Raw genomic sequence first — 576,716 nt, 5'->3', positions numbered from 1 at the left:
TCCTACTGCACAGCAAAGGGAACTCTATCCAGTACCCTATGATAAAGCATAGCGGGAAAGAACATAGTAGGCAAAAGAATATACGTGCATAACTGAATCACTTTGCTGAACAGCAGCAACTACCACACTGTTATGAATCAACTATAGTTCAATAAAAACTAATTAAAAATATAATATGTAAAAGAATATGACAATTGAGTAAAATATAATAAATTGGTAGCAAAAGGGTTGCTATCTATATATATAAGAAAATCTATGAAATTATTAGGAAGCAATGCCCAGGTAAGATATCTGTGGGGCACTTTTCTCACACACACAGACACACAGACGCACAGACACACAGACACACAGACACACACACCACACACACACACACTATCTTCCTACTCCAAACAATAATTCATAAAATATTTTAAAATATAATAGAAAAAGGCAGAGCCTTAATAATTTTTTTAAGAAAGGTAAACAGATGTATAGAACAGATTTTGGTGTCTGTGGGAGAGGGAGAGGGTGGGATGATTTGGGAGAATGGCATTGAAACATGTATAATATCATGTAAGAAACGAATCGCCAGTCTAGGTACGATGCAGAATACAGGATGCTTGGGGCTGGTGCACTGGGATGACCCAGAGAGATGGTATGGGGAGGGAGGTGGGAGGGGGGTTCATGTACACCCGTGGCAGATTCATGTTGATGTATGGCAAAACCAATACAGTATTGTAAAGTAAAAAAAAGTAAAAAAAAAGAAACGGATTCTATAAAAAGGTGCTATCACTCAGGCAAGCCCAGGCACTGCACACTTTTAAACTGAAATGTTGTAAAACTGTAGCTGGTACAAAGTTTTTAAAGGCTCTCTGTCGATCACTCTGTTCTCTGTTACCATGCAGAAACCACTGACAGACATGGATACCCAGGTTGCTTGATAAATGATCAGCCCTGAAGCAAAAGATAAAGTCAGGGATCTAAGTGTTTATTCTTTGTTTTTTTAATAAACAAATTTATTGATTAAAAAAAAAAAGAAGAAAGGTAAAATGTCACTGTAGTCGAGAAAAAGAAGAGAATGCAAAGCAGTGCGTATAATGGAAGTCTTCCGGCCTCTGGGCCTGGAAGCAGGAGGCAACAATAGAAATGAATTTCCAGTGGGAAATGAAAACTCAAAGTGACCCATGTAAGTTCAGAAGCCATTCTTAGGTTCAACACTTGGTAACTGGAAACAGGTTAGGGTTCTCCTGTGTGCAAAGAGAGACATTTAAGAAAACACACTAAACATAAGAAAAGCTATTAGCACAAATAGCCATGCTCTACTAACCACAACATAATGGGCTATCGCATGTTTTATACATGCCGCCGCTGCTGCTGAGTCACCTCAGTCGTGTCCGACTCTGTGCGACCCATAGACGGCAGCCCACCAGGCTCCCCCGTCCCTGGGACTCTGCAGGCAAGAACACTGGAGTGGGTTGCCATTTCCTTCTCCAATGCGTGAAAGTGAAAAGTGAAAGTGAAGTTACTCAGTCGTGTCCGACTCAGCGACCCCATGGACTGCAGCCCACCAGGCTCCTCCATCCATGGGATTTTCCAGGCAAGAGTGCTGGAGTGGGGTGCCATTGCCCTCTCCGATATTATATATAGCTTTTTAATGAGGGAAGTAGGAGAAAGCAGACACCTTCTTCCAGGCACAAAGTGAACAAAACAAGCCTTGAATATGACCTCATTTGGAAATGAAGGTTTCAATATTCAATATGAAGGAAAAAGAAAAGAAACAAGTAACCAAGGTGAGCCTGCACATTACTTTGCCACTGTACATGAAGATGATTCATAAAGACAGACAAGGAGACAAATTAGTAGATTATTGTAACCCAATAAAAGAAAACAGCATAATCTGAAAATTACTTTAAAATAAGTGTTTTTTTTGTCCTTGGGGGGAAAAAATAAATGGAAATGAAGGAGAATATAAGAAATGAAAATGAAAGTGAAATTTGCCCAGTTGTGTCAACTCTTTGCAACCCATGGACTGTATAGTCCATGGAATTCTCTAGGTCAGAATACTGGAGTGGGGAGCCTTTCCCTTCTCCAGAGGATCTTCCCAACCCAGAGATCCAACTCAGGTCTCCCGCTTTGAAGGTGGATTCTGATCTACTATGAAATCTGCAAATTGATATAAATATAGCTATCAATTGAAAATAGAACATGAGCCAGATTCTAAATAGAAATCAAAGAAGGAAACAAAATACAGTAATAACAAATTCACCAAGGAAATATCACGAGAGAGGTTAAAAGTTATGGAAAGCACTTAAAATAGTTGAGTGGAAAATACTTTGAGCATATTGTAATGAGCTCTTCTAAAGAATAGACTAGAAGGAAAAAAACAAAGAAACAATTTTCAAAAATACAGTTCTGAGAATGTTCCACAAGAATATGAATATTCACAATGACTGTGCATATTAGAAAACCACAAAGGCTATCAAGTAAGAAAATAACTTACTCACAAAGAAATGACTCTAGTTCACAGCAAACACGTCACCACCAACAAAAGAATTTAGAAGTAAACTTTGTTATTGTTGTTTACTCACTAAGTCGTGTCTGATTCTTCTGTAGCCCCACGGACTGTAGCCTACTAGGTTGCTCTGTCCATGGGATTTCCTAGGTAAGGGTATTGGAGTGGGTTGCCATGCCCTTCTCTCCAGGGGATCTTCCCAACCCAGGAGTCAAACCTGCATCTCCTGCATTAGCAGGAGGATTGTTTACCACTTAGCCACCAGGGAAACCCAGAAGGAAATTGCTGTTCAGTCTCTCAGTCATGTCCAGTTCTTTGGATACAGTATGCCATCCTTCCCTGTCCATCACCAACTCCTGGAACTTGCTCAAACTCATATCCATTGAGTCAGTGATGCCATCCAACCATCTCATCCTGTGTCGTCCCCTTCTCCTCCACCTTCAATCTTTTCCAGCATCAGGGTCTTTTCAAATGAGTCAGCTCTTCACATCAGATGGCAAAAGTATTGAAGTTTCAGCTTCAGCATCAGTCCTTCCAATGAACATTTAGGACTGATCTCCCTTAAGATGGACTGGTTGGATCTCCTTGAAGTTCAAGGGACTCTCAAGAGTCTTTTCCAACACCACAGTTCATAAGCATCAGTTCTTTGGTGCTCAGCTTTCTAGTCCAACTCTCACATCCATACATGACCACTGGAAAAGCCACAGCTTTGACTAGACAGACCTTTGCTCACAAAGCAAGAGAGGCCCCCGCAATAGTGAGCCAAGCACAGACAGGGAGAGTGGCCCCTGCTCGTTGCAATGAGAGGAGCACCCAGGAAGCAAAGAAGATCCAGCACAGCCAGAAATCATAACGAACTAAAGGAATAATGACACCAGCAATTTTCCAAAAAGAAAGAAAGAAAGAAAGTGAAGTCAGTCGCTCAGTCACGTCTGACTCTTTGCGACCCCATGAACTGTAACCTACCAGGTTCCTCCGTCCATGGGATTTTCCAGGCAAGAGTACTGGACTGGGTTGCCATTTCCTTCTCCAGGAGATCTTCCCAACCCAGGGATTGAACCCTGGTCTCCCACATTGTAGGCAGACACTTTACCGTCTGAGCCACCAGGGAAGTCCAAAAAGTCACTTATTTTTTAAAAATTGGAATCACTGCTGACTACTCACCATGTAGTTTTATATTAAAATCATCTGACCTGGAAATTAAAAATCTTACAGAACTGTGGGGTTAATCAAAGATAGCCAGGAGCAGCCTCAGCGGACTGACCTGAAATGCACTGAATCTGCTTACGTCCTTTGCACCCTTGTCAGTGAGCTGCTGAATTCTTAGCAGGTATTGCTAGATTCTCAACTGGATCATTGCAGCTGCAGCTCAACCTTGACAGAGCATATTAAAGTCATCTGGGGCACGTTTCAAGAATACGAACATCTACAGCCCACTGTTAGAGTCCAACTTCACTGACCAGGGATGGGGTCTGAGCACTGGTATGTTTTGTGTCTGTGAGTGATTCGAGCATATTGCTGAGTCAAGAACCAGAAATGAGAGCTCTCCTTTACAGGACACAAGATAAGAACATGAACATTCTCGCCACCTCCATCACAAGAACAGACACAAAAAGCCTTGTTGAGACTAATAAACACACTACTTCTACCTAGTTCCAAGTGTCAGTTCTGAGCGCTGAGAACAGCCCAGCCTCGTGTTCCCTGGAGAGACGAGCCTTCGTGTGAGGGCGCTGAGTGATGCTTGAGGCACAGTCAGCGACATTTCTGCCACAAGACACCTCTCTCCCTGTTTTCTGACCATGTCCCCATTCCTTCCTTTCTCCTCCCTGCTTTTCACACTCTCCCAGCCTACTCTTTAGATCTACTATTTTTAAGCAATGCTCTAGACATTCGAGAAAAAAGCAAATCAGAAAATGGAGTTTGTTATACTTATTCCAGGACTGGCAAATTCAGGCCAATGTTATCGGTTTAGACTTGCCTATTCAGATTTGCGCTAACTAGGTCTGAACTGATGACCACTCTGATGACCACTTTGGCTATCTCAGGATTTTGTAAACATATGAAGAGTTTAAAAAAACCATGATTATTGGTGGTGTGCATCCTGCAGAAGAGGATTATTTTCAAGTTTCAAAAGCACCCATTACAACATTTTTATTTGCTGAATTATTTATAATCCAGCCCTTATTTACCATAGTCAAAATGCCAAAATAGTCTAAAAATTTAGCCTTGCATAAATTCAGATTGGCATTTCTTTTCCACCGTGTCAACATTTGTCTGTTCCGGTTGTTACTGTAGGTCTTGACCAGACTGGAGAGCTAGGTGGGTAAGAATGATTCTGTGGTCAGATAAGTTTAGAGATTCTAGTTTAAACAAAAACTAAAGAGGTTTTCCTAATTGCAAAATTTCTTAGACATTTAAATGTTAATGTGCATCATCATTCTTCAAAGGGGGACACTACTGGTTTTGCAAACTTCATTGACCACAAAGGGGAAAACCGAGTACCTGACCGATTGATGTTCTACAGAATATGCTTATGAAATGCTGTTTAGAGTTTGTCACTGGTGATGATACAGATAGTGATCATATGAGTCTCAAAAGCTCTCCCTGGATCTCCTGCCAGAGAGCTCGTCCCAGGAGGGTTTCTTCCGCCGAGCGTCCTGCCCGTGGCTTCCACTGCTCTCCGCTCTGACTCCCCGGGCAAGCTCCACGTTTTCTTCATGTCAAGAGTCAGAAGAGGCCTTAGGCAGCCCTGCAGTTTTCCTTGCAGGGGACTGAATATCTCTTCAGGCCCCAGGGACTAGAAGAGGCCGAGGATTCTGGTCAATGGTGGGGATTAAAGGGTAAGAGGACACTCTGGGGAGCAGGCAGGAGCGACAAGGGGACACGCGAGGTGGTGTCTGACGGCTGTGCATCATTTAAATGCAATGGTTTCTGAACAGGTTTGTACTGGCAAACAGTACAAGACTCAAAATGCACATAGGGATATACAGTGGGAAGTCGGTCTCTTCTCCGTTTCCTCCAGTTACCCTATTTCCTGTTCCCCTTGCAGGAGTCGCTACAGTTGCTAGTTTGTCGTGTACTCTTTCACAGACACTCTGGATTTTAGCCAATGAGTACTGCATAGGCAAAGAGTCCAGAAAATTTTATAATTTAAATTGTGTTAATGTTACAGCTAAGAAAATCTAGAAAATAATGATTATTGAGTATATCACAGAGGTGGCATTTCAAATTTGTAGGAGTAAACAAACTCTTAAATAAAGAGTATAAAGGTCAGCTGGATAGCAAACTGGAAAAATAAACTGATGCCAACCCCCCAAAATTTAAACTGAAACTACAAAATTGTTAGAAAATAATGAATGTAGATTGTGTGTTTATGTATATATGTGTGTGTGTATGCATATATACAATCTTAGCTAAGCAAGGCTTCTAGCTTTTTTAAGTCATGGATTAAAAGATTATTAAATTTGAGTATAAAAAATTTTTTAATAGAATAAATTCAATTAACAAATATCAAAGACATATAGCAAATGAAAACTATTTAACTTATAAGCAGAAGAAAAGGTCAGTTCAATTCAACAAGAAAACACAAATTATTAACAGAAAAATAAGCAAAGGACATATTTAGTCAGTTCACAGAAAAATAAATATAAACAACCAATATACACACCAAAACCTCACTTAACAGTTAGAGAAGATGGAATTTTTAAAGTGAAATAGCAGTATATTAAGGATAACAATTAACAGAGTGAAAAGTCAGACCAAAGTATGGGCAAAAATATTTGCAAATCATTTATCTGATAAAGGGCTAATATCCAGAATATGCAATTAACTTCTACCACTCAACAACCAGGAGTGAGGGGGTGAGGAAGACAGGTGAGAGTGTGGTTGCTGTTGCTCACTCCCTCACGTCCTACTCTTCTTGACCCCATGGGCTGCAGCAATTCAGGCTTCCCTGTCCTTCACTCAGAGCTTGCTCAAACTCACATGCATTGAGTTGGTGATGCCATCCAACCGTCTCATCCTCTGTCGTCCCCTTCTCCTCCTGCCCTCAATCTTTCTCAGCATCAGGGTCTTTTCAAATGAGTCAGCTCTTCGCGTCAGGTGACCAAAGTATTGGAGCTTCAGCTTCAGCATCAGTCCTTCCAATGAATATTCAGGACTGATTTACTTTAGGATGGACTGGACTGATCTCCTTGCAGTCCAAGGGACTCTCAAGAGTCTTCTCCACCACAGTTCAAAAGCATCAATTCTTCAGTGCTCAGCCTTCTTTATGGTCCAACTCTCACATCTGTACATGACTCCTGTAAAAAAAAAAAAAACATAGCTCTGACTATACATTTGTCAGCAAAGTAACGTCTCTGTTTTTTATATGCTGTCTAGGTTTGGCATAGCTTTTCTTCCAAGGAGCAAGTGTCTTTCAATTTCATGGCTGCAGTCACCATCCACAGTGATTTTGGAGCCCAAGAAAATAAAGTCTGTCACTGTTTCCACCGTTTCCCATCTATTTACCATGAAGTGATGGGACCAGATGCCACGATCTTAGCTTTTTGAATGTTGAGTTTTAAGCCAGCTTTTTCACTCTTCCCTCTCACTTTCATCAAGAGACTCTTTAGTTCTTCACTTTCTGCCATAAGGGTGATATCATTTACATATCTGAGGTAATTGATATTTCTTCCAGCAATCTTGATTCTAGCTTTTGCTTCATCTAGCCCAGCATTTCACATGACGTATTTGGCATGTAAGTTAAATAAGCAGGGTGACAATATATAGCCTTGACAGACTCCTTTCCTGATTTGGAACCAGTCTGTTTTTCCATGTCAGTATCTAACTGCTGCTTCTTGACCTGCATGCAGGTTTCTCTGGAGGTAGGTCAGGTGGTCTGGTATTCCCATCTCTTTAAGAATTTTCCAGTTTGTTGTGCTCCGCAGAGTCAAAGGCTTTGGCATAGTCAATAAAGCAGAAGTAGATGTTTTCCTGGAACTCTCTTGCTTTTACTGTGATCCAACAGATGTTGGCAATTTGATCTCTGGATCCTCTGCCTTTTCTAAATCCAGCTTGAACATCTGAAAGTTCTCAGTTCATGTACTGTTGAAGCTTAGCTTGGTGGATTTTGAACATGACCTTGCTAGCACGTGAAATGAGTGCGATCATGTGGGAGTTTGAGCATTCTTTGGCACCGCCCTTCTTTGGTATTGGAATGAAAACTGGCTTTTTCCAGTCTCTTTCTTCAGTCCCTTTGCCAGATCCCCAGGTTGGGAAATCTGTTGTGGCCCTAGAACTTTCGCACTAGTGCAAGAACTTCTTTGGTAAAATTGTTCTCCAGTTTGTGAGTCACCTGCCCAGCGGCGCTATGTTGGGGCGAAGGGTGGCCTCCTCCAAGAGGACGTAGGCCCCATGCCAGGCCCCCAGGACGGCTGCTGCCAGAGCCCCTGTGCCCGCGGACGGCCACACCCGCAGGCAGGTGGGCGCCGTCTCTGCGGGTGGTCACGGCTGGTTTCCCGGGTCCTGGCGCCGCAGGTTTTGTTCGCACCCTGCAGCATCGCTGGCGGGTATGGGGTTTGATTTTAAACGCAATTGCACTCCGCCTTCGGTCTCGTCGCAGCTTCTCCTTAGCCCCTGGACACGGGGCATCTTTTGTTTGGTGGGGTCCCACATTCTCCTGTCAGTGGCTGTTCAGCAGCTGATTGTGGTTTTGGTGTTCTCGCAGAAGATGAGCACACGTCCCTCTAGGCCACTATCTTATTCTCTTTCAAGAGACTGTTAAAAGGTATAAACTTTCAGCTATAAGATAAATAAGGTCGGAGAATCTAATGTAAAACGTGGTGATATAATTGATAACACTGTATTATATAGCTGAAATTTGCTAAGAGAGTAGAATATAAGTTTTCTTGCCAAAAAAGTGGGGGATATGTGAGGCGATGAATGCATTAATTAATTAGATGGGAGGAACCATTTCACAATGTATATATGGATCACCATGATGTATACTTAAATATCGCATAATTTCCTATGTCAATTATATCTCAATAAAGCTGGGAAAAAAAAAAAAAACACACAAAGCAACTAGACCTTGGGATAGAAAAGAAAAAAAAACATGCCAAGGGCTTGAGTAAACATTTCACCAAAGAAGACATACAAATGGCCAACAGCATATGAAAAGATGCTCAGTATCATTAATCATTAAGGAAACAGAAATCAGAGTCACAATGAGACAGCACCTGTGACTCCTAGGAGGGCTACTATCAAAAAAATAAAATAGGAAGGGAAGGAGGGAGGGAGAGAGGGAGAGAGTCTTATTTAAGAAGAAAGGAGGAAAGTAACAAGTGTCGACAAGGATGTATGTCCCTGCTTATCCCGTAAAGTACAAGGTCCACAGAAAAGGTGCTCCTGTGTTTCTCTGTTCCTTCCTACTCCCTTTAAGAAGTTTCTCAGATGCTTATTTACTGAGAAAGTAAAGACGACAATGTCTTTTCAACTACAGAATCTTATGAATGAGTTATCCAAGCAGCTTCACCTTCATCCCTCAGTGGTCCTGGCCCTCCTTACCACGCCTCAGCTCGCTCTCACAGGCACTGGGGCGTGACAGTAATTGACGTGATGGTAACTATGCTAACATGCCCCATTAAAAATGACTACACTGCGTAACATTCTAGGCCAGTCTCCGCACTGTCTCTTCACCGCCTGCCTCCCTCATCCACACACAGAAGGATCAGTGCCCCGGAAGGAGTGGATGTAAGAGCACACGCCCTGTCAGGATTCCCGACAGCGGGTATCATGCAAAATCAGGGCATTTATGAAGCTTATAGATGCCAAATAGAAACTCAGGACAAGAAGAACTTCTGGAAGCTCAGCTATCTTTTCCTTCTTGACTTCCCAATAAGACTGCATTGAACTATCCCAAGAAAAATTTAAAGGTGTTCTTCAAAGTGCTTCCAAGTGTATTAGTCTGGATAGACCGTGAACTACCACTAGGACCAATAGCACCCAAAGTGGGGCAAAAATTGGTCCTTGGTGAGTAGATGAGGAGCAAAACAAACCTACTTTTTTTACTAAAAATGCACAGATGTGCCTACAGTACATAAACAGAAATACACCATCCGTTCAGTTCAGTTCAGTTCATTTCAGTCGCTCAGTCATGTCCAACTCTTTGTGGCCCCATGGACTGCAGCACACCAGGCCTCCCTGTCCATCACCAACTCCTGGAGTTCACTCAAACAGATGTCCATTGACATGGCGATACCATCAAACCATCTCATCCTCTATCATCCCCTTCTCTGCCCACCTTCATTCTTACCCAGCATCAAGGTCCTTTCCAATGAGTCAGTTCTTTGCATCAGGTGGCCAAAGTATTGGAGTTTCAGCTTCAGCATCAGTCCTTCCAATGAAAATTCAGAACTGATCTCCTTAAGAATGGACTGGTTGGAACTTCTTGCAGTCCAAGGGAGTCTCAAGAGTCTTCTCCAACACCACAGTTCAAAAGCATCAATTCTTCAGCCTTCAGCTTTCTTTATAGTCCAACTCTCACATCCATACATGACCACTGGAAAAAAACATAGCTTTGACTAGACAGACCTTTGTTAGCAAAGTAGTGTCTCTGAGTTTTAATAAGCTGTCTAGGTTGGTTTTAACTTTTCTTCCAAGGAGCAAACATCTTTTAATTTCATGGCTGCAGCCACTATCTGCAGTGATTTTGGAGCCCAGAAATATAATGTCTGTCACTGTTTCCCTTGTTTCCCCATCTATTTGCCATGAAGTGATGGGACCAGATGCCATGATCTTAGTTTTTTGAATGTTGAGTTTTAAGCCAACTTTTTCACTCTTCTCTTTCATTTTCATCAAGAGGCTCTTTAGTTCTTCACTTTCTGCCATAAGGATGGTGTCATCTGCATATCTGAGGTTATTGATATTTTTCCCGTGAAGCTTGATTCCAGTTTCTGTTTTATCCAGCCCAGCGTTTCTCATGATGTACTCTGCATATAAGTTAAATAAGCAGGGTGACAATAGACAGCCTTGACACACACCTTTCCCTATTTGGAACCAGTCTGTTGTTCCATCTCCAGTTCTAACTGTTGCTTCTTGACCTGCATAGAGATTTCACAGGAGGCAGGTCAGGTGGTCTGGTATTCCCATCTGTTGAAACATTTTCCACAGTTTGTTCTAATCCACAGAGTCAAAGGCTTTGGCATAGTCAGTAAAGCAGAAACAGATGTTTCTCTGGAACTCTCTTGCTTTTTCCATGATCCAGCAGATGTTGGCAATTTGACCTCTGGTTCCTCTACCTTTTCTAAATCCAGCTGAACATCTGGAAGTTCACGGTTCATGTACTGCTGAAGGTTGGCTTGGAGAATTTTGAGCATTACTTTGCTAACATGTGAGATGAGTGCAATTGTGAAGTAATTTAAACATTCTTTGGCATTGCTTTTCTTTGGGATTGGAATGAAAATCGACCTTTTCCAGTCCTGTGGCCACTGCTGAGTTTTCCAAATTTGCTGGCATATTGAGTGCAGCATTTTCACAGCATCTTTCAGGATTTGAAAAAGCTCAACTGGAATTCCATCACCTCCACTAGTTTTGTTTGTAGTGATGCTTTCTAAGGCCCACTTGACTTCACATTCCAGGGTGTCTGGCTCTAGGTGAGTGATCACAGCATCGTGGTTGTCTGGGTCATGAAGATCTTTTTTGTACAGTTCTTCCGTGTATTCTTGCCACCTCTTCTTAATATCTTCTGCTTCTGTTAGCTCCATACCATTTCTATCCTTTATTGAGCCCATCTTTGCATGAAATGTTCCCTTGTTATCTCTAATTTTCTTGAAGAGATCTCTAGTCTTTCCCATTCTGTTGTTTTCCTCTATTTTTTTGTAGTGATCACTGAGGAAGGCTTTCTTATCTCTCCTTGCTATTCTTTGGAACTCTGTATTTAAATGGGAATATCTTTCCTTTCGGAGAAGGCGATGGCACCCCACTCCAGGACTCTTGCCTCTCAAATCCCATGGATGGAGGAGCCTGGTGGGCTGCAGTCCATGGGGGTCTCTAGGAGTTGGACATGACTGAGTGACTTCACTTTTACTTTTCACTTTCATGCATTGGAGAAGGACATGGCAACCCACTCCAGTGTTCTTGCCTGGAGAATCCCAGGGACAGGGGAGCCTGGTGGGCTGCCATTTATGGGGTCGCACAGAGTCAGACACGACTGAAGCGACTTAGCAGCAGCATCTTTCCTTGTCCCCTTTGCTTTTTCACTTCTCTTCTTTTCACAGCTATTTGTTAGGCCTCCTCAGACAACCATTTTGCCATTTTGCATTTCTTTTCTTGGGGATGGTCTTAATCCTTGCCTTCTGTACAATGTCCCAAACCTCCATCCATAGTTCTTCAGGCACTCTATCAGATCTAATCCCTTGAATCTATTTTTCATTTCCACTGTATAATCGTGAGAGATTTTATTTAGGTCATACCTGAATGGTCTAGTGGTTTTCCCTACTTTCTTCAGTTTAAGTCTGAATCTGGCAAGAAGGAGTTCATGATCTGAGCCACAGTCAGCTCCCCGTCTTGTTTCTGCTGACTGTATAGAGCTTCTCCATCTTTGGCTACAAAGAATATAATCAATCTGACAATGGTATTGACCATCTGGTAGTGTCCATGTGTAGAGTCTTCTCTTGTGTAGTTGGAAGAGGGTGTTTCTATGACCAGTGCATTCTCTTGGCAAAACTCTATTAGCCTTTGCCTTGCTTCATTCTGTACTCCAAGGCCATATTTGCCTGTACAAATATACCATACCTGTAGTATTAAATTTTCATGAAGGGGGAAATTATGAAAAAAAGTCCAATAATTTTACTTTGAGAGGCCATAATAAATATAATGTCATGAAACACTGCCACAGGCTAAACAGCTAAAGCAAATACCCCCCAAATAGTGGCTCTACAGAACCCATTTTTTTTTTCTCACTAGTATCACAGTCTCACGGTAGTCAGTGGGGGTTGTGGAGTGTGCTCTCCTCCACACAGTCACTGAGGAACCCAGGCCCCTTCCAAATGGTGGTGCCACCATTCCCTGGGGCCTTTGAGAACTGCCAGGATTCTCAGCCTCTCGCTGACCAATGAGCAGAGAAAGGGCAAATAGAAGAATAATGCAAGGTACTTTACAGGCTAGGCTTGCAGTAGGTGCAGCCTTTTCCCACTTTATATTGCCAGACTAGTAACATGGACTCTCCTACATGCAAGACAACTGGGAAACACAGTCAAGTGTGCAAGTAAGGAGAGAAGAGAGCCAGAGCAGAAGAACAAGCTGGTTTGCCTCCTACAACTCGGATTTTGAAGCTTTCCTGGAGTTTTATAGTGTTAGACTGATGAAAACTAAATTATATTTAACTCTTTTCTGCAATGATAGAATATACCTTAGAGAAAAATAGAAAATAGTTTATTTTAATCCTATTCATCAACTTTGGGTTCTCTTTCCATTTTCTTCAAGTTTTATTAGTGGTTAGCATTTTAACTGGTTAATAAGCAGAAGGAAAAAATTAAAGGTTTGGTTCCCAACATACTCAATACACTCAGTGTTGGAGAGAATATGGAAGAAAAGGTACAATTAGTCTTTACATTGTAAACAGCTACGAAGGGCACCTTGACAAGGTCTATCACAATTCTGAGTGCACACACCCAAAGACATAGTGATTTCACTTCTGGAAACTAATCCTACACACACATTAACTCAAAAAACACTAGCTCCCTCTTGCATACTGCTCACTTTATGTCAGAAGACAGTGTGTGTAGTCACTTCTCCAGTAACTAAATTGACAGAGCTGGGACATGAGCCCAAGAAGCTCATCTCCAGAGTCTCGACCCTTAACTGCTCTCTCTCTCATTTACTCAGACACATTAAAGCAAACTTTGAAAACAGCTTAAATGTCCACCAATACAGAGTTTGTTAAGGAAATTATAATAAGATCCAAACATCCAATAGATCGCTACAAAGCCACTAAAAATCATGAGGCAGTTTGGTAGGCACTGATGTGGAACAATCCTCAGGATATACTGTTTAGCAAAAAGATTAGAGTGCAGAACAACACAGTAGGCTATCATTGTATAAAATATTTTGAAATGAATCTGTTTGGGGAAAAGATCATAAGGAAAGGGTAATATTGATAGTCCCTTAAGAGAAGAATCAAAAATTTGGTGGGGAACTTTCTCTTAATACCATTTGGTACCATTGGAATTTTGAAATAGGTGCTGATAATCCATTTGAAACAGTTATTATTTTCACTAACATGAACATATACAAAGCTAACCAAAACTAGGACAATTAAATATGCACTGCTTTAATATTTTCTCACTTATAGACTTCCTTTGCCTAATACAGCCAGAAGCAGAGTTGCTTAGCTGCTATTCATGACCCTCTCTTTCCTCCTATTACCTGCGAAGCAGCAATTCAGTTTTATTAAACTAGGGGGTGTGGGGGGGTTGATTATATCAGCACATTACGTGGGTATGACCTATTGCCTCAGCATATTTCTCATCACCTCAGCCATTTTCATTATCCATGGTACCTACTCAGATTAAAATCCTAGCTGGCTCCTCTCAGAGCTCTTGATTCTAGCTCCTGGGATTTCCCAAGGCCTGATTCATGTTCTACCTAACTAAAAAACTTCTTCCTGTGAGTTCTCTATCAGCTTAGATGAAGGCTTTCCCTAGAGTTTATAGGATATGAATCAGAGCTGGGTAAATCCCCTTGGATTAGAGTAATCTCTTTATTTACACACTTTTCAGCATGTTATTTTTTAAACCCCCAAAAGATAAAACTTTTGCCAGCATTTTCAGGAATGAAGCTGTTTTCATAAGGTGGGGACAGAGCAAACAGAAGGTCAACATGAGCGACAGAGGAATTAAGAAACCCAAAAGGGTTGGCCAATTGGACAAGACCTTATGATCTCATTTTCCTCTGTCCACAAGGATCCCAAAGTCTGAAAGTTCTGACATGTTGCAAAATTTCTCCTGTTAGTCTCACCTATCTGAATGCATAAGAATCATCTATATTAAATACCTGGAGATCCCATCCCCATTTTTTCCATTTAAGGAATGTTATACAGTCCTTCATCACCAGGTAGGAGCTGCCAGACAGCTTTTCAGCATGTCCTAACCACATTTATCTAACTTTTATGTACATTTATGGAGATTTTGTTCAAGTGGGGTTTCTGAATCAGAAGTCCTGGTTTGGGCCTGAGATTCTTCATTTCTATCCAGTACTGCCAATGCTATTGATCCACAGGATGTACTTTGAGCAGAAAGGCCCTAGAGTGATCTTAACATTAAGAGACCACAGCAAGCAGGACCCTTCTGAGTTTGCACAAACATGTGTTGAATGTAAGGCCTATTGAGTGCAGCACTTTCACAGCATCATCTTTTAGGACTTGAAGTAGCTCAACTGGAATTCCATCCCCGTCACCAGCTTTGTTCATAGTGGTGGTTCCTAAGGCCCACTTGACTTCACATTCGACGATGTCTGGCTCCAGGTGAGTGATCACAGCATCGCAGTTATCTGGGGCATGAAGACCTTTCGTGGAAAGTTGTTCTGTATGTTCTTGTCACTTCTTCTTAGTATTTTCTGCTTCTGTTTCGTTCACAGCACTTCTCTCCTTTATTGTGCCCATCTTTTCATGAAATGTTCCCTGGCTATCTCTAATTTACTTGAAGAAATCTCTGGTCTTTCCCATTATATTGTTTTCCTCTTTTTTTTTTTTTTTGCACTGATCACTAAGTAAGGCTTTCTTATCTCTCCTTGGTATTCTTTGGAACCTTGCATTCAGTTTGGTATACCTTTCCTCCTTTGTCCTTAGCTTCTCTTCTTTTCTCAACTATTTGTAAGGCCTCCTCAGACAACCCTTTTGCCTTTTTGCTTTCTTTTTCTTGGGGATGATCTTGATTCCTGCTTCCTGTACAATGTTACAAACCTCCATCCATAGTTCTTCAGGCACTCTGTCTATCAGATCTAATCCCTTGAATTTATTTCTCACTTCTACTGTATAATCATAAGGGATTTGATTTAGGTCATATCTGAATGGGCTAGTGATTTCCCCTCCTGTCTTCAGCTTTAGTCTGACTGACAAGATGGCAGAGAAGGACGTGCGCTCATCTTCTCCTGTGCTGAGGTCAAAAGTAAAGCTCGCTTCTGAACAACCATCAACAGGAGAATGTTGGGTCCCGCCAAAAAAGGTACCCCATGTCCAAGGGCAAGGGAGAAGCCCCAGCAGGATGGTCAGTCAGTCAGTTCAGTCTCTCAGTCGTGTCCGACCTTTTGCGACCCCATGAATCGCAGCTCGCCAGGCCTCCCTGTCCATCACCATCCCCCGGAGTTCACTCAGACTCACGTCCATTGAGTCAGTGATGCCATCCAGCCATCTCATCCTCTGTCGTCTCCTTTTCCTCCTGCCCCCAATCCCTCCCAGCATCAGAGTCTTTTCCAATGAGTCAACTCTTCACATGAGGTGGCCAAAGTACTGGAGTTTCAGCTTTAGCATCATTCCTTCCAAAGAAATCCCAGGGCTGATCTCCTTTAGAATGGACTGGTTGGATCTCAGTTCAAAAGCATCAATTCTTCGGCACTCAGCCTTCTTCACAGTCCAACTCTCACATCCATACATGACCACTGGGAAAAACCATAGCCTTGACTAGACGGACCTTAGTCAGCAAAATAATGTTTCTGCTTTTGAATATGCTATCTAGGTTGATCATAACTTTTCTTCCAAGGAGTAAGCAAGATGGTAGGAGGGGTGAAATTGCCTTTAGAATCTAACCCCATTCCCACCAGAGATGCTTGGAGGGCTCAAACAAAACCTTGTGTGCCCCAGAACCCAGAGACCCCACAGAGACTGAGCCAGGCCTGGCTTTGAGTGGCTGAGTGTCTCCTGTGGAAGTTTGGGTCAGCAGTGGCCTGCTGCAGGGGCAGGGGCTCTGGGTGCAGCAGACCTGGTCACACAGGGTGTGACGTAAACCCCTTTGAAGGAGGTTGCCATTAACCCCACCATAGAGCTGCTAAGCAGACAACCAGCTGCAGAACAATTATACCAGACAAATTTTCGCACTGTTAAGAAAATTCTAAGACCCATAATAGGTTTCCCAACCTGGGGATCTGGCAAAGGGACTGAGAACCCCCAGGGAATTTGGCGGCCAGTGGGATTTGATTACAAAACTTACACAGGACTGGGGAATCAGACTCTCAGAGGGCACAAACAGAACCTTGTGCCCATCAGGACCCAGGAGAAAGGAGCAGTGACCCCACAAGAGACTGACTCAGGCTTTTTCCTTTACACCAATATAATATTGTATTAAAATCTGTGACTCTGGGGCCTGACTGCTTGAATTTCAATGTACCCAGCACTAGCTGTGTGATTTCTGGCAAATGACTTTATCTCACTATGGCCCAGTTTTCTCATCTATAACGTGGGGAAATAATAGCATCTACTTGATAGGATCGTATAAAGCAATTACAGCACTATCTAGTACACAGGTGGTGATGGACAGGGAGGCCTGGCACGCTGCAATTCACAGGGTCTGTGCTGCGATTCATGGGGTCGCAAAGAGTCGGACACGACTGAGCGACTGCACTGAACTGAACTGAACTGAAATATGTTGATGAACACTCTACCTCTATCTGACTACTCTTCCCAAAGTTATCAGTTGATAATCGGTTGATTCTAATAAAATTATTGTTCAGTTCAGTTCAGTTCCGATCAGTTCAGTTCATTTCAGTCGCTCAATCATGTCTAGCTCTTTGTGACCCCATGAATCGCAGCACGCCAGCCTCCCTGTCCATCACCAACTCCCGGAGTTCACTCAGACTCACGCCCATCGAGTCAGTGATGCCATCCAGCCATCTCATCCTCGGTCGTCCCCTTCTCCTCCCTCCCTCAATCCCGCCCAGCATCAGAGTCTTTTCCAATGAGTCAACTCTTCGCATGAGGTGGCCAAAGGACTGGAGTTTCAGCTTTAGCATCATTCCTTCCACAGAAATCCCAGGGTTGATCTCCTTCAGAATGGACTGGTTGGATCTCCTTGCAGTCCAAGGGACTCTCAAGAGTCTTCTCCAACACCACAGTTCAAATGCATCAATTCTTCTGCACTCAGCCTTCTTCACAGTCCAAATCTCACATCCATACATGACCACTGGAAAAACCATAGCCTTGACTAGACGGACCTTAGTCGGTAAAGTAATGTCTCTGCTTTTGAATATGCTATCTAGGTTGCTCACAACTTTTCTTCCGAGGAGTAATAATCAATAAAACAACTGGCTAGTAGCCATATAAATAAACTAGTAAAAGTTTAGTGATTTTTCCCTTTTCTCTGGTCCATTTGAACACTTGTGTAGAAAAAAGGACTATAGGTGCATAGAATCCGCAAGATATCTTAGACACAACCTATTATATTTAAGTACAGTTAAGAAACTTGAAGCATAGGAAAATGAGCTCTTCAAAAATGCACCTTAGTATCTCAGGGATGGGAAATGTCCACAAAAACACCCTAAAGATTCTCATCTCTCCTTAGTTATCACTGTCAACCTCCTTTCCCAGTAAATCTTTGCCTTGTTGTTGTTGCTTCGCTGCTGAGTTGTACCTGACTCTTTTGCGACGCCATGGACTATAGCCACCAGGCTCCTCTGTCCGTGAGATTTTCCAGGCAAGCATACTGGAATGGGTTGCATTTCCTATTCCAGGAGATCTTCTTGGCCTATCAAACCCATGTCTCCTGCACTGGCGGGAGGGTTCTTCACCACCAAGGAAGTGCAGGAGCTGTCAGGTGACAAAATTCGTGAGTCTTTCAATTTTACTTTTCTCTCTACTTTTACCAATCATCCTCTGTGAAAACAGCAGAATACCCAGTTAGATCCTTTGAAATAAATCTCCTAGCGGGATATTTCAGCTGACCATACAGTTCATACTGAAGGACTCAAAGGTGCTCCTGGGGTCCTGCAGAACAGCTCCAGGGCCTCAGGACTGAAGCAGCGCTGATGCTGCTGTCTGTGCCTTCCCCGAAGAAAGGCTGGACTGGAGCCAGCTTTGAGATTATAAGAGAGAAACTCAGTCATTCAGTGCAAGCACTGTTTAGGCTATTGGTCAGAACTACTACCGCTTCTTAGATATTTTATTATGGGCAATGTGACTTAGAGAAAAGTAATATAAAGCAAAATTGATAGGAAGCAAGAGTTGAAGCTGAGGAGGAAACTTACACTGACTTCCTTGAACGTCCTGAGTCAACTGTGCTGTAGATGGTAGCCATAAGACTTGAAAGAAACAAGAAAAATTGAAGTTGACAATTCTTCAAATAGAATACATCTCACCAAATTATATCAACACATATGTCAGTCTTACTTGCTAGAGGATTTAGTCTATGCTTTTACTCTGTTTTGGTCGAATACTACTTCAATTAGGATAGACCAAATGCTGGACCAGAGATCAGTCACTTAAAGAGCAAGGAATTTATTTCCTTCTCATGCACCAGAGCATATGCTCAGTTACCAGGAAAGCTGGGGATGCAGCCTCTAGCCAGATAGTCACTTTCTAGCCCCAAATTAAATGATACCTAAGTGAATCATAGTGAGAACTTCAAAATCATGTGGAAGATAGCTACCAACTTTTTGGTTGAAGTATGGTTGGTTTACAACGTTGTGCCAATTTCTGCTATACAGCAAAGCGATTTAGTTTTACACATATATACATTCTTTTAAAATATTCTTTTCCAATAGGTAAATATCTTTTAAGCTCAATATCTTCTAAATTTTTGTGAACTAGACATATTCCAGTACAATGATCTTGCATCCGGTAAAACTAATTCCTCCAATCCCACTATTTCATGGTTTTCTCATTAATAACTCCAACCCACACTGTTCATTTTTTCTATCTTATAATATTAACTCATACTAGTCTCTCTAGTGCTTCATTATATTGCTATTTCATGCACACTTATGAAAGACTGCAAACTTCTTAATGATACCTTAATATTGTAGTACTTAGTAAAATTAAAAACTTGTAGATACTTAATAAAAATCACTGATCTGAAGCAAAAGCATCTGAGCCAGAAAAATGTCCATTCATGAAATAAATGGCATAACTGCTAATATTACAATAGTTATTCATTGCTAATACTGTACAATTCCACACTACTAAACAGGAGCGAAAATAAAATGAAGGCTAACCCCAAGCTGGACCAGAGAGCAAAAGCTGGTCTAGGAAAATCATAAAAGCAGAAAGAGAAACGGTAGCAAAAGCAAAGGACAGAAGAAAGTAGCTGTGGAAATTAAACGGTAAAAAGCACATGGCCGAGGAATACGGTTCAACCCAATGTGAGTTTTGTAAAATACAACATTAGTGTTGGCCAAGTCAGTCTTCAGGTTAAAAACTCTGCAGGGAGACAAAGCACATTTCAAGAAAGGAATAGCAGACTCTGGAAAGAGAGTCAACTTCACAGCACGTGGGCATAGCCACTCCCTTCCCATCTACCTCTGACTGCTTGGCGGCAGAGAGCTGCTGGAATTCTACAAGAAGAGAAGGTGGAGATGGGACAGGGTGACTGTAGCGAGGTGACCGGAGAGGCAGGAAGGTAAGGCAGATGAGGCAGAAGAAGGGAGGTAGGGGTTAGAGCAGTCGGGGTCAGAGCGGCAACCAAACCAACAGAGCCTCTTCAAACAGGGCTGCTCTTCTCTTATTCTCTGCACGACGCTGAAGCAGTCCTTGTCCACAGTGAAAACAAGTGACACCAACCAGCATTTGAACTGAAGGGAAGCGAGATAAAGCAAAGCAAGAGAAGAACAGAGACATGAGAGCAAAGCAAACAACAACGGCTTACAGTCAATGTTGGAATGAAAGACAAGCTGAGTTGAGAGATGAAACTTCTATGATCAAATACAGCAAGAGAAGAAAGCAGCAATAGATCAAATTTCTGGTTCCAAATATGCCAAGGTAACCAAGAAAAGTTGCAGGGCCCAAGGCAACATAAAAACAAGCTAATCCTTTTGGAAATATAAGATATTAAGATGTTTGTGATTTAAGAAAAAAATATTATTGTTATCTTTAAACAAAAAATATTCCTACTTCCCCCAGTAAACCTGCCGGGAGATACAGAAAAATACCTGAATTCTAGTTTTAGTCTGCCATTGACAACTTGTGGCCAACAGAAAGTCATTTATATATATGGGTTGGCCAAAATGTTCGTTCTTCTCTGTAAGAAGGCTCTAGTAGGGCTTAACTGTCTTTAACTTCATTTGAAACAATTCTGTTAGACTGAATTGTGACAGCTGTCATATCAGCATGCATATTTTTTAGAAACATCAAAATTGGTGAAATTTTGTGTAGCCATTTTATTATTGAAGATGGGAGAAAGGAGAAACGTTTTCAGCATATTATGCTTTATTATTTCAAAAAAGGTGAAAACTTAACAGAAGCACCTAAAGAGATTTTTGCAGTGTATGGAGAAGATGCTGTGACTGATCAAAGGCGTCAAAAGTGATTTGTGAATTTTGCACTAGAGATTTCTCTCTGGAAGATGCTCCGCTATCAGGTAGACCAGCTGAAGTGGATAGAGATCAAATCAAGACATTAGCCGAGTTCATGTGAATGTAGGGCACCAACTGCCACAATATTGCAAAGTGATTAACCTCCAATTACAATTTTAAAAAAGAACATTTCAAAAAAAAGAAAAAAGAAAGCTGAGCATTGAAGAAATGATGCTTTTGAACTGTGGTGTTGGAGAAGACTCTTGAGAGTCCCTTGGACTGCAAGAAGATCCAACCAGTCCATCCTAGAGGAAATCCGTCCTGAATATTCACTGGAAGGACTGATGCTGAAGCTGAAGCTCCAATACATTGGCCACCTGATGGGAAAAACTGACTCATAGGAGAAAACCCTGATGCTGGGAAAGACTGAAGGCAGGAGAAGGGGATGACAGGATGAGATGGTTGGATGGAATCTCCTACTCGATGGACATGAGTTTGAGCAAACTCTGGAAGTTGGTGATGGATAGGGAAGGCTGGCATGCTGCAGTCCATGGAGTTGCAAAGAGTTGGGCACAAATGAGCAACTGAACTGAACTGACTGAACTGAATGAGTGATTAAAATATTTTCCAGGTTGAACATTAATTCCTTCAGCAGTTTTTTTTAAACACCTTTATTTGTGCACAGATTTAAATTTGTATGTAGCCAAGCTGATCTTTTTCTTTATGATTTTCTCTTTTGCCTTTAAACATAGAAAGTGATTTTCCTTAAAGAGTTTAAATAAATATTCATATATGTTTTCTTCTAAAATAAAAACAAACAAAAAAATTTATCTATTTTTAATTTAAAAAAAAGACATTAACTGAGAATAACCAATATCATATCACATATAGCCAGCATACTCATAATGTCCAAATCAAGTGTTGACAATCATTTTTACCAGGTTGGTTATGTTAATCAGTTTGATATTTGGGTTCTACATAAGCAAAAAACCCCTTCTTGACCATATTTCTGCAAGTGATCTTCTATTTAAACATGAGAAAAACATTCTGGTTTTAAAGCAAATTGTATCAGGTAATGAAAAGTAGATACTGTATGATAATGTTGAACAGCAGAGATCATGAGGCAAGTGAAATAAACCACCACTAGTCTTCAAAGTGATGTCATGCATACGCTGAGGTTGGAAGGGAGCTCTCTATAATAAGCATCTTCTGGAAAATAAAACAATTAATTCCAACAAGTACCGCTCCCAACTAGACCAACTGACTTGACGAAAAGTATCTGGAATTAGTCAACAGAAAAAGCACAATTTTCCATCAGGATAGCAGAAGACCACGTGTTTTTTTGATAACCAGGCAAAAACTGTTACAACTTGGCTAGGAAGTTCTGATATTCGCTGTATCCACCAGCTATTGCACCATCAAAGTTTCATTTATTTCAGTCTTTACAAAATTCTCTTAATGGAAAAAAGTTCATTTCCCTAGAAGACTGTAAAGGGCACTTAGAACAGTTTTTTGCTGAGAAAAATAAGTTTTGGGAAGATGGAGTTATGACGTTGCCTGGAAAATGGCAGAAAGTAGTAGAGCAAAGAACCAGGCTCTTGTGAGCAACTGAGCACAAGTGAAACAGTGACTGTGTTGCTCAATAAAGCTCTGAGTGGAAATGAAACATGTGTCTCTTAGAACACAGAAGAAACTTTCTGGCAACCAAATATATAGATATATATAATATTAAAATCGTTGAAAAAATACAAAAGAAAAAAATTATATCTACTCAAGGTTAAATGAGAATTTGCACCCAGATTCACTAAATCTTCAACGTGAAAAAGTTATCTTCTTTCGCTTTTATCTCCTCGGCACATCTTTAGCAAGAAGTTGAATCGGAAAGCTATAGCCACCCTGCTTATCTAATTACTGACTGTTTCAGACAGATCTTGTTTCCAAGTCTTGGACTGTGCTATACTCTGACTACATTCTGTTAACACCGTCCACTACCTCCATTTACTTTTTAAAGTTTGCTTGTTTGGCTTTGGTTGCGCTGGGCCTTCTTTGCTGCATGCAGGCTTTCTCTAGTTGCGGGAAGCAGGAGCTACTCTGGGAGTTGCGGGAAGCAGGAGCTACTCTGGGTGGCAGTGTGTGGGCTCTTCTTGTTCCGGGCCACAGGCTTTGCGTGCGCAGGCTTCAGCAGTTGCAGCTTGTGGGCTTAGATGCTCTGTGGCACATGGAATCTTCCCGGGCCAGGGATCTAACCCATGTCCCCTGCAATGGCAGGCAGATTCTTAACCACTGCACCAGCAGGGAAGTCCCCTTCATTCACTTTCACAGCGGCACGTGAAGCTCCATGCGCCAGGAGCTGTGCTAAACCCAAGCGACACTTGTTCTCGAAGCTAATCTGCGGCCATCATTACTGCGGCCGCTCCCATTGTCCACATTGCTATTGTCCTCGTCTTACAAATGAGAACATGAGAAAAGAAATTCTGAGTAAGTTTACCAAAATTACACAGACAGCACCTGGCAGAGCTGGAATCAGAATGCAAGGCTGTATATCTCCAAGCATGTTTTCTTTGTATGACACTACATGAGTCTCTCTGGAGTCTCGCAACTGCATGGAAGGATAATACTGGACATCTGGGAAAGAATCAATGAAAGGAGCAGAGGGAATGGTCACCCAGGACCAGGAATAATATGTGATCAAACTGGAAAAGCTCATAATCCATAGGTCATTAAGGAGAGTACTCAGAAAGTTGCAGTCATTGTCCTGGGGGAAAAAAGGTAGCCCTAGACAGCTCTGATTCTAACAAAGCTGAAATTCGGGACTCAAAATAAAACTTTTCTATTAACTATGTCACAGAGAAAATCACAAAATATTAATTTTTTAAAATCTGACTTTTAACAAAGTCCACAATATCACTGATACAATCAAAATTACTAGGAGTGCAAGAAAGAAGAAAATGCCACTAGTAATGAGTAGGAAAAAACAATCAATCAGCAGAAACAGATTCAGAAATAACAAAGATAAAAGAGTTATCAGAAAGGACATTAAATAGTTAATGTAACTGTATTCTAGCATACAGAAAACTTGAACTTGCTAAAAAGAAGCATGAAAAATATCTCTTAAAAAGCTTTAATTTAGAGGCATTTTATATCTTTCTCTTGCCTAATCAACCTGGATAGAACTTTCAGTATTGTGCTGAATAAAGTAGTGATAATGAACATCTTTTCTATGTTCCTGATCATAGAGGAAAAGCTTTAGGCCTTTCATTGTTGAGTATGTTAGCTGTATATGACCAACCTAGACAGCATATTACAAAGTAGAGACATTACTTTGCCAACAAAGCTCCGTCTAGTCAAGGCTATAGTTTTTCCAGTAGTCATGTATGGATCTGAGAGTTGAATCATAAAGAAACCTGAGTGCCAAAGAATTGATGTTTTTGAACTGTGGTGTTGGAGAAGACTCTTGAGAGTCCCTTGGACTGCAAGGAGATCCAACCAGTCCATCCTAAAGGAAATCAGTCCTGAATATTCACTGCAAGGACTGATGCTAAAGCTGAAACTCCGATATTTTGGCCACCTCATGAGAAGAGTTGACTCATTGGAAAAGACCTTTATGCTGGGAGGGGTTGGGGGCAGGAGAAGGGGATGACAGAGGATGAGATGGTTGGATGGCATCACTGAATCAATGGACATGAGTCTGGGTGAACTCCAGGTGTTTGTGATGGACAAGGAGGCCTGGCACGCTGCAGTCCACAGGGTCGCAAAGAGTCGGACAAGACTGAGCGACTGAACAGAACTGTCATATATGGCCTTTACTATGTTCCCATTATACCACTTTGTTGAGAGTTTTTATCATGAAAAGATGTTGAGTTTTGTCAAATGACTTTTCTGCACTTATTGAGATGATATGTACCTTATTCATAAATATCTAAAACTCTGCAACACTTTATTATTATTTTGTTGAAACACCCAGTTATCTTTTAAAGAGATTTTTAGAGTAAGGAAATTTTACCGTATACATTGACCCATAAAGATCTTTCCTTTCTCTAAATGCGGCCATCACATTGACTGATTTGAGATGCTGAAGCACCCTTGGAATAAGCTCCATTTGTTCATCCGGTGTGAACATTTCAGCGCACTGATGAACTCAGTTTGCTCTACTTTCTGATGATTCGCACACCCATATTCACCAAAGATATCATCCTGTAGTTTTCTGTATTTGTAGTGCCCTTATAAGATGAACTTGAAAGGATCCCCTCTTCTTCTATTTGGAAGAGTTTGAGAAGAATTGGTCTTAATTCTTCTTAGAAGTTTGATAGAACTCATCAGTGAAACCAGCTGGTCCTTTCTTGAGAGATTATTAATATCTGATTAAATTTCATTAGTAACTGGTCTGATTATATTTTCTATTTCTTTATGATTCAGTCCTGGATGCTCGTATGTTTCTAAGAATTTATCCACTTATTCTAGATTGTCAAATTCATCGGCATAGAATTATTCACAGTCATTCTTATGATCTGTTGTGTATTTGTGTAGCTATCAGCCAAAATGTCTCCCCTTCTTTTATAACTATATTTATTTGAGTTGTCTCTCTTTTTTCTTGGGGAGTCTAGCTAACGGTTGTCTAACTTTGTTTATCTTTTCAACAAACCAAGTCTTCGTTTCACTGATCTTTTTTTTACTGTCCTTTTCGTTCCTATTTCTACTCTAATCTTTATTATATCCAACCTTCTACTAGCTTTGTATGCGTGCCAAGTTGCGTCAGTCATGTCCAACTCTTTGCAACCCTCTGGATCATAGACCTCCAGGCTCCTCTGTCCCTTGGATTCTCCAGGCAAGAACAGTGGAGAGGGTTGCTGTGCCCTCCTTCAGGGGATCTTTCCAACCTGCGGTTCCTGCATTGCAGGTGGATTTTTTACTGCTGAGCCACAGGGAAGCCCTCTGCTAACTGTGGGCTTAGTTTTCTTTTTTCTCACTTTGAGATGTAAAAGTTAGGCTGTTTGAGTCTTTCTTTTTTGTTAATGTAGGCATTTATCACTATACACTCCCCTCTTTGACTACTTTCAATACTTTGCACATCTTAAATGCATGCAATGTGTTAATTTTACCTCAGCAAATAGTAGATAAAAAGAACCAGTGAAGAGAACATGATAGAAGCAGGTAGAGGAAAAGACATTTTATGATTACCTTGCATCTAATGCACTGGCAGGTGGGTTCTTTACCACTGTGCCGCCAGGGAAGCCCGTAAGGATAACGGCAGATTTATTTTTAGAAATAATAGAAGCCATTAGAGCAAATATCTAAAATAATGAGAGAAAAAATATTCAGCATGGTATCTTGGAAAATTGAAGTCAAAGAAGGCTGGGGAGATGGGGGAGGTAGGAGGGAAAGAATTCCTTACCAGCATATCTGAACTACAAAAGTGCTAAAGAGAGTCAGGAAGATCCCCTGGAGGAAGACACGGCACCCCACTCCAGTATTTTTGCCTGGAAAATCCCATGGACAGAGGAGCCTGGCAGACGACAGTCCATGGGGTCACAAAGAGTCAGACAGCACTGAGGGGCCGAGCATGCCATGGCCCTCAAGCAGAAGGAAAGTGGCTGCTGGAAGGAAGTGCGGGTCGGCACAGCGTAAGGCGGTCACAAGTACCAACAACGACATGGACAAATATGCATGGTAAAAGCTCAAGAATTCTCATTTTAAGAATCTCTTTAAAAATAATTGGCTATGTCAACAAAATAGTAATGTATGGTGGGGTTTTAAATATATATAATTAAAGTATATGACAATTGAACAGAAGCCAAGAAGGGAGAAAAACAAACACATTTTTATAACATATTTATACTGCACATGAAATGATATATTACTTGAAGGTAATATATCTGATACTCTAAATATGTACTACAAATTTTAAAGCAGCAACATACATACCCACGCAAAAAGAACCATAACAAATGAGCAAATATAGTGATAAAATGGAATCTTAAAAAAATACTGAATTAATTCAAAAGAAGACAGAAAAAGGAAAAGAAAATGTCTAGAATAGAAAAATAACAGAATAATAGATTCAAACCTAAAATTATCAATAAGTACAACCTGAAATCAAGATTGCCGGGAGAAATATCAATAACCTCAGATATGCAGATGACACCACCCTTATGGCAGAAAGTGAAGAGGAACTAAAAAGCCTCTTGATGAAAGTGAAAGAGGAGAGTGAAAAAGTTGGCTTAAAGCTCAACATTCAGAAAACGAAGATCATGGCATCCGGTCCCATCACTTCATGGGAAATAGATGGGGAAACAGTGGAAACAGTGTCAGGCTTTATTTTGGGGGGCTCCAGAATCACTGCAGATGGTGACTGCAGCCATGAAATTAAAAGATGCTTACTCCTTGGAAGGAAAGTTATGACCAACCTAAATAGCATATTCAAAAGCAGAGACATTACTTTGTCGACTAAGGTCCATCTAGTCAAGGCTATGGTTTTTCCTGTGTCATGTATGGATGTGAGAGTTGGACTGTGAAGAAGGCTGAGCACTGAAGAATTGATGCTTTTGAACTGTGGTGTTGGAGAAGACTCTTGAGAGTCCCTTGGACTGCAAGGAGATCCAACCAGTCCATTCTGAAGGAGATCAACCCTGGGATTTCTTTGGAAGGAAGGATGCTAAAGCTGAAACTCCAGTGCTTTGGCCACCTCCTGCAAAGAGTTGACTCATTGGAAAAGATTCTGATGCTGGGAGGGATTGGGGGCAGGAGAAGGGGACGACAGAGGATGAGATGGCTGGATGGCATCAGGGACTCGATGGATGCGAGTCTGAGTGAACTCCGGGAGTTGGTGATGGCCAGGGAGGCCTGGCATGCTGCGATTCATGGGGTCGCAAAGAGTCAGACACGACTGAGTGACTGAACTAAACTGAACTGAACTGATGTTAAATATAAATGATCTGAACAGGTATTCAGGTTAAAAGGCAAACGTTGTCATATTATATGAAAAGAACAAGAGCTGCTATAAGAAGCCAACTTTAAAGGTAAGACATAAATAGGTTAAATATAAAATGTGGATAAAAATATACCATGCTTTAATTAATCAAAATCTGAGATGGCCCTATGAATATTAGACAAAGTGGATTTCAGAGCAAGAAATTTTATCAGGAGTAAATTTTAACATAAAACTATGGCTTAATACTGACACAGATGTAATAGATACATGGCCAGTATATTTAACAATCAATAGAAGAAGATGAATTAGTCAAAAGTTAATGTTCAGATGTTGTTCAGTTGCTCAGTTGTGTCTGACTCTTTGTGACCCAATGGACTGCACCATGCCAGGCTTCCCTGTCTTTAACCATCTCCCAGAGTTTGCTCAAACTCATGACCATTGAGTTAGTGATGCCACCGATGTAATATTGAAATAACTACTTGGTTTTTTAGTTTGTTTGTTTTTGCTTTTTTTAAAAAAAAGAAAAAAAGGTAGACACCCGTCTCACACCCATGTGTGTGTTTGTGCTCAGTCATGTCTGACTCTTTGTGACTTCCTGGACTGTAGACTGCCAGACTCCCCTGTCCACCATCCATCAGATTTTCCAGGAAAAAAATGCTGGAATGAATTGCCATTTCCTACCCCAGGGATCTTCCTGACCCAGGAATCAAACCTGTGTCTCTTGTGTCTTACTCCTTATCCCTGGTAAGTCCAGAGATATCAAGGATTTCAATGTAAAAAGTGAAACAATGATAGCATTAATGTGAATAAAAATTATTTCCTTGTTTTAAATCTAGAATGGGTAAGGATTTTCCAGCTATGACACAAAAGAAGACATGAGGGGAAAAAAAAATACTGATTAATTCAGCTAGATTTTAAAAAATAAATCTCCCCAGCAGAAACCACTATCAGTTCAGTTTAGTCACTCAGTCATGCCCAACTCTTTGTGATCCCATGAATCGCAGCACGCCAGGCCTCCGTGTCCATCACCAACTTCCGCAGTTCGTTCAGACTCACGTCCATAGAGTCATCATGAGATGCCATCCAGCCATCTCATCCTCTGTCGTCCCCTTCTCCTCCTGCCCCCAATCCCTCCCAGCATCAGAGTCTTTTCCAATGAGTCAACTCTTTGCATGAGGTGGCCAAAGTACTAGAGTTTCAGCTTTAGCATCATTCCTTCCACAGAAATCCCAGGGCTGATCTTCAGAACGGACTGGTTGGACCTCCTTGCAGTCCAAGGGACTCTCAAGAGTCTTCTCCAACACCACAGTTCAAAAGCATCAATTCTTCAGTGCTCAGCCTTCTTCACAGTCCAACTCTCACATCCATACATGACCACAGCAAAAACCATAGCCTTGACTAAACGGACCTTAGTCAGCAAAGTAATGTCTCTGCTTTTGAATATACTATCTAGGTTGGTCATAACTTTTCTTCCAAGGAGTAAGTGTCTTTTAATTTCATGGCTGCAGTCACCATCTGCAGTGATTTTGCAGCCCCCCCAAAATAAAGTGTGACACTGTGTCCACTGTTTCCCCATCTATTTCCCATGAAGTGATGGGACTGAATGCCATGATCTTCGTTTTCTGAATGTTGAGCTTTAGGCCAACTTTTTCATTCTCCTCTTTCACTTTCATCAAGAGGCTTTTTCGCTCCTCTTCACTTTCTGCCATAAGGGTGGTGTCATCTGCATATCTGAGGTTATTGATATTTCTCCCGGCAGTCTTCATTTCAGCTTGTATTTCTTCCAATCCAGCGTTTCTCATGATGTACTCTGCATATAAGTTAAATAAGCAGGGCGACAATATACAGCCTTGATGTACTCCTTTTCCTATTTGGAACCAGTTTGTTGTTCCATGTCCAGTTCTAACTGTTGCTTCCTGACCTGCATACAGGTTTCTCAAGAGGCAGGTCAGGTGGTCTGGTATTCCCATCTCTTTCAGAATTTTCCACAGTTTACTGTGATCCACACAGTCAAAGGCATTGGCATAGTCAATAAAGCAGAAATAGATGTTTATCTGGAACTCTCTTGCTTTTTCCATGATCCAGCGGATGCTGGCAATTTGATCTCTGGTTCCTCTGCCTTTTCTAAAACCAGCTTGAACATCTGGAATTTTATTGTTCACGTATTGCTGAAGCCTGGCTTGGAGAATTTTGAGCACCACTTTACTAGCATGTGAGATGAGTGCAATTGTGCGGTAGTTTGAGCATTCTTTGGCATTGCCTTCCTTTGGAATTGGAATGAAAACTGACCTTTTCCAGTCCTGTGGCCACTGCTGAGTTTTCCAAATTTGCTGGCATATTGAGTGCAGCACTTTCACAGCATCATCTTTCAGGATTTGAAACAGCTCAACTGGAACTCCATCACCTCCACTAGCTTTGTTCATAGGTAGCGATGCTTTCCAAGGCCCACTTGACTTCACATTCCAGGTGGTCTGGCTCTAGACTGGTGATCACACCATCATGATTATCTGGGTCGTGAAGATCTTTTTTGTACAGTTCTTCCATGTATTCTTGCGAGCTCTTCTTAATATCTTCTGCTTCTGTTAAGTCCAGACCATTTCTGTCCTTTATCGAGCCCATCTTTGCATGAAATGTTCCCTTGGTATCTCTAATTTTCTTGAAAAGATCTCTAGTCTTTCCCATTCTCTTCTTTTCCTCTATTTCTTTGGGTTGATTGCTGAAGAAGGCTTTCTTATCTCTTCTTGCTATTCTTTGGAACTCTGCATTCAGATGCTTTTATCTTTCCTTTTCTCCTTTGCTTTTTGCCTCTCTTCTTTTCACAGCTATTTGTAAGGCCTCCCCAGACAGCCATTTTGCGTTTTTGCATTTCTTTTCCATGGGGATGGTCTTGATCTCTGTCTCCTGTACAATGTCATGAACCTCATTCCATAGTTCATCAGGCACTATATCTATCAGATTTAGGCCCTTAAATCTATTTCTCACTTCCACTGTATAATCATAAGGGATTTGATTTAGGTCATACCTGAATGGTCTAGCGGTTTTCCCTACTTTCTGCAATTTCAGTCTGAATTTGGTAATAAGGAGTTCATGATCTGAGCCACAGTCAGCTCCTAGTATTTTTCTTGTTGACTGTATAGAGCTTCTCCATCTTTGGCTGCAAAGAATATAATCAATCTGATTTCAGTGTTGACCATCTGGTGATGTCCATGTGTAGAGTCTTCTCTTGTGTTGTTGGAAGAGGCTCTTTGCTATGACCAGTGCATTTTCTTGGCAAAACTCTATTAGTCTTTGCCCTGCTTCATTCCGCATTCTAAGGCCAAATTAGCCTGTTACTCCAGGTGCTTCTTGACTTCCTACTTTTGCATTCCAGTCCCCTCTAATGAAAAGGACATCTTTTTAGGGTGTTAGTTCTGAAAGGTCTTGTAGGTCTTCATAGAACCATTCAACTTCAACTTCTTCACCATTACTGGTTGGGGCATAGACTTGGATAACTGTGATATTACGAACAGAGATCATTCTGTCGTTTTTGGGATTGCATCCAAGTACTGCATTTTGAACTCTTTTGTTGACCATGATGGCTACTCCATTTCTTCTGAGGGATTCCTGCCCACAGTAGTAGATATAATGGTCATCTGAGTTAAATTCATCCATTCCAGTCCATTTTAGTTCGCTGATTCCTAGAATGTCAACATTCACTCTTGCCATCTCTTGTTTGACCACTTCTAATTTGCCTTGATTCATGGACCTGACATTCCAGGTTCCTATGCAATATTGCTCTTTACACAATCAGACCTTACTTCTATCGCCAGTCAAATCCACAGCTGGGTATTTTTTTTTTTTTTTTTTTTTTTTTTGCTTTGGCTTCATCCCTTCATTCTTTCTGGAGTTATTTCTCCACTGATCTCCAGTGGCATATTGGGCGCCTACTGACCTGGGGAGTTCCTGTTTCAGTATCCTATCATTTTTGCCTTTTCATACTGCTCATGGGATTCTCAAGGCAAGAATACTGAAGTGGTTTGCCATTCCCTTCTCCAGTGGACCACATTCTGTCAGTCCTCTCCACCATGACCCATCCGTCTTCGGTTGCCCCACGGGCATGGCTTGGTTTCAATGAGTTAGACAAGCTTGTGGTCCTAGTGTGATTAGATTGACTAGTTTTCTGTGAGTATGGTTTCATTGTGTCTGCCCCCTGATGCCCTCTTGCAACACCTACCATCTTACTTGGGTTTCTCTTACCTTGGGCGTGGGGTATCTCTTCACAGCTGCTCCAGCAAAGCACACCCTCTGCTCCTTACCTTGGACTATGGGTAACAAATCACAAACCTAAAGATAATTGTTGCAGTTTGTATGACAAACAAAGGGATAATCTCTCAATTTATAAAGCACTCTCTCAAATTAATGAGGAAACCAACAACATTTAGAAAATCAGATAAAGCATTTAAGCACACAGCTTCCATAAAAGGAAATACAAATGACCCTTAAGTCTACATAAACTAAAGAGGCTTACAATAAACTTTAAAACAACCACAGCAATAAAAATAATTTTTCACCCATTAACTTGGCAACAGAAGCAATTTTGACAGCATCCTACGTTGACAGGGAATCCATGTTCTCATACGATACTGAGGCGACACTAGAGTGTTGGTAGCTCTGTAAACAGACACTCGATGATGCAGCCAATAGATACCATCTACCGAAATTACGAAAGGATGTACCTTTTGGTACAGTAATTCACTTGTAGAAATTTATCTTATAGGTAATCCACACATGGGCAAAATATGCTAAGTTGCCGGGAGCCAGCACGAGGAGTCCCGCCCGCGGCAAAGGTCATGAGGTTAAGGGGTCCGACAGGCAAAGGCGAGTCCGGCCTTAAGGGAGCCTCGCTGGATTTTCTCGAGCATCTACCCCCAAAACCAGAGGCTGCCTGCTTCATTGCGCTCTGCTTTCCACCTACTCTTCTGACATAACAGGGGGCTATCCCCGACCACCTTTCTCTAGAGAGTTAACTTAGAGCTCCAGTTAACAGTCTCCTGCATATAAAAGGAGTGTCTCAGCTCAAACCCCTCTGACGGCTCTCTAACTTGCCTGACAGTTAGAGACTTTTACAACTTGTGATTGTTTACAGCCCCCCAACCGCGAGAGGCACGGAGCTTAAAACATCTTAAAGATACAGAGCCTTTTTTAAAGAGCTAAGAATTATGTCGGTGTAGGTTTTCATTGTTGAGTCAATGACTGCTGCCAGGCCTCCATATTCTTTATCTTTTAGGTACCTGGAGGATATTAATCAATGTAATTGGGATATAGAAAAAGGAATATAGTAGTTTTGATGTTAGCAACACTAGACTTTTGAGTTAATGAACTTTCTCTTTGTTATAAATCACTGTACTCTTCTTTCCTTGTTATAAATTGTTGTGTCCTTGCTATGTAAGAATGTGACCTTAATCAGTGCTTTCTGAGAGTGGCACCAGACTTTAGTAAGAACAACACTTTTAAGGCAAATAAGTTTTCTGGTTGACGGACCCTTGTCAGAAAAGGGCCATAAATGCTAATAGGCCTCTTGGCCAGAAGATGATGTAAATCACCTAAGACCTGTGTATACAGATGGGTATGCAGAAAGAAAGCCTGGGTCAGAGCTGCTGACCCTGCATGACTTTGCTTTTTACATTTATCTCTATGTACAACTAAAAGTATAAAAGTTTTTCTGGACAATAAAGGATGAGCCAGTTCCTGGAAAGACTGATTCCCCCGTGTCTTCTTTTCTTTCTTACTCTATTTTCTGCCTGATTCCCATCTGGGACATAGAGGCTAGCCATGTCTACTTATTTGCCCGGGCTTCTAAGACCCACGTGAGAGGGAGCCCAAGGCAAGGCATCCTCTGCTATTTAAGCCGGTGCCTGTGGCCCTACGTAGACGGTGCAAGTCCCTTGTCTTGTGGCTTTATTCACTTTCTATGTGAACCAAGGAATACAGCCTCTTTCCTCCTCTAAATTTCCCACTACACTTTCTTTCCTAATCTCTCTTTATATCTCTAAATCTATATCTTTCTCTCGCCACACCGTCCCCACTTCAAATTACCCTGGATCCACCAGGGCTGGACCCCGGCACTAAGTAATGAACACACCAAATTATTCACTGAAGCATTATTTCAAATAGCAGATTGGAAATAATTTCATAACACAGGAGACTTTAAATAAATTTTGATGTTTTCATACAAATAGAATACTGTGAAACAACAAAAATTCTAGAAAAACTATGAAATAACAGGGAACAGTATCAGGCTTATTATTATTTGAAGAAAAAAGGGCTCATGATAGTGTACAGCAATGTTGCCATTTGTGTGAAAATAGATATAAACAGATATGTGTAATATTTTGCCGGTACACGTAAATATATATACATATATTATAGATGCACATAATATCTAAGAAGAACACATAGAGAATAGTAGTATTTATATAAGCTTTTTAGAAACTGAAAATATATATATTGTTATTAAGCATATATAGTTGTTAAAAAATTACAAAGCCATCGGGAAATGGACCATAATTACAGAACTGTGGAATGACACACTGGGGCTTGACTGTATCTGTGATTATTCTACAGGTTTCATTTTGATATGATTTGAAATTTAGGAAATAGTACAAGACTAGAAGAGAGAACTCTCATATATCCTTTCCCTCACTTTACGTATTTTTCATCTCTATCCTCTCTGCTGCTGCTAAGTCACTTCAGTCGTGTCCGACTCTGTGCGACCCCATAGATGGCAGCCCACCAGGCTCCCCCATCCCTGGGATTCTCCAGGCAAGAACACTGGAGTGGGTTGCCATTTCCTTCTCCAATGCAAGAAAGTGAAAAGGGAAAGTGAAGTCGCTCAGTCGTGTCCGACCCTCAGCGACCCCATGGACTGCAGCCCACCAGGCTCCTCCATCCATAGGGTTTTCCAGGCAAGAGCACTGGAGTGGGGTGCCACTGCCTTCTCCACTATGCTCTCTAATTCTTATTCTTTTTTCTCTTTCCCTGTACACATGAAATAGAGTTGGTTAGCGGGAATACGGATGCTTTGTTATTCTCTACAATTTCTGTGTCGTTAAAACAGTTCCCATTTACTAAAATACAGAACATGAAAATGATTCAAGTACGTATGATGATTTCACCTAGTACTTTTTTTCATCAGTCATTAATTAATATGTACTTTTTACCTACCATGGAGACTGAAAAGTAGAAGTTCCTGGCCTCCAGAGTCTAGTTTCCAATTGAAGAATGCTTATTTTCTATAACATTTCAGATAGATATGTGTGTTATAGATTGAATGTTTGGTTCTAGCCCCCTCCCCCCACCCAGGCCAAAAACATTAAGATATGCAGCTCTGATCTCCACTGTGACAGCCTTTGGAGATGGGGCCTAAAGCAGGCATCATAATATGGTCAAATGTGTGCATCCCTCGCGATGTGCCAGTGTCCACACAAGAAAAGACGCCAGACAGCCCTCTCTCTCCTCCTGTGAGGACGCAACGGACTGCAGGCCAGGAAGAGCATTCTTAGCAGAAACCAATCGGCCAGCACCCCGATCATGAACTCCCAGGCTTTCAGAAATGGGAGAAATAACTGCCTCTTGTTTAAGCTACCCACTTCACGCTATTCTGTTATTGCAGCCTGAGCAGAGGAAGACAAATACTTAGCCTTGCTCTGTACTTAAAACTGTGGCTCACGAAGACTGTCATCCAAATCCGTTTGCAGTGGGTGATGAATTCGTTTTGAGATGGATGGCCACTGCTGCTCATGTGTTAAGTCTCGGGATCTCTGCTCCTCAGGTGAGGTAAGGTTGGACCCCCACACTGAGGCACCTATCTGAACCTACTGTGCAGTCTATCTGAAGAAGAGATTGCGTGCTCATTGCTTTTGCACTTTAACCCCTCAAATGCACAGCTGGGCCTCCCCTCAAATGTTCAGGGGCTTCTGTATGTGTTAACTCCTCTTTAAATCATCCCAGTGAGGCATAAAGAGAAAGGAGAAAGTGTAAGAAAACTGCCCCTGGAGCAGGCCCGCATCTCCTGATTCCTGAGCTAACTGACTACTCACTGGCCCACTATATTGCTTAATTATAATCTCATATGTCTTTTTAAAATAATTTATTTATAAAATAAAATACCATGGAGAATCATCTAAATATTTGGATTTACTTCAGTGCAACTAAAAATAGTTACTTACTAAATATTTAAATAGAATTGAGCTACATGAAGATAAAATGAGGCATTTTACTAGGCTCTAAGTTAAATGCAAATATAAGCATGATACATGAATTCAAATGTACAGGTCTGAAGTCTCCAACATTATTCAAAACCTACTGTCCTCTAGAAGAAATTTTTTAAAGAAAAGTCACCCTCTCCCCCACCCCCCCAAAAAAACATTAATTTTACAAAAATATTGGGCTGGCCAAAAAGTTCTTTCAATTGTTCCCTACGATGGCTCTAGCAGTGCTTATCTGTCTTCAACTTCACTCGAAACAGTTTTGTGAGACTGCATTGTGATAGCTGTCATGGCAGCACGCATTTAAAAAAGCACATCAAAACTGGTGAATTTTGATGCAGCCATTTTAGTATTAAAGATGGAAGAAATGATCAACATTTTTGGCATGCTTTGCTTTTTTATTTTAAGAAAGGTAAAAACACAACAGAAACACACACAAAAAAGATTTGTACACTTTATGGAGAAGGTGCTGTGACTGGTCAAAATTGTTAAATATGGCGTGTGAAGTCTCATTCTGGAGATTTCTCCTTGGATGATGCTCCCCCATCCTGTGGATCAGTTGAGGTTGACAGTGATCAAATCGAGACACTGAGAAAAATCACCATTCCACAGAGAAGACGGCTGACACACTTAAAATATCCAGATCAAGCACTGAAAGCCATTTGTACCAGCTTGTTTATGTGAATTGCTTTGATGTTTGGGTTGCACATGTATTAGGCAGGAAAAAATCCTTCTTGACCATACTTCCTCCTTCAATTCTCATTAGCAAAGAAAGCATTCCATTTTTAAAACAAACTGTGAGGAGCAATGAAAAGTACTGAACAATAATGTGGAACAGAAGAGATTGTGGGGCAAGTGAAATGAACCACCACCAACCACACCGAAGACCAGGCTTCACCCAGAGAAAGTGATGTTGTATAGATAGTGCGATTGGAAGGGAGCTCTCGATTTTGAGCTCTTTCCAGAAAACCAAACAATTAATTCCAGCAAGTACTGCTCCCAGTTAGACCAACTGAAAGCAGCACATGATGGAAACGTGTGGAATTTTGTCGCGAAGCATGTAACAGGAGGCTTGCTGTGCGCTGTCTTGGATGCGTCAGGAATTCTCTGTTCTTTATTAATTCCTGAATACTCAGAGGTTAAGAGGAGAGGCAAGCCTCTCCCAGGGGCTGAGGGATCCAGGCATTTCCTTTGTTAGTTTTTTTATACAGTGATAAGTACCCTCTTCCTTTTTATGAACCATATGGTAAAAGTGATTATTTACAACCCTCTCTCTTTCGTATGGATGACCTCATATTTCCTTGTAAGTTTTGATTTTATCTCTGCTGAAAATAGCTATCTTGTTCAGTTCAGTTCGGTCGCTTAGTCGTGTCTGACTCTTTGCGACCCCATGAACTGCAGCACGCCAGGCCTCCCTGTCCATCACCAACTCCCGGAGTTCACTCAGACTTGCGTCCATCGAGTCGGTGAGGCCATCCAGCCATCTCATCCTCTGTCCTCCCCTTTTCCTCCTGCCCTCAAGCATCCCTCCCAGCATCAGAGTGTTTTCCAATGAGTCAACTCTTCGCATGAGGTGGCCAAAGTATTGGAGCTTCAGCTTTAGCATCATTCCCTCCAAAGAACACCCAGGGTTGATCTCCTTCAGAATGGACTGGTTGGATCTCCTTGCAGTCCAAGGGATTCTCATGAGTCTTCTCCAACAAGACAGTATAAATACCTACACAATGTTGAATAAAACACCTTTGCTCCATCAGAGCTTTGGTCCCTGTGTCTTGCTCTCTTTCTCTTTTTCAGGCTGATCCCCTGGAGCACAGAGGCTCTCTAAGTTCACTTTCCTGCCCGGGCTTCTAAAACCCTCTTGAGAAGGCGCTCTGCTCCTTCACCCCATTGAGAGGGTATCTGAGGCCTCCGTGAACAGAGCAAGCCCCATGTCAGGGACTTTATTGGCTTTCTGCACAAACCAAGGAATATCAGCCTCTTTCTCTCTCCTTTACTTTCTTATCAGTCGACTCCGGACCACCAGGTTCTAGTCCATTAAAGGACCTCAACAGAATTTGTGAACAGAAAACGTATAATCTTCTATCAGGTTATGTAAGACCACATGTTTCTTTGATGACCAGGCAAAAACTGTTGCAGCTTGGCTGCTAAGATCTGATTCTGCTGTAGTCACCAGATCTTGCACCTTCAAATTTTCATTTATTTCAGTCTTTACAAAATTCTCTTAATGGAAAAATTTTCAATCACCTGGAAGAAAGACTGTAAAATGTACCTGGAACAGTTCTTTGTTCAAAAATATAAAAATTTTTGGAAAGATGGAATAACGAAGTTGTCTAGAAAATGGCAGAAGGTAGTAGAACGAAATGATGAATATGTTGTTCAATAAAGTTCTCAGTGAAAACGAAAAATGCACCTTTTTACTTACAAAAAAAAAAAAACCAGAAGGAACTTTTTGGCCAACCAAATGTAAGTGGAAAGTATTCAGTTTCAGAAAAGTTTGGGGAAGGGTTTAAGGAAAATCAAGTATCCTTCATTGAATTAAATTACAATGAAGTTGCACAGTGGCACATTCTTCTAATAGGAATAATAGTGACAAAATAACTCTATAAATCTCTTATTTCAAACAGGTGAGAGTAGTCTGTATTCTCTGAGATATGAAGTTATCCAGGCTCTTTCCTGGTTTTGTAAAATAACAAAGTATGAGGTACTTACTGAGTATCTTTATTTATAGACTCAGTATCTTTCTTAATGCACTTTTGAAACAAATGTTTTCTAAAAGAGATATGAATGTTTAAAACAATTAGGAATACATGAGAAAGGACCTGGGAACTTGGGAGTATAATCAATATTCCCGGGTACTTATTGTGAATTAAAAGTTCACAGTACAAATTTTGAGGAACGAGCGTAAGAAGAACAAAAGGAGGGAAATTCCCTTGATTAAAATGTTATCTGTTGTTGTTCAGTTCAGTTCAGTCACTCATTCGTGTCCGGCTCTTTGCGACCCCAGGGACTGCAGCACACCAGGCCTCCCTGTCCATCACCAACTCCCAGAGTTTACCCAAACTCATGTCCGTTGAGTCGGTGATGCCATCCAACCATCTAATCTTCTGTCATCCCCTTCTCCTCCTGCCCTCAATCTTTCCCAACCTCAGGGTCTTTTCAAATGAGTCAGCTTTTCCCATCAGGTGGCCAATATATTGGAGCTTCAACTTCAGCATCAGTCCTTCCAGTGAATATTCAGGACTGATCTCCTTTAGGACAGACTGGTTGGATCTCCTTGCAGTCCAAAGGACTCCCAAGAGTCTTCTCCAACACCGCAGTTCAAAGGCATCAATTCTTCGGCGCTCAGCTTTCTTTATGGTCCAGCTCTCACATCCATACATGACTACTGGAAAAACCATAGCCTTGACCAGATGGACCTTTGTTAACAAAGTAATGTCTTTGCTTTTTAATATGCTGTCTAGGTTGGTCATAACTTTCCTTCCAAGGAGCAAGCGTCTTTTAATTTCATGGCTGCATTCACCATCTGCAGTGATTCAGTTGCAAATAAAATGTTATTTGTTGTTGTTTAGTTGAGAAGTTGTGTCCGACTCTTTGTGACCACATGGGCTACAGCACTCCAGGCCTTCCTGTCCCTCACCATCTCCAGAGTTTGCTCAAGTTCATGTCCATTGAGTCGGTGATGCCATCCAACCACCTCACCCTCTGCCACCCTCGTGTAGAAATTACTGGTTTGGAGCCACAGGACACTTACACACTGTTGATGGTCATCATATTTTATAAAAGGATGGTAAGCACCAGAGAAAGTCAACAACCAAACCTATTATAAGGCTAAGTGGACTAATTCTCAGAACCAGAGGTCTGTAAACTTTTTCTGTAAAAGGCCAGACACCAAATATTAAGCTTTGCAGGCCAGATGGTTTCCATCTCAACTACTCAACTATTTTGCTACGCAGAAACAGCCAGAAACAACGCTGTACACAAATGGGCATGGCTCTGTTCCAACAAACTTTCTTTACACAACTGCTGGACAGGATTCAGCCTGCAGGCTGTAATTTGCTGACCACCTGCTCTAAACTCTCAGCATCTTCTCTAGGTGACAGTCCCACCTGAGGACTGGCTCCAGGTCAGACTCTTAGACTCCACGTCTCTTTGCTGTCCATTCATCACCCTCAACTTTCCAGGCTCCTCTTTCTTTTTTCTTCCTCCCTCCATCCTCACCATGAGTCTGAAATTCTAGAATTTTGAGGCAGTCCTTTCTCAGAAGCTCTGACTGGCTCTCTGAAAAGAAAGTAGACTATAATGAAGCACAATCATAAATAGTTGTTTAAGAGAGAAAATATGTAGGGTAATTGCTTACCCCAGAGCTCATTACTGAGAGTAGTGGGACTCACCGTAGGTGAGATCTTTGGAGAGACTCCAACATACCAGATAAGCATTAAGCTATTGGCTACCACCTGACTCATATACCACCTGACTCACAAACCACTTGACTCATATAATTGTCATTTTCCTTAAAACCCTTTTATATGTAAACAATAAGGGCTCAACTTATGAAGCAAATTACACAATAAAATCAAGTAGGTGGCTTACTTTCTTACAAATCTTGGCTGGTTATCTTACTATGAATACATGTTTTTTGAAAGAAAGAAAAATAAAATTGAAGAATTTCTTATAAATCCTCTTTTGCACTTAAGAGTAGGTAAACCTTTTTCCAAAAATTAGAATTTAATTATATATCAAGAGCCACCATTTCCTGGGTAAAAGTTATAAAGCCAGTATGATGCCACAAGGTAGACACAGAATGTTAGGAAATGAATTTTAGATGAAGGCTCCCTGAAGATGACTGTAGATCACTGTACCAGTCAGAGGACCCACATTAAACAAACGGCACATTTAAACTGGGTAACTGCAGGAGAGGTTCACAGAAGAACTATAGGGAAATCGATTATCATATAATTTATTATTCAAATTATGCCACTCAAGGGTAGGAGGAAGCTTTATTTAGTGATTATGCCAAGACAATGGGTATAAACTGGGTCTGGTCCAGGCACACTGTAATACAAGAATAAGGGCCAATAACACCCCTAGACCTGAAAGAACAGAGAGAAAGAACAGCTACCAGAGCCAGGAAGGCAGCAAGATGAAAAGGTCCACAATGAGGTCTAGAGAAGAAAGCATCCAATCTAAGAATGTCAACAGGGAGAAAGCGAGTGAGTTAAAATCCTATCTTCACTGTCCTCTGATCCTCTGATCTCTTGTCAACATTTCCTATGGCTGAACCCAACCATAAGCCAGAGGTCCAGGGAGCCTGTTGAAACAATCCTATGGATCAATTTCCCTGATGTGAAAAGTAAGATAGGGAAGGGTAGAGAATGTATCTGGGGCAGGGGGCATAGAAAATATCCAGCCTAGTAAATATCCCCACAAAGATGCCTAGCATGGAACTATCCTTCAGCTCTGACCCCTTTGACAGTATTTTAGTAAAGCTCAACTTCTACTTTCTTCTTAAACAGCCTTCTCCTTGTTCATTTCCTATTTGATTGTGGAAAACAGTAAAGTAAGCAAGAGCTTTTTGCTTTACTCCAAAGGGATGAGGGTTACACTGTTTCTTTCCAGAGGAATGAGCACAAGTACTAGGTTTTCGTGCATATATTTAGCCTCTTTCACTCCCTAATTTAAAAATACCTGGCAACATTATGTAGGTAAAACCAACCGGGGAGTAAAATGCGATAAAAGGATGTTTTTTGCGTTTGTCACAGGAAACTCCCTCATGCCACTCTCTGGTCTATATGTGTCCCCAAAGGATCTTATTATGCGAAGAGTTGACTCATTGGAAAACACGCTGATGCTGGGAGGGACTGGGGGCAGGAGGAGAAGGGGACGACAGAGGATGAGATGGCTGGATGGCGTCACTGCCTCGATGGACATGAGTCTGAGTGAACTCCGGGAGTTCATGACGGACAGGGAGGCCTGGCATGCTGCGATTCATGGGGTCGCAAAGAGTCGGACACGACTGAGTGACTGAACTGAACTGAACTGAAAGGCTCTTAGAGAAAGTTTGGTGAAGTCAGTCAGTGGATCAGTCCCACAGGAAGGCTGCCTGAGGACAAGTATACAATGCAAAATTAATGGTCAAAATGGGTACATGCTGCAGTCATCACAAAGCATACACTGACTACTTCAGATCACGTACTATCAATCATGCCTATCAATGGTGAAGGCAGAATATCAAGAAAGAATGTTCACTATTGCAAAGTGTGACCCTTCCTTTCTGCATGAATATATAAACACAGAAAGAAGGAGTAATTATATGACTAGCATTCTAAAGGATCTAGAATGATTCACTTCTAGACCCAGAAGAATACCCATCTCCGCAGGAAGTTCATTATCACACATCCTAATACATTACCAAGTTTGGTGTCATCCACTTTTCTTACTCTCTAGAGGGAAATCTCTCCCATTTCATCAGTAAGCTATCTCTTCCATGTTTTAAAGTCCAATGACACTATGATTTAATAGGGTAAAAAAATACCCTTTTTTTTGCTGACAACTTGGGTCTACTTCTCCAATCACAAACTGAATTTCCCATGAGAACTAGCTACTCCAAGTATTCTTTATAGTTAAAAGAAGAGGATAAAAGAAGTAAATTTAAAAGACGAGAGGGAAAGAATAAGGCAATGAAAAAGAAAGATAACAGTGAATCAAATAAGGAATTAAAATATTAAGGGAATAAATAAATGACACCTTTTTAGTGAGGGTAGGGGAAGACAGAGCTGAGTTCTGGGTCATCTTCTGGCCCACTCATGGCTGAGAGTATTACCTAAGTTGTCTGAATAATCACAGAGCACTAAAAAAATGATCTCACTTTCCTGCCACATGGAAGATACCATTGTTGCCCTAACCTAGGATTTTCCAAACTATACATGTAGTCACCGCTCACAGCTTTAGCATTTGAACAAATGGAAGAGAGAAAAACAAGAAACTCTTGAGCTCACCAGGAACCTTCAGAGATGTCCTTACCTGAAATGGTTGCCACTTGAAATATATATAATATTTCAGTAATGGTTTTCAACCTTATATCTTTAATAGATTGTGAGTTCCTTGGAAGCAGGGAATGTTTTATAGTAATTGATTTGTCCCATATTAGTTTTCTTTTCCAAAACCTTTGAAATGGCTTGCTATAAATGCATTGGTACTAACTAAAAGTTAGGAAAGAGAAGAAAAAAAAAAAAAAAACAAGAGTCAAGACCAAAGAAAGGTACCAAGGAATAAGAAAAGGTGGGAGTCAGGTACAGGGAGGGGCATCTGCTGTGCTGTGCCTAGTGGCTCAGCAGTGTCCGACTCTCTGTGACCCCATGGACTGTAGAGCATTATTAAGAAATGAAGAATTAGGCCGAGCTCAAAAATGGCTTCCGATCTTCCAAACCATCACTGCAAAGGAGAGAACATGGTGGGCTCCACACGTTTATTAGGGGAAGCCAGCATTTCTTCTGCCTAGGATCATTATCATTAGCACTATGGGGCTCATAGAAAGAAAAAGAAGAAACATAGTATATATTCAAATCCTCAGTAAGCTGAAGTATAGATTAACTCCAGTATTCTGGTCTGGACTGTACAGTCCATGGGGTCAAAAAGAGTCAGAATTGACCGAGCCACTGTCCCTTCATAGATCTTTTAAGATCATTGTCAGAAAGCAAATCATTTCCTGTTGAAAGAACTTCTCTTTAAAGCTTTTTCTGACTTTTTGACGCTGTCCTCCTGGAATCCACTTGAACCATTTATACATATATATGATGTGAAATAAATGGCGGTCGTAAAAGGGAAACACAAAATAAATACGGCTTAAAGGAAAGGGAGACCACGTCCAGGCAAGGGAGCACTTCTGAAGAAGCCGTCCCAGGAGTGAGTACTGCGCGCCAGGAGGACGCCTGCCCCGCGGCCGCCAGGCTGGGAAGAACGCCACAGCCGCCCTTGGCGTGCTCAGGTGCTCAGCTGTGGCTCTTTGTGACCCCATGGACTGTGGGCTCCCCGGCCCGTGGAATTTTCCAAACAAGAATACTGGAGTGGGTTTCCATTTCCTACTCCCGCGGATCGAACCGGGGCTGTTGAGGGCTGAACACCCACTCCGGGCTCTCACATCTCCCGCACTGGCAGCGGGTTCCTTGCCACTGGCCACCTGGGAAGCCCCAAGGACACCTTAAGAGCGTGTTAACTGCAGCTGCCATTTGGCGGAAGTCGAGGAGAATCAAGGAGATAAGGCTGGAAAGACAGCTTGGATTCAGGTGGGGACGGATGACTGTCCATGGCAAGGCAACTGGGATCGGTTGAGCAAGAGGTGCTGCGCATCCGAGTGACATGGCCGAAGGGGCCTACGAGGCCACGCAGTCACAGAGAAGGAGATCGAGCCCTCCGGGCCCGTGTTCCGCGCCGTGCGGACGGCAGAGAGGCCCTCCAGGACGCTCAGGAGGAGGGAGCTCCCTCTCTGCCCTGCGCCCACGAAACCCGACGGAGACGCAGCTGGGAGCCGGCTCGCTTACACCCTAGAGGGACCTAGGCAGCAGCAAGTGGAACCAAGGCCGAAACTGCTTCTCCCGGCTCTGCCCCGTCAGCATGTCCCAGCTCAGAAGAGAGTCCTGTGTCTCAAACTCGTGTCTGTCTGCCCGGTGTCCGGAGACCTCTGACGGCACAGCGGCTGAATCAGGCTTTGGCGCCATCCCACGAGACCCTGAGGAGCTGCTGATGGAGGGAGAGCGGGCGGAGGACTTCTCTTCCACAGGATCCTGGCATGACACTAAACCCCAGACGTGGAAGGTTCCAGAAAAGCCCATCTTTTCAGTCAGCGGTGACTCATCCGCTGGCCCGCACCCCTCTTAGCACCACAAGCCGGGCTTCAGCCAGCGCACCGAGCGCTGCTGCGGGGGTAGAGCCACGGCGCGCCTTCCCCGAAAGGCTCCCCTCGGCGCGCGTCGCCGCGCCAGCGCGGCCCGCACCTCTCCCGCCGCGCTCGCCAGCGCGGCCTCGTTCCCAGGCTCGGCGGGGCCTGCGAGCGTTGCTGGGGCTCGCTCGCGGCGCTCCGGGGATGGCCCCCAGGGGCTCCCCAAGGACCGGGGCTCTGCAGACCCCGAAACGCAAGGCGGGGCGCTGGCGACGGGCAGGCCGGAGCCGGGTGTCAGGAGAGCCCGGAGTGGGCGTTCAGCCCGCAACCGCCCGCCGGCGCGGGTCTTCCTCCGCTTCAAGTCCCCTTTGGCGCTGTCGGAGCCCAGAAGGCGGAGGCGCAACCTCTAGGGCGCTCTTCCCCTCACATCGCTGCTTCTGAACTCCCTTTTCTGGATTAACAAGAGCCCGCCAGGGCAAATCCGAGCCCGCCGCCCCCCTGCTCCTCCCGTCCCCGGAGCCCGCGGCGCGCGCGCTCAGGCCCGGCTGACCCAGACCTTGGAGGCCGCGCGGCCGGCGTGCGCCCGGGGCTGCGCGCGGGGACGCCGGGGGCACGAGGCGCGCGGGACGGCACCCTGCGCCGCCGGGCTGCGGCGGGACCGTGAGCTTCCAAAGTGCTCGACACCCAGAGAACGTGCTAAGCACCCCGGGGGCGCCCCCAGTCACCCTGAGCGCCACGTATAAGGTTTTTAAGGGTGAGGACCATCACGTCTTCTCCCGTTCGTTTCCATTTCTCATCCTCCCTGCCCCCATGGTTCCGGTCACTACCGTAGATCCCATGCCTTTCCCTGGAAGCGCAGTCCCAGCGTGAGGCTGCACCCACCCTCCAGAATGCCCTGAAGTAAGTCCCTGCATTTTCTCCGCAGCCACAGAGCAAGCACTAGTTGAAAGTGGTCAAAGGAAATTCTCAGGGTGTACATCACGAAGGGGCAGTGGTGCCTGTCTTTACAGTGGCTGCTGTTTGGGGTGTTTTTCCCAAGATAGGGGTTTGGTCATGGCAACAGTCCTGTAAGGGAAAGATGTGATGGTCTCTTTCTAAAGGCACAGTTGAGTTCAGTTCAGTTGCTCAGTCGTGTCCGACTCTGCGACCCCATGAATCGCAGGAGGCCAGGCCTCCCTGTCCATCACTCAGGCACATATCCAAGGGCGAAGACAAAAGAAGGAAGGTGAGGAAAATTCCTGATGATTTTACTAATGTTAAAATTCCATAGATTTGGATAGTGCTATTTTTTTCTTTTGGAGAAGGCAATGGCACCCCACTCCAGTACTTTTGCCTGGAAAATCCCATGGATGGAGGAGCCTGGTAGGCTGCAGTCCGTGGGGTCGCAGAGAGGGACACGACTCAATTTAGAGTTCTATAAAGGAAGAGAATGACATCAAGGAAAATCATTGGCCTAGGAGAAAAGAGCCCGTAGGCGTTTAGGTGCTATATATCTGGAGCCAGAAAGCTCTGGAGCATCAGGGAGACTCCAACTTAAGGCAACAATGGGTGAATATGGGCCTCACGGGCGCTGGGAATGGGAGGCAGACTGCTGCCTGCCACCTGCCCCCAGGACAGCCCCTGCCACTACTCTAGCAGCAAGCCACTGTTGGTGGAAACAGTTCAGTGTGAAACTGGGGTGGGAGTGGGTTTCCAAGTGCAATGCCTAACGCTTCATTATTCGTTCAGTTCTTTTCAGGAAGATCTTCGTCTTGCAACTGGTAGGGCTCGTGCTGACCTACAATTTTACTGACTGTGATTTTAAGAAGATTAAAGAGAGCTACCGGAACATCATTTATCAAGAACTGAATAACTATACAAAAGGGGTAAGTGAAGAAACATTTTAAAAATGCGTTTTTATAGTAAGAGTAGGCACACACTACAATTTAACTTTTAAAGAAAGAAAAATGATTTGGAAAAATCAAGGCCCAGCATTTTGTCAAAAAAAATTTACAAGTGATATTGAAATATATGACATTCTAAAATGACCACCCAGAAATTGGCACACTAATTAAATCAGATGTGCAGATACTGGTGAGGAGCAGATATTGATGAGGGACTCATGGTATCCATTAAGCTCGTCTCTTCTCTGCCAGATCTTGTTCACTGGTGCAAGTGAAAAAAGACAAAAAGACAGTGACTAAGGTCTTGAAAATGAAAAAACGGGATTCTGGGGAGCGAAGCCCTATCCTCACTGGATAGAATGTGCGCCTCGAGCCTCTCTAGTATTCTAGATGCTTTAGGATGCCCTTGCGGGATAAAGGCACTTTCGATTTTTTTAATATACAGTGGACCATTTTCCTGATCATTCTAATTTCTGGACAGAGCATGTATGTGTGCCGCGGATGAACGGCTACAGGGCAGATGTGGGCATTGGAAAAACAGCATTATTGTCACACGAGTGGCCCCGCGTACAGTGTCCACTTTGGCGGGGAAGGAGGATGTCGCTGTAGGGCAGGATCATTTGATACCCAGGCTCCGGCGCTAGCAGGCAGTGTCTGAGAACTCAAGTGATTCACTGCGCGGTCAAGGGCAGAAGCGGGCACAGGAAACAGTGCCTCGGGGGAAGCTGCTCTCCGAGCATCCCAGAGCCTGGAGCCGCGGAGCGAGGGAGGGCGGCGCTGGCTTCGCTCCTGGGCATTGGATCCCCATCTTTGTCGTCTGCTTCCTTTCTCTCTTCCAGACGAGGGCCATCGACTTTGACCATTTCGTCTACTGTGAAGACCAGGTGAGAGGCCGCGGCTGAAGCTGGGGGCGCGGGGACGCCGGGCGCCCGAGAAGGCGGGGACCCTGCGGGGCGCGGGCGGCGGCGCGGGCACAGGCGCCCGGCCTGGGCAGCCGCCCCTGTCCCGTCAGGGCGGCAGCGCGTCCTATTTGAGCGGGACTCCGGGGGCGGCTCCGCCCGCGGCCCGCGGGAGGCGGGTCCGAGGCGGGCCGGGGCGCCGTCTGGGCGGCCGGGGCGGGCGCCGCTCCCTCAGCGCCGCCCCTCGGGCCGCGGGCCGCGGGGACCCCCGGAGCGCGCCCTCACCCGGGGCGCCGCCTCCCGCCTCTCCCGGCCCCCTCCGCCCGGCCCTCAGGAGGCGGGCCCGAGACCCGCCGCCAGCCCGCCTCAGGGCCTCGCGGCGGCCGCGTCAGGGCCGGCCCTCGGGCCGCGCGCACCTCCCCCGAGCGCCCCCCGCGGCCCCGGCCCGCGCCTCAGGCGGAGCGGCCCTCGCGCCCGCCGCGCCAGCCCCCTCGCTCTCCCCTCCCCTCTCTCTCCCTCTCTCTCACTGACTCTCTCTCCTCCCCTCACCTCTCTCTCCCCTCCCCTCTCTCCTCCCCCCCTCCTCCCCCTTCTCTCTCTCCCTCTCCCTTCCCCTCTCTCTCCTCTCCTCTCCCTCACTCACTCTCTCCCTCACTCACTCTCTCCCTCACTCACTCACTCTCACTCCCCTCTCTCCCTTCCCCCCTCCCCCCCCTCTCTCCCTCCCTCTCCCCCCTCCCCTCTCCTCTCCCTCCCCTCCTCCTCTCCTCCCCTCCTCCCCCTCTCCCTCTCCCTCTCCTCTCCCCTCACTCCCTCTCTCCTCTCTCCCTCTCCCTCCCTCCTCTCTCCTCCTCTCCCTCTCTCTCCCTCCCCTCTCCCTCTCCCCTCTCTCCTCCCCTCCTCTCTCCCCTCCTCCTCCCCTCCCCTCTCTCCCTCCCCTCTCTCTCTCCCTCCCTCTCCTCTCTCCCCCTCTCTCTCTCCCCCTCTCTCTCCCCCGTCTCCCTCTCACTCACTCCCTCTCTCCCTTACCCTCTCTCCCTCTCTCCCCCTCCCTCTCTCTCCCCTCTCTCCCTCCCCTCTCTCTCTCCCCCTCTCTCTCTTCCCCGTCTCCCTCTCACTCACTCACTCTCTCCCTTACCCTCTCTCCCTCTCTCCCCCTCTCTCTCCCCCTCTCTCTCCCCTCTCTCTCCTCTCTCCTCTCTCCCTCCCCCTCCCTCTCTCCCCTCTTCCCCTCTCCCCCTCCCTCTCTCTCCCCTCTCTCTCTCCCCGTCTCCCTCTCACTCACTCCCCTCTCCCCCCCCTCCCCCTCTCTCCCCTCTCTCCTCTCTCCCCTCTCCTCTCCCTCCTCCTCTCTCCCCTCTCCCTCTCCTCCCTCTCTCCCTCTCTCTCTCTCCCCTCTCTCTCTCCCCGTCTCCCTCTCACTCACTCCCTCTCTCCCTTACCCTCTCTCCCTCTCTCCCCCTCTCCTCTCTCCCCCCTCTCTCTCTCCCCCCTCTCTCTCCCCTCTCCCCCCTCCTCCCTCTCTCCCCCTCTCCCTCTCTCCCCCCCCCCCCCCCCCCCCCCCCCCCTCTCCCCCCCCTCTCTCTCTCCCCCTCTCTCTCCCCGTCTCCCTCTCACTCACTCTCTCTCTCCCTTACCCTCTCTCCCTCTCTCTCCCTTACCCTCTCTCCCTCTCTCCCCCTCTCTCTCCCCCTCTCTCTCCCCCTCTCTCTCCCCTCTCTCTCCCTCTCCTCCCCTCTCTCTCCCCCCCCCCCTCTCCCCTCTCTCCCCTCCTCCTCCCTCCCCTCTCTCTCTCCCTCCCTCTCTCCCTCTCTCCCCTCTCCCTCTCCTTCCCTCTCTCTCTCTCTCCTCCTCTCTCCCTCTCTCCCCTCCCCTCTCTCTCCCCCCTCTCTCCCCCCCCCTCTCCCCTCCTCTCCCCCCCTCCCTCCTCCCCTCTCCCCTCTCTCCTCTCTCCCCCTCTCTCTCACTCACTCTCTCTCTCCCTTCCTCCCTCTCCCGGCGTCTTCTCCTCCCGTGACGGGGCCGCCCGCGCGCAGGCCGACTGCCTCCGCAAAATCCAGAGCCTGACCTTCGAGCGGCGTCCCGGCTGCGCCGCGCCCGCCCGCGAGGCCTTCGCCGCGAGAACCCGCGCCACGCTCGCCGCCGCCTGCCCGGGCTACCGCGGGGCGCAGGTGAGCCGGCGCCGCCGTCACCCCGCGGGCCCCGACCCCCGGCGGCCCGGCGCGGAGCCTGGACCCGGGCCTGACCTCGGAGCCAGCAGCGGCGGAAACCTGCCGGCCGCCGAGCCCCGCCGCGGCCCCGACCCCTGCTGGGCTCCGACGCCTTGGGCAGGAGCGCGTGCTGGACCTCAGGCCCGCCTGCACGCTGGGGGCGGTGAGGGTCCCGGCCCCTGAGCCTGGGGAGGGTGCTTAAATGCCAACCTCCAGGGACCCTGAAGCCGGCTCCTTCAAAATGACAGTCCCTGTCTGTGGGCTTCTTAGGAGATTCGTATCCGTTCCGAAGGGTTAGCAGCGAGGCTTGGGTTTATCGTTTAATAGCTGTGTACTTCTTTCCTTAAATGTTACCTTATCTGTTAAATCCCCACCCCATATTTGGTTGATTGCTTGCATAGTTGCTGTCTCTTTTGAATCTTTTGCATATGCAGTTACATTTGAATGATTGGATAACTTTAAATATGGAAACAGTAGTGCAGAGCTAGGGGCAGGAAGTCTGGGGACAGTCTTGCCTGACTTTGAATCCTAGCCCCATAACTTCTGTGAAAACTCAAGAGAAATTACCTGGTCTCTGTGTGCTTAGTTTCATCTGAAAAATGAGGACCATAGAATCAAGTTCCACACAGAATGCTTGCAAGGATAAAATGAGTCAATATATGTAAAAGCACTTGGAACACTGTGTAGTATGTAACAAGTTCTCAGTGTTTATTTCAGCGGTCAAGTAAAGCAGGGAATTTATCTTCCTAATGACAAACTCTAAAAAGACAAAAAGAAACAGTGCAGATTTGTGATTTTGGCCTGTTCACCAATGCACTTTATCAGTCTGTACACTGAATGGGTGACTAAGGCTGTCAGTTTTTAGGGATTGAAGCCATAGGGTTCTGGAATGAGCTTTAGTTAGATATTCAGTACCAGGCAGCCATATGAAAAACCTGTTTGGCTGTGTATCTCCTCTTAAGGAGACTCTGGCAAATCTACAGATGACCACAATGATATTCATCACTGTAAGAGCATAGAGGACATTCTAGATAAGTTTAGACAGCATGTGAAAAAGGGAAAGTCCTCTCAAGCCCAAAGGCAGCCTAAAATCAGTGGTTTAGCAGACAATAGAGTGTAAGCTTTTTGCTTAATAACCTGGTGAGCTATATTGATCTGAATACTGTTCGTTTAGGAAGCTCAGTCAGTCTCTACTCAAGAGTAATTCAGGTGAAGGAATACACCAGAAGATGATTGCAACCTTTTTTTTTTTTTTTTTTTGACAGACTCCTCTTCAGAATAAGCCTTCAGGTGTCTGTGGTACATCTTAGAGGTTGGGAGGGACAGAGGCTGGGAGCACTCTGGGTACAAATAATAGGTCTATTGAATTATATCTATAAAGAAGCATAAGATAACTCTTTCTTGAAGAACTTAGGATCTTGCCAGGGAGATTATGAAATTGTCAGCTCTTCATCTATTTAATAAATATTCAGTTTCTCATGTATAAAACTTTGTGCTCAGTGCTATGGGGAATACCCATGATGTAATAATAACAACAGCTATAATTGAGAACCAGTTAAGTGATAAACACCCTGAAGTGCTAGAAGAATTTCCAGAAGAGATGTCTGAGCAATTAGCAGAGGCCTTGTGAAGGAGGCGGGGCTTGGCCTTGAAGTCTGTGGGTGGAGAGTTGGGAGGGCATTCCTCTGGAGAAAGCAGGTAGGAGCTGTGTGGGTGTCTTGAGGGACGCATTGAGAGGTAGGTTTGCATAAAGAAGACAGAATTATCAGCCAAAGATAGTGATGATTAATTTTGACTGTTTCTTCTCCTATTCCACAGATAAATAATACCCAGACAATGAAGAAAATAAGGAAAAGACAAATCAAAACAAACGAGTGCCTGGAACAAGTCACATACTTGAAAGAACTGTGGCAGCGTCTCAGTCGCATTTCATAAAAACGAAATAAGCCTTCAATAAAGTCACATTTCACAGCAAGAAAGCAAATCATTTTTATTAGGTAGATGGAATGTTAACTCTAACTGTGACATTTAAGAGACCACCAATGTTTTCTTTATTTGTTTGTTTTAATTTCAGAGGGTTTCTTAGCTTATTTTTGTAAGTATCTGTTGTTTAATGTAAGTGTATAATGGTATAATGTGGGGAATGTATTAGCCCTCAAATGTCACGGGAGGCTTTTTTTTTTTTTTTTTTTTAAGCATTAATGCCTGAGCCACTGGCTTTGTGGCAGTAATTCTCAGCTAGAACTATATAAACCTTACTCAAGGAAAGAATCTAAAAGTATAGTAGAAGGAGAATTTTTCCCTTGGGAGAGAAAAATGTTGAACTTGATAGCATGTAAACCTCTGTTTAAAAGGCAGACATTTAGAAAGGAAAATGAAAATGAAAGGAGTGCTCAAAGTTGTACATATAATGAAGCAACATGAAATAATTTCCAAGCAAAGTGTTGTGAAAATATTCTAAGCCAAATTTTAAAAATTATAGACGAGTGGTATATGCAAGCCTATCCTGAAGAAGTGCCTTTGTTAGAGCTAAAGTATATTTTAAAATTTATGGAATGTATCTTTAATTTATTTTGTAAGCAGTTTTTAAAATGTACATTTGCTTTGTTATTAACACTATTTTTTCTTAATAAAAAATTCTCAAGGTCATTTCTTAGGAGTGATCTTTTTAATGTAGCAGACAGTTTGCGCATACATACCTTTCGCAGGGGCATCACTTTTCTTCAGTTCTTTCTCCTCCCTTTCTGCATTGTGCCTGTTGTCTGCCTATAGAGAGAATATTTGAGACTAGGTGACTTCAGGATGCTTTCCCATCATCCTTTCTCTTAAATTATGTCTCTAGTCCTTCTTTCTCTCCCTTGCTGAACTTCCCCACACCTGAGAGAAACAAAGGAGGCAAAGGTAAACGGGATATCCGACCCATTCTCCTACTCTGGCATGCCTCCTGCACACTAGAGCTGCAGGCACCCTTTGACCCACCATCCACTCAGAATGCTCTGGACGTCAGTGGAAGGGGCCGCCTGGGCCATGCAGTCCAGGTGACAGAACAGGACAGGAATACATCAGTTTTTCCTGTGAGTAGAAATTATCCCCTGGCCACTGCCCAGTAGGCTGGTGCTGAGGAATGATAGAAGAGGGGAAGGTCAGGGTTCCTAAATCTACCTTACCTGCCAAGAGGTAAAAAGAAGCTTATATTATGCATCCAGTTAGCATTTACAAAGCAACTACTCTGTGCCAGGCCTTCAGTCAAGCACTGGGGATGCAACAGAGAAGCTCAGGTATAGCTGGAGAGGCAGCTTCCTCTGCCCTGAGGGAAATCAGGGCACAACTTCTTTCCCAAAACTCCTCTAAAGACCTGGCCCAGGACCTTAAGTGCCGTTATAAGAGGAACTATGTACCCTTCTGTGTATCCCATTGGAGTTTTAATGTAAAAATAATCATTTATATTACTATCAAGTAAAAGCAATGAGCAAGATTTCCTCATATAAATCTATAGCTTTTAGATTAATATAAATCTATTAACCATATAATGCTAGTAATTTTCCAAATTAAAAAAATAGGATTATACATTTCTACTTTTTGACATGTATTGCAGTTTCTTGGTGGACTAATAATGTGGTCAGTTTTATAAATGTCCTGTTGTGCTCATGCTTAGTCGCTCAGTTCAGTTCAGTTGCTCAGTCAGGCACAACTCTTGGCAACCCCAAGGGCTGCAGCACGCCAGGTCTCCCTGTCATCACCAACTCCTGAGGTTTATTCAGCTCCTCCATGGAGTCGGTGATGCCATCCAACCACCTTGTCCTCTGTCATCCCTTTCTCCTCTTGCCTTCAATCTTTCCGAGCATCAGGGTCTTTTCCAGTGAGTCAATTCTTCACATCAGGTGGCCAAAGTATTGGAGTTTCAGGTTCAGCATCAGTCCTTCCAATGACTATTCAGGACTGATTTCCTTTAGGATGGACTGGCTGGATCTCCTCGCAGTCCAAGGGACTCTCAAGAGTCTTCTCCAGCACCAAAGTTCAAAAGCATCAGTTCTTTGGCACTCAGCTTTCTTTATGGGTCCAACTCTCACATCCATACATGACTACTGGGAAAACCACAGGTTTGACTAGATGGACTACTGTTGGCAAAGTAATGCCTCTGCTTTTTAACAAGCTGTCTAGGTTGGTCATAGCTTTTCTTCCAAGGAGCAAATGTCTTTTAATTTCATGGCTGCAGTCACCGTCTGCAGTGATTCTGGAGTTCCAAAAAATAAAGTCTGCCACTGTTTCCGCTGTTTCCCCATCTATTTGCCATGAAATGATGGGACCAGATGCCATGTTCTTAGTTTTCAGAATGGTTCTTAGTTTTTTTTCACTCTACTCTTTCACTTTCATCAAGAGGCTCTTTAGTTCTTCTTCGCTTTTTGCCATAAAGGTGGTGTCATCTGCATATCTGAGGTTATTGACATTTCTCTCAGCAATCTTGATTCCAGCTTCTGCTTGATCCAGTTCTGCATTTCTCATGATGTACTCTGCATAGAAGTTAAATAAGCAGGGTGACGATATACAGCTTTGACATACTCCTTTCCCGATTTAGAACCTGTCTGTTGTTCCATGTCCAGTTCTAAATGTTGCTTCTTGACCTGTATACAGATTTCTCAGGAGGCAGGTCAGGTGGTCTGGTATTCTCATCTCTTGAAGAATTTTCCACAGTTTGTTGTGATCCACACAGTTAAAGGCTTTGGAATAGTCAATAAAGCAGAAGTAGATGTTTTTCGGGAACTCTCTTGCTTTTTCGATGATCCAGCAGATGTTGGCAATTTCTTCTCTGGTTCCTCTGCCTTTTCTAAATCCAGCTTGAACATCTGCTAGTTCACAGTTCACGTACTGTCCAACTCTTTGAGAACCCATGAACTGTTGCCCTCCAGGCTCCTCTGTCCGTGGAATTCTCCAGACAAGAATACTGGAGTGGACTGCCATTCCCTTCTCCAGGGGATCTTCCTGACCCAGGGATGAAACTCGGGTCTCCTGCACTGCAGGGGGAGTCAGACAGGACTGAAGTGACTTAGCAGCAGCAGCAGTTCAGTTTGCCATCTGAACCATGAGAGAAGCCCTACACATTCTATAATCAATGGGGAGAAAGTGGCAAATTCTGATTTAAGCATATAGTTGGATATATACCCTTTGAGGCTACCTATGTTAATTACCAATATCTTACTTTTCTCTTCTTCTGTCAGTGGCTGAAAAAGCTAAATTAAAGTCTCCTGTTAAAGTCCTGTTATAGTTCTTTATTATCCGGTATCCTTAAAGTTTTGCTTTCCAATTGTTAATACTCTATGTAATACCTAAAAATTCATATGAGATATTTGTTGATTACCGTACCCTTTATCACTATGATCTGTTTTGCTTGCCAAGCTGCATATGCCCACTGTGCACGCTCCGCCTTCGTTTCGGCTGTCGCTCTTGTACACCGCTGTGTGTGTCAGAGGGAGAGATGTGCGGGAGAGAGCGTGCTCAGTTCTGGCACTGTCATTGTGCTGGTATGTTTTCTGTTTTCATATTTCTACATTATTTGTATAACTTTAACCTGAAAAAGTATTTATATTTATTTCTTTCAAGCATTTGTTGATTTTTTGGTCACATCAAGTATATTGAGATCTTAAGACTCTGAATCTTCATTCTATTATTTGTTATAACTCTCCCTTATAGGATTTCTGTGGCTTAATTCAAGTCATTGAAGAAAATGATCAAGACAGAAAGAAGATTTGTTGATCTTCAAAACAGGCATCTCAATAGGCAGAAAAGTCATTTGTCCATGTTCTTTGTTTTAAAGAAATTCCTTTAATCTCGCAGAACTGAACTCCATTTTTCTCATTATGTCTGTATCAAAGTAAAGAGCAGGGGAAATTTCTAAAATGCTCTACTGAGGTGAAAGCATATTAAAGCTACATCTTCCTCTAATCTGAAAATCAAATACCCTTATAAAAAAATTTTTTTTAAGTTTTTTAATGTCTCAATTGTATTCCTTTCTAAATCTTACAAACCAACTATTTTTAAAAATAATTATATTGAGCTGATCTGAGTTTTTTTACTGTTCCTTTCCATTATTCAAAAGCTATGGCTTGGCCAAGAAGTTCATTTGGGTTTTTCCATAAGGTCTTACAGAAAAACTTGAACAAACTTTTGAGCCAACCCAATATTTGTTGTTGTTGTTTAACTCTTTGCAAACCCATGGACAATAGCCACCAGGCTCCCCTGTTCATGGGATTTCCCAGCCAAGAATATTGGAGTGGGTTGCCATTTCCTTCTCCAACTCAATATTAACTTATTTCACATGTTTTTGTTATAGCTTTAGCTCTGAGACCATCTCCTGGCTGGCACTGTACTTTTTGAATACATCTATGCTCTTGACACCCAGTGTTTACAGAATATCAACTAATTAAGTTTCACTGATTGCTATTACGTAAAATTACTTATGACTAAGAAAGGCAATGCCAAAGAATGCTCCAACTACTGCACAACTTCACTCATCTCACAAGCTCAAAATTCTCCAAGCCAGACTTCAGCAATACGTGAATCGTGAACTTCCAGATGTTCAAGCTGTTTTAGAAAAGGCAGAGGAACCAGAGATCAAATTGCCAACATCCGCTGGATCATGGAATGAGCAAGAGAGTTCCAGAAAAACATCTATTTCTGCTTCATTGACGATGCCAAAGCCTTTGACTGTGTGGATCACAATAAACTGTGGACAATTCTGAAAGAGATGGAAATACCAGACCACCTGACCTGCCTCTTGAGAAGTCTGTACGCAGGTCAGGAAGCAACAGTTAGAACTGGACATGGAACAACAGACTGGTTCCAAATAGGAAAAGGAGTATGTCAAGGCTGTATATTGTCACCCTGATTATTTAACTTCTATGCAGAGTACATCATGAGAAACGCTGGGCTGGAAGAAGCACAAACTGGGATCAAGATTGCCAGGAGAAATATCAGTAACCTCAGATATGCAGATGACACCACCCTTATGGCAGAAAGTGAAGAGGAACTCAAAAGCCTCTTGATGAAAGTGAAAAAAGAGAGTGAAAAAGTTGGCTTAAAGCTCAACATTCAGAAAACGAAGATCATGGCATCCGGTCCCACCGCTTCATGGGAACTAGATGGGGAAACAGTGGAAACAGTGTCAGACTTCATTTTTGGGGGCTCCAAAATCACTGCAGATGGTGATTTCAGCCATGAAATTAAAAGATGCTTACTCCTTGAAAGGAAAGTTATGACCAATCTAGACAGCATATTGAAAAGTAGAGACATTACATTGCCAACACAGGTCCATCTAGTCAAGGCTATGGTTTTTCCAGTGGTCATGTATGGATGTGAGAGTTGGACTGTGAAGAAAGCTGAGCACCAAAGAATTGATGCTTTTGAGCTGTGGTGTTGGAGAAGACTCTTGAGAGTCCCTTGGACTGCAAGGAGATCCAACCTGTCCATTCTGAAGGAGATCAGCCCTGGGTGTTCTTTGGAAGGAATGATGCTAAAGCTGAAACTCCAGTACTTTGGCCAACTGATGTGAAGAGTTGACTCATTGGAAAAGACTCTGATGCTGGGAGGGATTGGGGGCAGGAGGAGAAGGGAATGACAGAGGATGAGATGGCTGGATGGCATCACCGACTCGATGGACAAGAGTTTGGATGAACTCCGGGAGTTGGTGATGGACAGGGAGGCCTGGCGTGCTGTGATATATGGGATCGCAAAGAGTCCGACACGAATGAGCAACTGAAGTGAAGGATAAGGATAATGGCTTATACATTAGGATAATAGCTCATTAGCTTTCTTGAATCCAGATTCTATACTTCTAAAATAATGAAGATGTTGCCTACATTAAAGAATTATTATATGAATTATAAAGTACATAATAAATAGAAGACCATGCAAATTATAAGAAAAATATTGTAAATCTAGCTATTCAAATGCCTGTTTCTAGTGTTTTTTATTTTATCTTTTGTCTAGGACTGTTTTGCAGCAGTGGGAATAAGGTTGAAAACTTTAATCACACAATTGCTGACAGCTTAGCAATTTTGTCCTTAAAATTTTTGATTGAAGATTTTAGTTCCAGCTAAGATGAAGTAACAGTGTCTGGATTTAGCCTCCTCCCTGGAACAATCTCCCCCAACCCCAAACACACACACACACACACACACACACACACACACACTCCAAGGAAAAAAAATACATGCAAAATATATGAAATAGTGGTTCCCAAAATACTGGCCTTCTAGTGACAAAGGACAGTAATGCTGAGAAAGGGAAACAAATGAAGTTTGTTACCAGTTACCCAGCTTACTGCCTTGAGTCTCCTGACAGTGGCTCAAGCAGGGCCCTGAGGCAGGGCAAGCAGGCCTCCTGAGTTGAAGCAACAGGCTGAGAGTCCAGGGAGACCACAGGGTGGAGCTCGCAGGACAGAGAGGCACACGGAGAAATAAAGCGGAGCGCGACAGAGGGCCTCCCCAGAGGGTTCCGCAGACCCCTGACTAGTTACACGTGCTCTCAGGGGCACTGCAAGGAGCCTGTCCAGGACCAGGGAAGGAGACTGCTGAGAAATTGGAGGACAGTGGCCAGTTCTCAGGGTCAGGAAGATTCCTCTTCCCACCAGCTATACAGAAAAAGCTCAATTCACTAGGCATTGGGTTGGGTGCTCAGAAGAGTCTCATCTCAGGAATGGAAAATCATTAGCCCAAGTCTAAGTACTGCAGTGATCCCACCCAACAAATCCTAAAAGCAAGACTTGAAAGGGTCAAACGGTGTCCCGGTAATTTAGGTGCACTCTGTGACAAACCTGAAGAATATTTATAGGAAGAAAAAATATCCAACAAGACAAAATTCACAATGTTTGGCATGCAATTTAAGATGATCAGACATGAGGAAGTAGGGAAATACAACCCATGATGAGAAGAAAAAATGAAAGTTAAACAAAACCAACATAGAAGTTAAAATTAGCAGGCAAGGACACTAAAGCAATTTTTTTTGGTAACTGTTTTCAATAGGTCCAAAAAATTAAATAGAGATGATGAAGACATAAACAAGACCCAAGTTCAACTTCTAGAGAAGAAAGCTGCAATATACGAAATGAAAAATATTGTGACAGCATTAATAGTAGATTAGATATTGCAGAAGAAAAGATCAGTCAACTTGAAAACACGCCGATAAAGAGTATCCCAAGTTAAACACATGGAGAAAAAATGATTAGAAATGAAAAGACCATCAGTGAGCCATAAAACAACTGCAAGTGCCTAATCTATGTCTGTAACGGGGGTTCCTAATGATGTACTGCCGCAGCCTTGAGAAATCCCACAGGAACAGCACCAGGAAACACAGAATATATTAAGAAGTCAAGTTAGTGATTATCTTTCATGTGTTTCTTAAGAATAATCTCCTTGTTACAGACCCCAAGGCCAGACCCAGAAGGGAGTATGCGTGGAGACAGGGACGCGTGGACCTTGGAGCGCCGGTTCAGCGTGTGCCCACTGATTGTTCCCGAGACCAGCCCAGAAGGGGTGGCCTGGGCAACACAAGGAGATTGGGACCATGTCAGTGAAGCCCATGGCACTTAGGAGTAGGTGATTCACACAGCACGTGTCTTGAGAAAGATAAGGTCTGAGAAAGTCTTACGGTCTGCAGTCAGGGATAAAAGCTGGACTCGGAGTGGACGCTGCACCTCAGCCCAGTAGTGGCTGCAGGCCCCCTAGCCCTTCGCACCAGGTTTCATGCTCTGCCTTCATTCCCGTCACTCCTGGACCATCAGGGCAACAACTGGCGCCCAACGTGGGGCTGCAGTGAAAGACCACAAGGGCAAAAGCGAACTACAGTGAGGCAGAACCTGGGACGGCTGAGAGGCCTCTGAAAATTCCCATGGTAAGTCCTTCAGGCATTTAATCAGGGTCAAAATGGAAGATGTTGAGAGTGCAGAACACTATCACCAATATATTTGTCTTGAAAGTGGGGGGAGCGTCTATTAGTGAAGGGTGATTATTAGAATTGTTGCAAACCATGGATAAATATTGCTGCTGGTTCCCGTCAATAGGGACCTTAGATTTAAAAGTCTGGGAAAAGGTTGGAGCTGAGTTAAAGAAAGAACGTGCAAAAGGAACTGTGCTCCCTATTTCTACTCGGAGTACATGGCCATTAGCTAAGTCGATACTGGAGCCTTGGCACACTGCTGGTTCTTCTGATGAAAGTGATGACGACTCTTTTGAAAAACCTCAAAGTCCAGAGTATGTGGATTCTGAGGGAAAGGGCAAGTCCCCCGCGGCTCCCAAGGGAGATGAGGGAGCTTCCCCTCCACCTCCGCTACCCCGTCCCCCACGGCCACCACCTGCTTTTGCAGGGAGCATCTTCCATTGAGAGTCTATGCCCACTCCTCCTCTTTCATCCACACCAAAAGGAATTTTACAAGCACCACAGGACGGAGGACCCATTACTATCCATGAGAGGGTAGCTCCTGGTGTCCATCCTAACAATCCTGATGGAGTCTATGAGGCTATTCCTGAAACTTTTCCTTTTAAAATCCTAAAGGAATTGAAACAAGCCAGCACGAAATTACTTACAATGTAAATTCCCCGTTCACAGTGGGAATAGTTCAGGGTGCGGCAGAGGGCGATCACCTCATTCCAGTAGATGGATTAGCAAAAACAATCCAGCCCCAGGGGAATTTCTTCAGTTTAGAACTTGGTGACAGGACCGTGCTGAGACCCAGGCTACATGATCAGACTCATAATTTCCCTGTTTCATTAGAACAGCGTGTGGGGATAGGTCCTTGGGGCAGAGGCCAAGATCGAACACGTATGCATGACCAAGCCATAGGGCAACTGCAAAGGTCTGCTTGCGGCCTGAGAGAAGATAGAGTCAGAAGCGAGACTCCTGTTTCCTTTCAAAACACCGTCCAGGGGCCTAAAGAGCCCTGTACTGAACTTACTGCCCAATTGCAAGACTGCAGTCTGTACGCAAGTCACAAATGTCGAGGCGGCAGCTGTCATATTATAACTGTTGGCTTATGACAGTGCTAACATGGATCGCAAGAGGTAATGAACCCTTCGAAAGGAAAAGCTAGTTTGAAGGATTATGTTAAACTATTCCAGGGAGTGGGAACCTAATCCTTTAAAGCTGATTTATTAGCTCAGGCTATGGCAGGATTACCACTTCCAAAATTCCCCAGGACTTGCGTTAATTGTGGGAAACGTGGACATACTAGAGTCGAATGTAAGAAAGGGAACTTTCAAAAAGGTAATTCACAAAAGGGGAATGTCCCCGGCCTCTGTGCAAAATGTAAAAAAGGAAATAATTGGGCAAATCAGTGCCGTTCTAAATTCCATAAGGATGATTCCCTGCTTTCAGGAAACGGCCTCCAGGGTATGCTCCCAGCCCCGGCAAACAAGACTCCACAAACGTCTCCCCAACTACTCCCGCCAGCAGCAACGGTCAGAATTACATGCCGCGTCATGGAATCATCCCCAGCAACCCAAGGAAACACAGCCCTTGATGTAAGTAGTGGTCAGGATATTATTGTTACCCCTGGAGAGACACCAGCTATTATCTCAGCAGGAATATTTGGACTGCTTCCACAGGGAACTGTTGGGTTATTGTTAGGAAGATTGGGACTAACGTCCCAGGAAGTTCAAATTCATACCAGAGTTACAGACAGTGATTATAGAGGAGAACTGAAGGTCGCGGTCTCTGCCACTCTTCCTTGGAAGCTTTCTAAAGGGGATAGAAGTGCTCAGCTTTTAATTCTGCCTTATGTGGATATAGGACATTCAAACAAAAAGCGCAGCTCCGGGGGATTTGGAAGCACAGGCCAGGCTCGTATTTTTCTCACTGAAAAGATTTTGGAATCCAGACCCAGTTGTCAAGTCAATGTAAGCGGCAACATTTTCAAGATTTAATAGATACTGGAGCCAATGTTTCTATTATCATCGTCTCTCAACATTGGCCTAAACCATGGCCAGCGAGCCTGCTCCAGTGTCTATCGCAGGTCTGGGACAGGCACAGGGGCTCAAAAGAAGTGCTGTGGTATGGTCTCGTTCAGGGCCTGATAAACAATCAGCCTCTATCCAGTTGTCAGGGGAGAGTAATCTCATTGCAACAAAAATTTGAAGTGATGGACATTAAGGCCCTCAGCACACCAGAGCTCTCCAACAGCGTTACAGCTCTGTGTTACAGTTCAGTTTTACTTAAAAAAAAAGGAAACTACATCCTCGAGGCATGAGAGCGTGCCAACCCAAAAGACATGAAGAGAAGAGAGAGGGAGAAAGAGAGACACAGAGAGAGAGTGCCCAAAAACGAGAGACCCCGGCCCTTCGGCTCCTCTTCTAACATGCTCTCCTCCCCTGGGCCTGCCCTGCGTAAACTGGGCCAGCCAGGAGTGCTGTTTCTTCTGCCTGAGGTCTTCACTCTAGTCCTTGGACTTCCTTTGTTCTATTTTACGGGCCTTTCCCTCCCTTGTCTTTTAGCCGCTGCCATTCTGGACTCCTGTTTCCTACTCTAACTACCTAACATTCCCCCCCTTCAAGAGATGGGAGGCCCAATTCTTTGGGAATACAGATGTTGAGGTCTTACTGGCTACTTCCTGCTGAACCGGGATGGTGAGGGGCATGGGGCCTCCCTCTCTTGCTGGTGGCAGGCCTCAGAGTCCTTACAGCAGTGTCCATGGAAGGGTGAGTGATGTTGTCCACGGTTGGCTGCAGTTTTATATCCTTGTTGAACTGGCTCTGCATGTTGTAGCTTGTTGACCTGGGCAGACACAAAATGGGTTAGACAAGTGATAACACATGGAGGAATCGTAAGCAGCATCAATACGGCATAACAAGGATTAGCAGGGGCATTAGCCAACTCCAAATTCCCATTGCCAGGACGGCTCAAGTCCCTCCTTGTTCAGGGATCAGAAGAGCTATCTCCTGTCTGTTTTGGAGTACAACCGCTGCCAAGCTGTGTTGGCTCTTTAGAGCTGTCCTGAGAAATCTTATCCTCAGAAATTTGATTTTGGGGGTGTTCATTAGAATGGCACTCATTAGTAGTCCTGAATAGGCATCTGAGAGCTCCGAGGGGCTCACAGGTGTATTGAGTGTCCTCTTTTGCTTTCTTCCACGGCTTGACTCGTGAGTAGTGAATCCAGGAGTCATATCCTGGCACCCTGACTTCTGTGGGGGTAGAAAGTATTACACGGTAGGGGCCCTTCCTTGTGGGCTGGAGTTGAGCCTTTGGGGACCCATCTTTCCTGACTTTTATTAGGACTTCAGTCCCTGGAGCATATAGTGGTGACTCCTTAGAATCTTTTGGGTCCTGGTTCACATCACACAAGCATATATCCTATTGGAATTGACAAATGGCCATGGTACAAGACTGGAGGGTCTGAGCCTCTGGATCTAGGAAGAAGTCATTGACATAAATAAAGGGTCTCCCCTATAGCATCTCGTAAGGGCTAAGGTGAACCTGTTCCTTAGGGGCAATACAGGTGCAAAGGAGAGCTATTGGTAAAGCCTCCTTCCATCCCAGGGAGGTCTCCTGGGTTATCTTTTTTTTTTTTTTTTTTTTTGCTGATTTTAAGAGTTGATTGGCTCTCTCTACATTTCCTGAAGATTGAGGCCTCCAGGCACAATCAATATAATAAGAAATGCCCAATGCTTTAGAGACCCCTTCGGTGACTTCAGAAGTAAATGATGTTCCATTGTCACTTTGTAATGACCTGGAAGACCAGGTCACTACAAAATGGACTGGAATGGGTGAATTTAACTCTGCTGCTGCTGCTGCTAAGTCTCTTCAGTCGTGGCCGACTCTGTGCGACCCCATAGACGGCAGCCCACCAGGCTCCACCATCCCTGGGATTCTCCAGGCAAGAACACTGGAGTGGGTTGCCATTTTCTTCTCCAATGCATGAAAGGGAAAAGTGAAAGTGAAGTCACTGAGTCGTGTCCAACTCTCAGCGACCCCATGGACTGCAGCCTACCAGGCTCCTCTGTCCATGGGATTTTCCAGGCAAGAGTACTGGAGTGGGGTGCCATTGCCTTCTCCCAGATGACCATTACATCTATTACTGAGGGCAGGAAACCCTTAGAATAAATGGAGTAGCCATCATGGTCAAAAAAAGAGTACAAAATGCAGAATTTGGATGCAATCTCAAAAAGGACAGAATGATCTCTGTTCGTTTTCAAGGCAAACCATTCAATATCACGGTAATCCAAGTCTATGCCCTGACGAGTAACATTGAAGAAGCTGAAGTTGGAGATTCTATGAAGACCTACAAGACCTTTTAGAACTAACACCCCAAAAAAGATGTCCTTTTCATTATAAGGGACTGGAATGCAAAAGCAGGAACTCAAGAAACACCTAGAATAACAGGCAAAATTGGCCTTTTAGTACAGAATGACGCAGGGCAAACACTAACAGAATATTGCCAGATAAAACACTGGTCGCAGCAAACAGCCTCTTCCAACAGCACAAGAGAAGACTCTACACGTGCACATCACCAGATGGCCAACACCGAAATCAGACTGATTATATTCTCTGCAGCCAAAGACGGAGAAGCTCTGTACAGTCAGCAAAAACAAGACCAGGAGCTGACTGTGGCTCACATCATGAACTCCTTACTGCCAAATCAGACTTAAATTGAAGAAAGTAGGGAAAACCGCTAGACCATTCAGGTATGACCTAAATGAAATCCCTTAGGATTATACAGTGGAAGTGAGAAATAGATTTAAGGGACTACATCTGATAGACAGATGCCTGAAGAATTATGGACGGAGGTTCATGACATTGTACAGGAGACAAGGATCAAGACCATCTTCAAGAAAAAGAAATGCAAAAAAGCAAAGTGGCTGTCTGGAGAGGTCTTATAAATAGCTGTGAAAAGAAGAGAAGTGAAAAGCAAAGGAGAAAAGGAGAGACATATCCATTTGAATGCAGAGTTCCAAAGAATAGCAAGGGGAGATAAGAAAGCCTTCCTCAGTGATCAGTGCAAAGAAATAGAGGAAAACAATAGGAAGGGAAAGACTAGAGATCTCTTCAAGAAAATCAGAGATATGAAGGGAACATTTCATGCAAGGATGGGCTCAATAAAGGACAGAAATGTTATGGACCTAACAGAAGCAGAAGATATTAAGAAGAGGTGGCAAGAATACACAGAAGAACTGTGCAAAAATGATCTTCACGACCCGGATAATCATGATGGTGTGATCACTTTTGTGTACCTTTGTTGGGAAGAGACTTGCTGTCTAAATTGGGGGCACAAATGACCTTTCCCCCCATGAAAGACCCACTCTCTGAGTGAGCTCAACCGCCCATTTACTCTTCCTCTCGATAACCCCTCAAGATGAACGGAGGTTGCATGATCTCCTGGAAGGAAAACCGGACGGGCTAAGGTCTGGGCAGAAGACAACCCCCCACCCACACCCTCCGCCAGGCTTGCAAAACAAGGCCCGCTGGAAATAGAACTCAAACCCGGTACAATTACGTCAGGCGCAGCTTGGGCCTGCCAGACCTTGCCAAGCCATATACCCTCCAGTTCAGTTCCGTTCAGTCGCTCAGTCGTGTCTGACTCTTGGCGACCCCATGAATCGCAGCACGCCAGGCCTCCCTGTCCATCACCAACTCCTGGAGTTCACTCAGACTCATGCCCATCGAGTCAGTGATGCCATCCAGCCATCTCATCCTCTGCTGTCCCCTTCTCTTCCTGCCTCCAATCCCTCCCAGCATCCGAGTCTTTTCCAATGAGCCAACTCTTCACATGAGGTGGCCAAACTACTGGAGTTTCAGCTTTAGCGTCATTCCTTCCAAAGAAATCCAGGGCTGATCTCCTTCAGAATGGACTGGTTGGATCTCCTTGCAGTCCAAGGGACTCTCAAGAGTCTTCTCCAACACCACAGTTCAAAAGCATCAATTCTTCGGTGCTCAGCTTTCTTCACAGTCCAACTCTCGTATCCATACATGACCACTGGAAAAACCACAGCCTTGACTAGATGGACCTTAGTCAGCAAAGTAATGTCTCTGCTTTTGAATATGTTACCTAGGTTGGTCATAACTTTTCTTCCAAGAAGTAAGCGTCTTTTAATTTCATGGCTGCAGTCACCATCTGCAGTGATTTTGCAGCCCCCAAAAATAAAGTCTGACACTGTTTCCACTGTTTCCCCATCTAGTTCCCATGAAGTGATGGGACCAGATGCCATGATCTTCGTTTTCTGAATGTTGAGCTTTAAGCCAACTTTTTCATGCTCCTCTTTCACTTTCATCAAGAGGCTTTTTAGTTCCTCTTCACTTTCTACCATAAGGGTGGTGTCATCTGCATATCTGAGGTTATTGATATTTCTCCCGGCAGTCTTGATTCCCGCTTCTGCTTCTTCCAGCCCAGCGTTTCTCATGATGTACTCTGCATAGAAGTTAAATAATCAGGGTGACAATATACAGCCTTGACATACTTCCTTTCCTATTTGGAAGCAGTCTGTTGTTCCATGTCCAGTTCTAACTGTTGCTTCCTGGCCTGCATACAGATTTCTCAAGAGGCAGGTCAGGTGGTCTGGTATTCCCATCTCTTTCAGAATTTTCCACAGTTTATTGTGATCCACACAATCAAAGGCTTTGGCATAGTCAATGAAGCAGAAATAGATGTTTTTCTGGAACTCTCTTGCTTTTTCCATGATCCAGCAGATGTTGGCAATTTGATCTCTGGTTCCTCTGCCTTTTCTAAAATCAGCTTGAACATCAGGGAGTTCACGGTTCACGTACTGCTGAAACCTGGCTTGGAGAATTTTGAGCATTACTTTACTAGCATGTGAGATGAGTGCAATTGTGCAGTAGTTTGAGCATTCTTTGGCATTGCCTTTCTTTGAGATTGGAATGAAAACTGATCTTTTCCAGTGTGTGGCCACTGCTGAGTTTTCCAAATTTGTTGCCATATTGAGTGCAGCACTTTCACAGCATCATCTTTCAGGATTTGAAACAGCTCTACTGGAATTCCATCAGATGCTTTCTAAGGCCCACTTGACTTCACATTCCAGGATGTCTGGCTCTAGGTGAGTGATCACACCATCGTGATTTTCTGGGTCGTGAAGATCTTTTTTGTACAGTTCTTCTGTGTATTCTTGCCACCTCTTCTTAATATCTTCTGCTTCTGTTAGGTCCAGACCATTTCCGTCCTTTATTAAGCCCATCTTTGCATGAAATGTTCCCTTGGTATCTGTAATTTTCTTGAAAAGATCTCTAGTCTTTCCCATTCTGTTGTTTGCCTCTATTTCTTTGGACTGATCGCTGAGGAAGGCTTTCTTATCTCTTCTTGCTATTCTTTGGAACTCTGCATTCAGATGCTTGTATCTTTTCTTTTCTCCTTGGCTTTTTGCCTTTCTTCTTCTCACAGCTATTTGTAAGCCCTCCCCAGACAGCCATTTTGCTTTTTTGCATTTCTTTTCCATGGGGTTGGTCTTGATCCCTGTCTCCTGTACAAAGTCACGAACTTCCATCCATAGTTCATCAGGCACTCTAGGTACCAGATCTAGTCTCTTAAATCTATTTCTCACTTCTGCTCTATGATCATATAGAAACAACGATTATTAAGGATAGTTTCCCATCCACATTATGTACTCTTTTTACAAATTTACAACAGGTGACTAGACACTGACAGTTTCCATTCTACTTTCCTCATATTTGGGCTCTTACTGATTTACCAGGGGCTTTAACAGAAGGAAGTGCTCGAGCCGATGCCCTTTTATTTCCAGCCTTTACAGAGGCATCAATCTTTCATAACCTGACAAAATGTAACTCAAAATGTTTAAAAACCAAGTTTCACATCATTTGGGCTCAAGCTAAACCGATTGTGAGGACTTGTCCTACATGTCAGATGCTTGCCATAACCATGTCTCCACCAGAAACTGGGGGAAATTAATCCCCCGGCCTGAAGCCAAATCAGATCTGGCAGATGGACGTAACTCATGTTCCACCCTTTGGAAAGTTTGCTTATGCACAAGTCAAGGTCGACACTAACCCTAAATGCACCTGGGCAACTGCTTGCTCTGGAGAATCTGAAGACATGTTGCTTCGCATTTGCTTGGTTGCTTTGGTCCTATGGGCCTCCCACAAAATATAGACACGGACCGTGGCCTGGCTTACACTAGTCCTGCCTTTGGGATTGTTTAAAAGCTTGGTCTATAAAACATCATCTAGGAATCCCCTAAGATCCCCAAGGACAAGGACGAGCTCTTGTAGAATGAGCTAACAGATGTCTAAAAGAACGTTACAAAAACAACAAGGGGGAGATGGAACGTCACTTCCCCCACAGCAAAAATTACATGAAGCATCATTTCCTTTCAATGTTTTGCATCAACATAATGGTTTTACTACAGCAGGACGACATTTTATACAGAAACAAGAAGTTCACCCCAAACCCGCTGTTGGTGGGGCGACCCCATGGCACACTCCTGGCCTGGGGCGTCTGATGGCCTGGGGCAGGGGCTTCGCTTGTGTTTCGCCAGGTGATTCAGAAACAGCTGTTTGGATTCCCGTGTGCCATGTGAAACCGTATCACGAATGAACTCCCACTGAAGAGGCAATTCACATGCGACGCAGGGCCCCCAGTAATGAGCTTCAAAGGCCTGCGTCTGAAACAAAGATGATGACTCCCCCTCCCCCGTTGGAACAAGAGGAACAAGATCCCCGCTTGGGGACAAATTGAAAGATTAACACAGAAGCCAGCGGAGACCTTAGGAAATGAAGGGAAGCTTCACTCCCAGCAGTCTGCCTGCTGCCGCGTCTGCTGTCATCACCACCGCGGTGAGCATGCCCCCAGCAAGAGCCAGACCCAAAAGTTATACTAACGGGGCACATTCATCGAACTCCCCGTTACTAAAACCCGCTGACTGGGGGCATTCTGTGATCCCAGTCTATGTTGATGATTCTTCCTGGACACCAGGACCTGAAGATACACAGCCTCCTCTTTTTAAACAAGAGGAAGGGACTCCCTTCAGTGTTGCTTATGGGTATGGATCCTGGCCAGTTTGTGTAGGACCAACTACAAGATCTCTTCAATTATCTACGCCAGCCTGGCTGTCCATTAATTCTTTAAATAGTAACTTTCCTAAGGTTCATTTACATCTCTCTGGTATGAGTTTTGCTTATAATGACTCAGAACCCAATAATGACAGCAAATCAGACAGACCTTTCCGCGAGCATCGCAAGCAGTGGACTGGAAAACAAGATCGGATTCAGTGGGAAGATTGCCACAGGACCAAAGAAGTAATTTTGACTAATGGTTCCTATGGAACGGAGGGGACTGGTCCCCTAAGGGGCATGCAGTCTCTAACTGCTCTCATCAGAATCAGCCCTGCAATCCTCACAGAAAGGCGCATCGGCAGGCGCGTGAGGTCTTTGCCCATCCTAACATTACCGCTCATTCAGACCGTCTAATTATACGGCGTGGGAGTGGCACGCCACCCCCTTCCCACTACTGGATCAAGGAAGAGGGCAAGGAGAGATTTGGAAATTGACTCTAAGTCTTAAAAAATTCCAAATTTGGGATAGACATTATCCCGATAAAACTGATTATTCATTGACATTTAATACCAGTACAAACTGGACATTCTATATTCAGGCTTACATGAGAGATCTTTATGTGCTCTTGAAAGAATCAATTTCTATCAATGGAAGTATACAAGAACTTTCTTGGTAGGATTGCAAATTATATACTTGCTTAAATTCTTTACTTTATAATTCTAATCACTCATTTGTTATGTTAAGAAAGATATTGGAGATATGGCTTCCAGTAAATCAAACCAGACCTTGGGAAGGCTGTTCTGAAACACATGCTCTTTTAAAAGTTATCAAGAAACAACTACAACATTCCGAGAGGTTTATTGGACCCCTTAGAGCAGCTGTTGTGGGAATTATTGCTACAGCCTTGACCTCAGCAGTAGCCGGGGCAGCGCTGCGTCCAACCACACGAACAAGCACACTTGAACAGCAAGGCGCCAAGACGCAAGTTCTGCCTGGGGAGCCAGACCCGCATAGACCGAGCAATCAACGAAAGATGGGTTGGCTTAGAAAATGCAGCTCTCCTACTAGAGGACAAAGTACAAAATTTACAATTACAAATTCACCTTAAGTGTGACTGGGGTTTCTCTTCACTTCGTGTCACACCTCATAAGTATAATCAAAGTGCATATACTTGGGATCAATTATCCAAACATTTGAGAGGATGCGTTCATAATAACCGACCCTTAGATAGTTCCCAATTACAGGCTACTGTTTCTAATATGCAGAAGTCTCACTTACAATAACTCCAAGAAACTGATTTATTTGAAGAAATTGAGGAAAGCTTACATACAGTTAACCCCATGTTGTGGATTAAAACTTTAGGAAGAGGATTGCTTGGTACCATAATATCAGGATGTATAATTCTAACTGTCTAGTCCTCAGATACATAAAAAAAAAACTATCTGAGAATTGATGAAGAAGTTGCTCGACAGCGTATCTACTGTGAAAACAAAAAGGGGGAGATGTAGTGGGGACTCCTGACAATGCACCGTCGCAGCCTTGAGAAACCCCACAGAAATGGCACCTGGGAAGCAGCACACAGCAAGAAATCGTGCTAATGATCATCTTTCATGCTTTTCTTAAGAATAATCTCCCTGTTACAGACCCCAAGGCCAGGCACAGAAGGGAGTGTGGCTGGGGTCAGGAAGCATGGACCTTGCAGCACCGTTGGCCGCCAGGCGTGAGCGCTGCCTGCACGCCCGCTGATTGCTCCCCAGGTCAGCCCAGAAGGGACCGCCTGGACGAACACAAGAGATCGGGACCCATCGCCCCAGACTTCCTGTTCTGTCTTCATTCTCATCGCTCACTCCTGGACCACTAGGGAAACATGTGTATAGTCAGATTCTTTTAAGGAGTGACGTGTACAGGTGCAAAAAAAAATACAGAAAGAAATAATGGAAATTTCCAAATTTAACAAAAAGCAGAAACCTACAGTTTCAAAAAGTTCAATAAGGTACAAAACCCACAAAACTACTCTAATACTCACCATAATCAAACTGCTTAAAAACAGAAAATTTTAAAAACTGCCAAAGGAGTTGTGAAGGTCTTCAGAACGTCCTTTTGGAACTCCCTCTTTCTTAGCACTTCGGTTTTCTCTCTTCAGCTACTTCCCCTGTGCTACTTACACATTCTTTCATTTTAAAACCGTGATACCGTCTATCAAGCAGAAATACATTTAGCACTGGAGAGCCTTAATTGCTGACTTCTGCCTATTGACTTCTGTTTAAACAGTTTAAGAGTTGGAAGAACATTTGTGCGCATTTTATGCCATTATTCAAGACAAGGATTCCATAAATGAAGTCAACTGTTATTGATAGCTTTATGACTTTTCCCTCTTGTGATTTTATTAAATCTTTCCTAAATTCTGTTAGCTAGCCGCTATTCCCATCTTACAGATGCAAGAAAAGTCTTAGTAAGTAAAACACCAAATGGAGCAAAACCAGTAAGTGCAGTTTCTAGCAGGTTCCAAAATGTGTGTCTTCCATTACTTGAGACTGCAGCTCGAGATAAATATCTTCTACCAAATGGAAATTATGCCCCTAACCTAATAGATGTTGCAATTGTCTTCTCAACATGTATTACACCACTTCTCAGTTCAGTTCAGTTCAGTTCAGTTGCTCAGTCGTGTCCGGACTCCTCGAAACCCCATGAATCGCAGCACGCCAGGCCTCCCTGTTCATCACCACCTCCCGGAGTTCACTCAGACTCACATCCATCGAGTTGGTGATGCCATCCAGCCATCTCATCCTCGGTCGTCCCCTTCTCCTCCTGCCCCCAATCCCGCCCAGCATCAGGATCTTTTCCAATGAGTCAACTCTTCGCATGAGGTGGCCAAAGTACTGGAGTTTCAGCTTTAGCATCATTCCTTCCAAAGAAATCCAGGGCTGATCTCCTTCAGAATGGACTGGTTGGATCCCCTTGCAGTCCAAGGGACTCTCAAGAGTCTTCTCCAACACCACAGTTCAAAAGCATCAATTCTTCAGCGCTCAGCCTTCTTCACAGTCCAACTCTCACATTCATACATGACTATTGGAAAAACCATAGCCTTGACTAGGCGGACCTTAGTCGGCAAAGTGATGTCTCTGCTTTTGAATATACTATCTAGGTTGCTCATAACTTTTCTTCCAAGGAGTAAGTGTCTTTTAATTTCATGGCTGCACTCACCATCTGCAGTCATTTTGGAGCCCCCAAAAATAAAGTCTGACACTGTTTCCACTGTTTCCCCATCTATTTCCCATGAAGTGATGGGACCAGTTGCCGTGATCTTCATTTTCTGAATGTTGAGCTTTAAGCCAACTTTTTCACTCTCCTCCTTCACTTTCATCAAGAGGCTCTTTAGTTCCTCTTCACTTTCTGCCATAAGGGTGGTGTCATCTGCATATCTGAGGTGATTGATATTTCTCCCGGCAGTCTTGATTCCAGCTTGTGCTTCTTCCAGTCCAGCGTTTCTCATGATGTACTCTGTGTATAAGTTAAATAAGCAGGGTGACAATATACAGCCTTGACGTACTCCTTTTCCTATTTGGAAACAGTCTGTTGTTCCATGCCCAGTTCCCATCCAACAGGAAGTTTAGGGATTGATCCCAGCTTTGGAGGTGAATCTCAATTAATCCAGGCCAGTAGGCGGCCCCCAATATCCTTGTTGAGTTTTAAGCCAACTTTTTCAGTCTTCTCTTTCACTTTCATCAAGAGGCTCTTTAATTTTTCTTCACTTTCTACCATAAGGGTGGTGTCACCTGCATATCTAAGGTTATTGAAATTTCTCCCAGCAATCTTGATTCTAGTTTGTGCTTCATCCAGCCCAGCATTTTCATGATATACTCTGCATATAAGTTAAATAAGCACAGTGACAATATACAGCCTTGACGTACTCCTTTCCTGATTTAGAACCAGTCTGTTGTTCCATGTCCAGTTCTAACTGTTGCTTCTTGACCTGCATATAGATTTTTCAGGAAGCAGGTCAGGTGGTCTGTTATTCCCATCTCTTTAAGAATTGTCCACAGTTTGTTGTGATCCACACAGTCAAAGGCTTTGGCACAGTCAGTAAAGCAGAAGTAGATGTTTTTCTAGAACTCTCTTGCTTTTTTGAGAGTCCAGATGTTGGCAATTTGATCTCTGTGTTCAACTTTCCTGTCAGCATCTTAGTATCTCGGCAATTACAGCTAAGATGCTCCTTTCTAAGCATGTGCTCATGGACGCACAGTTTCTATGACCTTGCTCCCTCCCCTTCCTCTCTCACTCCCTCTAATATGCTTCTGTGCTGGAGCCGGTGGGGTGGGAGGAACTGCAAAGTGTATTTGCATCAAGGGTGAGTTTAGACTGTGTTTGAAGCAGATGTCTTCAGTATGAAAATTGACAGGATAGCTTGAGGTAAATAGATCACATGGATGTGGAGTTTGAGGAAGACCTGGTGCAATCTTACAAATACAGCTCACGTTTTATCCTGGTACAATGTCTAACACATAGTGCATTCTCAGTAAGTGTGCTGAGTAAATGAATTAAAAGGAAATATTAAAAGTTAAATCCATGTTTCTTTTAAGACCATCATGAGTCAGAAATTGGCAGCAGCAACTATCAGATAAGCTGTCTGATGTCTGCCGCCTGCTCTCTCTCCTGCATTCCATCCGTATGTGTGTAGCAAGAAAACAATTATCACTCCCCAGATTAATCAGTGTTGTTGCAGTCTGCTATTATTCACCACGGGCTTCTCTCTTAACAACACTCCTCTATCCACTCTGCCCCTCAAATGCAAAATAAAAATTAAACTTGCATCAATTCAAGCATCAAACACCCATTGAGCCTTTATTCTATGTCATCTCTGGGTACACAGCTGAAAACACGAATAATTTGAAAATCTTAAAATCATACCAGAGGATATTTATCATTTGTGAACCTTGTCTTGTTCACTTTCTGCAATGCAGCTTCGATACTTCCATAAAGAAAAGATAATATACTTTAAAAAACTTTAATTTTATATGCTAACATTCATACATTTCTCCAGAGTTCATATAGCTCTCACAGTAAAATTTAAAATGAAATAAACCTAGTAAATAAGCTGATAGTATAAGAAGAAGCTGTTCTCTTTTTGAGTTTGAATAAATATTTAAAGATAATTAGCATCTTGGTCACCATCAAGGCAAACCTCAAACATGAGTAGAACTGGGCACTGCTGTTGAGAAATCCTGGGTAAAAATGAAAGTTCAAGTAAGTACAACATGTTTGAGAACCAAATAACAGCTATCAATCTGTTAGCATCTGCTGTTTAATTACCCAAATATCCCAAGTGTTTTGTGCCAAGTACTATAAATCAAGACTTTCTTGTTCAAGGATGTTTGAGTCAGATGTTCAAATTAGCTGACAAATTATTCATCTTCATAATAAAACAGTAATATTCTAGAACTGAAAGAAACCTAAGAGCTTACCTACTCAGAGTCATGTTAATTGGTAAAAATTGGTAAGACCTCTTTGCCACTGTTAAGCACAAATACGGTCATGTGCGTTCTTACTTGTTGTATTAGTCTCTTGATCCAAATCTTATTACAGCGTCAACACCTTTTTTTCATAAATGAAATGCATATGGAAATAAAACCATAAGAACAGGAGGTTCTGTGTGTGCTGCACTCTGATCTTGGGACCCTGCTTTGGTTCATCTCCACATGCTCAGCGCTTGTTCCCCAAACCTGTGTCTTGTGAAGGCAGCTGACTCCTGCCAGGAGGAGCCTCTGCGGCTCTCCCTGCCATAACCGCCACCTCCAGCCTTCCCAGGCTCTTCTCGCCTCTCATCGTTTGCCCAACTCCCTTTCCCATCGTGATGAGATCCTCTTTAGAGCTCTTAGTGTCTGCTTTTGACAGTGACCTCAGAGAGGACCTCAGAGAGGACCTCAGGGCTTCCCTCATAGCTCAGCAAGAATCTGCCTGCAATGCGGGAGACCCCACTTTGATTCCCGGGTCGGGAAGATGCGTAGAGAAGAAATAGGCCACCCACTCCAGTATTCTTGGGCTTCCCTGGTGGCTCAGATGGTAAAGAATCCAGCCGCAATGCGGGAGACCTGGGTTTGATCCCTGGGTTGGGAAGACCCCCTGGAGAAGGGAAAGGCTACCCACTCCAATCTTCTGGCCTGGAGAATCCCATTAATTGTAGAGTCCATGGCATCTCAAAGAGTAGGACACGACTGTCACTTCCACTTTCGTAGAGTACCGTTTCAGTCTAAGGGGCCTAATAGCATTTAACTTGGATTTTTTTTCTAAAGAAACTATTTCACCCACTGCCGCTACCCAAGTGTAATGACAAGTTTGCTCCCCCAGGTCATCAGTTCCGCTCATCAGGAATCCGAAAGGCCTCCCCTTCCGGAGTCTGAAATACCCCTTTGCAGTTTCCCTCCAAGGCAATCAAACAGAGTGGCCTCCCCACTATGCTGCTCAACCAGTCCATTCAAGGTTATTTTTTATTATAATGATGAAAACCTGTTTCAAGGATATGCACTGTCCCCTTCAATAGAAAGCAAAGCCACGAGCACCAGTTAAAGAGGAAACCCAGGCGTACAGAATTTAAGGGCTGTGGGTTAAAGGGCAGATAGCCGGCAACGCTCAGTTCAGTCTCCCTCCAGCGGTGCCCTGCCCTGCCCGTCTCCTGTGACTCAGAGTCCATCTTCTTTTCTTTTCCGTTATGGTTTATCACAGCTTATTGAATACAGTTCTGGTATCTACACAGGAGGACTTTAGTGCTTATCCGTCCTGTCCAACTGTGTGTGCCCATGTCTGTGTGTCTGAGGCTCTCCCGTGCAGTCTGGGACAAGACAAAGCAGGGCTCCGCTTGGCCGCGCGTGAAGAGTCACCACCGCAGCAAGACCGCCGGCCCAGCAGGCCGCGCTGACGCTGGTGCGCCGCCGGCTGAACCGCCCGCTGCCCAGTGTTTCCCTTCGATCTGTGGCCGCCAGGGTGTCTGCAGCGAAGATTACGCCTCTACCTGGCTGTCTGCCCTCCAGAAGTCCAGGTTCTAATATGAGGATACTGACTCAGCACAGGATATTCCCTGCATATGCCGTACACGCATTAGACGGTTTGTGAGAATCACATGATATGTCGGCCTGCGTTACGGTTAATGGGAGCATCCCCCACGCAAACAGATTATTTGCACCTCTCGCATGCTCTCTTTCCTGGTGACTAGGACTGAAGCATCTGGGACTCCTTCAGATTTTCTTCTATTTCCTATGTCCACACACTAACCCACCTTAGAGAACTAGAGTCGTCAGTTATACAATGTAGACCAAAGGTGAAATATATTTAAATTACCATGATCCTGCAACATCTATTTTCCTAATGCAGAAGCAGATTTTAACAAAAAGCAAGAATGTCTATGTGGTAAAGTAAAAGAGGAAAGCTATGATAATTTTGCACCTTCAGCGCATGCATCTCATAGAACAAAGCAACTCGCTTTTACACAGAAACGCATTTCTGGAAACGGAAAGGGAAAGGTGAGAAGCAGAAACTGACAGGAAACTATTGATTATCTTTAAAGGAGGGCGGATAGGATGGAGTTGATGCTGGACGTTTAAACATAGTTAGCATGTCCCTAAGGAGTGTCTGGAAAATATGTTGTTGACATTTCTTCCAGACATGTATTTCGAACTAGCCAAGCATTCCGTAATACAGAGGTATGTTGCTGGGACATTGTTTTTGGTGATATTCTCTTCTACTATTCCTGAGACACCCTATTTAGGACCAGGAAATTGATTTCCACACAGGATCAAACATGTAAACTCCATACTCAAGTTTACATCTTGTAAATGATAGCCAACTTAGATAACATAAGCCAGCTTAGATAAATAAGTCATAAGAACCAAAGCCATCTCTCAAAATTTAGGATTCAGTTGTTCCCACCCCCTCCTTGTTTTGGTGAAAATCACCAGTGAAATTTCCTTACCAGCCCCACTGCCCTCTACTAGTCAAGGAGTACTGCAGGGCGCCACCCATGATTCCTGTGATTAAGTGATCTGTTTGCAAGACTAGCAACACAGATGGTGGAATGATCAAGTTCTTTTCAATGTTCAAGAGATCCAGGCAACTGTCTAATTAGATGTGGAAAGAAGAAAAATAATAGCAATGAATACACCTCAATACTCATTACAGGACAAGATTGAAATTAAAATAATCCTTCCTCCAAAGGATTTTACTCTCAATTATGAAATCTATGTAAGTTTTTTTATTTGTTTGTTGTTTTTGCTACAATTTCCTGAAAACTTTGGAAATGTATTATGATTTTTCTTATCACTTCCGTTTAATTAATTTTTGTAAATGTTCAAAGGCATTTAGCAAATATGTATTCTGTGTATAATATATGATAACTATCTTAAACTCAATATTTTTGTTAAAATTCTCCAAGTTTTTGCTTCTCTTCTTTAGAATTCAAAATCAACGCTAAAAATTTTCGTGATAATTGTGTTTATCAGTTTCCTCATTAACGTGTATCCCCTTTTTATCTATTTTAATGCTATTTTTATGTTTTATACTGAACACAGAAAAGCTTATGGAGATTAAATCTTCACTCTAAACTGTAGCTTTGGTGAATATTAAATCCCTCTTTTTATTTGGTTTGATAGTTTCTACCTTGAATTGTAATACTTGTGATAGTTAAATATAAATAGTTAGGGTTTCGCTTTTGACCCAAATTACGTTTATCATTACTGCCTTTTAACTACACAGTCAAGCATATTCATGACAACTGTCATAAAAGTATGTCTGGTCTGCTAATATCTTCCTATATGCTTATCTGCTCATGCTTCATCCTTTCCTACTCCTAGAGAAGAAATAATATATCTCATTTTCTTAATCTTTGGCTGAGAAATTCTCCTAAAATATCTCTGGACTGAGAACCAAGGTATTTTGTAGAAACTACTTATAAAGTCAAAGGATAGGGCAGGTGTGTCATCTTACTCAAAATAATAAGCGCCAAACTTGACTGGACAGTCATCATTTGACATATGTCTTTCCTCAGTTCCTTGCAAGGCAAAACATGTGTTTACAGTTTTTCAAGTAAATTAAAAAAGAAAAGAGAAGAAAATGCTGTCATCATAAATGCAGCAGTGTAAATCTGCACTAACCTAATCAATTGTACAATGTATTGCAAGCTCCAAAAAATTTAAATGCAGAAAAATTAGCAACTTAGAATTGAGAAATTATGGTACTACAAACTTAAATGTAGTTACTTTAAGTGATTATTGTAATTATTAAGACTAAAGCCTATCCCCAATTTTTCTATTATGTTGTTATTCAACTTTTTTTCTAGACTGGCAGAAAGGAAAACACCCAGAAAGTTGTTTAAGTTGCCTTGGTATGAAGAGTTTTTAAAAATGCAAAATTCTTGTTCCTATAAAGAAACTTTTATTTAAGATACAGAGCTGATCATGCTTATCATTTTTCTTATAGTTACCTCAAGCCTGCAGTTTAAACTGATTATTAGTGCTAGTGAATGAAGACTAACATTGTCAATGAAATTTAGGGTTACAAATAATTTTGTTTTAATAGGTAATGATGCTTTCTTGGGACTATGAGTCAGAACTGAATCCCAAATCTGCAAAATAAAATAATGTCTTGTTCTTTATTGAATTTTTGGTGTGAAAAAGAAGGCCAACTGGAAAGTATTTTTCACTTTTCCACAGGTAGAATTAATATAACAATTTTGTTTTTACTAGAAAGAGGAAAAGGGGAAAGATAAATCATATCAAATTCTCCATTTCTGCAAGTGAAATTAAGTTGGATAAAATATCTTTCTGCTGCTAATGCTGACCAATGAGATTTCAGTTGTCAGCTGTTTAGTAACTAAATCATGTCTGACTCTTTACCAGTCCATGGACTTCAGCTCACCCACCCGCTGCAGCTCACCAGGCCCCTCTGTCCAGGGGATTTCCCAGGCAAGAACACTGGAGTGGGTTGCCATTCCCATCTCCAGGGGGATTCCAACCCAAGGATCAAACCAGCGTCTTTTGCGTCTGCTTCATAGCAGGCAGATTCTTTACCAATGAGCCCTTGGAAAACCTGTGAAATCTCAGAGTCTAGCCTTAAAATGTTGGAGAAGGAAATGGCAACCCACTCCAGTGTTCTTGCCTGGAGAATCCTGTGGACAGAGGAGCCTGGTGGGCTGCTGTCTATGGAGTCGCAGAGTCAGACAAAACTGAAGTGACTTAGCAGCAGCAGCAGCCTTAAAATGCAATTTTTATATTATCAAAAGGAGTTTTGGAAAAACAGCAAGGAGCTTTTTCACTCCTGCACCCATAGAGGAAGAGCGATCACTCTTGGTCATAAGCTATTCCAAAGAATGTGATTTGATAAAACATCACATTGCAAATTTTCACAAATACAATCTGGTTTCCCTAGGAAATTTTTGAACTTAAATAATCACAGATTTTATCAATTCCTTTTTTTTGTTTCTTATTATAAATTCTGATTTTGGAACTGTTTTTTGGTCTGAGGGTTCTTGTAAGGTTTTAGATACTGTTGCTAATTCTATGATTATAATTTCTGCAAGTAACCTGTAATTCTGACTGGTGCCATTCTGATGAAAGAGGAGTGGCAGATACCAGGAAGGAAAATCAATTAACATTCATTAAGGTTTTGATAGAACAAGACATGGAAAAATTTAGGGGGATTTTAAATTAATTATTGTTGAAGTATTGTAATTTGGCATTTTAGTTTTAATTTCCTGAGAGGAGAAAGTAGGAAAAAACACAACAGAAAACTTCTTCCCCTAAGATCTCATCCTGTAAAAGACACACAGCTCAACTTCCATGTTTACCTATTATGAATGGCAGCTCTAAGGTGGAAATATTTAGGCTCTTTAGACTCGAATTTGCCAGAATACAGGAAAACAATCTTATTTATGCCCCAAGGCTGCTGCTGTAGCTGGTGGCAGAGACTGCCTCCCTTGACAGATGTTGAAAAATGCCAAGTAGTTGTTTTCTCAGCCTCCCCTGACACTAAAACTTGAGTGTAAAATGTAGTTATAGTCAATAGCACCCGAGGCAAGTCTGCTGTGGGGCTTCTGGAAAAGCTTTCCTTCTTTATTCTCTATTCTTAGGGCTTCCCTGGTGCCTCAGACGGTGAAGAATTCCCCCACAATGAGGGAGACCTGGCTTCGACCCCTGGGCTGGGAAGATCCCCTGAAGGGAAAGGCTCCCCACTCCAGTGTTCCGGCCTGGAGAGTTCCACGGACAGAGGAGCCTGGCGGGCCACAGTCCCGGGGTCACAGAGGGGGACACGACTCAGTGACTGACGCTTACTGTGTTTGCCATGACTGCGTCCGCTTGTAACCGTGAAGGGACAATATCACCGACTTACTGACCGTGGCGAAGGAGGAAGCTGAAAAGCATCTTGGTCAGTGATGAAATCGCTGTTAGTGAACCAGCTTTGGAGTCATAGGACCCGTACATTTCTTGAAACATGAGATTATAAATAGCTTTATTGTTTAAGCCACATTTAACTGAGTGTTCTGACACTTTCAGGAGAAAGCAGAGTCCGCCTCGGTAAGAGAGTTTCTGCTCGGCTGGCTTAAATAACGAGAAACACGCTCTACCTCACATAATGGTGTGAGGGGAAAGGTGGTTTCGGGGTTCGGTGGCTTGGTAGTCTGAACAGATCTTCAAAGATTCAGATTCTCTTTGTCTTCTGCTCTGCTTTTTCATCATGTCTTTCCCTCAGGATTTTCTCTCCACGGTTGTAAGGTGATTGCGGAAGTTTTAGGTGTTATAGCAGTTGCAATAACGTTAAGCAGGAGAAAGCCATTTTCAACTATGTCTCCTCCCTGCTTTTTTTTTTTTCAAACAGACAGACCTTTCCCTAAAACCTCCCAAAAGACTTCTCTTCGAATTTCATTGGCTAGAATTAGGACTGAAGCCATTGCCTGCCCTAATCTCTGGTAAGAAAAATATTAATTACCATAATTATTTTAGACAAATTAATATTCACCTACAGGAGGGGATTAACCCCTCCTAAACCATAAGACCCTCTGCTGTATGAACATACGGGAATTCTGTTAATTAAGACTGAAAAGAGAGAGTATGCACCACAGAAACGTCAGCAAGTGAAGTAGGACTCAGGAATTCAGAGAAGGGAGAGCACCTTGTGGACTGGAAAAGTCATGGAAGGGTTTGCCGAGGAGATAGAACTTGAACCGGCTTCCCTGGTGGCTCAAAGGTAAAGAGTCTGCCTGCCCGTGAAGGAGCAGGGGTCGATCCCTGGGTCAGGAAGACCCCCTGGCGGAGGAAACCGCAACCCACTCCAGTGTTCTTGCCTGGAGGGTCCATGGACAGACGAGCCTGGAGGGGGCGGTCCATGGGGCGGCGAGTCGCATATGACTTGGCGACTGAACAGCGGCAGCAGCAGGACTTGAACTGGGCCGGGGTGAAAGCAAGAAAGCTTGTTAGCCAGAAGGGAGCTTTGAGGACACGGTGCAGAGAAAAGAGTTTTAGTAATGGCATAACAATTATAGGAAGGTATTTGATTGTTGAAGTTGCTGTGCAATAAACCGCTGAAAACGTAAGTCACCTAAAATAAACACTGCACTGTGCTATGAGTTCTCTTGGTCTAGAATACAGGAAGGGCCCGGCTGGGATAGAGTGTCAGTGGTCAGAACTGAAATCTGGAGTGCCTCAGTCGCTGTGGGCCGAATATTCTAGAGGCATTTTCACTCTCATGCCTGGTGGTTCATGCTGGCTCTCAATTGAGGCCACAGCTGAGCGACAGGTTGGAATACTCCATGTGGTCTCCCCACATGAACTATTCTGACTTTCTCTCTGAAGGGAGGCTGACTCCAAAGTTAGCTTTCCCAGGAAGCAAGGTGGCAATGCCAGTAATTTTTATGATCCTGTCTTGAGAATCACATAGCACCGTGCTCACCCTACTTCCCTTTCTGAAGCAGTCAAAGGTCCTGCCAGGTTCAAGAGGAGGAGAGAGTGATCTCAAGACTCAGCGGTAGCAAGGTCAAGGTCACCTGATGCCCAGAACATGTGGGATGGGCAATATTGTCATGACTAGTTTTTGAAAACAGTCTACTACAGAAGGAAAATTTGTCTAAAGTTGCAAAGCTGAGAACAGTAAATGATAAACAACTCTCCTCTCCTCATGCACCTTCTTAAGACAACTTGCAAGACATTCTTTTAGGACTTGCTTAAGATATTGCCAGCCAGACTGAATGACTATAACTGGATCACAACCAAAGTAAGAGAAAGCCAGATAGTAATTAGCAGATTCTTTAAAGAGAATTTGTAGATGTAGAGAGAGTATGATTTTCCCACCAAACTCACCAAGAAGGCAGGAAGTGAGTTCCCCAACACTTCCAATTCCCAAGCTAAGTTTGTGGCTCCCCCCAAAAAAACCAATTATGGAGACTAAAGTACAAGCATGGCTGACCATTCACTGTCAGTTTGCTGAACTGTGTGGTCTTGTAGACTCAACTCCATGCTCGCCTACATGAAATGCAAGCCAATTCTTGGAAGATCCTCCTAAGAGTCTTAGCAGATGAGGCAGAGTATATTGAAAATAATGCCCACGTCTCCCCAGGAGAAATCTAAGGTAGGGAGATCAGAATAACCTGTAATTACCAGGATCTTGGGAGGGATCGAGGGTTGTCCAAGCTGCATGAGACAGAGGACACTGGACAGTTTAAGAAGTACGACCAAGAATACAGTCTGAATAGCACGCTTTCTTCACGTCTGCTTCCTTCGCTGACCCGAAAGGAGCAGACGCGAAATGGCAGGGGCAAGGAGAACAAAAATACACAAATAAAAATTAAAAATAGGAGCTGGTCTGGCTACTGTCCTAGTTGAAGCATGATTCTCTAACTTTCCCTTTAGCTCTAGAAGCTCCCATTCTTTCCCTCCCAAAACTAGGCAGATCATTTTGTCTTCCAGTTTGTTTCTTTCTTTGTGCATCCAACACAGATGTGTCTAATAAACACAGAAATAAAGTGTATCAGGGGGATGAAGGAGGAGGGGGAGGGGCAAAACAAGAGCTTTTTTTAAGAAAGTCAGTTTCTTATTTTTGAAATTTCTGATAAAAGCTTTATCTTGAAAGATAATCTCTCCTAGAGTGTTCTGCCTTTTTTTTTTTCAACCTTAGCTTCTCCATCCAAGCTTTTTGGAATAGAGCTGACCTCTCTTTTATTATCATTATAATCTCCCTTCAAAAAGGAATTTTTAAGAATCTCTCATTTTCAGTCCCTTTGAGCATAGGGAGTGGAATGGTTATCACGTTTTCCTCTCATCTGAATCAGATTTTTCAGGTAGTTTGAGGACTTACCACAGGATAACTTTTGCTCTCTTTCTTAAGGACCAGATATCATGTAACTTCACAACCAACATTTTCTTGAGGTTAAGAAGATGACTTACTTGAGAATATAACCTGCTTACTTGGCTTCCCTGGTGGCTCAGACAGTAAAGACTCTATCTTAAATGCAGGAGACCCTGGGTCAGGAAGGTCCCCTGGAGAAGAGAATGCAACCCACTCCAGTATTCTTGCCTGGAGGATTCCATGGACAGAGGAGCCTGGCGGGCTACAGTCCGTGGGGTCGCAAAGAGTTGAACTCCCTTGAATGATTAACACACACTAATATATTTACTCACAGTCATACACTCATTCACTTATCACTCTCTTCGGGTGATTTCTTGATATGTAATGCGCAAGTTCCTAGGAGAACTGGAGAGTGATAGTCACCCAGAGAGACAGTAGCTTAACTAGAATCACAGCCCAGGGATCCAGTTCGTAACGGTGAAACTTTAGTTGTTGTATAATTGTTGTTGTTTAGCCGCTAAGTCACGTCTGAATCCTTTGCGACCTCATGGACTGTGGCCCACTAGGCAGCTCTGTCCGTGGAATTTCCCAGGCAGGAGTACTGGAGTGAGTTGTCATTTCCTTCTCCAGGGGATCTCCCTGACCCAAAGCTCAAACTCGCATCTCCTGCTTGGCAGGTGGATTCCTTACCACTGAGCCACCTGGAAAGCCTGTTGTATAATAAGACCTGATTAAATAAATTATGGTATATGAATAAATTAAAAAACAGAAGATGCTTATCACAAAAATTAGGAACAATTACTTATGAATAAGAAGCACTGGGTATGTAATATTGGAAAGTTACTTGGGAAACCTCTAAGTTAGTATCACCATTTGATTTCTTTTTGGATTAATTAATTTGGCTTTTTGGATGAATTAATTAATTAGGTCTTAGTTGTGGCACTCGAGACCTTTGCTGAGTCATGCAGGACCTTTCATTGCAGCACAAAGACAAGTGAGTCATTGCAGCGCAGGCTCTCCAGTCGAGGTGCCCAGGCTTAGCAGTTGCAGCGCTTGGGCCCACTTGCTCCACAGAATGTGGGCTCTTAGTTCCCCCGCTGGGGATCAAATAGACGTCCCTGGCATTGCAGTGTGGATTCTTAACCATTAGACCACCAGGGAAGTCCAATGTTTAATTTCTTTATGTGAATGGTGATTACATGGAGGTTTTATTAACATTATTTGAAATCCATATATGTTATATGAAGTATTAAATAATATTGTCACATTTAGTTATGAGTTTAATATATTGTTGTGTCCTATATATTTATAATGTATGTAGGACACAGAAAATATATTTTGTGATTCTGATGACCATTGGTTCAGAGATTACCATTTCTACGAGAATTCACCTGGCAAACTCTATTTAAAATTATAACTAACACTATTTATTCCTCTCTGTACTTCCCCCCCACAACATTTATCAACATACTTAAAAGTTATTATTTATTTCTTTTCTTATTGTCTCTCTTTTATAGAAGATAGACTTCATGAAAACAAGCTTCTGCATGTTTTGATTACATGTATGTCTGAAACAAGTTTTGCATATCTGTTTGATTACAGTGATATCAGAAGCATCTAGAAGTGCCTGGCATTTATTGCCTGTTAAATAAATACTTCCTGAATAGAATGTGGCAGGCATTTTTGGCACAGATCACCAAACAGAAGCATCTGTCAAGTCTTTCCTTTGGAACTGTTCAGTTTCCCTGAGTTTTCCTGCAGTCTTCTGTGCGGGGACATGCATGGGTCTGAAAGTTGACTTTCGGGGAGCTGGGTATGGAAGACGTTGGGAGGCCCCTTGGCCAGCCTGTGATGGTCAGCTTCACCTGCCAGTCTCAGCTGCAGTGTGCCTCTGTGCCTGCTGTCCAAATCAGGGTTACTAAGGGTTCATTTCTCTAGAAGATAAACGCTAGTCTCTAGAAGAGCAGAATAACAGCCTCATTATTCTTGAAGGGCTGCAGGTAACTCTTAAGTGAGACTCAGCTATTCCTCTCCCTGGGACTTCCTTGGAGACTTCAGGGTGAAGGTAACCAGTTTCAAGATCACATATGACTAAAGTTTCCATCATGCAAGATCATGCAATTTCAGTAAAGCCCTTTCTTAACTGGTGCCAGAGAGTTTGAAGGCTTGATAACAAGAATTAGAAGCACACACTCCATGATCTCATCCATTTGTAATATCCAACAGCATCACTTTTTTCTTAGTACTTTCTCACCGATCATTTCCTCAATGATCAATAGATTTCCAAGGGGACGGTGGACTGGTATCAGAATCACCTGGGAAGCCTATTAAATACAGATTCCTGTAGTCTAGCCCACTCCTTCTAATCTGAATATTGGGTGGTAGGGCCTCAGTGATACTTTAATATACTGCCCACCACCAGCAACAATGATTTAGTCAGACATTCAGCCGCATACTGTTATTTAGAAATCTAAACTGACCTATAAATACAGTTTTATATGGGCCTACTGAGATTTATAGCAGGATACAATTTTAAAATTAAGGAAGAGAGCCATAAGAATGCAAAATTCCTAGCTTTGGAGAGGTCTTTGATTGGCAGGGTATTGCTTCTGGTGAGATCATTTTTGTACCCAAGGATGCTGATTCTGTAACAATAAGGTAAGCGTAGGGAATTATGCCCTGACAATTCTCCTGAACAATTCTCTTGGTTGGTGAACATCTCATTTTGTGTTTATTCAGCTCAGTTCAGTTCAGTTCAGTTACTCAGTCATGTCCAACTCTTTGTGACCCCATGGACTACAGCATGCCAGGCCTCCCTGTCCATCACCAACTCCTGGAGTTCACTCAAACTCATGTCCATTGAGTCAGTGATGCCATCCAACCATCTCATCCTCTGTCGTCCCCCTCTCCTCCCGCCTTCAATCTTTCCCAGCATCAGGGTCTTTTTAAATGAGCCAGCTCTTCGCATCAGGTGGCCAAAGTATTGGAGTTTCAGCTTCAACATCAGTCCTTCCAATGAACACCCAGGACTTATCTCCTTTAGGATGGACTGGTTGGATCTCCTTGCAGTTCAAGGGACTCTCAAGAGTCTTCTCCAACACCACAGTTCAAAAGCATCAATTCTTCTGCGCTCAGCTTTCTTTATAGTCCAACTCTCACATCCATACATGACCACTGGGAAAACCATAGCCTTGACTAGATGGACCTTTGTTGGCAAAGTAATGTCTCTGCTTTTTAACTGGTCAGAAATTTTTAGGTTGGTCATAACTTTTCAGGTTGGTCATAACTTTTCTTCCAAGGAGTAACGTCTTTTAATTTCATGGCTGCAGTCACCATCTGCAGTGATTTTGGAGCCCAAAAAAATAAAGTCTGCCACTGTTTCCCCATCTATTTGCCATGAAGTGATGGGACCAGATGCCATGATCTTAGTTTTCTGAATGTTGAGCTTTAAGCCAACTTTTTCAGTCTCCACTTTCACTTTCATCAAGAGGCTTTTCAGTTTTTCTTCACTTTCTGCCATAAGGGTGGTGTCATCTGAATATCTGAGGTTATTGATATGTGTTTACTATGTACCTAAAATTACCTCAAATTATAGCAGATAGCAAAGCATGCTCACAGTGCCCTCTGGATAAGATAATTACATTATGAAGAGCTAGTGCAAGCTAAGAACCTCCACGGGGATTGATGGTTAATTCCTCCCATTCATTCTTTCAGGTTTTTTTTTTTCCTGGTTCTCTTAGTACCTCAGGGTCAGGAAGGTCTGGTAATAGATGGAGAAGAAAAGTCTCTGTTACTATCAGTATAGCACAGGATGTTTTTAAAAATGAAGCTAAAAGAAAGACAGTGACCTTACTGTGAGTGAGCCTGCACGGGTCTAGCCTCATACCAGATATTCTATTCAGGGGAAAGACTGCTTTTTTTTTTTTAAGTATCAGGAATACTTGGGGAAAGCTGTTATGTGACAGGTGATGTCACTTGGGAAGGTGATCCTCTACTAGTCATTGTGGAGCCTGAATTCCTCGCACTCAGGTTAGAAATCCCTCGAGAGAATAGCAGAACACTGAATGGTGTTTCTACAGAATTGTCATCTGCTTCTGACATCCAGTGTATCCTATTATCCTCACTTATCACTGTGGGGAACTTCAGCTCCAAGTTTCCGCTATGACTGAAAAACGAAATGGAAGAATATTTAAAATAAAGAGAACTGCTCCAGCCTAACTATGGAAGAGGAGAATGTTATGTGAGTGTATATAGTGATGCCAAATCCTAAACATACTCCTTTCAGAGAGCTGACGCTTCTTGCAGGCTCAGTGCCAGCACAGTACAACAAAGAACTGTTTCATTTGTTGTTGTCTAATTAAGCAAAAGCTTGTTCCAAGTTTGGGAAGGGGAGCCACCATCCATTTCCATGGTATGCTTTCATAAATGCAGCAACATTGAGGACTCTCAGGACTGGTTCTGCGGCTGAAAAGTGAAAGTGTTAGTTGCTCAGTCACGTCCGACCCTTGGCAATCCCACGGACTGTAGCCCCCCAGGCTCCCCATCCATGGGATTTTCCAGGCAAGAATCCTGGATTGGGGTGCCATTTCCTTCTCCAGGGGGTCTTTCTGACCCAGGGACTGAACTTGGTTCTCCTGCATTGCAGTTCTGTGGCTAGCGAAGTATTAGCAAAGATGATTAGATCTGGCCACAGGCGCACCTAAAATTCTTTATTACCTTGAAAGCAGAGCAGTATTTGATACAAAAAAAAAAAAAAGGTTTACATGAAAAGAGTAGACATAAACGGTTTGTTGCTAAAGAGGTTTCTCTATGCTTCAACTTTGACATTTCTCAAGGAGGCTGACTGAACATTTCCTATCATCTCCAAACTCCAGATCAGGATTGCCATTACAAGATTTGAGTGGAAGGTACATGCTAACCTGAGGAAAAGATTGACCTGACATATTCAGCCAATCTCTTATTGACTATGCCAAAGCCTTTGACTGTGTGGATCACAATAAACTGTGGAAAATTCTGAGAGAGATGGGAATACCAGACCACATAACCTGCCTCTTGAGAAATCTGTATGCAGGTCAGGAAGCAATAGTCAGAACTGGACATGGAACAACAGACTGCTTCCAAATGGGAAAAAGAGTACATCAAGGCTGTATATTGTCACCCTGCTTATTTAACTTATATACAGAGTACATCATGAGAAACGCTGGACTTGAAGAAACACAAGCTGGAATCAAGATTGCCCGGAAAAGTATCAATAACCTCAGATATGCAGATGACACCACCCTTATGGCAGAAAGTGAAGAGGAGCTAAAAAGCCTCTCGATGAAAGTGAAAGAGGAGAGTGAAAAAGTTGGCTTAAAGCTCAACATTCAGAAAAGGAAGATCATGGCATCCGGTCCCATCACTTCATGGGAAATAGATGGGGAAACAGTAGAAACAGTGGCAGACTTTATTTTTGGGGGGCTCCAAAATGACTGCAGATGGTGAGTGCAGCCATGAAATTAAAAGACACTTACTCCTTGGAAGAAAAGTTATGGGCAACCTAGATAGCATATTCAAAAGCAGAGACATTACTTTGTCGACTAAGGTCCATCTAGTCAAGGCTATGGTTTTTCCTGTGGTCATGTATGGATGTGAGAGTTGGACTGTGAAGAAGGCTGAGCGCCAAAGAATTGATGTTTTTGAACTGCGGTGTTGGAGAAGACTCTTGAGAGTCCCTTGGACTGCAAGGAGATCCAACCAGTCCATTCTGAAGAAGATCAACTCTGGGATTTCTTTGGAAGGAATGATGCTAAAGCTGAAACTCCAGTACTTTGGCCACCTCATGTGAAGAGTTGACTCATTGGAAAAGACTCTGATGCTGGGAGGGATTGGGGGCAGGAGGAGAAGGGGAGACAGAGGATGAGATGGCTGGATGGCATCAGGGACTCGATGGACGTGAGTCTGAGTGAAATCCTGGAGATGATGATGGACAGGGAGGCCTGGAATGCTGTGATTCATGGGGTCGCAAAGAGTCGGACACGACTGAGCGACTGAACTGAGCTGAACAGTATCTCAGTGCAACACGTGTTTTAGTGGTTCTATTCAACCAGCAACAGACATGTTCTTGCACATTTTCCAGCAGGAGAGGAAAAACTGGGGCAGCCAGAATGAACAGCTCCCCAAGGTAGAAAGTCTCAGCTTGAGAATAAAGAGTGTTGATATATGGTGCTTGCCCTTTTCACCACCTAATTCCACAGTTGTAGTGCTTAGTAGTTCACTCATCTGTGAAGTAAGGGAGTGGACAAGCACTGTCTTGAAACCTCCTTGGGTTTCTGACATGGTTCTGCCAATACAGTGAAACGAACCATACCCATTTCTAAATGTGATTAGTGAAGTGAGTATAAGTGTGCTGGTTATGCATTAGTGTGTAACAGATTACCCCCAAACTAAGTGGCCTAAAACAGCAGTTAACATTTATTAGGTTAAACAGCTGAGACTTAGGAATCCAGGGGTGGCTTGAGAGTGATTCTGGCTGAAGGTCTTGGATGAGGTTGTAGTCAAGATGTCTGCATGGCCGCAGTCATCTGAAGGCTTTACTAGGTCTGGAGAATGTGCTTTCAGGATGCTTTACTCACATGTCTGGGCTTCCCTGATAGCTCAGTTGGTAAAGAATCCACCTGCAATGCAGGAGACCCCGGTCAATTCCTGGGTTGGGGAGATCTGCTTGAGAAGGGTTAGGCTGCCCACTCCAATATTCTTGGGCTTCCCTTGTGCCTGCGCTGGTAAAGAATCCACCTGCAATGCGGGAGACCTGAGTTCAACCTGGGTTGGGAAGATCCCCTGGAGGAGGGCATGGCAACCCACTCCAGTATTCTAGCCTGGAGAATTCCATGGACTCTACAGTCCACTGGGCCACAAAGAGTCAGACACAACTAAGCAACTTTCACTTTCCTTTCCTTGTCACGTGAAACACCCCATAGGACTGCTTGAGTATCTTTCCAATGTGGCTGTTGACTTTCTGCAGGGCAAACAACCCAAGAAGGAGCAAGTCAAAATCTTCAGTTTTTTAAATTATCTAGCCTTGTTACAGGTCAACCCTAATCAGTGTGAGAGGGGACTACACTAGGGCACAAACACCATTGAGGGCATCTTGGAGGCTGGTAATCACAATACATGAAGCTGGTAACAAAAAAGAAATGGTCTTTATTATATAAACTACTCAGAAAAAGTCATATTTAACACTTTTAAAAAAAGTTAGAGATGACAATTTGACACAGCTACATTTATTTTTAATTTACCAAAATTCTCTGAAGCACCAATGTATTGAATCAAATTGAATATTATCATTTGTCAATGATCAACTACATCCACTTTTTCTCCCCATTGTGGACACACCTCATGGTTTGCAGGATTATAGTTCCTCTACCAGGGATCAAACTCAGGTTCCCTGAAGTGGAAGCCCACAATACTAAACACTGGACTGTCAGGGAATTGCCCATCTTCTCCTTTATCCTAACTTGGGACTAGTATCCTTAGGGGTATCTCAAAGTAAAAAGAGCAATAACTAGCTCCTTTTTCTCCAACACATATTTGAACACCTTGCTGACAGCTGAATAGAAAGAAACTCAGGGAGGCAGCTGATGGGAAGAAATGTATTCTGAGAATGTTAAAACTAGGCAACTCATAATAAGCCCATAACACAGTGCCTTTACAAGATCACAAGAAAACAGCTAAAATGCATGCCTCATTGATACCATAAGACTAAACCTTCCATGAGAGTTCTAAGCTTTATATTTTTGTCTCATTGCCAAGATGTAGGTTAAAACATAAATCTAATTGTCAGATGCACTTAAATTCAAATTGCTACACTACCATTAATGGTCCCTAGATAAGTTAGGTAAAAAAAGATCTTCACAACCCAGATAATCACGATGGTGTGATCACTCACCTAGAGCCAGACATCCTGGAATGTGAAGTCAAGTGGGCCTGAGGAAGCATCACTACAAAAGCTAGTGGAGGTGAGGGAATTCCAGTTGAACTGTTTCAAATTCTGAAAGATGATGCTGTGAAAGTGCTGCACTCAATATGCCAGCAAATTGGGAAAACTCAGCAGTGGCCACAGGACTGGAAAAGGTCAGTTTTCATTCCAATCCCAAAGAAAGGCAATGTCAAAGAATGCTCAAACTATTGCACAATTGCACTCATCTCACACGCTAGCAAAGTAATGCTCAAAATTCTCCAAGCCAGGCTTCAGCAATACGTGAACCGTGAACTTCCAGATATTCAAGCTGGTTTTAGAAAAGGCAAAATAACCAAAGATCAAATTTCCAACATTTGCTGGATCATTGAAAAAGCAAGAGTTCCAGAAAAACATCTATTTCTGCTTTATTGACTATGCCAAAGCCTTTAACTGTGTGGATCACAATAAACTGTGGAAAATTCTGAAAGAGATGGGGATACCAGACCCCCTGACCTGCCTCTTGAGAAATCTGTATGCAGGTCAGGAAGCAACAGCTAGAACTGGACAGGGAACAAGACTGGTTCTAAATAGGAAAAGGAGTATATCAAGGCTGTATGTTGCCACCCTGCTTATTTAACTTATATGCAGAGTACATTATGAAAAACACTGGGCTGGATGAAGCACAAGATGGAATCAAGATTGCCGGGAGAAATAGCAATAACCTCAGATATGCAGATGACACCACCCTTATGGCAGAAAGTGAAAAACTAAAGAGCCTCTTGAAGAAAGTGAAAGAGGTAACTGAAAAAGTTAACTTAAACCTCAAATTTCAGAAAACTAAGGTCATGGCAACCGGTCCCATCACTTCATGGCAAATAGATGGGGAAACAGTGGAAACAGTGGGTGACTTTATTTTGGGGGGCTCCAAAATAACTGCAGGTGGTGACTGCAGCCATGAAATTAAAAGATGTTTATTCCTTTGAAGAAAAGTTATGACCAACCTAGACAGCATATTGAAAAGCAGAGACATTACTTTACCAAAAAAGGTCCGTCTAGTCAAGGCTATGGTTATTCCAGTGGTCATGTATGGATGTTAGAGTTGGACTGTGAAGAAAGCTGAGCGCCGAAGAATTGATGCGTTTGAACTGTGGTGTTGGAAAAGACTCTTGAGAATCCCTTGGACTGCAAGGAGATCCAACCAGTCCATTCTGAAGGAGATCAGCCCTGGGATTTCTTTGGAAGGAATGATGCTAAAGCTGAACCTCCAGTACTTTGGCCACCTCACATGAAGAGTTGACTCATTGGAAAAGACTCTGATGCTGGGAGGGATTGGGGGCAGGAGGAGAAGGGGACGACAGAGGATGAGATGGCTGGATGGCATCATGGACTCAATGGACGTGAGTCTGCGTGAACTCTGGGAGATGGTGATGGACAGGGCGGCCTGGCGTGCTGCAATTCATGGGGTCATAAAGAGTCGGACACGACTGAGCGACTGAACGGAACTGATAATACTTTTATAGTATTAAAAAACAGGCAGGTCATAAAAACCCTGGACCTCATGTCCAGTTATTTTGAAAGCAAATTCCCGGATACATAATTTCATCCATAAACACATATCTCCACAAGATAAGGGCGTTTAAAAAAGTGAGCGTCGCTCAGTCGTGTCCGCCTCTTTGAGACCCCATGGACGACACAGTCCCTGGAATTCTCCAGAACACTGGAGGGGGGCAGCCGGTCCCTCCGCCAGCGTATCCTCCAGACTCAGGGATCGATCCCGGGTCTCCTACGCTGCAGGCGGACTCTTCACCAGCCGAGCCACCGAGAGGCACTGGGCCTTTAGAAACGCCCCCCAGCCCCAGTCGGATTAGACGCGTCCGTCCGGAAAGCCTGGGCTAAGACTTCCGCGTCCCCTCACTCCCCCGGCCGCCGGGCTTCCCCACTCGGCCCCGCCCCTCCAGGCCCGCGGGAAAGCGACCTCAGTGTCTGCCAGTCGGGGACGGCGGGAACGCGGAACCCAAGTGTTGGTTCCCCTTCGCGTCCCGCGGGGAGCTACTTTTCAGCTGCACCGAAGACAGCCTCCGCTCGCTCGATTGGCAGCGAGCACCGGAAGCGGCAGGGCGCCGGAAGCGGCGGCCGAGGGTTGTGCTGAGGCAGACGCGCCGACGGGCACGGGCGCGCGGTCTCCCAGGGACTGTAGGCGCGAGGCAGCCGTCGACGGTCGTGATGGAGCGGGGCGCGGGCGAACGCACCGCCAGCGCCCTTTTCGCCGGGTTCCGGGCCTTGGGGCTCTTCAGCAGCGACATTCCCCACGCGGTGCGGTTCAGTGCGCTGAAGCGCAGGTTCTACGTGACCACGTGCGTGGGCAAGAGCTTCCACACCTACGATGTGAGTGCCCCGGGGTCGCGCCGCCCTCCGCCCGGGCCGTCCGTGTGTGGACCGCACATGCCGTCCGCCTGCGACGAGCTCCGGCGGCGGTCGGGCTGGCGGAGGTCCCGGAGAACGTCGCAGTTCTGCGGCAGAGGTTGGAAATAAATGCGGTGAAGGAAACTGCTCGCCCGCCCCCTTTTAATTAGAGTTGTAAGCCATCTCATTGTGCAGTTCCTGCGGAGAACCGCGTTAGAGATGCGGGCTAAAATCCACTGGGATAACGGGAGGGTGAGATTAGTTACGGTTTACGCGGCTCTCCACATTTGATAGCAGACTAATTTCCCTAAGCTTCCCCTGAGCATCTGTTTTCTGCCACCATGACAGAGTTCAGCGGTACCACCTCCTCGAAACCTTGCAGCGTTTCTTTCCAAGAAGAATGTTCGTTATTTTGTAGCACCCTTACATGGACTAGGAAACTACATCTCAGAAAAAACTGGTACTTGCCCAAGGCCTTCCTGATGGTTTTTCCTCTAAAATATATCATCAGTCTTTGAAATAGCCTTTTGTTGCTGTTTCTTCTTTCGTCTTCTCTAGATGAAGGTATGCTTTGTGAAAGGTGGGGCCTTACTTGAGGAGGTTAAAACTAGTCAGTGTTAAGCACTTTTCCTGGAAACTGATGTAAAGTTGTACTCCTAGAAAATATAAGCTTTCCTTGAGGCATTGTGAAAATCAGGTGGATTGTTAGCAAGAGGAACTGGTTGTTGATAGCAGGTAGAATTAGTGGAAGAGCAAGTGAGGAACGGAAAGGGAAGGCCATCACAGCGATGGAGGCGAGTCACATAGCTGGATCAGTAACTATAGGTTGGGGCCCACAAACCACAGCCTGCAAGCCAATTCTGCCAACATTTTGTTTTTGTATGACCTATCACATTTTTATTTTTGTGTGTGTGTGTCTACTCTCAATTAAGAAACATAGATTATTTAATTCATCTTCAAGGGCACTTTTAGTCTTACACCCTTCTGTGCTCTATGCTTCTGAGCTAGATGGTTTTGACGTTTTTAAATGGCCGGGAAATAGCAAAAGAAAAATAATATTTCACAGCATATGACAGTTTAAAAAATTATTATTATATATCCATAAATCAAACTTATTGAAATACAGTCATGCATATATATAATTTTTTATCATATGTGGCTGCTTCTGTGATGTATTATCAGTTGAGTGATTGCAACAAAGACCGCACAGATTGCAAAGCCTTAAAATATTTATTACATGACCCATATACAAAACTATACATGATGCCTACCCTCCATCACTGATGAAATAGTAGAAAATATAAACTTCCCTAATAATGAGAATGGGTTTCCCTGGTGGTTCAGATTGTAAAAGAATCTGCCTGCAACGCAGGAGACCTGAGTTCGAGCCCTGGGTCAGGAAGATCCCCTGGAGAAAGGCATGGCTACCCACTCCAGTATTCTTGCCTGGAGAACTCCATGGACAGAGGAGCCTGGTGGGCTACAGTCTGTGGAGCCTCAAAGAGTTGGACAGGACTGAGTGACTGAACTGAACTGAGCGACTAATCTGCTAATAATGAAAATTAGTATCATCAGTAGGTGTCTTTTTAAGGAAGGACCGCATGGCAAATTTATGTATGAGGTTAGAGCTTAATCTTTAAGTGCTAAATTACTATAATATTTTTGTTAGTAAAAATTTAATCATTTGTTCTCTTTTTTAAAAACAGGTTCAGAAACTTAGTCTGGTTGCAGTAAGTAAGTATAGACTTTATCCTGAATTTGTGCATGTTTAGTATCTTTTAACATTCTTTTAAAATTCTGAGTTAAATCTAAGACTTGTGAAACGTAAAGACTTAGGCGTGTATTTATGGTAAACGTACATAGCTAACAAAAACATCCAGGACAGGATTGATTGTTACTTTCAGTTGTCATTTCTCTTTGGTCTTCTTTAAACTAATTCATCTCTTTCTTTGTGGTTTACAACATTGATATTTTTAGAGTAGTGTAGGCTAGTCTTTTCTAAAGAATATTTTTCAATTTGACTTTTTCTGATACTTCATCATGATTAGATTCAGGTTCTGCAGTGTTGCAAGAGTAGCAAAGAAATGATGCTGAATTCTCAGCGAACCATATCAGGAGGCACATGCTATTGCTTTTTCCTGGCAGTGAAAACTTTGATCATTTGGTAAAGGTGACATTTATCAAGCAGCTCCTTTTGAAGACTTGCCCTTGTACCTAATAAATGTAGTAAGTGCATGTGGTAAGATACATTGAAAGTGAAAGTGAAGTTGCTCAGTCCTGTCCAACTCTTTGCGACCCCATGGACTGTAGCCTACCACGTTCCTCCATCCATGGGATTTCCAAGCAAGAGTACTGGAGTGGATTGCCATTTCCTTCTCCAGGGGATCTTTGTGACCCAGGGATTGAACCCGAGTCTTCCTCATTGTAGTTAGATGCTTTACGTCTCAGATGGTAAAGCATCTGCCTACCATGCTTACACATTGGAAGGAAAGTTATGACCAACCTAGACAGCATTTTTAAAAGCAGAGACATTACTTTGCCAGCAAAGGTCCATCTAGTCAAGGCTGTGGTTTTTCCAGTGGTCATGTATGGATGTGAGAGTTGGACTGTAAAGAAAGCTAAGCGCCAAAGAATTGATGCTTTTGAACTGTGGTGTTGGAGAAGACTCTTGAGAGTTCCTTGGACTGCAACGAGATCCAACCAGTCCATCCTAAAGGAGATCAATTCTAGGTGTTCATTGGAGGGTCTGATGTTGAAGCTGAAACTCCAATACTTTGGCCATCTGATGCAAAGAGCTGACTCACTGGAAAAGACCCTGATGCTGGGAAAGAGTGAGGGCAGGAGGAGAAGGGGATGACAGAGGATGAGATGGTTGGATGGCATCACCGACTCGATGGACATGGGTTTGGGTGAACTCCGGGAGTTGGTGATGGACAGGGAGGCCTGGCGTGCTGCGATTCATGGGGTCACAAAGAGTCAGACACGACTGAGCAACTGAACTGAACTGAACAATGAGGAAGACCTGGGTTCGATCCCTGGGTCATAAAGATCCCCTGGAGAAGGAAATGGCAATCCACTCCAGTACTCTTGCTTGGGAAATCCCATGGACAGAGGAGCGTGGTACGTTGCAGTCAGTGGGGTTGCAAAGAGTCAGACAGGACTGAGCAACTTCACTTTCACTATAAATAGTCTTTACTATTCAAAGTTTCATGTACTGCTGACTATCATTTAGTCGTGATTCTCACCTGAGTTATTAGTAGGATGATTATCAAATAGTGGTTTTCTGATTCTATCATTCCATTGTAAGAAAGAGTTTTCCTTTTTCCCACATTTTGATATTTTCTTGCAATGGAAGAATTTTTTTTTTAACTCTTTTATAGAATGAAGAGCTTGCCAGGACTGAGAGATTCTAGTTTCACCATCAATTGTGATCTTTGTAAGAAAAACAGAGCTATATGAATTTAGAGTGTATGTCTGATAAATTTTATTTTTTAAAAAGATTATAGAAGGCTGTAGAAGGGCAATACTAAAATGGTAAACCTATAAAAATAGTATTTGGAAATGTAATAACAGTGTGAATGATACTTCATTCTCTTCTGTTTTAACGGTCCTGCCCCCAAAATGGGAAATAAAAAGTACAAGCCCATGTGACCATGGTAGTGAGAGAGGAGTCAAGAAATCCTGATGAGAAACGGCTGGAGGTGACAGGCGTTTACCTTGGAGAAGACTAGGTGGAAACCGTGCTATTCACTTGAGAGGGTCAGAGTGTAGAATATCATGGAATTTTTTTTAAGTTACTCCAAATGGTGGGGTTAAGAGTTCTCAGTTTTGACCTACTTTTAAAATATTCTGAAGTTGTTAGGAGTTTGATGTTGCTGAAGGCATTCACGTGGAGATTAGATGACCACCTGCCAGAGTTTTGTGTATTTGAATGAGGATTTTTTTCCCCAAATAACCTCAATTCTTCTCAATTCTTTAGGATTATGTTCTTGTGTCCACAGATACTGGACATTTATTCTCTTAGGGAAAGTCAAGGTGATGTCATATTTTCAATGTGATGGTTGTTATTAGATGTCTAAAATAACACTGAAGTCTAAATTTTATGCTGATTGTCATACATACGTATTTTTAAGTTATAGGAAATTAAAGATGTTATATGTATAATTGAAGTTTGTATTTGTTCCACAATCTTAAATATCTTTATTTCTTAAAAAATTGGTTTACTTCTTTCATTTTATATTTCTTTTTTTCCAGGTAACTCTCTCCCACAGGACATCTGCTGTATGGCAGCTGATGGGAGGTTAGTCTTTGCTGCTTATGGGAATGTTTTCTCTGCATTCGCCCGTAATAAAGAGGTTTGTATCACTGAACTGTTTGTATTTTGCAGTCAGTGATTGATTGTCATGGTGTGGGAGGGAACTTTAATGTTGCTCTTCATCTGAGACACTCGACGTTTTTTTTGTTTTGTTTTTTAATGTATATTCACTTTGCTGGAGGAAGAGGAAGTTGATTTCATCAAATTTTCATTATCAGTTAAAAGTGATGCTTTGGTTCGGTTTTCTTTGCCTGGGACCAACCTTAGAATCATCTGGGCAGCTAGCTGCTACAGCTTGTTTGTTTCCAACCAGGTCCCATCTCTGGAGTTTTCTACTTTGTTTATTTGGTTCGGGTAGGATTCAGTCAGTAGTATTTTGAAAATATTTTCCTAAGAGATTCACATCTGTACCACTACTTTATGTGAATTGATTTTTTTGTTATGAGCGTCATAGCCCATGACTCATTTTCTAAGACCCAGGTGCTTGTTGCCTACATAGAAGAAGCTAGGTCCTCTGCTCTCTCTCCTAAGGGAGGATCTTTTCTTGTCTTAATCTGCTCGTTGGTTTCTCAGTTTGCCCTGGGATGACTAATTTGAGAGATGACCTGGCGCTAGTGGTCCAGAATGAAAGGGAATGTGGTCATGGGGATGGCTAGATAGCCAGGTGATGGAGTTACTGTACTTCTCAAAGTCTGACTCAAGCTAATGATGTTTGTTCCCAGCGTTTTCCATCATCTCTACCCGTGGCAGAGGAAGGCAACTTAAAGTTCTTTAATGGGAGTTTTTGTTTTGAGAGTCAGTAAAAGTTTTTTTTTCTTCATAGAAAGAGTCCTTTTTTTGTTCAAAATATTGCAATTTGTAGTTTTTCCTGAGAAGATTAGGAGTAGAAAGGTATCAGAGACTATAAACTGTAGGAAACTGTTAACCATCCGTAGGGCTAGAAGGAGAAGAAACAGCGTTCCTGGAGCCTGCTGAGAACTGAAACCATGGGGGAAGGGAGTGTAATTAGTGCGGGTGCAGGGACTGCTGTCAGGGAAAGAATGTCTGTGTCCAGACAGAGCTGTAGGGAAGACGTGTCCTATATCGCCCTCCCTTGTTTCTGTGGAAGCCAGCTGGTGGGGGCTGTAGAGGTTAGCCTTCTAGAACATCCCACTTTTCCAAAATGCATGGAATTGTGTTGGCTGGCTTGGCTAAGGGACCCAGCTCTTTGCGTGCCTTCTCCCTAAGCTTGGTTGAAAAGCTGAGCCTCAAAGATCTCATTTCTGTGTTCTTAGCCCATGTTTCCTAATTGGACTCTCTAGGGGAGCAGGTGAAAATGTGTGATTCCTTGCTGTTTGTTGATCTAACCTTGGGTAGTCAAAAGTTGGGCATTTCTTAATGTGAGCATCTGTCTTCAGGATTTGTGTGGGGTTTTTGTTGTTGTTGTTGTTAATATAAATAATATTACATGATGAATGAATAGTATGAAATTCTTCTGAATTTTGACATTGCAGGTAGTGCATACCTTTAAGGGTCATAAGGCAGAAATCCATCTTTTGCAACCCTTTGGGGACCACGTTATCTCTGTTGATACCGACAGTGTTCTTATTATTTGGCACATATATTCAGAAGGTAAGAAAACCCATTTATTACTTTATCTTGGAATAGTATGTGTGTAACTAAAATATCTCTTTAAGGATGACTTCTGTACCAGAGGTTTCACATGTAGGCAGTAAAAAATTTTTAAGAATCATTAATGTGTTTAAGGGAAAGGGGTTCTAAGTAAAAAATTGTAAGCAGTTTTAATTAGCTATTTTAGCTGTTCATAATGCTTTGCATTATAGCTCTCCAAGTTTAATGACATGTGATATTTTCTCTGTGGGGAGAATATTGGTGTATACTTACACCTGAGTAATACTTGGTTTGTATTTTCAACTTGTAATAATAAACTTGAAGACCCAGTCATCTGAAGGAAAATAAACATCTTTTTTCTAAGAATATGAGTCAGTGTCCTTTAATTGTGATTTTCTTTAACACTGTCACTGTGCTATGTTTGTAGGCCCGTGTTATCACCAAAGGTTAGGAATTTATCACCAGAATAACCCCAGCTCTCGTAGGTAAAAGATTGTGGGGCCTGACATGAGTTAAAGCTTTTACGCTTTTGGTCTGTGTGCATTTTTAGCGTTTGCTACCTCTTGATTGACTCATCTTTTGAGGGAGTATGTTTATTTTTAGTAGAAGTCTTAGGGATTGCCCTCCTGGCAGTCATTCCATGTTCTTGTTCAGATTAGCCACTCTTGTTTTTCCTTTGCTTGAGTGGAGGGAACAGAATTTCAAACATAGTCCCTATGCAGATGGATATTAAAAGGCCTTTTATGAAGTTAGAGAATCTGACTTAGAGTTCAGCCAGCTTTCTGTTGATACTGGTACTCAGCTTTATGTTCCTCTTGGAGCAGCATGGTGTCTTCAGGGAGCAGTTTGTAGTGATCTTAAGTAAGACTGCTAGTTACATATAGAGGCAAGAATCTTTTAAAATAATATTTAAGTAAAAGATTCTGTAATTCTTGTCTGTTATCTATGCTCCTTAAACTGGGGTGCACATACTCCTGGAGTATGCAGCAGCCAGATTAGAATGAAACTAAAGTTTAAGAGAAGTGTTTGTTCTCTGATACTCAAGTTCATTAGGAAATTAAGTGAGAAAGTGTTTTCATTATGGATGAACTGAAGTGGAAAACAAAATTCACATGTAGGAATTTAAAGCATGTGATGTTTCAAAAAATGTTTTGATCTTGCAGCAGAAGATAGCAGGTTGTGCCATTTCCCACTCAACACAGCTGCAGGTTCTTTCCTCCCCTCCGCTTGAGGGTCTCCTGTGTAACTATGAGAAGCCCTGTGTTTAGTTTCATTTAAGTTTGCCTCTGACTTACATGTTTGAGGAGCAGAGGAAACTCTAGATATTTGCTCCTTCCCTCCCATCACTTGATTTGGAACATTAGCTGTCTCTTGATCAAATTATAAAACTACTAAGTCTGATCCCTTAGTGTCATTTTTTTTTTTTGACCTCTTATTTTCATCCCATAAACCAGTTTGACAATGAGTAAAATTTCAGGTAGGATTGATATTAGAACTTTTAGAAAATTCTTGATAATCTAACTAAATTTGGAAGTTGCCCCTTATCACATTTGTGTAATTTCTCAGGGAATGTTTATAAGTTAGTATTGTCTTTGGTTTATATTAGTACATAAATCTTTGATATGGTAGATTTTAAGTGCTAAATATATGGGTGTATGAAAAATATTTTAAACTGTTTTATGTATTATTTATAACCTTTACTTTTGTAGAAGAATACCTGCAATTGTCTTTCGATAAGTCCGTATTTAAAATTTCTGCAATTTTGCACCCAAGTACCTACTTGAATAAAATACTTCTTGGCAGTGAACAAGGAAGCCTCCAGTTATGGAATGTAAAATCCAAGTAAGCTCTGTATTTACAACATAGGTGATTCCTGCCTTATCCTCGTGTATTACTCCCTAAAGCATTCTTGAAGTCTCTCAGTTCTCCTTTATATCTTTTTTGGAGAGTTTTCAGTAAATACACCTGTTCCTGGGGTGGTTACTCATGGAATCACATATGTGAAAACTGGGATATGGTCCTGGAACATGGTAGGCAGCTTCATAAATGCTCATTAAATACTATATACTAGTATCCTGAGTCACTATAAAGAATTCATAAAACTGTAATGAAGGCTTTAGTACACAAGATCAGAAAAATAATTGAGATTGTCACTGAAGAGCTTTTAGTTCTCAATAAACTGAAACGTTAGATGGCGACACAAATCAATGTTTATTTAGTGCTAGCATTTAGGTATGGTTTTCACGGTAGAAGCACATTTATCTTCAAGCATAAACATGATGGATGTCTATAATATTGTTAGTATAGCTAGGGGGCTGGATAAATGATGGTGAACACCTGTGCCTGTTACTTGTACATTTATCCAGAGAAAAGAGTGGCAGCTAAGTTTTCTTTATAATCATTAAAAGAGCAATCAGAAATATTTGATCATCCAGAGTTTCCTTTCCAATGCCCTTACAAATTCGAAAGGGAAAATAAGAGTTTCAGAGGTTTAATGTTTATCCTATTAATTATTAATTTTAAGTCAGTGTTTTGTTCAACTTAACAAATATCATTGACTGCCTATTCTGTAATAGGCTAGGAAATAATGATGGAAATATTCTGTGCCCCAAAGTTATCTCTTTAGGCTTTTTGTGAGAGTGACCTAATCTGTGCCTGAAGAATTTAATGTGTGAATAAATACTCTGTTGTCATTATAACAATCTCAGGTGTCTCTGCTCTGTGAACTGTCATTCATGGCTTGATTCTGGAGTTCAGAGCAGCATCACTGTTGCCATGTGATGGTCCTGTGACATACAGGTGGTCTTGTCAGTTCAGTTCACTCAGTCGTGTCTGGCTCTTGCGACCCCGTGACTGCAGCACACCAGGCCTCCCCGTCCATCACCAAGTCGTAGGCCTTTTTTGTGTTAGGTTTCCGATATCACATTGCGGTAAAAAGTGAGATCTGCCTGTATTCTAAGGTTTTATTTTAAATTGTATGTGTCATATAAAATCGTTTTTACTGATGTATTTTTTTTTTTCTTTCTCTCTTTAATTTCTCCAAGAGGCTGCATAGTATCGTAGTTCTTAGCAGCTTAGGATCTGAGTCTCTCTGGGCTCTGTCAGTATTAGCCTTGTAATCTTAGCTTAATTTTTTCATGTAATTAAGTTTCTTAGTTTCTTAATCTGAAAAATGGTGCTGTTTCTGTCATAGCATTATTTTGAGTATTAAATAGATTAATATGCCTACTTAGAACAATGTGGGGCAGAGTAAGAACTTAATAAATAGTTACTATATCATTTTTTAATATGCAGTTAATTTTCTCCCCCGCTCCCCCCAAAATAGCTTTCAACTGTTTTTTCTTTTGTAGTAAACTTCTATATACATTTGCGGGATGGAAAGTTGGAGTGACAGCGCTTCAGCAGGTTAGTATTTTTCTGTTAAGTTAGATAAGAAATGAAGGCAAAAAAAAAAAAAAAAGAAATGAAGGCAATGGTAGGATCTTTCAGTTTCAGGGGCCAACCATATGTGTGGACCTAAAGACAAAATAATGTATAGTCTAGTTTTTTTTAATAACTATTACCCTAAAAAACAGTGTTTTGGAAATAGAATTGAAAACAGTGCCTTTGTCTGTAAATATCTGTGGAAACCTTTTTGCCTAGAATTAGTCTCTTAGTTCTGAGACTGGTGTGAATCCACGTTTACCAGTCATTTTGTAAGCATAGAGCGTCCAGTGCCTTGGTCAGAGTGGAGATGAGGTTTTTTTTCAGTGAAGCAAGTGAGTTTGTAGGTCATACAGAGAACTTTGTCAGTGTGTTGAGATTTGTAGCTTGAGCTAATGGGTCTGTTCAGTTCAGTTGCTCAGTCATGTCTGACCTCATGGACCACAGCATGCCAGGCCTCCCTGTCCATCATCAACTCCTGGAGTTTACTCATACTTATCTCCATTGAGTCAGTGCTGTCATCCAGCCATCTCATCCTCTGTCATCCCTTTCTCCTCCTACCTTCAATTGGTGCCCAGTATTAACTGTTTATTAGATGCTGGACTCTTCCAGATATAACTGCTTTTTGTCTTTATGAGTTTGTAGAACTGTATGTCTGAATGGCTGTATTGCTGCAGAGAACCTTACACGTTGGACGCATATACAGGCCGTGCACCTGTCTTTTCAAATATCCATTGCTTATACCTGCTCGATTTATACGCATTCCTCATTGTCTCACTTCTATCACCTTGCTTTGCTTTTACCTACCCAGAAGATCCCAAAGGTGATGATTAGGGTCTTTGAGGGCCAGCTGTCATATTTGTTTTAGTATCCTCAGCTTCTACACAGGATCTCATGCATAGTAGTTACTTGATGGCAAATTAATTACATGTTTTAGCCTGATTTCATTTTGTGATGGTATTGGACATTGATCTTGTGTTCTTAAATAGAGAAACATAGTATAGAGTCTGTATGTAATACTATTGTATAAAATGAAGATTAAAATCATAGACTCTTAGAGCTGGAACAGACTAATTGTATAACCTGTTTGCCTTTTAGCATGGGTTATAGGTTTTTCTTGTATTCTTTGGATAGACCATTCTTCACTTCCTTTGTAGTTGGCCTTTTCTGTTGCCATGCATGTGGCAGGCCTTGATATGTTTTCTAAGAGTTGTCTTCTTTTTATTTCCATTCAGGCAATAATGACCTGTATTGATTTCACGTATCAGCTCCTTTTGTATTATGGCTGCTTTCTTAGCAAGTTAACTATGTTTGTGGATGGGGGAGTGATGATGACTACCAGACTGAAGCTGGAAAGTAATTTGGAAAAATCATTCCTAAATACTTCCATGCCAGATATCAATTAAAGTATGCCAGAGACAGTATTCACTGTTTTTGTCATCTCCAGAAATATATTCCATTATTAATACTTACTTTGGTAACACATAAATAATGATGTCATCATCAGTATTATTAAAAGTATTTGATTAAGAAAATAAGAAGTTGAGTCATTTAATTTTCAGGCACCAGCTGTGGATGTTGTGGCTGTTGGTCTCATGTCGGGTCAGATTATCATTCACAACATTAAATTTGATGAAACGTTAATGAAGTTTCGTCAAGACTGGGGACCTATTACTTCGATTTCATTTCGCACAGGTAACTCTCAGCTTGTTTATGGATGAAAATTAAGAACACTTCAGATGTATTACTTTGAAGTTCATAGAAATTTTCTTAATATTTGTTTATAATTTAATAGAAATAAATACTAGAATATAAAGAGCCAAAGGAATATTGGTAGATTCTTGGTATATAGTCTTTTATTTTAAATTTATATTTATGGATGGAAAGAGTGGAGAGAAGTATTGTTAAGTTTAGTTGTTTGGTGGTGCATGTTTTTCTTAGTGTGTTCTATCTTAACAACAGATGGTCACCCAGTAATGGCAGCTGGAAGCCCATGTGGCCATATTGGACTCTGGGATCTAGAAGACAGAAAGTTAATCAATCAAATGAGAAACGCACATTCTACAGCGATTGCCGGACTGACATTTCTCCACAGAGAGCCGCTTCTGGTCACAAACGGTGCTGACAACGCTCTCAGGGTACTGTGGTTATTACCACCTCCCTTTGGGTTATTACAAGCCTGCTTTAATGTACCAGCCTGAAACCTAGCAGGTGAAGGGAATATGGGATAAGACATTGATATAGATGAAATAAAAGGCGTAGCAGATTGCCTGATTTTCATGGAGTGAGAGAGTTGTGCTGTGCTCAGTTGTGTCTGACTCTTTGTGACCCCGTGAACTGCCACTCGCCAGGCTCTGTCCGTGGGATTTTCCAGGCAAGATCATTGGAGTTGGGGAAAGTGAGGCCGCGTGTCTTTTCCCCAGCCTGTGCTCCAGGGTCCGCGGTCTGCAGGCATTACCCAGTGCCAGTAGATTTATGCGGAAGGTGGTTTGACTGCTTGCCGGTCACTTGTGGGAAAGCTTTTCTTTTCTTCATTTCTTGGCAGATATGGATATTTGATGGTCCCGCAGGTGAAGGCCGGCTTCTGAGATTCAGAATGGGACATAGTGCTCCTCTTACCAAAATAAGATATTATGGACAAAATGGACAACAAATTCTTAGTGCAAGTGAGTTTCTGCTTTGTGCCATTAGTTTAATTCAGCAAGTAATGAGAACAAAGTGTTTGATATTTATTAGGTTTGGTATTTATACATTTTTAGATTCAGATGTCCCTTTGAGTGACTTGAAAATCTGGGTAAAATGAGGTGATTGTTTTTGAATACTTCAGGAAACACTGGCTGATATTACTTTTATTTGGAACATCATTCTATTTAGTCATCGTTGGAGTCAGAATGGACAAATTCCAGAAATGTGGCCCTTGCCTATTCAGATAATCTGCTGATATTTATTAGCACCTCATTTTATCCTTTGTTTTTACTAAATGGCTTTTCATGGGCAGTTGAATATTATAAATGAGGTAGTTACAATCAGCTTCCTTTTAAAGTGCTGCCAACTAACTTCAAGCTTTTTATAGAATCTAGTTTTATAAGTGTCATGATTCAAATGGCCCATTGTTTCGATGAAGCTTGATTAGACATTTTCTGTGTATATCACCAGGTCAAGACGGAACACTTCAGTCATTTTCCACGGTACACGAAAAATTTAACAAGAGCTTGGGGCATGGTAGGTTGTTGCAAAATGGAAAAAACTACTGGTCATAAAAAAAATTCATCTCAAAGAGTCTGGGAGATAACCAGAGGAGGCGTCATGACTAAATTTCCTCTTTCTTAGGGTACAGTAAAATCCCCTCATATGAGAGAGCAGGAGTAAGATTTGTAACTCAGCATTGCTGTGGAAGTGGTTCAGGTGCTACTGCAAGATTGAAGAGTTAGGGATCTCAGGTGGTAAAGACGTAGTGCTGCCACCCGAAAGACGTTGGTGATGCAGCTGGAGCCATCTGCTCAGTTCAGGTCAGTCGCTCAGTCACGTCAGACTCTGCGACCCCATGGATGGCAGCGCACCAGGCCTCCCTGTCCATCACCAACTCCCAGAGTTCACCCAAACCCATGTCCATTGAGTTGGTGATGCCATCCAACCATCTCATCCTCTGTCGTCCCCTTCTTCTCCCACCTTCAGTCTTTCCCAGCATTAGGGTGTTTTCCAATGAGTCAGCTCTTCACATCAGAAGGACAAAGTATTGGAGTTTCAGCTTCAGCATCAGTCCTTCCAATGAACACTCAGGACTGATTTCCTTTAGGATGGACTGGTTGGATCTCCTTGCATTCCAAGGGACTCTCAGGAGTCTTCTCCAACACCATAGTTCAAAAGCATCAGTTCTTCAGCTCTCAGCTTTCTTTATAGTCCAGCTCTCACATCCATACATGACCACAGGAAAAACCATAGCCTTGACTAGACCGACCTTTGTTGGCAAAATAATGTCTCTTGCTTTTTAATATGCTATCTAGGTTGGTCATAACTTTCCTTCCAAGGAGTGACTGTCTTTTAATTTCATGGCTGCAGTCACCATCTGCAGTGATTTTGGAGCCCCCCCCCGCAAAATAAAGTCAGCCACTTTCCCCATCTATTTGCCATGAAGTGATGGGACCAGATGCCATGATCTTAGTTTTCTGAATGTTGAGCTTTAAGCCAACTTTTCACTGTCCTCTTTGACTTTCATCAAGAGGTTCTTTAGTTCTTCACTCTCTGCCATAAGGGTGGTGTCATCTGTGGAATGCAGAATTTAAAGATGGAAAGGAGCTTACAGGAAGCATCAAAGTAAGAAGAGTCCTATCTTTCTGCCTGAAGGGATTTTTTAATTCTCTATTCATGCCCTTGGTTTTATCATATGAAAGATTTTGTTTGTTAAACAAAAACATTCAGGCTTATTTATAATTAAACTTTTTTGGAAGTTAATATCTTGGCTATTCATATATTTATATACTTCCAGATGAATTTCAGAACCAATTTTAAATCAACATCCACAATTATAATTCTTAGAATCAAATTGGAGAGATTTGATATCTTTAAGAATTGTCTGATCTAGAAATATGGTATATCCTCATTCAAGGGGATGTCTTTAATGTTCCTCAGTGAAGGTTTTTAGTTTTTCTCTTATTGGTCCTGCACTTTTTAGATTACTCAGTGGTATTTTATATATTTTAATATAATTTGCTAATTTTTTTTGCTGATATTGTAAATGCAGTCTCTTCATTTTTATTCTAATGCAATTTTCAATGCCACTAAGATAGTGGTAATAACATACTCTTTATTTTAAAGATTTTTAAATGGGCATATTTTGAACTTTACATATAGAGTTCAACAAATTTACATATAAAGTGCAACGAATTAGCTTTTCTCTTATATACATTTTTCATTAAGAAGAATTCATAGCTATATTCCCCTCTCTCCTAACCCCAGGGTTAATAAACAAAAAGAGAGTCAAACGTAAAGGACTTCAGAATACCATGTCAGTGAGACTTCCACCCGTCACAGAGTTTGCAGCTGGTAAGAAGCTACGTGTTGTGTTTCGAATTCTGCCCTGTCATTTATTTCCTTCTGTGTGTTTCTTTCTTTTCTCCATTTTAGTAAATGTTTTTACAAATACTAAATAGCATCTAGAGGGTCACTCGAATATATTTCTTTATTTCTTCCATTTTAATACCTGTTTTAGCAAACAGCAGTAAGAATCCAGGATGCATCCCAAATGAATGCAAGTCTTGTGTGAAGACCTAAAATGACTTAGTTATAATTGAAACTTGTTATGTATGAATTCTAGGCTTTGTTCTCTCTAAACTATAATAAACAATATTTACTAATCTACTTTGTAACTCTTCTAATTTATTCTCTCATAAGCCTGGTATAAGAAAGTCACTAATGTAGAAGGTGAGAGCTGATAGTATGGCGCTTTGGCTAACTTAATTAAGATCTGAACACACTGCGGTCTTAGTGAACTGTGTCCTTGGAGCAGTGCATCATTCCAAGAAACAGTTTTAAGACAAATGTAGGTAGATGATAAGACTGTTGAGTGAAAACTTTCATAGAAATAATTGTTTATCACCATTTCCATTTATAGCAACCTGAACAATAATTTTTTTTTTTTTTTTTTACTCAAAGTACCCTTCTGTCATATGCTCAAAAATCTTTCAGTGACCCCTTAATTACCTTTTTCGATGGAGTCTCCTCTCAACATGGCTTTTAAGACTGTTGGTAACGTGGACCAGTGGCTTTGCCCTTCTCCCACCCCTCAGGAAAATACTGCATTTTCTTGTGCTTAATTTTGTTCAAGTTACGCTTGGGCCCGTCTGTGTGTGTCTCAGTCCCTCTCTTCTCCACACCCCCGATCCATTAATTGCTGCCTGTTTTACTTCTTTCAAGGAGCCATTTACTCCTCTCCCCAGATCTCTCAGTAAACTCCTGAATAAGACAGTTGATCTACTGTACTGTCTTCTAATCAGAATTTCTTGTTCGATTGGAAACTCATTGTTAGCAGGAATTACCTGTTTACCATACTGTATCTTAGTGCTGAATTATAACATAGAGTATTAAATGCTGATTAAATAGGTGAATGAGTGAGCGATTTTAATTATGTTTTAGAGGAAGCTCGTGAAAGTGACTGGGATGGTATCGTTGCTTGCCATCAGGGTAAGCTCTCCTGCTCCACCTGGAACTACCAGAGGTCTACCATAGGCGCTTACTTTCTCAGGCCAGAAGGGCTGAAGACAGACAGCACAACTGCAACAGTGAGTGGCGTGTTTGCGGGGGCGCTTCCTCCTGTGAAACTGTCCTGTGGTTGTCTTATTAAACTCAGTTTTATTACTGGCAATATTCGTTGAAAGAACAAAGAACATAGTTTAACGTTTTGAAATTATTCCCTGATAGTGTTAAAGTTTTCCAGCTTGGAGAGAAGCTGGAAATTATATATGTAGATTATATATATATTTACTATAGATTTTAAGATTTAAAATTATTAGAATTTCAATAAAATCTTATAATTTTATTAAAATCTTAAAGGTTTTAACATTTTATTTATTTTAAAATAAATATATTTTATTTAAAACATTTTAAAATTTTAAAATCTTTAAGATTTTAACTTATTATAGATTTAAGTTAAGCTTTGCTAGGCTAGATATACTATATTGGTTATTTAAATTTTCTGTTTAATATAGGATCACTGAGGATACCCTTTGAGGGGGATTTTAGCATTTATCAGTATACTTTCTTACCTGATTTATGTTGCGTATATAGTATTATATTCAATGAATGTGAATCTTAAGGTTTCTTCCTTCCGTTTCTCTTTCAATGTAGGAGTAAGATTCAGGTAAATCTTCAATGAGTTAAAGATGTAGAAGTTATTTATTTGTCTGACCGAGTACTGTCTAAGCCTTTTTTAAATATAGTTTTCTAAATGCCACTGTTAACTTATAACTTCTTACTCTATTCATATTTTATTTTGTTTTCTATTGATAATAATGTAAGTCTGTTGAATTCAGATTTTAAGCTATACAGAAATGATGTCAAATTTGGTTTGCAGAATTGTTGCCTCTGCTTTTTCAAAATAAGTTTTACTGATACAAAATTTACTTACCATGAAATTCACTCATTTAAAATGTATACTTTAGTGGGTTTTAGTGTATTCATAGAATTTTGCTGTTATCACCAAAATCTAATCAGTCTAATTTTAAAACATTCTCATCACTAAAAAAGAAACCCTCTACCCACTAACAGTAATCCTCATTTTCTCACTTCTCCACCCATCTCCCCATCCCAGGCAACCTCAATGCCTGTTCTGGGTAGTTTACACGGATAGAATCATAATCCATGGCCTCCGTGACTGTCTTCTTTCACTTAGCATGTTTTAGGGTTCATCCATGTGGTAGGATGTATCAGTACTTCATTCCTTTTTGAATACTGTTCTATTTTGTAGATAAAACCACGTTTTGTTTAGCCATTGACAGCTGATAGATAGATAGTTGTTTCTAGTTTTGGGGTGTTATAGATAATGCTCCTGCACAAGCTTTTGTGCGGACATGTGTTTTGTTGTCTCTGTGTTAGTACCTTGTTAGATCACCTAACATAATGTAACGCTGTTTAATGTTTTTGAGGAACTGACAACCTGTTTTCCAAAGTGGCTGCACGATTTTATATTCCCACCAGCAGTGTATGAGTTCCAGTTTCTGTGTGTCCTAGGCAACACTTGTGCTTGTCTGTTCCTTTTGATTATTGCTGTCCTTGTTGTTCAGTCACTTAAGTTGTGTCCCCCTTTGCAACCCCATGGACTGCAGCACACCAGGCTTCCCCTGTTCATCCCCATTTCCTGGAGTTTACTCAAACTCAAGTCCATCAAGTCAGTGATGCCATCCAACCATCTCATGCTCTGTCGTCCCCCTCTCCTCCTGCCTTCCATCTTTCCCAGCATCAGGGTCTTTTCCAATGAGTCAGTTCTTCACATCCGGTGGGAAAAGTTATTGGAGCTTCAGTTTTGGCATCAGTCCTTCCAATGAATATTCAGGACTGATTTCCTTTAGGATGGACTGGTTGGATCTCTGCAGTTCAAGGAACTCTCAAGAGTCTTCAACAACGCAGTTCAAAAGCATCAATTCTTCAGTGCTGTTTTCTTTATGGTCCAATTCTCACATCCATACATGACTACTGGAAAACCATAGTCTTGACTAGAGGGACCTTTGTTGGCAAAGTGATGTCTCTGCTTTTTAATGTGCTGTCTAGGTTGTTCATAGCTTTTCTTCCAAGGAGCAAGCGTTTTAATTTCATGGCTGCAGTCACCATCTGCAGTGCTTTTGGTGTTGTCTTAGTAGGTATAAAGTAGTTTATCACTGTGGCTTCTGTTTCATATTTTCCCAGTGATTTAGCAGTGTTGAGCATCTCTTCATATGCATTGAGTCGGTGATGCCATCCATCTATCTCATCCTCTATCACCCCTTTCTCCTCCTGTCCTCAGTCTTTCCCAGCATCAGGGTCTTTTCTCTCACAGTGGCTTACTAGCCACTTCTGTGTCTTCAGAGAAATGTCTTTTCATATTACTTGCCCATTGTCTAATGGAGTTATTTATTTTTTTGCTCTTGAATTCTAATAGCTCCTTATATATTTGGGATACAGGTCCCTTGTTGGATATATGATTTGCAAATAGTTTTTCCTGTTCTGTGGGCTGATGCTCAGTGGGTAGAGAATCCACCTGCAGTGCAGCGGATGGAGGAGATGTGGGTTCAAACCCTGGGTTGGAAAGATCCCCTGGAGAAGGAAATGGCAACCCGCTCCAGTATTCTCACCTGGAAAATCCCATGGACAGAGAAGCCTGGCAGACTACAGTCCAAAGGGTCACAAGAAGAGTCGGACACGACCGAGCGACTAAGCACACACGTCTGTGGGCTCTCGTTTTCTTTTCTTGTTGGTATCGTTTCAGCATAAAGGGGTTTTAATTTTGAACTCTAGCCATTTTTGTGGTTTTTTGAAAAACATTGCCTTACCCAAGGTCATGAAGATTTACTCTTGTAATTTCTTCTGAGAGTTTCATAATTTAGATCTGTAACCCTTCTAAGGTTAATTTTTGTGTATGATATCATATAGGGGTCCAAGTTCATTCTTTTGCCTTTGAATGTCTAGTTAGGTCAGTGTTATTTGCCCAAAACACACTTCTTTTCCCATTGAATGGTCTTGGTACCTTTGCCAAAAATTGTCTGACATGAATGAGGGCTTTTTTCTGACTCACAGTTCTCTTTGGTTGTTCCATTGAGTGAGTCTTGTCTTTCTCATGCTGGTATGACACTGTCTTGAGTATGGTCACTCTGTAGTAAAGTTTTTTAAAATCAGGATAATTGAGTCTTCCAAGTTTTTTGTTGCCTCAAGGTTGTTTTGGCTATTCTGGTCTATTGCATTTCAGTATGATCAGCTTGTCAGTTTTTGCAAAGAAGGCAGCTGGGATTTTGATAGAGATCTTATTGATTACACACCTCAATTTGAGGAGTATTACCATCTTAATATTACTTCTGATCCATAAACATGAGATGACTTTGCATTTAATTAGATTTTTAATTTCTATTGCCAGTGTTTTATAGTTGTCAGTATACAAGTCTTATACTTTTTTGGTTAAGTTTTTCCTAGTATTTTATTCTTTTCAATGCTATTGTAAATAGATTTCTTAATTTCATTTTGGATTGTTTTTTGCTAGCGTATGGAAATATAATTGATTTGATCCTATTTTGTACAGGTTTTTTTTTGTCAGTGTGTATGCTCTGTTCTCCATAGTACAAACTCCACTCTTAAACTTTTATTTCTGAGCCATAGAGATTCTATCGTAAACTTCTCAAGCTTACCTGAACAGTTGAGTAGCTATTATAATAATAGTAGTGTAAATAAAGATTACAGCTAACATTTTTTGTGTGCTTACTTTGTTCCAGACTCTCTGCCTGGCACACGCTATTTTATATTATTCTCACAACAGTCCTATGATATGGAATATTGTTAGCCTCTTTTTATAGACAGTAAAATGGAGGCTGAGGCTTAATAATATTGAGTAATATGCCCAAGGTTAGTAAAACTAGTACTGAGTGGAAAACTGGGATTTGAACCTCAGACCACTCCTTCTAGAACCTGTATTTTTAACTCTTAGCCTATAGTGATCACCCACAGAACGTTGTGTGTGTTTGTGTGTGTGTGTACACACAATATATATACACAGAGACAAGCACAATGATACTTAGCTGGTGCTGCGTCACTTGTCTGGCAGAGTTAGCTCTCTGGAGCAAAGGCGGTAGCCAGTATGCCATAAACCAGTGTTCATTAGAAATCCAGTGCACAGAGTCAATTTTTCACTCACAGGTAACCCTCTCACCTTATTCATTTTTCCTTCGTTGCGCTGTCTTAAAAAAATAGGTTAGAAGCCATCCTGTTAACAACAATAAAGCCTATTAAAATAAACTCAGGTTCCAAAAAGTATAGCAGTCCCCCCATCCGTGGTTTCAGTTATTCAGCTTCAGTCTGAAAATACTGAATAGAAAATTCCAGAAGGACACAATTTATAAATTTTAAATTGTATGCCATCTGAGTAGCACTGTCCCACTCTGTCTAATATCATCTTTTAATCTAACATATCCGTGCTGTATACACTGCTTGCCCAATAGTATAGGGAAAAGCACATACATATAGAACTTGGTACTGTCCGCCATTGAAGGCATCCACTGAGGGTCTTGTAACGTATTCTCTGGGGATGTGGGGGACTAATGCGTAGCAGTGCCTTCAGGACCGTCATTACTTACAGGCTGTGACTGAATGGTAAAGAATCTGCCTGCCTAATGCAAGAGACGTGAATTCAGTCCCTGGGTCAAAAAGATCCCCTGGAGGAGGAAACGGCAACCCATCCCAGTGTTCTTGCCTGGAGAATCCCATGGACCGAGGAGCCTGGTGGGCTACTGTCTGTGGGGTTGCAAAGAGACACGACGTAGCGACCAAACAACCACAGTATAGCCTAGTATCTTCATTAGTTCTTAAGAGCATGACTGTACAACGTAGTGTACATTTCTGAGTTATTCAAAATAGGTAAAATTATGTTAGTTTTCTGTTTAGGAAGACAGAATACTTTTTTAAGCTTAGTCCATAATTTCTTATATAAAAACGTTTTCTAAGAAATATGCTATAATTATCTAGACAAATTCTAGGAATCAGTGAACTAAAATGGACTGGAATGGGTGAATTTAACTCAGATGACCATTATATCTACTATTGCGGGCAAGAATCCCTCAGAAGAAATGGAGTAACCATCATGGTCAACAAGAGTCCAAAATGTAGTACTTGGATGCAGTCTCAAAAACGACAGAAGGATCTCTGTTTGTCTCCAAGGCAAACCATTCAATATCACAGTTATCCAAGTCTTATGCCCCAACCAGTAATGCTGAAGAAGCTGAAGTTGAACAGTTTTATGAAGACCTACAAGACCTGTTAGAACTAACATCCAAAAAAGATGTCCTTTTCATTATAGGGGACGGGAATGCAAAAGTAGGAACTCAAGAAACACCTGGAGTAACAGGCAAATTTGGCCTGGGAATGTGGAATGAAGCAGGGCAAAGGCTAATAGTTTTGCCAAGAAAATGCACTGGTCATAGCAAACACCCTCTTCCAACAACTCAAGACTCTACACATGGACATCACCAGATGGTCAACACTGAAATCAGATTGATTATATTCTTTGAAGCCAAAGATGAGAAGGTCGATACAGTCAACAAAAACAAGACCAGGAGCTGACTGTGGCTCAGATCATGAACTCCTTATTGCCAAATTCAGACTTAAATTGAAGAAAGTAGGGAAAACCGCTAGACCATTCAGGTATGACCTCAATCAAATCCCTTATGATTATACAGTGGAAGTGAGAAATGGATTTAAGGACCTAGATCTGATAGATAGAGTGCCTGATGAACTATGAACGGAGGTTCGTGACATTGTACAGGAGACAGGGATCAAGACCATCCCCATGGAAAAGAAATGCAAAAAAGCAAAATGGCTGTCTGGGGAGGGCTTACAAATAGCTGGGAAAAGAAGAGAGGCGAAAAGCAAAGGAGAAAAGAAAAGATACAAGCATCTGAATGCAGAGTTCCAAAGAATAGCAAGAAGAGATGAGAAAGCCTTCTTCAGCGATCAATGCAAAGAAATAGAGGAAAACAACAGAATGGGAAAGACTAGAGATCTCTTCAAGAAAATTACAGATACCAAGGGAACATTTCATGCAAAGATGGGCTCGATAAAGGACAGAAATGGTATGGACCTAACAGAAGCAGAAGATATTAAGAAGAGGTGGCAAGAATACACGGAAGAACTGTACATAAAAGATCTTCACGACCCAGATAATTATGATGATGTGATCACTAATCTAGAGCCAGACATCTTGGAAAGTGAAGTCAAGTGGGCCTTAGAAAGCATCACTACAAACAAAGCTAGTGGAGGTGAAGGAATTCCAGTTGAGCTGTTTCGAATCCTGAAAGATGATGCTGTGAAAGTGCTGCACTGAGTATGCCAGCAAATTTGGAAAACTCAGCAGCGGCCACAGGACTGGAAAAGGTCCATTTTCATTCCAGTCCCAAAGAAAGGCAATGCCAAAGAATGCTCAAACTACCACACAATTGCACTCATCTCACATGCTAGTAAAGTAATGCTCAAAATTCTCCAAGCCAGGCTCCAGCAGTACATGAACCGTGAACTCCCTGATGTTCAAGCTGGTTTTAGAAAAGGCAGAGGAACCAGAGATCAAATTGCCAACATCTGCTGGATCATGGAAAAAGCAAGCGAGTTCCAGAAAAGCATCTATTTCTACTTTACTGACTATGCCAAATCCTGTGACTGTGTGGATCACAATAAACTGTGGACAATTCTGAAAGAGATGGGAATAATCAGACCACCCAACTTGCCTCTTGAGAAATCTGTATGCAGGCCAGGAAGCAACAGTTAGAACTGGACATGGAACAACAGACTGGTTCCAAATAGGAAAAGGAGTACGTCAAGGCTGTATATTGTCACCCTGCTTGTTTAACCTCTGTGCAGAGTACATCATGAGAAACGCTGGACTGGAAGAAACACAAGCTGGAATCAAGATTGCCCGGAAAAGTATCAATAACCTCAGATATGCAGATGACACCACCCTTATGGCAGAAAGTGAAGAGGAGCTAAAAAGCCTCTTGATGAAAGTGAAAGTGGAGAGTGAAAAAGTTGGCTTAAAGCTCAACATTCAGAAAACCAAGATCATGGCATCCGGTCCCATCACTTCATGGGAAATAGTTGGGGAAACAGTGGAAACAGTGTCAGACTTTATTTTTGGGGGCTCCAAAATCACTGCAGATGGTGACTGCAGCCGTGAAATTAAAAGACGCTTACTCCTTGCAAGAAAAGTTATGGGCAACCTAGATAGCATATTCAAAAGCAGAGACATTACTTTGCCGACTAAGGTCCGTCTAGGCAAGGCTATGGTTTTTCCTGTGGTCATGTATGGGTGTGAGAGTTGGACTGTGAAGAAGGCTGAGTGCCGAAGAATTGATGCTTTTGAACTGTGGTGTTGGAGAAGACTCTTGAGAGTCCTTTGGACTGCAAGGAGATCCAACCAGTCCATTCTAAAGGAGATCAGCCCTGGGATTTCTTTGGAAGGACTGATGCTAAAGCTGAAACTCCAGTACTTTGGCCACCTCATGTGAAGAATTGACTCATTGGAAAAGACTCTGATGCTGGGAGGGATTGGGGGCAGGAGGAGAAGGGGACAACCGAGGATGAGATGGCTGGATGGCATCACGGACTCGATGGACGTGAGTCTGAGTGAACTCCAGGAATTGGTGATGAACAGGGAGGCCTGGCATGCTGCAATTCATGGGGTTGCAAAGAGTCGGACACGACTGAGCAACTGAACTGAACTGATCTAGAAAAATATATATAAGTTGAAGACAGTTAAATGTGGATGCTATGTAAAGATATCTTGACTCAGTGGTATATCAGTCTTACTGTTTTGAACAGATATCCTATAGTCGGTATTTTCTTTTAGGTCTTAGAAGTCATCTCTTTCCCGTGCCCGGTGGCAGGGCAGGGTCTCTCCTGCCATGCCTAGTGGCGGGGCAGCATCTCTCCGGCCGTGACCAGTGGCGGGGCAGGGTCTCTCTGGCCGTGCCCGCCATGTAGCTAATCTCATGTTTCTAACAGAAAGAGAAGACGTCTGTGAAGTATCATATCGCTTCTCTACGTGGGGAAGTAGGAGTCTGTTTTACGGAAACTTTGTGAACTGGATGTTTTCCACGCTGCCTTGTGTGTGCTATGTGCTTAGCTGTGTCCGACTCCTTGCGACCCCGTGGCCTGAAGCCCCCCAGGCTCCCCATCCATGGCACGTTCAGGCAAGAAGACTGGAGTGGATTGCCATTTCCCTCTCCAGTTACCTTGTATATTCCCTTCCTTAAAAAATAAAAAGTTGTAATTAAAATGGCTTGGGACTTTTCCCTTGAACTGAAACTAATATGGTTTCACTTTTGTATCTGCTGTGAAGCAATTACAAAAGTAAAGTAAGGTAATAAGAAATCAGGCAATGGAATGCTTTGACTTCAGCACTGTTGTGAATAAAAATCAAATACCAGTTGATATGCCATTTAAATTTCAATCAAGTTAATTTTGGTTGTATTTTTGCCGTCTTGGAAGTATGGATTTCTCCATACTTAAAGAAGGGAGGCAGAATCAAGGAGATATTTTTAATATACCCCAAAATAATTATGTTTAAGAAAATGTTTAAGTAATGCATTTATTATCTTTTTTTTAAAATGAGACAATTGACAAATACTTTGGAAACTATAAAGTATAATAAAAATATTAGTTACTTTCTGTGTCTTTAGTGTTAATTTTTTTTTTCCTAAGGCAGTAGATATAACTTCCTGTGGAAACTTTGCTGTGATTGGTCTCTCATCGGGAGCTGTTGATGTATATAACATGCAGTCTGGTATACACCGGGGAAGTTTCGGCAGGGATCAAGGTATCAGCCTTTTTTTTCCTTTTTCTTATTTTTTTAAAGAAGTATTATAGATAGATGAAAGGCTAGTAACTGTCACTGGTATTTATTAAATTCTTGAGTTCCAGGCATTTTGCTAAAGTTGCATATGGGGCATCGCCAACCCTCTGCGGCAGAACACCGTACTGAAGGACTCGAAGAGAATGGAGCCACAGTTGTATGAAGGGAAAGTGGCTGTTGTAGAGATTAAGTGTTCGGTTCCTTCTCCTTGCATTAAACAGAATATCTTAACTATTTTTTGAAACCTTCCATGGCATCAGCCTGATGGTGGATTTTGTTATTACTCACGTAGTAGAATAATTTTCCCTCTGTTCCCTAAGATCCACATTAAAGATCCACATTTTAGGGAAGTTGAATAGTGGGAACTTAGATATTCAAATAAAGTAATCACTCTTTGTGTAGTGTTTGAAGAGGCCATTGCAATTCTTATTTCTTTCTTTTTTTAACATGCTTTAAAGCCCATAAAGGATCTGTCAGAGGTGTTGCAGTGGATGGATTAAACCAGTTGACGATTACAGCTGGTAGTGAAGGAGTACTCAAGTTCTGGAACTTTAAAAACAAAGTTTTAATTCATTCTATGAGCCTTGATTCATCTCCAAATTTGATGCTGCTACATAGAGACAGGTAAAGTTTTTCTTTTAATGATGGTGGATTTTCTTCTTGATGTTTTTAGAAAAAGTTCTTAATTTAAGTAAAGTACAGTAGTCTCTTGAACATCACAAGTTTGGACTGTGCGGGTCCACTTATGCACAACTTTTTTTCACTGAATAATTCAGGATAGCACTACATAATCCATTGTTGGTTGAATCCACAGATACAGAACTCTGGACGGGGAGGGCCAACTGTAAAAATTATATGCAGACTTTTGACTGTAAAGGGTTAGTGCCCTAAGCCTCTTGTAAAGTGGTCAGCTGTATGTAATTTAACAAAAACCAAATTTTTCATATGAAAGAACATTTTTTTTAACCTCCCCCACAGGTATACTTGATTAACGAAACTTAAATAACTGTGAGATTTTAGTTTCAAGAGGTTGTATTTGTTCATTTATTAAAACTAATGTATTTGTCTTGCTAGTGGCATTCTGGGACTTGCCTTGGACGACTTCTCCATTAGTGTTTTGGACATAGAAACTAGGAAGATTGTCAGAGAGTTTTCTGGACACCAAAGCCAAATAAATGACATGGTAAAACAGACTTTAGATGTTAAAATAAAACTTGATTCATTTCTATTTCTGTTTAGGTTAAAAATGTACTAATAATAGAAACTGCTCTATTTTAATAGCATTAAACTCATCATATGAGATGTTCAAAGTGAATAATTTTCAAAGCAGGTTTTTTTAGGGAAAATTTGGAATGAAAAGAAATTTTAATATTTCTCAAGAGTATAATGCCATTAGATTAAAATATACATCCAAGAGTTCATTTTTTCTTTAACTCTAAACAAAGCCAGAATGATTTGTTGAAACATAAGTATCATTTTTGACTTAGTATTAAACTAAGCTGAGAGAACTCATTTCTGTTTCCTGCATGCATAATGAATTAATAGTAGGAGACCTGGCATATCTGATACTTGGTTTATTCTAGTTTAGTGTTATTTATATTGTTTATCTTAATTTCAAAAGAGTTTAGTGAATATGTATTTTATCTTACTGTTATGTTCTTACGGTGGGAAATATGGTAAGAAGTACTCAGTTTAAACAGTGTATGTTGAAGACTTTACATCAGTTGCAGATATCTTGATTTACTTGAAACAAATAAATTCTTAGCTATTTAGTGGCACCCCCACAAGCTGCATTTCCTTACCAATTCTCACACCAAAAATCTGAATTTACAGTGTGTACCCATTTCCTTAAAAATAGGGGTGAGATGGCCAGGAAATTATGTTGTTCTGCAGATAAGAAATTGGCATAACTACTCATCAACAGAATTTGTTGTGACAGCATCTATAGCGATGAGGGCGGGAGTGAAGTAATTTTGATGAAGTTTCATTTTTGAAAACATCTGTCAGGGCCAACTTGTTCTTCCTATTTCTTTCTTTTCGAGTTGTGTGTGTGGAGTTTCTCCTAGTCAAGAATAAATTACTCCTGTTCAGTTAAATCTATGAGCCTTTGTGACATGACGTCAGCTGTCAGAGTTCCATTCCTCATTATCTGCACTATCCTTCTGTAAATTGAGTTCTCTGTACTATAAGGGTTAAGTTTCCATAGTATCATTGCAGCCCAATGACCAAGTTGGAGCTCACTTATTCCAGTCATCATTTGCTAATGTGAGCGGTCATAGTCCCTGTGGTGTGTTTAGTCTCTTGGATGAACAATCTGCTTCAATATAAACTTCCAAAGTTTTCCTTTTAGGTCTTCCTTCACATTTGACCTGGTTTAAACCTCATGTTATTTTTCCATTTTTATCTATAGAGAAGATACAACTTCTTTATGGTGTCATAAGTAGTTTGTTGTTTAAATTTATTTTGAAAATATGATTATTGTGGTTTTAAATTATGTTTAAAACATCATTAAGGAAGAAAAGATTTTTAGCTGAATCTGCAAGTGAGAACGACTTCCTCAGTAACTTCTCTACGTTAAGAGAATCTGCATTCTTTAAAATCATTTTGGAGTAGACTCTTCTTGGAAATGTAGCTTTGTTCAAAACTTTATAGATACTTTATGAATGAAATTAGGCTAATAAAATATTTCTAATTGAATGTTGTCAGCACAGATTTATGTTAAAAACAGTAGTCAAACAGTTGTTAATTGTCTATAAATAGATTATGGAGTAAAAATTAAAAACTATGTACTATTCATTTTTAAAAGCTTTATAATTCATGTAAAAACCTAGTGCTTAGCAGTATCGTCAGGGGCACGTAAGAGATGGCGTTTTCTTATGAGGTGGCCTACATTTCATGCATCATGCCTTTTTAATGAAGTGTGCATTATCTTTTCATTTCTTACATTCTCTGACTGTAAAATATACAGATACAAATATACATAGATACATACATACATGTATACACACCTATATTATTTATGTTTTTCTTTAATTTAAAGACTTTCAGCCCTGATGGTCGTTGGTTAATAAGTGCTTCAATGGATTGCTCTATTAGAACTTGGGACCTTCCGTCTGGGTGGTGAGTTTTTAAATCCCTAACCTTATCAGAAGTTTTCTCAGTCATTGTCTTCACATGTGACTCTTACCTGTTGTCAATAGATTATGTACTTTCTGACTGTGACTGCGTTTGGAGATTTTTCTAACCTGACGTATATTTTATCCTTGAAGTGTGTTCGATCTCAAACACAGAGATTAGTGCTGAAAGAGATAACAGTGAGGAAGTTCCAATCTCTTAGGTTCTCTATTCCTGCAAAATTGAGAAGTAGAAGTGAGTTGCATGAACTCACTTAACAAAGCTCATTCGGCCTCTGTGATACTCTGTGATACTCGTTGATACTCCAGACTAGGGATCATACTTTAGGGCTGCAGACTTATTTGAGCATTGTTTTGTATTTTGTTGTTGTTGATATTGAATTAAGAGGTCAGAACCCTTAACTTTGTGTATATTATATATTTTCTGTCTCTAACATAATTCTTGAAAGAAGACATTTAGATACCTTAACATAATGGAAATGTGTGTCTTAAGATTTGGATAAAACCCAACAGTGTTAAGAAACCTGTCATAGGTTGAAACATGCTACTAAATCAGCACTTGAAGAGAAAACATTAATTCTGTTAAATAATTTGATCAGTGGAAACCTACAGAGAGTAATTTGTTGCTGAAAATTATGTAGGAATACGCAGAATTTGTAGTCATATCACTCACCAAAGAACTGCTTAGGTGGAGTGTGAAAGGAGCGATGGGAATGGAACGTACCTGTGAGGAAAGAGAGGTGAAGGAGAAAGATGACTGGGAATGCAGTTCAGTCTTCAGGAATATTGCTAAGTTAAGATCTGTCCAGTTCTGCTCCTCTTGCTTCCCAGGAATTAGATAAGCTCATACCTGAAAGCAGTTTGACCTTTAGAAAGGAAAAACCCTTGTGTCTGTACTTCCCTTCAAGTTTGATTCAGGAATGAGACACAGCTGGCTATACAGCTTATGTACAGGATTTGGAATATAAACAGCAAAAGTGCCGCTGATGGTCCAGCTCTAATAACCAGGCAGCTTTGTCTACAGGTGTATCTCTTTTTTACTTAGAGTCGAGTCAAGTAAAATAATTAGTAGACTATCCTCCAGCTTCAAAAAGTTCAGTCAAGTTAGTACTTCCTTAATTAAAACAACAACAAAAAAAAAAAAAACAGAAAAAAAATTTTTAAGGTACCATTAGAAATGTTAACTAGTCTTTTACTTCTTGGACTTCTGTTTTCTAAAAGTAAACATAATTTGAATTGCTTTGTGGTAGGAAAGTTGTGTAGGAAATAGAGTTGACACTTTGCCCTTTTCATTTTCCTTTTTAGTAGTTTTAGTTCACATGAAATGAGAGAGGGAGGTTAATGTTCAATAGTACTAAATAGAATGTTTTTTAAAAGTGGTCAGTTTTTTTGGGATTGGAAAAATTAGGATCCGAAAGTAGCATTCAGAGCCACCAATCTTTGACTCAGCATAAGGCTTTTTGCTGAATTTCTTATTTTAGTAAAAAGATGAACACATTTAAATCTGACATTCAACTCTGGCATCTTATTTTTCAGTGAACACAGACAGTTTTAAGTGAATACAGAGAAACTAAGCTGGGGGAACGCAAGAGCGAGAGATGAGTCCCATAGGGATTGTTAAAAGATGATAATATCTACACTGGTTGTACCAAAGTATGCTTTTAATAAAGACACAAATAACGACCTCTTTGGGTAAGATTTGAAGTGGAGCAAATGAGAAGGCTGAAGAGCAGTCTCCCACCGCTGCTGCCGCCCTGCTGCAGCCGACTTTTTCCATGGACTTCTGGCACTTCGAGTGCTTTAGTTTTCATCTTGTCTCATATTCTGTTAGGGAGGTACTGGTTTTAGTCCCGTTTCACAGATGAGGAAATGGAGGCTCAGAAGTAAGTGATCTGCCCAAGGCAGCATCGTTGGTCGGTGGTATTTTGCTGTGGTTAGCGTAAGAGAAAGAAAGATTTCCCAGCAGTTGTGGTACCAGCCTTGCTTGCGTATGTTCTAAGGAGAGTTTGGTTTTCTTGATGTAGAAGATACAGTAAGGACCATACAGCTGTAGGTAATCATTGGCCTTTTTTATTTCACTGTTTTCTTAAACATAATTAGTACGACAAGCTTTGGGGGTTCCTAGTGTTTTCTTCAGTAAGCAGTTTTATCATTTACATAACCTGTTAAATATGTGAGGAATGACTACACTCATTACAGCGGCTACACGTGAAGCTGTGTGTGAGTAGCCCTCTGGTGTGGTAGCATGCAGATGCAGCCCTCGGGGACTGATTGTGTCTGTCTGAAACAGAGGCATAGGTGCCGAACTGTTTCCTGTAAAGGGGTTTCTTTAAGTGTGGAAAATTTTCTTCTGTTTGTGGCGTTCTCAGAGAAGTGAGGTTGAAATGTTTGTCCCTGAAATTATCTGTCATCTGCTACCACCTTTTATTTATGGTTACTTTTAATCTCTTAAGAGTTTAGATTGAACACTTTTCAGGGTGAGAAAAATATGAAATTGAACGGCTTTCATGGAATTTTGCGTTTTGCTGGGTCTTGCCCGCCCAGCCGCTGCTCTCTGAGGGGCATTGCGCGCGCATGGCTGGAATAGAGTGTGCTCCGCATTTCCCGCTGAGGCAAAGCCTTCCGTTTGTTCCATTCATTGAGGGCTCCGTCGCTGTGGAGACGGAGCATCTAGACATTGTCTGCACTGGTTTAGAATAGAATCAGAAGTGAGTGAATGTTACCTGTATGCATGGGACTTCGTGCTTAAAAATTTGACCCCTTACAATGAGGATTTCTTTTAACATTTTCTCAAAATGTTAAAATGGTGACAATATGGTAGTTAGGTCTGGGATTAAACCTGTACGCTTAGGCTTCATGAGCAACTGTGGCCATGTAAAACATGCTGTGTATGTGGAAACCACTTCCTCGACTTGATGCTTTTACATAATGGAAGGCCAGTCTACCCACACTTAACAGCTGTGGAGACCACGTTGCACAGTGAATTTGCCAAAATAATTACAGTATCAAGTAAAATAAATTTGCTCAAGCAGTAGATTCCTCTTTAACAGATAGATTCTGAACACGTCAGGGAGTTTCATCCGTCACACACACTTCAGTGAGGAAGTATTAAGACAAAGAAGAGATGATGAGATCTAAAATTCCTGAGTTTAGGCTTAGTCATCAGTGTACATTGAGATAGTGGTTGTTCTCTGAGTTGTTTGTATTAAATGAATTAAATAATTTGACAGTCTCTGGTATATAAAAAGTGTTTAGCAAATGTCCTTTTCCCCCATTTGTTTGATCCCTCAAGCAGCTGTTCCTGTGAGTTTCCAGGAATGGTTGAACAGAAATCAGACAGATTATTAATCACATTTTTTCCCCATAGTGAGAATTTAAACATCAGTCGTCGTCCTGAGCCCACTTTCGTTTGTTTGTAGTGCTGCTAATTTTGGTCCTGTCCTACTATTTTGTATTCATTAGTTAAGGTTTATGGTTGTTAATCACTCTGAACAAATGGAGAAAGATTTTGTTATGGACAGGTCCTTTAGTCACTGCCTCCGTGTCGCGTTTGAGCTGCTCAGAGTGTTTCCGTGAGTCGCGCTGTAGTCACCTGGGTGTGTGTGCTGTCTGCTGGACCTTTAGTGTCAGCAGCGGTGTTACTGAGCTCTTCTGATTACGTGTGCAGACTGCTTGGTGACAGGTATGTCTCTGTCACCTTCTACCTTGAGCAAGTATGACTGGGCCTCATTTTTTTAACGGGTATAGTAAGGATGGATCTGCCTCATGGGGCTGTGAGGATTGAATTAATAGTCACAAGTGCTCAGAATACTCCTAGCATGGAACACTGAAAACAGTGTTAACTCCTGTTGTTGTCTTTATTGAAATAATGTAATTACTGAAGATTCTGAACTTCAGTCATTTTGCCATGGCTTCTCATGGATAATGTAATGGCTTCAGTGAATAAAGTAGTTTTTGAAACAGCTCTTACTAAAACTAGCACACCGATCTTAAGGTGCATAGAGTACTCACACTCTCAGCCCGCCTAGGAAGCCTCGTCTGCAGTGTGCCTGTGAGTTAGGCCTTTCTGTTTGCTCCTTACATTCGCCTCGTTTCGCTTCCCGCTGCCACTATCCTAGTTCAGATCTTCCCTGCTTGTTAGATGACTGCTGCCATAATCTCAGTGTTCTTCCTGTTCAGATATATTCCACATTCTACTGCCAGATTTTCTTATGAAAGTAGAAATACTGCTATCTGCTCAAAAGCCTGTAGTGGCTTTCCATTGATTCAAAGATAAAACAAACTCAGATATTTGGTATTCAAGACCAAACTGCATTCCTCACTGGACACGGCTCCCCTCGCCTCGCCTTCCACATTCCTCCTCCCTTAGAAGGCGCTTTCTTGACCATCCGCATCTGCAGACGTCCTGCCCGTCTGTGAGGTGCACGATCATTGCACACGCTTCTCCCTGAGGAGCCTGCTGTGCGTCGTCTTCTGGGGAGCCGTTGCTCCCTTTTCCTCCCCAGCTTCCACAGCCCCTGCTCACGGCTGTCTGGAGTGTCCGTGGGGCTAGAACCGTGAACCGCTTTATGCTGGTGCTACATGGACTCAATTTCCTGTTTGCTGTGTAGCGCGCGGTTACCTGTTTGAAAAACAGAATTGTTCGAACTTTTTTCCCCCACTACCATTCTCCCGTGGCCATTTTATTTCTTTCTTCTGTTGCCTACCCCTTTTGTTATTTTCACTGGCATAACCAATGCAGGAGAGTGCTGATAATTTATTTTAAATGTGTGACATCTTCAGAATTGTTTCCGAACCTACCAAAATGGCATTCCAGAAAAACAGCATTGCCTCCTGTATTCTCCCTGTTATTGAAACTCTCTCTAAAAGTTAATTGATCTCTTTAGTGTTCTGGGTCTTTCTCATTGAGGAGATTATTTTCCCATCATAGCTTAGTTGACAAAGCTCTTTGTTAGTGATGACTTTTTGGTGTTGGTGATTGAAAAATAAAAAGCAAACATTTTCTGCATCTCTTACCCTTTGTTCTTTTAGCAAAATGATATTTTGTGAATTGTGTGCTTTTTAGTAGAGTTGAAGGACTAACGTCTTGGTTCTTCCTATAGTCTTATAGACAGCTTCTTGTTGGACTCGGCTCCTCTTAATGTCACTATGTCCCCGACTGGAGACTTTCTGGCCACCTCCCATGTCGACCACCTTGGAGTTTATCTGTGGTAAGTTCTCTCATAAATAGTTCTTTCTGGGGTAAGAAGAAAAGGAAGGTGATGTCAGACAGTCATAGTTGCTAACGTTGCCCTTCAGTTTTTTGGGATTTTTTGACTTATAAAATGGAAGTGTCACAAAGTTCACCTAAGTCTACAGTCGAGTCAGCTTCTGCTTGATAATTTAGGTAGCGCACCCCACTCTAGCACTCTTGCCTGGAAAATCCCATGGACGGAGGAGCCTGGTGGGCTGCAGTCCATGGGGTCGCTAAGAGTCGGACACAACTGAGCGACTTCACTTTCCCTTTTCACTTTCATGCATTGGAGAAGGAAATGGCAGCCCACTCCAGTATTCTTGCCTGGAGAATCCCAGGGACAGGGGAGCCTGGTGGGCTGCCATCTATGGGGTCGCACAGAGTTGGACGTGACTGAAGCGACTTAGCAGCAGCAGCAGCTCAAGTGTATATTCTAAGCTACATGTGTTTGATTTTTATCTGTTAGCCACAGATTTTAATCTGTGACTTTTATTTGCAGAGAGGATAGTAATAGGGCTTCCCTGGTGGCTGAGCTGGTAAAGAATCTGCCTGCAGTGCAGGAGACCTGGGTTTGATCCCTGTGTTGGGAAGATCCCCTGGAAAAGGGAAAGGCTACCCACTCCAGTATTCTGGCCTGGAGAATTCCATGGACTGTATAGTTCATGGGGTTGCAAAGAGTTGAACATGTTTGATTTTTGTTACCCTATTTGACTTCTATTTGCAGAAAGGATAAGTGAGTTTATAATTAAACTCTTATTATTGAGGAAGAGAAAAAAATGAATTCCTTTTCTACTTACACGATTTTCAATTGACTTTTTAGGATGTGAAAATAAATTTAATATATAATAGAAATAGACTCTGGTCACCTTAATAAGCCGAATGGAGTATCTCCTGGAATCTTTGAGGCTTGAACAGTCAGGATAAGAGAAGAGTGGTGGTGTGGTGCCTCAGCAACAGAGCAGATAGTGCAGCTGTTAACATAACTCAGAGCTTGGTCTTTCCAGGTTTTATTTCCCATTCCTGATTCATTATGTACAGGAAACAATATGATCAGCCCACTTTGGGACAGATACTCACATCTTGCTTAGTCAGATGTGGACCAGATTAGTCAGGTCCAGAGCCATGGCACAGGGTCATGCAGCACTTAAAGGACCGTTCTAGAGACGGGGACCCGTGACTGCTCAGCACCCCAAAGATCTGGCCTAAAGGACCGTTCTAGAGACGGGGACCCGTGACTGCTCAGCACCCCAAAGATCTGGCCTAAAGGACCGTTCTAGAGACGGGGACCCGTGGCTGCTCAGCACCCCCAAGATCTGGCCTAAAGGACCGTTCTAGAGACGGGGAACCCATGGCTGCTCAGCACCCCCAAGATCTGGCCTAAAGGACCGTTCTAGAGATGGGGACCCGTGGCTGCTCAGCACCCCGGAGATTTGGCCGCGCAATCGCCCTCTGGCTCAGAGCTCTGAGTCCCTTTCTCCTTCTGCTGCAGTTCCCTCAGGGGAAGGGTGCCATTTGTCAAAGCCGCATAAATGAGTGGATGTTATGTTACATTATAAAAATAGTATCCACTACCGATCTCCCAAGTACTTTTTTGTGCTACATTAAAAATAAAGTCTCTGTTCATAATGCTTATAGACAGCTTTCTTGTGATGACATCTGGGATACGAGTCAAAGCATTTTGAAATTAATACTATCTATTTTTGAGGTTTTTTTTTTAACAAGTGATTGTAATTTGTAGCCAAGTTCAAGATCATGGAGCTTGTTACCAGTAATCGAAGCTTCTCTGAAAACATTTTTAATTAATTTTGTAATATTGCTTATGTTCTTTATGTCTCAGGTCCAATATTTCCCTGTATTCAGTTGTTTCATTACGGCCACTTCCCACAGATTACGTTCCTTCAGTAGTGATGCTTCCTGGTACTTGTCAAACCCAAGGTAATAAAAATCTAGTAGTTTTTGAAGCATAATATAATAAACCTAACCTGTAGGATATCGCCACTGAAGGCAAAGTTTAATGCATTCAATCACAATATTTTTTTATCTTAATGAAGTATTTTGAATGACTTCATGAATCTTTATATAAACAAAGACATAATTGATGGAGTATTCATGTGAAACAGTGGAGAAATATTTTGAGTCTGGCGATGGAATTTGTACTTAATATGAGAAAATAAGAAAATGAATAGAGTTTACAAGTTATATTGAGTGAACAGGTTATGAAATACTAATGGATTTGACGGTAATTGAGTTGCTTTTATATGATAAAAATTTCAGCATTAATTTGAAAATGTTTTGTTTTAAGATGTAGAATTATCAGAAGAAACTGTAGAACCAAGTGATGAAATGATAGAGTATGACTCCCCAGAACAGCTGGGTGAGCAGTTGGTGACTCTGTCACTCCTTCCTGAATCCCGGTGGAGAAACCTTCTTAATCTTGATGTTATTAAGGTAATACTATAGTGCACTTAATATTGGCCCCTGAAGACATATTCCAAAAGTATATTCTTTAATAAAGATAACTTCCCTTTCTTGGAGGTCTTTAGGTGGAGTAGTTAATGCCTAAGATAGTAAAGCAAATACCATTTAGCTGAATGCTGTTTAATTTAGTATTACAAGACTTTCTCCATGTATATATGTCTACTTTGAGAGCACTTAAGAACCTTCAAATATAGCAGTAGTATAGCCTGCAACCACAGAGCTGTTAGAAATCGGGTGTTTTAAGCCTTGCCTGACCTCACTTAACTTACGAGATGAGGGGGAAAGTCATCATAATGTGTGATGTTTCTGTTTCTGGACATTTGGGGACTGGAATACTTTGACTGGTCTTTTTAAAATTAAACTTCAGTCGCTCTTTATCATACCACACCCTGCTCTGTCTGCTACAGGAAGGTTTGCTTTTGGGTTCAGGCACATAAATTAATATGAACTAGGTAGTAGATAGCATCCTGAGATAAAAGCAGTGGAAAATAATTTAGCCCTTTGTCCTTGAGGAGTACAGTTTTACATGAGAAATGGACAGTTATGGTATGAATTAATGTGTTTCAAAGCATGTTTCATGACCACTATTTGTGAGTATCAAAAGCAACTGAAACATACAGACTAGAAAATTTCAGAGATTATCTTCTGAGAATTAGGGTGTTTTGTATTATGAAACTCAACTTGGTTAGATATATACATACAGTCAGGCATCCTTGGTAGCTCAGCTGGTAAAGCAGCTCCCTGCAATCTGGTTTGATTCCTGGGTTGGGAAGGTCCCCTGGATGAGAGATAGGAAGTGAAGTCACTCAGTCATATCCGACTCTTTGCATACCCCCTGGACTGTAGCCCACCAGGCTTCTCCATCTTTGGGATTCTCCAGGCAAGAATACTGGAGTGGGTTGCCATTTCCTTCTCTAGAGGATCTTCCCAACCCAGGAATCGAACCCAGGTCTCCCGCATTGCAGGCAGACGCTTTAACCTGGTCTTCCCAGATGGTTCAGATGGTAAAGAATCCACCTGCAATGCGGGAGACCTGGGTTCAGCCCCTAGATTGGGAAGATCCCCTGAGGGAGGGCATGGCAACCCACTTGGGTATTCTTGGTTGGAGAATCTCATGGACAGAGGAGCCTGGCAGGCTGCAGTCCACAGGGTCGCAGAGTTGGACATGACTGAGTGACTAAGCACAGCACTGAGCAGACATACAGTCACTAGAGTTTATTTGTGTACTAAGTCACATTATGGGCTGGCATAAAAAAGTGTAAGGAACACTGGCAGATAACTATGACATGCTGTCACTATTTTTGTAGCTAGTAAATTGGCACCAGAAAAGGCATACATGTCTCGGGTAAGAAAAGAGAGAAGTTTTCACATGGTCATTTGACTCAAAATTTGAAAGTGCTCCTTTTTATTGCTCACCTTTTGAAAGATTGGGCTTCAGTATAAAGGTATATTGTTTAGGACTTCCCTGATAGCTCAGTTGGTAAAGAATCTGCCTGCAATGCAGGGGACACCGGTTCGATTCCTGGGTAGGGAAAATCCGCTGGAGAAGGAGTAGGCTACCCACTCCAGTATTCTGGCCTGAAGAATCCCATGAACTGTACAGTCTGTGGGGTTGCAAAGAGTCGGACACGACTGAGCAACTTTCACTTTCGCTTTATGTTGTTTAGGTACATAGTTACATTGTCTAGTCTGTCAACTGGAAAGGAAGTAGTTTATGGAATGGCTTTAAGAGCAATACATAAAGTACAAGTAGGTGAGTGTGAGCGGACCAGTTAGAATAATGCCCAATTAATTGAGCTAAATTTGGTGGGTACTCTTCTTGCTAAGATACAGTTTGTTCTGCATAAAAATACAGAGAAATGTGAATGAATGCTCTTTATAACACCTCCGGTATTTTAATTTCCTTCGAATGAAAGAAATTAGAATTTTTATTTTTGTCCTGTGGTTAACTTTTATACTTACGGTTTCCTTTATGAAATTAGGTAATTCCAGAGCCCTATGGAACTGCTCCAAAGCCTTTTGTTTTTATTTACAACTCAGTGACTGCCTTCTAACTCAAGAACAGTGGGTTAGGAAGGGTAACTGACTCTTAACTACGTTACTACAGTTTCCCCATCACAAAGAAGGCTGTGCTTGCATTGCTGTGGGCTCCAAGAGGCCACAGATAGCCTTGACTCTTTCAAAAAGCAAATCTCCCCCCAGTTCCTAAAGAATGGAAGATGAGTAGTGTAAGGTGAAATTGTGAGACTGCTTGAGAGTCCATCACATTCTCTTGAGATAGTGATATGTTACAGTGTAGTCACCAAAACTGAATTCTGTCCGTGGGGATTCCAGTGGAATTTTTGTGATAGAATTTTACTGACACTTGAAATACTTTATGAAGGAACGGTAGTATTCTCTTGCTTTTTAAAAACAGAAAGTACTAAGGAGAAATAAAAATTCCAATAAAATAGAAGAATTACGGGAATGCTTCACACCTACACACAAAATTTACTAAATTACTTTTAATGGAAGAGACTACCTCTGGCTCCAGATTTCTTTCGGAGAAGAGAAATTTGAAAAACTGTTGAGCATTTATGTAAATTTTGCTTTCTAGCCCATCTTGTATTTCAGTGTAAAAGAAGTTCAAAATTGCTTGTTACTTCTTCACCTATATATTCATGTTTCAGGAAAATGAGCTGTTTTTGCCTCAGAGCTTCTCCTGAACTCTGTCATTTTCCCTTTGCCTTATCAGCAAGAGTACTAGAGGTTTGCATTGGGAAGCCCAATTAAAGGATATCTGTGGTATATTGGTTGTTTGGGATTTCATTTCAGTATCCTAATCTGAATTTAATTCTTTTTATTTTTTTTTTTACTTTTGGGGCTTTTTAAAAATTAAGTGGGAATTAAATGTTAGAAACTATTGACAAGATAATTACTAGTATTTTTTTCCTTTTCTCACTTTTCTTAATTAGAAAAAGAATAAACCAAAGGAACCACCCAAAGTACCCAAATCAGCACCATTTTTCATTCCGACTGTTCCTGGTCTTGTACCCAGATTTGCTGCACCTGAACAAAACAGTGGTCCTCAGCAGGTGAGAGCCAGGTTAGAGGGAGCGTTCGGGGAACACAGGGTGCATTGTCAGTTGCACATTTGCAGTTTTAACCAAGACCCAGTGTTACAGATACAGAGTAAATTAGTGCTAGCTTTTAATTATAAACTGTAAATTTTTGGTACATTTGTGGCTTTTGAATAATGTGTATTTGTTTTTGTTTAAGTCTAAAGTGGTAAATCTTGGAATTTTGGCTCAAAAATCAGATTTCTGCTTGAAACTTGAGGAAGGACTGGTAAATAATAAATGTAAGTTAAATTATAAAATATTTTACCAAGTATTTCAGCTTATTATGTTACTTCATATGAAGAGAATTGAGTGAAATATTAGCAGATTTCTCAGTAGTTGAAAGTAAAAGCCAAAAGGATTGAAATCTTGGTTTTAATCTGAAGTGATTTTGCTTTGTTTACAGTAGGTGAGCGACACTACACTCAGATGCTAAGATGATGATAGTCTTTTGAGACCCTCTCGTTCCGTCTGTATGGAAAATTGGAATCTTTCTTTTTTGCTCTTCTTTCTATTTACAAGTGCGATTTGCAGTGCAGTTTGCAGTAGACGGTTGTTTCAGGAAATTTCAGATAATACCAAATTATCACACCAAAAGGCTTTTTTAAAAAATTGAGTGTTGTAAATTTTGAAAGCTACAATCTGTAGCTAGTAATGATCACGAGAGCTGTGAGCAGCTAACAGGATCACAGTCATTCTCCCGTTTGACTGCCCTCTTGTCTTCTGACCCAGTTGCTTTGTGTTTTCATGGCAGTATCACTTGAGTGCACATTGGCAGAGGTCAAAGACTGGCACCTGTACTGATAGCTAAGGAGTAGCAGGGTTATGAAAGGAGTGACTTGGTATATTTATGGGGGAACAAAGAAGAGAGGCACTGTTATTTAATGTCTACTGAAAAACAATAAGTAAAATGTATTAGACTCTTGTCGATGGTATTGTCCTTTTGCAGAAACGTAAAAGCATAGACATTGCCATTGTAATATCAAACGCCTTATAGAAGTGTATAGACTATGTTTTCATGGGATGTATATGAAATAAGAGTGCTTACTTCTAGGGAAAAGTAGATTTGTGGTGAGTAAGGTGGAGTCTTCCCCCACGTATATTTCTGTAGTATTCATGTTGATGATCAAGTGATACTTTTATAATTTTTATAAGTAATACAAAAATAAATTCCCTCATCTTATTCTCACTAGCAAATACTATTAATAACTTGGTGTATACTTCTATAGCCTTCTTATATTGGGTTTGTTCTGACTGACTTATAAGCATGTTAAAATGTCTGGTGCTAAGTGTTAATCAGATTTTAACAGCCTTAATAGAAAGAACTTGCTAAAAATGCAAATTTAAGTATATGTTGGATTTGAAATGAAAACTAGTTTCTTAAATGAAATGATTGTCAATACTAACTGGATTCTTATTAAAACAATGTAGATGAAGCTGCTGTTAACCTTCTGAAAGAATTAGGCCCGTCAGGAATTGAAACAGAGCTTCGAAGTTTATCTCCTGATTGTGGTGGTTCAATAGACATTATGAAGAGCTTCTTGAAGATGATTGGGATGATGTTGGACAGAAAGCGTGATTTTGAGTTGGCCCAGGCATACCTCGCCCTGTTTCTGAAGGTAAGTCTAAGATGTGAGACAGCACTTCACAGCTTGCCCTCCTCCAGAGAAGTGTTGTCTGATAGAGATGTCTGCAGAGATGGAAGCATTCTGTATCCACACTTCACTGCGTGTGGCTACTGAGCACTTGAATCGTGGCTGATGTGACTGAAAACCTGAGTTTTTCATTTTATAGAAATTTAATTAATTTCAACAGCTTTCTGGGCCTTGTGACTACCATACTGGATAGCTGGATGGGGCAGCAGCTTGTCAACGTTCTTTGTTGACTTCTGTTTTTTAGCTCAGCACAATTTTGACTCAACCCCCTGACTTCTATGTCATTCATTCAATCAGTATATTAACCTATTAGCTTTTTTATTTAATAACATTTTGGCAGGGTTTTTTTTTAATGATCATGAAAAAAGTAAGGTTTACTTCTGTCCTGGTTGAAGGAGTTTCAAATGATTTGACAGTAGCAGAGTTGTTTTTATGACAAATACAGTGGAGAACTTTAACATATTGAAGGAGGTAGATGATGCTGATTTTCAGTGATAGCAGATAGATTGTTTATCTCATAAATATCTAAAAAAGTTTTCACTTGACTTAATTATTTGAAATTATTTAAAAAGTAAATTTGTAGATGGTAGTATGTAGATTAAAAAAATTAGAAATACTGCAAACTGTTCCTGTATTTTTCCCCAAATTTACCACAGTTGTAAATTTAGGACTAGGACTTTGTTTCTTGATGTGTATCAGGACTCTCCTTAAATAGAGGAGAGTCATCACTTCAGTTTTACTGAGAGAGCGACAGAACCATGAGGGCTCACAACAGGAGAGGGAGATGCGAGAGTGTAATACACCAGCCCTAAGAAAAAAATCAAGAAGAGTGTCTTCTGAGGTTCCTTGTAAAACAGTTAAATCCAGAGTGAACAAAATTTTACTTTTCTTACATTGAATGTTCAGCTATCATTTTTCTTTTCAGTTGCACCTGAAAATGCTTCCTTCAGAGCCAGTACTTCTGGAAGAAATGACAAAGTTGGCGTCACAGTTGGAAGAAAACTGGATCCATTTACAGTCACTTTTTAATCAAAGCATGTGTGTTTTAAATTATATTAAAAGTGCTTTGTTATAAAGTTAGGTAGCTAAGTCAAAGACTTTTACATTAAAGAGGTTGAATCTAACTCATACCCTTGCTTTCCAAGTTTCAGTGTGAAAGGAAAGTAAATGCTACCACTACTGACTAGTCAGCCACTGTGACTCCACTTCAAATGCTGAATACTTTCTTGAAATAAAGTTACACCTGTCTTTTGTTTTAAAGATGTAAAGAGTCTTCTCCAATGAAGACTGAGTTTCATTTTCTGAGTTTCTTCATCAGTTACTTGGATATGACTTCTTTTGAATTGTCGTCACCAAGCTTGTGTTTTTTGAATGTTTGTAACATACTGAGACATGCTGGTATATCTCATGTAAAGTATTACCAAGTTAAACTGAAGTTAAAAGTGATATATAGTTTAAAAAGTGCCTTCATGTTATGAGGTAAAAAGACATGTGTCTTTCCTTAGTGGCCTTTGATGAAAACATAGTTAGAACACTGGCCCAGTCCTCTCTCCATTGTGCCCTTTCTAAAGGAACTTAAATTTTTTAATATGAGAGGTGCTTTCACAAGGCAACTTGCTATAGCAGGCAGTTGAACAGATACCTGGAATTGGTAAGGGAAATTCCAAATTCCATTGAAGATAGTCTTCAAAGATCTTTCTTCCCCACTCATGACCTTTTTATTTCGAAAGAAACTGCTGACTGCATTTTTCTATTGTAACTATTGTGAAACCAGACAGCTCTGGCACTTTTCCCTTTTTTCATCATTGTTGTTTGTGTGGTTTAAGACTTCAGCAATATGTGAATTAATAATAAGCAATTCTTAAAAGCTTATTTTAAGAACAAAATAAGAATATAAAAAGTTCAAACTTTTGATAGTTAAAAGTAGTGTCATTCATAAAATTCAGCTGGTTGTACCTGAATGCCAGTACCATCCTAATTAGGATATAGTTTTACAGAATAACCTCCGAAGGAATAGTCTTCACAAGAAGCTGATCAATAATAACTTTAATTATCAAAGTTTTTTGTTTAATGGTGAAGTGTTTTTGTTAAAGGTAGAATTATTAATAGTAAACTGCTAAAGAAATAAGCCAGTATTGTTTTGTACTTTGTTCTTTTAGAAATGTATATAAACTTAGTAAAGCCATTGACTTAAATGTTAATAATGACTTAAGTTCTAACTCTAATAACTGTATTTCCCCTTGCCCCAAATACTATATTCTAAAGATATGGCAAAATTTCAGTGTACAGTTATGTAGAATGTGAGGATTGTATAGGTCTCCTGCATTGCAGGTGGATTCTTTATTGTCTGAGCTACCAGGGAAGCCCAAGAAAACTGGAGTGGGTAGCTTATCCCTCCTCCCGGGGATCTTCCTAACCCAGGGATTGAACTGGGGTCTCCTGCATTGCAGGCAGATTCTTTACCAGCTGATCTACCAGGGAAGCCCTAATTATCACTTAAGTTCTAATTTTAAAAACTGTTTCCCCTTGCCCAAAATACTATATTCTAAAGATATGGCAAAATTTCAGTATACAGTTATGTACAATGTGAAGATTGTAAATATCTAAAACAATAATAAGAGTTCTAAAATGAAATTGTATTACTGTGACAAATCTTGAACTTTCTTTTTCAAATGAAAATGCAGGAGTTCAGTATATTGTTTCTATTGGAGATAGCTTTAGATAGTATTAAAGCATCATTTTGGCAGGTAACCTTTCAGAATTTTTCCTGTATGTTTGCCATCAAAGGAAAATTTTGGGGAGGATATGTTTTTTGTAAAATGTATCAGTTTGTACATGCTGCTTTTTCTTTACCTTTTCAATTGCAAATGTAGTATATGACTGCATTTTACTTGTAAAAACATCAGTCTATTTTTGATTAACACTCAATCCCAATACCTTCCCTAGAAGTAAAATTGCTAATTTTCCATTTAGTCACTGCCATGTTTTCTGTGAATGTATATATATGTAATTGCTACAGGAAATGTATAGCTTCAGTTTTTACATAGATATATGCAAATCATTCTGCAGCTTTTCTACGTGGTCTCTTTGAATATAATTTCACCTAATCTTACCTGTTGATTTTTGTATAGTGTTCCACAACCTACTTAGCCTATAATGGACACTAGGGTAGTTTACTGCCTTTTTTTTTTTTTTCTATTTTCAAACAATACTAAAAGAGTATCATCCTGTATGATTATATGGACATGTAAGGATTTATTGTATGCTTAAGCTTTGACTTGGTGAGCCAGAGTTAGGCAGTTTTAAAGAGATACTTCAGTGGTTAAATTTTTTTTTAATTTATAGGTGAAAATTTGTCATTTTTATTGTTTATGTTTAGGAAAAACCTTTACTAGTAGGTAAAGGTAAAGATGGACATCTTTTCATATATTTGCTTTAGACATGTGAATTGCCTTTTGCCAACACTGCTCATTTTTCTGTGAATGATTTGTCTTTTTATCTCATGGCTTAGTTAGGAGTTTTTCATGTAGTTTGGATATAGATACTAGTATTTTTACATCTGTTTCAGTGTTTTCTCCCAGTCGGTCACTTGTCTTTAGTTTTACTTTTGGTATCTTTTTTAAACAGATGTTTTATATTTATATATAGTTAAATTGATAAATATTTTTACGACTTTTATTACAAAGTATAGATAGAGCATGTTCTGTGTTTTCTTCTAAGTTAATTATGTATACATCTAGATCTCCATTTGGAATTAATTTCTGTGAAGAGTGCAAAATACAAAGCTTCTATTCAAAAGTCCAAAAACTATTTGTTTAAATCCATTCTTCCTGATTTGGGGTGCTGTTTTATTATGTGTTAAATTCTCTAATTAAGGCATTTAATTTTCCTAATAAATAATGCATTGTTTAAATTACAGTTTTCTGGTGTGTTTTCAGAAATGGTGGGAGTGATGCATTCCTAATGTTTTTCAGAAATTTCTTGGCTGTTGGTGAGCATCTTTTTGAGGTTTTGATTTTAGTCGCAGTACATTCATAGTACTGATTTGAAGAGAATTACAGTTGACTCTTAAGCAAGAGGTTACGGGTGCCACCTTTCATGCAGTCAAAGCTGAGTATAATTTATAGTCGGCTCTCCTTACTTGTGGCTCCTCCATGTCTGTGGTTCTGCGTCTGTGCTGTGTGATCTGGATTCAGCTATCTGCAGACTGTACATACTTGAAAAAACTATATATAAGTGGACCACACAGTTCAGACTTGGGCTGTGTTGTTTAAGGGTCAGCCCTGCAATAGTATTTCTCTACTATTTCTCTACTGTTGCAGGGTTGGCCCTTAAAAAACACAGGTTTGAACTGTGTGGTCCACTTATTCTTGGGCTTCTGTTGTGGCTCAACTGGTAAAGAATCTGCCTGCAATGTGGGAGATCTGGGTTTGGAAGATCCCGTGGAGAAATGAAAGGCTACCTACTCTAGTATTCTGAGCTGGAGAATTAAATGGACTGTATAGTCCATGGGGTCACAAAGAGTCAGAAATGACTGAGCAACTTTCACCTTTCACTAGAAAACAATCTGTATTTTCATTAAACCAGGAGTGGCATTCTCTTAATTTAATAAGATTTCTTTATATAATTATACATTTTTTGACATTTAATTCTGGGGATTTTATTTTCATTGCTATAGTGAAATTTGTCTTTTTTCTAATGTGTTTCATAATTGATTATTGCTGTCCTAGTAAAAGCAATTTGCTTTTTATGCAGTGATCTTTTATGACACTGCAGAACTCTTAAAAGTTTGTCAGTATAGATTTAGGAAATCCAAGAGAATCCCATCTTCTGCAATTGATGAGCCTTTGTGTTTTTATCCAGTATTCATATTTCAGGGCTTGCCAGGTGGTAAAGTGATGAAGAATTTGGTTGCCAATGCAGGAGATGCAAAAAACATGGATTCCGTCCCTGGGTCAGGAAGATCCCCTGGTGTAGCAAATGGTAACCTGCTCCAGTATTCTTGCCTGGAAAATTCCACAGGTAGAGGAGCCTGGTGGGCTACAGTCCATGGGATCACAAAGAGTGCGACATGACTGAGCACACACACACATTCATGTTTCACTGTTGAGGTCCTTTAATGGACGGGAACCTGGGGGTCCGGAGTCGACCGATAAGAAAGCAGAGGAGAGAGAGAGAGGCTGATATTCCTTGGTTTATGCAGAAAGCCAATGAAGCCCCTGCATCGGGCTTGCTCTGTTCACAAAGGCCTCAGGCACCCTCTTGATGGGGTGAAGGTGCAGAGTGCCTTCTCAAGAGGGTCTTAGAAGCCCAGGCAGGAAAGTGAAATCAGAGAGCCTGTGCACTCCAGGGAATCAGCCTGAAAGAGAAAAACACAGGAACCAGAGCTCTGATGGAGCAAGTGTGTTTAATCAACCTGGTGTGGGCATGTATACTGTCTTACAAGGTAGTTCTCAGCAAAGATAAAGATTAAAATTCCAGACTTACAAAACAGGTGATGCATATTAAAGGGAGAAAGAGAGTTGTAAACAATCACTTTTACCATTTGGTTCACAAGAAGGAAGAGGGTACTTGTCACCGTATAAAAAAACTAATGATTCCTGAGTGAGTATTCAGGAATTAATAAGGAACAGAGTTCCTGATAGACCCGGAAGAGCACACAGGAAGCCTTCTGTTAAACGCTCCCTGACATTCCACGTAGTTGTTTTTAGTTAGAACTGTAGCAATCCAGCACAGAATGTTGGATACCAGCAGTGCTTAGAGATGTTTGTGTTTCTGTAGTTATTGACAAGTGGAAATGCTTTTACTGTTCCACCATTAAGGATAATGTATCCTCTGAATTTCTGGTAGATAGCCTTGGTTAAGTTCTGCTACTTAAAAATATTTAGACTAGAGGTAAATATATGATTATACAGTAGAAGTGACAGATAGATTCAAGGGATTATATACAATAGAGTGCCTGAAGAACTATGGATGTAGGTTCGTGACATTCTACCCAAGGCAGTGATCAAGACCATCCCCAAGCAAAAGAAATGCAAAAAGGCAAAATGGCTGTCTGAGGAAGACATACAAATAGCTGAGCAAAGAAGAGAAGCTAAAGGCAAAGGAAAAAAGGAAAGATAACACCCACAAGGAGAGAGAAGACAGCCTTCTTCAGTGATCACTACAAAGATATAGAGGAAAATAATAGAATGAAAAGACTAGATATCTCTTTTAAGAAAATTAGAGAGATAAAAGGAACATTTCATGCAAAGATGGGCTCAACAAAGGACAGAAATGGTAGTGACCTAACAGAAGCAGAAGATACTAAGAAGAGGTGACAAGAATACACAGAAGAACTGTACAAAAAAGATCTTCACACCAAGATAATCCTGATGGTGTGTTCGCTCACCCAGAGCCAGACATCCTGGAATGTGAAGTCGAATGGGCCTGAGGAAGCATCACTACAAAAGCTAGTGGAGGTGAGGGAATTCCAGTTGAGCTATTTCAAATCCTAAAAGATGAAGCTGTGAAAGTGCTGCCCTCAATATGCCAGCAAATTTGGAAAACTCAGCAGTGGCCACAGGACTGGAAAAGGTCAGTTTTCATTCTAATCCCAAAGAAAGGCAATGCCAGAGAATGCTTACACTACCACACAATTGCACTCATCTCACATGCTAGTAAAGTAATGCTCAAAATTCTCCAGCCAGGCTTCAACAATACATGAACCGTGAACTTGCAGATGTTCAAGCTGGTTTTAGAAAAGGCAGAGGAACCAGAGATCAAATTGCTGACATCTGCTGGATCATTGAAAAACCAAGAGAGTTCCAGAAAAATATCTCTGCTTTATTGAGTATGCCAAAGCCTTTTACTGTGTGGATCAAAACAAACTGTGGAAAATTCTTCAAGAGATGGGAATGACCAGACCACCTGACCTGCCTCTTGAGAAATCTGTATGCAGGTCAGGAAGCAACAGTTAATACTGGACATGGAACAACAGACTGGTTCCAAATAGGAAAAGGAGTACATCATAGCTTTATATTGTCACCTTGCTTATTTAACTTATATGCAGAGTACATCATAAGAAACGCTGGGCTGGAAGAAGCACAAGCTGGGATCAAGATTACTGGGAGAAATATCAATAACCTCAGATATGCAGATGACACCACCCTTATGGCAGAAAGTGAAGAACTAAAGAGCCTCTTGAGGAAAGTGAAAGAGGAAAATGAAAATGTTGACTTAAAGCTCAACATTCAGAAAACTAAGATCATGGCATCCAGCCCCATCACTTCATGGCAAATAGGTGGGGAAACAGTGGCTGACTTTATTTTGGGGGGCTCAAAAATGACTGCAGATGGTGACAGCAGACATGAAATTAAGACTCTTACTCCTTGGAAAGAAAGTTATGACCAACCTGGACAGCATATTAAAAAGCAGAGACATTACTTTGTCAACAAAGGTCCATCTATTCAAAGCTATGGTTTTTCCAGTAGTCATGTGTGGATGTGAGAGTTGGACTATAAAGCAAGCTGAGCGCCGAAGAATTGATGCTTTTGAGCTGTGGTGTTGGAGAAGACTCTTGAGAATCCCTTGGACTGCGAGGAGATCCAACCAATCCATCCCAAAGGAGATCAGTCCTGAGTGTTCATTGGAAGGACTGATGCTGAGGCTGAAGCTCCAATACTTTGGTCACCTGATGAGAAGGGCTGGCTCATTTAAAAAGGCCCTGATGCTGGGGAAGATTGAAGGCAGGAGGAGAAGGGGACGACAGAAGATGAGACGGTTGGATGGCATCCCCGACTCAGTGGACATGAGTTTGAGTAAACTCTGGGAGTTGGTGATGGACAGGGAGGCCTGGTGTGCTGCAGTCCATGAGGTCGCAGGGATTCAGACACAACTGATGGACTGAACTGAACTGATACAAAAAAAAATTTTGCGACCCAGATAACCACAGTGTTTTGGTCACTCACCTAGAACCAGACATCCTGGAGTGTGAAGTCAAGTGGTCCTTCAGAAGGATCACTATGAACAAAGCTAGTGGAGGTGATAGAATTCCAGTTGAGCAATTCAAATTGTAAAAGACGATGCGTTAAAGTGCTGCACTCAATATGCTAGCAAGTTTGGAAAGCTCAGCAGTGGCCACAGGACTGGAAAAGGTCAGTTTTCATTCCAATCCCAAAGAAAAGCAATGCCAAAGAATGCTCAAACTACCACACAATTGCTCTCATGTCACATGCTAGCAAAGTAATGCACAAACTTGTCCAAACCAAGCTTCAACAGTACATGAACTGAGAACATCCAGATGTTCAAGCTGGATTTAGAAATGGCAGAGGAACCAGAGATCAAAAAGCCAATATCAGTTGGATAATAGAAAAAGGAAGAGAGTTCTAGAAAAACATCTATTTCTGCTTTTTTGACTTATATTCCAAAGCCTTTGTGTGGACCACAACAAAGTGTGGAAAATTCTTCAAGAGATGGAAATACCAGACCATCTTACCTGCTTCATGAGAAATCTATAGTCAGGTCAAGAAGCAACTGTTATTTGGACATGGAACAGCAGACTGGTTCCAAATTGGGAAAGGAGTACATCAAGGCGGTATGTTGTCATCCTGCTTATTTAACTTATATGCAGAGTACATCATGAGAAATGCTGGGCTGGAGAAAGCACAGCTGGAATCAAGGTTGCAAGGAGAAATACCAATAACCTCAGATAAGCAGATAACACCACCCTTATGGCAGAAAGCGAAGAGGAACTAAAGAGCTTCTTGATGAGGTTTTGAAAGAAAAGAGTGAAAAGTCTTGCTTAAAACTCAACATTCATAAAACTAAGATCATGGCATCTGGTCCCATCACTTCATGACAAATAGATGGGGAAACAGTGGAAACAGCTACAGACTATTTTCTTGGGCTCCAAAATCACTGCAGATGGTGACTGCAGCTATGAAATTAAAAGATGCTTGCTCATTGGAAGAAAAGTTACGCCAACCTAGACAGCATATTAAAAAGCACAAACCTTACTTTGCTGACAAAGGTCTGTGTAGCCAAAGCTATTCAGTATTCGTGTGTGGATGTGAGAGTAGGACCATAAAGAAAGCTTAGTGCCAAAGAATTGATGCTTTTGAACTGTGGTGTTGGAGAAGACTCTTGAGAGTCCCTTGGACTGCAAGGACATCAAACCAGTCAATTGTAACGGAAATCAGTCCTGAATTTTCATTGGGAGGACTGAGGCTGAAGCTGAAACTTCAATATTTTGGCCACCTAATCGAAGAACTGACTCACTGGAAAAGACCCTGATGCTGGGAAAGATTGAAGGCAGGAGGAGAAGGGGACGACAGAGGATGAGATTGTTGGATGGCATCTCTGACCAACGGTTATGAGTTTGAACAAATTTTGGAAGTTGTTGATGGACAGGGAAGCCTGGTGCTGCAGTCCATGGGGTCGAAAAGAGTTGGAGATGACTGAGAGACTAAACCAAACTGATAGAATTTTATCAAGTGATGGTTTTCAGGTCAATTTTATTCAAAGATTTCAAACAGAGTCACTTTGACTTCTGTAGTAGCACTTTTTGTGAGGTGAAACTGACATACTTTTGTCTCATGAAATTCATTTATCATTGATACATTTTTTGAACTTGTCTATTTAAGGGGAGAAAAGCTTGCATAAAGTCTCTGTTACATGTTGATTTTTAACTACTTGATTTTTTCTATTGTTACTGAAGTAATAGGAATTTCTATCTATTTTCAGTCCAATGTTGGTAAACTCTGTTATCCTTACAAATTATGACTTTGTAAATCTAGATTTTTACATTTGTTAAATTATATTAGGATTGTGCCTTTTTTTAATTGCTAGGTTGTAAGTGACCAAAACCTAACCCAAATATATAGTATCTACAATGTCCAGGCTTTACCTACTGCTGAATCCATGGATTCCACAAGAATTGGTCCTTTTCTTCATCTCCGTTCTGTTCTTCTCATTTTTAGTTATCTGTTCAGTCACAATCTCTCCTCATTCTCTGAGTCGTCAGATATTTATTGAGAACTTACTGGATCATGGAAAAAGCAAGAGAGTTCCAGAAAAACATCTCTTTCTGCTTTATTGACTGTGCCAAAGCCTTTGATTGTGTGGATCACAATAAACTGTGGAAAATTCTGAAAGAGATGGGAATACCAGACCACCTAACCTGCCTCTTGAGAAATCTGTATGCCGGTCAGGAAGCAACAGTTAGAACTGGACATGGAACAACAGACTGGTTCCAAATAGGAAAAGGAGTATGTCAAGGCTGTATACTGTCACCCTGCTTATTTAACTTATATGCAGAGTACATCATGAGAAATGCTGTTCTGGAAGAAACACAAGCTGGAATCAAGACTGCTGGGAGAAATATCAATAACCTCAGATATGAAGTTGACGTCACTCTTATGGCAGAAAGTGAAGAGGAACTAAAAAGCCTCTTGATGAAAGTGAAAGAGGAGCATGAAAAAGTTGGCTTAAAGCTCAACATTCAGAAAACAAAGATCATGGCATCTGGTCCCATCACTTCATGGGAAATAGATGGGGAAACAGTGGAAACAGTGTCAGATTTTATTTTTGGCGGGCTCGAAAATCACTGCAGATGGTGACTGCAGCCATGAAATTAAAAGATGCATACTCCTTGGAAGAAAAGTTATGGGCAACCTAGATAGCATATTCAGAAGCAGAGACATTACTTTGCCGACGGAGGTCCGTCTAGGCAAGGCTATGGTTTTTCCTGTGGTCATGTATGGATGTGAGAGTTGGACTGTGAAGAAGGCAGAGCGCTGAAGAATTGAGGCTTTCAAACTGTGGTGTTAGAGAAGCCTCTTGAGAGTCCCTTGGACTGCAAGGAGATCCAACCAGTCCATTCTGAAGGAGATCAGCCCTGGGATTTCTTTGGAAGGAATGACACTAAAGATGAAACTCCAGTACTTTGGCCACCTCATGCAAAGAGTCCACTCACTGGAAAAGACTGATGCTGGGAGGGATTGAGGGCAGGAGGAGAAGGGGACGACAGAGGATGAGATGGCTGGATGGCATCACGGACTCGATGGACGTGAGTCTGAGTGAACTGCGGGAGATGGTGATGGACAGGGAGGCCTGGCATGCTGCGATTCATGGGGTCGCAAAGAGTCGGACACGACTGAGCAACTGAACTGAACTGAACTGTGATATTGAATTTTTTGCCTTGGAAACGAACAGAGATCATTCTTTTGCTTTTGAGATTGCATCCAAGTACTGCATTTTGGACTCTTTTGTTGACCATGATGGCTACTCCATTTCTTCTAAGGGATTCCTGCCTGTAGTCATAGATATAATGGTCATCTGAGTTAAATTCACCCATTCCAGTCCATTTTAGTTCACTGATTCCTGGAATGTCAACTCTTGCCATCTCCTGTTTGACCACTTCCAATTTGCCTTGATTCACGGACCTGACATTCCAGGTTCCTATGCAATATTGCTCTTTAAAGAATCGGACCTTGCTTCTATCACCAGTCATATCCACAACTGGGTATTGTTTTTGCTTTGGCTCCATCCCTTCATTCTTTCTGGAGTTAATTTCTCCACTGATCTCCAGTAGCATATTGGGCACCTGCTGACCTGGGGAGTTCCTGTTTCAGTATCCTATCATTTTGCCTTTTCATACTGTTCATGGGGTTCTCAAGGCAAGAGTACTGAAGTGGTTTGCCATTCCCTTCTCCAGTGGACCACATTCTGTCAGACCTCTCCACCATGACCTACACATCTTGGGTCGCCCCACGGGCATGGCTTAGTTTCATTGAGTTAGACAAGGCTGTGGTCCTAGTGTGATTAGATTGACTAATTTTCTGTGATTATGGTTTCAGTGTGTCTGCCCTCTGATGCCCTCTTGCAACACCTACTGTCTTACTTGGGTTTCTCTTACCTTGGACTTGGAGTATCTCTTCACGGCTGCTCCAGCAAAACACAGGCTAACTGAGGCACATGCTAAATGGAATGGTGGTGGGGGGTGGAGGGAGGAGGAGAGAAGGATCTGGCAACACAGAAGGCTTTCTGTTATCCATATGCATTCTTGGAAAGAAGGGAGTAGATTGAACCACTAAGAAAGAAATAGATTTGGTAGAAAATCTGAACATGTAATTCCACTAAATATGTATTCAAAAGAGCCTAATGCAAAAGCGACCGAGATACTTTTTATTTGGTAAATTTGTTTCTCCCATCCCCCAAATCAGTGGCATGAGGGTTTAGGATGATTTTAGGCCATTATATAAAAAATTCTGTAGGGATTTTTTTCAGTGTCTGTACTGCAGGCTGAATTTCCAATTCCAGTTATGCTAATTTCCAATTCCAGCTGAATTCTACTAGACATCTCTAAAGAAGTACACATAATATTCAGTATTCAGTTTTCATCTACACCAAAAACATGCAGATAGCTGATTTAAAGTTCAAGGGAAAAAATAATAGTATAAATCCTAGACAATTGTTAGCAATATCATCTATTTGCAATTGCACCCAGGAATGTATATTTCAAATCAAAAGGTTTTGTTACCGTTTTAATTTTTTCCACTGTCTCTGACTAACCAGTCTTTAAAACTTACTTATTTTGGCTCTTTTTCCCTAGCTGAACTTTACAAGTCTGGCCTCCATCCTGTAACTCTGGCTTTGTTTCCTCATTTGTGAACACACCCTGCTCTCTCAAGAGGAAATATGCAAGCGCAGTGGCTGAATTAGTGGCAAGTGTGAGCATTTTCCAGCCTGAATTCAGTTCACCGTCTGAATTGAGTCTCTAAGCCGTATAATACACGGAAAGGTGACCGCCTCCCACCCAGCAGTGTTTCACTCCTTTCTCCAGTCACTGACTTACTCATTCTGCTTCATCGAATGCGAGTCACTTAGTGCCTACGCTCTGAGGTGCTGTTTTATGCTCTTGAAATACTATAGAAAACAAAACATTCATGGACTCTTGTGGAGCTGTTTTAAAACTCATCCTTTCGTACTGTTAGTGGCCATTTTCTTTTGCTCTTGTTTAGGGCAAACACACATTAGACCATTTCCACACCCTCAGACTTCTCAAAACCAGTAGCTACGGACTTGTTTTGAATGCGCATGTGCGTGCCTGCTTACGCTGCGTACGCTGCGTACGTGCCTGCCGACAGCAGATCTCTAGTAGCTTCTAAACGTGTGCAGTACCCGCGTGAGAGGAAGTACGACCTGAGGAAGCGCGTGATTGCTGTTTAGCTGCCATTCCTTTCTGAGAGAATTTGGTTATAACTTAGAAAAGCAAGACACGCGAAAGAAAAATAACTTAAACAACAACAACACTTTTTCCTCAGAAGGCACCACCTGTAGGTTCTCTGAAGGGAGGCAACGGGTTGGTGCCAGATGACGACCTTTGGGGGAGTGGGAGCAAGGCGTCAGCCCGGCCGTGCCTGTGTGACGGGGATCCGGATCCGGGGGCCAGGCTCCAGGGGTTGTGGTGCCCGCTCCCGCTCCTGGCGCAGTGGACACGTGCCGGCGGGAGGGAAGGCGGAGGCGGGGACGGAGGTGAGGTGAGGGCCGCTGCGACGGCCGCGGTTGTAACCAGCGAGGAGACAGACACACGTTGGCACGTGCTTCCCTCAGTCCGCCCCTGTACCCTCTCCTCAGTGGTTCTTACAGAATCCTGGGTGGGGTTCGACAGAGTGTTGCGGATACCAGCGCAAACGAGACAAGGTGCCCAAACCCAAAACTCCGCCGAGATGAGCCGCACAGGTGGAGCGCTTCTGCCTCTGTGGAGCCAGGAGAGACTGCGTTGAGAGGACTGCTGTCAGGAGAGCGCTAAAGACAGGTGGGTGGCCAGGGGCTTGGTGGGTAGAGAGAGGCAAGAATTCAGGAACCTGGGGCAGAGAAAAAGGCAGGGGAAAGTCAGGGGTGACTGCATGCATGCTGTGTTACTCCGGGGATTGTGGAGGCCACTGGTCCTTGGGTGTAAACGAAGTGAAGTTTTTTGTGATGTTTTACGTATTTAACTTAAAATTAGACAAAATCAGATAAAAAATTAACTTGATTCTGCATGTTGGTTTGTTTGCATTTCAGTATTCTTTATATTTAGGGGTTTTGTTTTGTTTTTTTTTACTTTTTTACTTTTCATTTAGTTTTTCAAATAAAATTTATATATATACACACACATATTTGCACACATACATATGGATAGACAGCTTGTCACCCATCCGTCCAACGTGCATACATACTATTATGTGCATATATCCTATGTGACTGGCCAGAATTGCATTTCATTCTGGAAGCGACCCCTGTAGCTGCAATTGTACTTTCTGCCCAAGCATTGGACCTTCCTCCAAACCTCCAAACTTGACTGATGACACTCACTTGAGGAATGAAAGTCTCTAGCATTGGCTCTTTGAGAGGAAGTGATACTCTCCAGGTCCCGTCTTCTCCTACACTTGGCTAACAAGAGCTGAGATGTAGCAGACCCGTGGAAATGGCCGTGACTCACCTGGCACTGGGCCGAGCCTGGAGCTCTTTCAGGAAGTGGTGGGAAGGGCAACTAACACAAAGATCCTCACCTAAATAAGTGGTGTAGTGTGTGCCTCAAATTTCCCAGGAAGCTTGAGGAATATTGGCCTGGAGAGTTTCACTCTCTTTCAGTGATAAGGAGAAACAACTCGCTTGATTCCTCATGAACTAAATGGCAGAAAAGACATGGTATCATATTAGCTTATCTCTTTGCCCTTTACTAGAGCCCATAAGGAAATTACCATTACCTTTCCTGCTGAGAAATGACAGTCTCTCAACAAATATACCATAACTAGTCATTGGAAAAGACCCTGATGCTGGGAAAATTTGATGCCAAAGGGAGAAGGGGGCAACAGAGGATGAGATGGTTGGATGACATCACTGACTGAATGGACTTCAGTTTGAGCAAACTCAGGGAGCTAGTAAAGGACAGGGAAGCCCAGCGTGCTGCACTTCATGAGAATGCAAAGAGTTGGACACGACTTAGCCACTGAACAACAAACTAATTTTAAAGTAATTGAAACTAATTAGTTTCAATAACTAACTTGAAACTAATTTTATCTTTAAAAAGATACTGAGCCTTAAAAGATTATTCTTTTTTGAAACAAAAGGTGTTTTTTTTTTTCCTTACAGTTTTTATGTAGCAAGACCACTGAACAAGTAACATTGCCCAGAGACACTTAGGGTAAATTTAGATCTTATGGGAAAGTGTCTCTCATTGTTTTCCCTTGTCTTCAGTGTTCCACCTGGTTGGTTTCCTCCTCCTCTTCTCACATGCCAGTCCTGTTCTCATGGCTCTGCCTCTGTTTGTGTTATTGCCTTCAGCTGAACTTCCAAATTTGGTATAAAGTCTATTTCAGTGTTGTGCACACAACAAGTGTACAGTAAATACCTAATTCCATGCTTTTCATAGAGTGATAGAGTTGCCTGGGGATTCCTGAAATCTTTTCAGAGGATCAGCAAAATATTATGAAAAACTATTTTCATAATAAGACTCAGAAGTTAATTGACTCTTTTTGATCTCAGCATTTCAAATACAGGAAATATTAATAGATATGATGTACATAACCAAATCTTGGGGTGGGGCTTAATAATTTTTCAGAGTGAAGAAGTCCTGAGACCAAAAATGCTGAAAATTACTGCCCTAATTAATTGGCTAAAGAAATACATAATCTCACCAAGAGGTGCTAGCATATCCTATGCAGTAAGCTATGCTTATATCTGAAAATGCCTTAAAACCTGATTTTCCAAGATACAGAATATAAGTCAATACTACTCATAGATTTTTGGAGAGGGCCAGTGGGGCCAGGGTGGCACTAACATTTTGAGGGCCTGTTCAGTGTCAGATTTAGTTGGAATCAGTTGTCTGTTGAGTTCAGTGAGGACTAGATGGCAGACTTTAGGCTAAGATGAAGAAGTGATAAATCAAGAATGCTTAAACTGTTAAGATAATGAAATGTATCAGTCCAGGTGTTTATAATCAGTTTCAGCTATTTTCAATAGAAAAAAAAAATCTTTACAAATCTTATGTGGCCTGTGTGGTTAAGAAGATGTCCAGATCACCCCAAGTCACTTGCATGGCCATCCCTGGGTGTTGGGTATGTCTCTGGCACCACTGAAGACTGTGGATCTTGGCCACCACTCTTACTGAAATGGCTTCTGTACAGTACCTCCTCCACAACAGTGACTTACAATTCATATTGTAGGCACATACTGTGCAGGCACATCCAGTTGGAACAGTCTAAAGCTCATGCCTGTACCCAAGTCACAAGAGAAGCCGAGAGAGTGAGGTTTTGGATTCTGTATTGGGAATGCAGAGACTTTTAAGTGGGAAATCTTCCAAACAGAGTTTTCAGTCAATGATTGGAGTGAAAAGTAGGACTGATATTCCCATAGTTCTTCCCTTGGCTGTCCAACACACACCCTTATTCCTAGCAACAATAATAAAATGCTGTCTGTCATGCAGATAAAAACACACTCATCCTTTCCCCTAAATAGAGAAATAGTTATCTATCAGTTAAAAATGACTTTAGGATTAAGCAACAGAAAATCCCAATTAACCATGATTTGGACCAAATGGGGACTTTTCTCATACATCAAAATGTGTAGAGAAGGCAAGTTTTCCCACATTGGTTCAATTACTCAGTGATGCTGTAAAGGATATAATTTTTTTCCCCAATATCAAGCTCTCAACATTTACTAGAATGAATATACAGAAAAGTAGGATATAGTAGAACTGAGGGCTTCCCTGGTGGCTCAGGCTGTAAAGAATTCACCTGCAATGCGGGAGACCTGGGTTTGATCCCTGGGTTGGGAAGATACCCTGGAGGAGGGCATGGCAACCCCCTCCAGTATTCTTGCCTGGAGAATCCTGTAGACAGAGAAGCCTGGCAACTACAGTCCATGAGGTTGCACAGTCAGATACAACTGAGCGACTAAGCACAGCACACAGTAGAAGTGAAAGGCACTTTGAACCAATTCAACATAAAATTAAGATTTATACAATTTTTACAGAACAGTAGGATACAAATTCTATTCTAAGTTCCCATAGACTATAAACCAGGAGACACTGGAGTATAGGCAGGGACATAAAACAAGGTGCAAAAATTCATGATCTGAAAGTATTGAAATCATATGGTGTCTATTTTCTTATCACTATGGAATTGAAAGGTGGTTGTTGAATCACGACTCTGGGATTCTTGGCCCTGAAGGAGAAGAATTCAATCCGGGGCCAGAGACGAGGCTTGATCGCTCAGAGCTTTTGTGTAATAAAGTTTTATTAAAGTATTAAGGAGATAGAGAAAGTTTCTGACATAGGCATCAGAAGGGAGCAGAAAGAGTACCCCCCTGCTAGTTTTCAGCTGGATGTTATATGGTCACCAGCAGTCTGTTAATGAAAGAAAGGAATGTCTTAAAACTCAGAATGGCACCAGGCCCCTCACCCATCAGATGCATTGTGGGATAATCTTGGCACCAAATGGTTCATCCTGGGCCATAAAATAATTAATTTGAATCTTGAAGAAGGGCAGATCACCATACAAATAGTTTCATTTACATAAATTAGAGGAACAATATCTGAGTATAACATACTGGTTTGTCAAGTAGGTTCTGAGCCAAAAGGCGGACAGACTTGAAGACAGAGTTTGGGGTAAATGCATAGTACATTAGCATAGCTTAAGATAAACATTTCCAGAAGAAAAAGGCATCGGTTAACTTCAGGTGAAACCAGGTGTCATTTTGGCAACACAGAATTCTAAGAGAAACCTCCTTTTAAATTTGTATAGAGAAGGAAAAAAATATTGCTAGTTTGTTTCCTCCTGCCGCTTAAGAGAGAGAAAAATGTCTGACACTTGCAGGCTGTTTGGAGACTTCTGGCCTTCCTACCTGTTACCTACCCTCTCAGAACTATGTTAGAAATCAATATCAAAAGACATATTTTCAAGTGCAGAGTGACATTTACCAAGAGAAATATTTGACTAAGCCATTGAAAGCCTCAATAAAGCTAGAAGACAGGAAAAAAAAAAAAAAACCCACTGAGGGTAATTGCAGAGAAGAAAGTATTTAAATCAGAAATTAATATTAAACGTACTTTAAAAACCCCAAGGAAATAGGGATTTCCGCCCCCCTCCCCCACCCCAACCCTGGGCTTTCCCTGTTTCATTTTAAAGTTCCTCATGTCTTCATTTTGTGGTTTAAAGGTGGCTGCCAACAACTGTAGACATTGAAGAACCTAAGCTTCTCCATTTTGTTAAAAGAAAAACTCCATTTTGTAAGGTTCCGGGAAAAGAGCCTTTGGAAATCCCCTGACCTCACCCCACCACCCACGAGCCAATCAGACCCCAGACCAAAATCTCCTGACTTAAAGCTCAGGAACTTGTGGTCTACCTAGACAATAGGGACCAATCAAGAACCAACACACAACCCTTCAAAAGAAAGTGACCAATCAGACGTCCCCCTACCTAGAAATCCTTTTTTTCCATGTATACTCCCTATATAAGCTATGTAATCCAAAGGCCGGGGCTCTTCCCTATAGCTGCTGCGTTGGTAACGGTGGGAGCCCGAGCTCGAACTTGGTAATAAAAAACTCTCTTGCTTTTGCATCGGATATCGGCTCCCTGGTGGTCGCTGGGAGATTTCGAGACTTGGGCATAACAGACATCAGACATTACCAAGCGTGAAAGAAGGAAGATAAGCAAAATTGTTTATCCTTTTGAGGTTTTGTTTTTTTAGCAGGAAAGACCCCAATCACACCACTCAAAACAGATTCTCCCTAAGTATCATTAGATAGAACTGGCTCACACGACTACCACTTGGCCCATCACTGATAAAGAGAAATGATTAACTTAGACTAAACATGATTTGGGCTTCCCCAGTGGCTCAGTGGTAAAAAATCTGCCTGCAGTGCAGGAGCCATGGGTTAGATCCCTGAATCAGGAAGATACTCTGGAGGAGGGCACGACAACCCACTCTGGTATTCTTGCCTGAAGAATCTCAGGAACAGAGGAGCCTAGGAGGTAAAATCTCAAAGGATTGGACATGACTGAAGTGGCTTAGCATGCATGCAGCACCCACACATGATTCATCCCCAAGGACTGGGAAAGAGAGCAGTGAGCACTATGTAAATGTGAAATTGGGATCCTATCAGAATGGGAAGAAATGTCAGGCATTGCTGTTATATTGGCAATAGATACCGTCTTTGGTTCATAATACCAAAAACAAACAAAAACTACATCGTTTTCTACTGGAGATTGTTTTTATTGAGTTGTAGGATATTCAGAGACGCAGAATACACCACACTTATGGCAGAAAGCGAAGAGGAACCAAAGAGCCTCCTGATGAAGGTGAAAGGAGGATGAAAAAAATTGGCTTAAAGCTGAACTTTCAGAAAATGAAGGTCATGGCATCCAGTCATCACTTCATGGCAAATGGATGGGGAAACAGTGGAAACAGTGGCAGACTTTATTTTCTTGGGCTCCCAAATCACTGTAGACAGTGACTAAAGCCATGAAATTAAAAGACACTTGCTCCTTGGAAGAAAAGCTATGACCAATCTAGACAGCATATTAAAAAGCAGAGACATTGCTTTGCCGACAAAAGTCTGTCTAGTCAAAGCTATGGGTTTTCCAGCTGTCATGTATGGATGTGAGAGCTGGACAGTAAAAAAGGCTGAGCGCTGAAGAGTTGATGCCTTCAAACTGTGGTGTTGGAGAAGACTCTTGAGAGTCCCTTGGACAGCAAGGAGATCAAATCAGTCAATCCTAAAGGAAATCAATCCTGAGTATTCAAGGCAAGAACTAATGTGGAAGCTGAAGCCCCAATACTTTTGCCACTGGATGTGAAGAGCTGACTTGTTGGAAAAGACCCTGATGCTGGGAAAGATTGAAGACAGGAAGAGAAGGGGACGACAGAGGGTGAGATGGTTGCGTGGTGTCATCGTGTCTGTGGGCATGAGACTCCAGGAAATGGTGAAGGACAGGGAAGCCTTGTTTTCTGCAGCCCTTGGGGTCACAAAGAGTTGGACGTGACTGCGTGAACATCAACAGTGGGTTAAATACGATTTAAATGAAAGACATTTGGTGTATAATTTAACAGTGGTCAAATATTTCAATATGAAATAAAAGTGAATGATGTTAAGAGATGAAAATGGTCCAAATAAGTCCCACTTATTCTCCCTTGTGAGCCTGACTCACCATTTCTGAGTAGCTATGAGTGATGAACACAATATTTCTAGAATTGGCAGCAGTATGGCTCTTAGAAAACAGTCTAGAAGGGAAGATTCAAAGCCAAAGGTGACACTTGTGCCAAGACCTGACCATGTTCTCATATATAAATTTGCATTTTAGTAGCAATTCCAGACTTCCTTCAGATTAAGGTCTGGTGTGAGGTGATGTCATTATTCTGTTTCCCCATCCCCCTCATGTCCTCACTCTGCTAGGTCATTATGAGTAGAGTAGCTGCTCACATGATTATTTTTTACAGAGGTTTAATTGATATGGGCTTCCCAGGTGGCTCAGTGGTAAAGAATCCACCTGGAAAACAGGAGATGCGGGTTCGATCCCTGGGTCAGAAAGATCCTCTGGAGAAGGAAATGGCAACCCACTCCAGCATTCTTGCCTGGGAAATCCCATGGACAGAGGAGCATAGAGGGTTACAGTCCATGGGGTTACTAAAGAGTCAGACATGACTAAGTTACTCAACAACAGTAACAATAATTGATATAAAAAATTGTATGTAATGTATATGCTTTGATGAGTTTGGTGCACACTCAGAGAGCCGTGATGGCATCACCACACCTTGGCTGGATCAGAGTGCCCTCTGCTGATGCCTGGAGTCCCTTGATCGATCAGCACTAACTAAGGCAGGTCTAGTCCAGTGTGTGGGGGCGAAGCGCTGATGAGTCAGTCTTCTCAGCAACTCATCGGTAAGCAGCAACACCGTGTGAAAATTAAGGACTGAAACGACATTTCAGTCAAGGTATGGGAAATAGAGCTGGTCCTATCTCATCTAAAAATGTTAGGGAACAATATTAGAAAGAAGGTGCTAGGGAAGATTTTAGAACATTTTCCAGGGATTTATATTGAATTCCAAACCATCTCAATAGCAACTGCTTGGCAATATTCTGTATTCAGAAAAAAAGAATGTTTACTTTTAAAAATAAAGACATTTCTATTAGTATGAATTTTACTTTCCATTAAGAAGCGACAAAAAGGGAAATGACATGTTTTAAGGGGAGAAAATATGCCATGTTACTTTCCAAGAACAACTGATGCTACATTTTTAAGTCAATTCTGAAGAAAACAAATGTAAATAACATAGAGTATAGAGTATTCCATGTTTCATTAAACTTATCATAGCAACTTAAAAATTTATCTCTTCCTTCTCCTCCCTTCAAAAACCAGAAAACTACCTGCTTAAAAATTACATCATTTGGCATTTTTCAGTGGCCAGAAAATAGTTGTCTGTGGAAAGCTGGATTGCCAACTGTAGTTAGTACTCCACTCATAGGGTTTCTGGCTGGCCTGAGAATTAAATTGACATAAAACCAGTTAACAGAAGAAAAGCATACAGATTTATTCCATGGAACTTTTATGTGTCATGGGAATCCTCATAAGAAAATGAAAACCCAAAGAAGTGGCAAAACCTAAATGCTTTTATATTAGGTAGAACAAAGAGAGGCAATTGTGGGAGAGTAGCTAAATATATGGGGAGGTCATGAAATTAAAAGACGCTTACTCCTTGGAAGAAAAGTTATGACCAACCTAGACAGCATATTCAAAAGCAGAGACATTGCTTTGCTGACTAAGGTCCATCTAGTCAAGGCTATGGTTTTTCCTGTGGTCATGTATGGATGTGAGAGTTGGACTGTGAAGAAGGCTGAGCGCTGAAGAATTGATGCTTTTGAACTGTGGTGTTGGAGAAGACTCTTGAGAGTCCCTTGGACTGCAAGGAGGTCCAACCAGTCCATTCTGAAGGAGATCAGCCCTGGGATTTCCTTGGAAGGAATGACGCTAAAGATGAAACTCCAGTACTTTGGCCACCTCATGCAAAGAGTTGACTCATTGGAAAAGACTCTGATGCTGGGAGGGATTGGGGGCAGGAGCAGAAGGGGACGACAGAGGATGAGATGGCTGGATGGCATCATGGACTCCATGGACGTGAGTCTGAGTGAACTCCAGAAGATGGTGATGGACAGGGAGGCCTGGTGTGCTGCGATTCATGGGGTCACAAAGAGTCGGACACGACTGAGCAACTGAACTGAACTGAAAGGAAGTTGAGAAGTATTTTAACAAGGTTTGCTTGTGCAGAATTCTCTCAGCCTTGACTCCCAGATTGTGATAGCGTTTCTTTCCTTCAGAATAAGAAGGACATAGTTCACGTGGGAGTTTTATTGCCTGCTTTCAAGGTGAAAAGCTTTCTTATACCTGCTGTCGAGTCTTTAGCTCAAAATAATCCTAATGCCCAAATAGCATAACTGGGCCATGCTTCAGTGACTAAACTCTCTCCACTTTGAGCTTACAGCTGGGCACAAAGCATGGCATTAGGAGACTTTGGAGACAGACACACCTTGCTTCCAGCTCTGCCACTTGCCAGCTGGGAAAGCTTAGTTTCTTTGAGTCTCAACTTCCTCATCTGTAGAGTGAGAGTAAAAATAATCCTGCCTCATAAGGTTATTTTGAGAGTTTATTCCATGTGAAATTCTGGGCTCTGAGAGGCCTGATCCTCCTGGATTGGGGAGCAATCTGAGAAATAGGTGATCTCAATTGCTGACTGAGTCCCACTGGCATCGCTGAGTGAGGCTTCCCCTTTTTCCAGAGAGAGAGAAACAGCAAGTCTGCAATGCCCCAAAAGTTACCCAGCATACAAGACTGGATTTACAGAGTTTCTCACAGTTGTAAACCCCCTCTTCCTTTGGTTCTTATTTCACCCAGGCACCTACCTAATGCCTCCCTCAAGGTGGTCTTTCCGCCAGAGGCCCCAGTGAGCTGTGTGCATCCGTCCCTTTCATGCACACTCTGTGCCTCTGCCTCTGTGAGCCTCTGTCTGTATAATGTATAGGGGAGTCTGGTATCTTAGTCTCCGTTGAATCTGCACTGTCTTTCCTTGGAGTTATTTTTACTTATTCTTGATACTGTATTCATTATAGACCAACCACATTACTTTTTTGTCACATACAAAGAACCAGAGATTTTCCCTTCATTATGCCCTATAGAGACCAGTCGCCAACACCAGTTTATCTGCCTGTGTTTTGTCAGTCCTTGACCTCTTTTTCTTGTTTATTTGTTTTGTGCAGAACTTTATCCTCAGGTTGTCTACTTATTTCTAAAAATACTGCTTAATTTGAACACATGAACATGTATTTTCAGCTAATCTAATTCATTTTTCCCCCCAGCAATGAAAATTTTGTGTGAAAAGTCTGAAATAGCATATAGCATGGGGATCTGATGCAAAGGTCGGCCCTTAATATCTGAGAGGTTTTGATGGAAACAGATTTTAGAAAATACTATTCATTATTAGAGGCTTCCTTCGGCGTGTTTATACTGAAAAAGCAACTACAGACAAGCAATTCAGTCTGAGTCTGTTCAGCAGCTCTCCACTTGTAGGAGCAGAGAAACAGGGAAGAAAGATTGAAATTATTAAAACAGAAGCCTGAAGCAGAGGCATCAAGGAGCAGGGATTCGTAGAGCTCTGAGGACAGCGGTGCAGCCCCTCTGATGTTGGTGCCTCAGGAACAAGGGACTGGAGGATTGCTAAACAGATAAAATGGATCTCTAAGGAAGCTGCATTGGCCAACTGTTGCTGGCACCTCTGAGTGAGTGCTGCTGCTGCTGCTGCTGCTGCTGCTAAGTCGCTTCAGTCGTGTCCGACTCTGTGCGACCCCAGAGACGGCAGCCCACCAGGCTCCCCGTCCCTGCGATTCTCCAGGCAAGAGCACTGGAGTGGGTTGCCATTGCCTTCTCCAATCATGAGGTCCTAGTGGTCTGGAAAAACTGCCAGCTGGAATCACTCTTGCCTCTGGAGTAACTTGACAGATCAGAGCAGGGTTGCTGGAGGGCTGCTGACTAGAGCAGGAGGCAGCAAGAGTGTGTCTCTTCTTGCACTGCAGCTCGTCGTCCTGAAGTCTTCCTTCAGCAGCCTCTCGCTAGGAGACCCTGACAGAACTCCGGAGAGAATTTCAGTTCTTCCTACTCCCTAGAAATTGGCAGCAATGTCATTTCCCTGTGCGGAGAAGTCAATGGCACCCCACTCCAGTGTTCTTGCCTGGAGAATGCCAGGGACGGTGGAGCTTGGTGGGCTGCAGTCCATGGGGTTGCGAAGAGTCAGACACGACTGAGCGACTTCACTTTCACTTTGCACTTTCATGCACTGAAGAAGGAAATGGCACCCTACTCCTGTGCTCTTGCCTGGAGAATGCCAGGGACGGTGGAGCTTGGTGGGCTGCCGTCTATGGGTCGCACAGAGTCAGACACGACTGGAGTGACAGCAGCAACAGCAGCAGCAATTTCCCGGTGATAATCGAGAGAAGTCACCCAGAGCGTAGAGCATCGCCTTTCTCTCCTTTTGCCTGTTTGTTTCTCAGTTTCCAATTCAGTTTGCCTTGTTCCCTGGCGGAAGCATTCCTCCCTTAAGAACCAAGATTTCCAAACCAGAAATGCCCAGAGTTGAGGGGAAGGGAACCAAGCACCCTGAGAGAGGCTTATTCAGTATAATAGGTTACTCCCACTGCCACCACTTAATCATCACATTCAGACATTCTGAGTGTGAGCGCATCAGCACCGTGTATTGGTTGTTGGATCAAAGCATGCACTGCCTTTTGCACAGTACCCCCTGTCCTTTGAGGGCGCTGTCTCTCAGCTGTCGTCATAATGCAGTCTTCAGCAAGCTGCCTTACTAGTCTGTCAGGTCATGGCCTTCTGGAGTTCCAGGGCCATGGTAAGACCAATGAATTGCATAAGCGCGCGCTCTTTGCTGAACTTCTTTTGCCGTGGCATGCGTTTCTTGATCCAAGATAATGTTGTGGGAATGCCGTGGTGGTGCGTGAGGCACTTCTTACGTTCATACATGCTGGTGCTGGCATAGTGTTAAAAGCAAGGAACGCAAATGCACGAGGACAGATTGCTGTCCCCTCCATGATGGAAGAAGTCCAGTATAATTAACCTGCCGCTGGGTGGCTGGCTGGATCTCAGGAAGCACGCGTATGGGGGCTCAGCGCTCGTCTCTGCTGGGCGCAGCGCCAGCACGCAGCAGCAGCAGTCCCCTCAGCCTGTGCCTGCTTGGAAGCCGGGCACTGCCTTCACCCTTGCCACCGTGGCCATTGCCCATGGGCACTTTAAACAGGCACTAGGTTAGCTTGGGAAGGAGGCACATGGACATCCCCAGAACGTGTCTTCTTTTGAAAGCTCCCCAGTGGGAGAGGCCCTTTGGTGACATCACGTAGGACACAAAGTCTTTACTTCTACCCCTCTGAGGGTCGTGGCTCTCAAGTTGTGCAGGTGGCTAAAAGTCACGTATGTTGTCTGGATAGAAGGGCCCAACATACTAATCAGCCAAATGGATTAGACCCAGGCGAGTTCTTGTTTGGGCATAGAGGCAGTAGCCCTTGAACGTTGCTTTAGCTATTTGATTCGTCCAGAGTGATGCTTCATAATTTTTTTATGGGTTTTATTGACTGATATCAGCACAGAGGAAGCTCGGATCATCATGTTCTATCAGCGACCTCAGCTTTCACATGTATGAAATCCTCGACAGGAGCCAGCAGATAATGCAGTCTAGGAACCTGTCATCCTAAAGGGATCTCAGATCTGCTAACACGTCCCACTTTCTCCTCCACCCGTCACCTAATGTCACGATCTTGTCTCTATCCTTGTAGCCCAAGGACCCCTTAGGTATGCAACCACTCTCCACCCACCTCCCCTTACCCCCCTCAGTACTTCAGAAGGACTATCTGTCAGTACTGCCATTACTCAAGAGTCATAAACTTCTAAAAAGGATGGAGGGGAAACTCAGTAGTAATTAAGAATCATCCACCTGATTGACTTCCTTATTCTTCCCTAATGCTTACAAATATTTTGATATTTGCTATAGCAATTACAGTACTTCAGAAGCAAGTGGCCTAGTAAAACAATGGACTAGCTTATTAAAGGCTCTGTTTCTGAGGAAGCGTTTTTCTCAAAAGGAAATCAAGTTACGTATGTGTCATGCAGATTTCTGAGAGGAGGCTGAGAAGGACTCTCATCTCAGTTTATGATTATTGACCTCACTTGATCATCCAAATAATCATCCTGTTCACCCTCCTGGTACCTGCTCGTTTGAAGTCATTTGGCCAAGATCACAGTATAGTTAGAAAGCCCGTCTGTCTCCACAGCCTAGTCCATTTAAGGAAACTGGTGCAGTGTCATTAAGATTGAGTAGAGTATTTCTGCACATCCTATAAATCCTGGGTGTCCTGGCTGGGATTAATTAGTGCTGGGAACCTCCTCCTCTTTACCTTGGGGAAAGAACTCTGCTTGTGCCGATATTTAAAAAATGATCTATTGATTTTATTATCACCCGCAGAACCATTTTGCTGATCTGGTACCTGAATAGATGTGAAAACTTCATACCCAACAGCCCTCTAGATCTGTTTGTTTGGGAAGCAGATCAGAAAGGCACCCTGGCTAATAAAGAGCAGACCTCATTAATTACTGGCTTTGGTCCCCTTCCGAGCCTAGCACACCCTGGAGTATGGAGTTATCTGGAAACTGACTTCCTGTCTTTACCTGTACGGGTGAAGCTCACTATTTACAGAGGGGAAAAAGTACATAGCCAGCCATGGTTTTTTGTTCAGCTATAATCTTCTCCGCTTTCGAGAGGGCAGTTCAAACTTCAGGGTCCTTGGTTTATGGAAAGTGCTGGCAAGGCTGTTGGCAGTGTCTGCGGCAACCCTGTATTTCCTTTTCTGAGCTTTTATTTGCATAAATTCAAATGCACAGATACTAAGTACCCAGTATAGTTCAATTTGACAATTATACAAATTCACAAAACTACTAAAACAAAATAAACTATTGAGCGTTTCCATCGCCCCAGCAACGGCATCTTTTGTCCCTCTGCACTCAGTTCCCTTCTCCTCTACACACGCAGCTCATAGACAATTACTGTTTTGATTTCTGTAACTATAGATTACTGTTACTTGTTCTTAGATTTCATGGACATAAAATCAGGTATTGTGTACTTTTTTATGTCTGGCTTTCACTAAACTAATGTGTTGAGATTTATCTGTTTCTGTGTGTATCAGTAGCTTTTTCTTTCTATTGCTATCTGATATTCCTTCATATGAATCTACTAACAATTTATTTTTCCATTTATAGACTTTCTGGTTGTTTCTAGTTTGGGCTTGTTTAGATTTTCTTTTTAAAAAAGATTCAGATTATCTGGGGTAGATTTCATGGAAAATTGTTAAAATATGTTTTGCAAAGAGGAGATTTCTCTAACAAAGCTTCATTCCTTTTCTGAAGAGAAAACAGAATTGCATTTGTTTTGGAGCAGAGAGAATTTCACATGGACTTCTAAATATTCTCAGCTGTAAGATTTGGGGGACATGAAAGTCTCTTCCAGGAGATCATGTGGCATCTCCTTCACTGAAGGACCTTAATGATACTCATTCTGGTTGATGTGGGATAATTTGGATGAAATTCAGAGGCACAGGGAAGGATCAAGTCAGTATATTTCAGATGTTATTTTTAGCCCCAAGCTGATTTAGCCACCATTCTTTCAAAAAACTACTTCATTAGCTGCCGTGTTGCAGACATGTGCTCTGCTGTTTGACTAAATTCTCTATTTTACTTGTAAGAAAACTTCAGCTTCCCTTGATATGTTGAAATAGCACCCTGTGCCTCATTATCCAGTCATCTGTTCATTCAACACATCCCTGTGTACCAACTTTGCGTGAAGGTAAAGTTGCATAAAACTTACTTCTTTTGATATTATGTGAATTGGTTGATGTCTCTTATAAGAGCCCAATATAAAAGTATTCTGTGTTATAGCTTGGTTTATAGTTAAGATGCTAAACATGCAGGGAGCAGTCACGTGATTCGTTACGGCAAAGACCGGGCTTGTGCTTTTCTCCGCACTGGAGGGTCACTCCGTTTCCCGGAGGAGCAGGGTGATCAGACGTCCCGAGTTGCTAACTTTCTGTCCTCATTCCTGGCCTCTTCTCTCCTGCTCTTTACCTCCTCCCCAGGGAAGGGTGAATGCCTTCCTTGGTTGATGGATGTGGGAGGAGAGACTGTGCACATTGAGCTCAGCTTTTCTTTCCGCTCCTCAGCCGATAGAGGGTGCTATTATCTACAGTCTGCCGCATGGTGAAAGTGACCTGCCTTGAGAGAGCTGAGACAGAGGGCTGAAACTCCGGCTCTGCCAGGAAGCGCATGAACAAGTGAGTTAAGTTCAAGAGTGAGACACTGACAAGACTGTTTGGCCTCCGCTCTGAAGCTGTGTTATGCAGTCAAATTTTCCAGTAAAGAAAGTAGATACTTAGAGTGTATTGTCTTTAAGTACATCCGTTTCGCTAAACTTTTATGTTTCCTAATTTGCAGTAAGGTGGGGAAGAGGATATGATAAAATATAATTTTAAAATATATGTAATTCATACAAATATGTGATGAGTGCACGTGAAAGGTGCAGTTTACTTTACAGGAAAGTCAGGCTAGTTCAAAGAGGATATAAGAGACTGAAAGAAGGTAAAAGACGGCCAAGACCAGTTCCTCAGCTGGATGCAGAACTAGTTAACGTTCTGTAGAGCAGTAAGTTTCAAACTTTGGAATACCAGTTCTGCTGAAAAGAAATTACTTGCATCTCTACTGGACAAAAAAATTGTAACTTATCTTTTCTAAGTAAATAAATAGCTTTATAGAATCAGGGCCTTAATCAAAAGTAGATAACAGGTCCAAGTCATCTTCCCATACATCAAATGGCCCTTGTTAGATATCATAGCTTCTTAGACAGAAAGCTCTCGTGTGGCTTTCAAAAGGCATGAAGTGATTTTTTTTTTTTGCTTTATTTATTTTGTGGGTACTCTTCTTAACAGTTGTTATTTATCAGGACACCAAAAATCCTAAAAAAACCAAGCACCCATTCAATAGAAAAGAAAACACTCTCGCCTGGAATATGGCCAGCTGAAGTCAGTTGTCACTAACTGGGAACCTTCATGTGACACCACGAATAACATTCCTAAAGCCAATCCATGCCCTAGAGCATCTGCTATGGACTGAATAGTTGTCTTTCCCCCAAATTCATGTGATGAAATCCTAAACCACCCCCACACACACTTCCCCCAGTGTGATGGTGTCAGGGGATGGAGCCTTGAATGATTCAGTTCAGTTCAGTTGCTCAGTCGTGTCCAAGTCTTTGCGACCCCGTGAACTGCACCACACCATGCCTCACTGTCCATCACCAGCTCCCGGAGTTCACCCAAACTCATGTCCATTGAGTCAGTGATGCCATCTAACCATCTCATCCTCTGTCATCCTCTTCTCCTCCTGCCCTCAATCTTTCCCAGCATCAGGGTCTTTTCAAATCAGTTAATTATTCACATCAGGTGACCAAAGTATTGGAGCTTCAGCCTCAGCATCAGTCCTTCCAATGAACACCCAGGACTGATCTCCTTTAGGGTGGACTGGATTGATCTCCTTGCAGTCCAAGGGACTCTCAAGAGTCTTCTCCAACACCACAGTTCAAAAGCATCAATTCTTCTGTGCTCAGCTTGCTTTATATACCAACTCTCACATCCATACATGACTACTGGAAAAACCATAGCCTTGAATAGATGGACCTTTGTTGACAAAGGAATATCTCTTGCTTTTTAATATGCTATCTAGTTTGGTCATAACTTTCCTTTCAAGGAGTAAGTGTCTTTTAATTTCATGGCTGCAGTCACCATCTACAGTGATTTTGGAGCTCAAAAAATAAAGTCAGCCACTGTTTCCCCATCTATTTGCCATGAAGTGATGGGACCAGATGCCATGATCTTCATTTTCTGAATGTTGAGCTTTAAGCCAACTTTTGCTCTCTGCTCTTTCACTTTCATCAGGAGGCTCTTCAGTTCTTCTTCACTTTCTGCCATAAGGATGGTGTCATCTGCATATCTGAGGTTATTGATATTTCTCCCAGCAATCTTGATTCCAGCTTGTGCTTCTTCCAGCCCAGCATTTCTCATGATGTACTCTGCATAGAAGTTAAATAAGCAGGGTGACAATATACAGCCTTGATGTACTCCTTTTCCTATTTGGAACCAGTCTGTTGTTCCATGTCCAGTTCTAACTGTTGCTTCCTGACCTGCATACAGATTCTCAAGAGGCAGGTTAGGTGGTCTGGTATTCCCATCTCTTTCAGAATTTTCCACAGTTTATTGTGATCCACACCGTCAAAGGCTTTGGCATAGTCAATAAAGGAGAAATAGATGTTTCCTGGAACTCTCTTGCTTTTTCAATGACCCAGTGGATGTTGGCAATTTGATCTCAGGTTCCTCTGCCTTTCCTAAAGCCAGATTGAACATCTGGAAGTTCACGGTTCATGTATTGTTGAAGCCTGGCTTGGAGAATTTTGAGTATTACTTTACTAACGTGTGAGATGAATGCAATTGTGTGGTAGTTTGAGCATTCTTTGGCATTGCCTTTCTTTGGGACTGGAATAAACTGACCTTTTCCAGTCCTGTGGCCACTGCTGAGTTTTCCAGATTTGCTGGCATATTGAGTACAGCACTTTCACAGCATCATCTTTCAGGATTTGAAACAGCTCAACTGGAATTCCATCACCTCCACTAGCTTTGTTCATAGTGGTGCTTCATAATGCCCACTTGGCTTCACATTCCGGGATGTCTGGCTCTAGGTGAGTGATCACACCATCGTGAATATCTGGGTTGTGAAGATCTTTTTTTTTGTACAGTTCTTCTGTGTATTCTTGCCACCTCTTCTTAATATCTTCTGCTTCTGTTAGGTCCATACCATTTCTGTCCTTTATTGAGCCCATCTTTGCATGAAATGTTCCCTTGGTATCTCTAATTTTATTGGAGAGATCGCTAGTCTTTCCCATTCTATTGTTTTCCTCGATTTCTTTGCACTGATCACTGAGCCCTCTTAATGGGATTAGTCTCTAAGAAGAGGCATGAGAGAGCTAGTTTCCTCTCTCTTTACTCTCTGCCAGGGCGGATACAAGGGAAGATGGCCGCCTGTGAAAAAGGGAGAGAATCTTCACCAGATACCAGAGCTGCTGGTTCTACCTTGGACTTCCAGCCTATGGCACTGTGAGGAAGAAAGGACTATTATTAAGCCACCCCATCTATGATATTCTATTAATAGCAATCCAGATTAAGACCTCATCTATACAGTGGTTGATTTTGGACAGAAGTCTTTACCTTTAGATGAGTAAATTATCAAATGTGCCTTCAGATTGCTGAGTTAATTGACCTGTTTAATAGAGTTCTTTACTGCCTTTATTGTGAATTATTAATAGTTAGCTCTTCCAACAACAATTGACTGGAAAGTTTGCTTCTTCTTGAGACCACACTTGGTTTCTATGACATAAACATAGAACAGAGCATTTTTCTATTTCTTAGCCATGGCTGGAAGCTAAGAAGCTGGTTCATCTAAAAAATGTATCATCATTTTGACTAAAGAAAAATGGAACTAGGACATAAAACTGTTCCATGCTGTTTTGTAGTGGAATGTGCTCTGTCAACTGCTTAGCCCTAGTAACTAAGAGTTACAATCATCTGTAGGAAAACAGAAATTCTGAGGGAGCAGAAATAACCTGGTATCTATTTATAGATGAAATAGCTTGGCTATCCCATTGTTTCTTTTTATAGGATCAGGAATTGAAAGCAGGGATATGATTAGAAACTGTATTAGGATTGAAAACAGTGAAGAAAGACTTAACTAATGCTTAACAATTTACTGAATTGTAAAAGTTCAGTTTTTCCATCCAAGATCATCTTGTGCCTTTCACAGAAGAGTCAGTTGAGAAAGTTGGACTGTAGCCATTTGTGTATAAAATTGGTATAGATTTACAAGGAGCTAGCTAGAGAAATTCAGTGCTTCCTCTTTGAAAAAGAGAATTTTTGCGTAGTGAAATATGTCGAGAAGCCAAGTAAGGATATTGCTGTTGCTGTTTAGGTGCCAGGTGGTGTCCAGCTCTTTTGCGGCCCCGTGGACTCTAGCCCGCCAGGCGCCTCTGTCCATGGGGTTTCCCAGGCAAGAACACTGGAGTGAGTTGCCATTTCTTTCTCCAGGGGATCTTCCCAACCCAGTGATAGAACCCACATCTCCTGAATTGCGGGTGGATTCTTTACCGCTGAGCCACCAGGAAAGCCCCAAATAAAAGTTTAGATGGACATAATGTGTATTCTGTGTGTGAGGCATCTGTTAAAATTGTTTTCTGTATTTATTTTAGTGGGCTGCATTAAGCTAAATTCAAAGCTAGACATTTCCCTCTTTTGATATCAGAATGTAGAAAGGAACATTGTCAAGATAAAAAAATATGCCAAATATAGTATGAATTTTAACCTTTATTTGAGGATATTACATTTTGCCATAGAGAGTGAGATTAAAAAACTGATGGAAGAAGCTTGTCTTTGTTAAGAAATAAGTAGGTTGGTGACCCCTGAGATATGTTAGACAAATAAAGGAAGTAGAAAGTTTGCGTGAACACAGAAAGTGAGGGAAGGAACAGGTAGTCACTAGATATTTATCATATGCTAGCTGTACACGGCCGTCCCAGGTAGCTTAGCTGGTAAAGAATCCACCTACAATGCAGGCGACCCCGGTTCAATTTCTGGGTCGGGAGGATGCCCTGGGGAAGGGAAAGGCCGCCCACTCCAGTATTCTTGGACTTCCCTGGTGGCTCAGCTGGTAAAGCGTCTGCCTACAATGCGGGAGACCTGGGTTCGATCCCTGGGTTGGGAAGATCCCCTGGGGGAGGGCATGGCAACCCTCTCCAGTATTCCTGCTTGGAGAATTCCATGGACAGAGGAGTCTGGTGGGCTGCAGTCCATGGGATTGCAAAGAGTCGGACACGACTGAGCGCCTAAGCACAGCACAGCACATGGCAGAGTTCTGCGTGGGACACTCGGTGTTTCTGAGAGCTGAAATCAGCTATTCATGAGTGCCGTTCATTCTGGCCCTACCTATTCGCTGCCAGATAAAAACCATCGCTGCTCATCACGCTATCATGCTGATTGTTGAGCGACACTGTGGCCACAGGCGCTTGCCTCTGGATAGTGAACCCACAGGAACCACTGTCTCAAGGTGATTGCTCACCTGACAACAGGAATTGAGAGAAAAACGTTTCAAAAGCTTGGAACTGGACTCGCACCCCGCCAGCAGTGGGCCTCCTGTTGGTATCCCTTTATCATCCGCCTCTCTGACTCTCACTGTGAGTCGCCGATGGTAGTGGTGGCCACTGTTCCTTCATCCTTCTGGACCCGCACGGCTCCCCTTCACCCAGTCGTGTCTGTCCGCTCTCTCCGCTCTGCCCTCCTCTCTGGCTCCTCTCCCCTGGCTGTCCCTCCCCCTTTCTCGCTGTCTGCATGACCTGCCCTCTCTCCTCCCCACCTTCCCTCCCTTCCCCTTCTCCTCCCCGCCTTCCCTCCCTTCCCCTTCTCCTCTCCCCTGGCTGTCCCTCCCCCTTTCTCGCTGTCCGCATGCTCTGCCCTCTCTCCTCCCGCCTTCCCTCCCTTCCTCCCCCCTTTCCCTCTTCCCCGCTCCCCTTCCTTCCTTGTCTGCCTCCTGCCCTTTCCCGCCTCCTCTTTCTCTCTCTTTCTTTCCCTCTCCTCTTTCTCTGTTTCTCTTGGCTCTCCTCGCTGAGGCTTCTACATGGTTTACTTTAGAAAGATTTGAGGGTGGTTTAATGGGAGAAGGGCAGCAAGATAGTATTTGTGAAAGTAGGTGAAAAAGATAAATGGAAATCTTGGGTGGAGATGGAAAGTCAAAGTAGAAACACTGCACTCTGCAGAGCCGTCCTTACTGGAGAAGAGCCACACATTTGGCTCAGGCTTCTAGAAGTTAATGTGAAAGGGGAGACTGATCAGGATTCCCGACTCTTGGGCATATTGCTAGTGTGAACAGAACTGGGCTCTGTTAGTAAGGAGTGAGGTTATTGAGTAGAAAACTAGTCAGTGTTCCTTACACCCGTTGGTGGGAATCGTGTCCTGTGGAGACCCCTGACTGAGGGGATGGACTGCCAGACAGGGCGTTTGGTAGCTCGGAGCAAAGCGGCAGGTCTGATAGTGAGTGAGGAAAGGTGAACAGAAATGGTGAAGGCAGCACTCAGTGCTGCTTACAGTGTCCTTCCAGGCTGACAACACTCAAAGCATAATTCAGTGATAATTTAAAAAATCAGGAGGACCTTCTAATATATTCTGGATAACTTTTGTAGTTCAATCTACAGGACGATTTTAAAGTTTTCTCAATAAATACTTTATAGGTACGGAAGCCTGAGGCCCAGCTTTGGATTTTCGTTGCTAGCGCTAGCCTCTCCTTGAAAGAACCAGCATGACTTGGAGGTAGCTGAATCTGGGCTTGGGGCCAGAAGAAACAGGTCTAACCCTAACCCTAACCCTTCTGGGAGGGGCCCTCTTCCTCTGCATTGCTTCTTTGTGGAGGGCAGCTGCTGCTGAGTCGCTTCAGTCGTGTCCGACTCTGTGCGACCCCATAGAGGGCAGCCCACCAGGCTCCCCCTTCCCTGGGACTCTCCAGGCAAGAACACTGGAGTGGGTTGCCATTTCCTTCTCCAATGCATGAGAGTGAAAAGTGAAAGTGAATTCGCTCAGTCGTGTCCGACTCTTCGCGACCCCATAGACGGCAGCCCACCAGGCTCCTCCGTCCATGGAATTTTCCAGGCAAGAATACCGGAGTGGGGTGCCATTGCCTTCTCCGGTGGAGGGTAACAGCACCTGTTAAAGACGGAGTCTCCTCTGGATACAGGGAATCAGGCGCGATATCACACTTTGCCAGTAGATGGCGACACCTGTCTAGCCGGTGGGGATTTCTGACCAGAAATCCCTGAAGTTTGCGCTTTGAATAGGAATCAGTGTTTTCTGTCATCAATTGTTGTCATCAATCTTGACCCTTTACTGGGCTTCCCTGGTGGCTCAGAGGTTAAAGCGCCTGCCTGCAAGGCGGGAGACCGGGGTTCAATCCCTGGGTCGGGAAGATCCCCTGGAGAAGGAAATGGCAACCCACTCCAGTATTCTTGCCTGGAGAATCCCATGGCCGGAGAATCCCATGGCAGGAGGAGCCGGATAGGTTATAGTCCAGGGGGTCGCAAAGAGTCGGACACGACTGAGCGACTTCACTTTCTTTCACTGAAGGATCAATTGTTGTCTTGACCCTTTACTAGTTGATTTTACTTAGAGTGAGATATATATGTTTGAATAGTAATATAAGCATCAGTATTTAGTTGCATATACGCAATTTTTAATTAGTGGTCATTAATGCTGCAAGTGAAAGAGGAGAGTGAAAACGTTGACTTAAAGCTCAACATTCAGAAAACGAAGATCATCGCATCTGGTCCCATCACTTCATGGCAAATAGATGGGGAAACAGTGGAAACAGTGGCTGACTTTATTTTGGGGGGTTTCAAAAATCACTGCAGATGGTGACTGCAGCCATGAAATTTAAAGACGCTTACTCCTTGGAAAGAAAGTTATGACCAACCTAGATAGCATATTCAAAAGCAGAGACATTACTTTGCCAACAAAGGTCCGTCTAGTCAAGGCTATGGTTTTTCTAGTGGTCATGTATGGATGTGAGAGTTGGGCTGGGAAGAAAGCTGAATGCCAAAGAATTGATGCATTTGAACTGTGGTGTTGGAGAAGACTCTTGAGAGTCCCTTGGAGTGCAAGGAGATCCAACCAGTCCATTCTAAAGGAGATCAGTCCTGGGTGTTCATTGGAAGGACTGATGCTAAATACTTTGGCCACCTCCTGCAAAGAGTTGACTCATTGGAAAAGACCCTGATGCTGGGAGGGATTGGGGCAAGAGGAGAAGGGGACGACAGAGGATGAGATGGCTGGATGGCATCACTGACTCGATGGACATGAGTTTGAATAAACTCCAGGAGTTGGTTGGTGATGGACAGGGAGGCCTGGAGTGCTGTGATTCGTGGGGTTGCGAAGAGTCGGGCATGACTGAGTGACTGAACTGAACTGAACTGAATGCTGCAAGAAAATATTCAAGACAATGCCAATGATTTATATATGAATTAAGAATATACACATAAATTACAGATGAGAAAAACTTTCCAGATAAACAAGGTATCTTGTAGAGGAACCAGTGGAAAACTGATTAGGTGGGTTTAGCTGTTGTGGCCACAAAACTTTCAGCCAAGTTTTCAGTCTTGGCTGTACATAGTAATCATTAAGGTAGTTAAAAAAAATTACTGATGCCTGAGCCTTGTCCAAGAGATTCTGATTTAATTAGTCCGAGGTAGAACCTGAGCATCGACTATTTTAAGTTTCACAGGTGACTCTGTCGTGCAGCCAGCATGAGAGTGCCCCATCGGCCTGTGGCTGACACTAGTCCGTGTTGCGGTCAGTTGCCTAAAAGGACCTGTCTCCCCTGATACCGAGCAGACGGCCACCTGCTGGACGTCATCTGTGGAACCAGGAAGGCTTCTGCTCTTTGGTGTAGAAAAGCTTCTGTGTGTGCATGTCCTCCGTGATGGGCACATTTCATCACTGCAGAGAGAAATATTCAAAAAAATAAGCTCACAAAAGTCATACTTTGCGCTTTATTCAACTTTGCTGTTTGTTAGTCATTTTCCAGTAAGTATTCTTTGTGTGAAAGGGACACGAGAAAGCTTTGGACTTTGCCCATATCAGGGAGGGAGTCACCCGGGGCTGAGGCCTTGGGCATCACTGCCGTGAGTTCGGGCCCATGTGGCGCTGCCGGGGGGCCAGCGGCCTGCGGTGTGAAGGTGAGTTAGACTGCGTTCAGACGGGGAGCCTGAATGGCCTTTTGCTCAGGTAGCTTTCACAGCAGCCTCTGAGGGGACGCTCTCACTGTCATTCCTGCCTGTGAGGCAGCTGACAGGAGTGCGTCAGTGCCCCCCCCCAAGGTCACCCAGCTGATAGGAGGAGGGACCAAGCTGTTTGGGGTTCTGACTACTGCACCCTACCCTTCTCTTTTATATCTGTTCCCCTTAGGAGTGCAACGCCTTCAAGCAAACTCGCTGGTTCCATGGCTGTTTTCCTGTTCGTTATCTGGAAATGTTGTCTCTTAGGGGTGTGTTGAGGGGTACAAGATACGCTGTGTGAGAAAGCTCTCAGAAGCCTGACAGCACGGCGCAGAAGCCTCTAGAATTCCCATTCCACTGCTCAATACACTCTGATGATCTTTCTGACACTTAGTCTCCCTCTTTAGTCCCACGGAACCTCCGAACATTTTAAACCACTTAGATAACATGACTTTTAAACAGAGACATTTAGAAGCACAAAGTCCAAGAAATCCATTCATTCCTGAGCAGTTATTTGCTAACCACTTACCAAGTGCCAGCTATTCCACTGAGGATGTAAAGTCAAATGAGCCACGAATCACACTTCGAAGGAGCGTCTCATCTGGGAGCCCAAAGACCTGCCTCGTGACTGCAGAGTAGTGGTGTAAGATAGTAACTTCGCTGCTATGCTAGAGACATTCACCCACAGTCCCTTCTGTTTGTTGACTGCTATGTGCTCGGTATTGTGCTCAGTGGTTTTTCACTTTGAGTTAATCCTCAAAACTTCTTTAAGAGGTAGATATGAGATAGGTGTTAGTAGTATATCCACGTGTAGACGAGGAAACTAAGGCCCAGAAAGGTGACATAGCTTGCTCAAGGTCTCACATCCCATAACGTGAGCACTTGATCTTATTATCCCACTTGCACTGATCTCTGCATCCACATGCGATAAATGGCGGAAAGGAACGCTGCAGCATGGGCAGCCCCTTCGTGCTGCAAAAGACACAGCTTAGACGGGGGGTCATTTATACACCAGATCATAAAAGGTCAAGGTCATGAATGGAATTCAGTTCCGTTCAGGTGCTCAGTCGTGTTAGACTCTTTGTGACTCCACAGACTGCAGCACACCAGGCTTCCCTGTCCATCACCAAGTCCCCAAACGCTCAGATTCTTGTCCATCGAGTTGGTGACGCCATCCAACCATCTTATCCCCTTCTCCTCCCACCGTCAATCTTTCCCAGCTTCAGGGTCTTTTCCAGTGAGTCAGTTCTTCACATTAAGTGTCCAAAGTATTGGAGCTTCAACTTCAGCATCAGTCCTTCCAACGAATATTCAGGACTGAATTTCCTTTAGGATGGACTGGTTGGATCGTCTTGCTGTCCAAGGGACTCTCAAGAGTCTTCTCCAACACCACGGTTCAAAAGCATCAATTCTTCAGTGCTCAGCTTTCTTTATAGACCAACTCTCATATCCATACGTGACTACTGGAAAAACCATAGCCTTGAATATGGACCTTTGCTGGTAAAGTAATGTCTCTGCTTTTTAACAAGCTGTCTAGGTTGGTCATAGCTTTTCTCCCAAGGAGCAAGCATCTTTTAATTTCATGGCTGCAGTCACCATCTGCAGTGATTTTGGAGCCCAAGAAAACAAAGTCTGTCACTGTTTCCTCTGTTTCCCCATCTATTTGCCATGAAGTGATGGGACCAGATGCCATGATCTTGGTTTTCTGAATGTTGAGTTTTGAGCCAACTTTTCCACTCTCCTCTTTCACTTTCATCAAGAGGCTCTTAGTTCTTCTTCACTTTCTGCCATTAGCGTGGTGTCATCTGCATATGTGAGGTTATTGATGTTTCTCCCGGCAATCTTGATTCCAGCTTGTGCTTTATCCTGTCCAGCATTTCTCAAGTACTCTGCATAGAAGTTAAATAAGCAGGGTGACAATATACATCCCTGATGTATTCCTTTCCCAATCTGGAACCAGTCCGTTGTTCCATGTCTGGTTCTAATCATTGCTTCTTGAATCTGCATACAGATTTCTCAGGAGGCAGCTAAGGTGGTCTGGTATTCCCATCTCTTTCAGAATTTTCCACTGTTGTAATCGACACAGTCAAAGGTTTTATCATAGTCAATGAAGCAGAACTAGAATTTTTTCTGGAATTCCCTTGCTTTTTCTATGACCCAGTGGATGTTGGCAATTTGATCTCAGGTTCCTCTGCCTTTCCTAAAACCAGCTTGAACATCTGGAAGGTCACGGTTCATGTATTGCTGAAGCCTGGCTTGGAGAATTTTGAGCATTATTTTACTAATAATGTATGTGAGATGAGTACAGTTGTGCGGTAGTTTGAGCATTCTTTGGCATTGCCTTTCTTTGGGATTGGAATGAAAACTGACCTTTTCCAGTCCTGTGGCTACTGCTGAGTTTTCCAAATTTGCTGGCATATTGAGTGCAGCACTTTCACAGCATCATCTTTCAGGATTTGAACTAGTTCAACTGGAATTCCATCACCTCCTCTAGCTTTGTTCATAATGATACTTCCTAAGGCCCACTTGACTTCACATTCCACGATGTCTGGCTCTGGGTGAGTGATCACACCATTGTGATTATCTGGGTCCTGAAGATAGTTTTTGCACAGTTCTTCTGTGTATTCTTGCCACCTCTTCTTAATATCTTCTGCTTCTGTAAAGGCCATACCATTTCTCTCCTTTATTGAGCTCATCTTTGCATGAAATGTTCCCTTGGTATCTCTAATTTTCTTGAAGAGATCTCTAGTCTTGCCCACTCTGTTCCCATTCTCTATTTCTTTGCATTGATCACTGAGGAAGGCTTTCTTATCTCTCCTTGGTATTCTTTGGAACTCTGCATTCAAATGGGTATGTCTTTCATTTTCTCATTTGCCTTTCACTTCACTTCATGAAAAGATGCTTTTCAACATCAAAAATAACCTTTCAGTGGAGGCCAGATACCGTCATAGAACTTTCATACTTTGTGATGGATTTGAATGCTAAGAGAAATTCCCAATCCAGATATTTTAATAAGCCCATTCATTTATTGACGCCTCAGCATTAATGCTCTTGTTGGTTCAATGGACAGCGCTGATTAAAATGTGAACATCAGTCCCAGAAGTGAAGCACCACCTTAAAATGTTGGCAGTCCTTGGTGTAGCAGTGCCTTCCTAGTCCGGTGGTTAAGTGGGGAGCGGAAATAAAGAAGGTGGTAGCCCCTGATTTGTAGATATAAATGGGGACTGAAGAGGGAAGAAGGACATTAACAAAAAGAGAGCAGGGTATTTGGGCCAGAAAGCCCATTGCACAGTTTCGCCCTGAACACAGCAAAGCGACAGAGCTCCATTCAGGAAGCCTTTCTCTTTCACTCGGGACGTGACTCAGTGGGAGTGGCTAGATGTTCTGCTGTCGGTTTTCCCGCTTAGTCTATTTGCCACCCAACAACCAGGGTAATTTTGATGAAGTGGAATCATGTCTCTCTCCTGTTTGAAGTCCTTCAGCAGTCTCCATCTCCTTCCCATGTTCTCCCAGGCCCATTTGATTTCCTGCCCTTTTCTCAAACCTCAATTTACACCAGTCTCTTTATGACTGTAGTTTTTGCGCATGTACTCTGCAAGCATTTTTCAGTGGTAAATTATTAGAAGACTAAGTGTCTGCCTATCCACAAGAATTATCGACCCCGCAGACACTGGGCTAAGTCAGATCCTCAGCTGTGTTCACGCTCTGTGACCCCTTTCCACCTTTACATTTGCCTTTTGTCCTCCTTTTATCCTGCCAAACTGGAGGTCAGGTATATTTTTCTGTGTTTATTATTTATTTTTAAAAGCAAATCAAAGGCTGATCACTGGCCCGCATAGCAGTATGTTTCTGTAGCTCCTACCCTTCCTCTGAGACTGCCCGGAAGGGGCCTCCCTGCAGGAGCCAGTTCCGTCTTGGCACCTGTTTGCTCTCCTGCTCTCGTTCTGGAGGACCCAGCATCCCCCCGGGCCCCTGCAGTGTCGTCTAAACAGCCCGCTCTCCCCGGAGGCTAGCAGCACGCACATCTCACCTTGCCTCCCAGCTCAAAACAGGGCAGCTGCAGAGCTCGCAGACATGAGTTCAGGTCCTGGCCCGCATGCTTATTGGTTTTTGGTCTGGAGCCGTTTCCTTAACCTGGCTATGGTTTTCTCAGATAGAAAGTGGGGAAAATAATATCTGATTTACAAGATTGGTATAAGAATTAAATGACACAATGTGCGAAACTGCACAGTATCTGATACAAAGAAAGTCTTCCCTAAATTGGTCTCTTTCGCTTCCCACCAGCCCAGCTTGTCCTGTGTTCTAAAGCAGACATACACTGGTTCACACGGCTGTTCAGCACCCGTTCTTCCTGGGAACCGCCTCACTTCCTGTGGAGGAATCACTTAGCCTCTGTAGCTTTAGTGGGGCTGTAAATTAGGAATTTTATTCATGTGCACTTGCTCCAAACTAGGCCAGCTGATTAGTTTCTCCCCGTACTCACACAGGGGGGTGCACAGACAGAAAGGACAGATGCTGTCTACACGCAGCGCGCTCTCAGCCCTGCCTCATTCCTCTCTCACATCCAGACTTGGTTCTCCAGTGTCTTGTCTGTTCCCCAACCACTTGTTATTCCTTTAATACACTCTCTTCCTGGTTAAGGAAGCAGAGTTGTTCTCTGTTATTTGCAAATTGTAACTGATAAACATATTCTCATAAATCTCTGAAGTCATACTACATTTCACTATTTGTATATTTATGTGAGTTGATGATATCTTTTAAGACTTTGGTCACTTATTTAATTTCTTTATTTGAACTCTATGACATACAGTACTGTCAATAACTGTACTAACCGATAGTCATTATTAGCTCTCCTGTTTTTCCTTTAAGACTCTAGTACAGCTGGACGAACTTTCTGACCGAGTTGATCGCCGAGTGACCCAATAGATTGAATTATTCATTCAGTTCAGTTCAGTTCAGAAGCTCAGATGTGTCCGACTCTTTGCGACCCCATGAATCGCAGCACACCAGGCCTCCCTGTCCATCACCAACTCCCAGAGTTCACTCAGACTCACGTCCATCGAGTCCGTGATGCCATCCAGCCATCTCATCCTCTGTCATCCCCTTCTCCTCCTGCCCTCAATTCCTCCCAGCATCAGAGTCTTTTCCAATGAGTCAACTCTTTGCATGAGGTGGCTTCAGCATCATTCCCTCCAAAGAAATCTCAGGGCTGATCTCCTTCAGAATGGACTGGTTGGATCTCCTTGCAGCCCAAGGGACTCTCAAGAGTCTTCTCCAACATGGTCGGTCCAAAAGTAACTGTGGTTTTGCATTGCTGACCTTTGTCGTAACCTTAGGAATACATTTTTAAGTAAATGTGGTTATGTTGTACATCGTTTTAATGCACATTTCTCGCTTTATTTTTTTGCTAATGACATTGCTTGCTGTTTGTTTTATATTTTAGACTATAGAAATGATGTTGGACAAAATGCAAATTCGAGTGATTTTTTTATCTGAGTTCAGATGGGTCATGAGACAGTGGGGACAACTCGAGACATCAACACATTTGGCCTAGGAGCTGCTAACAAAGGTACAGTGCAGTGTTGGTTCAAGTTTTGCAAAGGAGACGAGAGCCTTGAGGGTGAGGAGCACGGTGGCCGGCTATCGGAAGGTGACAGTGGCCGATGGAGAGCAGTCGTCCCAGCTGACCCGCTGCAGGGATGCGAGAAGTTGCCAGAGAACTCAGGTGCTGACCATTTTACAGTCACTTGGCATTTGACGGAAATTGGAAGGTGAAAAGCTCTATAAATGAGTGCCTCCTGTGCGGACTGAAAAAAAAATCGTCATTTTGAAGTGTTGTCTTCTCTCATTGTATGCAGCAACAACCAGCCATTCCTCCATCGGAGTGTGATGTGTGACAGAAAGCAGATTTTTGTATGACAGCTGGCGATGACCAGCTCAGTGGTTGAACGGAGAAGTTCCAAACACTTCCCGAAGCCAAACTTGCACCAAAAAAGGTCATAATCACTGTTTGGTGGTCTGCTGCTGGTGTGATGCATGACAGCTTTCTCGATCCCGGTGAAACCGCTGCATCTCAGAAGTGTGCTCAGCAGATTGACGTGGGCCAGCACTGAAAGGTAGAGAGGGCCCAGGTCTGCACGAACCCCTGGCTGACGTCACGCAGCCAGCGTTTCAAAAGTGGAACACGCTGTGCCTCATTTGCCGCATTCACCTGACCTCTAGGGAACCAGCTACCACTTGTGCAAGCATTTTTGTAGGCAAACACTTTCACAACCAGCAGGAAGCAGAAAATGCTTTCCAAGAGTTCTTCGAATGCTGAAACACATATTTTTACTTGATGGGAATAAGCAAACTTATTTCTCATTGGCAAAATTGTGTTGATTGTAACGGTTCTTATTTTGGTTAACAAAGATGTGTTGGAGCCTAGTTATATGATTTAAAATTCATGGTCTGAAACTGCAGTTACTTTTGTACCAACCTAAAAGGGCAAATGCAAAACCCCTCCCAAGTAAGGCTATTTTAACAAGCAAGAAATCACAATATATAATGTCTTATATCCCAGAAGTAAGCAAGCAGGCTGGGCAGGCAACGGATGTGAGGTGGTGAGTACTTAATGGTGTATCTGAGAGGTTTCCTCCTGAGATGCCAAAGAACACTCTGTGTTTGCAGCCACCACTCTGCCTACACATAGCCTCTGCGTGAGCGATCATGCTCGTGCTGGAAGAGGGACTGTGGAGCTGCTTCACAGATGTTTTTCAGAGGAAGGGATGTGTGTGTGTGTGCAAGTACTCGTGTGTGTTTATCTGTGTGTGTGTGTGCAGATTGGAAGGAAACGAGTAGAAAGGAAGTCAGATTTTTAAAATTTTCTTGTCTGTTACTCCAAAATATTTTATTAACAATTGGCCAGTAAATTGTTGGCTAAATAGAAACCATAGCTGTTTGATTGGTGTAAAGATGATTTACATTTATTTAGTACCTGCTGTAATCTAGTTACTTACACACGTCCTCATGAATCCAGATTAATTATTCCATTCTACAGCTAAAAAACTGAGCTTAAATGACTTGAAATACCATGTTCAAAACCTACCCTGAACTTCAAACTTTCTGCTCTTTTCAGCTAACTCCTGTAAAATGTTGGTTAACGGTAAGATGAAGCAGAATTGAAAGGGAGTCTTAGGGATCAGTAAGTGAAATCTAGGTTCTAGTAAATCTTGCCACTGTCCAACTAAATAGGGTGATTATGGAGAAATTGCTCAAGTTTTGATAGACTTTAGTTTCCTTATTTATATTAGGTTGAAGCCTAAACACATTTAAAAAAGACCAGAAGTTAAAATTTAAGTGAAATGAGACAGTTGGGTCAGTGTGGCCACAGGAGACATGACTGCCTATTATCTTCTATAATTGGATAACCACCGTGACTTCCATGAAAAAGTTTAGCCATGATCAATGGCTTTTCCAGGCGATAACCTGGAAAGATCACAAAGATCAGTCACTCCCCTGGGAGCTGAGTTACTTGGTATTTACACAGGCTGATTCCTCCCAATCAGAAGCATCGTATGGGAATTTTCTATTGTTTCTGTGTGCAAGGTCAGGGCTTTAAACTTGTATACCAAAAACAGGGAAGCAGCATACTGAAGTCTTACTTTACCTGGATATGTGACAAATTTTAAATGAGGGCAGACATGGAAAACTCCAGAAAATTGATCTAGATTTTGTTTTCCTCTTACTTTCTATCCCAACTGTAAGGCCATTTCTAGGAGTGATTGTCTCGGGTGAAGCCCACAGATGTCTTTGCTGTAATCAGGCTCTTTTCCATTAGCATTTTCCCCTGAGGACTAGCTTCAGGACTCAGGAAGCTCTCCTTGAGGAAACTTAGTTGTTCTGTTTTAAACGTCATAGTTTCTGCTGAAACTTACGGGGCATTAGCCGCAGAGTTTAGGGCAAGAAGAGACGAGGAGGAAGTGGGACTCGCAGCCCCACACTGTGAGAACATGAGTTTCTGCTGTTTAAGCCTCCCAGTCGGTGGCGTTTTGCTTTGGTGACCTGAGCGCATATAGCAGTGAGCTCACGTCAAGAGAGAGACCGAGAACCCAGACTGAGGTGGTCACTTTGGGGTTACAGAAAGACAAATAAATGAAATGTAAATAATTTAGTGATATCCTGAATTGGGAGAATAAGAGAGAAGGAGAAATCTAAGCCAGCCCCAAAATTTCTAATGGAAGTTGGGAAACTTGTAAATGTGTGTGTGTGTGTGTGTGTGTGTGTGTGTGTGTGTGTGTGTATAAGTTAGCAAAAGACTCAGAAGCTATTAACTACGCACCCCCAAAATATTTTTGTGGCTTACAAAATACAGACCTTTATTTCTGTCTCACTTATCAGTTCAAACTCAGCACTTCAGATTGGTGGGAAGGCCTGCTTCGCAGCAGTCCAGGTTCCTAGGCTGCGTTTGTTGTCATCTGTATGGCTGAGGTGGGCTCACCACAGACTCCAGAGTTCGCAAAAGGGAAGGGAGATGAAACATGGAGTAAACAGATGTGGCCATCTGGAGTCCTAGAGCTGGAAGTGGCACTCATCGCATTTGTTCGCAGCCCTTTAAAGAGGAATTAGCAGTGTAGTCAGAACTACCTTCAAGAAAGACTAGGAAATCTTGTATGTTCGGGAAGCTTCATGCCAAGCTAAATGCTTTCTCCAGAAGAAAAGGGTAATAGATTTTGGCAAACCTTAAGCAGACTTACCACAGTGATGATGTGAATCAGGCTGAAGAGGTACATTTAGGAGCCATAAAACTATGAAACAGATGAACTCTCAGGAGAATGTGTACAGATGAAACAGGATGCCTCTGAGGGAGGTCAAGAATAACTGGGCATAAATACAGGAGCAATCTGTAACTACTGGGATAGGCATTTATCATTTTTCAGCCTACCAAGTATCTCAGCCCTCTTTCTATGTTTGAGGAATTTCTTACCTCATGAGTTTTGGGATGAGGAGAACCTACCTTCAAATACAGAGGTTGAAGGTACCGTGTATTTCCTTCCCAGCCTCTGTGCAGCAAGACTGTGAACCTGTGAGCCCACTCTGCCATCAGATGCACCCGACCTGCCTGCCCGCTGCTGGCTGGTAAGGCTGGCAGCACTGGGTGCAGCGAGGGGCGTCCTGGCCCCCGTGCCCGTGATGCTGGCCATGCAAGCTGCAGGCCCCTCATGAAGCAGACCCCAAACATGGCTTAGAGTCTGTTTCCCTGTCAGCTGAGGGCTCTATAAGTTACTTATGCCTTATGGGAATAAGTCATATATTTTACAATTTCAGATTCGGTATTTTTTTTAATCCATCTCTGGGTTATCTGTTAAGACAAACTCTTTTTTTCTGATTAGAAACACAGATTTAAATGGAGATAGAAGGTAGCTGATTACTCCATCAGACCCAGAAGTCTTACAGCACTATTGAGGCATTATGATTATTTTAAATCTGCTCTTTTTCATGATTTTTGACGATATCTCTCTGTCTAGTGGTCTGCTGGGGCTTTGCTGCTGCAGGGCTTTCCTCCAGCTGCGGTCCGCGGGCTTCTCACGGCAGTGGCTTCCCCGTTGTGAGCGCGGGCTCCAGGGCACACAGGGTTAGGAGCTGTGGCGAGAGGCTCGCGGCAGCGGTCCCAGGCTCCCGAGCACAGGCCCGCAATTGTGGCTTATGGGCCCTGTGGCCCGAGGGATCCTCCTGGACCAGGGGTCGACCCCTGTCTCCTGCATGGGCAGGCAGACGCTTTACCTCTGAGCCACCGGGGAAGCCCCTAAAGTCTTTTCTTTATATTCCCCCATTCCTTTCTTTGTTTCAATTCTCTTTTCTATCTTCTTTCACTGAGAACTTCTTGAATGGACACTGACTTCGCTGTTTCTCATTCCCATTACTGGTCCTTTCTAAGTTACCCAGCCATCCTCTTCAGTTTTCACCTAAAAAACCAGAATCGTGTGTGTGTGGGGGGTATGTACATATTTATTCTACAGGGTAGTCTTTGTTGTGAGTTTAGCAGCTCTTTAATAAGCTTTGGTTTTGACTGATTGGCTAGGTGAACTAGAAAACCGTAAGACGTGGATGAGGGCCACGTGTATGATCCTGCTGAAGGAGGACACAGAGCAGGCTCCACCTTGAAAGCAGGGCTCCATCTTGGGCCCGACTGTGGACTTTGAGCTCTATGCCCAGTATCTATAGAAACAACAACTAATGGAAAACCAGGCAGCCGGAAGGAAGAGCCCCAGGTCTCTCTGTTGCTAAAAGAATACTCTAATTATCTGTGTGACCAAATAGAATCATACATTCTATTATGCTTATTGGGGTATGACCACAGGCCTATTGATAATTGTCCGCTGTTAACTACCTAGGCTTAAGGCATATGAATCACGGGTTCACTTTGATTGTCAGGGAATCTGGGGAGGTGGGTCTGTGCACATGCACTTAGGGTATATAAGGTTTTCACAAAAACTGGTCGGGGTCCTTGGCTAAGAGGAGACTCTGCCTTGGGCCCGCCGGGGTAATAAACTGCACTCCGCCATCTGCATTGTCCTTCTGAGTGAGTCTGTTTCCTGGAACACATGGCTACAACGCTGCAACTAGAGATAATTTTTTTTTTTAATCTTCAGTTTCAGCCATTGCTACCCTGTGTCTATGAATTTCTGGGCTGAATTTACCTAATTATTGTTTCTCTTGTGTGAAAATGAGAATATTATTTTCAGGATGTAATGCTTACTGAAACAGTTCCTGCTGCACACCAGTCACACAGCCTTTCCTTTTTAGTTTATTTTTAGTTGGATGATAATTGCTTTACACCATTGCGTTGGTTTCTGCCACACGACAGCACGAATCAGCTGTAGGTGTACATGTGGCCTTTCCCTCTTGAGCCCCACTCCCACCCCTTTGACTTGTTGCGGAGCATGTGGTTGAGCTCCCTGTGCTATCTGGCAACTTCCTGCCAGCTGTCTGTTCTCCTTGTGGTAATGGGCATGTTTCAGTGCTGCTCTCTCCGTTTGTCCCACCCTCTCCTTTGTCCAGTGTGTCCACAAGTCTCTTCTCTATGTCCGCATCTCTATTCATGCCCTGCAAATAGGTTCATCAGTACCATTTTTCTAGATTCCATGTATTTGCTTTAAATTACAATATTTATTTTTCTCTTTTTGACATACTTCACTCTGTGTACAAGGTTCTAGGTTCATCCGTCTCACTAGAACTGAATCACATTTGCTCCATTTATGGTTGGGTTGTATTCCATAAAGTGCTGCACTCAATACGTCGGCATTTTTGGAAACCTCTGCAGTGGCCACAGAACTGGAAAAGGTCAGTTTTCAATCCAATCCCAAAGAAAGGCAATGCCAAAGAGTGTTCAAGCTGCCAGACAGTTGTGCTCACTTTGCACTAGTAAGGTTGTGCTCAAAATCCTTCCAGGTAGGCTTCAGCAGTACATGGACCAAGAACTTCCAGATGCACAAACTGGCAAGCTGGGTTTAGAAAAGGCAGAGGAATCAGAGATCAAATTACCAACATTTGTTGGATCATAGAGAAAGCAAGGGAATTCCAGAAAGGCATCTACTTCTGCTTCATTGACTATGTGAAACCCTTTGATTGTATGGATCACAACAAACTGGAAAATTCTTAAGGAGATGGGAATACTAGACCATCTTACCTGTCTCCTGAGAAAACTGTATGCAAGTCAAGAAGCAATAGTTAGAACTTTACATGGAGCAACTGACTGTTTCAAAATTAGGAAAGGAGTACAACAAGGCTGTATGTCGTCACCCAGATTATTTAATTTCTATGCAGAGTACATGATGCGAAATGCTGGGCTGGATGAATCTCAAGCTAGAATCAGGATTGCTGGGAGAACTATCAACAGCATCAGATATGCAGATGATACCACTCCAGTGGCAGAAGTGAAAGGAACTAAAAAGCCTTTTGATGAGGGTGAAAGAGGAGAGTGAAAAAGATGGCTTAAAACCCAGCATTCAAAAAGCAAAGATCATGGCATCTTGTCCCATCACTTCATGGCAAATAGATGTGGAAAAAGTAGAAGCAGTGACAGACTTTATTTTCTTGGGCTCCAAAATCACTGTAGACAGTGACTGCAGCCACAAAAGTAGAAGATGCTTGCTCTCTGAAAGAAAACCTATGACAAATGTTGACAGCATATTAAAAAGCAAAGATATTGCTTTTCTGACAAGGGTTCATCTGGGCAAAGCTATGGTTTTTCTGGTAGTCATGTATGGATGTGAGAGTTGGACTATAAAGAAGGCTGAGTGTCGAAGAATGGATGCTTTTGAATTGCAGTGCTGGAGAAAGAAGACTCTTGAGAGTCTCTTGGACTGCAAGGAGCTCAAATCTAATGGATCCTAAGGGAAATTCATCCTGAATGTTCATTGGAAGGACTGATGCTGAAGCTGAAACTCCAATACTTTGGCCACCTGATGTGAAGAGCTGACTCATTTGAAAAGACCCTGATGCTTGGAAAGATTGAGGGCAGGAGGAGAAGGGGGTGACAGAGGATGAGTTGGTTGGATGGTATCACTGACTCAATGGACATGAGTGTGAGCAAACTCTGGGAGGTTCCCAGGTGGCGCTAGTGGTAAAGAACCCACCTGCAGTGCAGGAGACATAAGGGACGTGGTTTCAATCCCTAGGTGCCCCAGGAACCACTCCAGTATTGGCAGCCCACTCCAGTGTTCTTGCCTGGAGAATCCCATGGACAGAGGGGCCTGGCAGGGGTTGCTGTCAGTAATGCCTAACGCGGCTCCCAACAACAAGGGCACATGAGAAGAAGTAGATAAGAGAATCGCTGAGGCAAGAACTCCTTTTGAGGGGCAACAGTGACTTATGGAGACAACAAATCTGGGTCAGGGAGAACTGAATATGTCAAACCTCTGACCTAATGCTTTTGTAAAAGTATAAAAAAGAATCATAAGCTTGAAATAAATAGTCAGTCCAAGAAAACCGAGAGGCTGTCTCGTTTCTCACCGACACCGCTCACTCCTTCAAGTTGATTCCCTGGCTGCTGGAGCTGGACTCTGACAGGTTGCAAAGAGTGAGACATGACTTAGCAACTGAACACCAGCAGTATTCCATGATATATATGTGTGTATGTATTTGTGTGTGTATATACGTGTGTGTATGTGTGTGTACCACAACTTCTTTATCCGTTCATCTGTTAATGGACACCTAGGTTGCTTCTGTGTTCTGGCTATTGTAAATAGTGCTGCTGTGAACACTAGGGTACAGATAACCTTTTGAAGTATGGGTTTCTCAGGGTATGTGCCCAGTAGTGGGATTGCTGAGTCATATGGTAGTTTTATTCCTAGTTTTTTAAGGAACCTCCATACTGTTCTCCACAATGGCTGTATCAATTTACATGCCCTTTTCTCCACATCCTCTCCAGCATGCATTTATTGTTTGTAGATTTTTTAATGGTGGCCATTCTGACTGGTGTAAGGGGTCACCCCATTGTGGTTTTGAGTCTTGTTTGTCTAAGAATGAGTGATGTTGAGAGCTTTCCCTGTGTTTAGTGGCCATCTGTGTGTCTTCTTTTGGGGCTTCCCTCATAGCTCAGTCAGTACAGAACCTGCCTGCAATGTAGGAGACCCGGGTTCAATCCCTGGGTCAGGAAGATCTCTTGGAGAAAGAAATGGCAACTCCCTCCAGTATTCTTGCCTGGAGAATCCCATGGACAGAGAAGCCCTGCAGGCTGTGGTCCATGGGGTTGCAAAGAGTCAGGCACGACTTAGTGACTAAACTACCACTATGTCTTCCTTGGAGAATTGTCTGTTTAAGTCTTCTGCTCATTTTTTGATTGGGTTGCTTGTTTTTCTGATGTTGAGTTGCATGGGCTGCTTGTATATTTTGGAGATTAATCCTTTGCTTCATTTGCAGTTATTTTCTCCCATTCTGAGGGTTGTCTTTTCACCTTGTTTATAGTTTCCTTTGCTGTGCAAAGACTTTTAAGTTTAATTAGGTCCCATATGTTTGTTTTTGTTTTTATTTCCCTTACTGTAGGAGGTGGGTTGAAGAGAATCTTGCTGCCATTTATGTCAGAGTTCTGCCTGTGTCCCCCACAAAGAGTTTTGTAGTTTCTGGCCTTACATGTAGGTCTTTTATCCATTTTGAGTTTATTTTTGAGTCACACAGCTTTTAGTGCCCCCCACCTTTCCACCCCCACACATTGGTTCTGTTCTGAGCCTTTGAGTGGAGTTAGAACATGTGCCAGCCTCCATGGATGTACTTAGAACTATATTGCTGTTTTGAGTCTTTAGTTCACACTTCAGTTCTTTTTTTTTTTTTTGGTTAAACATTTCTGTGTCTTGAAGCTTTACTGGAAAAAAAATGTGTTTTATCCTTGGCTATCCGTAAAACGTTATGGTCTGTGCAGTTCTTTCTAGTGTTTATTTTCATTATCTAAAGACAACTGAAGAGAGCTTTTGAAAGTAGAACCAGGCGCCTGGTAATTTGTCTCCACCTTATTAAAGGCCTTATTAAGTGTATCTGGTGAATTTGCAGGCAGAATCAAAGCATAGACTCTGTAAAATTCATCGACATAATAGGCAAAAAAAAAAAAACCAAAAAACAAAAAACAAACTTACAATAATGTGAACTTATTTAAAAGCCAGTATACAGGTGGACCACCTAGGGAAATAAGTTGATACCAACAGGGAGTTTAAGCTTCCTATCTCAGAGGTGGAATCTCCAGATAAGACTGATGGTCTGGGTATTTTTGTTTTTGTTTTTTCTAGATTGTGTCATTGCTGATGACATTCAGGATCATAATTCAGTGTTGTTAAAACACCATGCAGTATACTTATTTTTGATAAGAATTAAGAAGATAATGAGAAATAGAAGGAAGGAAAAGATGAATAAAAGGAAGGGAGGGTGAGCAGAGGAAAAGACTGGAAACAGAATGAGACTCAAAGGAGGAGAGAAAGAGGGAGGAGCAGGAGGGGAGCTCAGAGGAGGAGCAGGGGGGGAGGAGCAGGGGGGAGGAGCAGGGGGGGAGGAGCAGGGGGGAGGAGCATGGGGGAGAGAGAGGGAGGAGCAGGGGGGGAGAGAGGGGGAGGAGCAGGGGGGAGAGAGGGGAGGAGCAGGGGGGAGAGAGAGGAGGGAGCAGGGGGGAGAGAGACGGGGGAGCAGGGGGGGAGAGAGAAGGGGAGCAGGGGGGGAGCAGGGGGGAGGAGCAGGGGGGAGGAGAGGGAGGAGCAGGGGGGGAGGAGCAGGGGGAAGACAGAGGGAGTAGCAGGGGGGGGAGAGAGGGGGAGGAGCAGGGGGGAGGGAGAGGGAGGAGCAGGGGGGGAGGAGCAGGGGGGGAGGAGGGGGAGCAGGAGAGAGGGGGAGAGCAGGGGGGAGGAGAGGAGGGAGGAGCAGGGGGGAGGAGAGGGAGGAGCAGGGGGGGAGGAGCAGGGGGGAGGAGAGGGGAGAGACAGAGGAGCAGGAGGGGGAGGAGCAGGGGGGAGAGCAGAGGGAGGAGCAGGGGGGGGGAGGGGAGAGGAGAGGGAGAGGAGCAGGGGGGGAGGAGCAGGGGGAGAGAGGGGAGGAGCATGGGGGGGAGAGGGGGAGGAGGAGGGAGAGGGAGAGCATGGGGGGAGGGAGAGGGAGGAGCATGGGGGGGAGGGAGAGGGAGGAGCAGGGGGGAGGGAGAGGGAGGAGCAGGGGGGGAGGAGCAGGGGGGAGAGAGGGGGAGGAGCAGGACTCAGAGGAGGGGACAGAGCAAGAGGAGCAGGTGGGCAGGTGGGGGAGATGGGGGGAGAAGGGAGAGCGTCCAGAGGTGAGAGCTGTGTTCTCACCCAGTTCCACATGCAGGTCTGTCTGCTTGCTAGCCTAGGCTGCCTTACGCAGTCTCTAGAACTGAAAGAATTGGACTATTTTGTAATACAATCCCAGCTCTATCCTTGGATAGCCTTTTCAGCTTTAAACAAGGAAAGTTGGCATAGTATATTAGGATCTTTGTCATTCTTCCTAGGAGAATCTGATTTGGAGATGAAGGCAATGGCAACCCACTCCAGTACTCTCACCTGGAAAATCCCATGGACGGAGGAGCCTGGTAGGCTGCAGTCCATGGGGTCGCTAAGAGTCAGACGTGACTGAGAGACTTCACTTTCACTTTTTCTTTCATGCATTGGAGAAGGAAATGGCAACCGACTTCTTGCCTGGAGAATCCCAGGGATGGGGGAGCCTGGTGGGCTGCCGTCTATGGGGTCGCAGAGTCGGACACGACTGAAGAGACGCAGCAGCAGCAGCAGCAGCAGCAGCAGGGTCCAAGAAGTTATTTCAGATCAAAGTAACTTTATTTTTGAACTTTGGGATGTATGTTGTAATGAAACAGAGTTGGATAATCTATCTGATTAGTTGGAATGCTCTGGCTCTTTCAGACAAGAAAAGCTGTATGTTCTGTGCATTGGACTGTTTTGATATTGTTATTTAAGAAATATGTTGAACTGACTGAGAGGCATGGAGTAGGACTTGCACTGTCAAGCCTCAAGTTTAGTAGTTCTGTGGTTTTGGGCAATTCACCTAACCTCCCTGGTTCAACTGAGCATGCATACATAACTGAATTAGTTCCCTTCAGCTTGAACATTACACAACTGAATGATTTAAGTCTTTCCTCGAGATTCCTTCATGCCTTGTTTCAGGAGGTATAGGTCATGTGAAATGGACTCAGGAACTGTGCATTGTCCTAAAAAATTGGCAGTTATGAGCACAGGGTCTAGAAAGCGTAATTTAAGTAATTGCAGCTCTGTCATTTGACTTCAGGCAACCTCAATCCTTATTCTAACCTTCAGTTCAGTTCAGTTGCTCAGTCATGTTCGACACTTTGCCATGCCATGGACTGAGGCACGCCAGGACTCCCAGTCCATCACCAAATCCCGGAGCCATCCAAACACATGTCCATTGAGTCAGTGATGTCATCCAACCAGCTCATCCTCTGTCATCCCCTTCTCCTCCCTACTTCAATCTTTCCCAGCATCAGGGTCTTTTTAAATGAGTCAGCTCTTCACATCAGGTGGCCAAAGTATTGGAGTTTCAGCTTCAGCATCATTCCTTCCAATGAACACTCAGGACTGATTTCTGTTAGGATGGACTGGTTGGATCTCCTTGCAGTCCAAGGGACTCTCAAGAGTCTTCTCCAACACCACAGTTCAAAAGCATCAACTCTTCAGCACTCAGCCTTCTTCACAGTCCAACTCTCACATCCATACATGACCACAGGAAAAACCATAGCCTTGACTAGACAGACTTTTGTCGGCAAAGTAATGTCTCTGCTTTTGAATATGCTGTCTAGGTTGGTCTTAACTTTCCTTCCAAGGAGTGAGTGTCTTTTAATTTCATGGCTGCAATCACGATCTGCAGTGATTTTGGAGCCCCAAAAAATAAAGTCTGACACTGTTTCCACTGTTTCCTCATCTATTTGTCATGAAGTGATGGGACCGGATGCCATAATCTTAGTTTTCTGAATGTTGAGTTTTAAGCCAGCTTTGTCACTCTCCCCTTTCACTTTCATCAAGAGACTCTTTAGTTCTTTGATTTCTGCCATAGGGTGGTATCATCTGCATATCTGAGGTTATTGATATTTCTCCCAGCAATCTTAATTCCAGCTTGTGCTTCATTCAGCCCAGCGTTTCTCATGATGTACTCTGCATAGAAGTTTAAATAAGCAGGGTGACAATATACAGCCTTGACATACTACTTTTCCTATTTGGAACCAGTCTGTTGTTCCATGTCCAGTTCTAACTGTTGCTTCCCGACCTGCATACATATTTCTCAAGAGGCAAGTGAGGTGGTCTGGTATTCCTATCTCTTTCAGAATTTTCCTGTTTGTTGTGGTCCACACTGTCAAAGGCTTTGGCGTAGTCAATAAAGCAGAAATAGATGTTTTCCTGGAACTTTCTTGCTTTTTCCATGATCCAGCAGATGCTGACACTTTGATCTCTGGTTCCTCTGCCTTTTCTAAAACCAGCTTGAACATCTGGAAGTTCATGGTTCATGTACTGTTGAAGCCTGACTTGGAGAATTTTGAGCATTACTTTACTAGTGTGTGAGATGAGTGCAATTGTGCAGTAGTTTGAGCATTCTTTAGCATTGCCTTTCTTTGGGATTGGAATGAAAACTGACCTTTTCCAGTCCTGTGGCCACTGCTGAGTTTTCTAAATTTGCTGACATATTGAGTGCAGCACTTTCACAGCATCATCTGGAGGATTTGAAGTAGCTCAACTGGAATTCCATCACCTCCACTAGCTTTGTTCATAGTGATGCTTCGTAAGGCCCACTTGACTTCAAATTCCCGGATGTCTGGCTCTAGGTGAGTGATCACACCTTCGTGATTATCTGGGTCCTAAAGATATTTTTTGCACAGTTGTTCTGTGTATTCTTGCCATCTCTTCTTAAAATCTTCTGGTTCTGTTAGGTCCATACCATTTCTGTCTTTTATTGAGTCCATCTTTGCATGAAATGTTCCCTTGGTATCTCTAATTTTCTTGAAGAGATCTCTAGTCTTTCCCATTCGATTGTTTTCCTTTATTTCTTTGCATTGATCACTGAGGGAGGCTTTCTTATCTCTCCTTGCTGTTCCTTGGAACTCTGCATTCAGATGCTTATATCTTTCCTTTTCTCATTTGCCTTTTGCTTCTCTTCCTTTCACAGCTATTTGTAAGGCCTCCTCAGACAGCCATTTTGCTTTTTTGCATTTCTTTTTCTTGGAGATGGTCTTGATCACTGCCTCCTGTACAATGTCATGAACATCTGTCCATAGTATTAATCTTTCTATTAATCTTTGAGTATTAAGAAAATATATATTATGTAACGAATGCTAGTTCACAATGAGCTGTCAGATGGGTCAGAATAACTTGGGTCTCTGTGGACTGTGTCCAGTCGGAAGAAGAGCACCCTTACTCCATCCACTTCCTCCCTCCAGTTCACTCTAACAGAGACTGCACTGTCGTTGCTGAGAGGCAGTGCTGTCCTCACCAAAGTCAGCCTTTATTTTATTACTGTGAAATCCACGGAACAGATTTTTTGTCCTTGTCCCATTTTTGTGGCATTTGTCACAGTCTATGGCTTCCTGTGTCTTGAAAATATTCCTCGGATTTCTGAAAGGCGCTCTCCCAGCTTTTCCTCCAGCCTCGCAGGCCACCCCTCCGCTCCTCCCTCTGCCCTGAGCTAGCTCACCAGCCTCAGAAATGACCTGTTTGTCCACAGTGTTTTCAGAGTCCAGCACATATCCCCTCTGAAAGATCATTCTTGCCTCAGGAATGCAAACCTGCCCTGTCAGTGCCCTTCTGAGCATGCAGGAGCACCATCTGAGCCGGGCGGGCGCATGCCTCCAGCCCCTCCTGCCGCACTTACGGTGCTGCCGCTGACTGCCCTGGGAGCACCTCTGCAGATCCTGCTCAGCTGCTGCCCAGGAGTTTTCCTCTCCCAACAGGACTTTCTGTGCCTCAACTGGTCATTAACTGCAGTTTATAATGAGGTAAAGAATGTGAAGAATTACTTTCTCTGAGATTTCCCTGAACTCTGCCCCAACTCCTTGCTGAACTATAGTGTTGCTCTTTCTTATAGAACTTCTCAAATAGAGTCTATTTATTTTGTAAAATTTTAAAAATTTCATCAAGGTTATACATGCATATGATTTAAACAAAGAGTTTCACAAGTATTATTATGAGAAATAACGTCCCACTGTCTAAATCAACTACTTTCAACCGTTACGGCTTTGTCTTTTGGTTCTAACTCCATATATCCACATGACAAGATTTTATTGCTTATACTGCCATTTCTTAATTTGTCAGTCTTCTCTCTGTGGAAAATAAGGATTTAATTTTCTTTCCTGCTCTCTCCAAGCCCACCAAATGAAGACACACACGCACACACATCTCCCACAGCCCTTCTGGCATAAATACGGCAGTGGCTCGCGACGGAGCGGCGCGGCATGCTGTGATCGCGTCTCTTTCTTGCATGAGCTTGCGTGTTTCTTGGAGAAGATAATATATGTTTTATTTTATTGTCTTAGTTTTCTGTGTAGTTATTACTAAGCCATCTGTACACTCTTTACCTACTCTAAAACCTTTCTGTTAGTTATTTAAACTTAATAGACATTTCAGTGAATTTCATCTCCGTTTATCCCTCTCTCCTAGAGCCCACTGTGCTCTTACACGATTTCTCTCTGTCAGGGGCTCAGCTGCTGTTCTAGGTTCTATGGATTCCCATCCCTCTCATTGTATTGGATTCTCTATTTTATGTGGCCTATGTTTTCTCCTTTATTAGTTTATTTTCTTCTAATGAACATCTCCTTTCAAAGCTTCCTAAGAAAGGGTGAGTATGGAGAGATTCATTTGAGACTTTGAAAGTCTGGAAATGGTTTTTTTTTTTCCACCTCTTTTTTTAAGATGTAAAAGTGAATATTTAGAATGAGAAGGAAAATCTCCACAAATATTGGAATATTTGGAATTGCGAGGCTCTTTTCTCCTCAGAATTTCTTTTTTTCCACGTCTTTTTTATAAAAAACAAATTTTTGTGTAATTGATTTACAATATTATATTCTTTTCAAAGATACAACATAATAATTTGATATTTTTTATAAATTATACTCCATACAAAGCTGGCTTCCCAGGTGGTGCTAGGAGGAGACATAAGAACCACAGTTTCAATCCCTGAGTCGGGAAGATCCCCTGGAGAAGGAAATGGTAACACACTCAAATGTCCTTGCCTGGAGAGTCCCATGGACTAGGAGCCTGAAGGGCTGCAGTCCAGAAGGCCGTGAAGAGTCAGACACAGCTGAAGCGACTGAACGCGCTCTACAGCACCAGTGCGGCGCGGCCCGCGTGCCCTGCGCGTCTGCTGCGGCGCTCAGTGCGTTTTCTGCCTGGGGCTCTGCTCTTCGCTCCGCCCCTCTCTCCTCTGGCGGCCACTTGTTCGTTCTTTGTGTCTGTGAGTCTGCTGCTGTTTTGCTGTGTTTGCTCATTTGTCTTAGTTTTTAGCTTCTGAATAGGAGTAAACCATGCAGTATTTATCTGGCGTTTCAGTGAGCATGACATCCTCTAGGTTCACTCATGTCGTTGCAAGTGGAAAAATTTCATTCTTTCTTACGGTGAATATTTCATTATGTATGTATATGTATGTATGTATGTGTGTATATATATTACCACACAATTTCACATATCTCACACGCTAGTAAAGTAATGCTCAAAATTTCTCCAAGCCAGGCTTCAGCAATACGTAAACCATGAACTTCTAGATGTTCATGTTGGTTTTAGAAAAGGCAGAAGAACCAGAGATCAAATTGCCAACATCCTCTGGGTCATCAAAAAAGCAAGACAGTTCCAGGAAAACATGTATTTCTGCTTTATTGACTATGCCAAAGCCTTTGAATGTGTGGATCACAATAAACTGTGGAAAATTCTGAAAGAGATGGGAATACCAGACCACCTGACCTGCCTCTTGAGAAACCTATATGCAGGTCAAGAAGCAACAGTTAGAACTGGACATGGAGCAACAGACTGATTCCAAATAGGAAAAGGAGTACACCAAGGCTGTATATTGTCACCCTGCTTATTTAACTTATATGCAGAGTACATCATGAGAAACACTGGACTAGAAGCTCAAGCTGGAATCAAGATTGCCAGGAGAAATATCAATCACCTCAGATGTGCAGATGACACCGCCCTAATGGCAGAAAGTGAAGAAGAACTAAAGAGCCTCTTGATGAAAGTGAAAGAGGAGCGTGAAAAAGTTGGCTTAAAGCTCAACATTCAGAAAATGAAGATCATGGCATCCGGTCCCATCACTTCATGGCAAATAGATTGCGAAACAGTGGAAACAGTGTGAGACTTTATTTTGGGGGGCTCCAAAATCACTGCAGATGGTGATTGCAGCCATGAAATTAAAAGATGCTTAATTCTTGGAAAGAAAGTTATGATCAACCTAGAGAGCATATTGAAAAGCAGAGACATTACTTTGTCAACACAGGTCCATCTAGTCAGGACTATGGTTTTTCCAGTGGTCATGTATGGATGTGAGAGTTGGAGTATAAAGAAAGCTGAGCACCAAAGAACTGATGCTTTTGAACTGTGGTGTTGGAGAAGACTCTTGAGAGTCCCTTGGACTGCAAGGAGATCCAACCAGTTGAATATACATTGGAAGGACTGATGTTGAAGCTCAGACTCCAATATTTTGGCCACCTCATGCAAAGAGCTGACCCTGTTGAAAAGACCCTGGTGCTGGGAAAGATTAGGGGCAGGAGGAGAAGGGGATGACAGAGGATGAGATGGTTGGATGGCATCACTGACTCAATGGACAAGGGCTTGGGTGGACTGCGGGAGTTGGTGATGGACAGGGAGGCCTGGCGTGCTATTGTCCATGGAGTTGCAAAGAGTCGGACACGACTGAGCAACTGAACTGAACTGAACATCATGAGAAATGCTCAACTGGATGAAGCACAAGCTGGAATCAAGATTACCAGGAGAAATAATAACCTCAGATAAGCAGATGACACCACCCTTATGGCAGAAAGGAAAGAGGAACTAAAGAGCCTCTTGATGAAAGTGAAAGAGGAGAGCGAAAAAGTTGGCTAAAGCTCAACATTCAGAAAACGAAGATCATGGCATCTGGTCCCATCACTTCATGACAAATAGATGGAGAAACAGTGTAAAAAATGACAGGGTTTATTTGTTTGGGCTCCAAAATGACTGCAGATGGTGACTGCAGCCACAAAATTAAAAGACGCTTACTCCTTGGAAGGAAAGTTATGACCAACCTAGATAGCATATTAAAAGCAGAGACATTGCTTTACTGACAAAGGTCGTCTAGTCAAGGCTATGCAGTGGTCATGTATGGGTGTGAGAGTTGGACTATAAAGCAAGCTGAGCGCTGAAGAATTGATGCTTTCGAACTGCAGTGTTGGAGAAGACTCTTGAGAGTCCCTTGGACTGCAAGGAGAGCCAACCAGTCCATTCTAAAAGAGACCAGTCCTGGGTGTTCATTGGAAGGACTGATGTTGAAGCTGAAACTCCAATACTTTGGCCACCTGATGCGAAGAGCTGACTCATTTTAAAAGACCCTGATGCTGGGAAATATTGAGGGCAGGAGGAGAAGAGGACGACAGAGGATGAGATGGTTGGATGGCATCACCAACTCAATGGACATGAGTTTGGGTATACTCTGGGAGTTGGTGATGGACAGAGAGGCCTGGTGAGCTGCAGTCCATGGGGTCACAAGGAGTCAGACAGAACTGAGCTCCTGACTGAACTGAAATGAATGGTAGTTTTTTTAAATTTTTTGAGGAATCTCCACACTGTTTTCCACAGTGGCTGTATTAATTTGCATTTCTACCAGCAGTGAGCTAAGTTTCCCTTTTCTCCATTCTCGCAGCTATGAGGTGATAACATAGTTGTTTTGATTGGCATTTCCCTGATAATTACTGATTAGAACATGCTTTCATGAGTCTGTTGGCCATCTGTTTGTCTTCTCTGGAAAAAGGCCTTCAGGTCCTCTGCCCATTTTTAATGGAGTTGTTTTTTTGATATTGATTTGCTGAGTTCTTTATATATTTTGGATTTAGCCCCATATTGGACAGTGCAAATGTTTTCTCCCATTCAGGTTACCGTTTTGGTTTGTTGGTGAGCTCCTTTGCTGTGTGAAAGCTTTTAAATTTGATTATCATTTGTTTTGCTCTACTTCTAAAGTATTTTTTAAGTAACCAATTTTAAAATTGTTTGTTTATTTTGGTGCTCGCTGGGTCTTTGCTCCTGTGCAGGCTTTTCTTCAGCTGTTGCAAGTGGAGGCTCCTCCCTACTTGCAGTTCATGTGTTTCTCGTTGCAGCGGCTTCTCTTGACACTCAGGCTCAGTTGCTCTGCAGCACATGGGATCTTCCCGGAGCAGAGATTGAGCCCATGTCTGCCCCACTGAGCTATCAGGGAAGCCCCTCCCACGTTGGCAGGTGAGTTCTTTACTACTGAGTCACCAGGAAAACCCTGTTCCACTCTTGATTTTAGGTGTTTTATTGTTTCAATGAGCTGATGTTGCTTGATAATGTGTTTCAAATATATGTGTACTGATGTTTTCTTCTTGTTCATAAATTATTGAAAGAAGAGTGTTAAAGTCTCTAACCATTGTGGGTTTGTCCATGTCTTTTTCCAGCTTCATCTGTGTTCGCTACTTGTATTGGGCGCATAGACTCAGGATTAGGACCTTTGGGGAATCGATGCATTTTAGCAGTGTGCTCATTCTTCTGTGTCTGCTCTGTTATTAATCCTATTCAGTGAAAGTTTATTTCAAGTATTTTGTTTTTCAATAAAAATTTTTATTTTTTATTTTACTTTTATATTATTTGTTTTATTTTATTTCTTTAAAAAATATCTTTCACTTCTCTCCCTGTCATGTTTATGTTTTCTTATATCTTTCAAGCATGTATTATATATAGTAGCTGTTTTAATGTAATTTTCTCCTAATTTTATCATCTTTTTCATCTATGTGCCTGTTTTTATTACTAAGTTCACTCCTTTTTCTGGGACACTATTTTCTTCCCTCTTTTCATGCCTGATAATTTTAGATTGGATACCAGATATTTTAATTTTACATTATTGGTTGATAGAGTTTTTAAAAATTATATCTTTAACTATGTTTGAACTTTAATCTGGGCCAGTTAGTTTATTTGGAAAGGGTTGGCTTGTTTTGAGGCTTGCTTTAAAGCTTGGTTAAGCTGAGTCCAGAGCAAGATTAGTCTAGGGCTAATTTAGCTTCACTATTAAAGTGATAAACTTCTGATGCCTCTATCCACTGATCCATGTATTAGGAAATCTTTTCATCCAGATTGGTAGAAATTCCAGCCCTTTTCTTCAGACTTAGGTAGTTTCTTCACATGCACGCATTGATCAGCACACATCCAGAGACTCAGGGGAACCCCTTGGGAGGTCTTGAGGGCTCTCTCTATGAAGCTCCTTTCTGTCTCTCCCCCAGTCCTAATTCCAGCTGCCTTGGCCTTTGAATTTCCAACCCCATCCCCTCAACAAGACTTCTGAAATCACTGGGTTTCCCTCTGCGTGGCACACTGGAAATGCTTTCCAGCATAAGACTCCTTACTTCTTACCCTTCAGACTTCATTTCTTAGACCTCCTAAATACCATACACAGTGCAAGCCGCAGGCCTCAGGTGGAAAGGCTCGGTGGGCTTCCTTAGTGGCTTAGACAGTGAAGCGTCTGTCTGCAATGCAGGAGACCTGGGTTCAGTCCCTGGGTTGGGAAGATCCCCTGGAGAAAGAAATGGCAGCCCACTCCAGTGTTCTTGCCTGGAAAATCCCACGGACCGCAGAGCCTGGTAGGTTACCTTCCATGGGGTCGCAAAGAGTCGGACACAACTGAGCGACTTCACTTTCACTTTCATACTTATTTAAGGTTAAAACTTTATACTTTTTATGTATTTTCATCCTAACTAAATAAATCACTCTTCTCCAAATCAGTAAATATATAACTTTTATTCTTTAATTTCTTGAAAGGCTATCAGTCCATGTAAATAGGTCCAATATTTTTATTTTCTTTTGTGTATAACTCAGTAAATCAGGCATAGATTCTGACTTTTCAGGTATGTAGGCACAGAAATCTGTGCTGTTAAGAGTGTAAACTCTTCCTGGGAATTCTTGTGCAACTTTTTAGCAACCTGATGGCCACAATCGCAGCTATGGGGAGGTTTGGGAAAACAGTCGTGTTCTTAAGATTCTTTATTTATCTTGAAGGGCTTTCAACCACACATGTAGGGATCATTACATCCTCCATGTTAATGTGCTTTGATTCCAAATGCAGCAGTGCTTTCATTTAGGGAATATGACACCGTGGGGGCAGATAATTTATGTAGCAGAAGGCCAGTCCATCTCAAGGCAATCATGGGTATGCATGGTTTCTGCACATAAAAGGGGTTCCTTTGAGTGTCATATTTTCTTTTTCTAAAACTGTAAGTTTTCCCAGAATCAAAGTGGCTTTGGGATCTACAAAGTTTACAATTTTAGCATGGGTGAAGGAATATGTGCTTACTGTAGGAACACAGTGCCTCTGTTGACACAGAGCATTAATCCAAGTATGTCAGCTGCTAAAAGAAGACAGATATCTCTGTACTGTCTCACTGATGTGAAAAGGAAAAGAATCAATCATATGAGGTTTCTACAGCAAGAGCCTTCAACTCTCCCAAGTATTTTCTCAGCTGTGAAGCCTTAACATCATAGGGGCTTTTCAGTCAGTATTCTGAGATGTATGTCATCTAACTTTTGAAATGTAAGCATTTTACACTGTTTTTGGACAGCTCAGAGAATGATTTGTTTAGTTTTGTTGTAGTGTAAAGAACCAATAAAAAGAGGCATAGTAAAACTAGGCACAGGCCCATAATTTTCTGAAGTTTTTAAACACTGAATAATTTTTGAATATTATCATAGTTCAACATCAAAATGATACAAAAAGTATATGTTGAAAATGATTGCTCTCTTCTCAGCCAACACTCATGTTCCTTCTTCCCCTCTCCTAGTTTCCTGTGTAATCTTTCAAGAGCTTTTTAGAAAGTAAACAAAAGCAAATCTGTAAATGTGACTTTACTCCCTCCATTTTAATGTAAACATCAGCACAACATGTAGAATGCCCTTAGTTTTGCTTAAAAAAAAAAAAAAAAAAACACCTAATAATACAGCCTTGAGATCTTTTCACTTGAACACTGGTATAACATTAAGCAGTATTTCTTTATATGAATGTGTCATAGTTTATCTAACCAGTCACCTCTTGATGAATACTTGGGTTGGTTTGCATCTTCTGTTATTATAACAGTGTTCCAATGAAGAGCCTTATAGACACTTTATTTGGTATACGTATTGGTTTAGTTGCAGAATAAGTTCCCAGAAGTGTAACTAGTAGGTCAAAGGGTAAATGCATTTGTAATTTTGACAGATATCATCAGATTTCTTTCAAGATAGATTGTACAATTTCTTCCTCCTAAGAAATAGAATGCTTTTGCCTCTAGCTTTGCCACAAGTGTTTTTTACAACACAATTTTACATGTGTTTGAAAATTTGGATTTTTGACAGTATAATAAAGTGATAGTTTAGCATAGTTTCATGTATATTTTTTCATTTATGAGTCAGTTTAACAATTTCTTATGTATATGGTTGTTTATTTTTGTGAACTCTGTTGTTGCCTTTTACCTATTTTTCTATAAACTTATTTAATTTTTAAATTGATATTTATAAATGTTTATAATCAGAGGGATTGGCTCTTGTGCTATGAGTTGCAAATATTTATTATTCTCAGTGTGTCATTTGCTTAAGTTTTAGTTATGGTATATATTTGCCAGTGAGGAGATTGTTTCTTTTTAACTTAGTTGCTCTTTTATGGCTTCTAAATGTTGTCTTAGAAAGACCTTTCCAAGTCCAAGGTTATAAAGAAATTCTTTCTTGTGCTTTTCGTGTTTTATATTCATATATTTGACTCATTTAGAATTTACTCATGTTTAGTTGATGGGATAGAGCTAGTTTTATTTTTTCCTATAGGATTCTAATTATTTAAACATCACATATTAAAGAGTTCAATTTGGGGCTTTTGGTATACAACTTTCATGACATTTTAAGTCTCAGTGTGAATTTTGCTCTATTTTTGAACTTTCTACTCTGTTCTTTCAACAGAAAAAATCACTAATATATCTGAAACTAGGTTAAATTTATTACTTGCTGAAGAAGATAGAGATATGTTTTTAGGCCATTGTCTTTCTGAACAAAACAAAAAGGGAACTTTAAAGAATTTGGGACAACATGAAGGGTAGGGATTGGCTGATTTTCAGAAGCGGTATTTTTTTAAGAATTGGATGATGTTTAGTGTGGAGTTTAGTGATTGGCTGATTTTCAGAGTGGGGTACCAAACCAGATGTGTGATTGATTGATTGGCAGCAGCTTGTTTAAACCGGATTTATGATTACTTATTTACAGGTGCAAACTACAGACAAGGACCAGTCAGCCTTAAAATGTAGGAACTTTTTCTTCTCTGTTCCATTTCCTGTCCATCTGTTCATGGCATGGTCTAACTCCAACCAGGCTCATCATTTTATATAAACAGAGCTTCATGGGCCTCTTCATGACCATTTTTTTTTTTTTTTTTGGAGAGATAATTTCATGCACACACGAGCCATGGGCAGTAAGTCTGGTTTCTATACAGTCGTGATGAGTTCACTTTTCACAGTCTTATTTTGACCTGTTTCCACCATCAGTTCTGAGAGATGTGGGCAGATGAGATATTGTTGAGTCTTTAGAATTTTTCAAGGAGCATATAAAATACAGTTTGTGAAACACATGCCCTGACTCTGGTAGGAGGCAAAGATATTACAAACCTAGGAATGAAGACCCTAAAAGTCTCTTGCTGTCAATTATTATGCTAGTCTTCACTCCTAAATATGTACCTACTCAACCAGAAAAGGTATATGCAGACATTAATATATTTTAATGAAAAATACTTCTCAATTGAGAAAATTAAGTTAAATGCCAAAAGAAGTATCTCTAATAGGCAATATGAGCTGCCTGTGTCTTGTCAGCTTCCAACATTGCAGCCTTGACAGATTGAACAGGGAGTTCTGAAACCGTTCAACAACATGGTAACCTTTGGAATAATCTTTAACTTATGGTTTGCAGAGTTATTCATTACTCATCTATCTGTGTTTCATCTTTATCCATTTTATGGCCATAATTTCTTCTTCTGTTACACTTTCCTGTGTAGGTTTATACCATTAATTTTTTAAATTAAATTTTCCTCTGTCCTTTACTGTCATTTTATTAGGGCTTCAATTGAGAGTGAAGATCAATGCATACATTTTGAAACTTTTTCAGCTAGAAACTTCCCAGAGTATTATCATTTTACTCATCTATTGCATGACTACTTTGAACATCCCCTGAGAGAATACCTATGACTTGCTCATTTTTATATAATCAGAGCTCCAGCCCATGGTAAACCATCACAAGTTTTCAATAGATCTTTATTATTTTAATTAATTTGTACATTTCAAAATATAGGCACAATGAGAGAAGGAACTTTTTAAAAAAGGACTCTGTCGACAGAGAATCTTCCATCTGACTATGTTCTGTGCTAATAGAATTGTTTGGATCTGATGGGAGGTGCAAGTTTTTCTGTTCAGTTCTCGTTATCTGTTTTAACCCAGTTATTCTCATTTTAAGCAACTTGCTTAGATTTGAAATAAGATTAAGTGTCATTCAGAAAAAGCCAGAATATGGCAACAGAGAAACTTGCTGCTGTCTTATGTCGAGGAGAGCGAATGTCCTCCCATGGTGGTATGCGGGGCACTGTCCTAAATCCCCAACAATCTCACCACCTGTTTTTCCTGAAAATTAGTGTAGACATTCCATCCCAGGAACTACTTTCTACTCATAAAATGTTGTTCATGAAATCATTAGCTTTTCCTTTACTCGAAATCAATGGATTGTTGCACTTTGCATATAGAAGTCCTATGTCTGTTCATTGCAACGGACTGTACATTGGTCTTCGTTCAACACAGGAAGCAAGAGAACCAGATGATCATAAATGGACCATTCACGTTTATGATTGTACGCATTTGTGGTTACATGTATTGACTCACAGAGAAGAGTCCCGTTTGACTTTAAAAATAAAAGAGCTGACCATATTCTCATTTTTTACTACTCAGTACAACAATGATGCTGTGAGCAGCTCTGGAGGAGTGACTGCTCCAGCTGTCATAGAATTTTAAAAGAATCTTAGTGTTCACTCCTGTTAAAAATCCAAAGCCAACACCGTTCCATTCATCTTTTCTTCCCTTCTTTCTTTTTTCCCCTCCTTTCAAAGAGTATTTCTTAATATAGTAAAAAGAAACATTTAAGGACAGAAGTACACAATAAAAGTAAGTCTGTGCCTATTACTGACCTCTTGTTCCTCTCTCCAAAGGCAAGCACTAGGGCAAAGCCAGTATATTGTGAATCATTCCAAATATGTTATATCCTTTGCCAGTATATGCATGCAGAAATTAAATTTTAAGTTTTTCTCCAATGTTTGAATATTGTACATTTTTTGAGTCTTCCATTTTACTTAATAATGTGCAGAGAAGAGTGAATATTTAGAAATACTTACATTATTTTACAGCTCTAACTGGTGTAGCAGCATTTAGCATATGCCCTATTGATGAAAGTTTCAGTGTTTTTCACTTTTAAATTAAAACAGTATAGTAGAGGACCTTAATAGACATTTTTTTCTAAAGACATACAGATGGGCCTTCAAAAGACACATGAAAACATGCTCAACATCACTAATTATCAGGGAGACACAAAGCAAAAGCACAATGAGATATCTCCTCACACTTGTCAGAATGGCTATTATCAGAAACACAACAAATAACGTGGATTGGGGAGGGGGTGGGGAAAAGGGAACTGTTGGTGGGAGTGTAAGCAGTATGGAGGTTCCTTAAAATTTAAAATTAGTTCTACCGTATGATGCAGCAATTCCATTTCTGTGTATTTTTCCAAAGAAAAGACAAAAGTTATATGAAAAGATACATGCACCCACTGCTATGTTCACTGTGGCATTCTTTATAGTAGCTGAGCTGCGGAAGCAATCTGTGTCCATCAACAGATGAATGGGTAAGAAAGATGTGGTTGGTATATGTATATAGATGTCTGTGTGTGTATATGTGGTTCAGTTCAGTTCAGTTCAGTTCAGTTGCTCAGTCATGTCGGACTCTTTGCGACCCCATGAATTGCAGCACACCAGGCCTCCCTGTCCATCACCAACTTCCGGAGTTCACTCAGACTCACGTCCATCCAGTCCGTGATGCCATCCAGCCGTCTCATCCTGGGTCGTCCCCTTCTCCTCCTGCCCCCAATCCCTCCCAGCATCAGAGTCTTCTCCAATGAGTCAACTCTTCGCATGAGGTGGCCAAATTACTGGAGTTTCAGCTTTAGCATCATTCCTTCCAAAGAAATCCCAGGGTTGGGCTTCTTCAGAATGGACTGGTTGGATCTCCTTGCAGTCCAAGGGACTCTCAAGAGTCTTCTCCAACACCACAGTTCAAAAGCATCAATTCTTCGGCGTTCAGCCTTCTTCACAATCCAACTCTCACATCCATACATGACCACAGGAAAAACCATAGCCTTGACTGGATGGACCTTAGTCGGCAAAGTAATGTCTCGGCTTTTGAATATGCTATCTAGGTTGGTCATAACTTTTCTTCCAAGGAGTAAGCGTCTTTTAATTTTATGGCTGCAGTCACCATCTGCAGTGATTTTTGGAGCCCCCAAAATAAAGTCTGACACTGTTTCCACTGTTTCCCCATCTATCTCCCATGAAGTGATGGGACTGGATGCCATGATCTTCATTTTCTGAATGTTGAGCTTTAAGCCAACATTTTCACTCTCCTCTTTCACTTTCATCGAGAGGCTTTTTAGCTCCTCTTCACTTTCTACCATAAGGGTGGTGTCATCTGCATATCTGAGGTTATTGATATTTCTCCTGGCTGTCTTGATTCCAGCTTGTGTTTCTTCCAGTCCAGCGTTTCTCATGATGTACTCTGCATATAAGTTAAATAAGCAGGGTGACAGTATACAGCCTTGACATACTCCTTTTCCTATTTGGAACCAGTCTGTTGTTCCATGTCCAGTTCTAACTGTTGCTTCCTGACCTACATACAGATTTCTCAAGAGGCAGGTCAGGTGGTCTGGTATTCCCATCTCTTTCAGAATTGTCCACAGTTTATTGTGATCCACACACTCAAAGGCTTTGGCATAGTCAATAAATGAGAAATAGATGTTTTTCTGGAACTCTCTTGCTTTTTCCATGATCCAGCAGATGTTGGCAATTTGATCTCTGGTTCCTCTGCCTTTTCTAAAACCAGCTTGGACATCTGGAAGTTCACGGTTCATGTATTGCTGAAGCCTGGCTTGGAGAATTTTGAGCATTACTTTACTAGCATGTGAGATGAGTGCAATTGTGTGGTAGTTTGAGCATTCTTTTGCATTGCTTTTCTTTGGAACTGGAATGAAAACTGACCATTTCCAGTCCTGTGGCCACTGCTGAGTTTTCCCAATTTGCTGGCATATTGAGTGCAGCACTTTCACAGCATCATCTTTCAGGATTTGAAACAGCTCAACTGGAATGCCATCACCTCCACTAGCTTTGTTCGTAGTGATGCTTTCTAAGGCCCACTTGACTTCACATTCCAGGATGTCTGGCTCTAGATTAGTGATCACATCATCATGATTATCTGTGTCATGAAGATCTTTTTTGTACAGTTCTTCCGTGTTTTCTTGCCACCTCTTCTTAATATCTTCTGCTTCTGTTAGGTCCATACCATTTCTCTCCTTTATTGAGCCCATCTTTGCATGAAATGTTCCCTTGGTATCTCTAATTTTCTTGAAGAGATCTCTAGTCTTTCCCATTCTGTTGTTTTCCTCTATTTCTTTGCACTGATCGCTGAGGAAGGCTTTCTTATCTCTTCTTGCTATTCTTTGGAACTCTGCATTCAGATGCTTATATCTTTCCTTTTCTCCTTGGCTTTTTGCCTTTCTTCTTCTCACAGCTATTTGTAAGGCCTCCCCATACAGCCATTTTGCTTTTTTGCATTTCTTTTCCATGGGGATGTTCTTGATCCCTGTCTCCTGTACAATGTCACGAACCTCATTCCATAGTTCATCAGGCACTCTATCTATCAGATCTAGGCCCTTAAATCTATTTCTCACTTCCACTGTATAATCATAAGGGATTTGATTTAGGTCATACCTGAATGGTCTAGAGGTTTTCCTTACTTTCTTCAATTTGAGTCTGAATTTGGCAATAAGGAGTTCATGATCTGAGCCACAGTCAGCTCCTGGTCTTGTTTTTGTTGACTGTATTTGTGGTATGTGTATATATATATATGTGGTGTGTGTGTATATATATATATATGTGGTGTGCGTATATGTGTGTGTGAATACATATCTATGTGTAGTGTGTGTATATATATGTATATTTGTGTGTATATATAGGTGATGTGTGTATATATATATCTATGTGGTGTGTGTGTATATATGTGTGTGTGTATATGTGGTGTGTGTATATATGTATATATATGGTGTGTGTGTATGTGGTGTGTGTATATATGTATATATGTGGTGTGTGTGTATGTGTGTGTGTGTAAATACATATATATATGTGGTGTGTGTATATGTATATGTGTGTGTATATATATGTGATATGTGTATATATGTATCTATGTGCTGTGTGTATATATGTGGAGTGTCTATATATGTATATATGTGGTGTATGTATATATGTGTATATGTGTGTATATATGTGGTATGCATATATGTATATATGTGGTGTGTGTATATGTATATATGTCATGTATGTATATATATGTATGTAGTGTGTGTATATGTGTGTATGTGTATATAAATGCATTGTGTGTATATATGTATATATGTGGTGTGTGTATATATGTGTGTGTGTATATATATATGTGGTGTGTGTATACATATACATGTGAGTGTGTGTGTATGTGGTGTGTGTATATATGTGTATATGTGGTGTGTGTATATATATGTATATGTGTATGTCTATATAATGTGGTGTGTGTGTATATGTGTGTGTGTATATATATATGTGGTGTGTGTATATATATATGTGGTGTTTGTATATATGTATATATGTGGTGTATGTATATATGTGGTGTATGTATATATATATGTATGTGTGTGTATATATGTGGTGTGCATATATATGTATATATGTGGTGTGTGTATATATGTCATGCATGTATATATATGTATGTAGTGTGTGTGTATATGTATATAAATGTAGTGTGTGTATATATATGTATATGTGTATGTATATATAATGTGGTGTGTGTGTGTATATATGTGGTATGTGTATATATATGTGTATGTATATATAATGTGTTGTGTGTATATATATGTATGTGTGTGTATATATATATGTGGTGTGTGTATATATTATATACATATATATATGTGGTGTGTGTATACATATACATGTGAGTGTCTGTCTATGTGGTGTGTGTACATATGTGTGTCTATGTATATAGACACCACACACACACACACACAATGCAATATTAGTTTAAAAAGAGAGAGAGTGAAATCTTGTCATTTGTGACAACATGGACTTAGAGGGCATTGTGTTAATTGAAGTAAGTCAGACAGAGAAAGACAAATGCTGTATGTTTTCACTCATATGTGGAATCTAAGAAACAAAACAAATAAACATAACAGACTCATGGATACAGAGAACAGGTGGTCACCAGAGGGGAAGGGGGGCTGAGGGATGAGCGAGACAGATGAGGGAGATTAAGAGGTACAGACTTCTGCTTTAAAAACAGCAAGTCAGAGGGTGAGATACAGAGCATGGGAAATGAGGTCAGTTATTGTAAGGTATAGTTCAGACTGAGGCAGAAAGAGGAAAGACGACCTCAACAGAAGTAGGTTATCTTTATTCAGGCAAGAAGGGGCGACAGTCGGCCTAACGACCTGGCTGAGCACAGAGAGGGATCAGGGAGGCTCCATATTTGTAGGGAGGCTTGTGGAAGCGATAAGGGAAATGTTAATCAGGCGGGATGTTTTGGGTATACTTTAGTTGAGATGGCGTTTGTAGTTGGCAGAGGGTGATAAGTCTTCTGGGCAGGTGTAGGGGGTGGAAGGTTTCTGGACAGAGGGTGATAAGTCCCAGATAGATGCAACCAGCCTGGAGCATCAGGGCAGGACCTAAAGTTCTCTTTTGTTTTCTCCGAAGTTAGATAATTCAGCAAGGGCCTTTGAAACTGTTGTTTTCTTTTCTAGGCCCAAAAGACTCCTTCAGTTATATTGTAATATCTTTGTATGTTGGCAGATGGTAGCTAGATATCATAGTGATCATTTGTAATGTATAGAAATCCCTATGTTGTGCGTAACAATGTTGAAGTGGTTTTCATTTTGTTATTACAATGTAGTAATATATATACTAGTACATAATTATTTGTATATAAGTAGTAAATATCTGTAGAAAAAAATCCCAAATGTGTACTGGCTGAAACAATAAGCAGTGTATATCTAACATATTGATAGACATTCCAATTTTCCAGCTGTAATCCCACTGGCTATGTATGGATACTTTGATTTTCTTGTAACCCCCATTGGAATTTTTAAACTAATTGAAAACTGAAATATCACTTAGTACTAGTTTATGTTTCTTCAGCATCTTTTCATGTGTTGTTGAAACTTTACTTTCTGTGATTTTTCTTTTCATTTTTCCATTAAATGGTTGACTTACACAAGTTTATTATATTAAGTGTTAATTCTTATAATCTTTTTTTGCATATATTCTTTTCTTATTTTTATTTATCACTGGAACTTGTTTATGCAGAATGTTTTATTTTTAGGGATTTGGAAATCTATCTTAATTGCTTCTGGGTTTTGTTTGATTCCTGAAAGAGAAAGAGAGGGAGAATTCCAAATGTCTCAGATTTTCGCTTTGTATGCTCATTTGCCTTATCCTACATTTTTAAATTCTCTATCTGGGATATAGTTTGGTATAAATAGTGATATATGAATCCAAGTGTTACAGTGTCTATGTTATAGCCACGCATTCCAGGAAACAAACTCACTCAGAAGGACAACGCAGATAGTGGAGTGCAGTTTATTACACCAGCAGGCCCAAGGCAGAGTCTCCTCTTAGCCAAGGACCCCAACCAGTTTTGTGAAAACCTTATATACCTTAAGTGTATAAGGTTCCATGAAACTAGTCTGAACAAGGGAAAAAGAAAGATACAATCAAAGTTAACCATGATCATATGCCTTAAGCTTAGGTAGTTCAGTTCAGTTCAGTTCAGTTCAGTTGCTCAGTCGTGTCTGACTCTTTGCGACCCCATGAACTGCAGCACACCAGGCCTCCCTGTCCATCACCAACTCCCACAGTTCACACAAACTCACGCCCATCGAGTCAGTGATGCCATCCAGCCATCTCATCCTCTGTCGTCCCCTTCTCCTCCTGCCCCCAATCCCTCCCAGCATCAGAGTCTTTTCCAATGAGTCAACTCTTCACATGAGGTGGCCAAAGTACTGGAGTTTCAGCTTCAGCATCATTCCTTCCAAAGAAATCCCAGGGCTGATCTCCTTCAGAAGGGCTGGTTGGATCTCCTTGCAGTCCAAGGGACTCTCAAGAGTCTTCTCCAACACCACAGTTCAAAAGCATCAATTCTTTGGCACTCAGCCTTCTTCACAGTCCAACTCTCACATCCATACATGATCACAGCAAAAACCATAGCCTTGACGAGACGGACCTTTGTTGTAACAGTGGACAATTATCAATAGGCCTGTGGTCATACCCCAGTAAGCATAATAGAATGTATGATTCTATTCGGTTACACAGATAATTTGAGTATTCTTTTAGCAACAGAGCCCCCTGGGGCTTTTCCTTCCAGGGGCCTGGTTTTGCAGTTGGTATGTCGTTTCCACAGATACTGGGCATAGAGCTCAAAGTCCACAGTCCAGCCCAAGATGGAGTCCTGCTTTCAAGATAGAGCCTGTTCTGTTTCCTCCTTCATCTACAGTTTACTTTGAAAATTCTTTAGTGTTTATATGGTGGTGTTTATGTTTGGAGAAGGAAATGGCAACCCACTCTAGTATTCTTGCCTAGGAAATCACATGGACGGAGTCTGAGCCTATTGGGTTACAGTCCTGTGAGGTCACAAAGAGTCGGAGATGACTTAGCAGCAGAGCATATAGCGTATTTCTGTGTATTACTGAGGTTGAGCTGAAATGCAGGTTAGCCAGTGTTGTATCAGAAAAGCCTGTACTTCCAAGAAGCAACTACAAGCTCTTCTGTTACACCCATCACCACCAAGTCATGCTTTTCTAATTAGCATATTGAATGTCAGAAATTGGTTTTCTTTTCTTTTAAGCTTTCTATTGAAAATTGTTGCATGTTCACTAACTTGATGAAGATTAGGTATGTAAGCCCACTGGTGAAATTTAAGATATTTAAGATTTATAGATGGATCAAAAAAAAAATCTGGAGACATTGTAAGCATGCATGAACGGAGTTTGAAAATCCACTGAGCTCTGTTGAGGCTCAGGGCAGACTGGCCCAAAAGATGTCAAGTAGGCATACTGATTATTTTGAATCAAAGTGGCCTAGGAAATAGCCAGTGCAAGAACACCTGGACCCTACTCTGTCTCCTTGGAAACAGGAGGTGGAAAAACACCCAGAGGTGAGGAATTCAGGACAGAGGAGGCTTTGTAAACAGACTAAACAAACTGCTTCGATTCTTCGCAAATTAGTGCCCAAACCCAACTTTTCTTTTTTTTTTTTTTTTGGTCAATTCTTCACAAATTTATTGTTTATTTGCTTAAAAACTATTAAAGCTGCCTGCTTTGGTCATTTCTTTAGGCCCTATTTCTATTAGACCCCTCCATATACAAATTCAGTTTTTTTCCTGTTAATCTTTCTTGTGTCAATTCAATTATTAGACCCACCAAAAGAACTCCAAAAGGGTAGAGGGAACTTTCCCCTTCCACCACAGTTTCTGCTTCAGACTCTTAGGGATAGAGCTTGAGTCTTAAATCTCTTAAATAGTTTTGAGTCTGGTCATTGTTATAAAAGGTTGGTCAGTTACATGATGCTGAATGTCATTTCTCAGGAATACTGTCCGGTTTGCCTTATGTGAAGGAAAACTTTCCTTTTATCAAAAGTGGTGGGCCTCAGAAAAGATTACAGCACCTCAAGTATTTATTTAAAATGTGTGTGGGGGAGTGGGGGGGTGTGGTGTGCACGCATGCTGGAACTTGGCAAGCCACATTTGTGTTTGCCGTCTGGTTTCCTGTCAAATTGGGGCCCAAGAGGCAGAAGGCAAGACTGGAGGTAGAAAAGGGGACTTGCTGCTTCTGATTCTGCTTCCTATTCCTGCCAGTGTCCTGACAGAAGTGGTGTTTCATCCTGACGACAGCAGTTTGTCCCTCGTGGTCCCAGAACAGCTCATGGCCTACTCAGAGGTACTGGTACCAGCTTGCAGCTGCCCTGCGGCGGCCTTCTCTTAGACTTCTGAGTCCCAGCTGTGTTGATCTCTCTTCTGAAGCTCCTGGGATACCGGCGCCCGCTGATCAGTTCTAATAATCTTATCCTTTCTTTTCGTTCCTCCGGGTTTAATAATAGGAGCTGCTTTTTTTGAGTTTCCATGTGTTACTTTAGTTCCTTTTGCTTTCAGTTGTCCAGTAACTCTGTAACCAATTCCTTACATTAAATTTACTCTGTTAAAATGGCTTGTCTTCATAAATGAATCCTGACTGATACATTCATTATTTATTAAATCAAGGAAAAGGTACAAATTTTAAAGGTTTATTAATGTAGATAGCAGTAGAATATCCAAAATAGAAAATAATTAAACTGCAATCCTATTTTGGGGGGATTGGGAAAGAAATGTACATTTTAAATAATGTACAATATAATAAAAACTTCATAAATTATATTATGCAATGTAATAAAAATTTAAAATGTGAGATGACTTAACATTTTTTAGTATGAGTTTTCATTAAGATGTAAGGCCTAACAACTAAAACTTTCCGTTTGATTTTCATCCTTTTTCATCCTTTGATTTTCATCCTTTTTGGCAGGCTATACATTTTCTCTGTAAAAAGTTTTGGGACAGTCCTCTTGGTGGTTAGTGCTGGTTATGCCTTACCTTACAGAATCTGTGTATGGTATTAATACTTCAGAGTGGGTTTTGCAAGGCTTGAGGCTTGCAAATGCAGCTGCAACTGTTCCCCCTTCAGTGTCTCTATGGTTATACTTTCCTGAGGCTGGCCCACCATAAACTTACAAAATATAACCTGTGGGTCTGATTTTAATTTCTTTAATCCTAATAAGTGATTTTTTATTTTATAAGGCTCAGAAATTCAAGACATTAAGGAATTAGAAGTACACAAAATCGTTCACATTATGCAGAGAATTTACTCTTTTTTTAATATAAATTTATTTATTTTAATTGGAGGCTAATTACTTTACAATATTGTATTGGTTTTGCCATACATTGACATGAATCCACCACAGGTGTACACGTGTTCCCGATCCTGAACCCCCCTGCCACCTCCCTCCCCATACCATCCTTCTGGATCATCCCAGTGCAACAGCCCCGAGCATCCTGTATCATGCATCAAACCTGGACTGGCGATTCATTTCCCATAGGATATTATACATGTTTCAATGCCATTCTCCCAAATCATCCCACCCTTGCCCTCTTCCACAGAGTCCAGAAGACTGTTCTATACATCTGTGTCTCTTTTGCTGTCTCGCATATAGTGTTATCGTTACCATCTTTCTAAATTCCATATATATGCGTTAGTATACTGTATTGGTGTTTTTCTTTCTGGCTTACTTCACTCTGTATAATAGGCTTAGTTTCATCTACCTCTTAGAACTGATTCAAATGTATTCTTTTTAATGGCTGAGTAATACTCCATTGTGTATATGTACCACAGCTTTCTTATCCATTCATTTGCTGATGGACATCTAGGTTGCTTGCATGTCCTGGCTATTATAAACAGTGCTGCGATGAACAGGTACACGTGTCTCTTTCATTTCTGGTTTTCTTGGTATATATGCTCAGCAGTGGGCAATGGCACCCCACTCCAGTACTCTGGCCTGGGAAATCCCATGGATGGAGGAGCCTGGTAGGCTACAGTCCATAGGGTCGCAAAGAGTCAGACACGACTGAGCAACTTCACTTTCACTTTTCACTTTCCTGCACTGGAGAAGGAAATGGCAACCCACTCCAGTGTTCTTGCCTGGAGAATCCCAGGGATGGGGGAGCCTAGTGGGCTGCCGTCTATGGGGTCACACAGAGTCGGACACGACTGACATGACTTAGCAGCAAGGCAGTTCTATTTCCAGTTTTTTAAGGAATCTCCACACTGTTCTCCATAGTGGCTGTACTAGTTTGCATTCCCACCAACAGTGTAAGAGGGTTCCCTTTTCTCCACACCCTCTCCAGCATTTATTGCTTGTAGACTTTTGGATCGCAGCCATTCTGACTGGTGTGAAATGGTACCTCATTGTGGTTTTGATTTGCATTTCTCTGATAATGAGTGATGTTGAGCATCTTTTCATGTGTTTGTTAGCCATCCGTATGTCTTCTTTGGAGAAACGTCTATTTAGTTCTTTGGGCCATTTTTTGATTGGGTCGTTTAATTTTCTGGAATTGAGCTGCGGGAGTTGCTTGTATATTTTTGAGATTAATTCTTTGTCAGTTGCTTCATTTGCTATTATTTTCTCCCATTCTGAAGGCTGTCTTTTTACCTTGCTTATAGTTTCCTTTGTTGTGCAGAAGCTTTTAATTTTATTAGATCCCTTTTGTTTATTTTTGGGAAAAACTACAAATAACACACAAAGGGATTCCCATAATGATAACAGCTGATCTTTCAATAGAAACTCTTCAGGCCAGGAGGGAATGACAGGACATACTTAAAGTGATGAAAGAAAATAACCTACAGCCCAGATTACAGTACCCAGCAAGGATCTCATTCAAATATGAAGGAGAAATCAAAAGCTTTACAGACAAGCAAAAGATGAGAGAATTCAGCACCACCAAACCAGCTCTCCAACAAATGCTAAAGGATATTCTCTAGACAGGAAACACAAAAAGGGTGTTTAAACTCAAACCCAAAACAATAAAGTAAATGTCAACGAGATCATACTTATCAATAATTACCTTAAATGTAAATGGGTTGAATGCCTCAACCAAAAGACAAAGACTGGCTGAATGGATACAAAAACAAGACCCCTATATATGTTGTCTACCAGAGACCCACCTCAAAACAAGGGACACATACAGACTGAAAGTGAAGGGCTGGAAAAAGATATTCCACACAAATAGAGACCAAAAGAAAGCAGGAGTAGCAATACTCATATCAGATAAAATAGACTTTAAAACAAAGGCTGTGAAAAGAGATAAAGAAGGACACTACGTAATGATCAAAGGATCAATCCAAGAAGAAGATATAACAATTATAAATATATATGCACCCAATATAGGAGCACCACAGTATGTAAGACAAATGCTAACAAGTATGAAAGGGGAGATTAACAATAACACAATAATAGTGGGAGACTTTAATACGCCACTCACACCTGTGGACAGATCAACTAAACAGAAAGTTAACAAGGAAACACAAACTTTAAATGATACAATAGACCAGTTAGACCTAATTGATATCTATAGGACATCTCACCCCAAAACAATGAATTTCACCATTTTCTCAAGTGCACAAGGAACCTTCTCCAGGATAGATCACATCCTGGGCCATAAATCTAGCCTTGGTAAATTCAAAAAAATTGAAATCATCCCAAGCATCTTTTCTGACCACAATGCAGTAAGATTAGATCTCAATTACAGGAGAAAAACTACTAAAAATTCCAACATATGGAGGCTGAACAACACACTGCTGAATAAAAAACAAATCAGAGAAGAAATCAAAAAAGAAATCAAAATATGCACAGGAACGAATGAAAATGAAAACACAACAACCCAAAGCCTGTGGGACACTGTAAAAGCAGTGCTAAGGGGAAGGTTCACAGCAATACAGGCATACCTCAAGAAGCAAGAAAAAAGCCAAATAAATAGCCTAACTCTACACCTAAAGCAACTAGAAAAGGAAGAAATGAAGAACCCCAGGTTAGGAGAAGGAAAGAAATCTTAAAAATTAGGGCAGAAATAAATGCAAAAGAAACAAAAGAGACCATAGCAAAAATCAAAGCCAAAAGCTGGTTCTTTGAAAGGATAAATAAAATTGACAAGCCATTAGCCAGACTCATCAAGAAACAAAGGGAGAAAAATCAAAGCAATAAAATTAGAAATGAAAATGGAGAGATCCCAACAGACAACACAGAAATACAAAGGATCATAAGAGACTACTACCAGCAATTATATGCCAGTAAAATGGCCAACGTGGAAGAAATGGGCAAATTCTTAGAAAAGTACAAGTTTTCAAAACTGAACCAGGAAGAAATAGACAATCTTAACAGACCCATCACAAGCACGGAAATTGAAACTGTAATCAGAAATCTTCCAGCAAACAAAAGCCCAGGTCCAGACGGTTTCACAGCTGAATTCTACCGAAAATTTCAAGAAGAGCTAATACCTATCCTACTCAAACTCGTCCAGAAAATTGCAGAGGAAGGTAAACTTCCAAACTCATTCTATGAGGCCAACATCACCCTAATACCAAAACCTGACAAAGATGCCACAAAAAAAGGAAAACTACAGGCCAATATCACTGATGAACATAGATGCAAACATCCTCAACAAAATTCTAGCAATCAGAATCCAACAACACATTAAACAGATCATACCTCATGACCAAGTGGGCTTTATCCCAGGGATGCAAGGATGCTTCAACATCGACAAATCAATCAATGTAATTCACCACATTAACAAATTGAAAAATAAAAGCCATATGATTATCTCAATAGATGCAGAGAAAGCCTTTGACAAAACTCAACATCTATTTATGATAAAAACTCCCCAGAAAGCAGGAAAAGAAGGAACATGCCTCAACGTAACAGAAGCTATACATGACAGATGCACAGAATTCACTCTTCATACTGTTCTGCTTTCAAGTACAGTGTGTGACAGCATGTAGCATTTGGCTAAAGAGGGGGCTAGACCAGATATTTCCACCCACCTGTTAATCCAAATAGCATTTTCCTTCGTGAAATCTCCGTTCTCTCTATTGTGCATATGATCTTTCCACTGTGATATGAAGAGCTGCTCCTCATTTTGTTATTAGAAACATCCTTCAGAAATATGAACAATACTTAAGTTTCAGCAGAAATGTTATCAAAGGGTCTAAATAAATATTTCTACATGAAACACTAATATTTTTCCTCTAAATTTCAATCTTTTTGTATTGGAGTTTTTATTTAGTATACATATGTTATGTACATCAAGTTTAAGCCAAATTAAATTTGAGAAGTTAGCTGATTATAATATTGAAAATGATCATTATTTTATGTTTATAATTCTGAAAAATTAGGGTTTCTGGGAGATTACAGATTATTTAGAAGACTCTACACATGGACATCACCAGATGGTCAACACCAAAATCAGATTGATTATATTCTTTGCAGCCAAAGATGGACAAGCTCTATACAGTCAACAAAAAACAGACCAGGAGCTGACTGTGGCTCAGATCATGAACTCCCTATTGCCAAATTCAGACTCAAATTGAAGAAAGTAGGGAAAACCGCTAGACCATTCAGGTATGACCTAAATCAAATCCCTTATGATTATACAGTGGAAGTGAGAAATAGATTTAAGGGCCTAGATCTGATAGATAGAGTGCCTGATGAACTATGGAATGAGGTTCGTGACATTGTACAGGAGACAGGGATCAAGAACATCCCCATGGAAAAGAAATGCAAAAAAGCAAAATGGCTGTCTGAGGAGGCCTTACAAATAGCTGTGAAAAGAAGAGAAGCAAAAAGCCAAGGAGAAAAGGAAAGATATAAGCATCTGAATGCAGAGTTCCAAAGAATAGCAAGAAGAGATAAAGCCTTCCTCAGCGATCAGTGCAAAGAAATAGAGGAAAACAACAGAATGGGAAAGACTAGAGATCTCTTCAAGAAAATTAGAGATACCAAGGGAACGTTTCATGCAAAGATGGGCTCAATAAAGGAGAGAAATGGTATGGACCTAACAGAAGCAGAAGACATTAAGAAGAGGTGGCAAGAATACACAGAAGAACTCTACAAAAGAGATGTTCATGACCCAGATAATCATGATGATGTGATCACTAATCTAGAGCCAGACATCCTGGAATGTGAAGTCAAGTGGGCCTTAGAAAGCATCACTACGAACAAAGCTAGTGGAGGTGATGGCATTCCAGTTGAGCTGTTTCAAATCCTGAAAGATGATGCTGTGAAAGTGCTGCACTCAATATGCCAGCAAATTGGGAAAACTCAGCAGTGGCCACAGGACTGGAAAAGGTCAGTTTTCATTCCAATCCCAAAGAAAGGCAATGCCAAAGAATGCTCAAACTACCACACAATTGCACTCATCTCACATGCTAGTAAAGTAATGCTCAAAATTCTCCAAGCCAGGCTTCAGCAATACATGAACCGTGAACTTCCAGATGTCCAAGCTGGTTTTAGAAAAGGCAGAGGAACCAGAGATCAAATTGCCAACATCTGCTGGATCATGGAAAAAGCAAGAGAGTTCCAGAAAAACATTTATTTCTCATTTATTGACTATGCCAAAGCCTTTGAGTGTGTGGATCACAATAAACTGTGGACAATTCTGAAAGAGATGGGAATACCAGACCACCTGACCTGACCTGCCTCTTGAGAAATCTGTATGTAGGTCAGGAAGCAACAGTTAGAACTGGACATGGAACAACAGACTGGTTCCAAATAGGAAAAGGAGCACGTCAAGGCTGTATATTGTCACCCTGCTGATTTAACTTCTATGCAGAGTACATCATGAGAAATGCTGGGCTGGAAGAAGCACAAGCTGGAATCAAGACAGCCAGGAGAAATATCAATAACCTCAGATATGCAGGTGACTCCACTCTTATGGCAGAAAGTGAAGAGGAACTAAAAAGCCTCTTGATGAAAGGAAAAGAGGAGAGTGAAAACGTTGGCTTAAAGCTCAACATTCAGAAAACAAAGATCATGGCATCTGGTACCATCACTTCATGGGAAATAGATGGCGAAACAGTGGAAACAGTGTCAGACTTCATTTTCTTGGGCTCCAAAATCACTGCAGATGGTGATTGCAGCCATGAAATTAAAAGACACTTACTCTTTGGAAGAAAAGTTATGACTAATCTAGATAGCATATTCAAAAGCCGAGACATTACTTTGCCGACTAAAGTCTGTCTAGTCAAGGCTATGGTTTTTCCTGTGGTCATGTATGGATGTGAGAGCTGAACTGTGAAGAAGGCTGAGCGCCGAAGAATTGATGCTTTTGAAGTGTGGTGTTGGAGAAGACTCTTGAGAGTCCCTTGGACCGCAAGGAGATCCAACCAGTCCATTCTAAAGGAGATCAGCCCTGGATTTCTTTGGAAGGAATGATACTAAAGCTGAAACTTCGGCCACCTCATGCAAAGAGTTGACTCATTGAGAAAGACTCTCTGATGTTGGGAGGGATTGGGGGCAGGAGGAGAAGGGGACGACCGAGGATGAGATGGCTGGATGACATCACTGACTCAGTGGACGGAGTCTGAGTGAACTCCGGGAGATGGTGATGGACAAGGAGGCCTGGTGTGCTGTGGTTCATGAGGTCACAAAGAGTTGGACACAACTGAGCGAGTGAACTGAACTGAACTGAACCACATAGTAGAAGCAAATATCCTATCCTCAAGGAACTTTTGAACTCCCATGATAAATCATGTAGCCAAGATACAGATTAGAAAATTACGACAAAGATGTATACGTATATATAGTACACATACATATAGATACAGATATTTGCTTTAGAATATTGCTGTGGCAATTCAGACTCAAAAGAAAATTACATCCAATGAAGGTGATGGGAGAAAGATTTCAATTAGTATGATTTTTTTACTTTATCTTGGAAAAGTGAGATTGAGGGAAGCATATTCTAGGTAAAGTGAGTAGCACTTGACTAAAGGCCTGGTATGAGATGGCTGGATGGCATCACTGACTCGATGGACGTAAGTCTGAGTGAACTCTGGGAGTTGGTGATGGACAGGGAGGCCCAGTGTGCTGCGATTCATGGGGTCGCAAAGAGTCGGACACGACTGAGCGACTGAACTGAACTGAACTGAACTGAAAGGCATGGTATAAGATTGGAAAGTATAAGTATTTTACAAGGGAGAAGGGAGAATGTTATCTGGTACAGTTAAATAAAAAGAATAGAGAACGAGAAATGAAGAATAAATTCACAAAAAAATTTGTCAAGTGTTGTAGATTAGTTCAGTTCAGTTCAGTTCAGTCGCTCAGTCATGTCCGACTCTTTGCGACCCCATGAATCGCAGCACGCCAGGCCTCCCTGTCCATCACTAACTCCCGGAGTTCACTCAGACTCACGTCCATCGGGTTGGTGATGCCATCCAGCCATCTCATCCTCGGTCGTCCTCTTCTCCTCCTGCCCCCAATCCCTCCCAACATCAGAGTCTTTTCCAATAAGTCAACTCGTCACATGATGTGGCCAAAGTACTGGAGTTTCAGCTTTAGCATCAGTCCTTCCAAAGAACACCCAGGACCGATCTCCTTTAGAATGGACTGGTTGGATCTCCTTGCAGCCCAGGGGACTCTCAAGAGTCTTCTCCAACACCACAGTTCAAAAGCATCAATTCTTCAGCGCTCAGCCTTCTTCATAGTCCAACTCTCACATCCACACATGACCACTGGAAAAACCATAGCCTTGACTAGACGGACATTTTTTGGCAAAGTAATGTCTCTGCTTTTGAATATGCTATCTAATTGGTCATAACTTTCCTCCAAAGAGTAAGCATCTTTTCATTTCATGGCTGCAATCACCATCTGCAGTGATTTTGGAGCCCAGAAAAGTAAAGTCTGACACTTTCCACTGTTTCCCCGTCTATTTCCAATGAAGTGATGGGACCAGATGCCATGATCTTCGTTTTCTGAATGTTGAGCTTTAAGCCAACTTTTTCACTCTCCTCTTTTCCTTTCATCAAGAGGCTTTTTAGTTCCTCTTCACTTTCTGCGATAAGAGTGGTGTCATCTGCATATCTGAGGTTATTGATATTTCTCCCGGCTATCTTGATTCCAGCTTGTGCTTCTTCCTGCCCAGCCTACTTAGGTGTTATTCTGGTTTAATACTGGTATATAACCCTACTGCTGCTACTGCTACTGCTAACTCACTTCAGTCGTGTCCAACTCTGTGTGACCCCATAGACAGCAGCACATCACGCTCCCGCATCCGTGGGATTCTCCAGGCAAGAACACTGGAGTGGGCTGCCATTTCCTTCTCCAATGCATGAAAGTAAAAAGTAAAAGTGAAGTTGCTCAGTTGTGTCTGACTCTTAGCAACCCCATGGACGACTGTAGCCTACCCTGCTCCTCTGCCCATGGGATTTTCCAGGCAAAGTATTGAAGTGGGGTGCCATTGCTTTCTCTGATATAAGCCTAAGGTAATCATAACCTTTACAGTAGCTGTTAACCACAACCATAACCATCAGTCTGACTCTTGTGACCCCATGGACCACAGCACATCAGGCTTCCCTGTCCATCACCAACTCCCGGAGCTTACTCAAACTCATGTCCATTGAGTCAGTGATGCCATTCAACCATCTTATCCTCTGTTGTCCCCTTCTTCTGCCCTCAATCTTTCCCAGCATCAGGGTCTTTTCAAATGAGTCAGCTCTTCACATCAGGTGACCAAAATATTGGAGTTTCAGCTTCAACATCAGTCCTTCCAATGAACACTCAGGACTGATTTCCTTTAAGATGGACTGGTTGGACCTCCCATAGTCCAAGGGACTCTCAAGAGTCTTCTCCAACACCACAGTTCAAAAACATCAATTCTTTGGTGCTCAGCTCTCTTTATAGTCCAACGCTCACATCCATACATGACTACTGGAAAAACCATAGCCTTGACTAGACAAACCTTTGTTGGCAGCCTTAATGTCTCTGTTTTTTAATATGCTGTCTAGGTTGGTCATAGCTTTTTTTCCAAGGAGCAAGCGTCTTTTAATTTCATGGCTGCAGTTACCATCTGCAGTCATTTTGGAGCCCAGAAAAATAAAGTCTGACACTGTTTCCACTGTTTCCCCATCTATTTGTCAGGAAGTGATGGGACCAGACCCCACAATCTTCGTTTTCTGAATGTTGAGCGTTAAGCCAACTTTTTCACTCTCCTCTTTCACTTTAATCAAGAGGCTTTTTAGCTCCTCTTCACTTTCTGCCATAAGTGTGCTGTCATCTGCATGTCTGAGCTTTTTGATGTTTCTCCTGGCAATCTTGCTTCCAGCTTGTGCTTCATCCAGCCTGGCATTTTGCATGGTGTGCTCTGCATAGAAGTTAAATAAGCCGGTGACAGTATACAGCCTTCACACACTCTTTCTCCTATTTGGAATAGGTCTGTGGTTCCATGCCCAGTTCTAACTGTTGCCACTTGACCTGCATACAGATTTCTCAGGAGGCAGGTCAGGTGGTCTGGTATTCTCATCTCTTTAAGAATTTTCCACAGTTTATTGTGATCCACACAGTCAAAGCTTTGGCATAGTCAATAAGGCAGAAGTAGATGTGTTTTTTTGGAACTCGCTTTCTTTTTTGATGATTCAATGGATGTTGGCAATTTCATCTCTGCTTCCTCTGCCTTTTCGAAATCCATAACCATAATCATGTTCATACCCATATCCTCTGACTCTTTGAGAATTACATAGGTCTGTGGCTCCCAGTTCTATCATATAGGATTCCCCATTCATTGTCCTTTAATTTAAACTTTAAAGACACTGCAATCTAACACATATACTTTTGAAAGACCACCATAATATCCTAAATCTACTTAAATGGAAAATAGTTCATAAAATCACATCCCTGAGGACTTCCCTGGCAGTCCAGCCGTTGAGACTCTGCACTTCCACTGCAGGAGATGTGGATTCCATCCCTGATGTCAGAAAAGTGAAACCCTGCATGCCGGGTGGTACACATAAAAAGAAATTTTAAAATATATATGTTTCAATATGTAAATACTGAATAAGATTACAATAACAGAAGACATAATGAAGCCAAATATTTGCTTCTTTTTATTCAAAATTAATTAATTTGGGTTTATGAGAAGTTGATCTGACACTTTCAGTATGAGAACACAGGAAAATTATAGAAGAGAGGCACAGGGGACATAAAAATAAAACCCAGCATTGGGGTAAGTAACAGTAGCCAAAACGTTTTCATATGCAATAAAATGAACTAAACTAATATGGGAACAGTGTTTCAGACAGTCATGGGCTATTATCTTTTGTCTTGGATTCTTGGACTGAGACAGTAGGAGACCCCAGGGGCCACAGAGAGGTGGTGTGGTGGACACTGGAGACATGGAGAGAGAGGGACAACTCCCAGAGAAATAATTTTAATATGTAATTTACCTAGATTTAACCTGTACTGTAATTTGAAATTACATAGGAGCTTTTTCATATTAATATGAAAATTAAAAACTTTTATTAATAAATTCATGATTCCTATGTGTCAAATATTTAGCTGTAAATCTGTTAGAATGAGAATGAGTCTCCTCTATTATATGTTTGCCTATAAACTAAGGATAAGTATGTAGTTCAGCGGTGGTGTATTATATTGTCAGCTTAAAACCACAAACAGCATTGCTCCATAAAATAATTTCCTAAAATGATGGTCAACATTCTGGTTGTGCTCTTGAAAAATATTAAGACCATGAGAAAATACTTTGTGGTTATATTAAAAATTTTTATATGTGTTTATATGCCAAATATTTTAAGCAAAGTTGGTTTTAAATTGGCCTTTCAATTGCTTAGGGATCTGGTGGGATATTGGAAAGTTGTGCTCTTATGAGGCTTCTCTCAATGTTACATGTTGCAGGATGCCTCACTTCTCTTGTCCTGTCCACTATACTCAATTAGGTCTCTTCAGTCACTGCAATGACCCAAAGCAGCCCCTCAGATCTGGAGAATTCTCCCTAGGATGGGGTAGAACCTTCATTGAAAGTCACTGTCAGGGATGTTAATTATCAGCTTGCCAGAGTCAGACTCAAAGAATAAAAACTTTAAGCAAGAATCTGAAAAATAGCTGAACAATCATCATTCACTGAGCCAAGGCAGTGAGGCAGTCAGGAGGGAAAAAATGCAGAATCTGAGACGCAGGGATGGAATCACAGTCTCGTGTGACATGACACAGATTTCTGAAGTTGTGCATCTAATCGTTGTCCACATAGGGTTTGTACGTAATTTTGTGTAGGTATTTCATAAGCATCTTTCTAAATTGGCATTTTACCAAAGAAACTGGATTATATAGTTCACAGTTCTCTTTTCTGTTTTATTCAAGGTCTCAATATGCTCCTGTAACTATTAGGTATTCAAATCAAGAATGAGTACTCCTCAGAGCTATAATAGTAAATGTATCGGAGTAAGTTCAGGAAAAAACTGAAAGTGGTTAAATTTGGAGGAGGAAGGGATGATTAGAAGTACATGGGAGGAAAGGAGCAGTGGGTGACCTCCGTGACGAAGTCACAGTATCGGGAGCCCCTGAGAACTCCTCTCAGTCAAGGAGAGGCGCCTAACAGCAAAGATCACACACCAGCTCTCCCCCTGAACAGTGATTAATTTAAAGGCCATGTGGACGCCTTATACACTCACATATAAGTGAGAGATGAAGAGTGTCCCCAGACATTTGGTTCATTAAAAATATTTAATCAATGGTATATATGGTCTGAAAAGGAAATCAGATTTTCTTTTTAAAAATGTTTTATTTAGTAAAGTCATATATAGTTATCATGCAGGTCAGGAAGCAACATTTAGAACTGGACATGGAACAACAGACTGGTTCCAAATAGGAAAAGGAGTACGTCAAGGCTGTATATTGTCACCCTGCTTATTTAACTTCTATGCAGAGTACATCATGAGAAACACTGGGCTGGATGAAGCACAAGCTGGAATCAAGATTGCTGGGAGAAATATTAGTAACCTCAGATATGCAGATGACACCACTCTGATGGCAGAAAGTGAAGAGGAACTAAAAAGCCTCTTGATCAAAGTGAAAGAAGAGAGTGAAAAAGTTGGCTTAAAGCTCAACATTCAGAAAACTAAAATCATGGCATCTGGTCCCATCACTTCATGGAAAATAGATGGGGAAACAGTGGAAACAGTGTCAGATTTTATTTTGGGGGGCTCCAAAATCATGGCAGATGGTGACTGCAGCCATGAAATTAAAAGACGCTTACTCCTTGGAAGGAAAGTTATGACCAACCTAGATGGCATATTGAAAACCAGAGATATTACTTTGCCAACAAAGGTCCGTCTAGTCAAGGCTATGGTTTTTCCAGTGATCATGTGTGGATGTGAGAGTTGGACTGTGAAGAAGGCTGAGCGCCAAAGAATTGATGCTTTTGAACTGTGGTGTTGGAGAAGACTCTTGAGAGTCCCTTGGACTGCAAGGAGATCCAACCAGTCCATCCTAAAGGAGATCAGTCCTGGGTGTTCATTGGAAGGACTGATGCTAAAGCTGAAACTCCAGTACTTTGGCCACCTCGTGTGAAGAGTTGACTCATTGGAAAAGACTCTGATGTTGGGAGGGATTGGGGGCAGGAGGAGAAGGGGACGACAGAGGATGAGATGGCTGGATGACATCACCAACTCATGGATATGAGTTTGAGTGAACCCTGGGAGTTGGTGATGGACAGGGAGGCCTGGTGTGTTGCAATTCATGGGGTCGCAAAGAGTTGGACACGACTGAGCGACTGAACTGAACTGATATAGTTATCATAAGCTATTTTGATAATGTACTTGTTAAATCATCACTTTTAAACCATGGAAAACTTTATAAACAGAAAGTTGACCTTGAATTGTGTTCCAGAATGGAATTACCTAATCATGAACTCCTGGAAGGCAGACACCATTCTTGTTTAACCTACTTTGTGTGTGTAGCATCTATTAGAGAAGAAATTGGGTTAGGCACAACCTGTATTCATTTCTATCACAGCACTTATTTCCCTGTGTTATTACTTCCCGTCTGCTTGTCTATTCCATTCCCTTGTTCCCAATAACTCTGCTGGAAAATAAGCTTTTCTGTAAGATTGACCCAATTTTTAAGTGACATATTAAAATCTCCCTCTATAATTTTTGGTTTTCTAGTTGTAACAGTGGTCACCATTCACTGTGTTGTTTGACCCATAAGTAGCCTATTACATTGTGTTAAAAAAAATTTGCCTTTTCTCATTTATATAGTGACCCTTGTGGCTTCCCTGGTGGCTCAGAGCTTAAATGCCTGGTGCCTCCAGTGCGGGAGACCTGGGTTCGTTCCCTGGGTCAGGAAGATCCCCTGGAGAAGGAAATGGTAACCCACTCCAGTATTCTTGCCTGGAGAATCCCATGGACAGAGAAGCCTTGTAGGCTACAGTCCATGCGGTTGCAAAGAGTCAGACACGACTGAGCGACTTCACTTTCACTTTCACTTCTTTGTGGCTAAGTAGTGATTGTATTTTTAAATTGTACCTTATTTTATATGTGTAGGTTTATGCATACATGTATTCCTACATATGTATTCTTTTTATTCTTTTATTTATATTTATATTTTTATTTGCATTTGCCCATAATTATTTCTGTCATTCTCATTTTCAGATGTACCATTGCAGACGTGTATCTTACAAATAGCATTTAGTTGCACTTTCTTCTTTTCTATTGAGTCACGACTAACATGTAGCAGTGTGTTAGTTTCAGGTGTGCAACAGAATGATTCGATATTTGTATACACTGCAAAATGATCCCTGCAGTTGTTGCAGCCACGCGGCCCAGGAAACACACTCACTCAGAAGGACGGTGCAGATGGTGGAGTGCAGTTATGACACCGGCGGGCCCAAGGCAGAGTCTCCTCTTAGCCCAGGACCCCGACCAGTTTTTGTGAAACCTTATATACCCTAAGTGTATGCGCCCAAACCCACCTCCCCAAATTTCCTGAAGCTAGTCTGAACGAAGGAAAAAGAAAGATACAATCAAAGCTAACCAAGGATCATATGCCTTAAGCCTAGGTAGTTAACAGTGGACAATTATCAACAGGCCTGTGGTCATACCCTAGTAAGCAATAGAATGTATGATTCTATTCGGTTACACAGATAATTGGAGTATTCTTTTAGTAACAGAGCGCCCTGGGGCTCTTCCTCCGGAGGCCTGGTTTTCCAGTTGGTATGCTATTTCCATAGATACTGGGCATAGAGCTCAAAAGTCCAGTCCAGCCCCAGTCGGAGTCCTGCTTTCAAGGTGGAGCCTGTTCTGTTTCCTCCTTCACAATAAGTCCAGTTAACACCCATTGCCCCACATAGTGACAGATTCTTTTTGTGTGATGTGAACTTTGATGTCTAGTCTCTTAGCAACTTTCAAACGTGCAATATGGTATTGTTAGCCGTAGTCACCATGCTGTACGTGACAGCCCCAGAATTTATTTATGTTGTCGCTGGGAGTTTGTACCTTTAAACTCGGTTTACCCTTTCATACCCCGCCCCTAGCAACCACCGGTCTGTTCTTTGTGTCTATGAGTTCCATCCTGGGGTTTGGTTGGCTGGTTGGTGTTTAGATTACACATGTAAATGAGATCTTCTGGTGTTTGTCTTTCTCTGTATGACTTACTTCACTTACCATAATGCCCTCAAGGTTGGAGTTTTGTTTTTGAAACAAAATTTGGCTCTCTTACATGTGAAAGAAGAACTTAGGTACTCCCTGCAGTATTAATTTACTACTTATCTTTTCCGTCTTTACTTTCCCTTGTTTCTTGTGGCATGATAAACTACACTTTATCCTCTTTTTTTTCTCTTGTTAATTTGGAAGTTCAGCTTTTTGTTTCCATTGCACCAGGGGTTACCGTATTCCCATTTTGAATACAAATTCTCACTTGTGATATAAAAGCAAAATATTAACTGTTCCTTTTGTGGACAGTGTTTTTTACCTACCCACCTGTAGCGCTCTCCCTGCTGAACTAATCAGAATGCAAATTTCTCTGGGGATGAAGGATTTCTTGCAAACTTGATTTCTCTAATTTAGATTAGCAGTGGCCAGGGACCATTTCCTGGCTCATTATATATATGCAGAAATCTACTGGATGGGGCTTAGGAGAACAATAGTGTATATACTCAGCTGGCTTTTATTTTTGCCCTTTGCCCTTCCTTTTCTTTATGCCTAAAATGCGTACATCATGCCTGAAGGTGGAGCAGTCACCTTGTGTCAAAATGACAGCAGCCACAAGAATGGGGGCAGAGCGAATCAGGAGCCAGGCCTCTGTGGCCCTGTGAGCTGTGCCTGGACTGGCTGCTCGCAGTTTCTGTCCCGGGAGAAACTCGAGGCCCGTTCAGTGCCGTTCAGTTTTGCGCAGCTAATGCAGTCTGAATGGAGACAGTCCCCCGAGCAGGGCACATCTGATTCCTCCCTGCTCCTCCTGTTTTAGGTGGATGAGTGTTCCAGTGGCCTACTCTCCCCGAGTTATGACAGGATTTCTGTTAGTTCTCTCCCTTTTCCCTCATTCTCAACACAAGTTTTGGTGAAATTATTTTTTGTTTTAATTCTGAACTTATTTTGTGTTATTTTAGAAAGTATTATTTTATTCCAACGCCCTAAATTATTTTGAGTCACTTTCCTGCATAAAGCAAAAATCATAACCATGTTTGTCCTCCTTCACCTTTGCTAATGTTAAGATTTATGTTCTGATTTCACTCATTTGGCTAAAGCTCTTTATTACACATTCTCCTCAGATGAGACGTGTGCTGATCACTTCTGTGAATTCTTGTTTATTGGTTCACACTTCTTTTCTCTTGCTAGCTGTGAATGTTACTTGCCACCTAAACTCCACAATCACAGACAAGAAATCTGATGTGTCTGTGCCTTTTTTCGTCTAGAAGGTTATAATGTTTTGTTTTCTTTTGTTTTATCTTTGGGATTTATATACAGATATTATCTTTTATAAGTCAATCTTGTTCAAATTCAGTGAGCTCTTTTAACCTGCAGAATCAAATCTCTCTTAAAGCCAGGGAATTTTTCTCTTGTACTTAATTATTGCTTCTCTTCCTTTGTTTCTATCTGTCCTGGATCATCTATTATTTGCTTATTTAAACTTTCATGTGTTCTCCAAATCATTTCTTCCTCCCTCAGGATTTACATCTCTTTTCATTATTGCTCATTTTTGAAGAATTTCTATACTTCGATTTTCCATGACAATGATTCAGTTCTTGGCACTGATCATTCTGTTCTTTATTTCATCTAATGCAATGCAGTTTTCAAAAGATTAAAAATCATACCTCTTATTTCCAGAAAGTATATTTTAGATGGAGACTGGGCGCCTTTAAGTGCCCTTATTATTTTGTTGTCGTTGTCTTTACCGATTTATTTGTTTTTGGCTGTGCTGTGTGTCCATTGCTGCATGCGGGCTTTCTCTAGTTGCAGTGAGCAGGGGCTACTCTGTTTTGTGGTGCGTGAGCTTCTTATTGCGGTCACTTATCTTGTTAGAGTACAGGCTGTAGGTGTGCACACTTCAGTTGTGTGGTGTGTGCACTCAGGAGCTGTGGTGTGTGCTTAGTGGGTGTGGTGTGTGCTCAGTGGGTGTGGTGTGTGTGCTCAGTGGGTGTGGTGTGTGCGCTCAGTGGGTGTGGTGTGTGTGCTCAGTAGCTGCGGGATGTGCGTTCAGTAGCTGTGGTGTGTGCACTCTACAGTTGTGTGTGCTCAGTAGCTGTGTTGTGTGAGCTCAGTAGCTGTGGTGTGTGCACTCAGTACTTGTGGTGTGTGCACTCGGTAGCTGTGGTGTGTGCTCAGTAGCTGCAGTGTGTGTGCTCACTAGTTGCAGTGTGTGTGCTCAGTAGCTGTGGTATGCACTCAGTAGCTGTGGTATGTGCACTTAGCAGCTGTGGTGTGTGCACTCAGTAGCTGTGGTGCATGCTCAGTAGCTGGGGTGTATGCTCAGTAACTGTGGTGTGTGTGCTCAGAAGCTGTGGTGTGTGCACTCAGTAGCTGTGGTGTGTGCACTCAGTAGCTGTGGTATGTGCACTCAGTAGCTGTGGTGTGTGCGCTCAGTAGCTGCGGTGTGTGAGCTCAGTAGCTGTGGTGTGTGTGCTCAGTAGTTGCAGTATGTGCGCTCAGTAGATGTGGTGTGTGTGCTCAGTACCTGCTGTGTGTGTGCTCAGTAGCTGTGGTGTGCACACTTCAATCATGTGGTGTGTGCACTCAGTAGTTGCGCTGTGTGAGCTCAGTAGCTGCGGTGAGTGCGCTCAGTAGCTGTGGTGTGTGAGCTCAGTAGCTGTGGTGTGTGCACTCAGTACCTGTGGTGTGTGAGCTCAGTAGCTGTGGTCTGTGTGCTCAGTAGCTGTGGTGTGTGCACTCAGTAGTTGCACTGTGTGTGCTCAGTAGCTGTGGTCAATATGCTCAGTACCTGCTGTGTGTGTGCTCAGTAGCTGTGGTGTGCACACTTCAGTCATGTGGTGTGTGCACTCAGTAGTTGCGGTGTGTGCGCTCAGTAGCTGTGGTGTGTGCGCTCAGTAGCTGCGGTGTGTGAGCTCAGTAGCTGTGGTATGTGTGCTCAGTAGCTGTGGTGTGTGTGCTCAGTACCTGTGGTGTGTGAGCTCAGTACCTGTGGTGTGTGTGCTCAGTAGCTGTGGTTTGTGCGCTCAGCACCTGTGGTTTGTGCGCTCAGCACCTGTGTTGTGTGAGCTCAGTACCTGTGATGTGTGAGCTCAGTACCTGTGGTGTGTGAGCTCAGTACCTGTGGTGTGAGCTCAGTAACTGTGGTCTGTGTGCTCAGTAGCTGCGGTGTGTGTGCTCAGTAGCTGCAGTGTGTGTGCTCAGTAGCTGTGGCTCGTGGTCTCTAGAACATTGGCTCAGTACTTGTGGTGCACAGGCTCAGCTGCTCCACTCCTTGTGGGATCTTTCCAGATCAGAGATTGAACCCTTGTCCCCTGCATTGGCCGGGGTATTCTTAAACTAGGCTGCCGGGGAAGCCCTGCTTTGTTGTTAATACAGTTAAATGTGTGTCCTGTCCCCACGAGAAGCTCTTATTCCCGGGAATGGCCGTTTTGTTGGGAAGCACAGGCCATGCCTGTTCCCCCTCCCTCTGGTGACGGATCCATCTCTTTTCTTGCCTTCAGGGCGCAGGCTGGTGGGGGTCTTGTGGTGGGAGACACGATGTTATACACTCCTGTGAACTGAGGCTAGACCAGCATGGCTTCTTTCTAAGAAAACCTCTTTCCTTTCCGTTATCAGCTACAGAATTTGAGTCAGGCTGAAGAGGTAAAAAGTCAACGTTTTTGACCATGTTGTTTCAGGTGCTGCTGCTGCTGCTGCTAAGTCGCTTCAGTCGTGTCCGACTCTGTGTGACCCCATAGACAGCAGCCCACCAGGCTCCCCTGTCCCTGGGATTCTCCAGGCAAGAACACTGGAGTGGGTTGCCATTTCCTTCTCCAATGTATGAAAGTGAAAAGTGAAAGTGAAGTCGCTCAGTCGTGTCCAAATTTTAAAGACCCCGTGGACTGCAGCCTACCAGGCTCCTCCGTCCATGGGATTTTCCAGGCAAGAGTACTGGAGTGGGGTGCCATTGCCTTCTCCTCAGGTGCTGGTCTAAGCAATTTGTGAAAATCAAGGATTCCTATTATAATAGGAATAGCTATTCACAGCTATAGCTCAGTAGCTGTGGTGTGTGTGCTCAGTAGTTAAATGTGTGGCCTTTGATTTATACACTGTTATCTCCGTTGTATAAAAGAAGTGTTAAGAAACTTGCCCAAGCTTTTACAATTATGAAGCAATGGAGTCAGGACTTAAATCCAGGTGGTCTTTGCCCACAGCAAGAAGACATGCTATTCTGCCCACAGGAGCATCCCTCGTGTGTGTATCCATAATAGCTATTCCAGGACCAAGCTGACCAGGAGTTCCTACAGGAGGACCAAGGCTCTCCAAAGGCCAAAGTCTCACCAGTAATTCCAGGGTTCAGATTCTTGCCTCAGGCCTCTCCACTACCGGTCTTTAGACTCTGTTGGCCAAAGGAGGACCCATCCTGTACCCACTTTAGAATCCAGGTAAGTCGAAGGCTTTGCACCTGACAACCATTTTTAAGCTCAGAGGAAGGAGTATTTGGAAGCTGGAGCAGAGTTTGAGTGCATTGAAGGCGGAGACATTGTGTTCATATAGCACCATCCTCTGAATGTAACTTGCTTTAGAGTGGTGACTATTTTCATTGACCATTGCATTCTCAATATCCAGTAAATTATAGGGATCATGGTAATAAATATTTATTGAATGAAATTGTAATAGGACTTAGCCATCTGAAAGCCATCACCCTAAAGTAATGTGTAAACCTAAGAGTCCATCTTCAAAACTTTAACCCTAAAACCAGTTCTAGTCTTAATTTTTTGAAAACCCATCTCTGGGGTGGCTATCTTCCTAGAAGAAGAAACAGGAATCATCTTTTGGTTATGAGTTTGCAACAATAAAAAGACAAGGCTTTACTTTCTTATGAAGCAAATGAATGAATGAATAAATACCTAGTGTGTGGAATAGCTCTGGAAAATTGTGTGTGTCTGTGTGGTGGCGGCGGTGGTGGTGGTGGTGATTAGGAGGAAAGGAAGAGGAAGTTCAAGCTGATGAAAAGTTATTATGGCAACCAAGCTCATCAGACAGGAAGGAGGAAATGGCTGCTTAGCAACTAGAAGTTTCAAGAGGAAAATTCTAAATTCCAGTTGTAGAAAGTGTGGAAGGTAAGGAAATGTGTATCTAAAGGGAAGTCCTTTAAGATGATTGTTTTGGTGAATAATTTGCTACTTCTTTTCCTCTTCACCCATTGAAAATTGAGCCCTATCTCAAAGCATGAGTGATAAGTGGCCAGAATGAAGGGAATGGCCGGATTTGGGGGTGAATTTGTCCATTGCAAACAGAAGTGGCCAGGGGTCAGAAAGGAAAGTCTTTGCTCTTCATTTCTCTAGTTGTTTGTCTTTTTAATTATTCCATTAGTGCATGAATATATTCTTATTATAAAAGAGCTTATAAATACAGAGACTAAGAGCAAACCCTGGAGTGGCCTCTGTAGTGTGCTTCAGAACTCTCATTGCTGACTTGGTACCACTGCCATGTGTCCAGTATGCACTCTCCTACCCTTCCCCATGTATGTGCACATGTGCTTCTTGATGTTTAACACAGAGTGGTCACATCTTAGCACTTGAACTTGAAAAAATATGGTTGGAAAGTTTTTGTGTGATAGGTAAATACACATATATATGTATAGCTCATTCTTTTTACACATCATAAATCAAATAACACAACCTCCCTATTTGTAGACATGTCTGCACTTCAGTTTTACACTAACACATAAAGTTAGGAATAGTCTTGAATATATCATTGCACACTTGAGAAAATATTTCTTAAAATGGTATTACTGGAAACAGAATTGCTAGCCCAAAGGAATATAACACTTCAAATCCATACTTCCTAATTGCCTTCCCAAAAAACTTCTATCTACTGTATACAAATCTACCAGGTTTTTTATACATCTTTCCCAAATTTGACGTTTGTGCTATCTGATACATGAAACTGCTCGCGCACAGTTGCCAGTGAGAGTGCCTATCCTCTGTGTTTACTGGCCATTTTATTTCTCTTCGTAAGAACTGCCATCTAGCCTCCTTTACTCACTTTAGTGTGGAGTTGTTTGCCTTTTCCTAAATTATTTATAGCAGTCTTTATACATTCTGGTTATTAATATCTTGTCTGCTAAATGTGTTGCAATAATTTATCTCTTCCACTTGTTTATGTTTCTTTCTCCAGTTATACAAAATCTTTTGAGTTTTTGGGAGAAATCTGCGACATACACTTGGTAGTTTCTGGGCTGGAGGTCTCACTTGAGAAGATCTTTGCTACCTGAAGGCTTTAAAAGTTTTCTGTATTTTCCTCTAACACATTTATATTTTTGCTTAATGTTTGGTACTTAAAGCCATATGGAATTTTAGTAAATGGCATGGATAGTATCTTGCTTCACTTTTTCCATTTGAGAGCTACTTTCCTACAATTTAATAAACACATGATTTTTCCTACTGACTAAAAGGCCAAGTAAATAATAAGTTAAAGTCTTGCATATACTTGAGTCTGCTTAGGTACCCCATTCAACCTTGTTTCCCTGTTCCTAAACTCTCTGGGCTCAATTAGCATAGGCCCTTTACTATGTATTCATATATATTTAGAAGTCGTGTCCCACTGATACTCTTTTTCAGATATATTTAGTTCTTCTAGATCATCTTCAGAGAAAGATAGATAGATAGTCTTCAGATTAAATAAAAATTTACTCTGATTAAGCGAATTAGATATTTGCTATCTTGGTTTTGTCTTAAACCCAAAAGGGCCAAAAGCAAAGTAACCCGTGACAAGGACTCCTGCATTTCAGAATGAAGGATGTTTTCTGAGTATTTTATATTTTTAATAAGACCTATTTTTCTTACTGGAGAGCGCTCATAAAAAGAAATGCTAGCTTTATTGTTGGGCTTCTCATGTTGATACCTCCTGTTTCTTTCTCTCCATGTGTTCATCACACTGAGTAGCTGTAGAAGATCCTTTTTCTTGTGTCTGTAGTCATGGTGCTTCTCACATTTTGCCAGGAAACTGTGGTATTTTCTGTAAATTTCATATAAGCATCCCTTAGATTGAGGATATTTCTCTTTAGTTTATGCTTGCTGATTTTTTGAGTCACTAAAGAGCATTAAATATAGTCACTGCTAATAGTGATGTGTATACTTATTTTCTGTAACTTATTTTCTGAAATAGTGTTTAAGCAAAGAAACCCTGAGATCAGACTGCTTCACATAGAGTGGGGAAGAAAGGGTTAAGTATTAATTCAGGTACATGAAAGAAAAAAGTTTCTCATCAACAGAAGGCTGAAACCAATGTAAGAGTATCTGAATATTGTGTAATATTATATAGGCTGTAGACTCAGTGGTCAATAGAGTGACACCCCATTTCCTAAATTTCTTAATGTCCTCTTTGCTGTGTGTGTGTGTCCAGAGAAGCAAATTTTCTAATTTTTCCAAATGCCAACACAGAGATAACTTCTACTTGATTACGGTATTCTTTAAATTCTGCTGTTTTTTAATTGGAGGATAATTGCTTTACAGTGTTGTGTTGTTTTTTGCTGTACAACAACACAAATCAGCCATAATTTTATGTATATTCCCTCCCTCTTGAGCTTCCCTCCCCGCTCCCATCTGCTGGGTTTAGAATGCTAATACAGTTGATCCTTGAACAGCATAGGTTTGAACTGCATGGCTCCACTTACACGTGGATTTTTAAAATAGTAAATATTATGGTACTACATGATCTGAGGTTGGTTGAATCCCAGGGTGTGAAACCTTGGATTCAGAGGAACTGCCCGCGTATACACATAGGAGGGCCAGTTCTAAGCTACACATGGATTTTCTACTGTGCAAAAAGATGGCACCCTTAACCCCCACATTGTTCAAGAGTTAGCTGTATTTACTTTAAGGTTATAGTGGTCATGCTCATGAGAAGAAAATGGGTTATATTTCTCTCTTTATACACTTTTAGTTCTTTTTTCATAGTAGAGTTTGGCTTTTGTCAAAGAATTACATACCAAACTTCTTTTTTAAATCTATGTTCTGGGACAGTTTATATATAATGTGGAAAATATCTGCTATTTGAAGTTCTATAGAATCTGTCTGTGAAATTACCTGGACCTAAAGTCTTTTAAAGAGAAGATTTTAATTGCCTTGACCATTTCTTTGCTAATAAAACTTCTATTCCTATGTTTATACTTCTTGAATTATTAATGGTAATATATACTTTTCTATGAAGTGATACACTACATAGATTTCTAAATATAAGAATATAATATTTTATTATAATTCTTATCTTGTTTAATGTAATCCTATATTCCTTTCCCGTCTATAATTTTGTTTACCTGTGTCTGTTCAACTTTTTTTTTTAATAATTGCCAGAAGTTCAGTTTAATGGGATTTTCTAAGAAGAAACTTTTGATTTTACTTATTGTGCTTGAAGTTCATTTATATAATCAATTTCTGCTTTTGTGTTTATTAATTCAAGTTGGTTTTGTACTATTTTGTCAATATTTTCTGGCCCCTTCAGTTTATGTGTGTGGCAGGATGAGTAATCGGATATTTGCTGTCTCGGTCTTGTCTGAAACCCAAAGGCCAACATCATGGGCTACAAGGACCCTTACATTTCAAAACAGCGATCTAGCTCGTCTGTGTGCAGGGACAGAGGGGGAGCGGAGAAGCCGTCTGACCCTTGGTCCCAGCGCAGCTTGAGGGCGTGGAAGCATCGAGGTGGGGGACCCGGGGAGCGCAGGGCCCTGAGGAGCCGGTGCTGCTGGCGGCGCTGTCCCCCCGCTGTCCCCCCGCGCTGTCCCCCCGCAGTGCGCGCGGAGGTTCCCCCGACCCCAGGGCTCGCTGGACTGCCTTAGAGGACGGCTCCCTTATGGTTCCACACCCCCTCCCTCCCCCTTTGCCTCAGTGTCTGAGGGGCCCAGGGGGAGCGCGCTGCCAGAGCCGAGCTGACGAGGCGCGGAGGCCGCCTCCCCGGCAGCCTGGGCCCCGGCCCAGACGCGGTCACGGAGGGCCCCAGGCCTGAACAGACCGAGAGGAGCCCTCGGAGGCAGCAAGCGTCCGCCCGACGAGGCCCGGAGGCCGCCTCCCCGGCAGACAGCCGCACGGAGGCCTGTGCCCCCGACCGGGCGCCGTCATGGAGGGGCCCAGGCCTGAGCAGACGAGAGAAGCCCCAGAGACGGACCCCACGGGCAGAGTCTTAGTGGCCAGGCCAGACAGAGCTCTGCTCACATCCAGAGAGCCACAGCTTGATGTTTCTAGGAAAGAAATTTCTAGAAAGCCTACTGAATGCTTACCAAGTCAGCCGTGAAGAGTCGGCAAACCCAGAGAGCATGTCTCTACATCACAGCCGCCCTCACCCTCCGTGTCGTTAGACTCTTCTTACCCGCCTCTGACCGCCCCGCCCCGGCCTGCAGGGCCCTGAGGTGGCAGCTGGATGTGCGGGCCTGAATGCCAAGGGGCCCCCGGAGCAGACGGAGCCCCACCTGGTGCCCACTGCCACCAGCAGGGTCCCGACTGAGGCGGACTGAGTAGGGAAAGGGGAGTGAAGCATCGCGTCAAATGCCAGCATAGACGGTTCCGCTAAAGTGGGCCTCTTAGTTAAGAAGCTTGCTGTAGCCATGCATTCCGGGAAGCAGGCTCACTCAGAAGGACAATGCAGATAGTGGGGAGCAGTTTATTACATGGGCGGGCCCAAGGCAGAGTCTCCTCTTAGCCAAGGACCCCAACCAGCATTTGTGAAAATCTTTCATACCCCAAGTGTACTTGTCTGAACCCACCATCCCAAATTCCTTGAGACTTACATAAATAAAGGAAGAGTAAATACAATCACAGTAACCCCATCATTCATGTGTTGCGTTCAAACAGTTAATAATCAATAAGTCTGAGGTTACATTCCGATAGATACAGAAAATATTCATGACCTGTCCAGAGGCACGGGTGATCGGTGTATGTTTCCTCTGAGGTGATGAGTAACCTGGATATGATCTTCAAGGAAGATTCCCCCGTCCAGAGAGGGTCTTATCCTTCTGTCCTAGTTTCCATAGGCAGTAAGCACAGAGTCCAGAGTCCACTGGAGAGGTGGTCGAGCATGATCAGCATGAACAGGCCTGAGATGGAGTCCAGGCCCTATGAATTCCTTCTTCAAGCTCATAACCATTACTAGAAGTGACTGGAGGATTGTTTTAAATTCCCATTTAAGAGCAGTCAGAAAAGCTATGACCGTCTCTCAGTATTTTATCCAAGGAGAAGGAAAGAATGAGACTGTAGATAGGATTTTAAAAGATAGTGAAAAGAATTTGAAAATGAATTTTCTTTATGTTTGCACCCTATCAATTTTTGCTAGTTCAGCATACCAGTTACTTATTAACTTAATAATAAGTTTATTTATTTTCAAACTTTGTTTACTAACATTTAAAATGATGAGTATTTCTCTGAGTATTGTGTTGACCATATTCCACAGATTATTGTAATTAGTGCTTCATTTTCATTCCTTATAAAGGATATAAATTATAATTTATAATTTGAATTTTATCTGAGGGGTGTTTAAACAATTTCCACATGTGTGACTTCTTTTGCTATTTTTTGTGTTAATCTCTAATCTGACTGCAATTTGACAAGAAAATTTGTCCTCTGTGATTTCTTTTATGAATACTGGAGATCTTTCTTTGTGACTTAACACACAAATTTTTATTTAAGGGCTTCAATCCAGCATCAAGGAAGCAGTTTCCGTGCCCATAAAGTCTCCCCTTATTCAATTTTTTGTTCAGATTCTCTTGATTCAGTAACCTCAGGATCCAAATTCATGGCAGTGCATGTTGGTTAGGTCCTGTAGCCCCTCGGAGTTTAGTTCCCTTCCTTGCATAGCACGCCCAGCACTTCCCTGTTGTGTTTCATGATGTTGTGACTTGACCCTACTTATTGGGTCAAGAGGAATGGTTGGGGGATAGACACTGAAGGAGACGCATATTGTCTTGCAAAGGTGAAGCCTCACTATCTTCTCCATCAGTGGAGGTGTAACAGCCTTTAACAGGAGGGGTGGGCCACCCAATATGGTCAGGGCAATCTGGGGTTACAAGCTTCTCCAGTGCATCAGCCGAGATGGTTCCACCGCAAGACTTGCAGTCCCATTCCTTCCGCCAAAGGCTCCACCTCGGTATGCCAGGCTTTCCAGGATTGAGAATTCACTTTTTTATGCAACTAGATAACTTTACACTCAAGTCCTGATTGACAGTTCTTTCTGCTATCCTGCGGCAGAGGCATGGGTCTCTACAGCAGCCATCAAGGAGGCCCACTCGCTGTCTCACTTTGCTTTAAACTGGAGACTAATCATCATTGGACTTTTCTTTTCCCAGTGGCTAGCTGCACTCAACAAAATCCATCTTATATCATTGCTATGATTATTTCTCCCAAACCTTTCAAAGATTTGAGACATCGCACCCATCAAGGCTTTTCCTCCTACCGTGACCCGCCTCAGTTCATCACTGGTGAATCTTTAACAGCTGTAGTCTGTGACGGCTGGTTCCCTAAGATGATCCCAATTCTACAGCATGTAAGTGTCGTAGAGCTTATTTTCTCTCCCCTTGGATCTGGCCAGAGCTGTGATTTCTTTGATCAATAAAATAGGATATGTGTTATACTCTTGACCTGGGTTTTAGTTAACTGGAAGTTTTCACATCCGCTCTTTTGGAACACTTGTTCTTGGAATGTTCCCTCTTAGAACCCATTTGCCGTTCTGTGAAAATCCCACTTGTAGGCATCCTGGTCGCAGTCCCAGGTGACCTTGCAGTTGAAGCCAGCATCAGCCCATTTGAATGAGCCCGAGTGACTTCCTAGTTGATTGCAAATTCAGTTGACCTCTTCGAAGCTGAAGAACTGCCCAGTTGAGCACACAGTCATGAGAAATAATGAAATAGTTATTTTAAGCCAGTAAACTTTTGGGTTACTTGTTATGAAATAGTTTATAATTATGATATGGTGTCATGGTGTGCCAGGAGCTGCTTCAAAGAAAGCAGAAATAATCACTGCCATTAGTGAGATCTTCATTGTTAGCCAGCTGGTGAGTGATTTGGTTCCAAAATTCTATTCTTAAAGTCTGCTTCATTGGACCACGTGTCTCCAGCTGTCTGAAATCAGGTCCCCTCAGAAACATTTAATGAAGTAGAAATGACAAGCGGCGTGCACGCAGTTTATTTGACGGTAATCAGAATAACGCCTGCCAGGGAATAAGAAGCGAAGGACTGGTCAGATGGAGAGGCTCAACTGTGATGCGCTTGTCCCACGGCGACTCTGAAGGTGGGGTGGGCCTTCAGCGTGTCCCTGGACTGAGGCAGGAAGTCTAAGCTGAGTAATTGGGTGTAAGCCGCCCCCAGGGAGCGGGCTAACTTGAGTGAGGCGTCCTTGGAGTGTAGACTGCGACATCCACTATAGTGTCACTTAAAATATTTTATAATAGTGTTTTGCTAAACCCTCTGCCTTTTGTCTATGAAACTTGCTTTGTCCTATTCCCTCTGTTCATTATGTTGTTTGAAAGCTCTAAACATTTCTTAGTCTCTTCTCATTGTTATCCTTACATTTTTGAATATGAGTCTAATCTTAGAACTTTTCTATCAGTATCTATATTTAATCATAATATCTATACTTTGCCTGGAAGGGATGGGATTTGTAAGCTACTTCTGAGTGTTTTCTGATCCTCACCTCTCTCCTCTGCTGCCTCTGTAGAATAATACGTTACACTAATCTATATTATTATATTTTGTACTAATAAGTTTTAAACTAGAAAAAAAGCTATAGTTTTTTCCTCAGCACTATTGTATTCTGTATCACTCACTTTCTTGCGCATATTAAAGGTTTTATTGCAGTTAATCCTATAGTGATTATTTCTGAGAGAATCGAAAGGGTGATACATTTTCCTAGTCCCTTAGTATTTGAAAATGTCTGTTATTTTGATTCATTTGAAATGCTAGTTGCTTGGGCATCCCATATAGGTTCAAAATCAGTTTTTTCCTTTGAACTTTGAAGTGATTGCTTCATTGTCTTCCAGCATCCAGTGCTGCTGATGAGAAGTGTGATGAAATTCTGACCACTGTTTCTTTGTAGGTAACCTGGTTTGAAATTTCAGTGTTCTTAAATGACAACAAGATATATCTTGATGTAGGCCATTTGCCTTTACTTTTTCCTTCCCGAATTCCAAATAAATGAAATCATACAATACATACTCTTTTTGAGTCTGAATTCTTTTATGTGGCTTAATTTTTTTTTTGAGGTTCATCCATGTTTCTGTGTATATTAGTTTTATTCCTTATAGGTATAGGTAAACTTTACCTATATGCAGGTACTAAAGTACTACCTATATGCAGGTCAGACAGTTAGAACTGGACATGGAACAACAGACTGGTTCCAAATAGGAAAAGGAGTACGTCAAGGCTGTATATTGTCACCCTGATTATTTAACTTATACGCAGAGTACATCATGAGAAATCCTGGGCTAGAAGAAGCACAAACTGGAATCAAGATTGCTGGGAGAAATATCAATAACCTCAGATATACAGATGACACCACCCTTATGGCAGAAAGTGAAGAGAAACTAAAAAGCCTCTTGATGAAAGTGAAAGAGGAGAGTGAAAAAGTTGGCTTAAAACTATTCAGAAAACTAAGATCATGGCATCTGGTCCCATCACTTCGTGGGAAATAGTTGGGGAAACAGTGGAAACAGTGTCAGACTTCATTTTTGGGGGCTCCAAAATCACTGCAGATGGTGATTGCAGCCATGAAATTAAAAGACACTTACTCCTTGGAAGAAAAGTTATGACCAACCTAGATAGCATATTCAAAAGCAGAGACATTACTTTGCCAACAAAGGTCTGTCTAGTCAAGGCTATGGTTTTTCCAGTGGTTATGTGTGGATGTAAGAGTTCGACTGTGAAGAAGGCTGAGCGCTGAAGAACTGATGCTTTTGAACTGTGGTGTTGGAGAAGACTCTTGAGAGTCCCTTGGACTGCAAGGAGATCCAACCAATCCATTCTAGAGGAGATCAGCCCTGGGTGTTCTTTGGAAGGACTGATGCTAAAGCTGAAATTCCAATACTTTGGCCACCTCATGCGAAGAGTTGACTCATTGGAAAAGACTCTGATGCAGGGAGGGATTGGGGGCAGGAGGACAAGGGGACGACCGAGGATGAGATGGCTGGATGGCATCACTGACTCGATGGACGAGAGTTTGAGTGAACTCCGGAGTTGATGATGGACAGGGAGGCCTGGCGTGCTGCGATTCATGGGGTCACAAAGAGTCAGACACGACTGAGTGACTGAACTGAACTGAACTGAAGTTTAATTTGTTTTTTCTTTTCTAGTTGTTTGTTGCCATTATATAAGAATACAATTTTTGAATTGAATTTGGCACATTGTATTTAGTGACTGTAAACTCATTAATTCTAAAGATTCATTTATAGGTTCTTTTGGATTTTCAGCACAAGCATTTCATCTGTAAGTAATGACAGATTCTTTTGAATACTCTTTTAGTATTTTTTAAATCTTGCCTTATTACATGGGTTAAGACATCCTGTACAATACTGAGTAAAAGTAGTGGTGCTTGCTTTCATCATTTCTAATCTCAGAATAAAATTTCTCAGCAGATTACCATTAAGTATGATTTTTGCTGCAGATTCTATCCTAGTTTTAAAATACCATTCTGCTTTTTATGATTAATGAGCTTCTATATTTTCTCTGCATCTATTGAGATGGCTGTATGATTTTTCTGTATCTCATTCTCTTTTGAGGCCAGGATAAACTGGTTTATAACAAAGACATCATAGGGAAAAAATTTTAAGGCCAATGTTGCTCATGAGCTATTTTTATTTTTAATTAAGCAACACATAAAGATTATACTATATCAAGGTCCATTTGGATGTATTCTAAAATACACCTCCTTTTCACCCATATTAGCAAATAGAAGAAAAGTCTCCAAAATATACAAACAGTTCATGCAGCTCAATAATGAAAAAACAACCTAATAAAAGAATGGGTGGTGAATCTAAATAGACATTTCTCCAAAGAAGACATGTAAATGACCAAAAAGCATATAAAAAGATGCTCAGTGTCGCTAATTATTAGAGAAATGCAAATCAAAACTACAGTGAGGTATCACCTCACACCAGTCAGAATGGCCATCATCAAAAATCTACAGACAGTAAATGCTGGAGAGAGTGTGTGGAAAAGGGAATCCTTCTACACTGTTGGCGGGAATGTAAATTGATACAGCCACATGGAGAACAGCATGAAGCCCTGTAAATAGGCTCATCGATACCATTTTTCTAGATTCTATATATATGCATTAATAAACAGTATTTGTTTTGCTTTTTCTGACTGACTTCACTCTGTAAGAGGCTCTAGGCTCTAGAGTTCATCCAACTCTGTTCAAATGACTCAAACTCATTCCCTATAATGGGCTGAGTAATATTTTATTGTATATATGTACCATAACTTCTTTATCCATTCATCTGCTGATGAACATCTAGGTTGCTTCTATGTCCTGGCTATTGTAAGTGGTGCTGCGGTGAACACTGGGGTACATGTGGCTTTTTGAATTTTGGTTTTCTCAGGGTTTATGCCCATTGTGAAGTGAAAGTTTCTTAGTCATGTCCAATTCTTTGTGACCCCATGGACTATGCAGTCCATGGAGTTCTCCAGGCTAGAATACTGGAGTGGGTAAGCTGTTCCCTTCTCCAGGGGATCTTCCCCGCCCAGGAATTGAACCCAGGTCTCCCACATTGCAGGCAGATTCTTTGCTGTCTGAGCCACCAGAGAAGCCCTTACATACACATATTGCCCGGATTATTCCACATTTTTTATTTTTGGCCACACTGCACAGCACATGGCAACTTAGTTCCCCAGCCAGGGATTGAACCCACGCCCCTGCCTTGGAAGTGCAGAGTCTGAGCTACTGGACCACCTGAGTAATATGCCCGTTACCCAGTCATAAAAAAGAACAAGTTAATGCCATTTGCAGCAATATGGATGGACCTAGAGGTTGTCATATTGAGTGAAGTAAATCAGAGAAGGACAGTATCATATGCTATCACTTACATATGTGATCTGAAAAACATGGCACAAAGGAGCTTGTCTACAAAGCGGAAATAGAGTCACAGATGTAGAAAGCAATCTTCTGTTTACCAGGGGGAAAAGGGAGATTCATAAATTGAAAGATAAGGTTTGACACACGCCCAGTGCTGCATGTGAAATTCGTAGCTGCTAACGAGGACTTACTCTATAGCGCAGGGGCTGTGCTTAGTCCTCTGTAACGACCTATATGGGACAATAATCTAGAAAAGAGTTGACGTGTATACGTGTAACTGACTGACTTTGTTATACAGCAGAACATTGTACTGGGTTGGCCAAAAAGTTTGTTCAGGTTTTTCAGAACATCTTGCAAAACACCCAGACAAACTTTTTGATTAACCCAATAAATCAACTATATCTCAATAAAATTTTCTCAAAAATAAACTTTAGTCTTAGGTAGACCCTGTGTCTCTGGGCCTTGAGGATGTGACTGTTTTGAAGCTCTTACCGTCCCACCCTTTGTGGCTCTACTCAGAGGACATGCTCCTGCCCCTCTCTTCAGAGTGAAAGGACTTTCCTTGCTCCCCGCCCCATCTGCTGAGGATTTATGCCCTTAGGCACTGTTTGTTGTGGGCACAGTGGCTGTTCTCCTTCTCCAGGTCTGTAAATCAGGCATGCTTCTTCAGGGCTTTCAACCATCTTTTGTTGTGTGCAGAGTAGAGTTTGTGGAGAAAAGCCTGCAAGAAGGTATGAATTCTCCCCACATATGTGGCTCCCAGGCTCAAATTCTTTTGTTAGCCAACACTCAGTTCAGTTCAGGTCAGCTCAGTTCAGTCGCTCCGTCGTGTCCAACTCTTTGCAACCCCATGAATCGCAGCTTGCCAGGCCTCCCTGTCCATCACCAACTCCCGGAGTTCACTCAGACTCACGTCCATCGAGTCCGTGATGCCATCCAGCCATCTCATCCTCGGTCGTCCCCTTCTCCTCCTGCCCCCAATCCCTCCCAGCATCAGAGTCTTTTCCAATGAGTCAACTCTTTGCATGAGGTGGCCAAAGTACTGGAATTTCAGCTTTAGCATCATTCCTTCCAAAGAAATCCCAGGACTGATCTCCTTCAGAAGGGCTGGTTGGATCTCCTTGCAGTCCAAGGGACTCTCAAGAGTCTTCTCCAACACCACAGTTCAAAAGCATCAATTCTTCGGCACTCAGCCTTCTTCACAGTTCAACTCTCACATCCATACATGACCACAGGAAAAACCATAGCCTTGACTAGACGGACCTTAGTCGGCAAAGTAATGTCTCTGCTTTTGAATATGCTATCTAGGTTGGTCATAACTTTTCTTCCAAGGAGTAAGAGTCTTTTAATTTCATGGCTGCAGTCACCATCTGCAGTGATTTTGGAGCCCAGAAAAATGAAGTCTGACACTGTTTCCACTGTTTCCCCAACTATTTCCCATGAAGTGATGGGACCGGATGCCATGATCTTTGTTTTCTGAATGTTGAGCTTTAAGCCAACTTTTTCACTCTCCTCTTTCACTTTCATCAAGAGGCTTTTTAGTTTCTCTTCACTTTCTGCCATAAGGGTGGTGTCATCTGCATATCTGAGGTTATTGATATTTCTCCCGGCAATCTTGATTCCAGCTTGTGTTTCTTCAAGTCCAGCGTTTCTCATGATGTACTCTGCATATAAGTTAAATAATCAGGGTGACGATATACTGCCTTGACGTACTCCTTTTCCTATTTGGAAGCAGTCTGTTGTTCCATGTTCAGTTCTAACTGTTGCTTCCTGACCTGCATACAGATTTCTCAAGAGGCAGGTCAGGTGGTCTGGTATTCCCATCTCTTTCAGAATTGTTCACAGTTTATTGTGATCCACAGAGTCAAAGGCTTTGGCATAGTCAATAAAGCAGAAATAGATGGTTTTTTGGAACTCTCTTGCTTTTTCCATGATCCAGCAGATGTTGGCAATTTGATATCTGGTTCCTCTGCCTTTTCTAAAACCAGCTTGAACATCAGGGAGTTCATAGTTCATGTATTCCTGAAGCCTGGCTTGGAGAATTTTGAGCATTACTTTACTAGCTTGTGAAATGAGTGCAATTGTGCGGTAGTGTGAACATTCTTTGACATTGCCTTTCTTTGGAATTGGAATGAAAACTGACCTTTTCCAGTCCTGTGGCCACTGCTGAGTTTTCCCAATTTGCTGGCATATTGAGTGCAGCACTTTCACAGCATCATCTTTCAGGATTTGAAACAGCTCAACTGGAATGCCATCACCTCCACTAGCTTTGTTCGTAGTGATGCTTTCTAAGGCCCACTTGACTTCACATTCCAGGATGTCTGGCTCTAGATTAGTGATCACATCATCATGATTATCTGGGTCGTGAAGATCTGTTTTGTACAGTTCTTCCATGCATTCTTGCCACCTCTTCTTAATATATTCTGTTTCTGTTAGGTCCAGACCATTTCTGTCCTTTATCGAGCCCATCTTTGCATGAAATGTTCCCTTGGTATCTCTAAGTTTCTTGAAGAGATCTCTAGTCTTTCTCATTCTGTTCTTTTCTTCCATTTCTTTGCATTGATCACTGAAGAAGGCTTTCTTATCTCTTCTTGCTATTCTAGCCCACACTCACTAACCCCCAATTTGCTAGTCTTCACATCTAATTCTTACTGGTGTGTGGCTATGTTTGCTGCAGGTAAGCAACTGCCATCTTTCCTTGTAGACGCTTGTCTCATAGATTTTAGCCTACTTAGTTGTCTGTCCTCTGAAGGGTTCAAAAAAAGTCTTGACCTTGCATTTTGGCTTTTCACTGATGTATTGTAAGGGTTTGAGCAATGTTTTTTGTAGTGCTCTATATCCTGAGCAAAAACCATAAGTCTTTTAATTTTTAGTTTTTTTTTAATGATTTTTAAGAATTCTTCATATATTCTATTACATATTCTTTTTAAAGATATTTTGTTTTAATTGATTGATGATGGGCTTACAATATTGGTTTGGTTTCTGTCACACACCAACATGAATTAACCATAGGTGTACATATGTCTCCTCCCTCTTGACTCCTTTCCCCACCTCCCACCCATTCCCACCCCTCTAGGTTATTACAGAGCCCTAGTTTGAGGTCCCTGAGTCACTAGTTACATATGGTTTGTCAGATGTTTCTACTGAAAGTATTTATTCCCAGTTTGTGGCTTGTGTTTTTACTTTCTTAACAGTGTTTCTTGCTGCGCTACTGCTAAGTCGCTTCAGTCGTGTCCGACTCTGTGCGACCCCATAGATGGCAGCCCACCAGGCTCCCCCGTCCCTGGGATTCTCCAGGCAAGAACATTGGAGTGGGTTGCCATTTCCTTCTCCAATGCATGAAAGTGAAAAGTGAAAGTAAAGTCGCTCAGTCGTGTCAGACCTTCAGCGACCCCAAGGACTGCAGCCTTCCAGGCTCCTCCATCCATGAGATTTTCCAGGCAGGAGTACTGGAGTGGGGTGCCATTGCCTTTTCTGTTCTTGCACTTAAGTGCTAAAATTTTATGAGTTCCAATTTTTAATATTTTCTTATGTTTAGAGCTCATTCGTCCCAAGATATTTTTATCTTGTAAGTTGCTGAAGATAGTGTTCTCTTTTAAAAGTGCTACTGTAGTTTTAGTTTTAAGGTTTATGATCCATCTTAAATTAATTTTTGTTTGTGGTACAAGGAAAAGATTGAAGTCATTTTCCCTATGTATTTATCCAGTTGTTCTAGTACGATTTGTTGAAAAGACTTTTCTTTGCCCATTAAAGTGCCTTGACATTTTTTCCAAAGATTAATTGACCACGTATATATGATTTTACTTCTAAATTTTATTCTTTTATCCTTTCATTCCTTACACCAGTTCCAATTTGTTCTCATTTCTGTAGCTTTATTGTACGCTTTGAAATCGGATAGAATGAGACCTTCAGTTCTGCTCTTAGCTTGGCTTTATATTCCAGATATTTTGCATTTCTTCACACATTTTAGCCTCTTCACGGATCACTGCCTTGCCATGGTGAAGGGGCTTGTGTAACTCAATGAAGCTAAGAGTCATGCCATGTAGGGCCACTCAAGATGGACAGGTCATAGTAGAGAGTCCTGACAAAACATGGTCCACTGGAGGAGGGAATGGCAAACCACTCCAGTATACTTGCCGTGAGAACCCCATGAACAGTAGAAAAACGCAGAAAGATACGATGACACCGAGAAACGAGCCCCCCAGGGAGGAAGGTGTTTAATGTGCTCCTGGGGAAGAGCGGAGGACAGCTGCTAATAGCTGTAGAAAGAAGGAAGTGGCTGGGCCAAAACGGAAGTGACATTCAGTTGTGGCTGTGTCTGGTGATGAAAGTAAAATCCGATGCTGCAAACAACACCATTGCTTAGGAACCAGGCAAGTTAGGTCCATGAATCAAGATAAACTGGACATGTTCAAGCAGGAGATGGCAAGAGTAAACATCGACATTTTAGGAGTCAGTGAACTAAAATGGATGGGAATGGGTGAATTTAATTCAGACAACCATTAGATCTACTACTGTGGGCAAGAATCCCACAGAAGAAATGGAGAAGCCCCCTTAATCAGCAAAAGAGTCCAAAATGCAGTACTTGGGTGCAACTTTAAAAATGACAGAACGATCTCAGTTTGTTTCTAAGGCAAACTGTCCAACATTACAGTAATCCAAGCCTATGCCCCAAACACCAGCGCTGAAGAAGCTGAAGTTGATCAGTTCTATGAAGACCTAGAAAACCTCCTAGAATTAACACCAAAAAAAGATGTCCTATTCATCATTGGGGATTGGAATGCGAAAGTAGGAAGTCAAGAGATACTTGGAGTAACAAGCAAGTTTGGCCCAGGAGTACAGAATGAAGCAGTGCAAAGGCTAACAGAATTCTGCCAAGAGAACACACAGGGCATAGCAAACACCCTTCTCCAACAACAAGAGAGATGACTGTGGGGCCCTAAATGGGAAACCTTGAAAAAAGAAGGGCTAGCTAAGATGGCGCCTGGCGGAAGAGATGAGGGCGTGGCCTAAGTTGCTTGTTAAAACTTTTGATTGGCTCCCTTGATTTCCGTGCACGTGGACTGCACGTGATCACCATAGACTCTTGTTACAATGAAGCGCATGACGACTTGACCTTTAATTGGTGATTGGTGCAACTATGGCATATTACAATTTGACCTTTAATGTGATTGGTCCAACCCTCGAAAAATCCCCTTGCTTGCCTATATAAACCAAGAGTTTGTGGCAATAAAGCGGAACTGCTTAGACGGAACCCCTGTAGCATCTGATTGTCTCTCGCTCGCTGAGGGGCTGGGTTGGCAGACAGCAGGCTCACCTCTCCTCAGGACCCCTTGGCTTTGCTGAGGGAAGTTCCACTGCCTCTCTCTTTCTGCGGAGCACCCCCCGCAATGACTTTATACATAGGCATCACCAAAGGGTCAACACCGAAATCAGATTGATTATATTCTTTGTAGCCAAAGATGGAGAAGCTGTATACAGTCAGCAAAAACAAGACCAGGAGCTGACTGTGGCTCAGAAAATCAGCTCTTCATAGCAAAATTCAGGCTTAAAATAAAAATGTTCTAAGCTGGATTTAGAAAAGGCAGAGGAACCAGAGGTCCAACTGCCAACATTTGCTGTATCATAGAGAAAGCAAGGGAATTCCAGAAAAACATCTACCTCTGTTTCATTGACTAGGTTAAAGCCTTTGATTGTGTGGATCATAACAAACTATGGAAAACTCTTAAAGAAGTGGGAATACCAGACTGTCTCACCTGTCTCCTGAGAAACCTGTATGTGGGTCAAGAAGCAACAGTTAGAACCCTGTATGGAACAACAAACTAGTTCAGGATTGAGAAAGGAGTAGGGTAAGGCGGTTTATGTCACCCTGTTTATTTAACTTACACGCAGAGCACATCATGTGAAATGCTGGGCTGGATGAGTTACAAGCTAGAATCAAGATTGCCAGCAGAAATATCAACAACCTCAGATATGCGAATGATACCACTCTAACGGCAGAAAGTGAAGAGGAACTAAAGAGCCTCTTGATGAGGGTGAAAGAAGAGAGTTAAAAAGCCAGCTTAAAACTCAAGAAACCAAGGTCATGGCATCTGGTCCCATCTCTTCATGGCAAATAGAAAGGGAAACAGTGGACGCAGTGACAGACGTCCTCTTCTTGGGCTCTAAGATCACTGCGGACGGTGACTGCAGCCATGGAATTAGAAGACGATTGCTTCTTGGCAGGAAAGCGATGACAAACCTAGACAGTGTGTTAAAAAGCAAAACTATCACTCTTCTGACAAAGGTCTATAGAGTCAAGGCTATGTTTTTCCCAGTAGCCATGTACAGATGTGAGAGTTGGACCACAAAGAAGGCTGAGCACTGAAGAATTGATGGTTTCAAACTGTGGTGCTGGAGAAGACTCTTGAGTCCCCTGGACTGCAAGGAGATCCAACCAGTCCATCCTAAAGGAAATCAACCCTGAATATTCACTGGAAGGACTGATGCTGAAGCTCCAATATTTTGGCCACCTGATGCGAAGAACAGACTCACCAGAAAAGACCCTGATGCTGGGAAAGATTGATGGTGGAAAGAGAAGAGGATGAGATGGTTGGGTAGCATCACCTATTCAATGGACATGAACTTGGGCAAACTCTGAGAGATGGTGAGGGACAGGGAAGCCTAGTGTGCTGCAGTCCATGGGGTTGCTAAGAGTCGGACATGGGCTTGGCAACTGAACAACAACACATTTTAGAATAAATTTTTTGATTTCTACAAATGCAGCCTACTAGCATTAGTCTACATCTCAATTAGGAAAAATTTGTTAGCAAACATTGTAACTTCCAGTAAGTGACCATAGTATATCTTTCATTTATTTGGGTCTTATTTAATTTCTCTTAGATATATTTGTTAGTTTCCACTGTAAAAAATTTGAATATCTTCTGTTAAATTCATACTTAATATTTTACTGTGTTTTATTGTATTGTAAGTGAAGTATTTTATTGCATTTCCAATTTCCTGCTCATATGTAGAGATAGAGTTGATTATTTTGACCTTGTAACCTGTGACCTTGTCAAATTAATTTATTAATTTTTGGAGTCTAGTCTTAGTATTTACTATGGAAAAATCAAGTCATTTATAAATGGCAACAGTTTAATGTCTTCCTTCTCAGTATTTATGGACTTTTAATTTTACCTAATTCAAAGAATTGCCAATGCTACTATTACAGTTTTTATTTTGCTTTATTGATATACAGTTCCACACAATAAAATTCATCAATTTAAAAGTATTTATAATTGAAAAGTTTCAACAAATGTATGAAGTCATGTAATAACCATCAAACTCAAGATATAGAACTTTCTGTTACCATTCAAATCCCCTCAAACACATGTTCAGTCACTGTGCAGTTCAGTCACTGCATTCTGTCAATTCATTTTATCTCTTCTTGAGTATTATTGACTATTATTTAGAAGGAATTATATTCATTTTACCTTCACATATATTATAAACCATACAATTCAGTTATAATTTTTGCTTTAAACCATGAACTGTCTTCTAAATAAGAGAAGAATATGAAATGTGGCCATTTTATTTGCACATATCTCCCATTTTTGCTCTCTTTTTTTTTTCTTGTATGTCTGATTTTCTATCTCGTTTATTTCCCTTCAGCCTAGAAATATTTTATTGGCATAGAATTCTGGATCTATTTTTTTTTCTCTTTCAGTTGTTAAATATCATCAGAGTTAAATAACTTTTGAAATATAATTCCATTGTTTTTTGTCCTATAGTATTTTTAATGAGGCATCCACCTGTCATATTACTTTCTTTAATGTATAATATATTCTCCCTCTCCCTTCTTTCTCTCTCTCAGAAGGAGATACTTTTAAAACTTAAAAAAAAATCTATTGTTGAAAGTATTTGTCTTAGATGAATCTACATGTGGTTTTATTTCTATTTATTCTGCTTGGGTTTCTGAGATCCTTGAATCTGTAAGTTGATGTTTACCTAATTTGAGGAAATTTCAGCCATTATTTTTTCAAATAAATTTTCTACATCACTTTTTCTTCTTTCCTCCTGGAACTTCAGTTACACGTAAGACACCTTGATTTGTCCAAAAAGTCACTCAGAATGGCTTATATTTTTTAAAAAATAATTTTCCTTTTTGTTCTCTAGATTGGATAATTTCTGTAGCTATATTTAGTTCTCTGTGGCTATATAACAAATTACTCCACATTTATTGACTTGTAGCAGCAATAACCATTAAGCTCTCACTATTTCTATGAATTCAGAATTCTGAATTATCTGAAATTCTGAAACTGTGGTTTCAGCTGAGGTCTCTCATGACATTACACTCAGATGTTGACAGGAGACGCAGTCATTTGAGAGCTTGACTGGGGCTGAGGAAGCTACTTCAGTTGCGGCCTCGTGGCTGGCAAGCGAGTGCTCCTCCCCATCACATCTCCGTGGGTGTGACATGCTTCTCGAGTGTTCTTATGTCGTGACTTCCATCACATAAGCACCCCAGGAGATCAAGGCAGAGTCTGCCATGCTTTTATGACCTTAGAAACCACATACCTTCACTTCCGCCATATTCTGTTTATTATGAAATAGACATATTCTAGAAGTCACCCCTAATTTAGTGTGGTGGGTAAGCTCAGAGAGGCATGAATTCTAGGAAAAGAAAAGCGGGGCGGCCTTGGAGGTTGGGTGCCGCATTCTGTTTCCAGGGCCACTGGCCAGTCTGCCTGCTTCTGAAGCAGATCGAGTGATCCGCCCCCCCATGCCCCCGCCAAGTTTCAGGTAGTTTGCTTGTTCAGTTGTTAAATTTCTAATTGTTTATTTTGAATCATTTTCATATCTCTGATAGGAATACCCATCCCCACACTACTTATGACTATATTTTCCTTTAATTATTTGAACATACTTAAAATGTGTTGTGCTAAGTTGCTTCAGTCGTGTCCGACTCTTTGAGACCCCATGGACTGTAGCCTGCCAGGCTCCTCCGTCCGTGGGATTCTCCAGGTAAGAACACTGGAGTGGGCTGCCATTTCCTCCTCCAGGGGACCTTCCCAACCCAGGGATTGAACCCGTGTCTCTTACGTCTCTTGCATTGACAGACAGGTTTTTTACTGCTAGCTGAAGAACCTGGGACGTATACTCACAATAACTGTTTTAAATAATTCATGTATGGATATCAACCTGTGAGCCATCTTGGGGTTGGTTTCTATTGACTGATTTTTCTTTTGACTCTGGTTCACGTTTTCCTACCACTTCACGCATCTAGCCTATGTGTGTGTTTATTATGTGCGTATAGTGGATTGCTAGTGTTGCCTTTGAGAGATTCTGGATTCCATTATCTTTTCCCTGAAGAGAATTTTTTGTTTTTTCTTGTAACCTACAGTTACATTTGGTAGAACTCATACTTCAAACCACGTCTCCCCAGTGGTGAGGAAGAGCTTAAGTTTCTCTCAGTGTTCAGCCTTCTAGTCACTGCTGTGTCCTTTCTGCTGGGTTCTTTAGACTCTCCGACACATATACATAGCTCAGAGATCAGCCTGGTATTTGAGCACAGTTTACATGTAGATCTTCGGATTCTCCCACTTAAGTCTCTTCTTTCTGGAACTCCCTCCCCGATTTTTAGTCTCAGCCAGGCCTGATTTCTGTTTTCTGGCACCACAAGCTGCCAGAAGCTGTGCTGCCCTCTGCACCCTCAGAGGGAGAGCTGAGTAAGGGTCTGACTTACTCAGAAGAGCTCCTTTCTTTCACGGGTTTCAGCACTTTCAGGTTTCTGATTTTGGTGGTTCATTCTGCACATTTAAATAACCGCGTTCATGCTCAGTTCAGGGATGCTACCTGTATGTGCAGGAAGGTTAGCCGCACCGGCGACTCTGCCGTAGCAGAAGGGCGCCTTGTGCACCTCTGTTTGAGGGGGACGCAGGGCAGCTCAGTAGCGGCTTTAGGGTCCTGACCCTGTCCAGCAATGGGCTTCGCTGTGAGGTGTGGACAGAAAGCAAGTTCCTTTGTTGTGGGCGGGGGGCGGGGGCGGTATCCTAATTGTTAATATTCACAGATCCCCTCCCCTTGAGTTCTTGAGTTTTCTCATTGAGGAATCCTCTAATTTCAGTACAGCTGGGACTGTGATAGATAAAAGCCTGAACTTCAGCATCCTGGGAGCCTGTTGGACTTGGAATTCTCACTGCTTTTTGTGTCGAGTTTCACAAATCCCTCTGTTTTCAGTACATTCATAGCTCTATCTCGTAATCCAAGACATACTTCATTTTTTATTCAACATTTCTAGAGAGTAAATCTCTCTTTTCAAAGGGAACTGTAGGAACTATGGTTTCGGCTGTGAATAGCAGAAGAAGAAATATTGGGACTAAGGGCTTCTTATTAAAAAAACATTAAACCAATATCTTATTCTCCACTCTACTTTTAGAAAGATCTAGTACTCTGGTTCCTAAGCATTTCTGGAACTCTGTGGCAAGAATTATATTTCTTCATATTGGCTTCTCCCAGTTGTGAATCTGGGGTTCAGGTATATCCAGTCTTCTGAGTCAGTGACCATTTGTTCATTTGCTTCAAGATTTTAAGTTTTAGTTGATATTACTTCTCCTCTTCTTTTTGTGGATATATGGATTTGTTCCTTTTCTGTCATTTTAGATGGTATTTAATAATGAGTGATGATAAACCACATAGATTCTATTCCTATTCCACCAAACTGCCATCTCTAATTTTTAAATAAACATAAACTGCATTTATGAAATCAAACACCTTCTTTGTAAACTTCAGCTACTAACACTTTTACAAAAATCAGCTGTGAAAAGCCGAGGTGTCAGATAACTAAACCAGTGTTGAAGGTAAATGTCAACTCCGCCGTCACCTTTGTACCATGAAACACTGTTTCCCTGGCCACTGTTCCTTGGAACAGCAGGGAGAGGCTTACCGGCTTGTTTAGTGTAGCGTGTTGCTTTCAGCTTATGTTGCAAAAGAATTGCTCACAGCAGACAGCTTGTGCACGCAGTGCTGCCACTCAGGCCCGGCCTCCGGGAGGGGCGAGTAAAGGCCCGGGCTCCAGGAGGGGTGAATAAAGGCCTGGCCTCCGGGAAGGGTAAATAAAGGCCTGGCGTCCGGGAAGGGTAAATAAAACACACGGCTTAGCCGCTGCTTCGTGCCCACCCTTCCACCGGTTAGAGCAAACCAAAGGAGACTTACTTAGTAAGAACTAGAATTTACTTTCAAGAGCTTCATCAGATTGCTTTGTTTGTGAACTTCCATTTTCTAACATGAAGGTTATGGAATTCGTTCTCTGAAGTTACAAATCATGTGAGCATTTGTATTTTACTGAATATAATCTGGTATTAATTGAATTTGTGTGAATCTACATGTACTTGCTGTTCTTTAGGCCATTTCTAAACTGATCATACGCTGATCTTCATAAAATTACCTGTGAAGAATAGTTTCTGAATTTACTTTTAATTTTCAATCAAATGATGAGTCACATTCCTGTCATTAATTAGTTAGATTTGGGGGTTTTTGCTTTTTTATTTTCATTTTGGTAGTCCACCAATACAGCACGAAAGCTCTTCAGCTCAGTTCAGTCGCTCAGTTGTGTCCGACTCTTTGCGACCCCATGAATCACAGCACGCCAGGCCTCCCTGTCCATCACCAACTCCCGGAGTTCACTCAGACTCACGTCCATCGAGTCAGTGATGCCATCCAGCCATCTCATCCTCGGTCGTCCGCTTCTCCTCCTGCCCCCAATCCCTCCCAGCATCAGAGTCTTTTCCAATGAGTCAACTCTTCGCATGAGGTGGCCAAAGTACTGGAGTTTCAGCTTTAGCATCATTCCTTCCAAAGAAATCCCAGAGTTGATCTCCTTTAGAATGGACTGGTTGGATCTCCTTGCAGTCCAAGGGACTCTCAAGAACAAAAGCATCAATTCTTTGGCACTCAGCCTTCTTCACAGTCCAACTCTCACATCCATACATGACCACTGGAAAAACCATAGCCTTGACTAGACGGACCTTTGTTGGCAAAGTAATGTCTCTGCTTTTGAATATGCTATCTAGGTTGATCATAACTTTTCTTCCAAGGAGTAAGCGTCTTTTAATTTCATGGCTGCAGTCACCATCTGCAGTGATTTTGGAGCCCCCCAAAAATAAAGTCTGACACTGTTTCCACTGTTTCTCCATCTATTTCCCATGGAGTGATGAGACCGGATGCCATGATCTTTGTTTTCTGAATGTTGAGCTTTAAGCCAACTTTTTCACTCTCCTCTTTACAAAAGCTCTTAAGAGGGATAAATTAATCAGTAATAGAAGAAACTATTGGACCATGTTTACTGGTATAATCAGGAATGGAGACACACTGAAGAGTTTAGTACATGTTGCGAGAAAGAAAAAAAAGACTAATACGTGTGAAGTGAGTGAAAAAGTTGGCTTAAAGTTCAACATTCAGAAAATGAAGATCATGGCATCTGGTCCCATCACTTCAGGGAAATAGATGGGGAAACAGTGGAAACAGTGTCAGACTTTATTTTTGGGGGGGCTCCAAAATCACTGCAGATGGTTGTTATGCCCAGAGTTCGAGTCCCCAAAACTGAGAGAATAAGACGTCCGCAGCAATGCAAAAGCATAAAGGGGTTTATTACCAGCTCGAGCCAGGACCCATGTTTCATCCAGCACAGTGGAATCAGACAAAGGCCCGGAGCTCTGAATCACAGATACTTTTATACAGATGGTTCTTTGTTTCTGTAACAGCATAGCTGATTGGTTAAACCGTACACTGGGGGGGGGGGGGGGACTTTTAAACCTCGCATCCCTATCAGGATTGGCTCAGGCCTGGCACGGGAAGGGGGCTATGGGGATTTTTTTCTCATTGGTTGAGCTATACTGCCTGCGGGAATTCCCAGAGCCTCAGCTTTTCTCAGGCCTAGCCTGCCCCTTAGAGCCTGTCCTGGCTTCAGTTTCATCCTAACAATGGTGACTGCAGCCATGAAATTAAAAGACACTTACTCCTTGGAAGAAAAGTTATGACCAACCTAGATAGCATATTCAAAAGCAGACATTACTTTGCCAACGAAGGTCGGTCTAGTTAAGGCTATGGTTTTTCCAGCGGTCATGTATGGATGTGAGAGTTGGATTGTGAAGAAAGCCAAGCACCGAAGAATTGATGCTTTTGAACTGTGGTGTTGGAGAAGACTCTTGAGAGTCCCTTGGGCTGCAAGGAGATCCAACCAGTCCATTCTAAAGGAGATCAGCCCTAGGATTTCTTTGGAAAGAATGATGCTAAAGCTGTACTTTGGCCACCTCATGCAAAGAGTTGACTCATTGGAAAAGACTCTGATGCTGGGAGGGATTGGGGGCAGGAGGAGAAGGGGACGACCGAGGATGAGATGGCTGGATGGCATCACTGACTCGATGGACTTGAGCCTGAGTGAACTCCGGGAGTTGGTGATGGACAGGGGGCCTGGCGTGCTGCGATTCATGGGGTCACAAAGAGTCGGACACGACTGAGAGACTGAACTGAACTGAACTGAACTGAAGATTAAATGAAGGGCTCAAAGTTATTTAGCCAGAAAGATGTGATGTAATGTCTTTATATATACAAAGATTCATTACATAATATAATGACTAGTTATTGTTCATCTCTGCTGAAATCTAAAAGGAAAAATGTTCAAGGGTAGAAATATTCAATGTAAATTTAACCAATGCTTAGAACGATAGCCTGAAGGTTGATGGACAGACATTAGAAGACTTGTGATGGGACAGCTAATACAGCAGCCCTCTCTGTCATGAATGATGCCAAGTCCCGCGTTAAGGCAGAGAGCTGGACTAGTTGGCTTCCAGAGGCCCCCTTCCAAACCTGGAATTCTCTGATCATTTCTGTCGCTAGCCTTCGGAAGCTGGAGTCAGCCAGTCACAGCAGATAGCTGCCCTTTCAGGAGCTCCAGCAGTGCCGAGGAGGCAGCGCAAGGCAGCAGCTGTCCCCGCAGCAACAGCAGCAAGGCGGCAGCTGTCCCCGCCGGAGACTTCGTCCAGAGGGAGTCAGGTCAGCGCGTCCCTTCCTCCGCCTTCCCGGCTCTGTGCGCGGCGGCTCCGCAGGCCCGGCGGCCGTGGGCGGGACACCCCAGCCACCGACACGCCCTCTGACGGGGGCAGGCGGGACGGCTGGTGGGCTGGCGCCGTGCGGGGGGCCTCGCACCGGGCGCGCTCGGGGGGCACCTCCACCGCCGGGTCCCCGTGACGCCGCCGTGCAGGGCGCCCGGCCCAGGTGCCCCCGGGCGCGCCGGGCGCTGCCGGCTCGGAGCGGCTGCCGCGGCTCCCGGCTCCCGCGGGCGGGCGAGGGCGGGGACGCTCCGGCCGCGGGCCTCACCCAGCCTCCCGCATCCGGAGCCGCCCCGCGGGCGCCGCGCGGAGGCGGGACAGAGGGAGGGGTGGGGCGGCGCGGTGCGCGAGGGGGCGCGCGGGGCGGCTCGGCTCCGGCGGGCGGCTCGGCTCCCCTGCACGCTCTCCCGGCCCCTCGCGCCCCCGCACGCGCCCGAGCGCCGAGGGGAGCGCAGCCGCGCGGAGGGGCCGGCGGGGGCGCGCTTGCAGGGCGCAGCTCGCGCCGGCGCTCGCGGGCGGGGACGCGCGGGGGCTCCTCGCTCCGGCAAACGGCGGCGGCGCCAGCGGAGTCCCGCCGCGAAGATGCTCAAAGTCACGACGCCCTCGTGCTCCGCCTCGTCCTGCTCCTCGGTCACCGCCACCGTGGCCCCGGGACCCGGGAGCCTGGTGCCGGATTACTGGGTCGACGGCTCCAACAGGGATGCTCTGGGCGATTTCTTCGAGGTGGAGTCGGAGCTGGGACGGTACGGCGGGGCGGCTCGGGGGCCTGGGGGCGGCGGGCTGGGGCGCTCGGGAGGCGCTCGGACCGGGAGGAGCCGGACATCCTGGGCGCCGGCTGGGGCTTCTGCCCGCGGCGCGCTTCGGGCGCTTGCCATTTGCGGCTCCAGCTCCCCGGAATACCGGGGCTGGCCTCCCGGCCCTTGGGTTCTGCCGGGTCCGGGAGAGAGCCCGGGACCGTTCACGAGCGAGCCGGCGTCCCCGCGCGCGCCCAGGCCGGGGCAGCTGCGGGCGGCAGCCCGGGTCCTCCCCGCCGCCGCCGCCTCGCCGGCTGCCGCCTCCGTGGGTGACAGCTCCACCGCACGTGGGCCCTGCTTGCCCAAGCGGCGTCTCTGATCGCGATTATAGCTTGCCAGAGGGTCCTGTCTGTCTAGTTATTTTTGGGGGATGAGGGGAGGAGGATGCCTCTCCAAATCTTGACAGAAATATTAGATTCGATTCTTCCTCCTTCCCTTCATCAAGCTCTCCAAAGCAAGTGGCACTGGAGATTAAACTTAAACACCAGCTTCCCCGCAGAGTCTGCTCAGGAGTGAAGGGGAATGAATCATTTAAGGGAGTTGAAGGCAGAATAATGAAAGTGTGGCTTTAAAGGAAAGGCAGTGGTAATTAGTGAGAAGACTTCTGCTGCTCTTTGACGTGCTGGAGTGATTTGTTTAATTATGTATGCAGAAAACCATCTCCCTGGGGTTGCAGAAATGTCCCTTATCCCTGCTTTGAAGATCCAAACAGGTAGTGATCTTGCCATGTGCATGATGCCGTGTGTTCCTATATTTTTATCCACTGAAAAATATTTTCCCCTTCCTTTTTCCTCCTTTCTTTCTGCTATTCATAGGTAGGGAGACGTCTTTTCAATATTCATTTTAGAATCAGACCCTTTATTATATGGAATCTAAAGATGTAATTTCAACCGTTAACAAGTTGAAGCTTCTATACTTAATGTTTCTTTGCAGATTTCTTTTTTCTTTCTTTCTTTGTGCTGGAATAGAGTTAGCAGACATTTTCTGTTTCGTGTCACTGGAGACTGCGTTACGGGATTCTGGATGTTGGTCCTTAGTGGGACTGTGTGAGGGCCCCTTCTCCTCTCTGAATTGCCTGTTAATGGCTCACTGAGTACAGAGGTAAAACTTCTGACAGGAATTTAGAAATTGCCGCTCTTTGAAAAGGTTTGCAGAACATTAGAACATTGAATAATATGTAAAATCCTGTTTTGATCAAGGTTTTCAATGTTCATCTAAAGGTGTGCTATTGCATGCATTCCTTAGTAAAGCTGAAAATAAAACATCTCCTTCTGTAAGGTTGGAAGTCTACATAGTTGTATGATGAGCTGCAGTGGAACCCTGTAAACTTCTGATTAAAGTGATAACCTGCTTAAGATTGGTGAGTTTCAGAAACTGCCACCTAGTCGAGGAAGCGCCTGACGGTGTATAGGGACTGTCCCACCACCAAATCTGCCTGTTTTCTGAGTCACATTTACCTTAGACGTCCCTCATTGGCTCTGACTTAACCTCAGCACACATTAGCTGTGTGATTAAGGGTTGCAAGCTTAACTCAGGAAACTTTCTTTCATGTAATGAATGGGAAATTGGGAAAATACCAGTTGCATACATATATGGAATGGTAGACTTCATAGGGAAAACCTAAGGAATTTGGAGTTTGTTCTGCTTTTCAAAACCGTGTTGTATTTTGCAGTAATTTTGGAGCCCGGATATACACCAGTCATATATGCTCAGACTGCCACTCTGCCATCGAGTCATTTGATTGCTGTAAAAGTCGAAGAACCAAAATATTTTGAGAAGAGGTTAAAAATGGCTCTTTCTGTCTTCTTTCTTGGTATTCAAGTACGTTAGGCAAGTTCTCTGTAGATGGCAGTATTGCTGAGGTGCGTACTACTCCATTGGGCTGAGACTTTGAGAAACACCGGCACTTCGTGATCGGAATGCTTTGTTTGTTTCTTTGCCTGCTTGCTTGGCTTTTTGGTGCCGCACGACTGCTTTCAGTTCCCTGAGTGGGGGTTGAACCAGCAGTGGAAGAGCAGAGCCCTAACCACTGGACCACCAGGGAATTCCAAAAACTTACTTTTTTTCAACAAAATGAAAGTAAAACAAAAAAACAGCTATGTTACAAATATAATTGCTAAGAATCTCTAAAGCCAGAGAATTCAACAGAATTATAATTGTAGGTATTGACTGAGTGACCAAAGTGTGCTTCCTCACCCCCCTAGTGATAAAGTTGAGGCTCAGTCAGTTGCTTTCAAGCCTTTCCTCTCTTTCCTCTCGGTCTTGCGCCAAGTCTGCCTGTCAGTGGTGATGCTAAAGCCCAAACATTTAGTTCCTAGTAACACGGTTGTCATTCAGAGTAAGAGAACAGTATCCCTGGTGCTGTGTGGAGCCACTGTGGTTAGTTACGGGGTGTGCACTGTTCCCTGCAGACTAGTGTAGATTAAGTAAGAGAGTAAGCCATTGCAGCTACCTGTTGTAAGCTAGTGACTCCTGATTTCAAGAATATTGGACATATGACCATCAGGACATCATCATACTTTGAGGATGTATTTGGGGATTTCGGGGAACAAAATTCCCGTGGCTGTAACCACCTGGATTCCCCATGTGGTGCTCACGGCACCAACCCACATATAAACAGTCAGACCGGGGAGATGTCATAGCTTGCTTTTTTCAGATTGCGAGTAAGTCAGGAACAGAAAGGTGTTGAAAGGAATTATTTAAGAGTTTCAGGTAAGCTAATTTATTTTTCTAAAAGCCACATTTGAAAACACTGCTGTGTTTATAAAATTTGTTTAAAAGTTCACGAGAACCAAGGTCACAACAAATTCAGTTCTACTTAAAAAGATGAATTGGCCTTGATCCCATTCAGGGCTCCGTATCCTAGAGAGTGGTTGGTCCTTTGCCCAGTGATTTGAGAAACTGGTGTTTTAAAGGTTTTTCCAAGGGAGAAGTGAGCTTCCCTGTGGCCAAGATCCTGCCTGGTGGTTTGGCAAACAGAGAGACAGAATTTGGCCTGGGCTGCTCTGTGGTTCGGGCTTCGGTTCTTTCTCAGCTTCTGTTCCTGTCTTTGGTGTGAGATTGAGAGGGTATTTGTCACAAGATCAGGTGTGTGTCCCCCCACCACCCTGCAGCGCACATACACGAGTTCAGGGAAGCAAATGAAAGATAATTAGGACAAAAGAATAAGAGTGTGAAAATCACAGAATTAAAGTATTTTGGGAAAAGGTTGAAAAATCTACTTCTGTTCTCATTTTGAGTAGAAATTGATTTTTTTGGAATCAAAACTTTAAAAAAATTTTCATGCCACTTCACTATAATTTTTTCAGGCTAATGACTTTCAGTACCTGCTCTATGCCTCCCCTGAGTTGGTTCACAATTTTTAAAAAACTTATATAGCAACCCCATATAACTATAATTATATAGGGTCCCTTGCTATGTGTATCCTTGCTTAGGAATCAAATAGATTTAGATAATGAGTCATATGTGTGTGTAAAATGGGGGGAAGTTTGATAAAATAATGTTTATTCTTATTACCAACAATGTGTTCTGATATTTCCTATTCTATGCTGTTTGATTTTATCCTAGTTTCTTAAAAATATTGACTGAACCCATGTGATTCCACATCCCACCAGTAGGTTGTGATTCAGTTTTAAAAGGACTGTTTTAGGCCTAACTCTGTGTGTGCTAGATTAAAACATAAGGCAGTCCTTTTGAGAGGAACCGTGTAGACAGTTGGTGACACTGAGTCCTGCCTGATGGCCCAGCTCTGAGAAGAAAAACTCCCCTGTCTTTATTTCCAGCATGATTGTGTCTCCCTTTTCAAACACTTTGAAAAACTCTGATGTCTCTATAAGAGAAGACTGGAGTATCTCCTGGACTGACTGAGCGTTTCAGGAGGCTGGCCCAGGAGCATCTTCAACTGTGAAGCAGAGGGATCCAGAGGCCTGAGCAGGGCTGTATTCCCCTCAGTAACACCTAACTTTGTTCCTGGGTGATGGTCAGCAAATGCTTCCTGTAAGGGAACAGCAGAAGGTGCTTCTTCTAAGAGAACGGCTGCAGCCTGCGCTCCTGGCTGAGAAGCACTCAGACCCTCTCTCCCCTGCCCTTCTGTCTGTCTGCTCCCTTCCGCCACTCTCCACCGGTGCTCCAGAGTTCTCCATCTTCTCTGACACTGGTCTGTAGGCCCCACAGCTGCCCGCGGGCCTCCTGCCACACTCGCTGCGCTGGGTTTCTTGAGCTCTCGGGGGATGCTGTGGTTTTTATTTTTTAATCTCACTAAGAATTTAAAGTGTACCTGTTCAGGCCCTCTCTTGTTCTTGGTGCACCTGATTCTTTTCTCAGGCAGTTGACTCCGGAGCGAGGTGGGGTTGCAAGTGGGAGAATAGCAACTGGGGCTGCGCACGCTCTTTGCACCAACACTGAGGGTCTGTAGATCTGGCTGATTCACTGCTGGGTACTCATTGCCTACCTCAGTGCTCAGTACCCGGCAGGTGCTCGATAAACGATTCTGAAGAGAATGGATGAATGGTAACAGTGGGTCCTGCTATGACCGTCTCAGTTCTGGGAACCCTCAGGAAAGGATAATCTGGTGACCTGTTTATCTTCTCCCTAAAACGTATGCAACTGTGATCCTAATCTCACTCAGCATTTGGTTTTCTTTCTTGGTAGTGTGAGTGTTGATAACTGCCACCTCTGTAACTTTTTCCTGTTCAGAACAATGCTGCTTTGCTGTTGGCAGAGTGCTTTCTGGCTCTGAAATGAAAAGGATTCAGTTTCACCTTTACCATCATTTTACCGCAGGCATGTCAGAGTTAAGAGTTAAACCAGCTTGAATTCAAAGGCATGAAATACCTCCAAGGTATGCCAGCTGCTAAAGTTAATAAATAGTAAATGCTAAATTTAGAAATACTGTCATTATAAAGAACCTTTAAGTCAAGTGAAGATAATGATAGCATCATTACTTTAAGAATACAGTATTTTTCCTTGTTTAAATACTGTTGCAAGGGTAAAAATAACTTTAAATTTGGAAAAAAAAAACCCATAAAAAGACCCAGGTGCTGTCTGCTTCTAAGTTGCTCTGGTGAACTCTACTTGGAAAAAAAAAAAGAGAAAGAACAAAAACACTAACCACAAAATAGCTTCAAAGATCTTTCTTGTAAACACCCTCAGACACATCTGTGTGGATTATGTATTTGCAATAATAGTTTTGAGAATAAAGTACTGAGTGGTAGCCAAGTGAACTGTTTCAGCTACTAACAGTTATATTGTTTTATGTTAATGATTTTATTTTTGCTAGATTAAAAAGTAGTTCTCTTTAGACTGCCTTTCAGGAAAGCTAATGTATCTAATAAAAAATATTGAATTAAAAAAATTTCAAGGTCAAGTTTATTCTGCAAAATATAGTATTTGAGTCAATGAAGCATATAATTCAAGTCAAAGAACTTTACATGAAATCAGTAGCAGTTGGAGTCAAGGTTTTACTGAAATTGTACTAATCTTTACCTCAATTATTTAAAAAAATCTATTTGATAATGTAGGATCATCTGAAAATGTCATAACTTCCATGGTTTAATTAGGAAATTTGATCTAAATATTGATGGCATAATATTAGCATATAAAGATCTGCCCCAGTGCAGTCTGTTTTTAAAACCCTAATTGCTGATGGAGGGCAGCAGCTGTGCAGGCAGTGTAACGTAATGAAAGGTTTGGGTGGGAGATTCCTCAGCGGTCTCATCTGTGACAAGGATCGAATAGGGACAGCGTGCTGCACAGAGGGCGGCTCATAACTGTGGGCAGAAGCAGGGCGTGCTCAGCTTGCTCTTTTTCTCCGAGCAGTTTCTCAGCCTTGGCACTGTAGAGGTTTAGGCCAGATGACTCTGTGTTGTAGGGCCGTCCTGTCCCTTGGGGGGTGTTTAGCAGTATCCCTGGCCTTTACCCATTAGCTGCAGGTAGCCCCCCACCCTACTCCGCCAGTTGTGACTACCAAACGTGTCTGTGTGTGTGTTTGTGTGTGTGTATGCTCAGTCGTGTCTGACTCTGTGACTCCGTAGAGCGTAGCCCACCAGACAGGGAAGAATAGTGGAGTGGGTTGCCATTTTCTCCAAAAAATGTCTCTAGACATTATCAAATGTCACCTCCTCTTCTTTTGAGAACCCCTGTCTCAGAAGCCGGAAGCTTGTCTTTAGCGTGATTTTCTTTTAGTGATGTAGATAGTTAACAAGGAGTTTGATGGATTAAAGTCATTTGGCTTTATTGATTACTTGCTACAATCGAATGTTTCTTCCATTTTTATGTAATGCCGTTGATTTCTGTTGTATATGCATAACCGTTGTGCTATAATTTGGTTAATATTTTTGTTTAAATCACCTCATTTTGGTTAACCTAAATTTACTTACTGAGATTACTCATTTTCATTAAATTGAAAACCAGTATTCATGCCATAAATAGAAGCAATAAGAACAAAGCATTTTTACTAAATTGTAGCAGAAATGCTTGCCTCCAGAAGGCTCCAAGCCTAGAATTGTTTTTCTCTTTGTTAAAAAGGGAGATTATCAAAGATTAGAGAGTTTAAACCATAGTAGCACAAGTTGAGGTTTTCTTCTTGATGTTATCAGAAAGATTGAAAATAATTGAAAAGAATGATGTTGTCATCTTTTGATTTATTATTATTGAATTCCATATCTTCGTGCCACTTGAAGTCCTCTCTGTTACAAGTCTGATCTTTTGAATATTATGAACTGGACACTTTATGGTGTGGGGACAGGGTGTGGACAGGGAAGAGGTTAGTATGAATAGTGAAGTGAAGTCATTCAGTCGTGTCCAACTCTTTAAGACCCCATGGACACCAGGCTCCATCCATGGGATTTTCTAGGCAAGAGTACTGGAGTGGGTTGCCATTTCCTTCTCCAGGGAACTTCCCAACCCAGGGATCGAACCCAGGTCTCCCACATTGTAGACAGACACTTTACTGTCTGAGCCACCAGGGAAGTCCAGAGTATAAATGAATGTGATAAATAAAACCCTGCTTGGCATCCACATGCATAGTTTACTGATAAGGCACCAACAGTTAATATGAGATAAACAAATAAGACTACTACCAGACGGAGGGGCTTCCCAGGTGGTGCCAGTGGTAAAGAATCTGTCTGCCAGTGGAGGAGATGGAAGAGTCGTGTGTTCGATCTCTAGGTCAGGAAGATCCCCTGAAGGAGGGCACAGGAACTCACTCCAGTATTCATGCTTGGAGAATCCCATGGACAGAAGAGCCGATGGGCTTAGCATGCGTGCAGGCATGCGTGCACACCAGGTGGAGATAATGAGAGTTACAGCAGGGGAGCAGGGGCTCAGGCTGTAAAGCCTCTGACTACAATGCAGGAGACCTGGGTTGGATCCCTGGGTCGGGAAGATCCTCTGGAGAAGGAAATGGCAACCCACTCCAGTATTCTTGCCTGGAAAATCCCTTGGACTGGTAGGCTACAGTCCATGGAGTCGCAAAGAGTCAGACACGACTGAGCAACTTCACTTACAACGAAGTGATAATTTTGATTGGGAAGATTGAGATGTCTTCTTTGGGAGGGGTGGATCTTGAAATCTGGCAGGATTTTAATGAGGTAGAGCTTTGGTGAAGAGTATCCCAGGTGGAAACTACATTCTAAAAAAAAAGGCAAAACTTGGCAGAAAAAATGTGGAGTATACAATTTATTTTGCAAAATTTATAAAGTATGAATATTGTAATGAGAAATAAGGTTAGAAGAGTAAGTGGATATCAGAACAAAGAAAGCCTGTGAAAAAAATGACTGAGTTTGTATTAGCTGAAAACCAAAATTATACTTAAAACAGAAAGTAACCATTATGAGAGCGAAAGGTGGCTATAGAAGCAGCTGCATCTTAGGGTAAAGATGTGGAACACATTTGCCTCTAACTCTTAATGCAGATAAGTGAGGGGGATGGGTAAGAGAGAATTTACCATGTTGGTTTAAAACAAACAAGCAAACAAACCTTCCTGCACTCAATGGATAGGATAAGAAAGGGAAGGACTGAGGGGATTAAGATCAGTTGCCTGTACTGGGTAAAGAGCCTGGAAAGGGACAGATGGCACTGCTTTAGGTTTTGAGGGTCACAGGTCTCTCTGGCAACTCTCAACCCTGATAATTAACTGCAGTCAGCCACAGACAACACAGAAACCAATGCACATGGCTGTGTTCCAATAAAACTTTATTCAGTTCAGTTCAGTTCAGTCACTCAGTCTTGTCCAACTCTTTGCGACCCCATGAACGGCAGCACACTGGGGCTCCCTGTCCATCACCAACTCCCGGAGTTCGCCCAAAGCCATGTCCATTGAGTCAGTGATGCTATCCAACCAGCTCATCCTCTGTCATCCCCTTCTCCTCCTGCCCTCAATCTTTCCCACCATCAGGGTCTTTTCAAATGAGTCAGCTCTTCACATCAGATGGCCAAAGTATTAGAGTTTCAGCTTCAACATCAGTCCTTCCAATGAACACCCAGGACTGATCTCCTTTAGGATGGACTGGTTGGATCTCCTTGCAGTCCAAGGGACTCTCAAGAGTCTTGTCCAACACCACAGCTCAAAAGCATCAGTTCTTCTGTGCTCAGCTTTCTTTATAGTCCAACTTTCACATCCATACATGACCACTGGAAAACTTTATTAATGACAGTGAAAGTTCAATTTCATATAATTTTCATGTCACTTAATATTATTCTTCTTTTGAGTTTTAAAAACCATTTTAAAATGTAAAAACTATTCTTCAGTTGCAGACTGTTCAAAAATAAGTGGCTGCTATCTTAGGCCCTTAGCCTGTGGTTTGCTGACCCAATACATAGATCAGTCAAGGTAAACTTCTACTCCTCCTCACATACATGAAAATTTCAGATTAAAATGACATCAAAGCTCCATTTATTCAAGCAACCACCTTCAGCCTCCCTTTTACTTGGACAAGTCTACCTGACAGTGTTTTCAGTGGGCTCAGCCTTTAAGTGCACCCTCATACTTTTCCTGTATCTGTTGAAACTAAATCAGTTGCAGTTCTTACATGTATAGTACATTGGTTAGTTTCATTCATCATTTTTGCTTTTGAAAATGAAGTAACTCTACTTGAAAGGTGTACTTTAAGCTAAATTTCCATACCATAAAATTTAAAAAACTTTCCACATCATGATCAGCATTCACATTCAAAGATTATTGGAGTGCATTTATTTTGTGTGTAATAATTAAACCAATTTCAATTAATCATTCTTCTAGTTATTTGAAATTATAGATATTACAAAAGTAATATGCTAAATAATCTATTTGCTTCTAATTAATAAAGTTTAGTTCATTTTTTTATTTACTAATATATTATCTGCATGTTGAATGATCCTTCTATCATGCATATATCACAGGTGGACTAAGGTCCTTTGAGACTGTTTTAAGCATTAAAAATATATATATTTTTCTTTTTCGTTTGATTAGACTTTAGAACTAAAGTAAAGCAGTCCCTCATATCTTAACTAAAGCAGAGTTCTCCAAAGTGGGAGGTTCATATCCAGGGGGTGAATAATATATTGGGATGTTAAAAGAATGTAGAAGAGAATCTATTTTTACTTATTTTTCTAATTTTTGTGTTTTATAAATGTTTTGAAAAGAACATCACATTTTGGTTCAGCAGCATATGTGTTGAATTTATAGGTACATAAGTATACACAATTTGGGAGCATGTGCTCAAAACATTTTGTTTGATGATTACTGGGTCAAAGAATAGTAGTTTTAAGTGGCTATTGAGTAAGTTTTTTACTTAAATACTAACCTTTTACTTTATGAAAATTATTTTAAAGCAAAGATATAGATCAAAATGAAAACAAGAAATAATATTGCAAGGTGTGACTTTGTGCAGAAAAGGGGAAGTGGACTCATATGTGCACTTGTTATGCATTTTAAGACTACCTGATGAAAGGTTTTGATAAGAGCTTAACTGCCATTATAACCAAAAAAAGTCATATAGCAAAATTAAAAAAAAAGAGAGAGAGAGAAAAGGAATACAGTTTGCCCATCAAGCAGAGGGTTAAATGAATTTTGGTTTTGACATTTGTTTTTGTGGGTGCGTGTGTGTGGTTGTTGAACCCAGAATTCATAAGCAAGAATGTCAGTTTCAAAATAGGCAACTTACTTCATGGTAAATTTTGTCAACTACTGGCTTAGGCTATTGACTGCATTTTCCTAAAGTGTTTGATGGTCAGGGCTTGAAGAGGTGTGGGCAGTTCATGCCAGGATGCTGAGTTTAACTTGGTTAACAAATGCATTGTCATCAGTTAATTACTTTTTAAGTCATGCTTCAGGGTGATATAGTTGAAAAATTCACCAGGTGCAAAAAAAAAAATTTTTTTTTAATAGCTAGACTTGAGACAACATTCTGATTACAATGAGTTGCTAAAAAAGCAATGCATATAACGTGTTCTTCACCATTTTCTTTACTAGTTTGTGGTAGCATTTTTTGTTAAAACCATACTTTCTTTGATTTATGTCATGGAGAGTATTTGACTAATATTACAAGCCAGAACAGAGAAGAGTAGGGGGTCGCAAATCTGTTGTTAAGTTCACACATTTGTCGTGACTCTAATGCAGTGTTTGAATGATTTTTTCCCACTTTCAGTCTTCATGGACTGTCTAGTAGGTTCTTTGCTTGCACTTTCCCTTTCATTGTACCAAAGTTTGTCCTTTTAAGCTTGGTCTGCTTTACCTCTTGTACTGTCTTAAAGGGACAGTTAGTTAGTGACTCTAACTTAGTAAATGACAACTTTCCATGTGGGACTTTCACATACAAAGTTGTTCTTTAGTTGTAACAGCTAGTCAGTCCAAGTGTTACCTTTAACAGGATATAAATGCACTGCTACCTCTTCATTCAAGTGAATCTTATTGCTTCAAAGCTCCCTGTTAGGACAGCCAGTGAGAAAATAAGATATGTTATTAAATGTATCCAAATTCAAACTATATAATTCAGTAAGTTAGCCTGGCCTGGAGGGTTCCCTCCTTATAGGCCTCTGAAGTTTTCTTTGTGACTGGAAACATTTTTAGTGGTTCCTATCGGAGAAGGCAATGGCACCCCACTCCAGTTCTCTTGCCTGGAAACTCCCATGGACGGAGGAGCCTGGTGGGCCTGCAGTCCATAGGGTCGCTAAGAATTGGGCATGACTGAGCGACTTCACTTTCACTTTTCCTTTCATGCATTGGAGAAGGCAATGGCAACCCACTCCAGTGTTCTTGCCTGGAGAATCCCAGGGACGGGGGAGCCTGGTAGGCTGCCGTCTATGGGGTCGCACAGAGTCGGACATGACTGAAGCGACGCAGCAGCAGCAGCATAGGGCTGAGTCCTTCCTCTCCCTTTTCCCTCTGTGTGAACACAGAAGCTAATAAATATGTTCAGTGAAGTTAACTTGTGAGTTCTCAGTGTAACCTGTTTCTAGAAGCAGTTGCTGCTGCTGCTAAGTCCCTTCAGTCGTGTCTGACTCTGTGTGACCCATAGACAGCAGCCTACCAGGCTCCTCTGTCTGTGTGATTTTCCAGACAAAGAGTACTGGAGTGGGGTGCCACTGCCTTCTCCGCTAGTTTAGTTCAGTTCAGTTCAGTCGCTCAGTGTGTCTCTTTGCGACCCCATGAACGACAGCACGCCAGGCCTCCCTGTCCATCCCAACTCCCGGAGTCCACCCAAACCATGTCCATTGAATCGGTGATGCCATCCGACCATCTCATACTCTGTTGTCCCCTTCTCTTGTCTTCAATCTTTCCCAGCATCAGGGTCTTTTCAAATGAGTCAGCTCTTCACATCAGGTGGCCAAAGTATTGGAGTTTCAGCTTCAACATCAGTCCTTCCAAAGAATATTCAACTGGTTGGATCTCCTTGCAGTCCAAGGGACTCTCAAGAATCTTCTCCAACCACAGTTCAAAAGCATCAATTTTTTGGCGCTCAGCTTTCTTTATAGTCCAACTTTCACATCCATACACGACCACTGGAAAAACCATAACTTTGACTAGACTGACCTTTGTTGACACAGTAATGTCTCTGGTTTTTAATATGCTGTCTAGGTTGGTCATAGCTTTCCTTCCAAGGAATAAGCGTCTTTAATTTCATGGCTGCAGTCACCATCTGCAGTTTAAACATGTAATAAGAAAGAACCGGTCATGTGTATGGATGCCACGTTAGCAGAGTGGGAATCTGAGCACATCCTCCGGGTAATCCATGGCACGCGGTGCGGTTCTGTCCGGTCTCGAGGTTCTGAGGAGGTGGCGTGTCCAGGCCGAGCGGGGCGCCCAGGGCGGGTGAGGCTTAGGCCCGGGCCGAGGGGCTGCGGGGGTCCAGTGCCCGCTTGCGCCCCGGGGATGGAAGCGAGACCCTCAGGCGGCCTCAGCCAGGGGACAGCAGGGCAGGCAGGCACCCGGGGCCGGCTAAGGCCGGGGCAGCAGGCAGGGCGTCCTGGACAGCAGAGCCCGGCGGGGTGAGGAGGCCGGGAGCCCGGCGGGCGGTGAGGCGGGTGAGGAGGCCGGGAGCCCGGCGGGCGGTGAGGCGGGCGGTAAGGCGGGTGAGGAGGCCGGGAGCCCGGCGGGCGGTGAGCGCGCGGGTGAGGAGGCCGGGAGCCTGAGGCGGGCGGTGAGGCGGGTGAGGAGGCCCGGAGCCCGGCGGGCGGTGAGGCGGGTGAGGAGGCCCGGAGCCCGAGGCGGGCGGTGAGGCGGGTGAGGAGGCCCGGAGCCCGAGGCGGGCGGTGAGGCGGGTGAGGAGGCCGGGAGCCCGAGGCGGGCGGTGAGGCGGGTGAGGAGGCCTGGAGCCCGGCGGGCGGTGAGGCGGGCGGTGAGGCGGGTGAGGAGGCCGGGAGCCCGAGGCGGGCGGTGAGGCGGGTGAGGAGGCCCGGAGCCCGAGGCGGGCGGTGAGGCGGGTGAGGAGGCCGGGAGCCCGAGGCGGGCGGTGAGGCGGGTGAGGAGGCCCGGAGCCTGAGGCGGGCGGTGAGGCGGGTGAGGAGGCCCGGAGCCTGAGGCGGGCGGTGAGGCGGGTGAGGAGGCCCGGAGCCTGAGGCGGGCGGTGAGGCGGGTGAGGAGGCCCGGAGCCTGAGGCGGGCGGTGAGGCGGGTGAGGAGGCCCGGGAGCCCTGAGGCGGGCGGTGAGGCGGGCGGTGAGGCGGGTGAGGAGGCCCGGAGCCCGGCGGGCGGTGAGGCGGGTGAGGAGGCCGGGAGCCCGAGGCGGGCGGTGAGGCGGGTGAGGAGGCCCGGAGCCCGAGGCGGGCGGTGAGGCGGGTGAGGAGGCCGGGAGCCCGAGGCGGGCGGTGAGGCGGGTGAGGAGGCCGGGAGCCCGAGGCGGGCGGTGAGGCGGGTGAGGAGGCCGGGAGCCCGAGGCGGGCGGTGAGGCGGGTGAGGAGGCCCGGAGCCCGGCGGGCGGTGAGGCGGGGGTGAGGGGGGGGAGGCCGGGAGCCCGAGGCGGGCGGTGAGGCGGGTGAGGAGGCCCGGAGCCTGAGGCGGGCGGTGAGGCGGGTGAGGAGGCCGGGAGCCCGGCGGGCGGTGAGGCGGGTGAGGAGGCCGGGAGCCCGAGGCGGGCGGTGAGGCGGGTGAGGAGGCCCGGAGCCCGGCGGCAGGTGAGGCGGGCGCTGAGGGCGGCGGGCGGGCGCGGGCGGGACGCAGTGAGGTGGGCGCTGCGCCGGGCGCGTCTCCCTGGCGTGGGCCTGGCCCTCACTGGGCCTCCGTGTGAAGTGAAGATCGGTGGTGCCTCCATCTCAAGGTTGCCATGAGGATGAAGGGAGGTCACGTGTGTAAAGACACTTAACCGCAGGGTCGGCACTTGAGCTCAGTATCATCCCCAGGTGGAGCAGAAGGTAGGAGGTATTTCCCTACACAGGTCCTTTGCTAAACCAGCACATTGTGAAATTACTGGTTCAGTGTCTTTTCCCCTCTGTTTAGAGTGTGAGCCTCTGTGGGCCAGACCTTGGTCCTGTCTCTTTGTTCACTCCTGTGTCCTCAGACCAATTGCAATGCCTGGTATAGTGAGCACTCATTAAATATTTGTTGAGTGCGTCAGTCATACCAGCAGGGCCTCTGCAATTCAGAGTCCTTCTTAACATTCTGGGCTCCAGTCTTTTATCAGGCTGCTCTGTCTTAAAGGGCCTCATGGTGGCTCAGTGGTAAGTATACTGCTTTGCAGGAGATCTGAGCTTGACTCCTGGGTTGGGAAGATCCCCAAGAGACAGAAATGGCAACCCACTCCAGTACTCTTGCCTGGGAGATTCCATGGGCAGAGGAGCCTGGCAGGCTACAGTCCATGGGGTTGTAAGAGTAGGAAAAGGCTTAGCGACTATACAACCACCACCTCTAAATGACTGGGAATAATGTGACCTTCTGTGATTAGATCATCTACCTCAAAGTTACCTTCTAGCCACAAGCATCTGTGCATCTGTGTTTTCTTCCAGTTGATTATCAATCAATCTCCAGATGATTGCCTTAGTTCTTTACTGTGTGTTCAGGAGACAGAACAGCTTTTGGAGTAAGTAGGGCTCTAAGCTCCAAAGGCTTTATAAATGTGCTAGAAGATCTTGAATAATTTTTTCTTATTTTGTGCTTGTTAAATGCTTCATCTCTTTTTAGAGACATGTACTTATTGTTATTTACTTCTTTTAGTGGAAGTAAAAATGGTGAAAGGGGTTATTTAAAATTATTTGCATTTAAAAGTAATGAAGGAATAGCTACTTTGAAAAGGCTTGACTCATGCCCTGTTTGTGGCTGTGTGAGCAAGTACTGATGTCCTGATGTCCTGTACGCACGTCCTGCCTGCCTGAGGATGGAGGAGTTGAGGAGACAGGCAGGCAGGAGAGCGGGAGTGGCTCGCCATGCGTCGGGCTTTATTTGTGCTTCTTACCTAAAAATCATCTATTGGGATATCTAATTCTTTGTCTACTTCTTTATCAAAAAAGTCACCCTTTGACTTGACTTCTAAGTAGGGTCATTAACTTCACAGTCATGACTTTTATGCTCTGTCAAAAGAAGTATTCTCCAGTGTTTGTTTGTCCTCATCTTGTGTTTGATGGCAGAGAGAGGGGGCGGTATGGTGAAAGAAAGACTCCAGGCGGGGAAGGAAGGAAGGTCACTGCTTGCCGAGGACTGAGCTGGCTGCGCCTCAGCCCACAGGCACCTCCCTATGACTGTTACCTGACTTCTCCTTGTTCCTGTTGTCCCACCAGAGCCCAGGTTCACCTCATTTTCCTTGTATCTTCCTTGTGACGGCCTGATGCTTGTGTCCCCACTATGGATCTCATGCTGAAGTCCTCATCCCCATTGTGATGGTTTTGGTGCAGGGCCCTCGTGATCTATCTGCACTCTCATAAGAAGAGAGGTTGGAAAGCGTGCTCTCGCACTCTGCCACATGAAGACACAACGAGAAGTCAGCTGTCAGCAAGCTAAGGTGCAAACTCTCACCAGAACCCAACTGTGCTGGCCCCTCATCTTAAACTTCCAGCCTTCAGACCCATGAAGAATAACTCTCTGGTTTAAGTCCCCCAGTCTGTTGTGCTGTGGCAGGTAAGGCAGCTGAGCCTGCCAGAATCCCATATGCCCCTTTTCTCCACTTTGACACCCTTCCGACTTCGGTCACAAACCTCAGAATCGGCGTGCTGTGTCTCAGGAGCCAACCTGAGTTAATCTAGGTTAGTGGGGCAAGTGTAGCTGGAGGAGAGTGATGCGCTTTTTCTTTCTCAGATGCCCAGCGTTGTTCCTCTCCCAGCTGTTCGGGGTGGATTTCTGAGGCTGACTTCATGGGAAGGTGATGGTGCTTTGGCTTTATCTAGGAGCTGCCTTGGGCACCACCCCCATGGTATCCACTCTGCATCTGTGTCCAAACCTGTGGGCTTTCCAGGTGCCCACGCCTGCCAGCTCCTGGCTTGTTGTTTCCTCAGCAGCTGGCACAGGGATTTTTGTTGTGAACTAGAGGCTCAGCTATTAAAACATAAAACTTGGCTCATCTTGAATATTGTATGTTTCCATCAGGACTTGGACCTGGGACAGCTCATGTGGTCACTTACACACCTGTCTCAGGACTGAGAACCCACTGTTCCTCTGAGTTCTGTCCTCACTTTGACCTGCTGGTTCCAAGTGCAGTTTCCAGCCTGGAAAACCCTGTTAATGCTTTTGATTTGTTGAGCACCAGTTTATTAACATTTACTTAGTCTTTGTTGATGTTGTTCAGTCACCAGTTCATGTTCAACTCTTCGTGACCCCATGGACTACAGCACACCATGCTTCCCTGTCCCCCACTGTCTCCCGGAGTTTGCCCAAGTTCATGTTCATCAAATTGGTGATGCCATCCAGCCATCTCATCCTCTGTCACCTCCTTCTCCTTCTTCTCCTGCCCTCTATGTTTCCTAGCATCAGGGTCTTTTACAATGAGTTGGCTCTTTGCATCAGGTGGCCAGAGTACTAGAGTTTCAGCTTCAGCATCAGTCCTTCCAGTGAGTATTCAGGGTTGATTTCCTTTAAGATTGACTGGTCTTAACTGAATTTATAAACTTGGTCAGTGTTTCTTCAACACTTGATTCCCTTCTCTGATAGTTGGTGTCAATTTTATATCTTAAACTGTTAATTTTTAAGAATCAAGTTCACATTACTTTGGCTAGTGAGAAGCTTATATACAATGTAGAGTCATGGAGTAGACACTGTGTGACTTTGTATGAGCTTGAGGTGATCCAAGAAGGATCTTAATATTTGTAAATAACTGCTGTCCTTTTGCATTTCACATATTGAAAATAATGTGTGGAATAACCTTAAGGTTTTCAATATCTGTAGAGAAAAAGATGGTTGAGGGAGATAGTTTAAAATAACTGCTATAACTGCTAACTGTCTTTCTGTATAATTTTTAGCTTGCTTTTCTTGTAAGAGGAGCATTAAAATTAGAAAATATTCATCATTTTGTAGCTTTCAGATCTCATTGGCGCTGACTTTACCTTTGTCACATATTCACTCAGTTCAGTTCAGTCGCTCAGGCGTGTCCGACTCTTTGTGACCCCGTGGACTGCAGCACCCCAGGCCTCCCTGTCCATCGCCAGCTCCTGGAGTCCACCCACACCCATGTCCATTGAGTCAGTGATGCCATCCAACCAGCTCATCCTCTGTCATCCCCTTCTCCTCCTGCCCTCAATCTTTCCCAGCATCAGGATCTTTTCAAATGAGTCAACTCTGCATCAGGTGGCCAAAGTATTCAAGTTTCAGCTTCAACATCAGTCCTTCCAATGAACACTCAGGACTGATCTCCTTTAGAATGGACTGGTTGGATCTCCTTGAAGTCCAAGGGACTCTCAAGAGTCTTCTCCAACACCACGGTTCAGAAGCATCAATTCTTCGGCGCTCAGCTTTCTTCACAGTCCAACTCTTAAATCCATACATGACTACTGGAAAAACCATAGCCTTGACTAGACTGACCTTTGTTGACAAAGTAATGTCTCTGCTTTTCAATATGCTATCTAGATTGGTCATAACTTTCCTTCCAAGGAATAAGCATCTTTTAATTTCATAGCTGCAATCACCATCTGCAGTGACTTTGGAGCCCAGAAAAATAAAGTCTGCCACTGTTTCCCCATCTATTTCCCATGAAGTGACGGGACTGGATGCCATGATCTTCGTTTTCGGAATGTTGAGCTTTAAGCCAACTTTTTCACTTTCCTCTTTCACTTTCATCAAGAAAAAAAGCTGGGCAGCACCTTAGAAATTGAGCACAGAAAGGGCACATGTCTCTCCCGGTTCTCCAAAGCTTTGGCAGTAGGAGTGGACTGGAACCTCGGCCTCTGTCCTCTGACTTTGTGACACACTTCCTACCCTAGTGTCAGTGAAGAGTCTAGGGCTTAAATTAAGCCACTCCTCTTTCTTCGTCCAACAGCTTTCCTGAATTATTTCAGAATACAATATTTCTTAATCTCTAAGAAACTGTTAATATTGAGATTTTTAAATTGACACTATTTTCTACTTTATATAGTGCTTTTTTTTTCTTTTTGAGGAAGATATAGTCTTAAAAAGTAAAATGCAGCAAAAACTATTAAACATTGGATAATGTTTTACACTCCATTTCTTTCACATTTTGGACAGTGTTCATTCATGTTGTGAAAAACACTTCTGTCCCTGCAAGTATTGTTATCACATTTAGAAGTCTTAGCATGCATGTTAGAGTGCACTCTGTTCCTTTTGGTCTTTGCGGGGGCTGAGATTCTCATTCTTACACAATTCATTAAGAAACTAGCTGATGTGTGTGTCCCATCCACTTTAAAATGGCTACCTGTGTTAAACTATAGTGTTAGTAAGTAGCTTTATTTGTTCTTTCTGAGTCCAGGAAAGCTGAATGTTTGAGCAGATGAATTGATTAATATATTCAGTTCACTTCAGTTGCTCAGTTGTGTCCAACTCTGTGACCCCATGAACAACAGCACGCCAGGCCTCCCTGTCCATCACCAACTCCCAGAGTTTACTCAAACTCATCTCCATTGATGAGATGGAGATGCCATCATTGATGGTGATGCCATCCAACCAGCTCATCCTCTGTCGTCCCCTTCTCCTTCCACCCTCAATCTTTCCCAGCATCGGGGTCTTTTCAAACGAGTCAGTTCTTTGCATCAGGTGGCCGAAGTATTAGAGTTTCAGCTTGAATTAATATATTAGTGCAGTATTTAACAGTACTTGCACTGGAAAAATTACGTGGAGGTATTCTTATGGTGCCATCAGATGTCATGAGATCAAGGCTATTTTCTTACAGCTGGGGATGCTATTGATTCTAAAAGTTATTTATAAGAGAAACATACTAGATATTTATTCTTAATTTCAGTTAATATTGCCAAGATCTGGTTTTCTTTAAATAAATACTCTTTGTCTTTTTTCCCTAACCCCAGTAGTTTTGCTGACTCTAGTGATAGGTTGTCCAGTTAGGTTTTAATTCCTTTAACTGATAAGAAAAACTGCTTTTATTTATTGACAGATAAATAAAATTTATTTATTTTTATTTTTATTATTTTAATTTATTATTTTATTTTATTTTTATATATTTTTTATTTATTGTTGATAGAAATGGCAGAGATTTTCATTATCTGTAACAGGGAAAATTGGAACAGTGTGTTATTTTTTTGTTCACATGACTATATTTAAGCCTGTGCTGAAGAATGCAACACTAACAATACTTACTGCTGTATCTCATTTTCTTTTCTTAGTCTGCTGTCTCTGACGTGAGTCAGCACAGCCAGTTTTAAATTTCTCTCAAACAACTTCTACTTTGGCCCCTGTAACTCTTTTTTATCTTCGTAATTCCATTAAAAAGTAACAGGTGAGTTCCACTTGACTTCCACCTCCCAAATTGATTCTTTGATATCACTTTCTAAACCTCTTAACCTCCTGTCAATCTGCTGATCAATTTTCCCTTACCTTTTTTAAAGCTGTAACGACTATGCTCTGCGTGCCATGAAATGCTGAGCATTCATAGACAAACTTTACTGATGTAAATAAAACTTAAGATTCTGTTGCTGCGGCTACTGCTACTGCTAAGTCGCTTCAGTCGTGTCCAACTCTGTGCGACCCCAAAGATGGAAGCCCACCAGGCTCCCCCGTCCCTGGGATTCTCCAGGCAAGAACACTGGAGTGGGTTGCCATTTCCTTCTCCAGTGCATGAAAGTGCAAAGTGAAAGTGAAGTCGCTCAGCCATGTCCGACTCTCAGCTGACCCCATAGACTGCAGCCCACCAGGCTCCTCCATCCATGGGATTTTCCAGGAAAGAGTACTGGAGTGGGGTGCCATTGCCTTCTCCAAAGATTCTGTTAGGTGTGTGTATAATGTCATGTGAACAGTGTTATCAGTCCCAGGAGTAAATGGTTCTCACAAATAACTGTAGTTTGTATAAGCTGTGTTCAGCCAAACCACATTTCTAGTTCTATTCCATATCTGCTCGCAAACATGAGTGTTGATGGGTTTTCCTACCCCTGTGTAGATGTGTAGAGTAGTGGTTCCTAACTTTAATCCATAGACCTCCTATGTGGTAGGACAACATGAGACTCATGAAATTAAAACGAAATATTACGTGCAGTCTTTTTTCTGATGGACGTGACCACAGCTTTCATCAGGTTTTCAGATATGTTCAAGGAGCCCTGATGTCTGAGCTTCATTCAGACACGTACATTCTTTATCTGTTCTGGAGAGCTGGGTAGCACGAGGCTTGTGTTGATCTAATCATTTAGGGGATATTGTTTTTCCCATTTCTGCTGCCCTTCCTGGTATATTTATGCTTAAACAGAGCTTTTTATATTTTTACATACTGTTTTTACCTCTTCTGTGTTCCCTTTAATTACTTAGGATACTGTTACGCATGCGTGCTAAGTTGCTTCAGTCGAGTCAGACTCTGTGTGACCCCATGGATTGTAGCCCCCCAGGCTCCTTTTCCATGGGATTCTCCAGGCAAGAACACTGGAGTGGGTTGCCCTGCCCTCCTCCAGGGGATCTTCCAAACCTGGGGATCGAACCCTGCCTCCCTTATGTCCCCTGCAGGCAGGTTCTTCACCACTAGTGCCACCTGGGGTGCCCCAAAGAAAAAGTGAAAAGTCAGAGTCGCTCAGTGGTGTCTGACTTTTTGTGACCCCATGGACTGTATAGTCCATGGAATTCTCCAGGCCAGAATACTGGAGTGGGTAGCCTTGCCCCAAAGGATACTGTTATATGCAGGTGGTTTATATTGAAGTGTCAAAAGAAAGCCAGCTCAGGTTGTCTTTACCAATGGAACGGATTAATTGGCTGAAGTAAAGTAAAGTCCAGAGGCTGTTCAGCTTTTACCTGTGGTTTCACTTGGAACACAGTTGTTTTTCTTCGTTTCTTTCAGTGTTGCCCTCCTAAGTTTGTTGGTCTGTCTCCATGCCAGCATTCCTCATGGTAGCAAAATGTAGCAGTCAGAGTCCTGATGTTGGGAACTGACCGCCGTCATCCAGGGCAGTAGGGATCTTCACTTCCTTCTACCACTTAATATAGCAGAATCAGTGTGGCAAGGTCACCAGTGCATTTATTGTCTTCAGTCTATACTACCAGCTCGCTTGAACATGTCATGGTGACAAAGTGGAAGAGATTACAGTTTTTGACTAGTGCTAATCCAGTATTCTTGCTGGAAAGTCCCATGGACGGAGAGACCTGGAGCACTGCGGTTGATGGGCTCGCAGATTCGGCCGACTGAGTGAGTGAGTGCATACAGTCAGGGTCTGCCTTTAGGATTCTGGTAGTTCCAGCCTGGGTGTGGGTGCTGACAGGACAGAGGCTGAGCGGCAGCTGGCAGTGTTTATTATGTCCCTTAAGTGGGGTTCAGGAATACACTCCTGATGCCTGATTGCAGTCATGCTGTGGAAGGTAGGAGTTTATCTGCTGGGGAAGATGGGACTGTGTTGTAGTCTCTAAAGAAAGTTATGTAAAATGTTAGTTTCTTGAGGTGTTTTATCAATGAGTTCGACCAGAGAAACAGAACCAGTGATTAATACACACACACACAAATGCACGTTTAAGGATTTAAGTTGTAAGTATTACAAAATTTAATGCATATTTAAATATTATTTATTTATTTCGAGGAGTTGCTTATGTGACGTGGAGGCTGTCTAGCCCCAGACTGAAGGGCGGGCAGGAGTAGCTGCTGACTCTGTAGTCTGTTTCAGGGAAACCTCAGTTTTGTTCTTATGAGCTTTCAGCTGGTGTGATGAAGCCCACCCACACTGTTGAGGATAATCTCCTATACTTTAATGTCAACTAATTATAGACATTAATGAGATCTACAAAATGCTTTCACAGAAACATCAAGACTGGTGTGTAATTGAGCAGCAATCTGCTACAGTCTAACACAGTTGATGTATGAAACTGTCATGGGTGTTAATAATTGTAATACCAAAGAAGGGGGTATGTGTCTAAATAAATTTGAGAAATTCTGTATTAAACGTACATTAATGTACGTTATATTGACATATAGGTTATATTTCATTCTTTACTGTGCTCCAGTATACTATGTTTTGAACTGTTTCTCATACTTACTTGATTAGGAATGTTTTTGTCTTCCCCTGAAGACTGTCTCACTGGACTAGTGAATACATTGTGGGAAACACTGGATCAAACTGATCGAGAAAACAGGTTTTACTGTAATTGTGGGCAGTTTCATTTGTCTGTATGTTTCTGCTGTTTGTGTTCTTAAATGTATTAGTGTGGGCTCCTCTTTCTCTGTTAAATTATAAGACTCTTTGGGATCACACTTTGTGTTTTCACCAAGTGGAGATTCAATAATGTTGATGCAGAAATACTTTTAGATAAGTGAATGGTTATTAAGTGTTGAGTTAATGATCTTCATATTTGCTCAGAGCCATCGCTTTCCTTTGGCAGATATTAAATTGTAATAACTTTAAAATGTTTTCTTCCCTTTGGAGATTTTCTCACTGTGGGGAACCATTCACTATGGTAAAGTAGGTTCTTTGTTCGGGACACAATAAGTCTCATTTTATTACTTTTTTAATGTGACAGGTTATATGTTTGTTCCACTTAAGAGATTGTTTAAATCTATAGAAAACAAGTGAAAGAATGGACAGGACTGGTTAGGCCCTGAAAGTGACGCTGATTTGACTTTGTTCCGTCTCACTCCGCTCACCGTGTTCAGCACGCTGCTGTACTCTCAGTGGGCGTGGCGTGTGTTATGCCTGCTTCGTGGAAGAGGAAAATATTCCTTCTTAACTCTGTTTAAATCCGTTCTCACTGTGATGAATTCTTAAATCAGACAGAGCTGAGATTCTCTCTGCTGTACCCCCTCAGGACTGTCACCTGATCTAGAGATGGTTTAAAGTCTAGATGTGGCTTCAGGTCCCGGCGAAAGACTGTGACCTGTGATCAAATCATGTTGTGGGTAGAGCCATTTGTCTGGAGTGCAGTGGAGCGTGAGAGGCAGGTGTGATCGTCAGCTGCGTGTCCCTGTGCGTAAGAGCTGTGTCTTGGATTCCTGCCAAATCCTCTGAGCTGCTTCCTGTATGAGCGCCACCCGAGCTTGTCTGCATGGATGTTGTGAACAAGGAAACATATTTTTGGAAAACAAATCAAAATTTAAAGTCTGATATTATTAGAAAGGTACTAGTTGAATCAAAAGAAACTGTTTTAAAATAGCAAGTGTGATTGGATCCCACCAGAATGCTGGCAAGCAAGCAAGGGAACTGTTGTTTGTTCTCCTTTCCACCTGCTGCGGCAGGGGCCCTACTAAAGCCTTGCCTGAAAAAGAGCCAGTTTCCCTGAGAAAAAGTGACTAGATTAATTTCCTATTCCTTTCCTAACTGTTCTGAAGAAAGAGGCTTTAAAGCTACTGTAGGTCAAGAAGTTGGGGTTAAAGCCCAACCTTGTAAAACTTCAAAGATTTCTTCTTCCTAAGGACAGAGGCAATCCTAAAACTGTTTTGCTTGAAACAATAGCCTGAAAACTGGAAAGAGCTGTCTTTAAAATCTTCTTTCCTAAGATTATGCAGTGAATAACCTAAATGTTATACTTAGATAATATTTTTTGTGTATATTTATTACAAATAAATACAGTATGTTTAAATGTATTAAACATTAAATAATTATAACAATTTTTTTTGAGTGTAGAAATTTTGAAAATGATAGATAAACAAAAGGCAGACAATAAAAATTGCTGTCAATCCCATTCCTCAGAAATAATCACTATTCATATTATGCTCATTTCTTTTTGTGTTTGTATATGTGCATAATTGTTTTTATCTAGTTATTTATCTTCCCAAACAATTATTTGTTTCAGGGTTATAGTTAATGTTTTATAAATTTACAAATATATTTATTGTTGATTGACTTTAATATGCTTTTAGATAGTTTATATGGAGAAGGGAATGGCAGCCCACTCTAGTGTTCTCGCCTGGAGAATTTCGCGGGCAGAGCAGCCTGGTGGGGCGATGGTCCATGGGGTGGCTAAGAGTCAGACACGACTGAGCACACACATGCATATAGTTTCTATAAAACATAAAAGCATATCTCATGTGTTCTTTCGTGGAGTAGACAAAATCACATGCGGTAATTGCAGCTGGCCTTTAACAGGTATGTACCATGAGCTGAGAATGGTATCTTTGTTGTCCTCAGCACTCACAGTAACCTGCCAGGTAGGTGTTATTAACCCGGGGAGTAGAGTGGGGGCGAGCAGTACCCCGCCAGGTCAGACAGGCAGGAAGTGCCATGGTGCAGCTTGGTCTAGGAATCAGTCTGATTCCAAGCCAGTTCTCTTAAAACTATCATGTAGCCTCTTCAAAGTGAATTCCATGTTGAATTTACTAGGTCCCAGACACAATATCTAAGATATAATGAAATTATGAGCACATTGGCCAAGCACACCAATTTGGTTTTCAGGACCTGGCCCAGGCAGTTCAGAGTGCTCTCACCCTGCAGAGGTGTGATGGGACTGTAGGTCAGGGAGCTGTGGGAGCTGGGAGAGTCCTTTGGCCTGGACCTATCTGATTGATGGTGTAGTGCACTTCTTTAAAGAAAGGTTTTCTTTATAGGGTTTTCTTAAATATCATGTTTGTTTCTGATAAGGGCCTCAAAATAGTATCAGAGAACCCAAATTGGTGACTTTGTTATTATATTTTGTTATCCATTATTAGTGCCTAAGTGCCAGCTTTTTTTAACTGGCATTTAGTCGTTCCCTTGGACTGCAAGGAGATCAAACCAGTCAGTCTTAAGGGAAATCAACCCTGAATACTTGTTGGAATGAATGATGCTGAAGTTGAAGCTCCAGTATTTTGGTCATTTGATGCAAACAACTGACTCATTGGAAAAGTCCCTGATGCTGGGACAGATTGAGGGTAGAAGGAGAAGAGGGCATCAGAGGATGAGATGGCTGGATGGCACCACGGAGGCAGTGGACTAGAACTTTGGGAGATGGTGAGGATCAGAGAGGCTCGGCATGCCTATCTGTCCCTGGGGTCTCAGAGTCGGACACATAGTTGCTTTACAGTGTGTGTTGGTTTCTGCTGTGGAACGTGGTGGCTCTGCCGTGTGTGTGCGCGTGTCCCCTCCTCCTGGACCTCCTCCCCGCCTGCCCCGTCCTGGCTGTCTGGAGCGCAGCGTTGAGCTCCCTGCTCACTGTCTGTTTTCACGTGGTCATGCATCTGTGTCAAACCTAACGTCCCGATGTATCCCCCCTTCCCTCCCCCACTGGGTCCACACGCCCTTTACATCTTCATCTCTTTCTGCGCTGGAGCTAGGTTCATCTGAACTAGAGAGAACCATGTACCGCAGTGTTCATTGCAGCACTGTTTATGATAGCTGGAGCGTGAAGTGAAGTGAAGTTGCTCAGTCGTGTCCAACTCTTTGCGACCCCATGGACTGTAGCTTACAAGGCTCCTCTGTCCATGGAATTTTCCAGGCAAGAGTACTAGAGTGGGTTGCTGTTTCCTTCTCCAGGGGATCTTCCCAACCCAGGGATTGAACCCGGGTCTCCCGCACTGCAGGCAGACACTTTACTGTCTGAGCTACCAGGGAAGCCTCCCAACCTAAGTGTCAGTCAACCGATGAATGAACACTCAAAATGCGGTACATGTACAGTGGAACATTACTCAGCAATATAAGGAATGAAACTGGTCATTTGTAGTTTGGGTCAGATGTGGATGGACCCAAAGTCTGTCATACAGAAGTAAGAAAGGAAAAACAAATATATGTGAGATCTGGAAACCTACACATGTATGTGAGATCTAGAAGAACGCGCCAGCTTTTTAATTCTAGAAAGATGGACACACAGCTGAGGGCTCAGTGCTGTCTTCCAGTGTGTGGGCATGCATGCTCAGTTGCTTCAGTAGCTTCTGGCTCTGTGACCCTGTAGCCTGCCAGAATCCTTCGTCCATGGGGATTCTCTAGGCAAGAATGCCAGAGTGGGTTGTCATGCTCTCCTCCAGGGGATCTTCCTGACCCAGGGATCAAACCCAGGTCTCCTGCCTCTCCTGCATTGCAGGCAGATTCTTTACCACTGAGCCACTGGGGAAACCCATTTTCCAGTGTACTGTTGCTTATTTGTACATTGTCTCTACCCCTTCAACATTCAGTTTTTACTCATATTTGGTTTATTTTTCATCCTCTTTATTCTTACCTGGTTCCTGTTTTACTGTCTCTGTCTTCTTTTTTCTTTCAGTTTTCCTTTCCTAGTCACCACTATCTTTTGTCCTGACTACCGTTTTATCTTCCATGCTGGCCTTCGACTTCTGTGCCAGGCAGTACTGAGCCCCGTCCTTGAGTTTCCTCATATTTTCCATCCTCTTTGTCTAGAACTTCCCCCGCCCCCACTCAGTGAAGTGTGACTTTTGTCAACTGCTTTCACTTAGTAAATTGTTGGATGTTCTTTGCTGTTGCCTACTGAGCTTAGATTATTTAACTTATATGCAGAATACATCATGAGAAACGCTGGACTAGAAGAAACACCACCTGGAATCAAGATTGCTGGGAGAAATCACAATAACCTCAGATATGCAGATGACACCACCCTCATGGCAGAAAGTGAAGAGGAACTAAAAAGCCTCTTGATGAAAGTGAAAGAGGAGAGTGAAAAAGTTGGCTTAAAGCTCAACATTCAGAAAACGAAGATCATGGCATCCGGTCCCATCACTTCATGGGAAATAGATGGGGAAACAGTGGAAACAGTGTCAGACTTTATTTTTGGGGGGCTCCAAAATCACTGCAGATGGTGAGTGCAGCCATGAAATTAAAAGATGCTTACTCCTTGGAAGAAAGGTTATGAGCAACCTAGATAGTATATTGAAAAGCAGAGACGTTACTTTGCCGACTAAGGTCCGTCTAGTCAAGGCTATGGTTTTTCCTGTGGTCATGTATGGATGTGAGAGTTGGACTGTGAAGTACGCTGAGTGCCGAAGAATTGATGTTTTTGAACTGTGGTGTTGGAGAAGACTCTTGAGAGTCCCTTGGACTGCAAGGAGATCCAACCAGTCCGTTCTGAAGGAGATCAACCCTGGGATTTCTTTGGAAGGAATGATGCTAAAGCTGAAGCTCCAGTGCTTTGGACAGCTCAAGCGAAGAGTTGACTCATTGGAAAAGACTCTGATGCTGGGAGGGATTGGGGGCAGGAGGAGAAGGGGATGACCGAGGATGAGATGGCTGAATGGCATCATGGACTCGATGGACGTGAGTCTGAGTGAACTCCGGGAGATGGTGATGGACAGGGAGGCCTGGCGTGCTGCGATTCATGGGGTCGCAAAGAGTCAGACACGACTGAGCGACTAAACTGAACTGAACTAAACTTAGCTTAGATAAAATTTGAGCTTCAAGAGTGGTGGACATTTCTGTCTTTAAGAAATATGGGTAACTGCATTTTCTATTTTCCACTTCTCTCAGGTTCACTTTCCTGAGGTGATAGTTCTATTACCAGTGGAAAGGCTCTTGCATTGTGAATAATCTGAGTATATTTTACTCTTAGTAATCTTTTGTTTGCTGCACAAAGGCTTTTGACCAAAACAAGCGACATCCAGTCACCAACCAAGCCGAAGCACTCCAGAGGAAGAGGCGTCCGTTTTCAGGTCTTTCTCCAGGAGCGTTCAGCCCAGTGGAGGCCTTGTCTGTGGGGATGTCCAGGTTGGCCTTGGAAATAGAGAAGTGCACTGGTAGTAGGAAACAAGCAAGCCAACGGAGATCGTGACGGAAAGGAGCTGCCCAACAAGACACTGCCATGCGCTTGTCATGGCCACACGTCACAAGCCTAGAAGGGAGGCAAGGCTGGTTAATCCCAGCCATCTCTTCAGTACAGTTCAGTGCAGTTCAGTTCAGTCGCTCAGTCGTGTCCGACTCTGTGACCCCATGGACTGCAGCACACCAGGCCTCCCTGTCCATCACCAACTCCCGGAGTCCACCCAAACCCATGTCCATCGAGTCAGCGATGCTACCAGGGAAGCCTGTCTCTGCATTTAGCTTCTTTTTAAAATGAAAAATGGCAGCTATGAGGATTCAGTTTGAGAGAGCTTTTTTTCTTTCTCTGATTTTTTTGATGTCTGTGCTTTTCTTTAATTGTCTCCATTTGCCTTTAATTTTTGCCCTTTCTGTCTAGCCTGTCCCTGCCTTTAAATGCTTCCAAATATCAAGTCTAAATAAGGAAGAATGTAATATGTAACTGTGATGAAAGGGAAGCTTCAGTGTGTGTTCATGAGGGAAGAATTCCTGGTACAGAAGTGTCCTGAGGAAGTTTGTACTTTTCAGCTCATTTTGTGTGGTATAAGTGTGTGACTTTGTGGCCTTGGGTTTGAGGCTCACCAGCTCTTTTGTGTTCATGGATCCTTGCCAATAAGGGAGTCAGATTTGATGGGAGAGAGCAGGGACTAGCTGTGAGTCCAAACTCCTGCATATATTTGCATTTTCTTTTTCTTTCTGCTTGTGTTACTTCTCAGTTCATGTGAGCGCAGCAGAGAGCATCTGGGGTAGGGCAGAGGGTTGTGGGAGCCAAGGCACCATCATCTTCGTGGTGACTCTGGGGGTCACTCCCCACGCCCAGCTGCATGCTTCCCAGGAATGGACCCATTTGGAGGTGCATCTGAAGCTCTGGCACTTCGCCTGCCTTGGCTTCTTGGTTGATTCACGTGGGGACTCTGACTGTTGGCTGCTGAAGCACCATCTGCATGTAGAGATGTGGGGCTCGTGCTGTGAATGGCATGGCGCATCACAGAGCCGGAGAGAACAGTGCCTTCTCACGTGGCTCTGTTTAGTATGGGGAAATGTGGAAGAACACAAATAAGACAAGTTCCTATTTAGGCCTTCATGATATCTATTCAAGACCAGCATCTTCTATATTTTCCCCTGGATCTCTCCATTTAACCACTTTAAATTGAAAAGCACTTTTGGAGAACTTTGGAGTTAGCAGATGGAGTGGAGTTAGTAGAACAAGATTCTATGAGCCTCACTCCCAGGTCTCAGTGACTGAGTTGTATCTGACTCTTTTGCAACCCCATGGACTGTTCCCTGCCAGTCTCCTCCGTCTATGGGGTTTCCCAAGCAAGAATAACTGGAGTGGGTTTCTATTTCCTTCTCCATGGATCTTCCCGACCCAGGGATCAGACCCGTATCTCCTACACTGGCAGGCAGATTCTTTACCACTAAGCCCCCAGGGAAGCCCAAGAATGTATTCATAATGTTAAAAATCTGTAATGACATTCTTAGCAACAGGCTAATGACTAATCATCATCATAATACTATTGTTATAGTGAGTTAATTGTGATGTAATGCTTATGAAAAGGATTTGCTAGAAAAATTTAAATATTTTGTGACTCACTACATTTTTTTTTTCTTTGTTTGTTTTCTGGAGAAATTCTTTTATCTTTGATTCTACTGATTTTCAAAATAAGGACTCGATAAGGAACTTACCCCTAACATAATGATAGTTATTGATGTAGCATTGCATGGACTAAAAAATAATTCCAATAGTCTACAAGTTTTCACCAGTCTGACAACTACTTATCAATAGCAAGTGGTGTATTCAGAGAAGGCAATGGCACCCCACTCCAGTACTCTTGCCTGGAGAATCCCAGGGACGGGGGAGTCTGGTAGGCTGCAGTCCATGGCATCGTGAAGAGTCGGACACGGCTGAGCGACTTCACTGTCTCTTTTCACTTTCATACTTTGGAGAAGGAAATGGCAGCCCACTCCAGTGTTCTTGCCTGGAGAATCCCAGGGATGGGGGAGCCTGGTGGGCTGCCGTCTATGGGGTCGCACAGAGTCGGACACGACTGAAGTGATTTAGCAGCAGCAGCAGCTACCTATATTGGTGAGAGCTCTGCGTAGACAATGTATGAAGAGATAGAGCTCAGTCTGTGAATTGTATTTGCATTTGCATTATTTTCCTTATTTTTGTGAAGCCTATTCCCTTGTCTACAGAGACTTCTTTTATGTCATCCTGACTTTGCTGGTTAAATGGCTATACACAGACACAGACTCAGGCATACGCTCGTGGTGGTAACGTGTGCGTCTCTGATGTGAAGGGCACGCTCTGCTCTGCGTGGGTGGTATTTCCGTGTGTCTTTTCTGCACCATCGTTCCTGCCTCTGACCATCCTCCAGAAGCACCTTGGGTTCTGGCAGCGTTTCTGAGTGGGTCTCCCTGCCCACGGCGGTGCTGGCTGTCCACTAGCCCTGGGCGCTGGGAGGAGGGACGCTGCCAGGCCCGACAGGGCCGGGCAGCTCTGCCTCAGTAGATGGTCAGTCAGCGTTTGCTTTTCCCAGGCCTGTCACCTGGAGAACTCCGACAGTTATGTGCTCTGCTACTTACTTTTCCCTAAAAAGAAGCAGAAAAGGGGAACACAATGCCAGTTCAAAATAGCCAGCAGCTTCAATGTTGATAAGCGTGAAACATGATATTTTAAAACAAGGAAAGGAACAGAAATGAGCATAGCACGTTTGCTAAAATGCCTCACTGTGATAATCTTGATAGCATTTATTTTATGGAAGTCTAAAAAGATAATTAAAAAGATATATCTACTGAGTAGATTTTGTACTTTTTTTTTCATTTTTCAAAAATGTGTGCCAGAAATTTCCACTTTAATTTTCTAATTTTGTGTTCCTCTATGCACACTGATATTTCATCGGATTTTCAAAATAAGGACTGGATAAGGAACTTGCCTTTAACATAATGATAGTTATTGATGTAGCATTGCCACTTTTGCCATTATCAAACTCCATTAAGCTGCATAATGACAGGTCAGTTCATTATTCTAATAATTTCCAAATAAATTTCAGTTATTTAAATAATAAATTTCTTTTCTTTTCACCTGGAAAGCATTTCAGAAGACTTATGCTGCTCTCATGCAGAACTCTTGGCAAAACGGTCAGGTTAAGGTCTGAACATTTAATCTGACTTATGAAAACTAGAAGCCTAATGTGAATGCTCTTCTTCTAGACTATTTCTGCACACAGAGATGGGAGGGACTCCAATTCTGTTCTCAAATGTAGTCGAGGTCCGTTTTGGAAGTTGAGGGCAAGGGCTTTAGTTCTGTCTCCTGGGATGTAACTGGCTCTGTTGCTGCATCAGATCAACTCATTTTACGCGACTGACACAAGAAGAGAGGCTGGCAGAGAAGAGAACCAGGGTGGGGAGCCTGTGAGACCCAAAGGGAGGTCCCTGTGGGCAGACCCTGCGGGAGGCTGGTGTGGACTGTGGCCCTGGGACCCTCGCGTTGTGGGCTGCAAGGTGACCGCGGATCTCTCTTCTGGAATCCTCTTCTACGTTGTGAGCAGGGTTGACACTCTTGTTGAAACACAAGAAACAGATGTGTTTAACTCCATCTTACTTTGTGATGACATGAACTCATGTTAACATCAAAATACAAATTTTAAACTGTGGCAGAGATATGTGATGTTCATGTAAGGTATGAAAAATTAGCATTTTCTGAGAAAAACTGAGGAACCAAGAGATTGCTTTCTCTCAGGATTCAGAAATCCCTTCTCAGAAATACATCTGCTCATTCCTTCTCCTCTTGAGTCCATAGATTGCCAGCATCTACCGGGAAAGGGATTGTCGCTGCTAATTACTCAGCGTTGCACCAACATTGGCCTCTACAGTTCTTTGGGTGATGGTGGTAAAAACGAAACTAAATATGTGGTTCGCTGAGTAATGAAGGCACTGGCCTCAGTTCCCTGTTTTCCTCTGAGGCGGTAGCTCCTAGGGGCCATATCCATAGCCCGTGCAGCTGCTTGTGTTGACTTTGAGGGCCCGCATCAGGTGCTGGGGGGGCCCTGAAGCTCCCTGTAGCAATAACACTGCAGCGGGCTCTGCGGCCGTGAAAGAGCCCAACAGAGCCTCAATTTCCCTGAAGCTGCACCTTGTCCGACCTTTGCTTAGGACTTTGAAAGAAAAATCAGAGTGTTTTTGTGTCTTCTAACTTGGGGCTGTTTAGTGGAATTCCCTGATGTAAATGAAGTGCGTTTCTGATTGACTTTATTGAAGGTCTGATAGCGCAGAGGGAGTTTATCTGAACTGCTCGCGATGGTCAGCGGACCCACTTCCTCTGGCTCACGAGTAACCGTGATCTGCCCAACTCACACTCTCAGTACCCCCATCAGATTTACTCACTTGGTTAGCTGAGAGTAGAGGACTGCCACCAAGCAATTATATTTCTCCTTATGAAGAGAAAATGTTGCAGCAGTCTTGGTTATAATCTGAGTGTGTTTTCTTGGACTCATGCCCAGCAAGTTTATTTTTGTGTAGAGAGGTTGATTTTCTAATTTTCTGTATATTTCTTGGTAGAGTTTACCAAGCTGTTTATCTTTGCTGATAGCTTCAGCTAGGTCATAGTTTGAGTAAATGCAGTGGAGCCTTTAAAAAGCTATTAGCTAAAGTTCCGTAAACTCTCTATTGCCCTCTTTTAGTGTATTTCTACAGCACCTTAGCTCAGACTGTCTTGGGAATGAAGACAAGAGCTGAATTACGTTTGTATCCCCAGAGTCCCAAACTGTGTTTGTAAAGTTCCCGTTATTTATTTATCTTTTTAGCCTTGGAAGCTTTGCATTTATGGATTCATTGTATCATCATCATCTTGTGATCATTTGGAGTCTCTGATGGTGTTCTCATTAAAAGCTCACTTCCTCTTTACCAGCCTCCTCAGGGTATTTTTGGCTATGTGGGTGATGGATTGGAATCTGCAGTATTGCAGGAACTAACTGATTTTAAAGCTGAGTGTAAAGATTAAAAATGATCCTTTTAAAGTAAGTTTTCTCATCCTTAGAACACAAACACATACACACTCCATATATAGCCTATATGTATTTTTATATTGACTAATCATTCTTTCCAAACTGAGTGCAGCCCAGGGAAAAATTGCAGCAACTAATGGATCCTCTTAGTGTAATTTGATTTGAAGTATTAAAAAAAAAAAAAAAAAAAGAGTGATTTTAACCCAACTGTCCCCAAAGTTGTTCTTACTGAGCTCATGATATCCATGGGAAGAATCCTGAAGGCAACATGGGCAGGTTTCCAAGAGTCCACTGGGGGTGACAAGGGTCTGTGTTCTCTAGAGGATGGGATGTGGGTAAAGGGAGACGGCCCTGAGTTCTCTTCACCACGTCGTGACAGTAACCCACATGTATTGCTCCATGTAATTAGAAGATGTTGTAATTTTTAAAAATGACATAGCCATATGTGTGATCTCCTGATTGTTCTGGTACCCATTTAGAAAGTGTGATTCACAAAATTTCCATTGTATAAAACTAATTAAAAGTATTTCAAAAGAGCTTCACATTATCAAAGTATTTCCCATGACATTCATTTAAGAGTGAACTCCTTTATGTGAAAGAGGGATTTTATAGATCGTTAACAAGTTGACAAGTTCTGGGAGTAGAAGAATATAAAACTGACGTGTTAGGAAGCAATGCCAATTGAAGATCGATCAAAAGCAACATAAAGTATTCTTGCAACCTTTAGATGAACTATGAAGAAAGTGGCTCAATTTATAAGCCATTTTGCAAGAAGCTATCAGTTATATACTCTTGTACATTGTCTATAAATTCTTTTAATATTACCAGAAATAATAGCTGAAAAAAATTTTAAAGGACAGAATAAGTGTATCTCCTTTTTTGTTTTATGGCTAACATTCTTGAAGGAAAAATCAGTCCACTTGTTTTCTCTTCATCTTGGTCTCTCATTCTTTTTTCCGCCTGGGTCGGTCTTGAGTCTATCCTGTCCTGTAGCCCACGAGGCTCCTCTGTCCATGGGATTCTCCAGGCAAGAAAACTGGCCTGGGTAGCCGTTTCCTTCTCCAGGGATCTTCCCGACCCAGGGACTGAGCCTGGGCCCCCTGCACTGCATGCAGACTCTACGCTGAGCCGCCAGGGAAACCTGACCCTGCCCGACTGGGCCAGTGCAGTTAGCTCAGGGCAGCCGCTCAGTCGCGTCCGACTCTGCAACCCCGTGGACTGCAGCACGCCGGGCCTCCCTGTCCATCACCAACTCCCGGAGTTTACTCCAAGTTGTGCCCATTGAGTGAGTGATGCCATCCAGCCATCTGATCCTCTCTCGTCCCTTCTCCTCCCACCTTCAGTCTTTCCCAGCATCAGGGTCTTTTCTTTCCTTACTAGGTCCCTAAAACTTACACGCTTCAGTCTCCTTTTACTAGTGAAATTTAACAGAACTGTTTCTATTGTTTATATTTGTTGACTTCTTTCTGGCATTTAATGGCTTTGATCAAACAAAACATGTTCTGTTGGTCCCACTTACACCTTGTCTCTGGTGAAATCCCCTCCATCCCTCACTGGCCCTCCTCGCTCCTTCACTCCTGCTTCCTTCTTTGTTTCTCCCTGGAGTGTAGGCGCCCCCTCAGCCTCCGTGTCTTCATCTGCAGCTCTCGCTTGGTAATCTTATATGTGCCAATATTTTTGGTTATAACTCAGTATTCTTGTTTATATTCAAAACACATATTCAGTGTCTGATTTTCTAAAGTAAATTCTCTAAGGAAAGGGAGGTCAGGAGACTATAGTCAGAAAGAAATCTGTCTAAAGTGTAAGCAAACAATTTTAAATCCATTTTGGTTAGATGGGTAAGCATAATCTAAAAGGTAAATAACGACCCACTTAACTTGCTTTCATGTGGCTTTTCATATTTCATCAATAACAGTGAAATGGGTTGTGCAATAGGGCAGGTACCATTATTAATACAGTTTATATATATTTAGCCTAATAATATGCTACAATTGTGAATAATTTCCCTCTTAGGTTATGTCATTTTGAGGAGAAATGAAAAAGCACTTCAAAATAAATGCTTTGCAATTATCACTCTGTTTGTTAAAGGTGTGTGCATTCAGCACACAGGCAAATATTTGTGATTTGATTGATTTGTATTATGGCTTTCTCTTTACTGTGGAAGTCCCTATTAGGATAAGTCTTTTTTGTAGTGTGGACAATAATGATTTGGCACTCTAGTTGGACTGTTTCTAGTATAAGCGAATCCCGTGAATCCAGAAGGCAGGTAAGTTAAAGCAGGCAGAGCAGTAAGATGGCACAGAGAGGTCACAGTTCAGCGTCACTGCCTTTCTGAAAGGTACACGTTCAAGGGTGATTCTTGACTACACCAGGTGATTTTTCTTTTCCACTTGGTGGAAACGTGTTTGACTTAGTTTCCCATGTCTGCTTCGTGAAATCAATTTCATAAATGCAGCTAATGATTTCAAGGCAGTATTGATCTTTTAATTATATTACATATATCATAATTTTCATTGTGACCTGACATTTTATATAACGTTTGCATGAAGTGGGGAAGATAAAGGAAATATATGAGCTCATCAGGGTACTGAGTGGAGTGGTCAGGAAGGCCTGACTGGGGACAGTCAGTAACTGGGACTCTTTAGGAAACACTGCTGCTCACTCCTTCTGTGGCTGTTGGTGCTCGGGGCTTGTTCACCACTGCAGTTCTTTCCCGCCACATTGCTCTGCACTAGGCTGCCTCTCCAGACCCCATCACCAGCTCTCTCTCTGTCTCAGCCCAATTCCAAGCAAGCCTCTCACATCTCAGATGCATTATAGCAGTTTTTTGGCCTCTCTAATATATTATTTTTTACAGACTGAGTGTTTAAAAATGTGAACCAGACCACATTGTTCTTAATGTCTGTAAAACTCTCCCATTGCTTCCCAGTATGCTCAAAATAAATTCCAAACTGTGACCCTCAGAGCTCAGTGCACTCTACACTATGCCCACCCATCTAAGTCCTCACTTCTTACCACTCTCCCCTGGGCCACAGGCCCAGGCACACTGTCCTTTCTGTCTCTTGAACCTGCCAAGCCTATTACTGCTCCTTCTCCCTGGACAGCTTTGCCACCGGATCTTTGTGTGGCAGCCTTATTATTCCCAATCATCTCTCAGAACAAATGTCCTCTCATCAGTGAGGATTCTCTGACCACTCAGTCTGTGTTAGTCCCCTTCCTCCCATTCTGGTTTAATTTTCATTTTAATACTTATAGTTACCTGGAAATTCTCTTGTTTGTTTCCTTGTTTCGCTTGGTGAGTTGCTTTGAGACTATAAGCCCCATGAAGGCAAAGATCTTGCCTGTAATTATATACTGCTGTAACCAAAGCACCGAGAATACTCCTAGAACATTGATATGTTCAGTAGAAACTTGAGTGAGTTAATTACTCAGTTTTCTAAGTAAATATAACTTATTGATATCCTACTGTCTGCCAGGTCCCATGCAATGTTGATTGGGAATAAAAAATGAGTTTTGCATGGGTCTATACATAGGTAGCTTACTGGCTGGTTTGTGTCTTTATCTGGGCATTTGCTTATCAAGCTGTCTTTTCAGGTTTCTATTTTACTTTGGAGAATCAGAATGCATTGATGGTGTTCATGGGTCGTCAGGTAATTTTGGTCCTCTAAGTATGCATGCATGCCAGGTCGCTCAGTCAAGTCCAACTCTTTGTGGCTCGTGGACTGTAGCCCGCCAGGCTTCTCTGTCCATGGGATTGTCCAGGCAGGAACACTGGAGTGGGTTGCCATCCGCTCCTCCAGGGGATCTTCCCAAGCCAGGGACTGAACTCCTATCTCTTTCGTCTTCTGCATTGGCAGGCAGGCTCTTCACCACTAGCGCTGTCTGGGAAGCCCTGTAAGTACACTCTATGTCTGTTTCCAAGGACTCTCTTAAAATTCAGCTCCTCCCATTATGCACATGTTATTTATTCACTTTAATAAGGCTTTACCCAGCAGGCACACACTCAGGCTTCTTATTGCTTATTATGGAGTGTACACATGAGAGTAAGATGCTTGCCCTGGCTTCAAGGAATGTGACATTTTGTAGGGAGAGATAAACTTCATAGTCTGATAAACATGAAATAAAGCTGCATCATATAAATTTCACCACAGAGACAACAAATGACACAACAGTCCAGAAAAAGGAGCAGTCACGTGGAGAGGAGATGAACAGGAGATGCTCCTTTAACAGATGAGCTTCCTCTTGGGTTTTAATAACTGCATCAGTTTTGACAGGTGGAGGAAATGGCACATATAAAGGAAATGGCAAGGGAAGTCAAAGGAGTTTTTCAGATGCAAGTTCTGGAATAGACCTCTAGCTGGAAGGCCCTGAAAGGTTTTGGTAGGTGATGGAGCCCCTGGGGTTTTCTGAGCCGGGGACAGTGTCTCAGCAGTGTAGGCTAGATGTCTTTTAGCGGGATAGATTGGAGTGAAGACTGAGTGGAGCAGGCAGACCAGTCGTTAGCAGCCTTTTGTGAAAGGAAGTACAGAGGTAATGGAATAATGGTTTGGTAGAGTGGTAGTTTCCCTAAACAAATATTTTCAGGACACATGTGGAGACACCATTGTGTACCCACAAGGGACACGTTTATCCTGAATTAGAGTTGATCCATTCTTCAGACCTAGACTTTTTTACCTTTTATACTCATGAGCTATCTCTTCCTGTAGGTTACATCAGGAATAGATTTTGGAGTCCATTTTAACTATTCTTATGGGTTTGAAGACATGTTCACTATTTCTGTGAATCTTCAAAGTGTTTCACATTTTTGGCAGAGTTGAAACATACAGACTTGAATTTGGTCTTTATTTCTTATGAGTTCTGTCTTGCTGTTCATTAGGCCTTCACAGATTGGCATAGTTGGACTAATTTTCTATGTAAGTCTCTTACTCCTTCTCCCTCTTCTAAGACACACACACACACACACACACGTCACACACACCAGATTGAATCATACTTGTCTCAGAAATATTTTGCCATACAAATCACACGTCTAGCCCTGTGATGTTCTGTTTATATATTGCGTTCATATATTTTAGTTGAGCCATGTACCAGTTTATTAATACCATAGCCCCGGGTAAGAGTGTCAAAGTGCTAAATCAACTGGATATGTTTCAATTCCTACCTTATTTGAATTCTTGGAATATTTGAAACGGATAACCATTTTGTGCTTGAAACACTTGTTTCCATTAGTTTCTGTGACATAACATCCTCTCTGCTTTCTTTTACCTTTGCCTTTTAGTCTCTTTCTTCTCTAGTAAAGTATTCTCTACTTGTCCATTAAATAGTGATACTTCCCAAAACCTAGGAAAAAAGGAGAGTGAAGAAGCTGGCTTGAAACTCAGCATTAAAAAAAAACTAGAATCAGGGCATCTAGCCCCATCACTTCATGGCAAATAGACAGGGAAAAAGTGGAAGCAGTGACAGATCGTATTTTCTTGGGACCCTAAATCACTGCATACAGTGACTGCAGCAGAAATTAAAACACGCTTACTCCCAGGAAGAAAAGCTGTGGCAAACCTAGACAGCATACTAAAAAGCTGAGACATCACTTTGCCCACAAAGGTCCGTCTAGTCAGCGCTATGGTTTTTCCAGTATATGTGCGTGAATGTGAGTTGGACCATAAAGAAGGCTGAGCACTGAAGAATTGATGCTTTTGAACTGTGGTGTTGGAGAAGACTCTTGAGAGTCCCTGAGACAGCAAGGAGATCAAACCAATCCATCCTAAAGAAATCAGTCCTGAATATTGACTATGTGGATCACAATAAACTGTGGAAAATTCTGAAAGAGATGGGAATACCACACCACCTGACCTGTCTCTTGAGAAACCCGTATACAGGTCAGGAAGCAACAATTACAGCTGGACATGGAACAACAGACTGGTTCCAAATAGGAAAAGGAGTACATCAAGGCTGTATATTGTCACCCTGCTTATTTAACTTACATGCAGAGTACATCATGAGAAACGCTCAGCTGGAGGAAGCACAAGCTGGAATCAAGATTGCTGGGAGAAATATCAATAACCTCAGATATGCAGATGACACCAACCTTATGGCAGAAAGTGACGAGGAACTCAAAAGCCTCTTGATGAAAGTGAAAGAAGAGAGTGAAGAAGTTGGCTTAAAGCTCAACATTCAGAAAACGAAGATCATGGCATCCAGTCCCATCACTTCATGGGAAATAGATGGGGAAACAGTGGAAACAGTGCAGACTTTATTTTTCTGGGCTCCAAAATCACTGCAGATGGTAGCTCCTTGGAAGGAAAATTATGACCAAGCTAGATAGCATATTCAAAAGCAGAGACATTACTTTGCCAACAAAGGTCTGTCTAGTCAAGGCTATGGTTTTTCCTGTGGTCATGTATGGATGTGAGAGTTGGACTATAAGGAAAGCTGAGCACTGAAGAATTGATGGTTCTAAACTGTGGTGTTGGAGAAGACTCTTGAGAGTCCCTTGGACTGCAAGGAGATCCAACCAGTCCATTCTAAAGGAGATCAGTCCTGGGTGTTCATTGGAAGGACTGATGATGAAGCTGAAACTCTAATACTTTGGCCACCTGATGCAAAGAGCTGACTCATTTAAAAAGACCCTGATGCTGGGAAAGATTGAGGGCAGGAGGAGAAGGGGATGACAGAGGATGAGCTGGTTGGATGGCATCACTGACTCAATGGACATGTGTTTGGGTGGACTCCGGGAGTTGGTGATGGTCAGAGAGGCCTGGTGAGCTGCAGTTCATGGGGTCGCAAAAACTCGGACACAACTGAGTGACTGAACTGAACTGAGCTGAAAGGAAATCAGCCCTGAATAGTCATTGGAAGCACTGGTGCTAAAGCTGAAAATTCAGTACTTTGGCCACCTGATGTGAAGAGCTGACTCATTTGAAAAGACCCTGATGCTGGGAAAGATTGAAAGCAGGAGGAGAGGGGGACGACAGAGGATGAGATGGTTGGATGGCATCACCGATGCAAGGGACATGAGTTTACACTGTCTCTGGGGGATAGTGAAGGACAGGGGAGCCTGGCGTGCTGCAGTCCGTGGGGCTGAACAGCAACCACAGGAGCCTCGTCCTCTTCTTTTTTGGTTCTGCCTGCTGTCCCAGCTGTTGTCTTCACTCCCCTTTTTCTGCCAGTAGGATGCTCTTTAGGTTGGCTCCTAAGTCCTTTTGAAATGACCCTGATAGTCTTTGATAGCTTCTTCGTTACCTCCTTTGTTAAGATATTCTAGGCTCTTCTTATATGTTTCCTGTCCCAGACCTGGGATCAATCATTTATCCAAAAAGTTCTGTTTCTTTAAAGTGGTAAATGCTGTTTCAGGATCATAATTTGGGCCCAGTAGTGCTTGTTGAGACAGAATTTGCTGTTGTTTCTAGGCTTTTTCATTTTATATATATAATAAATATATAACGAACCCAGGTCTCCCGCACTGCAGGCAGATTCTTTACCAGCTCAGCCACCAGGGAAGCCCATGAATACTGGAGTGGGTAGCCTATCCCTTCTCTGGGGGATCTTCCTGACCCAGGAATGGAACCAGGGTCTCTCGCGTTGCACGTGGATTCTTTACCAACTGAGCTACCAGGGAAGCCCATATATATAATAAATATATATAAATTAACACTAATACTCATAATTCAGATTTAGGACTTTGTGGCTCTTATTTTATCTCTTGTATATTACATCTGTGTTTTCCTTCTTCTGTATTGAGAATCTTGGTTCTGAAGGGTGCAGGGGATAATAGAATTAGAATACCCCATATTCCGAACACAGTATCCTCAGAGTAAGTTCTAACACTATCACCACTAGTATGACTTATATATTGTATTTGATTTAGGAGGTGTTGGCAAGAATACTGATGACTATGTTGTGCACGAATTCTGGCTGATTTAGAAAGTTACAGACCACTGTACTATTAGTGTAACAAATAGTACTGATTAGTAGAAGTGATTTTTCCTCGGTATTCTCTTCTCTACCCATGAGTTGTCAGTGGTTTCCAAGAGAAACCTAGTGGGAATTCCACACTCAGCACGTAGAGTGCCGTAATTAGGCCCAGTATGTTTCACTGTCAGAGGCACCTGCTAAGGCTGGAGGTGGGCCCTCTGCAGCTCATTCTGTTGACTCCTCTTGTAGTAAAGGGAGCTTCCAGATTCATGAAATTATTAGGTCCATTAGGGATCAGCAATTCTCCTTTTACATGTTTTTCTTCCAGTGAACATAGTACTGATTTTTTGTTTCTTGCTAAGGTATATTTTAATGAGTAATTCCTTGAAAGCTACTTTGAGAGGATCTTAATTGTTGTTCAAATAAAGATGGAGGTATGTCTGTGATAGAGCTAGAGTAGAAATGGGGTTTGATGGATTCAGATCAGAATGACACATACAAGTGTCCATCCTTCAGGAGAAAAAGGGAAGACGAGACAGGCTTCAGGAGGAAAAGTGAGGCTGGGGTTGTCACACCATCAGGGTTTTGGGTTTCCAGCCCATGAAGGATCCCTGCTCCGTTTTTTGTTTGTTTGTTTTAACACTTGATATTTTTAGGGAAGCCTTAGGTTCAGGGGCTTCCCGGGTGGTGCTGGTAGTCAGGGCAGGAGATGTCAGAAAGGCAGGCTGGACCCCTGGGTTGGGAAGGTCCCTTGGAGGCAGGCATGGCCACCTGTTCCAGTGTTCTTGCCTGGAGAATCCCGTGGACAGAGGAGCCTGGCGGGCTATGGTCTGAAAGCAGGGTTGAAAAGAAGGTGCAGGGCTTTACCATATACGCTTCACTCAGCTTTACTGGGTAAACTGTTATATTGGATAAAGAAATCCTATTATTTGCAGGAAATTAATGAAAAGGCAAGCTCTTTTGAACTTTTGTGTGACAAGTTTTGGGGCAGCTAAACTCTAACTCTGAAAATTTAAGTATGAAGGAAATGGGAATGGTGGTGGAAATCATACTGTTTACATTTATGCTGTGATTTAGTAGCTGAGAAGGCTGATGTGTGGTATGTGGCATGTCAAGGATAATTTCTTTTTGCTCCATTTTAATGAGACATCACTCACTAGGTGTTCCTTTCTAGCTGCTTCTAAGCTTGAAAGATACTAAAAGAAATGACATGTAGAGCAGGAAGAAGTTGAATTCTAAGGAAACATAGGGATTCATTTAAAAGGAAAAATGATAGAAGTTAAATATATACATTTTCAATTACATCAGTTTAAGAAAGGATTTAACATACAAATAATGATAAGCAGTAAAGGAAAAATCTAAAAGCAAAAATTATTTGATGATTTAAGAGGTATGCAACTAGGAGAAAAAAAATGAAATTAAAGTATTGGAAATTTAGTTTAAAAGTATTTTCATGTGCATCAATAATGATAACTTTAAAGAAATACTCTTCAATGTTTCTATGCATTGAAATTGTAAATTTACACGCTGTGTGCATGTTTGCCGAGAAATTGGAGACTTAGAATGTCTTGTTTTTGAGCTGATTTGCCTTGAGTAGTGGAGTTTGTGCTGGGTGTGACTGAGGGGAATGGAAAAGGTAAGCCTTAAACTTGACATTTTTTTGTATCATATTATCTTCTGATTTAAATAACCTATTTTGGATAGCTCAGTCTTTTTGAAGTAAAGTATTCAATCTCTTAGGTATTTCTTCCTTTCCTTCTTTAACTCTCCAAAGCGGCGACTGGTGGTGTGAGGGATGGGACTGCTGGGAGTCACGTAACCAGTGCACAGCCTTTGGCTGTTGCTGGGCCCTTGCTGTGCAGGGGCCAGCTTGGTTTGCTTTTGGGATTGGTGGCTGTTGAAGTCTGTCTGCCTGACTTACAGTGTGGGCTCCACGTGAGCATGGACAGCTGCCACGCCGGGCCCGTATTCTCTGTGGTTGCTCACGAAGCCCCTGCACACCGCTTGTCTGGTCCCACTCCAGCCCCGCTGCAGAACCCGCCTGCAGTGCAGGAGACCCGGGTTCCATCCCTGGGTCAGGAAGATCCCCTGGAGAAGGAAATGGCAACCTGCTCCAGTACTCTTTCCTGGAGAATCCCATGGATGGAGGAATGACTGAGCGACGCCCCTTCCTGCTTCCCGCCCCACGAGCACCTTCTCATCTTCTCCTGGGCCCCCTGTGAGCCCTCGTAGAGGACCCAGGGGTCCCGGAGCTCTAACTCAGCCCACCCATCGAGCCACGTTTTATCTTTTAGCTACCCTAGTGAGTCTTCTTTGAGTGTCTCTCAACCCATAAACTGTTGGAGGGAATTTTGTTGTTTAGTCGCTCAGCAGTATCTGACTCGTGTGACCCCGTGGACTGTAGCCCGCCAGGCTCCTCTGTCCATGGGATTTCCCAGGCAAGAACACTGGAGGGGGTTGCCATTCCCTTCTCCAGCGGATCTTCCCAATGCAAGTCTAACCTGCGTCTCCCTTGCATTGCAGGCAGATTGTTTACCGCTGAGTCACCGGGGAAGCCCCTCTCTGGGTGTTTTAGAAGAATTTCGGAATCACTGTTGTTTCTTCTGTCCGTGCCCCCTCCTCTCTTTCTCTTCAGTCCTCGTCTGTGTTATGGTGTAGGGAAGGCAACCAGCATACAGATGCCAGTGATGGTGTTAGCATTTTCATATGTTAGGGGCCGCTTAATATGATTCTCACAAAAAATTGATTACTGTAATAATAACTCGAGGTAGGCTGAAGCACAGAGTAGCTAAATAAATTTCCAAAGGACATACAGTTATTAAGTGTCAGGAACCTAGGTTTAAATCTAGATTTGAAAAATATGTTTTGCGACCATAATCATGAGAGACTACAGCTTAAGTTGACATAGAACTTACCACTTGGCTTAAGATATTCATGTCATGCACTGATTGCCAAGATTGCAAATTAGGAATTAGATAGTGTTACAGATTCCAGTTTTTGTAATTAAGATAATTACTTGGAAATGTTGTAAATAAAATTATTTAAGTATTTCAACAAAGTTGCAAAATGTCTGAGTGCCAGATTGAAGGAATTAAATTCTTTAATGGAAAATGTGGCTTTGGTAGAAAGACAGTCATGGATATTTCCAAAGAGTTTACAGAAAACTTTTGAAGAAGTCATTGTTTTAAAAACATTTTGTCATTTATCTGTGTATCTTTGTCTCTCTGCACAGTGTTTATGAAATAGTTGGCAGTAAGAAAATTAATTGTCTAGAGCCTTCCACACCCAATCCTTATATTGTATATATCACTTTTCCTCACTCTGATGCATTCAGGTATGATTTATGGGACTGTGGTTTCTTAGCTACCAGTATACATCTAAAGGGTTATTTTCTAATGAAGGTACACAGCTTCTAGGTCTATTTCTGTGCTTCTCTGAGTCAGGAATCTTTGGAAGAGCTTCCTCACTGTGACTCACCTTTCTATAAGCCTAGAAACTTTTGTCATGTTGGATGCGTTATTGCGTAAGTAAATTGTATGACTGTCACTTTGCACAGATCCTCACTCAGATTTCATCATCACTTCTTTCTTCATCATGTGTTTCTTACTCTCTCCTGCTGACAGTATTACACCTTTCACAGGACACACACACACAAGTGAAAGTCAGGTCGAATTTTGCAGAAAAGGTCACCTTTTATGGGTAATTATCATACTCGTGTACCATTTATATAGAAATTTACTTGTAATATTTCAGAGATCCCATCTGGAGAAGAGTATAGCCACAGAACTCGTTCTTCCAGGATACAACGTTTTGCTGAATGGTTAACGATGATCAGTATTTTTCTTTGTCTGATTTTCAGTGTAACAAATAATACATGTATTCTTTCTCATTATAAAGAAATTAAAAACATGTGGATAGGTTTACTGAAATCTCTCTTGACTGCTTCTCCCATTCCATAGCTGTCCCCAGTGTGTTTCCCCTTTGGAGTGTATCCTTCCAGCTTTTAAAAACTGTGTTTATGTACATATATACACACACACGCACACGCAGGACACTTTAGCTTGTCTTGTGTTTGTCTTGGTTTTAATATGCAAGATGTTACAGACGTGTACTATCCTGTACCTTTTTTGTTAGTCTGTGTGTTCTGCAGACTCTTATTGGGACGCACAGCTGCATGGTATTCAGTCAGCTGAAAATGAAGTCCTGTGTCGTTCCCTGATGGGATCGTGGAGTATGCAACCCCATCTCTCTGTCTTCCTTATGCCCTCTTTCCAGCCCACTGGTTGTGCCTTAATGTTTCTGGAACATGCTGAGAATACTTGCTTTCCTGGCTCCTGCTTGAAATACTCCATCCCTGGGTATGTTCTTGATTCGCTCCCTTACTTCATTGAGGTCTCCACCCAGAGATTCCTCTTCAAAGCTCTCTGCTGTTCCTCTCCATCTCCAGCTACCTCCAGTTCAGCTTCTTTCCTCTCCTTTTTTTTTCCTCTGTCTCTTCAGTCTGCATCTCCTTAACCTGCTTTATTTTTATTCCTAACACCCACGCCTGGCATACACTAAGCTCATTCCTTCATTGTCTGTTTTCCTCCGCTACAATGTAGAAGTTACTCTCGGAGTTTGTTCACTGATACATTCCCAAGACCTATTATAGTAGCTGGTCCCATAATTGGTGTTCAAAGTATTTGTGAATAAATGATTAATATGGAAGTTTGTTTAACTGTTCCTTCCTGCTGAACATTTAGGATGTTTCCAAGGTTACATAATGACAAGCAATGTCAAGTGAGTTTTTTCTTATTTGTCTCCATATATACAGTGAATGTATTTAGGGGGGATTCTGGTATGGAGCATCATGAGAAATGCTGGACTAGAAGAAGCACAAGCTGGAATCAAGATTGCTGGGAGAAATATCAATAACCTCAGATATGCAGATGACACCAACCTTATGGCAAAAAGAGAAGAGGAACTAAAAAGCCTCTTGAAGAAAGTGAAAGAGGAGAGTGAAAAAGTTGGCTTAAAGCTCAACATTCAGAAAACGAAGATCATGGCATCTAGTCCCATCACTTCATGGGAAATAGACGGGGAAACAGTGGAAACAGTGGCTGACTTTATTTTTTTGGGCTCCAAAATCACTGCAGATGGTGACTGCAGCCATGAAATGAAAAGACGCTTACTCCTTGGAAGAAAAGTTATGACCAAGCTAGATAGCATATTCAAAAGCAGAGACATTACTTTGCCGACTAAGGTCCATCCAGTCAAGGCTATGGTCTTTCCAGTGGTCATGTATGGATGTGAGAGTTGGACTGTGAAGAAGGCTGAGCGCCGAAGAATTGATGCTTTTGAACTGTGGTGCTGGAGAAGACTCTTGAGAGTCCCTTGGACTGCAAGGAGATCCAACCAGTCCATTCTGAAGGAGATCAGCCCTGGGATTTCTTTGGAAGGAATGATGCTAAAGCTGAAACTCCAGGACTTTGGCCACCTCATGCGAAGAGTTGACTCATTGGAAAAGACTCTGATGCTCGGAGGGATTGGGGGCAGGAGGACAAGGGGACGACAGAGGGTGAGATGGCTGGATGGCATCACGGACTCGATGGACGTGAGTCTGAGTGAACTCCAGGAGTTGGTGAGGGACAGAGAGGCCTGGCGTGCTGCGATTCATGGGGTCGCGAAGAGTTGGACACGACTGAGCGACTGAACTGAACTGAACTGTTAAGGAGCAACTCTGGGCTAACATGTATGAATTTTTAAAATTTTAACAGGCAGGGGAAATAGCCCTTTAAAAAGGCTATTCCAGTGCGCACCTGCCCCTGTGGAAGGGTATGTTCCCTCAGGTCTCATACACCTTGCCGGTCTGTATTTAACTTCTCAATGTTTGTCTGTTAGGCAAACTGGAATTTGTTACTGAAGAAGAAGGAGAAAGTATGATTGCATAGGAAACCATTAGTTTCAGCCTTAAAATTAATTTTCTTTTCAATATTACATCACTCTTTTCTTTTTTCTTGCCTTATAACGCAACTTGAAAAAGCTCAGCATGCTGTTGGATAACAGGGGGTATCCGTTTCTTATTCCCGGCCCTAGTTTTCACCAGTACATGTGGTTATACTTGTTTTCTTGTAGCTTCCATATTGATTCAAGAACGTTTCTTAGTTTGCTTTGTATTCTTAGTTTGCTGTGAGTTTTGTTTTTCTTTTAATCAGAGATGGGAGCCGTAGAATGTTGCCTGAGGTCCTCCTGTGGGTTTTTTCTCCTTTTGTATGTACTATAGTGCATCGCACTAATACATTTTTAGTATTGAAACACTATTGCATTCTTGGAATAAATAATGGTTATGGTGAAATTGATTTGCTAGTATTTTTATAGGATTTTTATAAATTTTATTGAAGTATAGTTGATTCAAGTTGCTACTATTTTTCCTTTACATTTTTTACTATATGTTTGTAGAGAAAATTGACTTGTTTTCATATTGCCCTTGCTGGCTTTGGCATAGGAGTTATTTTAGCATTATAAAATAATTATGATAGCCTTTTCACTTTTTCCATACCACAGAACAGTTGCTGCAAGCTGGAAATTATCTTCTGTTAAAAGGAGTATGGAAATTCATTCAAACTGTTTTAACAGCTAACTTTTTGAGGGTAGATATGTTCCATCTCTTCTATTGTTTTTGAACTTTTTAATGTTTCTTATTTTATGCCAATTTTGATAATGTTTTCCTAATAAAATTATTTGCCTCAATTTTCAAATGTATTGAGTAAAACTTCTCATAATGTTCTATCATTTTTATAAACCTCACAACCATTTTTAATGTTCCCTTTTTTTATTCTTTGTTTCTTCTCCCTTCCTCCTTTTTTTGAAATTGATTTGCCAAACCATCTGGATTTTATGTAAATACTTCTATTTTTAAGTGTTGGCAACTAATTTGATTTTTAAAAAAATTAACTGAATTGTCCTGACAAAATACTGGCACTAGCCAGATTTGAACTGCTAATGATTCAAAACTATATTCCTTCTTCTTTCTAGTAGGAAAAGCTTCATTTTTAACAAATGTTTAAACGCTCATTTTACTTTCAATGATGAGTTATTCAGAAGCTATAGTCTTTCCAGATAAGACCAGAATCCAAGGAAACTTTTAGTTTTTCTTTCCTTTCTTTCCTTAACATTTCTTGTGTTGATTGCACCTGGGATTTAAATTAAAATTTGTTATTGCAATTAAAAAATTTTATAATATGCATTTATTTGCACTTAACCTTACAATTTACTGTTTTCTTTGCTCACCATACTTCCATGTTCCATTTTCCTCTTATATTTGTTTTTCATTCTAGTGTAGTAATTCTTTTAGATAGTGTCTGAGAGTGATAACCTTTGAGTTTCACATACTTGAAAATATCTTTATTTTGCTTTTACATACAAATTACATAGCTTAGGAGCATCAAATTTTAAGTTCAAAGTAGTGTATCTCATAACTTTAAAGATACATTTCCATTATCCTCTTGTATCAATTATTATTGAGAATTCTGTTTAAACCTGATACTGATTTTGTTTTCTTCAGTGTTTATAATGGAAGCTTAGTGGGTTTTTTCTTCTTTCTTTTTATTCTTAGTGTTCCCAGACTGACTGTCATCTGTATCCTCTGTACTTATCATCTCTTTGATTTTGAGGGTTAATGTCTTTATTTATATTTGAGAAATGTTGTGTTAATTTTTTTTGAAACATTTCCTCCAGTTGGCTGTATCTATTCTGTTTCAGGAATTATGATTATATAAGTGTTTAAAGATTTACATCCATCATTGAAGTCTCCATGTTTTTCGTTCAAGCTCTGATTTTTTTCTTGTTTTGCTGCTTTCTTATATACTTTCTTTGCTCAAAAGAAAGTATATCCTGCATCCCACAAAGAGTCTGCACACTGCAAGGAAGATCAGGGATCCCGTGCTCTGCAGTGAAGACCCAGTGCAGCCAAATAAATAAAATGCTGTAAAAATAAAGCATACAGATCCAAAGTGCTTAACACTAATTAAGATACAGAGCAGTGGTCTGATTCCAGGAGGTCTCCTGGGGCCCCTTTCCCGGCAGTCTCTGCCCTTCGCTGGAAACCGCCACTCTAAGAGCTCGCCTGGCTTGACCTTCACATGCGTGGAATTCGTTCACTCCTCTGCATCTGGTTTCTTTCTGTGCAGCTTTTGCTCATGGTGTTGCCTGTCTCAGTAGTTTGTTCCTTTGTGAGAAGTGTGTCATTACATGAATATAATTTGTTTGTCCAGACTTACTGATGAGGTTTTGGACTATTGAGAAAAATCACTATGAACATTCTTGTACAAGTATTTTATGGACATATGCACTAATTTCTCTTTAACTATTCACTGTTGTGTCGTGTTTGTTTCTTAGCCAATCCAATTTTTAATTTAAAAATTTTTGGGTCATTTCTAAGATCTCTTTTTGGTTTTCTATGTCTGATGTATATGAAGGGTGATTTGTTCCGCTGAATGTGCTATTCCTTTTATTCTCTTTTCTCTGCTATGGACTGGGTTATTTTTGCGAGTCCTGTTTGGGTCTCTTTTTCATACGGTAGTTCTGCATTGTGTTTCCACCTTTGTCTGAGTTTAAGACGATTCAGAGCCCCTGGTGCATCTCTCCCCTCGAGTGTGAGAAAGAGGCGGAAGAGCTTGATGATGCTGCGGCCAGCTCTGGGCCCCGGGCTCCGGCTCTGGGGACTCTGCTGGACGTGCCTGCTCCCGGAGCCCTGCGGCTGGTCACCCGGCCCCCTCGGGTGTGAGGGAGGCTCCGTGGGGTGTGGGGGCGCCCCTGGGTCCCCTCGGGGGTGAGGAGGCTTCGTCGCCCTGAGGGCGTCGTTGGCCGCGGACGCACAAGGCTGGCGCTCGCGAGCAACGCACCTGCTCCCGCCACCCCGGCTCCTCGCGCCCTGCAGCTGTCCTTCACCTTTTTTTGTAGCAATCTAGATTTTGTCATTTACGTATTTCCTTTTCACTTAGATCGAGTTCTGTTTTCTACCAGCTTTGTGAATTTTTTGTTTTCGCATTTATTTTTGATGTTTGTCTGGACTTGGAGCCGCGGAGAAGGCGTCCATGGGCTTCCTGGTTGCTCGGGTAGAGTCCCCCCACGGGGGCGGGGCGGGGAGCCGCAGGGGATGAGGGCTCAGCCCCTCGGTCAAGCCCCCCGGGAAGAGCACACAGCAGCCGCTGCAGAGGGGACCCAGTCGGGAAGCCCCCTGGAAGAGGGCACAGCAGCCCCTGCAGAGGGGTCCCCTGGAGAACCCCCGGGGCAGGGGAGCCCAGCAGCCGCAGCCCCTGGCGCCACACAGAGGCAGATACTGCCGGCAGGAGGCTGCAGGCAGTCCTGTTCTACCGTCTTGATCCCCTCCCTCTGTTAATGAAGGGTCAGACAATAGCTATAACTTATCTGTTATAAACATGGTTAAACTCTAGAGATATTAAGAGAGAAGGCCCTTTATTCATAGTTCTTAAAAATGTGAGTTTTGGCCATCTTTCTGTTAACATTTACCTGTGGTGGTGGTTTAGTCGCTAAGTCCTGTCTAACTCTTGCAACTCATAGACTAGCCTCCAGGCTCCTCTGTCCATGGGATGCTCCAGGCAAGCATACTGGAGTGGGTTGCCATGCCCTTCTCCAGGGGATCTTCCTGACCCAGGAATCGAACCTGCAGAACTTAGTCTCCTACATTGCAGGCAGATTCTTTGCAGACTGAGCTATGAGGGAATCCCAGCGTTTACTTGTAGTCCTTCCCAATTATAAGAGTTTGGCTCTTTAACCTCCCAAGGCTGGTATGTAAGGCAGCAGTTCCCAACCTTTTTGGCACCAGGGACTGATCTCACGGAAGACAGTTTTCCCACGGACTGAGTTAGGGGGTATGGTTTTAGGATGATTCAAGCACATTACATTCTATTATTATTACATCAGCTCCATCTCAGATCATCAGGCATTAGATCCTGGAGGTTGGGGACCCCTGCTATAAGGCATTGGGTCTTCAAATTGAGTGCATATTTCTGTTCCTTTTGCTGTTGCTGTTGCTGCTGCTAAGTTGCTTCAGTCGTGTCCGACTCTGTGCGATCTCATAGACGGCTGCCCACCAGGCTCCCCCGTCCCTGGGATTCTCCAGGCAAGAACACTGGAGTGGGGTGCCATCGCCTTCCCTGTTCCTTTTGCTATAAACAATATTTTGATAGATTGAAAGTATCAGTTTAAAATGAAAATCTCCACTTGACTGAATTTCCATTTTCAGGAGATGTACTCACATACCCCACAATGTACTATCGGAAAATTATCACCTAACTATTTAATTTTCATTAAGATTTTAACATGTGGATGATAAACTTTGAGAAACTGGATTTTATGGATACAACACATGAAGTTCCATGAATAATGAGATATTTGAATCCTGGAGATGTCAGCTGTGGTTTTGGAGGCTTCAGGCTTTTAGCACTTAAACTGGAATCTAGTATAAGTTGAAAAAAGTCCTTGGCTTGTTCTTATAGCAACTGGCTGAAAAATATCCATTGACTAAGACAGTGGCATGTGGGTATGCTATGTCATAAAGCATTAGGAGCATAATACATCATAGAGACTCCCTGCAAACTGATTTTCTGGGATTAGAGGTAATGTTTCTCTCAGCCAGTTGCCTGTTACAATTTCCACTAACTTGAAGCCATTTTATTTTTATTTCCCTTTTTACCTTCCTTTCAAATTTACCTCTAATAAGATTTACAGTGACTTTCATTTTGGTAAGGAATGATAAATTTCAGCAGCTCCAAAAGGATAAAGAATCAGTATTAACTTGCAATCAATACAGTTTTTAGGTATTCCCCCCCCCCAATTGTGAATTTTTAAATACTTGTCATTAGCAGCAGCAGCAGCAGCATCAAACTCAGTCACGTTTTTCTTTTTGAATTTTATGTTACAGAAGTCTTTGTATCTCTCAACTTTGGCTTCTACACTGCATGTACCATTTCGTACATTTTAAAGTGTCATTTTACTTTTATTGATGCTTAGAGGACCAAATGGTCACAAACTGCTTCTTACTGGTGAGAGCCAGGCGGCACTAATGGTAAAGCGCCCCCTGTCGACGCAGGAGGTCAACAGATGCGCGCCCCATCCCCGGGCCAGGAAGACCCCCGGAGGAGGGCGTGGCAACCCTCGCCAGTGTTCTTGCCTGGAGAATCCATGGACAGGAGAGGTTGGCGGGCAACCGTAGGGCCGCAGAGAGTCCAGCACGACGGAAGCGACTTAGCAAGCATGGATAAGGCTGCTGCTGCTGCTGCTGCTGCTGCTAAGTCGCTTCAGTCGTGTCCGACTCTGTGCGACCCCATAGACGGCAGCCCATGAGGCTCCCCCGTCCCTGGGATTCTCCAGGCAAGAGTACTGGAGTGGGTTGCCATTTCCTTCTCCAGTGCATGAAAGTGCAAAGTGAAAGTGAAGTCGCTCAGTCATGTCCGACTCTTAGCGACCCGATGGACTGCAGCCTGTCAGGCTCCTCCGTCCATGGGATTTTCTAGGCAAGAGTACTGGAGTAGGGTGCCATTGCTTTCTCCTGTAAAAGGGTACATACATATAAAAATATATGTACATATACAAATGTGAATCTGGAAAGATTTTAATTCAGTATTGCCAGAGGCACAGAGGACGAGATGGTTAGATGGCCTCACCGACTCCATGGACATGAGTTTTGAGTAAACTCAGAGTTGGTGATGGACAGGGAGGCCTGGCGAGCTGCAGTCCCTGGGTCGCAGAGTTGGACACAACTGAGCAACTGAACTGAGAGGCAATGTTTAATTATTATGGGTAATAATTACTTAATTTTAGGATGTAGTATTACTCAGAGAAAGAGAGAAAGCTTATATATAGCGAAGCTCTCTGGTGTTAGAACTTAAAGAATTGAGTTATTCTGTTACTTTATGTTTCAGGAGCTGTAATAATGTTTTTAGGTCATTCCTCTGTATGCTTTATTTCTCCCAGCTGAGATGGTAGTGTTCACAAAGGCAAGAGTTTTGCTTTTGGTTCCCTTCTGTATGAATAGTACAGTACTTTAAACTGTGATCAATAGAGAAGATGCTTGGGAACTTTAAAGTCACTTGTATTCCACTGGACAGTCATGCATACCTACTTTGTGTGGGAAGAGGATATCAGCATAAACCCACATAATCATTGAATTTCACAACTTTATGCAACAATGAGTTTCAGTAAACAATTTGGAGATTGAACATTTGTTTGATTGTTTTCTCTTGCAGTGACACTTAAATAATTCAGAATAATTTGAGAAAGGCCTTTCTCAATGATTAAAAATTTTAATGAAAAGTTTAAAAGAAATGTACTTCTATAACATTCAAATAAATGTACAATTTATATATTGTATTATTACACTAATATTATGGACAGAGACCCTGTTAGGTCTATGTGAATAAATAGTTAAGAGAACCAAATATATAAGTATTTATTAAGTGCTATGAATTTATGGTTGATTATTTTCTCAGCAAGGCTTACCAGACATCTTAAAGAAGTCTCTACCTTCTGCAGAAAAAGCACTCAGTCCTTTCCTTTCTGAAGAAATTAGAGGGGGAATAAAAAGGGATGGTTTCAAAGTGACTACAGAAAAATTTAAAAATATGAATGTATGATAGATCTCCTTTCATAGGAAAAAAGCAATCATAGAGAGTTCTAGAAAGGACTGTAAAATGCCTTGAAACATGAACTCAGTGCCAGTAGGGTATCTCAGGAATGTAGGGCATCTCAATGGGGAGAACCCTCAGAGTGCCCTAGTGAACGGCGCCTCTGGAGCACAGCCTCGTGTGAATGGCACCCGTAGGGCGTTACAGCAGAGGGGCTGGCCCAGAGAGATGAGGTTTTGTCATTTGCCTGAAATGAATACAACTTGCACACACCTCCCTTTGTTTGAAGTAAGTTTAGTCGTAGGCTTGAACTGATCATGTTTTGTTGTTCAGTTGCTCAGTCGTGTCCAACTCTTTGTGACCCCATGGACTGCAGCATGCCAGGCTTCCCTGTCCTTTATTATCTCCCGGAGTTTACTCAAACTCATGCCCATTGAGTCGATGATGCCATCCAACCATCTCGTCCTCTGTTGTCCCCTTCTCCTGATCATGTATGTTGACCTAAGAAGTCAGGGTATGATAATGGATACTAATTGGGGAAAGAGTGAGGTCAGGCTATGGTTCAGAAGGACCTGGATTCCTGGCCCAGTAACTGCAGGTTCACACCCTGACTGAACCCGCTGGAAGCAGGAGCTCTGTCTCCATAGCAACAGTGGGACCACTTCTGCAGATCTTAAGCTGTCTCTGCCAATCAGCTTTTGCCCTGAGCCATCAGATCCATAACGCCGGATGCCGCACACTGAAGGATGCACAAACCAAGCACAGATGAGCTGGAGGGAGGAAGGAAGGGAAATTGTCTCTGAAAGTGATTTTACCCTTCACAGGACAGAAGAGATTAATGATCATAGAATATAACTATTCCATCTTTGTGTCAAAATATGGTTAATTCCACTAATTCTGGCCCCCATTGCTAATGAACTACTTCTTTTTAAGAGCACCTGTATAGCTTTCTTTTTCATACTTCATGTATGGCACTCATTATTATTGTTTTTTTGTTTGCAGTGTACATGCAGACATACATGTGAATGTATGTTTACTGTGTGTTTGTGAGTGTGTTCATTAATAGATGTCAAGTGCTCTAAGGATGAGAATTTCATGGTATTTATCCTTCTGTCCTTTGTACCTGTCTCCATGTTTGGCATTTAGCTCAGCCTCTGTAAGCCCTATTTGAATTGTTGAATATAATTGGGAATGGCTAAACTTAATGAATTGTAGAGCTACTCTTGACTGGATTTAATTCCCAAGTGGACTGGAGGTGTTCACTGGAGGAGAGGAGCGTTACAGAACCTGTGTTTAGAGTATTATTGGTGTCAGATAGTTTAGAGACAGAACTGTCAGTTTTATATGTACAGCTTGTAAACAAAAACGTTAGAAGGTGGTTTTTATAAAGAGCACAACAATGTCTTTCAAAATAGGTATTTTCATAAACCCAGACACCAGTGGTCAATTAATCTTCAACAAAAGAGACAAGTATAACTAATGGAGAAAAGACAGTCTTTTCAGAAAGTGGTGTTAGGAAACTGGACAGCTCTGTGTAAATAAATGAATTTAGAAAACACTCTCAAAATAAACTAAAAATGGCTTAAAATATAAGATGACACCATAAAATTCTTGGTAGAGAAGTTAGGCAAACCATTCTCTGACATAAATCATACCAATATTTTCTTAGGTTAGTCTACCCAGGCAATAGAAATAAAAGCAAAAGTAAGCAAATGGGATCTAATCAAACTTATGAGCACTTGCACAACAAAGGAAACCATAAATAAACCGAAAAGACAGCCTATGGAATGGGAGAAAATACTTGATAATAATAAGACCGACAGAGCTTAATTTCCAAAATATACAAAAACAGCTCATAAAACTGAATAACAAAAAAAACAAACAAACAAACCAATAAGTGGGCAGAAGACCTAAATAGACATTTCTCCAAAGAAGACATACAGATAGCCAGTAGGGACATGAAAAGATGTTCAGTATCACTAATTATTAGAGAAATGCAAATCAGAACTGTAGCGAGGTACCACCTCACGCCAGTCAGAATGGCCATCATTGGAAAGTACAGAGAGCAGATGCTGGAGAGAGTGGAGAACGTGGGACCCTCCTGTACTGTTGGTGGGACTGTACATTGCTATAGCTACAGTGGAAAATGGTATGGAGTTCCTCAAAAAAACTGAAAACAGAATGACTGTAAGATTCAGCAGTCCCACTCGGGGCATGTATCTGGACAAAACTGTAATGCAGAAAGATACGTGGAACCAACCTAAAAGTCCACCAACAAATAGATGAATGAAGAAGATGTGATACGAGTTAAATAATGCTATGGATGGACCTAGAGATTATCATAGTAAGTGAAGCAAATTAAAGAGAGAAAGACAAGTACCATGTGATGTCACTTATATGTGGAAGTGTAAGCTCGACACAAGGGAACTCGTCTATGAAATAGACTCACAGACAAAGCGCAGATGGTGGCCACCGCAGAGGCGGGGGAGGGGGGCCTGGAAGCCTGGGGGGTGCACAGCATACCTCGTCACGTGACTGCACCCCAGACACCAACACAGCCCTACTTCAATAGTAGCATTGTTTTTGGCTTTGAATATTTCTTAAAATTTTTTTTTTATTAAGGATAATTGCTTTACAGAATTTTGTTGTTTTCTGTCAAACCTCGACATGAATCAGCCATAGGCATAAATATATCCCCTTCCTTTTGAACTTCCCTCCCATTTTTTAAATTTGTGTTTTCGTATGTCTGATTGTGATTTACTAATGGAATGAGAACATTGCCCAGACATCATAGAAGGGGGCCCATTTTGAAACAGGACAGGCTTTTAAATGATTCTTCTAATAGTTTGTCAGGTAATAGTGATAACCTCTTAGTTTTAAAAATCAGGAAATTACAGCTCCAGGAAATTACATGCTTGATAAGATGCCTTCTGAAGTCACTGGAAGCATTATTGTATCTTAAAAAAAGGCAGAAGAAAACAATTTCTTTCACTGTTTTCTGAGATTCAAAGTAAGTCTGCCAGTTATATAACCTGGTTATTAACCAGAAAGACCTACCAGCAGTCTTGTGTTCAATACCCGTGCTTCTTCTCCTACTTTATGCTGCTTTATTATAATTAAAATTTACGCAGATGATCAAGAACTTGGCAAAGAAAACGAACACTCCAGAATTCTAAATACAGTTATTTCTATAAGAGCCAACTGTTCCGTAAAAAATCTAGGCTGAATGACCTAGATCACAAACTGAAAGGTTTGCTGAGACACGTGCAGCCGTGTAAGTCTCTGAGATGTGGGTTATTCAAACAGATGGTGACTGTGACATAGTCAGCTCCGCATGCAAATTGGCAGAGACCAAAACCAGAAAGGAAGCAAGCTAGAGAGGAAACATTATCTCACTGTGGACCTCTGAGAATTTTCATTTTTTTAATTAAAACACAGAGCAGAATTCAGAGTGCTTGAATATATTGCTTCAGAATATTAATTGAATATCAGTGTTGATTGTATTGTTGCTATGATACCAGTAGGGGAGAGGACTAGGGATTTTTTGCAATCTTCTTTAGACTTAATTTCTGGACGTGATGGTCCTGCCTGTTCCATATTCATTCAGATAAGATCTGGAAGGGGAGAGGACTGTGGGGGCAGTGTTTCTGCAGTGCTGTTGATATTGGCAAATACGTTGTGGAGAGGTCTTGTTTGCTTTTTCTATTACCTCATTCTGTGGCCAGGGTGCTGCCTGGGTAGGTGTCAAGAGCTGAAGCAGAGGCATCTGTGACCTCCAGGCCTGTGAATCTGGGTCCAGGCCCGTGCGGCTGGGGTCCAATAATCCTTGACGGCGATATGGGGAGAGCTCTGCCGTCTTATCCTGGGACCCAGCCCCACGGGCCTGGCCAGAGACTTCTCAAACTCTTAGTGTCTTGTTCTAACTTTCTAACTTAAAAGCGTTCGAATCCATTTTCTTTCCCGAAACCCTAGCCTAATTGATGCAGCTCCTGTGATAAAACACAGCTGTTTCCTCGCGCCCCCTTCCCCCACATCTGTATCAAGTCTTGTATGAGCCCTGATTCCACATCGAATTTCAAAACAAGCATCATTACCTCATGCGTCTCTCTCTAGAAGGAAGAGAAGAATAACGTTTCAGGAGAAGCGGGTTAACCTTATTCATTAAAACTCAGATCATTTTGGAACATGAGAAGATTATCAAGAGAGAGAAAGGTAAAAATCAAGTTCGTAAAGGTTTAAGGTCATGTTTGCAACTTAAATGCATCAAGACAGAAGATGAAAGAATGGTTGCTTCTCACGAAGAGCGGTTATCTCAAACTGGCAAAGAAATTTCCTGGAATTAGGGCAATGAAGTTTCAATTTACTGCATTTTTTTCTCCCAAGAGAGCTGAGGGACATTGAAGGATGGCCTCATAGTGCTTGGTGGCGCTGATGGAAAGCTGAGTCGTCTAGTTCATACCTGATTACTCTGTCTGATGTTGAAAATGTATGTGTAATTTCCTAATGTTAATTTACTTTCAAAAGTTTGGAGGCTAATGTGGAAATTAAAAAAAAAAAAGTCCAACAAAAAAATAAAGACTGATAGTCTTATTAACCACTGGTAATTCACCACTGGTTAATATTTATATGTATTTGCTTTCAGTCAATTTTTCTAGGTTTGCAGTACTTGAAAAAAAAAATCAGTAATGTAACAGTGTATTTCCCATTTTAGAAGCAGAACTTTATAAATGATTCAGTTAGATCCCGGGCTTCCCTGGTGGCTCAGTGGTGAAGAATATGCCTGCCAAGTAGGAGGTGTGGGATCACTTCCTGAGTTGGGAAGACCCCCTGGAGAAGGAAATGGCAACCCACTCCAGTATTCTTGCCTGGTGAATCCCATGGACAGAGGAGGAGCCTGGTGGGCTGCAGTCCACGGAGTCACAGAAGAGTCAGACAGAACTTAGTGACTAAACAACAACAACAACATTAGATAACATTTTCCTGTTATCCCTAGTTTTGATTCCTTCACTTCCACTTAGCCCCAAATAACTTCTATAATTTGCTCTGTGTGTTTCCTTTCAGTTCATTTTTAATATGTTTATTTGCATGTACATATGGCAGCAAATACGTAGGTTATCACTTTATGTTAGCTCTGTCCTTATCAGTAAGATCACACTGTATATTTTTGCAACCTACTCTTTTTCCTTCAACAATATACTTTTGAGCTCTATCCTCGTATTTGCATATAGTGCTATTATATTTGGCTCATCAGTATTTTTGTATCACTAAAATAGAAAAAAGAATTGCCAATGAAACTGACATATTGAAAGAGCTCTTATAGATTTATTTTGATGAACATTTTATCACTTACTACTCGATGTGTAGAAAGAAAAATAAAAGAAAAATTAGCTAAGATATTTCTAAAGTCTCTTCACATTTAGAGTAAATTCTTCTTGAATCACTACTTGGATGATACTCAGCTTTTTCTAAATAATATCATCCTCTATGCCACTGAAAGTATTGATGAAAGAGCACTTCCTTAAAGTATGCTCTGCCATTATCTCTGGAACTTTCTTCCAAGTTGTTCATACCCACTGTTATCAGTTTTGACACTGACACTTCCTTGATTTATTCAGAAAGTGAATGGAATGTTTACAGATAACTCATTCTTAAGGTAGTTCTTAACAGGCTTTGTTTAATGCACCCTTATAGGATTGTAGTTGTCCATGCATGCCATTAAGAATAACAGCCCATTTTTTGCATATTTAATGAATGGCAACAGAAACCTATATGCTGTCTAGAGAACAGAGGTTTTTATGATAAAATCAATTGTTAGAAGCAACTCTATTTCATTTATAAAGTATGGAAAAATACACCTTGAAGATGGTGAAATGCAAGTTCATTTTTAGCTACTGTATAGTATTCCATTTTAAAATCTATACTGTCTCTCTCTCTACTCTCGGATGTTGTTTTCTTTCTTGCTATTCTCTTTCATTTGAAAAACCTTTGTACTTTCATAAATTGTGTCATCATAATGTTTAAAACTGACTTGTGAGGCTTTTGTAAAATAGGTATATCAATTCAAATATGTTAAACTTTAATATATGATTAAAATAAATAACTAAATTAATGACAGTGTAGCTGTTAGGTGAAAATTGCAGTCTCCTCTCTTTAAACATTACCACCATCGGTTATTTAAATACTGTACTGTATATCTCACTTATAACTGTAAACCAGATTTTCAAAATTTACATTGATGGCAGATGATTGTGGGCAACAAATATTTCAAATTTGGCTTTGACATTTTTAAACTTAAATATAAATATGGATTTGTTAACTATTAATCAGTATATTCATTTAAAGGGCTTATATTGGTAGTTTGATATTACAAGGTACTATATTGGGTAATATGAGAAATATAAAGATAGAACTAATATGAACTAAAAAGTTGCTCAGCCTTCTCATTATGGCCCTTTCTCAGAGTAATTCCCTGTCTCTCACTTGTCACCTTAGCTTTGGGGGTGCACTTGTAGGCTACATGCCAGGCACAGCAGGACACCCCCTCCGCCCCCCATTCTAAGAGGGCACTTAGTGCAGAGCTGCACATGCTTCTCTGGAATGCTGCAGGGGGAGCTCCTGAGCTTTAAAGTCTCCTGGATAGGCAGAAGGGCCTCGAGGAAGAGAAACACATTACCTCTTCTTGAAATTTTTTTTGCTCGTTTGGAAGTTAAACATGCTAATGCCTTTCCAGTATTGCTGAACCCTATGGAAATAAGTACGATTACAGTCAGATTTTTTTTGCCCATCTAGTTTACATTTTCTTTTGTTTCTGATTTCTTTATCATCTTTGATCTATGAAAAAGATCTTTATTGTAGTGAAAGTGAAAGGTGCTCAGTTTTATCTGGCTCTTTGCAATCCCATGGACTGTAGCCTGCCAGGCTCCTCTTCAAAAAACAGCAAATTCACTTTATCACAAAATCATATATGGAACATAACTATACATCAGTAGACTCTATAATCTTGTCATATATTACATAGGCTGGAAATACTGGATGTTTTCTGATTTTTTTTAACATTTTATACATGATACATATGGAATATCTGTCACTAAAATAAGAGCTGTATCACATACTGCTCTTTTGGCTGGAGCATAAAACTAAAGCCCTACTGCATGAAATTGAAATGAATGAAAATTGTCTTAAAATGATCATGGTATACCAGAATGAAAAAAGTCCTATATTTCAAACTGTGCGGAAATAAATATCCTAATGAACAGATACGTATAATTGGGAAAATGAAACACACAAACACACCCTGAGCTGTCCGTGTATCTCTGTGCATTTTATTTTATTTTTTTAAATTTTTATTTTTACTTTATTTTACTTTACAATACTGTATTGGTTTTGCCATACATTGACATGAATCCACCACAGGTGTACATGCGTTCCCAAACATGAACCCCCCTCCCACCTCCCTCCCCATAACATCCCTCTGGGTCATCCCCGTGCACCAGCCCCAAGCATGTTGTATCCTGCATCGGACATAGACTGGCAATTCGATTCTTACATGATAGTATACATGTTTCAATGCCATTCTCCCAAATCATCCCACCCTCTCCCTCTGAGTCCAAAAGTCCGCTATACACGTCTGTGTCTTTTTTGCTGTCTTGAATACAGGGTCATCATTGCCATCTTTCTAAATTCCATATATATGTGTTAGTATACTGTATTGGTGTTTTTCTTTCTGGCTTTAATGAAGCTGCTAAATGTGTACTTCTCAGTCTCTGCTGCATTTACACGAGTCATAGGTTGCCAGTGTGATTTTCATGAAAGTCAGAATGCCGTGGCACTTTGCTGACTTATTGTTCAGTAACATAATGTGTCATCTTGCTGAAACATTTATAAACACAAAAGCGCTGCAACATCGAGGCTCCCGTGCCCACTGGCGCCGCCCGCTGCGCTGCTTCGGGGGTTGCGATGTCTTAATTCGTTCAGCACTGGTGCTTTCAATGCAGGTCATTTCTCACATCTGGTTTTTTTTTTTTTATGACTGTAATTTTAATTCTGCTGTGCTCTTAGAATGAAGGGACACAGACGTCTGTTTCAGTGGTGGTCCCCTTGAAGGTGGGTTGTTCATGTTCCTTGTCGGGGCTATTATGATCAAAATGACACAAGGAATGCTTTTTATTGCAGATAAATCTCCGCTCTACATTGTATAGGTACGCTTGTGATAATCTCTGTGGTTTCCATGTGGTAATCCATTTTTCTGATAAATTAATAAGAGTTTCAATGCTCTGTTGAGGAGGATCCTATATCACTCTCAGATTTGCTGTGTGTAGCCATGATGCTGCCATTGACCTTGGCTGGAATGAATGGAACACTCATCATAATCTGTCACAGGCTGTCCCATTCTGACCAGAATGCAAAGGAACACACACCTGTAAGAAAAAGTGATGGCATGCAAAATGCAACAAAATCCAAATTAGAACAATGATAGTGACATCTAAGATAAGAGTTCGACGGTTCTGGGTTCTGCACATAGCAGCTTTTGACATCTCACTTTAATCACTATAATAGCTCTTTTGAGGTAATTCTTACCATTTTCTCTTTGTAAAGATGAAGAGGTGGTGCTCCAGAGAATGTATACTTTACACTCCGGGATCACATGGCTGTGCAGTTTGGTATCTGGCAATACCATATAGAAAATTTTTACTAATTAACTTTTAGCAGACTGATTTTTGCTTCTGTGTCCATATTACAGGAATACTAAATATGAAGTTAAATTAGCATAATAATTATGAACACTGGTAGTACTTTAATAAATTATGTAGCAGATTTTATATACTGCTTTCCATTTAACAAGGCTTTGAAGCCCAGAATGTTCCACATGTAGAAGAGTTTGCCCAAAATCACATGACTATTAAGTTTCAAAGCCAGGACTTAAACCCAGTTCCTCGAGCTGCAATTCATGGGGTCGCAAAGAGTTGGACGCGACTAAGCAACTGAACTGAACATTAATTAAAAGTTTATTTTATGTAAATTTTGCTGGTTTAAATACTTCATTAATCACTAATATTGTAAGTTGCTTTTTTAATGTAGCATTTCTAATAGTCAAATATCCAAATATAGAACACTGAAGGTTAATCCTGTTAAGAACTTGTGAATTGACACTAGAAAAACCAAGGGTTTCCCTGGGGCTCAGTGGTAAAGAATCCACCTGCCAGTGCAAGGGACACGGGTTCGATCCCTGGTCCAGGAATGGCCCACGTGCCTCCGACCAGCTCAGCCCATTCGCCACAGCCGCTGGGCCCGAGCCCTAGAGCCTGGCCTCCGCAGGGTAAGCTGCTGCTGCGAGGAGCGCGCCCCTTGGCTGCTGGAGGAGAGCAGCCCGCTTACAGCAGCGGAAGAGAGCCGTGCAGCAGCCAAGGCCCTGAGCAGCCAAAAGTAAATACGTTTTAAGAAGATATTATACAGAGTGAAGTAAGCCAGAAAGAAAAACACCAATACAGTATACTAACACATATATATGGAATTTAGACAGATGGTAATGATAACCCTGTATGCGAGACAGCAAAAGAGACACAGATGTTTAGAACAGACTTTTGGACTCTATGGGAGAGGGAGAGGGTGGGATGATTTGGGAGAATGGCATTGAAACATGTATACTATCATGTAAGAAACGAATCACCAGTCTATGTTTGATACGGGATGCTTGGGGCTGGTACACGGGGATGATCCAGAGAGATGATGTGGGGTGGGAGGTGGGAGAGGGGTTCAGGATTGGGAACTCATGTATACCCGTGGCTGGTTCATGTCAATGTATGGCAAAACCAATACAGTATTGTAAAGCAAAGTAAAGTAAAAATTCAAATTAAAAAAAAGAAGATATTAACAAAGCAGAACTGCTAATAAATCTCATTTCTTGATTCCTTAATGGGTGAAGCTCTTTGAAATTAAAGTTTTCAGTGTATTAGACAGGCTCATTTCCTGATGCTTAGCGTTCATCTCTCTCTCTGTCTCTCTCACTTTCTCTTCCCTCAGCAAAGCATTTAGCCTTTGTGTGTGTTCCTGAGACTTTTTTGGAAGTCACAGGTAATCAAATTCCATGACCTCTTTGACCTGTTTGTTTTAAAGATTGCTGATTAGTGGGAATATTAGTGTCTTTTGATAAGAACTGTCTCACTGAACCTTAACTGTTCACTTTTTCTTTTTGTCAGATTCCTACAGGTACCTACAGACAGAAGACCGCTGCACTTTTTTTCTTTCCAAAAGGATAAACAGGCCACTAGGGAGGAAACCTGAATACTGTTCAGAATAGACAGATGGTACTTAAGTAGGAGAGATCAGTCACGCCAGAAAAGGCAGGGTAGGAACAAAGTCCCAGAGAAAGTTGGTGTGAATTTGAGTGATTTTAGTAAAGTTTAGAAATGAACAACAAAAAGCTTTGGTTAATAAGTAGAAAATACAGCTTTCATATTACATTTTTACATGAAATCTTGCACAATTTAGATTTCATATATTGTTTTGAATTTTAATATTGTTAATGGTGGTGGAAAGAATTACTATATATTAATAAGTTATTTGCAAGCATATGTAGTATTTACTATGACAGTTATTATTTTAACTATTTTGTCAAGATGTATTTACATTCTATTTTGTATTTTAATACTTTATAAGGTGATAGAAGTTAGGATTAGATTCTTATGTAATAGTTTGTCTTTCAAATACTATAACATTTACTAACCTGACTGCTACAGAAGATATAATATCCAAAAAGTGGCCACCTCATATTAAAAAACAAATTAAAAATGCATTTTAACCTTTTTATTGCCAAAAACACCCCATAAATATAGAGAAATAATTACCAGCACTCCAGGAGCCTCCTGCCTTTCTTTTCCTAATCATATTCCCTTCCTTTCTATGCTAATCAACTTCCTTACTTTCCTTTGTAATTTTACCGTTTGCATTTCTAAATAATATAGTTTAGTTTTGCCTGTTTTGAATTTTATATAAAAAATTATGCAGTAATACTATTTTGGTTTGTTTCTCTTGCTCAAATTAAGTTGTTAAGATGTATTCATGTTTTGGGTGTTGTTGTAGCTATTTATTTTCATTGCTGTATAGTACTGTATTGTAAACATAAACCACAATTTATTTTTCTGTTCTGCTATTCCTGGAAAGATGGGTTGCTTCCAAGTTTTGGCTATTATGAATAATGATGCTCTGAACATCTTGTTTTGTAACCCAGTGTACGTGAGTTTCTCTAGGGTGGATGATCAGAAGTGGAATTGATGCTCATAGGGGATGCGTAATTTCACTTTATTAGATAATGCTCAGTTTTTTTCCTAAAGATATTATATCTACTGAAAGCGCCACTGATACTGTATGAGAGTCTAAGTTGCTTCACGAGTTTGACAAACTACAGTATTTTGATTTAGTGCCTCAGTTATCTTAATTTGCATTTTTATGATTACAAATCATATTGAGCATTGTTTCATCAATTTTTGCCTATTCAGATTTTCTCTTTATGAAGCTTCCGTTCAGGCCTTTGGCCCAGTTTTCTGTTATGCTGGCTGTCTTTTTCATGCTGATTTTTGAAAATACTTTTATGTATTTTGGTTTCAAGCTCTTAGTCTCCCTTTTCCTTATAGCAGAGCATAGGCAGAGGGTTTGTCTGCTCTGACTTCTTTAGGAAGCGCAAGCCTAGAGAGAAGGTGTGAGGAACAGGATGAGTGACACGGAAGAGCAGGGCAGGAAAGATAGGAAGCGTCGCTGAGCAGGCTGCCCCGTGTGCAGCGGCCTGCTCCGTCTCAGGGGCTGGTCCGCAAGAGCGGGAACTGCCTCTCAGGATCTTCCAGTGCAGGAGGGAAAAGGGGAAAGAGTTACCTGCTGGCTGTTGTTTCCTGCTGGCCAAAGGCCTACCCAAGGGGTGTTAACTGACCCACACTTCTGGGTTGCACGTACGTAGTGCTGAGTGGTATCTGCTAGTGCAGTGGAAAAGCTCATGGTGGCTGGAGAGGCTGAAACACAGGTATGAGGTAAGCTATCCAGGTTTCACAGGGGCTTTATTTTTTGAGAATACCAGACATCCTCCTCAGTAGCCCCTTAAGATAATGACCTGTCACAATCTCTAGAAGACTTGAGGCAGGAAGGATAGTGAGGCAAGTAGTGAGCCCCACTGTTGCAGGCAATCCCAACACTGCAGTTTATGTGCACTGGAGATTTCTCTCAGCGTCAGTCCTAGGCTTTCTCTTACTCTTTGGACAACAATTCAGCCGGTCTTGGTTGCTTGCCTGGTGAATAGTTTCACATTCCTTAGAGATCTAAACCTTTGTTTTTGGTGGCTTATATAGCTGTTGCAGTTGCCCATTCACCATTATCACAGATGCACCGTGAGATGCCAGCAAGTCACCCCTCCTGTGTAGCAGAAACTCTAGCTCCTCTTGATGATTAAGGTTGATTACCCCTGATAACGTAGTAACTCAGTTGTCTGTTGAGCTTTAAGTGTGAGGAACGTTGCAGTATCTCCTGAGGAGGTAGTATCTTCCTAGGAGCCCAGCCCTGGCAGAGTGTAAGCTTGTGGGAACAGGAAGTACAGATTCTACAGTGGCCACTGGGAGTATTGATGAGAAAAGTCAATCCCACCTCTCCCCTTGAACATCCAGACTTGTGCATTCCAAACCAGCACAATGCTGTATATATGCCATTAGTTCAATATCTAAACCTTGGTCGGGCTTCCTTTGTAGCTCGACTGGTAAAGAATCCACCTGCAATGCGGGAGACCCTGGTTCTATGCCTGGGTTGGGAAGATCCCCTGGAGAAGGGAAAGACTACCTACTCCGGTATTCTGACCTGGAGAATTCCATGGACGTGGGGTCGCGAAGAGTAGGACATGACTGAGGGATTTTCGCTTTGGAGAATAGACACTCCTCAGTTCAGTTCAGTTCAGTTCAGTTCAGTTGCTCAGTCGTGTCTGACTCTTTGTGACCCCATGAATCGCAGCACTCCAGGCCTCCCTGTCCATCACCAACTCCTGGAGTTCACTCAGACTCACGACCATCAAGTCGGTGATGCCATCCAGCCATCTCATCCTCGGTCGTCCACTTCTCCTCCTGCCCCCAATCCCTCCCAGCATCAGAGTCTTTTCCAATGAGTCAACTCTTCGCATGAGGTGGCCAAAGTACTGGAGTTTCAGCTTCAGCATCATTCCTTCCAAAGAAATCCCAGGGCTGATCTCCTTCAGAATGGACTGGTTGGATCTCCTTGCAGTCCAAGGGACTCTCAAGAGTCTTCTCCAACACCACAGTTTAAACGCATCAATTCTTCAGCATTCAGCTTTCTTCACAGTCCAACTCTTCACATCCATACATGACTATTGGGAAAACCTGACAGACCTTTTTGGCAAAGTAATGTCTCTGCTTTTGAATATGCTATCTAGGTTGGTCATAACTTTTCTTCCAAGGAGTAAGCGTCTTTTAATTTCATGGCTGCAATCACCATCTGCAGTGATTTTGGAGCCCAGAAAAATAAAGTCTGATACTGTTTCCACTGTTTCCCCATCTATTTCCCTGAAGTGATGGGACCAGACGCCATGATCTTCGTTTTCTGAACGTTGAGCTTTAAGCCAACTTTTTCACTCTCCTCTTTCACTTTCATCAAGAGGCTTTTTAGTTCCTCTTCACTTTCTGCCATAAGGGTGGTGTCATATGCATATCTGAGGTTATTGATATTTCTCCCGGCAATCTTGATTTCACCTTGTGTTTCTTCCAGTCCAGTGTTTCTCATGATGTACTCTGCATATAAGTTAAATAAGCAGGGTGACAATATATAGCCTTGACATGCTCCTTTTCCTATTTGGAACCCATCTTTTGTTCCATGTCCAGTTGTAACTGTTGCTTCCTGACCTGTATACGGGTTTCTCAAGAGGCAGGTCAGGTGGTCTGGTATTCCCATCTCTTTCAGAATTTTCCACAGTTTATTGTGATCCACACAGTCAAAGGCTTTGGCATAGTCAATAAAGCAGAAATAGACATTTTTTTGGAACTCTCTTGCTTTTTCGATGATCCAGCGGATATTGGCATTTTGATCTCTGGTTCGTCTGCCTTTTCTGTAACCAGCTTGAACATCAGGAAGTTCACGGTTCCCGTATTGGTGCAGCCTGGCGTGGAGGATTTTGAGCGTTACTTTGCTAGCGTGTGAGATGAGTGCAGTTGTCAACTTCATGGAATTTTCTCCGAGCTGGTATTTAAAATAATTTAATAACTGGTCATTTTGTTGTTTTTTTAAGCCACCTGCTTTTCATCTTTGAAGTAAGACCAGTGATTTTCATGCCCCTATTTTCCACCAGCATGAACAGTTTTGCACCTTCTTGTCATAAAATGGTCCCCAGACGGATGTCAGAGCCTGAGGCCAAATCCTTATGAACTGTCAATTAGAGGATTAAACCCCAGGCTTTAGGAGTGAGGGAAAAGAGAAGTCAACTAGAAAATGGTGGAGAGCTGATATGAAGATGTTTTCTTTTGCTGGCAAGCACTGAATGTGACGGGGTGCCTGATTCCGTGTGATTATCCCCTGAGAAGCCTTATAAACGCTTCTCGGGACTGTACCTTGGAGGCAGGGATGAGGGGCGAGCACAGAGGAAGGATTTGCCCACTGGCTATTGAGTTGGTCACAGAGGACCATTAAGGAGTGTTACCAGGCCGAGCCTGTGTATCGCACACCCCTGAGTGCCGGGGGGCGTGTTAGCAGTGTGGTGTCAGGAGGGAAGCCCCACAGCAGGAGACGGGAGAGACACTGCAGATGTTAGGTAAGATGCCGAGAGTCCTCTGCTACTGATCTTAGGCCCTAAAATCACACTTCTCTTTGAGATTTATATAAAAGGGAGTATCTGAAACGTGAGGGACCACACATACAGACTTGGATTCTGCCATGAGACTTGGGCTTATAGTCCAAATGTCATTTAAATTAGGAAAATGCCACATAGCTCCTTATGTTTTTACGAAGAGTTCTAAGGAAAGAATCTCAGAATCCATGTTTCTGTGGTTTATATATACATGAGATTGAAAGTTGTAAGTGAAGGAAGCTCATTTTTTTTAACGAATCACTTATCTTTATGTCAAATCATCTAATGTCAGTATGCATTGGATTTAATAATTGAATGTAGGAGCAGTGTTCATTATGTGGTCAAAAAACGAGAGTTTGTAAAATACTGTTAACAATGGTTATCTCCAGTGCTTAAGTTATTTTCTTCTTTATGTTTTATTTATTCTTTGTATATTTAATAGGAAATATATTTGTGATCAGAAGAAATATAATGCTCGTTTTAAAATGACATAATGGCAAAGGGCTAAGAAAGGACTGATGTTTTCCTACGTAGAAGTCAGTTTCTTTCTTGATAGCTGTAGACACACAGTATCACTTTTCTTTAAAGTTAACCAAAGCAAGTAGAGATTCCTGCTCAGTCATGTCTTTGCAACACCTGTCTCCTTGGTGCCTTATAGTATCTGAAGGCTCGATTAAGATTTTAATCAATCTGTATCTTTAAACTTGTACATAACGTTTTTTTCAAGGTATTTTCATTATCTGCCTTTGAAGTGATACTTATTAATTGTTTGAGATCTTGGGTTTCTCTTGAAAATATGCTATTTTATAAACATTACACAAAACATATCTTACAGTAACTTTCAGATGCTTAAGAAAAGAAGATAAGAAGCCGCAATGGGTATATATTTATGTTTCTAATGTCCTACATCATAATCTGTGGTTGGCAGGGGAACAAAGGAAATGCACATTTGCAGTGAATGTTAATTTCCATCACACCATAAATGCATAACCTATGTCATGCTAACACTGTGTGGGTATAATCAGTCAGTCTTACAGTAACGCCAGAGACAATGTCTTCTCATAATTCTCTCCATGATGTCACCCTCAAAGGTTATGGTGTGTGTAAAATAGATTGACTTTCAGTAAACTCCTATATCTGTATCACATTTGAATTTATCTAAGTTCCTCTAAGAGTTATGTTTTCAAACTATACAGCATCAGCCACAGATTAGTATAGAAATAAAACACTCCTGTATAAGACTAGTACATATGGTGTGTAAAATAAGGACGTGTGCACCAAGAGCTTACCTTAGTAGACAGGTTAGGTTGGATGCGTTGGCAGAGCAAGGACATGGCTGCTGTGGAAGTAGTATAGCTGGTGTTCAGAGGATATACCCAGTGATTCCTCCTTGCCTAAAAAGCAGTAGGAGAGACACCATTGCCACTGACGTTTGCTCTTTCCTGCCGCAACATGTATGGAGAAGAGGTATGTGCCACACACTGTTCTGGACCCGTAGAGTCAGAGGACCAAGTTGCCAGTCCTTGATAACTGACACACACGTTCAGTTCCCAGGGCTCCCCTGGGAAAATATTCATTTCAAGGTTTTTAGATTTTTTAAACTCAAATTTACATGTTAATTTAAATTTCTGAAGGAAAATAGCTATACTTACGGAAGATTAGGTTATATTTGGTATCCTTGTGTTTTGTAACTTTTAAAAATGATTTGCTTTCTTAAAAATGGTGGAAAGTTTATTCACTAGTTTGTATTTATCTACTTGTTCAATAACCTGTTCATTCACTAATATATTCAAACAAATACACATAGAGAGCTCACGGTTATGAATGAAATGGAAATGGTGGTCTCTTAACATTCTTACAGTGGAAAGTTAAGGACTATATAAATGATTTGTGAGCTTTTAAAACCACAAACATTGTAACCTTAAGCATGGCACTCAATATCCATGAATCTGGGGAGAATCACCCCTAACTCCATCACGTGCACCCTTGCCTAGCCCTTCTGGTTGTCTTTTCATGCATGCGCATAGTTCTAAGCAGCTGCATTAAGGCATGTACATTTTTACATTCTTTTTTTATTTAACATTTGTGTGAAATGTTTAATCAGAAGGAACAACGTAAAAGACTCAAGATTGCACATTCTCTCTTTAATTTTTCATCCTGCAGTTTTCCGAGTCATGATTGAGATATATATTGTTCAGGAAAAAAAGCCCGATGGTGATATCGTAAGAATACTAGCACTATCTAAGCTACAGGAACAGAAAAATTGGTGCGCATTGTTCTATATTATGTTGCAAATGAAGCCAATTCCCAGTATATTGTAGAGAATCCAGTGAAGGCTTAGAAGAACATCTGAAGCCCTGTGGCAGAGTCCCTTGGTGCTTGAGTTCCACGTGCCCAATCTCCTTTTTTAAAAAGCAGGTTGCATTCTTCATAAGAAAATTCTAAAACTTGAGCTATTTTATTATAACTATGGAATTGCTGCAGATGCTGCTAAGTTCTGTTCAATGTATGAAGCTGTTATATTTTTCACTTTAAAAATTCAAGGTAATAAAAAGCTGAATGTCATACAGCTTTGATGTCTATTACAGGGAAATAACTCAACATATAAAGCTTTAGGAGGCAAATTTCATTTTAGAAATTTATGACTTTAAAAGCCTATGCAGATCTAAATTTTGAATTAAAAATATATTGCCAGCTGCTTGTTTTAGTAGGGCTTATTTGCAGTTGTTCTGACTTTTAAACTTAACTCTTTATAATAATTCTCCAAAATTGGCTTTCCCCTTTTATCCTTTTATTTAAGACTTTAAAGTAGTAAAAGAACCCAGCAGCAAGGGGAGGGGTGTTCTTTTCAAATCTGACTTAAATATCTTAAAAGCATGACAGTTTTTCGTGTCCCTTCACATTCAACAGATTTATCACTTATCATTTAGATGCACCACTATGCTCTCTTCCCAATCTGAAATTAATTGTCGATACTCTGTTACTCTAAAATTGTAAGTGAAGCGTATTGAATTCTGGCTTAAGTTTAAGAACTCTAGACTTAAAATGTAACTAAGAGTTACAGCCGTGTCTCCTTTAGCCACCAGCTTGGTGCATCATGGTGGTGTACAAGCTGAAATCACCTCAGGTACATATCTGTAAAAGTTCTACCTATAATAAGGCAGACATTTAGGTACTGGGTTAGCCAAAAAGTTTGATCTTTCCATAACATCTTCTGGAAAACCTCAGTGAACTTTTTGGCCAACCCAATAATTAGTAAAGCTATTGTGGAATTATGGCTCATGAAGAATATAGGAAAGAATATTCTACTCTGTAATTCCAAAGTATATCTTGGAAATTACTTGCTGGGAGAAAGCTACAATATTTTAAAATATTCAGCAGCTGGGCTTCTCCTCCTTCTCGCAACTGTTGTCTGGGAAACAGAAGGAGCAGAAAATGAAAAAGGAACCAAGACAACTCACGCCAGCAACTTTTTTTCCTGTTGGTCATACTGTTTTTTAAAAAAAATGAGGTTAAGCATACAACTAAAATTAGGGTTTTTAAATAAACTATGAGTTCTTTTCTGTTACTGATTTTTATTTACTGTGTAGTTGACCATAGTAACTTCCTTCAAATAAGAGTTGTTTCTTTGTATTTTTATTGCATCCATTGTGAAAAGAGTCCTACTATCTGGTTAATTAACACATCCAGCACTTCATATATTTATCTTTGTGCACGTGTGTATGACAACATTTAAGTTCTACTCTCTTAGCAAATTTCAATTAAATACAGTGTTATTAACTATAGTGGGCTTCCCAGGTAGTGCTAGTGGTAAAGAACCCACTGCCAAAGCTGGAGCTTTAGGAGACATGGGTTTGATACTTGGGTTAGGAAAATCCCCTGGAGGAGGACATGGCAACCCACTCTAGTATTCTTGCCTGGAGAAACTCCTAGACAGAGGCGCCTGGTGAACTATAAAGAACTGGACACTACTGAAGTGATTAAGCATGCACACATTAACTATAGTTGCTATGTTTTGCATTAGCTTCTCAGACCTTATTCATCTTACAGCTGAAAGTTTGTACCCATTTACCAACCTCTCCCTATTTCCCCAGACTCCAGCCTTTTACACTCTGTTTCTGTGAGTTTGATGTTTTTTTTAAAGGTTTCTGATTCCACATGTAAATGACGCCATGCAGTCTTTGTTTTCTCTGTCTGGCTTACTCTTACTTTTAATTGTTTCACTGATTAATAGTATAATACTAAATAAAGGTAGGTCCTCAAAGCTGTTTTTATTTGGCAAGATAACACATATTTTCTTTTAGGAAATTCACTTGCTAAAAACACAAGCAAGTAACAACACCCGTGTCTTCCTCCAGAAAATTAGCAGCTTTTCTGGCACCCTCTCAAACTCCCACCTCCACCCCTGGGGATATGGCAGATATCAATACATATTCATTGACCGTGGTAGAGAAAGAAGCATCTGGCAGCTCCACATAAGCCTCCTCTGAAAGAAGTCAAGCCTCACCTTCAGGAAACGCAAGGGGATATTTAAGTCTAGTGAAGACAGTTCTGTTAATGCCACTCCCATGTTCTATCCCTTAGGAAAATAGGAAAGTTTCCATGGTGGCCTTTATATATACAGAATTCCTAATCAGGAATTCCTGGTTCAGCAAATGTTTTAACAGGGAAAGATAATTAACTCTAATCTTTGCTGTCAGTTGCTTTTTTTTCATTTATTTAAATTTGCATTTGCATTCTGTGATTGTTTTTTCAAGTGAGTATCTTCCAAGATGAACTTAGATCTTGTTTATAAGACTACTCTATATATTAGCATCTCCTTCATGTATCACAGCCTTGTCATGGTGAAGGGGCTTGTGTAACTCAGTGAAGCTATGAGCCATGCTGTGCAGGGCCACCCAAGATGGACGGGTCATAGTGAAGAGTTCTGACAAAATGTGGTCCACTGGAGGAGGGAATGGCAACCCACTCCAGTATACTTGACTGGAGAACCGTTTGAGCAATATGAAAAGACAGGAAGATACGACGCTGGAAGATGAGCCTCCTGGGTCAGAAGGTGTACAGTATGCTACTGGGGAAGAATGGGGAAACAGCTCCAAAAAGAAGGGAGCTGCTGGGCCAAAGCAGAAAAGATGCTGAGTTGTGGATGTGTTTGTTGGTGAAAGTAAAGTCTGATGCTAAAGAACAAAATTGCATAAAAACCTGGAATGTTAGGTCCATTAATCAAGGTAAATTGGATATAGTGAAGCAGGAGACGACTAGATTGAACATTGATATCTTAGGATTCAGCGAACTAAAATGGATGGGAATGGGCGAATTTAATTCAGATGACCATCATATCTGCGACTGTGGGCAAGAAGCCCTAAGAAGAATTGGAGTAGCCCTCATAGTCAACGAAAGAGTCCGAAATGCAGTACTTGGGTACAGTCCCCAAAACAACAGAATAACTTTGATTTGTGTCCAAGGCAAACCATTCAGCATCACAGCAGTAATCCAAGTCTATGCCACAACCACTAATGCCAAAGAAGCTGAAGTTGACTAGTTCTGTGAGGACACATATGACCTTCTAGAACTAACACACAAAAAAGATGTTCTGTCCATCATACAGGACTGGAATGCAAAAGTAGGTAGTCAAGAGATACCCAGAGTAACAGGCAAGCTTGATCTTGGAGTACAAAATGAAGAAAGGAAAAGGCCAACAAGAGTCTTTCCAAGAGACCACACTAGTCATAACAAACACCCTTTTCCAACAACCCAAGAGAAGACTCTACACCTGGACATCACCAGATGGTCAATACCGAAATCAGATTTTTTATATTCTTTGCAGCCAAAGATGGAGAAGCTCTATACAGTCATCAAAAACAAGACTGGGAGCTGACTGTGCCTCAGATCATGAGCTTCTTATTGCAAAATTCAGGTTTAAATTGAAAAAGGTAGGGACAACCACTAGACCATTCAGATATGACCTCAGTCAAATCCCTTATGATTATACTGTGGAGGTGATGAATAGATTCAGGGGATTAGATCTAGTAGACAGAGTGCCTGAAGAACTATGGACAGAGGTTCATAACATTGTACAGGAGGCAGTGACCAAAACCATCCCCAAGAAAAAGAAATGCAGGAAGGCAAAGTCTGAGGAGGCTTTACAAATAGCTGTGGAAAGAAAAGAAGGAAAAGGCAAGGGAGAGTGGGAAGATGGTGCCCAACTGAATGCAGAATTCCAGAGAATACCAAGGAGAGATAAGAAGGCCTTCTTAAATGAACAATGCAAAGAAATATAGGAAAAAATAGAATGAGAAGGACTAGAGACCTCTTCAAAAAAGTTGGGAGATATCAAGGGAATACTTCATGCAAAGATAGACACAATAAAGGACAGAAATGGTAAGGACTTAATAGAAGCAGAAGAGACTAAGAAGAGGTGGCAAGAATACACAAAAGAACTATACAAAAAATATCTTAATGACCTGGATAACCATGATGGTGTGGTCACTAACCTAGAACCCGACAAGGTAGTGGAGGTAATGAAATTCCAGTTGAGCTATTTAAAATCCTAAAAGATGATGCTGTTAAAATGCTGTATTCAGTAAGTCAACAAATTTGGAAAACTCAGCAGTGGCCACAGGACTGGAAAAGGTCAGTTTTTATTCCAGTCCCAAAGAAGGACGATGCCAGAGAATATTCAAACTATTGTACAGTTGCACTCATTTCACACGCTAGCAGTGTTATGCTCTAAATCGTTCAAGCTGGGTTTCAGCAGTATGTGAACCAAGAGCTTCCAGATGTACAAGCTGGGTTTAGAAAAGGCAGAGGAACCAGAGATCAAATTGCCAACATTCATTGGATCATGGAAAAAGCAAGGGAGTCCCTGAAAAACATTTACTTCTGCTTCATTGACTATGCTAAAGCCTTTGACTGTTTGAATCACAACAAACTGTGAAAAATTCTTAAAAATATGGGAGTACCAAATCACCTTATCTGTCTCCTGAGAAACTTGTATGCAGGACAAGAAGCAACAGTTAGAACTGGACATGGAACAGTGGACTAGTTAAAAATTGGGAAAGGAGTAGGACAAAACTGGATACTGTCACCCTACTTATTTAACTTATATGCAGAGTACATCATGAAAATGCTAGACTGGATGAAGCACAAGCTGGAATCAAGATTGCTGGGAGAAATATCAACATCCTCAGGTATGCAGATGATACTATTCTAATGGCAGAAAGTGAAAAGGAACTGAAGAGCCTCTTGATAACAGTGAAAGAAGAGAGTAAAAAAGCTGGCTTAAAACAGCATTCAAAAAACGAAGATCATGGTATCCGGTCCCATCACTTCAGGACAGATAACTGGGGGAAGAAGTGGAAGCAGTGATGAATCGTATTTTCCTGGGCTCCAGAATCGCTGCAGGCAATGGCTGCGGCCATGAAGTTAGAAGGCAGAGACCAGCCCCTTGGAAGGGGAGCTACGGCAGACCTAGACACCGTGTTAGAGAGCAGAGACGCCACCTTGCTGACAGACGTGCACATAGTCTAAGCGAACCCACTCCAGCACTCTCGCCTGGAGAATCCCACGGACAGAGGAGCCTGGTGGGCCACAGCCCATGGGGTCGCAAAGAGTCGGGCACCACTGAGCGACTTTACCTTACCCTACCTATGGTTTTCCCAGTAGTCATGTCCAGATGTGAGAGTTGGACCATAAAGATACATGAGCACCCAAGAATTGATGTCTTCAAATTGTGGCACTGGAGAAAACTCTTGAGGGTTCCTTGGCCTGCAAGGAGGTCAGACCAATCAGAAAGGATGTCAATCCTAAATATTAAGGACTGATATTAAAGGTGAAGCTGGAATACTTTGGCCACCTGATAGAAGGGCCAACTCAGTGGAGAAGACCCTGATGCTGGGAAAGATTGAGGGCAAGTGGGGAAACGGGCAACAGAGGATGAGGTAGTTGTATGGCATCACCGACTTGATGGACATGAGTTTGGGTAAACTCCACGAGATAGCGAAGGACAGGGAGGCCTGTGTGCTGCGGTTCATGGGGTCACAAAGAGTTGGACACGACTGAGTGACTGAAAAACAACAATAAATTAGCATGTATAGACAACCTATGGCTTGAAAGAAGTTGATCTGGGGTGAAAATATATCAGTAGTCAAGTAAGTAGAATTTTGAACAAAACAGAACAACATTCAATATTTTGGCTTTGTTCTGTGACTTTTACAGCCTTTGGGAGATGCCGTTGTGTGATGGACCCAGTCTCTGCAGGGCCAAGCATTTCTGACTCGGTCCCAGCAGTTTCGATCCTGTCCATGGTACTGAGAAGATTATCAGTCATCAGTCCTGAAACAGTATGTGTTTATAGACACATGTATGGCATAAATCAAGAAATTGGTTATTGGAGGTATAATTGGTGTTGATTAGAGCCTTTTTTACATTCTAAAAGGAAAACTCTTCCTGTTCATAATTACTTAGAATTGGCAAAAATGCCACATGCAGTAGCTTTGCGTGGTGGAGTCTCAATTTTTCTCTCAAGCTTCTTTAAGGTACAAAAGACTCAGATACTTTTTTGACTAAACTGCGCAGCAGAATTTCAGTTTCTTAAAGATTTCCTAAATTAGAATCCTATTGTAAAAATGAGGTCTTTCTAAAAGAACTTTAGAATTTCTAACTTTCATCGGTAAAACATCCTCTTCTTTTTTCATATTCAAGCCTTTGTGGATACCATGCAGTTAATTTTTAAATGACCATGAAGGCAGTTTAATAATAGCTCATTTGTATTTTCTGAGCTCTCTCCTGGTAGTGTCTCCAGATGAATGAAGTGCAGTGCTCTCCGTAGCACCTAAGGAAGGAGTGTTGCTTAATATTATTCAAAGTGCTCTGAAATGAGAGCATTTACAATCATGAAATAATGTCTATTTCAACATTTTTCATTTTAAAAATTCTGTATTGACCATTTAAAATTTTTATGGGTACATTCTAAATAAAGATAATAGAACCTATTGCTCAGTTGTATCCGACTCTTTGCGATTCAATGGACTATAGCCTACCAGGCTCCTCCGTCCTTGGGATTTTCCAGGCAAGCGTGTTGTAGTGGGTTGCCATTTTCTTCTCCGGGGGATCTTCCCAACCCAGGGATCAAACCTGGGTCTTCCGCATTGCAGGCAGATGCTTTACCATCTGAGCCACTAGGGAAGCCCTATGATATCCTACTGCCTTCCAATATATAGGATATCTATCACATTTGCATTACCAAAACAAAACATTTTCCTTTTAAACCTTCAGGTAGCTGTCTTATCTGTGATGAAAAATAAAAATTTCTGTCCCTTAAAATTTCTCTGTAAAACGATACATCTTATATATATCTGTGTGTCTTATAATGATATCAGATATGTTTCCTTGTGTTACAGTTTCCTTATTTGCCCAGTGGAGATGATGCAGGTCCCTACCAAGTTAACTAGGCTATTGCAAACATCAAGGAGATCAATTATGGACACATTTGTAGAGATAAATTAAGAGTTATGCAAAATGCCCTTATGCTAATAGCAGTTACTAGGGATTAAGTAACTTCACCCTTTGGGTGAAGAATACAGAACTTCCTCTACTGTAGTTAGATGATAAGACCTAAAGATAATAAATATAATAAAGATATAATAAAAATGTATAATAAAATATAATAAAGATAATAAAAATTGTAAAGATAATAAGCATACATTATCAAATTGAATCCTATGTAAAATCAAGAATAGTATAAGGAAGTAGTTTGCAGTAAGATCAGTGTACTTTTTGTTGAAATGCAATTAATTTATAATACACTTAATTGAGATCGCTTTGATATCTTTTGCAGAGTTGTAAGTGTAGCTAGGGAACTCAGCTATGATCATACTCTGTCCAGTGAGGGAATTTCATTATCTTTCTTCCCTCATCTGTCATCTTATACTCAGGTCTGAGTTTTGCAGATGGGACACTGTTCATGAGAGCAGAGGGGCATGAGGGACAGCAGACAGGAGGCCCAAGGCCCAGGAATGGAAGCAGAGTTGACCTAAGGTACCTGGGTTTTCATGAACAGTGAACGTGAGTAAAAAAAGTGCACGTTGTGGTCAAGGTTAAACAAACAAACAGGATTTAGTTAAGAAAATGCTTCCAAGAGAGAACTCTAAAACAAGACCATGATGAGAATTAGACAATAAAGCTCAAAATGGGTAGGTAGAACGTTCTGGAGCCAAGTGGAATCAATGAGAAGACAGGACTGCAGGATGAAGTTCAGAACTCAGTGAAAGGCAGAATTGTGCTAGAGTCCCCCTTTGACCCTGTGCCATTTCCTTAAGCTTTGCCAATGTGGTGGCTGAAGGGAGGAACAACTTAAAAATATTTGGCACTTCTTGTGCTTTTTAAACCTCCGTTTAATTCTCATCCCTCTACAGATGTTTTTTCTCTCTATAGTACTCCCAGCATATCACTGTCACTAAAATCAGACTTTCTAAGTAGCTGGTCCAAGGAACAATTTAGTCCTGACATTTAATATTATTGGTCCTTTCCTCCTCCTAAGTGACCAAATGTGTATGTATGATTATATTGTAGTTTGGAAAGAGGGGAGAGAAATTATTCTGTTGATTGTGTAGAGATTTGTGGCCACATTTTTTTTTATCACCCCAACTAATCGTTGAGGCCCATGGTAGAAACAGTTCCACGTTTTGCTGCTTTCATTCATTTTGTGTAGCTCCTGTATTTCCGTCTACTAGCAATGTTTTAGCATAGGACAAAGGCGGCTATAGGTTTGAGTTGAAGAAAAGTCCTGTTAACACTGGGGCTCAAACAGTAAACAATCTGTCTGCAGTGCAGGAGTCTCAGGGTCCATCCCTGCATCAGGACGGTCCCCTGGAGAAGGCCTGGCAGCCCACTCCAGTGTTCTTGCCTGGAGAATCCCATGGACAGAGGAGCCTGGAGGGCTGCAGTGCGTGGGGTTGCAAAGAGTCAGACACGACTGAGTGGCTTTCACTCACTTGCCATCTTAAAGAGAAGTTTGAAATATGGCTCTATCTTGCCATAGAGAAGGAAATGGCAGCTCACTCCAGTGTTCTTATCTGCAGAATCCCATGGACAGAGGAGTCTGGTAGGCTAAAGCCCGTGGGGTCGCAAAGAGTCAGACACAGCTGAGCGACTAACACTTTGCTTTATGGAAAATAACATTTAATTAAAAAATAGGAGATTTTTTTACTATTTTTGTTTACTGTACAAATTAAGCATCAAAGTAAATGTGCAAGTGACTTTTTCCTTTATTTAACGTGAAATCATTGAGTGCCTAATGAATGCAAGCAGCCGTATTAGGCGGTAAGAGGTTTGTACCGGGGACTGGGAGAATGGGGAGGAAGGGAATGCTCTGGGAGAAACACGGGAGTTTGTGTGTTCATGTGAAGCTGCAGGAGGAGGTAGAAATTTGAGAGGTGACTTTGAGGGTGGGTGAAACTTAAAAAGGTGAAAGGAGATGAGAAGGTGTTCTGGGCAACAGCATAATTCCAGACATGAACTGGATAGTGAACCTGTCTTCTAAGCGTGAATGTCTGATTGTGCAGTTCGCTGAAAAGAATAAAAGAAGTTGGTTGCAAGGGCAACATGCCGAGCGACAGTCGTGAGTCTGAGTCCCCCTCCCGTTCCGGCCTGTGCTGTCTCCTCCAGGTGTGCAGCGCCTAAGCACTTGAAGTGTGGCTGATCTGACTTGAGATGTGCTTTAAGTGTAAAATACACACTAGATTTTTAAGACCTAGCCTAAGAACAAAAAATAATGTAAGGTATCTCAGTAATTTTATATTGGTTACATGTTAAAATGAATTTTGGATAAATTCAATTTATATTGGATATAAACTTGGATACATTGACGATATTGAAAATATTATTAAAATTAATTGTAACCTGTTCCTTTTTACTTAAAAAATGTGGCTGCTGGGAATTTTGAATTACATATGTAGTTATCATTCAGAGATAGCAGTTTGCTTCTGTTGGTCAGTGCTGTTCTAAATGCTATAAAACAGGAGAAGGTGGAAATAAATGGCTTCTGCAGTATGATTACTCCCCATGTACATGTATTAATATTTCTAAAAGCCTTCTTTGACTCCTACTCACATGCTTTATATGTCATAGTGAACAGGATTTTCGTTTTGGTTGCCTAGTGGATTTGTACAGTATTATGAAGTTGGATCTATGCTGAATATCTTGAGGGTTCCACCCGTGGAGCAAGCCTACAAGCCACCCCCGGCTCCACCCAGGAGATAGCTAGAGTTGGGCTCATACTTAGGCCCTTTTTGCATCTTGTTTTCATCACTCTCTTCACCTAAAGGTTAAAGAGAATGAGGAAAGAGATTGAGTAATGAGACCAAGTTTGAGACGATGAGGTTAACTGAAGTCACAGAAACGTCTGTGCTAGTGTCTGCTAAATTGTCTGAGAATGTCTCCATCATGGGATTGCTTTGCTCGTAAAATTTGTAAAACAAGGTAGAGTTGCTGCCATTAATACAGGTGAAAAATACAGGAGCGAGAGAGCTCATGTGGACTGATTGCAAAAAAGATGCTTACATTCTTCCTTCTTGAAAATCTGAAACGTTGCCTTGTCTGGGAACATGGCTCTTCACTTTGCCTAGTTGTTTGAATTGTTTTGAGATTCTATAATTTTCTTTTTGAAGAAGGGATCTAGTGATGTGTATTGTTTTAGTAAAAATGAAGTCATTGATGAAAAGTGTAGATAATCCTTACAGTGCAGTAATAGTCTTTTTGTCCAGGCATTCTTCACAAAGGAAAGAATTACATAAAATGTCTTATTTTCTCCTTTTGTTGAAATATTTAATTTACCATCTGCTTCCTAGCCAGTGATACTATAGTGGTAGATATCATAGACAAATTGCTGAAGAAAAGAATGTAATTGACTTTTTTACTGAACCAGTGGGTGGGATTTTTTTTTTCAGTATTTTAAGGAAACTGCCAAACTTGCATGCATCACTTTAAGGAGTTGACCCGTTTAAACTTTTGCAACCTCTTTTAAATAACCTTGAGAGAGATGTCATGAAAAAATACGGGACTGTAAATGTTGGAATCAAGGGAAAATTAGGTCACTTTAACGTGACCTTTTAACATGTCATAAGAACTCTCCTGTCAAAAATCTGAACTGCATTTCACGTTAGATTCAGTGGAATGTGTTCGCATCAAAATTACCAGGAAACTTTCACGGGAGGAAAGCCTCTTGGGAGCCAAAATGGATTGAGCATCTCTGTCCTTGCGTCCAGGGTCTCAGTGACCATGATTTTAAAGCTTCATTTACCGTTGGGAAAAGCATCTCTGTCCTTGTGTCCAGGGACTCAGTGACCATAATTTTAAAGTTTCATTTACCGTTGGGAAAATTTGCAAATTTGTGGTTTGAACTGACTCCTAATCAAATTCCACATACTGAGAAAGGATTTGATGTATAATTTTATTTTTAACCAATCCCCTTCAAATATCATTTGAGAGGGGTATGGCTTGCCTCCTTCACCCAACTAGGCTGTCTGTTTGCTTCCACATATCTCAGGGAAAATCCCTTCCTAGCAGTAATTGAAAAGATTATTTACTGGGGAATGACAACAAAGACTTTTTTTGAGAGTAATTCATCTCATTCTATAGAATGATTTACATACATGCTTACACAGTAAAACAGTCACAATGAGTAAGAATTAACAAAGAGTGGCTCTGGTAGTAACTGCTGATCTATTTCCATTTGGATGTTAATGAAACTCTTAACTAGAGTGGTGAAGGAACTATAAGCCCTGATTTTATTCCACTTATATCTAGGATTAGAATGACCTCAATTATTGTTTTTAAGTGTAACCTGTTTATTAAAAGAATATGTTACCTTAAAAGCCTAGGATTTTTGAACTCCAAATATGTGGAATTATAAGAAAGGAGGTAAAAATAAGGATTGCAGAATAATATTTTATTTTATGAAATAACCAATGTTCCCTTAAAAAATTATTTTCCTGTGATTATTATTATTTATTTATTTATGGATATTTATCTAGATGTCACAGAGTTTGCAGGTAAAATTTAAAATAATTTTGGGAGTCACTGTTTTTGAAAATCAGTTCCAAATGACAGCAGAGCATCTCTGGCATTAAAATTTAGTGCAGTGGAAAAACATGATGTGATCTAGACATTTTCAGTTTGGTTGACTCAGGTTTTAGAAAAAGTCAATTATGTACAATATTCTTGAAATCATTTATGCAGTGGGAAAAAAGAACTAATTATCTGCGCTTTAGCCCTAGATATTGAACTCATTAAAAATGCTTTCTATAATCTCAAAATGAAACCCAGTTAATCATTTGAAAGGAAAAATAAAATTAAGCATCCAGTCTTTTGAAGGAGAAGGCAATGGCACCCCACTCCAGTACTCTTGCCTGGAAAATCCCATGGATGGAGGAGCCTGGGGGGCTGCAGTCCATGGGGTCTCTAAGAGTCGGACACGACTGAGCGACTTCACTTTCCCTTTTCACTTTCATGCACTGGAGAAGGAAATGGCAGCCCACTCCAGTGTTCTTGCCTGGAGAATCCCAGGGACGGGGGAGCCTGGTGGGCTGCTTCTATGGGGTTGCACGGAGTCGGACACGACTGATGCAACTTAGCAGCAGTAGCAGCAGATAAAAAATATAATAATTGAAATGTAGTTTACTTTCCACTTGGCACATTTGGTTTATCTGTGTTGTGATTTTATTTGTTTAATTTCATTGACTGACTGACTTCTTTGTATAGCAAAGTTTGTGTTAGTCACTGAGGTGTGTCCAACTCTTTGCAACCCTATGGACCGTAGTTCCTCTGTCCGTGGAATTCTCCAGGCAAGAAGACCAGAGTGGGCGGCCTGCTCCAGGGGATCTTCCCAGCCCCGGGGTTGAGCCCAGGTCTGTGTTACCTGACAGCAGTGGTGAGCATAATCCTCTCAGGCACGTGACAGACCTCACATGGACCTCTCCTAAGAATGCCATTGAAATGCAGTTGAATTTAAAGAGTGAAATTTATGTGCAGAGTAACTGTTATTAAAGAATCTGACGGCCATCAGTCTTTCTATAATCAGAGTGCTGTCTAAGTGAATGTGAAAACTTCAAGTCTCCCCTCTTGAACTTCCCCCAAGCCCCTCTGCACTGTGAGGAAAAGCGGCATCAGTTTGGCCAGCATTAAGTTGTAAACAGGTCCAAGGCAAAAAGAAAAAGTAATTATTCCAGTTCCTCTTCCTCATAGTTTCTAAAATCGGCTGCTGTCAGGGGCTGCCTGCTGCCATGCGGCAGCCACCACCTGCGTAGTTGCTGCTCTGGAGGCTTGCAGAGAGTGCTGGTGTTAGCATGCTGTGTAGCTTGCTGTTCATCTCTGTGATTTCTGTTTGAAGATAAATTGAGCTTTGAATGGAAAAACTCCAAATAGGTGATATGTTAACCCATTTTTTCCTTCGAAAGGAAAAAGGGTGCAGGGATAGTATAAAGGCTACATAATGGACGGGAGGCCCGCTGGACAGTCTGTGACTCCCACTGAATGTGCAGGGAAATATTCCGGTTTTGTAGAGCCAGCACCATGCCTGTGTTCACAGGGCAGCATTGTCACTCAAAAGTTCAAGGATTCCCTGCTTTCCTAGAGAAGTTTCTCAAAGCCTGGTAGTTGTAAATACTCTGTAAAAATGGCTGTGTTTGCTGTTGTCTGGTCTCATTCCAGCAGGGAATCAGTGTGGGTGATTAGTCAGTCTTCCCAATCTTCAGTAGCAGTGAGGTGGGTTTGTGGTGCTGTTGCTGTTCCTTTGGGGTTTTTAAATTTATTTCTTTGATATTTTTTCGCTGCCAGTTCTCTTGGTATATTTAGAAAGTCAGATTAAAAAGTTATACTGCTGTTTAGAAAACTCAGAGAACTAAAAATGTGGGATGGATTTCTGTTCTTGAAGTGTTAGTTCTTTTCATTCTGCTGCTGCTGCGTCGCTTCAGTCGTGTCTGACTCTGCGCGACCCCACAGACGGCAGCCCACCAGGCTCCCCTGTCCCTGGGATCCTCGAGGCAAGAACACTGGAGTGGGCTGCTGTTTCCTTCTCCAATGCAGGAGAGTGAAAAGGGAAAGTGAAGTCGCTCAGTCGTGTCTGACTCTTCGCGACCCCATGGACTGCAGCCCACCAGGCTCCTCCATCCATGGGATTTTCCAGGCAAGAGCACTGGAGTGGGGCGCCATTGCCTTCTCCATCTTTTCGTTCTAAACCAAAGCAAATTGTTTGGTTTTCTAATTATAAGTTTTGGTACAAAGAACTTACTAATTCCGGGAAATAACTTCCATTTGATTGCAAGCTGATACACCCTACAAGATTACACGAAAGTTTCTCATGCAACTGGGTGCCTGGACCCTAAGACCAAAGTGGAGGACCCCTGGTAGGCCCTCAGAGAATGGGGATTTGAGAGTTTGCCAAGTAAACCAAGTATCACAGTGACTCTAATGCTAGAGAGAACTGAGATCAGGTTCCAGATTTGCCTCTTGCTGATTGAATGAACTCGAGCAAGAAAGGAACCACTCTGCGCTTCAGTCTTTTCATCTGTGAAACGGGTGTAAAATAAAACCATGCCTCTGTGTCTTGAGAAATAGAGGAGATAGTGCAAGTGCAGATCATGGCACAACGCCTGACCTAGAGTAACTGCTTATTAAAAGTTTGTTTTCTGTTTTAAAATTTAATTAGAACCTTGTTTTATATTGTGGTGTTCGTTTCTGCCACACGACAGGGGGAATCAGCCCTGATCACGCCCCCGGCCGCCCCGCGCCGCCCCGCCCTGCCCGCCCTGCCCCGCCCTGCCCCGCCCTGCCCAGTCCGTCCTCCGGCCAGCAGCAGCCCCAGCCCGGTTCCCGGTGTTGACAGCAGGGCTCCCCAGCCAGGCCCAAGTGCTGTGTTTCTGAGACACCTGGGTCTGTTCCTACTTCCATGACCGCATCAGGCTCAGTCTGAATATCTAGAGGCCTCCATGGCTTCTTTTCAGATATTCTGGAGTTTCTGGTGGTAGTCAGAGATTTCAGGACCCAAACGGATGCTACTTCAGCCACAGATTATAGAATTCTTCAGGCTATGCCTTGTAAATACTGTATTAATAAAGCAGTCAAGAAACAGCGATGTCTTTGAGTTTAAAACACAGTGTAGGAATGAGCTGAGGTCCAGTAACCCATTGGTTCAGGTGATTTCTGGGTGGAGGGCCTTTGCAGTTCTTATTGATGCCTTCAGTGGGGGCCTTTGCAACATTGGCTGTGGTATATTTTCTGAGACTTTAGTTAGCAATGGGACCCCTTATCCCATCATTGGGAAATATGATCAAAACTAATTTCTTTGCAAACTTAAAACAACTTTAACACAAGCTGTGCATGAAGTATTTTTTAGTACATCAAATGGATGTCCCTTCTATTTAGGGTATCTGTTTTCCTAAACAATTTACAATTCCAAATTGGATGCATCTCACCTTAAGCCAGAGTTTCACAGCCTTGGCACTATTGATATTTTGAGCCAATAATTCTTCCCATTTTTTTGAGTGATGTCATCTTGTGTTTTGTAGGATGCTTAGCAATGTCTTTGTCCTCTGCTTATAAAATGTTAGAAAACCCCTCCCACTCAGACAACAAAAATGTCTTCAGAGATTGATAAATGTCACCTAGGGAGGTGGGCAAAATCACCCCCAGTTGCGAGCCGCTGTCTTAAGTACAGTTACTTCTTGTTCAGTTGCAAAGTCGGGTCTGACTCTGTGACCCCGTGGACTTCAGCAAACCAGGCTTCCCTATCCTTCACTATCTCCCAGAGTTTGCTGAAATTCATGTCCATTGAGTCAATGATAACTTCCAACCATCTCATCCTCTGTCTCCCCTCAATCTTTCCCAGCATCAGGGTCTTTTCCATTGAGTTGGCTCTTCACATCAGGTGGCCAAAGTATTAGGAGTTTCGGCTTCAGCATCAGTCCTCTAGGATTGAGTGGCTTGATATCCTTGCTGTCCAAGGGACTGTCAAGAGTCTTCTCCAGCACCACAGTTTGAAAGCATCAATTCTTCAGTGCTCAGCCTTCTTTATGGTCCAACTCTCATGTCTGTACATGACTACTGGAAAAACCACAGCTTTGACTATACAGACCTTTGTCGACAAAGTGATATCTCTGCTTTTAAATATGCTGTCTATGTTTATCATTACTTTCCTTTTAAGGAGCAAGTAGAAAGTGAAAGTATTAGTCACTCAGTCATATCTGACTCTTTGTGACCCCTTGGACTGTAGCCCATCACACTCCTATATCCACGGAATTCTCCAGGTAAGAATACTGAAGTGTGTAGTCATTCCCTTCTCCAAGGACTCTTCCCAGCTCATGGATTGAACCCAAGTCTCCAGCATTGCTGATGGATTCTTTTACCAGCTGAACACCAAGGAGCAAGTGTCTTTTAATTTCATGGCTGCAGTCACCATCCACAGTGATTTTTGGAGCCCAAGAAAATAAAATCTGCCACTGTTTCCACTTTTTCCCCAACTATTTTTCATGAAATGATGGGACCGGATAATTTTAACGTGTGTATATATGCTCAGTCACTCAGTCATGTCTGCCTCTGTGACCCCATGGGTTTAGTCCACCAGGCTCCTCTGGATTGAATGTCAAAGTGAGGTTCAGAGTCTCCCTTTCTCCATGATCTTCCTCCTCTATTCGCCACACTTCCAGTAGCCCTGACTCCGGCCTCTGGCTTCCTGCTCGTCTGTCTCTGTCTCCATCCCAGCTGTGTCGCCATCAGAAGCCGTTTTGGAGTCTCTCCAACGCCTCTCCCTGTCCTCCCTTCCCACGGCCGCCGCCCTCATCCATGCCTGCACTTCTGTGCTGCCTTCTCCAGCAGCCTCCCGAGTTTTTCTCTCAAGCATATGTCCTGCACCCCTTATCTTCTTAAAGCACTGATCCTCATGCTCCCGGACTTGGAAACCTCAGTAACTTTTCTTCTGTGCACGGTGTTGATCACAGATCCCCAGTCTTGGTGTATGAAACTTTCCATACTCATACCTCATCCGATTTCACATTAGACTGCCCCGTCATGTACCCAGTGGAATAGCCTGCCCAGGGGTTCTCACTGTGCTTGTGTGTGTATTGAAGCCCAGCTCTTGCGCCATTGCTCACTTTCTTCTCATGGAATAGTCGTGGCTTTCATCTCCTTCTGCTAAATTCTTCTTATCCTTGAAGGAGAGGGCCCAGTGATGCGTCCTCTATGAAGTTTTCCCCAATTCCACCACTTTTCTTTAAGCTGCCGTTGCCTTTCCTGAGCTGCTTCCTTGTATCACTTGTTCTAGCACTGTGCATAATTAGAGACTCAAGAAGGATTTCTTAGCATTTCTTGTCACTTTTAATTGGAGGATAGTTGCTTTACAGTGTTGCGTTGGTTGCTGCCATTTGTCAGCATGAGGCAGCCGTCGGTGCACACGGCAACCCACCTCTGTGCCCTCCTCCCCCTGCCTCCCCATCGCACCCCCGGGCTGTCATGGAGCCCCGGTGAGCTCCCTGCATCAGACAGCAAGTTCCCACCGGCTGCCTCTTTCACATAGCGGCAGTATATGTCTCCATGTTCCCTCTCCAATCGTCCCACCCTCTTCTTACCCCACTGTGTCCATTGCTGCCCTGCAGATAGGTTCATCAGTACCATCTTTCTAGATTGCATATATACACATTAGTATATGATATTTGGTACTTTGGCCACCTCATGCGAAGAGTTGACTCACTGGAAAAGACTCTGATGCTGGGAGGGATTGGGGGCAGGAGGAGAAGGGGACCACAGAGGAGGAGATGTCTGGATGGCATCACTGATTTGATGGACGTGAGTCTGAGTGAACTCTGGGAGTTGGTGATGGACAGGGAGGCCTGGCGTGCTGCAATTCATGGGGTCACAAAGAGTCAGACATGACCGAGTGACTGAACTGAACTGAGCTGAACTGATATGATATTTGTTTTTGTCTTTCTGACTTACTTCACCCTGTGTAATAGGCTCTAGGTTCATCCACCTCATTAGGATTGACTCAGATGCGTTCCTTTTTGTAGCTGAGTAATGTTCCATCGTATATATGTACCATATCTTCTTTATCCGTTCATCTGTCAGTGGACATCTAAGTTGCTTCCATGTCCTGCCTATTGTAATGAGTGTTGCAGTAAACACTGGGGTCATGTGTCTGTTTCAGGTATGGTTTCCTTGGGGTATATTTTTTTGGGCTCCAAAATCACTGCAGATGGTGATAGCAGCCATGAAATTAAAAGATGCTTATTCCTTGAAAGGAAAGATACGACCAACCTAGACAGCATATTAAAAAGCAGAGACAGTACTTTGGCCAACAAAGGCTATAGTTTTTCCAGTGGTCATGTATGGATGTGAGAGTTGGACTGTGAAGAAAGCTGAGCACTGAAGAATTGATGCTTTTGAACTGTGGTGTTGGAGAAGACTCTTGAGAGTGCCTTGGACTGCAAGGAGATCCAACCAGTCCATTCTAAAGATGATCAGCCCTGGGTGTTCTTTGGAAGGACTAATGCTAAAGCTGAAACTTCAATACTTTGGCCACCTCATGCAAAGAGTTGACTCATTGGAAAAGACTCTGATGCTGGGAGGGATTGGGGGCAAGAGGAGAAGGGGACAACAAAGGATGAGATGGCTGGATGGCATCACCGACTTGATGGACATGAATTTGAGTGAACTCCGGGAGATGGTGATGGACAGGGAGGCCTGGAGTGCTGTGGTTCATGGGGTTGCAAAGAGTCAGACACGACTGAGCGACTGAACTGAACTGGGGTATATACCAAATAGTGGCATAAGAAGGACTTTTTGTATAAGTAGGTAACTGGACAGAGATGGGATCCTTTCATTAATGGAATTAAAACTTGAAATGTTTTTCCCTTCCACTGAAAGATTTGTTAGAAACTACTTGTTATCAGCTAATCTGTAATACTTAATATGAATAGCCACAGAGCTTTTCCTAAAAATACCAGTTATGCAAATCATCAAATCCTCCCTCGCACTACATGTTAGCTCTGTTACTTTGGTCGTATTACTTTGCTGCTCTAAACCTTGCTTGTCTCAGCTTTTCACCTAGTTACTGTTATGAAATCATGTATATAAAGGGGTCCATGAAGTGCCTGCAATCCGGGGTTCAGTGCATACTGACTAATTATACTTTACCATTGGAACTATCCAGGACACTCTCTCTAAGTGAATTTCTTCTATAAGGATTTCTACAAAATGCCTATAATATAGAAAAAGCTGTGTGCTGCTTGGATATTTTTCTGTTGTGGATTTAGGAGGAAGGCCAATGAAATGGGACCTAACTTTAATGAATGCTCTTTGGGATGATGTCTAAAGTGATGTAAACTTGCTGTTTACAGTAGTTTCTTGCAGCAACTGTGTGGGCATGTAGATTGACAGGAGTAGGGTCTCCCTTGCAGTCGACATTAGAGCTCTTAAGTGCATCTTTTCCCCCATGAGGACAATGTTTGCCTATAGGAATCTTTGCTTTAGAATATAATGTAAACTGATGGAAAAATCAGTCTAACATTAATTAATTCATTTGGGGATGTACCTATTTAATATCTAAGATATGGTTAGTACTTATAATGGAATTTCTTTTAAACTAGGGTTTGTTTTGGTTAGTTATAGGCTGTGTAATTTCGAGGGGAAGGTAGTGACACTTTTTGGTGCTCTTAAAAGCACTCATGAAGACGTACCTTTATTATCTTTGCCAAATCCTGATAAGATTTGACCAACAGTACACAAAATCCACATAAGGGAAGTTCAGTTCAGTTCAGGTCAGTCGCCCAGTCATGTCCGACTCTTTGGGACCCCATGGACGGCAGCACACCAGGCCTCCCTGTCCATCACCAACTCCCACAGTTTACTCAAACTCATGTCCATCGAGTCGGTGAAGCCATCCAACCATCTCATCCTCTGTCATCTCCTTCTCCCGCCTTCAGTCTTTCCAAATGAATCAGCTCTTCGCATCAGGTGGCCAAAGTATTGGAGCTTCAGCTTCAGCATCAGTCCTTCCAATGAATATTTAGGACTGATCTCCTTCAGGATGGACTGGTTGGATCTCCTCGCAGTCCAAGGGACTCAAGAGTCTTCTCCAACACCACAGTTCAAAAGCATCAATTCTTTGGCACTCAGCTGTCTTTCTAGTCCAACTCTCGCATCCATACATGACTACCGGAAAAACCATACCTTTGACTAGACAGTCCTTTGTTGGCAAAGTAATGTGTCTGCTTTTTAATATGCTATCTAGGTTGGTCATAACTTTTCTTCCAAGGAGCAAGTGTCTTTTAATTTCATGGCTGCAGTAATTTCATCTGCAGTAATTTTGGAGCCCAAGAAAAGAAAGTCTGTCACTGTTTCCCCTGTTTCCCCATCTATTTCCCATGAAGTAATGGGACCAGATGCTATGATCTTAGTTTTCAGAATGTTAAGTTTTAACATAACTTTTTCACTCTCCTCTCTCACTTTCATCAAGAGGCTCATTAGTTCTTCTTCCCTTTCTGCCATAAGGGTGGTGTCATCTGCATATCCAAGGTTGTTAATATTTCTCCCGGCAATCTTGGTTCCAGCTTGTGCTTCCTCCATCCCAGTGCTTCTCATGATGTACTCTGCATATAAATTAAATAAGCAGGGTGACAGTATACAGCCTTGACGTGCTCCTTTTCCTATTTGGAACCCATCTGTTGTTCCATGTCCAGTTGTAACTGTTGCTTCCTGACCTGTATACGGGTTTCTCAAGAGGCAGGTCAGGTGGTCTGGTATTCCCATCTCTTGAAGAATTTTCCACAGTTTGTTTTGATACACACAGTCAAAGGCTTTGGCATAGTCAATAAAGTAGAAATAGATGTTATCCTGGAGCTCTCTTGCTTTTTCAATGATCCAATGGATGTTGGAAATTTGATCTCTGGTTCCTCTGTCTTTTCTAAAACCAGCTTGAACATCTGGAAGTTCATGGTTGAAGCCTGGCTTCGAGAATTTTGAGCATTACTTTACTGGTGTGAGATGAGTACAATGGTGTGGTAGTTTGAATATTCTTTGGCACTGCCTTTCTTTGGGGTTGGAATGAAAACTGACCTTTTCCAGTCCTGTGGCCACTGCTGAGTTTTCCACATTTGCTGACATATTGAGTGCAGCACTTTCATAACACCATCTTTTAGGATTTGAAACAGCTCAACTGGAATTCCATCATCTCCACTAGCTTTGTTCATAGTGATACTTTGTAAGCCCACTTGACTTCACATTCCAGGATGTCTGGCTCTAGATGAGTGATCACACCATCGTGATTATCTGGGTCATGAGTATCTTTTTTGTACAGTTCTTCTGTGTATTCTTGCCACTTCTTCTTAATATCTTCTGCTTCTGTTAGGTCCATACCATTTCTGTCCTTTATCTAGCCCATCTTTGCATGAAATGTTCCCTTGGTATCTCTAATTTTCTTGAAGAGATGTCTAGTCTTTCCCATTCTATTATTTTCCTCTGCATTGATCACTGAGGAAGGCTTTCTTATTTCCCCTTGCTGTTCTTTAGAACGCTGCATTCAGATGGGTATATCTTTCCTTTTTTCCTTTGCCTTTTGCTTCTCTTCTTTTCTTAGCTGTTTGTAAGGCCTTCTCAGACAGCCATTTTGCTTTTTTGTGTTTCTCTTTCTTGGGGATGGTCTTGATCCCTGCCTCCTGTACAATTTTATGAACCTCCATCCATAGTTCATCAGGCACTCTGCCTATCAGATCTAATCCCTTGAATCTATTTCTCACTTCCAGTGTATAATTGTAAGGAGTTTGATTTAGGTCATACCTGAATGGTCTAGTGTTTTTCTCTACTTTCTTCAATTTAAGTCTGAATTTGGCAATAGGGAGTTCATGATCTGAGCTACAATCAGCTCCCAGTCTTGTTTCTGCTGACTGTATAGAGCTTCTCCGTCTTCAGCTGCAAAGAATATAATCAGTCTGATTTTGGTGTTGACCATCTGGTGATGTCCATGTATAGAGGCTTCTCTTGTCCGTCCGTCTTGGGTGGCCCTACACAGCATGGCTCATAGTTTCATTGAGTTAGACAAGGCTGTGGTCCATGTGATTAGATTGGTTAGTTTTCTGTAGTTGTGGTTTTCAGTCTTTCTGCTCTCTGATGGAGAAGGATAAGAGGCTTATGGAAGCTTCTGATGGGAGAGAGTGACTGAGGGGGAAACTGGGTCATAAGGGAGAGCCATTCTCTGAAATTGCTCTAGCGCTCTAGCAGTCATGAGTCTGCAAGTCCATTAGTGGTGTGTCCTGACTGGAATTTGTAACAGTGAAGTCTATTAACGAATATAAAGTATTGCTCTTCTTCAGTGTTTTTGTAAATGTAATTATAAGAATGTAAATTGCTTTATATGAATGTAAATTATTTCTCATTTACCCCATAATATACATTTAATATTATAAAAATTTGCTTTATAGTTGACCAATAAATTTAATAGTACCTGTAATTTTACAGTAAAACAGACATGTATCTTCTCTTCAGAATATTTTCATATTTGAGCAGCTTTAAAATGATAATAGTTAAAAGTCTACAAAAGCTAATGAATTAATTAATTTGTTTTTATCTATGTGAGGATATATAGCAGCATAATTTTGTGTTGCATTTCTGTTCTTGAATATGATTGAAAACCATTGAGATCTTCAAATAAGTGTCTTGTTAATATGTGGAAATTACTGTTTCCATCTTCATAATGAACAATATACAGATGAGAAAAGTTGATATTTACCAATATAGGAGATTGTATTGTGTATAAACTAAGCCAGAAATGACTACAAATGACTGAGAGAGCTTTTTTAATCTTGCTATTTTGGTAAAGCAATAATGTCAATTTAGATGAAGAAATGTCTTGTTTGAAATAGATGGATTTGATATCAAAAAATATTTTATCGAAGATATGAGAATGCTAAAGGAGAATGATATGACGGATGGGCAGCAGACCCGGCTGTACACGGCTCTTCCTCCTCGAGATACTCGGCTTCCTGATGAACATTTTATTGGCCTGTTTATTGCTGGGTCAGCTGGGAAATTCTTTCCTACCTTTATTTGAAATGAATGTGCATTTGGGTGACCTTTTGGCCAGAGTTCTTTAAGAAGAAAACCGTCACTTGAAAGGTTGTGTTCCTTCCGTATGCAAAATTGGTAGTGGAAGGGAAAGGTCACCGTATGTGCAAACAATTAGAAACTTCTGTTTGCATTAGTTTTAGTTGATTAGCGATAGAAGTGGTAAGCTACTTTAAGGACTATTTGCCTTGTGCAGTTTCATGAGTATTGATTTGTCCAGATTAATTTGAAATATTGACATTGTAGGTGGTGAACAGATCAAGGAATGTCATTTATTAATGAGCCTGCATCTGTGTGGCTAGGTTAGTCTTCATTTGAGGTTCTAAAATCAGATACAGTAAAGGGAAATGAAGGGAATTAAAATTCATTTAGCTCTATTTATGTGCCTGACACTGTGCTAGGATCTTTCACAAAAAATATCTAATTTAATCATCAAGACGATCTTAGTTGTTAGGATTATGATTTCCATTGTTTACAGATAAAGAAACTTACTCAACTCATTTTTTTCTCTTTTCCTCTAATTATTAAATTCACTAATTCTTTCCCCCCAAGGTGCACAGAAGGAGCTAAATAAAAGTTAGCTTTGGAAAAACAGTTTTCTGCTTGGCCATATGTAGACAAATCTGATCATATTTTGTTGAACTGGCTCAGTTTTTCTGTCTGCAGCCAGTGGCAGCTTCTGCTACTAGGTAATTTTGATTTTCACCTGAATAATTGCAAGAGTCTGTGATGCCCTAGCCAGAAAATTTTTTGTGTGTCTGTGTAAGCTATACATGCTTCTTCAGGAAGCGGTTCATGCAGTCTAGGATTAAAGTTAGGAAGGGAGCAAAGGAGCTTATCATTTTGTTTGGCTCATTAAGCAATAATTAGATGCCATTTCTAATTAATGCAGGAAACAGAATAGACCACTACATTTTAGCCGTTACAGACTGCATTTTAGGCCAACTCAAGTTATTTCATGACCCTAAGCAAACATTACCAATAATAAAGAGGAAATTGACATTCTCCCAAGGGATTTCCAATCATTCCTGATCGCATCAATGCCCTGGCATGCAGCCTAATACTCTAATCTCTTTCCCCCAGCCTCCTTTGGCCATTCCCACTCTATGGAAGGGGCAGGAATATCTCCAGTCTCCTGGGGGAAATAAAGCATCTGCCCAGTCCTTTCTGTGACTGGCCTTTGTGGTCTCAGTTTGGGCACTTTGTGATCGCCACTGTCCCACTTCGCTGCTCTCAGCCATTTAGTTGCAGCCCACAGACACTTGCTCAGGAGGCCCAATCTGACATTTGGAGATACACTTTGAGTTGTAACCTCCTTTTCCTTTACTTTTTCTTTGAATATTAAGACACCAAGGTGGCTCTTTTTTAATTTTTTTAACTCTGAGCCTCTAGGTTGAGTGACCTTCCTCCAGCTCTGAGGGCTGGACCCTCAGCTCTAAATGGACGCTGAAGTAAGTGTGTGATGATGCAGAGCGAAGGCTCTACAGTCATAGACAGGATCCTGTTCAACAGAGAACTGCACTCTTTGTGTAAATTTCTTGGTTTAAAAGTAGTTTTCTTAGGTTACATTTTGGGTTGTTTTACTACAGAAGAAAAGGGTACAGAGTCTGTAGTGTTTCAATGTTTTAGTGACATTGATAAATCACTGGGAACAAGAAATCTATAATTTCAATTAATATTACATTTTCAGGGATAGGAATAGCAATATTCTAATCTGTTTCATAGCTATTTAAATTTTCCCTGAAAGACCGAGTGAGAACAAATACCAGAACAAAAAGTGAAGAGATTTTACCTTCACACTGAAAACTGAGTCCATTTTGTAATTGAATCCTGGTGTGTTCTCTGATTTCAAGATCAAGAAAATATAGGAATTCATTTTGAAATTTCTAGTTGGTTTAAGTTGTCTCCTTTGCTTCTGACCGAAAAGCAAAATGCAGAAATATTACTGAAAAAAATTACTTAACAAAAAAAGCCTCTACCCATAGAGTGTGAAATGCTGCGAAAAAGGCAGAAGAGCTCAGAACTGAGGAGAGACACCTCACGCTTCCCTCTGCATAAATTCTTAGCTCAGCAGAAAGAATAAGTAGAGCCTGTTAATGCAGGGGTTCTCGACTCTCAGGCCACGGACTGGTACCGGGTCGTGGCCGGTTCAGACCCGGGCCGCATGCAGGAGGCGAGCGCTGGCAGTGAGGGAGCCTCTATGCGTCACCGCTGGGCACAGCCTCCTGTCAGGGAGGCCGTGCCTCAGACTCAGAGTGCAGCCTCCTGTCAGGACGTCGGGGAATCAGACTCAGGGCGCAGCCTCCTGTGAGAACGGCGGGGCCTCAGACTCAGAGCGTGGCCTAATGTGAGGTCAGCGGGGCCTCAGACTCAGAGTACAACCTCCTGTCAGGACGGTAGGGCCTCAGACTCAGGGCGCGGCCTCTTGTGAGGGTGGCGGGGCCTCAGACTCAGGGCTCTGCCTCTTGTGAGGATGGCGGGGCCTCAGACTCAGAGCGTGGCCTCCTGTGAGGACACGAGGCTTCAGACTCAGAGCACGGCCTCCTGTGAGGACGGCGGTGCTCAGACTCAAAGGAGCCCCCACTCCACTGCAAGCTGCACACGAGGGTTCCTTAGAACCATCCTGAAACCACCCCCACCCACAAGCCGCAGAAAAATGGTCAACCACGGAACCGGTCCATGGTGCCACAGAGGTTGGGAACCGCTGTATTAATGCATTTTTGATAACATGCTAGGAGAATTTCTACCTGCAAACTAGGCAAGTAGGGGTGGAGGATGGGTGAGTTGTAAAATTGAGGCAGCCTGATGCAGAGACTGGATGTACCAGAAAATGAATGTAAAATTTCAGAGTCTCATGATGTAGTGATTTGAAGCAGTTAAGGTTAGTTTCAAGGAATCCATTTTTGCTTCGGTAGATATATTCAGTAGATCTAAACAGAATAAATCTCCTTTGGCAGATCTATTCATCCTAAAAGAAATCAGTCCTCAATATTCGCTGGAAGGACTGATGCTGAAGCTGAAACTCCAATACTTTGGCCACCTGATGCAAAAAACTGACTCATTGGAAAAGACCCTGATGCTGGGAAAGATTGAGGGCAGGAGGAGAAGGGGACGTCAGAGGATGAGATGGTTGGATGGCATCACCAACTCAATGGACATGAGTTTGAGTAAACTCCGGGAGTTGGTGATGGACACGGAGGCTTGGCGTGCTACAGTCCATGAGGTCACAAAGAGTCGGACATGACTGAGTGCCTGAACTGACTGAGATCTATTCAGTAGACTCCCATTTCAAGGGGTATGTTATTGTTCTCAAAATATATAATCAGTGTAAAATCTTTGTAAAACCTGTTGTTTTAAGAAGAATTTGGGTTCTCAGAAATACGCAATTCTCATCTCTTTCAAACTTAAGCCTGTTAGAAGTGTTTTGTCCGTTCACTCAGTCATTTCTGACTCTCTGCAACTCCAGGGACTGCAGCACGCCAGGCCTCCCTGTCCATCACCATCTCCCAGAGTTTAGTCAAACTCATGTCCATTGAATTGGTGATTCCATCCAACCATCTCATCCTCTGTCATCCCCTTCTCCTCCCGCCTGCAATCTTTCCCAGCATCAGGGTCTTTCCAATGAGTCAGTTCTTCTCATCAGGTGGCCAAACTATTGGAGTTTTACCTTCAGTGTCAGTCCTTCCAATGAATATTCAGGACAGATTTCCTTAGAGTTGTTTAGGTTTTACTGGTTGGATCTCCTTGAGTCCAAGAGACTCCCAAGAGTCTTCTTCAACACCACAGTTCAAAAGCATCAATTCTTTGGTGCTCAGCTTTCTTTACAGTCCAACTCTCACATCGATACATGACCACTGGAAACACCTTGGCTCTGATTATATGGACCTTTGTTGGTAAAGTACTGTCTCTGCTTTCTAATATGCTGTCTAGGTTGGTCATAGCTTTTTTCCCAAGAAGCAAGTGTCTTTTAATTTCATGGCTGCAGTCACCATCTACAGTGATTTTGGAGCCCAAGGAAAGAAAGTCTGTCACTGTTTCCCCTGTTTCCCCATCTATTTCCCATGAAGTGACGGGACTGGATGCCATGATCGTAGTTTTCTGAATGTTGAGCTTTAAGCCAACTTTTCACTCTCCTCTTTGACTTTTCATCAAGAGGCTCTTTAGTTCATCTTTGTTTTCTTCCATAAGGGTGGTGTCATCTGCCTATCTGAGGTTATTGATATTTCTCCTGGCAATCTTGATTCCAGCTTGTGCTTCTTCCAGCTCAGCATTTCGAATAATAAGTTAAATAAGCAGGGTCACAGTCCTTTCCCAATTTTGAACCAGTCTGTTGTTCCATGTCAGCTTCTAACTGTTGCTTCTTGGCCTGAAAACAGATTTCTCAGGAGACAGGTAAGGTGGTCTGGTATTCCCATCTCTTTAAGAATTTTCCACAGTTTGTTGTGACTCACACAGTCAAAAGCTTTAGCATAGTCAATTAGGGAGAAGTAGATGTTTTTGTGGAATTCTTTTGCTTTTTCTATGATCCAAGGATGTTGGCAATTAGATCTCTGGTTCCTCTGTCTTTTCTAAATCCAGCTTGAACATCTTCAAGTTCTCAATTCACGTACTGTTGAAGCCTGGATTGGAGAATTTTGAGCATTACTTTGCAAGCATGTGAAATGAGTGCAATTGTGCAGTAGTTTGAGCATTCTTTGGCCTTGCCTTTCTTTAGGATTGGAATAAAAACTGACCTTTTCCAGTCCTGTGGCGACTGCTGGGTTTTCCAAGTTTGCTGGCATATTGAGTACAGCACTTTAACAGCATTATCTTTTAGAATTTGAAATAGCTCATCTGGAATTCCATCACCTCCACTAGCTTTGTTTGTAGTGATGCTTCCTAAGGCCCACTTGACTTCACACGATCACACCATTGTCGTTATCTGGGTCATTAAGATCATTTTTGTATAGCTCTTCTGTGTATTCTTCCCACCTCTTCTTAATAGAGTTATTATGGTCATCAATTTAAGATGTATATAAATACTGAATAAAGCTCAACATTCAGAAAACGGAAGATCATGTCATCTGGTCCCATCACTTCATGGGAAATAGATGGGAAAACAGTGGAAACACTGTCAGACTTTATTTTTTGGGGCTCCAGAATCACTGCAGATGGTGACTGCAGCCATGAAATGAAAAGATGCTTACTCCTTGGAAGAAAAGTTATGACTAACCTAGATAGCATATTCAAAAGCAGAGACATTACTTTGCCAACAAAGTTTGGTCTAGTCAAGGCTATGGTTTTTCCTGTGGTCACGTATGGATGTGAGAGTTGGACTGTGAAGAAGGCTGAGTGCCGAAGAATTGATGCTTTTGAACTGTGGTGTTGGAGAAGACTCTTGAGAGTCCCTTGGACTGCAAGGAGATCCAACCAGTCCATTCTGAAGGAGATCAACCCTGGTGTTCTTTGGAAGGAATGGTGCTAAAGCTGAGGCTCCAGTACTTTGGCCACCTCATGTGAAGAGTTGACTCATTGGAAAAGACTCTGATGCAGGGAGGGATTGGGGGCAGGAGGAGAAGGGGACGACAGAGGATGAGATGGCTGGATGGCATCACTGACTCGATGGACTTGAGTCTGAATGAACTCCGGGAGATGGTGATGGACAGGGAGGCCTGGCATGCTACGGTTCATGGGGTCTTAAAGAGTTGGACACAACTGAGCAACTGAACTGAACTGATGATGTACATCTGAAACTAATATGATATTGTTTCTCAATTATACTTCAGTAAATAAAAGGACAAAAACCAGGGTAGAGCTTTTATGTTGGAAGTGTTTTGTAAGATTTGTTAAATAGATGGGAAAAAAATGCATCAACCAATAACTTTGTAAAACATATTTTTTAATGTGTCTACAAAGTGAAGAGTCTACAAAGCGTTTGAACTTATGTGGCCTTTACCAGGTCCATGAGAGGGATAAGGCAGCTGTGATTAGGCCACATTTGGAAATGACCATCTGAGTGAGGACCGTGGAGGCTGAATGGTTTGCATCTAGTCAGGTCCAGTGTGACAGCATTTGTCCTGAACAGTCACGTAGGTTCCCCAATTCATAAAAGCTCTACCCTTGTTTTTGTCCTTTTATTTATTGAAGTATAATTGAGAAACAATATTATAGTAGTTACAAATGTAGATCATAGTGATTCAGTATTTATATACATTTTTAATTGATCACCATAGTAAATCTGGTTTCCACTTGTAACCATACAAAGTTATCACAATACCATTGACTATTTCCCTTATGGTGTACATCACCTCCTCATGAATTATTTATTTTTTAACTGAAAGTTTGTACCTCTTAGTCCTCTTCACTTAATTCACCCAATCACCCTCCCCTCTAACAACCACCAGGTTTTTTAAAATTTGGATATATACCCAGAAGTCAAGTGGCTGGATCATATGGTGGTTCTATTTTAAGTTTTTTGAGGAACTGCATGCTATTATATCCTCACAATCTTTGTTGTTTTTGATAATAGCCATTCTGACAAGTGTGAGATGATATCTCATTGTGGTTTTGATTTGCATTTCCCTGATAAGTAGTGATATTGATCATCTTTTCAAGTGCCTGTTGGCCATATGTATGTCTTCTTTGGAAAAATGTCTGTTCAGATCCTCTGCTAATTTTTTAATCAGGTTGTTTGTTTCTGAACATTAAATTATGTAAGTTCTTTTATGTTATGGATATTAAGCCCCTTACCAGATATATGATTTTAAAGTATCTTCTCCCATTCAGCAGATTGTCTTTCTGTTTTGTAGATGTTTTCCTTTGCTGTGCAAAAGCTTTTTGGTGTGAGGCAGTTACATTTGATAAGTTTTGCTTTTGTTGCTCTTGCCTGAGGAAACAGATCCCGCCCCCACCCCCCGCACCCCGCACCAAAAAAAAAAAAATCGCTGACCTCTATGTCAAAGAGCTCACTACTTGTGTTTTCTTATTAGGGATGTTTGGTTTCACACATCGCATTTAAGTATTTAATCCATTTTGAATGTATTTTTATGTATAGTGTAAGATGTGGTCCAGTTTTGTTCTCTTGTGTCTGCATCCGTTCGGTTTTCCCAACCCAGATATTTTAAGAGACTATCTTTTCTTCATTGTATATTCTTGTCTCCTTTGTCATAGATTGACCATGAATACATGGATTTATTTTTGGGCTCTCTATTCTGTTCCATTGATCTGTGTGTTTCCATGCCAGTACCATACTTTGCTTTGATCACCATGGCTATGTAGTACAGTTTGAAATCAAGGAGTGTGATATATCCAACTTGGTTCTTTCTTAAGATTGTTTTGGCTCTTCAGGGCCTTACCGCTTGGTTTAATGCTTCGCTGTCACCAGTTTGCAATCCTTTTTAATTTTTCAACAAGGTACAGTGTGTTGTCTGAATGCAAAATTACATTTTTCTTTTAAATAAATCTAGAATCCAGAACTCTAAAAGTAATGAAATAATATTTAAAAAAATATAAAATTTATTGAAAGGATACCTTTTAGAAGAGTGTATAAAAATCAGGTGCTAAGAAAGAATGGCAGATTTGTACTATATGCAGAGAACTGAAGTACTTGATTCAGTTCATATAAACTATTTGTTTCAGTTTATATAAGCTGTATAAGCTATTTTCAAACCATAGCTTTCCATTTATGACAAGAAGATAATTATAAAATAGTAATGATTGGTTTATATAGTTATGTAACTTAATTTAAAAATGCATTTAGTAAATGCATTAGGAGGAAGTACAATATTTATCTGATACTAAATGGCTTGCTAAATAATAGTACTATGAAAAATGATCAAGCTTTCTATATTTGGGTTTAAAGTTGGCAAGATATATGGCTAGCTGAATTCACTATTCCTGTGATCCACAGAGGATCATAGGATCCTGGGCAGTACTGTGACCCCTGAGATCCAGGGATCAGAGGATCCTTGTGCCAAGCCCAGCAGTTGTCAGATAGTCCAGCCCTCAGCGTGGTTCCTGTTTTCTGGGAAGAGTGAGAGAGGCTCGTTTATACTGTTTACAGAGCTTAAGACTCTTTAGGGGTTGACTGCCTTAGCATGGCTGTGAATGACACTTAGTTTACTCCCAGCTGAACTTTATCACCTAGATGGAAGAGGGAAAGATGACATTATTATTGTTATTATTTTTTTTTGTGGAGGGGGGAACCCAAACAAACGGGAAATATCAAGCTCTGCTATCAGAGTCACTTCAACTCAGACAACGCTGTTCAGAAATGTCACATCTGATTGTAAGATTTGCTTTTAAATTGTCATGATATGTCACTAATGGAACAAACTACCTGACATTAATGAAAGAAACACATGATACTTGAACAGAGGGGTGGCTGTGACCTGGTGGAAAAAAATACAAGCATCTGAAAAAGTAAAGATGACAATGATGTGAATTAACTTTTAAATCCTAAACAAATGGGAAACAACATGAGTTTATTGGTTTTATCATGACAAATGCTATTAACAAAGATGGGAAACAGTTTACAGGGTATAAGTGAACTCATGTTTGCCTGTTTATTCTTCTTTTGTAACAACAGCCTTCCTTCTTCCTCTCTTTCTTTCTTTCCCTCCTTGCATATAGAATATCAGACATTGTTGTGGCAGAAATAATAGAGAATAGAGACTTATTCATTCAGTCCCTTTAAGTTCTCCAAATCAATATTGCAGGACCGCTCCCTGGAAGGTGGTGGCTGGTCACAGGCCTTCATCCTCAAGTCACATGGTGGGGGGAGGTCATACACATGATGTACTGTTATACAAGTGATGAGTGATAAGTTTTGTAATGGTGGGGATATAGAAGACATGGAGATTAATTTATCAGTTGAAAAAATATTGAGGTTTCGTGACCTCAGCAGGTAGAAAGCCAGAGAACCTGTGTCTTTGTAGGAAACCCTGAGGCGTGGAGTAGAGATTTGGGTTTGGCCCCAACACTGCCTCTTATGAACTATGTCCTTTTGAGCAAGAGTTGACTTTCCAAACTGCAGTTTCTTTATCAGCTGTGAATCTTAATACTACCTCACCTCTTGCTAGACTTTTGTAATTATCGTATTAGATTATTCAACTCAATGTATAAAATGCTTCTTGAACTCCAGCTAAATATGCCAGGCTCTGTGCTAGGCACCAAGGGAGACAGATGAGTGAGTGAGAGGGGAGTCTCTCGGTCGTGCCTGACTCTTTGCGACCCCATGGACTGTAGCCCACCAGGCTCCTCTGTCCGTGGGATTCCCCTGGCAAGAATACTAAAATGGTTGCCATTCCCTTCTCTGGGGGACCTTCCCAACCCAGGGATCAACCCAGGTCTGCTGCACTGCAAGGCAGAGTCTTTACCATCTGAGCCACTAGGGAAGCCCAAGATCGGCAAGATACTCTCTTAATTCAAGGTCACAGTTCATACCCAAAGTTGTAAACTCGGTTGTTTATAGAGGCCAGAGCTGTATTGTAAACAAGTAAAATGACATTTAAAAAATCAGAGGGATGATGGACTTCATGACGTGCTGTAGAAAGTGTGTCTGATCTTGATGGGGCTGTCTCTGTTAATGCCATCTGGTCGTGATTATCCAGAAATGCTACTCTGGAAATATCCCTAGGGACTGAATTTTCTTAAAATGTGAGATGTCCCTATTTTTCATGTAGATATCTAATCGTAAAAATTATCTAAACATTTTACAGGCAGAATGTGCCTGTGCAGGGTAGAATCCACTTATGAACTGTCCATTTGCAAGCTTTGATCTAGACAGGCATGAATGCATGTGAATAAATCACAGGGCAGAGAGTAGGTAGGTGCAGAAGTAGACCAAGATGATTTCAAATGATTCCAGAATAAAATGAAAAGGGTTTGGCATATATGCCAGAGAATGTTTCCCGTAAGAGGTTGCGATTGTGTCAGATTAAAGAATGACAAAAATCTGAGTAACCAGAAAATTCAAAAGAGGTGATTCTAACAAAAAAGAAAGCATTTTCAAAGACTCCATGAGTTTGGTATTGCTAGAAACAAAAGGAAGAGCAAGAGACGCTGAGAGCGGAGGAGAGAAAGGCAAGACAGAGTGTGGTCTCACATGGTGTGCTCAGCAGACTGGATCCTCACTGTTCCGGGGATGTGAGCATAGAGGACATACATGGCCTCATTCCTGTTCTGGAAAGATCATCCTGCTAACTGAATGGAAGAACACATGAATAGGAGTGAGACTAGATGCTTGGCACGTATTTAAAGGAGGTTATGGCCTTGGGAATGGGAACTGAAGAAACTGCAGTTGATCTGTAAGTTAGAAAGTGTGTTATTGATCATATCCATTTATGATGTTACCATTTTAATTGATATTAAATGCATAATCTTGCACATTTGCACATCTCTGCAATCAAGATGCAGCTTTCAGTCCTTGGGATAGCAGAGTTAAATGTAGGAGCTTTTCGTATTTTAGAGATCAAAGCTTAATGATGCCTCTTAAATCAATGATGTCTTTGATACAGTGAAGCAGAAAATAATCAGGAACGTCTAACCACTAAAGTGAAGGTTAAAGCAGAGAGGTGGAATAAGTTCTAGGATTTGGTAATCCCACCTGCATCTCTGGAAAGTAACCTTTAGACATTTATCTGCTTTGATTGCCAACTGTTCCTATTTCCTGAATGTTCATTAGATTGGAGGAAGCAAATGTATATGCATAGGAGCTGGGAGATGGTGTAAATGCATAAAGGTAAGGGGACCACAGGCCATCTCTAAATGACAGTTTCTTTTCTAGCTGTAAACTACTCTTGGACCCAAATTAAAAATTAGTGTTGCCAGATTCAAGAGAAACTAGAGATCTGATTTTATTTTTATGAAATCTCTCAATATTTGAATGTTGGCAAGATATTCAACATTTTTAAAAAACCTTGTGCAAGCCAAACAAACATATCTGTGTGCTAAATAAGCTACCATCCTTGCCTCTGCTAAGCCTCTTGTTAAACAGGTGATCATTACTAATTTCGAATCCTTACACTTTCATAATATTAAATGCTAGACTTAGCTAAATGCCAGAGACAAGACTCAGTCTCAGCTGAGAGAGATGAAATCTCTTCCTTGTTTGTACCAGCCATCTGGTACAGCTCTCAGTCACATAAATCTTTGAGAAACAGCAATTGTGATAGTCTCAAGGCCTGTGATCTAAAATGGGTTAGTTATTTTGTCATAAAATATTCCTGTTTGATCATCTATTCAACAGCAGAAATTCTTGGGCACGGTGTTTTGACATAATAAAATTATATCTCATGTCTCAAAATTTTATTTTCTCCAGAAGCAATAGCAGAAGCTGTTGATATTTAGAAAGCTGCTGGAAATGCCTAAGGGAAAATTCTTAATTCTGCCCTTATAGATTTATCATTTGCTAATCTCTTTCAATCAAAACTTTGTTAACATTTGTAATGTAGTATTATTAAATGCATAAAGAATAAATATATCACTTCTCTCCTTTGCAATAATAATAGATTAACTTAATAAGGTGATAAAAATTAAGACTGAAGGAGGAATTCTGCTCTGGAAATGATGAAATACCAGATGCTACGCTTACACCTCCACAAACTATCTGCACACAATGCATGAGACAGTTGTTTTCAGGCCTTAAATAATGGGCAGCACAGGGATTTGACCCCCGAGAGAAGGAGATCACAAGATGAGGGCTGTATGCATCTTGGCTGCCTAACGGGACAGTGTGGTGAGTCTTTATGTGGGTAAGCAGGAACAATGTGCTCTGTGGATGGATTGAGAGCTAACAGAGATATGAAAAGGAAGATAAGCATGTTTTCTTAGAAGACATGGGATCTCTGGTCAATTCAGGGTGAAGAGACTTCACTGAGCATATCAGATATTAGGTTGAGATTTCAAAAAATTTGAAAAACTTTTGAAAACCTTTACCTTTGTGAGTAAAGATCATACCCTTCAGTTCAGTTCAGTTCAGTCACTCAGTCGTGTCCAACTCTTTGCGACCCCGTGAATCGCAGCACTCCAGGCCTCCATGTCCATCACCAACTCCTGGAGTTCACTCAGACTCACGTCCATCGAGTCCGTGATGCCATCCAGCCATCTCATCCTCGGTCGTCCCCTTCTCCTCCTGCCCCCAATCCCTCCCAGCATCAGAGTCTTTTCCAATGAGTCAACTCTTCGCATGAGGTGGCCAAAGTACTGGAGATTCAGCTTTAGCATCACTCCTTCCAAAGAAATCCCAGGGCTGATCTCCTTCAGAATGGACTGGTTGGATCTCCTTGCAGTCCAAGGGACTCTCAAGAGTCTTCTCCAACAAGGACAATGACTATGGACCAAGAGAAAAATACAAATAGATCTCTTCTGTAATAATAACAAATAAAGCCAAACTTGACAGGATCTGAAAGATTTGTCAACAGTGTAACCTGCCACTAAAAAGTATCTCTTTCAAAGAAGATATACTATAATCTATACTACCTAATGTGTATCATTTTTCAATATCTATTACACAAGCAAAAAATAGTAGATGTTAAGTAGGAAATCGGACCCAAATCAAGGGGGAAGAGCATTTAAAAAACAAACAAAAAACAAAAATAGACCTGGAGATGACTCAGATGTTGGGATAAGCAGAGAAGGAGTATAAAACAATGATGATGCATCCAGTCAGGAACATGGAACAAAATACGGACATAATGTGTAAACATACAGAGTATCTCAGAACAGAAATGCAGACTATGAAAGGAGTCTAAGAGAAATTTCAGCACTGAAAAGCACATCACATGATATTAAAAATTCATAGATTTATGAGTGGATTGGAGGCTGCAGAAGAAAGAGTCGGTGAACTTGAAGACAATCAATAGAAATCTAATTTGAAGGATAGAGAAAAAAACAATTGGTAAAAAAGGAACAGAATCCCAGCAACTTGTGGGAAAATATACAGAAGACTATTATATACATAATATATGTCCCACAGGAAGAGGAGACAAAGAACTGAGAAGGAAAAAAATGTTTAAAAAGTAATAGGCAAAAAATTTTCAAATGTGGTGAAGAACTTTGTAGATTGGAGAAACTCATTGAGCAGCAAGCATAATAAATGAACAGAAGATTCAAACGTAGACATACAGTCTAAAGCCAGAAACCAAAGTTAAAAGGGGAACAATTTAGAAGCAACCAAAGATAATATGATATATATATATATAGGGAACAGTGATGCAAATTATGGCTAATAACCTCATCAGAAAAAAGCAGAGGTCAGAAGTTAGTGGAACAACACCTCTTAAGTTCTGAAGAAAGATAAGCTGTTACTCCAGAATTCTGTATCAAGTGTTAGTATATCTCAAAAATGAGAGTAAAATAAAGACATTTAAAAACAGATGAACACTGGGCATATCCACCGTCAGTGCACGTGGACCACAAGCAATGCTAAAGCACGTTCCTTGGGCCGAAGGGAAATAACGCCAGACGGAAATTCAGAATGGAGATAGGAGAGTACAGGGAATTCAAAGTAATTGTTTACTCTTCCCTTAATATCGTTTTAAAAACTACTCATTTGAATCAGAATCATTGCATAAGTAAATATACAAAATGAATAGTCAAAGTTAGGGAAGGAAGGGAAGATGGTTCATGGAATTGGTGTGTTGAGGTTCTTGTGTTTTAGAGGTATGAGCAGAGTATGATAAGTTAAAGATACATACTATAACTCTGAGAAAAATCATTAACAAAATAAAGCAGTGAGGTGTATATCTTAAAGGCCAAGAGAGGTGATGAAATAAGATACTGAAAATACTAAACTCCTCGGTCCAAAGAATAGCAATAAAGTGTAGAAAAAGGAACAAAGAATAAATGAAACAAAAAACAAATAGCGGTATGAATGACTTAAGCCCAGCCATATCACTGACAATATTAAATGTAAATGAACTAAATACTGCAGTTAAAAGGCAAAAAAATAACCTGGTTTAAAAAATCGGCAGAGGAACTTAATAGACATTTTGCAAAGGAGACATACAGATGGCCAATAGCTGCATGAAATGATGCTCAGCACTGCTAATCATGTGGGCAAATGCGATCAGAGCCACAATGAAATATCATCTCACACCTGTTAGAATGGCTGTTAACCATGAAGACCGAGGTAATTGTTGGTGAAAATATGGAGAAAAGGGAAATTTTATGCTGATAGGAAACAATATGGAGGATCCTCAAGAAATTAAAAATAGAACTATATAATCCAGCCATACCACTTCTGGGTATATATATCCAAAGGAAACTAAACCAGAATCTCAAAGAGAGATCTGTACTCCTAGGTTCATTGCACTTTTATTCATAATAGCCAAGGTATGGAAACACTAAAGTGACCATCAGCAGGTGTGTGGTGTGTGTGTGTAATTCAACAGTGAGAAAGGACATCTTGCCATTTGTGACAACATGAATGGACCTTGAGGGCATTATGTTAAGTGAAATGTCAGAGGAAGACAAATAACTGTGTGATACAATTTCAGTTCAGTTCAGTTGCTCAGTTGTGTCCGACTTTTTGCCACCCCATGGAATGCAGCACGCCAGGCCTCCCTAACCATCACCAACTCCCAGAGTCTACCCAAACCCATGTCCATTGTGTCAGTGAGGCCATCCAACCATCTCATCCTCTGTCGTCCCCTTCTCCTCCGGCCCTCAATCTTTCCCAGCATCAGGGTCTTTTCAAATGAGTCAGCTCTCCACATCAGGTGGCCAAAGTATTGGAGTTTCAGCTTCAACATCAGTCCTTCCAATGAACACCCAGGACTGATCTCCTTTAGGATAGACTGGTTGGATCTCCTTGCAGTCCAAGGGACTCAGAGTTTTCTCCAACTCCACAGTTCAAAAGCATCAATTCTTTGGCGCTCAGCTTTCTTTATAGTCCAACTCTCACATCCATACATGACTACTGGAAAAACCATAGCCTTGACTAGACGGACCTTTGTTGGCAAAGTAATGTGTCTGCTTTTTAATATGCTATCTAGGTTGGTCATAACTTTTCTTCCAAGGAGTAAGTGTCTTTTAATTTCATGGCTGCAGATACCATCTGCAGTGATTTTGGAGCCCAGAAAAATAAAGTCAGCCACTGTTCCCACTGTTTCCCCATCTATTTCCCGTGAAGTGATGGGACCAGATGCCATGATTTAGTTTTCTGAATGTTGAGCTTTAAGCCACCTTTTTCACTCTCCTCTTTCACTTCCATCAAGAGGCTCTTTAGTTCTTCTAGACCACGTTACCTGCCTCTTGAGAAACCTGTATGCAGGTCAGGAAGCAACAGTTAGAACTGGACATGGAACAACAAACTGCTTCCAAATAGGGAAAGTACATCAAGGCTGTATATTGTCACCCTGCTTATTTAACTTATATGTAGAGTACATCATGAGAAACGCTGGGTTGGATGAAGCACAAGCTGGAATCAAGATTGCCAGGAGAAATATCAATAACTTCAGATATGCAGATGATACCACCCTTATGGCAGAAAGTGAAGAGGAACTAAAGAGCTTCTTGATGAAAGTGAATAAGGAGAGTGATACAACTTACAATGTGAAATATGAAAAAGTCAGACTCACAGAAGTAGAGCAGAATGGCGGTTGTCAGAGGCTCAGAGGTTTGGTTAATGGGGAGATGCTGGTCAAAGGGTACAAACTTCCATAAGTAAGTCCTGGGGATCTGATGCACAGTATAGTGATTATAGTTCACAGAAACTGGATTATATACTTGGAAGTTGCTAAGAGAGTGGATCTTTAATGTTCTCATCACAGAAATAATTACATGAGGTATGATGAAAGTGTTAACTAACACAACTGTGATAACCATTTCACAATATGTGAATACTTGTATCAGATCAACATGTACGATCTTAACCTTATACAATCTAATGTCAGTTACAGCTCAGTAAAGTCAGAAAAATTACGGTAAATAGTATACAAAAGCAATAATAGATGTTGCATTTGATGTTAGCAGGCTTAAGTGAAGGTGTGGAGGTTGGATTAGATGGATGTGTATTAAATATATTATAATAGAAGATACCGGAGAAGGCAATGGCACCCTACTCCAGTATTCTTGCCTGGAACATCCCATGTTGTTCCAGGCGACGGGAGGAGCCTGGTAGGCTGCAGTCCACGGGGTCGTGAAGAGTTGGACACAGCTGAGTGACTGACTTCATTTTCACTTTTCACTTTCATGCATTGAAGAAGGAAATGGCAACCCACTCCAGTGTTCTTGCCTGGAGAATTCCAGGGAGAGGGGAGCCTGGTGGGCTATCATCTATGGGGTCACACAGAGTCGGACACAATAGCAGTGACTAGCAGCAGCAGCAGCAGCAGCAGAAGATACAGAATAGAAGGAAATGGGACTGGCAGTGAATGATAGATGCGGAAAAAGAAGAGCCGTATTGTGGCGTTGATTGGTTGCCTGGAAATTCAATTCTTTGTGTGTTGCACGCACACAAAGAGAAAAGAAAAATAAAGTCTTCATAAAAAGTTTGAATAATTGATACTAAAGGCCAACTGCAGAGGCATTAAATATTTTGAAGCAAACAAAGGAAATGACTAACACGAATATTAAAACCTTTTATATATACAATTTTTACTGTTCTGTCACTTTGTGATTGAGAATGAATACTTAAGGCAACCTGATAATTTGGAACTGTTTTTTATGTACTTTGTGATGGCCAAAATTCAGCATTTCAAATCAAAGCTTCTTAGGTCTTAGTTTATCTTAGGACAGGAGTTTTATTAAATTTTTGAAACGAAAGGGGTCATGTTTCAGCCAGTCGTTACAGATTCAGGCACTAAGAACCAAGTCACAAACAGGTTCCATCAGGCAACTGTTGAGAGAAACTTACAAGACGAGCATGGCTGCGAGAAAACTGGAGGCACACTAAGCAGAGAATATGCCAGCGGTCGGAGCTGGTGTTCAGGGTTGGAAAGCTAAGCGCTTGGCAATGTGTGTAGGTGTTGAGGAAGCGAGCATAAATCAGGAAATAGATATGAAATGCACTGGCTATAGACTAAGCTGAACCTCCAGGTGAAATGAGAAACGAGAATCTGTCAGGAAGACAGCTGCAAGGTCAGTGTCAGCCCCTGAAGAGCAGGACTTGCTGTGTCTCCAGTGCTGGGATGGGGGCTTGCCCTGCCCCCTGGGGGAGTGAGCTGGAGACAGAGAAGGGGGGCAGCTGAGCACAGGCCCCGAAACCAGACTTACTAAAGCTTTGGGCCGTGAGCACTTTTTTAATATCATTCCTTAGTATGATATTTTTGAGATTTAAGACTGTAAAATTTCATTGACTTGGAAATGCTCCAGGTCTAATAACAGCTTTCTAAATTCTAAAGATTAGCCATTCTTCAAGTTGTAGGTCGAAAAATGCCAAAACAGTAATTAAATCATTTCAGCATTTGTTTTCTTCTGTCCTTTGCTGGTTTAAGGTTTAGATTTTTTTTTTTTTTTAAATCTTTGGTGACCAAAGAGCATCTTGAAACATTTAATTAGTGAAGAATATTGAGGAGTTGCGGCTGACAGAGGTAGAGAAGGAAACAGTGGGAACCTGTTACTGGAATCAAGACGGACGCTGACACTGAGCTCTCAGAGACTTTGATTTTCCAGGCTCCTGTTCCTGAATGTGACTCTACTTTCACCCCAAAGAAGTATCAAATTTTGAGATTCTAACCAGTCTTCTTGAATAATTAATCTAATAAAAAATCAATGAAAAGAATAGGCTTGTTAAATGACAGCAATTCAATCATGTGGAAGAAATATGACACTCTAGAGAGTTGCACAGATGTTTTTAGTGTCTGATTGATAGTTCTTACAAATCACATCTTCCCTCTTAAACCATTTCATCATGAACTTTCGGAGGACCTATTTTGCAAGCACATACACACCTTGGGAATAAACAATTTAAAAGTCAAATTCAAAAACAGAAGAATAAGAAATGCATTGAAATGCTTAGAAATGATTACTATTTTGACACAACTATATTCTTTAACCAAACACTTTCAACATCAGAAAAAGGTAATAAGACTCTTTGGTTCCATTTTAAGACTCCTTCCACTGAAAAAAATAGGTGAAAGTTTTGAATAACTTATGAGGCCTAATATACTTAGCAAAGACAGTTTAACATGGCTGTGAAGATGGGAATACCAGACCACTTGACCAGCCTCTTGAGAAACCTGTATGCAGGTCAGGAAGCAACAGTTAGAACTGGACATGGAACAACAGACTGCTTCCAAATAGGAAAAGGAGTACGTCAAGGCTGTATATTGTTACCCTGCTTATTTAACTTATATGCAGAGTACATCATGAGAAACACTGGGCTGGAGGAAGCACAAGCTGGAATCAAGATTGTTGGGAGAAATATCAATAATCAGATATGCAGATGACACCACCCTTGTGGCATAAAGTGAAGAAGAACTAAAGAACCTCTTGATGAAAGTGAAAGAGGAGAGTGAAAAAGATGGCTTAAAACTCAACATTCAGAAAACGAAGATCATGGCATCCAGTCCCATCACTTCATGGGAAATAGATGGGGAAACAGTGGAAACAGTGTCAGACTTTATTTTTCTGGGCTCCAAAATCACTTCGGATGGTGATTGAGCCATGAAATTAAAAGACACTTACTCCTTGGAAGGAAAGTTACGACCAACCTAGACAGCATATTAAAAAGCAGACACATTACTTTGCCAACAAAGGTCTGTCTAGTCAAAGCTATGGTTTTCCCAGTGGTCACGTATGGATGTGCTGCTGCTGCTGCTATGTCACTCCAGTCGTGGCCGACTCTGTGCGACCCCATAGACGGCAGCCCACCAGGCTCCCCCGTCCCTGGGATTCTCCAGGCAAGAACATTGGAGTGAGTTGCCATTTCCTTCTCTATTGCATGAAATTGAAAAGTGAAGGTGAAGTCACTCAGTCATGTCTGACTCCCAGCGACCCCATGGACTGAGCCTACCAGGCTCCTCTGTCCATGGGATTTTCCAGGCAAGAGGACTGGAGTGGGTGCCATTGCCTTCTCTGTATGGATGTGAGAGAGCTGGACTATAAAGAAAGCTGAGCGCCGAAGAACTGATGCTTTTGAACTGTGGTGTTGGAGTAGACTCTTGAGAGTCCCTTGGAGTGCAAGGAGATCCAACCAGTCCATCCTAAAGGAGATGAGTCCTGGGTATTCATTGGAAGGACTGATGTTGAAGCTGAAACTCCAATACTTTGGCCACCTGATGCGGAGAGCTGACTCATTTGAAAAGACCCTGATGCTGGGAGGGATTGAAGGCAGGAGGAGAAGGGGACGACATAGGATGAGATGGTTGGATGGTATCACCGACTTGATGGACATGGGTTTGGGTGGACTCTGGGAGTTGGTGATGGACAGGGAGGCCTGGTGTGCTATGGTTCATTGGGTCACAAAGAGTTGGACATGACTGAGTGACTGAACTGAACTGAACTGAAGTATGTCATTACAGAGACACAGCTGGGCCCAAACAATGAAGTAGCAAACAGCCCTTCCGGACTTCTATATCTTAAGAGATTCCATACCTGAAGTTGTCTTGCATTTCCAGCAGATTTAAGGTTTGGTGCTAAGGGAAGCCAAGCTCTATCACTCAGCCCAGTCACAAATGTCCACTAGGTCCTTCCCCAGAAAGCCAGTCTCTAATTTATAACCTCCCTTAATGGGAGAATGCCAGTGATTATAAATTGTCTTAACATTGCACAGTCATCACAGTTCCCTAAAACACTGATGTGAATCCAGACATTAGATTTCCTGCTTCTGATCTGAAGTAGGTTTGACCTCTGCCTGGCCTTCTGAGAGCATTTGGATATCTGTCTCTGCTTGTAGGTGGACAGTTAGGTCAGTGCACTTAGATTTCTTTTGAAGGGAAAATAATACCAATCTTTAGCCAATCTTGTTTCTTTAAAAGAAGAAAAAATAGAAAAGGGACTCTGCTTAAAATGTCTTTAGGAAAATATTATATCTGGTGTTTTTTCTTCTATATCCATAAGTTTTGGCACACAGTGCCAGGTACCAACATCAAGTGCTTCAACAGCTTTAAGGGCAATGGTGTATGTTCATGCAATAAATGTATAAATTTATACATATTTATACATTATTTATGTATACGCATATATATGTGTGTATGTATATATACACACAACAGTTGTGTCCGACTCTCTTTGCAACTTCATGGTCTATACAGTCCATGGAATTCTCCAGGCCAGAACACTGGAGTAGGTAACCTTTCTCTTCTCCAGGGGATCTTCCCAACTCAGGGATCGAACCCAGGTCTCCCACATTGCAGGCAGATTGTTGGCTCAACTGCAATGTGGGAGACCTCGGTTCGATCCCTGGGTCGGTAACGTCCCCTGGAGAAGGGAAAGGCTACCCACTCCAGTATTCTATACACTGTATACATTGCGTGCATGCGTTCTCAGTCACTTCAGTCATGTCTGAAGTCTTTGAGGCCCTATGGGCTGTAGCCCTTCAGGCTCCTCTGTCCATGGGATTCTCCAGGAAAGAAAACTGGAGTGGGTTGCCACGCCCTTCTCCAGGGGATCTTCCCAACCCAGCGATCAAACCTGCGTCTCGCGCGTTGCAGGCGGCTCCTTCACCCGCGGAGCCCCCGGAAAGCCCTGCTCTGTGCGCTGTGCACGCGCTCTGCATTGCGTGTGCATGCAGTAGCGTGTGCCCGGTGTCATGTCATCACATATGCGGACTGTGAATGGTTCTGCAGCTGCCTGACAGGTTTGACTACTTTCTCTGCAGTGAAACATAGTAATCAACATTTTTAACTTTCTAAAACATTATCTGCCATATCAGACAAGGCTGGGCCTAAAATGTGGTTTTGTTCTGAATTATTTTGAAAGAAAACTAATTTGAAAATAGAAGTCAGGCCCAGACTCCAAAAAAGTATTGACTTTTTTTCACCAAAATCTTTGCATAAAAAAGTTCTAATTGAAATAATTTCTATAGTCTTTGGCTTTCTTGTTAAAGAATGTGTTATACATGAATAGAAATGAGTAGTGGAAGTTTTTTTTACAGTTGAGTAACTCCATGAATATAAAATCCTCTGTTGTAATATTTTTGCTTCCTTTGTATCTCAAAGAATATTATGGTAATTCTCTCTTTATACAGTTTATCTTTAAATTTGGATATTACACTTTCATAAAATATTCATTATGTATTAAAAATTTGCTGTTAAGATACATATTTTTATTTTTATATGAACATACTGAAAGTGTGGTTTCTTTCTAAAATTACACTTATAGACATTAAATGATTTAAATTCCTTGTTTAATTTCAGCAAAGAATACAGAGTAAATTACTGAAGTATTATTTTCATTTACATTATTTAGGTTGTTCTGTTCTTTTAATCTTTCCATCCTTTAAAAAGTTATTTCTAAAATTACAACTATGTGAGGTGATGGGTATAGTAACTAATTGTGGCAAAAATTTTGTGATATATATTTATACCAAATCATTATGTTATACACCTTAAATTTGCATAATGTTATATATCAATTTTATCTCAGTACAGCTAGGAAAAAATTAGTCCTGTGAACGTTAACAACTTACTTAGCAAAATAAGTTGGACATTCTTATTGGATTCTCATATACAAATTTTTTTTTAAATTTTAAGTTATTTCTAGCATACTTATTTTCTGAATGTTGAGCTTTAAGCCTACTTTTTCACTCTCCACTTTACTTTCATCAAGAGTCTTTTTAGTTCCTCTTCACTTTCTGCCATAAGGGTGGTGTCATCTGCATATCTGAGGTTATTGATATAAAACGAAGATCATGGCATCTGGTCCCATCACTTCATGGGAAATAGATGGGGAAACAGTGGAAACAGTGTCAGACTTTATTTTGGGGGGCTCCAAAATCACTGCAAGATGGTGACTGCAGCCATGAAATTAAAAGACGCTTACTCCCTGGAAGAAAAGTTAAGACCAAGCGAGGTAGCATATTCAAAAGTAGAGACATTACTTTGCCAACAAAGGTCCGTCTAGTCAAGGCTATGGTTTTCCCAGTGGTCATGTATGGATGTGAGAGTTGGACTGTGAAGAAAGCTGAGTGCTGAAGAATTGATGCTTTTAAACTGTGGTTTTGGAGAAGACTCTTGAGAGTCCCTTGGACTGCAAGGAGATCCAACCAGTCCATTCTGAAGAAGATCAGCCCTGGGATTTCTTTGGAAGGAATGATGCTAAAGCTGAAACTCCAGTACTTTGGCCAACTGATGTGAAGAGTTGACTCATTGGAAAAGACTGATGCTGGGAGGGATTGGGGGCAGGACGAGAAGGGGACGACCGAGGATGAGATGGCTGGATGGCATCACTGACTCGATGGACGTGAGTCTGAGTGAACTCCGGGAGTTGGTGATGGACAGGGAGGTGTGGCGTGCTGTGATTCATGGCATCACAAAGATTTGGACATGACTGAGCGACTGAACTGAACTGAGCATACTTGTATCTTGAGGTTGATTAGACAAGAATACATTTTGTTAAAATTTCTTTGAAACGTTTTGTTGCAATAATAATTTATATGTTGGAATTAGTGATAGGTTAATGTGATAAGTAAATTAAGGAATACTTAATTTAATGGATTAAATTAATGGATACTATTCAATATAGTTTATTTTGCATAAATTTTTGAATATTAATTTTCAGTTCAGTCACTCAATCGTGTCTGACTCTTTGCAACCCCATGAACCACAGCTCGCCAGGCCTCCCTGTCCATCACCAACTCCCAGAGTTCACTCAGACTCACGTCCATCGAGTCAGTGATGCCATCCAGCCATCTCATCCTCGGTCGTCCCCTTCTCCTCCTGCCCCCAATCCCTCCCAGCATCAGAGTCTTTTCCAATGAGTCAACTCTTTGCGTGAGGTGGCCAAAATACTGGAGTTTCAGCTTTAGCATCATTCCTTCCAAAGAAATCCCAGGGCTGATCTCCTTCAGAATGGACTGGTTGGGTCTCCTTGCAGTCCAAGGGACTCTCAAGAGTCTTCTCCAACACCACAGTTTAGAACCATCAATTCTTCAGTGCTCAGCTTTCCTTATAGTCCAACTCTCACATCCATACATGACCACAGGAAAAACCATAGCCTTGACTAGATGGACCTTTCTTGGCAAAGTAATGTCTCTGCTTTTAAATATGCTGTCTAGGTTGGTCATAACTTTTCTTCCAAGGAGTCAGCGTCTTTTAATTTCATGGCTGCAGTCACCATCTGCAGTGATTTTGGAGCCCCCATAAATAAAGTCAGCCGCTGTTTCCGCTGTTTCCCCATCTATTTCTCATGAAGTGATGGGACTGGATGCCATGATCTTCGTTTTCTGAATGTTGAGCTTTAAGCCAACTTCTTCACTCTCCTCTTTCACTTTCATCAAGAGGCTTTTTAGTTCCTCTTCACTTTCTGCCATAAGGGTGGTGTCATCTGCATATCTGAGGTTATTGATATTTCTCCCATCAATCTTGATTCCAGCTTGTGTTTCTTCCAGTCCATCATTTCTCATGATGTACTCTGCATAGAAGTTAAATAAGCAGGGTGACAATATACAGCCTTGACGTACTCCTTTTCCTATTTGGAACCAGTCTGTTGTTCCATGTCCAGCTCTAACTGTTGCTTCTTGACCTGCATACAGATTTCTCAAGAGGCAGGTCAGGTGGTCTGGTATTCCCATCTCTTGAAGAATTGTCCACAGTTTATTGTGATCCACACAGTCAAAGGCTTTGGCGTAGTCAATAAAGCAGAAGTAGATGTTTTTCTGGAACTCTCTTGCTTTTTCCATGATCCAGCGGATGTTGGCAATTTGATCTCTGGTTCCTCTGCCTTTTCTAAAACCAGCTTGAACATCTGGAAGTTCACGGTTCATGTATTGCTGAAGCCTTGCTTGGAGAATTTTGAGCATTACTTTACTAGCATGTGAGATGAGTGCAGTTGTGCGGTAGGTTGAACATTCTTTAGCTATAGTTTATTTTGCATACATTTTTGAATATTGATTTTGCAATTATATAAAATTAAAATTAGATTTTTCATTTCCTTCAGTGTTTGCAAATCACTTACCTTTATAATAAGTGGAGTCATGCAGTTTATATGCTTTTGACCCTCGCTTCTTTCACTTAGGATATTATATTAGATAATCATCCATGTTGTTGTCTGATTCTAGTTCATTCCTTTTTATTTATGGATAGTATTCTACTCATTTCTCAGCTGAGGGATATGGGAGTTGTTTGCAGTGTTTCCTGATTAATAATAAGCTGCTATAAAGATTCATGTTCAAGTTTGTGAATGAACATAGCTTTAAATCATTTGGTATTCTTAATTTTATAAGAAACTGCCAAGTTGTTTTCCAGAGTGGCTGTATCATTTCTCATTTCTTCACCAGTGTAGGAGTCCAGTCTTTCTGCCTCCTTGCCAGCCATGATACTCTCTCTTTTCTTAGGTGTTCCAGGAAGAGTGAAGTTGTATCTCATTGTGGCTTTAATTTGCATTTCTCTGATGTCTAATGGTGTTGAGCATCTTTCTTTGTGCTTTTTGCCATTCATATATTTTCTTTGGTGACATATATGTTCCCGTCTCTGGCCCACCTTAAAAATGAATTATTTTCTTATCATTGGACTTAGTTTCTAATTCTAGAGATGAGTCCTTTATCAGATATATGATTATAAAAATTTTCTCACTGTCAGTGGCTTTCAGAAGGCAACCTTTCTTAAGGTAAATGAAGTCCAATTTATTTGTTCTTTGAATTACTATGCTTTTGGTTGTGAGTTCCCCTGGTGGTGCTAGTGGTAAGGAACCTACCTGTCTATGCAGGAGACATGAGACATGGGTTCAGTCCCTGGGTCGGGAAGATCTCCTTGAGAAGAGAATGCCAACCCACTTCAGTATTCCTGCTTGGAGAATCCCATCAGTAGAGGAGCCTGGTGGGTTACAGTCCATGGGGTCGCAAAGAGTCGTACATAACTGAAGTGACTTAGCACATAGTTTTGGCTGTGTATGTAAGAAATCATTTCCTAACTAAAGGTCAGAAATCTTTTTTTTTTTTTAAATTAAAGGTTTTACACTTATGATCCATTTTGAGTAATTTTTTGGTAGAGTGGCACTTGGATAAAGGCTTTTTGTTTGTGCCTTTGTTTCTTGCATATATGTACGCAGTTGTTCCAGCGCTATTTATTGTTGGAAGGACTGTAACTTTCTCCACTGAATTGCCTGTTTTCCTTTGTCAGAAACCAATTAGTCATGTATACGTATAACTATTTCTGGATTCTTTTCTCCATTCTATTTATCTACAAGTTTATTCTCCCTTCAATACCACTCTCTTTATACTAAGTCAGGAAATAGAGGTTCTGAGTATTTCAACTTCAAAAAGAAGGTACATTCTGCTGTTTTGCATGGTGTTGTCTCAAAGTCACTTAGCTTCGCTTAGTTGATGATGCTGTTCATGTCTGTATCTTTGGTGATAATTTTTCTGCTTTCTCTGTTCACTGCTGAGAGAGTGTGGTGATGTCTCCACCTGTATTCAGGTAGTTGTCTATTTCTCCTTTCAGTTTTATCAGTTTTCGCTTCATGTATTTTGAAGTGCTGTTGTTACGTGCATACGCTCTTAGGTTTGTAATGTCATTTGGGGCAATTGCCCTCTTTATTACAGTTAAGGCACGTTCATCTTTGTCTTTATTCTGAAGTCTGGTTGACATGATGTTAATGGAGCTGCTCCTGCTTTCTTTTGTTCAGTGTTTGCATAGTACCTCTTTTCTATCATTTTATTTGTAACCTTTTTACACTTTATATTTCAAATGGGTTTACTGTACACAATATAGAGTTTGGTCTTGATTTTTTCATGTAATATGATGGTCTTTTTTATTTGAACCTGAAGTAATAAATTGTTCATTAAAAGCAAATCACTGACTGAAGGAGTTTACACATGTCCCCAAATGTGGAAGGTACCCTAGAGTGGCAGATTTTCAGCATAAACAAAATTTCCCTAAAACCATATGGAATTATCTGTTTGGATCATGGCTACAAATGGAGGCTGAAGATTAAGTGCAGTCTGTTTTAGCATGTGACTGATGATCTTTATTTTTTAGTTGATATGCTTATAACGTTTATATTTGATGTAATATTTATATTATTGGACTAAAATACACCATATTGTTAGTTGTTTTGGTTTTAATCTCTTCTTTTGTTTTGTCACCCAAGTACTTCATTTCTGCTTCCATTTTAGCTTCCTTATTCACTTTTTTATTTAAAAATTTTTATTTTGTTTTATAAAAATTTTAATTAACATTTTATTCATTGCCCTGAGTTGTATAATATGCATCTTTAATTAATCAGAGTCTACTATAAAAAAATCATGCTACTTACCTTGTGGTGTAGGATTTAGCGGCACTTTCTCAGTTTCTTCCCCTGCTCCTTGTGCTGTGTTGGCATACCTCTTACTTCTACATATGCCATAAACACAATGAATGTTAGTACTTTTGCTTCACATAGACATCATTTAGAGCAATTAAAGATGCAGTAGAATTTTACATTTGCCGCCATTTATTCCATTGCAGCTCTCCTTCTTTGTGCTTTGTGTATGTGTTGTGTCTTCCCCCAAATTTTTTAAGTGTGTTGGAACAGTTCTCACCTGTTAACAGTTACATCACCAATTCCTGACTCTTGGAGGCTCTGTTAAAAATTTAATGTGCAAACGCAGCTAGGAATATGTTTGATTTGTAAGTTTCTTTTGCTCTTAGAATTTCAGAATCCCCAGAGTGAAAGTATCACAAGATACCTTCCTTAGGACTACCCTCCTTTGTCCTTTGGCCTGATCTTCAAAGCCTGACACGTTTGCTTCCACTGGTCTTATTTCAAGATTTATCCGAGGCTCTCGCTCTCAGGTTGTACTTGAGCCCGTGTGGTGTCTTTCTGTTTCTGTCTCATCCTCTTGCTCTCATGACTGGAGAGGGTGCATCAGGACCACAATGTCCTGCTTTTTAATGGTCTCTTTTTAGTAACTTCACACGTGTATCACATAGAGATAGACAGTTATTGAGTCTCTTCTTACCATTCTCTTTACAGGTAAACATTTTCTGTACGTCTTCAAATTTTTTATAGAGAGATAAATCTGCTTTTTCTCTGTATATCTTTAACCATCTCAGTAGTATTTTCTCCTGGACATTTCACACCATCATTTTTGTTAGTGCATGTGTAGGTGGTAACAGTATTCACCAAAACAAAGGATCCAGTATCTCTACAGGGCGAATGCTGGTTTGGGGAGAGTAGCAGGGTTCCAGTGGTGTAGTGTAAATCTCAAAGGTCCCCAGCATGCTTGCCAAGTACTGGGGACTTTCCTGACCTTTATGGCCTGGTGCTGGACTTAAGCTCCCCCCCACCCCCCCACCCCCGAAGTCATGAGCTTTGTTGTGGTCCAGGTGCCTGCCTTCAGGAAGGGGCACAGGCTGTGAGATTGGGTAGAGGTCCTACAAAATCTGCGTTTGCCTGACGAGCCGTGACTGAATGCAGCAGGTCACTCGAGCAGAGATGGACTAGAAGTAAAAGGGCAAATAGAAAGATTGAGCACAGAGCCCTTAATCTCATGGAAAAAGTCCTCTTGGGTCTGTCGAGTCCTGCAGAAGAACGTAAGACACTTGTCAGTTATGAGGGTGACTGCAAGAGATACTTGTTTTCAAGCTTTCCCCTTAATTTCTTACTGAGAGCATAACATTTTCTTTTTGTCTTTTTTCCCCCTCAAGGGGTGCTACATCCATTGTGTACAGATGCAAACAGAAGGGGACCCAGAAGCCTTATGCTCTCAAAGTGTTAAAGAAAACAGTAAGTTTATTTCATTGTATAACAGCGTCTCTAAGGGATACGTGACCTGGAGAAGCAAAGAGCCCTGATCCAAAGGACAAAGGGCCAGAGGACTGTGGTGTGCAGCTCACTCGCTTGGGCTGTTTGCGAAAGGACAGCCAGATGAGTTGTTTCCTGATGGAAACTATCATTCTCTGAAAGCAGCTGGATCCCAAATTAGATATGGCTGTGGTGGAAAAAAGTAGGGAATGGAAAAAGATTTAGAGTTTCCAGGTAAAATTTGCTTCATATACCTGTCATGTTTTCAGATATATATGCATGTGTGTGTGTATATATATACACACACATATATATTTAATCTCCAATCACTTAATATACTAGAAAAGCTTGCTATTTAGAAACACCTAAATGAAACACAAATAGATGCATTTCTTAGAGAATCCATCCGCTTATAAGTCGATTTTCAGATGATGCTTTTGCTTCAGTGAACTACAACCAGACAGATGCTAATGTATCTGGGACTTAATCTGCTCATCTAAAAAGTTAATATTTGAACAAGAAGGAAGGATTTTGTTATCATACTGGTTTTTGGTTTTTTTCCCCTTACTTGTAGATGAGCTGAGGGGGCAAAGGTTACTTAGGCTCATCCCCAGTAAGTACCAAGTTCTAAGGTGAGAGGTCAAAATTCGAATACCAGTCCGTAATTCTGGCATTTTATACTCCTGTTGCCTCAGAGAGGGTTTGTCATTGTAATGCCTTACTGATACTTTCTGTCCTTAGGTAATTTCCCCTTCTAAAACCACAAAAGACAGTATATTCTTTTATAGTGAACTCTTCCTTTGTCAAACTTTACGTGAACAAATATGTGAAATATATATACTTTTGAAAACCCAGCTGTAACTTATGCTGAGAAGAGACATAACATAACTTTTGAAATCAAATAATGCCTCTTTGAAGCCAGGGGTGTTTTCCGTAAGGCAGCTTAATGCCACGCGCTGTTGTGCTGTATTGTCCGGCACAGGGAGATTTTAGGCTCTCATGTAATGGATAAGAGAATAATGGCACAAGGTATTCAGTCAAATAGCAGCAGAAGGAAGTTTTGAAACAATCTGTTAGAATTTAAGGCCACTCAACTAACAAGAGCAGTGTACCTGAGGAAAGTAGTAGTTTAAATGGCAGTTGTTCCTAATAAGCTCTTTCTTCTGAATTTTCCATTTGGTGTAGGCAATGATTCCAGAATGCAGAGGGATCTTTTCCTCAGTAAGATTTGAAATTTTCTCCTAAATCAATTTCTTATGGTCATAAAATGTATTTGAGCTAAAGGATTATTAAAATTTTATGAAAGAGAATTTCCTATTAAACATTTCAGTTCAGTTCAGTTCAGTCGCTCAGTCGTATCCAACTGCTTGCAACCCTGTGGACTGTAGCATGCCAGGCCTCCCTGTCCATCACCAACTCCTGGGGCTTGCTCAAACTCATGTTAAACATCTACTTTTATGAAAATTATTTAGCATGCTTTAGCAGTGGTCATACAAGAGATGTTTTTGGACTTGGTTGTATCTTTTCTTGATGGTTAAAACAATTGGCAGTAAAATTTGTGTGTGGTTATTTTATTTTCATAGTTGAGGAAACTTTAAAAGGTACTAGCTACATAAACATCGAGGAAAATAAGTATTCAGAAATGACTTGTGAATGCTCAGAATCGCCAAGGACAAAGGGTTGATTTCGACAGTACTTGCTATGTCAAAGATCTTTGGATGAATTGGAATAAGAGCTAAGTGAAGACATTTGGTAGGTTCATGACTCTCATTCACTGGGAAAGTAAAGCTCTGATTTGCCCTGCCCGTCTATTCTTCTCCACCTCTGTCGTGGAAGCATCTTCCTCAGAAGACAGGCAGGAAGAAAATGTGGATGAGAACCAAGTGTCAGGTGGCACTGCAGAGCGACGCTGCGAGGCAGATGTTGTCAGACACGGTTACTGTTGTGCCAAACAGAATGAGAGAAATCCCTGGAGAAACCAAGCTTTGACCATGAGTTAGATGGAGTTCCCAGCATTGTCTCCTGGAATCAGCCTTGCCCAGAGATGTGTAAGTGAGAGGAATAGCAGGCAAATCCTCAAAGAGCAGTTGCCTCCAGTGTTTAATTCTATATAGGTCATGAAGACAGAACTTCCTTCTCCAAATGAAATGAGCAAAGCCTAAGAATCTGTTTATAGAGGAAAAGTGATACAGGGGAAATGAAGTATTTTGGCAAATTCAGTTTAATATCTACTCTTGATGGGGAAAGGGGGTTTCAGAAAACTTGAATCATTTATGAAATCTATTTATTAGACTGAGCCACATAAAATTGCATCTGTTAAACTATTCTTGACCTATAAAAATGACAGTTATATGGTTTAACTGACAACTTTGGGGCTACTCTATTACTCCACTGGATAATTCCTTGGGTCTTCATTTTATGACCAGCCCTAAATTTAAGAGATTTGAAATATTATCTACATCTATCTGTCTATCTGTCTATCAATCACTTCTCAGCTATCTGTGAGAATTTCTTAGGTTTGATATAATAAACTACCATAAATTGGATGGCTTAGAACACTTAAAATTTTTTTCCCGCTTTGAGTTCTAGAATTCTGCATCAGAGGGATAGCAGGGCTGGTTCCTTCTGCGGGCACGGAGGGGGACTTGGCTCCAGCCTCGCTCCTGGCTTCTGGGGATGGCCGGCAGTGCCGGGTGCTCCGTGACTGGCCACTGCACTCGTCTCACCTCTGTTTTCATCACATGGCAGGCTTCTTGCATGTCTTCATACCATCTTTCCTCTCTGCGTGTCTGTGTTTAAATTTCCTTCTTATAAAGGCATCAGTTCTGTTGGAGTAGGGGCCCACCCTACTCCAATATGAGCTCATCTTAAGCTAACTACTTATATTTACAACAACTAATTCCTAAAGTTTCACTGTTAAGGACTAGGGGTTAGGACTTCAACATAATTTGGGGAGGGATACAATTTCACCCAGAATACTATCTATGAAATAGGACCTCTAAGGTGAATTTCAAAATATTCCATTCAATAATCTATCTGAAGTTGAATAAAATTTTTTTCACAGTCAAGAAGCTAATGAACATAAAACTCATCCATTTTATAGGTGATCAGATTCATATATAAATGTTTTTAAGTCCAAGAAAACGTTCCTATTTCTTCAACAAGTTAATTATTTGATAACAATAATCCTCTTTCCTGGGATCTGTTAAAGAGATTTTTAGGAAAGTTTACCCAAATTTCATTTTGTGGCAATATTATGTTCCTTTCTCATAGCTTAATATTTTAGGAAAGATTTAGTTTATATTGGCACTATGGGACTTATTCCCCCTATAAAACACCCTGATTACCATTGCCAACGCATTAAGAAGACAAAGACTCTAATTAATCCATCAGAAATCAGAATAAAGCATCCCCTCTCATGAAGAAATCCATATTCCATCAGTTGATAGGCACAGGACAGAGTTGATATGATAATAAACAGAAAGTAAATTGTAACGTTCAGACAGTTGGGTATTTTGGCTAATAAAATATTATTGCAGGAAATAAACAGTAATTATAACAAAAATATTTTAAATGACCATATATTTTATGTTGTTCAGTCACTCAATAATGTCTGATTTGTCCTTCGCTATCTCTCAGAGTTGGGTCAGACTCGCGTCCATTGAACTGGTGATGCCATCCAGCCATCTCATTCTCTCTCACCCCCTGCTCCTGCCCTCAATCTTTCCCAGCTTCAGGGTCTTTTCCTATGAGCCAGCTCTTCACATCAGGTCGCCAAAGTATTGGAGCTTAAACATCAGTCCTTCCAATGAATATTCAGGGTTGATTTCCTTTAGAATGGGCCAGTTCAGTCTCCTTGCTGTCTAAGACTCTCAAGTGTCTTCTCCAGCACTACAATTCAAAAGCATCAGTTCTTCAGCACTCAGCTTTCTTTATGGTCCAACTCTGACATCTAGACATGACTACTGGAAAAACCATACCTTTGACTATATGGACCTTTATGGGCAAAGTGACATCTCTGCTTTTTAATATGGTGTCGAGATTCGTCATAGCTTTTCTTCCAAGGAGCAAGCATCATGGCTTGCTTCATAGCTGCAGTCACCGTCTGCAGTGATTTTGGAGCTCAAGAAAATAAAATCTGTCACTGTTTCCATTGTTTCCCCATCTGTTTGCCATGAGGTGATGGGACCAGAAGCCATGATCTTCATATTTTGCATATTGAGTTCTAAGCCAGCTTTTTCACTCTTTTGTTTCACCCTCATCAAGAAACTCTTTAATTTCTCTTTGCTTTCTGCCATTAGGGTGGTCTCATCTGCATATATGAGGTTACTGATATTTCTCTGGGCATTGATTCCAGCCAGGAGAAATCTTGATTCCAGCTTGTGCTTCATCCAACCTGGCATTTCACATGATGTAATCTGCATAAAAAGTGAAAAGTGAAAGTGAAGTCAGTCATGTCCAACTCTTTGTGACCACATGGACTGTAGCCTACCAGGCTCCTTCATCTGTCCATGGGATTTTCCAGAAAGAGTACTGGAGTGGGTTGCCATTTCCTTCTCCAGGGCGATCTTCTCAACCCAGGGATCAGACTCAGGGATCAAACCCAGGTCTCCCACATTGTAGGCAGATGCTTTTGCTATCTGAGCCACCAGGGAGGTACTCTGCATAGAAGTTAAATAAGCAGGGTGATAATATACAGCCTTGATGTACTCCTTCCCCAGTTTTGAACCAGTTCATTATTCCATGTCTGGTTCTAACTGTTGCCTCTTGACCTAACTGTTGCATACAGGTTTCTCAGGAGGCAGGTAAGGTGGTCTGGTATTCCCTTCTCTTTAAGAACTTTCCACAGTTTGTTGTGATCCACACAGTCAAAGGCTTATGTGTAGTCAATGAATATATGGATATAATACCATGTTCTTTATCTATAGATAGCTTTCATTTCTAGATTTAGAATACATTGAAATATATATTGACCAACATTATTAATGTCTGCAACTTAGTTTAAAATAATTCTCAACCAAAAAATGTGTGTATGTGTGTGCACATATGGGGAGAGAGAAAGAAAATATGACAGAAGTCAGTAGTTACAAAGTTTAGGACAATGTTCATACTGGTATTTCACAATTTCAGTGTATGAGAAAATTCTCCTAACAAAAAATTTGTTTTGAAACATACTTTACCACTGAGATCTTGTTCAACTTAACTTTTCTTTGGCCATTCAGAAAGTGTTTCAAGATCTTACAGTTTCTAAATGTCATGATAAACAGCAGTGACTCTCCATCATAGAGGTGTTGAAGTGCCAGAAAACAGAAAATGGTGTTAATAGTTGAACCAACTTTTGCTATGCTGAAACTCCTGAGCTCTTGCAGAAACAGTGTCCACCTGTCTCGCTGCGTTGGTGATGAGGGGAGAGCTCTGACGGCAGTGCAGGTGAACAAGGAGGGAAATGGACTGAAGGCTGTTTGGGTTGCTCAGGCTCCCTTGGGGGCTCAAACGGTAAAAAAACTTGCTTGCAATACAGGGGACCCAGGTTCAGCCCCTGGGTTGGGAAGAGCCCCTGGAGAAGGAAATAGCAACCCACTCCAACAGGTGGTTCATTTTGAAATGTTTTTCAAAGTCATATTAGAGATCCTTGGGCCAAAGAAGTCATCAAGTCACTAGAAGTGGCATGCCTACTCTCCTCCCGAGAAGAGTATCTCATTTTGTAACTTTTTATTTTGAAACACAGATTCACAGCCAGTGCTATCTCTGTTGCCCATTAGTAACTCTTTACCTTGCATGTAAGGACTAATATCAGGGGAACTGCAAACTTTTGTAAAGCAAATCCAGGGTAAAGGAAACAAGTCTTGACATTTTCTTTCACTTGAAAAAGACTGCATTCAGTTTACTATAAAATCCTTCCATGAATACCCAGTATGGAATCTAAGATTAGTCTCAGTGTGTAAATTCAGAATTTATGAGTCTGAGAGCCCATCTCAGTTTCCTGACTCTCCTTAGGAACGGCTTGGTTGTGGGGTAAGATCGTGGGCTGTGGAGCCAGACAGCCTGAGTTCAGGATCACTTCCGCCACTTACTACCTGGATGACTTTACAGCAGATATGTGCATCTCTTAATGTTAGTTTCTTCATCTGTGAAATGGGTTTAAGAACATCTAGTTCATGGCATTTTACTAACAATTATAAAGAGATAATTTATGTAAAATATTTCTCAGTACCTAGGGAACATATAATAAATGATGAACATTTTTCTTATTATTAATTGTAATTGGGGTCACAAAGAGTCAGACACAACTTAGAAACTAAACAACAATAACAACCACACAGATATTTTATATTACAATAGTACTATCTTATTCTGTGTAATTCTGATGTTTTCATTAGCTTGATTGAAAACTAAACAGTGAGCCACCAGATATGTTGTATACTGCTGTATGAATAAATTATATCATTTTGGGAGTCCTTTTAAAACAATCTGCCAAAAATGGATATGTATCTTTTTAAAATTAATTTTTATTGGAGTATAGTTGCTATACAATGCTGTGTTAGTTTATACTGCGCAGTAAAGTGAGCCCACTGTACGCATACATACATCCCTCGTTTTTTGGTCTCCTCCCCATTTGGGTCGCCGCAGAGCACTGTGCAGAGTTTCCTGAGCTGTGCAGCAGGTCCCCATCATTCATCTGCTTTATATAGTATCAATCATGTGTAGATGTCCGCCTTGACTTCCGATTCATCCACCCCCTATTTTACTATTATCAATAAAATTTATTGTGATACTAAAGATTTCCGGTTATATGACCTCATACTTGAATCTTGGAGGCCCATGATTCCTAGATTTGAGCAGTTTCAACCCTCCTGTTCTATTCTGATTTTTGATGTTGGAGCACTGTCTCTTGATCTGTAGTGAGGAAAGTGTTCTGGGTCTAAATGTTGTCATATTTTAGTTATTATGATATAAAGTTGCCTATAGATTGCTGGAAAGGCTTTTCTTGAATAATTTAACATTCACATGGTAAATGTTTCTAACTTTTACAAAATTTTCATTAAATGCCCAAAGGCTAAAAGAGGCTTTTAATCTCTTCTCAGTTGGTTGAAGAGCTACACATTGTGACTTGCTGATCATTCTGTGAGTTAGTTTTTAACTCGTATTCATTTTTCCTGATATTCTTGTGAATTAGATCTTGGAGCATGTAACTCTGCTGCCACAGCAGACTCTGAAAGGCTGCTCTAGATTGAACTGCAGAAAGTGCACAGGCCTACCTCAAACTCTCGGTAGCTGGATCTCCAAGACATCTCCTAGAGGAGTTTTCAGCTTCTTCAGTTCTGAAATGGAAGTAATGCTATTGACTCCAGCCAGTAAACTGAAGGTTACCTGCTTTTATCTCTTTCTGTCTAACCTTTGGCAGCATGGAGACCAATAATAGGCCCTTTGCTCTCCAGGATCTGTGACAGACGTAGGAAAGGTGGCTAGGTTAGTCTGGGTTAGAGATACTCAGCCATTAAACATTACTAATACTTGAGACGTAGCTACTTTGAACCACTCATTGGTAGGCTCTAGAAGTGCAGCCAAGGTCGCCCTTGGTCAGTGATGGAGAGGACAATAATAAATCACTAGCTCAAAGAGATCTTTTGAGCCCAATTGAGGTCTCAGAACACATTAAGGAAAGTAGCTTGCAGATAACAAGCTGTGCCAAGTGAACTGAAACTTCGAGCGTTCTGTCCGTTGGAACCTATTGATCTTCATAGGGACTATTAAGCCAAGTTCCCTGGAATAGGAACAGGGATATTTCTATTGAGTTTGTGACAAGTATATGTCTACAAGAGAAGAGAGATAGCAGGGTAGAATGTTAATCTTGGCCTGATTTGTATGCTCTGCCATTCAGAGATCCACTTGAAAGTCTGGGTGTTCTTAGAGCAACTTAGTCATTCTAATTTGATTTTTTTTTTTTTATAGAAATGCTGCTGGAATCCGTCACAATTCAGCTCACTTATCTATCTTCTCATTATATAGATCTTTCACAGGCATTTTGTTGCCTTTTGAAAACTATCACCATAATTCAGAGGCAAGCTGGTGCAAGAGGAGTACACGTACTAATGCTGCAGCTCACGGAACAGCTGGCATAGTGTGCCCCCAAGAGCTGGAGGCACAGCGTGCAAGTGTTCGCCGCTCAGTCTTGCCCGACCCTTTGCAACCCCGTGGACTGTAGCCCACCAGGCTTCTCTGTCCATTGACTTCTTTAAGCGAGAATATTGCAGTGGGTAGCCATTCCCTTCTGGGAATCTTCCCAACCCAGAGGCTGAACCCAGGTCTCCTGCATTGGAGGCAGACTCTTTACTCTCTGAGCTACCAGGGAAGCCCCAGGGGAGCAGGGAGAAAGAGTCAGAGAGGGGGAGGCGCTGAATATACGGGTGCTGGTCTGCATGCTGTCACCCGGAAGAAACAGGCTGTGCCCGACACCACCCGCTCAGGCTAGCACGCTGAACCCTCCAGTGCTTCTGCAGGTGGCGAGTGGTTGGATCTAAAATGGTCTTCACCCTGTATATGGAGTCTGTGGCGCAGCAGCAGGAGACGACTAGCCCGAACTAGAGGAAATCTCAGAGGGAGAGCTCATGTCACCATTCCCTAGCAGAAGAAAGGGACGGAGCTTCTCAGAGGCCTGAGTGGGGAGGGCCTAGTAACCAGAGGAGAGGTGCAGAGAGGCTGAAGGAGCTCCAGGAGGGAGGGCTGGGGAGTGGAGCAGATGGGCCACGCTGGGAGAGGAGAGAAGGGATGAGCCTGCAGGCACACTCAGGATTTCCTGACTTAGTGAGCTCAGGGAGTGAGAGCTGGGGAGCAGATGGGCCACAGCAGGGAAAGGCGAGGCTGAGAGGAGCTCAGGGAGTGAGGGCTGGGAAAGCTGAGGCTGAGAGGAGCTCCGGGAGGTGAGAGCTGGGGAGCAGATGGGAAAGGAGAGAGAGTGAGGAGAGACAGATGAGCCTGCAGGCACACTCAGGATCTCTGACATACTGAGGAGGAGAAGGGCTGTAAGCTTAGTGCTAACCATGAAAAACATTCTAGTAGGTTTTGATTTTTATATTTATTTGTGGTAAAAATTGAATAATGGTCAAAGCTGCATCTATCCAGACAATGTAAGAAGAGGAGAGAAAAAAGGCTAAGAGGAGATCAAGTCCTGGAACTCCAGACTGTTAATCTGTTGAGAGAGAGGAAATGAATGACTGTGTGCAAAAAAGATATTGATTAGAATAAATCCAAGTAATTTTCAGTATTGAATTAGCTGGAAACAGTTTTTTTTTTTTAAAGAAAATGTTCTCAGATTACCATATGCCAGCTCCACAATTTAAACACCAAAGAATAAAAATGGGAGCCACACTTAATTAATCAGCAGTCTGTAGCAACCCCTCCTATATGTTAATACAAAAATACTTCATGGGAATTTCCATGGAAACCAAAGGACTCAGTAGCATGGAGTCCTAAATCTGAGCCCTTTCTGTTTGATACCAGATAGGTCCCGAAAGAGAAAAAAGATTAAAAAAAGGGAGGGAATGATCGTGGCCCCGATCTGGTACTGAAACTAGATATTGCTCCTTGCTAATCTGATTAAGGATGAAAAAGCCGTTGTTGACTGACACATAGACACGGAGAAGCTGAGTGCAGTTCAAGTCACTCTGTGAAATAGGAGTTTTCTATGTGCAGAGAAAGCAAGCAACATATTTCTTTTCTAAATGCTGTGAAACCGTAGGTCATTGAGTGTCAGTATACAGCATTCACTACCAAATGAAAGGTAAGTAATGGAGTGTGTAATGGTCAACGATGAGGGTGTCGCTCCCTTTGTGTTTCTGTCTCCTGGATAGACAGGATGCTGATGGACCACCAGTGCCCGCTTACATGGCTCCCTCTGTCTCTCTGTCTCATGGGTACACAGGCCGCACCGCTGGCCCATAGGTGCGTGTGTACATGGCTCCCTTTGTCTCTCTGTCTCATGGGTACACAGGCCACACCGCTGGCCCACCGGTGCCCGTGTACAAGGCTCCCTTTGTCTCTCTGTCTCAGGGGCACACAGGCCACACCGCTGGCCCACCGGTGCCCACATATATGGCTCCCTTTGTCTCTCTGTCTCATGGGTACACAGGCCGCACCGCTGGCCCATAGGTGCGTGTGTACATGGCTCCCTTTGTCTCTCTGTCTCATTGGCACACAGGCCGCACTGATGGCCCCCTGGTGCCCGTGTATATGGCTCCCTTTGTCTCTCTGTCTCAGGGGCACACAGGCCGCACCGCTGGCCCACCGGTGCCCGCATATATGGCTGCCTTTGTCTCTCTGTCTCACGGGTACACAGGCCGCACCGCTGGCCCATAGGTGCGTGTGTACATGGCTCCCTTTGTCTCTCTGTCTCATTGGCACACAGGCCGCACTGATGGCCCCCTGGTGCCCGTGTATATGGCTCCCTTTGTCTCTCTGTCTCAGGGGCACACAGGCCGCACCGCTGGCCCACCGGTGCCCGCATATATGGCTGCCTTTGTCTCTCTGTCTCATGGGTACACAGGCCGCACCGCTGGCCCATAGGTGCGTGTGTACATGGCTCCCTTTGTCTCTCTGTCTCATGGGCACACAGAGCACGCTGATGGCCCCCTGGTGCCCGTGTGTATGGAATTCCAGTTTGCTCTCCATTCTAAGTGTCAGTATCACAGGGTACATTCAGTTAGAGCTGTCATTCTTGATCTCTGTCCCACAGATATGAAAAATGTATCATATGGCTAGTTATATCTACAATGCTTTTTGCCCCATAGAATGTGAGGCTGTCCCTGGAAGGGTTTTTCTTTGAAATTTTGAGATCCAGATAGTTTAGACCTAATTTTCATGATAGCATCAGTACATATTTGGGTGTCATGATCAGTTTCAAGGTGTGACAAAAATGATGAAGTAGTGTAGGCTGTGAATGACTTCTTTAATGGACAAGTCACAGTGAATCCAAGTTTGCTATCCTCATCTTTTAAATTTTGACATATTTTTTTGAATGGGAATATGAATGAGTGTAATGATTTACCTACCATATTTATATGTGCATAAAAGAAGCAATTTAAGCATCCTTTATTTTCTATAACAGTTAAAATTCTTCCTGAATCTGATACCAACCTGTATCTGGGGGGAAAGTGCTTAAAAGTTTTAGTCAAAGATATCTTAGTTTTTTTTTTTTTTTCCAGTTTGAGTCTCTTTTAGCTTGGAAGAATTTCTCTAGGGTAAGAATTCACTGTAAATCCAGCTCTCTCTGAGAGCTGTTTCTCTGTCACCGGCTCTTCCTACACTGGCATCTGGATTCAAGGGTGGCTGTCACTGTGGACGTGGCCCCTTCCATGTGGACAGCACAGCGGTGCACACGGCCACCCCCTGGTGCTGACCGCCCCAGCCTGGGGAGGCGAGGGCGTGGCAGCTCCAGACAGCTGTGGAGCACACCGACACACCGTGGGCATGAATACGGTCATGTATGCAGAGAAGGACAGGACCACCCAGTGCTGGCCACAGGCCCTTTCCACTGCATCCTGCGAACCCTGACAGTCCTGGGGACTGTTACCAAGGGGGAGCGGTGCTGGAGCGTTAGCATGGAATGTATGCACATCGGCCCAGTCAGTCAACGTGGAGCTTCATATCTGAGCCATTCATTCCAGAAGAGACTTAAGAGCACGCTGACAGTGCATAGCAGATGTACACATCACTGCATAGAAATAGACTTTGGGAAGGATTGAGCCAATATGCTTCCATTTTTGATTTCTGGAAGCATCTGATCTCTTCAGAAAAATGAGCTCTGTGTTAAGATGTTAAGATGCTTCCTCACCAAATAAGGCAAATCTGGCATTATACAACAGAAGAGAATACCACCACGGGGCAAAATCAACCGGGAATTTTTCTTTAAACCTTAAATCATTTAGATTTGTAGTATCTCATTCTTACTCTAGCCCTAGAGCTGTATGATGTTACTTTTAAGATCATTTAAAAGCCTTTTTTGTCTATAGCATGTTCTTTTCCTTTTTAGAGGAAGTTTTTAGCATTTTTGAGCAATGTTAACCAGGGTATCTGAAAGTCTTAATTATCTTAGAAAGATTGTCAGGAGCTAAAGAGTGTCCAGGTGTTCCCCCAATCAAAGCTATCCTCAGTAAGGTATTCAATGCCAAGATGTAACTGATGAGACTTAAATGCTAGTATTTCCAGGAGCACTTTTTGGTTTTGTTCTTTCTTTTTGTTCTTTGACAGGTTACAAAGTCATAAGCTTCTTGAATATCTAAATTCTCAGTTTTGTGTCTCATAGATGATCACCTAGTTTTAGGATCAAAGGGAGAATTCAGGCCTCTGAGAATACACAGTGCTCTGCCCTTCACTTCAGGTGGTTTGAGGATTGTGCCACCCAGTCATTGCTGTCCAGCTGAAAGCAATATAAAATGAGAACTGAAGTTTGCTGTTTTCAGGCCTCCTTAGTAATTTGTAAAGTGCTTTGAAAAGCACTGTCTTGATGGTGTGAAAATGACCAAAAAGAACAAAAGGGAAATGATGAACTTTTTCCAGGTCTGTTAGAACGTGAATGTCTGTAGGACGTGGCTGATCCCAAGGTCTGTAGTAACCCAGGTGTTACCCTGATGGTCAGCAGTAATTAATAAACACAAGAAATGGTCTTGAAACTTCTATGGAGCTTAACTAAAGTAGTACAGCTCTCATCCCAGTCTTCAAAAAGGGTGAAGGAATGTGTTTAAATCTGAATGCAAAGATGCATCAATGCCCCTCTTTGACTACCATTCAGCAAGATTATATTGGACATAGTTTAGGATTTTAACAAAACTGTCTTCAACTTTTAGGGAAAAAGGGTAAATAGAAACTATGTTCCCCTGCTTGCTAACCCTTTTTCCTTACTAGCACTGGAATGCTGTCATAGGGACCTTTAGTTCTATGTTGAGTTTGTTTTTGTTGGATTAGTTTTTATGGAAAGACTTAGAAAATTGGAAATAGAAAACTGGGAAATGTCTACCTTGCTTTTACAAATTCTTTCAGGAATGGCACTGAGCATCTACCATGGGCCAAAAGATTTTGCGTATATTCTCATCGAATCCTTACAACAGTAAAATACTGTAGGGTAGCAATTATTATCCCCATCTTATCCATGAAGATATTGAAATAATCCTCACATGGGATAAGAGACTTTATAAAGGGCTCTAAATGGTAGGTCCAGAATTCAAATTAAATTTTTTAAAAAGTACAGCCAAGGATGTTCATTACAGAAAGACTTATATTAGTAACAAAATGTAAAAAAATTTTAAAGTATCTGACCATAAGTTAGTGTTAGTCACTTAGTCGTGTCTGACTCTTCGCCACTCCAGGGACTGTAGCTCGCCAGGCTCCTCTGTCAGTGGAATTCACCAGGCAAGAATACTGGAGTGGGTAGCCACTTCTTTCTCCAGAGGATCTTCCCAACCCAGGGATCAAATGCAGGTCTCTTGCATTGCAGGCAAATTCTTTACCATCTGAGACACCAGCGTTAATGACACTGGGCCATTGGGAAGCTCCTTTACATTCTGCTTATGAACACTGGTGGTGGTTTAGTCGCTAATTCATGTCCAACCAACTCTTGTGACCCCATGGAGTGTAGTCCACCAGGCTCCTCTGTCCATGAGATTCTCCAGGTAAGAATACTGGAGTGGGTTGCCATTTCCTTCTCCAGGGGATCTTCCCAACTCAGGGATCGAACCTGCATCTGCTGCATTGCAGGCAGATTCTTTACCAACGGAGTTACGAGGGAAGCCCCTTATGAACATTAGGTAGTCATAAAACTGTATGATATTTTCAGTGAACATTGTAAGAAACAATTGTATCTCCATATTTTATATGCAAACAATTGTATTTTGCATATTTGCAAAAAATTGTATTTCCATATTTGAACTATATAAGGAAATATGCACAATTTTTAAAAGTAAAAGGAAATAAAATGGCAATCTTAAAATGGTAGATATGTTACTCTCTTTTGCTTTTTATATTTTACTTAAAAAAAAAAGTGACTATGATACCTTTATAAACATAAATAATATGCATTTATTTTCTTCCACTCTTGGCAACATGAACATAAAGGAACATTTGGGAGGCTAATACTATACTCATTTTTTAAATCACCGGATATCTATTTCATTTTTGCGTGGATTTGATCATGAGGGTATTGAAGTCACCTCATTGGGGAATATGGGAGTCGGAATCCAGCAGAGCTTTTCTTTTGAACTGTCCCTTGACAGGCACAGAGACAGAGCAGAATATTCATAGTTGCGTCCCTAGATTTCTTTGCTTACTTCTCCTTCTTTGGGAATTCACATATATTCTAGCTCTCACTGTTCTCTTTCCTGATTTCCATCATCTCACTTTCATTTAATCTCTTCTGTGGTTGTGTTTGATACACAGTGTGAGTCACACAAATGACAGCAGTGTGTCCTGGTTGAAAAAGAAGCTGTGCCACTCTGTATCCTCCCGGGGCTAGAGGAGCAGCTGTGGAATATCCGTACCTGCCGCAGTGGGCTTAGAAAGGCAGTGGCTTCACCAGAGCTTGTATTAATTCTGTTTCTTGGAACAGTCCCTGTTCATCCTGGGAGAGTGCAGTCTTGAATAAGTACTGTAGTGACTCTGTGGCTCACAATTTAGAAATCACAGCTCTTACCTGTAGAGCCTAGACGATCTGGGTATTTAGATCTGCCTGTGAGACAGGCACTCTCCACTCCATTGATGTTGATAGCATGATTTGACTGGCAGGAGGACAAATGACTAACCAAATCCAATCTCATCTAAACAAAGCTGTTAAACCAGAGAGTTTTCCTTTGAGTCACCAACCTTTTATATTCAAAGAGTAGCACCATCCCTCATTTATTTATTCAATAAGTTAATATATACCAGGTGTTGGTAAGTAATGCTGGATGTACTGATGGGTAAAAATGGACAGGCCATTCGCTATTATAGAGCTTATATTCTGGTGGAAGAAGCAGGTAATTTATAGCTAAATGGTAACACAGATTCGTGTAAGTTTATGAAGGGGCTACAGTGATGATTATGGTTGTGTGTGTACTTGAGTCTGCGTGTGTGCTTAGTCACTCAGTCGTGTCCGACTCTTTGCGGCCCCAGACTGTATGCCGCCAGGCTCCTCTGTCCATGGAACTCTCCAGGCAAGGGTACTGGAGTGGGTTGCCCTGCCCTCCTCCAGGGATCTTCCCAACCCAGGGATTGAACCTGAGTCTCCTGCGGCTCCTCCTTTGCAGGCAGACTCTTTATCCCTGAGCCACCGGGGAAGCCACGTGTATATGTGCGTGTACCTTCTTTTGGTGCAGTGACCTGGGAAAGCCTCTCCGTTGCTTTCTGAGTGAAGTGAGAGGGTCAAGGGGAGGAGGCCTGGAGCCTGTTCTGGAGGTCGAGTGGCGGTGTAGAAGGAAAACAACATCTGCCCACAAGGGTGAGGCCCCCACCCGGAGCTGTGAGGTGTTATTCTGAGCACAGTGGGGCGCCAGCATTTAAGCTGGAGAGTGACACGACCTGATTTACATTTTAAAGAAATCACTGGCTGCTGTATGCAGAAGGAGTGGTCATCGCAGAGGCTAAAAATCAGAGCAGGGCTACTAGGTAGGGAGTGTAATACTTGTGTAGCCTTTAAAGTAGAAGAAAAGTCAGACCAGAATGGTGACAAGGTGTAATCAATTTCATGTGAAGAAGGGAGTGATCAAATAATATATCAAATGCTGCTGACAGAGTAAGATAAGATCAGAACAGTAGTTAGCCTCCTTCAAGGAGACCACTGGTCTCCTATAAAGGCAGATGAAGCCAGATTGGATTTCACTGACTAATCTATGAGGAAAGGGAGGTGGGAGTGGAGAAAGAACACAGACAGCTCTGGAGAGGCTTTCTCCTAAGGGGGGCAGAGCTACACTTTGAAGGCAGGAAGAGAGGTGAGGGATTGCGGAATGAGATGTTTTTAAAGATAAGACATATTAAATGAGGGTGACCCCTACGTATTCTTAATGCCAGGAAGAGACACAGAGATGAAATAGGAGAAAAGTGGAAGTGAAAGGCGCTCAGTTGTGCTCGACTCTTTGCGAACCCATGGACTGTACAGTCCTTGGAATTCTCTAGGCCAGAATACTGGAGTGAGTACCCCTTCTCCAGAAAGGGGTATGTAAAGTCCTTTCCACTTTATATATCATGTTCTTTTCCCGTTTTTCTCTCCCCCTGTTAAATCTGTTTCTAAAGAAAGTCTGGTGTCAGTCAAATCTGTATAAGCTTTGTTCAGCTTGTTATGTCTCCCAGGAATATTTTAAGCCTGCTTCATTCACTGTAAAGTAAAAGCCTGTTCCCTGTGAAAGGGTTTCTAGCATCTGCAAGCAGGAAGGCTCATATTTTAGACTTTAAGAATGAAGAAGAAGAGGTAGCCTCCCTTGGAAGAGCTGCTCTCTTCTGAACCTACCTCATGTACAGAGGTTTCAGGTTCTGAAAGACACGTGTCTTTTTTTCTGGGCTGAGCTCCTGAGGGGCATTTTTCTCTAACCTAAATTCAGTTCCAATTCTTGGGATCCTCCTCCGTTGGAAAGCTCCCCTTTCCTCCATTTCATTCTCCCAAATGTTTCAGAGAATGCAGAGTAGGAGGCAGCCATCACAGAACTACCAAAATACATTGTTTCACGGTTCTTAAAACCAAGCTTATTTGAGCTTTTTGTCTTCTCATGCTGACTAGAGCCAGACTGGCATTAGACTAGTCTTGTTAAGTGTGAAATAGGAGATGGGCTCCTCTGCCACTTACGTCTTCTTTCTGCCCAGTCCCGCCATGTCTGTGGCTCCTCACGGCCCCCACCACTGAGCCCCCGCCACTGAGCCCTCACCTGCTCTGCACCGCTGCCCCTTCCAGTCTCCTCTGAGTCCAAAGTCATGCTGAAATATCTTGGAGAAGAACATTCAAAACAAAAGACTATCAAGTACAAAGTGGAAAGGCTCAGAAGTGGAGACGGTCTTTGATTTTTCAAAGACCAATTTGATGATCAGTGAGCTACAGTAGGCGGCTCAGTGGTGAAGGATCCCCCTGCCAGAGCAGGAGATGCAGGAGGCATGGGTCTGATCCCTGGGCCAGGAAGATCCCCTGGGGTAGGGAATGGCAACCTACCCCAGCATTCTTGGCTGGAGAACTCCATGGACAGAGGAGTCTGGTGGGCTATAGTCCAGAGGGTCTCAAAGAGTCCACACGACTAAGCAACTGAGCACTTACACGCACCAGCGATGGTCCAAGGCGGTGAGTAGTAGGTGAGTCCAGCACAGTGGGCAGAGCCATACTGTTATTTGCAACTTTCTAAATCTGATTCTCCCCAGTCTTCACCGTCTCAGTAAATGGCAATATCATTCTTCCCATTTCTCAGGCAGAAAAACAGGCAGTCACCCTTTACACTAAGGTAGTTGTGAGATGCCCAGGTTTCTGTCAGATGAAGAAGATAAAGGAATAATCAGACTCGGCCAGAGTTTGGTAGTTATTGGAGATAATAGCTTCATGTAGGAAAACCTCAATATTTTATGTGTCTCAGGTTTGGTTTATGCATGTTCAAGTAGCAGATCTTGGCCTTCAAATCCTTGTAGGCTGAAACTGTCATTCTTGAATTTAACAAAGCTCCTGTTGTCAAGTCATTTTACCAAGCATGTTAGTGCCAACATATACTTGTTGATATGTCTGAAAACAGGATGCTAAATTAAGCAGAAACTGTGCAGAAAAGAGTTGGGAAAAGTTAACGATATTTTTATGCTTATTTCCCATTAATAATTTGTATTTTGCTTCTTTTCACAAAGAATCTGAAGAGCACAGTTCTGTACTTCACATCATGTTCTCTGGTCATTGTTGAAACCAAAAATGAGCCTAAAAAGTCAAATAAATAACAGAGACAAAATAAGACTTACCATCTCCATCCCTGCAAAGAAGATGAGATGAGACTGAGCATTTTATGTGGAGATGCTGCTTTTCTTGACTGACTCCTAGAAGAAGCAGAGCAGGAGCCAACTTGTCCAGAGTGTTGGGAGTTCCGGAGTCTGGATCTCGACCCCGTCTGGGATGGGAGTGTCAAGGCCAGAGAGGTCTGGGGTGCAGCTACTCTCCTTTCCCAGCTACTTCACTGCCTATGTCTATCCATTGCACTCACATGCAGAAACTGGCTTTCCTTTTTCTTCCTCTTTAATTCCCCAGTACTTTCTTCTTCACATATTTTTCTGTTCTTCCTTCTTTTTTCCCTTAGCCTTCCAAATCCCAGCATAGGAGTATATGTGCTGTGTGTCTTAATGAAGGGCCCATGTTTGATCAGCTATTCTGATGGTGGAGCCTTCTTCTCTGATGTTACTCTGGAACTGTGCCTCATACTCATTTTTCTGTCTCCCTCCATGGAAGCAGAAAGCAAAGTTGGGATTTCTTTCAAAACTGAGGAATCTTGATTTCCATGGAGTTTTAAAACTGTACAAATGATTTTATGATGATGGAAAGATATATTTCTTTGACTGCTTAAGGCGGTTCAGATAGTTCAGTTCAGTCGTTCAGTCATGTTCAGCTCTTTGCTGTCATCGCATGGGGAAGCTAAAACTAGGCTTTGCATGTGCCCAAGCCATCTAAGATTATCAGTGTCACATTGTCACATGGCACAAAGGATGTAAATGGAAGAAAAGCTCTTTCTGATGGGCAGTAAAATACAGTAAATTAGGCAAGCAGCTCTGGCCCCGCCACAGTCCGTCTGATTTTCCTGTGATGGGTTAACACTCAGGATTCACCATGACTGGGCCGAATGCCCGTGGGCCTCCAGATCCCTTGCACCGAACTGTCTTCAGACCAGGGAGGGCTGGACTGCCCGCACGGAGGTCCGCCCAGACAGACACTTCAACTTTCTGACTCCTCCAGCCACTTCTAAATCTGAATGAGATATGATACCTGATGAAGAGCAATACAGCATCACAAGCGCCTACCCAACACTACAGATGGAACCCAGAGGTATACAGAATTAACGCCTTGGGGCCAAAACTGGCCAGTGGGAAACAGGAGGAAGTTCCTCTCTCCCTACTGTCCCCTGAACTTCAAAGTAAGCGATCACTCCTCTGGGGAAGGACTTTGAGGGGCAGGCAGCTGGGTGCAGCCGCCCCGTGACCTGCGCGTCCTTGCAGCTCAGTGCAGCAGAGGCTGACTGCGCTCTGTCATCTCTTACCTCGCTGCACTGCCCTTTTTCCTCACTCTCACTGCTTTGGGGGTGCACATTCCAAAAAAAAAACCTGACTGTTAATCCTCACCTTATGTTTGTTCTCTGGGAAGCTAAAGTTAGAATTTTCTTGTGTATTTAATTTTTGTGTATATGTGTAATGTGTATTTTTATAATTGAAAATTGTTAGCAATTAAAAACTATCATTTTCCAAGTTATTTTGTACATAGTGAAGGTACGTTTTATGGGTTTTCAGATTAAAAACTCAAGAGTGAACCATGATTGGACAAAACTCCTGGATAACAGTGTTGTTGTTGATTTGTTAAAGCCATCTGTGGATGCTTCTGAAAGATGCAAATTATAGTAGCTCTTGAAGCTAATTCCAAGTGGCAGTACTGACTGTTCAGGTAGCTGCCCACTTTTGTGGCTTGCTTGACAGTTATGTTCTTGGAAACAGAGCACTGACTCTGAATGGTGGTGCCAGCACTCAGACCCTCTCCTAACCTGCCCTCTTCCTATTCCTGACCGCACTGCGTCCGCACTGCTATGCACAGGCTGCCTCTGGTGCAAGCGGACACTGCCCTCTTGCTGTGGCATGCAGGTCACTCATCGCGGGGTCCTTTCTGGTTGCAGACCTCGGGCTCTGGGCAGGTGGGCTCAGTGGTTGGGGCTGTGTGGAGCAGGGGGTGAGCCGTGCCCCCTGTGCTGGCACCAGGGAAGGCCCTGCCCAGGTGTTTGGAAGGGAAGTCAGAAATGGGAAGGCAGCAATATCATCTGGAACAGGAGAAACACTAGGGAGTCGTCAGGTGAAACGGCTGTCAGGATGCCCTCCGTGTGACCGCCAAGCTGCAGCACCTTTGGGGGAACCACCCCCACGGTTTGCCTGCCTAGGGGCCTCTAGACTTGGTTTTGAAAAGGTGACAAGTGACTCTCAGCTAATCTCTGTGGGAAAGATATTCTGACCTCAGATTGCTTTGTCCTTGGCTTCTCAGCCATTTGTCTGTATCCTCTCGTTTGCTTCTCCCTTTCAGCTTCATTTCCACAGTTTATTGTGATCCAGACAGTGAAAGGCTTTGGCATAGTCAATAAAGCAGAAATAGATGTTTTTCTGGAACTCTCTTGCTTTTTTGATGATCCAACAGATGTTGGCAATTTGATCTCTGGTTCCTCTGCCTTTTCGAAAACCAGCTTGAACATCTGGAAGTTAACAGTTCATGTATTGCTGAAGCCTGACTTGGAGAATTTTGAGCATTACTTTACTAGCATGTGAGAGTGCAATTGTGCAGTAGTTTGAGCATTCTCTGGCATTGCCTTTCTTTGGGATTGGAATGAAAACTGACCTTTTCCAGTACAGTGGCCACTGCTGAGTTTTCCCAATTTGCTGGCATATTGAGTGCAGCACTTTCACAGCATCATCTTTGAGGATTTGAAGTAGCTCCACTGGAATTCCATCACCTCCACTAGCTTTGTTCGTAGTGATGCTTTCTAAGGCCCACTTAACTTCACATTCCAGGATGTCTGGCTCTAGGTGAGTGATCACACCATCGTGATTATCTTGGTCTTGAAGCTCTTTTTTGTACAGTTCTTCTGTATATTCTTGCCACTTCTTTTTAATATCTTCTGCTTCTGTTAGGTCCAGACCATTTCTGTCCTTTATCGAGCCCATCTTTGCATGAAATATTCCCTTGGTATCTCTAATTTTCTTGAAGAGATCTCTAGTCTTTCCCATTCTGTTGTTTTCCTCTATTTCTTTGCATTAATCACTGAGGAAGGCTTCCTTATCTCTTTTTGCTATTTTTTAGAACTCTGCATTCAGATGCTTATATCTTTCCTTTTCTCCTTTGCTTTTCACCTCTCTTCTTTTCACAGCTATTTGTAAGGCCTCCTCAGACAGCCATTTTGCTTTTTTTGCATTTCTTTTCCATGGGGATGGTCTTGATCCCTGTCTCCTGTACAATGTCATGAACCTCAGTCCATAGTTCATCAGGCACTCTATCTATCAGATCTAGGCCCTTAAATCTATTTCTCACTTCCACTGTATAATCATAAGGGATTTGATTTAGGTCATACCTGAATGGTCTAGTGGTTTTCCCTGCTTTCTTCAATTTAAGTCTGAATTTGGCAATAAGGAGTTCATGATCTGAGCCACAGTCAGCTCCCGGTCTTGTTTTTGTTGACTGTATAGAGCCTCTCCATCTTTGGCTGCAAAGAATACAATCGATCTGATTTTGGTGTTGACCATCTGGTGATGTCCATGTGTAGAGTCTTCTCTTGTGTTGTTGGAAGAGGGTGTTTGCTATGACCAGTGCATTTTCTTGGCAAAACTCTATTATTTTTGCCCTGCTTCATTCTTTATTCCAAGGCCAAATTTGCCTGTTACTCCAGGTGTTTCTTGACTTCCTACTTTTGCATTCCAGTCCCCTATAATGAAAAGGACATATTTTGGGGGGTGTTAGTTCTAAAAGGTCTTGTAGGCCTTCATAGAACCATTAAACTTCAGCTTCTTCAGCATTACTGGTTGGGGCATAGACTTGGATTACTGTGATATTGAATAGTTGTCCTTGGAAATGAACAGAGATCATTCTGTCGTTTTTGAGATTGCATCCAAGTACTGCATTTCGGACTCTTTTGTTGACCATGATGGCTACTCCATTTCTTCTGAGGGATTCCTGCCCACAGTCGTAGATATAATGGTCATCTGAATTAAGTTACCCATTCCAGTCCATTTTAGTTTGCTGATTCCTAGAATGTCGACGTTCACTCTTGCCATCTCCTGTTTGACCACTTCCAATTTGCCTTGATTCATGGACCTGACATTCCAGGTTCCTATGCAATATTGCTCTTTACAGCATTGGATCTTGCTTCTGTCACCAGTCACATCCACAGCTGGGTACTGTTTTTGCTTTGGCTCCCTTCATTCTTTCCGGAGTTATTTCTCCACTGATCTCCAGTAGCATATTGGGTACCTACTGATCTGGGGAGTACCTCTTTCAGTATCCTATCATTTTGCCTTTTCATACTGTTCATGGGGTTCTCAAGGCAAGAATACTGAAGTGGTTTGCCATTCCCTTCTCCAGTGGACCACATTCTGTCAGACCTCTCCACCATGACCCACCCATCTTGGGTTGCCCCATGGACATGGCTTAGTTTCATTGAGTTAGACAAGGCTGTGGTCCTAGTGTGATTAGATTGACTAGTTTTCTCTGAGTATGGTTTCAGTGTGTCTACCCTCTGATGCCCTCTTGCAAAATCCTACTGTCTTACTTGGGTTTCTCTTACCTTGGACCAGGGGTATCTCCTCACCGCTGCCCCTCCTGATCTTGAAAGTGGAGTAGCTCCTCTCGGCCCTCCTGCGCCCACGCAGCCACCGCTCCTTGGATGTGGGGTTGCTCCTCCCGGCCGCCGCCCATGGCCTCAGGAGCGGGGTAGCTCCTATCGGCTGCTGCCTCTGACCTCAGACACGGGGTAGCTCCTCTCGGCCATTCCTGCACCGTCGCAGCCTGGCACTCTCGGCCGCTGCCCCTGACCTCAGACGTGGGGTAACTCCTGGCCACTGCCCCTCAGTGGGCAGTGGGGTCCTGCCAGCTTCCGCCCCTGACCTCGGATGTGGGGCAGCTCCTTTCGGCCGTGCTATGTGTGCCATTTGCAGCCACCCGTGTTTACTGTGTGGATCACAATAAACTGGAAAATTCTGAAAGAGATGGGAATACCAGACCACCTGACCTGCCTCTTGAGAAATCTGTATGCAGGTCAGGAAGCAACAGTTAGAACTGGACATGGAACAACAGACTGGTTCCAAATAGGAAAAGGAGTATGTCAAGGCTGTATATTGTCACCCTGCTTATTTAACTTCTATGCAGAGTACATCATGAGAAATGCTGGACTGGAAGAAACACAAGCTGGAATCAAGATTGCCGGGAGAAATATCAATCACCTCAGATATGCGGATGACACCACCCTTATGGCAGAAAGTGAAGAGGAACTAAAAAGTCTCTTGATGAAAGTGAAAGAGGAGAGTGAAAAAGTTGGCTTAAAGCTCAACATTCAGAAAATGAAGATCATGGCATCTGGTCTCATCACTTCATGGGAAATAGATGGGGAAACAGTGGAAACAGTATCAGACTTTAATTTTGGGGGCTCCAAAATCACTGCAGATGGTGACTGCAGCCAGGAAATTAAAAGACGCTTATTCCTTGGAAGAAAAGTTATGAGCAACCTAGATAGTATATTCAAAAGCAGAGACATTACTTTGCCAAGAAAGGTCCATCTAGTCAAGGCTATGGTTTTTCCAGTGGTCATGTATGGATGTGAGAGTTGGACTGGGAAGAAGGCTGAGCGCCGAAGAATTGATGCTTTTGAACTGTGGTTGGAGAAGACTCTTGAGAGTCCCTTGGACTGCAAGGAGATCCAACCAGTCCATTCTGAAGGAGATCAGCCCTGGGATTTCTTTGGAGGGAATGATGCTAAAGCTGAAGTTCCAGTACTTTGGCCACCTCATGCGAAGAGTTGACTCGTTGGAAAAGACTCTGATTCAGGGAGGGATTGGGGGCAGGAGGAGAAGGGGATGACCGAGGATGAGCTGGTTGGATAGCATCACTGACTCGATGGACGCGAGTCTGAGTGAACTCCAGAAGATGGTGATGGACAGTGAGGCCTGGCGTGCTGCGATTCATGGGGTCTCAAAAAGTCGGACACGACTGAGCGACTGGACTGAACTGAACTTCAGCTTCATTCCTGCTGGATTCCTCAGTTGTTGTTACCTTGGCTTTAGTCCAGGTTTGTCACTCAGTTTACTCTCTGTGGATTGATGACTTTACATACCCCAGCTTTCTCCAGCTTCCTCTTTCTAAGATTCTTCCTGGCCTCCACTTGAGTCATGACCTGCATTCAGTCTGGGCTGCAGCATTCAGAGGAGCAGGGAGGAGATGGTGTTCACATTCTTCTTTCATTTCAATTATTTCTACAGTTTTGGTTTTTTTTTCTAGTTTTTGCTTTCAGATATCTAATTTTAAGGTTTCTCGAGTAGTGGGTCTCAAACTTGTGGGCTGTAGAAGCCCTTTCTACTCTCTAACTCACTGAGCATCCCAAATAGCTATACACATTCACTGACACAATGGTAAAGAATCCACCTGCAGTGCAGGAGACTCAGGAGATGTGAGTTTGATCCCCTGGAGGAGGAAATGACAACCCACTCCAGTATTCTTGCGTGGAAAATCCCATGGATGGAGGAGGCTGGTGGGCTACAGACCATGGGGTGACAAAAGAGTCAGACACGACTAAGCAACTGAGCATACACATACACATTTACTGTATTAGAGACTGAAGAATCTCTATAATAAGAGATTAAAGAATTTTAAGTATTAACTAACTAAAGCTATAATAGTAATAAATCCAGTTTTAGTATATTTTAACATAAATAATATTTACAGTGAAAAATAAGTTTATTTTCCAAAAGAGAAAAATACTTAGAGGAGTGGCATTATTTTGTAAAACTCTTTATTATCTGGCTCAGTAGAAGACAGTTTAATTCTCAACTGCTTCTGCATTCATTTGTTTCAAGTATGGGAAAAAAAATCTAGTCTCACCCAGATGTGTAGTTGGAAAAGGGCAAGTCTTTTATATACCGTGAAGAGTCTTAGGGACCCAGAAGGGTCCTCCAATCATAATTTGAGAGCTACTAATCTTAAGTATAGTGGGAAAATAATTACCCTTTGCAAAATTAACTTTAAAGAAAATTAATTCTGAATTAAAAACAAACAACTACATTAGAAGAGTGTTATTTCAAATAATCTAATCTGTTATGAATATTTCCAGAGTTTAGATAGTTTTCAAAGAACTAATTTTTGAAGGCATCCCAATATTTAATGTGTTGACATAACATGATAAAACCACCACAGTATTGTAAAATAATTAGCCCCCAATTAAAATAAATAGATTTGCTTAAAATTCATATTGGTATTAAAAGATTTTACTATATCATGTGAAAAAAGTTAAAGGATATCTCTGATGCTTATTTTAAATGGATCAAAAATTATGAAAACAAGGAAGAAAACCTTGTATTATGTAACACTAAATGTGTAATAAGAAAAATAGGTTCGATTGTTAACAAATCTTAATTTAGAGACACTCATGTTCTGAAACTTTCTTAAACATCACACAGTTATGAAAAAAAAAATTTGTATTAGTGAGGAAATTCAAGTTGTCCTATGGAGAAGATTGTGATTAAAAAAAATCCATATTCACTGGATGAATTCTTCTTGTATGAGACATCTAAAATAGTCAGACTCATAGAAGCAGAGCAATGGCACCCCACTCCAGTACTCTTGCCTGGGAAATCCCATGGACAGAGGAGCCTGGTAGGCTAGTCCATGGGGTCGCGAAGAGTCGGACCTGACTAAGCTAATTCACTTTCACTTTTCACTTTCCTGCACTGGAGAAGGAAATGGCAACCCACTCCAGTGTTCTTGCCTGGAGAATCCCAGGGACGAGGGAGCCTCGTGGGCTGCCATCTCTGGAGTTGCACAGAGTTGGACACGACTGAAGCGACTTAGCAGCAGTAGCAGCAGCAGGCTTGTGTTTCCTAAGGGATGGGTGAGGAGGGGGTGGAGAGTTGTTGCTCAGTGGGTATCAAGTTATACAAGGTCAGTAAAGTCCAGAGAGCTACTCTACAACACATTGCCTGTAGTTAACAGTAAGGTACTGTTCACTTAAAAATTTGTCAAGAGGGTAGATTTCACATTGAGTGTTCTTAACCACCCCCCCCCCACCGCCACCCCGCTCCACACACACACACACACACAACAAAGGGACATGGGAAACTTTCGGAGGTGATGAATATATTTATTATCTTGATTATGGTGATGGGAACTTGTGTCCAGACTCACCACATTGTATACATTGATTATGTGTGGGGTTTTGTATATCAATTATGCCTTAGCAAAGCCAGAAAAAAATGTTAAATTTTTAAAATAATTAAAAAATTATCATGTGTATGGAGATTTTCCTCAATAGCATCTGCAGAGCTGAAATGGAGTGTGAGCCAAGAGCTCTTCTGAGGAAATCTGTCGGTGTCTGCCTGCTTCAGCAATCCCTCTCTGTCAGAGATCTCCCGTCTGATGCAAGTAGGATGTCTTCTGTTTAATAGCAAATTTTCATGAAATATGTGATTTTTTTCACTAGGTGAAAGAACTCATATAACATTTTCCTCTAACACCACATCACCCCCAAACCATGCTGTCTACATGCCATGGGCCGGGCTCCCAGATGTCACCGAGTGGCCACCAGCAGCCCACACATCACACTAGCATCACGTGTGCACACTCGAGCAAGTCTTTCTTCACTTTATTTTAACAATAGTGTGACTTTTAATGGCTAATAACTTCAGAACCTTTTAGAGTTAGCCCACTGAGTAGTAGCAATATTTTGACTCACAGGAAAATAATTCTGTGGTGAACAATGAAATTTTTAAAACAAAACTTGTTTACAGCTTATGTTCTTCTTCTTATGACATCTTATATAGGAGTTTTATGCCCAAAATTAGATTATAATCTTCCTCTGAAAAAGATCATTTTTATCTGTTTTTTTTATTTTCATATGCCTGGCATTGTTTAATAGGAGCTTGAGCACATACAAAGCTGTATTAAACCCTTACTATGTGGCGTGCATTCATTACATATACATTCACGAGAGGTCCTTGACTCCCCTGGTTCCAAGGAGCACGTTTTCTTTGTTTCAAATGGCTCAGATTTGTAAACTTTCCTCTGCCTGAGATATTTGGAGAATGTGATGAAAGCTGTATACCCTCTTCCATCCCAGAAAACACATAGGTCAGAGGAACTGCTTTATCCAAACCTGTACTCCAGTCTTCCATATCAACTAGAGTCACTGCTTCCTTAGTCCCCTTTACTTTCCTTCAGCTTACATCCCTGGTGGCATCAAGCAGCTCCAGCTAGTTTCAGTAGAAGAGTATACTCAGTAGCTCACACAGTAAGAGAGCTCAGAGGGCAGACCTGCTTGTGGGCAACTGAACCCAGTGGGCCACACAGTCAGCGGTGCTCACTCTTCCTCTCTAGCGGTATCGGCTCTGTTTTCAGAGAATTAGTCTCCAAACGGCATCAGGAACAGTCCCTGGTAGTGGCAGACTCCATCCTCTTTTCTCTCCCAGTTTCAGAGGAAAGGAGGATGCTTTGTTGATTGTTTGAGTAAAATGTCGGGGGAGGCCTGACTGTGATGACTTGATCTGTTGATGCTCTGACTCCGTCGCTTTGGCTGGAGAGCGAGTCTTCTGACTGGTCAGGCGGGTTATACGCTCACTTCTGTGGGAAGCAAGCAAGTGAAGTGATTGACCGCTCCAATGCGTTTGAATCAAGGCTTTTGAAAGAAAGGAAGAGAAGGAGGAGGAACAGGTTGAGAAGCACTTGTGCCTGAGTGGTGACAGGGATGACTTTTGACAGCAGAGGAGCCGTGTAAAGGGTCTGACGAGTTGTAACCTGTATTAGTGAGTTCCCTTCATGTCTGAAGCAGAGGGGAAAGACATGCAGCTGGGCACAAAGGGAAGAAGGTAACATAAGAAAAAAGCTTAGACATTCACCTCTGCCGTTGACCTGATTCATCCAGGTGGTTATTGCTGTTTCTGATTCTCTGCTACAATGAAGACATTTCTAAGGTGGGAGTATCTTTCATTTTCTGTCATTTTGCCTTTTAGGTGGACAAAAAAATCGTAAGAACTGAGATAGGAGTTCTTCTTCGCCTCTCACATCCAAACATTGTAAGTGGTTTTTAGCCTACTATTTCAAATGAGATTTTTGTTCTTTACTGTCCATTCTGATGATGAGAACTCCTTCTTTCACCACCAGTAAGTAGCCACCTTGGCGTAATTCTTGTCCTTATCTGATCTTGTTTTTCAGTTCTTTAACTGAATAAATCTTAAGAATAATACCCCTTGAAAGAGTTTCAAAATGGGCAGACCAGCAATATATACATTGTTATTTTCATGCATAAGAGGATAACTGAAATTGGAGAGCTTTCTTTCACTCATAAAACACAGGCTTTTTCCTTTTGTGTGCCTATCTTATTAATATGCCATTGTTGAAAATGCCTATGAAGAAAATGCTTTGCTTTCCAAAGTCATTTGAGTTTCTCCTGTGAGACAGTATTTGCTTCAGAAATAATGCAAAGATGAAAATAAATAATGCGCTTGAATGGGGAAAATAAAACATTCTCCGAAGCTCTGCTCTAGGCTATGTACAGATAAAGGCACCAAGGGAAAGAAGGGCTGGGGGAAGCTTCCTTGAGCCAATGAAGTGAAAAGAACAAAATCATTTTCCAGGCCATAACTTGTTTTTATAAAGTGAGCCAGTTACTTAAAATATTTTACTCATTTCACTGAGAAATTTGTGGTGTCTCAGAGGATGACCGGCATGCTTCAGCTCAAGGCAAAGTGCTTACAAGTTGTTTATTAGTTAGCAATTCAGTTGTAAATATCAGAAAACTTGAATATGCTGGTCTAAACAAATATTTTTCTTACGAGAAATCAGAAGGTAGGCAGTTGTTAGTGATACTTCAGCTCCTCAGTGATGTCATCCAAGACCCATCCATTGGTTCTGCCACCTTTCGTCCTTTTTCCTGATCCCAACTTGGGATTGAAACTCCCCCCCCGCCCCCCGCATTGGAAGCATGGAGTCTCAGCCACTGCGCTGTGTGTGCTTAGTCACTCAGTCGTGTCTGACTCTTTGCGACCCCATGGACTGTAGCCTGCCAGGCTCCTCCAGGGGATCTTTCCAACCCAGGGATCAAACCCAGGTCTTCCTCGCTGCAGGCGGATTCGTAAGATCTGAGCCCCCAAGGAAGCCCAAGAATACTGGAGTGGGTAGCCTGTCCCTTCTCCAGAGTCTCTTCCCGATCCAGGAATCGAACCAGGTCTCCTGCATTGTAGGTGGGTTCTTTACCAGCTGAGCTCTCAGGGGGGCCCCTTAACCACGGTACCACTAGGGGGCTCCCACTCTCCCATCTTCAGGGAGCAGCTTTCACCTCCATGTTTCTCCCTCGTGGCCCTAAAATGGCTGCTATATAGTCTTCATAAGTCTCCAGGTCTCTGTTCAAGACAGAAGGGAGCGGAGAGGTTTAACAGCAGAGTCTGATAAGAAGTGTAAAAGCTTTTCCAAAATTTCCAGTTGCAGAATTCTCTTCAGATTTTACTGGCCAGAGCTGGTCACACGATCACCCTAAACTGCATGAAGACTGGAAAATTAAGGACCTGGGTTGTCATAAATGGCTTAGACTAACCATAATCCATAATTTGAGACTAGGTACTACCAGGGTCCAGCCCTGGTTGGATCCAGGGTATCCTCAGGGGGACAGCGTCAGCGACCTAGATGAATAATTTGTTTAGAGATATAGAAAGAGATAAAGAAGGAATATAGCAGTTAGGAAAATAGAGGAGAGAAAGAGGCTGATACTCCTTGGTTTACGCAGAAAGCCAATAAAGCCTCAGACAAAAGACTTGCTCTGTTCACGTAGGCCACAGGCGTCCGCTTGAATAGTGGAGGGTGCCCCGCCTTGGGCTACCTCTCATGTGGGCCTTAGAAGCCCGGGCAAGAAAGTGAACTCAGAGGGCCTCTACGCCCCAGGGAGTCAGCCTGAAAAGAAGATAAAGAAAGAAACAAAGAAAGACACGGGAGACCAAGCTTCAATAAGCGAGGCCCAAAACTTTATTTTTCCAGGGAGCTTATATACCTCAAGCTGTACATAGAGAATAATGGAAAATACAAAGTCATGCAGGGTCAACAGCCCTGACCCTTATCGAGACCAGGCTTTCTCTCTGCATACCTATCTGTATACACAGGTCTTAGGTGATTTACATCATCTTATGGCCAGGAGGCCTACTAACATCTTATGACCCTTTCTGATAATGATTAGTCAGCCAGAAAACTCATTTTCTCCAAAGGTGATTTTTCTAAAGTTAGGCGCCACCCTCTGAAAGCACTAGATAAGGTTGTATTCCTATAGGGTAAAGGTAAAGTGGGCTATAGCATGGGAGGAATTTATTAACTCAAGGTCTAATGTGGTTAAATCAAAGGACATTTTTCACAAGCTTTAGAGAAAGGTGGTAGGGAATAGCCCCCCATTAATGTCAGAGGTGTTGGTGAGAGGCATGATATAGTAAAACAGATTCTGGTTTTGGGGTAGATGCTCGAGAGGGTTCAGGGGGGTCCCTTGAGGCCTGATCTCACCTTTGCCCATCAGGTCTCTTCCTCATGACCTTTGCCATGAGTGGAATCTCCCGTGCTGGCTCCCGGCAAGGTACCTTGCTTCCCTAAACAAGATTTCTGTTTGCAGTCAAGTAGGGAGAGAAGGGTTTTGGATAAGTAGTTAACAAAATTTTCCATATACAGTCACCACTTTTACATTATCTATCTTATTTCTTTCAAAGAGAAGTCAACATGAAAATTTCCGCAAATATATATGTCAGTCCTGGTCACTTGATTCTCAGAAGGAAAATATCCAAGACTGGATGGATTATCTGAATATCATGAAAACCCTGTTATGATCAGTCAAATCGCTATCTCTGTTACTTTTCTGAGTATTCTTTTATCTACCAGCAACTCTTTAGCTGTTAAGGGTTTCCCTTTCTGTGCTGATAGAATTTAACCTGGTCCATTCTATCTCAGACCCCTAATTGAAGTCCTGTTCTGAGAGAAAGAAACATTCGCATCTCTACCAGTCATGATGGTTTCAAATGGTTTAGGAAGTTTTGCTTGCGTCTGGTTTGTTTTTTTTTAATTCGGTTGAAATTCAGACATTTGAATGATTTGGCAAAATTTAGGAAGCACTTCTAGGGCAGCTATCTTTAGCTATCAAAAAGAAAAATATAAAAGTTCAAAAGGATCTCTGAACAAATGAGATGACTGATAAAAAACAACCAGAGAGTGACAAATTACTGCCTGCTACTAGAATAAGGAGATGTTGTAACCATAGTTTTAACAATTCTCTAAAGATGAAAATAAAGAATTTGTGATTTTTTTTTGTATCTTTTCCCAGATAAAACTTAAAGAGATATTTGAAACCCCTACAGAAATCAGTCTGGTCTTAGAACTCGTCACAGGAGGAGAGCTGTTTGACAGGTGAGTGGGTCCTGGAAATGTAACTAACTACAGTACAGTTTTCCATCCAATCACAAAAATAACTGAAGGGAAATTTCTCCTGAAATTCTTCACAATGACATGCTATACCAGTTAATAACTTCTACTAAGATAAATATTTGGTAAGATGTGGGTAAATGAAAATTTGGGATGCTTAGTGAATGAAAAAAACACTGTGCTATTTACTTTTGCAAACATCTACTTTCTACATACAAAACAATTTCTAAAGTCATACTAAATCTAAGCTCAACAGTAAGATTTAAGAGGATATTTTGTGAGAAAGTATTTCATGAAAATTATAGACAGAATGTGGTCCACTGGAGAAAGGAATGGCAAACCACTTCAGTATTCTTGCCTTGAGAACCCCATGAACAGTATGAAAAGGCAAAATGATAGGATACTGAAGAGGAACTCCCCAGGTCAGTAGGTGCCCAATATGCTACTGGAGATCAGTGGAGAAATAACTCCGGAAAGAAAGAAGGGATGAAGCCAAAGCAAAAACAATACCCAGATGTGGATGTGAGTGGTGATAGAAGCAAGGTCCGATGCTGTAAAGAGCAATATTGCATAGGAACCTGGAATGTGAGGTCCATGAATCAAGGCAAATTGGAAGTGGTCAAACAGGAGATGGCAAGAGTGAACATCGACGTTCTAGGAATCAGCAAACTAAAATGGACTGAAATGGGTGAATTTAACTCAGATGACCATTATATCTACAACTGCAGGCAGGAATCCCTCAGAAGAAATGGAGTAGCCATCATGGTCAACAAAAGAGTCCGAAATGCAGTACTTGGATGCAATCTCAAAAACGACAGAATGATCTCTGTTTGTCTCCAAGGAAAACCATTCAATATCACAGTAATCCAAGTGTATTCCCCAACCAGTAATGCTGAAGAAGCTGAAGTTGAACAGTTTTATGAAGACCTGCAAGACCTATAAGAACTAACACCCAAAAAAGATGTCCTTTTCATTATAGGGGACTGGAATGCAAAAGTAGGAAGTCAAGAAACACCTGAAGTAACAGGCAAATTTGGCCTTGGATTGCAGAATGAAGCAGGGCAAAGACTAATAGAGTTTTGCCAAGAAAATGCACTGGTCATAGCAAACACCCTCTTCCAACAACACAAGAGAAGACTCTACACATGGACGTCACCAGATGGTCAACACCAAAATCAGATCGATTGTATTCTTTGCAGCCAAAGATGGAGAAGCTCTATACAGTCAACAAAAACAAGACCGGGAGCTGACTGTGGCTCAGATCATGAACTCCTTATTGCCAGATTCAGACTTAAATTGAAGAAAGTAGGGAAAACCACTAGACCATTCAGGTATGACCTAAATCAAATCCCTTATGATTATACAGTGGAAGTGAGAAGTAGATTTAAGGGCCTAGATCTGATAGATAGAGTGCCTGATGAACTATGGAATGAGACTCGTGACATTGTACAGGAGACAGGGATCAAGACCATCCCCATGGAAAAGAAATGCAAAAAAGCAAAATGGCTGTCTGGGGAGGCCTTACAAATAGCTGTGAAAAGAAGGAGGCGAAAAGCCAAGGAGAAAAGGAAAGATATAAGCATCTGAATGCAGAGTTTGAGAGAATAGCAAGAAGAAATAAGAAAGCCTTCTTTAGTTATCAATGCAAAGAAATACAGGAAAAAAACAGAATGGGAAAGACTAGAGATCTCTTCAAGAAAATTAGAGATACCAAGGGAATATTTCATGCAAAGATGGGCTCGACAAAGGACAGAAATGGTCTGGATCTAACAGAAGCAGAAAATATTAAGAAGAGGTGGCAAGAATACACAGAAGAACTGTACAAAATCGATCTTTACGACCCAATAATCATGATGATGTGATCACTCATCTAGAGACAGACATCTTGGAATGTGATGTCAAGTGGGCCTTGGAAAGCATCGCTACGAACAAAGCTAGTGGAGATGATGGAATTCCAGTTGAGCTGTTTCAAATTCTGAAAGATGATGCTGTGAAAGTATTGCACTCAATATTCCAGCAAATTGGGAAAACTCAGCAGTGGCCACAGGACTGGAAAAGGTCAGTTTTCATTCCAATCCCAAAGAAAAGCAATGCCAAAAGAACGCTCAAACTACTGCACAATTGCACTCATCTCACATGCTAGTAAAGTAATGCTCAAAATTCTCCAAGCCAGGCTTCAGCAATATGTGAACCGTGAACTTCCTGATGTTCAAGCTGGTTTTAGAAAAGGCAGAGGAACCAGAGATCAAATTTCCAACATCCGCTGGGTCATGGAAAAAGCAAGAGAGTTCCAGAAAAACATCTATTTCTGCTTTATGGACTATGCCAAAGCCTTTGACTGTGTGGATCACAGGAAACTGTGGAAAATTCTAAAGAGATGGGAATACCAGACCACCTGTCCTACCTCTTGAAAAATCTGTATGCAGGTCAGGAAGCAACAGTTAGAACTGGACATGGAACAACAGACTGGTTCCAAATAGGAAAAGGAGTACTTCAAGGCTTTACATTGTCACCCTGCTTATTTAACTTATATGCTAGTACATCATGAGAAACGCGGACTGGAAGAAACGCAAGCTGGAATCAAGATTGCCGGGAGAAATATTAATAACCTCAGATATGTAGATGACACCACCCTTATGGCAGAAAGTGAAAAGGAACTAAAAAGCCTCTTGATGAAAGTGTAAGTGGAGAGTGGAAAAGTTGGCCTAAAGCTTAACATTCAGAAAATGAAGATCATGGCATCCGGTCCCATCACTTCGTGAGAAATAGATGGGGAAACAGTGGAAACAGTATCAGACTTTATTTTTTTGGACTCCAAAGACACTGCAGATGGCAACTGCAGCCATGAAATTAAAAGACGCTTGCTCCTTTGAAGAAAAGTTGTGCCCAACCTAGATAGTGTGTTCAAAAGCAGAGACATTACTTTGGCGACTAAGGTCCATCTAGTCAAGGCTATGGTTTTTCCTGTGGTCATGTATAGATGTGAGAGTTGGAATGTGAAGAAGGCTGAGTGCTGAAGAATTGATGCTTTTGAACTGTGGTGTTGGAGAAGACTCTTGAGAGTCCCTTGGACTGCAAGGAGATCCAACCAGTCCATTCTGAAGGAAGTCAGCCCTGGGATTTCTTTGGAAGGAATGATGCTAAAGCTGAACCTGAAGTACGTTGCACCATCTCATGCGAAGAGTTAACTCATTGGAAAAGACTCTGATGCTGGGAGGGATTGGGTGCAGGAGGAGAAGGGGAAGACAGAGGATGAGATGGCTGGATGGCGTCACTGACTCCATGGGCGTGAGTCTGAGTGAACTCCAGGAGTTGGTGATGGACAGAGAGGCCTGGTGTGCTGCGATTCATGGGGTCGCAAAGAGTCGGACATGACAGAGCGACTGAACTGAACTGATAGATAGTTAAGCGTGTATTATAATAGTATTTTTTGTTATGAACCAAAGCTTAGGAAAATAGATTCTCTCCAAATGATTGTTTTTAGGGCTACTTTCGTTTTAGGCTCTTTAAAGAGGTCCAAGTTGCAGAGAAAGATATGATCTATTATATCCAATTATAGACAATTTTAGTTGTCTGTTCATACATTCATCCCTTAAGGCAGAGGCTTGAGAGTGCAGGGAGTCTATCTGGAAATCTGGTAGAGCATAATACAGATATGTTATTTGTGCAAGTTTTAAGTTTGTGCTTGCTTTAAGTTTCCATAGCTCTCCCACCCACCTCATCTTCTCAGAATTCCCTCTTTGCCCTGATGTGGTCTTGGGAGCTCTTTGCTTTGCTGATCAGGGTAATTAAACAAAAATGAATTTGGAAGAAGACAAAGAAACTGAGTAGGCTTATATTAGAAACGGTAAGAAACTACAGTTTCTGTGATGTAAACATCTTATTGATTGAAGAATGGGTTAAGAGATAAGTGGACTGAAGGCAGAAGAGAGGGTGAGGACCACTGATGTAGCCTGAATGCCTGGAGCCTAGTAAATTCTCAGTAAATAGTTGCTGCATGGGTGAGTGCGTGAGCAGCTGCTGCAGTGAGTGGCCTCAGAGGAGAATGATGCCTAAGGGAAGCAGGCTTAGAATGTGCTGGAGAGAGGCATGCCCCCCCTCCCTCCTCCCCAGCTCCACCCGGTTAAATTTGCTGCCTCTTCAAGAGCTGGCAGAAGTCTTCAAAGTTTTCACTGTTGTTGTTTAGTCACTAAGTCCCGTTATCTCTTTATGACCCCACAGACTGTAGCCCGCTAGGCTCCTCTGTCCATTGGATTCTCCGGGCAAGAATACTGGAGTGGGTTGACATTTCCTTCTCCAGGGATCTTCCTGATGCAGGTTTCGAACCATATCTCCTGCATTGGCAGGCAGGTTCTTTACCACTGAAGCACCTGGGAAGCTCCATTTTCAAAGGTCTGTCTGCTTTTAATGTTACACTGCAGATTTTTGCTGGGGTCCAGCCCCGTTGGATCCAGGGTAATTTGAAGGTGGGGACGGAATCAGCATCCTAGGAAAAAACTTATTTAATTACAGATATATAGAGAGACTAGAAGCAGATAATGTAGTAGGAAATATTAGTGGAGAAAAAGAGGCTGAATAACTTGGTTTACGTGGGATACCAATAAAATTCCAAGACAAGGAATTTGCACCATCTACGTTGGGCCACTGGTGCCACTTGAATATCAGAAGGTGCCCCTCCTTGGGCTCCTTCTCGCATGGAACTTAAAAACCTGGGCAAGTAAGTATACATGGTGAGCACTCACGCTCCAGATGGGAATTTAGCCAGAAAAACGGGGAGCAAGAAAGAAACAACATGGGGGAACCAGTCTTTCCAGAAAACTGATCTGATTTCTTTATTTTTGAGGTTTGCTTATATTCCTTTTGTTATACATAGGGATGAATACAGAGTCATGCAGGGGTCAGCAGTCCTGACCTTTATCAAAATCAGGTGCTTCACATAAATGTATAAGAAAAGGTCTTAGGGGTTTTACATCATCTTCTGGCCATGAGGCCTGCTGACATTTTATGATCCTTTCTTTCTGATAACCAAAAAACTTATTTTTTCCAAGCGTGTTTTTTCTTAAACTAGGCACCACCCTCCAAATAAAGTTGCATTCCTATAGGGTGAGGGTGTAGTGGGTTACAATCAAGAAAGGAATTTATTTAACCCAAGGTTAACATGATTAATCTTAAAGGTTAATACTTATTTCTCCTATATGCTAGTTATATTCATTATAAGGGCAGGGAATATGGAGATTTAGCAGCAAACATAAGCTCAACAAATGAAAACCCTTCACCAATGTTCCCCTTAAGATCTATTTAGTCTTAAGATAGTGATAAAGTTACATTTTTGCATAGCAAGGGCACAGTGATTTATAACAAAGTACAGTGATCTATAACAGAAGAGAAAATTCATTAACTCAAAAAGTCTAGTATTGCTGACATCAAAAACTACTATATTTCCTTTTCTATATTCCAAAAACATTGATTAATATATTCCCAGGTGCCTAAGGATATGGACTGGAAAAGGTCAGTTTTCATTCCAATTCCAAAGAAAGGCAATGCCAAAGAATGCTCAAACTACCGCACAATTGCACTCATCTCACATGCTAGTAAAGTAATGCTCAAAATTCTCCAAGCCAGGCTTCAGCAATACGTGAACCGTGAACTCCCTGATGTTCAAGCTGGTTTTAGAAAAGACAGAGGAACCAGAAATCAAATTTCCAACATCCGCTGGGTCATGGAAAAAGCAAGAGAGTTCCAGAAAAACATCTATTTCTGCTTTACTGACTATGCCAAAGCCTTTGACTGTGTGGATCACAATAAACTGTGGAAAATTCTGAAAGAGATGGGAATACCAGACCACCTGACCTGCCTCTTGAGAAATCTGTATGCAGGTCAGGAAGCAACAGTTAGAACTGGACATGGAACAACAGACTGGTTCCAAATAGGAAAAGGAGCACGCCAAGGCTGTATATTGTCACCCTGCTTATTTAACTTATATGCAGTGTACATCATGAGAAACGCTGGACTGGAAGAAACACAAGCTGGAATCAAGATTGCCGGGAGAAATATCAATCACCTCAGATATGCGGATGACACCACCCTTATGGCAGAAAGTGAAGAGGAACTAAAAAGCCTCTTGATGAAAGTGAAAGAGGAGAGCGAAAAAGTTGTCTTAAAGCTCAACCCTCAGAAAACAAAGATCATGGCATCTGGTCCCATCACTTCATGGCAAATACATGGGGAAACAGTGGAAACACTGTCAGACTTTATTTTTTGGGGCTCCAAAATCACTGCAGATGGTGACTGCAACCATCGAATTAAAAGATGCTTACTCCTTGGAAGAAAAGTTATGAGCAACCTAGATAGGATATTCAAAAGCAGAGACATTACTTTGCCAACTAAGGTCTGTCTAGTCAAGGCTATGGTTTTTCCAGTGGTCATGTATGGATGTGAGAGTTGGACTGGGAAGAAGGCTGAGCGCCGAAGAATTGATGCTTTTGAACTGTGGTGTTGGAGAAGACTCTTGAGAGTCCCTTGGACTGCAAGGAGATCCAACCAGTCCATTCTGAAGGAGATCTGCCCTGGGATTTCTTTGGAAGGAATGATGCTAAAGGTGAAACTCCAGGCGAAGAGTTGACTCATTGGAAAAGACTCTGATGCTGGGAGGGATTGGGGGCAGGAGGAGAAGGGGACGACCGAGGATGAGATGGCTGGATGGCATCATGGACTCGATGGACATGAGTCTGGGTGAACTCCGGGAGTTGGTGATGGACAGGGAGGCCTGGCGTGCAGTGACTCATGGGGTCGCAAAGAGTCGGCCACGACTGAGCAACTGAACTGAACTGTACTGAACTGAACTGAAGGATATGGAGGCCTGGCGGCAATCATTGACTCAACAATGAGAAAGCCCTATGCTAATTAAAACTTTCAAAATACTCCAAACTCTCTGTCCTGTTTATGGTTGAGAAGTTGTCACACAAGCTAGTCTGTCAGCAGAGAGGTTTAACCTGAGAGACCCTTGTCACACCCAGGGCAAAGAATTAGCAGCAATTATTGGCACAACAAATGAAAAACCCTCCACCAATATAATTCCTAACCAACCCACTATACCAACAATTTCTAACTTCCCAAAAGAATCTGCCTTTAGTAAATCTAAAATATCTCTTGCCTCTCATGATTGGGAGGCTGTAAACAATCACATGTGGCCAGACGAACCTGTACAGGCAGACTAGATAACCTTCAGAGGAGTTCGTAAGTTGAAACACTCTTGTCACGCCCAGGAATTTTTATTGACTTGGAGCTGTAAGTTAACTCCTTCTCAGAGAGGGGTAATGGGGGTCAGCCCCCCGTAAAGTCAGAGGTATAGGTGAGAGCATAAAACAGTAAAATAGGCAGACCCTGGTTTTGGGGGTAGATGCTTAGGAACAGGGGGTTTCTGGAGGCTGGATCCTGCCTTTGCGTATGCTGAAGCCTCCTTCCTCATGACCTTTGCCATGGGCAGAGTTCCTCATGCTGGCTCCCAGCAGATTTTGATCTTCAGATTGGAAGGAGCAAAATGGCCTTGATTGGAGATACACATATATCTTCAACAGATACATAGTTTTGTTCAGATGTATATTAAAGTTTGCTTAGAACAAGTTATGTCAATAACCAGGTTTTAAAAATTATAGCATTTGCACTATGTTCATTTTTTGTAGATAAATGAATCACCTGAGATACATAAGCATAGGTAGCCTCAACATATACTTCTCGTGGGATTTGGTTCATAGCCAGTTGGACTCATGTTGTAAATCCTGACTTAAGGAACAAATAACTGACTCAGAGTAGTTTGGTTAACTTCTCTGAACCTCAGAACAAATTTGAAGCTGTTGTGTGATGCTAAGAAAGCCAGGACATGCTGATCTACTGTAAGGACAGCTTTGTCTTAAAACCATTGTGTTCCCTTGTGCTTAATCAAGATTCTTCTGGACTAGTTCATTTGAATGTTGCCTAAGTTTGTCCATAGTTGTCCTCTTTCAGCACTTCTTTAGCTTACTCTTTCATGGACATATTCCTTCTTCAGGTACATTAATAGAGTCAGATTATAGTTAGATCCTGCTGGCTCTGGAGTCGTGAGGTCTCCCTAAGACTGACATATTTCTCTGCTAATTGTGGTCTACCAGAGAAAAACCTCCCATTCTTTGTAAATAATTCCAGGACAGGAATTTTCACAATTAAGTAAATAGTATTTACTCTGTACCTTCTTACCTCTGTTTGTTTCAGTCATTTTGGAAATAGGGGTCTCTCTTTCCCTTCTCCCCAGCCTTTCTGGGTCTCTCATCTTGTAGTCTAGTTGATTTTTATGGGGTAGAATTAATTCAGCTATAGATAAGAATGAAAAACTAAATTTCAATAAATTTCATTTATATTGATAAATATTCAGATTTAGCAGAGGACATCTAAAGAATGGCAGATAGTCAGTAAAGCACTCAACTGACTGTTCTATGAACTCTTAGTGGTCTTAGACGATAGACTCCCCCGCCCCCCGCCCCGAATGTTGTCTACATGTCTGTTGCCATATCTGAGATAAATGTAGTTTCTCCATTAAGTTACTTAATCCTACAGTTATCTTTAAATTTGGGTCAAACTGAAAATATATCCTGCATTATTATCCACTTACTGGTTTCTTTCCTGAGAGATCAAAATCATAATATGATCTCTTTTTCCTGTACTTAGGTCAAAACCCAAATTTATTTAATTGCAATAACATAAATTCATTCCTGGTCTAATGATGACTCTAATAGTATCTAATGAATGAACTAATGGAGCAACTGATGAAGAGATAATTATGTTAGCCCATCATAGTCAAATGATGTATGACTGTATTTTATTAGCAAAAGATCTATGTTCCTGCTAAAAACCTAAACCTGATAAGTATAAGTGAAATCTGCTGTTTCATGTAGCATATGAGTAGTAAATTGCATGGGACAATGGATTACAGTTTTTGGAATAAAATCAGTGATATTTTGTGCCCAAGGAAATTCCCCCAAAAAATCTGCACAAAATTGCAATATCATGAAGAAAAGGAATCTCTATAACATTTTCTTTCCCATCTTTCTTAATCTAGTTGCAGTTCTTATAAATGTATTGAACTTTTCAAGTGGATAATGTGTGAGATTGCTTAAGAGTAAATTTCCAATTTTTTTTTTCCAGAAAATGATTGTATTATAAGGCAACTAATTCAGCAGTATCCTTCTGGTCTTCTAATTAAAATTTTTTAACCTTTTTTTTTCTTTTCCTGATTTTTGTCTAACTCTAGTATCAGAATATCTTGTGAATTTTTAAATTTGTCTTTTTTCTGCTTTCTCCTTGTGTTTTTGTTTGCCAGGTTATGCTTGTTCACATGCCAAACATTATTTATAGAAGGATTTAGAATTTAAGGCTTTAAATGCTGTTGCCTTGAAAAAAGCAAATTTTATTTTGCTTCAGTAGATAGTTAAGGTAAGGAACAGATCACTTTAATCTAATCAGGCATTGGACTGATTCAAAGCTGGGTTTCCTGAAAGCAAATCTATTTCTTGTCAACTCTTACAGGTTTTGCCCTTTAAGGGTCCCAGTTGAAGCCAGGGGATTTTTGCCAAGGATCCCCTTCCTTGGCAGATCCTAAATGCCAGCTTCTGTTCCTTCTGCCATGTAAGGTGGCCTGTCAGCTGCTGATTTAGAATTCATTAATGCCTTTAAAGAAAAAGCATAAGCATCAGATATCAGGTCTGCTTTTCGGCATTTTTCTTCTCTTCTAGAGCTTGGCTCCTAAAGCCTTCACTTCCTTGGTAGCTCTGTGGTGTCTTCAAGTATACTTTATATTTTATTTAGCTTGTTTTCATTGTTCTAACCTGTAGGCTTGTCCACCCCACCACTACTAAGAGCAAAAATTCAGTACATATGGTTTGAAGAGTTCTTTCACAGACAACAGTGTGTCTTCCTCTTTTATGTCAACCCTTTGGGACAAGCAGGATGAAAAGCACTGTCCCACTCTACAGATGTGGAACCTGAGGATGTAAATGATCGTCCCCAGATAGGCAGTCGGTCTGTCTTCTGGTCCAACTCTTCCTCCCCATATGGCCTCATTGTCTTTCTTTTTAAATCCAGTTAGCCCCTTTCAAATTATTTATAAGAGAATAAACTGCTGTTTATTTTGTTTAAGGAGAATCCCTGATGTATTGCTTGAAAAGTGAAAGTGAAGTAGCTCAGTCGTATCCGACTCTTTGCAACCCCGCGGATTGTAGCCTACCAGGCTCCTCCATCCATGGGATTTTCCAGGCAAGAGTACTGGAGTGGGGTGCCATAGCCTTCTCCGGTGATTCTGTCCTACTTACACACTAACACATTAGTCTGGTGCACTTCCACGAGTGCTGGGAGAGGCGTGGCACGCGTGAGCGGAGCCCCCTGGGCAGTGCAGCAGGCTCAAATGGGCGCCTGTAGGCGGAGGAGAGTGCGTTCCAGGAGAGGATGTGACATGAGTGTCCATAAGCAGAAAATGGAGAAGGAAAGTGCACCGAGGAATAGCATTCACCCATGAAAAGCAGTGTTTCTTTGGTATATACTGTGTATGCCTCTCTTCCCATGTCCTGTTGAGCCTTCACATTCTCCGCCATTGCAGTAGACTCCTACTGGCGTTAGTTTCACTTTTGTCCATCCGTCAATGTTTAAGGCACAGCTTGGATCCCAGCTTAGCCCAGAAGGCTGCTTGCTACTTTCAGTGCTTTGAAACATGACAGAAGCCCCTTATAGTCAGGCCTCATGCTGCTGGGTCAGGTTCACCCCCTGCTTTATTCTCTTCCCAGGCCATTGGGTCACAGAGTCGGACACAGCTGAGTGACTGACCCAAGCGCGCACACACACACACACCTTGTTAGCCGGGGAATTTTTCATCCTTCTCAGGAGCTCACAGTCTAGAAGAGGGAAAGTAAAACTAATATGGACCCAAATATTTGTATTACTACCAACACATCCAAAAATGTGTACTGGAGCTTATAGAGACAACCATACTATCACAAGTTTTAAGAAAATACAGGAGGGCAAGAGATTAAAAAAACAAAGATAAGAATCAGTAGTACATAGAAAACCTATCACAAAATACTTTGCATTTACTACAGACTGGTCACAAATTTGGCTGTAAGGATTCATAAATGCTATAACTGGGGCATAAATACAGTCCATTGGTTACAAATTAAGGGCGTCTTCTATGCCAGGAATGACTTCAGGGAGCTAATAAAGCCTTTTGAGCTGAATCTTAAGTAGGAAATAGTAAATCGGCAGGTGAAGGGCAAAGAGATGGGAGAGGGATGTCCAGTGCAGAGCATGCTTGGTGGGGGTCCGTCTTGGAAGCTATTCTAGACAGCAGAGCAGTTCCTGTATATCTGTCAGATGGGTGATTGAATAAGCGCTATGCTCTGGGGCTATTTATATAGCTTGGGGTCAGGCTTTTCATTTGTAATATGAGAGTTTGCACTGGGAATCCCTTAGACCCATTTCCAGATCTGCAATTTGATTTGGCCTCTTCTTTCTACTCTGTCAGCTCCTTGGCCAGCACCCACAGTGATCCATGGTTCCCTCACTCTCTCCCTAGCTTACAAATTTAACAGATGCTGGTAATATCCCATGAAACTGTTTTTTTAAGCATATGAATTTAATACTCTTTGGGAGAGTTCTTAGAGAAAGCAACAATATAGATAAAGATACCATGAATGAAATAAGAAAAAGCATAAATGAAGCTTAGGAGTGGTAGATTTACACAAGGTACAGCAGAATTCATTTAAGTATAATTTTGTGTGTTGTGCCATGATTGTGTCCTGGCAGCCCTCAGGACTTGATTTCTAAAGCATATCACTCGGGCTTTTCAGCCTGTGCATTTGATATTCAGTGCCCATCCTCTCCAGGCCAGTGTGTTTCTCACATAAACCTACAGTCATCTAATAACATCTCCGTTTAAGCAAAAGCTGCCATTGGTGGGGAGAGCAGCTGGGCTCCTAATCTTTGTGCCAGGAAGTCTGAGGGCCTCAGGATCTGATCAGATTAGAGCTTTTCAGCTGCATTGTTTGTGCTAACTGCTGGGCTGGAGATGAGCTCAATTCAATTTGCAGCAATTAAGATGACAGGAGCAAATGTACAGGAGTCATACTTTAAAGCAGATCCATAGAGAGAAAGAGGCATCGCCTGTGTTTTCTCAGACTGCGTTTAAAATGATAAGATGAACAGCCCCAGCCATGGGGAAGAAGAGCACATGGGCCAGGAGCAAACAGTGAACGCTGGAAGCACGGCCTTCGAGCTAGAGGCCTGTGGAGGCCGTGGGGTGTGGCCTGGGAGCTGGGGGAGACACGGTGCCTCCTTCCCAGGGATCCCTGTGCCCAGGCCCATTAGTGGCTGGGAGCCCTGTAGAAACTGGGACCCCAGGGCAGCCTTTTGGGTTGGCGTTGTGATTAAAATCCTAGGAGAGATTTTAGTTTTAGCAATTGACAATGGAACAACAGGAAATTGTGCAGCGTAGATACAAACTACTTGGTCCTGGACCTTTGAAAATGATCTGAAGTCACTAGTATATTTTGTATAAAGCTGTAAACTCTTCCTACCGCTGTGTAGGTGACAAACCATGGTAGTATTTGCATTGCCCGTGACTTTCTCACTCATAGAAATCACAGATATTGTTGTATTATATTAGTTGTTCCAGAGATCTTGAAACAGTGTTTATACTCATCAATTTTTTAAAGCTGTGAATTAAAGTTTGCCACTGGACTTGTTATTTAACTCAGTAGGTCTTGTTATTCTACTACATATCCAAAATGTATTTGACAAGCCTAATTCATTATAATTAGTTTCCTTTATAACCCCATGTATTTTAAGTATATATTTTTAAAACATTCTAAAAACGGTCCAGTAGGCTCTCCCAGATGCCAGAGGAGGCTGTGGCATGCCACCCTCTGTTCTGTGGTTTGTGCCGGGCAGCTCATTTATACAGGCCACACTGGCCAGCGCTTAATTAGTGAATCTGCAACCATGTTTTGAAGTTGTTGGTAGTTTAGTCGCTAAGTTGTGTCCAACTCTTGCGACCCCATGGACTGGGAACCTACCAGGCCCCTCTGTCCATGGGATGCTCCAGGTAAGAGTACTGGAGTGGGTGGTCATTTCCTTGTTCAGGGGAATCTTCCTAACCCAGGAATCGAACCTGCATCTCCTTCATTGCAGGCAGATTCTTTACTGACCAAGCTACAAATGAAGCCCTTGTTTTGAGGTTAGTGCCTGGAAAGCTATCTTATGCTTTTGCACTATTTCAGAGTTGTTTTTAATGACAGCATTCAGTTGTTTTTTGAGCATCTGGTTATCTAGACCTCTTGTCTAATAGCACATGGTTATAATAAGGTATTAAATTTCTGATTAAAACTAGAGTTAGGCTCTCTTGTGTAGCTTCTGAGGATTGTTACTTCATCAAGAGTATTTTGAAGTGCTGTTTTGTTTTATTTTTATTTTTTATTATTTATTTTTTTTTAATTTTAAAATCTTTAATTCTTACATGCATTCCCAAACATGAACCCCCCTCCCACCTCCCTCCCCATAACATCTCTCTGGGTCACCCCCATGCACCAGCCCCAAGCATGCTGTATCCTGCGTCAGACATAGACTGGCGATTCGATTCTTACATGATAGTATACATGTTAGAATGCCATTCTCCCAAATCATCCCACCCTCTCCCTCTCCCTCTGAGTCCAAAAGTCCGTTATACACATCTGTGTCTTTTTTGCTGTCTTGCATACAGGGTCGTCATGGCCATCTTTCTAAATTCCATATATATGTGTTAGTATACTGTATTGGTGTTTTTCTTTCTGGCTTACTTCACTCTGTATAATCGGCTCCAGTTTCATCCATCTCATCAGAACTGATTCAAATGAATTCTTTTTAACGGCTGAGTAATACTCCATTGTGTATATGTACCACAGCTTTCTTATCCATTCATCTGCTGATGGACATCCAGGTTGTTTCCATGTCCTGGCTATCATAAACAGTGCTGCAATGAACATTGGGGTACATGTACATGTGTCTCTTTCAATTCTGGTTTCCTCGGTGTGTATGCCCAGCAGTGGGATTGCTGGGTCATAAGGTAGTTCTATTTGCAATTTTTTAAGGAATCTCCACACTGTTCTCCATAGTGGCTGTACTAGTTTGCATTCCCACCAATAGTGTAGGAGGGTTCCCTTTTCTCCACACCCTCTCCAGCATTTATTGCTTGCAGATTTTTGGATCGCAGCCATTCTGACTGGTGTGAAGTGGTACCTCGTTGTGGTTTTGATTTGCATTTCTCTAATAATGACTGATGTTGAGCATCTTTTCATGTGTTTGTTAGCCATCTGTATGTCTTCTTTGGAGAAATGTCTATTTAGTTCTTTGGCCCATTTTTTGATTGGGTCGTTTATATTTCTGGAATTGAGCTGCATAAGTTGCTTGTATATTTTTGAGATTAGTTGTTTGTCAGTTGCTTCATTTGCTATTATTTTCTCCCATTCAGAAGGCTGTCTTTTCACCTTGCGTATATTTTCCTTTGTTGTGCAGAAGCTTTTAATTTTAATTAGATCCCATTTGTTTATTTTTGCTTTTATTTCCAGAATTCTGGAAGGTGGATCATAGAGGATCCTGCTGTGATTTATGTCTGAGAGTGTTTTGCCTATGTTCTCCTCTAGGAGTTTTATAGTTTCTGGTCTTACATTTAGATCTTTAATCCATTTTGAGTTTATTTTTGTGTGCGGTGTTAGAAAGTGATCTAGTTTCATTCTTTTACAAGTGGTTAACCAGTTTTGCCAGCACCACTTGTTAAAGAGATTGTCTTTACTCCATTGTATATTCTTGCCTCCTTTGTCAAAGATAAGGTGTCCATATGTGTGTGGATTTATCTCTGGGCTTTCTATTTTGTTCCATTGATCTATATGTCTGTCTTTGTGCCAGTACCATACTGTCTTGATGACTGTGGCTTTGTAGTAGAGCCTGAAGTCAGGCAAGTTGATTCCTCCAGTTCCATTCTTCTTTCTCAAGATTGCTTTGGCAATTCGAGGTTTTTTGTATTTCCATACAAATCTTGAAATTATTTGTTCTAGTTCTGTGAAAAATGTGGCTGGTAGCTTGATAGGGATTGCATTGAATTTGTAAATTGCTTTGGGTAATATACTCATTTTCACTACATTGATTCTTCTGATCCATGAACATGGTATATTTCTCCATCTATTAGTGTCCTCTTTGATTTCTTTCATCAGTGTTTTATAGTTTTCTATATATAGGTCTTTAGTTTCTTTAGGTAGACATATTCCTAAGTATTTTATTCTTTTCGTTGCAATGGTGAATGGAATTGTTTCCTTAATTTCTTTTTCTACTTTCTCATTATTAGTGTATAGGAATGCAAGGGATTTCTGTGTGTTGATTTTATATCCTGCTACTTTACTGTATTCATTGATTAGCTCTAGTAGTTTTCTGGTGGAGTCTTTAGGGTTTTCTATGTAGAGGGTCATGGCATCTGCAAACAGGGAGAGTTTTACTTCTTTTCCAATTTGGATTCCTTTTATTTCTTTTTCTGCTCTGATTGCTGTGGCCAAAACTTCCAGAACTATGTTGAATAGTAGCGGTGAAAGTGGGCACCCTTGTCTTGTTCCTGACTTTAGGGGAAATGCTTTCGATTTTTCACCATTGAGGATAATGTTTGCTGTGGGTTTGTCATATATAGCTTTTATTATGTTGAGGTATGTTCCTTCTATTCCTGCTTTATGGAGAGTTTTTATCATAAATGGATGTTGAATTTTGTCAAAGGCCTTCTCTGCATCTATTGAGATAATCATATGGCTTTTATTTTTCAATTTGTTAATGTGGTGAATTACATTGATTGATTTGCGGATATTGAAGAATCCTTGCATCCCTGGGATAAAGCCCACTTGGTCATGGTGTATGATCTTTTTAATGTGTTGTTGGATTCTGATTGCTAGAATTTTGATGAGGATTTTTGCATCTATGTTCATCAGTGATATTGGCCTGTAGTTTTCTTTTTTTGTGACATCTTTGTCAGGTTTTGGTATTAGGGTGATGGTGGCCTCATAGAATGAGTTTGGAAGTTTACCTTCCTCTGCAATTTTCTGGAAGAGTTTGAGTAGGATAGGTGTTAGCTCTTCTCGAAATTTTTGGAAGAATTCAGCTGTGAAGCCGTCTGGACCTGGGCTTTTGTTTGCTGGAAGATTTCTGATTACAGTTTCAATTTCCGTGCTTGTGATGGGTCTGTTAAGATTTTCTATTTCTTCCTGGTTCAGTTTTGGAAAATTGTACTTTTCTAAGAATTTGTCCATTTCTTCCACGTTGTCCATTTTATTGGCCTACAACTGCTGATAGTAGTCTCTTATGATCCTTTGTGTTGTCTGTTGTGATCTCTCCATTTTCATTTCTAATTTTATTGATTTGATTTTTCTCTCTCTGCTTCTTGATGAGTCTGGCTAATGGTTTGTCAATTTTATTTATCCTTTCAAAGAAGCAGCTTTTGGCTTTGTTGATTTTTGCTATGGTCTCTTTTGTTTCTTTTGCATTGATTTCTGCCCTAATTTTTAAGATTTCTTTCCTTCTACTAACCTGGGGTTCTTCATTTCTTCCTTTTCTAGTTGCTTTAGGTGTAGAGTTAGGTTATTTATTTGGCTTTTTTCTTGCTTCTTGAGGTGTGCCTGTATTGCTGTGATCCTTCCCCTTAGCACTGCTTTTACAGTGCCCCACAGGCTTTGGGTTGTTGTGTTTTCATTTTCATTCGTTCCTGTGCATATTTTGATTTCTTCTGTGATTTGTTTTTTATTCAGCAGTGTGTTGTTCAGCCTCCATATGTTGGAATTTTTAGTAGTTTTTCTCCTGTAATTGAGATCTAATCTTACTGCATTGTGGTCAGAAAAGATGCTTGGAATGATTTCAGTTTTTTGAATTTACCAAGGCTAGATTTATGGCCCAGGATGTGGTCTATCCTGGAGAAGTTTCCCTCCATTACTTTTTGATTTGTTCAAAATACACATCTAGAAAGATCCTTGTTACTATAATATCTAGAAACTGCATGACTGAGCTTGTTCCTAAAAGCAACAGTAACGTTTCTGTCTGCTGTATTTTCCTTTGGGAAGCACGGGTATGACTGGTCTCCCTCTGGATCTGCCGGCAGTTGCTTGCAGCGGCTGAGCATCCCTTCCCTGTCCAGTGCTTTCTTTTTGCCATGATAAGGAACATAGGCAAATGTCCATATTCTGAAATTTTTCTGGCATCCATTCACTTACCAATTAGTACCGATTCCACAAATATTTATTGACCGCCTACTATGAACAGCTTTGCAAGGGTGATCAAAGCAACAGTCTAGTGATAAGGCTGAGAATTTTGCCACAGTACCCAACAGAAGACATTGACCAAGCACATCTACCATAGTGATGCTATAAAGAAAAAGATTGCAGGGTTTCACTTTCCCTTGCTTGATCACCAGTATCTTCACCTACAACCTTATATCTCAGTTACAAACCTGTATTTGCAGCTTGAGAAGTTCCTTCCCATTGCTCTTCCCAATCTGTCATGAATGACCTAGGTCATAGCTCAACTTATTAAATATTTAAAATTGAATGTCTGAGTTTCAGAAACTTGTCCCTGTGACATTCTGATGAACAAATCAACTGAGAACAAAATTTCTTTTAGCAGAAGGAGCCTGGAAGAGAAGCAGTTGGGTTTTTATGGCAGAACCTAGTAATGGTGTACAGAGTTCACGGGAGATTAGGTGGGGAAGGCAACTGCATTTGAGTGCCTACGCTTATGTCTGCTCTCAAGATATTTCTGACAACAACAGTGAATGCATTTCTTGGCTGTACAAACCTTAGTGTAACATGTATTTATGGTGATGTATTTATTAGCAATTTCTCCATTGTGTATGGTCTCCTCAGGGGCAGGGCCCAATTCTTACTTGCCTTTAATTATTTGTTTTTGGTTGTGCTGGGTGTCTGGCGGCGGGCAGGCTTTTTCAGCAGTTGCAGAGGGCGGGGGCTGCCCTAGTTGCCATGTGCAGACTCTCACTGCAGCGGCTTCTCTTGTTGAGGAGCAAGGGCTCCAGGGTGCGTGCGCTTCCGTAGTTGTGGCACAGGGGCTTAGTTGCTCCAAAACATGTGGAGTCTTCCCAGATCAGGGGTCAAACCTGTGTCCCCAGCATTGGCAGACAGATTCTTTACCACGGAGCCACTTAGGGAAGTCCCCAAATCTTATTCTTTATTAAGTCCAGCAAGTATGGGCTCACATTTGACAGTTAGAAATATTGATTAAATATCATTATCCCATCTTCATGTTCTAATTCTCTCTGTAGTCTTGGTCCTTTTCCTTAGAACGGTTTCCCTGCTCTCCAGTCCCATGCTTCTCCCCTGCACGTATCCCACCCCCAGCTCCTATCCTCCTGACAGCTAGAGAACTCCTGTATGCCCTTCAGGTATAAGCCACCTCTGGAATACCTTTCTCACTCTGCCTGGCCTGCAGAATAAATTGTCTGCCCTTTCTAGGAGCTCCCAGGCCATTCTCTAATATCTGTCACAACGTTTAGCACACCGTGTGGATTGTTGTCTGTGTTTTTATACCAAGAGAAACCAATTGAGTGCAGAAGGCTTGTTTGGTGTACTACTGAGCACCTAGCACACAGTGGTCATTCCATAATATTTATTGAATAAATAAATACATGGGTACCTTTGTTAGAATGCATCATCCTTATTAATTGGATGAAGTATATTGCTATTTTAATATATAGTATGGGGAAGTAGTGGAATTTTCATTATTCTTTCTACAACCACTACTCTTCCCTCTACACTACCTGAAAATAGTCCCAAGTAAATTCACTCCTCCAGCCAGCCAGTCACTAGATATTCACACAAGGACACGTTCTGAACACAGCCCCGTAACCCTTAATTATATCAAACTGAAAACTCATAAACATCATAGTTAGGTCAAAGCTTGAGAATTCGCAATAAAGTGAATTACAGAGGAGAAGTTCTAGTGAGTGAAGCACGTCTTTTCTAAGGGATGGAGACGCTCATAAGAATTCACACATGTTTAACAGACAAGGAGGGCTTCTCATCAGGAAGGCCGCTCATGGTTGTGCAGGTTGGTTCTGTACTAACCCAGAAAGAGTTCTTGGGTAAACGAAGCCATGAGTCATGCCCCCTGGAGGGGTATCCCAAAGTTGTGGTAAAGCTCTAGTCTTGAGTGACTATGGGAGAATCCACACTGATTTTTGCAGGGCCAGAGGTAATTGATTCTCTCCTCTTCTGGGCAGAATAGCAGATGGAAAAAAATGTTAATTATCAGCCATTCTTTTCTGTCATCTGCATAACAACATCCTTCCTTTAACAGGACTGGAGCAAACCAAGCAGGTGTGGCCCCTAGAGGACACACTGATAACATTTGTTTGTTGATGGGTGTGCCACAGAATCCACACTTAGAGAGGAATGCAGAGGGTGAGGCAATGGTAATCAAAGTTCTCTACTTCCTCTGACACAGTAGTTCTTCTTTCCCCCTTTTAAGGGGATACTCCATTTGAAAATGCTCAGAGAGTATCAGTCAGTCAGTCAGTCAGTTCAGTCACTCAGTTGTGTCCGACTCTTTGCAACCTCATGGACTGCAGCACACCAGGCCTCCCTGTCCATCACCAACTCTCGAGTTTGCTCAGACTCATGTCCATTGAGTTGGTGATGCCATCCAACCATCTCATCCTGTGGCGTCCCCTTCTCCTCCTGCCTTAAGTTTTTTCCAGCATCAGGGTCTTTTCCAATGAGTCAGTTCTTCAGGAAGTCAGTCAGAGAGTATAGTTCAAGTATAGTTTCAACTAAAATTTTAGTAAGTAGATTATATAACTTGATTGTGAATTGGAAAAACTCATATTGTTGTAAGGAAATATCAGTGAAAATTTATTTTTAAGGACCAGTTAATAATAACCCCCTGAGTATTGTAATCTGTCTTTGCATTTTATTTGACCCTGGTGCATAACAGGTGTCTAATAAATAAACTGTGATGTTTATAATAAATGAACTGTGGTGTTGGAGAAGACTCTTGACAGTCCCTTGGACTGCAAGGAGATCCAACCAGTCCATTCTGAAGGAGATCAACCCTGGGATTTCTTTGGAAGGAATGATGCTAAAGCTGAAACTCCAGTACTTTGGCCAACTCATGCGAAGAGCTGACTCATTGGAAAAGACTCTGATGCTGGGAGGGATTGGGAGCAGGAGGAGAGGGGGATGACAGAGGATGAGATGGCTGAATGGCATCACCGACTCGATGGATGTGGGTTTGGGTGAACTCCGGGAATTGGTGATGGACAGGGAGGCCTGACATGCTGCAGTTCATGGGGTGGCAAAGAGTCGAACACGACTGAGCGACTGAACTGAACTGAATAAATAAAAAAGTTAGGAATAATATTCCATTTTTCATTCTTCGAAAATATATGAGGTTTTTTTGGCAGTGTTCAAAATAATTGCATGAAGAAAAGAATTTACTTCTTCCCATCAATATGAGTTTTCTGAATCTTAATAATTATGGTCATTGAGGTATCTTCTTTTAATACATCTTTTTATTTTGTCATATCTGTTCTGATCATGCCCTATTTGGAAAACATTTTCAAAATATAGCATCAGATACTTTGAGAACTTAAACTTCTTGCCACAACATTAAAAAAGAAGGTACTTTCTGAAAAATAACTATACTATTTGAGATACTAACCATCTAAGAAAAATTACAACGTTAAATTACAAAAATTCAACAATTTTTAAAATTGTTTTTTGCTGTTCTGTCTCTTTTAAGTTTTGAATTGACCTTTTTCAGATGTCTTTTCCACAAACTTCTTGTCAGATGAAAACATCTCGTGCAAGTTGTTAATCTACAGTCTATCCAAAAAAAAAAAAAAATTCTCTTAAAATTCTGGGAAGATGGAAACCACTACAAAGTTGCTTTTCAGTCTTCCCAAATATCCCTATAGATTAGACAGAAAAACTAGCATGGAAAAACCAAAACCTTACAGACAACATCTATAGCAAAACCAGGTGACAGAGTATCTCTGTGATGCTAAAATATGAATGAATGAGGACAATATAATGACAATTTGGAAGAGCTGTATGGTATTAGCATTCATGTAAGATGAGGCAGAGGAAGCAAGAGGACATGTGATAGAACTAAGAACAGAAAACTCAAATCTCCAAATCCTTGGGAGCAGAATGGGCCAGTATAAGAAGAAAGCTAAGGGCTGGAAGAAGCACAAGCTGGGATCAAGATTGCCAGGAGAAATACCAATAACCTCAGATATGCAGATGACACCACCCTTATGGCATAAAGTGAAGAGGAACTAAAAAGCCTCTTGATAAAAGCGAAAGAGGAGAGTGAAAAAGTTGGCTTAAAGCTCAACATTCAGAAAACTAAGATCATGGCATCTGGTCCTATCACTTCATGGCAAATAGATGAGGAAACATTGGAAACAGTGGCTGACTTTATTTTGGGGGGCTCCCAAATCACTGCAGATGGTGACCACAGCCATGAAATTAAAAGATGCTTACTCCTTGGAAGAAAAGTTATGACAAACCTAGATAGTATATTGAAAAACAGAGATATTACTTTGTCAACAAAGGTCCATCTAGTCAAGGCTATGGTCTTTCCAGTGGTCATGTATGGATGTGAGAGTTGGACTGTGAAGAAAGCTGAGCACCGAAGAATTGATGCTTTTGAACTGTGGTGTTGGAGAAGACTCTTGAGAGTCTGTCCCTTGGACTGCAAGGAGATCTAACCAATCCATCCTAAAGGAGATCAGTCCTGGGTGTTCATTGGAAGGAATGATGCTAAAGCTGAAACTCCAATCCTTTGGCCACCTCATGCAAAGAGTTGACTCATTGGAAAAGACTCTGATGCTGGGAGGGAATGGGGCCAGGAGGAGAAGGGGACGACAGAGGATGAGATGGCTGGATGGCATCACCGACTCGATGGACATGAGTTTAGGTAAACTCCGGGTGGTGGTGATGGACAGGGAGGCCTGGTGTACTGTGATTCATGGGGTCGCAAAGAGTTGGACACGACTGAGCGAGTGAACTGAACTGAAGGCCTTTTTGTCATCCGAATTTCTCAGAAGTGCAGTGGCTACACCCCCAGTAAGGTTTAAAGAGCCTGCTACAGTCAAGGCCCTATGAACTCTTGAAATTAATATCTAAAGCCTTTTTGGAGGGTGGCAGGGGGAGAAAATGTATTTAGGAGAAACTTCTGGAAAGAGACTTCAGTAATCAGAATAGAGAGGATAGGCGAGGGAATGATGTTCCAGACAGGGAAGAGATCTTAGATAGGATGAGGTCCAGACTTTGAAGCCTTCGTGAAATTAACTATACAGTCGAGAGCTGTGACACTGGAATAGATATCCTGACCTATAACTCTGTAAAAAGGTTGAGAAACAAATTTCCCTTAAAAGTAAGCAGCAAAAATGGCTTAGTTAATTCCAAAACAAAATGATTATAAGAAGATAGAAAACAAGAAGTAGAATAGGGTCCCTTCAGGTGGTGAAAGCATGATTGGAGGATATGCCCAGAAAAGGAAGGAAATTATAACTTAATGCAAAATAAACTAAAATTAAGAAAATCATAGAAAAAAGAACAATATAAATCAAAAGTATAAAAACTTTTCTTTAAAGTGAACTTGATTTGCAGTATTAGTTTCATAGCATAGTGATTAAACATTTCTATAGAGTATATCCATTTAGCGTTGTTAGAAAGTCCACCCGTGCCATGCTGGCGCCCTTGCTGCTCGTCTGCTTTGCGCATGGACGTCCAAGTCTCAGTCTCCTGCCCCTGTTGTGGCCTCCCTTCTCCCCTTTCCCCACGTACACCACCGGTTTGTTCTCTCTACCTGTGAATGTGTTTCTGTTTTTTTTTTTATGTACGTTACTAGTTTGTTTTATTTTTTATATTCCACATATTAGTGATAACATAGAGTATTTGTCGTTCTCTGTCTGATTTATGTAACAAAGCATAATTCTCTCTGGGTCCATTCACGTTGTTGCAAATGGCCGGCCTTTGTTCATTTTTGCAGCTGATTAATACGCCACTCTGCCTGTGCACCACATCTTCACCCATTCATTTGTTGATGAACACTGAGGTTGCTTCCATGTCTTGGCCATTGTAAGTGGTGCCACTGTGAGCATTTGGGTGCATGTAGCTTTCTGAATAGTGTTTCCATTTTCTTTGGATATATACCCAGGAGTGAAATTGCTGGATCATATGGTAGTTCTATTTGCAGTTTTTTGAGGAACCTCTATACCATTGTCTAATACGGTTCTACTGATTTGCATTCCTACTAACAGTGTACAAGAGTTACCTTTTTTCCACATCCTTGCCAACATTTGCTATTTGTGGGGTTTTTGATGATAGCCTTTCTAAAAGGCGTGAGGAGATATCTCACTGTGGCTTGAGTTGCTTTTCTCTGACGGTCAGTGATGTTAAACATCTTTATATGTACCTATTGGCCATTTGTATGTCTTTGGAACAAGTCTGTTCTGGTCTTATGCCCGTTTTTTAACCAGGTTGCCTGTTCTTCTGACACTGACTGGCATGAGCTGTCACACATGTCAGTGGGTGCATGCGTGCTCAGTCTGTCAGTCGTGTCCGACTCTGCGACCCCGTGGACTGTCGCCCACCAGGCTCCTCTGTCCATGGGATCTCCCAGGCATGAATACTGGAGTGGGTCGCCATTCCCTTCTCCAGGGGATCTTCCCAAACCAGGGATCAAACCTAAGTCTCTGGCATCTCCTGAATTGGCAGGCAGATTCTTTATCACTAGTGCCATCTGGGAGGCCCATATATGTTGGATATTAATTCCTTATTGGTCATATCATTTAAAAATAGTTTCTCCCATTCAGTAGCTTGTCTTTTCATTTTGTCAGTGGTTTTCTTTGCTATGCAAAAGCTTTTAACTTTAATTAGGTCCCTCTTGCTTATTTTTTCTTTTACTTCTTTTGCTTAGGAGACAGATCTGAAAAAATATTGCTATGATTTATGTCAAAGAGTTTTCTGCCTAGATTTTCTCCTAGAAGTTTTATGGTTTCAGGTCTTATATTTAGATCATTAATCCATTTTTTTTAATGGTGTGAAGAAATGTTCAAATCTCATTCATTTACAAGTAACTGTGCAGTTTTCCCAGCAGCATTTACTGAAGAGACTCTCCTTTCACAACTCTGTATTCTTGACTCTTTTGTCGCATATTCAGTGCAGTCACTCAGTCGTATCCGACTCTTTGCGACCCCATGAATTGCAGCACGCCAGGCCTCCCTGTCCATCACCAACTCCCGGAGTTCACTCAGACTCACGTCCATCAAGTCCGTGATGCCATCCAGCCATCTCATCCTCGGTCATCCCCTTCTCCTCCTGCCCCCAATCCCTCCCAGCATCAGAGTCTTTTCCAATGAGTCAACTCTTCGCATGAGGTGGCCAAAGTACTGGAGTTTCACCTTTAGCATCATTCCTTCCAAAGAAATCCCAGGACTGATCTCCTTCAGAATGGACTGGTTGGATCTCCTTGCAGTCCAAGGGACTCTCAAGAGTCTTCTCCAACACCACAGTTCAAAAGCATCAATACTTCAGCGCTCAGCCTTCTTCCCAGTCCAACTCTCACATCCATACATGACCACAGGAAATTGGCCATAAGTGTGTAGGTTTATTTCTGCAGTCTCTATTCTGTTCCCTGATCTAGGTACCTGTTTTGTGCCACCTCCATGCTGTTTTGATTACTGTAGCTTTGTAGTATAGTCTGAAGTCAAGATGCATGATACCTCCAACTTTGTTCTTTTTTCTCAAGATTGTTTTGTAAATTTGGGATTTTTTGTGATTCCATGGAAATTTTAGGATAATTTGTTCTAGTTCTGTAGAAAATATCATGGGTAGTTTGATAGGGATTGCATTAAATCTGTAGATTGCTTTGGGTAGGTTGTGAATTTTAACAATATTTATTCTTCTAATCTCAGAACATGGGCTGTCTTTTCATTTCTTTGCAGTTTCTTCAGTTTCCTTCATCAGTGTTCTATAGTTTTCAAAGTATAGTTCTTTCAATTCCTTGGTTAAGTTTCTTCCTAGGTATTTTATTTTTTGGACATAGTTTTAAACAGGATTATTCTCTTGCTTTCTCTTTCTGATCATTATTTGTGTATTGAAAAACAAATAGATTTCTGTATATTAATCTTACATCTTGCAACTTAGTTGAATTCATTTATTCATATCGTGTTTTTGTGAAGACTTTAGGACTTCCTATATAGAGTGTCATGTCATCTGCAAGAAGTTCCATTTTGCCTCTTCCCTCCCAGTTTGGATGCCTTTTATTTACTTATTTATTTATTTTTTTTTTTGGTCAGATTTCTGTGGCTAGGATTTCTAATAGTGTGTTAAGTAAAAGTGGAGAGAATGGACATCCTTATCTTGTTCCTAATTTTAGAAGAAAGGCATTTAGCTTTTCACTGTTGAATGTAATGTTGGATTTTTTAATCCAGCTATAATCCAGCTGTGGATTCATCTTAAATGGCCTTTATTATTTTGAGATGTGTTCCCTCTCTACACAGTTTGATGAGATTTTTCATCATGAATGGTTGTTGAATTTTGTCAAATGCGTTTGCTGCCTCTGTTGAAATGATCATGTGATTTTTATCCTTCCTTTTGTTAATGTGGTGCAGCACATTCATTGATTTGCAAATATTTAACCATCCTTGCATCTTGGAATAAATCCTGCTTGATCATAGTGTATGATTCTTTTAATATATTGCTAAGTTAGGTTTACTGATATTTTGTTGACAATTTTTGCATCTACATTAATCAGATATTGGCCTATAATTTTCTTTTTTGTGTGTTATCTTTGTCTGGTTTTGGTATCAGGGTAATGGTGACCTCTTAGAATAAATTTTGGACTTTTCCCTCCTCTTACATTTTTTTGGAATAGTTTGAGAAGGATAGATAATAATTCTTTTTTATGTGTTTGCTAGAATTACCCTGTGAAGCCAGCTCCCCTCTGGACTTAAGTTTGCTGGGAGTGTTTTTTAATTACAAATTCAATTTTAATATTAGTGATTCATCTGTTCAGATTGTCTATTTCTTTCTGATTTAGTCTTGACGGGTTTGTTTCTGATTTAGTCTTGATGGTTTATTTCTAGAAAGTTTTCCATTTCTTCTAGGTTGTCCAAGTTGTAGGCATATAACTGTTCATGTTATTCTCTGTCTCTCTCTCTTTTTTTTCTGTATTTCTGTGGTATTTGCTGCTATTCTCCTCTTTCATTCCTTATTTTGTTTATTTGAGCCCATAAAGTAGAAAAATTCTTGCTGCTGCTGCTGCTAAGTCGCCTCAATCATGTCTGACTCTGTGCGACCCCATACCCCAAAGAAGAAATCCAAAGCAATGGAAGAAAAAAAAATATGAAACATTCTAATTCAGGAAAATTCTCTTAGAAAAAAGAAAAGACTTTAATTTCAAAAGAAAATGTCTGGCCCAAATCTACGGAAAAGGAGCGAGTCATTTATTTGGAAAAGAAAAGCAGATGAGAGGGCATAGGGGGTGTAAAATAGGACCTGCAGATAAAAAGAGAATAAGGGACATATCAGCCAATCAGTTGCATGGACTTTATTTTGATACTGATTCAAACAAACCCATTTTAAAAACAATTACAAAGTTGAAACTGCATATCTGACAATATTAAGGAATTGTCATGTATAGATATGATAATGGCATTGTAGTTATGATTTTAAAAGATCCTTTATTTTTAGAGTTACCTCCTTAAATATTTATGAATGAAATTATATGATGTCCGATATTTGCTTTAAAATAATAGACGAGAATGGAAAGTAATTGGATAGATAAAGCAACATTGGCCATGAATTAATAATTGCTGAAGCAGTATGACAATTAAATGAGATGGTTCATGGTATATTGTCTACTTGTTATAGGTTTAAAATTATTTGCAACACAGAGTTTGAAAAGAATTTTTTGTCCCCAACAGGATGGATACTTCAAGCCTAGGCAAAATAAATGTTTTCCATTTTCCTAAATAAACCTAAAGACTTCTAGATTGCCAACTTATGGAAATCTTTCCCCTTGTGTTATGGTAGCCTGCTGTAATTGTTTAGATAAATCTTCTTTAACATTAATTTAACTTCTTTTAACATCTGCTCAATTGAATGCATGTATCTGAGAGCATTTCATGGTTTTTCTTAGGATTGTGGAAAAGGGATATTACAGTGAACGAGATGCTGCAGATGCCGTCAAACAGATCTTGGAGGCAGTTGCTGTAAGTATGAAGTGACAGCAATAGTGTAACTCTCGGTAATGTCTTCCTTTTACAGAGTCATCTTTAAGAAGTATATTTCAGTGACAAACCATAAAATTTACAGAAAAACTGTATGAAATATTTACTAGAAAATGTTGAACAAATTTGTGTTTTCTGTTGATAACTCAGACTCTGAAAGATGCAGTCCTCATGTGTAATGCCATAAGTTTGTAAGAATCATTTTCATTCTGTTGTTTTGAATAAGATCAGCCTTTGGTGCCTATGGTTGCTTTTTTCTCTCCGCATTTCTTGAGTTTTGCTCTTTATTGTTTTTGTTGTTTAGTAAGGAAGTGGGAAAAGGTTCAAAGAGATAAATATAGACCTTAGACCATAGAGGTTGTTGATTTTTCTTTCAAGAAAAGAAATGAGTAAATTAGGAGAATTAATTCTGACAATTTTTTGAAAGGGAGAAGAAGTGTGTTAACACTTTAAACTGGAATAAAGCTTTATAAGCTGATGGAAACATGCACCCCTATTTACACACACACACAAAATGTAATTATTAGTTCAATTGTATTGAATTAGTAGGGGAATATTTGTCTAGATAAAACAGACTCAACTGGTGAAAACCTTCCCATATATTCAATGGTGTCTAGTACATCTTTGGACACTTTGATGATCCTTCTATTGAATCTAAAGCCAGAGCAAATTTAAAACAAAAACTGTTATTTTACCTACTCACAAAGCTCTACAAAGCTCCAGTTTAGGAAGCAGGTTACTACATTCAAGTCAAACATTCTTTGAGAGAAGTTTTAAAAAAATCAAATTTTCTCTGATTGCTGAAAATAAGGGTTAACTTGGAGAAAATATTAATGTGTTTTTTCTTAGTGTTTCATAGGTAGAAAGAAGAAATTTAAAACTTGTGAGAAGTAGCTGACATTTATGAAATAGTTTATTGTCAGCTACATGGCTATAGAGAGCTATAAAAAATAAGACAGTTGGGAACTCTAAGTAATCATTGATATAGCTCACATTTCTTCTGAATCACACACTTTAAAGACTGTATCTATGCTGGTTTTTGAACCCACAGAGGTTGAAAACTTCAAGTTACTTGGGAAATATATTGCAAGCATAATTATATCCCTTAGGTGACAAACCTTAAAACCCTTCTCTTCACCCCTACGTCATCTTAATTCTTGCCCCAAATATTTCACACTATTTGTGTAATGTAATCTTTCTTCTTGTGCTTTTTAGATTCAAATAGCATTTTTAAAAGCTTTTACAGTGAATATGAAACTCCAGTACTTTGGCCACCTCATGCGAAGAGTTGACTCATTGGAAAAGACTCTGATGCTGGGAGGGATTGGGGGCAGGAGGAGAAGGGGATGACAGAGGATGAGATGGCTGGATGCCATCACCGACTTGATGGACCCGAGTCTGAGTGAACTCCAGGAGTTGGTGATTGACAGGGAGGCCTGGCGTGCTGCGATTCATGGGGTCGCAAAGAGTCAGACACGACTGAGCGACTGAACTGAACCGAACTGACAGTGAATATGAAAGATGTTTCCCCTTTGGGTTTGAATTCATTCAGTCAGTCTTAAAGTACAGTCTTTAAGCCTTCTTGATACTCAGCCTCTTGAAATAAATTCCAGGTTGTCCCAAGTTAAACGGTCTAGTCAGTCTGGACATTTGGGGAGTGTCATCATGTCATCTGTCATGAAGCACAAGGCCAAAGCTTAAAGCTCTCTTTTCTATTTACTTATAGAGATAACCAGGGAATATTTCTTCTCTGATAGCTCACTGTTTCTGCCACCTCTAGTCCTTTCCTTGTTACCACTGATATCCTACTGTTCCTCTATTTTCAGAAAAATCACCGTCATTCTCTTTTATCCACCTCTGATGCTGCCTTCTCTCTTTTGCTAACCACAGTTCTCTTGGGCGTATATTAATTTCAAAGCCATGAACTTAGAGCCTGGAGAAACTTGCAATATAGAGTGTACAGTGAATTTAACAAAATAAAAGGAAATGGTTGAAGAAATACTAAATATGTCTGCTATCTCAAAAAAATAGATTATTTTGTTTGAATTGTTTTAAATATTATAGTGATGGGCATGAAGAGTTGCAAACAAAGTCATCTAACCCTTTAAGGTTATGGGACAAATATGGTATCTGAACATTGAAGAAATAGAGGAAATGAACATGATTATAAGGACACAAAAAAGGATGAAATAGTGGAAGTTCCTTTCGTTAAATTTTTAAAATCTGTAATCTCCCCTAAAAAAGAAATAAATTTAGCCTGTTAGAATTAAGATAAGAATTAACGCTAGATATTGAAGAACTGGAGAGACAAAAGGGCAACACTAGGCTGATATGTTGTAGAGGTAGCCGCTTCGAGACGCAGCCTCCTTTTGGACTGGAGAAACCCAGTAAAGAGGCTGGATGATTAAAGTTTAGAAGTGTAAAGGAGGAGCTCTGTAGTCCTGTGTGCAGGCCGACTGTGAGGAGCTGCCCATGAAGCTGCTCCTCAGACTTTGGAGAAGAGTGGTCTGGCCAACCAGTGCGGGTGTCACTGAAGAGGGGCCCGGGATTGGTTCTGAGAGTGCTGGAAAAACTGGAAACAATGGTTGCTGTCCAAAGGATCTGCCCCTGCAAGGCTCAGAAAGGGAGCAAGTGCCTTCATCCTCTTCCAGCCTCCACCATCTCCCTGGTGCCCTCTAAAACAGAGTCACACAGGAAACCAGCAAGGAAGAATGTGGCTGGTAATACAGTCCCAGCTTCACAAAGGACTGTAAAAGGCAAAGTTAAAGTTGAGAGACAATACCTTAATAAATGGTACTGTAAGTAATTTGAAAACAAAAATCAGTTCTCAAAATTTTTATTTCTATTCATAGACTCTTTAAAGGTTTCATAGTCTTTACTAATGTGTGTGAAATGGTTCTGGAGGTCAATGAAAGCAAAACAAATGCAGCAGCATTAAAAACTTAGTATCTGTATTTATAAAGGGCAACATATATATTATTCAGCTTTACATTGTTTGACACATTTAAGCCTGCTTCCATCTGACCTCTAATTCCTTGTTGACAGAACCAGTCTACTTTTTATAAAGATGGAAAGGGCTAATACTTCTTTCTTCATCCTCCCTTGCTGCCAAGGGCATACGACCCAATCCTCACCAGTGGGCCATCTATTCATGAACTGTTGGAAAAGTTTCCCTTTAATAAAAGGAGAACCAAGGGCAGAAAGGTCTTCTCTCCTCTTCACTGTCATCTTGGAGTCTATCTGTGATGCTGGGAGCTGCTTTTGCTGTCTTATAATTATGAAGAGAAACATAACTGTGCTGAAGAAGGCAGAGAATGCATTTAGAGTTCTGTTTGACACCTCTCAGTATTTCTGCCGCTTTAAGTTGTGTGTCTTGTTACTTGAAGCGAGAGACACTGAACTCACTCTTGAATAAAGTTTTGAGTATACTAATAATGGTTATGTGTCAGAGCACATTGCATACTTTTCCATCCTTGTAAATGTGACATGAAGGGCATACTCCTGGATAAAGAGATTCTGGTGCTGCACTTGTCTGAAAACTGAACTTCACTGAGTGTAAAACACATACCAACGTGACGTGTGTATGCGCACTAGTCGCTCAGTTGCACCTGACTCTGTGTGACCCCTTGGACTGCAGCCCACCGGGCTCCTCCGTCCATGGGATTCTCCAGGCAGGAATACTGGAGTGGGTGGCCATTGCCTTCTCCAGGGGGTCTTCCTGACGCAGGGATCCAGCCGACATCTCTTGTGTCTCCTGCACTGGCAGGCAGATTCTTCACCACCGCACCATGGGAAGGCCCCACACTGTTCAAGCAGGACCAAGTATGGTTCAAAGGGACAGTGAGGTTTAAGGTTACTAACAATGAGCTTGTTTCTGGCCCTTGTTCTTGTGAATGTTGTTCCTGCTTGGGTCCACTTATTGTCAATAAAAAGGTTCTTCCGAGGAGTTAATAAGCATTGAGAGACTAGAACAGCAAATGTGGGTGGTTTTGTTGTTTGAGTTTGTCAGTTCCTGTGATATTTACTCTTTTTCTGGGGAGATTTTGTCTCTTATTATTTTTGTTTGAGCATTGATCTCTGGAGGATGGATTTGGTGCAAGGCTGAAGGCATTAAAATATTATAATGAGAATTTTACCAGTAAAAAGTAAATGTAGTTTCTAAGAATTGAGAGATTACATCCATCAGAGAAGAAATAACATACAACTCTGTTAATATTCTAATGTTTTTTATTTATAAACATAGACTAAAATAGATCAGTGGCTCAGGCATAGCAGGGACATTTTATCAGAAAAAAAATTGGAGCAAAAATAAATAACCTATATTCTTAAAATTATAGCTCAGTAGTAAGAACATGGAGATCTAAAACTAATGCCTGGGAAGGAGGTATTTTTCTTTAATGTATGGAATGTTTCTGTACGTCATTATTGGCAATGATAATAATATCAAAAGTTTTTAAAATTCTGAGTGGGCTTCTCTCTTTTGATTACCAGTTGAATCACAATAAATTCTGAAGTGCATGTCTAGAAATTTTCCAATTTCTATATATAAAACATCATGTCAATTGTTATATTCTAAATGACTTGGTGCTTCTGTAAATGTTGAATAAGGTCAGTAATTCAGTTCAACCATTAGCTAATTCTCTGGTATGTGCCAAAATCTTGGATACAGAGATTAAGAAGTTCACTAGTTTATAGAGCATATAGACACATTGACGCATAGCTGTAAGAATATGTATGTGTACCAACTGATGCATTTTGCAAATTCAAAGACATTACAGAAGGCAAAGCTATTCAAAACATCTAGAAAGAAACTGAATCAGAAAAATCTTGCCAGAGGAGGTTATGTCTGTGTTGGGTTTTGAAAGAAAAAGATTCTTGTTTGGTAGGCAACCAGTATGCAAAAAAAGGAAATTTCAGGACTATTCCTTTTCTCCAGTTAATTGTTATAGATCATAATAAACCAAAGGCAAAGGCATGAACTGCTAGTCTTTGGATATTGCTAAAAAGTAGAGCTCACTTGAGAACTGGGGCTTGAGTGAGAGGCAGGGAACCTGTCCTGAGAGGCTTGCATGATTTGTGAAAGAGGGTCTGTGTTTCTGTGGTTGAGAAGGCCTGAGGGACTTCAACTACAGGACCACGCTTCCTCGTGGTAGCCTGATGTCCAGGAGCAGGGAGGCCAGTGAAGAGGTTGAGATATCCAGCAAGAAATGAAAATCATCTGAAGCAACATGGTTTGTGATGTTGTGAGTGAAATATGCTACTAGCTAAGCCCATGCAGAGCTCCCCTTGGACTTGCACTGTCAGTATTTACTGTGAAGACTTATTTATATGTGAAGACTTAGAGAGGATGAGCAGTAAACCAGAGTGGGGAGCGTGTAGAGCAGAGGACCTGCAGCGTTGGCCAGATCCCCGTTGAACTGGCCCCCCTCACCCGCAGCGCGGTGCCTTCTCCCCTCCCCTCTGCCCTCCTGCTCTCCAGGCTTCACTCATTGCCTTCTCATAGTTTCTCTAGTGACTTTTTTCTTCAATTTCTGTTTCCTTCTCCTACATATTTCCCTTTTGTACTCTTCTTTTGCCTCTCCTCCAGCTGAAAACATGATGAATAACACAGTTCAGTTCAGTTCAGTCGCTCAGTTGTGTCCGATTCTTTGCGACCCCATGAATCGCAGCACGCCAGGCCTCCCTGTCCATCACCAACTCCCGGAGTTCACTCAGACTCACGTCCATCGAGTCCGTGATGCCATCCAGCCATCTCATCCTCGGTCATCCCCTTCTCCTCCTGCCCCCAATCCCTCCCAGCATCAGAGTCTTTTCCAATGAGTCAACTCTTTGCATGAGGTGGCCAAAGTACTGGAGCTTCAGCTTTAGCATCATTCCTTCCAAAGAAATCCCAGGGTTGATCTCCCTCAGAATGGACTGGTTGGATCTCTTAACAGAACACCAGGAAAAACTAAAAAAACGTTTTAAGAGACCAACCAAAGCCCCTAGCTCAGGGTGACCATGTTCCCCACACACAGCACGTGCTATTGGTCCTGAGGAGAGCTTAGAAAGTAAACATGAGACACAGTCCCTGTGTCTGGGAAAATCTAACCTGGAAAAAGAGAATAAAAATAGCATCTAAGTTACCTTCCTTTGAAGGAAATACCTCAGAATTGAGATGAATGTCTTCACTGTTGCAGAAGCCTGTTGAAGGGTTACGGACATGAGATTGCTGAGTAGACGTGGCCTGCTTCTCACTTAATGCCCTTGCGTTGCAGTCTTTAGAAGTTCATGCACAACCGTTGTTCAGCTCTCAGTTGCTAAAGGAATGAGAGCCACGGAATCCCTGACTGTGGAGCAGCAGAACCGAGTGACCTCAAGAAAGGGCAGGAAAGATTTTTCTAGTTACTTGTGGCAGTATTTATTTTAAAGCATAAAAAAGGAAAATGTAGCCATAAGAGGACTACCCAGAATGTCCTTATGTGGTGGGAACAGCACAAAGGCACGCATTGTTTCTGTTTATATAGATGATCTACAAAGATTAATGTGAATAAAGACGAATAAAAAAAGATGGGGATTTCACCTATAAGGGAATATGGTTTTAAGTGAGGTGATATGTTTTGATTCTATTTAAAAATGCTTATTCCAAGCAGGTGTGCATTGGCAATGAGAGGAAGGATATTATCACTTTATCATGATACCTTTTCTGTTTTAAACAAACCTTACTCTAATTGGCAATTTGGGCTATTTTCTGTTCCTGTTATGCCATATTGCACATCTGTGTATTCTGTTCCTCTGACCCTCAATGCTCTGCAAAGTTGAAATTCAGAAAAAGCTGAGCAAAGAATTCTACCACCCACGATGGGGTCTCTGGGAGGACAGTCTCTTCTTTATGTTGATGTAGTTTGTGTGTGACAGCCTCTTGTATGGGCTGCAAGGGAATGACTCCCAGCTGGAAAGATTCCTTTGACAGCGATCCCCTTTTAGGAAGAATGTTGAGTGGGAAACATCAAAGTATTGTGGCTTGAAGGTGAACAGTGGTCCTTCTTTGCAAGTGTGCTTCTTTCCAAGGATTGCAGAGTAACTAGGTGAGACGCTAGCTGACACTTTCCGTGTTGTCTTTCATGGATTATCTACTGAAGCGTGGGGGCGGGACCGTGAAGTTTATATCTGTGCTCTCTCGTAGTGGTTGCCTGCCCCAAAGCTGAAGCATTCTCTGTCTTCAGAAGATGAAGTCTTCTTTTGAATTACATGGTTCAGTGTGAATCTTCTACATTTGATGTCTTTGACCCATTTGTTGTTGTTGTTCAGTCACTCAGTTGTGTCCGTCTCTCTGTGACCCCATGGACTGCAGCACGCTAGACCTCCCTGTCCATCACCAACTCCTGCAGTTTACTCAAACTCAAGTTCCATCGAGTTGGTGATGCCATCCAACCATCCTCTGTCGACCCCTCCTCCCACCTTCAATCTTTCCCAGGATCAGGGTCTTCTGAAATGAGTCTGCTCTTCTCATCAGATGGCCAAAGTATTGGAATTTCAGTTTCAGCATCAGTCCTTCCACTGAATACTCAGGACCAATTCTTTTTAGGATTGACTGGATTATCTCCTTGCAGTCCAAGGGACTCTCAAGAGTCTTCTCCAACACCACAGTTCAAAAGCATCAATTCTTCAGCTCTCAGCTTTCTTTATAGTCCAACTCTCACAGCCATACATGACTACTGGAAAAACCATCAGTTCAATTCAGTTCAGTTGCTCAGTCGTGTCTGACTCTTTGCGACCCCATGAATCGCAGCACACCAGGCCTCCCTGTCCATCGTCAACTCCCGGAGTTCACTCAGACTCACATCCATCAAGTCAGTGATGCCATCCAGCCATCTCATCCTCTGTCGTCCCCTTCTTCTCCTGCCCCCAATCCCTCCCAGTATCAGAGTCTTTTCCAGTGAGTCAACTTTTCACATGAGGTGGCCAAAGTACTGGAGCCTCAGCTTTAGCATCATTCCTTCCAAAGAAATCCCAGGGCTGATCTCCTTCAGAATGGACTGGTTGGATCACCTTACAGTCCAAGGGACTCTCAAGAGTCTTCTCCAACACCACAGTTCAAAAGCATCAATTCTTCGGTGCTCAGCCTTCTTCACAGTCCAACTCTCACATCCATACATGACTACTGGAAAAACCATAGCCTTGACTAGACAGACCTTTGTTGGCAAAGTAACGTCTCTGCTTTTGAATATACTATCTAGGTTGCTCATAACTTTTCTTCCAAGGAGTAAGCATCTTTTATTTTCATGGCTGCAGTCACCATCTGCAGTGATTTTGGAGCCCAAAAAAATAAAGTCTGACACTGTTTCCAATGTTTCCCCATCTATTTCTCATGAAGTGATGGGACCGGATGCCATGATCTTCGTTTTCTGAAAGTTGAGCTTTAAGCCAACTTTTTCACTCTCCTCTTTCACTTTCATCAAGAGGCTTTTTAGTTCCTCTTCACTTTGTGCCATAAGGGTGGTGTCATCTGCATATCTGAGGTTATTGATATTTCTCCTGGCTATCTTGATTCCAGCTTGTGTTTCTTCCAGTCCAGCATTTCTCATGATGTACTCTGCATAGAAGTTAAATAAGCAGGGTGACAATATACAGCCTTGATGTACTCCTTTTCCTATTTGGAAGCAGTCTGTTGTTCCATGTCCAGTTCTAACTGTTGCTTCCTGACCTGCATACAGGTTTCTCAAGAGGCAGGTCAGCTGGTCTGGTAATCCCATCTCTTTCAGAATTTTCCACAGTTTATTGTGATCCACAGAGTCAAAGGCTTTGGCATAGTCAATAAAGCAGAAATAGATGTTTTTCTGGAACTCTCTTGCTTTTTCCATGATCCAGCAGATGTTGGCAATTTGATCTCTGGTTCCTCTGCCTTTTCTAAAACCAGCTTGAATGTCAGGAAGTTCACGGTTCACGTATTGCTAAAGCCTGGCTTGGAGAATTTTGAGCATTACTTTGCTAGTGTGTGAGGTGAGTGCAATTTTGTGGTAGTTTGAGCATTCTTTGGCATTGCCTTTCTTGGGGATTGGAATGAAAACTGACCTTTTCCAGTCCTGTGGCCACTGCTGAGTTTTCCAAATGTGCTGGCATATTGATTGCAGCACTTTCACAGCATCATCTTCCAGGATTTGAAACAGCTCAACTGGAATTCCATCACCTCCACTAGCTTTGTTCATAGTGATGCTTTCTAAGGCCCACTTGACTTCACATTCCAGGATGTCTGGCTCTCGATGAGTAATCACACCATCATGATCATCTGGGTCATGAAGATCTTTTTTGTGCAGTTCTTCCATGTATTCTTGCCACCTCTTCTTAATATCTTCTGCTTCTGTTAGGTCCAGACCATTTCTGTCCTTTATCGAGCCCATCTTTGCATGAAATGTTCCCTTGGTATCTCTAATTTTCTTGAAGAGATCTCTAGTCTTTCCCATTCTGTTGTTTTCCTCTATTTCTTTGCATTGATCGCTGAAGAAGGCTTTCTTATCTCTTCTTGCCATTCTTTGGAACTCTGCATTCAGATGCTTATATCTTTCCATTTCTCCTCTGCTTTTTGCTTCTCTTCTCTTCACAGCTATTTGTAAGGCTTCCCCAGACAGCCATTTTGCTTTTTTGCATTTCTTTTCCATGGGGATGGTCTTAATCCCTGTCTCCTGTACAGTGTCATGAACCTCATTCCATAGTTCATCAGGCACTCTATCTATCAGATCTAGGCCCTTAAATCTATTTCTCACTTCCACTGTATAATCATAAGAGATTTGATTTAGGTCATACCTGAATGGTCTAGCGGTTTTCCCTGCTTTCTTCAATTTCAGTCTGAATTTGGTAATAAGGAGTTCATGATCTGAGCCCAGTCAGCTCCTGGTCTTGTTTTCTTTGACTGTATAGAGCTTCTCCATCTTTGGCTGCAGAGAATATAATCACTCTGATTTTGGTGTTGACCATCTGGTGATGTCCATGTGTAGAGTCTTCTCTTGTGTTGTTGGAAGAGGGTGTTTGCTATGACCAGTGCATTTTCTTGGCAAAATTCTATTAGTCTTTGCTTCATTCTGCATTCCAAGGCCAAATTTGCCTGTTACTCCAGGTGTTTCTTGACTTCCTACTTTTGCATTCCAGTCCCCTATAATGAAAAGGACGTATTTTGGGGGGTGTTAGTTCTAAAAGGTCTTGCAGGTCTTCATAGAACTGTTCAACGTCAGCTTCTTCAGCATTACTGGTTGGGGCATAGACTTGGATTACTGTGATATTGAATAGTTTGCCTTGGAGACGAACAGAGATCATTCTGTCGTTTTTGAGATTGCATCCAAATACTGCATTTCAGACTCTTTGGTTGACCATGATGGCTACTCCATTTCTTCTGAGGGATTCCTGCCCACAGTAGTAGATATAATGGTCATCTGAGTTAAATTCATCCATTCCAGTCCATTTTAGTTCACTGATTCCTAGAATGTCAACATTCACTCTTGCCATCTCCTGTTTGACCACTTCCAATTTGCCTTGATTCATGAACCTCACATTCCAGGTTCCTATGCAATATTGCTCTTTACAGCATTGGATCTTGCTTCTGTCACCAGTCACATCCACAGCTGGGTATTGTTTTTGCTTTGGCTCCATCCCTTCATTCTTTCTGGAGTTATTTCTCCACTGATCTCCAGTAGCATATTGGGCACCTACTGACCTGGGGAATTCCTCTTTCAGTATCCTATCATTTTGCCTTTTCATAGTGTTCATGCGGTCCTCAAGGCAAGAATACTGAAGTAGTTTGCCATTCCCTTCTCCAGTGGACCTCATTCTGTCAGACATCTCCACCATGACCTGCCCATCTTGGGTTGCCCCACGGGCATGGCTTATTTCATTGAGTTAGACAAGGCTGTGGTCCTAGTGTGATTAGATTGACTAGTTTTCTGTGAGTATGGTTTCAGTGTGTCTGCCCTCTGATGCCCTCTTACAACACCTACCATCTTCCTTGGGTTTCTCTTACCTTGGGCGTGGGGTATCTCTTCACGGCTGTTCCAGCAAAGCGCAGCTGCTGCTCCTTACCTTGGATGAGGGGTATCTCCTCCCACTGCCATTCCTGACCTTCAATATGGGATGGCTCCTCTAGGCCCTCCTGCGCCCACACAGCCACCACTCCTTGGACGTGGGGTTGCTCCTCCCAGTCGCAGAAAATTCATAGCTTTCACTAGATGGACCTTTGTCAGCAAAGTAGTGTCTCTGTTTTTCAATACCCTGTCTACATTTGTCATAGCTTTTCTTCCAAGGAGCAAGCATCTTTTAATTTCATGGCTGAAGTTAAAAAGAAATTATTTGGGGAGCAGTTAATTCAGAAATACTGTGGAAAAAATGAATAATTATCTGGAAGAATAAGGTAGGTAGAATACTTTTTTTTTATATTTCTGGTTCAGAAGAAGCATTTTCAGGTATTATTATAATAATAGTCTTGTTAACTTCATTCCTTGAATATGGGATTTTGATTTTAGTATTATTAAATAATTCAAAAACAAATTCTGAAAAAGGTTTACAAAGTATTTTGCCTGCCTCATAAATAAGAAGTGTACCATTCAATGGAAGATGTCAAAGTAACCAGTAGACAGAGGCCTAGTCATCGCTTGCACCACCAGTCATGGAAACAGGACTTTGCTTAATGTCTTGTCTTTGGTGCAATCTCAAGCGTGTAGCTTCTGTACAAGGAGTGCTCACAAAAAATCCAGCTTACTCACTTCGGCTAAGACTGAGAGTTTCTCAACAGAAGAAACAGGGTCACTAGTTTCATTTGGGTGGGGCGGTTCTTTGTAGGTGTTTCGCCTCAACGGCTTTGTTAACCTGTTCAGGCTACTGTAACAGAATACCACAGATTGGAAGGCTTAAAGAAAAGGGATTTATTCTCTCAGTTCTGCTGCTGCTACTAAGTTGCTTCAGTTTTGTCCGACTCTGTGCGACCCCATAGATGGCAGCCCACCAGGCTCCCCCGTCCCTGGGATTCTCCAGGCGAGAACACTGGAGTGGATTGCCATTTCCTTCTCCAATCATGAAAGTGAAAAGTGAAAGTGAAGTCCCTCGGTCATGTCTGACTCTGTGCGACCCCATGGACTGCAGCCCACCAGGCTCCCCCGTCCCTGGGATTCTCCAGGCGAGAACACTGGAGTGGGTTGCCATTTCCTTCTCCAATCATGAAAGTGAAAAGTGAAAGTGAAGTCGCTCGGTCATGTCTGACTCTGTGCGACCCCATGGACTGCAGCCCACCAGGCTCCCCCGTCCCTGGGATTCTCCAGGCGAGAGGACTGGAGCGGGGTGCCCTTGCCATTGCCACAGTTCTCGATGTCCCCAAACAGGATGCCAGCTTGGTCCGATTCCAGGTGCGGGCTTGCCCTGGTTTGCCAACTGCAGCCTTCCCGCTCTGTCCTCACAGGGAGAGCAAGTCTGGTCTTCCCGTTGTCTTCTGAGGGCCCTGATTCCATCACAGGAATTCCACCCTCCACCCTCATCTAAACTTACCTCCAAACTTACCTCCAGAGGCTGCAGCTCCAGATAACATTCCACTGGGGATTAGGGCTTCAACATATGAATTCTGGGGGGACACGAATATTCAGTTCCAAGGAGCAGAGCAAGCGTCTATGAATTCCATGGCTGCAGTCACCATCTGCAGTGATTTTCGAGGCCCAGAAAATGTCTGTCACTGTTTCCACTGTTTCCCCTTCTATTTGCCATAAAGGGATGGGGCTGGATGCCATGATCTTCATTTTTTGAATGTTGAGTTTTAAGCCAGCTTTTTCACTCTCCTCTTTCACCTTCATCAAGAAGCTCTTTAGTTCCTCTTCACTTTCTGCCATTAGGGTGGTATCATCTCCATATCTAAGGTTATTGATATTTCTCCTGGCAATCTTGATTCTAGTTTGTGATTCATCCAGCCCAGCATTTCACATGATGTATTCTGCATGTAAGTTAAATAAGCAGGGTGACAATATACAGCTCTGATGTACTTCTTTCCCAGTTTGGAACCAGTCCGTTGTTCCATGTCTGCTTCTAGCTGTTGCTTCCTGACCTGCATACAGGGCTCTCGGGAGACGGGTCAGGTGGTCTGGTGTTCTGATCTCTTTAATCGTGCTCTGTAGTTTGCTGTGATCCACACAGTCAAGGCTTCGGTGTGGTCAAAGAAGCAGAAATAGGGGTTCTTCTGAAATTTCCTTGCTTTTCCTAACATCCAACAGTAAACTGTTCATGTACTGGGTATTTTGCAGAATCCCATGAACAGTTTACCATTTACTAACTGCAAAATACCCAGTATATTTGTTTTTCTATTTCTGACTAACGAATTACCACAAATTTAGCAGCTTGAAACAGCTGATTATCTCTCAGTTCTGTAGGTCAAAAGTCAGAGGGTTCTGTTGGGTTCCATGCTTAGTCTCACAAAACTGAAACCAAGGTGTTAGCTGTGTGGGCGGTTATTTGGAAACTCTGAGGAGGAATCTGCTTCTAAACTCACTGAGCTCCCCAGCTCACTGGCCAGGTTCACCTCCACATGTTTGTGCGGCTGGCGGCCCTGTTCCTGCGCTTTCAGCCAGGGCCTGCTTTCAGCGCCTCAGGGCTGCCTCATTCCTTGCCGTGTGCCTCCCCACAACCTCAGGGAGAAAGTGTTTCAAATCTCTGACTTCTTTTTCTGCTGCCAACCAGAGAAAACTCTCTGCTTTTCAAGGGTACATGTGATTTGATTAAATCTACCTAAAATCATCTTCCTGTTGTCATGTAAATTAATATAGTCCAAGGAATGCTGCTTCATCACATTTGTAGAATCTACCGACACTCAGATGGATGGGCATTTATTATAAGAGCTAATTATACATGGGGGTCATTCATAAAATTCTGACTGTTACACCCAGACCAACCTACTGTTACTAATCAAAATGTGATGCATTTATTTCCAAACATAATGTATTCAGTCTAATTAACTCAAAACATGGATTATATGGGAAAGTAAATTAGGAATCCAAAATTCCACATTCAAGGATAAACTTGAATGTCATTTGTTTTCAGGCCTGTCAAAGACTGACTCACTAACAAGTGTCTCAGTTTGTTTTCTCATGTATAGTACTTAATTTGTGTTCTCATGCATTTCTACTGTGCTCTCCTGGGTCAATTCTGCTACTTCAGAGCATTAACCACAGCAAGTATTTTCAAAGGTTTTCAAAACTATTTGTCATGTCTTAGAAAACAAGCTGAAATACTGATCAGTGATCAGAAAGAAGGGATGATGGCTGTGGCTGAGGGTATGTGGCGTCTAGTGTAAAATATATAAATGATGCGATGTACTTAAGTGCATTTGTTCCTTTTTATGTTGCAGTCTTGTTTATTTCTTTGGTTAACAATACACCTTGGAAACTTTTTCCATTGATGTATTAGTTTCCTGTTGTTGCATCCCAAATTACCACAAACTCAAACACTTCTGGCACCATACGTTATCTTACAGTTCTGTAGGTCAGAGTGAGACACAGCGTGAATAGCCTCACACAGTTCCCACATCGAGGTATCATTAGGCTGCACTTCTCTCTGCAGGCCAGGGGAAAGAATGTGCTTCCAAGCTTATTCCGCTGCTTATGATTGTCTCAATACCTGGCCTTCTCCATCTTCACACCAGAAAAGGCACGTTAGATTCTTGTCATGCTTTAGGTCTGTTTCACTGACTCTTCTGCCTGCCTCTTCTGCTTCTAAAGGCTCACACAATTACATTGGGACCATCTAAGTGATCCAAGGTAATCTCTGTATTTTAACGCAACAGTGACTCACAACCCTAACTGCATCTGCAAAGCCCGTTTGCCATGCTGCATGGCACGTTCACAGTCCTGAGACTGGAGCTCAGAGCCTTCTTTGGGACCATAATTCTATCACACTGAATACAGCTGGATTTTTTCATTTCTTTAGTCGCTATGTGGTTTTTCATACTATGAGTTCTATAATTTATTTACCCAGTTCAAATCAAATGGTTTTTTCTAATTTTAAAAATTATACATAATATTGTGATAAATATCCTTGAGGCATATTATGTACAAGTGAAAATATTTAGTATATATTCCAAGAAGTAGCTTCCATGAGAGAAATAATATATTCATTTTATATTCTTTTATGGATGCTGCTAGATTGCAAGGCTTTACCAATCTAGTATCACTGATGCTTTGAATCTGCCTCTTTATCAGCGTGTACATCTGACCAGTCCTGATCATTATATTCTCTTTTCTATTCTTTGCTTTGTTTTTCAGTAATTTTTATGTATTTTTGTGTTTTTCTCTTGTTGGTATATAGGAGCTCTCTGTATATTCACGTCTTATCCTTTTATATATATATATATATATAATCTTTTGTTTATACATATATGTCTTTGTGTGTAATCTATATATATACACAGATAGATTAAATGTTTTCTCCTAGTTTTGCTTTGTGTGTATTGTCTTGCATAATTTTCTCATCAAATTTTTAAGGGTTTTTAAAACTGGTTCTAAGATTTTTAATTTTCTATATCTTTCTTAGGAAGTCATATCTTATTCTCTCTCTCCCTTGCTCTTTTTTTCTCTATATGTACTTAAACAATCTCGTGTACTTACTCTCAAATCCTTTTGGGTCGTTTTGTTCTGTTCTTATCCCTTTCTTAGTTTCACAGTTTTTAATACACACGTATCAGTTTGATCCGTCTTTGTCTCCCTAGTCCGCATTTGTCTGTCTGGCATCTGCATATGAAAGTATCAGTTTGTGGCTATGCTAGTGAACCTGTGTGTGCATTTCTATTTTTAGCTCTCTGGTGACTCTTACAACTTTAAACAAGATTCTCTCTTGTCATATCTTTGTTTTATACCAGTGCGGCTTTCACTGTTGATGTTCTGCATCTTATTCATTTGTTTGAATTCTGCCTTTAAGTGGACTTGATGCTCATCACTAGCCCTTCATCACAGTTTTTTCCTCTTATTTCTTAACTGACTGGATTTACTAAAGGAGATCAGTCGTGGGTGTTCATTGGAAGGACTGATGCTAAAGCTGAAACTCCAATACTTTGGCCACTCCATGCAAAAAGTTGACTCATTGGAAAAGACTCTGATGCTGGGAGGGATTGGGGGCAGGAGGAAAAGGGGACGACCGAGGATGAGATGGCTGGATGGCATCACTGACTCGATGGACGTGAGTTTGAGTGAACTCCAGGAGTTGGTGATGGACAGGGAGGCCTGGCGTGCTGCAGTTAATGGGGTCGCACAGAGTCGGACACGACTGAGCGACTGAACTGAACTGCACCAACTGACTCACCAGGTGGTTTGGGTTTTTTGTTTGTTTGTTTTGCTTTGGGCTTGTTTTTTCTGTTCCCAGAAGGGCATAGCAACAATACATTCCCCAAGTTTTTTCCATGACTCTTTTGGCCACTTTATATTTTCAGGACGCTTTGTAGCTTTTGTGGGAGTGGGACATTTGGTCCTAACCTCCGCAGTCTGTACCCCTTCCTTTATAATCTCCTGGCACTGAACGCTGCCTTGCAGAACTGACGTCAGCTTGCTAGTCCCCTTCTTACAGATGACTTACTTTTTTCTGCTTAGAGGTCTACAAATCCCTTCTTTATCCTTGAAGTTCAGGTACTTAAGCAGGTGCATGTCAGTTTTCATAGCTCTTTCTCTGTGGGAAAAGCAGCAATAACATATTCCCCCTTTTAAAATCATGCACAAGCTTGGAGAGGTTGTGCAAACAGTGGAACCAAAGCTGTGAAAGCTACCAGTCTAGGCTTAACTGCACGCCAGGCGTCTGTGCAAGTCTCCCTCGTTGGCCTCTGGGATTCTGCTCTTTTACATTTCATTCTGTACAGAAGTCCACTAAGTTAGGCAGTCTCGTGGGTTTTTATAATTCTCTGCACTTGTCTCCAAGTCAACGTAAGTGGAACATTTGGGCTCTTTTGGTTTCACTGATCCCCTGGCCCGATTCTTAGACAACTGCTGAGCCCTGTCTAAGGTTCTACCCCTCTCCTTCATCCCCTGAATTAAATTCTTAAGCTAAATGCATATATTTGTTCTCATTTTTATCTTTTTGACTTTCTGAGAGATTTAAGTTTAGAATTTAAACAAATCTACTCTCTTCTCTGTATTCTCATGGCGTTTTTTACTACTGTTGTGGAGCACTAACCACACTCTATTACAGCTGGCTGTGCATAGCCCTGTCTCCTGAAATAGGCAGAAATAAGGGCTTACTCATCTATGTCTGTCATCTGTTTCCTCTGCCCTCTGCTCCCCCCTCCACACACACTGTGTCCTCCTTCGTATTCATAGCACATGACAGGGACAGTGTATATTCATTGACTTGAATCCAGTTATTTTCAAAAGCTTATTTAGGATCCCAGCGTTTTGAGTGCTGGGAATATTATAGAACTGGCCTTATAGCCTTGATTTTAAAAAGATAATAGGACTTCAAATATGTTTAATAATTTAAGACACTGTTAAATCACATTATTTTCAAAAAATGATAATGCTAATCCAGCTCTGTAGAAGAGCACTTTTCATGGAATGTAATGTAAAGTCTAAGTAAATATATGTGGTATATTTCTCTCTTTTAGAAAAGCTATCTAATGTCATAAAACTTGACATGTTAAAAGGAAAATCCATATTGAAAAACATAATTGCTGACACATACACTTTGCATTCTAGTTTTGGATTCTACTTCTCAAAATTTAACTTTAAAATACCTTCATTTTTATGACTAGTATATTGAATGTGCCATAGATTCTGTGTGACTTATTCTTTGAAATGTTCACTTGAATGTTGGAACAAATCTAGAACCACTGTTTCTAACTTTTAAATTATTGTCCTGACTTTTGCCTGTGAAATTACTTTACAGATGCTCAGCCACACTCTAGGTTTAATGGCTCTGGATCCTGTAGAATTCCAGAAATGCCACCTATTATAAATTGAATTTCACTGAGGAAGACCCTTGTTAACACTAATTCACATCATTCACACCTTCTATTTATATATAGTGGGCCATTTAGTGAAGGAACTAAATGCTTATGCTCTATTCTGCTAGAAAACTGGAAGAAGAAAGAATCTTGAGAGGAATATACAGTTGAACACATATAACTAAGACCTAACAATAACTATCTCAATAGTAATAGTACCAGTCATCACTACCATGTGTTATCAAGCACTTATTGTGTACCAAACTTTTGCTAAAAGCTTTATGTAAATTATTTCACTATCAGTCTCATCACATTAATTTCACAGATAAGGAAACTGAGACTCAGAAAGGATCAGTTCAGTTCAGTAGCTCAGTCGTGTCCAACTCTTTGTGACTCCAGGAACTGCAACATGCCAGGCCTCCCTGTCCATCACCAACTCCCAGAGTCCACCAAAACTCATGGCGATTGAGTCAGTGATGCCATCCAACCATTTCATCCTCTGTCATCCCCTTCTCCTCCCTCAATCTTTCCCAGCATCAGGGTCTTTTGAAATGAGTTGGCTCTTTGCAACAGGTGGCCAAAATATTTCATCATCAGTCCCTCCAATGAATATTCAGGACTGATCTCCTTTAGGATGGACTGGTTAGATCTCCTTGCAGTCCAAGGGACTCTCAAGAGTCTTCTCCAACACCACAGTTCAGAAGCATCAATTCTTCAGCACTCAGCCTTCTTTATGGTCCAACACTCACATCCATACATGACCACAGGAAAAACCATAGCCTTGACTAGATGGACCTTTCTTGGCAAAGTAATGTCTCTGCTTTTGAATATGCTGTCTAGGTTGGTCATTACTTTTCTTCCAAGGAGCAAGCATCTTTTAATTTCATGGCTACAGTCACCATCTGCAGTAGTTTTAGAGGCCCCCAAAATGAAGTTTGTTACTGTTTCCACTGTTTCCCCATCTATTTGCCATGAAGTGATCGGACTGGATGCCATGATCTTAGTTTTCTGAATGTTGAGTTTTAAGCCACCTTTTTCACTCTCCTCTTTCACTTTCATCAAGAGGCTCTTTAGTTCTTCACTTTCTGCCATAAAGGTGGTGTCATCTGCATATCTGAGGTTATTGATATTTCTCCCGGCAATCTCGATTCCAGCCTGTGCTTCTTCCAGCCCAGCATTTCTCATGATGTACTCTGAATATAAGTTAAATAAGCAGAGTGACAATATACAGCCTTGACGTACTCCTTTTCCTATTTGGAACCAGTCTGTTGTTCCATGTCCAGTTCTAACTGTTGCTTCCTGACCTGCATACAGGTTTCTCAAAAGGCAGGTCAAGTGGTCTGGTATTCTCATTTCTTTCAGAATTTTCCACAGTTTATTGTGATCCACAGAGTCAAAGGCTTTGGCACAGTCAATAAAGCAGAAATGGATGTTTTTCTGGAACTCTCTAGCTTTTTCGATGATCCAGCGGATGTTGGCAATTTGATCTCTGGTTCCTCTGCCTTTTCTAAAACCAGCTTGAACGTCTGGAAGTTCGCGGTTCATGTACTGTTAAAGCCTGGCTTGGAGAATTTTGAGCATTACTTTACTAGCGTGTGAGATGAGTTCAATTGTGCGGTAGTTTGAGCATTCTTTGGCATTGCCTTCCTTTGGGGATTGGAATGAAAACTGACCTTTTCCAGTCCTGTGGCCACTGCTGAGTTTTCCAAATTTGCTGGCATATTGAGTGCAGTGCTTTCACAGCATCATCTTTGAGGATTTGAAATGGCTCAACTGGAATTCCATCACCTCCACTAGCGTTGTTCATAGTGATGCTTCCTAAGGCCCATTTGACTTCTCATTCCAGGATGTCTGGCTCTAGGTGAGTTATCACACCATCGTGATTATTTGGGTCGTGAAGATCTTTTTTGTGCAGTTCTTCCATGTATTCTTGCCACCTCTTCTCAATGTCTTCTGTTTCTGTTAGGTCCATACCATTTCTGTCCTTTAGGTAACTTTTTTAAGATCACACAGGTGGATTGTAGCAGAATCAAGATTAGAACACAAAATAAAAATTGGCTTCAGAGCTTCTGCTTTTAATCCCTTTTCCGTCTGCGTTCTTCTGCCGTCTCCTGCTATAGACGAATTTAGGCCCAAGGCCAGAGACACGGATGAGCAGACGGAGAAGCCTGAGCACAGAGGGGCTCAGAGCTGACAAGGGGATGTAACAGGTGAGACACATCTGCTTTAGAGGTCACACCGCAGGGAAGGTGGCCGCCTCTTTGGGAGACGCAGGTGCGTTTCAGCAGGTCAGTGCACCTGTTATGTTTGCTTTTGCTTTCTTATTCTTGAATTCACTTCTTGAAAACTGCTTATTTGACATGATGAGAGAGAATCACTTCACATGCCATAATTTAAAAATTAAGTCTGACTCAAATTAATTAAGGATATTAATGCTCATATGCACGTTCCAGTCTTTTTTGGACAGGAGAGGGTGGGAGTATGATAGCCCAAAGGTAAGACTCTCCCACATGCAGTCAGCTCTGTCACTTTGTCTGTATCCAGAAGGATGGTGGTGTCAAAATGTGGACACCCCTTGATGTGAGGCAATAGTAAGAAATTGGGTAGCAGACTTGAATTCTTTGGAGCCAAACCCAATGTCCATTTAATTATTTCATTTCCACACAAGTAGTTGCCCTTTCATATCCGTTTGGGGTCATAATGTTGTGCAGCACTCGTGGGCTGATCGTTCAGATTGGTCTCACCAGGCCTGCTGATGGTGGGACTGGCTCTTGAATAGCAGCTCTCTTTGCTTTCAAAACAGAAGCATCTACGTTCTCCTCCTTTGACATTTTGTGGAATGAGTCCCTTTCTTCCTCAAAGTGAGGTCAGACCATAGCTCGACTGAGAGAGCTCATCTTGGCAGAATTCAGAGCTTTCTCCTTCTGTTCATCCAGCTCTTGTTAAACACCAGGAACAATGGGCAGGCAAAAAGGAGCTGGCATGGGGTATAACCAATAGAGTCAAACATGATGCTTTCTGCATTGTAGAATTTAGTAAATAAACTGTTAGATTTGCATATGATTAAAATCCTGTTCTCTGTAAGTACCAGAAGCTGCATTTATATTCACATGGAATTTTCATGGAATGGGCAGTGTATTGTGTTGCATTTACTTTATTCTGGGTTTTATGTTAGATTTCTGCCTTAATATCACTTCAGGACTTTTAACCATGAACCTCGTTATGTGAGTTCTAAAGAAATGTCATTTGATAATTAAAAGCAGTGTATTTAATGTCATTTAAAGATTGAAGACAGGAGGAGAAGGGGACGACAGAGGATGAGATAGTTGGATGGCATCACTAACTCAATGCACATGAGTTTGGGTAAACTCCTCCGGAGTTGGTGATGGATAAGGAGGCCTGGCATGCTGCAGTCCATGGGATCACAAAGAGTCGGACGTGACTAAGCAACTGAACTGAACGTAAATCAACAATACCAGTAATTTAGAGAATGTAGTGCTTAATGGAATGATAAAACTTTTTGTATTTTTAATATCTGAATACTGAACTTACGGGAAAAGTCTTACACTCTATATGAAGAACTTGAAAATACATAACAAATTATTTTTAAGTACTCCAATCCAGAGTAAAAAGATGAAAAGAAATAAGAATTAGAGCAGAAATCAATGAAATTGACAACAGGAAATAAGTAGGAAAAAAAAATCAATGAAACCAAAAGCTAGTTATTTGAAAGAGTAATAGCCTCTAGCCAGGCTAACTAAAAAAATAAAAATAAGTGACAGGGGACACAAATTACTAATCCCAGAAATGAAAGCTGGCATCATTGCAGAACCTGTCAACATGAGAAGAATAATAAAAAGTACTATGAATAACTCTGTGCCAGCAAAGTTGATAACCTGCATGAAATAGACCAATTCCTTCAAAGAAATAGTTTGCCAAAACTCAAGCAGGAAGAAGTAGACAATCTGAATAGGCCCATTTCTATTAAAGAAATTGGATAAACAAATAGTAAGTCTCCAGAAGAAAAGGCACCAGGCCCCACGCAGTGTGGGTGGCGACCTTAGGTCCCACACCAGGGACAGAACCCACATCCCCTGCATTGGTGGGTGGACTCTCAACCCCTGGGCCACCAGGGAATTCCCCAGTAGAAATTTTTAATGTAGGGTCTGATTAGTATTAAGCTAGATGCAGGTTTTCTCCAATTATCATTCTTTCTTTCCTTAACAGCCTTGACTGCACTTACTATTACGGCATCAGTAGCAGTAATATGTTCAAAGTGATCTCACATGCTGAACATAATGACAGTTTTAGATATCAAGTGAAGTATTATTTTTTAAATGTTGAAAATGTCTCAAATAATGTTGGCATTGTCCACTCATGACAAGATGGAATGAAAGGGAACTAATTTATACTTCTCCCTGAAAAAGAATATGTGTATGTGTCTGTGTGTGTGTACACGTGTGTGTCTCTTTGTATGCGTGTCTGTGTGTGTGTCTCTCTGTGTGCCTCTGTGTATATGTCTGTGTGTGTGTGCACATGTATGTGTGTCAGTGTGTGTCTCTGCGTCTCTGTGTGTGTATGTGTGTGTATGTGTGTGTGTGTGTGTGTGTGCGTGAGTGTATCTGTGTTTGTGTGCACATGCGTGTCTCTGTGTCTGTGTGTGCACACGTGTGTCTGTGTCTGTGTCTGTGTGAGCACGTGTGTGGGTGTGTCTGTGTGTTTCTGCATGTGTGTCTGTGTCTCTGTTTCTCTGTGTGTGTACATGTGTGTGTCTCTGTGTCTCTCTGTGTGTCTTTGTGTGCACATGTGTGTATCTGTGCACATGTGAGTCTGTGTGCACACGTGTGTGCACATGTGTGTCTCTGTATGTATGTGTATCTCCGTGTGTGCATGTGTGTGTGTCTCTGTGTGTGCACGTGCATGTCTGTGTGTGCACGTGCATGTGTATCTGTGTGTGTGCTCATGTGTGTCTCTCTGTGTGTCTGTGTGGACGTGTGTGTATCTGTGTGTGCACATGTATGTGTCTCTGTGTCTGTGTGTGCACACATGTGTGTTTGTATGTGTGCGTGCACATGTGTGTGCACATGTGTGTGCGTTTGCACATGTATGTGTGTGTATCTCTATGTGTGTCTGCGTCTGTGTGTTGGTAACAAGGTTTCAGACACTGGATGTCAGCCTGCCCGGGTGATCCCTGCAGAGGGTTCTTGGGCAGCCCTGCAGGGAGGGAGAAACCGCCAGAGGCCAGGCAGTCTCCCCGAGGTGAGGGGACAGAATGTAGTGTGGGAGGTGGAGGCCAGAGTCTACCAAGCAGGTGCGGGGGGAAGGGTGGTCTCCAGGGAGCTGCAGGTGGTCCCGCCCCGGATCTTCAACTGACGAGACTGTGCATGAGAAGGAGCAGCCCATGGCCAGGACAAGAGCCTCGGGTTAGAGGGAATGCTACTTGTAGCTCTCCCAGGAGTGGGAAGAGAAAACAAAATTAACAGTTTAAATGCAGACCGCAAAAGGATCCAACTATTCTCAAGTAGCGCGACCTAGATGCACCCAGAACAAAGCTAAAAAAGATCACAAATGCATCTGTGTTTGTCAAGCAGCCAGCAGGACAAACTCACAATGTGCCTAGTAAAAAATTATAAGGAATGCGTGCAGAAGGAGCACCCAGAGTGAGACTGCATGAAAGCAGAAGGAAGTTCAGGCAATAAAAACAGACTTGGAAGTGACACAGATGAGGGGCTTCCCTGGGAGTCCAGTGGTTGAAAGTCTGCCTGGCAACAGTGCCCGCTCTAAAGGAATTTCTCCCTTACTTTGATAAGCAAGTACGTAATTAACTGTGATAATAGTACGAGAGGGTTATAGGGATATGAAGAAAATGCTATTGGTGGGGGGCAAGGAAAATATTTGTTTTATTTGTGGGATTAGAGGAAAATTTCAGAGAGGAGGCAGTATGTAATCTGGAATGAAGTGTTCCTAATGGTGTTGCTGTGGTAACAAATTACCCCCATTCCTGGTGGTTTAAAACAGCTATTTTATTCCGCTCATATATTCTCTGGGTTAAGACTCCAGACAGGGCACAATAGGAATGATAGTCAGCTGCATTTCGTAATATCTAAGACTCAGAGGTTTGGAACTTGATAGCTAGAGGCAAGGATCATTCCAGGGTGTCTTCATCCTCCTGACACTCAGTGTCTGTCACTTGGACTCAGCCGGGCAGTCAGCTTGAACAGCCGTGCTTGGCTTCTCCACGTCACCTGGTTTTCTTACAGCACTGAGATCTTAGGATAATCAGACGTTTTACATGGCAACGTAGGGATCTGAAAAAGAGTCTCTAGCAAGCCAGATAGAAGTTGCAGTGACGTCTGTAATCCGACCGCAGAGGTCACAGACTGTCACTTCCACTGAATTCTGTTGGTCACTAGTCAAGTCAAACCAGATTCAAAGAGAGGAAATGAAGCTCCACTTCTGGATAGGAAGTGGCAGTATTCTGGAAGAGCACTGGAGATGAGTGATATTGTTTCAAGAATCTTTAGAAGGTACACTTTGGCACATGAAAGATTCTTATTATTTGGGAACCAAATGAAAATATATAGACATGATCTAGGAATAGTAAACAAAGCTATACAGTGAGAGCATGGTGAGACTTGTCCCAGCATGATGTATAGCTAGAAATTGGAACAAATTTTCAAGGGCCTTTAATTTTCATGTTGAAGAGATTAGACTTTAATTTACAGGCATTCTGGAACCCTTAAATTGTTTTTGTTTTTAGACTAGCGGATTGGCGTGAGTTAATCTTGTATTTTAGAGAGAGGACCCAGGTACGGGGCTGTCTGTATAGATGCAAATGTTAATAGGGTCAGTAGAGAATGGGAAGGATTATACTAAGTGGTGAGAATATAAATGAAAATAAAGAGATATGAGATATATTCTGAGATATGAGATAGAGAGATAGAATATATCTCTGATATATATGAGATATGAGATAGAATTATGACTGTAATTCATATAGTCATAGGCAAGGAAGAGAAAAGAAGACGTCGAAGATGAAATCAGTGAGAGTGTCCAGAACCTGGCTCTCTGTCTGGCATGCGTTCCTCTGGCCCTGAGATACTCTACAGATGGAGGTCCCGGGATGCTCTTCGTCAAGGCCATGGACCTCACCCCAGTCTTACCCATGCCTGTTGATCTGTAGCAGTGGGTGCAGTCTTCGCTCCTCATGTATGCTGCTGACAGTTCTGAAGGTGTCAGAGTAGAGGCTGAGGATAGAAGCAGTGGTGCCGTCAGGCTTCCAAAGCGAATGTGACAGATAAGTAGACTGCTTCCTTTGTCATCCTTACTTAACTGTGTGTATGCTGGTCCTAAGCTTTCTGAGCAAAGGCATGCAGTTTTATTTCTCTTCCCAGTAAGAGAACTGTAGTCAGAATACCATTTTCTTTTTTTAATGACTGGTTTTTCTTTGTCCTGTTAGATTTTTAAAGAGATTCACGCTCCCTCTTACCAACTCCTGAGACATTATCAATTAACCACACACAGCCCATTGAACACAGCATAGCTGTAATTAAACAAAATTACTATGCAGTAGCTCTCATTACACAATGACACAGTTTTTATTAGGACCATAGAGAGAGTTTAATTACATGTCTAGACACCCCCTGAATTCATGGCAGCGGTGTTATCTTTGTCTATTTAAGAGAGAATTTGAGCTTTTGGTGATTGCATTTTTTGAAAGACCAAATGGTAAGATAAGTTTGGGAGTTTATTCTTTTTTCTTTTAATTCCACATTCTACTTCAATGCATATTTGATTTAAGAACCATTTTTACATCTGTGGATGTAAATGTTTCCCAAGAAAAGGGCACAGAATTTCACTCTTTGTCATATTTGATATACATTTCATTGCATCCAAAACCCTTCATTTTCAAATACGTCCCGGATTCCCTCTCTTACCTTATCATGCGTAAATCATGCACTGTTTCTGAAGCATAGACAGCTCATCATAATAGTCCCAGCTTCTCCGCGCCCGTGAAGAAGCTCCGCTCTTTGCTGGGGGATGGCATGTCCTTGGCACGCACCCCCACCCTCCCCGTCAGCGCCTCTGCACGGATGCGGACTCCACCTGTGTGTGGCTCCCGAGCCCCCTGCGCGGCCGGAGCGTGCAGATCCAGGCGTCCCTTTGCTCCTTTCATGCTCCAGCATGACCTCCCCTCTCTCATTACAAAAGCACGTTTGCAGCTTCCTTCTCCGTAACTGCAGATCATTTCTGGACCTTTTCCCAAGCTTTTCATTGTCTCCTGAGTATCACCTCTTTTAATTGGTTAAACCATTTTCATTGCCTCCGTTCCTAAAAACTTCATCTTTCCTAAAATCTTACCATATACATTGGAAATAAGAGAATGGAATTATCACAGGCTTATTCTTCCTAAGCAATCTCAAAAGTTCGCTCACTTGCTCTGACTTTGCATACAAATACATTTTAGACACTGATTGATTTGTAGATTTATTTATTTGTAGATTACATTAAAACATTATTTTAGTTTTCTTTATATTTTTGTATTCTGTTCAGTTTGGTTCAGTTCAGTCGCTCAGTCGTGTCCAGGTCTTTGTGATCCCATGAATCGCAGCACGCCAGGCCTGCCTGTCCATCACCAGCTCCTGGAGTTCACTCAGACTCATGTCCATTGAGTCAGTGATGCCATCCAGCCATCTCATCCTCGGTCATCCCCTTCTCCTCCTACCCCCAATCCCTCCCAGCATCAGGGTCTTTTCCAATGAGTCAACTCTTCACACGAGGTGGCCAAAGTACTGGAGTTTCAGCTTCAGCATCATTCCTTCCAAAGAAATCCCAGGGCTGATCTCCTTCTGTTAGCATGTCTAAATCAGAACACATCACTTTTTCCATCATTTTTTTGCCCCATAATTTATTATTAAGTGAACGACTTAATAATTGCTATTGATAGCAATGATTTTTTCAAGTCTTCAGTGAATGTTTTAGACTTGGGATTGAATCTAAGGAAAATAGTATAGGTAAAATGATATTTCCACCATAAATAGATTAAATAGACTGTTAGGCTAAATAGACTGTTCCTAGAAATACGTACTTAATAGGACTTTCATAACATACACATATATAAATAGACAGGAAATTAATTTCAACCTGTTAAAAGCACCCATGTTTCCCAGTCTGATTCTGTACATCAGGAGGCTCATATCAAAGTCAGAAATAAGGATTGGAGTCTGACTGTTCTTCATGACCTCTTCTCCTGTCATCTATTCTTACATGACACCCCAGGTTTGTCTACCCAATGCCATTCATAATTACCCTCTCTAGAAAAGCATTTCTTTCCCCATGATATTGCCACTCCAGCAAGCATTTTCCAGCAAAGCTTTGCTTTAGCCAAACACTTCAAGCCACATCTGTAATCTAATAACAGGGTTCACATCGGAACCTCCTCCAGGGTCAGTGGCAGGTCCGGTCCTCAGGCCCACCCCTGGAGTCCAGGGGGCTCTTTCGTTTGCAGACAGAGGTCTGTGGGCATGCTCACTCTTCACTAGCATGTCATTATGGCTGGGCAACAATTTATGAACATTTTAGACGTGAAGGAAGCTGAATGGAAAACTAAGAGATGAATTTTCAAGTGTCTTTCCCCGAACTCCCCTGAGGCTTATGTTGTATTGCATACTCAGGTAAACTTCAAAGGAAAGGAAGAAATTAATTCAGCCATAGCAATCAACTTAATACTGCTACAGAAAAAATATGTAATTATTCAAAATGTCATTTTGAATATGGAACCCTTTTGTCTGATCTTATAGTTAAAATATTCTTACTGGATTTTGGCTTTTCTCAAAGTGATGCTGTAAATCTCATTTATCTAACTGATACTCATTGAGAACCTCTGAGGTGACTAAGAGCTATTATCCAGTAAATATAGTATGTTTCATAAACATATAGATGCCTTACTTCAGCTAAATGTATCAAAGTGATGTTGCTGTGGAAATATATCACTATAATGTAAGCAGAAGAATTTAAACTTCTGAAATTAATAATGGCAAATGAATAAAAGATGCAGATTGCACTCATTCTTGAATATGTAACTAAGTTCTTGACTAAAAAGTAAAATAACATACATGTCTATAGGAAATGATTTCTTTATTGTTCATTCAGAAGTATTTATTGAGTGCGCATTTACATAGGCACTGTACAGAAAACTAGGTATCTGGGGATCCAGGTAAAAATGTCCTCATCTTTATGGAGTTTTCAGTCTAGCAAGGGAGATGTTCCTTAACATAAAGCTTGCAAGAAACAGACATGATTTAAAGAAAAATAGAAAGCATGGTAGGAGCACATAAGAGCGTGAGTGCCTAAGAGAGCATGCTAATCTGGTACAGCCTCCCCGAGGCCCTGACTGACAGCTGAGAATGAGGATGCGGAGAGCTGGCCTAGTCCTGGGATAGTTCTGTGCCAAAAGCGGACCAGCGGGAGGCCGGGTGGCGGGGCGCGGGGCGGGGCGGGGCGGGGCGGGGGCGGGGCGGGGGGACACTGCTGGTGAGGCGCTGCCAGGGCGCCTGAGGGGAGGGGGCGCGAGGGCCTGCAGCAGCCGCAAGGGGTGGCGCCAGAAGACCCCCAAGGCCCCTGAGAGGGGGCCAGGAGCAAATAGCAGGCTCTGAGGCGCCGCGGCCTGTCTAGGCGGTATGAGTATGAGTCGTAATAGCTGCTCCTTGTGTCGTGACTGGGAGAAACATAGTGAGGAGGTTCCAGACCCTAACCACTGCAAACTTTGTGCCTTTTCTAATGTCTAAACATTCTTGCCATAAACTATGAACACATATACAGCAATCTCAGTCCTTGTTCTACTTAGACTTGTTTCAAAGGTTCAGAAGGCTAACGTATAACATATTCAATCTCTAATTTATATTTCATCTTCTTGGGAAGAGAAGTTGTGGTAAACTAAATGAAAAATAAAGCTATTAAAGTGGAAAAAGAATTTTTTAAAAAGCAAGGAGAAGAAGTTAATAGTGTGAATTAGGCTAGTTAGTACAATTGAAGCTTCTTTGTCACCGAGCTGCTTGGCAGCCAAAACTGAAGGAAATGGAATGAAATAAAAAGCAAGTGTTTTCTGATCAAAGTATCCTTTGATACTTCAGAAAAGAGAAACTATTCCAAATCTCAAAGGATTTCTAAATGTAGTTTATAAGAGACATAAAAGAACAATGATAACGTCCCGATAACTACTGTTTATGAAGCAGACTATCTACTCCATGCCAAGGGTTTCTCACCACGGCGCGCAGAGTGGGTGCTGCAGATGAGAAAAGTGAGCGCTAGGGGGCTGGCAGATTGTTTAAGGACACACAGATGATAGTATGCTTGGTGTATATGGCCCCACAGCACCTCTCATGATGTTACTCCCTAACAACCATTTCAAAAGCAATATTCCAAAACTTTATATGCCTTATTTCTTGTATTATCCTTGATCAAAACCAACAGTGTGGTATTAAAACAGAATTCAGCTAAGATATGCCTTTGGTACCAAGGCATTAAATTTATTATTATAAGATCCTTAAAAAGTATCTGTTTCCTATTTTGATTAGTCTGCAGATAAAATTATACTTGTCATTTAATGCTTTCTTTCTAAAAAGAGAATGCACTTTGCAAAAATTGAGCCCGTAAATTAGTTGTGTGCTTCTCTGCCTCTGAGGCTGTCTGTTTCTCCTCCTCCTTTTTCTTTTTATTCCACAGTTTTAATTAAATTCATACACATATGGTTATTTGCTCTTCCAGTTTCTTTATTAAAAGTTACTGTTACTCAAGATTAACTTCAGTAATTAGTTGCTATAATTTTTGTCAGATTCATTATTTCCTCCTATTAAATTGTTGGATTTATATAGAAGACATTGTAGGTCTTCTCCCAAACTATTGTTCAGATTTTCAATGTTTCCTTGCTTGTCCTTGATTTACTTTAATTGCTATTACCTCTAACACTTGGTTTATTGTAGAATGGGCTTCCCTGATGGCTTATTCTAGAATATCCAATAATCTTACTTTTTAGTTTTTCTAATCCTCTTGTCTATTTATTTTGAATCTCCATGATTTAAATAATCTGCAGCTAAGATAGACACTACCTTGATAAGGTCTCTTTCTTTGTGCTTTCAGTTCAGTTCAGTCGCTCAGTCGTGTCCAACTCTTTGTGACCCCATGAGTCGTAGCACGCCAGGCCTCCCTGTCCATCACCAACTCCCAGAGTTCACCCAAACTCATGTGTATTGAGTCGGTGATGCCATCCAGCCATCTCATCCTCTGTTGTCCCCTTCTCCTCCTGCCCCCAATCCCTCCCAGCATCAGGGTCTTTGCCAATAAATCAGCTCTTTGCATGAGGTGGCCAAAGGATTGGAGTTTCAGCCTCAGCATCAGTCCTTCAATGAACACCCAGGACTGATCTCCTTTAGGATAGACTGGTTGGATCTCCTTGCAGTCCAAGGGACTCTCAAGAGTCTTTTCCAACACCACAGTTCAAAAGCATCAATTCTTTGGTGCTCAGCTTTCTTCACAGTCCATCTCTCACATCCATACATGACCACTGGAAAAACCATAGCCTTGACTATACGGACCTTTGTTGGCAAAGTGATATCTCTGCTTTTTAATGTGCTATCTAAGTCGGTCATAACTTTCCTTCCAAGGAGTAAGCATCTTTTAATTTCATGGCTGCAATCACCATCTGCAGTGATTTTGGAGCCCAAAAAAATGAAGTCTGACAACTGTTTCCATTGTTTCCCCATCTATTTCCCATGAAGTGATGGGACCAGATGCCATGATCTTCGTTTTCTGAACGTTGAGCTTTAAGCCAATTTTTTCACTCTCCTCTTCCACTTTCATCAAGAGGCTTTTTAGCTCCTCTTCACTTTCCATAAGGGTGGTGTCATCTGCATATCTGAGGTTATTGATATTTTTCCCAGCAATCTTGATTCCAGCTTGTGCTTCTTCCAGCCCAGCGTTTCTCATGATGTGCTCTGCATATAAGTTAAATAAGCAGGGTGACAATATACAGCCTTGACGTACTCCTTTTCCTATTTGGAACCAAGTCCAGTTCTAACTGTTGCTTCCTGACCTGCATACTGGTTTCTCAAGAGGCAGGTCAGGTGGTCTGGTATTCCCATCTCTTTCAGGATTTTCCACAGTTTATTGTGATCCACACAGTCAAAGGCTTTGGCATAGTCAATAAAGCAGAAATAGATGTTTTTCTGGAACTCTCTTGCTTTTTTGATGGTCGAGCTGGTTATAGAAAAGGCAGAGGAACCAGACGTCAAATTGCCAGTATCCACTGGATCATCTTTGTGCTTAGGTATTTCGTAATCAGTTCTATGTCATTCATATGATATGGTAAAATGTTTTAATGCATTTTCCTATGAGTACACAATTTTGAGGAGCATTTTTCACCGTTAATATCCTTTTCTTCCCCACTTCTCCATGTGCAGGGATCTTGACGTATCAAAATAAGATTAGGATTTGCTGAGATTAGAAGTGTATATTTATTTAAAACCTAGTTTGAAAATAAGAAGCAGTGTTCCTATTATTCAGCTCTTTGTTCTTGTTCAGTCGCTCAGTCATATCTGACGCTTTGTGACCTCATTAACTACAGCACGCCAGGCTTCCCTGTCCTTCACTGTCTTCTGGAACTTGCTCGAACTCATGTGCATTGAGTTGGTGATGCCATCTAACCATCTCATCCTCAGTTGTCCCCTTCTCCTCCTGCCTTCAATCTTTCCAGCATCAGGGTCTTTTCCAATGAGTCGGCTGTTCTCATCAGGTGGCCAAAGTACTGGAGCTTCAGCTTCAGCATCAGTCACTCCAACAAACATTCAGGGTTGGCTTTTATGACTTCTGATGCTATAAAACAGAATTTTTCAAAGATATTCTAGGGATTTTTTAAGGGTCACTGAAACCCCTTTCAGAGGGTCTGTGAAGTCAAAACCATTTCATCATAATTGAAAGCATTTCTCCTTACTTCCCAGTGGTCATGCATGGATGTGAGAGTTGGGCCATGAGGAAAGCTGAGCACCAAAGAATGCTTTCAAACTATGATGCTGGAGAAGACTCTTGAGAGTCCCTTGGACTGCAAGGAGATCCAACCAGTCCATCCTAAAGGAAATCAACCCTGAATATTCACTGGAAGGACTGATGCTGAAACGGAAGCTCCAATACTTTGGCCAAGAGCCAACTCATTGGAAAAGACCGTGATGCTGGGAAAGATTGAAGGCAGGAGGAGAAGGGGATGACAGAGGATGACATGGTTGGATGGCATCACCGACTCAGTGGACATGAGTTTGAGCAGGCTCTGGGAGATGGTGAAAGACAGGGAAGCCTGGTGTGCTGCCGTTCATAGTGTCACAAAAAGCTGGACACAACTTGGGGACTGAACAGCAACAACATGGGATGTGATTTTATGATAGAGAAAGAAGTGTGTATGAGAATCCAGCTGTTTTCTGTAAAACCAGAAATTAAAGAAATTTGGAAAACTTTAAAACAGTGGTATAGTACTAACTAGTTTCTTATCTTAGAAAATAGTTGTTTATATTTTAAAATGTGTATATTGCCATGAGTTTATTGTTTTATTTTTAAATTAAAAGTAGTTTTTTGATTTCTCAGTTTTAACTGCTTGCACAGTAACTAAATGCTAGGTAGAGCTCATATAAACAAAAGCTCTTTGAGGTTCTTAAAATTTTAGCTGTAAAGAAGTTCTGAGACTAGAAAGTCTGAGAACTGGTGCCCTAGAAGCGTGGCTGTGTCTCCTTGAGGGAAGCAGGAGGTCATACTCCATGTTTGCCATCTTCCTGGCTTCCCAACTGGAAATAATGTAAAGGTTACAAGTAGTAACTATTGATCAAAGGCAGTCAGTGGGTCTAAGCAAAAATAAAATGGCCATTTTGTCAATAAAGTCTCCCGCATGTGTGGATGATTATATCATGAGTATTAATAGTCTTTCTCCACCAAGTCACTTACAGCAAATGATCCTTGCCTCTGCCTTTAAAAGTCAGGGTCAAAAAAATAAAAAAATAAAAATAAATAAAAATAAAAGTCAGGGTCAGGCCTGCTGGCATTCATTCTATTATTGGCTTTCCAGTTGGCTCCTCTGGCAGTGCGTGGCTCCTAGATCTATTATTTTCTATAAAACTTTTCCTCTCTTATCTGTCTAGCTCTCCTTTTGGAGTGCCAACTGATGTTTTGTTTGTTTTGTCTTGCTTTTTTAAAATTTGCACTTAAAACACATAACCATCATTTTTGTTCAAGAAAGCCAGAACAACATTTAATGAAAATCTTTGTATAATTAGTACTTAGCTGAACCAACACTTGTCCCTTCATCTCATTTTCTGTTGCTGTGCCACTGTTTTCAGAGTCATTTTCTGCTCCAAGTTATGGAGCTTCTAAACTGGGTTAGAAAATCAATGCTTTGTATTGATCTGTGCAATTCTTAGCTATATTCCAAAGCTATTGTATGAGACACTCACATCTCTGCCTTTCACACTCTAGGTATACAAGATATAATATGTTCCCCCTCAGGGGTGCGGTGTTTCCTGCCAGGGTATGATCTGAGGCTGAATGTGGTCTTCTATCACTCTTTTCTCCCCCCATCTTACTAAACACCTTGTCCCTCCACGAGCACTCTCCCCTGCTGTCCTTCATTTTATTTCCGTCTCATCCCCACACTACACAGCCAAGCACTAAGTGGTCCCTGAGCTCGTGCTTGGGAATCCTGCACGGGCGGGTGCCCAGACCTGAACCCACCACCACGACATCCAGTTAGGACCTTGTAAGGATCTCGTAGCCTCTTTATCCTACAATGTTGTGTTGCTTTCTGCTGTCCACCAAAGTGATTCAGAATAGAAAAAATAATTCTTCTCCATACTCCTTTCCGTCGGCGTTTATCACAGGGCACTGGATGCAGCTCCCCGGCCCGTGCAGTAGGGCCTTGTCCATGCATACTGTGTGTAATACTTCGCATCTGCTGATACCAAACTCCTGGTCCATCCCTCACCCCCCTCCTTGACAGTCACAAATCTTTTCTGTCTGTGAGTTTGTTTCTAATTCCTGCATAAGCTCATTTGTGTCGTAGTCTAGATTCCACATGTAAGTGCTATCATATGGTACCTTTCTGACTCCCTTCGCTTGGTGTGACAGTCTCTAGCTGCACCCATGCTGTGCGGACGGCCTTGTTTTGTCTTTAGTGGCTCAGTAGTATCGCTTTGTGTGCGTGTTCGACGTCTTGTCCATTTACCTGTTAGCGGACATTCAGGTTGTTTCCGTGGCGTGGCTGTTGTGCTATGAACACAGGGGTGCGTGTGTCATTTTTTATTGTAGTTTTGTCCAGATACATGCCCAGGAATAGATTGCAGATCATATGGTAGTTCCAGTTTTGGTTTTTGAAAAACCTTCCTACTATTCTCCATAGTAGCTACACCAGTTTGTATTCCCACCAGCAGTGTAAGAGGGCTCCCTTTTCTCCACACCCTCTCCAGCATTTGTCATTTGTAGACATTTTAGTGGCAGCCGCTCTGACTGGTGTGAAGTGGGACATCACTGTAGTTCTGAGTTGCAGTTCTCTAATAATTAGTGACTACTGAGTATCTTTTCAAGAAAAGACCAAAATTTTAGACTCACCCAGTTTTAAATTTCTTGCCTCCCCCACCTTGGGATCTGTAATTCATAAACATAGTGGTTAGGACTCCTGTTGGTGTCTGCTTTTCTTCTTCCTCTTTTCCAACCAGCTGGATGCTGATTGTGGTTCTTGCAGGCTTGGGTTGTGAAGGCGATGATAAGGAGCAGGATAGGAAATAGGGGATTAAAGCTGGGGCTTCCTGGGCTGGTACTGGTGAGCTGGTGCAGTGATCTCTGGTTGTGGCAGGTTACGGATGCCTGTTGTCCTCCCCTGTGGGACACCTTTGATAGCTCTTCAGGGACTCTTTGCAGGACAGTTCTCTCACTCCGGGCGATCTGAGTGGCCCTTCAGCTGCCTGCTGTCACTGCCCTCGGGTTCTGCTTTCTGTGATGCTGAGATGAGGTGGCATCACCCCTGCGGGAGGCACTCCAGCAGAAGGACCTCCTCGGGGGACCCGTGTCCAATCCCCTTCTGCACAGTCCACTCCAGGTCCGTGAGAAACATGCTTCTCTGCCCAGCTGTCAGGTGAGGCCAGCTGAGTCTCACTGAGACCCTGTCCCCTCAGTCACCTGCTCCAGCTGTTTTCCAGTTTTTCATGAGTGAGCCAGGTATCAGTCCATTTCCTCAGACCACTAAGTGACACATGTCAGGTGACCTTCAAGCTTCTTATCCCCTTTTACTTGGCTTGAGTAGAAAGAAAGAACGACCCCCTCCCTTCCTCTATGCCACAGGAAAGGAGAAGAGCTGCAGCACCGTGACAGCTTTTTCTCTTAACCCAACAGAAAGACAGGCAAAGGATTTGAATGGGCAGTTTATAAAAAGGAAAGTGTATGAAAAGAAGCTAGACTATAGTAAACAGAGAAGGAGAAATTAAACCAAACTTAAGACATAATTTTTATATTCCAGCTCAGCAGAAGTTAAAAATATAAATTTGCTATTTAGATATTAGGGAAATGTATACACTTACACTTTTATGTGAGTAAATGTTGTTGGAGTCTTTTAGGAAAGTGATTTTGCAGTGCATATTAAAGTTAAAAATCTGTACACTTTGTGACCACACCGGACCTGCTTTCAGATATCTATCCTAGAGAATATCAGCAAAAATGCTCACATTTCCAAGTATTGAAGGTTTATTACTGCATTGCATGTAATTGTTAAAAATTTGAATGTCCATCAAAGTGGAAATAGCAAAACAAAAAGTGATATATCCAACAAAAAATGAATACAAGGGTTAAATAAAATAAGTTGTGGTGACATATGGGAAATATTTTTAAAACATGTTATTAAAAAAAAAGCAGTGTGAAAGTTTTTATTAGTGATACATTTATGTAATAAAATGGAAAAATCAGGTATATTTCTTTGTATGCATGTACTCATATTTGTAAATGCATAGAGAAAAGTTCAGACCATTTCAAACTGATGAATGACTGCTTTTGGAGAGGACGTAGACTTCCCCTGGAGGAGAAGCAGGGTCAGGTAGAACTTTAACATTCACAACAAGAATGTGCTACATGTGTGATTACACATGATTTACAAAAGAATTTAAAAGATAATAAAACGAATGTTAGAGGTAATCTTTAAGATAATATCAATGATAGCTAGGTATACTAATCTTCAAAGAGCCTATGAGAGCATTTATTGTCATTAAACAATAGTTATCATAGTAAAGGTAGTTCTCTATAGTAATTACTCACGTCTAAATGTCTGTTCAAACAATAATTATGAAGTCTTTGCTATGGTTGTGAGCTTCTAAGATGACACACAGAATTATGTATTTCAGATAATAAATCAGACAAATTTCAACACAGGGTATGTTGACTTTATTATTTATAATAATAAGCCAATTTGAGCTGATATGATAATATGCATATGAGAACTGTAACTAATATTCTCTGAAAAGTAAATATTTTATTTGTGGCAATCATTCTATATAATTTAAATTGCATTTCATTTTTAGGAAACTGTGTATAAGCTATCTCAAATGACACATAATTTAAAACTCATTCACCTTTATGGTGTTTATTTTTAAATTTTAATATGTGTGTGTTTGAATTATATAACTTAGTAAAGATTATTATAATTCTGGAAAGATTAAATAGAAACATTGGCCCCATAAATATAATTACATGACTGTTACTTCATTATTGTCCAAATTTAGTACCTACATGAAAATGGGATTGTCCATCGTGATCTCAAACCAGAGAATCTTCTCTATGCAACTCCAGCACCAGATGCGCCACTCAAAATTGGTAAGGGTGTTTCCTGAGGTCTTACTATCCCTGTTCCCAAAGCAGAAGAAATTTATTCCATGGAATTTGTAAATATTGCTCCATCCAGTTTTGTCTCCATTCAGTTTCCTCTAATAGCGAAATCTGTAAAGGAATAATACATTGTTTTGGAAATCTGTACTCTTTCCTAGAATCTCAACTTGAATATGTGTGCACATTGGTACTTTATAGCTGGACACACAAAGGAATCACAGCCCTTGGAAAAGACAGGCACTTCAGGAGGTGACCTTATATTTTGAAGATAAGTTTGTTATAGAAGAAAATCACAGATTACGTAACACTTCTTTTTGGTTACCAACTTTTATCACAAGTTAGTTGGAGCTTAATTTTAGATAATGAAGAACTCTGACACAAAATGCTTAGAGCATGTCAGTGTACTTTGGCTCTGAGTCATTTGTTTATACGAACAGAGATAAGTTGAGATCTGTATTTCTCAACATGCACTCCACAGAATGCCTTTTCTCAGTGAACAAGTGTGGATGACCCCCTTGGGGGTTGAGTGTGGAGGTGCTAGGTTTTGTCAAGTCAGTCAGGGAACTTTGAGTCACAGCTAAGCCACGCTGTATGTATGCAGGGCTTTCAGAAAGTTAGAAGTGCTAATGTGTGGGCTTAACATCTAAATTAGTGTCTGTAAGGCTCTTCCCAAACCTTATTTGACTTTGGAAACCTTGATTTGTGTGTATTTTTTTTTTCCCAATAAGAACTTGAAGAACTACAGAGATGATTTGGAAAGTTCTGATCTACCCAGAGAGATCAGTAAATCACCATTTTAGGAAAAAAATGTATATTAAATTTTACTTTCCTTGTCCCTTACAAAGCAAATCTTTGTTTACCAAAATAATTATAAAATTTATTTTGGATGAAATCTCCTTTGGAGAACCTGTTCTAAACCCTCTGAAGGGCACTGTTCTTTTGGCACTGTCTTTTATAATGCTAACCTGATGAGTTCACTGCATCTATGTTAACAGTTTTGAAAATTAAGTTGTACATATCACGGGAAAGCTCAGACAACATAATGTGCTTTATGAGCACAAGAACCTAAAGGAAAAATGCTGACATCCTGCTGGGCTGCCAGCTTGTTCTCTCTTCTCTCCTGAAAGGCAGCGGGCAGCAGGGAGGCTTCCGTTTGTTGCTTCCTTTAACAGCTCTTTCAAAGATTTTATCCTTAAAGAGATTTCTTTAAATGGATGGATAGATACTAATTTAGCAGGGAGAGCCTTCCTTTCTAAGGACTTCCTGCCGCTTTTTCTGATAAGGATCAGCACCTCCATGGAAATGTGGGTTTACCTTTGAAGTGCACAGTGGCATCAGCTCTGCACCTGCCTCTCTTGAAGAATGCCCTTGAACTGTTTCCTCAGGTTTCCTGGGTGAGAGAGACGTAGCCCAGCAAAGAGAGTGTAATGATAGCAACTTCTGGTCATGTTTTATCTAGGTAACATTCTGAGAAATAAATAAAAAGGATCTTTGCACAAAGTTACATGTTCCTCATATGAAAGTAAATTCTTATCCATCAAATACACTAAAGAATGAAACCGTTTATTTTGAAGCAGAATAAACCTTTTATATTTCTGCTCATTTTCTTGACATTTATGAAAGTCTAATTTTTTTATTTGATTTCTTAGATGGATTAAAGTTCTGATTTTATTAGTAATTCTATGCTGTCCTTTAGAGTTAGTTTCAAATCTTAGAATTAACATTATACAAAATATATCCATCGCATCTATTATTTCCAGAAGAAATAGCTTATTTACTAAAAGCTAGTAATTACAGAGAAAACAAAAAATATATATTGGAGTCATGGGGTAAAAATTTTTCCAATTTAATGCCAGACTTAAATTATTATTTAGTTTTTTTAGTTTACACTCCCAAATGACTGTCCTCTATATCCACCCCAATATCAAATACAAAAACAAACAAGTTTTGTTTTGAATAATAAAATAGTAATCTGTCATCTTATAAAAGCTGAGAAAATACTCATTTCATTAATTTTTTTCTTGTTTTCTTAGCTGACTTTGGACTCTCCAAAATCGTAGAACATCAAGTACTCATGAAGACAGTATGCGGAACCCCAGGGTACTGCGGTATGTTCTTCAATACTGATATTTTACTTCTTTGTATTCAAAGTCCTATTATCTCTTTTTGAGACATAATTTGATATGAGTCTCCGTGAGGAAGGTGTTTGTAAATGACACTCAGACCAGCTCTTGCTCTGCATGAGGCGTTCAGTGATGTTGATTTTAGGGCGCCCCTGCAGGACAGCAGGGAGGGTGGGACCAGGAGAGGAACAGGAGCTCTGCGCCTGGGGACCAGGAGAAGGGACAGGAGCTCTGTGCCTGCCTTTCAGGGAGCAGCTGCTCTTATCCCTACTCAGGAGTAGAAACAGAATCTAGGGCAAAGAACAGGGAAATACCTTTGTGATTGGGATTAAAGCCATGAACCCTTTGTCACTTTACTCACTTGCCCTTTGTTAGGAAGATGTGTGAGGAGACGTGTATTCGTTCCGATGGTTTGCAGAACTGCAGGGAGTGAGGGTGGCCCCTGGTTCTCATTGATGGCCCTGGTCTACCCTCACTAGGAGAAGGGCTGTAGGTCGGGTTTCCCAGCCAGAGGCCTCAGAGATGACACAGTCCTCGCATCCTCGACCATCCTCCCAGCCTCCTGGATTGGAATGGAGGCACCCTGAGTACAGGCCACAGTCCAGAGACAGAACAGTAGCATTTGATCCAAGACAGCCTGAAGCGTGCCCCTCTATTTTTTCGTGATGACTCTGTTAATCTGGCAACAACCTAAAAGCCAATAAAGCTTGTAAAAATTATCAAGAATTTCTCAAGTTTTTCTGACTCATGAATACATCACAAATTAATTAAAATCTGTGTTACAAAGAAAAGAGACAAGATTTCAAGTTACCAGGTGTAAAACTAGCTATCATTTTCTCTTAGGACTGTCATTTTTTTATACAAATCTTCCTTCACTTACTCATATGTTCAGCAAAATCACCTGCTGTATTCAAGTCAGTGCTTGGCACCAGGAAGATGCGCTTTCTTGCCCCTCCTCCACTCCCATGGGCTCAGCATCTGTGACGAACGAATGTGAAACCAAATGTGTGGACCTTGAGGAAGGCCATGTTATGCTCGTGGAAAGGCCATTATGGAAACATACGAGGAAGGTGGTTTCAGCATGATCTGTCCTATTCTTCTATGGGATTTATGTTTATTAGTCACATCATGTCATAAGTAGCCACATAAGAACTACATTCAGTTCAGTTCAGTCACTCAGTCGTATCCGACTCTTTGTGACCCCATGAATCGCAGCACGCCAGGCCTCCCTGTCCATCACCGTCTCCCAGAGTTCACAGAGACTCACGTCCATCGAGTCCATGATGCCATACAGCCATCTCATCCTCGGTCGTCCCCTTCTCCTCCTGCCCCCAGTCCTTCCCAGCATCAGAGTCTTTTCCAATGAGTCAACTTTTCACATGAGGTGGCCAAAGTACTGGAGTTTCAGCTTTAGTATCATTCCTTCCAAAGAACACCCGGGGTTGATCTCCTTCAGAACGGACTGGTTGGATCTCCTTGCAGTCCAAGGGACTCTCAAGAGTCTTCTCCAACACCACAGTTCAAAAGCATTAATTCTTTGGCACTCAGCCCTGTTCACAGTCCGACTCTTACATCCATACATGACCACAGGAAAAACCATAGCCTTGACTAGACGAACTACATTACTAACTCCTTTTAACTCTTTTAACAACTTTTGAGTTCACAGAAATCAGCCTGGAACAGTGCACTAAGAAAGACACTGAAGGAAATATATGATTAAATTCACAGAATTTTAGTGCTAGAAGGAACTTTAGTATCTAGTAACGTTCTCATTTTACTAAGGTCAAAAGAGTATGACTTCCTCAAGATTCCAAGTCTAGTTACTAGAGGATCAGGGATCAGGGATGAGGATCCAGGTATGCAAGGTCCTAAACACAGAATTACAGAAGGAGGCGGAGCTAACCCACGCCAGTGCTCTTGCTGGGGTAACCCCATGGACGGAGGAATCTGGCAGGCTGTAGTCCAGGGGGTCACCGAGAGTCAGACACAGCTGAGCACACACGCATCACACTAATCTAAAAAGCAACATAGAGAAACCAATATAGTTTCCCTTCATAGCAGTATATATCATTTACAGCTTTCAGTTTAAAATGTTCCTTATTTTAATTTTTAAAACCTCAGAAGTGTTGGTCATTGTAAGAAGTGAAAATCCGAACATTGTTACTCAGCCGTTCAGTCATGTCTGACTTTTTGCCACCCTATGGACGGCAGCACAGAAAGACAGGAAATGTCCTCCACCGTCTCCCGGAGTTCACTCAAACTCATATATCTTGAGTTGGTGATGCCATCCAACCATCTCATCCTCTGTCGCCCCCTTCTCCTCACACCTTCAATCTTTCCCAGCATCAGGGTCTTTCCAATGAGTCGGTTCCTCATATCGGGTATCCAAAATATTGGAGCTTCAGTTTCAGCATCAGTTCTTCCAGTGAATATTCAGGGTTGATCTCCTTTAGGATGGACTGGTTTGATCTCCTTACAGTCCAAGGGACTCTGAAGAGTCTTTTCCAGCACCACGGTTGCAAAGTATCAATCCTTCGGTGCTCAGCCTTCTTAATGGTCCAACTCTCATATCCATGCATAACTACTGAAAAAACCCATAGCTTTGACTATATGGACCTTTGTCAGCAAAGTAATGGCTCTGCTTTTTAATACACTGTCTATGTTTGTCATAGTTTTTCTTCCAAGGAGCAAGCATTTTTTAATTTCATGGCTATAGTCACCATCCATAGTGATTTTGGAGCCCAGGAAACTAAAATCTGTCACTATTTCCACTTTCTCCAAACATAAGAGATGTTGATTTCTCTGATACACTGGAGGTCTGGAGGCAGGTGGTCCCAGTGGGTTCCGCCGCTATGGCTCTGCATGTCTGGTGGATCTCAGGGTCAGGGAGTCAGACTTTTCCTGTCTTACTCTCCCATTCCTGAGTATGTTTCCTCACAGTCCAAAATGACTGCTTGAAATCAGTCATTACATCTGCATTCTACACAACCAGAAGAAATAAACTCTAAGAAAGCACATTTTCATGTTAAATGCACTTCTGGAACCCCACGTATCACTTCCACTTGTGTCTTATTTGCCAGTACTTAGTTCCAGCCCCAGAAGACCAGAGAAATTGCCAGTACGTCCTTACTGGACGTGCTGCAGTCCCCTGTGAGCTTGGGGTCTGTTAGCAGAGTGAGTGCTGCACCAGACAACTGTCTCTACCACAAGCTTATGAGTGAGATTCTCATTCTCAGAAAAAAAATGTGGAAGCCATTACAGTATGTTCCTTTTAGCCATCCTCTTCTTCTGTTTTTATATTTGTATTTTCCTTAGAACTGTTACCTGACAACCTGTCCATCACCCTTCCCTTCTAATCGTGCCATAGGAACTTTTCCTTTCTCTAATTCATATGTCCTTATTTGACCTCATCCTGAATTTCTCTCCTGCTTCCAGATCTCCAACAACATGGAGAAAGAAGAGCCCTGGATTCAGTATTATATACCAAGTGGGGTGGCCCATTTTTGACCCTTAATTGCTGACCAGTTGACAGAAGGATTGAAAGACGATCGAGGAGAATGAGACAACAAATTAAGGGTTTCCCACAACAGTAAAGCTGGTGGGCAACTTAGTAACTGCTGTCTAATACTGAATACTAAGTATTCCAGGGAGATAGGTAGGTTGGAGAAATCCTCTGAGAATTGAGCAGCCTGAAATGTAAGGATCAGGGAGAAATTACCCTAGTGATCTCTCAGAGTCCCTTCTGTGACTGAGATAGCAGAGTCCTTTCAACAGCTTATTAATAATAGTGATAAGAGCAAGTCTTTCTTGTGACAGGACAAAATGATCATTTTCAGTCAGTCAGTTCAGTCGCTCAGTCATGTCTGACTCTTTGTGACCCCACGGACTGCAGCACGCCAGGCCTCCATCACCAGCTCCCAGTATTTACTCAAACTCACGTCCATTGAGTTGGTGATGCCATCCAACTATCTCATCATATTGGGCACCTACGTACCTGGAGAGTTCATCATTCATTGTCCTATCTTTTTGCCTTTTCATACTGTTCAAGGGGTTCTCAAGGCAAGAATACCGACGTGGTTTGCCATTCCCTTCTCCAGTGGACATTTTGTCAGAACTCTCCACCATGACCCATCCATCTTGGGTGACCCTACATGGTGTGGCTCCTAGTTTCACTGAGCTGGACAAGGCTGTGGTCCATGTGGTTAGTTTTCTGTGATTGTGGTTTTCTGTCTGGTCATTCTCTGAATGAATGATTGATTCATATTGATTCACTATGAATGAATGATTCATTCACTGGTAAAATGAACATTAAATGTGTTCATAGACTCCATGTTAGTCACCGAGATTATGAGTGAACACAGTATGATCTTGCCCTTCAAGGACCTCATAGGCCATAAAAAAAGAAAGACCTGTACAGGATGAATCAGAATTTGTTGTGATAAGTTACATACTTATGTGAGCCTAAGGCTCAAGGATGCAGAGGGGAGGGAGTAGTTAATCCTTCTTAGGTGGGCCTTTACAGAGGAGGAACACTGGAGAGTTAGTAGGAGTTCAGCGAGTGGAGAGGCGGCCACAGGCCTTTGTCAGCAAGCGCAGGGACAGAGAAGGCAGGGGAGTGGCGGCGTCTGGCAGCTTCAGGGCTGTTTGCCGCTCGGTCATTTTGCACGACTACAGCATGGAGGCTTCGGCTCTGGGAATGCGGAGGGACTTGGAAAAGTAGCATGCACCGGATTTTAGAAGAATCTGCGCCCTAGGCTAAGGGATCGAGACTCGCTTTGGTAGATAATATTGACCCAGCAAAGGTTCCTCATCAGAGCAATTGTATTTTAAAATCAAGTCTGTTTTATCAATGTCTTGATAATGACATTATGACATGGATCTGAGAGAGAAGAGAGATCGAAGAAGACAAATTAGAAAGCTACTGTAGGTGCTCTTTCCATCGATCCAGTCATTTATTTTTTAGCATAAAATTATTATAAAGATACTATTTCCAACTCTTGCTTTGCCTTCTTATAAGACAATGCTCTTAAGGCGATTCTGTCTCATAAGAGAGGCTTGTTTTCCATTTGTTTTTTCCGGCAGATATCTACATCACCCTTGAGGCTGGGTGTCGGGGTAGAGGGAGCTGAGTGGTTGAAGGAGATCGAGACAATCCATCCACTGCGCTGGAGGCAGAGGCTCCCCAGGAAGGCGTGGTTTGCTGAACCGAACAACAGAAGGAAGCAGCTAGGACTAGGCGGCAGGAGGGGGTCAGAGAGGAAATAAATGCGCTTTCGGGCTCTGAAGTGCTAGACTCACACTGGAATTGTAGAGGCCAAGGCAGGCTTAGAAATAAAAAACAGGAAAGTTTGATGTACTTAATTTAAAAGACAGCGTTCATAATATATATAAACAGACATGTATTTTCATACAGTCTCTTGATCCAAAGGAAATACAATAGAATATTAACCCCAAGAGGGGGCAGTGGGAGCAGGATTCTAAGGACCCAGCGACACCGGGGCATGGGCAGCAGGCAGCCTAGAGCAGAGAGAAGGTGCAGGGATGTGAATTGTTTCAACTTAATGTGATAATATGTCTATTCATCTCTCACAAACAATGAGACCTTTTATGGGTAAGGCTGAAGCCCTCTTTGAGGATCACCCTCAATTCCAGCCCTTTCTCCCTACACCACATACAAGTACTGGTGTTTTGTATTTTTTTTAAAGTTCATTGCAAAAAGAAAGTCATCATTGTGAGTATCAGTTTTCCAGGTAGCCTTCTGAGAATATTTGGGTGAGGAGGGAACTGTCCATTTATAGAAAGAGCTGAAAATGAGATTCAAGTGCAAGACTGGCAGAAATCACAGTCATGCTATGAAAAGCATGACTTTACACAGAGACTTTGCATTTAACTTGGACGGTGACAGAGAAGGCAGGCTGAGCTCGCTTCTGGCTTGATGTAAGGACGATTGTGTCCTATGTGAATTATTCTTATGTAAAATCACTGCAGATGGTGACTGCAGCCATGAAATTAAAAGACGCTTACTCCTTGGAAGAAAAGTGATGACCAACCTAGAGAGCATATTCAAAAGCAGAGACATTACTTTGCCGACTAAGGTCTGTCTAGTCAAGGCTATGGTTTTTCCTGTGGTCATGTATGGATGTGAGAGTTGGACTGTGAAGAAGGCTGAGCACCGAAGAATTGATGCTTTTGAACTGTGGTGTTGGAGAAGACTCTTGAGAGTCCCTTGGACTGCAAGGAGATCCAACCAGTCCATTCTGAAGGAGGTCAGCCCTGGGATTTCTTTGGAAGGAATGATGCTGAAGCTGAAACTCTAGTACTTTGGCCATCTCATGCGAAGAGTTGATTCATTGGAAAAGACTCTGATGCTGGGAGGGATTGGGGGCAGGAGGAGAAGGGGACGACAGAGGATGAGATGGCTGGATGGCATCGCTGACTCGATGGACATGAATCTGAGTGAACTGCAGGAGTTGGTGATGGACAGGGAGGCCTGGCGTGCTGCGATTCATGGGGTCACAAAGAGTCGGACACGACTGAGCGACTGAACTGAACTGAACATTCTGTCTGATTTCTTGAAGGATTTTTCAATTACATCTTTGGAGAGTGTGGGTATTTATGTTATACCATGTGTCATTTGTAATCAGTCTCACTTACAGAACTTTTGCCCAGGCTATTAATAACAGAGGGTTCTCCTATAAAAGAATCTCAAAGGAAAAAAGATCACAGATACTGTGTGTTTAAGCAAGTACTCATTATTTCCTGGGAAATGTGCCCAGTTGAAACAGAACTCCAGGCCAGCAAACTAAAATTTGTGATTCAGATAAATGGAATCAATGACTAATACTCTGAAATACTCCATGAAGTATTCAACGTTGAAGAAATTCTCAAAATCTTGTTAGGAATAGAAATAGGTCTCAAGAAGAAAATATCCATTGGGCATGGCTTCTGATAAATGTGTTACAATGTAACTATGCAATACTATTTCCAGAATATCTTAACTGGTTCAGATATTTAAAGCTTGAGGTTTGTGGGTGTTCTGCAGATGGTGACTATAGCTATGAAATTAAAAGATGCTTGCTTCTTGGAAGAAAAGCTATGACTAACCTAGACAGCATATTAAAAAGCAGAGACATTACTTTGCTGACAAAGGTCCGTCCATCTAGTCAAAGCTATGGTTTTTTCAGTAGTCATGTATGGATGTGAGAGTTGAAGTATAAAGAAAGCTGAGTGCCAAAGAATTGATGCTTTTGAACTGTGGTGTTGGATAAGACTCTTGTGAGTCCCCTGGACTGCAAGGAGATCCAACCAGTCCATCCTAAAGGAATCAGTCCTGAATGTTCATTGGAAGGACTGATGTTGAAGCTGAAACTCTAATACTTTGGCCACCTGATGTAACGAACTGACGCATTTGAAAAGACCCTGATGCTGGGAAAGATTGAAGGTGGAGGAGAAGGGGACGACAGAGGGTGAGATGGCTGGATGGCATCACCGACTCCATGGACATGAGTCTGAGTGACTCCAGGAGCTGGTGATGGACGGGGAGGCCTGGCCTGCTGCGGTCCGTGGGGTCGCAAAGAGTCGGACACGGCTGAGCGACTGAATGTACCTGAAACGCACCCATGCCCATCATAGACAAGAAATACAGGCTGTTAGAGTAGAAAAGAAACCAGTATGGAAGTGGTTATATAAAAGAATGTTTCTGTCTAATATCAGTTATCTAATTTATTCATAGGCTTACTGAATTTTGTATCTTCATATTTTATATTCCTACTTATGTATTTATCCACATTCTTTTTTTTTTCGAGATTGTATAAAGAATTTTATTTGAGGGTTTTTTAAGCTGAACGTTTTTTGTTGTTGATGTTTTTGTTTTGTTTTTCAGAAAATAGCAAAAATCAAACTGGAATAAAACTGAGTGCTTTAGAGAACAGTAAATGTTGCTATATTTTCTTCTCTGCTGCACAATAAAAATAAACATGATTTAATAATTTTATACTAATTACTTTTTGAAGGCATAATTAGTATCTGCTTTAGTTTTAAACATTTATTTTGTTTCATAATCTTTCCTTTTTAAAATTATTCATTTTAATTGGAGGCTAATTACTTTACAATATTGTGGTGGTTTTTGCCATACACTGACATGAATCAGCCACGGGTGTACATGTGTCCCCCATCCTGAGCCCCCTCCCACCTCCCTCCCCTCCCTGTCCCTCTGGGTCATCCCAGTGCACTGGCTTTGAATGCCCTGTTTCATGCATTGCGCTTGGACTGGTGATCTATTTCACATATGGTAATATATTCAGGGTCCAGAAGCTATTAAGAATTTATTTCCTCTTGGCATTTTCCAGGTCTAATTATTCTAGGGAAAATCCTACTTTGTTACCACATTGACGTATTCTAAAGAAATAACTGATTCCATTCACTGCACCAGAATTAGACTTTTCTCAGCAGTCTACAGTCAGAAGAGATGTCTGTCTACATGCAGACACATTGCCATAGAAAATACTGGAAATTTAAATGAGTAAAAGATGTGAATCTAATAGTCTAAACTACAGACTTTCTCTTTTTTTCCCTTTGTCTTACTCATTTTGTTTATTTATTTAATATAAATTTATCTATTTTAATTGGAGGCTAATTACTTTGCAATATTGTATTGGTTTTGCCACACATCAACATGAATCCACCATGGGTGTACACGTGTTCCCCATCCTAAACCCCCGTCCCACCTCCCTCCCCATACCATCCCTCTGGGTCATCCCAGTGCACCAGCCCCGAGCATCCTGTATCATGCGTTGAACCTGGCCGGGTGATTCGTGTCACATATGATATTATACATGTTTCAAAGCCATTCTCCCAAATCATCCCACCCTTGCCCTCTTCCACAGAGTCCAAAACACTGTTTTATACATCTGTGTCTTTTTTGCTGTCTTGAATACATTGTTATCATTGCCATCTTTCTAAATTCCATATATATGCATTAGTATACTGTATTGGTGTTTTTCCTTCTGGCTTACTTCTCTCTGTATAATAGGTTCCAGTTTCATCCACCTCATTAGAATGGATTCAAATGTATTCATTTTAATGGCTGAGTAATACTCCATTATGTATATCGACCACAGCTTTCTTATCCATTTGTCTGCTGATGGACATCTAGGTTGCTTCCATGTCCTGGCTATCATAAACAGTGCTGCGATGAACTTTGGGGTACACGTGTCTCTTTGAATTTTTATTTCCTCGGTGTGTAAACCCAGCAGTGGGATTGCTGGGTCGTATGACAGTTCTGTTTCCAGTTTTTTAAGGAATCTCCACACTGTTCTCCATAGTGGCTGTACTAGTTTGCATTCCCACCAACAGTGTAAGAGGGTTCCCTTTTCTCCACACCCTCTCCAGCATTTATTGCTTGTAGACTTTTGGATAGCAGCCTTTCTGACTGGCGTGAAATGATACCTCATTGTGGTTTTGATTTTCATTTCACTGATAATGAGTGATGTTGAGCATCTTTTCATGTGTTTGTTAGCCATCTGTATGTCTTCTTTGGAGACATGTCTATTTAGTTCTTTGGGCCATTTTTTGATTGGGTCATTTATTTTTCTGGAATTGAGCTGCAGGAGTTGCTTGTATATTTTTGAGATTAATTCTTTGTCAGTTGCTTCATTTGCTATTATTTTCTCCCATTCTGAAGGCTGTCTTTTCACCTTGCTTATAGTTTCCTTTGTTGTGTAGAAGCTTTTAATTTTAATTAGGTCCCATTTGTTTATTTTTGCTTTTATCTCCAATAGTCTGGGAGGTAGGTCAAAGAGGATCCTGCTGTGATTTATGTCTGAGAGTGTTTTGCCTATGTTCTCCTCTAGGAGTTGTATAGTTTCTGGTCTTAGGTTTAGATCTTTAATGCATTTTGAGTTTATTTTTGTGTATGGTGTTAGAAAGTGTTCTAGTTTCATTCTTTTACAAGTGGTTGACCAGTTTTCCCAGCACTACTTGTTAAAGAGATTGTCTTTACTCCATTGTATATTCTTGCCTCCTTCGTCGAAGATAAGGTGTCCATAGGTGTGTGGATCTATCTCTGGGCTTTCTGTTTTGTTCCACTGATCGATATTTCTGTCTTTGTGCCAGTACCATACTGTCTTGATGACTGTGGCTTTGTAGTAGAGCCTGAAGTCAGGCAGGTTGATTCCTCCAGTTCCATTCTTCTTTCTGAAGATTGATTTGTCTATTCGAGGTTTTTTGTATTTCCATACAAATTGTGAAATTATTTGTTCTAGCTCTGTGAAAAATACCATTGGTAGCTTGATAGGGATTGCATTGAATCTGTAGATTGCTTTGGGGTAGTATACTCATTTTCACTATATTGATTCTTCCAATCCATGAACACGGTATATTTCTCCATCTATTAGTGTCCTCTTTGATTTCTTTCACCATGTTTTATAGTTTTATATATATAGGTCTTTTGTTTCTTTCAGTTCAGTCGCTCAGTTATGTCCGACTCCTTGCAACCCCATGAACCACAGCATGCCAGGCCTCCTTGTTCATCACCAACTCCCGGAGTTCACTCAGACTCACATCCATTAAGTCAGTGATGCCATCCAGCCATCTCATCCTCTGTCGTCCCCTTCTCGTCCTGCCCCCAATCCCTCCCAGCATCAGAGTCTTTTCCAATGAGTCACTCTTCGCATGAGATGGCCAAAGTACTGGAGTTTCAGCTTTAGCATCATTCCTTCAAAAGAAATCCCAGGGTTGATCTCCTTCAGAATGGACTGGTTGGATCTCCTTGCAGTCCAAGGAAATCTCAGGAGTCTTCTCCAAGACCACAGTTCAAAAGCATCAATTCTTTGGCACTCAGCCTCTTCACAGTCCAACTCTCATATCCATACATGACTACTGGAAAAACCATAGCATTGACTAGATGGACCTTTGTTGGCAAAGTAATGTCTCTGCTTTTGAATATGCTCTCTAGGTTGGTCATCACTTTTCTTCCAAGGAGTAAGCGTCTTTTAATTTCATGGCTGCGGTCACCATCTGCAGTGATTTTGGAGCCCCCCAAAAATAAAGTCTGACACTTTTCCCACTGTTTCCCCATCTATTTCCCATGAAGTGATGGAACCAGATGCCATGATCTGTTTCTTTAGGTATATATATTCCTAATTATTTCATTCTTTTCATTGCAATGGTGAATGGAATTGTTTCTTTAATTTCTCTTTCTATTTTCTCATTATTAGTGTATAGGAATGCAAGGGATTTCTGTGTGTTGATTTTATATCCTGCAACTTTACTATATTCATTGATTAGCTCTAGTAATTTTCTGGTGGAGTCTTTAGGGTTTTCTATGTAGAGGATCATGTCATCTGCAAACAGGGAGAATTTTCTTGTTTTCCAATTTGGATTCCTTTTATTTCTTTTTCTGCTCTGATTGCTGTGGCCAAAACTTCCAAAACTACGTTGAATAGCAGTGGTGAAAGTGGGCACCCTTGTCTTGTCCCTGACTTTAGGGGAAATGCTTTCAATTTTTCACCATTGAGGATAGTGTTTGCTGTGGGTTTGTCATATATAGCTTTTATTATGTTGAGGTATGTTCCTTCTATTCCTGCTTTCTGGAGAGTTTTTATCATAAATGGATGTTGAATTTTGTCAAAGGCTTTCTGTGCATCTATTGAGATAATCATATGGCTTTTATTTTTCAATTTGTTAATGTGGTGTATTACATTGATTGATTTGCAGATATTGAAGAATCCTTGCATCCCTGGGATAAAGCCCACTGTGCCATAATGTATGATCTTTTTAATGTGTTGTTGGATTCTGATTGCTAGAATTTTGTTAAAGATTTTTGCATCTATGTTCATCAGTGATATTGGCCTGTAGTTTTCTTTTCTTGTGGCATCTTTGTCAGGTTTTGGTATTAGGGTGATGGTGGCCTCATAGAATGAGTTTGGAAGTTTACCTTCCTCTGCAATTTTCTGGAAGAGTTTGACTAGGATAGGTATTAGCTCTTCTCTAAATTTTGGGTAGAATTCAGCTGTGAAGCCATCTGGACCTGGGCTTTTGTTTGCTGGAAGATTTCTGATTACAGTTTCACTTTTTGTGCTTGTGATGGGTCTGTTAAGATTTTCTATTTCTTCCTGGTTCAGTTTTGGAAAGTTGTACGTTTCTAAGAATTTGTCCACTTCTTCCAAGTTGTCGATTTTATTGGCATAGAATTTCTGATAGTAGTCTCTTATGATCCTTTGTATTTCTGTGTTGTCTGTTGTGATCTCTCCATTTTCATTTCTGATTTTGTTGATTTGATTTTTCTCCCTTTGTTTCTTGATGAGTCTGGCTAATGGTTTGTCAATTTTATTTATCCTTTCAAAGAAGCAGCTTTTCGCTTTGTTGATTTTTGCTATGGTCTCTTTTGTTTCTTTTGCATTTATTTCTGCCCTAAGTTTTAAGATTTCTTTCCTTCTACTTACCCTGGGGTTCTTCATTTCTTCCTTTAGGTGTAGAGTTAGGTTATTTATTTGACTTTTTTCTTGCTTCTTGAGGTATGCCTGTATTGCTGTGAACCTTCCCCTTAGCACTGCTTTTACAGTGTCCCACAGGTTTTGGTTGGTTGTGGTTTCAATTTCATTCATTTCTATGCATATTTTGATTGCTTTTTTGATTTCTTCTGTGATATGTTGGTTATTCAGCAGTGTGTTGTTCAGCCTCCATATGTTGGAATTTTTAATAGTTCTTCTCCTATAATTGAGATCTAATCTTACTGCATTGTGGTCAGAAAAGATGCTTGGAATGATTCCAATTGTTTTTTTAATTTACCAAGGCTAGATTTATGACCCAGGATGAGATCTAATCTGGAGAAGGTTCCATGTGCACTTGAGAAAATGGTGAAATTCATTGTTTTGGGGTGAGATGTCCTATAGATATCAATTAGGTCTAACTGGTCTATTGTATCATTTAAAGTTTGTGTTTCCCTGTTAATATTCTGTTTAGTTGATCTATCCATAGGTGTGAGTGGGGTATTAAAGTCTCCCACTATTATTGTGTTATTGTTAATTTCCCATTTCATACTTGTTAGCATTTGTCTTACATATTGCAGTGCTCCTATGTTGGGTGCATATATATTTATAATTGTTATATCTTCTTCTTGGATTGATCCTTTGATCATTATGTAGTGTCCTTCTTTGTCTCTTTCACAGCCTTTGTTTTAAAGACTTTTTAATCTGATATGAGTATTGCTACTCGTGCTTTCTTTTGGTCTCTATTTGTGTGGAATATCTATTTCCAGCTCTTCACTTTCAGTCTGTATGTGTCCCTTGTTTTGAGGTGGGTCTCTGGTAGATAACATATATAGGGGTCTTGTTTTTATATCCATTCAGCCAGTCTTTGTCTTTTGGTTAGGGCATTCAACCCATTTACATTTAAGGTAATTATTACTTTGGCCACCTCATGCGAAGAGTTGACTCATTGGAAAAGACTTTGATGTTGGGAGGGATTGGGGGCAGGAGGAGAAGGGGACGACAGAGGATGAGATGGCTGGATGGCATCACTGACTCGATGGACGTGAATCTGAGTGAACTCTGGGAGTTGGTGATGGACATGGGGGCCTGGCGTGCTGCGATTCATGGGATTGCAGAGTCGGACACAACTGAGCGACTGAACTGAACTGAATGATCCCTTTGATTCACTTTATTGTTTGGGGTTTGAGTTTATACACCCTTTTTGTGTTTCCTGTCTAGAAAAGATCCTTTAGTATTTGTTGGAGAGCTGGTTTGGTGGTGCTGAATTCTCTCAGCTTTTGCTTGTCTGTAAAGCTTTTCATTTCTCCTTTGTATTTGAATGAGATCCTTGTTGGGTACAGTAATCTGGGCTGTAGGTTATTTTCTTCATCACTTTAAGTATGTCCTGCCATTCCTTCTGGCTTGAAGAGTTTCTATTGAAAGATCAGCTGTTATCCTTATGGGAATCCCCTTGTGTGTTATTTGTTGTTTTTCCCTTGCTGCTTTTAATATTTGTTCTTTGTGTTTGATCTTTGTCAATTTCATTAATATGTGTCTTGGGATATTTCACCTTGGGTTTATCCTGTTTGGGACCCTCTGGGTTTCTTGGACTCTGTTGATTATTTCCTTCCCCATTTTAGGGAAGTTTTCAACTATTATCTCCTCAAGTATTTTCTCATGGTCTTTCTTTTTGTCTTCTTCTTCTGGGACTCTGATTCGAATGTTGGGGCATTTAACATTGTCCCGGAGGTCTCTGAGATTGTCCTTATTTCTTTTAATTCATTTTTCTTTTTTCTTCTCTGTTTCATGTGTTTCTACCATTCTATCTCCTACTTCACTTATCCTATCTTCTGTCTCCGTTATTCTACTGTTGGTTCCCTCCAGAGTGTTTTTGATCTCATTGATTGCATTATTCATTATATATTGACTCTTTTTTATTTCTTCTAGGTCCTTGTTAAACCTTTCTTGCATCTTCTCAATCCTTGTCTCCAGGCTATTTATCTGTGATTCCATTTTGATTTCAAGATTTTGGATCATTTTCGCTATCATTATTCAGAATTCTTTATCAGGTAGATTCCCTATCTCTTCGTTTTTTGTTTTATTTGGTGGGAATTTATCCGGTTCCTTTACCTGCTGGGTATTCCTCTGTCTCTTCATATTGTTTATATTGTTGTGTTTGGGGTGGTCTTTCCGTATTCTGACAGTTTGTGGATTTCTCTTTATTGTGGCATTTCCTCACTGTGGGTAGGGTTATACAGGTGGCTTGTCAAGGTTTCCTGGTTAGGGAAGCTTGTGTGAGAGTTCTGGTGGGTGGAGCTGGATTTCTTCTCTCTGTAGTGCAATGAAGTGTCCAGTAATGAGTTATGAGATGTCAATGGGTTTGGAGTGACTTTGGGCAGCCTGTATATTGAAGCTCAGGGCTATGTTCCTGTGTTTCTGGAGAATTTGTGTGGTATGCTCTGGAACTTGTTGGCCCTTGGCTGGTGCTTAGTTTCAGTGTAGATATGGAGGCATTTGATGAGCTCCTGTCGATTAATGTTCCCTGGAGTCAGGAGTTCTCTGGTGTTCTCAGGATTTGGACTTAAGCTGCCTGCTTCTGGTTTTCAGTCTTATTTTTACAGTAGCCTCAAGACTTCTCCATCTATACAGCACCATTGATAAAACATCTAGGTTAAAGATGAAAAGTTTCTCCACAGTGAAGGACACCCGGAGAGGTTCACAGAGTTACATGGAGTAGAGAAGAGGGAGGGGGTAGTTAGAGGTGACCCAAATGAGATGAGGTGGACTAAAAAGAGGAGCGAGCAAGCTAGCCTGTAATCACTTCCCTATGGGCGCTCCACAGTCTGGACCACTCAGAGATGTTTACTGAGTTATACAGAGAAGAGAAGAGGGAGGAAGGAGACAGAGGTGGCCAGGAAGATAAAGGGGAAATCAAAAGGAGAGAGACAGATCCAGCCAGTAATCAGTTCCCTAAGTGTTCTCCACTGTCCAGAACACACAAAGAGATTCACAGAGTTGGGTAGAGAAGAGAAGGGGGAGGGAGGAGATAGAGGCGACCTGGTGGAGAAAAAGGAGAGTCCAAAGGGGGAGAGAGCAGTCAAGCCAGTAATCTCGCTCCCAAGTAAAACTGGGTACTGAAGATTGGGTTCTTAAAGGTACAAAATTGATAACAAATACCAAAAAGCAAAGATTAAAAATCTAGAGTAGAGGTTGGATTTTCAAAAATACAATATTAAAGAAAAAAGTCACAAAAATTATAATATATATATATGAAGTTTGCTTTTAAAAATAGGGTCTCTCTCTTTTTTTTGCAAAGTAATATAGTAGGTTATAAAATGAAAATTAAAGGAGTAATAGAGGACTTAAAAATAAAAAAAATTAAAGAATGATTGTAAAAATAGTAAAAATATATCTAGGACTTTCTCTGTTGTTGTTGTGGGCAGTGTGGGGTCAGTTCATTTTCGGATAGTTCCTTGGTCCGGCTTACACTTCTCAAGAGCTATAGGCCCCTTCCTGTATAGTCGTTCTAACCACAGGATTTCAATCTATTGCACCTGTCACTTCCAAGGCAATTCCCTCTGTTTTAGCTTCTTCTGTTTGCTGGTCTCTTCAGTGTTTAATTTCCACCCTGACCCAAGGGGGCGGTGGCGGACACTTGTTTAGGCTCACTTGTTCAGCTGTGCTGTGGGAAGGGAGGGGACACTGCAAACAAACAATACTGGCGTGTGCTCTCGCTGTCTCCGCCACACTGGGTTTGTCCCCACTCACGGTGTGGGTGCTTTCCCTGTCTACACTGCTTACTTAGGCTCTAGGTTGCTCTCCCGGGAAGTGTCTGAGGCCAGCCCTGGGTTGTATGCACTTCCCAGGTCTAAGCTGCTCAGGTTAAGGTACTCGGGTAGTCCTCAGAGGTGCAGACTCAGTTGGGCCTGCGTTTTGTGCTCTTCCCAGGTCCGAGCAGCTCAGGTGACCAGGTGTTTGGCAAATGCAGTCGCTGAGACTTATCGCCTCTCCCGTCCCTGCCACTGTTTTCTGGGTGTACAACCAGCACACCTTCTCAAGTGGATGTTGACTGTCCAGAATCCCAAGAAGTCTTGGTTAGCAACAAAGCCTGCTTGCAGTTTGGTAGATAATGCCTCAGTGGGGCTGCGATTGCCCCCTTCTGGCTCTGGCTGCCCTTGCCTGCCTGTCACCTGAGGGGGATAGGCTGGCCTGCAGCCAGCTAGCTCTGCTCAGTCCTTTGTTCTGTGCACGGTCCTGGTGGTGTCTTAGGTTAGGGCTTTTTGTGTGGTAGCTATCCCACAGTCTGGTTTGCTAGCCCAAGTTAGTTCCCTCAGATTGCCCTTGGGGCATTCAGACCCAGTCCTTACTCTAAGCAATGTAGCCCGCGCCTCCCTGCCCAGCCCCAGCTTGCTAGTGGCGGATGCAGGCATCTGCGCTGCTTCTCAACTGGAGGAATTACCGTTGGGCTCGTAATCTGTGGGTTTTAACTATTTATTTATTTTTCCTCCCTGCTATGTTGCCCTCTGTGCTTCCAAGGCTCGCCACAGACTCAGCAGTGAGAGTGTTTCCTGGTGTTTGGAAACGTCTTTCTTTTTTAAGACTCCCTTCCTGAGACGGAGCTCTGTCCCTACCTCTTTTGCCTCTCTTTTTATCTTTTATATTTTTTCCTACCTCCTTTTGAAGACAATGGGCTGCTTTTCTGGCTGCCTGATGTTCTCTGCCAGCATTCAGAAGTTGTTTTGTGGAATTTACTCGGCATTCAAATGTTCTTTTGATGAATTTGTGGGGGAAAAAGTGGTCTCCCCGTCCTATTCCTCCACCATCTTCCAAACTTTCAAAATAGTTTCATGTCTTTGTTCATTTCTAGAAGACTAAATAGCTAAGGTGAAATAATTAGAGTATCCAGTTACCTTGGTAGTCTAATCATGTAGGGAATTATATCACCTGAGAACTAATTAAATACCCACAATGATAACTTTCTTTTTCAATGAACTTTAAAAAAAAATAAAAAACACTGTAAGAAATAAGTATGTAGTACAATGTCGTCTGCACTGCCTGGAAGTCACCCTGACTGGCTGCTCTGTGCCAGATGGTCCCCCGGGCTTGTGGACAGTGAGATCGGGGCAGGAAAGGCTTGAGGGAAGCAAGAATGCCTGGCAGGCTGGCCCGAACCCATTGCCCCTTCCTGCACATCCCATCTCCTTTCTCCGAGCCAGCGTGGACTGTCCCAGGCAGGCTTGCAATGTCCAGTCCAGACGAAGAGATGCCCGGGAAAGGGAGAGTGAAACTGGTGACAAGCCAGGAGTGGTGAGCAGGGGTGTTGCTGACCTTGGTGTTGACCTTGCAGAGCACAGGGGCTCAGAGGTGTTTGGGAAGTTTTAAACTTAGAGGAGAACGAGTCTCTCAGGGCCTTTGTATCGTCTGATACAGACCTAAAGAAAGGGTGTTCTGTGGAACTTTAGTCTTTTTTCATTTAATTTTTACTAGGTTCTTATTATGTACTGGGCACTGTTCTAGGTGCTTGAGATACAGCAGTGAAAAAATTATTTAAGGAAGGTAAATTTTAGTGGGAGAAGACAAACAATAAACAGAATACATGTGTAAACTATATAAAAAGAGAATTTCTGTGGAAGAACCTAGAGTTGGGGAAGAGGACAGGAATTGCTGGGAGCCTGAGTTAATGTTTATCAGGGTAAACTGTGAAGGCTTCACAGGAGAGGAGATCACAGCCTTGGAGGAGGGCAGGGAGAGAGCCCGTGGTATAGACACCTGGGAAAGAACATTACAGGGGCAGGGACTGAGCGCAGCAGCCCCGAGGAAGAGCATGCCGGCCTGCGGGGAGGCGGCTGGCGGGCGTGTAACTGCAGGGGACAGGGGGCCTGAGGCTGGAGCTCCGCGCGGGAGGACACAGCTGCCCTCCCTGGGGCAGAGCACCTTCCGAGCAGCGGGCGCGGGGCTGCTGGCCGTGGGGCGCTGTGAGACATCCCGGCGGGTGTGTCTGAGGTTCAGAAGCCAGGGCGTGGCTGCTGGCACCAGTGTGTAGATGCTACTTAAAGTCACGAGACTGTCCAGCATCCCCCGAGCAGAAAAGGAAGTGATCCCACTGATGCCCAGGCAGCATCGCCTTCAGGAGGCCAGAGAGAAGAGAAGAGACCGCGTTACCAGTCAAACGGGCGAACAGCAGACACGCCACAGTGCAGAGCTAGGAATGAATAGCTGTGTAAGACACCGGTCTGGGGCTCAGTGCACAAAACCGTGTTCCAACACCTAGAGCTGTCAGCAGCTAAGGCGCTCATACAAGCAGCCACCTCCCTCGCGTGGGAGATGGTCCCGGACCCGCCTTCGCATCCCACAGGGTCAGCGCCTTGACAGGGATAAAGGGAGAGCCCTGCACACGTCCTCATCACCCTTACAGTATTAAGTGGTATTCCCGCAGAATCCCTGTATGCATTCTGTATTTGTCAACTAAGTTGTGAAACGAGCACTTAACCAAGTATATTTTAACCTGAGATGGCTGATAAAATGGAGTCTAAAGAGATTGTCACCAACGTCACCCCTCACTTCTCCTGCTCCCTTTAGTTTAGAGACAGTCTTTTTTTAAAATACATTGTAGTTGGAGGACAGTTGCATTACAGTGTTGCTTCGGTTTCTGCCGCGCATCAGCGTGCATGGGCCGTGGGTGTGCAGGGTCCCCACCCACCCCCGGGTTCTCGCCGCCGCAGCAGGGCCCCTCCGGCTCTGTTTACCTGGCGGTGTGTATGTTCCCGCACTCCTGTCTCCTTTCATCCCACCATCTCCCTCCCCTCTCTGCGTCCGTGGGTCTGGTCTCTGTGTCCGCCTTACAGACAGTCTTCTAATGTACTGGAAATCCGTAACTTCTTGGTCTCAGTATCGCAAATCATTCTCTGTGCCCTCTTCCTTATAATTGTGAGAGACCACTTCCAGAAAGAACCAGCCGCGCCCACGAATCGCCTGCTGTGAGGATTTGGCTCTATAATTGCCTATGTGAGGGCGGAGCAATGGGAGGAAAGGGGTCAGAGAGCTGAGTGACGCGCGTGGGTAGGGACGCGCTTAAAATGCACTATTCCGGCCCTCAACACCCACAGGATGTTCCATTTTAGAGTGTTTGCGACAGAAAGGGTAATCATAAAATAAACAGTAAACGTTTCGAAAAGAATTATTGCTGATAATTATCAGTGAGGTGTATAGTTCCTTTAGAGAAAAGCACAATATTTGCCAACAGTTTGAATGCTAAATCCATCGCTTGATATCTGCATCGTCATATAAAAAAGATTCTTATATCATGTTACTATTAGGATGAGATAATTAATTCTATGGTGTATTTATTTATACTCTGCCTTTTCCCACAAAAATGGAAAGATGGCTTTCCAACAGTTGGCACTGCTTTGCTGTCCCTCAGCCAGCACCCATCACAGCTCTAAAGTGGCCAGGAGATTTGGTATGGTCAAGATTTGGAACAAATAGTAATTACTCCAGGATGGGAGAACTCAAGGGAAGCATAGAAAAGTGACTTTCATAGAAATGAAAGTTTCACAGGGTGATGAAAATAAGTTGTGTTTCTTTTGTCTGCTTCTGAAAGCACTAGGTGTTCTAGGATATTTGATTTTCTCTTCAGGGTATCATTTAAAAAGCAAAAAAGTGAAGTGAGAAAAATAAACAGGCTCTTTCTTCACCCATTTATAAGATTTATACAAAAAGAAATGTCATCTGATTCATGTGGCAAGGAAGACTTCTTCAACAACTGAAATGAAGAACAGTGAGAGTTGTATTGACTGATGTTTGAAGTGTAAAAGAGCCAAGGAAAGTAGAAAGGATGCATTAGAACATAAAGAGCCTATCGCTTATGTCTCAAAACATCCTTCAGACGTTTTTTCTTGCTCTACACTACCAAGTGGTAAATAGCTCCAGTGTCCGAGGCTCCGCACGCCCCCTCGCTTGTTCTCGGCCTTCCGCAGCAAGGCGTGAATAGAAGTGACAGTGCTCCGAGGTTCACTGCGGTGAACGGGCACGGCCGCTCCCAGCCAGAGGCAACCCCCCGCCCCCAACCCCAGAAGCCTTTCGGCTGTCTCGCAGTCTGATCCGGTCCATACCTTCGTCACAGCATTCAGCGTACTGCGCTCACACATTACCTGTCTTCTCTACTGTCAAAGCAAACACTGCCCTTGACAAAGTTGAAAAGGTTGTTCCTGATTCTTGCCAAATATATGAGACCCCGTAACAGAGAACCACACACGGTTCTGATGCTCAGAAAAGCCTGCCGTGGGCACCATAGGAGCCGGTAAGCTCTGTGAGCCTATAGGAGGCGCCTTGGAGGCACCTCCTCGGGGGTCCTCCTGGCCAAGCTGGGAAGCGGGAAGGAGCAGAGGAGGTCCAAACAGGCTCTCCGGCTTCTGGCAGATAAGCCCTTTCCCTCCTCCTGCTCGAGGCCCAGGGGCGGTGCTTAGAGGAGTTTCTAGGTGCTGAGGGTGCCGTGGATTTCTATGGCCCAGGAGTCTCTGAATTCAAGATCAGCCTCTGCACTGCGAGCCCCACTGTGTCTGTCTGTCCACTGTACTTCTATTAAGTCAGATTCGGGCTTTAAGGTGAAAATAAATCTTTTCTATTTTTTAACTGAAGTATAATTGATGGACAGTATTGCATTAGTTTCAGGTGTACAACATGGTGATTAAGAATGTCTATATATCATACTCCATTTATAGTTATTAGAAAACTTTGGCTGTATTTCCTATACATGCAAGGAGAATGGTTGAAAGGAAAATGTAGGAGAGAATTTAAACACAAATGAGCAACAACAACAAAGCTCTGATGAAGTGGAACCCATAGTGGCCCTAACCTGCTTGTGGGCACCCTGGGGCTGACCCCTCCCTTCCCAAGTCCCAGCTCCTCCCTGCCGCGCAGTCTCATCGCCTTTGCTTTCGTCAGGGAGCCCTCTTCTGTGTTTCCTCAGCCACTACCTCTCTCCCTTTGCCTGGTTCAGTTCAGTTCAGTTCAGTCGCTCAGTTGTGTCCGACTCTTTGTGACCCCATGAATCGCAGCATGCCAGGCCTCCCTGTCCATCACCAACTCCCGCAGTTCACTCAGACTCACGTCCATCGAGTCAGTGATGCCATCCAGCCATCTCATCCTCTGTCGTCCCCTTCTCCTCCTGCCCCCAATCCCTCCCAGCATCAGAGTCTTTTCCAATGAGTTAACTCTTCCCATGAGGTGGCCAAAGCACTGGAGTTAGCATCATTCCTTCCGAAGAAATCCCAGGGCTGATCTCCTTCAGAATGGACTGGTTGGATCTCCTTGCAGTCCAAGGGACTCTCAAGAGTCTTCTCCAACACAGTTCAAAAGCACCAATTCTTCAGCGCTCAGCCTTCTTCACAGTCCAACTCACATCCATACATGACTACTGGAAAAACCATAGCCTTGACTAGACGGACCTTAGTCGGCAAAGTAATGTCTCTGCTTTTGAATATGCTATCTAGGTTGGTCATAACTTTTCTTCCAAGGAGTAAGTGTCTTTTAATTTCATGGCTGCAGTCACCATCTGCAGTGATTTTGTAGCCCCCAAAAATAAAGTCTGACACTGTTTCCCCATCTATTTGCCATGAAGTGATGGGACCAGATGCCATGATCTTCATTTTCTGAATGTTGAGCTTTAAGCCAACTTTTCCACTCTCCTCTTTCACTTTCATCAAGAGGCTTTTTAGCTCCTCTTCTCTTTTTGCCATAAGGGTGGTGTCATCTGCATATCTGAGATTATTGATATTTCTCCCAGATATCTTGATTCCAGCCTGTGCTTCTTCCAGTCCAGCGTTTCTCATGATGTACTCTGCACAGAAGTTAAACAAGCAGGGTGACAATATACAGCCTTGACGTACTCCTTTTCCTATTTGGAACGAGTCTGTTGTTCCATGTCCAGTTCGAACTGTTGCTTCCTGGCCTGAATACAGATTTCTCAAGAGGCAGGTCAGGTGGTCTGGTATTCCCATCTCTTTCAGAATTGTCCACAGTTTATTGTGATCCACAGAGTCAAAGGCTTTGGCATAGTCAATAAAGCAGAAATAGATGTTTTTCTGGAAATCTCTTGCTTTTTCGATGATCCAGCAGATGTTGGCATTTTGATCTCTGGTTCCTCTGCCTTTTCTAAAACCAGCTTGAACATCAAGGATTTCACGGTTCACATATTGCTGAAGCCTGGCTTGGAGAATTTTGAGCATTACTTTACTAGCGTGTGAGATGAGTGCAATTGTGTGGTAGTTTGAGCATTCTTTGGCATTGCCTTTCTTAGGGATTGGAATGAAAACTGACCTTTTCCAGTCCTGTGGCCACTGCTGAGTTTTCCAAATGTGCTGGCATATTGAGTGCAGCACTTTCACAGCATCATCTTCCAGGATTTGAAATAGCTCTACTGGAATTCCATCACCTCCACTAGCTTTGTTCGTAGTGATCCTTCCTAAGGCCCACTTGACTTCACATTCCAGGATGTCTGGCTCTAGATGAGTAATCACACCATCGTGATTATCCAGGTCGTGAAGATCTTTTTTGTACAGTTCTTCTGTGTATTCTTGCCATCTCTTCTTAATATCTTCTGCCTCTGTTAGGTCCATACCATTTCTGTCCTTTATCGAGCCCATCTTTGCATGAAATGTTTCCTTGGTATCTCTAATTTTCTTGAAGAGATCTCTAGTCTTTCCCATTCTGTTGTTTTCCTCTATATCTTTGCATTGATCGCTGAAGAAGGCTTTCTTATCTCTTCTTGCTATTCTTTGGAACTCTGCATTCAGATGCTTATATCTTTCCATTTCTCCTTGGCTTTTCTCTTCTCTTTCTTTTCACAGCTATTTGTAAGGCTTCCCCAGACAGCCATTTTGCTTTTTTGCATTTCTTTTCCATGGGGATGGTCTTGATCCCTGTCTCCTGTAAATTGTCACGAACCTTATTCCATAGTTCATCAGGTACTCTATCTATCAGACCTAGGCCCTTAAATCTATTTCTCACTTTCACTGTATAATCATAAGGGATTTGATTTAGGTCATACCTAAATGGTCTAGTGGTTTTCCCTGCTTTCTTCAATTTCAGTCTGAATTTGGTAATAAGGAGTTCATGATCTGAGCCACAGTCAGCTCCTGGTCTTGTTTTTGTTAACTGTATAGAGCTTCTCCATCTTTTGCTGCAGAGAATATAATCAGTCTGATTTTGGTGTTGACCATCTGGTGATGTCCATGTGTAGAGTCTTCTCTTGTGTTGTTGGAAGAGGGTTTTTGCTATGACCAGTGCATTTTCTTGGCAAAACTCTATTAGTCTTTGCTTCATTCCGTACTCCAAGGCCAAATTTGCCTGTTACTCCAGGTGTTTCTTGACTTCCTACTTTTGCATTCCAGTCCCCTATAATGAAAAGGACATCTTTTTGGGGTGTTAGTTCTAAAAGGTCTTGTAGGTCTTCATAAAACCGTTCAACGTCAGCTTCTTCACCATTACTAGTTGGTGCATAGACTTGGATTACTGTGATATTGAATGGTTTCTCTAGATCTTTCACATCTGTTTAAATTTCACTTTCTCTGAATACCTTTCTTGATCTTTCTGACCAGGTCAGCCCTCTGTTATAGACAGTCCCTCCAAGCACTCTCTGTTTCTTCGTGTGTTTTTTTTCTGTGGTAGTGGAGACTTGTTCTCTGTGACGCCCCGTCATTCCCCAGCACTACCCACAGCACTTGTCACACGGCATGTGCTTAACAAATGCAGTTCATCATCAGTTGAATGAGTGAAGAAACCTGTTGATTTCCTTCGCCTGGTCTCCCTTGGATTGAGCTTTCTCAAAAACAGTTAACAGTTTGAAAAAGCCTTCCAATAAAGAATACCTCTCTGTGGTTTTAACTCCGTAGGTAGGAAGGGATCATGCTCATCTAGGGCACCAACAAAATGAAGGTTCAACAAAATGAAGGTTCAGTCAGTTCAGTTCAGTTCAGTCGCTCAGTTGCATCTGACTCTTTGTGACCATCACCAATTCATGGAGTTTACCCAAACTCATGTCCATTGAGTTGGTGATGCTATCCAACTGTCTTATCCTCTGTCATCCCCTTCTCCTCCTGCCTTCAATCATTCCCAGAATCAGGGTCTTTTCAAATGAGGATTCAAATGAGCTCTTCGCATCAGGTGGCCAAAGGATTGGAGTTTCAGCTTCAACATCAGTCCTTCCAATGGATATTCAGGACTGATTTCCTTTAGGATGGACTGGTTGGATCTCCTTGCAGTCCAAGGGACTTGCAAGAGTCTTCTCCAACATCACAGTTTAAAAACATCAATTCTTCGGCACTCAGCTCTCTTTATAGTCCAACTCTCTCATCCATACATGACTACTGGAAAAATCATAGCTTTGGCTAGACAGACCTTTGTTGGCAAAGTGATGTCTCTGCTTTTTAATACACTGTCTAGGTTTGTCATAGCTTTTCTTCCAAGGAGCAAGTGTCTTTTAATTTCATGGCTACAGTCACCATCTGCAGTGATTTTGGAGCCCCCCCACAAAAAGTTACAGTCAGTCATCCAAATTATCCCTCTATTTTTCTCTTAGGGCTTTAGGAGAAGGAAAACCTAGCATCAGTCAATATATCACAGGCTATACCTAATCTTGCTTATTTTAGAACCATTTCAAGTTACAGTAATTTTATTTACTAAAATGAATTAATTCCAATCTTTATATGTACCTTGAATCTCTAGATATTAGACTGTCAGGTGTCCTGGGAGTTCTGTAGCATTTAGTGTTTAATGAGCAATAAAGTGAATGATGGTAACTTTAGGAAGTAGCAGAAAACTTGACTCTACTTAGAAGACAGCCAGGAAAATCAATGAATGATTATTAACTATTTCTGAAAAAAATTCTAAATCATTTAAAATACATGTTAAAAAAAAAAACAAACTGTAGTACACCTTGAATGTTTTTATTCCCCTGCCCCTGCATTTTGCTTGTTTACTTGTTTGTTTGTTTTGATAATGAGATAAGAAAATATATTAAGGACATCCAGGAGTGTCTGTATGGATAGCATTAAAAGGTGGAGTGGTTGATACCTTTTCTTGAACTGAATTGGAAGTAGTCAATTTCTGACTCTTAAGAAAATCATAAATATGTAGAATTACCCTCCAGGACATGTGATACATAGGAGACTTGAAACACTGATGTGCCAGAGACTGAAGTTTATTCTAGAAAAGCTTTTGGTGCTTAGAAAGGGTTCACATAGATTACAAGAATGTGTTCTGCTGGGTCTGAAGTCACAGTCCTATTAACTAGTGATCAAAAATATTTAAAGGTTACTGTGTATTAATATCTAGTTGTATCTAGGTATTTAGGCTGATTTCATCCAAATTTTATATTATGATAGTGAATATAATAAATCCATTTTAAAATTTCTTTTTAAGAGAAATTTAATATGGAGGACAAACATTCTATATTCCATTTGTCTCAGTCAACCTCACTGTGGGAAGTCTAGCTTTTCATCCCACCAGTTTACTCATCTTGCAGCATAATGCCTTACAAGGAAATAAATTGCCTCTGGGAAGTAAGGTTGCACCCAGTGATGGGAAGGGAGGTCAAATATTGCCACATCGGGTAAAACCAACTAAAACCCGGTAACATGGTTTCAAAAAGGACTTTGTTTCATAGTATTCGCTTCCTTTGGGTCCCTTGACTTGGGAGCTACAAGGATCAAAGTCAGGGGAAGCCCCGGACCTTTAAGACAGCCCGCTGGCCTCCGCAGGCGCCTCCGCATGCAGGCTGGGTGAGGACCCCCCCGGAGCTGGGGGTGGGTGCCCGCAGGCGGCAGGCGCAGTGGCTCTCCAGCCGGGGTCCTGAAGCAGGCGCACAGGGGGAGCACCCGTCCTCTTTTCTTGCCTGGACTCTCAACAACTCTTCCTTCACTTGGATGACAGCATATGAAACCTGGAAATTAGCTAGTGCAGTTCATTTACTGGAGGTAAAAACCAAGACCCAGAAAATATGAGACTCTCAGCATCTCATGTGTGTGTTTAAATGCCAGTAAGGGATTGCTGATGCTTCCCTGGTGTGGGACTCGGCCTGGGGAGGGTACGTGGCTCTGACTGTGCCAGATGTGTGCGCCTTCAGCCCCCAGCGGAGGTGGCCCTTCTGAAAGCTGCAGCCTCACCTCACGCCCCTCTGCCCGACGCTGAGCAAGGCGTTTGCGAGTGGGAGGTCAGTGCAGAGGCCCTTGGGCCCCAGAAAGACGGTCTGTGGGGTCCAGATGGCTCTGGGGATGCACGCGAGCCTGGCTGAGAGGGTGGTACTGGCTTTGAGCGCGCATTTTTCTTAATTATGTTAATTAAGTCTAAAAAGGAAACTGTTCTAGGAATAGACACCCGTGGAGCCCGGATCCCGATCCTCAAAGCGTGTGTCCCGCTGAACTGCCGCGCGGAGCGTGAGGACACAGGCCCATTCCACATGCCCTTCACCTGTGGGTATCCTGAGAGAGGAAAACGGAGCGGGAAGACGTCAGAGGGAGGCCGCGGTGTCCTGTCTGTAACTTGGGGTCCCCTGAGGACAGCTTAGGGGCTCCCCTTGGCGTGTCCTCCAGTCCTGACATCCCCAGGCCGCGTGGACGCGGCTCCCCCGCTCCCCCGCCCCGAGGGAAGGAGTGCGGAGCCCTGACCCAGGGCCGCCCTCGGGGAACACTCAGCACTCCGCTTCCTCCCCGGGGGGCCCTGCGGACCCCCGCAGCACGTCTGTTCAGAATAGGAAAGGGCTGCTCTGGGCTGCAGACCTGCGCCCTGCTTCGGCAGAGACAGCAGAGCCCTCCCTGCTCCGTTTCTTGCGTTATTAGTGGGCCAGCAAACCACCTCCAGGCCTCGGGGCAAGCCGTGGACCCAGTCAGCCTCCGTCTCACAGCTGGGTCTGCGCTGTGGGCCGCTGCGGGGCGGAGACCTGCGTGTCAGGCCAGAGCAGCGGCCTGGCTGCGTGCAGGGGAGCCCTCTCTCCGCCCTTAGTCCCGAGGCACCGCGGACAGCCGCGCTCTGCTGCGCGGGTGCTTCTCAGCGCCGAGACCTGCGCCGGCTCTTGTCCGCCCTCCAGCGATGGACTGTCCAGCCCTGTCACCGTCCGCCCTGCCCGTGCCCTACACGCGGTCAGAAACACACGCTCACGGAGACCTCGGGCCTCAGGCGGCCTGACTGTGCCTCTTGCCTCTTCTATGCTGAACTTTCATTTCTTTCTTTTCTGAGTGCAAAGCTCCCTTTGTAGTACAGGTACAGCTATCTGATTTGAAAAGTATCATGATGTTGTGATGTAGAATATTAAAGTTAGTAAGTTTATTTTTATGTACCCCAAACACAGAATATAATCTTTTCCACTAAAATTGTCAGAAGAATTTGTAGCCTCATACTTCGGTTTGAGGAGAGAAGATTTGTTCTAAACCTGTTCTGAAGTTTCTGTTGATGAACTCATTTCTTCTCCATTGCTTGTTACTAAAATGTGAATACTGAATTTAAACTCTAATACAGTTTTCACTTTTTCTGCAGCACCTGAAATCCTTAGAGGCTGCGCCTATGGACCCGAGGTGGACATGTGGTCTGTGGGGATAATCACCTACATCTTGTAAGTGAACAGAAGCGAGCTCTAAGCACAGTTTCCTTTGCTATAGAGTCTTCTAGATACTTATGTGTGCACGCACGCTAAGTTGCTCAGGCCTGTCCAGCTCTTTTCGACCCCATGGACTGTAGCCCACCAGGCTCCTCTGTCCATGGGATTCTCCAGGCAAGAACACTGGGTGGGTTGCCATGCCTCCTCCAGGGGATCTTCCCAACCCCGGGATCGAACCTGTGTCTCTTATGACTCCTGCTTTGTCAGGCAGTTTCTTTACCACTAGCATCACCTGGGAAGCCCAAGTACTTACAGTCCTCATGAAAAAAGCAAGATCCCTTTTAACTTTTTGTGGTTCTCTATGATGTACTACATCATGAGAAACACTGGAATGGAAGAAACACAAGCTGGACTCAAGATTGCCGGGAGAAATATCAATAACCTCAGATATGCAGATGACACCACCCTTATGGCAGAAAGTGAAGAGGAACTAAAAAGCCTCTTGATGAAAGTGAAAGGGGAGAGTGAAAAAGTTGGCTTAAAGCTCAACATTCAGAAAACTAAGATCATGGCATCTGGTCCCATCACTTCATGGGAAGTAAATGGGAAAGCAGTGGAAACAGTGTCAGACTTTATTTTGGGGGGCTCCAAAATCACTGCAGATGGTGACTGCAGCCGTGAAATTAAAAGACGCTTACTCCTTGGAAGGAAAGTTATGACCAACTTAGATAGCATATTGAAAAGCAGAGACATTATTTTGTCAACAAAGGTCCGTCTAGTCAAGGCTATGGTTTTTCCAGTCGTCATGTATGGATGTGAGAGTTGGACTGTGAAGAAGGCTGAGCGCCGAAGAATTGATGCTTTTGAACTGTGGTGTTGGAGAAGACTCTTGAGAGTCCCTTGGACTGCAAGGAGATCCAACCAGTCCATTCTGAAGGAGATCAACCCTGGGATTTCTTTGGAAGGAATGATGCTAAAGCTGAAGCTCCAGTACTTTGGCCACCTCATGTGAAGAGTTGACTCACTGGAAAAGACTTGATGCTGGGAGAGATTGGGGGCAGGAGGAGAAGGGGACAACCAAGGATGAGATGGCTGCATGGCATCACGGACCTGATGGACGTGAGTCTGAGTGAACTCTGGGAGTTGGTGATGTACAAGGAGGCCTGGTGTGCTGCGATTCATGGGGTTGCAAAGAGTCGGACATGACTGAGCGACTGAACTGAACTGATGATGTACTAAGAGTAGTTAATGAAAGAATTTTCAGAAAACGAGCTGCATGTTTTGTAGTTTTCTTGGAGTAAGAACTTCTGTCTAGGGCTTCGGTGTGTCTCATTATATTATGCGGTGTATCACAGACATGGGAACAATTCATTATTTGATGATATTAATGAGCATGAAATCACCTATTAAACTTGCTCTTGTTTTACTTATGTGCATGTCAACCAAATGATAAGAGTATTATTCCTTTTTAAGGGACAAATGGTTCTTTAACCTCTGAAGCAATCCCAAACCTATATATGTCTTCTCAGGAATGTTTTAAAGGTATTTTGACTACCAGTTTTATTTCCTGTATGTGTTACGTTCTCAAGGACTGCTGGGGTCCAGCCCCGGTGGATCCAGGGTAATTCAAAGGTGGGGATGGAATCGGTGTCCTAGGGAAAAACTTATTTAATTACAGATAGAGAGGGATTAGAAAATTAGCAGAGAAAAAGAGGCTGAATAACTTGGTTTACATGGAATACCAATCACCACCTATGTAGGCCACCGGTGTCTTTCCGGTCTCCCAAACGAGAGGAGGCACTGAGGCCTCCCCGGTCCGATCTTAGAAGCCCAGGCAAAATTAGTAGGCTTGGTGAGTACCCACGTACCAGATGGGAATTCGGCCAGGAAACAGTAGGAGAGAAAAAGATTCTGAATAACTTGGCTTATGTGGGATACCAGTAAAATTCCAAGACAAGGAATTTGCACCATCTACGTTGGGCCACCGGTGCCACTTGAATATAGGAAGGTGCCCCTCCTTGGGCTCCTTCTCGCGTGGGCTTGAAAGCCGGGGCAAGTAAGTAGACATGGTGAGCACCCACGCTCCAGATGGGAATTCAGCCAGAAAAACGGGGAGCAAGAAAGAAACGACATGGGGGAATCAGTCTTTCCAGAAACTGATCCCATTTCTTTATTTTTTAGGTTTGCTTATATACCTTTTGTTATACATAGGGATGAATACAGAGTCATGTGGGGGTCAGCAGTCCTGACCTTTATCAAAATCAGGTGCTTCACATAAATGTATAAAAAAAGGTTTTAGGGGTTTTACATCATCTTCTGGCCATGAGGCCTGCTGACATTTTATGATCCTTTCTTTCTGATAACCAAAAAACTTATTTTTTCCAAGCGTGTTTTTTCTTAAACTAGGCACCACCCTCCAAATAAAGTTGCATTCCTATAGGGTGAAGGTGTAGTGGGTTACAATCAAGAAAGGAATTTATTTAACCCAAGGTTAACATGATTAATCTTAAAGGTTAATACTTATTTCTCCTATATGCTAGTTATATTCATTATAAGGGCAGGGAATATGGAGATTTAGCAGCAAACATCAGCCCAACAAATGAAAACCCTTCACCAATGTTCCCCTTAAGATCTGTTTAGTCTTAAGATAGTGATAAAGTTACATTTTTGCATAGCAAGGACACAGTAATTTATAACAAAGTACAGTGATCTATTACAAAAGAGAAAATTCATTAACTCAAAAAGTCTAGTATTGCTAACATGAAAAACTACTATCTTTCCTTTTCTATATTCCAAATACATTGATTAATATATTCCCAGGTGCCTAAGGATATGGAGGCCTGGCGGCAATCATTGACTCAACAATGAGAAAAGCCCTATGCTAATGAAGACTTTCAAAATACTCCAAGCTCTCTGTGCTGTTTCTGGTTGAGAGGTAGTAAACAATCATGTGCGTAGTGGCAGGAGTGTGGATAATCCTGTCACACAAGCTAGTCTGCCTGCAGAGAGGTTTGACCTGAGACACCCTTGTCACACCCAGGGCAGGGAATTAGCAGCAGTTATTGGCACAACAAATGAAAAACCCTTCACCAATATAATTCCTAACCAACCCACTATACTGACAATTTCCAACTCCCCAAAAGAATCTGCCTTTAGTAAGTCTAAAACATCTCATACCTCTCATGATTGGGAGGCTGTAAACCATCACATGAACCTGTACAGGCAGGCTAGATAACCTTCAGAGGAGTTCGTAAGTTGAAACACTCTTGTCACGCCCAGGAATTATTATTGACTTGAAGCTGTAAGTTAACTCCTTCTCCGAGAGAGGAAATGGGGGTCAGCCCCCCATAAAGTCAGAGCTATAGGTGAGAGCATGAAACAGTAAAGTAGGTAGACTCTGGTTTTGGGGGTAGATGCTCGGGAACAGAGGGTTTCCTGAGGCTTGATCATGCCTTTGAGTATGCCGAAGCCTCCTTCCTCATGACCTTTGCCATGGGCGGAGTTCCTCACCCTGGCTCCTGGCAAAGGACTTTTAGTATAATACCCAGAACTCAGAGAAAACTTCTGAGGGGGGAGGGTGTTATCTTTCACTCTCTGGTATCTCCAGCTCCATTTCTAAGCTCCTGTCTACTAATAAACAACGGGTTTCAGTCTGCCAAAGAGATGATGGAATTGCAGACAAATATGAAGGAAATAGTCTAGAGTGATAGGAGAGTGTCTGTCGAGGAAGGTTGCCTGTGGAACAGCTGCAAAAGCAAACCTCACTGAGCTCCAAGTTCAGTTTCAGTTCAGTCGTGGAGTCGTGTCCAACTCTTTGCGACCCCATGAATCGCAGCACCCCAGGCCTCCCTGTCCATCACCAACTCCCGGAGTTCACTCAGACTCATGTCCATTGAGTCCGTGATGCCATCCAACCATCTCATCCTCGGTTGTCCCCTTCTCCTCCTGCCCCAAGACCCTCCCAGCATCAGAGTCTTTTCCAATGAGTCAACTCTTCTCATGAGGTGGCCAAAGTACTGGAGCTTCAGCTTTAGCATCATTCCTTCCAAAGAAATCCCAGGGTTGATCTCCTTCAGAATGGACTGGTTGGATCTCCTTGCAGTCCAAGGGACTCTCAAGAGTCTTCTCTAACACCACAGTTCAAAAGCATCAATTCTTCGGTGCTCAGCCTTCTTCCCAGTCCAACTCTCACATCCATACATGACCACAGGAAAAACCATAGCCTTGACTAGACGGACCTTAGTCGGCAGAGTAATGTCTCTGCTTTTGAATATCCTATCTAGGTTGGTCATAACTTTTCTTCCAAGGAGTCAGCGTCTTTTAATTTCATGGCTGCAGTCACCATCTGCAGTGATTTTGGAGCCCAAAAAAATAAAGTCTGACACTGTTTCCACTGTTTCCCCATCTATTTCCCATGAAGTGATGGGACTGGATGCCATGATCTTCGTTTTCTGAATGTTGAGCTTTAAGCCAACTTTTTCACTCTCCTCTTTCACTTTCATCAAGAGGCTTTTTAGCTCCTCTTCTCTTTTTGCCATAAGGGTGGTGTCATCTGCATATCTGAGGTTATTGATATTTCTCCCGGCAATCTTGATTCCAGCTTGTGTTTCTTCCAGTCCAGCGTTTCTCATGATGTACTCTGCATAGAAGTTAAATAAGCAGGGTGACAATATACAGCCTTGACGTACTCCTTTTCCTATTTGGAACCAGTCTGTTGTTCCATGTCCAGTTTGAACTGTTGCTTCCTGGCCTGAATACAGATTTCTCAAGAGGCAGGTCAGGTGGTCTGGTATTCCCATCTCTTTCAGAATTGTCCACAGTTTATTGTGATCCACAGAGTCAAAGGCTTTGGCATAGTCAATAAAGCAGAAATAGATGTTTTTCTGGAACTCTCTTGCTTTTCCATGATCCAGCGGATGTTGGCAATTTGATCTCTGGTTCCTCTTCCTTTTCTAAAACCAGCTTGAACATCAGGGAGTTCACGGTTCATGTATTGCTGAAGCCTGGCTTGGAGAATTTTGAGCATTACTTTACTAGCATGTGAGATGAGTGCAATTGTGCGGTAGTTTGAGCATTCTTTGGCATTGCCTTTCTTAGGGATTGGAATGAAAACTGACCTTTTCCATTCCTGTGGCCACTGCTGAGTTTTCCAAATGTGCTGGCATATTGAGTGCAACACTTTCACAGCATCATCTTTCAGGATTTGAAACAGCTCAACTGGAATTCCATCACCTCCACTAGCGTTGTTCATAGTGATGCTTTCTAAGGCCCCATTGACTTCACATTCCAAGATGTCTGGCTCTAGATGAGTGATCACATCATCATGATTATCTGGGATGTGAAGATCTTTTTTGTGCAGTTCTTCCATGTATTCTTGCCACCTCTTCTTAATATCTTCTGCTTTGTTAGGTCCATACCATTTCTGTCCTTTATCGAGCCCATCTTTGCATGAAATGTTCCCTTGGTATCTCTAATTTTCTTGAAGAGATCTCTAGTCTTTCCCATTCTGTTGTTTTCCTCTATTTCTTTGCATTGATCGCTGAAGAAGGCTTTCTTATCTCTTCTTGCTATTCTTTGGAACTCTGCATTCAGATGCTTATATCTTTCCTTCTCTTCTTTGCTTTTTGCCTCTCTTCTTTTCACAGCTATTTGTAAGCCCTCCCCTGACAGCCATTTTGCTTTTTTGCATTTCTTTTCCATGGGGATGGTCTTGATCCCTGTCTCCTGTACAGTGTCATGAACCTCATCCCATAGTTCATCAGGCACTCTATCTATCAGATCTAGGCCCTTAAATCTATTTCTCACTTCCACTGTATAATCATAAGAGATTTGATTTAGGTCATACCTGAATGGTCTAGCGGTTTTCCCTGCTTGCTTCAATTTCAGTCTGAATTTGGCAATAAGGAGTTCATGATCTGAGCCACAGTCAGCTCCTGGTCTTGTTTTCTTTGATTGTATAGAGCTTCTCCATCTTTGACTGCAAAGAATATAATCAATCTGATTTTGGTGTTGACCATCTGGTGATGTCCATGTGTAGAGTCTTCTCTTGTGTTGTTGGAAGAGGGTTTTTGCTATGACCAGTGCATTTTCTTGGCAAAATTCTATTAGTCTTTGCCCTGCTTCATTCCGTACTCCAAGGCCAAATTTGCCTGTTACTCCAGGTGTTTCTTGACTTCCTACTTTTGCATTCCAGTCCCCTCTAATGAAAAGGACATCTTTTTTGGGTGTTAGTTCTAAAAGGTCTTGTAGGTCTTCATAAAACCGTTCAACTTCAGCTTCTTCAGTGTTACTGGTTGGGGCATAAGACTTGGATAACTGTGATACTGAAGGGTTTGCCTTGGAGACGAACAGAGATCATTCTGTCATTTTTGAAATTGCATCCAGGTACTGCTATGGACTCTTTTGTTGACCATGATGGCTACTCCATTTCTTCTGAGGGTTCCTGCCCACAGTAGTAGATATAATGGTCATCTGAGTTAAATTCACCCATTCCAGTCCATTTTAGTTCGCTGATTCCTAGAATGTCGACGTTCACCCTTGCCATCTCTTGTTTGACCACTTCCAATTTGCCTTGATTCATGGACCTAACATTCCAGGTTCCTATGCAATATTGCTGTTTACAGCATTGGACCTTGCTTCTGTCACCAGTCACATCCACAGCTGGGTACTGTTTTTGCTTTGGCTCCATCCCTTCATTCTCTCTGGAGTTATTTCTCCACTGGTCTCCAGTAGCATATTGGGCACCTAATGACCTGGGGAATTCCTCTTTCAGTATCCTATCATTTTGCCTTTTCATACTGTTCGTGAGGTTCTCAAGGCAAGAATACTGAAGTGGCTAGCCATTCCCTTCTCCAGTGGACCACTTACATCAAAAGAAGTGGATTTGGCCGTCTGCTAGAGGGCGCCTGCAGAGCCAATTGTGGTGCGTGTGTCCTGTACACTCTGCTGTGTCCGACTCCTTGTGACCCCATGGACTGTAGCCCACCAGGCTCCTCTGTCTGTGGGGTTCTCCAGGAAAGAATACTGGGGTGAAGTTGCCCTTTCCTTCTCCAGGGGATCTTCCCAACCCAGGGATCGAACCCACATCTCTTGCGTCTCCTGCATTGACAGGTGGATTCTTTACTACTGTACCACCTGGGAAGCCCAAGTTAATTGTTTGAACCTGTATTATTCAAATCTGTAAAGAGATTTTGAAGGGTGTGAAAGAAAGTGAATTAGGCAGCTCAGGCTTCTATAACAAACCACAGAGGCTGAGTGCTACAGAACTACAAACGTGGAGCCCTGGAGTCTGGAGGCCAAAGGCGCTGGTAGCTCAGATCCTGCCAAGAGCCGTCTTCCTGGTTGCAGACAGCCGCCTTCTCCCTGTATACACCGAGGCAGCAGGAGGAAGCACATTCTGTGGTCCCTCTTCCGTGAGCGCACTGCACTGATCACAGCACGAGGTCTCATCCTTGTGGCCTCATCCAACTCTCTTAACTGCCAGAGCCCTCATCTCCAGATGCCATTACACAGGGCTCAGGGCCTTAACATCCTGATAGGGGAGAACACAGTTCAGTCCATAGTAGGAAGAGGTTCGGTTTGGCTAATTTAATAGTGATCTTAGGAAGTGCAGTGTCTAGGTAATATGGGCTAGGAAGAGGGCAACCAGGGTAGACTTCCAAGCATGTTAGCAAAGTCTTGAGTTCACCTGTTTATTTGTTGGTCAGTAGCAACCATAAAAAGGTTTAACAAGCACACCATAAAACAGTCATCTGATATTATGTAATGTCAAAAGATACTTTCAGTGATCACTTCCCTGCGTTTCCAGGATGTAGTAAAGCTTGCAAAGAATATAGAGAGCTAGGGAACCATGTTTTTTCTCATGAAAGTGCAAACTTTCAGGTAATTTGTTTTCCACACTTATTGCTTAATTCATTAGTAATGAATTCATAAGGTCACATCATAGAATTCCTTCAGCTTACATTTAAGATCACTATTGTGCTGTGGAAGGTTGCTCCTGAATTGTGTGCGTGACATATTATGCTTAGTGATGTTCATTGCAAAACTGAACTACAAATACTGCTTCCTGTTTGCCCCTAAAATGGAAACGTGCCCACTCAAGTAGAGTTTCTTACTGAAATGTGATGAAAGGGGTTGAAGAATTAAGGATATGTGATAACTCAGAGAGATTGAGGTAGGAAATTTAATAACATTTGCCCTGGAAACCTGAAATATGGAATGAATAACCCTCCCATGTCACTAACATGGGAAAGTGAAGAGAAAAAAATGTGACTATTGGAGAAGCGTCTTATTATAACCCTGAAAATAATTTAAAACTCTATCAGGTTTCTTTCCCATAGTTCACTTAAGCGCATTAGTTGAAAGTTGCTGGCTGAGTAAGTGGTAGCAGCCAACAGTGCCGCTCACGGCAAATATCCTTTAGTTCTGGTCCGACTTCTGTCAGCCCCTGAGCCTAGGGACTTTTTATTTCATCTGCAGTCCATTAATGATTGATGAAGTCTACTAGGCAAGGCTCATTGGAACATTCTCTACAGTGGATTGTGCCGCTGGGTTTATGTACCTCCTTTATTATTATTAAGAGTTCTACCCGGCTGTTTTGTGCTATGACCGTGCTATTTCTAAGGATGACAGTGGCTTGGACATGAAGGCCGTTCTGTTGTTTCTCGGAAGAATTCTGCTCCTTCTACCTTCTAAACCTAAGCCCTTTACCCCTATAGACAGAAGCAGCTACTGTGGTTTTCAGGTCAGAATCAGGTAACATCGGAGATTCACTCTCGCCTGCAGCTCTCAGCGCTGCGTCCTGTCGCGTGGCTCCCAGCGCCCCGCTCACACGCCGCCTCGGCCTCGCGGCTCCCGCGCCGCCCGCCCCGCAGCGTCGGGTTCCTCCCTGCGCCCCGAGCGCGCTCGCCGGCTGCCGGCTGCCGCGCGTCTGCGCCTCCCGGCCCCACCTCCAGGCTAATGCCCTCACCTGCTTGCCGCGTCTCGGCCACAGGTTCGCCGCCGTGTCCAGGATGACAGGAAGGCGTGAGTGCCCCACGTGCACAGCTGTCATTTTCCCCTCCTAATTCCGGAAGACGGAACGTGCGAGGTTCCTCAGCTAAGCCTGGACGGTTGGCGGCTTTCCCTGGACCCGCGGGCAGCGGCCGCCTCTGATGCACGAGGCCGCCGGGCGCGGTGTGGCCGTGTGCCCGCCTCCCTGTTCCCTTTGCTGGAGCCCCGTCTCTCTGGGGCCCCGCAGCGGCCGTGTCTGTCTGCAGGAGGCTGGGCTGCAGGCGCAGTGTGGCCGTGTGCCCCCTTCTCTGCTGGAGCCTCGTCTTCCTTGGGGGGCCCCCAGTGGGTGGTCGTGTCTGATGGAGGAGGCCACCTTGCGGGGTGTGCCGTGTGCCCTCCTCTGCTGAAGCTGCCTCTCCCCGGGGGCTCCGCAGTGCACGGGCCGAGGGGCGCCCAGCCCGGCCTCGGTGCTCCTGAGCCTTGGCTTTACCCGGCTGGCTCTGCAGTGTTCGAAAGAAACCAGGACCGTCGAGCAGGATGGTCCCTGAGCCAAAGAGCAGGAGAAACTGCTTCCTCTTAAACACCTGCTGCCCTGGGATCCGCTGGACTGTTTCACGCTCTGCAGCAGCCGGGTCAGTTTGGTGGAAGGACTTGGGGAAATGTTTCTTACTGTGTTCATTCTTTTTCCTTCATTCTTTGTCACGTGAAACACACGCCCTGGCAAGGACTTTTTTTTTTTTTTACAGTTCCCTTTTGGTCTTCAGTGATTTAGAACTTCCCCTGACCTGTAAGCATTAGAGGCTTGGTGGTCCCACCAGCAGCTCACTTTGCCTGTCTCTCTTTTTTATGCGAAGGGTGGTTCTGTTTCTTTCCTCTCACATTTTTATGTGACCGTGCTGGAAGGTGACGATGATCATAGTGAGATGTCTTTGCGATGTGCAGAAGTGAGGCTCGCGTGCCTGGCGACGGTCCTCTGGGCTGCGTCGCCCGCTGCAGTCAGTTCAGAAGGCCGTTCCCTGCGGCCGTGTAGGCTCCTGTCTGTGTTCACTCTGAGACCCAAACTGGAGTGGGATGGAAACCCAGTACTTTTTTTCATCTCTATGGAAGAATTCAGTGAAAAGGACTGAACAAAAATGACTAACAACTTTTCTTTGCACCTTTTAACCTTTTTATTCTCAAAATCCTAACTTTTCCATTTTATGATAAATTGGAACTCCAATCTGCTCTCTCAATTCCTGGTGGAAAAAAACACGTGGAAATAGCACTATAGCATAATGCTTGTAGTAGTGTTAGCTATTGTAATATTATTGTTGCTTTGTACCATAATTATTAATATGATTATAACTTTTTGTAGAAATCTTACATTGATTTTTTAATCTATTTTTACTTCCCTGAAGACATGATTGAATATTTATATAATCATGAATGAATTATAACAAGGCAATTACACACTTAAGCTTAGCAGATGTACATTCATCACAGGAAGCTGTGAAAATGGATAATATTGAATTTCTGCAAAAAATTGGTGACATACACTTAGGCTTTTAAAGGTACATTTTACAAGATACATTTTATCTTGTATCTTTTGTCCTAGACTTTGTGGATTTGAACCATTCTATGATGAGAGAGGCGATCAATTCATGTTCAGGAGAATTCTGAATTGTGAATATTACTTTATCTCCCCCTGGTGGGATGAAGTATCTCTGAATGCCAAGGATTTGGTAAGTGTGACTGAAACAAAATGAAATAAAATCCCTTACATTCATTTTTTTAACTAATTAATGGGCAGTGCCATTTAGAAAATTAATCCCTCTAAGTAGCTTATTTCTTTTAATTATATAGTATTTTTAAGAAAACAATGCATACTAATTTTCCTTATAGATAATGAAAAAAAGATATGTTTGATTCATCTCTAGCTGAATTATCACAAATTACAAATTACTGCTTATTAATTAATGAGTTTTTATCATCTAGTACAGAACCTGTAAGCTATGAAGCTAAGAAGACAGCTGTGCTGGGTGACTCCAAACATAATATACACAGATGAATTCTTTTTTAAATGGCTTGCTGTCACTTAGATTAGTTATGCTTCGAATAAAGCAACATTATTTCTTCAAATGTTCAAACTTATTAAAATATCCTGATGGTAACACAAGTCCTATCCGGCATGACTACCATACATGAGTCACATTGTGCGTTTTGTTCGGTTTTTTGTTTGTTTCACTGACTTCTCACCTCTGGTAATACTGGAGTTTATTTGCATTCAGGACAGGTGGGGCCCTGGCCTGTCCTCTGGGGTGCTGGCCCACCGGTTCTAAAATAAAGAAGATCCTGAGGTGCCATTGAAGCTTTTACCATCAATTCTTTAGAGCTGTCATCCTCAATCTTTCTGGCACCAGGGACCAACTTTATAGAAGACAATTTTTCCATGGACTGGGGGTAGGGAGGCTAGTTTCAGAATGATTTAAGCAGATCACATTTATTTTGTGCTTTATTTCTAATTGAATACTGCTGCTAAGATAGGAAGTACTAGTCCACAGCCCGGAGACTGGGGAACCGTGTTCTAGAGAGAAACCACACAGAAATGATGAAAAATTGACTTCTGAATCATAGAAGTTTAGATTTCCCAGGATCTCAGGACTCATTTAATCTTCCTTGAATTTTAAGGATGAGTTTGCTCAAGCGCAGAGAAGTGATGCACAGCTTCCCAGCAGAAAGGCATTGCTCGAAAGGAAGGGTCCAGATTTCTGGACCCTTTCTCCAGGGCTCTTTTCTCATCTTACCATCTGTGTGCTGGGAAAACAGGTTTCCTAAGGTCATGACCTTTCCAGCACGGTCTGAAGAGAGGCAGCGTGTGCGTGTGCGATGCGAAGATATCGCCACCTCCCCCTCGCGCCCCCTCTGCTGAGCGTCTCTGTGTCCGCCCGTCTGTCCGCTCCATCGAGATGCCCCGGGCCAAGCCGCCCCCTCCCTCTTCCCGGTCCGTGGCCGTGGCCTCTCCCCTGCTCTCCGTGCCTCTTCCTGCGCGTCTGCAGTGCGCGCCCTGCGCGGGACTCAGGGGGCGGCCTCACTGGGGATTGGGGTCCCCTCTGCTCCACGGTGGGCGGACCCCCGTCCTGGCGGCACGACTCTGGGTGGTCTGTGCTGTCCCTTCATCCTCCCTGCTCCTTCCTCTCCACCACACACACACAGACACACACAGACACACACACACACACACACACAGACACACGCACAGAGACACACATACACAGAAACACACAGACACACACAGAGCCACAGACACACACAGAGCCACAGACACAGACACACACACACACAGACACACACAGACACAGACAAACAGAGACACACACACAGACATACAGAGACACACAGACACACACACACAGACACAGACACACACAGACACACACAGACACAGACACACACAGACACAAACAGAGACACACACACAGACATACAGAGACACACAGACACACACACACAGACACACACAGACAGACACACACAGACACAAACAGAGACACACACAGACATACAGAGACACACAGACACACACACACACACAGAGACACACAGACACACGCACAGAGACACACAGACACACACAGAGCCACAGACAGACACACACACAGACACAGACACACACAGACACAGACAAACAGAGACACACACACAGACATACAGAGACACACAGACACACACACACAGACACACACAGACACAGACACACACAGACACAAACAGAGACACACACACAGACATACAGAGACACACAGACACACACACACACACAGAGACAGACACACAGACACACACACAGACACACAGAGACAGACACACAGACACATGCACAGAGACACATATACACAGAAACACACAGACACACACAGAGCCACAGACACAGACACACACAGAGACACGCACACAGACACACATACAGAGACACACAGACACATACACACAGAGAGACACACAGACACACATACAGAGACACACACAGACACAGACACACAGAGACACACAGAGACAGACACAGACACACAGACACACAGACACACAGACACACACAGACACAGACACACAGAGACACAAACACAGACACACAGACAGACACATACACAGACACACAGACACACAGACAGACACAGACACACAGACACAGACACACAGAGACACGCACACAGACATACACACAGACACACACAGAGACACACAGACACATACACAGAGAGAGACACACAGACACACAGAGACACACACACACACAGAGACACAGACACACACAGGCACACACAGAGACACACAGACAGACACACAGACAGACACACACAGACACACACAGAGACACACACACAGACACACACAGAGCCACAGACACAGACACACACAGAGACACACAGACAGACACAGAGACACACAGACACACACACACAGAGACAGACACACAGACACACACACACAGACACACAGAGACAGACACACAGACACATGCACAGAGACACATATACACAGAAACACACAGACACACACAGAGCCACAGACACACACAGAGACACACACACAGACACACATACAGAGACACACAGACACATACACACAGAGACAGACACAGACACACACAGACACACAGACACACACAGACACAGACACAGACACACAGACACACAGACAGACACAGACACACAGACACACACACTAACAGACACAGACACACAGAGACACGCACACAGACATACACACAGACACACAGAGACACACAGACACAGAAACACACAGACACACACACCCAGACACACACAGAGACACACAGATACATACACAGAGACACACAGACACACAGAGACACACACACAGAGACACACACACACACAGACAGACACAGAGACACACAGACACACAGAGACACAGACACACACAGAGACACACAGACAGACACACACAGACACAGAGACAGACACACAGACACATACATAGAAACACACAGACATACACAGAGCCACAGACACAGACACACACAGAGACACACATACAGACACACACAGACACACACACAGACAGACACAGAGACAGACACACAGACACACACACACACACACAGACACATGCACAGAGACACATATACACAGAAACACACAGACACACACAGAGACACACAGACACACACAGACACACACAGAGACAGACACACAGACACACACACAGACACACAGAGACAGACACACAGACACATGCACAGAGACACATATACACAGAAACACACAGACACACACAGAGCCACAGACACAGACACACACAGAGACACGCACACAGACACACATACAGAGACACACAGACACATACACACAGAGAGACACACAGACACACATACAGAGACACACACAGACACAGACACACAGAGACACAAACACAGACACACAGACAGACACATACACAGACACACAGACACACAGACAGACACAGACACACAGACACAGGCACACAGAGACACGCACACAGACACACACAGAGACACACAGACACATACACAGAGAGAGACACACAGACACACAGAGACACACACACAGAGACACCCACACACACAGACAGACACAGAGACACACAGACACACAGAGACACAGACACACACAGGCACACACACAGACACACACAGAGACACACAGACAGACACACACAGACACAGAGACAGACACACAGACACATACATAGAAACACACAGACATACACAGAGCCACAGACACAGACACACACAGAGACACACAGACAGACACAGAGACACACAGACACACACACAGACACACATACAGACACACACAGACACACACACAGACACAGAGACAGACACACAGACACACACACACACACACAGACACATGCACAGAGACACATATACACAGAAACACACAGACACACACAGAGCCACAGACACAGACACACACAGACAGAGACACACAGACACATACACACACAGAGAGAGACACACAGACACACATACAGAGACACACACACAGACACACACACATAGACACAGACACACACAGAGACAAACAGACACAGACACACAGAGACACACACAGACACAGACACACATACACAGACACACATACAGAGACACACACAGAGACACACAGACACACAGACACACAGAGACACACACAGAGACACACACAGTACACACACAGACACACAGACACACATACACAGACACACACAGACACAGACACACAGAGACACACACACACACAGACAGACACATACACAGACACACAGACACACAGACAGAGACACACACACAAACAGACACAGACACACAGAGACACGCACACAGACATATACACAGACACACAGAGACACACAGACACAGAAACACACAGACACACAGAGACACACACAGAGACACACACAGAGACACACAGACACATACACAGACACACAGGGACACACACACACACATACACACACACACAAACACACACAGACACACACACACAGACACACACAGACACACACAGACACATACACACACAGACACACACCCAGACACACACAGACACACACAGACACATACACAGACACACATACAGACACACACACAGACACACAGGGACACACACAGGGACACACACAGACACACACACACCGCTGTCCTCCGCACGTGGACCCCAGTCCCGGCAGCGTGACTCCGCGGGTGCCTGCTGCTCCTCCGTCCGCCCTGTGATGCCCCTCCGTCGTCCTCCTTCCTCTCCATACACACACACAGAGCTCTTTACACGGTAGCTGATCTTTGTTAGTGTGTTTTAGTCGAAGGATAACGGCTTCACAGTGTTGTGTGTTCTCTGCCGTGCGGCACACAGATCCCCTCCCTCGTGAACCCCCTCGCCCCTCCAGGGGTCACAGGGCGGCACAGGTGGCTCGTCCCCGAGCCCTGGCTGCCGTGGCCTTGTCGAGGAGACCTGGTCTTCGGGGGCCACGCAGTTCTGCTCACAGTTGGTTCGTTCCTTCTGCGGCTCGAGCCTCCACCCTGGGCTTCCTTTTTCGCGATAAGCATCAGTCCTGTATGCTGTGCTCAGGGGTATTCCTTAATGAGGGTCAGGCTCTGGGAGAGGATGAAGCAGGTGGGCCCAGATCTTAGTGCCATGTGGACCGGAAGTGCAGGCTCAGTAAATGTTCGTTGAATGAAACCATCAGTCGGGAAACGGATCAAGGATTCTTAAAAGTCGGACATGCCTGGGTTCAAGTACCCCACCCCGCCCCGCCCCTGCCCCCCCCCGCCCCCGCCCCCCCCCCCCCCCCCCCGTTTCTAATAGTTGCAGGTTTGACCTTGTGCTAACCTGACCTCTCTGTGCTTCGATTTTCTTCTCTGGATGGTACTGGTACCTGTCTCTAGGTCTTTGGAAGAATTAAGGGATGATACTAAGTAACCATCACCAACGAACTCAATAATAATCCCATTAGTTAGCCCCCTTCTGTTTCTTTTTATCTCTGATAAAAGGTTAAATGGATAAGAGGGTTAGCTGTGATGTTCCTTCATTCAGCTATACCTCCTGTTGGTTAAAACATTTACATAACTTCAGAACTAAAGGAATCTTTGAGCCCCTAAATGAAACACTTATTAGCAAAACCTGCGTCTGTTCTGTCATGGGGCATGGGGAGCTGGTCTGTAAGTGGAGCTGTAGGATGAGGGCGCGTCTTTGGGTCTGAATCCTGACGAGGTCACTGAGTCTCTCTGATCTTCAACAACTTTCTTAAAAACTCAGTGCCTCAGTGCTTCCAAATGTAAAGATGGATGATGACATATATAAAGTTTTGGTGCTAATTGGCTTTCCATAAATTCTTCGTATTTTCAAGCAGAAGAGAATGGTGATGATAGGGAAGAAGAAACAGAAGATTAGAAAAGGAGCATGAAGTGTCTAATTGTCAAGGATGTTTTAAGGGTTAGGTATCACTGTCATGAAATTATTAGTGTATGTATCCAACAGATGAGAGCTCTGACCACCATCAAAGCTGTTACTGCTGTGCATTCTTCTTCCTAATTATTCTTCAGCTCCCTCCACCTAAAGTCTCAAGACTCTACCGTTTTCAAATGCAGTGTCTCTACCCCACATACATTTCTTTGCAAATGCTACAAAACAGAAAGTGAAAGGAGAACCAGATATTCATTCTTCAATTGACTAGCTTCCTAATTTTGTTAGCCTGTGTTCAGTTTTTGGATTTTTAGAATTAGAAAAGATGTTATGCCTTAAGTCATCCAGAGTCCCTCATTTTACACACCAGCAGACAAACTCAGAAAGCTTGTCTACCTTGAAGGTACTGTGGTGTTGTAGCCACAGGACTAATTCTAAGACAAGACAAACCCTAGTATAAGTATCCTGCTGCTGCTGCTAAGTTGCTTCAGTCATGTCCAACTCTGTGTGACCCCTTAGACAGCAGCCCACCAGGCTCCCCCATCCCTAGGATTCTCCAGGCAAGAACACTGGAGTGGGTTGCCATTTCTTTCTCCAATGCATGAAAGTGAAAAGTGAAAGTGAAGTCACTCAGTCGTGTCCAACTCGTAGCGACCCCATGGACTGCAGCCCACCAGGGTCCTCTATCCATGGGATTTTCCAGGCAAGAGTACTGGAGTGAGGTGCCATCGTATAGCCCCCACCAGTTACATGAGGTTTTACGTTACATGAATCACTAAATCTTTGAGCTTCCTTCCATCCCTCATTCATGAATTGCAGCTAAAGTTACTAATTGATAAGGATATGGATAGTATTACATAAATTTTTTAAAAATGTTGCATGCCTGTAAGAAAAGTGTTTACAAGGAAATTAGGGTGGAAATTAGGTTGTGTAAGAAGAGGGCCCAGGAGGGTGTCCATAGTCACTCAGTAGGGGCGGGTGGGTGTCTGAGGTCAGACACATGTGGGTCTTTGAGGTCACAGAAGTAGAGACTTTGAGCAAGTTAGGACTTAAGTGCACTTCCTGACTTCAGGTAATCTCTGCCTCATCCCAGGTCACTTCTCTGAGCCCAGGGCTGGGGGTTATTTTGGTTGTTGAACTTCCTGGCAATTCATTGTCTGCTCATGCTCACCATCGGAGTGAACCTCCCAGAATGGGCTACGATTCATTTGAATTCAGTCCTTTTAAATAAACCATATCCCCAAACCACTGACACCTTTTCTTTGATTCTAAGTAGGCTTTTACCCCAGCTCTTGGCATATTTTTTCCAGGGATAAGAGGCTTATGAAAGCGTCCTGATGGGAAGATCAAATTGCCAACATCTGCTGGATCATCGAAAAAGCAAGAAAGTTCCAGAAATGCATCTATTTCTGTTTTATTTACTATGCCAAAGCCTTTAACTGTGTGGATCACAATAAACTGTGGAAAATTCTGAAATAGATAGGAATACCAGACCACCTGACCCACCTCTTGAGAAATCTCTATGTGGGTCAGGAAGCAACAGTTAGAACTAGACATGGAACAACAGACTGATTAAAAATAGGAAAAAGAGTACAATCAAGGCTGTATATTGTCACCCTGCTTATTTAACTTCTATGCAGAGTACATCAGGAGAAACGCTGGGCTGGAAGAAACACAAGCTGGAATCAAGATTGCCAGGAGAAATATCAATAACCTCAGATATGCAGATGACACCACCCTTTTGGCAGAAAGTGAAGAAGAACTAAAGAAGCTGTTGATGAAAGTGAAAGAGGAGAGTGAAAAAGTTGCCTTAAAGCTCCTCATTCAAAAACGAAGATCATGGCATGAGGTCCTATCACTTCATGGCAAATAGATGGGGAAACAGTGTCAGAATTTATTTTGGGGGCCTTAAAATCTTTTAATTGCAGATGGTGACTGCAATTAAAAGACGCTTGCTCCTTGGAAGAAAAGCTATGACCAACCTAGACAGCATATTAAAAAGCAGAGGCATTACTTTGCCAGCAAAGGTCCATCTAGTCAAGGCTATGGTTTTCCCAGTAGTCATGTATAGATGTGAGAGTTGGACTATAAAGAAAGCTGAGCACCGAAGAATTGATGCTTTTGAACTGTGGTGTTGGAGAAGACTCTTGAAGTCCCTTGGAAAGCAAGGAGATCCAACCAGTCCATCCTAAAGGAAATCAGTCCTGAGTGTTAATTTGAAGGACTGATGCTGAAGCTGAAACTCCATTACTTTGGCCACCTGATGCAAAGAGCTGACTCATTTGAAAAGACCCTGATGCTGGCAAAGATTGAAGGCAGGACGAGATGGTTGGATGGCATCACCGACTCAATGGACATGAGTTTGAGTAAACTCTGGGAGTTGGTGATGGACAGGGAGGCCTGGAATGCTGCAGTCCATGGGGTCGAAAAGAGTCGGACACAACCGAGTGACTGAACTGAACCTATTCTCAAGGGCTTAGAGAGCACTATTGATAGGATCACGGTGTAATCATAAAGGCTGTGACCCCGCCCCCTTTTGTTTGCCTGTCAGTCCCCACAGAAGGAATGACGGCTGCATGAATCATCCGTCTCACCTGAGATGTAGTTCACCTTCTGAATCCTAAGTGATGTGAAGTTGCAATCTAGAATTATCCAGATGCTGGCTCCCACTCAGAGTTCTCGCAGTTCACAGGCAAGGCAGGCCTTGTTTCTCTGGTCTGTGGGTGTCTGTGTGCCAGTTTGGGCTCTCGGTTCGCAGACACCACTCTTTCCAGACTCCTCAGCTACTGGTGCCTGAAGCCATCCCCACAGTGACCGCTGGGGACTTAAAAAGGTTGTTTAATGTACATTTAGTGCACCGCCAAGGAGACAGAATAATAATGTATATTAGTGTACTGCCAAGAAAATTAAATAAGACCTAGAAGTTCACAGCTGAGGGGCAAGCCTCAGGTAACCATGAAAATCTCCCTAAGGAGTCGATGGTTCTTTATCATTTCAGGTCAGAAAATTAATTGTGTTGGATCCTAAGAAAAGGCTGACTACCTTTCAAGCTCTCCAGCACCCGTGGGTCACAGGTAAAGCTGCCAATTTTGTACACATGGATACGGCTCAAAAGAAGCTTCAAGAATTCAATGCCCGGCGCAAGCTCAAGGTTAGATGGCATTTATTTTGTTTTATTTTTTAAAAAAGATTTCTCTCATACTTTGCAAATCAAAGATAATTCGCATTGTTTATCTAATGCTGTTACTCGTCTCCTGTGGTATCTGGGAAAATGCTGCTTTGAAATCCTAACCGTGATGGTATAAAGCCAACCACAGTTCTGTTTTCCTCTTGTAAGAATTCAGTGTGGGGTTTTATTTTTCTGTTTGGGGAATTCTGGGGGTGGAAATGGCACTAGGCAGCTTGTGGGACTTTTAGTGAAGCACTGACTCCTACCACTGACCGCCAGGGAGTTCCCAGGGTTCATTGTCAATAAAGGGAAATGTGTGGGATGTTGAGATTCACTCACCAAATAAATACATGGTCATTGCTTCCCATTTAATTAAGGCTGAATTGCTTGAAAGTGTTGTTCAGGAAACTATTTATTAAGAAAGTTGTCTTTTTTCTGAATATGCTAAAATTGGGAAACAATTTTTTCAAGCTATATTTTATAATATAGGCAAATAATTATACTTGGTAAAATTAAAATAATTCAAGTGATAGGAAAGTTATCCATCAAATTGTATCCCTTTTAATAGAACATATATGGAACAGAGATGAAGTGTTTTTCTCTTACATAATAGTATTTAGGACATGACTGAGCAACTTCACTTTCACTTTTCACTTTCATGCATTGGAGAAGGAAATGGCAACCCACTCCAGGGTTCTTGCCTGGAGAATCCCAGGGACGGGGGAGCCTGATGCGCTGCCGTCTATAGGGTCGCACAGAGTCGGGCATGAATGAAGTGACTTAGCAGCAGCAGCAGCAAACATATAGGAAATCTCAGGGGACAGCTGGGGGTCAGAAATAGTGTTGTATTCAGCAGTCACTTATCGGCTGATACAAGCTAAACAAACCTGAAGGGTTCCATGATCAAATTGATTTGAAATACCCTAGATTAAATACCCTTGACTTAACCCAGAATTTCTCAAACAAATTTGGCCATGGAACTCTCTTATCTTTATAGTACCGATTAACATCCATGGAAGTCGTGTCCCATACTTTGGGAAGCACAACTGAAGTTCTTGAATATTGGCAGTCGGTGGGAATGTGCGTTTATTTAGGCTTTCCTCCAGATGACTAAATACACTACTCTGAGATTAAACAGATTTTGCTGTTCATTCTTCAAACAAGTGTTCATTAGACAATCTTGGAGTCATACACTTTCCAAGACTAAATAGTAAGAGAATGCTGCTGAGTTGCTGCAGTCGTGTCCGACTCTGTGCGACCCCATAGACGGCAGCCCACCAGGCTCCTCCATCCCTGGGATTCTCCAGGCAAGAGCGCTGGAGTGGGTTGCCATTTCCTTCTCCAATGCATGAAAGTGAAAAGGGAAAGTGAAGTCGCTCAGTAGTGTCCGACTCTGTGCGACCCCATGGACGGCAGCCCACTAGGCCCCTCTGTCCCTGGGATTCTCCAGGCAAGAATATTGGAGTGGGGTGCCATTACCTTCTCCAAGTAAGAGAATAACACTCCCTACATGCAAAATTGAGATCAAACTTTGATTTGGGATTTTCAGTGGAAGTAGCCCCTGACCCTTTGGTCTAAGGCCCGGTGGTATCCTCCGGGTAGGGATTTTCCTGCAGTGACCCCTGACCTCTCTGTCTCCCCAGGCGGCGGTCAAGGCCGTGGTGGCCTCCTCCAGGCTCGGCAGCGCCAGCAGCAGCCACAGCGGCGTCCAGGAGGGCCGGGCCAGCCGGGAGCCGTCTCCACCTCAGGCTGGCGATGGGGGCGTCTCAGGGGACGAGGGGGCCCCGGGGGCAGCCGAGGGGGCCGCCGGAGTGGAGCTGCCAGAGGTGCAGGTGGGGGAGGAGGAAGGCAGTGCTGATGGAGACGCCGCGGCCCCCAGGGTGGAGCCCCAGGCATCAGAGGAGGAGATGGAGGAGGCCGGCCCGGAGACGGAGGGGCGCCTGGCGTGGGAGACGCAGGGGCCCACTGGAGCCGCGGCAGCCGCGGAGGGACGGGAGGAGGACCCTGCCCCGGAGGTCGGAGCTCAGCAGGGTGCCGCGGTCCCGCCCGAGGACTAGTGGCTTCCTTCCCGTGTGGGAGCCAAACCCTGGCACTTTGTGCGTTTTGTCCTTCAGCAAGGAAGGGGGAAGCATGATGTGCACCATAGTGTGATTGTTTCTGAGGTGCAAAAATACATATGTATCGGTTGGTCATCCTAACTTCAATGCATGTGACTGCTTTATGAAAAACTAGTGTCTCTTATGGTACGTAATGGATATCAGATACCGATGAATTAGATTTAAAATTGCAAGTAAACACAACATATAAAAACACACGTTTTGGGGGACCAGTAGTGCACATTTGAGGTAAATAGTAACAAATTGTTTTTGTTTTGTTAACGTAGCCATCCTCCACCCTTTGGATTTGTTCAGAAGGTAATTCCTTTGGACTGTTGCTCAGCTAATACTAGGTAGAGCTATAAGATGTATTCCCATGACATTTACAATATCTTCAGTAATATGCTAAAACTGTTTACAAGAAGATGGTTAGGTTATAGTTGTATGTGCAAAAAAATTGCATATATACCACTTATAATAGTAAGAAATTGAAGCATATTTTAAGGGCTATGAAACCATATGCCCCTAAACCTTGTGTGGAGAATGCTTTTTTATCTTGTCTTTATTTATATAAACCATATTACTAATAACCTGAAATGTTCTATCACAAAATTCTGCCATTTTATAGTGCTGGAAAAAAGTATTTTACAAACTCATGCTAAGGAATTTATTCTCACCTCCATCTGCTCTCTAATAAGAAGTCCTTATGATGGACAGCGCTTAGGAGTGGGGAAAAGAAATTTAGTGAAAAAAAGAAAAGACTGGGACTTAGGCTACTGAAGACTGACTCTTTGCCATTTCAAATAAAATTGAATTTATTCATGAGCTTGTACACTTTTAAAGATAGGAACATTTTTATGGATAAATTCTATACTGACCAAGGTTCTAAATTTATAAAAAATCTATACCAATGGCTGGTGCCAGAATGTTTGAATAGAGTGAGAGTGATATCCCATTGTAAGGTCATTCGTTACTGAACCCACTGCGGTAAGGAAGGGGCTTCCCCAGTGGCCCAGCGGTAAAGAATCAGCCTGCAATGCAGGAGATTGAGGTTCAATCCCTGGGTCAGGAAGATCCCTTGGAGAAGGAATTGGTAACCCACTCCAGTACTCTTGCCTGGAGAATCCCATGGACAGAGGAGCCTGCTGGGCTACCGTCCATGGGGTCGCAAAGAGTCGGACATGACTGAGCATGCACACACATAGTAAGGAAACATTTTTGTTTATAAAAGTTCTTTTTTCCTTCAATTGATGACTCTTTAGATATACTGCTTATGGGCTAAAGATATTTCTAGGAAGCTAGTATACTTTTTTCTCATGCTTGGATGGAAGCACTCATAATTCACAATGTAGTTTTGAAAGTTTCCATGTTGAGAAATTTAGGACAATGCAACTTTTCATTTACTTTAATAAACAGAAACAAAGAAAAAAGAAAAAAAACACTGATTTCAAATCAGACTCTTGAGAAGCTGTAACATTAGACCTAATACTTCATCATGGTTTTTTAAAAAATATTTTTCTTTGGTTTTCATATAAATGCTTTTTCCTTATAAAAACTCACAGTTAAGTTCCAAACACCTCAGATTTATCTCTAGTTTGAGCTTAAATGGACATTTTTTATCAACTTAATTATGTAGAATATTTTAGTAGGTTTCCTTAATTAAAAAAAATTATTTTCAGGCCAAAATTTTGGACAACAAAAATGACTATCAGATAAAAATCCTCATCAAAAAGAGAGATCTTAAATTCTTTTGGCGCTGCTTCAGAACTATTAAGTTAGAAAATTAAATCAAAACTCTGGTTTCTGGGGACTGTCAGACCTTCTGGATGTTCTGCTTTCCAAGTGCAGGTCTTACTTCACTACTGTTCTCATGAGGAAAATCAAGTAGGACTTTCGTCTTCTGTAGTATCAGGGCCTGACGGGTCACTGACATGGAGGAGAAGGCCCGTAAGGCACAGGATCTGAGCTTCTAAGAAAGAGTATTTACGTTTGTTTGTTTTATGTTGATTAACTAGTAGAGACTATTTATCTTCTTTACTGTCTCTTTCCTTCTTTATTCTCTAATTTCCATTTTAGGTATTATAAGAGGCTCACTAGTTTTAACCTTTTAAGAATGCCTTATTGTTCCCTAAGCATTAAGATTTCCATTTTAAAAGGCCAATTTCCTTGTGTCCTTTCCCGAGGAGACTTCCTGTGAAGTCTGTGTACATGGTTAGGTGATAGATGGGAAATGTCCCAGATATTTGGAAAAGGGAAGAAGAAAGGGGAAGGAATCGTAATGGAATGGGGCATACAGTCAGATGAAGACACGCTGTCCTCCCAGCCCATGTCCCTGACCCCCCAGCCCTGGTCCCTGTCCCCCCGGCCCTGGTCCCTGACCCCCCAGCCCTCGTCCCTGTGCCCCCGGCCCTCGTCCCTGTCCCCCCACCCCTCGTCCCTGTCCCCCCACCCCTCGTCCCTGTCCCCCCAGCCCTGTGTCACCGCGGCCCTCGGGGCTGCCTGCGCGGGTTGGGCGTGGGGAGCGTGTCGTGTGAAGAGTGCTGCAGATGCAGGAGGGCAGTATGCGTTTAAGAATTTGCCCTCCTGTACCAGCTCACACGCCCGCTCCCTGGTGAGTGAGGGTGTAAGTGTAATTTCGTCTTTTTAACCTGCAGATTGCATTCTCTCAAAATCAGAGGGAGTTTTAGATTTTTATTTGAATGTTAAAAATTAAGACCTGGTAATGAGATAGTCATTTCAGTGGAAAACAAGCTTTTACAAAAATCGGTCACTTCATCCAAATGATTCAACCTGAGATTTCAGAGATGCTATTTAAGTTAGCATAGTTAACATTTTTGAAAGAACAATACACATTTATATTACCTGTTAAAATTGAATATGTTATCTCTCTCAAAGAGTACTTAGCTAAATAATGGTAGACTAACGCAGATAGAACCTTAATTTGATGAACTATTTTGTAATGTTTCATTTATTGCACAACATAGTCACAAAGCAAAATAATCAAGGGAATTTCAGCAAACAATAAACTACATTTTGCATTTTCGAACTGACAGTTACTATATCGCATTATTGATTTTTGTTCTCAAGTAAGTTCTGATACATAGCATAAACCAGACTATTTTGCCACAGAGAAGAACAATCTTGAATTATTTCCCCCATTTAAAAAGTCTAATTGGAATCCCAGTGTTTTTCTCCTCAAACCATAAGAGCACATATATAAATAAGGTAGAAATTGGAATAATACTGTTATAGACGTTATTGTCTAGAAAAAGTCCCGCCTAATATAAGTGATACAAACCATATATGTAATTTTAACTTTTCTCTTAGACACATTAAAAAAAAAGCTGATAAAATTAACTATATATTTTAATATATCCAAACTATTATTATATTCTAATATATAATCAATATGAAAAACTGACACAATATTTAAAATTTTTTATTTTTGTATTGAGTTTAGAAAAGCGAGATTGTGTCAGCATTTTTGGTACGTCACGTGACCAGCAGCCACCTGTGAGTGTGGCTGCTCGTCCGGGAGAGCCGGCCCAGAGCACCGTGAGAGCAAAGTGACGCTCGAATGTCTGCGCTTGGGTCTGAGCTGCCTCAGTTTTCCACACTGATAAGTTGGTAGGAGGCCAGAAAGAAAAGGTTTCAGAAATGTCACAGACGTAAGTGAGTGAAAGCTCTGTTGGCCAGGTCTGTTTCAGCAGGTGCTTCAGAGGAGGCATGTCTCCCAGCATGGCTTCAGAGGACAGTCCTTTCCTGCCCAGCAGTGAGTTGCCCATTGGCCACAGTTCCTCTCATCCCTCTTTGGGCCCCGGAATCTCGACCACAGGCCGGAGTCTCGCACAGCCATAAATCCAGCCATGTTCTCACAAACCAAAATCTACAGTGGGCGAACAGGTTTCCTCATTCAAGAAGGGCTGCACATAGAACCTCAGTAGGATTTTGTAGGCTTCTGAAACATACAAATGTACATGATAAAGACTGATGAAGATGATATCATCCCAGCTATCCCTAAAATGAGACTATGACCATTGGCTGACATTTTTTAGATTTCTTTAGAAGGATTTAAACAACACTGCCATTACACATGGATTCAAAGGACTTGGAATTTTCTTAAAAATTGCTATGTTACAACAATCCTCAAGGTTCTATAGCCACTTTTAGTGGCAGACGTTAAAAGAAAGAAACAGTTTGTCTTTTACTGTGACCTCAATTACATAGTATTTTAAACATATTTTGTAATTTAGAGTGCTTACCAGTCCCTATTTTTCTGGTTTCACATGCGGGTAACTGCTTGTGGATTGCCTATAGACTGAAGATTTAGAGAAACTCATTTTGGCTTTGTTTCATAATTCAGTTATTTCACAGAAGTATCTGGTTGCATTTCAAATTGGAAAATAAAAGAAGTAAGTGTCAAAAAGGCAGAAGTTAAAATCAGTAAAGCATTCTGTTTTAGGATTGTCTTTGCAAAGCAAATACAAAAAGTCAAAAAAGTGAATAAGAATTAGGTTTTTCCTGATGAGGCTGACTCCACATAAATTGACGTAAGTATACTAAGCAGAGTCAGTTACATAATTACAATGCCATTATGTAATTTACTTGTCATTGCAGCGTATTCAGTCTGATTACCAAGGTCTACTTTAGCTGGTGCAAAATTTCCAGACGTTTACTTATATAATAGGATTTGTAATATCCTTTTAATTACTTCCTGTTTGGTCATGTTCAAATTTCCTCAGTGTTAATCAGAGATATGTTTCTGATCAAGGTCATTGCTAACATTTTGAGCATTTATTGGTTAAAAACTGCTTACTGGTTAGACTTTTATGTGTATCTTCAGTGCTTTTTTAAACATTTATGCACATATAATCTCAATATCGGTATTGTAATACTCATAACCACATGATAGGCAGAAACATAGCCAATAATTTTCTACAGCTTTTTTGTTTAAAGTTTTTCTTTCCCCCTGGAACAACTCAGGGTGAGTTTCTGGCTTCTTGACAAATAGAAAAAGAACCTAAAATATCTCTGGAGAGATATCAGCTATCCACCCATGTTAACCTAGTTCAGCATTTCTTCTTTCTGTATCCTGATCTATTAAAGGCCATTTTTTGTCATTATTACTTTCAAATATCATCTGAGATCAGATAATATAGTCTCAGCTTATAAAGCCCAACCGTTTATATACTTATCTTGGAGAGCAATAACAAACTTGACTAGTTTATGTCTGCTTGTTCAAAATTCTAATTTTCACACACTCTGTGGTATCCTCTAGAAGGTGTGATTGCATGATTTTAACCTCAAGATTCAGTCTTCTCCTTGTCACCTGGCCCAGAGGTCCACCTAGGACAAGACAGAAGTGTTGCCACTGGAAAAGACTGTCTGAGTCCTTGGCAGGAATAAGCATTGCTCTAGCAAAGACTCTAGGCATCTGACTTGGTTGAGCTCAAATGAGTCAAACAGGAGAAAGCCTCTTCCAGTTATACTGCCTGAATTGGTACAGTGCCATAGTCTGCAATGGACAGCAGCATCTCACCAATCATTTGCTCTTCTCAAGACTTGGTTTGCTGCCACTTGTCCCAGATCAATGTTTTGTTCCATCCCTATGGCCATCAAGCTTTTCAAAACTTTACCTCTAAAATCCTAGAAAGTATCCCAGACTGGCTGAAGGAATGTGGAGCCCTTGGTGGCCAGAATTTAGTTTGAAATGCCAAATAGGCAAAATCATGCTGGTCTTCTTAAATAATTGTTTTCAGCACATTTTGAAAAATGACCTGGAATACCTATGGACATGCAATATTTATCTCTGTGTTATCTTTATTGTGATTCACTTTGTTAAACATGACATGCGTAATCTTCATCAGATTACATAATATTTCTTTTCCATTTAAAAATTATTTTAGGTTACACAAATACAATAGACTTCATATTCGAATTTTTGAGCGTGGTTGTTTTCCCTAAGCACTCTGACAGTCAGTTGTGGATGATGAAAATTTACAGGTTAATCTGGTTTGTAAGAAGGACTTTAATGTGACAACTGTCACCTCACAACTGCCTCTTTTTAACTTATTTTATAGCCTATCATGCAGCTAATATATAGTAGAATGCAAATAGCATATTCATGAGTTATGATTTTGTTTATGTTTTTTGTCAAGATTGTTACTTTCAAACTTCCCAAAATGGTTATATTCATGCGCCCTTTTGAGCAAACTCTGGGAGATGGTGAACGACAGGGAAGCCTGGCATGCTTCAGTCTATGGGGCAGCAGAGAGTTGGACACGACTGAGCGACTGAACAGCAACAATGCCTAATTTCAGTAATATATTCCAGGCCCCCCAGCAAGCTGAAAGAATCTCCAGCACGTCCGTTTATTAACTAGTCAGGTCCAAACAACGCAGCAGTTGTGCATTCCACGTCTGCCTGACGTCGCTCCGCTTTCCTGGACGTTTAAAAATGTCCTGTGCGTTCCCTGGGGGCTCAGACAGTAGGAATCTGCCTGCGATGCAGGAGACCCGGGTTCGGTCCTTGGGTCCGGAAGGTCCCCTGGAGGAGGGCATGGCAACCCACTCCAGTGTTCCTGCCTGGAGAATCCCCTGGACAGAGGAGCCTGGCGGAGGGGTCCACGGGGTCTCAGAGTTGGAGCCGACTGAGTGATTAACACCGACCGACACTGAGTTTACTGCGTGAGATCAGCAGACAGGTGACAGGTGTGTAACTCCTTATGTTCAATGAAAAATGGGTTGGGTATCACACAAAGAGGGTTCTTAGGAGAAAAGTTAGAGGCCAGTACTCTTTTTTTGAATGCCATCATTCTGTCATCTGTGGTCTTTTTGATATACACAGAAAACTTAGATGTGCATTAAAAAAAATGATTTCCACATAATTACACAAGGAAATAGACTTAAAATCTCCAAAGATCAGCTTTCCAAGACTCAGGCAAACTATGGGTCATGGACCAAATACACCAGAGGCGTATTTATTTATAAATAAAGTTTTATTGGAACACAGCCATGCTGTCCTATAGTCTGGCTGTAGCTGCTTTCACACTACTAGGACACACTGGAGTGGTTTCAACAGAGACTGTATGGAAAGCCTAAAAGGTTTATCTGGCCCTTTACAGAAAACATTGATGACCCTGGTTTTTCATGGCACCCTACCCTTTTGGTAGCAGCTAGGAACACAGATTCCCGTACTCCAGAATTATTCTCCTCCTTAGCATAGGGTTATTTGTCTCATTTGCTTCTTAGGAAGTTAGGACAGGTTTGTTTCTGTGGAGAACAATAATTCTGTGAATAATTATTCACAGCAGTAATTTTGCTGGAAGTATGGCTTAGTAAACTTTACCTACAGAACTAAGATTCAAAAGGGCATCCATCATTCCTGGAAAAGGTTTAGAGTATGAATTGACTTGGTTATAATGCAGTATTGACTCACTCATCTATAGCTCAGGAAGCAGGCAAACAGCTAACTTTTTACTTTACAATCCCTGTGTTTTTCTGAATGTCATATATTTCATTTCTTTGAAAAGAGAAGGCTTTGAGCAAATGCTTTCCCTTCCTTTTCTTATTTAGAAATACAAGAGCACCCCTTTTCTTAATCTATTTCTGTCACAGAGAAACTGTTCATTTCACCTGCATTAAGGGAAGCAGGGGGCCCAGATACTGAGGATGTAGGTACATGTGACTTTTGTGTTTGAATATCTCTAGCCGAAAGGTTACAGATGAGATATTGAGTAGAAGACCTATTATCAACTTATTAGGAATACCTAAAATTATATCATGACTCTAATTAAATAACATTTTGTTTAAACTGTTGCAGCCATCAATACGCTGTAGCCACTGGGATACACTGTAGAACTCAGGAAAAAAAGAGACGCGGCTGCTGTGAGCAGGAGGGAGCCTTGCCCGGAGTGGACGAGGGGAAGGTAACGGGAGACCGGACTCCACACTCCCACCACCCGCTCTCCTCCACTGCCCAGAGTTTGAAGGCAGTTAGTGAATTAAGCTTATCATTTTTAAATCTCTCAATATCTGGGACACCAGCTTCCCTTAGAAATGAACAAACCAAAGCCAATAGATAATTTTCCTCCCAGAATAATGTTAAACAGTGTGTTTTGGGAGTATTAAGCCTCCATCGCAAACACACTTTAATGAAATGATTTAGTGGTTCTGAAGCTTTCTAGGAGCAGACTATGCCTGGAACCCGTTTCCTCAATAAACTTTCACTGAAAAGCAATTACATACCATGAAAGAGTCAGAGTTGAATTAAACCCATGCTCCCCTCTAGGAGTGAGCTTTGCAGTTGAAAACACAACTGTATCTATAGCCTGTGCTCCATTGAGGCAGGCAGTGAAAGCTCCCTTTGCTTAGAATGACCAAGGAAAGCTTCCTGGGAACATCAGCTAAGCATGATGGATGAGGGGAAGCTTGCGGGCAGGGACGAGGAGGGATATTGGGCTGAGAAATGCACCGAGTGGAGGAATGTGAACAGTGCTGGGCATGAAGGGCTGGATCTGCACGGAGGTGTCATTCAGTACGCGTGAGTCTCGATCGTGGGCAATGCTGAACCAGACAGGTTTCCTCTCCCCTTTCTCACTCTGGGTAGACACCTGTACAGCGCCCCTCAGCATCTGGCCCTCTGTGATCCACAAACCTGGCTGACTTGGTGCACCCCAAGCAGAAGAAAAATCACCCAACACATACAGACATTTTTGCAAGCCACCAGTTGAAACAAAGCCTCAGTCACTAAAAGCACAAACTGCATTGACGAGGTCTCCACTGACAAGGCAGCGTAAAGGATAATAGTGGCTGCTGCTGCCAAGTCACTTCAGTCGTGTCCGACTCTGTGCAACCCCATAGACGGCAGCCCACCAGGCTCCTCCGTCCATGGGATTTTCCAGGCAAGAGTACTGGAGTGGGGTGCCATTGCCTTCTCCGATGACTGGTTACTTGAGTAAATTTGGCAGAACTCCAGTATCTGAATAACTCCCCGTTGACGCTACAACGTCACCTAACCACTTGCTAAAGCGTTGCCAACAGAGGCCTACATCAAAGTTACTGCTTTTGTAGCTATTTTAACCTTTAAATTATCTGACCTAAAAACAAAAAAAATCTGACCTGAAAGGGCAAGCCCTGTGAGATCTGAGATAGAATTATACCTGCAAGTTTAGACTTCGAAAGATAACCTGTGCTAAACTCTTCAGAGCTGCTTTCCCCAAACACCAAGCTGGTCCTGTGAAGTCCTTTCTTCTCCCTGTTTCACCCCTTAATACACTCTTCTGTAATTGCCTTTTTACTCACTGCAGGCAGTAGTTTACATCCACCTTCAGGAAACTTTTTAAAGAAATAGGTAACAGTATATATACCTTTAGGCATCTTGCCACTTTGTTTCAGATAACGTCTGTGATTGGTAGATGCCTTATTGTTTCTCAGGGCAAATGAAAGGAAGCGTCATCTGAGTGATGGAAGGGAGGCCAAGACAGAGCCGCTGTGGGGACGCAGCGCAAGTGAGCAGGCATTTGAGAAAGGAATGCGTCTTCCGAGGGTTTTCAGACTTAGGGGGCGTTACCTATTCGCCTTCTCTGGGTTTTTGTAGAGGGCGGATCTGTATCGCGTTGCTGTTGAAAGTATTCTGGACTAGGGATCTAAGCAGCTCACAGCAGTGTGGAGGCTTAGGTGAAAGGATGGAATACCACTGCAGCCAGGAACCTACATCTGCAGGAGTTTAGACCGCAAGCCATTAGCCAAAACAGGCCGTTTGAAGGACAAAGAACAAGCGTCAAGATTTGGGTTTTCACGGCCGAGACTACAGCTGCCTTCCCAATTTCTGATTGAAAGTGCCGGAAGGTGAGCTGCCAACATTTCATTTTTAAAACCTGTCAAAACGGTGCTATCGATCCTTAATACCAAGATCCGTTAATGGTATTTTTTAGGTAAATGTGTAAGTTTGCCCTGGCCATAAGTGTAAATATAAAGAATGTCTGTAGAGAGTTCATCGGAGTCCCGCGCGTTTGCTTTTGACCCAGGCTGCCGTCTTCAGTGGCCGAGACGGCGGGGCGTCCGGCCCGGCAGACACCGGAGCCCAGGCTCGGCTCCCAGCCCGGCGGCGCGGAGGGCGCGGCCGGCCGCCTCCCGGACTCAGGCTGGACGACGCGGTGCCGCGGTTCAAATGCTCACTTCTGGTGTTTCCCGGGAACGTAACGGATGTTGGGAGACTGTGGCAATGAGCTTAGCGAGGCCCGCGTTGCTTCGTGAGTTCTCTCGGGTGTGTCAGAGCATGCCAAAAGCAGCATGTACCTACCGCTGGGAAGCGTGTCAAGCAGTTTGCATGTAGTGTGATAATAAATCATGGAAGAGCCCACCAACACTCTGTATCCTGTGGTTTGAAATGTTAGCGCAATTCAAGAGTGGCACAGTGGACATTTCCTTACATCTGAAATGTGGACTTGCATTCCGTGTTTTTCCATTTTCTCAGATAAAATTATACCCTGGGTTTCACAGCATTTTAAATATTATATAGTGATGTCATAAAATCATAAAGTTAAAAGAGGATCTTTGTACTCATTTAACCCAACCGGCTCATTTTACTAAAAAGAAGTAACAGCCAGAGGTAATGACTTATCCACGGTCACAGTTAGTGGCTGAGATCTGGGCTGCCCATCCAACCAGTGCTCCCACAACTGAGAAGTCAGTTCACCAAAGGCAAGGCAGAAATTCATATAAAAATTGATTTCCATTATAAAAAACGGAAAATACAGAAAAGTACAAAATTACCACAAGAATTCTTTCAAAGACAAGCATTGTCTTTTTTATCTACATTAGTCCTTACAGCCTTTATCATGTTGCAACTGTTTTGTATCAACCTATATCACTATAGCTCAGGCTTCCCAGGTGGCTTAGTGGTAAACAATCCGCCTGCCAAGCAGGAGACCTGGGTTCCATCCCTGGCTTGGGAAGATCCCCTGGAGAAGGGAAAGGCTACCCACTCCAGTATTTTTGCTGGGAAATCCCATGGACAGAGGAGCCTGGTGGGCTATGGGATCGCAAAAGGGTTAGACACAACTTAGTGGCAAAACAACTATTACTATAGAAAGCATTTTTTGCATAATCTTCGCAGACATTTATGATAGTTGCATAATAATCCAGTCTCGATTATTTTTTTCTCAGTAACACTACAGAAAGCTTTTCTGAGTTTGGGGAAATCTATCCTAAGGGAAAAATCCTAATGTCGAATTGTCAGGCCAAATGAGACGCAGTGGTCTCTTCATGATAATTCTTTCAAACCTATAGTACCTGAGAATGAAAGGGAAAATCCTTTATTTTCACTCTTAAGACACTGATTATTAGCAACAAGAGTTGTAAAAAGATCTTAAAGTTTTTCTTGAGTTTGGCCATCCAGTTAGCAAACATTTGTGTAAAATATCTGAGGGGAAGGCATAATATTTCAGTGAGGTTCCTTATCAGAATTGTAGCTTGCTACCAACTACTTCTAGGTCCAAAATCCTCACCTAAACAATGACTTCTTAATTAAGGGAAATGCTAGAGAAAAAAACTGCAAGTCCATTTTTACAATTTGAAACATCGTTTTATTTCAACCTGTTTTTCACAATCTCTGGACTACTTCCTTTAATAAAAAATCAGCTGCTTGTACTTAAGGTATGTCACTAAAGCAAAACCTAAGTAGGAAGGTAAAGTTCCTGGTAAAGAAAAGACCATCCAAATAATGAGTAAAACCCCATGTGGTCTTCAGTATTTTCTTCCGGCAGAATACTACACCCCACTAATTGCCTGTACAGCTGGTAACACTAGTGACATGGACCACCCTCCGTCTCCAAGGACAGGTCTGCAGTTCACGTTTTCCAGCAATTTTCCGTCTCCTGGTACGGAAGTCGTCATCCATAGTGGACTCTTTGCTCCAAGAAGTGGAAATGATGTAATATAAACAAAGGTCATTCACACTGGATGCCATGTGACATAAACCATTAATAACAACTTACTGAGGAGGCTCCATCACCTCATTACCTGAGGTAAGGATGCTGTGTAGCATCTACCATATAGAAGGTGTCCAGTGAATGTTTCATGACAGTGAATGCCTACTTGGAAATTTTCATTTCTACTTTGTCTATCACTTTCCCATTGACGTTCAAGGGAACTTGATACAACTTCCAGAGGTGGCCCATGGAGATGCTATGATTGGCCAGAGTCATTACCAACACTCCCTCCAAGAGGCTGGAAGTCCTCGCCTTCCCAGCTAGTGGTAGTCAGGTGACCTGACCACTACAAAGAAAAGCTACTGGAGGCTCTGGAAAAGCATTTGCTTTCCTGACAAGAGCCGATGACTAGTGCCCTGCCTTCCCCGTTCCTTCCTTTCCTGATGCACATGGACTGTCCAGGGCTAGTTGGTCACTTTATCATATCTGAAGGGAAGAGGCAAACTGCAGAAACACACCCTGACATCCTTGAGCGGATGGTAAACACTAATCATTACCCATATCCAAACTTTATTAAATGTGGAAAACAACTCCCTGGTTGGGTTTTTTTTTTTTTTTGCCATGCCTTGTGTCTTACTGGATCTTGGGTCTCCCTGATGGCTTAGCTGGTAAAAAATCCACCTGCAATGTAAGAGACAATTTGATTCCTGGGTCAGGAAGATCTGCTGGAGAAGGGATAGGCTACCCACTCCAGTATTCTTGGGCTTCCCTTGTGGCTCAGCTGGTAAAGAATCCACCTGCAATGTGGGAGACCTGGGTTCAATCCCTGGGTTGGGAAGATTCCCTAGAGAAGGGATAGGCTACTCACTCCAGTATTCTGGCCTGGAGAATTCCATGGACTGTACAGTTCATGGGGTCGCAGAGTCGACACAACTGAGTGACTTTCAGTTCCTCAACCATGGATTAAACCTGCACCCTCAGAAAGGACAGTACAGTCTAACCACTGCTAGACTGCCAGGGAATTCCTGACTCTTTGTTTAAACCGCTTAATAGTCATATTTTCTATTGCATATTTCTCACAGCATTTGTAACTACTTTCTTACAATATAGATCAATAGTTCCTTTGTAGTCACTTCCAGCTTTTTTCAACTCCAAATGAAATCATCACAATTGCTAATCAAGTTAATACAATTATTTAAAAATGCGCACAATAAGCCTTACCTATGTTACTGCAGCAACAGCAGAATAGATCGTCATCCTTGCTACACAACAGCAAATCAAACCCAGCAGTGCTGTGACTTATTTGACACTGGCAGGCTAGCATGTGCATTGCTAATCTTAATTTTCCTGCCGGTAATTTTCTTCTGTAAGAATTCAAGAAGCTAAATTACATACTTTAAATTCAAATAAGGTTAAAGGAACTAAGTATCAACAATCAACATAAGAGTGTGCAGAAATTTTATTGATATATTTCATAGAAATTTAATAAATTACATTTAATTATATTAATACATGCTCTTATTAGTTTAACAAATGTTCCAGTTTTACATATTGGCTCATAAAAGAAATACACACTTCTTAAAAATAAAATCTGTATACGCCAGATAGCTTTTATTGAACTCCAAGGAATGGATTTTTATCTGACCACACATGTGAAACCTCTGGAAACAACAATGTGTTATCTCAATTCCCTGTGCTCTGGGGTTAACCTAATGTTTCTTCTAAGCTCAGATCCTACCATCCCCTCCTTCTGAAAGTTGAAAAAGAAAAGTATGGGAGACAGACTGGACAAGTAATTATATAACACAGGGTCTAAGTCAAATCTCCTAGCTTCCCTGGGTTCTGTTAATTTATGCACAAAGTTGTGATATCCACAGTATAAACTGGATTTTAACAACTGATTCAAATGATGCTAGCGTGTTCTTAAAAGTAAACAGGAAAAGCTTCTATCTACATCAAAGGGAGTTACTCACATGTAAAAGCTCAACAGACATCAGGGCTTTGCATTGTGCAATGTTCCCTATCTTCTCCAGAGGCGACCTAGATTATAGAGTTTTTAGCTTGAGATGTTAATTTAATTCAACCTGAGTGTTGCTAAAATGTCCTTCAGTTAGGAAGGAGAAAGACAGGAGGAGAGAAAAGAAAGGCATTTTTTTATTGGGAAATATTTTTACATATAGAAATCTACAGTTTCAAATACATACAATCTCAGTGAACAACAAAATGAAGAGAATTTTAAAATGAACAATCTGTCTTTAACAGCTAGCAGTTTATATTACACATAACTGCACAACACTAAATTCTCATAATTATTATTGCTGAGTATTCTGTAAACTTCAAGGATTAATCAAAGATTAACATGCAAAAGATAATCAAAGGTTCATGCAAAAAAGTATCTTCTTGTATGAAACTAACTTCCTTAAAAAAATAGGTATGTACTGAAAACAGTACTATGCCAAATATCTCCTACATACACGTTTCTAATACAAACTAGCTATAAGCTAGAGAAAATAATCATATTACTATAAGGCAGATTATATTCTTTCATTTCATCAACAGTCCTATGAAAAGTTCATTATCTTTAAAGGGAAATATTTTGGGCTATGATTTTTATTTTATTGACAACTGATATTTATTTCTGACTGATTTATTTCTAATGTTAAGAAGTTCACACTTCTTAGTGCAAACTAAAAGCAAGCATTGAAGGCTTCAGAGACCAGAAAAGATTTTGTACTTAAGAGAGTGATTTGAGGAAATTCTCTACTACATCATATAGAAAGACAAACTAATATGTAGATTACACCCCACTCCAGTGCTCTTGCCGGGAAAATCCCAGGGACGGAGGAGCCTGGTGGGCTGCAGTCCATGGGGTCGCTAAAAGTCGGACACGACTGAGTGACTTCACTTTCACTTTTCACTTTCACTTTTCACTTTCATGCACTGGAGAAGGAAATGGCAACCCACTCCAGTGTTCTTGCCTGGAGAATCCCAGGGACAGGGGAGCCTGGTAGGCTGCCGTCTATGGGGCTGCACAGAGTTGGACACGACTGAAGCGACTTAGCAGTAGCAGTAATACAGAACTGTGTATTACTAAGTTATTAAAATTAACTTGAAAAGTGGCTAGCCCAAATTAGTAAAATATACACCAGAAATAAAAAAATTAGTACAAAAGCTAATCTTAAAAGGTTAGCTATCTTAAAAGATTTTCATGATTACATGTTGAAATGATAATATTTTGGATACCCTGAAGTGAAATGAACTATACTATTCAAATTAACTTCCACTGATTCTTTTAATTTTTTAATGTGGCCGCTAGAAAAATTTAAATGACATCTACAATTATGGCTCACATTATTTTTCTATTCTACCGCACTGCTACAGAAACAGCAGATTCCATTACACGTGTTAATATTAATCCCAACCTACACTGTTAAATTTCATATCATTATGGTATTTGACATAACATATGTAACCTATTATCACAAGGCTCTTGAGCTTAGAATCAAATACACCTCTACTCTCGAGTACAAGACAAACAAAACCTGCTCTGTTTCATCATCATCTATATACTAACAACTGTGCTAAACTTTGTTTATGTATGATTCAACCAACAGGTAAAAGAGATCTTTTGAATGATAGAAATGTTCTAAAGCTGGACTGTGGTAATAGCTACACGTCTAGAAGTGCCATCCAGAAGCTGTAGGTAAACTGCAGGTAATTCAAATACGATCCTTCAATCCATCAGATGGCTCAACACTGTGAATAAATTTTTCCATGAGGGTCCTGTTACCTGCAAGGAAGTTATGAAAACCGAGAGAACACAGAGTAGCTGAGAGTGGACAGTTTATTTGCCTTTAGCAGTTCCCAGCTTAGGCAATAACAGCCCTTGTAGCAATATACATCTTGTTGCAATCTTACCCAATCTGGGCACCCTATAATTTGGACACCTGCTGGTATTTTGCCATGCTAGACAGAACACTGGAGTATAAGGAACCTCCTACTCTACACTATTAAAACCAAGTAAAAGACAATAGGGTAAGTAAAAATTAACAGTTAACAATTTCTAAGAGAAGCTGAAAGTTAAACTGCTCAGTTCTCTTTCCTTATTGCAAGAAAAAGAAGTAGCAGAGGAATTCAACAACTCAAAAATTTGGGTAGTCAATCTGGAAAAACATCGGTGATTAATGAATTTCAAGTTAAGAATATAAGATCATTTTTTGCATTGCTTCTATCAGACCTTGAAATGAATTATTTTAAATCTAAAAGTTGTGAGATCATTCACTATGGATACAATGGTACTGCCACCTTTTGTTTTGAACATTATCTCCAATAGCAAAAAAAAAAAATATAAATCAGCGCTACTTTCTCTATTTTCAAATGGGTCTGAAGAACTATGAGTAACACTCAGGGAAACACAGGAAAGCAAAATATAAATCCCACCTTCACGCAACTGAACCACTTTGTTTTTGTGCTTTTCCTGGTCTAAAGTGAAAGCGCTGTTCAGTCATGTCCAACTCTTTGCGACCCTGTGGACTGCAGCCCACCAGACTCCTCTGTCCATGGGATTCTCCAGGCAAGAGTACTGGAGTGGGCTGCCATTCCCTTCTCCAGGGGACCTTCCTGACCCAGGGATTGAACCCAGGTCTCTTGCATTTCAGGCAGATTCTTTACTGTCTGAGCCATCAGGGAAGCCCACCTTGAGGTCCATCTAGCCAATATTAATATTATGTCCAGAGCTCACTTTATCCCACATTAACCCAAGAGAAAGAAGAGAAAATGAAACAGTGGGAACAGTAATAACAACACATAAATAACTCACACTGAATAGTGAATGGATTTCAAGATGTGTGCGTATACACAAATATAAATATAAAACTTTGTGCAGACACACTGAGTTCCCTCAAATTCTCAACTTACACGTGAACTAGGCAGACAGTGCAAAAGCCAAAGAGCATGTGGGGCATTAAAGCCATTCAGGAATGTTCGCCTGATGCAGCCACAGAATCAAGTCCATTCTAGCTATGAAATGACTCATCCAGGCATTTGTATGAATCTATGAATGCATTTGTTATAGTTCCAGACTGAAATTACATCACAGTTGTGAATGTGTATGATACAGTGAGTAATTTATGATTTGAGTGACACATTTAAAACTCAAACAGGTACAAAACATTCATCAAATCTAACTTTCTAAAAAGATGATTCTCTGTTGGTTAGTACTGGATACCACTACCCATTTCACACAACCCAGAATATTGCTCAATCAACGTGGTATCCCAGCACATATCTGGCAGTTTTTTGCACTGTCTTATTCATGCATAAAGGCTTTTAAGACTCCCAAAATAAAAGCACATAAGGATACAAATATATTTTTAAAGGTATCTACAAAATACTGTTATCTAGGTATCAAAACTGAATTGCATTGTATTAGGATACCTATTCTTATTTCTGATATTTTCAATATTTAAAGTAGTTCAAGTCAATAGTGCAGTTCATCTTTAGGAAGTATAGAGAAAAGTAGTATTTCTTTAGTCCAAGATATTGTTAAACTCACAGAGCATACATATAGTAAAACATTAATATATAACTTCCTCCAAAGTTAAAACTTTTACAGAATGTTTATAAAGCTCTAAAACAGGTGATTTTAACCTACCAGCAAGAAGCTTGGCTTTCTCTAATTTCTAAGCAGCCAAAATATTCCTACTGAGGCATGATTCAATTTCTTGAGAGTTTATGTCAAAGACCTATATCTACTTCTTGGTGAATTTCTGTCATCCTCTCCATTCCTAGACACACTACCATTCCAAACAATGTGCAAATAACTGTTTAGGAAAACTGAGATGCTCACTCTAGCTAGCTATTTACTTTCTGAATAAAATAAACCAAAAGCATCTCAAAATTTTCTACAGGCTACGCAGAAGAGAGGGAAGGGTGATTTTCTATGAGCCACACAACTAGGAGATGGAGCTGAACCGGAGAATGCGCTACTGCTGTGAGTTTAAGCAAATTATGCCTTTTGTAAGGCTTTTTGTAAATCACCATAGAAGTTAATTAAAGTGCTTGCCATAGCTGTATCTACTGCAGACTGGGGAATCATTCCACGCAGATCCGTCTGAATATAGCCTGTCAAAAGACTCTGGCTTGGACTGTCTTTAAGAGGAACACAAAACCAACCACAGGGATGGTTATATCCACGAACAAATTCTGATCTCTTTTCACTCCAGTCAAGACTTATCCCTACAAGGCAATTTAAAATAAGATTATTAACAGCAGTGACTGACATTAATCTAAAATTCATTAAAAGTACTATCAGATTGCTTATTTAAACATTCTTTTCCATGTAGATGAAAACTAAGCCCCAAGAGTGACCGTGGAAGAATGAAAAAGATAATTACCAAGTGGAATTCTGACAGAGCCTGGTAGATGTATAATAGGGAAAGTTCTAATCCCTTCAGAATAAATGGCATGTCATCTTGGTAACTCCCTGGAAAACAGGAACCTTCCCATCGCAGTGGGCCCCAGGCACCAAGAATCACACCTGCAGTGTGACCCTTGCTCCTACAGGCCCCGCCATATCCAACCTGGCTCTGATGACTGACAGTAAACAGGTGGATGTGTACCTGAAACTGCCAACTCAAAACACTCTGTACATACAAAAACACTAATTTACCTACAGATATATTTTCAAAAGCATGAGCCTTCTAACAATATTTTCAATTTTGAAAAGAAAATTACTACACAGCTCAAGTAAGGAAAAATATTCTAGCACATGCCAAGCGTATTTTTTTTAGAGTATATGACCAAGAAGCTATTTCTTGAGAGTGACTTAGAAGGAAACCCACTGACAAGACCCCTTTCTTGGAGGCAGTCACGTGACCCATATTTGTTAGCTGTGGCATGAAGGGTACTATGTAATGGGGAACAAAAACTCATCAGAAAGACTGCAAAACCCTTCCTGATATTGTTACTTTCATCCCTAAGGTTTGGCATTTGCAAACCAAGCTTATTGACTATAAAACAACCATGAAGGTTGAAAATATATCTTGTGTAGAAAGAAACACCCAGCCTAGAAAACTCAAAATTTACAACAAACTGAGAGAAAGTAAGAGGCTTTGAGACATTTACCACAAGATAGAAGCCCTTCTTTATAGCCCACAGTGTAGGAGAAGTCAACAAACTCTCTTGGAGAGATTATATTCCAAAGCTGACCCGCAGTTGTATAACGCATCACACAGCAATTCTGAAAAAGAACAGCAAACAGCTGTTAGTAATACAAGCAACACAGACACAGACTCACATAAGTTAACCTGTAGTAAAACATTAACACTCACTTAAAATGTGTTATAATGATTACCAACATTTCTTACAGTGATTCTGACAGATTTAGAAATCTATTCTGTATCTCACTGTTATATATGGACATGTGCATGATATACAATCAAAGTACAGAGGTAAGTTACCCAGAATCCAAATCTCTCTTTCAAAACAGTCACCTCATATCCTATATGATAAGTGGAGGCAGGCAGTATAGACTGTAGATGGGTAAGATAAAATCCACAAACACTTTGATTAAAACAAACATGGCAAGAAATGAATTAATAAGACAGAAAAAGCCACTTTCATTACATACTTCTTTAATACCAAAGGTGGCATTTTTTTCTTTGATTTTGGCTTAATATTAACAGAAAACCTACATACTATTACCTAGAAAACTAAATATGATGGTGGTATTTTCAGAATTTTAGATTTCAGAACCTCAAAGTTTTATAATCAAAGACATACTTTTCTTAAGCAGAATGGATAAAGCTATTGCAAAAAACAAACTCAGTTCTAACACTCATTAGAGATCTTTGCTGTGACTGCTTAGTCTCAACACAGTGACTACAGTAGTGAATGCAAGTGCATACACACTTGAGCACTCGCGTGCACAGTCTCACACACGACAGACACACACACACAATCTGCAGCAATGTTTCAAAACAAATACCTCTTCAAAGTGCTCCAAAATATCCAAAGAGGTCATTAAGCTGTCCCAATCCAAGCGACAGGGACCTGGGCGTATATGGTCTATTACACTATTGACAACATCGTCTATCACACCTTGGGCTTTGAAGCTGGAAAAAAAATATTAAAGTCAAATGCTATTGGAATGAAAAATTTCAGTATGCTCTCATAGTTCACAGTTCACTTCAAAGAAAGTAAAATTTAGTGAAGATTTTTTGAAAAGAGTAAATCCTTACAACCTGTCTGATAAATTAGGTTCTATCAATTATTTCATCAGAATGTACTGTGAAGATCTAATAGGAGATCTGAAGGCTATCTTCCACATTATCATGAACACAGTAAGCACCTTCATGTCACACTGGAGCCAAGAACAGTCTGCAGAACACTGTAATGCTCCATTACTTTCTATGCTGTTCTTTTCTCAGATACGCTCTAACATGGTACTAGTATATCCATGTTTTAGCCTGACTTTCAAAAACTTTTTATTAGGGATAGAAAAATAGGTCACCCAGGAATAGAACACCCAGGACTGACTCATGATTAACAGCAGAACTTAACATATTTCAAAGGTAGCAGGCCGCATCAGTAGGAAAAAGATGCACTATTTCATAAATGGTGTATGGATTCAATAGTTATCCTAACAGAGAAAATAAATCTGAATTCTTGCTTCACATCAGTCAAGACAATTCCAGACAGACTAAATACCACTATATAAAAGGTAAAATTTTTGAACTTTGAGAAAATTATTAAGTTACTATCTTTGTAACCTCAGGATACAGGAAGATTATTTGACTACATAAAACAGAAATAACACAAGATGGTTAAAATTAAAAACTTGCATACCACAAATGACAAAATAAGTAATTTCTTTAAAAACTAGTTGCAGACTGGAAGAATATAAGCGTAACACATATTTAGATGCTGCTTCTTAGTTGCTCAGCTGTGTCCAACTCTTTGTGACCCTATGGACTGTAGACTGCCAGGCTCCTCTGTCCATGGGATTATCCAGGCAAGAATGCTGGAGTGAATTGCCATTTCCTTCTCCCAGGGGATATTCCTGACCCAGGGATCAAACGTGGGTCTCCTGCATTGCAGAGAGATTCTTTATTGTCTGAACCACCAGGAAAGCCCATAACAGGTGGTGCTAGTAGTAAAGAGCCTGCCACCGAGTGCAAGAGACTTTAGAGATGAAGGTTTGATCCCCTAACCCATTCCAGTATTCTTGCCAGGAGAACCCCATGGGCTGAGGAGACTGATGGGCTACAGTCCATAAGGTTGCAAAGAGCTAGACATGACTGAAGTGACTCAGCACAGCACAGCACATACTTATAGAAGATATATGATTCAGTTCAGTTCAGTCGCTCGGTCACGTCTGACTCTTTGTGATCCCATGGACTGCAGCACACCAGGCCTCCCTGTCCATCACCAACTCCCAGAGTTTACTCAAACTCATGTCCATTGAGTCAGTGATGCCATCCAACTATCTCATCCTCTGTCATCCCCTTCTCCTCCCGCCTTCAATCTTTTCCTGGAATCAGGGTCTTTTCCAATGAGTCAGTTCTTCGCATCAGGTGGCCAAAGTATTGGAGTTTCAGCTTCAGCATCAGTCCTTCCAATGAATATCCAGGGCTGATCTCCTTTAGGATGGACTGGTTGGATCTCCTTGAAGTCCAAGGGACTCTCAAGAGTCTTCTCCAACACCACAGTTCAAAAGCATCAATTCTTCGGCGCTCAGCTTTCTTTATAGTTCAACTCTCACATCCATACATGACCACTGTAAAAACCATAGCCTTGACTAGACGACCTTTGTTGGAACCACTGTTCAAACAACGAGATAAAGACAATCCAAAGAAAAGATGGGCAAAGGACAAGAGTGACCTGAAAGATCAATAAACCTAGAAAAGATGCCCAATGTCACTCATAGTCAAATAATTACTAGCCAAGATACCATCCTGCCAGAGATTAAGAAATTAATAACAAGTGTTGAATGGAAGAAAATTACATCTCTCAAAGTGCTATCACCGCTTTACAGAACAGTTTGACAACAGGTACATACCCAAGAAAACGATACACATGTGCAAAAGGAGACGTGTACCAAGAAGCATACAATCTGCAAACACAGATAAACACACTGTGGAATGTGAATATAGAACTGAAAGTACAGATCAACATGTAATAACATGGGTAAACTGAAACGTAACATCGAACAGAAAAAATTAAAACATATTACCAGAAGAAACACACACACACATATGGCCCAAGTATGAAACATGAATACTACAACTTCAAGACAGTAGTTACCTGCGAGAAAGGAAAAAGAGACAGACTGGCTCTAACTATCATTATTTTGGGGGTCTTTTTTCTCTTTTTTAAGCATCTGAAGCTTTTTATCAGTTTGCAAATATCTCAAGCTCAAGCTTATACTATCCTCCATCTTAAATCTGCTCTTTCGCCTAGGTTCTCTAACTTGGGACGAGGGTAGGGGTGGGTAATACAAATTAATTCAGGCATCCAAATTAGAAATCTGGGATTCAACTTCAACACTTCTTTTTCTCTTAACCCCATTCAAACAGTCAGAACTAGAAAGTCACTGTGTTTTACCAAGATGACTTTCTAAACATTAAGTACACAGAACAACATGTGGGTTTCGACAGATGTTAGTTATCATCACCACTGTCATCATTACGCTACCATCAAATCTCTTTCAAGTCCATTTGTCCTTTTCAGCTCCGCTGCTGTGTCCTTAGTTTGGGAACTCTGTGTCCAACTCAATACTGCATCAGTTTCTAGCTCTTCTGATCATATAACTCTAAGAATCTGAAAAAAAGCCACAGATCTCTTCCCAGGAATACACATTGTCAGAAAACTTTGTATACAATCATGCTACTGCTAAGTCACTTCAGTCGTGCCCGACTCTGCGCGAGCCCACAGACGGCAGCCCACCAGGCTCCCCTGTCCCTGGGATTCTCCAGGCAAGAACACTGGAGTGGGCTGCCATTTCCTTCTCCAATAGATGAAACAGAAAAGTGAAAGTGAAGTTGCTCAGTTGTGTCCAACTCTTAGCGACCCCATGGACCACAGCCCACCAGGCTCCTCCGTCCATGGGATTTTCCAGGCAAGAATACTGGAATGGGCTGCCATTTCCTTCTCCATGAAAGTAAAAAGTGAAAGTGAAGTCACTCAGTTGTATCCAGCTCTTAGCAACCCCAAGGACTGCAGCCTACCAGGCTCCTCCAAACATGGGATATTCCAGGCAAGAGTACTGGAGTGGGTGCCATTGTCTACAATCATAGGGACACTTTAAGAAGCCAGCTGTGGTCTCCCAGGATACAAGCTCTTCTCTAAACTTTCTATGCTCATTTCTGTCTCTCACAACTGTTACCATAATAAATACAAAATCCTTTGAGGACCTGGGAGGGTTGGGTTGAGCAGAGGATAAATACAAAACCGAACTCCTTGGTTTAAGAATTCAGAAGTCCTTCAGACGTGCTCTCCTCATTCCTATACTTTATGTTCCAACTATATAAACACAACAGGAACCTCTGTAAAAAAAAGTCAGTCGCTCAGTCGTGTTCGACTCTTTGTGACCCTTGGACTGTAACCCACCAGGCTTCTCTGTCCATGGAGTTCTCCAGTCAAGAATACAGGAGTGGGTTGCCATTCTCTTCTCCAGGGGATCTTCCTGACCCAGGGATCGAACCCATGTCTCCTGCATTGCAGGCAGATTCTTTACTGTCTGAGACAACAGGGAAGCCTAAATTCTGTAAACAAACTCTCAGTGTTTCCCATCTACCTGGAAGTCATCTGTGTTAATGTGATTAAGTGCAGTTCTCTCTGCCTCATTCCCTAAGAAACATCTGTCTGTTCTTTCTGGCTCAGCCCAGGTATCAGCTCTTCTGTGAGTTTTTATCACTAAGCACAGTGCCCCCAGGCACTTTTAGACTTTTTCAGCCCCGGTGGGGAGTTACTGATCTAAAGGGTTAACTTCCACACTTGCTTACAGTGTTCAATCCAACCCTAACTGTCCTTCTCATAAATACTGTACAACTTACCTTTCTGGAAATGCTATCTTTGGCAATACACTTCAAAACATTCTGTATGTATAAAGTGTGGTCAATAGTTTCATTTTAAAAAGTGCCAAGCCCCCAGAATATGAATATCCCACTCCAATTACACAAGGCACCTATCTGCACTGGCTTTAAAAAACAATATTTTTTTTTTACTGCTTAAAGACATAATTCTTACTCTGCTATATGCAAAAAATAAATAAACAAAAATCACACATAAAACTGCCATCTAGAGGTACATACTTTTGTGTTAAATAAAAACATTTTAATATAAAAATATAGTTAAAGTCAACTCATGACTGTGCTACATACAGTTTAGTACTCTGCTTTATTCATTTTTCATTATATCTTTAGCATTTTTTATGTTCTTAAATAATATCTGAAAATATGGTTTCTAAAGATTGTAAAATAGCACATTTTATAATTTAATCATTCCTTAATTATTGATTATTCAGGTTGTTTATAATTTTTAATGTTTTAAGTAACATGATAGAAGAGACAAGTACTTAAATAATTATTAATTTCCAATGATTTCTTCAATACAAAATATGCTACAGTACTGAGTAAGTGCAGAAGGAATATTAGAAGTATTTTATATACCACAGTAAGAAATTAAGATTTTATCAGCTATACCATCATTTATGATTCTCAAAACCACCAACTCTATTCACCAGAGATACAGATATTTTAAAAGCTTTGAATGCATAACATGATTTTCTTCTCAGAAAGTTTAAAATCTTAAAAGCAAAAGCCAAACTTTACTGCCAATGATCATTTAGTGATCATGAGTATATGTGTATATACATTTGAAGTTTAGCAGTATTTTAAGAGCTATGTAAAACTACAAGAATTACTTACAGATATCCATTAAATTCTTCTGAAGGTTTCCTCCAAATTGTTACATCTTTCTATACAAATAAAAACAGTGTATAGTGATAATTACATAGGTGGCAACCTGGATATAAAACTGACAATTTCATAAAGTCTACAGCATTAGCTTTTGCATGAAAACAAAACATAAGTAAACATTCAAAGAAATACATACAAGTCACTCATACCATCAAAGAATCCATGTCTGAATTTTTTCTGTATCCTAAAGTACTACACATCTTACTTAAATTACAGACCCCTAGGAAAAGGCTTTTCAGCAGCTTAAAGACACCCAAGCACTAAGATCCGGTGATGGCACTCTCACTGGCCATTATTTGCATGATTACAGTCTCATCTATTTACCATTACTGAAGAATTCAGTCTAAGATACTAGAATCTTAAATATTTAATTCTGAATTTGCTCATATATCTTTTTAAGTTTAAGCAATTCACATCTATGATGACAGTACTACCCTGAATCAGTCCTGACATTTTTTTCCTGATCATCTCATAAGAAATTCTGAGCATCAGAACAGCTAAAGCACTTAACTGGAAGAGTCCTGGTCTCTAGGGTTGGCTCTGTCAACACTCAACTGTGTGACGGTTCGGGGAAGTCGTACTGGTGAAAAAAAGAATACTAATGGACCACCCTCACAGGCTTGTTAAAATATCTGAAATGATTTCAAACTATCAATTTCTATACTTTCCTTTCTTAAACTGACCATGACATGTTTCATTTATTGACCTGAGAGGCTGCTCTTTACGGTCTTGTTGCCGTGAGTCTCTTCCTGTGTCCATTATCTGAAGAGCTGATGACCATAGTGCAGGACTGCTGTCCCTCCTCTGCGAGCTATTAAACCACCAGCTTTACTGACACATTCATCTACCCTGCACATTCATCTAAAGTGTGGTCCATATTTTTCTATACCATTTTGAAAGTCATCCACCAGCTCATTAGCAGACAGACCCCCAAACACAAATAAGTTAATTAATTTACCGTCTTCTTAGCAACTCGCCACTTTTCATCTTCAAGGTTGTGGTACTGGATAAGAGTGTTTTTAAGTCTAGTCGCCAAAACAGCTGCATCAGGCAGGGCTTCCATTTATTTTTCCTGTTACAGAGACTAAGATTATCATCAGCAAATACCAGAGTCAGATCCAGCAGACGAGGGGGGAGGGCTCAAATCTGACATCATTAAAAAAATCCTCCGGGAGCTGCAGAGACACCTACACATGGAGCCCACCCCAAGTCAGTAATCAGAATCCCTGCGCATGGCTCCTTCCTCAAAGCTTCCAGGATGTGGAACACAAAGGATAAGAATCATATATCTTGCGTTATTAAAATCCTCATATAAAAAAGAAGATACAATCCTATTTCCCTTTCCAATAGAATTGAACCAAAAGAAATAAATTAAAAAACTCAAATAACAACAACAAAAAAACACAAAACTGCTCTTTCCAAAATACAAAAATAATATACAAGGTATAAACTTTTAAAAGTCCTTAGAGTTTTAGCAATTGAAAATTTTCATTTTACCATTCAACAGACATAGCACTCATTCTAGCAGATAAATGACAACCACAGTTGGAAACATCGCACATCTTTTAAGGACAGGGCTGGGGAAAAAAAGAGATAGGGCTAGAGACCTCTGAAGAATTTCAAAAGTCTCAAGAATTCTACTGACTTCAATATTTTATTTGATGAAGTGTCACATGATTCAGTGAGGTATCTGTGTAACAAAAGAGGTGATATGAAGACCTCTGAGCTACCAATACAGCATAAATAAGTGGTTTATAGTTTTAAGGCAATAATTTAACTATATAAAGAAGAATGATTAATAGTTGCAAAGAAAAGCTATCGTTCAGCAATACTTTGAAAGGGAAATGATAACTAAACCTGAAAGAAAATAGTATGAGGGATTCTATACTGTAATCATTGTAGAACATTGCTGCAGATTCTCTGATGAGTCTGACACTGCATGACTTCTGCCACTAGCTAAGAGAAGTCCATGCAGTCTCTGGATGTCTGAGAATGATCACTCCAGGAGCCTCTGATAAACGAGCAAGCACACAAGGAATCCGGTTACCCTGAGGCTGCTGCTGGAAAGGCCCAAGTGGAAAGAAGAGGAAAGGAGGGAAAACAACAGACAGACACACACAAGAAGGGAAAAACGGACACACACACACACACAACTCCCCAAAGTCCCAGCTCGAAAAGTCCTATTTACAGCTTCATGCCTAATGGGCATCTCTTGACTCTTCAGGCTTCCTTTAAGTTGCCTCAGTCTTACTTGTCTTAATAATTTTACTATTAAAATGATAATTGAGCCAGCTGCTCAAGATTAAAAGCCTTAGAATCACCCCCATAGATATCAGGAGGTTCACCACACACCACTGCCTACAATGCTCCTCTCCTACCGGTTTTCTTCCTGTCCCTTAGCTAAGTTCAGCTCGTCACTGACTCTGGGCCTTTGTACATGCCATTACTTCTCTGCCTGGATTACTAGATCCCAAACCTGAGTGTGACTAGTAACAGCCTGTAGTAACAATTTCAGTTTAAACCTCCTGTCCTTAACACAACATTCCCCAAATCACTATAATACCCTTCTTTTATTTCCTGCATAGTGTATCACTATGTGAAACTAACTTGTTTACTTACTGATATACTATATTATGGGTTTCCCAGGTGGCTCAGTGGTAAAGAATCCACCTGTCAACACAGGAGACACAAGAGGCCTGAGTTCAATCTCTGCGTCGGGAAGATCCCCTGGAGAAGAAAATGGCAACCCACTCTAGTATTCTTGCCTGGGAAATCCCACCGACAGAGGAGCCTGGCAGTTTACAGTCCATGGGGTCACAGAGAATCAGACACGACTGAACACACACACACTATACTCTACTCTTTGACTGCCGTGTCCCTTACTAATAAGAGGGGTGGTCCCATGTCTGCTTTTTAACTACTATAACCCCACCAAGTAGAACACTGTCTGAAACACAGCAGGCCCTTAATATTTACTGAAGTGTATTTGCTTCAGAACATGAATTAACTTCTCTCCTTTTGGTGCCATGGTACTCTCCACTAAAAGGCTAAGGAAGAAAAGGCTTTGGAGAAAGCTGTCCATTGACAGATCACGAAGTTACTGCAAGAAAAGATCCAAATGGAGTATCAAGGCTCACACCTCTGTGGGAAAGGATGCCGCTCTCACCACAGGTGCGCACGTCAGAATCGCCTGGCTGTACTTTGCAGCAGTTGTTGATGTTGACAAAGCCTCTCTCCTTGGTCAGGCTCCTCTGAGCTCTCTTCGCAATGAGGCCTAGCCCTTGGGAAGCTGGTGGCTTAGCGGAAACGAATCCGCCTGCAATGCAGTTCTAAGAGATGCAGGTCTGATCCCTGGGTCAGGAAGGCTCCCCTGGAGGAGGGCATGGCAAGCCCTCCAGTCTTCGTGCCTGGAGACTCCCATGGACTGAGAAGCCTGGCGGACTACAGTCCGCGGGTTCGCAGAGAGTCGGACACGACTGGGCAGCACACGCCAGCTCCTGGGCTTGTCCTTGGGCCCCACAGTCCAGTTTCCGCAAGAGCCCTGCTGAGTCAGCTTTATGAAATCCCCTACCCTGGAACTTCCTTATCCCACTTTCAATCTTATCACCCTAGCCTGCCTTTAGCAAGAATCCTGTCAAGTTGCTTTAGGGTAATACCCCTTAGTAATTTTTCACTCACTGACACCCACCTTGCTCCCTTGCTATCCACCCCCATTTGCCCTTGCTGTATTCAGAATGAAGCCTAGTTCTATCCCAAGGTTTCTTTTCCACTATTGCAACAGTCACTGAATAAGATTCGCCTTTACCACTCACTCTAATTTGTGTCTGCCTCTGGTTTTCTGTGACACTGATTTTGGATATTAGATTTCATGGACCTCAGCCAGATAGTCTGATTCAGTGGGTCTGCTCTGGAACAGGCCCCAGAAAACTAGGTCCTTTAAAAAGCCTCACTGATCATTCTGTTATGCAGTCAGGAGTGACAGCCATTAATCTGAAAACTAAAGTGTCAAAAATAAGTCAGTGCTATAGGTAATATTGAATCAGCACAGACCAGAGCGTAAAAGCCATTAAACATGATGAAACATGAAAATGAGACAGAAGTTCGGGAAAGGAAAAAAAGCTTCTTCTCTATTCTCTGATGATCTATCCTGAGATCTGCAAATTAAACTGACAAAAGATAAACAGAAAAAAACGTTAACAAAACGTACTTGATGACAATATTTAATTTATATGTGCAAAGAGAAGCAATTACATGTGGAGTTTATACACCATTTTAAAAGAGAGTGATAAACTGCGGAAAAATGACAAGACAAGGGAAAGGGGGTTTGAGCTTCTAGGGGTGGTAAATTATTGCAAAATAAATATATGAGGAAGAATAATAAAAGATAAGGGCTATTTTAGTACAGCTAGACGGTGTGGACCATCTCAGGGCCAAATTTCTGTCTCCATTGATCGCGGTTATTCTCCTGGCACAGGAGCAAAGTCAGTCCTTCACAAAAGGGAATTTATGTCCTATTTTTAGGCAGATAGTGGAAGGAAAAATAGTTCTGCTTTTGCTGCTTCTTAATTGCCTTCAGCTCAAAGTAAACTTTTTTCTGAAGTAGCATATTTTGGGGTGGCATATACCTTCAGAGGGCTTCCGTGGTGGCTCAGTGGGTAAAGAATCTGCCTGAAATGTAGGAGACTTGGGTTCAATCCCTGGGTTGGGAAGATCCCCTGGCGGAGGGAATGGCAACCCACTCCAGTATTCTTGCCTGGAGAAGCCCCATGAGCCCCAGAGAAGCCTGGTGAGCTACACAGTCCATGGGGTCTCAGAGTCAGACACGACTGAGCGACTAAGCACAGCACATCCCTTCAGAAACATGGAAAAGTATATAGAGAAAATTCAATAATACAGAACTTAGGATCTATGAAAGTGTGCAAAATATTTAATAATTATAGATCCTAACCGCAGACTATAAGTGGATGAGCTCATTCAAAAAGTCTGTGAGTCAGACATAGATCCTCTTTGCACCCAAGAGACTGCTAACTTGACAGCCAGGGCAATGACCTTATGAAAGCATATGTTATAAACAAACATAAGATCTTGAGAGGACTTACAAAGGAAATTTAACTTATCTATTACCGGGATCATGCTGATTAAACAACATTCTTTAAATCCAAGGGTCACCTACCAGATTTCTGTGTCGGGCAGATAAAAGTATTTTCAAAACTCTTTGATAGAAATCAAAGGAAAGCTACTGTCAGCATAAACCATATTGTATTTATGCAAATCTAGCACACAAAAAGCAATAAAAAACTACCTCTAAAGATGAGAATCTGAATTTTTACGGTGATTATGTTAGTTATCATTCACTCCTACTGGATAATATAAAGTTCACATTCCTTAATGTGGCTTATGGGTCCATTTCCAAGCCCACTGTCTAATTTCTACTCTTCTCTCCTGGACACCCCCTTAAGACTACATCAGCTTCCCCTTAATGTGAAAAACTCCTGTTAATTGGCCTCTTTAGGTGTGGTGGAGTAGGAGGTAGAAAAGGAAGAAAAGAAAGTTTAATTACAAACTTGGGAAATCTCTCTTCTAGTCTCATGAAGTATTTAACCAGGCAGTTAACTCTTGCATGGATTTTCTTCATCAAGATTAAGTCCAAAAGAGAGTAAACAGTTACTTTCTAAACTGATCATTTGTGTGTGGACAGGCAATACAGAGCATCCCTCATGGACCAAGGTGGGATGGAGGTAGGGGGACAACACTGGGCTTATCAAGGTCTTGAGGCTTTCCTAACGTAAGAGGACATTCGCAGTCATTGAAAAGAAAAACCACAATATGCCCTATTCCAATCTCTGCCTGGTGAGAATGTCACGAAATGTTTTGAATACCATTCTGAATTCCCTCTTACTAACCTTGCTGCTACTGTTGCTAAGTCGCTTCAGTCGTGTCTGACTTTGTGAGACCCCATAGATGGCAGCCCACCAGGCTCTCCTGTCGCTGGGATTCTCCAGGCAAGAATACTGGAGTGGGTTGCCGTTTCCTTCTCCAATGCATGAAAGTGAAGTCGCTCAGTCATACCTGACTCCTAGCGACCTCATGGACTGCAGCCTACCAGGCTCCTCCATCCATGGGATTTTCCAGGCAAGAGTACTGGAGTGGGGTGCCATTGCCTTTTTCGACTAACCTTACTTGACCTTATAATAAACTCTCAAACTCCAACTGTTATACATCAGAGAAAACAGGAACCACAACTGTACCAGAATCTAACAGCTCCATATAAAAAGTTATATACTCTTGACAGTTTTATAACCAGTTCAGTTCAATGGCTCAGTCATGTCTCACTCTTTGCGACCCCATGGACTGCAGCATGCCAGGCCTCCCTGTCCATCACCAACTCCTGGAGATTGCTCAAACTCATGTCCATCAAGTCAGTGATGCCATCCAACCATCTCATCCTCTGGCCTCCCCTTCTCCTCCTGCCCTTAATCTTTCCCAGCATCAGGATCTTTTACAATGAGTTCTTCACATCAGGTGGCCAAAGTATTAGAGTTTCAGCTTCAGCCAAGTGCTAAGTAATGTCTGCCTATATTTTTTCCTTCTGTTAGCTGCTGTCGTATCTGACTCTTGTGATCCCATGGACCGTAGCCCACCAGGCTCCTCTGTCAACGGAATTCTCCAGGCAAGAATACTGGAGCGAGTTGCCATTTCCTACTCCAGGGGATCTTCCCAACCCAGGAATCCAACCCAGGTCTCATGCATTGCAGTCAGAGTCTTTACTATCTGAGCTACCAATCACTTTGCTCACGTTTTCCATATTTATGTTTTTAAAGTGTTCACTAGTGTAGACAGTGGTTCCCATCATAGACTGGGCAGCCTTCACAAGTTAAACATTTTCTTGAGGCCATCTATCAGCATCAGTCTTTGACCAATACAATTTCAATCTTTGTCGAACATCAGTGAAATGGCCATAGGTTTCAATTATATATGGAACATAATAAGTAAGTGTTAATTGCTCAGTCGTGCCTGACTCTTGGAGACCCCATGGACTGCAGCCCACCAGGCTTCTCTGTCCATGAGAATTCCCAAGCAAGGATATTGGAGTGGGTTGCCATGTCTTCTCCAGGGGATCTTCCCAACGCAGGGATCGAACCCAAGTCTCCTGCACTGCAGGCAGATTCTTTACCGACTGAGCTACAAGGGAAGTCATATATGGAACATAATAAACATTTTAACCTTTAATGAAAAGTGAACGCCATAAAAATCTATTTTTACTTATGTAGTATGATTAAGTCAGAATTCACTTATTAAAGAAGTTCATAACAGAATTGTGCTTTACCTTCTATTACCTGATTGATGTGGGTTTCATTTATGTGAACAGCTTAAATTTAACATTCCATAGATTTTCCCCAAGTTGTACAAACCAAGGCCATGTAAATTATATTTTCTACCTAACACAAAAATTTCAGCATATGCTTAATTTCTGATCAATTCTGAATTAGTAATTTAGCTTTTCCAATTATTCAAGTACAACAGTTTCTCATTTTTGAGACTGGCTCTAGCAAGAATGCAACAGGGAAGGAAGCCTCCTGCAATGTGATGGATACACCTCTGATTCAGTGTTCACTTTGGCTTATTTTAGGGGCTTCCCTTGTGGCTCAGCTGGTAAAGAATCCACCTGCAATGCAGGAGACCTGGGTTCCATCCCTGGGTTGGGAAGAAACCCTGGAGAAAGGAAAGGCTACCCACTCCAGTGTTCTGGCCTAGAGAATTCCATGCCTATACAGTCCATGGGGTCGCAAACAGTTGGAGGTAACTAAGCGACTTTAACTTTCACTATTCACTTTCATAGCTCAGTTGATAAAAGAATCCACCTGCAAAGCAGGAGATCCGGGTTGGATTCCTGAGTCAGGAAGATCCACTGGAGAAGGGACAGCCTACCCACTCCAGTATTCTTGGGCTTCCCTTGTGGCTCAGCTGGTAAAGAATCTGCCTGCAATGCAGGAGACCTGGTTTGATCCTGGGTTGGGAAGATCCCCTGGAAAAGGGAAAGACTTCTCACTCCAGTATTCTGACCTGGAGAATTCGGTGGACTATCCCATGCGGTTGCAAAGAGTCGGGGACAGGACTGAGCGACTTTCACTTGGCTTATATTAGGACACAGTTTACAACACCAATGAGACTTGTACAAAACTTAATATTAAATTTTAACAATGTCACAGCTTTGAGTCCAAGTACTATTCAAGCTCCTAATACTCTAATCCTTTATTAAAAAAAAATACTGGCCAACATTTATTATTTATTACATGAGCAATCTTTTTGGCCACTTTAAACTGTATTCTTTCATTTAGTCCTCATACATAACCTTAAGAGCATATCCTACTATTATCTTTATTTTACAGAAAGTGAAAGTATCAATACGGAGATCGTCTCTTGTCCAATATCACACAGCCAATAAGTGATGGAGCCAGAATTCCAACCCACGACCTCTGCCTTCAGAGATTAAAGGGCTATTTTGTAAAACACTGGAAGCTGATCACAGGCTGGAAGAGTCTCTACAGTTGAATTTGCTGTATTTTGTCTAGGCTCTTGAACCTAAAAAAATGTCAGGTAATCTTTCCTAATTGCAATTTCGGGACAGCAGCACCATTAATTTATTGGGGAATTCCGAATTATTTTTAGTACCGAATTTGGAACACAATGAGCCCTCGGAAAACACTGCCCCTTAGTGTTTCCGCCGACGCCTGGCGTGAAGGCGCGCACCTTTCGTCTTCCGCGCACCGCAGGGGCGCCCTCAGAGAGCCTCCCCCGGCCCTGGGGCGCTCGCCGCCGCTCCCTCATCCAACACACAAGGTGCCGGCGGGCGCCCGAGCGCCGGGGAGCGGGCGGAGCGGGTGCAGACCCTGGTCCCTCCAAGGCGTCCCCGCTGGACGCAGCCTGCCTTCCCGAGGCCCCTGCCGGGACAGCCCCAGGAGGACGCCCCGCCGCCCCTCAGCCCCCGCCGCCCCTCAGCCCCCGCCGCCCCTCAGCCCCCGCCTCACCTCCGCCACTCACCGCTCCTCCGGGCGCTCCTCGGACCACTACGCGACTAGGCGCCCGGGGTCCACTCGCACCGCTCCCTGCGGCCCCGCCCGCCGAAGCCCCCTCGGCCAATGGGCGCCAGGCGCGGAGGGCACCACCTATGGGAAGGCCGTAAGTCTTCCGGGGGGCGGGCAGAGCCTCGCCCCGCCCCGCCCCGCCCCGCCCCCGCTCGCCCCGGCGCTTCCGGGGCAGAAGCCTGTAGGCCGACTTTCGTCAGCTGGGATTGGCGGGTGGCGGCTCGCGGCCTGCGGGTTGGTGGCCGCGGGTGGGCCGACTCCGCGCGAGGTGTGAGTCGGCAGCAGCCCGGCCCCCGGCGCCAGCCGGGCCCCTGCGGGCCTGGCCCGGACGGGGCGGCCTGCTTTCGAGCGCCTGAGGGCGGGTTGCCCGTGACCGCGAGTCTGGCGGAGCCGGAGAGCGCAGAGGCCTGAGAGGGCTCTGAGGGCCGGGTGGCTGCTCGGGCCCGAGTCAGACAGACGGAATATGCGCGGGCGGGAAGCGTGGGCGCTCTCGGCCCCCGGGACTCGTCACCGCCGCCGTGCGAGCCGATCTTTCTCAGTGCGGGCTTCGGGGGCAGCCCGGAGGTAGGAGCTGCGGCCGAGCAGGAGGCTGTGGCGGCCTCACAAAGCGCGCCGGCTTTCCTGTGTTCGAAGGCGGGTCACCTATCTGACGGGGAGTTTGCAGATACATTTATTGGGATATGTGATTTGAGAACCAAGAGAAGGAAGGAATGCAGTGCTACGCTCTTAGTTATTTTAGACTCAAACGAGAAAATGGTATTTCATAAAATTTTTATTTAGCGTCCTGAAAAAGTCCACCTAGCACCACCTGATAGTTATTATGAGCAGACTGTCAAACTCTTACCTGATTGTTCATATATAAAAGTAATAATGGCTTGATAACTTGTGTATTAGCGTCTTATATCTTCAGTTCAGTTCAGCCACTCAGTGGTGACCGACTCTTTGCGACCCCATGAATCGCAGCACGCCAGGCCTCCCTGTCCATCACCAACTCCCGCAGTTCACTCAGACTCACGTCCATCGAGTTGGTGATGCCATCCAGCCATCTCATCCTCAGTCGTCCCCTTCTCCTCCTGCCCCCAATCCCTCCCAGCATCAGAGTCTTTTACAATGAATCAAGTTTTCGCATGAGGTGGCCAAAGTACTGGAGTTTCAGCTTTAGCATCATTCCTTCCAAAGAAATCCCAGGGCTGATCTCCTTCAGAATGGACTGGTTGGATCTCCTTGCAGTCCAAGGGACTCTCAAGAGTCTTCTCCAACACCACAGTTCAAACGCATCAATTCTTCCGCGCTCAGCTTTCTTCACAGTCCAACTCTCACATTATACATGACTACTGGAAAAACCATAGCCTTGCCTAGACGGACCTTTGTTGGCAAAGTAATGTCTCTGCTTTTGAATATGCTCTCTAGGTTGGTCATAACTTTCCTTCCAAGGAGTAAGCGTCTTTTAATTTCACGGCTGCAGTCACCATCTGCATGTATTCATCTGTAAAACACACCTACCTTGGGGGGCTATGTGGATTCAATGAAATATAAAGTATGTAAAACTCTAACCAAAGCAGTTTTAAACGACTGTCTCAAGGCATTATCCTATGTACATGCAAACAAAAACCACAATAATTGACCAATAATAATTAGCAAGTGAGTGAGCCCCAGGCCTAGCTCCTTAAGGCAGATTACTTAATTTCTGAGTAGCTAAACTGGAATTTGGTCCAGGCATTCTGAATTCTAAAACTGGGGCACTTAACCCGCAGGAAACACAAAATGTGTTTCACAAGCTCTCTCTCAGGCCTCTACCTGTGCATAGCATGGGGGACCAGAAATCAAAGACCCAGTACATGCCCGGAAAGTTTACACAGTTAAACGGTGTGTGGGGAGGAACAACTCCACATTAACCATTTCCAAAAAGTAGAAAATTACTATCTCTCTTTATTAGAATTGAGCTGTAGGTACATTGCTCAGTAGTTTGCCTATTCTCTCACAGAATCTGGTAGAATTGGTTTACAAAATCAATATGGCGTTTTTTTGTTTTTTTTTTTAAGGAGCTGCATAAAGTTACACATCACTTATGTCTCACTTCAGTTCAGTCACTCAGTCATGTCTGACTCTGCCACCCCATGGACTGTAGCACACCAGCTTCCCTGTCCGTCAGGAACTCCCGGAGTTTACTCAAACTCATGTCCATTGAGTCGCTGTTGCCATCCAACCATCTCATCCTCTGTCATCCCCTTCTCCTGCCTTCAGTCTTTCCCAACATCAGAGTCTTTTCCAGTGAGTCAGTTCTTTGCATCAGATGGCCAAAGTATTGGAGTTTCAGCTTCAGCATCAGTCCTTCCAATGAATATTCAGGACTGATTTCCTTTAGGATTGACTGGATTGATTTTCTTGCAGTCCAAGGGACTCTCAAGTCTTCTTGAAAGCACTGGTCATAGCAAATAGCCTCTTTCAACAACACAAGAGAAGACTCGACACATGGACATCACCAGATGGTCAATACAGAAATCAGATGGATTATATTCTTTGCAGCCAAAGATGGGGAAGCATTACCTTTCTTTGGGACTGGAATGAAAACTGACCTTTCCTGGGCCTGTGACCACTGCTGAGTTTTATAAATTTGCTGGCATATTGAGTGCAACACTTTCACAGCATTATCTTTTAAGATTTGAAATAGCTCACCTGGAATTCCATCACCTCCAGTAGCTTTATTTGTTGTGATGCTTCCTAAGGCCCACTTGACTTTGCATTCCCGGATGTCTGGCACTAGTGAGTGATCACACTATCATGGTTATCTGAATCATGAAGATCTTTTTTGTACAGTTCTTCTATGTATTCTTGCCACCTCTTCTTAATATCTTCTGCTTCTGTCAGGTCCATACCGTTTCTGTCCTTTATCGAGCCCATCTTTGCATGAAATGTTCTCTTGGTATCTCTAATTTTGTTTATGATATCTTTAGTCTTTCCCATTCTATTGTTTTCCTCTATTTCCTTGCATTGATTACTGAGCAAGGCTTTCTTTTGTCTCCTTGCTATTGTTTGGAACTCTGCATTCAGATGGGTATATCTTTCTTTTTCTTCGTTGCCTTCCACTTCTCTTCTTTTCTCAGTTATTTGTAAGCCTCCTCAGACAACCTTTTTGCTCTTTTTTTTCTTGGGGATGGTCTTAATCACTGCCTCCTGTACAATGTCATGAACCTCCATCCATAGTTCTTCAGGCACTCAATCAGATCTAATCTCTTGAATCTGTCACTTCCACTATAATCATAAAGGATTTTATTTAGGTCATACTTGAATGGTCTAGTGGTTTTCCCCACTTTCTCCAATTTGTCTGAATTTTGCAATAAGGAGTTCATGATCTGAGCCACAGTCAGCTCCTGGTCTTTTTTTTTTTTTTTTTTTTTTTCTGACTGTGTAGAGCTTTTCCATCTTCGGCTGCAAAGAATATAATCAATCTCATTTCGCTATTGACCATCTGGTGACATCCATGTGTAGAGTCATCTCTTGTGTTATTGGAAGAGAGTGTTTGCTATGACCAGTGCATTCTCTTGGCCAAACTCTGTTAGCCTTTGTCCTGCTTCATTCTGTACCCCAAAGCCAAATTTACCTGTTACTCCGGGTATCTCTTGACTTCCTAATGTCCTATGATGAAAAGGACATCTTTTTTTTTTTTTTTTTAATGTTAGCTCTAGAAGGTCTTGTAGGTCTTCATAGAACTGTTCAACTTCTGCTTTTTTGGCATTACTGGTCAGGGCATAGACTTGGATTACTATGATACTGAATGGTCTGCCTTGGAAATGAACAGAGAGCATTCTGTTGTTTTTGAGATTGCACCCAAGTACTGCATTTCAGACTCTTTTTGTTGACTATGATGGCTACTCCATTTCTTCCAAGGGATTCTTGCCCACAGTAGTGGATGTAATGGTCATCTGAGTTAAATTCACCCATTCCAGTCCATTTTAGTTCGCTGATTCCTAAAATGTTGACGTTCACTCTTGCCATCTCCTGTTTGACCGCTTCTAATTTACTTTGATTCATGGACCTAACATTCTGGTTCCTATAACACTGCTCTTTACAGCATTGGACTTTACTTCCATCACTAGTCACATCCTCAACTGGGCATTGTTTTCGCTTTGTCTCCATCTCTTCATTCTTTCTGGAGTTATTTCTCTACTCTTCTCCAGTAGCATATTGGGCACCTAACTACCTGGGAAGTTCATCATTCACTCTCCTATCTTTTTGCCTTTTCATACTGTTCATGGGGTTCTCAGTGCAAGAATACTCTAGTGGTTTGCCATTCCCTTCTCCAGTAGACCATGTTTTGTCAAAACTCTCCACCATGACCTCTCTGTCTTGGGTGGCCCTACACTGCATAGCTCATAGTTTCATTGAGTTAGGCAAGGCTGTGGTCCATGTGATCAGATTGGTTAGTTTTCTGTGATTGTGGTTTTCATTCTGTCTGCCTTCTGGTGGATAAGGGTAAGAGGCTTATGGATGCTTCCTGATGGGAGAAACTGACTGAGGGGGAAACTAGGTCTCCTTCTGATGGGCTCAGTAAATCTTTAATCCAGTTTTCTGTTGATGGGCGAGGCTGTGTTCCCTCTCTGTTGTTTGACCCTAGACCAAACTATGGCAGGGGTAATGTGCATAATGGCGACCTCCTTCCAAAGGACTTGTGCACACATTGTTGTATTCAGTGCCCCGACCCTAAAGCAGGCCACTGTTGACCCACGCCTCTGCCAGAGATTCCTGGACACTCACAGGCAAGTTGGGCTCGATCTCTTGTGGGATCACTGCTCCTTTCTCCTGGGTCCTGGTGGGCATGAGGTTTTGTTTGTGCCCTCCAAGAGTCTGTTTTCCCAGTCCTGTATAAGTTCTGTAGTCAAATCCCACTGGCCTCCAAAGTCAAAATTCCTGGGAGTTCACATTCCCTTTGCCTGATCTAGAAGTTCAGAAATCTGTTGTCAGTCCTAGAACTTTCTTAACAGTGTGAGAATTTATTTGGTATAATTGTTCTGCAGTTTGTGGGTTGCATGCTTGGTGGCTCTATGGTGGGTTTAGCCCTCCAAGAGGGCTTATGCCACATGCTGTGTGACCCCGGTCTGCTGCACCCAGACACTTATGCCTACAGGGAGGTTGTTGTTTCTTTGCCTTTTGCTCTTCATCTGTTGCCATATTTATCTTGGTTAGGAATAAGTTGGGCTAACTCAAAACCACTCTATTTCTATCAAAGTGGAATGCTAATGTAAGCAAAACTGCAGGTTCAGAAAAAAAAAAAAACACATAATATTATCAGAAGCTATTATTGAGGGCTATGGGCCAGACACAGGGCTAAGCATTTTACATGTATTAACTCATTTAATCCTGATAACAACCTCACAGGGTATGTACTATTATTACTGTGCTCATAAGAAAACTACATGTAGTGTATAAAGCAACAGACAGGTCCCCTATCCAAATAGTTTGGAATAGGTGGAATAGATGGAAATTAGCTTTCTGTCTAAAGCTCAAGTATAGAAGAGACATATGGTGTATCTGGGGGCTTTACAGGTGCCTCAATGGTAAAGAATCCACCTGCTAGTGCAGGAGACATGGATTTGATCCCTGGGTCGGGAAAGTCCCCTGAAGAAAGAAATGGCAATCACTCCAGTATTCATACCTGAGAAATCCCATGGACAGAGGAGCCTGGTGGGCTGCAATTCATAGGGTTGTGAAAGAGTCAGACACGACTTAGCAACTGGACAATAACAACAGAGTTTATTTGACCAGCTATAGAAAGTCACCCTGAGGAGGAAAACTAGCTTCTCTACCAAGCCCTTACTGTAATCAGGATGAATATGTTAACATATCTAAAAATGGAGTTTTCAAGAAAACAAAAACCAAAAAAATCCAAAATACAGATATAATGTATCCACTATTTCTGCCAAGAGGCAGTAAATCTAGAAATAAAAATCAAAATAAAAACATGCAAAAATATCCTCAACTACTTGATTTTTTTTTTAAAAAGTCAGTCCCCCAAACTCTTTTGGATCAAAGAGAATTAAATATTACATACTGAAGAAGCATGACTCAATGGACATGAGTCTGAGCAAACCCAAGGAGATGGTGAAACTCAGGGAAGCCTGGCGTGCTGCAGTTCATGGGGTCACAGAGTCGGACGCGACTTAGTGATTGAACAACAGTAATTTAAAACATTAATATTAATAAATATTAACATTAATAAGTTTAAAAAGTAGAGTCTTATCTATGAAAACTAGGGAAAATGGCAAATTACATACTTAGAAAACTTGACTCAGGAAAATTTATTACCTCAATTCAAGTCAGCAAATAATTATTAAATCCCTGCTGTAGGAAAATCTGTTGAAACTGGGGCAGTTTATAAAGTGACCTCCCCACCCCCCCTCACCCCCCACCCCCAGCCAATTTCAGAGCTGGATTTGATCCTGAACCTTTTATTTATATAATCCAAGTATTTTTTAGGTCAGTTTGAGTTAGCTTTCTCTCATTTAGAATGAAAGAGCTTTCACGGAATAAAGACCCCTTTTCTCTTGTGACACTTTATTCTTTTGTTCTATCCAGCCATGGTCTGGAGTCAGGTGAAAACAGGAAAGAAGTGAGTGTTGGGACGGACATCCTAGCTGCAGGACTAAAGGACCTGACCATTTTCATCTGTGGTTTTGGAGACAAGGATAGTTTCAGCATTCCTGGCAGGTCCTGCACCTGGTCGGAGCAACTTTTTTGTGTAGTCCATTTACACGCATGTTGGGAGAAGACATGTATGAGAATCATCTATTTCTTTTGTTGTCACAAGTATCCTAAACACCAGAACTGTGCTTAAATGAATATCCTTAAGGTCAAAATGTGTCTTCTACTTTCAACTTCCGTGAAATTCTCCAGTATCCTTTCAATAAGCCTTCTTCATGTCCTTTAAATGGGTTTCTGTTTCTTGTAATCAATCCATGGCTCTCACAGAAGTACATCCTCATCCCCTTGAGGAAATTTTTTCCTTGCTTAAACAAATGGAACCAATATCAATGATGATATTAACTATACCTCTTGCCAAGGAAGGAGGCAGAGGACTTTGCACAAAGCATTAAAGATAATTGAGGCTTAGTTTCCTCCCCTGTGATTTGGGATTAAATTATGGTAATCAAAACAGTATAGTGCTGGCATGAAAGCAGATATATGAATCAATGCAACAGGATAGAAAGCCCAGAAATGAACTCATGGATATATGGTCAGCTAATCTATGACAGAGAAGGCAACCTGGACAGCTACATGGTAAAGAATAGAATTAGAACATTCCACAACATCACGCACAAAAATAAACTCAGCATGAATTAAGGAACTAAATGTAAGACCAGATAATATAAAATTCTCAGAGGAAAACACAGGCAGAACACTCTTACAGCAGCAATATTTTTTGGATCTGTCTTCTAGAGTAATGGAAATAAAAACAAAAGTAAATAAATAGGAACTTATCAAACTCAAAAGCTTTTGCACAGCACAGGAAACCCAAAAACAAAATGAAAAGACAACCTTCAGACTGGGAGAAAACATTTGTAAATGATGCTACTGACAAGGGGTTAATTTTCAAAATTAATTTTGAAAATGTCAGCTTATGAGACTGAATATTAAAAAAAAAAAAAGCTCAGTCAGGAAAAGAAAAAAAAAACCCACAGGGAGGAAACTTAAACATTTCTTCAGAGAAGACATATAGATGGCCAACAGGCATGTGAAAAGGTGCTTAACATTGCTAATTATTAGAGAAATGCAAATCAAAACTACAGTGAGGTATCACCTCACACCAGTAAAAAATAGACATTATTAAAAAATAAAAATAATAAATGCTAGGGAAGGTGTGGAGAGAAAGGAACCCTTCTACATCATTAGTGAGAATGTGAATTGGTGCAACCACTATGAAAAACAGTATAGAGGTTCCTTGAAAAAGTAGAAACAGAGTTATTGTAAAATCATGCAGTTCCACCTCTAGGCATATATCCAGAGAAAACTAATTTAAAAAGGTACATGCACTCCAGTGTTCATATTGGCCCTATTCACAATAGCCAAGAGATGTAAATGACCTAAATGTCCATCAACAGATAAAGATGTGAATACAGTCAGTGGAATTATATATATATATATATATTTCCAATGGAATATTACTCAGCCATTAAAGAGAATAAAATAATGCCATTTGCAGCAACATGGGTGGACCTAGAAATTATCATTTTAAGTGGAGTAAGTCAGGGAAAGACAAGTATTATATGATATCACTTATATGTAGAATCTAAAAATATAATATAAATTAACTTGTTTACAAAACAGAAATAGACTCATAGACATAGAAAACAAGTTTATGGTTACCAAAGGGGATATCAACTGGTAGGAAGGGTAGGAAGGGACAAGAGATAAATTAGGAATTTGGGGTTAATGTATATACACTACTAGAGAGAAAACAAGTAGACAATAAGCTCCCTACTGTGTAGCATAGGGAACCTTACTCAATATCCTGTAATAACCTATAAGGAAAGGAATCTGAAAAAGAATATGCATATATATATACACACACACACACACACAAATATATACATCATATTCCTGAATCACTTTGCTATACACTTGAAACTAATACAACACTGTAACTATACTTCAATAAAAAAAAATTGTTTTTAAATAAGAACATCTCCTTTGTAGGGTGTTTGAGACCATGGCTGCAGAGGCCGGAGCTGGCAGATTTCGGCACTGGTGGGCACGCAGAACTGGTAGTGGGGGGTTGGAGAAGAGCCCTTGAGGGAGAACACAAGTGAGGGTATAGAGCAGAGGCCCCCAAATCTCCCACACATCTGCCTCGTGGAAGGGAAGCATTTTAAAATACAGACTTCATGCCCTGTCTTGAAACTCCTAAATCAGGATCTTTGGAGGTAGGAAGAAATGTGATTTCTGGATGATGTCCTGTAGCTAATCTAAAACCAGTCTAACAAGTGCTTAAGTGCTATCAGAAAAGAAGAGGAAGCAGGCTTGCATAAGAAGAGACTGGGCCAGAGGCATAGCCAAGTGTTAAGATTCAGTGGGTAAAATACTTAATTTTCCAAGGTATTTATTTCTGTTACTTACTTCTTGTGCTGTCTGCTATATTGGTTAAAGTTTATGCTATTAAAAAAAAAAAACTATGCTTTTAAGAAAATTTAGGGCAACTGAATAGCAAAACGTGTTCTACCAATGTATAGAAAATATTCATGTTAGATCCAACCAGTTCATCCTAGAGGAGATCAATCCTGGGTGTTCATTAGAAGGACTGATGTTGAAGCTGAAACTCCAGCACTTTGGCCACCTGATGTGAAGAGCTGATTCATTTGAAAAGACCCTGACGCTGGGAAAGATTGAGGGCAGGAGGAGAAGGGGACGACGGAGGATGAGATGGCTGGATGGCATCACCAACTCAATGGACATAGGTTTGGGTAAACTCTGGGAGTTGGTGATGGACAGGGAGGCCTGGCATGCTGCGGTTCACGGGGTCGCTAAGAGTTGGACACAATGAGCAACTGAACTGAACTGAAACCATGATTAAAGTAAACCAAAAAAGCAAATAAAGCTCAAATTATATTTGTTGTTCATATATCAAAATATTCAGGTGAAAATGAAGACCAACTAACGATATAATCATTGTAAATTATATAACTGAAAAAAATGAAATATTAGTCACTCAGTTGTGTCCCACTCTTTTCAATCCCGTGGACTGTAGTCCACCAGGATCCTCTGTCCATTCTCCAGGCCAGAATACTGGACTGGGTTGCCATTCCTTTCTCCAGGGGTCTTGACCACCCAGGAATTGAACCCAGGTCTCTTGCATTGCAAGTGGATTCTTTACTGTCTGAGCCACCAGGGAAGTCAATTTCCCATGGTAAAGAACATTCATGGAATGTTTAATATAGTCTGGGCACAACTCTAGGTAGGTATTATGATATCCATCTTGCTTATTAGGAAACTGAAGTTTAGGAAATTTAGATAATTAACCTAAAATCACACAGCTAAGGAGTGACAGAGGTCAGATGTCAGGACCAAACGGAATGCCCCATCAAGGACAGCAATAGAATCTCCATCTGGGTGTGGGTGGCCACGCTGGCTCTCCTTTACTCTTGGTATCTGAGGATCAGGAGACGGTCAGTCAAGCCAGCCCACAGTTGTGGCCGACAGAAACCACACTGAGTGCTTCATGTGTGGCTGAGCACAGTTAGTAGCGACTTGCTATCTCCACTGTGAAGACAGCTTTTGAAGTTAAAGAAATTTCCTGTTGTGTTTAGGCTCACAAATGGTCAGAAGAACATTAATATTTGACTGTAAGGTGAAAGCAAGCAGAAGGAAGTGCTGGTCTCAGTCACCAGAAGTTAGGTTGAGTGTCTGTGTGAAAGAAAGAACTCCACACACACACTGAAATAAGAAAGGACCAACTACAGCCCGTATCTTATGTGATGAGCAAGGTGACTCTGATGGAATCGGTTTTCAATTTCAGGCAAGTATGTAAAACAGTGATCAGCAAATGACAACTATGTGCCAAATGAGGCACCCCACACTTTTTGTAAATCAATTTTGTTGGAACATAGGCATACTCATTAATCAGTGTACCATGATGCTCCCACACTGCAATGTCATGATTGAGAAATGGCAAAAGACACTATGTGGCAATGTGAAAACATTATTCTCTGAATATTTATAGTAAAACTTTGCTATCTTTGTTCTAAAACATTTCACAAATGTGTGAAAGAGGAGAGTGAAAAAGCTGGATTAAAACTCAACATTAAAAAAACAAACAAACTAAGGTTGTGATATCTAGTCCCATCACTTCATGGCAAATACAAGGGGAAAAAGTGGAAACAATGACAGATTTTCTTTTCTTGGCCTCCAAAATCATTGCAGACAGTGACTGCAGCCAGAAATTGAGACACTTGCTCCTTGGAAAGAAAGCTATAGCAAACTTAGGCAGCATATTAAAAAAGCAGAAACAGCAGTTTGCTGACAAAAATCTGTATAGTCAAAGCTATGGTCATGTATGGATGTGAGAGTTGGACCATAAAGCAGACTGAGAGCTGAAGAATTGATGCTCTTGAACTGTGGTGCTAGAGAAGACTCTTGAGAGCCCCTTGGAGTGCAGGGAGATCCAACTAGTCCATCCTTAAAGAAATCACCACCCTGAAGAGTCATTGGAAGGACTGATGCTGAAGCTGAAGCTCTAATACTTTGGCCACCTGATACGAGTAACTGATGCATTAGAAAAGACCCTGATGCTGGGAAGGAAGGCTAAAGTAGAAGGGGGTGGCAGAAGATGAGATGATTAGATAGCATCACCAACTCAATGGACATGAATTTGAGCAAACTGGGGTATATTGAAGGACAGGGAAGCCTGGCATGCTGCAGTCCATGGGGTTGAAAAGAATAGGGCACGACTCAGCGACCAAACAGCAACAACAGCAATTTTAAAGAGATAAACTCAGGCTTGAGATGTTTCCTTGGATTATGGATATCAAACACATAAGGAGGTGAAGCCACTTGAGAAGGAACAAAGTCTAAGAGAATTCAACTGGACCAGGACCTTTGACTTCTGAGGTCAGCTTCTCCTGCAGAGAATGAACTTTGTTCACTAAAAAGGGTACGTGTTAAATACTCCAGCTCAGAGAACACTGTCTTGCACTTGGATAAGCTAAAGTGCAAAGCAATTGTGACATAGTTTGCCTTTTACAAATCTCACCTCTTGTTTCTGGTTTCACATTTTCTCTCTTAAGAACTTGGAACTATTGTGTTTCTATAAATGCGTCAGTTGGTAAGGGTCTGCTCTGCGTCAGAGATAATTCTAAAATATTTACATTCACACTCTGACTACTGCTTTATCTCCTTCCCTCTTTTCTGTTGTCGAATCAGAGCCCTTAATTTCTTGCTGGGCATAACAGTGTCCAGGATAACAGACATTCCAGGTGCTCTGTTGGTTAGAGCTCCGAATGGACTTGGATCCTGCAAATCAGATGTACTTGTGAGAGATCTGAAGAGATGCCAAAGTCGTGGTTTCACTGCTTCTGCCATTTGAGTAAGTTTCTGTCTCCCATTGCCCTGCCCCAGTTGTGATCCTGATGGTTTCCCAGTAGCTATAGGAACATCTGCACTGGTGCCCCCCACCCCCAACCGCCACCCCATCGTCCTGTTCTAAAAGGATGTCTTAGACCTTCCAACTGATTCCCTAAGCCATAACAAAACCTGTACTAAGTCTTTTTCTGATTAGACTAGTTGAAACGGCTTCTGTTCTTTCCAAGTGAATGCTGATCAGTCCAAAGTTAGGAATTTAAAAGTAAGGTGATACCTTGAAGTGCCAGGGTCCAGCCCCGGTGGATCCAGGGAATTCGAAGCGGGGATGGAGTCGGCGATTAAAAAGAGATTAATTAGAAACTTAAAGAGAGATTAGGGAAGAATAATGTAGTGAAAAAATAGAGGAGAAAAGAGACTGATGTTCTGTGGTTTACACAGAAAGCTAATAGTCTCAAGACAAGAAACTCGCACCATCCACGTTAGGCCACAGGCGCCCACTTGAATAGTGGAGGGTGCCCCACCTTGGGCTCCCTCTCACGTGGGTCTTAGAAGCCCGGGCAAATAAGTAGACACGGTGAGCCTCTGTGTTCCAAGGGATCAGCCTGAAAAAGAGAGAGGGAGAGGGAGAAAGAGACTGAGAGAGAGTCGATACGGCGGGAGGCCAAGCTTGTGGAAAAACCCCATAACTTTATTTTCAAAAGGTGCTTATATACCCTAAGTTTTACATAATGGAAGATGCAGAGTCATGCAGGGGCAGCAGTCCTGACCCTTATCGATACCAGGCTTTCTTTCTGCATGTCTTTCCGTATACAAAAGGTCTCAGGTGATTTACATTATCTTCTAGCCAAGAGGCCTGTATGGCTCTCTTCCTTAATGAATGTTAATCTCACTTTCCCTGAAGTGTTTTTCTTTAATCTGCATCACCCTCAAAGCACTAAATAAAGTTACATCCCTACAGAACAAAGGTGCAGTGGATTATAACAAAGAAAGTACTTAACACAAAGATCTATGTTGCTACTTGTTTTTTCTATATACCAACTATATCAACAAATAAAAGATATGAAAACTTGGCAGCAAGTACTGGCTCAACAATGAAACCCTTAATCAGTCCTATTCTAACTATTTTAACTCCTCAGAAGCCCCTGCATTCCTAGGATGTTTTATGCTTCCTGCGCCTCTCAGGGTAGGGAGACTGTGAGCAACCACATGCGCAGTTGTAAAAGGTCCGGACAAACCTGTCAGGCAGGCTAGAAAGCCATCAGAGGGGTTTCTGGATTGAAACACTCTTATTATGCCCAGGAGATTTATTATCTAAAAGATCTAAATTAACTTTTTCCAGAAAAAGGTGGTGGGGGGACAGACCCCTGTTAATGTCAGAGGAGTTGATGAAAGGCATAATATAATAAAGCAGACAGATTTTGGTTCTGGGGGTAGATGCTCGAGAAAATCCAGAGGGGACTCCTGAGGCCTGATCCCGTCTTTGCGTTTTGTCAGGCCCCCTTCCTCATGACCTTTGCCACAGGTGGGATTCCCCATGCTGGCTCCCGGCACTGAAGGATATTGATGGACACTTTCCTGGCCTGGCCATCCAAGAAGCAGTTGGTAAGGACAGCAGCAGCTGGCTCTCCTTCTCCACAGGTTCCGCCTCCACTGATTTAATCGCAGAACCCGAGGGTGCTGAGGGCCACCCGGAACTCTGCTCAGGAAAGGTGAGAGAATCTCAAGCTGTAGCAGAGAATCTACACCTGTGTTAAAGAATCTAAAATATTTGTGAACCTAATAATTTGGTGCTTCACAGTGTTAAAAATCCACTATATCAGTACCTCCACACTGAAGCAATGGTAAGAATTTGCTCTGAAGTGGCATAGTGGCCCTAATTCCTAGACAAGAACACGTCCAAAGCCTTCTGGGCTTGGCAAGAAGAATCAGCCCAGCAGTGCAGATCAGGTTAAGGGTGTAGCCCTACCTTTCAAAATCCTTATTTTAGGGCATCATGGAAGCCCCCTGTGTTAGTTTCGAGTGCTCCCGTTAAAAAGTACCACAAATTGGGTGGCTTGAACCACAGACATTTACTATCTTACAGTTTTAGAGGCTAGAGTTTGAAATCAAGGTGTCGGCAGGGCAGTTTCTTCTGAGAACTGCCAGGGAAACCTGTCTCGTGGCTCTCCCCTGGCTGTTGGTGGTTCACTGACAACCTCTGGCATTTCCTGTCTTGTGGCTGCATCACCCTGATCTCTGCCTTATCTTCATGTGGCATTGTCGTTGTGTGTGTGGCTGTGTCCAGAATTCCCCTCTTTTTGTAAGGACACAGGTCATATTGGGTTAGGGCTCACCCCAATGATCTCATTTCAACTTGACGGCCACTGTGAAGATCTTGTCTTCAAATAAGGTCACATACTGTGGTACTTGGAGTTAAGATCAGGCATATGTTTTTAGGATGGAGGACACAATTCAACCCATAGACATCATCATTAGACTGAAAAATGGCTGTGCAGACTGTAGCAGGTAGGAAGGAATGAAAACCACATCTGTGGACTTCTGTTGATAAACAGAAACATACATATAAGTGTGTGTATAATTTCTAGATGATGTCTTTGGGTTCAATTTTTATACAGAAACTGACCAGGTGAAAGACTGCGTGCCTATTAAGAGGAAATTCTTTACCAGAAAAACCAAAAACTTGGCCTGCCAAAGCCTGACTGTCTTGAGTCAGTCTCAATGCAAACTTAAGTACCAAACTTAAACTAGTGAAAAGCAGGACGTGAGAGTTTGCAGCCCCAAGAACAGCAGGCACTCCAGTGCCCAATGGAGTGTGACAGAGGAGACTAATGGACCAGGAGGGACCACGTAAACAAAGCCAGTGGTCTTGGAGATGACAGAGGAAGCAGAAGTTTTTGGATGGGCTAACCTAGGAAATTATAATTGTCTATTGCCAGGGCAGACACCTCTGAAATTCCTGCCCATTACAATATTTTTTTTTTCTGAAGAGAATCTTTTATTATAGTCATCCTGTCCCTATTCCACCATAGAATTGTGTGTGTGTGTGTGTGTGTGTGTGTGTGTGTGTGTGTGTGTGTATGTGTGTTAGGCATGGGGGAATAACTTACCAGTCACTTCCTGGATCACCTGTCCATAGGTAGCCACATCTGGACCTAATGGAGAGAAATTTGTGTTCTCCTAATGAAGACACAAAGAGAACTTTGTGTCCCTCAGATATCCTGACCTAAACCAGAGCTGGGTTTAGTCTCTCAATGGAACTTTGAAGTCATCTCTTAGGTAAGGTATGAGTTTTCTCTCTGGGATAAAGGGTGCTCACGAATCTCAAGGATGGAAACTGTGGTCTTTGGCAGACTGCTAGATGTCCTCCGATAGCTATTCTTCCCCTTTCTTTTAATCTATGGCAATAGAACCCCCAATATTTTATCTGGACACAAGATCACTCCAAATAAAGACTAATATATTTCTGAGCGTCCCATACAGCTACAGCTGTGGTTTTGAATTAGTTTCTGTCAATCAGCTGCTCTCTGGAAACATTCAGAAGGCAAGAGCCAGGAGAGGTGATGAGGAGGTCTCTGGTTGCCTGCAGTGGCTTCTTGACCAGAGAGGCTTTCCTGGGCATTGTAGAGACAAAGTAATTTTAAAATTGGTAACCATAGGAGCAGCTTCCCAAATGGACAGGTGACTTCCCAAACATAGAAGACACAATAGGTCCCCTGGTGTCCCAGTGTTACGGTATGACTGAGATTTATTTTTGAGACCTCAAACTATAATTGATTTTATGTCTTCCCCTACAGTTCTTTAGGATCTTTAAGACTCTGGAAAATTCCTTTTCTATTTAAACTAGCAGAGGGAATTTTCTGGGGGTCCAGTGGTTAGGACTCTGCACTTTCACTGCCAAAGCTGTGGGGTTCAATCTCTTGTCAGGGAACTAAGATCCAACAAGTCACCAGGAACAGCTAAATTAAAGAACGAAAACCAAGGGAGGGGCTAGCAGAGTGTCTATTCACTGCAGTTGAATGTGTCCAGTACAGATTGGAGTTATTTTTTCATTTTATGGATAAAGAGACTAAGGCTTAGAGACAGTAGTGAGCTGGTAAACCAGTTCTCTATGGGGAAAAAGTGCCCACATTTGTAGCATTTGACACCATCTGTGGTAAATACTCCTACCGTGACTGGTTTCAAGTCTCCAAAGGTTTAAAAACCTTTAAGCAGAATTCCTAAAAGTTTAACAGTTGGCTCTTGCAAGCTGGCTCCTGTTCAAACACACCATGCTTACAGAATTTAAGTAACTTCCCCAACATACCAAGTCAGTAACTGTTTAATAAAAAGATTGAACACATAGTGATACCTTAAAAATCATTGCAGTTTATCAGGAGAGTTCTGGACTGCCAGTGTAACACTAACAGAAATGTACATCACATGGTATAAATGCTTCCAGTGTGTCCAGAGATTTCCTTAATGAACGCTGAGACAGTAGTTCAGGCAGGCTTGGGGTGAGTAGTCTTTACTGATAGTATTACATGCATGTGACATAAAGGGGATTTAAACAGCTTAAGACCATCAAAATTGCAAGTGGGACTTAAGGAATGAGAGATATAATTCATAAATTGAAAATTTTAAAGTTGGTGCTTCCTGACTGCTGTGAGACTGAGTTTGTGGTTGGGGTAGTTATGCCACAGACCTACTAGAGAATTCCTGAAGACCACAAAGTGAATGGAAACTGAGCTTCAAGCATGTTTGTATTTTCATAGTATTGCTTTTTGATGTTAAATGAGCAATATTGAAACCTATCGAATATTTCCTGTTTTTCTGGGGTGGGGGTGTTATGAAGAAATTTATTGCTTTGTCTAATGAACTGGACCTGGTCACTGATCAAACCTCCTGATCACAATGACCCCAGACATCTATTTTTTTCCTTTTGTTGCGACTGTGATGGCCCAGCTGAGGTGAAGGCTATTTAGGTAAGTGCTCAGAATAAACCTTACAATGAGATGACAGACCTTTTTAAATTTTTGAGCAAAGGGCTAAATAATCTGCTAAAATAAGAGATAAATCATGCAACATTTCTTAGATCTTAGCATTCAAAAATTATAAGGCCCTACTGTATGGCACAAGGAACTATATTCAATATCCTGGTATAAACCATAATAGAAGAGGATATGAAAAAAGAATGTGTGTGTGTGTGTGTGTGTGTAAAACTGATGTGTATATATAAATATAAAACAAAATTTCTCACTTTGCCATACAGCAGTAGTTAAGACAACATTGTAATTCAACTATACTTCAGCAAAAAATAAATTTAAAAAAAATTATCAGGTGAAAGTGGAGGGAAAGAGAAGTGTGGAGGGAAAGAGAAGTGTGGAGGGAAAGAGAAGTACAAAGGAGAGGAGGTGGGTAAAGCAAGAGCAGAGGCTCAGACATGGCCCTACTCTCTCCTTGCGCTGAACAAGCTCCGGGTACTGCAGGGCCGGGCCTGTGGGGGCCTCTGGGATCTGCTGTCAGGGAGACGTGGGGAGTTCTCATTCTCTGGCCAAGTGACCAGACAGGCTTCGCTTCTACACATCGCAGAATAACAAGTAAAAGTATAGTGAGACTAGACAGGATTCTCAAATATGCTATTTCTTTATACAGAAAGAATACAAATCAGAAGGGCAAACTATTTTGAGATCAAGAGAATTTCTTACAAAGTAATGTGGGGTTATGTGAATCCAGTAGAAACATTTGACCTGGTTTCCTTCTATGAAGAAACCTTTATTAAGTAGTTAAAAAATGGCACTGCTTGACAAGTGAGAACAAATGCAAAAAAGAAAAAGAAAACTGCAAGAAGAAAAGTAAGAAAATCGATATTTTGAAGAGGAATGTGAAGACACAATTGTACCTAAAATGCCACTGCTTTAAACATAGAGACTAACTTTAATTCCTACAACATCAGTCACTAGTTGTGATAGTATCTTTTGTTTTGATATTTCTTCCACTCATCCTGACATCTTCACTGAGGAATTTGTCACCTCCCCAACCTCTTGTTTATAGTATTAGGTTAGTGCAAAAGTAATTGCAGTTTTGAACCGTGAATTTTAAATCATTATAACTAGGCTCAAACACATCTTTATTAGTCAAATAGGAACCATTACAATCTATACATTTTTGCTGATGAGAAGTAAGTTGGTGTATTCCTGTAGCGTAAAAATCTGTGCTTCAGGATTCAGTGAACTCTTGGAAAGCATTTTCTACCTCCTGCTGGTTCTGGAGGCATTTTCCCTGCAAAAAGCTGTCGAGATGCTTGAAGAAGTGGCATTTGGTTGGCGAGAGGTCAGGTGAACATGGCAGATGAGGCAAAACTTCATGGCCCAATTCATTCAACTTTTGAAGCATTGGTTGTGAGACATGTGGTCAGGTATTGTTGTGGAGAATTGGGCCCATTCTGTTGGCCAGTGTTGGCTTCAGTTTTCTGTGCATCCCCTCAATTTGCTGGGCGTACTTCTCACATGTAATGGTTTCACCTGGATTCAGAAAGCTGTAATGGATCAAATGAGCAGCAGGCCACCAAACAGTGACCATGACTTTTTTTTTGGTGCATGTATGACTTTGGGAAGTGCTTTGGAGCTTCTTCTCAGGCCGGTCCAGCCATTGAGCTGGTCACTGCCGTTTTTGTGTAAAATCCACTTGTCATCGCACATCACAATCCGATCGAGAAGTGGTTCATTGCTGTTGCATAGAATAAGACAGGACTACACTTCAAAATTACTTTCAAAAAAATTTTGGTCAGCTCATGAGGCATCCGCTTATCTAGCTTTTTTACTTTTCCAATTTGGTACAAGTGCTGAATGACCATAGGATGGTCAATGTTGAGTTCTTTGGCAGCTTCTCATGTAGTTGTGGAGAAGGCAATGGCACCCCACTCCAGTACTCTTGCCTGGAAAATCCCATGGACGGAGGAGCCTGGGGGGCTGCAGTCCATGGGGTCGCTAAGAGTC

At 42.1% G+C, this 576,716-nt stretch overlaps 4 protein-coding genes and 1 long non-coding RNA gene across 7 annotated transcripts; 4 read left to right on the top strand and 1 right to left on the bottom strand.

The window, feature by feature from the left end:
- On the top strand, nt 93,343-137,607 carry WDR36 (WD repeat domain 36). Its single transcript, XM_005683496.3, has 23 exons — nt 93,343-93,654; nt 95,379-95,406; nt 97,927-98,027; nt 99,481-99,598; nt 101,308-101,440; nt 102,949-103,003; nt 104,584-104,716; nt 104,984-105,159; nt 105,567-105,687; nt 106,178-106,243; nt 107,978-108,064; nt 109,154-109,299; nt 117,941-118,055; nt 118,550-118,715; nt 119,166-119,274; nt 121,132-121,211; nt 126,328-126,435; nt 128,296-128,393; nt 128,761-128,906; nt 131,891-132,010; nt 132,195-132,276; nt 133,466-133,653; nt 134,615-137,607. Exons 1-23 carry the CDS (start codon nt 93,493-93,495, stop codon nt 134,762-134,764), a joined length of 2,688 nt encoding a protein of 895 aa, XP_005683553.2. The 5' UTR covers nt 93,343-93,492; the 3' UTR covers nt 134,765-137,607.
- Nucleotides 254,555-526,088, top strand: CAMK4 (calcium/calmodulin dependent protein kinase IV). Of its 2 annotated transcripts, XM_018049980.1 has the most exons (11): nt 254,555-254,819; nt 375,738-375,816; nt 403,750-403,812; nt 407,085-407,167; nt 434,423-434,495; nt 471,228-471,318; nt 473,364-473,438; nt 501,452-501,527; nt 512,098-512,224; nt 521,409-521,561; nt 523,223-526,088. In XM_018049980.1, exons 1-11 carry the CDS (start codon nt 254,659-254,661, stop codon nt 523,634-523,636), a joined length of 1,395 nt encoding a protein of 464 aa, XP_017905469.1. In that variant the 5' UTR covers nt 254,555-254,658; the 3' UTR covers nt 523,637-526,088. The 2 variants fall into 2 exon arrangements, with proteins under 2 accessions (XP_017905469.1, XP_017905470.1); XM_018049981.1 differs by lacking the exon at nt 375,738-375,816 and having other exon boundaries at nt 254,761-254,819.
- STARD4 (StAR related lipid transfer domain containing 4) lies at nt 540,578-557,720 on the bottom strand. 2 transcript variants are annotated; one of them, XM_018049979.1, is made up of 6 exons: nt 557,617-557,720; nt 549,546-549,659; nt 548,537-548,586; nt 543,595-543,721; nt 542,733-542,847; nt 540,578-541,844 (listed from the first exon to the last, which is right to left on the bottom strand). In XM_018049979.1, exons 2-6 carry the CDS (start codon nt 549,648-549,650, stop codon nt 541,615-541,617), a joined length of 627 nt encoding a protein of 208 aa, XP_017905468.1. In that variant the 5' UTR covers nt 549,651-549,659; nt 557,617-557,720; the 3' UTR covers nt 540,578-541,614. The 2 variants fall into 2 exon arrangements, with proteins under 2 accessions (XP_017905468.1, XP_017905466.1); XM_018049977.1 differs by having other exon boundaries at nt 557,630-557,715.
- LOC108636416 (basic proline-rich protein-like) lies at nt 557,276-557,947 on the top strand. The gene has a single exon (XM_018051632.1). It carries the CDS (start codon nt 557,276-557,278, stop codon nt 557,945-557,947), a length of 672 nt encoding a protein of 223 aa, XP_017907121.1.
- On the top strand, nt 569,093-574,532 carry LOC108636333. Its single transcript, XR_001918256.1, has 2 exons — nt 569,093-569,746; nt 571,237-574,532. It is a non-coding gene; the product is annotated as an uncharacterized LOC108636333 (long non-coding RNA).

The sequence above is a fragment of the Capra hircus genome, chromosome 7 (assembly GCF_001704415.2).
Source record: "Capra hircus breed San Clemente chromosome 7, ASM170441v1, whole genome shotgun sequence".
Lineage (NCBI taxonomy): Eukaryota > Metazoa > Chordata > Mammalia > Artiodactyla > Bovidae > Capra > Capra hircus.
Note: the sequence above shows the minus strand (reverse complement) of the source record. Positions and strands in the feature narration are given on the sequence as shown.

Excerpts from the sequence above, each read along its gene's own strand:
- STARD4 (XM_018049979.1), bottom strand. The coding sequence starts at position 549,650 with ATGGAAGCCCTGCCTGATGCAGCTGTTTTGGCGACTAGACTTAAAAAC. Across the intron at positions 542,848-543,594 it reads TTTTGGAGCACTTTGAAGAG|AATTGCTGTGTGATGCGTTA; the intron begins GTATTTGTTTTG and ends GTTCTTTTTCAG. Across the intron at positions 541,845-542,732 it reads AGAAGGGCTTCTATCTTGTG|GGATAAGTCTTGACTGGAGT; the intron begins GTAAATGTCTCA and ends ATTGCCTTGTAG.
- CAMK4 (XM_018049980.1), top strand. The coding sequence starts at position 254,659 with ATGCTCAAAGTCACGACGCCCTCGTGCTCCGCCTCGTCCTGCTCCTCG. Across the intron at positions 434,496-471,227 it reads AGATCTTGGAGGCAGTTGCT|TACCTACATGAAAATGGGAT; the intron begins GTAAGTATGAAG and ends GTCCAAATTTAG. Across the intron at positions 501,528-512,097 it reads GGGATAATCACCTACATCTT|ACTTTGTGGATTTGAACCAT; the intron begins GTAAGTGAACAG and ends CTTTTGTCCTAG.
- LOC108636416 (XM_018051632.1), top strand. The coding sequence starts at position 557,276 with ATGAGCCCTCGGAAAACACTGCCCCTTAGTGTTTCCGCCGACGCCTGG.
- WDR36 (XM_005683496.3), top strand. The coding sequence starts at position 93,493 with ATGGAGCGGGGCGCGGGCGAACGCACCGCCAGCGCCCTTTTCGCCGGG. Across the intron at positions 101,441-102,948 it reads TTATGGAATGTAAAATCCAA|TAAACTTCTATATACATTTG; the intron begins GTAAGCTCTGTA and ends TTTCTTTTGTAG. Across the intron at positions 128,394-128,760 it reads TGGTACTTGTCAAACCCAAG|ATGTAGAATTATCAGAAGAA; the intron begins GTAATAAAAATC and ends TTTTGTTTTAAG.